Raw genomic sequence first — 576,716 nt, 5'->3', positions numbered from 1 at the left:
GCTGGGAAGTCCAAACTCAAGGCACCGGCAGATTCGGTGTCTGGTGAGGACCCATTTCATGGTTCATAGATGGTGTCGTCTCCCTGTGTCCTCACATCACAGAAAGAGCCAGAGAGCTCTCTGGAGTCTCTTTTATAGGGGCGCTCATCACGTTCATGAGACCTAATCACCTCCCAAAGGCCCCACCTCCTAATATCATCATACTAGGGGTTAAGATTTCAACAGATACATTTTGTGAGGGGCACAAAGATTCATAACCAACGTCCAGCAGCATCCTGGAGCTATTCTATATCCTTATGGATAAGGATTTGGGAGTCATCAGCATGTAGGTGGTTAGAACCTGAGTGTAGCTGAGGTTTCTCAAGAGAGCTATGTGGAGTGAAGAGGCCTGAGGATAGAACCTTGGTGAACCCTGATGTTTATGGGGCTGGCAGGTAGTGGCGCCCACGGAGGAGATTGATAAGGAAGGATCCGAGAGAGAGGGGTGGACAGAAAAGACGGTTAAAGGTGCAACTAAGGCCACGGTCTTGGGCATTGTACAAGTGTAGATTGGAGTCCAGGGTCTGCCACTTACGAGCTCTGTGAGCTTGGGCAACTTACTGACCCTCTGAGCCTCTGTTTCCTCTTGGGTAAAATGGAGATAAGAATAGTAGCGAGCTCAAAGGATTGTCGTGAGATGACACAAGCAAGGTGTAAACGTAAGTGTCCTACAACATGCGAGCTTGGCAAATGCTGAAGAGTCAAGAGAACGTGTCCCAGAAACCAGGGGAAATGGAGCTCCCAATCCTGCAGATGTCACAGGGAAATCAAGTGAGACGAGGCCTTAAAGTGACCAGTGGACCGGGCAGTTGGAAGGCCAGTTCGTGATCTTAGGGGGAAGGGTTTCAGCGGGGCTGCGGGCACAGGAGCCTGACCCAGTGAGTTCTGGGAGCGGGAGAGGACTTCTGATGAGACCGAGCCTCTCGCTGTAACTTTGTTATTAGACTCGCGGTAAGCAGCATAGAGGCCCCACCCGGATGGGAATCACTCCATCCTAGATGACAGCAAACACCCACCAGCCTCCAGGCTAGGTGACCACCCTCTCCTCCCAAAGCTCGTTCCTGGGTCCTAACCCCGTCACAGTCCCGACTGCTTGTCCAAGGCCTTTCTTCCCTGCCTGAACACAAGCACCACAAGAGCCTTGTCCCCTCTGTGTCCTGAGTGCCCAGCATCTGCTGGACACAGATGCAAACCAGGTAGACACGCCTTGCTCTCGTGGAGTTGACACCATAGTGCAGGAGACAGACTATGAGCAAGAGAATCCAGAGACAGGCCATGAAGGAAGGCTCCTGGGAGTGACGGAGGCTGTGAGGGAAGCCCAGGGGTGTAATGGGGTCAAGAGCAGGCTGGGGTGGAGGGAACTGTTAGGGTTAGTGGTCAGGAAAGGTCTTGGTGAGGAGGTGGCTCTTCTGCTGAGAGAGGCAGTCACACAAGGACAAGAATAAATGATAAAGAGCAGTAACCATGCAAGGATCAGGAGGGAAAGCATTCCAGACCCTGAGGCCAACAAGTGCAAATGTCCTGGGGTGACAATAGAGGTGGGCTGTTTGAGAAGAAGAAGGCAGGTCTGTGGGGCAAGAGAGTGGAGGGGGCAGGGGAGAGACATGGGAAATAAGACTGGAGGGAGAGGCAGAGCCTTGTGTGTCGGGCCCCCTATTTCCTTACTCACTGCCCCTCTACTCATACTCCATCCATGTGGGAGTGTCCTGAAGGCCACTGTCACACAGACTGAACCCGCTCAACAGCTGCCACCTCAGGTGCCTCTCTTGGGGGAAGCCTCTGTGGCTCAGCACTGATGGCTGTGGGAGCCCCTCTGGGCCCACAGGTGCTCAGCCACAAAGGGCCCAGGGCGTGTGACAAGAGGCAAGCACTGCTTTGAAGGTTTGTGTATTTCACTCTAAGGGTGGAAAGAGGAAAAGAGACTTTCTCCCTCACCCTTTTATTCGGAAAATTTCAAATTTACAGAAAAGTTGCAAGAATAATACAATGAGTGCATGCCCTTTGCGCAGCCCCACCAACTGCTCACCTTTGGCAATGTTCACTTCCCCTCTCTTTCCTCTCTCTCTCCTGTGTGTTTATCCGTTTTAATTTTTTGCCGAACCGTTTGAATATTACTTGCAGACATCGTGATAGTTTGCCCCAAAATACTTCAGCATGGATTTCTTAAGAACAAGGAAGTGGGAATATTCTCCCATAAAACCACAAGTTCACACTCAAGCTTACATTGAGGGCTGGCCTGGTGGCGTAGTGGTTAAATTCCCACACTCCACTCCCGCAGCCGGGGGTTCGCTGGTTCACATCCAGTGTGCGGACCTAGACACTGCTTGGCAAGCCATGCTGTGGCAGGCGTTCCACATATAAAGTAGGCGAAGATGGGCACGGATGTTAGCTCAGGGCCAGTCTTCCTGAACAAAAAAAAAGAGAACCATTGATATAATACTACCATTTATTATATAGTCATAATATAGCACATGATATGATATAAGATTATATAAAATGCAGTCATATCCAGGATCCAGTCAAGGATCATGCATTTTAACTATCATGCTTTTTATTCTCCTTTCATCTCGAATAATTCCCCAGGTTTTGTTTATGTCTTGCATGCCAGTGAAATGTTTGAAGAGTTGAGAACAGTTGCTGTGCAGAACGTCCCTCAGTTTGGATTTGTCGGTTATTTCTCCTTCATTAGATTCAGGTTCCTCATCTTGTCATGAATACTACATAGATGGTGTTGACTCTCTCTCTCTGCCTAACATCAAGGGCCATGGGATGCTCCATCATTGGTGATATTACCTTTGATGATCTGGCCGGGTGGTGTCCCCTGTGGAGGTGGCTTTCTGCTGTTGCAGTCGATAAGTGACCTATAGAAGGATCCTTTGAGACTGTGAATGCCCCGTTCCCCAACATTTGTCTCCTAATTGTTTTCGTGTCCATTGATGATTCTTGCTTGAATCCAGCATCATGAGGGTTGTAAAATGGTGTCTTTCTACGTTTAGCTTTCCTGCTACATTTCTTCACCGCTGTTATTCAGTAAGGAAGATCTTTCCTTGCCGCCCACCTCCAGGACATATCCACTTCTGGCATTCTTGGTGCTTGGGTTACACTGTCCAAGATTCAAATTCCATTTAAATTTAAAGCCCAGTTGGTCCAGTTCAGGGGAAAGTGATGCAACTTAATTCACAGTTCCACTGAGGCTGGGGGAAAGAGTCATTCCTCAAAGAAAACTTGAGGTGCAATTGCTAAAAGCGGGAGAAATGGAAGGCAGGTGGGCAAAAGCAACAGCTATCGTCTTAGCAGGGTGTTCATGTTGCGAGGGCTTCTTCCTGTCACTGCGTGAGATATCCTGATCCCCAAAATAGCAGTGGTTTAAAAACAATACAAATACTCTTATATCAAAACATCAGCAAGCTCTCTAGGAATGGTCTGGCGCTATGACGGCCCAAACTCCTTCTGTCTTACGCTTCATTGTGTGTGGCTGTCCCTTCCAAGGTCACCTCTTGGTCTTGACAGCTCCTCTAGCTCAGGTTTTCACCATCATATTCCAACCAAAGGCAGGAAGAAAGTAAAAGAAAGTCATACGTCTGCCCTTGAAGGATATTTCCTGGAAGAAGAAGAACGTACCATTTCTGCTGACATCTCACCAGGAGGAGCTTAGTCACGTGGCCGTGCTTAGTGACAATGAAAACTGAGGAAATGTGTCTTCATTCCAGACAGCCCTTTGCCCAGCTAAGAACTGGGGGTACTATTGCCGTAGCGGAAGTGGAGAACCAAATTGAGAACAATTAGCAGTCTCTTCCGCAGATCCCACAAGGTACATGCTCATTTCAAAGGTGAGGAAAAACGGAGCTCGATGAAACTGAACAGCTGGTAAAGGTCACACAGACGGAAAACTATGTGTCCGTGTGATCCCAAACAACACTACGCTAGAGAGATTCTGATTCATCACATTTGACCCACATTCTACTCTACACGTCAATATAGTTTTGTTAGATTGCCTCCTTCGTGGATTGGCTGCAGCCTCCTGACATAACGTCTCCGGCGATACCGGGTGTTTCTTAGGAATGTGCTGTTCATTTCCAGCCAGTGTTCCCTAGACGACCATCATGGACAGCTGGAAGCCTGAAATGGATGTGGCAGTGACAAGAGGTGCAGATGGAAAAGAGAATGACAGTGGGTGTGTGTTGGAAAGTACCCCAGCCCGGGAGCCTGGATACCAAGCTTCAGTCCCAGCTCAGTCATCCGTTAACTGTGTGATCCTGGTCAGATCATGACCCGCTGTCCCCTCAGTTGCCTCCTCCATATGTTCTTTTCCAGCTCTGGTTCGCTCTCATTTTAAGTAATATCTGCTTGCATGATGACTTAAACTGGCATCTGGATTATAAAAGCATTTAAAGCCTCCACTTCCCTATGCGGTCAATTCTAGAAGCTGTGGAATTGCAGGGCCTGGCTTGCTAACTGGGTCTGCGTTTTGACTTCATAAAATCTCGTATGTTTAGTAGGAAGCATTCGTGGACCAGAAGCTCGATGAGAGCAGGAACCATGTTTGGTTTTCACCCCATTATCTCCCCAGCAACTGTCGCAGCCCCTGTATATGGTGAGCTCCGCGATATTGATTGACTTATTGACCGACCTAGACAATGTCCTTGCTAGACATATGAGACAAATTATTCCCCGCTTCCCCCTCCTCAAGAGCATGAGCTTTGAGGGCAGGAGTGAGGAAACCTGGATAACACAGCCCTTATTTTGCAATTTACCTCATTTACTTTTCACAATAACTCCTCAAGAAAGCTATTGTAGTCCCTCTTTTGTATGGATGACAAGTCTGAGGTTCAGAAGGATGAAGTAACTTGCTTTAGATTACATGACTTTTAACAAGAAATAGTCGGAAATTATACAAACTATAAAACACACCTGAAAAACACAAAAGTAGACTTGAACAGCACCTGTGCCACATGCGGTGCTCAAAGCAGTTCTCAAGGCATCCCAAATCCAAGGGGAGAGGAAATAGACTTCACCTTTTGCTGGGAGGAGCAGCAAATAACTTGTGGCCCTGATAACCTACCACAGACACGCTAGCGTGAGAGAGAGTGAGGCACAGCTCCGGGAGCTGACAGGGTGACGTCGAGGAAGAAAGCAAAGTGCGGAGTGTATACACAGGGCACTACCTTGTGTGCAAGGAAGAGAGGCACTAAGAAAACACGAGTGTGTCTTTCTGCTTACTTTTGGAAAAAGAAAATACAAGAGCAATAAGCCAGAAAGCAACGGAATTGGTCACCTACGAGGGGTGGAGGAAATGCGGTGGAAAACACATCTCTGTGGTCACCTTTTTGTATAGTTTTGACCTTGGCAGCACGTTAGTGTTCGAAAATTCAAAAAATAAAATTGTCAACAAGGAAAAATGTAAAATTGAATACAAACAGAAATAAATGTACCCAGTAATTACTCCAGATACTGGAGGGGAAAAAAAACCTGCTAAAAAGAACACTATTGGTACAGTTGAAAAAATTGGAATATGGACTATATATAAAAGTATTCTATTAATGTTACAGTTCTGAAACTGCACTGAGGTTGTATAAGAAAATATCCCTGCTCTTAGGTAACACACACTAAAGTACCAAGAGGTATGATATATGCAACCTAGTCTCAAACGGTTCCAAGAAGTAAATTAGGAATTATACAGCCTGACAGAGTGCGGCAAAGCCTCAGGGCAGTTTTGAGCTTTAATCACTTTAGAAGCATAAATGCTACAAACTTAAAAACAGTATCATTTTAAAGTTCACTTATATTTCTCTTACATTTATTTAGTTTCGTGACTTTTGAATAACATTCTATTTTAATTTTTTTGTTTCAGAACTCTTCTGTTTGCCTCAGAATGTAATTTTTTTTGTTGGTGAACGTTTGTCGTCTTTAAGCACAGGGACTGAAACAAAAAATTAAGAGAGAATAAGAATGAGATAGCAAATGTGGTAAAATGTTAAAAATTGGTGAATCTGAGCAAAGGGCACCCAGGAGTTCCTTGTACTATTCTTGCAACTTTTCGGTAAGTTTAACATTATTTCAAAAAAAATTTTAAAAAATGTATTATTCAGCAGGTGAGTAAGTGAGACACCCATGTTTCGTTTCTGGGGCTGTCTGATAGCAAACCTCAAGTCTGTCGCCTTTCACAGTGAGTAGGAGGGATGGCTTCGCACCGATCTGTGCTCATTCTCTAATCACTGGGGCCAAGCAGGACCACGGGCACCGCTGGCCAGCACTGGGCAGTCAGCCTGCAGCCTTGGAGCAGAGGAAGGGAAAAGGCTCCCACTGCCCTTGGATTCGAAGGGCTTGCTCTCTAATCCACTGAGCTAACCAACTCCAGACCTTCCTCGCGGAGACCCGTGTAACAGGCGTGTAAAAGAGATGAAGCGGATTGCTTTGGAAACTTGTGTGAATAACTCTTTGGGCAGGAGAAATATTGCCAACACCTGCTTTCTGTTTTCTGGTATTTATTAGAGCCACCCTGTGAGGGACCTCTAAGCTTCCTGGATCTTATTCATTTATCTGAGTTCATTCTCAGTTCAGGGTCAGCATTTCAGGGGGTGTAGAAAAAGCTGGGGAGGATCAGAGGAGCGTCGCTGACCCGGGTCTTTCAGTAAGTGAGTAGGGTTCAGACGGGCCCCAACTAGACAATGATGATCTTGAGGCCAAATTGGATTGTTGATTACGCTTTTCCTAACCCGTTACTTCCTACTCTCCTCTCTTCACATTCACTTATTAATTTATCCATCCACTCATCCATCCCTCCATCAACCCATCCACCCATTTACCCACTCGCTTACCCAAGAATAATAATTAAGCCCAAACTATGATAGGCATTGTGCTAGATGCTGGGAGGGATACAGTGATGAATAAGACTGGCCCATGCCCTCAGGAAGAGAAAGGTAGGGACAATTTAGTACAACATGGTCAGTGCTGTCATAGTCACAGGGACCGGATACCAGAGAACAGGGGCTCCTAACCCAGCCTGGTGAGGTCAATCCAGGTAAGTCTTGGGAGCCAGGTCTGAAAATGGTGGGAATGGTGGGTTAGGCAGAGGAATAGCAAGAACAAAATCAGAGTAACCTAAACTCCTGCCGCTGCAAAGTGTGGTCCGTTGATTGGCAGGATCAGCACCACCTGGAGCTTATTAAAAATGCAGACTCTTGGGCTCGGCCCCAGGCGCTACCCCAGAATCAGACTCTGCGTATTAAAGAGACCCTCAGGGCATTCCTATGCACAGAAATGTTTGTGAGGCACTAGTCCAAACACCATTTCTTGGGGAAATTACCAGCGGTTGACAGGCATTGCACTCCTGGGCCCGAACGCCCTTATCTCAGCCACAGCTGTCTCCCACTGCCCACTTGAAGATTCAGCCCCGGGCCCTCTTTCCACTCCCTGACCTGCTTCCAACACCATCGCCAGACATCTTACGGTTTCTGGCAAATAAGAGGTTCCCTTCTGTGGGAGAGTTGCTACATCTAGCTCACTTCCAGCTACAACACTGTCTGTACTTCTTGACCCAGTAATTCTACTCTGAGGACATTAGCCTGAGGAAAAACAATCCAAAAGAAGCCATTTAAACTCAGATGTTAGATGTTTACAGCCATGTCATCTTCAATCATAAACAATCAAAGGAGAAACAACCCGAATGCCCAGTGATGGCGCAGGCGTGAGGTGGGGAGCTGGCTGTTCCCCGGGCACATGCAGGGAGCGCCAGGCCGCCTCTGGGCACACGTCAGGATGTCATGGGAAGTGTCCTGGCTGGGAAGTCAGGAGACCCGGGTCTACTTTTTGCTCTGCCCCTCTGGCCTGGATCGCTGTGGGTAAGACCATTCTGTCCGAGGGCTCAGGTTCCTGTGATCTCTAAGCTTTGACATTCAACCTGGGCTCCTTCGTGCCCCAAATCCTCCCAGCACAGTCCTCCCCTGCTAGCAGAGAGGCGAGCTTGGAACACAAAGACCCTGGCAGGGGCGGCGTGGAGCCAGACTCGGGAGGAGCTGACAGCAACTACAGGGCGAGAGAGAAAAAGAACATGTATTGAACTAATATTCTGTGCAGACTCTGTGATGCTAATAAAAGCCAGTGTTTACTCACTGGCTGCTGTTTGCCAGACCCTGTTCTAAGTGCTTCAGACGAATCAACTCTCTCAGTTCTCACATCAGTGCTCTAAAGTAGCAAGGATTCTTTCCCCCAATTTCCCGATGAGGGTAGGAACGTGCCCACAGCCACTCTGCTGAAGGCGGAAGGGCCAGGAGTCGAACCATCATGGTCTAGCCTCCAGACTCCACACTTAACCCCCAACCCAGTGGTGATGCCAGGCCAGCAGTGTAGGCGTCACCTGGCAACTCCTCAGGAAGGCAGGACAATCCAGCCTCTCTGCACGCAGGGCCCAGCAGTTAACCAGCTACCCGACCCAGGTGATTCAGACCCACGATAAACTCCTGGAACCTCTGCTCTAGCCACATGCTGCTCTCAGTGTTCAGAACAATCCTTAGAAGTAGGTGTAATGAACACCGTTACCTCACTGAGGCAACTGAGGCTAAAGGATCTCATGCTCATGGTCAAACAGCTAGAAAATAGCACAACCAGGATTTGAATCCAAGTCCACACGAGCTCTTTCTGGTACACCAGGCCCATGTTCGGTACCTCTGCAAATGTCAGTGTATGCAGAAGTGGAGGAAATGGCGAGGAAGGCACTGGCCCTGATGTGGGTGGGATGCAGGAGGAGAGGGGGGAGAGGGAATGCATGTGGGAAAATTAGCCAAATATCCTTTCTTTGACCACTGTGCCCCTGGGATGGTGGTGGCCACTTGCTTCTGCCTGGTTGGCCAACCTTGCGTATGCTAGGCTGCTGATTTTCCTGGGCCCTTCGGCACAGGACCTATTTTTAGCTCAGCCCTGCTGGGACATGTTTGCTGGGTGTTGCCAAATCACAAGAACGATCACACCCTGGGAGCAGGCAGGCTCTGCTCGGCTCACAGACCAGGCAGGGCTGCCGGGGCATGCACTCAGCCTCCACCCAGATGCCGGTCCCACCTGGAGCAGCCCTAGGTGGGGAGAAAGTTTCCAGGGGAATCCAGGCCATGGCACATCCTTTCTCTGGTCACAGGATGCTGTTGCTGAGCAGGCTGTCAAAAACCAGAGTCCTAGAGGGGTACTGGGACTTACTCCTGGTCACCTAGCCAGCTGGAGGTGAGGTGGGAACCAGGACTCAGGCTTCTGACTCCTTCCTCTCCGATGCAGACAATCTTCGAGTCCTCCAATATGTTTGTGTATTTGTGTTCTGTCTGCTTATGCTAACAACAAAACAACAACAACAACATATTAGCCCAAGGGATGCCAGTGCCCATTATAACAGATGGAGCTTCCCAGGAGGCAGTTTACAAAGGGAGCACAGAGCAAACGGGGGACCCAGGGGATGGCAACAGCAAACCAGGGAAACTGCTAGAAGGGAGCAAAAATTCTGGCTCCTGGTCACCACTGTAGGTGGTATTGTTATGCTAATTCAACACCCCCCCAAAGTGTTGAAAGTTTCTTCCCTTTTATTACCTAATACCCCATCACAACCTTTTTATTTTTAATTATTAATTTTTTGTTATTATTAATTATAATTATAAAGATGTTTGTAATGAGAATTACTGCTCTATTTGGTGTCAGGCTCTGTGTTTTCATTCATCCACTCATTTAAGCCTCACGATAACCTCCTGAGGTGGGTAACATCTGCCTCAGTTTACAAATGGAGAAACGAAGGCTCAGAAAATCTAAGTCAGTCGCTCAAGATCACACAGCTAGTAAGTGTCAGAGCCAGGCCTGGCGACTCCCACGCGTGTCAGCTTAACCACATGGCACAGCCCCTCTAGAAAAGAGACTGATGGGAAATCAGGGACAAACAGATGGACAAACAGGCGTGAGAGCTGCCTTCACACGGCAAATGGGTTCTCTTACAGCGTGAGGAATGAGCAAGACCTGTTCCCTAGTCGAACTGGAGCTGTTGGGTAGAAGTTATCAGGAGGCAAATATTATTCAGTGTAAGAAGCAAGCGTTGTGACTCACAGAGGGAGCCACCTCAGGTGTAGCCCCCGACTCTGGAGATGTGTAAGCGTAAATTGAAGACAATTCATCTAGGATGGAGAAGAAGAGAGGGCTGGACTGGATGGTCCCCCCTCCAAGAGCCCTTCCAGCTCTGAGATTCTGCAGTGTGTGAGTGTGTGAGCATCTGCAGGGTCGAGACCACACTCAATCCTTCTCCACACCCTGCAGAGCACCCGACACAGGGCTGCCTCGGAAGCAGTGGGAAATGCTTGCTGGAACCCGGCTTGACCGGAAACACAATCTCCTTCCTCTGCATGGGCCTCAGAATTGGCGGCCAGGGGGTGGCTCTCTCTTTGCTGTACTAACAGGTCTCCTTGACTTTAGCAATGGTGACCTGCGGTAAAGCCCTCACTTCTCAACCTCTCTGGCCCTAAGTGTGGCAACAAGACTGAGATTGGCTAATTAGAAGTAAACAGAATTGGAAAGTGCAAATTCCAGGAAACGTCCTCCTCTGCCATGCTCTCACCTGGAGAACAGATTAGAGCTTGAGCAGCCGTCTTGAAGCATGAGCCAGAAGCCACGAGCTGAGAAGGGCCGAGCAGGAGCCAGCTCTGACAGCGGGGGAGCGGCCGAGCTGGGCCTGTGCTGCCTGTGTGACGTGAGGGAGAGGCTTTGCTGTTATTTCAGGGCTTCTGCTTTACGCCGAGCAGAATCCAGTTCTGGTTCTTACAGTTGAAAACATTCAAAATTCAAAAACACCCAAATGAGGACATGATTGTGAAAGTAAATCTAAAAGGGCTATTGAGATGTAAATAATTATAGAAGAAGAAGAGGAAAGGAGAAGAAAGCGACAAGGAGGGAAGAGAAGAAAGAGGAGGAGAACAACAAAATTAATGACAATGACGATAATGACAAGGATGGGTCCTGTCTCCGACCAGGTTATTATATTCCTCATGTCCAAGGTGGAGAGACTCCACATTACCGCCATCGCTGTCCTAATTCACACGCCCAGCACAACTCGCCTGAAGGGCTGGGTCGGCTGTCTCCTCGGCACTGCCTCTGGTCTCTCCTTTCCAGTCCTCCGTCCATCCCGCAGACAATTGTCCGAGACATCACTGTAACTCCCTTGCTCAAAATCCTTCCAGGCCTCGTTTTTTTGGTTAGATAAGGCTCCTTGAACATTTATGAAAAATCTAGCCTTTCTGCCTTATCCCCCCTTCCCACCCCGCCTCTCTCACACAACTTCCATCTCAGAACAGTAAATTAGTCACAGATCCCCAAGTGCGCCTGCCAAATGCCTGCCTCTGTCCCTTTGCTCAAGCTGGTTTCTCCACCTGAGATGCCCTTTGCCCTCATCTCTGAGTGCTGACACCTCATCTGTCCTCGAGTCCCCCAGTCAAATGTCCCCTTCTCCATGAATAACGCTCCACTCTTCTTGCTTCAGCTGGAATCCATCTGTAGAGCCCATGCATTGTCAACTCCCCGGGCTGCTCCTTCGAGCCCACAGCAGAGCCTGTCTGTGGCAAGAGGACTCAACCACAGAAAAGAAGGGGAGTAGGACAGCGTGTCTCTGTCTGGAGCTAATGATGTGACTAGTCACTGTTAAATGCTGTCCAGGCTTCCCCAGTGCCTTTTGGTCCCAACTTTTCCATGTGACAGTCAAGGTACCCCCGTAGTCTGGCCTTTTCTGTCTCTTCATTCTTGCAAAGATGTCCCAGACCAGATGAATTAAACGACATATCCCAAGATCTTCGACCTCTGAGCCTGCGTATGGCCGTAGCCTCCATATGTGACCTTTTCTCCCCCTGTGAAGACCCAGCCCATTTCTCAGGCTCTGCTCCAGTTGACTCCTGTGTGGATTCTTCCTGACCCTTTCAGTCAGATATCAACTCTCCCTGTTTTCAACTACCTCTTATCTCACAGAGCATTCATCATGTTCCTTCCTCTGTTATACGGATCTGAGTTTTTTGATTTTTAGGTTTTTTGTGGGTATGTCTTACTGAGGAAGATTACTTTTGAGCTAACATCTATTGCCAATCTGTCTGTTTTTTCTTTTTTTTCTTTCTTGAGGAAGATTAGCCCTGAGCTAACATCTGTGCCAATCTTCCTCCACTTTATATGTGGGTCACTGCCACAGCATGGCTGACAAGTGGTGTAGGTCCATGCCTGGGATCTGAACCCACGAACCCAGGCTGCTGAAGCAGAGTGTGTCGAACTTTACCACTATGCCATGGGGCCAGCACCCCAGATCTGGGTTTTTATACTTACTAGACAGTAAGAACACACAGCTTTGGAATTAGAGAGCCTTTTTGTTGGACAAGAGAGTAACCTGGCTCAGCCTCAATTTCCCTACTTATAAAAGGGGATCCCAATACTTACCTCCTAGAGTAGTGAGGAGGTTATGAAGATTAACTAAGACAAACTGGTGCTAGAAACAAGGTTAGCATCACCTGTCCTTGAGGACTCAGCAGTGGCACAGAGCCTGGCACGAAGGAGGTGTCTACAGGGCTGGTGAATCGCTGAGAGGGTGAGTCTGAGTCTCCTGGAGGAAGCCACACTCTCTGCAGTTAGCTGGGAGTCACTGTTTGCAATCACACAAGTTAAGTGAGTATTGCTGTGATTTTGGCAACACCTGAGCAAGATGGGCTTGACTGTGTAGGAGGAGAAACCCCAAAACTTCCAGAGGCAGAACGGCAATATGACCTTGCTGCTAGAGAACCAGGCAGCGTCAGGCAAGAGGCTTCTCAAGTGCCCAGTTTGAGCCCTGGGCAGACTGACGTCCCAGGATACCCTGGGCTTCCTTGTCACCAGGAAGCATAGGAGAACAGCATGGAAGTACTCATTGCCCTGCTGAGGCTGGTCCAACAGGAGGCGCTTCGATGGGAGATCTCAGAAGATCTCGAGACGTGAGTCGTATCCCCCAGTACGCTGTCCTCAGACCCCTCTTAGGGGGCTTGGTTCCTGCGGCGTCCCTTCTGTGAGAGGGATTTAGAGAAACTGAGGTTTCAGAAGAAAGGGGCACCCTGAGGGGAGGATGAAGACTCCACCGTCTGGAAAGACTGACTGTGCTAGGGGTCAAGTCCGAGGAAAAGACGTTTAGAGAGCTTGGGTCCTGGTGTCCCATATTCGACAGACTGTCATGTGGACATAAATGAGTGAAGTGGGCCAGATGCAAGAGACAGTGAGGGCGTCATGAGAATATAATCAGACGCAGCTGAGTAGAGCCGACCGTTGCTTACGGGGACTGGGTCCTGATCCTCCGGCTCTTTCAGAGAAGATATAAATCTGAGCCTGCTTGTGAAGTCTCACAATTTTTAGTTTTGGCAACTCATTCAAAAATTTTCATAGCTCTGTACCAACCAACACTATGCAGGCTGAACAACATATATCTCTAGAAAATGAGAGGGTCCCTGAGCTGACGGTTTACGATCTGTGGATGAGATGAGCTCCAGGGCTGCTTCCAGATTATAGGCCATAAATTTGGGCTTGCTTGACTCACATGCTGGGTGTTGGCATCTTGTGCCTTAGGAAAACATCCTCTGTGATGTCGCCTTAGTGCCCACTGATGCAGGGTCAGTGAGCCGAGGAGTCGAAAGAAAGATTTCTTGGACTCTCAAGATCTGGCAGTAGTGCTCTTTTATTTAGAGAACAGTGTGGAATAGCATGGGGACAGGGCCCATGGGCAGTCAGAGCTTCTGCTGCCGCCGCTTCTGCTGCCCCTGCTGGCATGGGGACAGGACCCACGGACAGTCAGAGCTCCTGCTGCTGCCCCGAGTTGAGGGTTAGGGCTAATTTTATAAGGCATGGGTATGTGAGTCATTTCTTTACAAGATAAAGGAAAGAACATGAGAAAAAAGTTAAAATGGTACCAGCGCAGGTGGGGTCCGGTCATTGGGTGATCCCATGACTTTTAGACAAGCATCAAATCGGATTAAGTAAAGGTTAGAAAGGTTAGAAGCCACCACCCTAAATCAGTTACATGAGATTGCCAGACAGCAACCAACTTAAGTTCTTGCCTCTGGCATTAAGAGTTTCTAGAGATAAGGCCATCCCCCTTCTTCCTGGCACAGAGAGGGAGGCATCTTTACAGATAGAGGTTTCCCTTAGAAATGTAAATCTTTCCCAACAAAGGGGCAAGCAAATTCCACTCCTTGGAGCCTGCTTCTCATCTGTAGTTTTAAAAGTAACCAGCCTAAAAGTCCTCATCATAAACCGTTTTAAAATTAAGCAGCCTAAAAATCCTCATCACCCACCATGATCGCTCCCATCAGCCAAGGCAGAAGGGTTGAGAGCACATGGAAGCTGGAGTCAGACAGGTCTGGGTTCAAATCCCAGCTCTGCCCCTTTGCAGTTCTGGGACCTTGGGCAAGTGGTTTAACTTCTGACCTCAGATTCTTCAGCTTGAAGTAGTAGCTGAATTTATTGAGTTTACAAGTGCTTTATTTATTAACTACTTTAGTCCTCTAAACAACCCTGCAAGGTGGGCAAAATACCATTACCTTCATTTCATGGATGAGCAGACTGAGGTAGAGAAAAATTAAGATTTCACAGCTAGTTAATAGGAAGCTGACACAGACTCAGACACTCTATCTCCAGAGTCTGCGCTCTTAGCCACGTTACTATACTGGCTGGAATCTGAGAAATGGGGATGGGAGTGGAAGTGCCCCCACCCCCAGGATTTTCAAGAGAACGAAAATGAGGATGCATGTAAGAGAATTAGCCTAGTACCTGCATATGCTAACAATGCAGCAAAAGGTGCCTGTTATTATCATTATTATTACTATTAACTATTTCCAATGTTCCTCCTCACGCTTCCCCCCTCCTGTGCTCTGTCTTTGTCCCTGTCTCTCTGTCTTTCCCTCTCTCTCTTCTATTCTAATTATCGCAGTAAGAATTATTTCACCACCCAGCTCCAAACAAATCCCTTTTTTATTTACTTTCAAACCACGGCTTATTCCTCTTCACTTTTCTGTTCCCTACAATCCCTCCCCAACCTTCTTTTTTAATCCTAGGGATTATTTATCAGGTAAATCTATCATTAGGTAATGTTTTAACAGTTTTCCCATCAGATAGAAGATATTACGTATTCCCTATAACCAGCCGTGTTCTATGGTAAATATTACCCTAAAAAGGAAATCCATGACTCACGATTAACCCAACAGCCAACTGGGAAGCCAGGGAGTTCTCGCTTATGAAAATTATTATTGTTTGATTGACTTTTAACCCACCCCCTGCCTGAGGGGCCTTTGACTCACTCTGTTGTACGCAGCCTGAAAACTGGCAGGGCCTCACTGGCTGGGGATGAAGTCAGGGTTGTTTAATATCCTATATTTATAATATCTACTTACAAGGAAAAAAATCTTCTCTGTTTTATGCAATTCCCTAATCAGGAATTTGCTGGCAACACACACACACCCCAACACTGACAACGGGTTCAGCGCCTCACCTGCCCCAGCAGGCCGACAGCTGCCTCTCTGTTGCTTTGCTCCATCCCAGGAGTGAGCTGTCGGGAAGGTGCTCAGCAGTGGCAGTTGCCCATGCCTAGTTTGAAACCTGGCACTGTCACTCACTTGCTATGTGACTTCAGACAGGGAACACACTCTCTGAGCCTCAGTTTCCCCCCTCATGGAGCTAGGAGGATTAAATCAGATAAGGCACCTGGCACGTGGCGAAGTGCTCACAGTGCGTCCCTGATGAGGGACAGGGACTGATGCGGGCTCGGTGAGCCGAGCAGGTGAAAGAAAGATTTCTTGGACTCTCAAGGTCTGGCAGTAGTGCTCTTCTATTCAGAGAATAGCATGGAGTAGCAGCGGGCAGGACCCATGGGCAGTAAGAGCTGCAATGTGTTGAGGGTTAGAGCTAAATTTATAAGGCATAGGTATGTGAGTTATTTCTTTACAAGACAAAGGAAAGATGATGTAAAAAGTCATTAAGTGGTATCAGTGCAGGTGGGGTCTGGTTATTGGGTGGTCCTATAACTTTAGATAAGAATCAGATGGGATTAAGTCAGGACGTCCTCTGCTTCCGGGAGGATGATATAGATCGGTATGTAGGGCAGGACGCCTTGGGCTTCTCTCCCTGGGGCAGCCTGGATCCTCATCAGGACAACCGTGAGATTTGGGAATTCAGCTCCAGGACTGACTTCCTGTCAGTGGCTGTTGTTTTCAGGATCACGACTAGAGAGGGGCAAGACTCCACACACATTTTAGAAGCATCAGTTCTCTGTCCGCTACACATTGATGGGACTAGAAATCATGCCTTCTCCACCCAACAGGGTCAAAATTCAGGTTACTTGTCCTTGAGCACTTATTGCCAGTCAGGGACCGGGTAGATAGGCGCAGGCTGTTCAGAGGGGAACATCGCACCACCCTCGCCACCACGGAGCTCACAGGCTCCCAAGATGCTCTCGGTTAGGTGTAGTCTCCAGACCACGTGGGGCAGGGAGCCCAGAATGACTGGACCACATTCTCTGGAGGAGGAGCCTCAGGTCTGCATTTTCCCGAGTTCCTCTGATTAATATCCTGTGCATTTGCCAGCAGTTAGCAGCACCCGGGGTTATTGTGCATTGACTGTTCATTCCTGCACCAGACAGATACCTGTTGAGGGTATGTCTGTGCCGAGCACTGTGCTACGTGCTTTACGTGTGTTGTTTCATTTAATCCTCTCAGCGGATCTATACGGCATGTGCTGTTAACTTTATTTTTCTAGTCACAGAGCTGAGGAATGTGTGCACTTCACATGGCTAGATATCATAACAAAGTTACATAAAATGTGCTCTGGAAATCCCAAAAAGGGAGAAACCACGTCTGATTAAGAGAGGTAATGCGAGAAAGACTCTAAAAAGGGCCAGATCAAACATCCTTCCAGCCTAGCTTTGGATTCCTTCAGGGCCGGCCAGGTCACTAACTCACGGAGAATCCGGTGGCTCACAGACTCCCTGGCTGCCAGGCGTGGGGATGCAGATGAGGCCGTCCGCAGCTTATATGACCACCAGCACTGTGTGCGTCTCAGAAACAAGGGATAGTTTGACAAATATACCGCTACGCCCCGAGAAGGAAGTGTTGAATGTTTCTATTTATGAGGGACGGTGAAGTGTTCTTAAAACAGTTGTCATTCCTCAACTTTTTCAAGTCAGTGACATTCATTTTCTCTAAATAAAACTAAGTCAGTACAGTATTTGCCGTTGCAGAGCTGAGGACGTGATACCTGTCAGGGAGACCGGATCGAAGCGAGAGGAAGAGTCCTCGCGTGGTGAGGGCATGGTGACGGGCCTCTCGCGGAAAGCGCTGGAGTTCTGGCCTGTAAGTGTCACACCCTTTCTGAGGGCTATTTGGCATCCCCTTGAACTTTATAACTCCCAGCCTGGGAAACTCTCCTAGTCAAACAGGCAGGGCCTCGGGTACAGATTTATAACTCAGAATGCTGTCCCCCACAGTGTCGTTGTTCTTAAGGGCCTTAAACCAGAAGCCATTTAAACATTGCACGATAGAGATCGCTGAAGTCAATTATGGCAAATGCTCATGAAAGAGTGAAATGCAACGGAAGCCCCATCAGGGTCGAGTGTTCATCTCTTTCATTCCTTCCTGTATCCTCAGTGCCTCTCGTGGTGCTCCACCCATCGCAGGCGCTCTGCAAACCTTGTGGAATGGGCACAACGTCATGTGAAGCGTGAGTGCTTTGAGCCTGGACCTCCTGGCACTCACTCTGCAGGTGTGGGAACTTTACTCAGGATCCTCATCCACAGTGAGGGCAACCGTAGGACATTTTTCATAGTATTGTGTCGAGGATTGAGACCATAATAAAGACATAAGGTGGCATTAACATAGAAGCACTATAAGTAAATTAACATGGAAGCACAAATAAGTCTTAGCTGCTGTTATTGTCCACGGGAGTTACAGGAGAACATCCTTGTGGTTAGTAAGAACTAGCACCTAAACTATACTCAGTGAGATTCAAAATTTGCAATAGAAAAGTACAATTATCGTATTGACATTTAGAGAAAGAAGCTTACTAAGTGCAGTGATGTCTGGACTGTGAAAAACAACATAATTTTCATGAGCGGAGGAGGGGCACACCTCTGAAAGACCTGTGTCTAAAGACTGAGTTGAATACATCGATACCTCAGTCTGCATTCATAGCCCTATTCTCTGCGTTTATAAGCAAAGCGATCCGGCAGGATTTGGGGGCTGGGGGAGAATCAGGCCGTGATCAATTACTGGAAAGGCAAACGGGAGACTTGGAAAACCTTATTTACATCAGGCCACATGTTTAGCGTTGGCTCTTTATCGGTGTCTGCTTGCTGATAAGAGGCCTCCCAAATTAGATTTAGTTCTTGGCGTACTTCTAGGGTTTGCAGAGAACAGCTGTGAGCTTCAGGGAGGGCTCCATCATTTGCTGTTTCAAAGTTTTCCCTTAAGCGCTTCTTTGGCTCTAGACATGCCAAGGCTGTTCTTCCAGAACTTTGTCGAACCATGTCAATTAGATCTTGCCAATCTAAAGATCCTAAAGGGTAATTTGTGTTTTCAGAGCTTGCCATAAAACTTCCTGGTGGCATGGGCAGCCCACAATCACAGTAGTGATAACTGTGTGGAGTGACTCTGTGCTTTAAGGGGCTACAGACAGACTTCATATTATGAAGTGTTAAGATGTTTCCCACGCCACCAGCCTTAAATACAATCGGAGAACCCAAAGGAAGGCCTCTGACACAGCAGCACTTCTGTGGGCCCACCCCCTGCAGTATTGTTAGGCTAGTGTCCAAAGAGGGGCTGTGGAGGCAGAGAATGGGAGAGGAGCCAGTCCAGTACGTGGAATTTGAATACCAGTGACCGAAATCAAGGGTGAGAGAGCCCTGGCTGGAAGGGCATTTGTTAGAGTGTATCAGGAGGATTTATTAATCACAAAACAGTGACAATTTTTTTTGTTTTAAACTGCCTAAAAAACCAAGGCTGGGAGGTTTGATGAGGTGGTGTGCTAGTTGAAATGCAAATTCCCAGGTTCCAGGAATTCTCATTCAGTGGATCTGGTGTGGGCACAGTTACTTGCATTTTTAATAAGCCTCCCAGGTGAAAAACCCTAATCTAGGAAACTTTCCTGTAAGCAAATGAATGTTCTTTTACTTGAGAAGTTACTTTAACTGGTTTTTGGGGCTCTACACCTGTAGGTGCCAGGGCTCATCTTGATGGCAGAGGTCCAAAACGGGACGAGATTTACATTTTTCTATTTTACAGCCTAATAGGGTTTTCCCATTGTCAGCCCCTTGTCAGAGTCTTGGTGCTTGAATTAGGGAGAGAAAAGAACGTGGCTGGCCCCATGGAAGCAGGCTGCAGCCAAGAGTGAGGAGGCAGCACGTCACTGCCTTGAAGGGCGGATGAAGAACACCACTGACCCGCCGTCTGACGTTGAGCTTTAATTGTTTCCTCTCTGGTGACGTGCCTTCCCCCCTTCATCACCTAACCTTTAGTAAAATGCTCTATACAAAATGGCTCTGTGTTGGTAGTGCACTGGGGGATGAAGGAGAGAGGAGCATGCTGGGATTTTCCAGTGCAATACACTAGAGAGAAGTGGCAGAGCCGTGAGGGCAGGGATGGGAGGGTGAGAATTGAGGTGGAGAAGGAATTCACAGAACAAAGGAGCAGGTTTCATAGGGCAGTCTCCAGAAACTTGAGAGGCCCTCTTTCGGAATCCTTGGGAAGACTGCCAGAAACCCAGGGTTTGTGGAATATCATTTACACACGATAAAATACTCCCATTGTATGTATAGAGTTTAATCAGCCTTGATAAACGTACACACCCATGTAACCGCCACCACAATCAAGACATCCACCACCATCACCTAAAAAGTCGTCTTCTGCCCATCCTATCAGCAGACCCCAAACACCCCTAGCCACAAGAAACCGCCAAATAACTGTTTGTCACTGTAGATTAGCTTTGCCTCTTTTAGGGCTTCATAGAAATGGAATTATACACTACATACACTTCTGTATGTAACGATATTTTAGGTTCCTCCGTGTTGCATTTTTCAGTAGACTGATTCATTGGTCAATTGATTGATTTGATGAGTAGTATTTGTTGTGTGGATATACCCAAATCTGTTTATCCATTCACATATTGGTGGTCATTTGGGTTGTTTCCAGTTTGGGCAATAGTATCAACAAAGCTGTTATGAACATTTGTGTACAGGTCTTTGTATGGACATGTGTTTTCATTTCCCCCAAGTAAACCTCTTGAAGTGGAATTGCTACCATGTAGGGTAGGTGTGTAGGTATGTGTTGAACTTTATAAGAAAGTGCCTATTTCCTAGAATGGTTTTACAGTTTTTGTTACCACCAGCAGCGTATGAGAATTTTAGTTGCTCCAGATCCTTGTCAATACTTGATATTATTAGCCTAAGTTTAGCCATTTTAATGAATGTGTCCTGGTGTCTCACTGTGGTTTTAATTTGCATTTCCCTAACTACTAAGAATATTAAGCATCTTCTCACACGCTTATTGGCTACTCCTGTATCTTCTTTTGAAAAGTGTCTCTTCGAGGTTCACTCTTACTTAAAAAAATTTTTTTTGTCCTCTTATGTTTTAAGAGTTCTTTATATATTCTGCAAACTTGCTCTTTGTCAGATTTATCTATGACAAACATTCTTTCCGAGTCTGTGGAGTGCCTTATTATTCTTTTGATGGCGTCTTTGGAAGAGAAGTTTTAAATTTTGATTAAGTCTGTTTATCTAATTGTTTTCATACTGTTCGTTTCCTGTTAAAGAAATACTTGCCAACACAAATGTTGCGAAGATTTTGCTCTAAGTTTTCTTTTGGAAATTTGTAGTTTTAGCTTTTATATTTAGATCTATGATCCATTTTAAGGAATTTTTTTGAGTTGTGGTTTAAGTTAATAAGCTAAAGGTCTTGTCCCTGATCTTAGAATGAAAGCACGCAGTCCTTTGCCTCTGTGTAAGCTCGCTGTAAGTTTGTCATAGATGCTCTTTACCAGGTGATTGAGGAAATTCCTTTCTATTCTTAGATTGAGAGGTTTTTGTTTTTTTTAAAGGTATGCTTTTCTTTTTGGTAAGGAAGATTAGCCCTGAGCTAACATCTGTTGCCAATCTTCCTCTTTTTTTTTCTCCCCAAAGCCCCAGTACGTAGTTGTATATCCTACTTGTAAGTCCTTCTAGTTTTTCTATGTGGGATGCCGCCACAGCATGGCTTGATGAGTGGTGTGTAGGTCTGTGCCCAGGATCCAAACCGGCAAACTGGGCCACCAAAGCAGAGCTCTCAAACTTAACCACTACGCCACCAGGCTGGCCCCCAGTACAGGTGGTTTTTTGACTTTTGTTTTCTTAATAATGAACTGATATAAATTTTGTCAATGCTTTTTTCTGCATTGACATCTGCATCCATTGAACTTTTCTTGTTTTTCTGTCAATATGTTAAATTACAGTAAGTGATTCTTAAATGTTAAACAAACTTTGTATTCCTGGAATAAATTCCACTTGGATGTGGTATATTCCACTTTTCTAATATATTCATGGATTTTATTAACTACTTTTTAACAGGATTTTTACATCTATGCTCATGAAGGAGATCCATTTGTAGTTTCTTTTTCTCTAAAGTTTTTTGGTTTGGACAGCATGTTCCCTCCTCCACTGTCTTCTGAAATGCTTAACGTAGGATTAGGACTATTCCTCCCTAAAATCTTTGAAATAATTTACCTTGGAAGTCTTTAATTTTTATTTTATGGAACGGTTTTAATAACAATTTCAAATTCCACAGTAGATTTAGAGCAATACAAGTTTTCTGTTTCTTCTGGAATCAGTTTTGGTAATTTGACTTTTTCAAGGAATTTGTGCCTTTCATTTAAATCATTGAATTTTTGGCATAAGGTTGTTTATAACATTACCATGTTATCCTTTTAATATCTGTAGGGTTTGTAGTGATGCCCCCTCATTTACTCCTGTTGTCGATCATTTGTGCCTCTTTCCTCTTCTATTTAAAGAGTCTCCTAAAGATTTATTGATTGATTGATGTTCTCAAAAAACTAAGTTTTGGTTTCCTCTAAGTTGATTATTTTATTTTCTAAGTGCTTGATTTCTGCTCTTATTTTTTATTATTTCCTTACTTCTACATATTTGGGTTTAAAGCAATTTTCTTTTTCTAGCTTTTTAAGGTCAACCACTGATTTTGGACATTTCTAATTTTCTAATATAAGCACTCAAAGCCATGAATCTCCCCATAGCTACTGCCTTGGCTGCAGACTTTGAAGTGTGTTTTCATTTTTGTTTAGTAGAATATACTTTCTAATATACTTTCTAATTTATTTTCTGACCCATGAGTTATTGAGAACTTTGTTGTTTAATTTCCAAATATTTGAATAATTTTCCAGACATATGTCTGGAAATATGATTTCTAATGTATTTTTATTGTGGTCAGAGAGCATACTCTACAATATTTTAGTACTTTTAAATTTATTGGTATTTGTTTTATTGCCTTACATATGACAGATCTTGTTAAATGTTCCATGTGCACTTGAAAAGAAGGTGCATTCTAATATCATTGGGTGGAATGTTCTATAAATGTCAATAATGTCAAGTTGGTTGACACCTTTGTTCAAGTCTGCTTTATTTCTTTATACTTGTTATATCGATTACTAAGAGAAAATTATTAGAATCTCTAAATATTATTGTGGATTTGTCTATTTCCCCTTTCAGTTCTTTCAGTTTTTGCTTCATGAATTTTGAAGATCTGGGGTAGGTACTTAGAATTATTGTGTCTTTTTGGAGAATTGACTTGTTTAACATTACGAAACTTCCATCTTTATCCTTGGGCGTATCCTTTTTGCTGAAGTCTACTTTGATATCATTAGAGACAGTCCAGCTTTGTCATAATTGGTGTTTGAATGGTATATTTTTTTCACTCTTTTGCTCTATGTCTTTATGTTTAAAGAGGTATCTAATAGGCAGCATATTGTTGAGCCCTGTTTTTTATCCAGTCTTACAACATCTGCTGTTTAATTTGAGTGTTTCCACTACTAACATTTAACGTAATTAGCAATATTGTTGTGCTTCAATCTACTATCTTGCTATTTGTTTTCTAGTTGTCCCATCTGTTCTTTGTTTTTTCCTTTGTCTTCCTTTGGATTGAGTACTTTTTATTATTCCATTTTATCTCCATTTTTGGCTTATTAGTCTACCATTTTGTTTTACGTTATTTTTAATGGTTGCTCTAGGCAGGGATTGGCAAACTACATCCTACAGTCAAATCTGACCCATTTGTTTTTATAAAGTTTTATTGTAACACAGTCTCACTCATTCATTTATGAGTTATCTGTGGCAGTCTATCTAGCTAATGAGTTTCATGCTACAATGGCAGAGTTGAGGAGCTGTGACTTTGACCACTGTACCCAAAAAGCCTATACTATTTACTGTCTGATCCATAACAGAAAAAGTTTGCCAATTCCTGCTCTAGGGTTTACTATATGTTTCTGTAACTTATCCCAATCTACCTTCAAATAATATTATACCATTTCATATGTAAAAACTATGATATAATATGCTTCCATTTTCCCTCTCATGTTCCTCGATCTGTGTTTTATTTCTACATATATTATAAACCCCCAAATATATTGTTGTTATTTTCACTTGGAAGAGTTAACTTTTAAATAAATTAAGAAATAAAAAGTATTTTATATTTACTCATATATTAACCATATTTTGCATTCTTCATTTCGTTTCTCCATACAAGTTTCCATCTATAAAATTTTCCTTTTGTCTGAAGGATATCCTTCAATATTTCTTATAGTTCATATCTTCTGGTAAGAAATGATCTCAGCTTGTATTTGCTGGCAAGTCCTTTTTTCATCTTCATTTTTGAAGGATTTTTTTTTTAAGTTTTATTTTTTTCAGCTGTATGTCATATTTCAAATTCTGTATACATTACATCATGTTCACCACCCGAACACTAATTATAGTGCATCCCCTCACATGTGACCCTAATCACCCCTTTTGCCCTCCCCCCTCCCCCCTTCCCCAATGGTAACCACCAGTCCAAACTCCAATGCTATGTGGATTTTTTTTTGTCGTTTTTATCTTCTCCTTATGAGTGAGATCATATGGTATTTGACTGTCTCCCTCTGAATTATTTCACTCAGCATAATACCCTCAAGGTCCACCCATGTTGTCACAAATGGCCGGATTTCATCATTTCTTATGACTGAGTAGTAGTCCATTGTGTATAAATACCACATCTTCTTTATCCATTTGTCCCTTGATGGGCACCTAGGTTGCTTCCATGTCTTGGCTATTGTGTATAATGCCACAATGAACATAGGGATACAAGTATCTTTATGCTTTTGTGTTTTCAAGTTCTTTGGATAAATACCCAGCAGTAGGATAGCTGGATCATATGGTAGATCTATCCTTAATTTTCTGAGGATACTCCAAACTGCTTTCCATAGTGGCTGCACCAGTTTGCACTGCCACCAGCAGTGAACAAGGGTTCCCTTCTCTCCACACCCTCTCCAACATTTGTTGTTTCCTGTCTTGTTAATTATAGCCATTCTGACAGGAGTGAGGTGATACCCCATTGTAGTTTTGATTTGCATTTCCTTGATAGCTAATGATGTTGAGCATCTTTTCACATGCCTGTTGGCCACCTGTATATCTTTTTTGGAGAAATCTCTGTTCAGATCTTTTGCCCATTTTCTAATTGGATTGTTAGTTTTTTTGTTGTTGAGCTGTATGAGTTCTTTGTATATTTTGGATATTAACCCCTTATCTGATATGTGGTTTGCAAATATCTTCTCCCAATTGTTAGCTTGTCTTTTCCTTTTGTTGATGGTTTCCTTTGCTGTGCAGAAACTTTTTAGTTTGCTGTAGTCCCATTTGTTCATTTTTTCTTTTGTTTCCCTTGCCCGGTCAGACATGGGACTTGAAAATATGCTGCTCAGACCAATGTTGCAGAGCGTACTGCCTATGTTTTCTTCTAGAAATCTCATGGTTTCGGGTCTTACATTCAAGTCTTTAATCCATTTTGAGTTGATTTTTGTGCATGGTATAAGGGATTGGTCTACTTTCATTCTTTTGCACGTGGCTGTCCAGTTTTCCCAACACCATTTATTGAAGAGACTCTCCTTTCTCCATCGTATGCTCTTGGCTTCCTTGTCGAATATTAGCTGTCCGTAAACGTGTGGGTTTACTTCTGGGTTCTCAATTTTGTTCCATTGATCTGTGCGTCCGTTTTTGTGCCAGTACCATGCTGCTTTGGTTGCTATGGCTTTGTAGTATAATTTGAAATTGGGGAGTGTGATACCTCCAGCTTTCTTCTTTTTTCTCAGGAATCCTTTGGCTATTCGGAGTCTTTTTGTTGTTCCATATAAATTTTAGGATTCTTTGTTCTATTTCTGTAAAAAATGTTGTTGGAACTTTGATAGGGATTGCGTTGAATCTGTAGATTGCTTTAGGAAGTATGGACATTTTAACAATGTTAATTCTTCCAATCCAAGAGCACGGAATATCTTTCCTTTTCTTTGCGTCTTCTTCGATTTCTTTCAACAATGTTTTATAGTTTTCGGTGTACAGATCTTTCACCACTTTGGTTAAGTTTATTCCTAGGTATTTTATTCTTTTTGTCACAATTGTAAATGAGATTGTATTCTTAATTTCTCTTTCTGCTACTTCGTTGTTAGTGTATAGAAATGCAACTGATTTTTGTACATTGATTTTGTATCCTGCAACTTGACTGTATTCCTTTATTATTTCTAGAAGTTTTTTAGTGGACTCTTTAGGGTTTTCTAGATATAAAACCATGTCGTCTGCAAAGAGTGACAGGTTTACTTCTTCTTTTCCAGTGTGGATCCCTTTTATTTCTTTTTCTTGCTTGATTGCTCTGGCTAGGACTTCCAATACTATGTTAAATAAGAACGGTGACAGTGGGCATCCTTGTCTGGTTCCTGTTCTTAGAGGGATAGCTTTCAGTTTTTCTCCATTGAGAATGATATTTGCTGTGGGTTTGTCATATATGGCCTTTATTATGTTGAGGTATTTTCCTTCTATACCCATTTTATTTAGAGTCATAAATGGATGCTGCATCTTGTCAAATGCTTTCTCTGCATCTATTGAGATGATCATGTGATTTTTATTCTTCATTTTGATAGATTTGCGGATGTTGAACCATCCCTGCATCCCTGGAATGAAACCCGCTTGATCATGATGTATGATCTTTTTAATGTATTGTTGTATTCGATTTGCTAGAATTTTGTTGAGGATTTTTCCATCGATGTTCATCAGTGATATTGGCCTGTAATTTTCTTTTTTTGTGTTGTCCTTGTCTGGTTTTGGTATCAGGATAATGTTGGCTTCATAGAAGGAGTTAGGAAGCCTCCCCTCCTCTTCAATTTTTTGGAAGAATTTGAGAAGGAGAGGTATTAAGTCTTCTTTGAATATTTGGTAGAACTCACCAGGGAAGCCGTCTGGTCCTAGACTTTTATTTTCTGAGAGGTTTTTAATTGCTGTTTTGATCTCCTTACTGGTGATCAGTCTATTCAAATTTTCTATATCTTCTTGGTCCAGTTTTGGAAGGTTGTATGTTTCTAAGAATTTATCCATTTCTTCTAGATTATCCATTTTGCTGGCATATAGCTTTTGATAGTATTCTCTTATTATCTTTTGTGTTTCTGAGGTGTCCGTTGTAATCTCTCCTCTTTCATTTATGATTTTATTTATTTGAGCTTGAAGGATATTTTTATTGGCTACAAAAATTCCAGGTCCACAGTTATTTTTTCTTTTTCTTTCATTCAGTACTTCAAATAAAGTGCTCCGGTGTCTTCTTGTATAGTTTCAGATGAGAAGTCTATGCCCATTTTTTATCTTTGTTCCTCTGGACAAAATGTGTCTTTTCTCATTTGGTTACTTTTAAGACTTTCTCTTTATCACTTGTTTTCAAAATTTTTGTTATGATGTGCTCTTGTGGAGTTTTCTTTGTTTTCCTGACTGAGGTTCATGGAACTTATATTTTTCATCAAATTTGAGAATTTTTAGCCATTTCGTCTTCAAGTATTTTTCTGTTTCTACTTGTCTCAACTTCTCCTTCTGGAACTTTATGTTAGACCACTTCAAATTGTCCCACATGTCACTAAGACTCTTATCAATTATTTTTCAGTCATTTTCTTCTATATGATTTATTTTGGTTGGTTTATATTACTATGTCTTCAAATTTACTAATATTGTTTCTGCAATATATAATATATTCTTAATCTTTGCAGAGTAATTTTCATTAGTGTATATTATGTTTTAATTTCTAAAATTTCATTTTGTCTTTTTTTATATTTTACATTTCTCTCCTAATTACATTCACATTTGCCTTTGAATAATTCAATATAACTTAATGGCTGTTTTAAAGTCCTTGTCTACTAATTCTGTCATCACTATCATTTTTTGGTCTGTTTTTATTGACTGATTGCCCCCCCCCCCAATTATATACCACATTTGCCTGCTTCTTGGCATGTCTAGTAATTTTTTATTGGATACTGAGTATTGTATTTTATATTGAGTGTCTGGATTTTGTTGTTTTCCTCTAAAGAGTGTTGAGCTTTGTTCTGACAGACAGATAAGTTACTTGCTGATCAGCTTGATCCCTTAGAGACTTCTTTTTAAGACTTCAGGGAAAGTCTAGAGAAGCCTTTGCTCTAGAGATCTAACCCCACTACTAAGGCATGACACGTCTGTGGTCTCTACTGAAGGTCCCAGGTGACCTGCAAGGAGCTTTTGCTCTTACTGGCTGGAGCCTCACTTGGAGTCTCCCAGCTCTGTGATCTGTGTGAATTGCTCAGCCTACAGCCACCCAGTCATCCACTGCCTGGTCTCAGGGACTTTTGCCCTGGGCGTGCACGCCTTGATATTCAGCAAAGTCTCTGAAGTACTTTTTCTAGGTAGCTATCTCATCTCCGAAACTCTGCTCCTCAATTTTGAGTTACCTCAGCCCCCCAGATCTCTGATCTCTGTCTTCTCAATGTAGGGACACTGCTGTGCTCTATTCAGGAGTACAGTGAGATCCAGAATGTGATTCCAGGTACGAGGCTAAACGCCTCCTTCACCTATTTCCCTTTTCGTGGGAATCATCATATAGTATCGTCTGTTGTTCAATGTCTGAAAACAGTTGTTTCGTATATTTTTTCCCTGTTTTCTTACTGTCTATGGTGAGAGAATGTGCCTGGACCCTGTCACTCCATCACAGCCTGAAATGGAAGCTCAGCTATTGCCCTTTTATTTGTACATTAGAGAAAAGGGTAAACCTCAAGACTGAAAAGAGAGATATCTGTGTTACAACAACAAAACAACGTGTATAAAGATTGAGATGTAAAATGTGAAAGCCATCACAGTCTGCATTAATTGAAGAATGGTGTCTAAGACAAGGAAGGTAATAACCCCACTCTTCTCTACCCACAGTTGGCCTTGTTCATTTATACGTCTATTTCATAAGTGTGCTTTGAGCACCATCTTTGTCATCTTCTGTGCTAGGCACTGAGGATACCACGTTGAATGGGATATAGCCATTGTCCTTAAGAAACTCATTGACTATGGAGAAATAGACAAATCACATGGAAATAATAGCACATCATGATAAGTAACACGGTAGAGATAAGCCCGGGGGTTATGAGAACACAAAGGAGGAATACGTATTCCAACCTGAGTGAGGGTGGGGATGTCAAGATGGACTTTCTGTAGGAGATAATAACCTGTGAGTGGAGTCCTGATGGATGAGTAAGAATGCATCAGATGAAGGAAGTGGGAGGAGTTGGGGGTAAAGAACACACATGCAAAAGCTTATTTAATTTCTTCAGAGAATTACAAGTATTTCAGAGTGGCTGAAGTGTCAAGTGGGAAGGAGAGGAGTGGGGTGAGATGAGTCTAAAAAGAGATGTAGGAGCTGAGTCATACAAGGTCTCGTTAAAAGTGTTAACTTTATTATGAGAGAACGGAGGAGCCATTGAATATTTTTACCCAGGCAAATAACATGGTTTGGTTTGTGTTTTAGAAAGATGCCATGGCCTGAAGTTTGGAGTAAGCTGTAGCACTGATTCAAGCAAAAGATGATTTGGGCCTGAGCTGTTATTGGAAATGGGAACCAAGATAAGTAGATGAGTGAGGGATATTTAGAAGCAATAATCGACTGGGCTTGAAGGCTGGTTGAATATGGGGAGTAAGGCAGAGGGGAAGCCATAGATAGCACCTGGGATTTGACTTGGGTGACTCAAGTAATCCATTAAAGGAAGGCAGATATCTTGGTTTCTGTGTACATTGACCGTTGTCTTGCCATGTTGTGATTCCAGCCTCCTGATTGCCTGCCTATACACTTCCTCTGAGATAAGTTCCTGTCTGATAACTGCTTTGCATCTCTTGCCTCTTCCAATAGTCAGAATCTGTGTGAGGCCAATACTCCTGTCTGTTCTCCTGGTTCTGCCAGGATGACCAGGTCGGGTACCTTCTTGGGTCTGTCTCACTCCTCTTTCGGCTCTGGACCCTGTACCTCCAGCTTGACAGTTCTGCCATATTTTTTCCTATGACTCATGGAAAATGTGACACAGAGCTGACAAAATAATACTTGGACACCGGCAGTAGAAGGGAGTTAGGCATCCTGCGGTACAACGTGCCAATTTTGCAGCTGAAAAAATGGAAAACATAGTTTCACCCATACATTCACTAAACATATTGATTATACTACCCTTCCTGGGTCAAATAGGACTAATTAACAATTATAACTCTCTCATATATAGAGATCTACCTGTAGATTTTTACAGCCTTGTATAAGGTAAGAAAGATGGTGATTTCCTTCTATTATAAATATTGAGTAAGGGATAAAAGGTTCAACCTATATTTAACAGACAAGAAAGATTGATGGTACCATGGCAAAGACTGCCAGTTGTCCCATAATATGGGTTCTCTTCTCCTTTTTTGGTAATAGAACCTTCAATTTTTAGGTGAGTGCCTAGCCCATAATAAAAATCTTGTAGTTAGCAGGATGTGTCAAAGTCCCAAGAGAAAACGGATAACACATTCAAAATGGGATAAGCCAAGGAGGATTTATTTATAAAGGAGGTATTTACTAAGATTGGGCATGGAGGAACTATAAGTATAATGCAGTAAACCAGAGTTCATAGCAGCTAGGCTGTCACCTCCCTAATAGGGTGAGGGAGGGAACAATTACCAGAGTCTAGAAAAAGAAAAAGGCAGGTAGAATCAATCATTTTGCACGGATCAGTAACCCTTACTCGAGGGACAGAGTCAGCCCACTACAAATTTAAAGGGAGGGATCCAGAGAAATAAATATCATGATCTTATTCTTCTCTTTTTCTGATCTCCTGCTAGAGCCCATATTATCTGAACTAGAACCTTAAAAGCCAGAGGTTACAATCGCCCGCTGATGTGGTCCACACAGGCCAGCCTCCCAATGCAGAGAGCAGATATAGAGGAGCAGGCAGTGGGCCTGGAGAGGCAAATGGAAGATAGCTGACATAAAGGATTTATGTAACTAAATTTTCGGCCAATGGAATGGAAGCAGAAATAGTGTGCTCAACTTTTGGGAAACACCTTTAAAGGGAGGGACATGTCTTCCGCCTTCCTACAGCCTGCACTGATCACATGATGATTGGAATTTGAGCGGCCATCTCGGTCCACGAGATGGAAGTTTCGTCCTGATATTAGTGGAAAAACGTGACAGAGGGAACCTGGGTTCCTGAGGGTCAGGCAACTAGTTGTGGTCACATATATTCACTTGAAAGAGAAATAAGCTTGTATCCTTTTAAAGCCAAAATTATTTGGGATTTTCTGTCACTTGGAGCTGATGCAAATCCTAACTAATTCAGAAACCAAACAGGAAATTCCTTTGGGATTTGGACTGTGTTGGGTATGATTTTTTATTTTTTTACTTCTAAGCGTCTGAAATGGACTTTGTCTAGCTTAAGCAAAAGGAAAATTCATTGGAAGGATGCTGGGGGTGTCCCAGAGAATCAAAGGAAATGCTGAACAACCAAGATAGGAGAACCCAAGGCAGTTACGGTATCTCAAAATTCTTTGTGGCCTTTCCCCCAGGAGGATGGCCACAAATGTGACTCACCTCCAGCAAGTCCCATCTCCTCAGCCATGCAGTCCAGTCTCATGCTTCTGTTAGAGAGAATCTGATCAGGCCGTCTTGGGTCAGGCTCTCATGTCTTTGTTACAGGGAGAAGGGTCACAATACAGACAGGGCCACTGTTTGTCCCCACAATTCTTAGAGCCAGGGGCATGCCATGCATCAGTCACCCCAGAAGGTGTGGTCTAAAGTGACAGAGGGACCATTACCTCACTTTGTACCAATCTCTAGAACATTCATGTAAGCATAGTACGTCTCTGTAATAAAGTCACAAGCTGTTTGAGAGTGTGTTTCATACTTATTCTGGAAATGACATTGACAATAATAATGCCTGGTCCATAGTAGATACCAAATAAAGGCTCTTTCCTTTCATTCCCCCTTGGGTACCTGGTGTTATGAGCCTCATTACAGGGGTAGGGAGGCAACAACTGAAAGCCACAATTTTGCGTAAATTCAAAATTTTGTGTAACTAAATTCACCAATAGTTCTCAATACCTACCATGTGCCAGGACCTATGTTGAATGCAACTGATAGAAAAAAATGACTAAATGCTTTTAAGAGTTCACAGTCTGGCAGAGAAGAGAAGCACCCAGACAAATAATAATGATAATGATGATAATAATAATGAATAGTGAGTTGTGTGCCCTCAGATACCTTAAGAGACGGCAGAGAGAGAGCAACAGAGAGAGTTGGAAGAGGTGATGTCTGAGGTGGGTGTATGTGAGTAGGAGTCCTACAAGCTGAGAGAATTTGAAGCAAAAGGCATAGCATGTGCAAAATCCCTGAGGCGTGAAGATGCTCAGCTGTGCTGAGAAGCCAAGGCCTGCCTGTGAGTGGACTCCTGGGTGCTGACGGGAAGCTCACCTCTTCATCCGGCACTTCATCCCTGCTACTCTGTAGCAGGGAGTCGGAGGAAATGGGAAGCAAGCCTCCCTTCGGTGGGAGAGGCAAACATGATGACCACAAGCAGATGAGCGCCATGGCAGAGGGGCGTGAAGACCTGCTGGGAGACTGTAGCAGGGGGCTCTGGAAGAGGAGCCCAGAGCTGTACGGAGCAGCAAGGGCCTTGAATGCCGTACTAAAGCTGCTTGAGTTTCTTTATCTTGGAGGTCATGGGACCCTCTAAAATTTTCCAGACGTGTTTGTTAAAGTCAGAAGATTCTGATTTGCTGAGGCTGCTTTAAAACCTTCTGACTCGAGAAAAATAAATTCCATTTGTTTGATATTTGTGTGCTGTCCAGACACTGTGCTAACTAAGGATTTTATGTATGTTACCTCATTTGACCTGAGACTGATCTGCAAGTGGAAAGGGCTACGCACCCAACTTTGGGGGTGACTAAGGCAGAAAATAGAGACAGGAACACTTAGTGTGAGGCGGGGGTGGTTGGGCAGGTTAATGCTGTTTTATGAGTAGGGTACAGGGGCTTAAATTCTTCCTCCGCTTCAGAGAAAGGTGCCTGCTTTTGTCAAAATGGCTACCCTTCCTTGAATATGTATGCTGGGCCGAGCCTGGATTACTCCATCAGTCAGGAACACGCTGCACGCTCCTTAAACTAACTAGGGTCTGTCTCAAGTAGTGAGAAGTCCAGGAAAAATCAGTCTGACCATCAGAGATGGAAACTCTTCTCTCTTTCCAAGATGGCCACAGCATCGCCACCCTTCCATTCCCTGGGGTGCAATTCCATTCCAGCAAGGAAGAGGGGGAGAAGAAAGGTTTTGTCAAAAAGTTTTACCTTTGTTATTCAGGACCAGAAACCCTTTCTAGAGACTTCCGCTTACATTTCATTGGCCAGAACTAAGTCACATGGCCACTTCCAGGTTCAAGGGAGGTTGGAAAATGAAATGTTTTAACAGAGTCTCTTTGCGGCCCCTGACCTCCAAGTAGAGTTGAGGCACTCAAGAAAGAGCAAATAGGTAGCAGGTAGGAGCATATATAATCTCATTCCAATTTTCCAACAGTTCTATGAGGTGGGTGAAATAGTCCACATTCCACATACAGAAAAATGAACGCAGAGAGGAAAGTAAATTGCCCCAAATCATCTAAAGAGGCAGCCATGGAATAAAGATTTTAGAACAAGTCTATGTCATTCCAAAAGCAAAGGATTTTTTATGATGCCATCTTCTCTCCCTTGAACTTGAACAAGTCACTAAATCTCCCTGAGACTCAGTTCCAAGATCTGTAAGACGAGGAGACTCATCTCTGACTCTAAGCACCAAGCTGGACAGTGAACGCAAAAGGTTGGAAAGAATTATATTGATGGGGCCCTGATTATCATCCATTTACCTTTTGCCAAAGTGTCTCTTCTGCAGTGGACAAGCAGAAACGGTTCTTCAAGGAGTGCGGCTCCAACACTGGTATTTGAGCTTGGCACTAGTAAAATCTCTTGACTGGCATTTCCTATTTGGACCCCAACACAGTTTCCCAGGAATTTCCACTGGCTGGCTTTCCTTTGTCCACTCCAAATGCTGCCTATGCAGATAAGTTATGAGCCACATTCCACAGCAGGTCAGATGCAAACGATGTGCAAAGCATCCATCCTGGCTTTCTCGCCTTCTTCCCCAATGGCTGCCCCCCTACCAGAGCTAAACTAGCCTCCTCCTCAGCCTGTGCTTCTTCTGGTGCCCTGTCCCAAGATGGACTAAACCATCTGAGCGCTGAGGGATCCGTTGAGCCACAGAACCACCACAGCCCACCCTGTTTCCTGCCTCTAGGTTTGGGCTCATGTGTATGTTTGCCTGGAAAGCTTTGCCTTCACTCTTGCCCCGAGAGAACTCCTATCCCCCAGCCAAGGCCCAGGCTGACTCTCAGACCCTCCTCTTCCATGACATTATCCTCCACACTTCCAGACAGGCGTTTGATTTGTTCTGTTTTACGTTTGGTCTGGATTAGCACGGGCTTTGTCCATACTTGTATTGTACTGTAACACACGGCAAACCCAGACGGAACTAAACCTCATCATGAGTCTGGCTTTGCCTTTACTGGACGCCAGAGCCTTGAAAAAAGAACAAATAAAGTTATATTGATACCAAAAAGTACATGTTCATTATACTGAAGGAAGAAAGAAGGAAGGAAGGAAGTCACAGATATAAATGGGGAAAAAAGTCCCATCGCCTCTTCCCTTCCCATCCTTAGCCCTAGTTAGGTATCTGCCATGGTGCAGGCATGGACGGGTCAGAACGGGAGCTGCAGCAGACTTCTCGAGGCCTCATGTGGAGACAAGGCTTCATTTTTAGTTGCCAAAATTGGATCATCTTTCCATTTTGACGCATATAAACCTATTGAATTTGTGGTCATCTCTTCCTCACCATTGTATGAATAGACCATAATTCTTTTAACCATTTCCCTACTATAGAAGCTTTCAATTCTTTACTATCACAGATGGTGCTGGAATGAAAGTTGTTGAAAATATATTTGCAAACATGTCTGCAGGTATTTGTCAGTGACAGAAATGGAACTTTGTTACACTCCGCCACCTGGGTACAATTGCACCCGTCTCCTCAGAGCCTCACCCAACGTGGGTATTGCTGATCTTTTTAACTTTTGCAAACCTTGAAAAATGCTGCATTACTTAGTTTGAAGTTCTTTGACAATTCATGCAGTTGTGCATATTTCTATATGTTTATAGGTCATTTATTGTTCTTCTTTTGTGCCGTAATTGTCAGAATCTTGACTGCAACGAGCTCCACTCAGTGCTGAGCTCCCTCTCTAACAATACCCCATTTCAACTCAAGGCAATGACAATGACACGAGGATTTGTTAAGAATGACTGTTTTCTTTTGGAGTCTACTTGGCGTCTCTGTGTTTGACAGCCATGTATGCCATGCCCTGAGGTTCTGAGAGCAGCTTCCAGCCCATCCACGCCGAGCACCTACAGGGCGCCTTTCACTTGTACGGCTAAGGGAAGAGTTCATTGTGCGGGGTTTTTTTTTTTTTGGTTGTCTCGTCTGCACTGCTCTTGTCTTTGCTCTGTCCCAGTCTGTCTGAGTCCCTTCTGTGTGAGGTGATGTCTAGTTCTGCAACATTCTGACTCAGGATGTCACCTTCTCAATTGATACCCTTGGTATTAAATACTTGTAGCCTGTTATCGTTGCATGATGAGTCAGTTTTATTTCATTTCAAATGCAGGGAGCACCTACTCTGTGCTAAACTTTGGGAATACAAAAACGGATAGCACTCAGTCACTATTTCAGGGGACCCTGAAGTCCAGGAGAGATGAAAGCCCTAAGAGGGAATTGTCAAAGTCACATGGGCAAGTCAAGAAAGCATGAACTCCAGCAGCTCTGGAAGACAGGACAGCTTCCCTGCTTACCCTGGATGAGATCTTGGGTGGGTAATGTAAACTCCGTGTACCTCAGTTCTTCATCTGTAGATGCTGAAGATACTAACACTTATCCCAAAGGATTGTTATGAGGACTAAATAGGTGAATTCAAGTAAAGTGCTTAGAGCATGTCATGTAGTAAGTGATGAATAAACATTAGTTTTTAATGTTATCATTATCACTTTTTAAAACTTATTATCAATATTATTATAATAGCACAGCAAAAGGGACCTAACCCAATCTGGAGGCTACTAGAGAAGGTGATGGCAGGGTCGAGTCTTAAAGAGTAGAGAAAGTGGATATAGCCTTGATCTAGAGATGAAATATTTCAATATTATTATGTGTTGAGTAGCAACAATGGGCTGGACATTGAACTTCCATGACCTCATTTACAAATGAAGATGCTTAGGCACAAAGAGAGTACATGACTTGCCCAAGGTTACACAGCTAGTAATGCATATTGTTTTTATTTCTTCTCCTTTATAGATAAGAACAATGACCCACATAGCGGTGTTAGGGTCAGGATTTAAATTCACGTCTCTTAACTCCTGAACCCTTTTTCTTCCTGTTATGCTATGTTACCATCCAAGGGAATATATGAGTCTTGTCTCTTTGGGACTTTTGAACAAGACACTGGGCTTCTTTATGCTTTGGTTTTCTTATTTCTAAATTAGGCATCTCCACATCTCTTTTCTCTGTGAACTGCCCGTCTTTCAGCCTCCAGGAGAGACTGTGACAGTGAGTGGGCTCCCTCTGTGAGGTACCTTGGTTTCTTTGAAGAAAGGCAGCAAGGAAATGTGAAGTATGGTGACGGTGGCCTTCTCAAGGGTGGGTGATGAATGGAAACTTCCTGACATTTTGAGCGACAACATCTGAAAGGAAGTGGAACTTTCCTGAAGCACAGGCAGGAGGTCTCTGTCGCAAGCTATTGATTTCGTATACACGTCTCGCATTTAGACCAGTGATTAATTTGGAGGGAGGCAGCATGCATGCTGGGCTCTCATTTAGGGAGTTTAAAAGCATACGCCCGCTGATTTATTTGGTATTCATTTGTGCAGGGCTGTTTTATTGCAAAGAGTTGAATGACAGGCTTCCCGGTAGGCTGTAAAGACAGGTACAATGTAAATAAGGAACATAAAATCTTTCAAGGCACTCTATTTATCTTCAGTAATTTATTAATCACACCTCGTGAAGGCTGGTTGGCCCTCTGGGAGCAGTTCAGCAAAGGAAAACTACTGGGCCTGCTCAGCTCACCAACCCCTCGCTTTTCTTCTCCTTTTATAGATGAGAAAACATAAGCACCCCAAATAGGAAATGACTTGCCCAAGTCATGCTATGAGTTAGAACTGATTTTAACTCCTGGCTCTGTCATGTGACCTCTGGACCCCCCAAACACAAGGAGTGTGTGTAGGGCTCCAAAATAGCTCCTAAAATGTTCGAGGGATTTTCATAAAAAACTGATGGATTAACATAAGCACTCTGTTGCCTATATCTCTTCAGTGGTTCCCCATTGCATTAAAGACAATCTTAAGCGTAATGCTTTCAAAATCCTTTAGGAGCTAGCCTCTGCTTACCTAGCCAACTCCATGTCTTGTCTTCCCCGCGTTGAACACCTTTCGCCTCCATTCATGTGGAATACCTTTCTCTTTTCCCAAACAGGACATGCTGCTTCTTAATGTCAATGTGCATGCTATCCACCTGACTGGAACATTTCTCCCTGGATGGATGGATGTATGGATGGACGGATGGATGTATGGATGGATGAATAAGCGATCCAGAATGTGAGTTTATAGCTCATTTCATTAAAAGTAATCGCCTCTTTGGGTTAGTGTTCATGCCATCAATTCAAACTACTTCCGACCCATAAGAGTTTTAATTTATCTAGCATGGCTTTGTCATTTGCCTGAGATTCTCCAGTTGCAGTCTTTAGGTCTGAAATGACTCCACTTCTTTCCCTATTCTGGGAGATGGGTATATAGGAGAGAAAACAACGTGGTAGACGGAGAGTTTGAAATTCAACACCCTGGAAACCTGGATTTCAATTTCAGTTCTGTCACTCATTACTAGTTTGACCTTGGATGGTTTGTTTCAGTTTCCTCATTTGCGAAATGCGTTATCCTTTCATGTTTATTAATAGCCTACTATGTCATTGTGCCAGAAACTGTGCTGGGCACTGGCACCCAAGAGCGAACAAGACAGATATGGTCCCCGCCCTCCCAGAAGCTTAGTGGGTAAGGGAGGAGACTAACAAGTTATTAGAATGAAGTATTTGTTGTGGGTGGACTAGCAGGGCTGAGATAACAGTTGACGTCCAGTTCTATGAGGGTTAGGTGAGATAATGTATTTAAGAGCCCACCATGCCTTTGATAAGAAGAGCACAGGGTCTAGCACCAAATTGCCTGGGTTCAAATTCCAACTTGGCCACTTACTATGTCACTTAAGGAAGTTCCTAAGCCTCTCTCAATTTCCTCAGCTATAAAATGGGGATAAGAATAGTGCTTAACTCATGGGATTATTAAGAGGTTAAATAACTTAATATATGTAAAGAGTTTAAACAGTGCCTGGCACACACTCATGCCCATTTGATATTTATTAATCATCATCGTTATTACCAGTGTTGCTGTGGTTGTTAGCACAGACCCTGGCCCATGCCGGGTGCTCACAACTGCTCGTTCCCGTCCTCCACCCCATTGCTCTTCTGAAAGCCCCACAGCCCTGGCAGAGAATACCAGTCCATGTTTCATATTCCATCATATGCCAGAGACCCAGAGTGATAACTCCAGAAAGGGCTGTGTGCTATGTTCTCAGTATAATTTAGAATCTATTCCTGTCCAAGCAATTTGCCTTGAGCCTTGAGAGAGCACAAAGGTCTTCCCTGTACTTGGCTGGACTGGGCACTAAATGCTTGGTTGTATTAGAGCCGCAGGCACAAGAGAATCTGGAAAAGAACTTGGGCCCCCGGGGAAGGAGAGCTGGCTCTTTTCCTGAAGCCCCATGGAGGAAAAGACTGCTTGTTGATGTTCAACCATAAGCTTGGTCTTCGGGGTCTCGCACACCTGTGAACAGTCTTGGCTCTGCTCTTACAAGCCATGCAATCTCCCAGGTCGTGTTTACCTCATATGACTGCTGTACGATGATATGGAATGACTAATTTTTAAATGTCTGGAAGTTAATAGAACTGTTGTCCAGGCTTGTCATCAAATAATGTTCATTAAATACCTCGAGCGAGCTTCCTTCTCAGCTCTGAGTGGTGGTTACTGAGGGGCTGGCCCTGATGGGCAAACAGCCTGCCTCCTCCGATGCTTGAAGGACTAGTCTACACCCCACAGTGAATGTGGCCTCAGAATTCAAAGCCATATTGTGCGACTAAGGAACATCAGTGGAAGAAAGGCTGTGTAACTGGAGACGGAAGGCTCAGTGATAGAGGTCTTCTGAAAGGTGATTCAGCCAGTGAGAGTTCAGCCGTGGGAGCGAAAGATGGTTGAGATAGATAGATAATAGATGGACGGACGGATGGATGGATAGATACATTTATTAAAGGAAATCTAATGCACTATATACATATACCAAATCATCATGTTGTACACCTAAAGCTAACACAATGTTATAGGTCAATTTTATCTCAATAAGGAAATTAAATTAAATACATACATACACACATAAGCAAAAGTAAAGGAGGTGTGTCAACAACACTTGGGAAAGTTGCAATCTGTGGCTGTGTCATACCAAAAAGCTCATGTGCCTGGATTTTTCCTCGTGTTTTATTTTACTAAATAATACCACTCCTCCCAAAAATGAAGTCTACGATCAATGTGGTTACTGAAATACCATGAGTTTGGTTTTTAATAAAATACCAACCATGTTAGTGAAAAATCTTCTGTAATTGCAAATCCTATCAGTTTTTGTCTGACGGCAGGAACAGCAAATGGAGGGGAGGGCAATGGAGTTTATTTAAAAAATCTAGTCATGTTTCACACGTTCAAAGCTAAGTAAAATTTCAATTTTACGAGTAGGAATCATATACAAACAAATTAAAGAACAGGCATAAAACGCTATATACTCTGATGAAACCAAGGTAGGGAGACATTTGTAGACTACCCCAAAAATAAAATTTAGCAAGAAATGTACTAAGTACTCATATTTTTCTAAGCAATGTATTAATAACCAATTTTATATTATCTGTCCAACAAATTAAAAAACAGGTAAATTTTTTAAATGAAATGTAGTAATTTACAATTATTATTGTTAGAAATACTGTCAATCATCCTGTGTAACTGTAGGAGCCGGCTAAGCAAACGACGTCAGGTCAGGCAGTCACGAAGGGAAGACCCACAAGGAAGACAGAGCAACTGCAGACCCCTGCCAGCTGCCGGACAGGGAGACACTCCCCGGGGAGTTAGGGTTGACGCAGGGACTTCGAAGAAGAGAAAGAGTCTGACAAACAGAGAGGATGGGAGGGCATTCCCATGGAGGGAATCGTGTGGGAAAGGTGCAGAGGTGGGGGGCTCCTAGTTTGCTCGTGGGGTCTACAGCCCATGGGAGTGTGAGGGCATCGGACTTGGTTCAGCCCTGGGGGCCACGTACAGCTGACAGCACTTAGAAGCTGTGGTTTCTGCCTCAGTGGCCTCCCTCATGGACTGAATATTATCTTATTCAGCTGTCTTATAGGGAAGAGGATAGAAACCCAGTTGAAGAAAGAACTTCACAACAGGCAGGAATGGGCTGCTGGAAGAGGTGTGTGAGCAGACAACAGCTGAGTCCTTGATGCTGGCGATCTCGTCGAGAGGGGGACCGTAAAGATCTCTTCCGCAACCAAGCTTCTGTGATCCCATGAGTCAGGGACACAGGCCCTGGTTCTGGTGTTGCCACTTGCACATCGGCCTTATTCAAACATGCAGTCACATTTGCTGATGGCCTGCTATGCACCAGGCCCATGAAATCTGAGAGGCAATTAGACTGAGCAACACCAGAAGCACTTCAGGTTTAACATCCAGCATCCAAGTTTTTCCATCCTAGAAATCTTTTCCTAGGAATTAAGAAGGTATCACTGACACCCTTAAAATTACATTACAGCAAAGACATGACAGTTAAAACCATGTATGCCAATTTGGGACATCACCAAATTGTGGGTCATATGCCTGGAGAAAGCGCTTAAACCTCCCTGCTCAGGTGAATACACGGGTGGCTTCATGGCACAGGCTGGTCTGGTGATCAAGACCTCTCAATTCCACATGAGGACACTGAATCTCTTCGAATTTCAAAAACAGTCCGGGCACCTTCTCACCCCTCCGTACCTTTGCATCTGCTATCATTTCTTGTCCTGAGACACCCTGATAGCCTGTTCCAGGCATCTAATGCCATGTCATAAAGCACCCCAAAATGTAGTAGCTTCAAACCACAGAAACATTTGTTTTGCTCACAAATCTGCAATTCAGGCCAGCTGAGCGGGAACAGCTCGTCTCTGCTCCACTTGGCATCGGTTGGCGTGACTCGAAGGCTGGGGGCTGGAACTATCCAAAAGCAGGCTCTTTGGGCATCTCTGCCTGTTGCTATGTGCCTTCTCCATGTGGCATCTACAGCGTACAAGCTTTAAGAAAGCCAGACTTCTTACCAGTCAGTTCAGAGCTCCGGTGGCAGGGGTCCCAAGGGAGAAAGAGCCAAGCAGAAGCCGTGTCGCCTTTTGGTGACCCAGCCACAGGAGTCACATGCATCACCTCTGCCATCCTGTCTGGATGGGAGCAATCACAGGCCCCCACCCATACTCAAGAGCAGGGCACACAGAGCCCCCCTCTCTGTGCGAGGCATGCCAGTCCCCTTGCAAGAACGTGAGATGGGAGCTACATCTTGGAGAGTCCATCTTGGGAAAGCTTAATCTGCACCCACTCTTTTTCTATCTGAAAAGACTCTTCTCATGCTCAAGACCCAGCTCAGATATCACCTCCCTGGTAAAGCCTCTCCAGCTCTCCAAGATCTAGTCACCTCCCCCATGCAGCTAACAGCACTTTGTTCCTATGCTTTCAGGGCACCGAGCAGTCTGAAATGGCGTTGTTTGTCTCTCTCTGGAGACTGTGAACTGCGCGCTCTTCAAGGTCTGGGGCTGGAACGTGTATTTCGATACCCCCAGCTTTCAGCACTGGGAGGTACTTAGCAAACTGGACTAGGGTTTCTCATACACCGTGGACTACCTACATTGGAAGGCCTGGGTGCTTGTTCAAAATGCAGACTCCTGGGTCTGCACTGAACTTCCTGCGTTGACTCTTGGGGTTGGGACTTGAGAAGCTGCAGTTTAATAAGCTCCCCAGATGACTTGAGTAGGTGTTAACCTTTGCCAGCCATTGTATCCCCACTTCCTAGTACAGTGCCTGGCACATTGCTGCTACTCAACAAACACCTGTTGAATGAACGAATGAGTGAGCGAGTGAATGAATAAATATTTTTAGACTGGACTGGGCACACAAGAGTCAGTTTGCTCTTTCGGCTAGTGTGACATCCAATTCTGGCTCCAGAGTCAGATAAGCAGACGTCCCTCCAGGTTAGGCCCAGCTTGGACCCAATGTCCCACCTGCCCTTGAATGGACCGGTCCCCTGGAGGCGGTGGCTGAGACAGTAGAAGGGAGAGAGTCTTGGCGGTTGTAAAGTTGGTGCATTATCTCACCCTCTACCAGAAGGCTCCTGTACCATCCCCACCTCTGCCTCATCTCCCCACCCCCAAGCATCCTGTCACATCCCAGATCAGATCCATTCTGGAAGCAGTATTTGCTAGTTTGACGTTTCAAAATAGCATCAAGGAGGCTAAAGATAGCTAGGTTACAAAGGAGGTTATACAGCTTGCCAAGCGACGCTGAGCAAATTCGGTCTTCTCCACGTTGCTCCAAGGAGTACTTTGATGTTTCTCCTCTATCTGGAGGAGGAGCACTAACGGATGAGGGGAGAGAGGATATTGAACCAGGAGCCAAAGGACTCAACCCCAGGCTGAAGTCAGTGAAGGGTGATGGAGCGTGTGTGTTTCAGAGGTCTCGGTGAATGAACTCTGCTTTCTCCAGTTGTCTTAGACAAAAAGCTTCACATGGTAAAGCCCTGCTCTCCAGGCTCCTGAGGGGCCCCTGTGGTTACCTCTGCATCTGGTTTCCTCTCGGACCAACACAACCAGAAATCATCCAAGCTGGGGAAACAATTTGTCCATCTGAGATAGTAAAATTAAAAAAGTCACAAGCCTTTTACTTCCTTTTCATTTCTTCCTGCCTCACCCCCATTTTAACTAAATGTTCCAAAGCCAGGACTGTGTGACTGGGGAAGTGGGAAGGTGGGGGCCAGAGCCTGGTGACCATGGGGAGACACCGTGCTCCCCAGGGATCGAGTATCTACTGAAAGATCGGCACCTATAAATAACAGTACCAACTGTTGATGGACTGTGACCGTTTGCTAAGCACTCTGCTAAGCTTCTCACACACTTTACCTCATTCATTCTCACAACACCCCAATGCATTAGGAACATTATCTCCACTGTATGGATGAAGAGCTGAGGGTCAGAGAGGTTGAGCAACTTGTTTTGGGTGCCACAGCTAGGAAGCTGCAGATTTGGGGGTTCCAATTCAGGTATGTGTGACACCGAAGCCTGCTTTCCTCCCGACCACGTTATATCGGCTCCCTTTACGGAGATAGACAAGGGACATCCTCCCCTCCGTGCCCTGAACTGAATCCATTCCAGGAATCAAACCGGCTTCAGAGAGGGGGTGACCTGCTCCTGAGGTGGGCAGGCAAGGATGGTGGAGTGGAGGGGGGACACCCATGCCCCATGACTCAGCAGCCCAGCCCACTCATCTGACCTTTCCCGTGTCACAGATATCTAATGAAAGGGCAATCCCTGCCTACATCCTGCAGCCCCAGGGGTAAGTGACAGCTTGAGTCACAAGGGACAGACTGAATGTCAGAGGTGAAGTGTCTCTGCCTCGCCCTCTCTGAATGTGACTGCAGCTGTCCATTCACTGGTGGCAGTGCTGTCACAGCCAGAACATGTTGGCAGAGAGGTAGCCAGGGTGGCTGAGGGGGCAGGATGCTGGTCATCTGGCTAAAAAAGGGGGTGGGGCAGGTCAAGCAGCCCCCCTCCGCCTGGCTTGAGTTCCTGGCTCTGTAATAGGATTCCCGTGCTGCCAGAGGCCCCTGGCTCTGCTGAGCAAATTCAGTTAAGGGCAACGGGAGGGAGCACTAATGGTTTCCACATTTGGGGCCTCTGCAGCAAGGCCTCTCAAGCTCTGGGGCAGGGAATCTGACCTCACGTCTGAGCAGAGCCCTGCCCTGTGGAACATAAATGTGTTCGCTGAGCTCCTCTTAGGAGGGAGGGTCTCAGGCCTTGTGGCTGGACATTAAGAACAAGACGAGAAACAGGCAAACTCAGACGCAGCCTGCCCAGAACTTACGGCCGGTGGGAGGCACAGAAATATGCCAGTAAATTACGACACAGGGGGAAGAAGGCTGTGGGCGCTGTAGGAGCGCAGAGGAGGCTGCCTCCTGGGGACAGGGATGGGACAGAGATGGAGGGGCTCAAGAGGACGGCTGATTCTCTGTGTGGGTGACAGAGACCTGTAGGGAGCTGACGAGTTCATCCGGGATCTTGGGGGAGGGGGCAGGAGCAGGGAAAACAGCAAATGAAAAGAGCTTGAGGTGGGGGAGCCGTATGGGAGCCCAGAGGGCAGGACTGAGGCAAAAAGTACAAAGAGAGAAGTTGGTAAAATCTTCGGGTCTTCCAATCCATCAGGAGAACAATTGAGTTATACAAAGAGAACCGGAGAATTATACAAAGGCAGAGACATAATATGATCCATTTAAAAATACCAGTCTGGCTTCTGAGAAGCTGGGACAGGACAAGGTGACGCGGGGAGACCTGTCCGCAGGCGGCAGCAGTGACTTGGGGCGCTGGCGGTGGTGTTCCACACCAGGGTGGTGGCCAAGGGGAAGGGTGAAGTCACTTACAAGGCCAGATCAACAAATCATATGGTCTTTGCCTTCGAGGAGAAAACTATTTTAGTTGAAAAAATATTTTCTTCCTTAACTCATCTGTCTTATGTGACTGGAAGGGAGCTTAGAGGTCATTTAGTTCACACTCCCCTTGCAAGGCTAATGGTTTTCAACCTGGGTTTGAATCCCCTCAGTGCAGGGAGGGGCGCTGGAACATTAGGCAGGAGGCGGAAGTGTCTGGGTGGGCAGCTGATAGGACTGAAGCTTGCTGGGTGTCAGAAAGCCCCAGACATGGAACTTGAGATCTGCTGGCCCGCCCTGGCTCCAGGCATTGCGGCAGCTTTGGGGTGGCACCCATTCTGCCAGCTGTGATGGAGCAGGCTACTGCCCTCACCAGGGGTGCCCCTCAGCAGAGGGTCCACGGAGGCCAGCAGGGGCTGAGGGCACCTTCTTGCCAGCGGCCCTCACAGGTGCTTACTGAAGGCCACCCCATGCCCAGCCTCGTTCCTGGAAACAGCCGGTAACTCTGGGTGAGAACCAGCACTTGCTGACCTTCTACACAGGCAGAATCCACAGGAAAAGGTCCATCTTTTCAGAGGTTGTTGAAAATTTAATGACAATTCCTTAGGCTTGTAATTCTCTTTTAACATTCTCAAAGCACAGACATACCACCTTCTCTTAGCTGAGCCGAGCTGTGCTTTCCAGCTCTAAAGACTCGCTCACTCAGTGAGGCCCAGGAGGGAGGCTGAGGTCCTGGGCCTGAGAGCCCCAGCAACCTGGCTCCTGTCCTCACTCCACCCTTGCAACTGCGTGACCGCGGTCCTTGCTTTACCTCCCTGAGCTTCCTCCTCCGTAAAATAGGGATAATGCACCTATTTTGGGAGGTCGCTGTCAGCATTAAATAAGATGACGCTGCCTAGCCCAGTGCTCAGTAAAGGCTGGTTGCCTCCGCCTTATTTCTCTCCCATTGCCGTATTCCAAAAAGGACACATGCAAACTAGAGGCAGAGGTGCCCGCACGCCGTGTCTCAGTCAGCTTGGGCTACTATGACAAAACACCATTTCCTTCTCACAGCTCTGGGGGCTGGGGGACCTGATCAGGGTGCTGCACGGTGGGTCCTGGTGAGGACCCCGTCCAGGCGCGCCGCCGGCTGCCCTCCCGCTCTGATGTTGCTTCCTCCTCCTGTAAGGGCACTAATCCCATCATGAGAGCCACCCCCTCATGACCTCCCCTCAACGTAACTGCCTCCCAAAGGCCCCGCCTCCTAAGGCCATCACCTAGGGGGTTAGGGCTGCAACGTGTGCACGTTGGGGGGACACAGACATTCAGTCCACAACACATTGGGTCTGAAACAAACAGGAGTTTCACTTTTTCTCCCCTCCAAAGCCCTGATCTAGGACTATCTCTTCTCAGGCTTCTCCTTACACAGCCCCTGGTGCTTCCTGGGGAGCCCCTTCGACCGTAGGATGAGAGCCATGGAGCCTCTCCCCTGAAAATGCACAGGAACATAAATAGGCAGCAGGCACACCTTCTTATCCACATGATTTTGCTTAAAACTTTAAGGAGTTCACACATTCCCTGAAGCTCATGTATGGGCTCTGATTTAAAAATCTGTTACAGCACCCGTATGACAGAGACGGCCTCTACCACAAGCTGTGGTTCAGTTACCCAAGTTCCCCTGGGAGATCACAAACTATGTGAGGGGGGACCAGTGCTTCTCATCAGTTCTGTATTCCATATGGTGACTGGAGAGTGACAGGTACATAGCGAACACCTTGGTGGATAAACGGATAGAGGGATGGGTGGCTGGTTTGGGTGGGCGGATGAGTTGGGGTTTGGATGGGTGGGCTGACAAGATGGTGAGGAGGTTGCCATGTCGGAGAAGGGCCCAGGTAAGCAGTGAGAAGATAAGTTAGTGGTTGTGGGGACCCAAATGCTGCAGGATCTTGAGACTTCTGGCTGAAGACCTCTGGATTAATTCAGTAGAGAACAGGGAATCTGGAGGGATCGGAAGCAGAGGAGGAGCTGAGGGAACAACGTCTTAGCAGGCTGGGTCTGAAGCAGGCTGCGGGCTGGGTGGGACAGGAAGAACCTGAGTCAGAAAGCCGAGGAGGAAGTTGGGCAAGCAGCCCTGGTGCTGAATGGAAAGCAGAAGCTGCAAGACCCAGGGCTAACGAAACCTGGAGAGCAAGCAGGACCCAGGGGCTAGGACAGAGGGCTGAACAGGGACCCAAGAATTCATGGCATGTGGGATTCTGAGTCATTCATCCAACCATCCTTTGTTGAGCCCCTCCTATGTGCCAGGGCTTTTTTAGGCACTGAGGATAAGACCAAGTCTTTGCCGTCAAATAAGAAAGACAGAAACGTTAATAAAAGTTGAAATTTATGGAGCACCTGCTGTGCATCAGCCACTATCCTAAGTGTTTCATGCGGCTCTCCTCAACAACAGGTATACGAGGGAGTATTATTATCATCCCTATGTAACAGCTTAGGAAACTGAGGAACAGAGAGGGTAAGTAGCTTCCCCAAAGTAACACAACTAGGGAGTGTCGGAGCCAGGATTTGAACCCAGGTCCCAGAGCCTGTGTGCTTCGTCACAGTGCTATATTGCTGCCATTCAATGGATGAGCAAACAAGAGTAGTGATGCAGGGTGATGAGAGATATGATGGCAATCTGTCCTGGGCAAAGAGAAGCACTGTGGCATCCGCTCTGGTTGGGCAGGTCTGGCAGGATTTTCGAGAGGAGACCCTTTGGAGCTGGGCCTTGGAGAACGAGTGAGGGTAAAGTTGAAGGATGAGAGGAAGGGCATTCGAGGCAGAGATACCAGCCTGAGCAAAGGTGCAAGCACCGAGGCTGGAACAGCAGAGACGTGCGCAGGAACCCACCAGTGGTTCTGCGTGACCGCCCTGCAGCCTGGGAGCCGGCAGGAGGCAGCGAGTGGCGCACGGGGAATAATGCTGGGGACTGTCCCTCACCCTCGTGTGAAGATTCATGATGTTCAACACTCTGTTTAACTCGTTGATTATCCTGAACAACCCCAAGAGGTAGGCAAGTCAACATTAGGTCCATCGCTACTTTGGAGACACGGAGACAGGTCAGAGAAGTTAAATGACTGGTCAGAAGTTACAGCACCAGCATATAGCGGAGACCCAAGGGGACCCTCGGACTCCCAGCCTTAATCATCTGTGCACTTCTGGCACACGCATTGTGCTGAGCACTGCCGGAACAGAGAGAAACAAGACTGAGTTCTCTGTTTTCCGCTACAAAGGCAGATGAGGAAACTCAGATCAGCAGAGGATTGGATATGAAGCCTTGACAGAAAAACAATTACCAAGAATAATCAACATGGGCATAACACTTCACAGTTGCAAAGCACATGAACACACAGAACCTTATTTGACATCTATGAAGACACTCTGTGGCAGAGCATACACATAGTACTTTTATTCCCATTTTTCAGATGAAAAAACTAAGGTTCAGAGATATCAATTGATTTGGCTAAGGTCACACAGCTTGTAGGTGGTAGAGCTAAGACTCAAATACAAGTCTTTCTAATCCCAAATGTACAAAATCCAGGAGGGTTGCTCATTTTCAAATAAAGAAAATTGAAACTCAAAACATTTAAAGTCTCCCAGTTAGGATGACCAACCACCAAACACCATGCAGCCCCCTGTTCTTTAGCCCCAAGCAATACTGTCCTCAGAGTCTTTGGACCCTGGACACGTGAACTAAGGAAAAAATCCTTTGGCCTTTGGATCCAGTCCTTTGCTGTTTCATGCCTAGCTGCCTTTGCACAAACTCTCTGTGAGAGCAGCTACACTTGATGATGGAAAGTTAACCGGGCTATACAAAACCATTCCTTTGGTAGGCGGGCCAGTTAAAAAGCTCCTGACTGAAAATCCACTGTGTTGTGAGGCTCCCGAGATCCTCTGGGCCTTCACAGTCAGGAACAAGGATCAGGAGTTCCGTTGCTCTGGGAAAGAAAGGGCTTAGACTGAGTGTGAGCTGGGCACCAGGCAGGCTGGGCTGCAGGGCAAGACGCTCATTTATTCAAGAAAACATACACACCACTCAACCATTACTGAGCACCTCTTTGTGCCAGGCATTGTTCAAGATGAGCACTGTCCAATGGAGATAATAATACAAACCACACAGGCAAGGCCAGGCCATCCCTGGCCTCGGATGAGAAGCCTGTAGGACAGAGCTGGGTTAACAGAAAAATAAGCCAACATTCACTGAGTGCTTCTTTTGAAGTAGCTGCCCTTCTGAACACAGCATAAACCGTCAATCCCATCCTCTGCCCACTGAGGTAGCAACAGTTACAGGAATCTTTCGGATGAGAAAGTTGAGGCCGGGAGAGCTTGCGTGCCTTGTCCAAGATCACACAGCAAGTCAGCAGCGGAAGCAGGTGTCCAGCCCAACTAGTCTGATCCAGAGCCTCCGTGTGACAACCAGGAGAGGGCTTCGTGGCCATTAAGCCAAGCTCTCCATTTCACCTATGAGGAGGTCCCAGAGAGGGCACGAAACTTAATCACACACAGCAGCACCTAACACCTAGTCCAGTACTCCAAAGTTTGGACTCTAAAGCCATTCCACGCCTCTTTCTTCATCTCCCTCTTCTTTGTGGTAGCTTGACCTTCAACCTGGCCTTGAAGGTAATGGGAACCAGCCCGGGAGTCAGTCAAACAGGAATTTAAATCCTGGCCATACCACTTCCAGTTGTAGGTGCTTGGGCCGGTTGTGTGGTCTCTCAGCCTCAGTCTTCATATACATAAGGTGCTTATGTGGTATTATTCAACTCAAAGTGGGGTTGAAAGGGCTAAAGGAGATAACGTCTGGTCATTCTATATCACTATTCTGTTTTAATTTCTTCATAGCATTTAATACTATTTATTATCTTATTTCTTCATGAATTTACTGAATATTTCTTCCTACATCCCTCTTGCTTTGCCTTATCCATAGCTGCTCTCCAAGTGTCTAGACTGCACGGTCCAGTACAGCAGCCACTAGCCAATGTGGCTGTTAAGCCCTCAAAATGTGCCCTGCCCTGAGATGTGCTCTATGTGTAACCTACACGCGGAATTTCAGGGACTCAGCATGAAAAAAATAGTGTAAATGTAAATATCTCATTGATAATTTGTATATTGATTACATGTTGAAATGATATTTTGGGTATATTAGGTTAAATAAAATATACTAGTAAAATTAACATTTGTTTCTTTTTCCTTTTTTTAATTTAGGTTACTAGAAAATTTTAAATTTCGTATGTGGTTCATAGTATTATTCTTATCAGACGGTGCTCATCCTGAACAACGTCTGGCAGGTACCAGGTGTGCAATAAGTGGCTGAATGAATGCGTACATTTTCTCGAACAAGTGAGTGTCCAGCACAAAGGCGAAAGTAGGTAAATATTAGTTTCTCTCAGTTGGGTGACCCCCATGGGACACGGCTGTCTGCTTTAGCTTAATAAACGAACTTTGGTTAAGGTGTTAGTAGCCAAGAACAGTTTGAAGTGCCATGCTTCATGGTAAGATAGACATTTTAATTGCACCTTTCTAGAAGTCAGACAAAAGTAGGCTTTTTAATCGTCCTGTGGGACCTTCCAGGAAAAAGGTTCCTTTACAAAAGGAAGGAGCCGAAACAACAAATGCCGGGGGAGGTGCAGGTGGGGTGGAGAGGAAACAGCGACCGCGGAGACGAGACGCGGCCAGCAGGTGCTTGCTCTCACCGCCCACCGCGCAGCGCCTGGCGCCGTCCAGGGGCGCGCGGGCCCTGAGGAACCCCGGTGAGAAGACTGGAGGAGAAGGAGCAGGAGAAGGAGCGCGGAGAACTCCGGGGGCAGGGGGACAGGGCCACCGCCCGCGGGGGAGGGCCGACGTCCACGGGGGCAGGGCAGGGCAGGGGCACTACGGAGCCGACCACAGGGGGCGGGGCCACGGGGAGGTGGGTGCCACGGGGGCGGGGGGCCGAGGGGGCGAGGCGACAGGGATGGGGCCACAGGGGAGGGCCCGCAGGGGAGGGGTCACAGGGACTGGGCCGGAGGGGAGGGACCGCAGGGGAGGGGTCACCGGTGGCGGGTCGCCCGGATGCCCGGCGGAGAGCACCCAGCGCAGGCAGCCCCAGGAGGAAGGTCGCGGCCTCCCGCGGGGACTTTCCTGCGGGCGGGCCTGGGAGCGCTGGCCTTTGACTTCCCGGCGCAGGCTGGGCCGCGACCATCCTGCGTGGCCTCTGACGCAGGCGCCAGCCCAGTGCCCGCCCAGCCAGTGGAGCTTGTCTTCTCGCCTGGCCTTTTAAGGCCCTCCCTGCCGCCTTCAAGGCTCTAACAAAGTCCTTCTTGTCCCCCAGCCCGGGGGGTTCTCACACTTGAGTGCATCAGAACCACCTGGAGGCTTTATTAATTAGTTAAGTCAATAAATTGATTAAAGTGATAATTGTTATTAGAACACATTGCTGGGCCCCGCTCCTCTGCTATTTCTGATTCAGGGCGTTTAGCGGGGATCCTGAGACTAATGCAGTTCCAACATGCTCGCAGGCGATGCTGATGCAACTGGTCCAGAGACGCTCCCCGAGAACCACTGCTCTGTATGGAACAGCCTTTTCCCACATTTTCCTCCTCATGCAGTCCGTAGCTTGTTCAGTCTCCCTCCGAGCTTGGAACCCTTGACAGCTCGGGAAACAGGTGGGGCGAGAGACCTGCATTAGAGCAAAGCCAGGAGGGCACCAGGGAATCCCAGCTCCCAGTCCAGGGGGCTTTCCACCGCATCGTGCTTCCTTTAGTCCCTTGGGAGGCAGATGTGTGGGACCCAGAACAGGGCAGAACTCTGAGCAGTAAGAGCTGAGTGGGAAGCAAAGTTCATCAAGTCCAGCTGCAGGACAGGGAAAGCAGACCCCTTTCCTTCGAGAGAAGAGAGGGCGAATGGAGGACGCCTGTTGGCCAACCGAACCTGCCCTCAGCAGAGCCCACCAAAAAAGTGCTAACTGAGCAGTGGCTACTCTGTGCCAGGCACTGTCTGGGTGTTGGGGCTAATGCAGGAAATAAAACTGAGATCAGTGTCTTTAGGGAGTGTGCTTTCTAGTAGGGAGATTGACAGGAAACATAATAAAAGAGTAAATTATTGAGTATGTTAGAAGGTAATAAATGCTATGGAGAAAAACAAGAGTCAGGTAAGAGAGTACCAATGGGGGTTGCAATTTTAAATAAGATGGTTAAGGTAGGCCGTATTGGAGGGTGACATTTGAACCACAAGTTAAGGTAGTTGGCCATGTGATAGCTGGAGGAAGAATGTTTCAGGCAAGGGGAATAGCCAGTGTAAAGGTCCTGAGGCAGGAGCATGTCTGGTATGTTCAAGCCTCAGGAAAGAGGTTACTGTAACTGGAGTAGAGATGGGGTAAGGGAGGAGCCAGGTAAGAGATATCAGAGAGGGAAGCAGGCAGGCAGGAGCCATGTACAGGACTGGGGGGCCACTGTTAGGGGCTTGATTTTTACCCTAAGATGTTCCTCTATTTCTTTACATTTTTGCCCCGATGCTTCTTTTTTCTTTTTCTTAAAGATTGGCCCTGAGCTAACATCTGTTGCCAATCTTCTTTTTTCTTCTTTTTCTCCCCAGAGCCCCCCAGTACATGGTGGTATATTCTAGTTGTAGGTCCTCCTGGCTCTGCTGTGTGGGACGCCCCCTCAGCATGGCCTGATGAGCGGTGCCATGTCTGCACCCAGGATCTGAACCCGCGAAACCCTGGGCTGCCGAAGCAGAGCATGCGAACTTAACCACTCGGCCATGTGGCCAGGTCGCTGCCCTGCTTTTTCTGGCCTCTTCCATCTACAATATGGGACTCACGAAGAGCATTAACCGTTCCCTGGCTCACAGCTAGAGCTGGTTTGGAGGAAGAGTCAATTTCCAGTAAGTCAGTGCGCCCCAGCATCTCAGATTTGGGGTTCACAGAGGTTAAAATCACTCTGTGTGATCCGCAGAATAGAGGTTGGAGGTTCATACCAGCCTTCGGCATCCTCTTTCTCTCCTCCCCTCGTGCCCCACAGCGGCTCTGATGTGCCTGCTCCCTGAGGCTCCCAGCCCTTCTAGGACAGCACCGTCCTTTCAAAGTACAACGTGAGCTACACACACGATTCAACATTGTCTAGTGGCCACATTTTAAAAAGTAAAAAGAAACAGGTAAAATTGATTTTAATAATACATTTGATTTAACCCAATATATCCAAAATATCATCAGGTCAACATGCAATCAATACAAAACATTGATGAGGTGTTTTACGTTCTTTTCAGTGCGAGTCTGAAAGCCGGTCGCATTTACTCCTAGGGCACCTCAGTTCAGATGAGCATTCCTCGCTCCGCAGCCTGGGGTGGCGAGTGGCCACATGGACACACAGTCCTAGGCTGTCCTGTGCTTCCCCGCCCCGCCCTCCTCAACATTACCAACTCATCCTGTTTTCAGGTGGAGCTGACACGTCCTTCAGGAGCCTTCATTGATTTCTCCACTTCCCTCTTTGGCCTGTCAGAATTAATTTATGTGGAATATTTAGAATAGTTAGAATAGTTCTTGGGACATAGTAAGTGTAATTGAAGTCTTAGCTGTCATTATTATACCATTTACTGCAATGTTAATAAACTGGTTGGTTCTATCTCTTATTTCCTGGTTTTCTCTCCCCATTATGCTGAAAGCTCCATGGGGAGAAGGGACCATGCCTACCTTTTTTTTTTTTTTTTTTTTTTGCTGAAGAAGATTCACCCTGAGCTAATATTTGTCACCAGTCTTCCTCTTTTTCTTGCTTGAGGAAGATTCACCCTGAGCTAACATCCACTGCCAGTCTTCCTCTGTTTCGTTTGTGGCACATCACCACAGCATGGCCGCTAACAGGTGCTGTAGGTCCACACTCCGGAACCAACATGGGCTGCCAAAACTTAGTGCACTGATCTCAACTACTAGGCCATGGGGCTGGCCCCAGTGCCTGCCTTTTTGACTGCTGTGTTCTCAGGGCCTTGAGTCTGGCACAAGGAGATGAATATTCGATATAAATTTATTGAATGAATGAATAAGTGACTACGAAAGTATGCTTGGAGTTATGATTAAGTGTTTTAATTCTAACATTACAGGAGATAGTGATCACAGTCCTGCATGACAATATCAGGTTCCATTTTACAGAGGTTGAGACAGTAGACACTAAAGACAGATGATATCTGGACTCAAAATGGAAACAGCAGGTGGTGCCGGGGACAGGCCCCAGGCTGTGAATTCAGAGGGATCTGGGTCTGAAGTCCTGTTACCTCACCGACCGCTTGTATGACCTTGGAGAGAGGTTAGTTAACTTCTCCAAGCCTCAGTTTCCCCTTCTGTAAAATGAGGATATGAGCATCTCTTAATATTATATACCTTCATGTACAGTAAGTTTGTAAATGGCAGGAACACAGGCCCTAATCTCAGCTCAGCTACCCTTGGGGCGGGTTTGCTAACCCCCTGTGCCTGGATAGCTACTGTGTGTGTGTGTGTGTGTGTGTGTGTGTGCGCGCGTGCACGCGTGCAGGCGCGTGCACATGCATGCGTTGTTCATATTTAATGAGAGAGAAACCTTACATGTAAAGGTTTGGTACGTAGTAGATGCCATGTTGGTGTCCTCACTTCTTTAATTTTCATCCGGCAGCATGTGATCTGTCTTTTCTCCTTCTCCTTCTCACGTGAAGGAGGAGAGCGCCAGCAGTTCATTTGCAGTTTCGGGGACACTGAGCCTGCTGCCTAGTAGTGCGTCACAGGTTCAAGTTAAGAAAAAGCCCTTAGGCAAAACCCTAAGCCTGCCACTGAGGTCTTCCCGCCCTTTGCCTCCTCCTCAGCCTCCCTTCTTCCAGAAGGTCCTGCCCTTGGTCCTCGCAAGTTCCTGCATTTTCTTGTCTCTCTGGCTTCCATAAACAAAAGTAATTTTGAATTTTGCTGCATGTTAAAGAGGAATGCCAGGCACCTAGAAAAGCTTACCGCTTGCTGCTCAGCAGCCCCGGCTCTCCACAGCCCTGCTGCAGCACTCTCTCCATTACTTCCTGCGGGACTGCGAGGGCTTTTCCCCCGCCAGACCTCTGAAAGTTGTGGGTAGATACAGTCACATCTCTCTGGATCCCAGTCCTGGATGCATAGTAGGTGCTGGCTAAACACGTGTTAATTGGGTACGTGAAGCATGATGCCTGTGTGACTGTTCCTGATGGCTTCCTCGCCAAAGTGCCCGGAAGACTAACAGATGTACGTGGTCAGAGTGGTAACTCGAGGAGGCTGGATGCTGGTTTAGAAGTGAAACTGGACACGCTGAGAAGCTCCCCCCACTGCCTGCTTCCCTTTGGTGTCCTCTGGGGACGAAGGGGAGGCAGGAGGAGCTGGGAGCCCAGGAGCGCTGACAAGGTGCCCTCCTCAGCACTGAGTCAGCAACCCCCGGCCCCGTGCACACAGGAAGATCCTGCTGGCAGGCGCTGAGTCACAGGAATGACTGGAATAGTTGTTTAGATCATAATGAATTCCCAGAACCTTTCCAAGCCAACCAGCAGGCACATGCTCTCTCCCTACCCCAAGAGCTTTCCAGTTTTGTGACTTTGCAGAAAGACGGACCTGAGCCTGGGTGTCTGGAGGGAGGGCAGCAGGGGAGTGGGGAACAGGAACCCCCACCAATCCCATCACTCAGCGCCGCAGGTCGTTCGTTCCCTTTCACGCTCCCAGGAAGATGTAGAAAGAGACTGGCATTGTGGGCATGAATCCTGCACAGGCTGCACGGCTGCAGTGTCAACTGGGTGAGGTGTGGACCAGAGGCCCTGGCAGCTCGTGGGGAGCAGCCAGGGTGTCAGTGGATGCTAACTGCCCTGGGAGCCCAGGCAGGTTATCCTCTGTGGAAAAGTCATTAGAGGTCTGTGTACTTGGATGAAACAAGATATCTAAAATGCAGCCCCAGGAGAAACTACGACAGAGGGGGAGACTGGCCTCGAGGCATTGTGGGATTGGTGCATGAGTCTACAGGTTGCATCTTCTCAGCTGCAAGTCGAGACCCCAGCACCTTCCAGAAATGCCTGTCCTGAGGACTGCAGAAGCCCTTAGTGAATGCCCTGTCCAAAATACTGCTCAGTTCAAAGCATCTGTCCTTCCTGAGAGCACTCACAGAAGACCTTGGGCTTCTGAGATTTTCCCTACCCTCCTTGACACCACATCCACTGTGAATGCCCCACCCAGGTCAGCGAATAGCCCCTGCTGCCACATCACTCACGCTTGTGTTTGCTCTGAGGCAGTGCTTCCCAAACGTGGGCACACATCAGAAGCACCTGGAAGGCTTATTAACACAGATTTCCGGGCCCACCCTCAGAGTTTCTGGCTCAGTAGGTCTTGGAAGGGGCCAGGAATATGCCTTCTTAGCAAGTTCCCAGGAGATGCTTATGCTACTGGTTCAGGGATCACACCTTGAGAACCATTCCTCTAAGGCAGAGTTCTTAAATGTATTCTTAGGTCAGAAACCCATTTGAGAACCCCTGGTAACTCATTTGATAAGTCTGGCCATTCCTTCCAGAAAAATAATACACAAATGCTGAAAAACATACAAACTTGATTACAATTTCAGGGTTCCTTAGACCTGCAGAAATTCATCCATGAATGTCTAGGTTAAAAGAACTCCTGAGTCAGGGTCCAAACCAGAATTCACAGTGAAATGCAAATTCATAAAGGACAGGAAAGCAAATTTTATCACTAAGAGCAGAGGTGTTTCATAGCAAAGTGGTTGAGTGTTTGTTTCCATTCAAATCCTAGCTCCACCACTTACCAGCTGTGCTTCAGTTTCCACATCTGCAGATGTGATTGATAATAGGACCTACTGCATAGGGTTTTGTAAGGATTGAATGAGTTCATACATGCAGTATAGAATAGAGCCTGGCACATAGCATACACGCAATAATTGCTCCCCACCACTTCAGCTCAATCAAGTCCTATTGATTCAACTTCCACGTATACTCCAAGCCCTCTCTTGCCCATCCCAACATCCATAGTCCTAGTTTAGGTACCAGCCACGTCTAGTCTACCATATTGCAATATCTTCCCAACTGCTCTCTTTCTTCCAGTTGCTCCCCATTCCAGTGCTTCTTCCGCACAGCCTCCACAGTGACCTTTCTAAAACCCATCTCGTCTTGTCATTCCCCCGTGTAAAACCTTCCGAAGGTCCCCCTATCACTTCTAGGAGAAATCTGAGCTCTTGAGCATGGCGTATGAGGTGTGCCTTGATCTGGGCCCTGCCACTTCTTGGACCTCATTGCTCAGTGCCCTCCTCTTTCTCCCTCCTGTTCCGGACAAAGAAAGCACAGGCTGATTCTAGGTGCACTACACTTTTTCACACGCTTGCCTTAACTCCTAATGCTTACTCTGCCCCAAATGCCCTTCAGCCCCCTTTGAGGCAAACTTCTACAGGATATTCTTCAAGACCCAGCAGGAGGAGTCTCTTCTCTGCCACTTTCCGTGAACCCCAGGGAGAAGTGATCTCCCTTATTTGTGACCTATTTACTTTGTGCAGCATGCTCCCTCTAACCCTTCAGTGCCCATGTATGTTCCTGAGTCTGTGGAAGACACTGTTGGTTCTTCTCCCAATAACCACTCTCATCTTCTATTTCCCAGACTTCCCTGTAGATAGGGTTCCGAATGCAAATTGAGTCCCACCAGTGGACGCACACGTATGAGATTTGAAAAGTAGAAATGAAACAAAGGAAATCTTGCTGTTTTAGATGTTTCCTGCTGGCAAGCACAGTTGTGGAGACACGAAGTTTTTCTGCATCATATTCCAGTAACTAGTCAACAGTTCTATGATTGTCAAGAGTCAGTTTTCAGTGAAGCAATAACGGCTTCCCAGTTCTGGCTCTCTGGTCCCTAGATTGAGAGTATGTGATATGTTACAGATTCTAGAATCTGGAACTCCATATTCGATTTGAGGCCTCCTGATTTCCACCTTCCTGATGGTGCAGAGGTAGCAGCTGGAAGTCACCACTGGTGCCTACAACCCATGCCTCCAGCCCTTGAAATGATTTTCAAGCATCCAATCCCCATATTAAAATCCTTTCTTCTTTAAATATCCAGAATAGCTTTCGTTCCTTGAATTGAACACTGAATGCTGTTGTGAGCTATTAGTAGGCTAAGACCGTGTCTCATTCATCTTTGTATCCTTTGTGTCCTAAATTGTCAAAACAGGTTTCTGAAAAGTGAACCCCTTAAAGAAGTGGGTGGGGTCACTAACCTGAGTTGGAGAAGGGCTAGATTGCCAGTGGGCTGAGGGCATGTCATTTATTTCTGTTCAGCCAATGAGCTTTGAGGGCAGAGCTGCTCTCAGACCAGCCAATAAACACACACACACACACACACACACACACACACACCCCCCATCACCAAAATAACGAAGAGTAGGGACTGACTGAAAAGCTGGAACAAGAGCGCCAGTTTTGAAACAGGAAGACTAGGACTCTGCTCCTCACTGTGGGAGCACGCTAACCGTGCTCTCCTCCGCGACGACCCCTCAGGAGAGCTCGGAGAGGCCAGGAGAGCATGAGGGGAAGGGACCGACTGGCTGGCCTACGAATACGCTCTGGGGGAACCGTGGAGCTTGGAGAAAACAACAAGCACCGGCGGGCGTTACCGGCCTGGCTGTGCGGAGTACAGCGAGGGCCATACTCTGCAAAACTCTAAAAAGCATATAGGGGGAAATTCATGAGCTTTAGAGATCAGACTGCCTCCTGATCAAACGCCAGGTCTGCTGCTAATCTCTGTGTAACCCGAGGCCAGTGCTTCCACTGCAGGAGCCTCTCCCCTCGCTCACACACTGAGGCGCGCAGTCCTCGCCCCCAATGGATAAGCTGCCTGCACAGGGCCGGCAGGACCTCAGTCTCTGCAAGCCCCCTTTGATCTCAGTCTCTGGATGGCCTTTAAACTGCCCGGTATTCTTTCTAATTGTAACACTTTGCTCTATAAAATAATTAATTTAGTGTTTTGTTTTGTTTAGTTTTCTAATTATGGTTCCTGAAGGTAAGGCACTGAGCTTTATGTAAAGGGTGATTTCTCTCGATTCATTCCTTTTGTTTGAAAGGCTTAAGGGAGGAAGTGAGATTCCCAGAAGTTTTTTAAATGCAGAGAGGGTGGGAGGGAGGAGGGAACCCTTCCAGGAAGATTGCTCCTGCCAGCTGGGGAGAGAGTGCAGAAACTTGGCCTTCTGGTCCCTGTGGAATCGTATTATCCCCGCTCATCAACAGGGCTATTAGCATTTGAGTCTAAGCCAGTCTTTCTGGGGCACCCCTGGGACTCCGGGTTGAAAGCAACCTCTCCTTCCAACTGCCCTCTGTAATCTATTGCAGGTTTATCGCTATGGATTTCTCCACCAAAAGGACTAGAAGCTTCTCATTTAGTGAGAGAGATGGCTGTCTCAGATGTCTCACCTGCCTTTCCTCCAACATACTGTCATGTTTCCTTAGGGTAGAGAGTACCAGACATTCTTCAGGAAGGATCTAAGCCCTAAACGCTGGGAAGGCTGTTTGTCCCTTTAATGAGTCTGTGAGGTTCCACAGGCCCCCTTGGCGTCTTTCACAAAGCCAGCTATTGGGTTCATCCAGGACAGGTAGGACTAAGGGACCAAGCCTCACAGGGACTGAAGTGACCCCTGGGCGGTGCTAGTGATGACACTTAAACTTCAGCAACGTCAGCCATAGGGGAACTTGGAGAGATGGCCCCCCATACATGCGTGGGAGTAGAAATCAGAACTAGGAAGAAAATTCCCATTGCTCAGTGCACACATGTACATAGCATAGTGGCAGCGGATTTTGTAGCTCATGCACACTGGGCATGAAACAGTTAAACTGCCCACTTCTGAGCTTCTATAGCCAGTGGGAATGTTTGATGTTACTGCACAGGAAGCATCTCCTGGAGTGAATAATCCCTCCACGGCAGGGGGCCTTTCTGCAGGTTGAACCCTGCCTGGAAGCTGCTCTTTTCTTGTCAGAGAGCCATGGGCAATAGCTGGCACCCTGCTCTCCTGCCCTGCCCTTCCTCCCACCAAGAACACGGCATGGGCCGCTCAGTGCCCAGGGAGATGCTCAGAGCATGGAGTGGAGAGCCACAGAGCTACTACTGTGCTGTGCAGAATGGGGGAAAATAAATGTCCTCGTCAGCCGCTGATGACCATCTGTATCTTTAGCCCCTACAGACCGAGAGACTGAGGATTCTTTACCGTTACTTTAAAAAAATAACCCCCATGGAAGTGACCATTGTTTTGTCTAACCGGGCAGAATATAGGCAAGGAGGAACTCAGAAGGGATGTTGTTGTTAGTGCCATGGAGTCATTTCTGACTCCTAGGGACCCCGTGTCCAGGAGAGTGGAACTCTGCCCTGTCTTTTTACACCATCCTCTCACCTTCCTGTGCCGCATCAGACAGTGCGCCCTGCTATTTATAGGGTTTTCGTGGCCAATTCTTTTGGAATTGGGTGGCCAGGTCCTTCTTTCTAGTCTGTCTAGTCTGGAAGCTCCACTGAAACCTGTCCACGATGGGTGACCCTGCTGGTATTTGAAATGCCGGTGGCAGAGCTGTCAGCATCACAGCCACATGCAGCTGCCACGGTGTGACACCTGACAGACAGGTGTGCGGTTCCCTGACTGGGAAACAAACCCCAGGCGGTGGTGGTGAGAGTGCAGGGTCTCAACCACGAGACCACCAGGGCTGGCTCAGAAAGGGATGAGGGCAGTGTGAAAACAGGATGACCAAGAAGAGGAGCCTCCAGATCGAAGGGTTCCTGACTCCTCTGGGAGAGACCAGCACCTCAGCAGGTGGGACTGGGCGTGATATTATTGCAGTGTGTCTGGTGTATATATGATAAACTTCTTTTGCTGTGTATATTATAAGTACCGAAGAGGAGAAAAAAAGGAAACGATAAGCAAGATGGCACTCCCGATATTATTCTACATGAATATTTGGCATTGAGGTGATTCTAATCATTCTTATAATCAAAATTCTCATACGTAGCCTCCTTTTTAGAACATGGCCTTAACAAAGGTTATTCCCATTGTTTTATGCAACTTGTTTTAAAAAGAGTTTCATTTATTCCTCATAGAAACACTGGGTGACAGGTTCACTAGATACATTTTACAGACACGTGAACTGAGGTGCAGGGTATTAATTGAGTTGCCCAAGGTGACATAACTTATCAAGTAGCAGAGCTAAAATCCAATTCCAAATATACTTGATTATTTCCAAACCTGTGCCCTAGCTACTAAACCACGCTCTCTTCTTGATCTGTGTTCTAATTTGTGGCATGTTCTCTTAGAGAGAAAGGAAGCTGACTTCAGAGGGAAGAACTTGGGCCAATAATTAAAAAAGAAAAAATTAACCCAGTAAAAATAAGAAGGACAAAATATTTGAAGAGGCATTTCAACAGAGGACATGTAGATGGCAAACAAGCTCATGAAAAGATGCTCAGCATCATTAATCGTTAGGGAAACGCCACTTAAACCCACAGTGAAATACCGCTACACGCCCACTAGAATGACTAAAATTTTAAAGATTGATCTTTTCAAGTGTTGATGAGGATGTGGAGCAAAAGAAACTCTCAAATACTGCTGGTGAGAGTGTAAAATAGTACGACCACTTTGGAAAACTGTTAGGCGTTTTCTTAAAAAGTTAAACAAACATCTACCATACAACCCAGCCATTGCATTCCTAGACATTTGTTTAATTGAAAGTGTGTACCCGCACAAAGACTTGTACATGAGTATTCGCAGTAGCTATATTTGTGCAGGTATGAAAACTGCCACCCCTAGCAGCATCTATACAATAAAATCTATAGAAATAGAAAAGAACAAATTATTGTTAAACATCATGGATGGATCTCAAAATAATTAAGCTGAATGAAAGAAGACAGAAAAAGATACATATTATATAATTCTAATTACATACAACTCTAGAAAATGCAAACTGATCTTTAGTGACAGAAAGCAGATCAGAGGTTACCTGGGAATGGAAGAGAGCGGGAGAAGAGATGGATTACAAAGAGATATGAGGAAAGTTGGGGGAAGGGGTGATGAATATATTGCTTATCTGAATTGCAGTGGTGTTTTCATGGGTGTAAACATAGGCCAAAACTCGTCAATTTGTACCGGTTATTGTACGTCAGCTGTACCTCAAAAGAATCAGTAGAGAGAGAATGCCAAGAAGATGCAATAGTAGGAAGTAGAAGAAAATGAAAGCAAAATCCAGCAAGGTAAGTAACCTAAAAGTAAATGCAATGTAACAGCTAAGAACCTAAACCATAGATTCAAATCTCCGCTCAGCTTTAGGAAGGCACTTAGCTGCCTCTGTAAAATGCAGACAATGACAGTATCCACCTCATAGGATAGCTGGGATGATTAAATGAGTCATGCACATAAAGCCCTAGATCAGTGCCTGGCACTTAGTAAGGATTCAATAAATATTAGCTATTATTATTGCACAAATCATCTCATTTCATCCAAAGTCAACCCTTTCCCAATACGGAAAAACTTAAGCCCCAACCAGCTGTTGAATCCAGAGGTGAAACCATGGGCCAGTAATTTCCAAACTCAGGTTTTCTGGTGACTACCAATTCCTCCTCTTAAACATAGCTTGCTGCAGCTCCTTGAGATTTTAAGAGCTAAATAGTGTACTTGACTGCCCAATACACTCATTCTCCAAAGGTCGGGGAGTAAAGGATAACAAGACTCCCTTAGTGAGAATGAGCGGAAGCAGCAAGACACTGAGTCACCAGGGTAGAGTGTCATCTGGATTCTGTTGGGCCACTCACTGTCATGTATGTCTGTTTCTTTCTTGACCCATCATTCTAGCTGCCCTGGGTTCTATCCATTGGGCGGGCTTCCTCTGGCCAGCGTTAATCAGTGCCAAAACTGAGAGGATAATTGAGGAGGGTCCCATTATTGGGCACTGAACCACATTCATAGCTCATTTCTGTTTGGATCATGAATGTGAGCTAAGGGGTGCTTTCAAGGTTGAACAAGCACCGGTCTCTGTTTACTAGGCTCGAGTATTTCTTACTCTACAACTCTTTCAAGTTCTTTCTTAGCTGGGCCCATTGATTGGGTGGGGTTAGGGGAGGACACGTGGGAGACTCACTTTGCTGGTAGCCAACACCAGAAATCTTCCCCAAATTTCATTTTTGAATTTGAACCTCACTCTTACAGCATAAGTTTCTTTTTTTAAAGATTGACACCTGAGCTAACAACTGTTACCAATCTTCTTTTTTTTTTTCTTTCTGCTTTTTCTCCCCAAATCCACCCAGTTTATAGTTGTATATTTTAGTTGTGGGTCCTTCTAGCTGTAGTACGTGGGACACCGCCTCAACGTGCCTGATGAGTGGTGCCATATCCGTGCCCAGGATCCGAACCCCCGGTCGGGGTTTCTCTGAGTGCGTGAACTTAACCTCTCGGCCACGGGGCCAGCCCTGAGCATAAGTTTCTTAATATCAAACTTGAGGGCTCTGCATATCTCCCTAAATCTTAGTTTATTGGCCTCTGCCTCTGCATTTGAAGAACAGGCTGGAGTAGTGAGACAAGGCTGTCTTTCCTCCCATGTGGCTCCTATCTGCATTTGACTCCCCAGCCAAATGTGCATTTACAGCTTTCCCGGATGGGGATCACAGCAGAGTTAGTCAGCAGCAATCTGAGGGCATCGGTCTTCCTGGATTCTTCTGAATCGTCCCAGGTACCCAGTATCCTAATTGGTACACCAATTTTAAGGCCATATCCTTAAGGTAACTGATTATCTGATTCCATGGGTTCAAATTTCTAAGTAGGTAGAAAGAAATTCTTTTACCAGAGCTGTAAATCTGCCCAGCTGTTCTCTATTTGCTATCAGATGGGCCCACATCAGTAACTTAATAGAAGTTGCCAGATGTAGCAATATTTTGGCATTTTCCTCCAGGTCACCTAAAGCTCCTATTTTGTGGGCAATGCTCTGAGTTCTAGTAGACAATTAACAATCTTTAACCAACTGATTTCCTACCACCTAACAAGGATTGCTCATATCCAGCCTTATAAGGCAGAGTCCTCCTGACTTCCTGCGCATCCTGACTCAGCTGTTTACATCTGGGGACCTGTCTGTTGTAACATTCGACTCCCAGTACTTATTTCTGCATTAGTCAGAATTCTTTTGGTTGGAAGTGACAAAAATCCATCTCAAATAAGCTTAGGCAAAGGTTAGCTTATTGGAAAGACATAGGAGATGCTCATAAGGGGAGAGTGTAAGACTGGTGAGGGCCGTGGCTGAGCCAGCTTTGTTCACTACTCCAGGCCCAAATGCCTGGGACCGAGCCTGCTGAATGTTAAACAGATAAAAGACCAAATTGCGGCAAGGGTGGGGTGGCTCTTGGCCTTGATAACAGCTGAAACCAGCACTGAATGCCTCATGAGAGAGCAGAGGTGGGGCTTTATAACAGATAACTTTGGGTCGTGTCCTCAGTCGGTCCGTTGCTGGACTTCCCTGCTGCACCACCTGCATGGATGGGGTCCTTCCCGGGAAGCCAAGTTCATACTCTGTGGTCCTTCCTCCTTGTCGGAGTTGATTTTGCAGCATTGGGCACAAGATGGGAGTGTGACCAATCACATCTGCTCTCCAAGAAATTTTAACTGAGCCTGAGATTCAGTCTGTTTGCTGGGGGTTGAATTGGTTACATATGAATGTAGATACTGATGGAGGATGTTTTTCAGAGAGAGAGACAGGGGGAGAGAGAGAGAAGAAAACCAGGAAGAGGAAGAGGCTAAGGAGAAAGAGGAGGAGAAGGAGGAGGAGGGGAAAGGGGGGGAGGAAGAGGAGAGGAGAGGAGGGAAGAGAGGGGAAGGCAAGGGAAGGAAAGGAAATGGAAGAAGGAAGCACAGAGAAGAGCACGTATTAGTAGAGAGAAACAGTTTCAACTGCTTTTGAGGTCCTGATTTCAGACCTGCCAGGCTCAGCTGAATCCCCATACTTGGGTTCCATGAGATACCCCCTTTTCCTACAGCAATTTCCCCTCATTCATATGAGCTAGCTCAAGTTCTTTTCTGATACTTTCAACTAACAGATACCTCCCGCCAATAAAAATATGGACACTGAGAATTCCAGAAGTAAACAGATTTGCCCATCCATCAGAGCATAGACAATAAACGCCACGGTCTTTACTACTCCCTCACTCCCGAGAAGTACAGCACACCAGACAGAAATGCTTTTGGCTGCAGATAACAGAATGCCAGCTAATAAAAACTTCAGAAACAGAAGCGTTCAGTTACTGAACTTAACTAGGAGCGGGAAGGCAGGCAACTCCCAGGTTTGTTGCGAGTGCCAACAGTGTCACCAAGCACCCAGCCATCCTCAGCTTACTGGTTTTCTAGCTTCGTGAGTGTGGTCATAGAAGGCTGCCACAGCTCTGGGCATCCAGAGCAAACCCAGTGGCGAGCCCGAGGGCACCCTGCTTGCCCCCTGCAGCTCAGCCCGGCTTCATACAGATCCTCTGGCTGGTCTGCTGGCCGCTGTGTTGTGACGACAGAGAAGAGCCCAGGGTGCCGGACAAAGTCTGGGGCTGGAGGCCGAGCCCTCGTTGTTCCTGCCCACGGTCTCACTGAGCAAGAGTCACGGGGGCTCTCTGTACCTCCATTTCCTCGTATGTTTAAAAACAAGCAAGAAGGAAAGCAGTCATCGTTGGTGGTGGTAAAAAGCCAATGGGGTAATATGCATATGTGGGCCTAGTTTTAATGCCCTGGAACCTACCCGTTTCTTAAAGAATGTGTCTCTCCTTCCTTCTTCCTTTCTCCTTCCTGCCTCTCACTCCCTGGGGGAGAAAGCACCAGGGCCAGTCAGAAGAAGCATGGGCTCCCGGGTCAGGCAGACTTTATTTCAAATCCTGGCCCTGCCACTTGTTAGCTGCCTGCCTGGGGCAGGGTCTGTCACCTTGCTCACCAGCACGTGTTTACAGGGTGCCTGCTGTGTGTGGGCACTGTTCTGCCTGGGAGGACGCGGGAATGGACAAGAAAGACACAGTCCCTGCTCGTTAGAGCTGAGAGGCTGGTTTACTCATTTGTTAAATAAGACGAATAATACTTTATGTATTCTGTTATTGCTTGAAGAGTTAAATGAAGCAATTTATGCATGATAGCTGTGAATAGTAAATACTCAGTACATGCTAATTCTCCTCCCTCTTTCCCTGTCTCAGGCATTATAGGATGCTGGATGTCAGAACTCTGGCATTCTAATTCCAGCCCTGCCATCAACGGGCTGTGTGATCTCAGGCTAATGCCTTAACCTCCCTGGTCTCCGTTTCCTCCTCCATAAAATAAGAATGTTGTATGAAATAATTTGTAAGACACCTTTGGTTTGGATGACATTCTGTATTTCTCAAAAGCAGTCATTCATCTTTTTATATTGTGACAGAGCGGGTATATTAAACTGTGAGATGATCTGAAAACAAATTTATAATTAGCACTCGTCAAAGACTTGCCGGGACCCAGCCCTGTGCTATATCCCCATGTTTTTTACTGTAATCCCACAGTGACTCTGTGAGGCAGGTATTACTATCTTCATTTCATATGAGGAAACTGAGCCTCAGAGAAGCAAATTTGGTCAAAGACACTCGGCTAGTCAGAGGCAAAAGTGGTGTTGAACCCACCCCTGTCTGATGCTAAAGGCCATTGGCTTTGCCCTCCACTGTGGCCGTGTGGCTGTTCAGAGCTCATCGTAACATCAATTGAACATAGTGACCCCATAAATTGGTCAGTAGGTCATGTCGAGAAGGAGTGCCTCCAGCATGGTTCACCCAGAGGAAGACACAGGTCCTAAGTCTGGCCCCCTTCCGCATCCCGGCTCGTCTTCTCGCCTTCTCCACAGCTGCCTCCCCTGCCTCCATTTCTGTGGATGGGTCCTTGTGATGGGCGGGAAACCAATCATTATTGTTCAGGAATGATGTTTCTCCAATTGTACATCTGCTGCTTGTTTGGCTGGGAGTTTGACAAGTGTTTCAGTTCACCATGGTGGTCAGACCCAGAGGAAATAATTAGATGGTCATGGCAACCAGCATCCCAGGCACACTGAGGAGGGAGTGGAGGGAGAGTCCGAATGTCCATCTGCCATGAACGCTCTGGTCTCAGGTTCCTCAGAGGGCCTCTGCTCCTTTAGTCCTAAAATCCTCTCATTAGGAGAATGAAGTGTTTAATTCCATACTGAAAGGCACAGGTCCTGAGATTCAAAGAGCACCTGGAGAGGTGGTACAAAGACCGGATTTATCCAAAACCGAGAGGGACTACGGGATGCCGAATTCACTCCTGAGACCCCACTGTGTCCCGGGAGCTGGGCTCTGTGTTCTATACCATTGCTTCAGTTAATCCTCACAACATCCTGCAGCGGACAGGGGAGGAAACTGAGGCCTGGGGAGGTGAAACAGCTTGCCTAGGATCACATAGTTAGATGGTAAAGGAGTCAGAATTTGCACCTTGGTCTACCTGACCCTAAAGTTTTCTTACAACCCTACACTCAGCTGCCATCAGGACCTTTCCTAAGTTTGTTTTCTACTAGAGTGGAGGTAGGGGCTGGGTAGAAGGTCAGAGGACATCAGTCCTGAGGGCCATGTCTCTGGTTGATGTCGCTCCCCTGCGTTGCCCACCTCGCAGGACTCTGCCTTCTGCAGCGGACCTAAGCCATTCTCGCTGCGCGTCTGCTTCTCACCCGGTTATTTTAAATCCACGTTCTCTCTTCCATATTTCTGTGGTGTGCTAAGGCCATTTGAGTCTGAGTCCAATTCCCTCTCTTTATTTCACTAATTGAAAAAATGGCAGACTGTGTGTGATGCTTTCCAATTCCTGGACCATGTATCTTCCCTCTGACTCAAAAGTTGGATTGCTTGTTAACTTACAGTTCTCACCTCATAGATCTGCTCCTCATGGGCAGCTCCAGAAAACTCCCAATCTTCAGTGATTTTTCTCCCCTTTTCCACATTCCAGTAATTCTTTTAAGTCTCATGAGATTATTCTGTGCCCTTTGCTTGGTGAGGGCTAGTTACCTGGCGCTTCATTCTCAGCAGGCTCCTGGGACAGAGAATTCTGATATTCTCTCATATCAGAGGACCTGCCTGTGAGTCTCCTTTCTGCCACTAACTAGCCCTATTACCTCGGGGAAGTCACTGGACATTTTTCCACGTGTAAAATAAGAGGTCAGACAATCTACTGCTGACGCTGTCTTTCAATGCCAACATTTGGTTATTCAAGTCTTCCTTCTAGTAAATGAATTTTCAAATTCCATTTGAAAGTGAACATTGTTCAACTTGCTCCTCAGTTTATGGACAGTGTTACCTCTCAGATCGATGCAAATTCAGTCTCCTTGCCTCGAGATTTTGATTTTTCCACCTTACATCTTCTCTGAGTTCTGAGGGGGTAATCTATGACTTTTTTGAGAGCTGTCTTTCTCTCCCTCCTGTTGGGTAGAATGATGGATGAAGGGCAAATAGAGATGGTGGTTGTGCCAAAAAAGAAAGTAAACAAGTTAAATGATACCTTTAAGGAATTGAAGGCAAGCGTTGCCTGGGTCAAGCTGCCCTCACTATGACTATATTTTGCTGTGCTTTGGCTGCAGTGGATGATGGCGTAACAGGAAAGTCACAGCCTTTGGATCTGGCTCTGTCACTGAAGTAGTTTCATGATGTTGGGCAAGTGACCCAACCTCTCCAAGCATCAATGTCCTTTTCTGTTAAATGTGGGTAATGGTACCTCAATAGTTGCCGTGAGAATCAGTGATGAGATAGATAAAACACCAGGGCATTGAAGTTTAGAGAAACATATAGATATATTTATGGGTGAATTGACCTGATGTCTGGGATTTGCTTCAAAATAACTGGAAATGATTGTCAACTGATTTTTGACAAGGGAGCTGAGACAATTCAATAGACTTTTGAATCTACTTTTCAACAAATGGTGCTGAGACAACTGGCTAACCACATGAAAAGCCCTGAAGAAAATAAAAAGTAAATAAAAATTTAAAAATAAATAAAAGTAAAATAATAGAGAAAAAATCCACAAGGAAATACCATTTCACACTCAATGAGATAGCTATAATCAAAAAAGCAGATAATAAAAAGTGTTGGGCAGGATGTGGAGAAATTGGAATCTTTATACACTGCTGTTGGGAATGTTAAATGATGCAGCCACTGTGGAAACCTGTCTGGCAGTTTCTCAAAAGGTTAAATATAGAATTACCGTATGACCCAGAAACGCCTCTCCTAGGTATACACCCAAGAGAAATGAAAACGTATGTCTCCTTGTACATGAATGTTCTTGACCACGAATGTTCATAGTAGCCAAAAAGTGGAACTCATATGTCCATAAAGTGATGAATACATAAATAAAATGTAGAATACCTATACAGTGGAGTATTATTTGGCTAGAGGAAGAAATGACGTCCTGATATGTGCTACAAGATGGATGAACCTCGAAAACATTGTGCTAAGTGAAAGAAGCCAGTCACAAGAGACTACATATTGTATGATTCCATTTATAGGAAACGTCTATAATAGGCAAATCTACAGCGACAGAAAGTAGACTGGTTGTTTAGGGCTGGGGGAAAGGGGTCGCAAGGACAGCGTGATAGCTACAGGGTATGAGGTTTCTTTTTGGGGTGATGAAATGTTCTAAAATTGATTGTGGTGATGGTTGCTATCCTGAGAATGTACTAAAAGCATTGAACTTTTACCACTTTAACCACTTTAAAAGATGAATTGTATGGTATGTGAATTATGTCACGATAGAGCTGTTATTCAAAAAAATAATAATCTGGGCTGGGGAGAGCTGGGGGAGAGTGAGTGAGGCCATGGAGGAAACAAGACCAACTGGCTAGGATTCGATCACGTTGAAGCTGATTAATAGGTATATGTAGGTTCCTTATACTCTTCTCTCTACTTTTGTGTATGTTTGAAATTTTCTATAAAAATAAGTTTAAATGAACAAAACAGTAAGGCACAAGAGACTGGCAATAAATGCACTGTGGTTATTATTATACCACAGAGCCAAGCATAGAATTTAAGAATTTAAGCACATACCTCTAAATAAGCAATTATACATCTGACAGTTTTCCTGTTACTTGCCTAATTTCCTTTGGCGGGAGTTAGCACTTTTCTGATCATCCTCTCCCTAGAGGGGCAGAATAACAACTGGTCACAGATGTGAAGATGGCCCATAACCTCTGACTCACCCCTTTCTTTATCTCCCCATGGCCAATCAGTCACCTGCTCTTGCCAATTTTCCTCCCACAAGACTTGTGTCTGCAGCCATCCTTCACACCCATTGCCAGCTACCTAGACCAAGCCCTTGGCAAATTCTCCCAAGGCTACAGCAGTGGCTGGTCTTCTCCCACAGCCTGTCATCACTCCCTTTCCCAAATCTGGTACCCACCTCTCCTGCACACCACCAACAGACTCTCTCCACGGATGTCCTTACATATTCCTCTCCTCTGCTCAAAAATTTACAGGTTCTGTATTACTTATGGCATAAACTCTTAATTTTTTTATTGGATTCCTATCATCTGATGTCATCCTGTAAATCTAAACTTGCTTCTTACCATTTCATCATCTGTGCCCAGTGCTCTGCCCAGCACTTCCATCCACTGTGTTCATTCAGGCATCCATGTGCTTCAAGTGAGGTGAATCTTAACTAGTCTCAGCCAATCATGTTATTCCGTTTGCATTCCCACAGGTGGTTTGGGCATGAGCATGTGATGAAATTCTGAATAGTAGTGAGGGAGAGGAGGTCAGTACTTCTTGGAAAAAACTTATTGCTCATAAAAACACGTGGAAAAAGAGACAGACCCTCTTCTTCTGACTGCACCCCCAGACATCTAGGTATTGAGGAACAAAATGTAATGCCTGGAATTGCTGCAGCCCTTTTACAACCATGAAGAAAAAGCCAGGAGAACGAGAGAGAGGTGGTTGGGCCGGAGCCGTGAAGCCACTGAACCGCTGAATGAAACCAAGCCTGGCACTGAGCTACCCCTGCACATCTTATTAAATGAAATAATAGATGTCTTTATTGTACAAGGCAACTTTGCTTCAAACCCTGAAACTTTGTAAACCATCTCAGAGCCCCTCTGACTCTGCTTTAGGAGGCAGCTAGACTCCGGTTTCCAAGCCTCCCTCTGCCAATTATTAGCTCTGTGAATTTGGCAAGTTACTCACTTTTTCTAGTCTAGTGCTTCTCAAACTTCAGACTACCTCTGAATCACCCGGGAGATCATTAAAACAGATTCCTAAACACCACTCCCCAGAGATTCCCATTCAGCGGGGCTGGGGTGGAGCTGGAGAATTCGCATTTCTAACAACTTCCCAGGTAATGCTGTGGCTCTGAGGACCACACTTTGAGAAACAGCATCCTAGGCCTGAGTTTGTCCATCTATAAAATGGACATGAGAGCATTCCTTAGCAGGTTTTATGGGGATTAAACACGATAGTACAGATACCGTGCTTGGCACAGTGCCTGGCACAGAATTATGGCTCAGAGGTGTGGCTATCACTATTAACTTGGGAAAATGTTAATCTTGCAGTTGAGGCTTAGTTTGTACAAATTCCAGGTACAGACTCATTCCTCTGGAGTTCTGGGGCCTTGTGTAGCGGGCTTTCCCAGACAAAAGAGCCGAAAAGAACCTGTTGACTAAGAATAGTGACTAGGTGGCTGTGGGAGAATGACGTGAATGATTCACTGAGATTATTGAAAATTATCCGAAATGCTGCTAGGTTGAGAAGCAGACAAGAGGAAAAATGGCCTTCACTTATCAGCCTGCCAGTAAAATGGTTTGTAGTGTGTCTCAGCGTTATCCAAATGATTAAAGAGGTGAGACCTCGAAGAGGGGTGGGCGTGGGAGCAGGACTGGCTGCAAGCTTGAAAAGAGGGAAGGCCATAAAAGACCAGTTATTAAATAAATGAAGTTCAGGAAATGATCCAATGTCTTGGGAGTGTTCAGCCACAGGAGACAAGAAGCTTCTAACTTTGTGGCGTCAAAGAGAACTCAGAGAGAAGCACGCTGCTGCAGCCCTGCCATTCTCCTGTGGTTTCTCAGGCGAATGAGAAATTAAGACCGAGAAACCCGGATGTTTAAAAACTTTCTATGAATTCCTTTCCTACAACTCCCGATAGATCTCACTTTTTCTACTTTCCAGCAGAAAGGGGATGTTTCCACTGCTGTTGGTGGTGGGATCTACCATAAACAGTCATTGACTCCTAACTGTGTGCCAGACACCATGCTAAGAATTTACCTACGTTATTTCATTTAATAATTTTATGACACAGGTTCTAACTTTATGTCTTTTACAGATGGGTAGGCAGGTTCAGAAAAAGGAAGTGGTTTGGGTCATACGTCTAGTAAAAGTGGCTTTAACCTGGACCCAAATTGAATTTTAACTTTTCTAATAATATGTAGTTCTCTTTTCTCACTTTGTTCTCCCCAGAGTCAGGTAAATATTAATATTCCTGTTTTACAGATGGGGACCTGGAGTTTTAGAGCATTCACATGGCATGTCCGAACGTAACCATGGATATGAAGGTGTGAAATCACAGTTGGAACTCAGGAGACTCTCTCTACGATATCACACTGCCTTTGAAATCACTCAAAATTGTCTTTTAAAGGAAATCCTGCCATTTGTGTCAACATGATGGACCCTAAGGACATTATGGTAAGTGAAATAAGTCAGACAGAGAAAGACAAATACGATATGATCTCACTTATATGTAGAATCTTAAAAAAAAAAAAAAAACTCATAGAAAAAGAGATCAGATTTGTGGTTACCAGAGGCAGAGGTTGAAAGCGGGTGTCTGGATGAAGGCAGTCAACAAGATCAAACCCCAGCTATAAGATAAATCAGTGCTGGGGACGTAGTGTACAACCGATGCCCATAGTTAACACTGCTGTATGGTATATCTGAAAGTTATTGAGAGAGTAGACCCTAAGAGTTCTCATGACAAGAAGAAAAACATTATTCTTTTTCTTTTTTTTGGTATCAATATGAAAATATGGATATTAACTAAACTTATTGTGGCAACCATTTCATAATACGTATTAGTCAGATCACTATGCTGTATACCTTAAACTTAGTCAGTGCTGCATGTCAATTACATCTCAATAAAATTGGGGAAAACTGTCTTTTAAAGGTAATTTGCATGATATACATACTTATCATTCCTTTTCCATCAATAAATAAGACAAAAGAGTTTCCAAAATCTTCCCTGACATCAGTTTGTTATAAAGAAGGTTTGCCTTCACTTTGATTTTTCTTCTCTCTTATGTCCATTTCTCTCTCCTCCCATTTCCAGAGGAGCTCCACCTCTCCAAACAGCTCATCTTCTGACTCTGTTATGTATTACAGTGTGTCAGCATTTCTACGGCCCTGGAGACCCTGAATGACTAAGTCATAGATCTTCTTTCTTGTCCCCAGTTCCTTTTAATTTGTCCTCCCAGCGATGACTTGCAAAAGGTTAAATATTATTATCTCCATATTAAAGAAGAGGAAGCTGAGTCAACAGAAAGTTTCAAAAACGTGTCCAACTTCACAGCTACAGGCAGTGTTCTTCCTGATTTTTTTTTTTTTTTAAAGATTTTTATTTTTTTCCTTTTTCTCCCCAAAGCCCCCCAGTACACAGTTGTCTATTCTTCGTTGTGGGTCCTTCTGGTTGTGGCATGTGGGACGCTGCCTCAGCGTGGTCTGACGAGCAGTGCCATGTCCGCACCCAGGATTCGAACCAACGAAACACTGGGCCGCCTGCAGCGGAGCGCGCGAACTTAACCACTCGGCCATGGGGCCAGCCCCTGTTCTTCCTGATTTTAAAGCCCGCAGTCTTTATAATGCTGTACTTTGAGTTGGCCAGACTTGGAGAAGAGTCAGATTCTGCTCATGACCAGCTTAAAATCAGACTGATCTTAAGCAAATTTCTTATCTTCTCTGGTCTCAGTTTGCTCTTTTGTAAAATGGAATTTCTGTAAAGTTAGGAGATAACACGTGTGAAGTACTTGCCACTGTGTCTACAGTAGAAGACCGATAAAAGTAGACTATATATATAGTAAGTATATGTATATAAACTTATAGAAGTTGTATATTTTTAGCTCTTATGTTTAGATCTCTGATGCATTTTGAGTTAATTTTCTTGTATGGTATACGATAAGGGGTCAGCTTTTTTTTCTGCACATGGATATCCAGTTTTCCAAACACCGTTTGTTGAAAACACTGTCCTTTCCCCGATTGAATGATCTTGGTATACTTGTTGAAATCATTTTACCATATATGCGGAGGTTTACTTCTGGGCTCTCCGTTCCGTTCTGTTGGTCTCTATGTCTATCCTTATGCCAGTACCTCACTGTTTTGATTACCCAATCGTTGCAATGTTTTGATATCAGAAAGTGTGAGACCTCCAATTTTGTTCTTGTGTTTCAAGATCGTTTTGGCTATTTGGAGTCCTCGAGATTCCATATGAATTTTAGAATGGGTTTTTCTGTTTCCACAAAAAAAAATCATTGGGATTTTAACAGGAATTGTATTGAATCTATAGATAGCTTTGGGTAGCATCTACATCTTAAAATATTGTCTTCCAATCCATGAAAACAGGATGTCTTTCCATTTATTTGTGTCTTCCTTAATTTCTTTCAGCAACATTTTGTAGTTTTCAGTGTACAAGACTTTTGCTATCTTGATTAAATTTACTCCTAAGCATTTTATTCTTTTTGATGCTATTGTTCTCTTAATTTCCTTTTTAGATTGTTCATTGTTAGTGTATAGAAATGCAGCTGATTTTTTTGTGTGTTGATTTCATATCCTGCAACTTTGCTGATTGATTTACTAGTTCTAACAGTTTTCTTTTTAATGTGGAATTTTTAGGGTTTTCTACATAGAAGATCATGTCATCTATGAACAGAGAAATTTTACATCTTCCTTTCCATTTTGGATGCCTTTTACTTCCTTTCCTTGCCTAATTACTCTGGCTAGGACTTCCACCATTATGTTGAATAGAAGGGGCAAAAGGATGCATCCTTCTCTTATTCGTGATCTTAGAGGCAAATCTGCCAGTCTTTCAGCATTGAGTATGATGTTAGCTGGGGGTTTTCATACATGGCCTTTATTATGTTAAGGTAGTTTCCTTCTACTCCTAGTGTCTTGAGTGCAGATTCACATTTTTTAAAGATGCTTTGGCTGCTAAGTAGAGAATGGACTAGGGGGAGTGAGCTGAGCTGATATCAAGGAGACCCATTTGGAAGCTGTTGTGGTAGCTTAAGCAAAATATGATGTAGTCTTGAATTAGGGAATTATCAGAAAGAATGGAGAGGAAGGAACAGCTATAAGAAACTTTTAAGAAGCAATATTAATAGATCTTAGTGATTGATTGGATGTGCTAGGAAGGGAAGGGTCAAGGATGCTTTTCAGGTTTCTGACTTGGAACACTGGATAAAGAGAACCCTGAGATGGATAGTTTGATGAGGAAAGACGGTGAGTTAGCTGAAGATGAGGCACTCAGACAGAAGAGCCAGAAGCTCGAAAAGAAAAGCGTGAACTGGAGATAGAAGTTTTGAAAAATTTCCACCCAGGTGGTGGTCAAAACCATACACATGGATGAGTTGAGCAAGGCTTACAAAAACAGAAGGCTTGATGGGCCAGGCAGGTACCAACTACAGCAAATGGGACCTGATGCAGTCCTCTAAGGGAGCCCAGGGCCTGGGGCAAATGACCCTGCAGGCCCTGCCTAAAGGCTTCCCGAAGTCATCAGCCAAGCAAACACTGCTGGTCTGTGCACAGGCTCTCTCCCACCCCGTTGTTCTCCCTCGTAAACCTAAAGGAATAGATTCCTTCATCTTAATGGAATTTCAGAGAGTGACGCGGACTCATGGCGAGGGAATTAGAGTCAGGAGACGCCCCTCTCCTTCCCCCAGCACACTTGACATCATTCCACAGAAGCAGATGTGGCTCCACCTGCAGTTGGCTCTGCTCTTTGCTGTGTTCCCTGACAGCATTACTCAGAGCAGTGGCTGCCGGGAGCTCAAATTTGAGAGCCTGAGGGTCCTTAATACAAGAGAGCCAAGAGATCTCAAGGCCAAGGCCAGCAGACCTGGCTCCTGTTTCAGGGTCTGGAAGCACAGTTCTTCAAAACGTCAACATAGCAATGACCTGCTGAAAGCTCGGCTTCCCCATGCATGGGATATTTGGAAAGAAAAGGTTATTTTTGTTGTTGTTTTTATACGTAAATGACACAGTCTGACTTTTCAGCACTGCAGAGGGGTCTGGGCAGCCAGGATAGGAAGACCCCCACTGGGGTGAATTTCTGAAGCCAGTTCCTGCATGAGCCTGAAGCTCAAGGGAACTCGGGCCCGAGCAGCCAAAGGTTAGCATCTATGTTCCTGGTTTTCCTACGAATGACTGGTCAACTAAGGCAGGGGATTGAGACAAGCGGCCTGGGTGGTTGAGTCTGTTTGAAATGCTGGATTGAAGAAACTTAGCAAGTCTGTGATTTTGTCTCTTTGATAGGAGAGTTTAGGAGGCTCTTTCCAGTGGCAGAAGTAATCAGCTTCAGCAACCAGCAAGCACACACACTCATCCTTCAAAGCCTGGCTCAGATGTCACCTTCTGCATCCAAATCTGTGCTGTCTCATTCCTTTGGGGCCCCATAGCATTTGCTTCTCTTATGAGTCTCACTAGACCACGCTGGAGCTTCTCAAAGGCAAGGAGAGTCTTATTCCAATGCTTCACGTATCTGCTCCAGGGTCAAGCGAGGTGCCTCTCGAACTCAGTGTTTGAGAGAATTGATGCTTGGCTTTCTCATTTCCTTAATGCATTGTTCCTTCCTTCACACCAACTACTTCCTGTGGCCTCCCCCCCAACCGTTCTTTCCTTAGTGATTGTATTGGTGTCTTGGGGCTGCCATAACAAAGTACCACAAACTGGGTGACTTAAACAACAGAAATGTATTGTCTTACCGTTCTGGAGGCTAGAAGTCCAAGAGCAAGGTGTCACAGGGTTGGTTCCTTCGGAGAGCCTTGAGGGAGAGTCTGTTCCATGTCTCCCCCTTAGCTTCTAGTGGTTTGCCCGCAATTTTGGGTATTCCTTGTCCGTAGGCACATTGCCCCAACCTCTGCCTTCGTGTTCATACAGCTCTGTGAGTATCTAAATTTCCCCTTTAATAAGGACACCAGTCATATTGGATTCGGTCTACTCTAACATGACCTCCTCTTTCCAGATAAAGCCTATTTCCCTACAAGGCCACATCTTGAGGTATTATAAGTTAAGATTTCAAATTATAAATCTGGGGAAGATAGTTCAACTCCTAACAGCCATATTTTACACCTAGTGGTTTTCACAGCACTCTCTAGTCGCACGGCTGTCTCCAGGTCAGGGGTTGCATCCTGTTCCCTCACAAGGGTGACGTGTATTAGAAGGATCTCCGTTCTAGAAGAAAAAGTCACTCTTACCTCCTGGCCTCAGTTTTCTCAAATGGAACCTGCAAAGTTAGAGTAAATAATCAGGCCACTCCCCGCTTTGGATTCTTGGATTTTCTGGGAATTAACAGCCTGTAGTCTTTCCCAGGACTTCTCCTCCCCTGTTTAACCAGCAGACCTCACCATCAGCACGTTCAGTACGTTTACTGCCATCACTACTGACTGACGGCATTTCTCATTTTTATTCATTGATTTGCATAATCTTATATAGTTTGTCAATCTACGTTTTTTGCTGCATGTGAAGGTGCACTCATAATTTAATTGTTAATAAACCTTAAAGAAGATGTTATCCAAGCAGTCTGAAAGGAGTTCATACTCAGTTGTACAAATGATGATCTAGCCTTCTCTGGCTTCCTGTTGCATTAAAGAACTATGAGGTCTAATATCTGTGTGGCCCAAACCCATTTTGTTTACCTCTATCAGCCAGTTATTTCCTTTATGCACATTTCTCTAGCCACATTATTTGTGTATGTCTCTGTGTGTATTATCATTATTAATATTTATTCCTACCTTCATGGCTTTGTGTATGATATTCTTTACTCCTGACATGTGACCTTTTCTCATCGTCTCCTATTCATCTGTGAAGATCCAGCTGACATGCCGCCTCTTCCATGAAGCCCTCTCTTACCTCCTCAGGCCAAAAAACTCACTCTATTCTCTGAACCACCATTGTACTGTGTGTACCTTTCTTTGGCACTTAATCACTTTCTACTTTGCGCCGTTTTTATCTGTAGCTCACCGCTTTTCAGTTCCAACTCTGAGTAAATCAGTTAAACTCTTAAGTCTCAGTTTGTCTGCAAAGTGGCAACCATAATGCCCAACATCCGGAGTAGTTGTGAGAACTATTTAAGACAGTACATATGAAAGTCCTGGAACACAGTAGGCACACAATAAATATTACTTCCCTCTCCCCTACCCCTAGGTCACATTAATGTGTTTGCTCATTTCTGCATCCCCCGTCACCCTCTAGAATAAAACCTGGCAATGGCTGGATGTTTAGTAAGAGAAGGAAGCATGGACGGAGAGATGGTGATTGAATAACCTGTGAGAAAAATCGAGAACGCTCAATTTGCGCTACTGCTTTCATGCAAACAATGCCAGAGTTGAGTCTTCATGGTCCCAAAACAAGATCTAATTAGTAAACAAAAGAAAATATTTCTGGCCCCCTACACGCAGTTGCCCCTACCCCAGCCCCACCCAGCCCCAAACACACACTTTTTTCATTCATGCCCTCTCAGGTACTTGAAATGCTGCCGCTGCCTCTTGGCCCCGGGATTCAGGCCTGCCTCTTCCCCCAGCTTGACTTGCTCTATATTTTCTCTCTTCTTTCCCTCTCCTTGTTGATCAAAATTTACCTGTTCCCTGTGCTAATCACTTAGGCCCCTCATTGCCACAGAAAAACGTTTTTATTTGGTGGCAGACTTAATGATCTGGTAGCCAGCCTCCGAGATGACCTTTAATGACCCTCGCTTTCTGAAGTTCATGCCCTTTGTGGTGCTCTCTTGTATTGAATAGGATGACGTGGGTGATTAATAAAATATTGAGAAAGTGACTGTGTGTCATGCCCAAGACGAGGTAACAGCACACGTTGCTGCTTCTGCCTTGGGCTCTGGATTGCCCACGCTGGCGGGAGCCAGCTGCCATGTCGTGAGGACACTCGAGCAGCCCTGTGGATAGACTCACCTGGAGAAAAACTGAGGCTTCCTGACAAAAGCCAGCACCAACTTGCCAGTTACATGGGAGAACCGCCCCGAAAGTGAGTCCTCCAAGCCCAGTCAGCTCTTCAGCTGACTGTAGCCCGGACCCATACCTGATTCAATCTCGTTAATTTTTCATTTTAAGCTCAAACCACCAGCCAAGTCACTTCCCAACTCCTGCCTCGCAGAAACTGGGCGAGATGATAAATGTGTGCTTTGCTTCCAGGTCACACGTTTGCAGGGGACGTGTTGCATAGCAACAGGCAACTAACATGCTGGGGACCCGGGAGCTGCGGATCCCTTACTCCCAGAGAGCAAGAGCACAGTTCTGGGATTGGTCCCGGGAGAGAGGCTGGGAGCAGATGCAACTATCCCAGCCTTTCCAGTTCCTACCAGTTAAAGCAGAGAACACTTGAACCACTTTGTCAAACTGCATAATGGAACCTACAAAATGGGAACACGTGCAAATCCTAACACTCAGAAATTCCACTCACAGATATGGACTCAACCAAGAAACGCCTTCACCAAAGACACGTGCAAGAGTTTGCAGCAGCATTATTGGTAATAGGCAAAACCCAGGACGGCTCAGGTGCCTGTCAACAGCAGAGCGGGTCAGTAAATTATAGTATAATCGCTGAAACACTGCACAACAATGAGAGTGCTCAAGCAAGCCACAACTACACACAACATGGGGCAATGTCTCAAACATTACACACAGTGAGAAAGCCAGACATGCGAATAGCTAGGTGTGATTCTATTTCCATAAAGTAGAAAAAGGCAAAATAAATCCATAATGTAACAGAGTAGTTACTCTCAGAGACGGTAACGCGGGGGCTTCTGGGATGCTGGTAATGTTCCGGTTCTTGATCTGGGTGCTGATAACATGGACAGATTCCCATTTGGAAAAGTCAGTGAGTTATACATTTAGGATTTATGCACTTTTCTGTATGTTATACTTCAATAAACAATTTCCCTTTAAAAAAGGTCGTAACAAGTTTTTTAAAAGAAATAATAAGTGTACCAGAGAGCAGTACAAGTTTAAAAAGGCTCTTGCTTTATGTTCGGGAAGGGGATGGGAAATCCCTGGTCTGCCATTAATTTGCACTAGGCCTCCGTGGCCTAATAATAAGAAAATAACACTTAATATTTACTATGTACCAACTGTACCTAGAGCATTATGTTAGGCAAACGAGTATGGCATTTATTTAACTTCAAAATAATATTTCAAGATAGATGATATTGTACTCATGTTACAAACATGGAAACAGAAGTCAAGAGAAATCGAGCAGCTTGCCCAGAGTTACGATGTGCGTCAGTGACAGGCTGCTTCTGAACCTTGATCTCTGGATCCTAAGACTTTATTTTTCCCAGCAGTGCCATGATCCTACTGAAAAGAGGGAGGGAACTAGATACGACTGACACTCCTCTAGGACAGGAGTAGGATCTAGGCAAGTGTGGGTCTATATTGCAGACATGTGTAGGTTTGTACACGTACGTTCACGCGCACACACTCACCTGCCTGGACGTGTGCAGGTGTATGTGAGTGTTCACGTAATGAGTCACATGGCTGAGGCTCTGTCTGCCCAGTGACAAGATCTAGAGGGAAACTAAAAAATGTGAAGATTCACTGGGGTATTTCCCAACACTGGATTTTTGGCATTGGGTAAGTCAAACATCTGAATAAACCGTCTGTCTGCTTTTCATCCAGGTACTTCCCCAACACAAAGCCAGGCTCAGCTCAGTGGCCCAATGGGCAGCTTGCTCAGTATCCATTTCCCTGATGCTTCTCTCGCTTTGCTAGTTCTAATCTTGAACTTAGGATGATAAACTCCCAAACTGAAGCCGGGCACATGGTCACCCAGCCAGAGACTGCATTTTTCATCCTTCCTTGAAGTGTGGGGCTCTGACTGAGGGCAAATGATGCCTGGAACCTCCTAAAGAGGAACCTCTTATACAGGACTTGCTTTTCATCCTCCCCGCAGGCTGGAAATCTGACGAGACAGTAGCCCAGCCTCAACCAGAGGTGAAGTGGACACTCTAGGGATGGTGCAGAAACAAGCTGGAAGCAAGCTGGGGTGGCTGGTGGAGCAGAGCACCCCCGCCCCACCCCGCACTAACCAGACTGTCAGGAAAGAGAGAAAGAAAGCTGACTGACGTAAGCCGGTGTGGCGGCTCCTTGCACCTCCTTAATGCACGTGGCTTTACAGGAGGGGGTCATTTCACAGAGATGCAAGAACATGCACCTCGGCCAACAGCTCAGCCGTCAGAGCAGTCAGGTCCCCAAGTGGGAGACCACGCTGGGGCAGGCAGCCTTGGAGGGAATGCTGATGCCCCTCATAGACTACAACACGCTCTCATAGACACCTTTTCATTTGATCCTCACCACAAATATAGGGGAAAGAATTAACTTTATTCCCTGTTTGTCTGAGAAACTAGGTCTCAAATAAGTGTCATGCTCCTGTTAATAAGTGACACAGAGCCAAAAGCTTTGCGTCATTCTCGGTCTCCCTGGAAAAGGAGCTACAGGGAAACTTGAGGCCAACAAAGGCGTTCCTGACAGACGACTTCCCCATTCTTGTAGGGCAGCATGGTTCCGAGGTCCAGTCTCAGCCTCATCTGGATAGGGTAAATAACGCAGAAATTCAAGGAAACTTGCTTTAAATCACCCCAGCTCCGTGCTTCGCCCACCTTCGGTTCAAGTGGGAATAACCAACAGCCCTATGACTATGACCTAGGCTTCCTCTATTGAAGTCACATTTTAATAAAATTCGTGGCCTATAGCACGCTCATGCTCTTGTTGGAGCCTCATGACAAACTTGTGAGTATTTTATTTTTCCATTTTTTATAGGTGGAGAAACTGAGGCTGAGAGAGATTAAGCTTCTTGCCTACGGTACCACAGTAAATAGGTGAGATCCTCCATGTTGAAGGCTCAGCTCCATGTCTAACACTTTTGAGGTGTGCAATAAAATATTAGTTCCTATTTTCAATGGTAGGTTGGGACTTAAGTTGAAGTCTCCTTGCTATGCATTCACTATTCCTCTTGGCCCCCGTCTGGTAGCCTTGCCTTTCCCATCACCCCGTCCCTGAGGCTGCCTTGGGAACCTGCCCAGTAATTATGATGGCATCACTGACGTGGTGCTTCCTCTGTGCCAGGAACGTTCCATGTGCTTCCATGCATTGACTAGTGGCCATACTCTCCAGCCACAGACCACCAGGAGCACACCTGGAGGTGAACATCCGGTTGATTGATTCGTTGCCATGAGCGAGCATGCACGTTACAGAGAGCCACGGGGGTTCCACGAGAGGTGTTCGAAGGACTGAGAGGATGTGCACTGGAGTCAGGTGATGAGGAGGAGTCCAAGGCGGCAGGGGTTTGCTCTGTATTGGGCGCTATCATGAAGCAAGGACAATTTCTTTTAAAGATTGGTCCTGAGCTAACATCTGTTGCCAATCATCTTCTTTTTTTTTTTCCTTCTTCTTCTCCCCAAAGCCCTCCACTAAGTAGTTGTATCTTCTAGTTGTAGGTCCCTCTGGTTGTGCCATGTGGGACACCGCCTCAGCATGGCCTGACGAGTGGTGCCATGTCCACGCCGAGGATCCCAATCGGGGAAAACCTGAGCTGCCAAAGCAGAGCGCACGAACTTCACCACTCGGTCACGGGGCCAGCCCCCAAGGGCAGTTCTGATTGGATATCTTAATGAATCTTATCTAGAAAAGGGGGAATAGAAAGAGGCTAAAGAGGTAATTAGTAAGGAGGCAGCAGTCCCTCAAGTTGGCTGGGAAAGGGGAATGTTTGGTATTCTTGTGATTTTCACGGTGACCCTGTTTTTGTGCATACTTAGAAAAAATTATAGAATGACCTCATTTCTGAGACTACTGATGTTCAGCAGGAGAGCACCATGGCCTCTCTGCAGAGCCCGGCCAGCACTAACGACCCTGAGGCCTTGCTTGTAGGGCTAGGCCAGTTCACAGGCGTCGGGTGGCTTTTCTCTTTCTCATTTAGTTAATCTTCACAGGAAGTTTGTGAGTTAGACTCTATTAGTATCCTAGACGAGGGACATGAGACACAGAGGATTAAAGTAACTTGGCCAAGGTCACATAGCTAGTAAATGGAAGACCTGGGGGAGAACCCAGGCGGTGTGGCCTCAGAAGTCCTCTCCTAACCCTGTGAGATTCCACCTCTCCGGGGTCTCCCTGGGGCCTCCTCCTGTCAATGGGACACTCCTGCCTACTCCGGACCGTCCACTGTGGGTCGTCTAGCTCACCTGGATAGTCAGGAGGCTGGATTCCACAGATGCACAGTGACCCAGACTTAGCTCTGCAAAACAGCTGGAATTCCCAGCCTGACAGCCTGACTGCACCATCCCGAACTCTCTGGAAACATGCTCCGCCTGTTTCGTCAGATAACCCTCCCCAGCGCCTCCCTTTCCTCCCTAAAGTCCTCCCCGCCCTGGTGACTGAGGCTTGCTTCTGCAGGGGCTGGATTCCAGCCTGCCCAGCCCCAAGGCCTGTTGTGACATCCTAAAAGAATCTGATCAAGGCCCCCTGGGGGGTGAGATGCTGCCTGCAAGCTAGGAGGCCCTGGTGTAGAGGGAGGGGCTGGCTGAGCCCCTACTTAACGGCCATGTCCTCTCAGCGAGTCAGGGAACCTCTGGGAGCTTCGTCAGCTGTAAAGCCGAGGGCGCCGGTGCCCCTCTCCCAGCACTGGTGGGAGGATCGGATGAAATCAGGTAGTTTTGTGATGGCAGCTGAGGAAGGGATTAAGTTTCCCGTCTGGGTTGACATGAAACAGACAAGAGAGAGTGAGCAAGGGAAGGAAGGCAAAACAAGCCATACACTGTCCTGCGCCGGGACCACCTTCCCCTCCTCTCGGGAGACAGCAGCAGTGTCAGTCGGGGACTATGTCCTCGAGGCGAGGAGCACAGGCACTCAGTCAGAATTCCACGCTCAAATCCTCCTCCCATCTAGTGCTTGTGTGTGGCCAGACAAGATGCTTAACCTCTCTGGGCTTCTGTCTCTTCACCTGTGATGTGGGAATGACATGGCTTTGCTCAGGTGTTGTGAGTGAGCAGGTGTTGGCCTCTGGGGAGTGAGGGGACCAGGACAGGCTTTTAGCAGGTGGGCGCTCTTCCAGTCCCCCACCTCTCTAGGGTGTTTGTATGTGAACAGAGGCTGAAGGGGAAAGGGCAGCCTGACTCCCAGGTAGGAAGTGTAACACCGCAATTTCAGGCTTCGGGGGCAGGGGAGGAAGGGACGCCCTGCCACACCACGTGGTGGCCACCTCTGTGCACACGCAGTGAGGGGAGGGCCAGGCTCTGCTGATGTGGGGATTGCTGGACAGTTTCAGGCTCTGACCGGCCCAGGAAGGCAAGATATTTAACGCAATGGGAGAAGTATTGGCTTTAGCATCAGAATGTCTGAGTTCTAGATCTGGTGCCACCACTGCCCGGTCTTGGGCGGGTGACAGCCTCCTCTTTTCTCCACTTTGTCCTCAATAGTGGAAGAGAAGTCCCCATGAACGGAAGGTGAAGCACTTCCATTTTGTCCTCACCACAAACGTCTCCAGTGTGTAATGTCATTACGCCCAGCTCACAGGAGAAGAAACCCAAGCTTAGGACGGTCAAGGAGCTTGTCCACAGACGCACAGCCAATGGTCCGACCTGGAGCCCGTGCTCTCAGCCTCTCCCCCAGCTTCCCTCTCTCCTTGAGCTTCTCAAGGCCTTCACTTGCTTATCTGAAACCTGGGAAGAAAGCTGGCACCTGCTTCCCTCCGGTGGCCTGCGGCTCAGCCGGCGGGATGCACTGTTGGCTGTGAGCGGCCTTGCAGAGACGGGGGCATCCTCCCTGCTGTGGCTTCGAGGGCAGCGTCATCACAAAGGCCCTTAGCACGGACGCTTGAGAAAGGCTGATTCCAGCGCGAAGTGAGGACAGTCTCTCCACAGCAAGTGCTCCTGAGAGAGCTGGGCTCCCTCTGAGGTGGGAAGCCACCCCCCCAGCAAACAAGCACATGCCCAGATGGCAGCAGGGGTTCCACTCACCACCCAGGTAGCAGAGGCTCCCAGAACAGGGCCCGCCCGGGGGTCCCTGCTCCGTGCGATGGCCTCCTCTTCCTCTCTTCTTTCCACGGTAGGTGCTCTCCAGCCTCCATTTCCCCTTCAGATTCTGTGGATTCTTATGTTCCAAGAGGTTGCCAGAGCCCGACTTGACCTGACTGTCCTTTGCCAACTTCATCACCGCCTCTGGGGCAGGGGTGGATATCCGGGAAAACATTTTTCCTGAGCTCTGGCTTGGACTCCTTCAGCATCTGTGGAAAACAAGGGAGTGGACCACATAGCCCTCTCTCAGTCAGGCACGCAGTTCATGCTTGGCTCCCTGGGGCCTTTCTCAAGACAAACACCATCGGAAACTTTTCCTCCGCCCCCCTTCCCTCTGAGAGAGGGGTCCTGAGGCCAACCGTGGAGAGTCTTTGGTTCGCCCCCTGCAGACGGATGCTCTAATGCCTTGGGCCAGAGCATGCGGAATGGACCGCTGAGGGTCCCCTGGCGTGACCTCTACGCTCCTGGGCTGGACAGAGCAGGGACTGAGGTGAAGGGTCAACAAGGGGGCAGTGGCTCCTTGACGGCTTTCCCTGTTATGGCCTCATCCAGGAGATCCCTGTTTTCTCAGGAACACCAGGAGATGGTGTGTGTGTGCGCGCATGTGTGCGTACAAGAGAGAGACAGAGAGGTGCAATGATGCCATCAGGAGCTTTCTATCCCTTTGAGATCTGGGGCCCTCTGACCCACAGTTGGTGCACACACCAGCAGTGTCGCTGTCACCTGTGAGCTTGCGTGCGACAGAAATGCAGAGCCGCAGGCCCCGCTGCAGGCCGACTGATTCAGAGTCCGCATTTCATCAGGGCCCTCAGGCGATTCTTAGGCACACGAAAGTTTAAGAAGCACGGATCCAGGTAAGACGGGCTCCAAGCTCCTGGCAGTGTTCTCTGGAAGCCCAAATTGCTCGTCCATGTTGGATGGAAGGCCAGGGCCTTTCCCAATTGTCTGTGAATCCCCAGGCTGCTCGCTCCCTTGGGGCCACCTCTGGCGACTCTGGAACAACCGCCTTCCCCGCACAGGACAGTGTATGGCTTGTTCTGCCCTCCTTTGCTAGCTTTCTCTGTACCACATCAAACTGAAGGAATCTTAATCCCTACTCCAGAAAGCAACTCCCGCAGAGCTTGTGTGTGTCCGTGTGTGTGTGTGTGTGTGTTGTAGGAGATTTTCCCAAAATGTGCTGAGTGGGAGGGCGGGCAGGATGGAGTGAAACAACCATTTTAGCTGCTTTATACAGAAGACTAGACGTCTCTGTTCTTTGATGAGACAGCGATGAGAATTCCTCCCTGGCCCCTCACCCCAGGCGCTCCCCACTCTAGCCCACCTCACTGGATTGTTTCTCCCCACCTTTCCTCCTCGGCCCCTCTTCCGCTCTTCTCTCCCTGACCCTCTAAGGAGCAAAACTCCCCTCGTTTCCTCATAGAGATCAGCGACGACACCCCTCCTGTGGTCTTCATCCTGTGCCCTCAGGATTCACCTTCTGTCCTCCATGCCTCAGAAGCACGCTTCTCACACTCGTGTTCATAGCAGCACTGTTCCCGATGCCAAGAAGTGGAAGCACCCAAATGTCTACCGATGGATGAATGGATAAGCAGCATTTGGTATACACATACCACGGAATATTATTGAGGCTTGAAGGAAAGGAAAGAAATTCTGACACGTGCTACAACATAGATGAACCTTGAGGACATTATGCTAATGAAATAAGCCAGTCACAAAGGGAGAAATACTGTATCATCCCACTTACATGAAATTTCTAGAGTAGTCAAATTCCTAGAAACAAAGCGGAAAGGTGGTTACGAGGGCCCGGGGGGAGGGGAAAATATAGGGGCCTTATTTAATGAAGACAAAGTTTCAGTTTTGCAAGATGAAAGATTCTCGAGATTGTTTACACAGCAATGTGAATATAATTAACCCTACTGAACTGTCCACTTAGAAATGGTTTAGGCAGTAACTTTTACGCTATGTGGGTTGTTTAACCACAATTAAAAATAAAAAAATAAGTTTGTAAGTCTGGGCAAGGCTCGCATCCTTCTGGGTCTTAGTTCCCTCCCTGGTAGTTGGGGATAAATATGTTTGCTCTCCCCGAATTATATCTTGCAGGGCTAGTTTGAAGTTCAGGAAAATTGATGCCTTTGAAAGAAGAAAAAAAAGACAATTTCTTTTCCAAGAAGAATCTGGTGCCAGCGGCTGAGACACTTTGCTTCCCCTCGTAGCCTGCGTACCTCCATTCCCCCTGCCTGTCCTGCTCCGCTCACCTCCACCCGTGGGTCCTTCCAGTGGCGGAGTGCCTCAACCTTCATTCTCTTCCCTCTCTGAGACTCCCATTCTTTCTGGGCTTTCCCTGACTCTCAAAGCTTTGAGTACCTCCGTGGGCAGATGAACACCAACCTGTGAGTCCTGTCTGGACCTCCTTCCTGAGATTCAAACTGCTGTTTCCTTCTGTCTGTTGGACCTCTCCCCCGCGCACCTCCATTCACCAGGTTCAAAACCAAACTCATCACCATTCCCCACAAATAAGCTCCTCCAAGATTCCTACTCCCAGTGAAGGGTCCAGCCATTTACCTGGTTGCAAAAAAAGAAATCTGGGAATCCCCCCGGGGGACTGCCCCCTGCTCCTCCCCGCCTTCTTTTGTTTTTTTGTTTTTGAGGAAGATCAGCCCTGAGCTACCTACTGCCAGTCCTCCTCTTTTTGCTGAGGAAGACTGGCCCTGAGCTAACATCTGTGCCCATCTTGCTCCACTTTATACGTGGGACGCCTGCCACAGCATGGCCTGCTCTCAAGACTGGGTCTCAGACGAGTCGGTTCTCAAAAGTTTATTTCTCACTGTTGGAGGTGACTGCAGGGTGGCTGCAGCTCTGCTCTGTGTGTCTTCTTCATTCCAAGATCCGAGCTGAAGGGACATGCTGTTCTTACGGCAGAGGGGAAAAAAGACAATGCTGAAATTTGCAATGGCTCTTAATGTTTCTGCTTGAACTTGGTCTAAATCACTCTCACTTAGGACCCAATGGCCAGAGCAAGTCACATGCCCGAGTCTGACGGTGCTAATCTGGGGAAGTACACTTCTTCTCCAGGAAAACAGTGCAAGTCGTAGGGCAAAGGTTAGGAATGTGGAATTCTCTTACTAGGAGGAGGAATGAAGAACTATGTATATGTACATATACAATGATGCAACTCAGGACACTGCTCGTGTATGAGCCGGCTCCGCCTGTGGAAAGAGCACAGCTGGAGGAGTGTCCGGCTCTCCCTCAACCTGAGTCCCAGCAGGTGCTGGTCTCCTGAAGGGAAGCAGCTGAGGCTCTGTGGGGAAAGTGCTGGCCTCATGGGAGAAGAAGATCTGGAAGAAAACCCAGCATGGAACATGACAGGACGCTCACTTCATGCTCCGGGCCCCTCTGGAGTGTCTTCCACTTGCCCGTGACCTTCCTACAGGAATCTGTGGGAGTTGGCACCCAGCTGCAATGCTGTGCCCTGTGAGCCCACTCCTCGGCCATGTTTGACTGGGCCAAGGGACGGCCCCTAACCCACGCTGGTCCAACCAGGTCCTACCTGTGCTAATGTGCAATCCAGAGAGAGGGAGGCAGAAGGGCAGTCTCTCCTATGGTTGGCATGATAACGTGTGAACCTGGAAGCTGTGGGAGGCTGCCATTCCTCCAACTATTTGCACCGAGCAGCTGAGAAAGTCAGTCTTCAGAGAAAAAAGACAGAGGCAGCCCAGCAGCCAAGTCGAGACAAGGGGAGAGAAGGAGAAGCAACACTCCCCGAGCCCTCTGCTGCCTCCGTCTCCTGGTTCTTGTCATTTCTGGGATGCTGCCCAGTGCTCACACGTGAGCTTGGGTTCCCCGAATGACCCCTGCATCTTACGACGACTTTCTCTCTTTAGGTGAAGTGAGATTCAGTTCGTTTCTGTTGCTTGCAACCAAAGGAACTTTGAGCGATTCAGACTCGCCGTTCTGAGCCTTAGTTTGATCAGCTGAAAAATCAAGGTAGCGATGCTGAGTGACAGGATTGCTGAAAGAATCAAATGGACGTAAAAATGCGATAAAATGGGAAATATTATTACAGGAGAGAGACACCACGGAAGGAGCAAAGTGGCTTAGAAGTTTTGCTCTGAATTTTTGAAAAATTGGTTAACTAATAAGAAAAATAATGGTAGAAGCCAACAAGAAATAATCAGAATATGTCAGACACTGTTCTAAGTATTTTACACATACGAACTCCTTCAATTTCCACAACAGCCTTATTTTGTACAGGTTCCACCATTTTGCAGATGAGGAAAGTAAGACATAGGAGAAGTTTTAAAAACTAGCCAAGGTCACATATACTAGGTGACAAAGTAACGTTCTTGGCTTTCATATCTGTTTCCTCATCCATAAAACGGCACAAATGTAGGTACCCCAGGGTGGTGTTTTTAAAATTAATTAAAAAGTCTTCACAATGCATATGACACAGTAAAAACTAACTTTTAAATTGCTTTCACCTCACACCTATCATGAAAATGGCTATTATCAAAAGGACAAGAGAAAATAAATGCTAGCATGGATGTGGACTCGTGCACTGCTGGGGGAATGTAAACTGGCGCGGCCATTATGGAAAGCAGTATGGAGCTTCCTCAAAAACTGAAAAAAAGGAACTACTATGTCATCCAGCAATTCTACTTCTGGGTATTTATCCAAATAAAATGAAAACATTAACTCAAAAAGATACATGCGCCCATGTTCACTGCAGCATTATTTACAATAGCTGAGATATGGAGATGACCTAAGTGTCTACCAATGGGCGAATGGATAAAGAACATGTTTTGTATATATATATTTTACATATATATATATATATACATATATATATAATTGTGTTACGTATATATATAGTGGAACATCGTTCAGCCATAAAAAAGAATGAAGTCTTGCCATTTGTGACAATATGGATGGACCTTGAGGATATTATGCTAAGTGAAATAAGTCAGACAGAGAAAGACAAATACCATGAGATCTCAGTTAGATGTGGAATCTAAAAACAAACAAAAACCAAGCTCATAGATACAGAGAACAGACTGGTGATTACCAGAAGATGGGGGTGGGTGAAATGGGTGGAGGAAATCAAAAGGTACAAAATTCCAGTTACAAAATACCCTAGTCATGGGTATGTAATGCACAGTTTGGCAACTATGGCTAATAATGCTATATTGCATATTTGAAAGTTGCTAAGGGAGCGGATTTTAAAAGTTCTCATCACAAAAAAAAAATTCTGTAACTATGTATGGTGATATTAACTGGACTTATTGGGGTGATCATTTTGCAATATATATAAATATCGAATCATGGTATTGCACACTTGAAACTAATATAATATTGTTTGTCAAATATACCTTAATAAAAATATCTCTTTCATTAGAATACTCATCATAAATCTGTTTCCTAACTGCACTGCAAGTGAAGAAAATAAGACATGGACCTATGAAGAGGGAAATTTCAAATAAATAAATTCTGTTTACACAGCAAAAGATGGGCTTATCAAACTCATGGGAAATAGGCTTAAAAATCTGTAGCGCTTATAATGCCACTTGGCCTAAGGCAGCCTCAGACAAGCAGTTGTCAAGCCCTTGCTTAGTGGGAGGATGGAGATACCCATACTCTTCAGTGCCTCTTGACAGCGTAACCTTTTTTAGCTTCTCCACTCTGAGAACGGCATGTCTCAATTGGCTATGAAGAGTGAGAAGGCAAGGAAACTGAGAAGGGTGGTGTGGTGCTGTATCTTGGGGTTCTGCAGGCATCATCTCATGTTACAGATAGAAAATGGGAGCTCCAGGAGGTAAAGAACATGGCTTCAGCCCAACAAGCAGGAGTTGGAGGGTTGGATTGCAACACGAGTCTCTCTGACCCCAAAGTCTCAGCTTTCTTCCCCGCACCTGGAGATGCCTCATCACGTCGGATGCCCATCGCTGCTTCACACGTTACCCAAAGCCAATAATGTGAAACAGCAATAAGCCTTTATTATCACCCGGCTTCTGCAGCTCAGGAATTCAAGAGTGGCTCAGCTGAGTGGTTCTGGCTTGGGGTTTCTCATGAGGTTACGGTCAAGGTATCAGCCGGGTCTCCAGTTATCTACAGGTTTGACTTGGGAAGGAGGATCCACTTCTAATCGCCATGGCTGGTAATTTGGTTGTAGGAAGGAAGTCTCAGTTCCTCTCCATGTAGGCCTCTCCATAGGCTGGTTGAGTGTCCTCACAGCATGGTGGCTGACTTCTCCCAGAGCAAGCAATCCAAGAGAGAGGAGTGCCAAGGAACCTATCCTTTTTATGACCTCCTCTCAGAAGTACATAGAAGCACTTCACCAGGCTCATTAATTAGAATAGGACTGACCTGCATTCAAGGGAGGGAAACGAGGCTTCGCCTTCCGAAGGGAGGAGGATTATGGATGTATTTCAAGACCACCGCACTTAGCAACATGAGAAAGAATTTACAGCTCTGGTGTGACTTGCCTACCTTCTGCTTAAAATGAGTCAGAGGGCTTCCAGCACCTCTCAGGTTAAAGGTCACAGTCCTCACTGTGACCAGCAAGGCCATGCACGCCCTACAGCTCTGCGTGTCCCCAGCCTCAAGCCAGGTCTTCCCCGTTTTAGCCACATACCTGGACTGCTTCCATTTCCTCACACTCCCTCTACCTGAAGGCCTCTGCAGAGATGCTCTCTCGGCCCTCTGTGCCTTCCCATAACCTCCTCTTGCCTTGCTAACGTCCGTTCCCTTATCCTTCAGATCCTGGTTCAAAGGTCGCCTCTTCACCAAACCATCCCTGATGTCCCAGACCAGATCAGGTCCACTAAGAGGCTTTTATGAACCTTTGAATTCTTGAATGATACTTTTTCATTTGCAATTATGTATGGTGCGATCACTGAGCTATGTCTGTCTTCCCCACTAATGCTCAGTCCATATTGAGATGGCGCCTGTTTTTATGTTCACCATTGTATCCCTAGCACGTTGTTCGGTGCCGAGCACACAGTGGGCACTCAGCGACAAATGCATTGAATGAAGGAGCGCCCAGACAATGCCCTTCTCGGAGCTGGAGGTGCAGGGCTGGCGGAGCACCTCTTTGTAAGTGTGCCTCAGTGCAGGTTCTGGCATCAAGTCAGGGTTGACTCGGTGACTTTTAAGTTTCCTTTCCATCAGGAGAGTCTGAGATTCTGTGAGTCTGTGATTCTAGGCAAGCAAACTGCCTCCTTAAGCAGCTTGCCGATGGCCCAGGTCTTCTGGCTCCCAGGACACACCCTTTTAAGGGGCAGCCTGGTACAAACATCAAGCACAAGGAAAGTCTATGCTGGAAACTTCTGGGAGTTTCCAGCTGCCTGGGGCTTTAAGGGGCTCAAACGATCGGGCCCTCCGTGGCTCCTTTAAGAAGTTTTACAAGGTTAAGGTTTGCTCTAAAAATAAGCCCACAAGGCTTTTTGAAAAGTTTCAAAAACCATATGTCCAGCTGAGCCGTTTTTTGAAGGGCCAGTGAGCCTTTAAAAGCTTCAAAACCGCTCCTTGGCCTGCCCCCCACTGTGGAGAAAGCTCAACACGTGGAGCTTAGACCCGCTTCTAAGTCTTCTAGAATCTACACTTGGAACATTCTGCTTCCATCAAAGGGGTTCAAGACGGAGATGAGGGGCCGGCCGGGTGGCACAGCGGTTAAGTTCGCACTTTCCACTTAGCCGCACGGGGTTCGCCGGTTCGGATCCCGGGTGCGGACATGGCACCGCTTGGCACGCCATGCTGTGGCAGGCATCCCACGTATAAAGTAGAGGAAGATGGGCACACTATTAGCTCAGGGCCAGGCTTCCTCAGCAAAAAAGAGGAGGACTGGCAGTAGTTAGCTGAGAGCTAATCTTCCTCAAAAAAAAAAAAAAAGACAGAGATGAGTGCGTACGAACCCGAGGCCAGTTCTCCCCACAGTAAACAACCGCCCAAATCACCAGGACACTGCAGCAAGTTGCCTACAGAGAGACCGGCTCAGCCTTCCCTGCTACCCCTCCTCTCTCGTAGGTCTCTTCGCACTGCGTATTGTGGGTTGTTCTTCCAGCGGGAAGGCCCGTGTGTAGCCCAGCCCCCCGGGCCCAGGAGATGCCCCAGAGACAGAGCCCCTCGGATATCTGGCAGCTAATGAGGAAGTACATTCATTTACTAAATTGTTCTCGCGCTCTCATTTCTTTTCCTTTCATCTTTTTGAGTAAATATTTAAGCCCTTATTATGTGCTGCATATCGAATATCCGTCTTTCAGGTGGGAAGGCAGGGGCAGAGATTAGTGGAGAGCAGCAGAAAGGACATCTTGACGAATCAGAAATGCATTCTCCCCAAAGACGTTTTACAGTTTGTAGGGGATTAAAGAGGAGTCCAGGCTACGATGCACCAGATTTCAGGCTCCTTGAATCCTTCAAGCTTCAGGAAGGAATCCCTTATTGACTCCTTTACATAAATGAGACTGAGACCAGAGAGGGTAGGAGAATCTGACAGGGCTTCAGCCACCCCACACGTGTCTTGCTGCTTCTCTAACAGAATAAGCCATAAACGGCTATGATGCCGGGGCACGGGGCTCCGGAGCAGTGTCAGTGTAACGTGATACGAGAGTGCAGAAGAAAGAGAGGGCCCTTCCAGCTAAGAGGATCAGAGAAGGTCCCGATGTTGCTCCTTGCAGCCACAGTAAAGGGCATTCTCTTTTCCCCAAACCAAGGAGCTCACCTCAGTCTCTTTTCTGTGTAAGTGAAACACTTCCAGCTTCTGCACCAACGTCGAAGGCTAAACCCAAGAGAGGAGTGCCGCTGACTGCCGCTCGGAGCCACAGCATCGCAGCGAGGCAAGGACCTACTCCTCCTCCTGTGACATCCCGACAGGTGCTCACCCAGCTTGTGCTCACACATCCTCAGTGGCAGGGAGCTCACTACCTCAGAAGGTAAGTGGACAGTTCAGATTATTGCTGAAAGCTGTTCTTCCTGTCAAACCAGTCAGTCTCCCTCTGGCTTCAGCATGCACCAGAATCTTCTGGAGGCTTGTTAAAGCCCAGAGGGCTGGGCCCACCCCCAAAGTTTCTGATTCAGTGGGTCTGGGGTGGGGCCCGAGAATTTGCATTTCTGACACGTTCCCAGGTGAGGCTACTGCTGCTTGTCCGGGGACCACACTTTGAGAGCCACTGTCATAGGCTTAGGGGCGGTGTGTAACAAGTTAACAATGACTTTCCAAAGCACTGAGCACATGTATTCTATGTGTCACCTCAGCTGGTCCTCCCCACAGTCCCCAAGGTAACCCTTTAGTCACTTCCTCCTAACACTGGAGGTTGGTAACCTGCCCTTTATGACACTGTCAGTGGCAGAGCTGGGCTTGAAATCCAGGTGCGATCACCCTAAAGTCTATGCTCTTAATGCCCCCTTAGCAAATGAGTAAACTGAGGCACAGAGAAGTTAAATCTTGCCTAGGCCACAAATATAAAAGGCATTTGAATTAGTTTTCAAATCCAGATCTTTCTGACCCCAAAGTCCAAGCCTTAACTCAAGCTTCTGTGCGAGGCAGGGTGTGCTGAGGGTCGTATCCACTCCAGCGTGGAGCCCGGGACCTCCTCCCTGGGGCGGGATTTTCATTTGTCCTTCCCTTTTTGCTTGACTTCTCTGGGTAATTGCCTCCTTTCTCCAGGCACTCGATGGGGCAGACGCCGTCTTCCTGGGGATCGAATGACCACAGAAGGAAAATAACTTAGAACAGGCAGCTCTTCATTCTTCCTCAGCTGGTGTTTTTCCTCCAGAGCCTGGAAAGAAATGTGGCCCATGCACACCTTAAATTGGACCATCAATTACTCGTGTCTTGAATATGCAGAGCTCATTAGGGCTGTGTTGGCCACAGGAGAGTACCTGAGCTGAGAACAGTAAACTTGCCTCAGCCCTTTCAATGCAGGCTGCCCCTCCACAGCGGAGCCGGCCTGGGGTTGCCAGGCACTAATGTGACCAATTATTTCTGTCCTCAGTTACTAGGTCATAAATCCCGCCCTGGCACAGAGTCCTGGTTTCTGGTGGGAGAAGGTTCGCTTTTAGGAATGACTCTAACTCCTGGCTGTGGAGTGGTGTGATGTTGTGGTTAGGACCCTTGCACTCCAAGCCCGAGTGTTGCCGGGACCTCATTATGGCCTGTCAACATCCAGCCGTGTGTGACAGTCACGTCCCCATTCTGCTCCTCAGCCATAAAGCGGGCGCAGGACCTCCGCAGGTTGCTCAATGACGCGAGTTTGAGAGAAGAGGTCAGGCATGTAGAAGAGGTCCTGAGGGCATTTGTGTGAAGACCCTGACACGGTTGCCTACGAGGCCGGTGCAGAGTGAACTAGGCTTTGTCCCGCTCCGAGGCCTTTGCACTTACTCTCGCCTGTCCAGGATATTCTTCCTTCAGCCCTTTGCATCCTGGGTTATTCTCATTCTTCAATTATCTCCTCAAACCTCGCCTCTTCAAAGAAGCTCTCCTGAGCCCCTCTCTAAAGTGCCCCCTGCTCTCTGAGCCCCAGTTACTCTCGGAAGCATCGCCCTCCTTCCAGCCTCTTCAGCACAAAGCACAACCTACACTTAGCGTGTGCCTATCTGTGACAGCCCGATTGTTACCCAATGACTGCACGTGCTGCCGGTTTGCAGTCTGTGCGTGACGTTCTGAATGAGAACCGGCCTGGCCCCTCTGTGAACCCCACGCCCCCAAGCTTGCAAAAGCTGGCTCTTTAAAAACTGTCTTGCAACTGCTCATGTGAGCGGCTCAGGTGTTCCAAACTGAACAACCAAAGAAAAGTGCGGAAGTGAATTGAGTGCTGGGGGTGACACCTGATTTGAAATGTTCATATGCGTTCACTTTCATTGTTTTTACTGATGCTCATTAAGTGTTATAAATTTGATATATTATTTTAAAAAGGCAAGGAAAACAAAATGGAAAAAGCCGATCCTGCTTTGAAGGAACTCAGTTAAAGGGAGAGATACAGAGGACAGCAGACACCTGTGCGGCCATCGCTGAGTCTGCGCACAGAGGGAATGAAAGTGCAAGGAGGCCTGCGAGGAGAAGGCGGGAGAGCCAGCCCCAGCGAGGGCGGGGCCGAGAGCTGGAGCAGCGGCTCAGGGCTGGGGAAGTGGAGGCTGAATGTGAGTGGAAAGGAGTGAGAGGACTCACAAAGGCCTCCCGTGGCTGTGGGGTACAGCTGTGCACTTATTTGTCTGTCTATATGACTGTAGTCTGAATCCCAGATTCCAAGTCACCGGTAGCGAGCACAGTGCCTCCCCAGAGTCAGTGCTCAATTATCATTTGCTGATGAGCTTTGAATAAAGGGCCGAGTTCTCGGGGCTCAGGGCACAGGCGCCGTGGAGGTGGCGGGTGGCAGAGGCGTCTGCAAAGTTGGGGACGGGGCTGAGAAAGCTGGGGAGAGACGAAGAGAGCTTGCACTTTGATGAATGTGTAGATATTTCAGAGAAGCTTGGACCAGCAATTTGGCCAAAATAGCACCAAAATGTGGGAAGCGTAATCCTAGCTTTATGCGCCATAACTAAATATCATTAAAATCTGGTAGATAATTAATACCCAATAAAGGAAAGTTACAGTAATTATTTTATAATTTACCCAAAATCTTATTATATGTAGCAGTATCTAAGGTCAGTTGTCTACCTCAACTTGATGGTTTTGCTAAATAAATGACTAAAACAAAAAAGATCCTTTAGTAATAAAGGTTAAAATGCAAGACTTGAAGTAAAGTAGATTTAATTTCTGAATATAGCTTTGCCACATTCTGTGACCTTAGACAATTAACCTAACCTCTCTGATCTTTAGGCATCCTTTCCATAAAATGGAGCTAAAATGACAAATTTCACTGTAAATTAAATGATGTGTGTTTCAGTTACCTATTGCTGCCTACCCAACCTCCTCTAAAGTTAGTACCTTGAAAAAGCAACTTCCTGAGTCTCTGGGCTCTGCCAGGCAGTTCTGCCGTGTGGCTGTGGGCAGAGCCCAGCTGGGGCTGGAGTCCTCTGAAGGTTCAGTTGCACTGGATGTCCGAGAGGGTGCCCTCCTAGAGCTGGCAGTTGACGTCGGCCGGGAGCTCATCGGGGCCTGTCGATTGGAACACCTAAAATGGCCTTTCCAGGGGGCATGGAATTCTCATAGCCCTGGGGCTGGTTTCCAAGAGGGAGCATCCTAAGAGCCAGCGTTACAGAAGACCTGGGCACAAATTGCTTCTTGTGGCCTTGCCCCGGCAGTTCCAGATCATGATTTCTGCTGTGTTCTGTTGGCCAAGTAAGTCACTGAAGCCAGCCCAGGTTCAAGGGGAAGGTTCGAGTGGGTGTCACCTCTTGGCGTGAGGAGCAGTGTGGACAGACGAGAGGGAAGGAGTTGGGGGCAGCCACCTTTGGGGACTATCAAACACAGCACATGGCACAGCACGGGCTCTGATGAACGTCAGTGCTCTCCTCCCCATTTTCACTTTGACGCATTACTTTCTCAAAATCCTTTTAGTATATACTTTTAGGGAGTCAGAGCTTAGCAGAATGGCACTTTAAAGATGATCTAAGAGATTTCTCTGTTGTTCTTCAGATGGGAAAACTGAGATCCAAAGGAAGGAAAGACTGAGCCCATGGCCTCTATCACTTGGCTGCATCCCAAGGGGCTCACAGAATGAGTCCTTCGAAAGTGTTTGCTCATGAAACAAACACTCCGCATCACTGTACTGTTTTTAAAGTATTCCCGTGTGTACACTGAAAGGCAAAGTGAGGCAGTGAATGGTTACCAGATTTGGGAATAAATAGATCTGTGTTAGAATGTTAGCTCTTCTATTTACTTTATGATTTTAGGCAAATTGCTTAACTTCTCTGAGCTTCACTCTCCTTAATTCTAAAGGCAGTCTAATAAAGCGTAGTTTTCTAAGACATTGTTAGTGCTGAGGTCATTAATGTCCAGGAGCTTATACAAACCAGGTGCTCAGTATTTGGCAGCCATTTTTCTTTCTTATTCAGTTTGACAAAAGCCCTGTGAGGTAGGCATTGTCGTCCCACTTTACAGATTGGAAAGCTGGGCTTTGAAAAGAATAAGGGCTTTGCTTAGCAACAAACAGCTAGCAAACAGCCGCTCTGAGACTTGAAAGTCAGCATTGACTCAGCCGGGAGCACCTTCCTCCCCGTCACCCCCGCCCTCACTGCCCACGCATCCATCCTTTGCGGTCCACTCTAGACAGCAGGGAGAGATCCCAGGTGGCAACAGTTTGAAACATTAATGACTACTTAGGATTTTTTTTCCATTGGAGGAGGGAAATCTCCAGATCATAGTCTGCCCAATAATTTAGCACTTAGACTAGCACTTCAGAGTTTTTAAAGTTTCCATGTTTCTTTGATCTCACAGCATGTGAGTTAGCAAAAGCCAAGATCATCTTGCCTATCATACATGAGAAAATCAAGGCTTACTTTCAGCAAACTGACCTTGGCTTCCCTTCATATTCTGGGGAGAGCATACCAATCATACTGTTTGCCATTAGGCAGAAAGAAAAAAAATAGAGGGAGTCCAGAAGATTCTGAGTACACCCTTTTCATCTTCATTAAACTGGTGTCATAATTGCCTTTTGTAAGCCAACTATGAACCTTGTCAAAAACTGTGACATCCCTGGAAGGGCGTCATAAACAGGATAATTAGAGCAAGAGTGAGACAGAAACCATGCGGGCAGAGAAGGGAAACCAGCTATCCAATGGACGGACTCTGGCCGGCCCCCACAGGGATCTTCCCTCACGACCCACCGGGCAGGAAAGGAGCATGCCCCGTTCCCCACTCACCCACCCCTTTTATTTGCTGATCCCGCTCTCCACACAGATGTTGACATCTGCGTCAGAATTCAACACGGGGCCAGTCATTGGGAAGAAGGCTACGCCCATCTGTGCGTGGCACACGTTGTAGAAAGGTTATTTGGAAAGATGTGCTGTACATCCCACGAGAGAGTGACTTGAGAGGAAAAGTATTTTTTACTAGTTGTTTTTTGGGTTGCCTCTCTCCCCAACTATTACCCCCTCCGATACTACATGGAAATTCACTTGGAGTCTTCGTTTCCCTCTCCATCCCTCTACAGAGCAAAAGCGGAGTTTGCAACACATTTTCATTTCCAAAGGATAAAATAGTGGAGGGGTGCCTGGGCAAGGAGCTCTCAGGCCTGGGAGAAACCAGCTTGTTTGCGGTGTTTCTGTGCACCGTCACCAGCAGTCAGAAGGCTCAGGTGAGAGGACCAGCTGTTCACTGTGGCCAAGGGATATACTGCCTCTGAAGTGCACGTTACTCACCTGTAAATTGGGAAGGCTCGCCAGGAGAGAGGGAAGTTTCCGTGAGATGACTCCTGGAGGCTTGTTTCAGAGATGCTCTCCGTGTGAGGTTGTTGTGAGGAACTTGGCAGGCACGTGCCCCTTCATCTTCGGGGCTTTCTCGCTCCTCTCACTGCCGACTATGCCCAGATATGCCCATGGAAGAGACATATTGGTCCCCAAGACAATTACGTCTCTAAACCAAGATTCAAAGGGATGAGCAAAGGGGAAAACAAGCCTTTCAAGTCACAGTGAGTAGGAAATCGTGAGCTGTGTTTCCTTCCTTCTTAAATTACTGTTTACATTGGGGTAACCTATTGAGAGAACACTGTTCTGGAATCCTGGAAAATGAGCTCTGCTGGAACTCACTGTGTGACCCTGGGCAAGTCACTGTGTCTCTGAACCTCACTCTTCTAACAAAGGAGCCAGACCAGGAGTCCCTAAAGAAGAGCGTTGTATGAGAGAACACGTTCTAGACGCAAAGAGCCCTGGCTTCAAATCTCAGTTCCTGTGGCTTACCCGCCATATGGCCTTGACCTCTTGAAGTCTCAGCTTCCTGGTCTATAAAGTACTCAAAGTACCTATCTAGTATGGTTATCCTGAGGATTAAAGGAAATAAACTATGTAAGAGATTTAATAGAGTTTTCGGTTTACAATAAGTATTTAAGAAAAGCAATTTACTCTATTATTAAAAGGCCATCATCGTTATTATTGTGACTCTAAAACTGTTTGGGTTTTAAGTTGAGGTCAGTCTCAGCAGGGGTATGTTTTGAATGGCTGCCTTCTCTGAGGGGTCCATAGCAATACTCTAAAGAGAGGGTCTCCATCCCGTCTGGAGCGTGACTTGTGAAGGGAAATCATGCCCTTCTGTGTCCTTTCTCCGGAGGCTCGTGTTTTCCTCTTTGTCCTGCCCTGGCTGGCCCAGGTCTGAGAGCTGGAGCGGCTGCACTCTGGGCCCACACTGGTCAGGCAGCCAGCAGGGAGAGGAAACCAGAATAAACATGTTTTGCAAGAGCAGGGCTAGTTTAGATGGAAGCAATTCTAAATAAGGACAACACACAGCCTTGGCCGCCTATTGGCAGCTTCCTCCAGGCAGGGGTTTGCCTTGGAAAGCCAAAGGTCAGCCTGATAAGCTGCGGGTGCCTGCGCCGGGCTGGCAGGCAGCTCCCGACAGGCAGGGCCTCCAGCGTTTGAATCTGTCACAGGCCGGAGCTGTAGGTCCAAGGGCAGGGAGACTGAAGACCCAGACTGGCTTCCAATCCCAGCTCCTCTGGTGTGACCTCAAGCACGTCCCTTCGCCTCGCTGAAACTCAGATTCGGTATCTTTTAAAAAAAGTAAATATAATCTGCTCTGGTTTCCCAGGAAAAAATTTAAAAGACAGCTAAATCAAGGTGGTTATAAACCGTAGAGTGATTGGCAAGACTCGGGAATTAGAACCAGGTTTCAATCTCAGCTCCATCGCTGCTGGCCACTTGATCCTCTGCAGCCTCATCTATTTTTCTGAAACTCAGTTTCCTACTTTGTGTGTTTCATAACTGTCCTGGGTTCTAATGATCCCACGGGCCATCAAAGCAGCAAAATAGGGTAACTTGGCGTATTGGTTTTCTGGGGCTGCTGTAACCAATTAACACAAAACTAGTGGCTTAAAGTAGGAATTTAAGGGCTGGCCCAGTGGCAGCGCAGCGGTTAAGTTCGTATGTTCCGCTTTGGCGGCCTGGGGTTCGCCAGTTCAGATCCTAGTGTGGACCTACCCACTGCTCATCAAGCCACACTGTGGTAGGCATCCCACGTATAAAGTAGAAGAAGATGGGCACAGACGTTAGCTCAGGGCTAATCTTCCTCAAAAAAAGCAAATTAATTAATTAATTAATAATAAAAAACCCCCAGGAATTTACAGCCGGTGGCGTAGCAGTTAAGTTCACGTGCTCTGTTTCTGCGGCCCAGTGTTTGCAGGCCCAGACCCCAGGTACAGACCTAGCATCGCTCGTCAATCCACACTCTGCCAGTATCCCACGTAAAACAGAGGAAGATTGGCACAGATGTTAGCTCAGCAACAATCTTCCTCACAAAAAGAAAAACAACCAGGACTTTATTCTCTCACAATTCTGGAGGCCAGAAGTATTAAATCAGTTTCGCTGTCCAAAATCAGGGCTCCCAGGGAGAATCTGCTCCTGCCTCTTCCAGCGTCTGTGGCTGCCAGCACTCCTTGGCTTGTGGCCGCATCACTCCAGTCTCCGCCTCCACGGTCACATTGCCTCCTCCTCTTCTGTGTGTAGTCAAGTGTCCCTCTGCCTCCATCTTATAAGGACATTTATGACTGCATTTAGGGCCCATCAGGATAATCCAACATAATCTCTTTGTCTCAAAATCCTACACTTAATCACATCTACGAAGTCTTTGCCATGTAAGGTGATGCCCCAGGTTCCAGGTATGAGGGCCTGACATCTCTGAGTCCCACTATTCAGCTGCACGGAGGGGTACTTCGACAGTGGCATCCCCGCTGCACTTATTAATTCCTCCCTGGTTCTTGTGATTGAAGCTGAGAATGAGGGACTATTGAAGCGTTCCAGAAATAATAATGTTGAAATTCTTCATTGTACCCTGCATAGAACCCCATTTTAGTTACTCTTTATCCCAAGCAAGAGCTGCTCAATACAAGCTTGATGAATGGATGGAAACATGGAAATATCTGAATTTCCTTTTGGGCGTTGCAGAGTGGTGGTGTGGGTAGACGTGGCCCCTCACTCATCAGCTGTGAGACTCTGGGCAAGTTATGTAGCCTGTCTCGGAGGCTCCATGTTTTCATATATAAAATAAAAATAAGTAGTTATAGTATCTACCACATAGGGTTTTGCAAGGAATAAATGAGATGATCCATGTAAAGGAATTCTCATAGTGCCTGGCACCTGTAAGTACTTGTACAGTATATGCGTTAGCTATTATTAACTTTAAAAAGCTTTCAAGTTTAATTCATTTAATGTGCCCTTTGTATACACCAAGAATCAACTAATTTCAGGAGGAGGAAGAGATGGTAGTTTAGAGAGAAATAGGGAAATTATAACCATAACTTTAGTCTTTAGCTAAAGAGTCCAATTAGTTGTTTTCTCTCTCCATCTTCACCAGATTCCTACAAGGACTAGGATCGGGCTTTGCCTCCAGATTTTGTTCCTTGGTAAAACAACTTTGATCAACTGAGGTCTTTTTTCCTTTCTTTTAGGAATTCCTTGAATAAGTATTTTCCAAGCACCTGTGATCTAGAACCTTCCTGTACTCCTTTGCACTAGGGATGGGGGAGGGAGGCAAGGGCGGAAACAGCCATGGAGAGTTCCATGGTCCAAGGCCACTCCATGGCACGAGTGGAAGCCACAGCTGGGACTCCAGGGACCAGGTGGAACCGGGCAGGGACAAAGTTGGTAATCGGAAGATGTCTTTATCAAGGAGAGCTAGGAGCGATACTAAAACGTAGACACCAAGGCCCAGGGCATCAGAGGGCCTTGGGAACGACAAAGAGTTGAGTGAGAAGAAACACCTAGAATATTTGTTGTTACTGTGGTTGGCTTGTATGTTCTAGCTTTGTTTGGAAGGTTGGCTGCATTTAAAGCACTTATTTGTGAAGATTGTATGTTCTACTAAGAAAACAGGTACGTAGGCCAGAGATTTAAGATGGACTGTGAAACACGCGGTGTTAGAGGTGCCATAGGTCAGGGAGACGAAAGCAAAACATCCAGCTCGAGGACAAAGGATGGGGATAAATCTGGGAATGTGTTCCAAAGACAGTGACATGACATTTCAACGGGCTTCACTCTGTCTCCTGTAACCCTGAGCCCTTCCAAAACATGCTTCGAAGAATCAAAGAGAAAAGATCTCAAGAGATTATCTGGTTTACACCTCTGCTTTTAGGGCCTGTTTATCCTCATTTTATAGATAAATTGCTAAGGCCCAAAGAAACACAGGAAATGGTGGTGGAGAGAAAATGATTACATAGTTCTTTCAGCTTCTTAATATTCTCCACTTCCAAACAGGATAGGTAAGGAGGAAATACAATTTTTTAATAACTGTAATTGCTAGATCCCTTGTATCAGCTAAAAGTGTGATCGGTTGAGGGTGACAAAATCCGAATAACAGTGGGCTAAACAGACAGAAATCTATTCCCATCCTGTGTAAAGAAATCTAGAGATATCTGTACGCAGATGTTCAAAGCAACACTATTCCTAAGAGTCAAAAAGTGGAAACAACTGAAATGTCTATCAACAAAGGCATGGATAAACAAAATGCGGTCTATACATTAACCAACTGTTCTCAGTCACAAAAAGGAACAGAGTACTGATGTGTGATCTGACGTGAATGAATCTTGAAAACATGCTGAGTGAAAGAACCCTGATGGAAATGGTCACATAGAGTACGATTCCGTTTATGTGAAATGTCCACAACAGGCAAATCCAGAGAGACTGAAAGCAGACCGGCGGTTTCCAGGGACTGGGGGGGGGGGGGGGGAACTGCTTCGTGGGTGTGGTGTTTCCTTTCGGGGTGATTAATATGTCTTGGAATTAGATACAGCTGATGGCTTCAAAACATAGTGAATATACTAAACGCCACTGAATTGTACACTTTAAAACGGTTACTGGCTAATTTTATGCTATATGAATTTTAATAAAAAAAAAAGAGAAATACAGAGGTGAAGTTCAGAACTGGTAGGCAGCTGGCGACAACTTCAGGATCCTTCTGTCTTGCAGTTCTGCCATCTACAGCTTCAGTTTCTACCTCATGGTCCAAAACGGCTGCTCAAACTCCAATGGTTACAACTGCATTTCAGCTCTCAGGAAAGAGGAAAGAATAAAGAAGTGGAATGAGGGAAGGACCTTGAAGAATGATATATAAATTGAGATTTCAAGAATGTACAAGAATTAGCCAAGGGAAGAGTTAGAGGGAAGAGCTTTCCAGGAGAAGGACTCAGACGGTACAGGTTTCAGGAAAGTCTGGTGGGTGGATGAACTGGAAGAAGCCCAGTGAAGCAGGCCCATGGGTATGAAGAGGAGAGTACTGGAGAGGGGGGCATGGACTGGATTACCTGGCCCACCATGGGCCCTGTCTGGCTCCGGAAATTGTTATCTTTCCTCTCCACATCCCAGTTCTTGCTCATTTTACTATATCATGCTCCTGAGCCTTAAAGAAATTGATTCAATAAAAATAACTAAATGAGAGAAGAGTCTAGAGATGGACTTTGGTATGCATAAAAGCACACCTCTTTTGAAGAAGAAGATCAGTCCTGAGCTAACATCATCTGCCACCAATTCTCCTCTATTTTTGGTGTTGTTGAGGAAGACTGGCCCTTAGCTAACATCTGTGCCCATCTTCCTGTATTTTATATGTGGGACACCTGCCATAGCATGGCTTGATAAGCAGTGCTAGGTCCGTGCTCGGGACCCGAACCAGAGAACCCCAGGTCGCCGAAGCAGAGCGCGTGAACTTTGCTGCGCCACCAGGCCGGCCCCTAAAAACACACATTTTATCCTTCAGTCAGGGACTTTTGAAGTTATTTGCCTCTCGAAGACAGCTCCCAAGGACCCCTGACTCAGGGGCTCTCTCTCACCTCCTAGCAGCATGTTTTACTGCTGCCCTTCCAGAGGTCTTCCCCATCGTTTTTCTCCTTCTATGACCTCATTATCGGTGCCAGTGAGAGCCAAGGTAAATCGTGCAGACTTATAGCCGGGGCCAGCTGCTAAGATGTGAACTTTGTCTCCCGGGCCCAGGGGAGTGGCATTTGGCAGAACGAGGAGGAGGACGCTGTGGCCTTGGGCGGCCAGTGCCCACAGCTCTCTCTAGCTTGGCTTTGATAGGAGCTGGGATTTCACGAGCCAAGGAGCACAGCTGGGGCCAGCCTGCCCTGGCTGAACCTCTCAGGCCTCAAGAGAGAAAGCAGGAGCCTGCTGCGCTCAGTGGGGGCTCCAGGACACTCTGGTGTGCCTGAAGGTGCCAGGGTTTCTTGTGGTGATGCACAAGGGCGGGGCTGGAGGACCCGAGTCCCGGACAGGTGAGATGTCTTTGCCAAGGGCAGACCCTGAAAGCTGAGATGACCTTGTCAGCTCAAGGGCTACAGGTCATCTCATTAAACGTCTTTGGCACAAACCCAAGAGAACTGCCTCCAAATTTCTGGATTTGACCAGGAAATCTGAGGCCAGAAAGGAGAAAGGGATGCCGAGGTGGACAGAGAATGAGGGCTCATCCGGGAACCTTTTCCAGTGTGCTCTCGTCTGGGAACAACCACTGCCTGTTGATTCCTAACCACTGCTTACCCCTAAGTGCATTACACATTTAAACTCATTTTGTCATTGCCCCAGGGCTCTAAGGTCATACAATTATCTCTGTTTCACAGGTGAGAAACTGAGGCTCCAGGATGTTACAGATCAGCATTTCCCTGTTCAGGCAGATATGGAATCAGTTTTCACAGGAAAAAATTTGAAGACATCACCAAAGCCTCATGTGGTTAAAAACAGAAACGAGGGAGCTGAAGACACGAGCTACCTGGCTGAAGGTTGGCGATGGGCGGAGGGCAGAGGAGAAGCAGGGCTTTCCACCTCCTGCCTGCTCGCAGCGGTCTGCAAAGCTCCTGAGTGAGGCTAGGTAGTTTCCATTCACCCCTGCAAATCCACTTTCCACCTGGGTCTCTCTGAGCCCGGGAGCCTGGTCTTTGTGGACCCCATCAATCCTGCGGCTTCTACTTGGGTTCGGCCAACGGGAAGCACCCTCCAGAGATGCCAGGGCAAGAGAGCGGTCAGGGTCTTTGTTCCCTGCTCCCTCCTTCGAGGCCACAGGTTGGCAGTGGGTGTTCCTCCACCAAAGGTCTCAATTCTCATCAGACAGCTTTCTGCTTAAGCCACAGCACAGCTCTGGCTCTCTCTAAGGACACTGTTACCAGTCCCTACCATCCCCTGTTTGTGTCCCTTAACTCCATTTGCACCTTTGTTAATAGTCCCTTCATTAAACTCGTCTCAACGCCCCATTGGAGCAAGCCATTTGTTTCCTGTTTGGACCCAGAGTAATTCAGTACTAGAACCGTAGGTCAGGAAGGCATGGCAAAAGTCTTCTGCTCCTGCAGTTTTCAAATTTTTACTTTGACCTGAAGAGATGTAGTAAGAATCACGATTGTAAAAGTAATGAAGTTCGAGAAGCCCGTGGAACCCTGCCTGCTCAGCCTGCCACCCAAAGCACTCCTCCTCTCTGCCTCCCCCAGCTGCTCGGTGAATCCCAGGGCTGTGGGGAGCGCCCTCCCAAGCCCGCTGACCTGGTGCAAACCCCTCGCTCCCGCGGGAGAGCGGCAGGGGGCCAGGTCTCTACAGCAGCCGTTGTGGCCAGAGCAGGTCTGATTTATGCGCTGGGCCTTCATCAACAGTCTGCCTCAATCTCTTCCCAAGTGCAAAGCCCCATAAATCTTCGCCAGCCCATGTTATACAAACACGCAAAAATGTCATTAGGGAAACAAACAGCCCCACTGGCCTTGGCAGAGGCCTTTTCTGCCAGGCTCAAGTTACCTAAAATCAATATTTGAACAAGGACAAAACCACATGTTTCCAAAACCAAATTAGAGGGTCTAACGGGAGGCTGGGATGTGGTTACATCACGCGCGCTCCTGCTGCCCCCCGCGCTGTTGGCGGGCCCCCACCCCTTGCAGTCCCTGGCCTTGCTTGCCCTGAGTATCTGAACCCATCAGACAGGTGACACCGAGGGACAGAATAAGCGAGAAATAGGATCTTCTGCAGAGCGGGGGCTGGGACCCAAGTTTACCAGACAGGGGGAGTGGCTGTGTCCCGTCCTGCAGCCCCTAAGCCCTGACTCCACATCCCTAGCGGGCTCTGGGCTAAGGTCTGAGGGTCCGAGAGTGAGCCAAATCGCAAGTGTCTGCTCTCAGGGAGCCCACACTACAGTGTGGAAGGAAGAGGAGACAGGAGGTCACTTCAGCGCCGAAGGACAAGCACCAGCCATGTGGGTGAGTTCCGGGAGCTTTGCAGGCACACAGCAGGGTCGGTAACCCAGGGGCGAGGGGGCCTGTGGGGGACAGCTTCCAGCAGCAGATGTGTAAAAGGTGCTCTGTCTAACCAGCTACTCCGGCTTTGTGTGTGCCTGGCCCAGGAAGGGAAGGGGGCCGATGGGAGAAGAGGACCCCCACGCCTCCCAGAAGGGAGGGGTGAGCAAGGAAGAACTCCATTCTCCCCCAACACGAGCCTGAGCTGGTGGAGAGCTGGGGAGCAGGCGCGGAGCCTCGGCCTTTCCGGGCCTCTCTTTTTGGAACCAGCCCAGCCCATCTGCAGCCCCTCTGCCCTCCCCTATTCTCTGCTTGAGCGCAGGGGAAAAATGGGCAGCGCTTCTGAGCCAGCTGTGTGGGAAAGTCCTCCTCCGAGGGCAGCAGTAAGGCCTTTGGCCTGCACCTCTGAAGCCACGTTCTTTCAGCAAAAAGGCCAGCACTTTGCTCTCCAACAGCCCCTTGAGCCCTCTGTCTCTACCGAGACGGGAGTCCTAGTCGTTGACTCCTCCCAAACAAATACCGTGTGAGACGGCTCCTGGGTGCTGCGAGTTGAAACTGTAGGATACAAGGTTGTATTTTTTTATACTGTGTTTAGAAAAATAAATAAAATAAAATATGCCACTGTATAAACAATGGTTGTATTTATGTGTGGTGGTGATACAATTTTCCTCTTTTTTGTAAAGATATTTTCCAATTTATAAAAAATGAGTATATGTTATTTTTAATCTGGGGGGGAATGCAGCAGGTAAATGCAATGAAATGGCCTTTCAAATTTGATAAAAATGTAAGAAAAATGTAAGAGAAAGTCATAAATCCTGAGAAAGATGTTGGGCCAGCAGGAGGAAGCAGTTAGAGGCAGTCGCCTGGTCACGACTGCAGGCGGGGCACAGCCCCATTCCCTCTTACCTTCTTAACAACTTTGTGTCCAGCTGAGGTGCTGGAGTCATCAGCCGCCTTAGGATGGTGCTCCAGGTCCCCAGGCTTCTCTGTGCCTGTGCTCCTCACCTGCCCAGGTCCGTGTGCCATGTGACGTGCCTTTCCCTGGGAGCGAGCTGGCTGACATCCCAGGGCTGTGTGAACATCCCACACTCTCAGCTGGACGTGCCTTTCCCCATCCGAGGGATGAAGCCATGATCTTCTTTTAAGACTCAATCGAAGTGTCCCCTTCCCCAGGATGTCTTCCTTGGCTTTTCTCTACTTTCCAGAGGCAAATTGGACATGTTCCACTCTCTGCCCTTGCTTAGGATGTGGCTGTGAGGGTGCTGGGCCTCTGCCTCAGAATTGCTCACAGGCTCGCTGTCTCTCGCTGGTGCGAGACCTGCACTCTGTTGGCTCACTCGTTTCTTTAACTATTCATTTCATTCAGCTAATACTGACTGAGCTCTGCTGTAGGCCAGGAACTGGGCACCAGGGGCACAAAAACAGAAAGACAGGGGCCAGCCCAGTGGCACAGCAGTTAAGTTCACATGCTCTGCTTCAGTGACCTGGGGTTTGTGGGTTCAGATCCCAGGCACGGACCTACACATCGCTTGTCAAGCCGTGCTGTGGTGGTGTCCCACATACAAAATAGAGGAAGATGGGCACAGACGTTAGCTCAGCAACAATCTTCCTCATACACATACACAAAAAAGACAAAGATCCTTCCTTCAAAGGGCTTATTGTCTAACAGAAAAAAATTAACATTTGTCTTCTACAAAAATGAAGTATGGGAAAAGAACCTACCTAGGGGAGCAAGACAGTCTTCACACAGGAACATTTCATTTCAGCTTGGTGGTGAAGGGAGGAGAGAATTAAGCCAGGCAGATTTCTTTTAGATTTTCAAAGAAAGATCTAGGCAGAGCCAATAGCAGCCAAGACCCAGAAGCCTAAAATGGTCCATCTTTTGTGGAACTTACAAGTAATTCACTACGGTAGGGACAGTAAACGCAGTGAGGGTGGGACAGAGGGGCCCAGGTAAGGTGGGAGGAGGATGGGGAGAGGCCCGAAACTGAGGAAGCCTGAGCTTGTGCGTGTCACAGGGGCAGTAACGCGTGGCCGTGCTTCACTCAGGGATCCGACGTGGCGGGAGGCTGGGAGGGTCCTCATCAAATGCATGGGTTGGGAAGATGGTTCCCCTGTTACCAGTGCCAAGCAGGATGAATGCTTAGTAAAGACCTGACGCTGAATCCAAACATCCCCACCTGTCCCCAGACCAGGATCCGAGAGTCCGGGACGCTGTGCCATGCAGAGGAGCAGCCGTCCTCCCCTGGTAGATGAGAACTACGGGCAGTCCTTGGCATTCAACTTGAACTCCATTCAAAATGGTGCTTAATTAACACCCGCCTCTCACTCCTCCCCACTGTTACCAGACCATACAAAGGAGGGTGGTCACAGCAGACACCCTTTCTTTTTCTCTCCCACTCTCTGTCAGCCACCGACACCTGAGATTTCCATCTGACTTTATCTCCTGGATCAGCCCTTTCCTCAGTGCCACGCTGAACCCACCAGACTTCAGGCCTCTGTGATAGGTGGCCCCTGAAACAGCTCTGAGTGACCTCCTGTGTTAGTTGGAGGGGCTGCCACAACGGAGTACCACATGAATGGCTAAGCAACCGAAACGTATCGTCTCATAGTTCTGGAGGATAGAAGTCCGAGATGAAGGTGTGGGCAGCGTTGGTTCCTCCTGAGGGCTGTGAAGGAGAGTCTGTCTCAGGCCTCTCCCCTTGTAGACGCCTGTCTTAATGTTCACACGGCATTCTCCCTGATGCACATCTGTCTCCAAACTTCTCCTTCTTATAAAGGCACCTTATAAGTCATATTGCATTAGGCCACCCTAGTGACCTCATTTTAACTCGATTACCTCTGTAAAGACCCTACTCCAGATAAGGTCATATTCTGAGGTACAAAGAGTTAGGATTTCAACATATGAATTTTGGGGTGGGGGGGTGACACAAGTCAACCCATAACACCCCCCTCATAATTATGCCCTTATGTACCACACCTCTCTTCCCTTGAGTGTGGGCTGGACCTACTGACTTGTTTCTAAAGAACAAAACACAGCACGAGGGAGGGGATGCCACTTCCAACACTAGGTTACAAAGGAGTATGACTGTTGTCTTGTTATCACACTCTCTCCAGTTCTTCTCACATATTTAGACAAGGGAATAAGGGAAGATGCCATGTTGCGAGCTGCTCAATGGAGAGGCCACATGGCAACAAACTGAAGGCAGCCTCCAGCCAACAGTCAGCAAGGAACTGAGCCCTGCCAGCAAGCATGTCACTGAGCTTGCATTCCACCCTCTCTAAATTGAGCCTTGGGATGACTGCGGTCCTAGCCAACACCTGACTGCAGCTTTGTGAGAGATCCTGAAATGGGAGACTCAGCAGAGCTGTCCCTGGATAAGCCACGCCTGGAGGAACACTACTGATGCAACAAAAGCGGTCTTGAGAGGGAAATTCATTGCAATACAGGCCCAACTTAACAAACAAGAAAAATCCTAAATAAGCAATCTCAAACTACACCTGAGTTAGAAAAAAGAAGAACAAACAAATCCCAAAGTCAGCAGAAGAAGGGAAATAATAAAAATCAGAGCAGAAATAAATGCAATTGAAAGAACAAACACAGTAGAAAGGATCAGTGAAACAAAGAGCTGGTTCTTTGAAAAAATAAACAAAATTGACAAACTCCTAGCCAGACTTACAAAGAAAAAAAGAGAGAAAGCTCAGAAATATAAAATTAGAAATGAAAGAGGAGGAATTACAATGGATACCACAGAAATAGAAATGACTATAAGAGAATACTATAAAAAGCTATATGCCAACAAATTGTACAATCTAAAAGCAATGGATAAATTGTTAGACTCTTACAATCCCCCAAAGCAGAATCAAGAATAAATAGATAATCTGAATAGACCAATCACAAGTAAAGAGATTGAAGCAGCAGTTAAAAGCATCCCAAAGAATAAAACCCCAGGACCAGATGGCTTCCCTGGTGAATTCTACCAAACTCTCAAAGAGGACTTAATACCTATCCTTCTCAAGCTATTCCAAAAAATTAGGGAGGATGGAACACTTCCTGACACATTCTACCAGGCCAACATCACCTGATACTAAAGCCTGACAAGGACAACACAAAAAAGGAAAACTACAGGTCAACACCGCTGATGAACATGGATTCAAAAATTCTCAGCAAAGTATTGGCAACCTGAATATAGCAATACAGAAAAAAGATTATACACTATGATCAAGTGGGATTTACACAAGCTTCACAGGGATGGTTCAACATCTGCAAATCAGTCAATGTGATACACCACATTAACAAAATGAGGAATAAAAACCACATGATCATCTCCAAAGATGCAGAGACAGCATTTGACAAGATCCAACAGCCACTTATGATAAAAACTCTTAACAAAATGAGTATAAAGGAAATTACCTCAACATAATAAAGGCCATATATGGCAAACCCACAACCAACATCATACTCCACAGGGAAAAACTGAGAGCCATCCCTCTGAGAACAGGAACAAGACATGGATGCCCACTCTCACTACTCTTACTCAATATTGTACTGGAGGTTTTGGCCAGAGCAATTAGGCAAGAAAAAGGAATGAAAAGAATCCAAAGAGGAAATGAAGAAGTGAAACTCTCGCTGTTTGCAGACAGCATGATCTTATATAGAGAGAACCCTAAAGAGTCCATTGGAAAACTATTAGAAATAATCAACAACTACAGTAAAGTTGCAGGGTACAAAATCAACTTAAAAAAATCAGTCGCATTTCTATAATCCAATAACAAACTAACAGAAAGAGAACTCATGAATACAATCCCATTTACAATCACAACAAAAAGAATAAAATATCTAGGAATACATTTAACCAAGGAGGTAAAAGACCTATACAATGAAAACTATAAGAGATTACTGAAAGAAATCAACACTTACATAAAGAAATGGAAAGACATTCCATGCACATGGATCAGAAGAATAAACATCATTAAAATGTCCCTACTACCCAAAGCAATCTACAGATTCAATGCAATCTCAATCAGAATCCCAATGACTTTCTTCACGGAAATAGAACAAGGAATCCCAAAACTCACACAGGGCAACAAAAGACCGCGAATAGCTAAAGCAATCCTGAGAAAAAACAACAAAGCTGGAGGCATCACAATCCCTGACTTCAAAATGTACTACAAAGCCGTAGTAATCAAAACAGCATGGTACTGGTGCCAAAATAGGCACATATACCAATGGAACAGAATTGACAGCCCAGAAATAAAACTACACATCTACGGACAGTTAATCTATGACAAAGGGGCTAAGAACACACAACGGAGAAAAGATAGTCTCTTCAATAAATGCTGTTGGGAAAACTGGGCAGCCACGAGGAAAAGAATGGAAGTAGACCATCTTACACCATGCACAAAAATCAACTCAAAATGGATCAAAGACTTGAAGGTAAGGTCTGAAACCATAAAACTTCTGGAAGAAAACATAGGTAGTGCACTCTTTGACATTGATCTTAAAAGGATCTTATTGAATACCATGTCTTCTCGGACAAGGGAAATAAAAGAAAAAAATAAACAAATGAGACTTCATCAGACTAAAGAGCTTCTGCAAGGCAAAGGAAACCAGGAACAAATCAAAAAGACAACCCACCAACTGTGAGAAAATAATTGCAAATCATATATCTGACAAGGGGTTAATCTCCATTATATGTAAAGAACTCACACAACTGAACAACAACAAAACAAAAAACCCGATCAAAATATAGGCAGAGGATATGAACAGACATTTCTCCAAAGAATGTATACAGATGGCCAACAGGCACATGAAAAGATGTTCAACATCATTAACCATCAGAGAAATGCAAATCAAAACTACACTGAGATACCACCTTACACCCGTTAAACAGGCTAGAATCACTAAGCCAAAAATAACAAATGTTGGAGAGGATGTAGAGAAGAGGGAACCCTCATACACCGCTGGTGGGAACGCAAACAGGGGCAGCCACTATGGAAAACAGTATGGAGATTTCGCAAAAGACTAAAAATAGAACTACCATATGACCCAGCTATCCCACTACTGGGTATCTATCCAAAGAACATGAAATCAACAATTCAAAGTGACTTATGCACCCCTATGTTCATTGCAGCATTCTTCACAGTAGCCAAGACATGGAAACAACCCAAGTACCCATGGTCCAATGAATGGGTAAAGAAGATGTGGTATAGGGGCTGGCTCGGTGGCCTAGCAGTTAAGCTTGCACGCTCCACCTAGGCAGCCTGGGGTTCACTGGTTCAGATCCTGGGTGTGGACCTATGCACTACTTACCAAGCCAGGCTGTGGCAGGCATCCCATATATAAAATAGAGGAAGATGGGCACAGATGTCGGCTCAGCACCAATCTTCCTCAGCAAAAAGAGGAGGATTGGCAGTGGATGTTAGCTCAGGGCTAATCTTTCTCAAAAAAAAAAAGAAAAGAAGAGGTGGTGTATATATACACAATGGAATACTATTCAGCCATAAAAAAGACAAAATCATCCCATTCGCAACAACATGGATGGACCTGGAGGGTATTATGTTAAGCGAAATAAGGCAGACAGAGAAAGACAAACACTGTATGATTCCACTCATATATGGAAGATAAACATATGGACAAAGAGAACAGATTAGTAGTTACCAGGGGAGGGGTTGGGGGGAAAGAAAAGGGGGTAAAGAGGAGCGTCTATGTGGTGACAGACAAGAAATAACGTACAACTGAAATTCACAATGATGTAAACTATTATGAACTCAATAAAATAAAAACATCCCTGTGTCCTGGATGCTGACCGTGCACACGGCAGGTGAGACGTACTTATCCTTTAATCACCACGGTAGCCCTACGAGGTACAGACTACTATCCCCATCATACAGACGAGCACACTGCGGCACAGAGCAGTTGACTGGCTTGCCCAAGGTCACACAAGTAGTGAGGGTAGAGACCGAGAATTTGGTTCGTATCACTCCAAAGCCCTTGGCGTGTCCTAACATGCTGTGCTTTTTGTAAATGTGTATCACAGTCGGGGTCTCACGAAACAGACGCTGAGATGGATTTGGGTGCTAGGTGTTTATTGGTGATGGACACCCATGCAAGGCAGGAGCAGCTTCCACGGAGGAAGAAATTGAGCCTCGACACAGGCCAGCACTGCAAAGGGCTCTGGGGCTAACTGGCCAACAGTGCGGTCCTCCATCAGCTGCCATGGTGAAGCCTTAATGCCCCTGCCTCGCGCAGGACCAATGCCTCCAGGTGCGTGACTCCAGGTGGAGCATTTTCTGCAGCTCAGGCTGACCCTGCAGGAGCTGACAGTTGGAGGCAGCCTACTGACCACACTCCTGGCAGCTGGGCAAGTCCTTTCTTGCAGTGGGGTCTGGGCCCTGGGTCTCTGCGTCTGTCACAACGAGTGGGCACATAACTCTTCAAGGGGGGTATGGGGAGGACTTCCAGGGGGAGGTGACTCTGAATCCTGAAGTCACTTGCCTAAAGAGTGGGCAAAGGGCATTCGAAGCTGAGAGCTAAACTCAAGGGAGAAACGAAAGGAGTGGGAATTTGGATGGAGGGAAAAAAAGAACGACAGCAGTTCATTGGCTAGAAAAAGCAAAGAACAGAGCCTGGCACTTAGTAAGTACTCAATAAATATTTGTTGATGCATTGAATCTGCTCTGTGATTCCTTGACAAGGAGGGGCCACCCTGACGAGTGGGTGAGCCTAGGGATTTGGGTGGTTCTAGGAAATCTGGGATAGTGATCAGCCCAGGTAGGATTCTGCAAATGATTTAACCCCAGTCAGTACTTGCACTCAGGGCCGTGGGATGAAGACAGCGCCCACGCATGGGGAGCAAGCAGAAGCCCGAGCAGGACTGCGATTCCAAGGCCGGGGCCAAACTAGTGGTATTGCCTTTATTTATTCATCCCCACATCCTGCCCTCCATTTGTTCATCCGTCCAACCACCTATCCATTCTTTGGACATTAAATATTTACAGGAAAGATAGTATTTGACCTTCCTCCCGTTTCCCTCTTTTTCCTGCCACAAATCCTTTGCAGAGAAGAGATGATTAGTCAGAGAGAGTAAAGACATAAAAGTTGTGTCAGCACAAAAATACATCAAAGGTTTACCCAGAACATTGGTCAGTGTTAGGCAGAGAGATGCCGCTTTGGCCCGTGGACGCTCCACTCTGAGGAACTGAAAGGCCCTAAAGCTTTGTAGATTCAGCTGCACCTTCAGGTTAAAGCTGAGATTCTGGGCAGGGGAGGAGGAAGTAGAGATGGGAAGTGGTATAGACAGAGAAAGGGAGAGACAAGGGAGGAAGAAAGCCGCCAGATCCCAGATGTGTGTGTGAATTGGACTCTGCACGGAGGAGGTGACATGGGCGAATATGTGGTCCACGTTGTCTTTCTGTATGCTCAGCTATGGGAAGGATTTTCACTCTGATGCTGCGAAATACCCACAAGCTCTTCCAGATATTTTGTTCAAACTGGGACCCATCTCTCCTCGGTGCTGGAAACGCCAACACGGATTAAGACACAGTCCCTGTTCTGGAGTCACCCACACGCGAAGGGAGATGGCAGACAAGCGGAGAGAGAAGCGTAATGCAGGACAGCTGTGTTGAGAAGATGGGCACCTCACCCAGGCTTGGACTTTCAGGAGGGCTTCCCAGAGGAGGTGTGATGGCTGAGAAGCTGAGTTTTGAAAGGTGGGTTGGAGTTATCTAGACAAAGAAGAAGTAACAAGCATGCCAGGCAGGAGGATCAGGCTGTGAAAGAGCCAGGGGTATGCAACATTGGGTGGTAGTGCATGTGGTTGGAAAAAAGGTATGGGTGGGAAGGAGAGACCTATGCCAGGGCGAGAACTAGATCACGAAGGACCTTGTATGCCAGGACAAGAGTCTAGCTTTATTTTGAATGCTATCAGAGCCATTTGAAGACTGTTCCACAGAATTGTGATCTTGAGTCACTGAGACAGAACTGCTGGGATTTCTCGGATGCTGCCAACAGCTTACCTCTGGGTCCTGGGCTCTGACGTCTGGCCTGAAACTCACACAACTGTTGGCTTCCTTCTCCGCCTTGAGAGCAGGGACTGACACCCCTGGCCCAGAGGATGGGCTCATTTCCATGGTGTTGGGCCACTGGGTGGAGCCTCTCTAGGTGGGGCCAGGAATGAGCTGCACTCCCATGATGTCAGAGGGGTGGGACATGGGGATAGAGTGGGGCATAACAGCTGCTATCACTGTCCCCTGGTCCCCTCCTGAGAAGCTACACGTCACTCCCCAGGCCGCTGATCAAGGAGTCCTTGCACTTCTGGAGAAATTCAGCCTTTCATAGAACCCAAATTATTCCCGGAGACTGTAGGGCTGTGAAAAGACCTCACCCTTTACAGTCAAGTTGATCTGGATTTGGCTCCTGGCCCTGTTACAAGCTGTGAGACCTTAAGCAAGTTGATTACTTTTTCTGAGCCTCAGTTCTTTATCTATAAGATGGACGTAATAATGCCTCTCTCACAGAGGTATTAGGGGCATCAAAGAAGAAAATAATTTATAAATCTTTGGCGGTACAAATTATCCTGCCCCCCAGAGAGTTTTCTTGTGGAGTTTTACTCTTTTATTGGTCATCCGTGGCTCACTCAGTTCAGCTTTTCTGCCCTAGGAAGAGAATTAGGAAAGTATTATTTGAAAATACGAGTGCCATTCACCAAACCAAAAATTTGGCTCATCTTGAATTTACGTTAGTAAACCACATTAAATCAGGCAATGTGGATTTATGAAGTTGGAACACAATGAATCTGAGACTCAAAATGGCAAGACCTGAGCTCCTATCTCTGTCTATGCCCTTGACCACGTCCCCTCTCTGAAGAATGAGGTCCCTTCCAGTCTTGATGGGCTCCAGAATAAGCTAATAGACTCTCAGACTCCAGTAAGCGACGCTTATGAGGGGGACAGGAGACGCAGCACCGGGGGGCACCCCTCTTTGTTCTCGCTGTGCATTTCCATGCACGCCTGCAGCTAAGGAAGAAGAAATTCTTCCACGGGAAAAGAGTTAAAAAGTTCATGCTCCAAGAATGAATCACAAAATATTCCAAGAATGTCAGAGAGAAATACGACATATCCCAGGGGACCCCAGGGGGAGGAAAGGGGGGAGCAGCTGGAGTTGCCACATGCTGAGCCCAACGCTGTCTCCAGCCCAGATTCCAAAGAGATTAATGTGGTGCAATGCCAAGGTGGGCCTTTCTCTCCCCTGGCTCTCCTTGCCTTCTGGATACAGAAGTCCTTTCCAGGGAAAACCCATTGACACTGTCTCCAACTTCTACTTAATAGATAAGAGAACTACCTTTGGCGTCAAACATCTGGATTCACAACCCAATTCTGCCACTTACTGTGTGATTTTTGGTGAGTGAATTCGTCTCTCTGAGCTTCAGTTTCTTCATCTGCCAAATGAGGATACAGATATCTAGTCCCCTAGAGTTTTTTCAAGGACTCAATGAAATAATGTAACAGAGACTGTAGCCCAGCGTCCTGGGAGGGCCTCCATCAAAGGCAGCTAATATTTTGGGAGAAGGCAGTTGCATGCACAGCTCAGGCTCTCTCTGAATCATCTGGTCCCAATAGCTATATACAACTTTCGAGGCTAACCTTGGTCTCCAACAACAGACCTAGAGGTCTCTAGGTGTGGGGAGGGGAAGCAGAGACTTCTCCCCGCAACATAAAGGGGGAAAGAGAGCTTCCAAGAGACCAAGCGGCCAGGGGGAGGCCTGGCTGCCGAGCCTGGACCGGCCCTGTAGCTGGCCCTGTACTGGCGGGGAGGGGTCCGAGGGGTGTGGTAAGTTCTGTGAGCTCCGTTCAGTCATCCTTCAACAACTCTCTACCAGGTCCCTACTACGTGTCAGCCACTGATTCTGGAAATTAGTGATACGGTAGAGAGCAGGTCACTGTTCTCGCCCTCTTCAAGCTGGCATTCCAGCGGAGGGACAAAAACTAAACAAAAATAAACAACCAATACCTTTCGGGCAGCGCTTAGTTCCCTGATGCAGACAAGTCAGCCCCAGGCTTCTGAAGAGAGGCAGAAGGCCAGGCGGCGGCTGTGGGTGGCAGCAGCCACTGTCCCTGGGTGGGCGGGGCGATGGCAGCAGGAGGGATTTAGTTACTGGGGTCGGAGGCGCAGGTTCTGAAGTCAGAGAGGTGGAGGAGAAAACCCTTCCATCCGCTACACACCGTGGGCCTCGGGCACGTTACTTAACCTCTTGGAGCTTTAGCCCCCTGCTCTGTAAAAGAGATTAAAACGCAATTCACCTCTGGGGTTGCCATGAGGTTTAAATAAGATGATAGATACGAGCCCTGAGCAGGGCAGCCAGGCCGGAGCAAACGCTCAGTGAAGGCTACCCGTTCATTAGAATTCAGCCTTCTCTGGAGCTCTGCTACCTTTCTAAGGAAGTGCTGGGCCTGAGCCTCAGTTCGTGTCCGCCCTCTGGCTGCAGGGAATGAGTCTTTCTATATGCTGCCATGGAGGACCTCTGACTTTTACATTTTGCCAGAAATTGGTGAGTAATCACCCTAGCTTTTCATGTTTTTCTTCAAGGCATGAATTGCACTCGACCAGCCAGTCCCATTGTCCTTATCATCACTCTTTCCTCCCAACCTCTTATATCCTGAGATACTGCAATGGCTAGTGCGTTCCTTTCCACTGGTGTGCCACTCACCCCAGTCAGCACTAACTGAAGTGTTAACAAGTGTCTGGCTGGTGCATGCCAGGGGCTATCAGGGCTCCACACACTACCACTGATAGGGTCCTCATTGCCCACCAGGATGCCCATTCAGAGTTATCCCCCATTGAGACAAGGAGTAGGTCTTCTTACCCCTGCATTAACCAGGCATTCGTTGGACGTGGCTGCTCCTAGAGAGTGGGGGCAGAACATGGTCAAGGTAGGTCCTTCAGGTGAGGGCATTTCAGGGGAGGAGTGCAGATGTGAGCTGTCAGCAGCTTCCAGAAGCTGGGGGGACAATCACCTTGGTCGTGGTCTGGGCCACACAGCACAACATTCTCTACAATACCTGAAATCGTAGGAACACTCCTACCACCACCATCCACACTGCAAGCGTCTGCTCAAACGTCGTTTGACAGCAAGGCCTCTCCCTGGCACTCTGCTCCTCATCCGCCGCATCATTTTCTCTGCAGCACTTATCTCCATTGGAAACTCTTGCTTATTATTTATCTCCTACCATCAGACAGTACACCCCAGACTTATGGTGCCCATCACATAGAAGAGGGCCTGGCACAAGGTAGATCTCCAAAAGTATAAAGGAAAACCAAACATTGTTATGGACCTACTAGGTGCACCTCCCCAGAACCGCTCTGAGGATGAAAATAATCTTTGTGAAGGCGTCCAGCTCCGAGTAAAAGCTCAACTACGCGGGGGCGTCCGGCTCAGAGCAGACCCTCAACCACGTGGAGGCACCCCGCTCAGAGTAGACACTCAATACAAATAAATAGTATAAAAAGGTGAACGTGAGTGAGGAAATATTTGGGACTGTATGTCTATAAGTGGTACTGGGAAAAGGACCTTTGTCTTTGCAGAAAGATACTGTACTGAGCGATTCAGCAGCGGGAAACAGAGACTGGACTCCTTACCCAGGGCTTAAGGGCTGGCCTTGACTCCCCATTAGGGAGGGAGATTTAGTACTAGCTTTTATTTCTTCCAGCACTAGCATTTAATTGCAGACTTAACAGGGGCTCAAGCCTATAAAAGATTCACCTTGTTTCTCTGAATGTATACATTATTTACTGTATAGTGTATAAAATATTTACCCATTTCTCAGCTGACTGCATCCTACGCAGCCTTAACTACCTCTTTGCTGCTCGAAGCTGATCAAAACAGGCGGCTGGCAGCTCTCCAGAAATGGACCCAGCAAGCAGCTGGAAGGGACCATATTTCATGCATTTGTCAGAGCACATAGCAATCAAGGGTGTTGAAAGGCTTCCTGAAGGTACTAGGGAGGGGGGTGGGTCCTTAATCCCTTCCCACCTCCACCCACCCATGCTACAACGTGACTGTTTTTGCCAGGTCCGGCACACTCATCTTACTTCGGATGCGTTCATAGCAGACCTATTGTGTACTGTAGGTCTTGGGGAGGTGGATGGGAACAATGCATTTCCTCTGCCCTTGTTGGAGAAAACAAGCCCAATGAGAAACAGCCATGATGAAAAGAGCACCCAGGTATTGAGTGATATCTCCATGTGACTAGTGTGTGTAAACCTCAAGGCCATATGAGCCAGATTTTGGGGTTCAAATTCTGTTGCAGTCCATCATTTACAGTTGTGTGACTTGGACAAGTTACCCGACATCTCGTTGATTCAGTTTCCTCAGGACATTAACACATTAACAGTCTCAATTTCATGGGGTTACTGAGTACATGGTGCCCCGCACTTGGAAAGCACTCAATAAAGGTTAGAGACGAGAAGTCAGGGAGGAAAGTCCTCAGGATAGCTCTACATGGTAAATATGTTATGATCCTCATTTTACAGATGAGAAACTGAGACTTAGAAAATTAAGTACTTTGCCAAAAATCACTTATAAGTTGAAGAGCCAAGATTCAAGCTCATGTCTACCTAATTCCAAAGGCTGTACTTACAATCACTGCTTACACACACACACACATATATGAAAATGTGGCATAATCATCATGCGTACCATGATTTCAGTGACACACACCCAAGTAGCCTTCAATAAGATTAGATTTCTTTGTTATTTGACTTATAGTCCCGCTTTCTTTGCAGTCGTCATGATTGTAATAATTTATCAATTTAACTATTACTTGCTACTGTCTGAGTTCTGTGTTTGTCATGTATTCCCAGCGCCTAGGTGAATGTTTCACAGGTGTTGTCATTTAATCCTCACAACATGCTAGGATGTAAGTAATATCTCCTCCCACCCCCATTTTATTGCTAATGAAACTGAGGCTCAAAGAAACGAAATAACTCATCCAAGAACACATGGTGAAAAAGTGGGAGAAATGAGATTTTAACCCAGGTCAGTCTGATTCCAAAGCCGACGCTGTCCGTCGGGCCCCACTCTCTCCCTGAGAGAGGAGGAAGCCGGAAGACAAGGGTAGAGGGAGGGACTCCTATGTATTAAGGGCCACTGTGTCAGGCACCTTTATGCTGAGATGCTGCGTCAGCACTTTCTCTCTTACTCTTCATGACAAATTTGTGTTCCAAACAAGATTTTTGCTAAAACAAGTTTTTTGCAGAATCAGGTACAAGCCCTGCTGGAAGGAGTCGGTGAGCAGGAAGTGGGGCTGGCGCTGAGCAGGAAGTGAATAGGGAAACTGACAAGGCCACGGGCCCTTAACGCAGGCCTGGCTCAGCTCAGGGGGCTCAGGCCAAAGCCAAGGTCAGGAGCCCCGTCCAGGGGGAGAGAGGGTGCGGGGTAGAAGCGGGATGCTTTGACCCCACTCTTTGACTCTGACTCGTGGCACACCATCTCCCTGCTCTACTAATGCTTCTCTCCTTTGCTTTAAAAAGAAAACACAGGTACCATTTATCTTCTCAGTCTTTTATATGCATGGCTGATTCTCAATCAATACTGCTGGTAGAAATATTTGCCACAAAACCAAGTTGATGCTGGATAAAACGATACATAGTATATAATGTGTTATTGCCTACAAATTAGCAGAAATAGCAACTCTTCTTAAACAAGATTAGATTTCAGACTGAATTTTGTAGAATTAATGTTCACAAAAGAAAACTAGCCATGGCAGAAGCTATAATCAGTTCAGTTTGACGTGAAAAAAATGACTGATTAATAAAATATTAATTTTCTTATTCACAAAGAAATAGTTGATTCTAGTAAAATTACAATGGGAAAATCAGAAATAGCGAACTGTGCTATATAGAATTTAATCAAAAATATAAACTGGCTCAACAACTTTTGCTCCAGAAAACAAAGCTTTGGCCCATCAATGTGAACATGATTTTGATTAAAATAGTTGTTTCCTATAGCACAACATAAATATCTTTGGGTCAAATCCGGGTCTCCAGATTTCTTGTTCGTTCTCCCCAGGGTCTGATGCTGTGCTGGGGCCTTCACTTAACATTCTATCTAATTCTTATAGCAACACTTTGTTATGGGATGGCAATGCCCCAATTTTAGACAAGGAAAGTGAAATTCAGCAAAGGTAAGCAATTTGTCCGGGGTAATACATAATTTAGTACCAGGGCCAGGGTTACTCGATAATTAGAACAAAACAGTCTCATCATGGAGTGATGGTCACCTGGACCTCCCTTCCTAGATTTCAGGACATCTGGCAAGGGTGGGGTACCATTTACCTTCTTGGCCTCTCCAAAAAGGCAGGTATGGCTGTGCCTCTTTCCCAATGGAAATGTTGAGACCCGAGGAGAGAAATGAACTAGCCTAAGGTTTCAAATTGTTTGAAAGTCCCGGGCTTTTCCCCATCCCCAGCCCACCATTCTCTTCACTTGACGAAGTGCCCTATAGAATAATGCTATTTTTTAAAAGTAACTAGAAGCAGGGAGCGCTCTGCTCCAGGAAGAGTAGAGCTGTACGGAATGTAAGGTGATTTATTTGTGGCTGGCAGCATTCAGGGAATTTTGTCTCCCCCCGCCCCCCAACAAGTAAAACTATCGTTCAAAGATATCCTAGGCAATATATCCTTCCAACAACAGCCCGTGGTCCCTGTGCTTGCTATTCAGCACTCAGAGAGTGAAGGGAAGGGGCTTACGTTGGGCATTTGCAACATCATAATATCAATGTTTCCTCTCATCACCGGTTTCTCAATGAAGCCGATCTCTCCCATCTATTCAATAGCTGTCTACATTGGGGGTCCATGAACAAGAGAACTAGACACATCTAGTCTCTGGGGGAAGAAATTAAATGTTTCTAGTGTGATTTCCATTTGTTTAAATCCAAATCAATAAAATTGTACTGAACTTCATTTCATGTACCTGACACACCACTCAGTTTTCTGTGATAGGGGAGCAATTTTATAGGACATTTTAGGTGACCACCTGTTCTGCTTTGTCCAGGACTGAAGGGTTTTCCAGGATGCAGATCTTTCAGTTTTGAAATCAGACACAGCGTCAAGCAAATCCGGGTGACTGGTCCCCCGACTCGGTCACCATTGTATTGCAGCACCCGGCCAGTACCTGGCATGTCAGGAGCCTCTGCCACTCCCCCAGATTTCTCAGTGCAGTGATTTCCCGCCCTGTAGAGCGGGAACAAAGGGGCTAATACTTGTCCTGTCTCATTAACAGGGTTATTACTCTATATAGTGATGTTGAGAGACGATTGTTACCATTCTTTTTTTTATTATGTTTAGTAAAGTAAGCAAGAATTTAAATAATCTCTGGAACACGCAATCCAGAGGGTCAGCTTCTCAAGACTGGAACCACATCTTACTATAATGCGGCATGCAGTACAGTACCGGCAGAAAGAAGATGCTCGAAAGTTTGGGTGGATGGATAAAAGAACGAATAAGTGGATAGTTAGATGGATAATTATGTGAATATGCATAAAGTGATTAACTAGTTTTGTAGGTTTCTTTTCCTACCCAGAAATTAATTTAATCCAAACCCTACATTTTTCAGAGCCAACATTCAAACAGCAAATTCTTGGCAGCGTCAAGATTAAAACTGGTTCATTTCAGTATATTAAAATGTGGTACAAATCTCTTGAGTAATTTTCCTCCTTTTCTCCAGTGACTCCTCCCAGCACAAGAAACTCCAAATCCGCCCTTAGTTTCCAGCTCTTCTTCCAGCGGCAGAGCACTTTGGTTTGAGTCCCACCACATGCTTGGTCGGCTGTCACCCAGTTATTCGTGAACTTTGAAGGTGGATTCAGAAAAAGACCTGAAACGCTACAGGACGTTGTCCAGCAGCCTGGGCCATTGAAAGACATTACCATCAGCAACAGGAAATTGAAAGTTTGTTGTACCAGAAGCCTGGCCAAAGCAAGCTAGAACTCCTAGCCTCTTTAGTCCTTTCTTCTCCTCTGCCTTTCCAAATCCAACCTCTTTCTAGGTCCCAGTCAAATTTCTCCTCTTGTCTCTTGGCTCCTGTCATGGTTGGGATTCCGTTAGACTACGGGTAACTTAAACGCAAAGATCGGCTTTATTCATCTCTCCTAGCACATCGCAAAGTGTCTAGTAGAGAGCAGGAGCTCAGTCGATGTAAGAACAAACGAATGAATGAATGAATTTTATGCCCCAAAGTTCCAGAAGTACCCAAACTACAGCATCTGTGCCCAGCCTAAAGTATGGTTTCAACAGATATTAAGTAAATGTGTGAAATGATGAATGAATGTTTGAGATGAAGAGCTACTGTTAATGGACTATTGATAATGTGCCAGACACTGACTAGGAACATTTTATATGTTATCTTATTTAATCCTTTCAACAACCCTGCCTTATCTTTTTCTCCTTAGTGCCCAGCACTGTCTGACGTACTCTATATTTTGCTTATTCACCCTGTCTGCCGTCGGTCTCCTCGGCAAGGATTTAACCTCCACAAGGGCCAAAATCTTTGTTTTATTCTTTGCTGCTTCCCCTTCCTAGAAGAGTACAAGAGTACCTGGTACCAAATATATGTTCAATACTACTTGTGTCATAGATATTGAATAAATATTATTATCCCTCCCTTGCAAAGAAAAAGTTAAATTTAGAGATGCTAAAAAATTCCCTAATCTTGCGTCAGGCATGCCAAGCCTTCCATGCTTTCACTGAAAACTGGTGACTACATTGTGAGGTAGACATTATTAGTATTCTAGCAAGGTGGACACTGAGACTCAAGAAGATGGGTCACAGCTTGAGTCAGAGATCAGCTCATCTAATAAAAGGCTGGGTCACAATTCAAACCCTAGGTCATGTGGCCTCAAAACTCTTGCTCTTCTCATGACCTCAATCCATCTTGCAATGGGAAAATGACCTGTCCTTGAATCTAAGTATTCGTGAGGAAGATGTTTTTGCACACCTAGAAAAAACAGAGAGAACCCATTACAATACAAGTCAACTTAGAAAGACCCCATTGAACAAAGAACATCCTTTTAACATTAACAGTGCAACAAATGCTGAATGCAGGAGATTAGAAAAAAGTTATTAGGAGGGGAAAGACATGCCAATGACTTGAGCTCTTAATGAGACGCCCACCATATCTAGGAGTAAGCAATTTGCTGGAGGATTATTTGATGTGAAAGGAATAGTAAAGAGCTCGTTAGCAGCACCCAGACACCTCCTCACACGCACACCTGCTCGGGGCTCAGCGCAAGACAGTGCATAAACGTCTGGAATGCTACATAAAAGCTGTCTACCCAACCAGTCAAAGCTATTAAAATGCATCTTGCTGAAACGAACTTTGAGAGCAGGTCAAACAAATCTAATTTTTATTGTTCCTTAAGGAGATGGCTGTGTCGGAGACAAAGGAGAGAGGCAGGAGGCCAGTTAGAAAGGAAAAAAAAAAAAAACCCTAAGAGGCCTTAAAAAATTAAATGTTCAAAAGAGCCGTGGCAGGCAAGATAAATGATATATTACAGTGCTGTTTTAAACCTAATTGATGACTAATGTTGTAATGCTTCTGAACCTACACTGATCTATTATCCGTCTGGTCCAGACTGAAGGGACACTGCAAGGAGAAAAATTGCTAACTGTTTTAACCTGATGGAACTTTAAAAAAATAACCAGCCCAGTTACTTTAAAAGATAAATGACTGGATGGTGACCTCCTAATGTATATCAGGGTCTTGAAAAGCAAAAAATCAAATGTGAATTAAATAGAATCCAGTACAAAAACAATGCAGAAAGAGCATGGTTTAAAGCTCAAGGGGCCATAGGGAATTGTGTTGTTGGGTTTCCTACAAAATGTTTCCAAGAGACTACCAATGGAGAGGCAGTAATGGTAGACCACAAAGGAGTCGTTGAAGGATCAAATGCACACGCAAACATCATCTTGATAACACCTCCATGCAGGTTATATAGAGTAATTGTTAGGCACAGCTAAATCACCATCACTGAAAGGGCAGCTTCACCAGCAGAGTTACTTAAATTCACTGGAGTGGATCAGAGGCTTTATTTTCCTGATCTGTGTCAACACAATCTCGACACAACCCTCAGAAGGAAAAATAGTGCAAGATGTAAGAGTATGTCAAAAGGATTCAAGAGCCAACTCGAAAAGGCTCCCAATGGCCAAGTCTAGGATAATGTTAACCACAAAATAGTAAATGTAATAAATTGTAACCAAAGACAAAAATAAGGATCAATGAGTTCATACTGATATAAATGAATTTATAAATGAATGAATGAAGAGAAGGGAAACCTCTTTGTTAGAGTAGAATTCCAACTAATAAGGGTATGAGAAATGAGAAAAATAAAAGTCATCATTTGGCAACCAGTGAAGTAATAATTGTTTCAGGTGAGACTCTTCAATAGATACTAAAATGCACGAGAAAAAACTTGATGAGAAACAGAATCTTTATAGAGCTCCACAGTTTCTTCGCTTTGAGGACACCCTGACCAAGAGATCATAGTTAACATCACCAGTAACAGGACAAATGGATGTCATGTGCCTCCCGATAAAATGCACTGAGGAGAACACAACATCATTTCTCTTGTATTCTTGATAAATGTATAACCAGAATTTAGTTATGAGAAACCATTAGACAAATTGAGGGACAGTCTGAAAAATAACTGATCATTTCTCCTTCAAGGTATCAAGGGTGCGTATCACGCATCAAGTCAGAGCGACTCAGTCAGTGTTCCAGATTAAAGCAGACTAAGGAGATACAGCAATGAAACACAAACTGATGCTGTTTTGAATGCTGGACCTAAAAAAAAAAAGACATCTGTGGGATGACTGGAGAAATTTTCACTAGGGCTGCAGGTTAGATGCTAATATTGTGTGAGTGTGCCTTTCGTAAATTTGATAATCGTACAACAGTTACTTGAAAAAAAAGTTAGTATTTGGGTAAAGGGCGGGAAGGCATGCTTTGTTCTATTTTTGAAACTTTTTTGTAAGTCTGAAATTATTTCAAAATGAAAAGTAAAAAAGGTAATAACACACAAAATGGCATTGTTGAAGCTTCTTTGTTTGAGGACCCATATCTAGCTTCATTCTTCCAGGAGCTCTTCTCCTCAGAGGTGGGAAAAACTACCACCAAAGCCAGTATGTCCTCGCTTAATTGGGAAAGGAAGAAACCAGGAGCAGAAAGGTAACATTTTGACCAAGTTCATCAGATAGGGCCAGATACCATCCCAGACACGAGCAACCACAGAGCAGCTTTGCCTGGATTGCTCGTGCCTCCCATGATATTACCCTTTAAGTAAACGGGTCCACTGAGAGTGGCTCTTTTCTGACAGTGCTTCAGGAGAGAGAGCCATTAATAACAATCGCAATAATAATTATACCATTTATTTTGCATTTACTGAGTTAGTCTTTGTGCTGATATCCTTAACATGTTATCTAATTTAACACGTCTAAAAAGCCTGTGAGGCAGGCGTTATCACTCTAAGAAATGGAGAAAAAATACTTGTTTTGCTAAATTGCTCTTTTAGCAAACGGAGATGAAAAGGGAAATAAAATAAAATAAAAGCAAGGAATTTCTTCACCAAGTATACAAGTGTGTAGGCAAGACTGTGGCAGAGCTGGTTAACCTCCTCAGGAGACCAGCGACTCCTGGCACTCAGAACTTCACTTATTGCACACCATTAATGAGCTAATTGCTGAGAATCCTCATCTGTTCTTTTGTGTCAACAAGGATTTAGTGAACATTTTCTTGTGCAAAAAGCAGTGCTGGGCCTCTGAGGGATGGAAAGATAAGTCACCCATTTGGACTCGCCCTCTCCCTGTGCCCCCCCCTCCCCTCCCCTCCCCTCTCCCACTCCTTCTTTTTCATTCCTTCTTTTTTTTTTATTTTATTGCAGTGACATTGGATTATAACATGATATAACTTTCAGATGTACATCATAATATATTTTGAATTCTGTGTTGATTATGTCATGTTCACCACCCGAAAACTAATTATAGTCCATCCCCTCACATGTGAGCCTAATCACCCCTTTTTGCCCTCCCCCCTCCCCCCTTCCCCTAGGTAACCACCAATCCAAACTCCATTGCTATGTCATTGTTTGTCATTGTTTTTATCTTCTACTTATGAGTGAGATCATACAGTTTTTGACTTTCTCGCTCTGACTTATTTCACTTCTCATAATACCCTCAAGTTCTATCCATGTTGCCACAAATGGCCGGATTTCATCATTTCTTATGGCTGAGTAGTATTCCATTGAGTATATATACCACATCTTCTTTATCCATCTGTCCCTTGATGGGCACCTAGGTTGCTTCCAAGTCTTGGCTATTGTGAATAATGCTGCAATGAACATAGGGGTGCAGGTATCTTTATGCATTTGTGTTTTCAAGTTCTTTGGATAAATACCCAGCAGTAGGATAGCTGGATCGTATGGTAGATCTATTCTTAGTTTTCTGAGGATACTCCATACTGCTTTCCATAGTGGCTGCACCAGTTTGCACTCCCACCAGCAGTGTAAGAAGGTTCCCTTCTCTCCACATCCTCTCCAACATTTGTTTGTTTCCTGTCTTGTTAATTATAGCCATTCTGACCAGAGTGAGGTGATACCCCATTGTAGTTTTGATTTGCATTTCCCTGATAGTTAATGATGTTGAGCATCTTTTCATAGGCCTGATGGCCATCTGTATATCTTCTTTGGAGAAATCTCTGTTCAGATCTTTTGCCCATTTTTTAATTGGATTGTTAGTTTTTTTGTTGTCGAGTTGTATGAGTTCTTTGTATATTTTGGATATTAACCCCTTATCTGATATATGGTTTGCAAATATCTTCTCCCAATTGTTAGGTTGTCTTTTCGTTTTGTTGATGGTTTCCTTTGCTGTGCAGAAGCTTTTTAGTGTGACATAATACCATTTGTTCCTTTTTTCTTTTGTTTCCCTTGCCCGGTCAGATATGGGACTTGAAAATATGCCACTCAGACCGATGTCAAAGAGTGTACTGCCTATGTTTTCTTCGAGAAGTTTCATAGTTTCGGGTCTTACATTCAAGTCTTTAATCCATTTTGAGTTGAATTTTGTGCATGGTGTAAGGGAAAGGTCTACTTTCATTCTTTTGCCCGTGGCTGTCCAGTTTTCCCAACACCATTTATTGAAGAGACTCTCCTTTCTCCATCGTATGCTCTTGGCTCCCTTGTCGAATGTTGAATGGCTCCCTGTTCGTAAATGTGTGGGATTATTTCTGGGCTCTCGATTCTGTTCCATTGATCTGTGTGTCTGTTTTTGTGCCAGTACCATGCTGTTTGGTTACTATGGCTTTGTGGTATATTTTGAAATCAGAGAGTGTGATACCTCCAGCTTTCTTCTTTTTTCTCAGGAATCCTTTGGCTATTCGGGGTCTTTTGTTGTTCCGTATAGATTTTAGGATTCTTTGTTCTCTTTCTGTGAAAAATGTTGTTGGAACTTTGATAGGGATTGCGTTAAATCTGTAGATTGCTTTAGGAGGTATGGACATTTTAACTATGTTAATTCTTCCAATCCAAGAGCACGGAATATCTTTCCATTTCTTTGTGTCTTCTTCGATTTCTCTCAACAATGTTTTATAGTTTTTGGTGTATAGATCTTTCACCTCTTTGGTTAAGTTTATTCCTAGGTATTTGATTCTTTTTGTCACAATTGTAAATGGGGCTGTATTCTTAATTTCTCTTTCTGCTACTTTGTTGTTAGTGTATAGAAACGCAACCAATTTTTGTATGTTGATTTTGTATCCTGTGATTTGACTGTATTCATTTATTATTTCTAAAAGTTTTTTAGTGGATTCTTTAGGGTTTTCTATAAATAAAATCATGTCATCTGCAAAGAGTGACAGTTTCACGTCTTCTTTTCCAATATGGATCACTTTTATTTCTTTCTCTTGCCTGATTGCTCTGGCTAGGACTTCCAACACTATGTTAAATAAGAGTGGTGACAGTGGGCATCCTTGTCTTGTTCCTGTTCTTAGAGGGATGGCTTTCAGTTTTTCTCTGTTGAGAATGATATTTGCTCTGCGTTTGTCATATATGGCCTTTATTATGTTGAGGTATTTTCCTTCTATACCCATTTTATTTAGAGTTTTTATCATAAATGGATGCTGTATCTTGTCAAATGCTTTCTCTGCATCTATTGAGATGATCATGTGATTTTTATTCTTCATTTTGTTAATGTGGTGTATCACATTGATAGATTTGCAGATGTTGAACCATCCCTGCATCCCTGGAATGAAACCCACTTGATCATGATGTATGATCTTTTTAATGTATTGTTGTATTCAAGTTGCTAGAATTTTGTTGAGGATTTTTGCATGGATGTTCATCAGTGATATTGGCCTGTAATTTTCTTTTTTTGTGTTGTCCTTGTCTGGTTTTGGTATCAGGATAATGTTGGCTTCATAGAATGAGTTAGGAAGCCTCCGCTCCTCTTCAATTTTTTGGAAGAGTTTGAGAAGGATAGGTATTATGTCATCTTTGAATGTTTGGCAGAATTCACCAGGGAAGCCGTCTGGTCCTGGACTTTTATTTTTTGGGAGGTTTTTCATTGCTGTTTCGATCTCCTTACTGTTGATCAGTCTATTCAAATTCTCTACTTCTTCTTGGTCCAGTTTTGGAAGGTTGTATGTTTCTAAGAATTTATTCATTTCTGCCAGATTATCCAATTTGTTGGCGTATAGCTTTTCATAGTATTCTCTTATCATCTTTTGTATGTCTGAGGTGTGTGTTGTAATCTCTCCTCTTTCATTTCTGATTTTATTTGTTTGAGCCTTCTCTCTTTTTTTCTTGGTGAATCTAGCTAAAGTTTTGTCAATTTTGTTTATCTTTTCAAAGAACCAGCTCTTGGTTTCATTAATTTTTTTTATTGTTTTTTAAGTCTCTATTTCATTTATTTCTGCTCTGATTTTTATTATTTCCTTCCTTGTGCTGATTTGGGGGTTTGTTTGTTCTTCTTTTTCCTGTACGCTTAGATGCACTGTTAGATTGTTTATTTGGGATTTTTCTTCTTTGTTGAGCTAGGCCTGAATTGCTATAAACTTCCCTCTTAGAACCGCTTTTGCTGTATCCCACATCTTTTGGCATGTTGTGTTTTCATTTTCATTTGTCTCCAGGAATTTTTTGAGTTCTTCTTTGATTTCTTCATTGACCCAATCATTGTTCAGTAGCATTTTGTTCAATCTTCACATTTTTGTGGCTTTTCTGGTTTTCTTTCTGTAGTTGATTTCCAGTTTCATACCTTTGTGGTCAGAAAAGATGCATGGTATTATTTCGATCTTCTTAAATTTATTGAGACTTGTTTTGTGGCCTAATATGTGATAAATCCTGGAGAATGTTCCATGGGCATTTGAAAAGAATGCGTATTCTGTGGCTTTTGGATGGAATGTTCTATATATATCCACTAAGTCCATATGGTCAAATGTGTCATTTAAGGCCAGTGTTCCTTATTGATCTTCTGTTTGGATGATCCATCCATTGGTGTAAGTGGCGTGTTAAAGTCCCCTAATATTATTGTGTCACTGTCTATTTCTCCTTTTTATGTCTGTTAATAATTGCTTTATATATTTTGGTGCTCTTATGTGGGGTGCATAGATATTTACTAGTGTTATATCTTCTTGTTGGATTGCTCCCTTTATCATTATGTAGTGCCCTTCTTTGTGTCTTGTTCCAGTTTTTGTTTTAAAGTCTATTTCGTCTGATATAAGTATTACTACCGCCACTTTCTTTTCTTTGCCATTTTCATGGAATATCTTTTTCCATCCTTTCACTTTCAGTTTGTGAGTGTCTTTAGATCTGAAGTGTGTCTCTTGTATGCAGCATATATATGGGTCTTGTTTTTTATCCAATTGGCCACCCTATGCCTTTTGATTGGAGCATTTAGTCCATTGACATTTAAAGTAGCTATTGGTAAATATGTATTTATTGCCATTTTGTTACTATTTTTCTTGGTGTCTTAGTAGTTCTTCTCTGTTCCTTTCTTTTTCTCTTGCTCTCTTCCCTTGTGGTTTGATGGCTTTCTTTAGTAATATGTTTGATTTCTTTTGTCTTACTTATTTGCTTACTTATTATAGGTTTCTGATTTGTGATTACCATGAGGAACCTATATTATATTCTATGTATATAACAGTCTGTATTGAGTTGATAGACTCTTTAGCTTAACCTCTTTCTAAAAGCTCTACTTTTTCACACCCCTCCTCCCACATTTTATGTTTTTGAAATCATATATAATCTCTTGTTTTGTGTTTGTCTATCCATTATCCTCTTATCATTGAAATAGGTAATTTTAGTACTTTTGTCTTTTAACCTTCATCTTATCTTCACAGGTGGTTGATCTGCTATCTTTACTATATTTTTACCTTTACCCGTGATTTTATTGCCTGGCTGTTTTTGGGGGGGGGGTGTGTTGATAATTTTTTTATCCCTATTTGTGGTCATCGCTTTCCCACTTAAATAAGTCCCTTCAGCATTTCTTGTAGAACTGGTTTCTTGGTGATAAACTCCTTTCATTTTTGCTTGTCTGGGAAGCTCTTTATGTCTCCTTCCATTCTGAATGACAACCTTGATGGATAGAGTATTCTTGGCTGTAGGTTTTTTCCTTTTGGCACTTAAAATACGTCATGCCATTCTCTTCTCACCTGTAGCATCTCGGTTGAGAAGTCCACTGATAGCCTTATGGGCTTTCCTTTGTATGTGACTTGTGGCCTTTCTCTTGTCCCTTTTAGGATTCTCTCTTTATCTTTAATTTTGGACACTTTAATTATAATGTGTCTTGGTGTGGGCCTCTTTGGGCTTATCTTGTTTGGAGCTCTCTGTGCTTCCTGTACTTGAATGTCTGTTTCCTTCCTTAGATTAGGAAAATTTTCATCTATTATTTCTTCCAATAAATTTTCTGCCCCTTTGTCTCTCTCTTCTCCTTCTGGGACACCTATAATATGAATGTTAGTGCACTTGATATTGTCCCAGAGTTCCCTTAGACTGTTCTCATTCTGTCTAATTCTTTTTTCATTTTTCTGTTCTGCGTGGGTGATTTCCTCTAGTCTTTCATCAAGCTTGCTGATCCATTCTTCTGTATCCTCTACTCTGCTATTGAGTCCCTCTAGTGAATTTTTCATTTCCAGTATTGTATTCTTCATTTCTGATTGGTTCTTTTTTATATTTTCCAGTTCTTTCTTGATGAGCTCACTGTGTTCATCCAGTCTTCTCCTAATACCTTTGAGCATCTTTATGAGATTTTGTTTGAACTCTTTGTCGGGCAGGTCACTTATTTCTGTTTCATTTAGTCCTTTTTCTGGGGTTTAGCCCTGTTCCCTTGCTTGGAATGTATTCCTTGTCTCCTCATTATGCCTCTTTCTCTGTGTTTATTTCTATGTACTAGGTAAGTCAGCTATGTCTCCTGACCTTGGAGAAGTGGTCTTATGTAAGAGATGCCTTTTGATGCCAGCAGTGTCCTTCCCTCTCGTCACCAGTCCAAAAGATCCAGGAGTGACCCCTTTGAGGGCTACTTGTGTCCTTCTGCTGTGGCAGGGTTGCTCTTAATGCAGGTGCCCAGGGAGTCTAGTCTTTCCTTCCCTGGACAGCTGTTTGTAAATCTGGGTGGGGAGCCTCAGCACCAGTGGCTACAAGGCCTAACAACACACTCCTATTGCAGTTTCCTTGTTACTTGGGTAGGTACCCACTGTAGCTGGTTGCTAGGCTCAGGGACTTACAGTTGCTACGGGCCTCAGGCCTACAAGGCTGTGGTCAGTTCTCTTAGGAGTGTAGCTGAGTGGGGCTGGCCCTAGGCACAGGAGCACTCAACGGTTTCAGGCTTTGGAAGGTAGGGCTTGACCTTTTTATGGCTATTTGTGAAGCACAGGTCTTCTGCCACTCATAAGCCTCACCACCCACAGGACCACACACACCATCAACACAGTCCTGGTCCATGCACACTTCCCAACCCCCTGGAGTGTACCCTGACTCTCCACTGCCGAGGTCCCCACCTCTCCACCAATGCCCCCCACAGTTCACCTGGTCCTCACACAGGCCCTGCCCCACAGAGGAGGACACATTCATCTGCCTGTAGAAGATCAAGGCACCCAGTCAATGCAGCCCAACAAGTAGCCTGAGGGCTTGCTGTTGGGTGGGGCAGATCCCTAGGGCGGGTTGCCTGCCCTGGCTGAACTGGATTAAATCTGTGCTCTAGTGGGTGTGGCAGTCCCCTGGGCTAACAAGCCAGGGGAAGAACCTCAATGGTGTCTGCTAGAGTCTGCCTCAGCATGCCTGGACCATGTGAGAACAATGCCCTTACCAATGTCTCAGTCTTTGGAGAGGTCCCTCCTCTCACCAAGATTCCCCCAGAGCCCACCAGGTGAATCTCCTTTCACCAAAGGACTGTCAGCCTTCTTTCTGGTGATTTTAGGTTCGTGACACAGGTGAGTTTGTGCATGGGCCCTTTAAGACCTGAGTCTTTTCGGCTTTCATCCACTAGCTTTTCTGGGGGTATCCCCGCTGCAGTTAATAGCCAGCAAAGCCAGATAGTAAGACCCCCGTCTCAGTTGGGCTGAGTCTGAAGGATGCTTATAGCAGTATCAGCCCTGCTCCGGACCTCACTCCTCCGGGGAGGGCTGCATACCTTAGGGTGGCTCCTGTCTGCCCAGCTGAGAAACTCCACTGCTCCCAAAGGTGACTGTTTTCTCTCCAGCAGGAATTTCTGCCCCTTCTGCTTTAGTCAGGATTCTTTTTCTTTCTAATCATGGAAAAGGAAGGAGTTGATTTTAACTGGAAGATTTAGAAAGACTTACCTTGTGGAGAGCCCTGAGAAGAGTGGTGAACAAGGGCGAGACCTTGGTGCACAGGGGTGAGAGGAAAAGCTTTCTAGGCGAGGCACTGACTGGAACGAGACTATCCTCGTGGGGAAGTTCAAGGAAATCAATATTCCTGTGGCTGGCCAGAGCGTGTGAACGTGAGATGATAAGGGCAGGAGCAAGGAGCCAGGAGCAAGGAGCCAAGAGCAAGGGGTAGGAGTGGCAGGACTGCTAAGCTCCACTGGGGCTGATCCTGGAAAAGACATTAGTTCCCTCAGAAGGAATCTGCATTTGACCTTCTGGACCAAAAAATGGTCACTGTGGGAGGAGTAAGTGTTGAATAGGCAGATTTCTTGTCATCATCCAAGACTTGAATCTAATTCCTGAAGCTCAGACTCAGGAATCTGCATTTATACACTCCAGGGAGTGTGACCATGACTCCATGAGACCTCCACTTGAGCACAGGCTGTTATTAGTGCATTCCTGTTAAATAACAAATTATAGTGCTGTCCTTTAAGAGCCCCTGTTATTCAAACCTCTTACAATATAAACTTCCCATCTCTCTGCTTTGTAAGAATCAGTAGGCTTTGCTCATAAGGGTTCATTTTCCATAATATATTTTGATGGAAGTGGATGATATGAGTGCCCAAAGGTAGCAAAATAAGAACGAACACTTGGGAAGAAATATTAGCTTTCCTGTTAGTGTGGGAGCTGACAAATGAGCTGCCCTGTACAGAGGTGCTGACCACTTTCCAGGCTGGCCATGACTACTCAAGTTCCCGGACCACTGGCTGGAAAGGTCAAAGTCATATTTTATGAAGTTCGGCTAGTTCAATGAAAACATCTTGTTGAAAAACCTCAAGTACTCTGTAAGTAGATTTCTAGGGTTTTCTTGAAAGGTTTATGAGAACACCATGGCTTAGCACTAAGTTATGTGAGTAAAAGGACCAGAATGCATCCTTTGAAGGGGTGTTTGTGTCTCTTTGTAAATCTGTGCCTAGCCACACAGATAAGAACCCAAGCTCTGGGTCAGGAAGACCTGGTCCAAATCACAGTTCTTCTCTTTACTGGCTGCGTGTGGAGGCCAGTTACTTAATTTCTCTGAACCTCACTGTCCTTGTGGCTATAATGTCAAGTTCTCAAGGTTATTTTGAGGGCTGTTTTTCCCCTAGATATTTGTATGACTCATGACCACACCTCTTTGGGTCTTCACTCAGTTGTCCTTCTCAGTGAAGCCTTCGACCTCCATATTTATTCTTGCAAACATCTCCCAGCCTGCTCCCAACACTTCTTCTATTCTTCCCATGCGATGTTTTTCTCCTCAGTACTTGGCACTATACAACACACTATACCTTTTACCATTTTTGTCTTCTGTATTTTCTATCTCCAACACTAACATTTAACAACACAGGGGCAGGGATTCCTGCCTGTTTTGATCACTGCTGTATCCCTGTGCTTGGACGGTGCTTGTGACATCATAAGTGCTTAGTAAATACTTATTGAATGAATGGATGGATGATTAAACGAGTAGTCAGTGGGAGATTCCTAGCCTAGAACTTCTGGTCGTGATGGCTCCGTGAGTCCATGCTCCCACTGGCCTTGAGTGCCAAACACCGATAAATAAGAGTCAAACTACGAAAAGAAAAATATGAAACACCTAACTGTTATATAAGGTGCTAACATTAGGGGAAGAAGCTGGGTGGAAGGTATACGGGGACTTTCTGTACTATCTCTGAAACTCTTCTGTGAGTCCAAAGTCATTTTAAAATAAAGGTTAAAAGAATAACCATGGTTGAAAGAAAAAGAAAGATAAACATGCCTGTGGCCCAGAAATAAACCAAGACACAGCAACAATCAGGGGCGTAGCCAGCCAAGACAGTGGGCAGTTGAAGCTCTGGGGCACTGAGAACCCAATGTGGCAGGGAACCAGGGTGAACCTCACAAACAAAAACGAAGAGTCCGGGCGGCCTCTATAATCCATGAAGGGAGGCTCAAAGTTGTTCCACCTGTTGCCCAGGGCTGTGGTTTGCATAAAGCTCCAGGAGGGAGCGGAACAGCTGTACAAGTAGGACTTGGGCCAATTTTTCTGCTGTTGGCTCTCTTCTAGACAAAAGTGGGAAAGTGGTACTTGACAAGAAGATAGATGAGAATTTTTCAGCATGGAAGATAGACCTTTGGACTTCGATTGAGAGCACCAGGAGGGCCAAAAGATAAATGAAAATAGAATTTTACTTGCGTAAAAAGTGAATAACATCGTGGATACAAAGAAAACATTCAAAGCTACTAGAGAAAAGGGACAGATTATCTACCACAGAACAACAGTGAGGCCAACAGCAGGTGACTCCTTGGCAGCAATCTCTGCCAGAACTCAATAGATATCCTCAAAGTGCTGATGGGGACAAGATTTGACTGAGACTTCTGTACCCTGAGTCATGATCATTCAGAAGTGTATTAGTTTGCTAGGGCTGTCATAACAAAACACCACAGACTATCTTCAACAACAGAAATTTATTTTCTTAGAGTTTCGAAGCTGGAAGTCCAAGATTCAGGCAGGTCTGATTTTTCCAGAGCCTCTCTCCTTGACCTCCAGATGGCTGCCTTCCTGCTGTGTCTTCCCATGGCCTTTCCTTCGTGTGCCCCTGGTGTCTCCTGTGTGTGCCCAATGTCCTCTTCTTACAGAGACACCAGTCAGATTGGACTAGAGCCACACTGTGGCCTCATTTTAACCTAACGCCCTCTTTGAAGGCCCCATCTCCAAATACAGTCACATTCTGAGGCACTGGGGTTAGCGATTCAACATATGAATTTCAGGGGACACAATTCAGTCCATAACAAAGAGTAAGAGAAATAGAGATACATTCGGATCCACAAAAGCTAGAGCACGTATCACCTCTGGAAATATGCTTTAAAAACCAGCAAACCCTGTTCATCAGTAAGGAGGAAAGAAAATACAAAGCAAAATGATAGAAATATAGCCAAAATGTAGTAATCAAATTAACTGTAAATGAATTAAATTCCGCCATTGAAAGGTAGAGATTATCACATTGGAATTTGACATTGCACTATACACTTCATGAAAGAGATAGATCCAAGCACAACGCCCCCAGGATCGAAACTAAGTGGAGGGAACAAGATGTAACAGCCACATACAAATCAAACAAAGCTGGTACAGTAGTATTAGCCTTAAGCTGAAAACAATTTAAGGAAAAAAGCATTAGTGAAATAAAGTATACTAGATAATAATGAAAAGACTTTCCTCTAAGAAGATTGAACAATCATAAACTTGTATTTACCTAACATTGACTAAAAATATACAGAACAAACACTGACAGATCAGCAAATATGTAATCAGGCCTGGAATCTTAAAATCCTCTCTCTCAGAGATGAGTGAACAATATCCGGACGTACACACATCAGCATACATACAGACAGACGCACTGTGTACTCTGACCCTGTGGAAGCATCTAACGTGGAGAATATGCACATCTCCCCTAGAAAATTCTCTCTGCCTTGTTAATCTGGCATACGCCTCTCAAACTTCAGACTGAATCCTACCTGGGTGTCTTGGGCAGAATTAATCATTACAATTCTGGTTTTCCTTAATATCTTCGTATAGTTCTTATCTCAGTATTTGAAGAAAAGTACCTATTTATTTTCACTAGACTCTGAGCCCCTTATTGTCAGGCGCTGGTGTGACAGCCATGTCTGTAGCTCCAATGCCTAGCACATAGTACACGGTTGGCAATTGCTCGTGGGATGAGTGAATGCATAGTGCCTGCCCTTAAGAAGCTCACAAGGTAGAATAATAAGCAGCTAACGTGCATTGAAACAGTCTAGGTCCTGAGTACTCTACTAAGTGCCCAACAGGCAGTATCCCATTAGTCATCGCAGCGTCCCTATGAGGTAAGTTTTAAGATTATCTCTTATTACAGTTGAAAAAATTGAGACCATTGAACTCTTGAATCTTGTCCAAAGTCACGTAGTTAATGGCAGAACCAGGATTTGGCTCCCAAATTCAAATCTGGCTTCAAAATTCAAATTTGGCTTCAAATCTCAGGGTCTGAGCCCTTCATCACCATACTATACCACTCATACTTTGTTTATGAAAACCCAATCACCAATACAAAGCAGTGTTTGCCAAGCAACCATTGGACTGAGTTAAATCCAATGCTGGTACACTAAAAAGATTAGGTGCACAAATTCCTATTGTGACAAGCTGTAAAATTACTCTCACACCTTTCCCTTTCCCCACTTCTCTCAAAGGATGTGTTAGATGGGACGTGAGGGAAGAAGTCAACTGGTCACTTTCTTCAGGGTCTAGCTCCTCTCTGAGTCTCTGGCGTCATTCCAGAATCCTACCAGCCACCCTACAAGTCTACAGTCTTGGCAGGCCTTCCAGAGTGGCGCCCCGTGACTCTCAGACCCATCTGGCCGGCTGCTTTTCAGTGTCCTTAACAGGGACAGGCGGGATGAGTAGCATTGAGGGCCCGCATAGACGTGTAGGCAGCTGCTTCTCTCCTCTATATTATCCAAAAAGGTCAGCTGTAGGTCAACAGATAGATTCTGAGCAAAACCTGGGGTGGAGGGCAGCAAGGAAACCATCTACTTCTCAACCCTCATTATCATGAAAACGTTATGAAATACCTTATGCATTTTGGTTTCTGGATCATATGGGTCATGAACTAACATATATCCATATACAGATATACACGATTGACATCTCAGCTTATTCCCACTGAAGGAACAGTCAACAAGAAAATAGAGCTTTGCCTGAGCAAACATGTATCCACTTGTCTGAGTTCTGGGAGCCTTCATACGTCACCCCAGGGTCACTGAAAAATTATTATACAGCTTACATTGTCCATTGTGTTTGTTTTTCAGTGCATTTGAGAACAGTTTATGAGACAATTCACCAGTGAATGATTTCCATCCAAATGCGGGAGCTAGAGACACTTTAATCCATGCCTACTTCAACGCTCAAGTGACTGAGTGCTGCAGGCGAGCATCGAGCGGGTGGCAGGATGAGCGCTGCACAGCCTCTGACTGCAACAGCGACAGTGGGTCCCTGGCCGGGAATTTAACACCAATGAGCCCTTCAAAAGGTTATCTCAAAAAACTCCTCTGCTCTTCAGGGTAGATCTCTTCAGGCTCAAATTTGGTGTGAGAGATGATAATCAAAACAACAGTATTTTGTTTTTGGTAGAGAGGGTTAGAATTTTAAAATGCATTACCAATTTAATCCTCAGAAGCATTTTGCTAAGGCTTTGTCCTTCCGTAAATTATGAATGAGAAAAATAAAGTTCCCAGAAAAAAATAATGACTTCCCTGAGCAAAATCACACAGTTGTTAGCAAGTAGTAGAAACACGACTTAGACCTGGATTTTCTTGTCTAATCCAACACCCACCCCACTATTCCAGTCTGTCTCCGTCTTGCACTTCACTTTGTGGTTGTTTTTAACTGTCTTCAGACATGAGTCCTTTAGCCAAAAAGTTAGGATCGCCACTCTGTTTCACAGGGGAAGGACAGTTAGAAGATGCTTGAGTGGAGAGGAATCTTAGAGACCATCTGGCCCTATATTCTTGCTTTAAGATGAGAAAAACAAGGCCCAGGGAGATAGGGTCACTTGTTGAGATGAGAGCCGGGTGGGAACCCGTCTCTCCTCATTTCCAGCCTTTCTGCCACTCCCAGACATTTCTGCTTCATTGGAAATGTGTCACCTCTAAACTCTTAAAATTGTGTTTATTTGTTCAACCTACATTTACTCATCACTTGCTATGGGACAATTCGTGGTTTACTCGCTGAGAACACAAAGATTTATACTACAGGAACTCTTAGTCCTTCGGGGAAGATAGATCCATAAACAGTTATAGTTACTACGTTGGAGGTTTACACAGACGAAATGAATTAGCAAAGAGGGAGCAATTGGTTAGGCCTATGGGGCAAGGAAAGATTTCATCAGAAATTAAGAGTTGAGTTCTCAAGTAAGAGGAGGAGTTTGCCTTCCAGATTGTGGAGAAAGGGGCTTGAATACACAGAGAATTATTTGTGTAAAGGATAGGGCTGTGAGAAAACCCTGAAAGAAACATGTACGTTCTTGGTCTGGGGAAACCACAGGAGACTCAGAGGGGAGTGATGTGACAAGAGAGGGGAAAGCAGGGGTCAGATGGAGCCTTCGTGTGTCCTGTCAAGGCATGTGGACCCTCCAGCAGGGGATGAGGACTATGAAAACAGGAAAAGCAGCAGATTTAATTCACAGACAACTTTGTCTGATGAGTATGATTATCCCCAACCGTAGAGATGCAGAAACTATGAAGTTCACAGAATAAATTACATGCTCAGGTCACTCACTGTGTGTATGCGAAAGAGCCTAGACCAAGACTTGGGGATTCTGAATCCAAATCCTGAATTCTTTAGACATCACCACGCCATCTTTGAGAGCAACTGCTTTTGAAAGGGAGAAGCTAAGTCCTGAGGTCATTCCAAACATGTCCAGCATGGAGGGTACACGGGCCCAGGATGACTCCATCCCTGGTGACAGTGGACCTGGCCCCTGCTCACCTCCCAGAGCCTTTGCACCGTTGGTCTGTGGAGTTCACTTTGTCTCTCCCCGGCTTCTGGAAAACAAACACACGAAAACAATCACGCTTTTCTCTGCCTCTGACCCTCACCGGGTTCGTGCTAACAGGAAGGGCGGCAAAACGCAGCCGGAGAAGGACGGGTCTCTTCAGCTCTGCCCTCAAGGGAAGAGCTGGGCAGAGACAGAGAGCACCGCAGACTCAGATCCTCTCAATCTCCTTCTCTCTCTCTCTCTCAGTCTCGAGGATTATCTTGTCTCTAGAACCCTTCGCAAGAGTTGACATTTCAAGAGTGCTCTTTCTACGTGATTCTAAGGTCCAAACAAATTGTGTTGATGCTTTCTGCTAAAAACTACACTTATTCCATGTTCCATTTCCTCTGTGATATACTTCCTGCTCTTTGTGGTTATAGAAATGAGAGACAAAGAATCCCAAATCAGAAGAGTTTGAACAGCAACTCCATCCAACTGCAACATCTTTCGCGGCTTTTGTATCTACAGCGTGTAGCACAATCATTTGTGGCCATTTCATTGACAGCTTTGTCCCTGGCCCATGGCAGACACTTGATAATTTTTAGTTAAATTGCCCAGATGCTTGTTCTCTCTCTAGCATCTCAGGCAAAAACTGGAAGAAAAAGATTATTATAGCCACCTGTGTACAGTTGAACAAATTTCTAAAAACATAGAAAAATACGATTAAGAAAATAATAATTACCAGGCCAGTCAAGATCCAGTTAGGAAAATAGAACCCAGATCAAGTAATTCAATGGAGGAATTTTAATATGAGAAATTAATTTCATATGCCTTGAGGGAGCTAAAGGGGCACATGGGATGGAGAAGCATCCCAGGAATTACAGGAAGCCACTGTCCCCCTTAAGGACCGCAGGACAAAGGGAAGATGAGGCGTCATCAGAACTCAGAAGCAGGGTCACACAGAGGGAGGGGCTGCCAGGGGGAGAGGAAACAAGCAACAGTTCTCAGCCACCCTAGAAATGCTGCCTGAGCAACAGATAGCGGTAGAGAAAGGCCCTGTCTTCTCTCCTGCCCCAGTCCAGCGTCTGGCTAGTGCCGTCCACCGGCCAATCCTAACGGAGTGACAGGGGGCAGGAGTGCATGAGAAGCGAGAAATGGAGTTTGAGGGGCTTAGCGCCTACAATACAAAAGAGAGCAGAGGAAACGGGGAATGTCTGAGGTCCAACAAGAAAATAACAGAAACAGGCATCTATAATCTCACTTGGAAGAGAGAGCCAGTTTACCTTCTGGCATATTTACTTTTCATCTTCTTTTTATGTAGTTTTCATCTGCATTGTTGAAATTGTACAGGTTTTGCAAGTTGATGTCTTTCTCTGTTCACTCAGTATTATTTCTTGTGTATTTTCCCACGTCACTTAAGATTTTGTAAACTTGATTTTTGTGGATGCATACTATTGCATTTTTATGGATTACTATAATTTATTTAGCCATTTTTTTACTATTGGATCTCAAAAAGGCATCCATCGAAGCAAGGTTTTGAAAGAAGAACAAAGCCGGAGGACCTGAACAGATTGCAAGACTTACTGTGAAGTTACAGTACTTATGACAGTACAGGGTTGCTGCTAAGTTAGAAAAATAGGCCAGTAAAAGAGAATATATAGTCCAGAAATGGATCCCCACGTACAGGGTCACTGGGTTTACAACCTGAAATTCAGTAAGAAAAAGATATTTTTTTCCACAAATGGTGCATGGCAAAGTGAACATCCACGTGGGAAAAATGAACCTCGATCCCTACATCACAGCACGCACAAAAATTAATTCAAAGTGGATTAAAAATGTAAATGTGAAGGCTAAACAATCAAGTTCTAGTGGAAAACATAGAAGAATATCTTCCTGACTTTGATATAGGAAAGACGTATTAAACAGGACACAAAAAGAACTTATCTTAAAAGAAGAAAAAGGATAAAATGGATTATATTGTGGCCAGGCCTGTGGCGCAGTGGTTAAGTTCACACTCTCTGCTTTTGTGGCCCGGGTTCACAGGTTCAGATCCCGGGTATGGACCTACACCACTTGACAAGCCATGCTGTGGAGACACCCCACATACAAAATAGAGGGAGATTGACACAGATGTTAGCTCAGGGCTGATCTTCCTATAAGCAAAAAAAGAGGGAGACTGGAAACAGATGGTAGCTCAGAGAGAATCTTCTTCACCAAAAAAAAGGATTATATTAATGTTAAAAATTTTTGTTCAACAAAAAGAGAATAGGCAAGCCACGGACTGGAAGGCATTTTTTATAGTATATACATCCAACAAGTAACTCATATCCATAATATATAAAGACCTTCTTCCAAAAGTCAATGAGAAAAACACAAACCACCTGATTTTTTCAAAGACAAATACTTGAATGAGAACTGCACAAAGGAGACTATTCAATGGTTACAGCTGAACAGTTCAAATGAAAACAGTTCAAATGGAAAGGGGCTCGATTTCATTAGCAACAGGGGAAATTCAAGAGAAAACCACAGTGAGCTCCCACTATAAACCCACCAGAAGGGCTAAAATTAACAAGACTCACTGTGTCAAGTGTCGTCAAGGATGTGGAGCAACGGGAGCTGTCACACATTAGTGGTGTCATTGTTAACTAGTTCAAGCACTTTGGAAAACTGTTTTTCAGTATCAGTTAAAACTGTGGTACAGCAATTCCAATCCTGGTATTTACTTAGGAGAAATGAAAACACATATCAACTAAAGAAACATACTAAAATCTTTATAGCAACTTTATTCAGAATAGCCCCAAACTAGAAACAACTCAAGCATCCATCAACAGGAGGGTGGATTAGCAAATTGTGAAAGATTCATCCAATGGAACAGGACACAATAATAAGAAGAAACAAACTATTGACATACACATAGAGAAAATGGTTGACCTTCATAAACACTAGGCATAATGAAAGCATCAGTCACAGAAGACACTTACTCTATGGTTCTGTTTATATGAAGTTCTTGAACAGGCAAAATTAACCTATGTTGACGGAAGATGGACAGTGACTATCTCTGGGTATGGGTTATTGACAAGGAGGAGGTGTGAAGGAGACGCTGGGTGCTGAAAATGCTCCACAGCTGGTCTGAGTGGCAGTTACATGGGTATACATATATATGAAAAAATTCATTGAGCCAAACATTCAAGATTTGTACACATTACTGTAACTAAAATATACCTTTAAAAAGTTTCAAAATTTTCCCTAGGATAAATAATGCATATCTTTGTTCATAGATCTTAATTCACCTCTGCCTACATAAATTGGAGAGGCCACGTATGATGGTGTTACGCATGCCGACTGTGAAGTCAGACCGCCTCCGCTGGAATTCCAGCTCTGCAAGTTACTGAGATATGCAAGCGTGAGCGCACATGTCAACTCTACTTTTCTTACTTTTTCCTCATCAATAAAACGGAGATAATGATAGTACCTACCTCACAGGGTTTAATGAAGTTTAGCTGTCCTGATACATGTAATCACTTAAAATATTGCCTGCACATACAAAGTATTTGGTTGTTGGATTAAGGTTCTCCAGAGAAACAGAACCAATAGGAGATATACATATATATGTAATTAACTTATTAATATTAATATTATTAATGTATTATAAGGAACGGTCTCATGCAATTATGGATGCTGACAAGTCCCAGGGTCTGCAGGCAGCAAGCTGGAGCCCCAGCAGAGCTGACAGCCTAAGTTCCAGTCCAAAGGCCGACAGGCTTAAGACCCAGGAAGCGCAGATGTTCAGTTTGAGTCCACAGGCAGGAAAAAGAAAACCAATGGCCCTGCTCAAAGGCAGTCAGGCAGGAGGAGCTCCCTGTTGTCGAGGGGAGAGTCAGCCTTTTTGTTCTATTCAGGCCTTCAACTGATCGGATGAGGCCCACCACATTAGGGAGGGAAGTCTGCCAGTTTAAATGTTAATCTCATCCAAAAACACTCCCGCAGAAACACCAAGAGTAATGTTTGACCAACTGTCCGGGCACCCTATAGCCCAGTCAAGTTGACACATAAAATTAACCATCATAGCTATGTTAGCTATTTCACTATATAATAATTTCACTATTATTATAGTGAAATTCCTGGATTAAAGCTTATTAACATTTTGAAGCTTCTTCATACATGTCACAAAATTTCTTTAAAATGGTTTGCACCAGTTTACACTTTAATTACCTGTCCATGAGAGGGCCCGGCAGACCATTTAATGCAGCAAACTGTGCTCAGGTGTAACCGAATGTTATTGGAAAGAGCAAATCCTTTTGGTTGGGCAACAAGCACCAAGACTTCCAGCTTTAAGGCAAGCTCAAAACAACCCTGAGGAAGGCTGCATATGGTGATTTAAAACTTACTGCTCTTGCTGGCTCTTTGTTTCAAAGTTTCCATCCTGAACTTGCTGTCCCCACTTTGGTGGCACTTCTTCATTTTGAGCTCTCCCCTTCCCCCTCCATGGCTTTGCCTCCCCAGATCCCTCCGTCGTTGGCTACTGCCGCTCAACACCCTCTGATCTTGCCCTGGCCCGCTTATCGTGCAGTTCTGACAACTGCTGTCAAGCTTCTTTCTTAAATGACAGTGGGAGGGGGATTCCCGAGGAAAGAGCACAAAGACACAGGGCAGACTTTCTGTTACAGTTGAAATGTGTGCCCACCCCGGGCCCAGCCATCCCAGCACCAGGCCCTTACCTAGGAGATGTGCGAGCACACGCTGTAGGCAAGAGGGTTGATGTTCCCGAAATTCAGGGCGTGTGGGATACAGGGTGCAATAACCCAGAGCCACCTCTCACCTGTCCCACCATTTCATCACCTCCTTGCCTTAACTCTGCGTTCCAGCCGGTATAAATTACTTAATATTCCTGGGTCCCGTTCTGCTGTCTTTTGTCTCTGAACCTTTGCATGTGCTCTTCCCTCTTTCTCGAACACCATTCGCAATTGTTATCAGCTGACTGGCTCCTTCTGTCCTTAGGACTCATCTTGAGCACTACTATGCCCATATCCCCTCAAGTTAGGATGATTGAGAGAAAAATAGGTCCTGGGTGACCTTTAACACCTGGGAAAATCCGAATAAAAGCTTTTGGATGATTCCTCATTACCTTTAGGATCAAACTCTGGAGACATGTGGCCCAAACAATCTGGCCTCCCTGCCCCTCCTGCCCGTCCCACACTTCCTCTTCACCCCCGGGCTCCAAGTACACAGAACCTCTTCCAGACCCTTGAACTCGACACCCACTGTCGCCTGTGGGCTTCTGCAGGTGTGTGCTCTCCCCCGGGACACTCCTGTCTCTGCCACTCGCTCCTCTGGGTGCATGACTTCCATTCACCCCCAAAGCTCAACTTAAATGTCACTTTCTCAGCGGAATATTCTGTGGGCTCTAGATTTGACTAGCTACTTCCCCACCCGATGCGCTCCCACAGCCTCCTGACCTCTCCTTAACGTCATACTCGTTACGCACTATGGTTTATTTATTCATCTTTTTCACACTGGACTAGAAGGCCCATGAAGTAAAAATGGTATTCATTTGTTTACCCTTTCACCTCCAAAGCCAAGTACACTGTCTCCAGAAGCTTCTATCTCCATTATTCACATGGTAGGTACTTGACAAGTATTTGCTAAATGAATGAATGGGGGGAGGTGTGTGTGTGTAATGGAACATTATAAATACCGGATGTGCTGGTTAACCTCCATCTGCCGTCTCCCCTGGATCCCTTTTCGGTGCTGCTCTGCCCTGCTCCACGCTTCAAGTAGCTGGCTGTCAGGTTACATCACATCTGCAAGCTGGATTCAGTTGGATTCAGCCAATGGGAAGCACGGATGGGAAATCTGAAAGCAGGCGTCTGCCCCCTGCTTCCTCCTGCTGTGGTGCCTTTCTCCTGGCAGCCCCCGTGACCCTCAGGATGGCGGCTCTTGCTGCGAATCTGCTTCTCAGTCCCTTTGTTACAGTTGGCCCTTTACTACAGTCTCTTCATTTAAACTACCGGACTGAATCCTGAGTCCTGCACGGACCCTGACCACGTACTTGACAAGGTCGATCATTTTCCTCCTCTCTCCCGGCCGCCAGCCCTAGTTTGGGGGAGTGGGGAGGTGCCCCACTTCCCTAGCACTTCCCACTCTCCTTACTTATCTTTCTCCTTACTGGATAGCGAGCCCCTTGGGGCAGAGAAAACATTCACCTCTGCACCACCAGGGTCTAAGACAGCGCCTGGCCTCCACGAAATACTTCCTAACTAATTGTTGGTCCCACCTCACCTGTAGAATGAAGCAAGTGGACTGAGCTCTGTCTCAGATCATTTTTGAGTCTTCCTAAACAAATGAGGGAAAGAAACTGTTCTTTTTAGCCCTACCCTCCTGGAAGAGTTGCCCAGGTGGATGCACACACACTCGCCTCTGCTGGGGTGACGTTGGCCCTGTCTCCAGGGAACCAGATGCCTTAAGAAGACTATATTGAGCGATTTATGTTGGAGAAGAGATTTACTGCAAAAATCACAGCTCAGACCAGATTTAATAGACCAATAAATGGCTATTTAACAAGGACATTTGGTTACTGTTACACCGAGTTTCCTAAGGGGCTTTGTTCTGTTCTACTAAAAGATTGCAAAGGGCTGTAAAGTACAGGCCTTCCAATTTGATTGAAAAAAAATTCAGTCCTTTTTGGAAATCGCTCTTCTTAAGTGACAGTATGAAAACAGCCTCAAACATTTTCTTTTCCAGGCACTTCCTTTATGTATTTTAGAGAAAGTTTGGCCTGACTTACAAGGAAACCCCTTAATTGTCCCTTAAAAGTGGAATTGCGTCATTGTGGATAAGACATGCTGTTCAAATAACTCCCCGGGGGCTGGCCTCTTGGAAACTCAGCAGGATTTTAATTGTAAGCAGACAATTGGTTTTGGGTTGTATGCAGAGCATAGAAATGGAACCACCGCAGGATCTCACAACATGGAAGAGGAAGAAAGTCGAGTATTTCTCCGCAGCCTTACCCCTTGGTCCTGGGCAACTGTGTAAGCAATGAACTCATTGTCTCGGGTTACTCTGTGTCCTTCTGAAAATCTGAAATGTATTAATGTTTGGGTCCCAGCACCTTGAGGGGCAATGTCAGTCTTGCTCACTCCTTTATCAGTGGTGCCTAACGTCATTGCCTAGATCATCTGTGCCCAATAAATATTCTGGATTTTATCGCGTCTAAGACACACTTCTTTTCATAGTTTCACAGCTCTGAAGTCAGAATGTTTTATACAATCATTGGCATGTCATAGATTAGTGACTTTCCCTTTCTCAGTGGTACATAAAATCGGGATGCCTATTACAATTGGTGGTATCTCGGATTCAGTGAAATATGCAATGCCGAGTACCTATGAGTAAGCCAGATTCTATGTCAAGTCCTTTAATGCATTATTCATTATGCCATGTGATAATTACTCTTTAAGGAGGGTATTATTATCTCCACTTGACAGATAAGCCTCAGAGTAGTATAGTCAATTGCCTGCAGTCACAATTTCTGCTCGAAAAAAATAGAGTTGGCCTGAAACCCAAGTCTGATTCCAAAGCCCATAATCTTCCCATTATATCGTGCTGTCTCCCAGTGGAGACTTCAGATAAATATATTTTAGAAACTGTGTGTTAGAATCTGGAATGCTTCATTACAGTTTTAACTTTCTCTACCTGGTTGTCCTTAGTTCAAGCAAGGCATACCATCCCAAAAAGCTCTCAAAAGTGATCAATACATATGAATTAGTTTGTATTCCTGGTGTCAGAGTGACAGAAACCCATCTCAAACTAAATTAAGTCAAAATGGAATTTATTGGAAGCATCCATGGATGTGTCCCATCTCCAAGGCTGGGCGACAGGTGGATATAGTTGGCGTTCAGGAGCCATTGGAACCAGGGCTTCAGTGCTCATGGGACACTCTCTCGTCTCTGCTTCTCTCTGAGTACAGCTTCATTCCTCTCTTTTACTGGAGGCCCATATTTTACACAAAGCAAAACCATGGCCCTTGAAAGCTTCAGAGTGCTGCATCTCAGAGCTTCAGCTATACGAGACGGGCTGACGCAACTCTTCCTAACTCGGACCTTAAAACCCCAAAGAGCGGACTCACGGGTTCAAGTATCCACCCTGCTCACCCCTGGAACTGGGCACTCGGTGGAGTCACACTGAACCAACATGGTAGCCCCATGGTGACGCTGTGACTAGAGCTGGGGGAGGAGTGGGGCAAGTCCCAGAAAATAGCAGTGTTCGGCAGAGAATCTCTAATGTCAATTCTATTAAGCCACCAGAGATGTGCAGAAACCCCATTCGCAGAATATCAAAGGAAAAATATTTCTAGCTGGGGACATGGGTGGGAAACAGAATTCAAGACGGACCTTGAAGAATGGCCGTGGTTCGAGCATGGGGAGGTGCGAGGGGAAGGCTTGCCAGGTGGGGAAGCAGCATGCCAAATACATAGTCTCATTAGGAGCAGACTCTGTGATAACACCAGTACATAACTGTAAATTAAAATTTGTGGCATGGAGGAAAATATATATGAAGATCTGAGAAGGAGATTTGACTTTGTTTGAGGAATGAGGGGCAGCTCCCTTGGAAACCGATATTTGAGCCATGGTCAGAGGGTGAGTAGGCAATAACAAAGTGAAGGCCAAGGACGCAGGAGGACAGCTCCGGGCAGAAGCAAACACCTGCAAGATCCTGTGCTGGGAGGACCATGGCAAGTCTGCGGAACTAGAAGGACCAGCTCCTGCTGGTCTCTTTCTGGGTCTCAGTTAAAGCCCACAAGAGTCCTTTATGCTAACCTAACCAGGCCACTTACACACTTACAGCTCTTCTCTGATTCCCTGTCACCCAGAGCAGTATTTCCCAACTGCATAAGGGTACACTGCTATGTCACCAGTGGCTTACAGGGGGCTTGAGACACTAACCCCTCCCCTCCAAGACCTGGCATCCTCCATGTAGTCTAGTGTGTCCAAAAATGCAATCACCAAAATTACAGATACAATAACCAAAAATCCAATACTTTTCTATGTGTGCCGTGATGGGACAAAAGCTGAGAAGCACTGAAGGGAATAAAATTAAAATACTTAGCTTACAACTCAGATCTCCACTCTAACGTCACTGCCAGGCACATCCATCCCAATCTCCCAGTTGACCCCACTGCTGTCACAGAAGCATGAGGCTTCATGGGGAGCTGGGGTAATGCGAGGTGCCTTCACTCTCCTCCCCTCCACTTCCAGAGCAGCATCTTTCTCCGCACTCGCTCCTCTTCTGTGCACATGAGCCGCAATGAATTTCTTTCACGTTTCCCTGCAGCACTCCTTCCACGAAGCCCTGTCGAACAAACTTGTTGCGCACTTCTGTGCCTTTGTACACCCTCTCTCTTCCTGGAATACGTGCATCCAACCCCTTGGAGCCCTAGTGCTGAGGGATATTAATAAGAAGTGTGAAGAGATAATCAGATATGGTTGCATTTGTGAGCAAAGGCGGTCAGGAAGCCCTGGGCTGAGCAGAGTTTCATGGTGCCTGCACCTCAGGGTTTCTCAGAGCTCTTGACGTGGTGAGTTGTACTGTGAATTTCTAGGAAGGGTGGGAGTTGGGTATCCTGGGTTTCCCAAAACTCCTTAAACACAGAGCTAGGGTCAGTGGTACGCCTGTGGAATGAGGAAATGTTCCCGAGGGCACAGGTGGAATCTGAGCAAATGTAGGATTGGTGTTGAGGATGGAGAGCGGTGGAGAAGGAGGAGGAAAAGAGTGAGAGGAGGCTGAGGAGAAAAAGGAGGAAAAGAAGGAGCCATCTCTACAATATCAAAGGCTCCCCCCAAATCCAGAGAGCTGCCAGCTTGCCCCCATCTTCAAGTCATTATTTCTTGCTTTGGCAGAGTCCCCCAGAGTCGGGCTGTGTGTGGAGGGTAAACACCAGCAAACACAGCCACGTCCTGCAGCTCATCCGGGGGCTGGGTGACGGCCATCCCAGGAGGGCGAAGATGGTGCCTCTCCTCTCCTGTCAGGGTCCCAGCTGCTGGAGGATTGCCGGCGCTTCCACTGGGCTGAGAGGACGCCTTCTGCAGGACTTTCCTTCCACGTCTCAGACAATAGCTCTTCTGGACGGTTCAGAGTTCACTTCAGGAATGAGATTCAAAGGACGGTGGCTGTGGCATCATCACTTGATTATTCCACCAGGACTGCTTTGACCACCGAATCAAAAGTAGTGCTTTCACCACTAGAAGCAACAATATAAGAATATTGATAATAGTGTGCTTGATCTCAGTTACCATACTTTGAGCATCTTTTATGTAGCAGGAACAGTGCAAAACAACGTGCATGATGAGTCTCCAAAGAACGGCAGCAAGGTTATTATAAGCATGTCTTTTTTGTCCTCGTAACTGCATGACCTGCTTCCCCAACTTGGGGTGGAGTTAAGGTCACATTTTCATTATATAAAATTAAGATTAGCTTGGCTCTGGTTCTTCTGTCTCTTTTTGCTTCCTCCCTTTCAGTTGCTTTCCTAACACAAACCCCAGGGCCCTTTCTAACCCTCTTGAAGGGAGGATGGAAGAATTGGGTCATGCACTAGTGGCTCTGCTTTCGGTGGCTCCAGCTTCTGACCCTGCTGCCGGGGGTCATGGTCACAGTCTGGTCCTGTCCAGCTACCTTCACCCTCACCTCCAGCCTCAGTGACATTCGCACTGATTTAGGCCCTTCTGGAGCTGCGGTGGCTTTTTAAGGAGGGACAATACTGCTTTCCCAGTGTTACTCTCAGCCATGGCTGCTCCAGGCCTGTGCTACTAACTGTCCTCTATGTGTCTCCACCGCAGAATCACGGGCTGCACGTTTGATTGAAATGACCCTTCCTTTGCGTGACCTCAGCACTGATCTTGAACCTGGATAACCAGTGCAGAAATTCCCCAGGGGAGGTTCTTTCTAGCAACGGTGCTGTCCTTCTGCCAGTAGACTTCGGTTGCGGCCATCTCTAGTCATTGGAATGGGTGGAATAATTTGAACATCCAAAGGAAAGTCCAGCCCTCAATGCCTTCAGGGTCTCTATGCAGAATTTCTCACTTCCACCCAAGAGATCCTCTTTGAATATCTAGGGAGGGCAGCCTCCCAAAGCAAAAATAAAGTGCTTTGTGACAGAATTCCCTCCGGCAGTGGGTGCCCACTTGCCTTCAGTTTGCACAACTAAAAAGGGCCATCAAGTGGCAAGACTCTTCTGAGATCAGCTGAGGTGACTCCACTGGCTCTCCAGGCTTTGTCCTGGACAGAGAGGCAATTGTAAACAACAGCTTTTTAAAAAAGAACATTTGGGACCCATGTCCTCAGGTCCTCCACTCCGAGTAGACTGCTATCCTTTCTCTGCCTGGTTTGCTGGCTCTTCCTGTGTCTCCTGTGCTCTAACTGTGAGTTCATAACCGCTGCTTTTCTCTTGGCCTCTAAATCCTAGCTCCGGTGCCAACAGTGTGGGTGACCCTGCGATCCTCATTCCATTACCCGAGCTCTGGTGGGCACCTGCCTAGAGTCTGGCACTTAGATGGCGCCCGATAGGCTGTTATGGAAAAAATGCCTCGTCTCTAAATCCCAGAGGATGTCTTCATTTGTGCAGCCCTTTCATCAGGAACTGGCCCTGTCTAGACTAAGTTTTTCCTCTGCTAGGGAGCGACCCTCTCCACATCTACCTTCTCTCAGTGGTGCTGCTGGTTTCTCGAACAAACTTCAAGGCTGGGAGGTTCTCCTGGTCAATTCCTCCCCTCCACCTGCTGCTCTACTCTAGCCAGTTTCCCCATGTGTAAAATAGGATAACATCAGTACCCACCTCACAGGACTCTTGTGAGGATTAAATGACAAAAATGCACAAAGTGCCAGAAGAGTACCCAGCATATAGAAGGCATAAATGCTAACCATTATTATTTTTATTTTCAGAAACTAAAATTACTATATATGGTGACTGGGAACTTGTCATAGTCACTCTGAAGGTGCAGGATAGACTCCACCCAGATTGTGGTTTGCCTGTCAGGAACAATGATGCCACACACACTGAGAAGGTTATCATCAAAGGGTTGTTATGCATGTAATGAGGCTCCCCGGGAGAGCGGCGTGGCTTTCAAGCACATCAAAAAGTGGCCTGAGAGCAGGGACGGCAGGTTTGCTCGGCTTCATGGTGGTTGGGGGCTAGGTTGGGGTGACGTTCCTGTCGTAGAGGGCAAGAACTACTCCTCTCCCCTCTAGGTCCTTCTGGCAGGTCTAAGAGTTAAATTGGCATAAGACAGAATAACAGGAAAAAATCAAACAAAGTTTAGTAGTGTGTACACATGGGAGAAACCCAGGAAAACTGAGTAACTTGTCAAAATGGCCAAAGCTACCACCTTAAATACCATCCTCAGCGGAAGACAAAAGAGGATGCTGGGGGTAGTGGTTTGGGACTTCAGAGGGAGGAAGGTAATTCACATAGTGATGGAAAAGCACACGTTTGGCAAGCAAATGTTTGACATGCCACGCAAAGACAACGGGACATGGGGAGGACTCTGACTTCTAGGCCCCGCCCAGTCTTTCCCATCACACTGAGCCCATGTTCTTTGTAGACATCTCTGGTGATAGCTTTGTTCCTGTTCCAGGCCATTTGTCTAAATTCTCTTAGGCAGTTAAGGGGAAGGTAACAAGAGAAACTTTCTGAGTCTTCTGTTTCTTATAAATAATCAGCCTAAAATAATTGTCATGTTAAAGAGACACATTTTAGGGTGGCAAATTTTATTCCCCTTCACTGAGCATGGTTTAAACTTCCCACTGGTGCCAAAGGAGCGAGTACGGGGCTTTCTCATCAGCTTGCCCAGATGTGGGGGAGAAGACGAGGGAAGGCAAGCCTCAAAAGCTGTCAGCAGTCAAACATTACCCAAAAAAAGAAAGTGGGGTTGGACTCTTTATTACAGAGCTAACAGGGCAGACCTCAGCCAATCAGCTACCAAATCTTCTCAATTTTTAATTTGAATTCTCTTTAATGTGTGTCTCTCCCCTCCCCTCCCCATGATTCTGAATGAATGAAGGCTCTTACCGCTTTTTTTTCAGGTGAGGGATTGGCCTTGAGCTAACATCTGTGCCAATCTTCCTCTATTTTGTAGGTGGGTCACTGCCACAGCCTGGCCTGATGAGCAGCATGTAGGTCCGAGCTGGGATCAGAACCTGCAAACCCAGGGCCGCTGACCTGGAGAGTGCGTGAACTTAACCTCTAAACCATTGGGCCGGCCCTCTAACCACTTTTTAACTTACAGTAGCACAAACCTCCTTTCTGGCTTCTCTACTTCTGTTTCTCCTACCTCCTCTTGCCTTCTCCGTCCCCAGCCATCTTTTTGCTAAGTGTTCTTGGGATGCTTGCCCTGGGGGAAGCCAGGCACCACCCAAGAAGTCCGACTCCCTGAGACTGCCACGCTACAGAGGCAGTAGACGGGTCCCGTTGAGAGCCCCAGCTGAGCTCCCAGCCCACAGCCAGCATCAGCTGCAGCCATGTGAACGAGTTGTCTTGGACAGGCAGCTCAATCCAGGCTTCCGATGCCCACAGCCTCAGCAAACATCTGACTGCAACCCCACGAGGGATGCCCAGCCAAAACGCCCAGGGACCTTCCCGGAGCCCTGATGCACACGCTGCGAGTAAACGAAATGCTTGCTGCTTCACACCACAAATTTAGGGTAATTTGTTATGCAGTAATAATAACTGGAAAACTCTCGTTTTGGAATTAAAACATTAGAACTGTTAAAGTATAATTTTTAAAAAATATAAATGACTACACCGTGATCACATGCACAAGATTAACCTAACTCATTGATGAAGAAACCAGCGGATTAGTAAAAGTCATTTGAAAAAACACGTGAGACACCAAGTGTTGATGTGTGCTGAAGAAAGAAAGTCGGAGTAAGATGGCTGGGTTAAAGAGAACTGGTTAATGTCCTACAGGGCAATAAAATCATAATCTTCGGCATTATTTTTCTTCCAAACAAAAACCACTTGTGTCTGTGCTGGAAAAAAAAAAAGCTACAAGTTATGATGTTTCTTCACAGAACCTGGGCCTTAACAGTAAATAATGAACCAAACAGGAGAGAATTAAATAATCCTAGGGCGGGCGTCTTAGACGATGCTCCAGCATGGTTTTGAAAGGACACACAGCTAAGGTTTGTCTGTTTTCGATATTTTTCTTAGCACGACCTACACTAGATCGCACCTTTTCCTAAAGGTCCTTTGAAGGTTGAAAACAAAGCACAAATGGCTGAGCAGGGGAGCTGCGGTGTCTGTCACCGACCGTGAGAGGGAGACCTTGGAGGGCTCTGTCCCAGCCCTTCCAGCCACAGCGCAGTATCGTCGCCTGTTCCTTGTGTTGTGGCCGTCATTTGGTAAAAGCTGTGGTTTGCAGATGTCGTGTGGGTTAGCGAGCTGACTGGGCATTTCCTCTGGAAATGCTGGGCCTCTCTGTAGATGATCACGTTGGCGAAGTCCTGGGTACCGGGTTTTCAGACTCCCTTGAAGTCTCTATCATAATGTGACATGTTCCATTTAAGAAGGAGAGATTTGTACGGAAAAACCGAACACGTCCTGGATTAGGAGTCCTTTTTTCAAGCCACCACTTACTGGCTGAATCACCATCTCCCTATTACCTGGTTTCCTGATCTGCAAAATGGGGCTATTAACACTTACTTTCCTAAAGAGAGAGCTTTGGGAATGGTACAGCTCTGTTTACAAGTAAAGGATTATCACTATCACCTATTTGAGGACACAAATGGTGGAAAAGGAGGAAATCCATTCTGATTGCTGTGTCAATGCGGCCCCACCCAGCTGGCCGTACCACAAGTGTTTGGCGCAGCTGACTGCCACCCATGGAAGAGCTCGAGTGGACAGGTTGTGTTGACATCTACGACAGGGGCAGCTCAGGACATCCCCTCTTCACCCTAGCAGTGACTCATCTAAAAGGGACTCAGAACAAACACAAGTGAGCTGGGAGAGTCTCCTGGGCCATTAGCACACTGGCTCTGGAGGAGAGCTGAGCGTGAGGGAGGGAGGAGGGGCTAACTCAGGCTCAGGATCCACAGAGAACTGGATTATACCCGGCTCTGCCACTATATGGCCCTGCGACAGCAGAAAAGTTTCTTATCCTCTCTGAGTTTTGGTGTCCTCACCCACAAAAAGGAGATAATAATACCAGTTCAAAGAATTGGTGGGGGATTTGAAGTTGGAGATGGGAAAAAATAAAAGAGTGCTTCACAGAGTAGGTAATCGAGGGGAAATCCAAAGCCCCATTGACAGCAGAATGGATGAATGCGTCGTCTCTATGGTAGATCTCCACGGGGTGTTCACGCGGTAGCATCCCCTCCGCGGTGACAGAAATGACCCGCAGCTGGATGCACTGCGTCTCGGCAATATAACAGATATGAGTGTGTGTGTGTTGCATGTTAAAAGACGGGAATCAATGCTGCGAGAGGTAGGAGAGTTTGGGAAGTGGTTACTTTGGATGGGGACAGAGGGAGAAGGAACAAAGAGGAAGACGTGGGTAGACGTAAGGGCCAACGCTCGAGCCCTCGTGTTTAGTGGCAGGTGTGACGACAGTTCATTTTACTGATAACGATGGTGAGCGTTTACTCGTTATTAACATGATGAGAGAGTATCACGAACTAAGAATTACATTTAATTCCGTTTTGCGCAACAACTCAGAACCGCCACTCAATTAATATTCTTTCCTGTCTCTTTGTTTCCTTCCTGAGGTTCTTCTTCTTCTTCTGGAAATGTTAAAAAAAAAGAGCAAAGTGTTTTCTTTGATGTCATTTGTTTTCCTCACATTGTATACACAGTCCTTTGTCCCACATGTTTTTAATTAAAGCCAAGAATTATTGGTGTGGCCACGCTTAACGGTTTCCATCCCTGGAAACTGTGGGGCTTACACAGCTGTTTGCATCTCTTCTCTGTAATCGATCCTTTCTAACTTCGATTTCCCACCCATGTTTGTACTATAATAAGGGGAAAATGCAATAAGATCGTCAAATAATTGAAAAGAAAAGGCACTCGACAAGATAACGTCGGGACCCTACAGCCTGCACACAAGGCCTTTCAGTCTCACACCAAACTCAGGCTCATCCCCCAACACACCTACATTCCAGTCAAGCTGAAAGTCTCACGGTGCCCCAAGCACGTCGCCATTGATGTCTTCATGCTGTACCCTTCTGGAATACCTTTGTCACTGTCCTTTTCTCTCGGAAAATGCCTACTCTTCTTTCTGAACCACACTTCAATGTCACTTCCTCTGGGAAGAGTTCCTGAGCACCCCCAGGGGAGTTTGTTGCTGACTTTTCTATGCTCCTATGGTACTCGAAAAATGCCGCTATTTTAGTCTTTCCCACACAGTTATTGTAATATTTCTTCACACCTGGTCCCTAACACTCGTGAGGAGGGAACGTACCTACTTCCCCTCAGAAGTGTCCAGCACACTTCAGACAGGTAAATAAACACTTGTCTGAGTGACTGAGTGAGAGAAGCTCCTATTCGCTGCTTCGTACCTCCTCTTCTCATGGGCTGTTGCTCAGCTGCGGTGTGGTGCTGACCGCAAGTGCTAAGTGATCAGATGGCCACAGGGAGGTTTCTTGGAGAAGGGGATTTTATGTGGAGCCTTGAAGGATCAAAAATATGGGAAAGGAGTATCCTCTTTGCTGACTCCCTCGGTCTCTACTTGTTATCTTCCTTGCTCTGCGCCCAGAAGACCCATCCCCATCCTAGTAACGTAGCTGCCGGGAGTCCCAGTGCGGGAGAAGGTTACTCTCGAGTGACAGTTTCACAGGAAACACTCAAACAAACACCTATAGATACAACTTTCAGTGGCCTGGGAACAATTTCCAGAGGAGGAAAATTGTGAGAGATTTTTATGTCACTCCTATTTGGTGAAATGTATTCCCTCTTGAAAGTGTGCACTGATGGAAAGGAAGATGGTGTAATCAAAATCAGATCATAAGTGAGGTTAGTTAGACGGTGACCACTCTTGGCAGCCCTGTTAACTGACGTGTTCCACCACTTGGGGCTGAGGGCAGTGTGTGCAAGTACCGTGGGCTTTAGGAAAATCAGTATGGCTCAGAGGCTAAAGAATAGAGCTAGGAATTAGCCCTGGGCTCAAACCCATGTTTCATACACCTAGCCAAACATCTTTGGACAAGTTACTTGACTTTTTTGATCATTTGGTTTGTTGTTGATGAAATGGGTAGAAAATAACATTCACCTCATGAGATTGTTCTAAGATTAAATGAGATGTAAAAACAATCAGTCCATCCGAAGTTTCAATAAATGATAGCGATTACTATTATTGAAACTATTTTCTTGTAGGACAAGTCTGTTTCCTATAAGGAAGAAAAATGTGAGGGGCCAGCGATGTCACCCACCTCCCAGGAGGGTTAAATGCAGAAGTATTTAGCACATGACTTGGCATTCAATGGATATCTGAATCAAGAAAAGAAGAAATCTTAAAAACGAGCAGGTTGATCTAAGATTTCCTATTTTTTTTCCCAGAAGTGTAGTCACAGACCCCCTTTTAACAGTCTTAAATGACTATGAATCATTTCGACAGGTAAATAAATCTGTATATATGTAATGTATGTATACAGATTAAAATTCTAACAAAACTATAATGACCTTTTGAATTATATATAAAAATGGAGGGGCTGGCCCCGTGGCCGAGTGGTTAAGTTCGCGTGCTCCGCTGCAGGCTGCCCAGTGTTTCGTTGGTTCGTATCCTGGGTGCGGACATGGCACTGCTCATCAAACCACGCTGAGGCAGCGTCCCACATACCACAACTAGAGGGACCCACAATGAAGAATATACAACTATGTACCAGGGGGCTTTGGGGAGAAAAAGGAAAAAAATAAAATCTTAAAAAAAAAAATCAATATCTAAAAAAAAAAAAAATGGAGTATTTGAGGGCTGGCCCTGTGGGCTAGTGGTTAATTTCGGTGCATTCAGCTTCAGTGGCCCAGGGTCAGTTCCCAGGCACAGATCTACAGCACTCGTCAGCCATGCTGTGGAGGAGTCCACAGACAAAATAGAGGCAGATGGGCACAGAAGTTAGCTTAGGGCAAATCTTCCTCAAGCAAAAAGAGGAAGATTGACACAGATGTTAACTCAGGGCAAATCTTCCTCAGCAAAAAGAAAGAAAGAAAAAGGAGTATTTGTATCCCCAGGTTTAACATCTCTGATCTAAATAAAGGTATAAGATACAGGTTAGAGGCAATGGGAACTACCCTGGTGGATTTTTTCCCTTGGTTTTAAATGAGTGAGTCTATTATTCATTTAAAAAACTCTTGTTAACTGAGGCAGGCAGTCTTAACTGTAAATTAATAAACTCCTCTGGTGGAAGAAGCAGGAAGCAATGGCAACTATTTAATCTCTCCTCTTCAGAGTTGGAGTGGCTTATTCTCTGCCCTTTTTGAACATGCTATAGATTTTAATCCCCTTTTGGCCCTTTCTTTTGATTAGAGCTAATGGAATTGTTCCCCCTATGTCCTCATTTTCCATTCCTCACCCTGTCTGGACTTTTGCCTCTGAAGGTTACCATCGCTATGAAGTAATGTAATTCATCATTATATTTAGACAGATTTATTCGGACTTTTCTCCCCCCAGATTCTGTAAGCATGGTAAATCCAACAACCAGGACTGCCCAGCGGGGTTGGATATATTTACAGTACCTAAGCCTAAAACTAAAAAATTAAGAACCCGCGACCCCTGTCCCCCAACCCCATGACTTTAGATTGAATCAAAGTTGAATGACAGTGTGTTACAAATCATTGTCCCATTTAAGGTAGGAAAATGCCTCTGAAGTGGGAGAATTGAGCACTTGTCTGGCCACACATAGAGATGAACTTTGGTGAACTTGGGCTCAATTAATGTGCCTTAAATTGGAGCACCGCAGTTAGCCTTACTCAACATTTCTGGGTTGGATAAAATGTACAAACTCATAGGATCACAAACACTAACATTAGAAGGACATCTAAAGGGTGGCACTATTTCTCGCTAAGCTTAGGGGAAACTGGGCAGATTCCCAACAGAGGCCCGGGGAGTTACCGTCACCCAGTCAGAAGCTCCTTAGGAGGAGAAAGCACCTTGCCATTTCTAGGGAACATGTTTGAGGAATACCCTTGTCACCATCTCCACACGTGAGTACCTCTTGTGAAGGGGACCTCATCGTACCCTGCTCCATCTTGGGGCTGTAGAGTTTTCCTATATCCAAGAGTCAAAATCTGTCTGCCTCATGGAACTGATTTTCCTCCTTGGGAACAAACACAGCTAATCCCTCTTCCACTTGACAGACATTCCATGAACCATTTACTTAATTCCTTCATTTACTATTTATTAGTAAATAGGAAAAATTAGAGCATTAACTATGTCCTAGGCCCTGAGCCAGACACTTGCGGCGGGATGTGAGCAGGACAGGGCCCGACCCTCATGGATTGTGCATCTGGGCAGAAAGAGCTTCGAGGACGATTGTGACTCTTCCGGTCTACACGCTGACCGCTCAGTTTTGTAAACACTTGGATGCACTTCACCATCCTGAGCCTCCTCCGAATTTGCTCTAATTGATCTAAGACCCTCTCAAAGGGAACACCAACAGGAAGACAGGGAGGGCAAGGCTCATCACTACTGTCCCCGAGGGAGGACGTTTCCCTGTGAGTCTCTGAAGTCCTCAGCATCAGCAGCCTTCCGTTCGCTTCCTGGACTTCTCCCTGAGGTAGGGGGTGAAGCCAATGCTTAGGCAATCTGAAGGATCTGGAATGGGTGTGAGTTTCATTCTGACTGGGGCACTCCCAGTATAAGGTTGTTTATGAATTGAGACCATGGGATTCAGGATGAAAGAGATATGGCTTTAAGTCTCAGCTCTGCCACTTACTAACGTAAGCGAGCTGGCCCAACTCTACGGTCATGTGATGAGGGGACCCAGTGCTCAGAAGGACTCTGAGCTTGATTTAATGCTCTGCTCGCATGACCTTGACATTCTTAATAATTTTCAACACCGGGCCCTGCATTTTCATTTTGCACTAGGCCCCACAAATTATGTAGCTGATCCTGTAAGCAAGTTACTTAACCTCTCTGAGCTTCGATGTTCTCATCCTGGACATGAGTGGCGATGTCACCTTCTCCACAGGTTCCTGCGAGCTCTAGACAGACAGGGTGTGTGCCATGCTTATCCCGTCCCCAATGTAAGTGCATGGCGTTGTTTACCACATCTGATGTAAACTATTCTGAATTTAGTTTATATGCTGCCAAAGTGAGCATTTCTAACTTCTGTGTGCCATTAATTACCCTCTTTTTTAACTTTTTCTATTCTCGTAACTAGATAATACGTGTTTGGGAAAGCAGAGTTGACTTTTTTTGTCTTTACTGGGTGTCTGATTTTTTTGGTTGCATATGAAAAAAACTTCCTCTGGCTAATTTATAGGAAAAGGGAATTTGGGGAAGATAACATAACCTCAAAACGAACAAAACAATAGCCAGGCTGGAGAATTGCCTTTGACAACAAACAGGAACCAGGCAGCTTCGCCGCCAGGCGGGAGGGTTCTGGCAAGGGCGGAGCGCACGGCCTGCCACCGTTGTCAGTCTCTGCGGCGATCTGCGGAGCCCTCACGTTCCAGAGAGCAAGGGTCCGTGACCCAGCGGGGTTCCCGTGCGTGCTCCCAGGGCGTCTGCTCACGGAACCACAGACTGGGGTGGAGGACCAGCCAAAGGGAAAGCGAGGCGCCGGGGGCAGGGGACAACACAGGTCCAGGAAAAGAAAAACAAAACAACAAACTCTCTCCAGAGCGTCTGCTCGGTACCTGGCTCTCTGCTAGGGGCTTTGGTATAGTATGCATTTACATTACCACTGCCCAGCACGAGGTGGGCACTCTGTAGATATTTGCGGAATGTGTGAATAACTGAGTGAACTTATTCAACCCTCGCACAACTCTTGGAAGTAGATAATAGTAGTCCCATTTTATAGTGGAAGAAACTGAGGCTCCGAGAACTTAAATAGTTTGCTTAAAATCACACAACGGGTAAGTGGTAGAGCTGAGATTGAAACCTACTTCTGTCTGATTCCGAAACTTATTTCTATGCTGCTGCCTGCTGCCCGCCTTCCGGGAGGCGTGTGTGAGAGCCTGCTCGAACCCTCCCTGTCTTCTGCAGCCACCCCAAGTCACAGTAGCTTGATGCATTATCGTTTCTTGATGGGTTCTAGAAAGTTTATCTGGACTGGGAAAAGTTCATTTTGTGATTCTCCACTAACTTCAGAAAGGAAGTGACGCAAACTATGTGACCTTGGGCAGGCCCCCTCAGTCTGCTTGCATTTAGGAGTATGGCGGCTGTCTCTCCCGCAGGCTATTGTCAACTCGCGGAGAGGATGTTCGCAGGGCCCTTAGCACAGTTCCTGCACACAGAGGCCCTCTGAAATGACGCCTTATCTGTTGTCTCAAACAAGTATAGAAAATCAGGAAGACAGCGCTGGGGGAGGCGTAAGTTTTCACCACCGTATTTCATCAAAGTTAAGACTCCGCCAGGTGCTCTACTGCCTTACGTCTCTCTTAGAAAGGAAAAGCATGGCCAAGCAAGCTGTGACATGATGCTTCCTCATTTAAGATCTTAAAATTTTATTAATACTGAGAAAAATCTCTTTTAGACATAGACATAATTTAGGTGTGATTTAAACATATTTTTATGAAAATCTCCTTTAGACGTATTCAGACATATATTTAAATTACATATCGCTCCTGTGTACATGTAAAAAGGAAAATATAACAAAATACATTGGTTAGGGTGTCGCTAAGACTTCTTCATATCCTGAATAGTTCACCTCTTCTAAAGCACTTTCCTACTCAGACATTGATGTGTTTGCCACACAATATTGTCAGCTGAGCCATCAAGAGAGTTGGGAAATGCGACATTTCTTAACAAAGTGCTACACTGCTGTCTTGGAATTTTCTGTCAAGCCACTGGTACCAATGTGCAAATTTTGATGCCAGTGCTGATTTTTTTATCTACTAGAAGGCATGAGTGAAAGTTTTCCAGACAACTGGAACTCCTGTTTGTTCCTCCAAAGGTTGGTAGGTGATTTGTTGACTAACACATCAATGACTGCGGTTGTCCAGTCATTTTGCCCAGGAATCATAACCGAGTACCTCAGGGCAGGTACATCGTAAGGCATGCCCTGATTTCCATGCTGTTAAATGTTAAATAAGAACGTGCATCTTAGAATACCTGAAATGTGGCAGTAGGAACGTTCTGGGAATTAAATGTTATCAGATCTTTTGTTCTATTCCCTGCTTTGTCACAACAAGCTTGTGACTTCAGACAATTTTCAAACGTTTGAAGAGGTCTTACGTATAATTTTGTTGAATCCTCTCACGTCACAGGTGAGAACACTGAAGTGTAGAGAAGGGTTGTGACTCCGATCATTCAAGGAGCCCTGAGTAGGCGACCTGACTTGGGTCCCTCTCTCCGAGTGCTCCACTGCACTGATCCCTGTGGGATAAGGGTTATTTCACAAGAGAGCACACCCTTGGCCATCCCCGCTCTCCCGCCACAGTGTTCTCTAGAGGCTCCCTATTATTCTGGGCATCTCCAAATGCTTTCTTGGCCTTTAACTCACAAATGGAATGTCCCCTTTTCCAAGAGCCACTCTCCCCGCCACCCACCCCGCCCCAGGCAGGTAATTGCTCCAGATTTCGTGGTTCCACAGCACTTAGTTCCTATTCCTCTCATAGAAGTCATCTATTGTTGGATATGAATTTGTTTGCTCTTCACAAACTTTTTCTAATGGAAAATTCCAAACATATACAAAGTAAACAGACTGCTTAATGAACCTCAACGTACCCATCATCCTTCAACAATTATAAACATCCTGTCACTCCAGATTCTTCTATACCTCCCATCACTCTCTACCCCCAAGTCAATTATTTGTTCATAATTTTTTTCATTTGATGTAAAATTTACCTGTAATGAAATGCACCCTTACAAATGGACATGCTCATGTAACCCACACGTCTGCCAAGGTTTTGAACATTTCCTTCACCCCAGAAAGTTTCCTCACGTCCTTTCATCCTTTCACGGTCAGGCTTCCTCCTGACCTCTCCTCCCCACCCCTTAGGCAAACCCAGGCAATTGTTTTTCATCACAAATTAGTTTATATTGGGTTAGTTTAGAACTTCACATAAATGCAATCGATGTATGCACTCTTTTATGTCCAGCTCCCTTCACTCCACACACTTTCTATGAGATTCATTCCTGTCATTGCTGTGTCCGCACTTCATTCTTTTTTCATGACTGAGTACTACTCTTTTGTGTGGACATACCACAGTTTGTTCATCCATTCCTGTGTTAATGGACATTGGGTTGTTTCCAGTTTGGGGCTATTAAGAATAAAGCTTCTATGAGCACTGATATACAAATCTTTTTTGGAAAATGGTTGTACCATTTTACACTCCCACCAGGAACGTAGGAGAGGTCTGGCTGCTACATGCTATCTCCAACATTTCTTGTCAGTCTCTCTAATTTTAGCCATTCTAGATATTTATGCAGTGGTATCTCATTGTGGTTTGAATTGGCATTTCCCTAATAAGTAACACAGTTGAGCACCTTTTCATGGATTTATTGGCCATTCATGTGTCTTCTTTTATGAAATGTCTGTTCAAGCTTTTTGCCAATTTTTAAAAATAGGAATTTTAAAAATTATTATTGCATTTTAGTAGTCTTCTTTATATATTCTGGATTAAAATCTTTTTTCAGATATGTGTTTATGAATATTTCTTCCCACTCTGTGGCTTGTCTATTCATTTTCTTAACAGTGTCTTTTGCTGAAGTCTATTGTATCACACTTTTTAATTTTGTGATTATTGCTTCCTGTGGGCTGTACTATTTGCTTATATGTCATCTCCATCACTAGGCTGTGGGCTCCTAGAGGGAAAGAATATGAATATTTTTATCTTGTACCCCAAGGCACCAGCACGAAGTCCAACTCATAGCTGGTCCAGGAATACAGCACTGAGTTTTCTGGGAGTAGGGAGGAGGAAACATCAGTTCCCCTTTCTGCCTAATATCCCATCGGGGAGTCATCCTTGACCCTCGCTAACAGTCCTTCTGGTTCAGGTGAGGCTCACCTCTTTTCAACCCAGCCCTAGGGGTGGGTACTTGATCAAAACTGGGCTAATCAATGCTTTGTCCAGGATTCTTGCAAGAAAAAGGAACACAGAGATGCCCTCACTCTCCTCCCACCAAGATTTACAAGAATATTGTAAGGTTAAAGCAATTGCTGGCCATCTTTGCTACCACGTGGAATGATCCTACTTGAGTATGAAGTCAATACAGGAAAGAAGAAATGAGAAATGAAGACTAAAAGGCCCTTGAAGACATAATTTGACATCATCCCTGGATTCAGCCTTTCTTGAAGTTCACCTCCCTTTTGAACTGCCCAAATATATGAGACAATAAACTGCCTTTTGTTTTGTTGTTTGTTTATTTGAGTTTCATTTTTATTTCTTACAAGCAAAGGAGTCGCATCTAGTACACACCCCCCCGCCCAAGCCCCCATGTCATTTTCCATCCCTCCAGAGGTCCTCTGGGAAGGAGATGGGCTGGAGACCAACATTTGTAAGTATCTGAAAGTGTATAAACAGTAAAACAGCAGTGCTAGCTCCACCTGTTATCTAACAATGTTAAAAGTCACAAGTTTTTCATCACAATATAAACTATAAACAAAACTAATTACAAGAGTCACACCTGGGGAGACCCACGGCTATCCTCTCTTCCCACATCATTCTATTTCTACAACTGTCATCAAATATTTGATTGATAAGCGAATAAAAACATGAATCCTCAAAAAGAGCAAATTCATTCTTTCAGTAGTGGAAGATTTGTCAAATAAAAATTTTTTAATAGAATTTGTCATGTAAAATTGATGAAGTGGTTGCTCTGGTTAAAGACGGATATATGGGTGTATATCTGTGTATGTGTGTCTGTGCATAAGCATGTTTGTGCGTGTGAGTGTATATGTCTGTACAGTCTGTGTGCCTGTGTGTCTATGTATGGATGTGTTTGTCTGTTCATATGTGTGTGGTGTGTAAGTGGGTATGAGACTGTGTATGTGTACTTGCACGGTTTGTGTGTCTGTGTGTCTCTATCTCTGTTTGACTATGTTTGTGTCTGTGTCTACATTTCTGTGCACTATATTGTGGTTTAATTTGCATTTGTGTGTGTCTGTTTATGTGTGTGGTATATGATAGGAGTTTATGTGTGTATGTATGTGTCTGTGTATAGCATGTGTATGCGTCTACATGTGTGTATAAATATGTGTATGTGCTTGTGCTTGTATATGCAAGTCTGTGGGTATGTTTGTGTGGCTGTGTTGTGTATGTGTTTGTGTGTGTATGTGGTCAGGGGTAGGGAAGAAGGCAGAGCTACCATCATCCTATTTTGTACTTTGTGCAAATTAGGACAAGTTGCCCTCTCTGGTGGGGCAGAGCAGCCTCACAGGCACAGAGTTTGGTTAGCAGAGTGGGGGCTGAATTCCAGCCCTCACCAGCTCCTCATCTGGCGTCTTGGAGAAGAGGCCGACTTGGCAGGGGAGGGGGCACTCTGGAAGGCCTGGAAGTCCATCCAGCCACAATGTGTGACTGCACATTCCTTTTGCTGTGCAGTCACCTTCTCATAGGATCCCATCTGAAAAACACCCAAACCAATGTTCTCTAATGGTTTCCAAATGACTCTCCCTCTGAAGCCCACAGCTGCCCGGCTCCATGGGCCTGACTCTGCCCTGAGGCCTTGAGCACGCCCTTCCAGCAGGCTGTCTCCCGCCTTTAGCCTGGTCATCGTCTCGTGGCCCTGGACTCTCTTCTTCCACCTGTTGCCTCGTTGCGTAAAAAGCACTTGCTGGGGTTTAGGGTTGCACATTGTTGTCACAGCTCATCACTAGTCTACACTTTTATTAAAATGACTCATGGCCAAGAGGCCATGGGGTTGTGATCGGTGGTGTCAGGGAAAAAAAATACAGATAGCGTCGAACTGATTTAGCTGGTGAGTGAGGTCTTGGAACAGGGGAGTGGGTGAGCAGCCCAAAACTGGGAGAGAAAACTAGTGCAGCAGGTTGAAACCAGCGAGATTACTAGGACTCGCATTCATTGGAAGCCTTTGTATCCAACATGAGCACCTCTGCCCATTTTAGCTTCTCAGCAGAAACTGTCTCTCCAGTGATGTGGTGTCTTGGGATAGATGACCTTGGGCAAGTTCCTCCGCCTTTGCGAGCCGCCATTTCTTCAGCAGTAATCTCTCACACAGACGGTTGGGAGGAATCACTGAGTCACTGCACGTGGAGGTGCTTAGCACAGTGCCCGATACCCGTCAGCAGTCTTTTCTCTCCTTTCACACTCCACAGCCCCTTCTTCTCCCTAGCCTTGGAGTGCCCAGAGAACTTTGTCTGTGCTGTTGGTGTAGCAGCCAGCTTTGGCCAAGCACTTAGCAAGTCTCAGTATTCAGTAGATGCTTGTTTAGTGAATTGATGAAGGGAGGCGGGCAGGCAGACAGAGGGAAAGCAATGAGCAGCAGGTAAGTTATAAAGTAGGTTGGAACACTTCCCCACCTGCCATCTTTGGAAATGAGCTATTGGTATCCTTTAGAGATGAGAGTTGAGCAAACTAGCGCTTTTGCATGTAAACTATGGCTCCAGGTGGCAGTCAGGGTGGGGAGGTCAGCAGCCCTTCTATTCAATGGTTTCCCTTCAGTGACCGTCTGTCGGGTTTCCGGTGAACTATTCTTCCCGAGATGACAGTGTGGACTTGGAAGAAAGAGTGTGTATGCAATGGCAACTGTTCCTGCCAGAGGATCAAGTTTAAGGTTTAAAGGAGTCTAAGTTGAGAAAGAAAGAAAGGAAGGAAAACAGGAGAAAATAAGTTTGATAAGTGGTGACGGACCCAGTGGGCAAGTTAGTGCTGTTGCCACGGTATCATATACCAATTATATGCCTTCTATTACAGATCACTGTGCCAGTTGCTGAGACTGGGAAGGAGAAGGGACAGTTCTTGCCCTCCAGAGGCTTCCAATCTAGGGACCGGAATTGAGTAGAAGACTAAGAAGTATGGAGAGCTTACTATCTGTTCAGCACTGGGACAAATGTTTTAAGATTTATCTCAAGAAATAAATAGTATTATTCTCCTAAAGTGCAAAGAGGTTAAGAAACTTTCTTTAGGTCACCCAGCAAACAAGTAGAACTGGGGGAAGAACCCAGGTCTGTCTGGCTGCTCACAGGACTCTGAGCAAGGTCATCAGAGCAAGCACGTAAAGAAGAGAATCAGTGCCACGTGAGTACTAGCTGACGACTCCTGCAGGAGTCTGGAAGAAAACAGACGTATTGAGGCCTCAGATAGAAGCGGGAACTTTGCCGAGGAAGTAGGTCCTCAGTCAGGTGCTAAAGGCAGAATATGAGTCCAATAAGAGAAGAACGGAGGGAGGGGCTTTCCAGGCGGAAGGAGGCGTAGCATGTGCAAAGGTGGGAGGTGGGAAAATTCGCACCTTCTGGGTTTGCGTGATGCAATGTGGAGTACTGGAGAAAGAACTGTTCCAAATTGACTAACGGTGCAGCCTTAGGCCAGTCACCTAATCGCCCTAGGCCTTGGTTCCCTATCTGTACAACGGTTGTGATAACGCCACTTCACAGGGCTGTTGAAGACCCAAGACAAGTACGTAAATCATCTGGTTCCTGAAAATCAGCCATCTCAGTTGGACCTCAGTCTAAACCAGCTGCCCTCTCCGGCAGTATCCTGTTTCCCTTCCTATTTACAATTGAATCAGTTACATATCCATGTGCTTGTTTACTGAGTGACTGTTTCATGACCGTAAGTTCTATGAGGACAGGGACAGTATCTGTTCTGAACACCATCTGTTCAGTGCCTAGAATAGTAGGCACTCAATAAGTCTTTGTTAAATGAATGAATACATAAATGTATCAATGGGTAAATGAATTTATGAACTAATGACTAGCCATACCTATTTCGGTGCCATGATTCTAAGAATCTCAGGGAAAATGTGTCCTTTCTCTGGGGAGGGGACAGGTCGCTAAAGCAGGAGGAGCCTTCAGAGTATAGGGTAGAGTCAGAGGGCCGCCACCGTCACCAGCGAGCACCAGCGCTCCTGTCTGCCTCCCAGTGCTGCGCAGAACCACCTCTGAGCAGGAAGGAAACTACACAAACTTCCAGTTCAGCTGGGTCCAGGGTTTCACAGCCCAGCTCTTTCTGTCTTGCTTAGATCTGCTGTGTCGCTTCACCAGCGTGACTTGTGCTGTGCCCGGTGAACAGTGACTCTGCAGGGTCCCCTTGCTGCCTGGCTGACCCTGAGCGGATGTCTAGACTTTCCAGTAATCAAGTCTTCTGACCCAAGCAACACAATCACCCTTGATGTAGAGTTGGGGAGGAGGACAGGGGATAAACAGAGGCAGTAATCGTCACTAGGCGTTCCATACATTTTATGAGTCCCATGATGGCAGTAAGGACAGGGAACTGAAGGGTACAGAGGAAGACACCTGGCCGTGCCTGAGGTGAAGCAGTGTACACACAGCTGGATAACAATTACAGCTTTCAGAAGATGGTCACATAGAGCATCTCATCTTAGTTCCTCTGCAGTCCTGGAAAATGGGGATGTATGGATAACACTTGCATTGTTATTCATTCCTAATATACAGGGAAACTGAGGCAACTGGGGGTGGTCCAGGATAGAGATCACTTTTAAAAAAAAATTGAGTTCATAACAGTTTACATCATTATGAAATTTCAGTTGGACATTATGTCTTGTCTGTCACCACATAGGTGCTCCCCTTCACCCCCTGTGCCCACCCCCCCAGCCCCCGTCCCTGGTAACCACTGAACTGTTTCCTTTGTCCATGTGTTTGTTTATATTCTACATATGAGTGAAATCATCTGGTGTTTGTCTTTCTCAGTCTGGCCTATTTCACTTAGCATAAGTCCCTCCAGGTCCATCCATGTTGTTGCAAATGGGATGATTTTCTCTTTTTTATGGCTGAGTAGTATTCCATTGTATGTATACACCACATCTTCTGTATCCACTCATCACTCCATGGGCCCTTGGACTGTTCCCATGTCTTGGCTGTTGTGAATAGTGCTGCAACGAAAATAGGGGTGCATATGTTACTTCGGATTGTTGATTTCAAGTTTTTTGGGTAGTTACCCAGTAGTGGGATAGCTGGGTTGTATGGTAGTTCTATTTTTAGTTTTTTGAGGAACCTTCATACTGTTTTCCATAGTGGCTGCACCAGTTTGCACTCCCACCAGCAGTATATGAGGGTTCCCTTTTCTCCATACCCTCTCCAACACTGGTTATTTTCAGTCTTAGTGATTATAGCCACTTTAATGGGCATAAGGTAGTTTTGATTTGTGTTTGCCTGATGATTAGTGATGTTGAAGATCTTTTCATGTGCCTATTGGCCATGTGTATATCTTCTTTGGAAAAATGTCTGTTCATATTCTCTGCCTACTTTTTGATCGGGCTATTTGTTTTTTTGCTGTTCAGTTGTGTGAGTTCCTTATATATTATGGAGATTTACCTCTTATCGGATATATGATTTGCAAATATTTTCTCCCAATTTGTGGGTTGTCTTTTTGTTTTGATCCTAGCTTCTTTTGCCTTGCAGAAGCTCTTTAGTCTGATGAAGTCTCACTTTTTATTTTTTCTTTTGTTTTCCATTGTCTGAGAAGACATAGTATTCGAAAAGATCCTTTTAAATTCGATGTCAAAGAGTGTACTACCTATAATATCTTCCAGGAGTTTTATGGTTTCAGGACTTATCTTCAAGTCTTTGATCCATTTTGAGTTTATTTTTCTGCATGGCATGAGATAATGGTGTACTTTCACTCTTTTGCGTGTGGCTGTCTGGTTTTCCCAACACCATTTATTGAAGAGACTATCTTTTCTCCATTGTATGTTCTTGGCACCTTTGTCGAAGATTAGCTATCTGTAGATATTTTATTTATTTATTTATTTCTGCGGTTTTATTTCTGGGCTTTCAGTCCTGTTCCATTGATTTGTGTGCCTGTTTTTGTATCAGTACCATGCTGTTTTGATCACTATGGCTTTGTAGTACATTTTGAAGTCAGGGATTGTGATGCCTCCAACTTTGTTCTTTTTTTCTCAGTGTTGCTTTAGCAATTCAGGGTCTTTTGTTGCCCCTTATGAATTTTAAGATTCTTTGTTCTGTTTCTATGAAGAATGTCATTGGGATTCTGCTCGGGATTGCATTGAATCTGTAGATTGCTTTGGGTAGTATAGACATTTTAATTACGTTTATTCTTCCAATCCACGTGCATGGAATCTCTTTCCGTCTCTTTATGTTCTCATCTATTTCTTTCAATAATCTCCTATAGTTTTCATTGTATAAGTCCTTCACCTCCTTAGTTAAATTTATTGTTGGTACTTTATTCGTTTTGTTGTGATTGTAAACGGAATTAGATCTTGTTTTAGCAGCAGATATAAACTCACCACCCTGATCTCATGACCATCAGTTTAGGGATCTTTCTTCTGGATTGCACTGGCATGCACCGGCCTTTGTATTGGTCAACAGTGTAAGCGTGCCTGCAGTTTCACAATCCCTCACCTTCTGTAAAGTATTTCTAATGCACTTTTGTGATGGGACACCATAATTGAATAAGTCAGGTGTTGCCAAGTTAAGGACCACAGGCCACATTGACCCATTGCATGCTTTTGTAAATAAAGTTTTATCAAAACATAGTCACACTCACTCGTTTACATTTATCTGTGGCTGCTTTTGTACTACAAAGGGAGAGTTGACCTTGATTGTATGACCCACAAAGTCTAAAATACTTACTATTTGGTCTTTTACAGAAAAGTTTGCCAACCCCTAGACTACATGAATGGAATGGAAGTAAATGAAAAAAAAATAGATTCATTCATTCATAATAGGCAGTGGGTCACAGTGGAAAAATAGAATGAGAATTGTCTTCAGAATTTCACCTCTGTCACTTGGCTAGATGACCTTTTGGCTAGTCTAAGAACTAAATTGATGTGAGAAAAATGAACAGGAGAAAATCAAATTTAATTTTGTACATACAGGAATCCCGAAGATATGAGGCTAGCCAACAGCCGGGCCGATGAGATTTATATGCCATTCTGAACTAAGAAGAAGTGGGCAGGGCCTGGGACTTTGAAGGGAGCAAAACAATTCACAGGAAGATGGGAAAAGCAAATGTTTGGTAAACAGATGTTTGCCACGCTATGCAGAGACAAAGGGACGCAGAGAGGACTTTGAAAGAGCAGGCCTCGGAAGTCCCGTCTCCAGCACGCCCAGCTCACATTCTTTGTACGTATCTCTGGTGATAGCCTGTCGTCCTGGCACAGGACCTTAATCTCAATTCGTCTAGGCAGTTAAGGCGGAGGGCAAAGCTCTTCCCGAGTCTTTTGTTTCTTAAAAATAATCAGCCTAAAATAATCCTCATGCCAAAGAGACACATTTTTGGGGTGGCAAATTTTGTTCCCCTGCACCTTGAACAAGTTATTTCTACTCTCTGGGCTTGTTTCTGCATCTGCCACCTTATGGAGTTCCTGCAGGATTTCCACGAGATAAGGCATATGAATTAGTGATGATTAGGTTTGGCCCCATGTAACAGCATACACAAAATAAAAGTGTCTTGCACAAGAGAGCAGTTTATTTACTGCACATGGAAGTAGGTAGTGGGTGTTGGTCTGGTCCTGAATGGTGCTAGGAACCCAAGCCCTTTGCTGTGTGTGCCTTTCATTCCTGAGGTCCTCTCATGGTCCAAGATGGCTGCTGGAGCTCCAGCCACTGTGCTATTGTTGCCACTACTAATAATGATAGCATGAAAATAAGAGGAAACAAACAAAGAATCCTAGAAACAGAGACATCCATAAAGAGCCGGCCGCAAATCCACATTAATTCAAGTCTAGCCAAGATGAGACTTGCTGCCATAGTTCACGAGGCAACCCGCGTGTTGCATTTATTCTATTCCTGGGGTGCCCTGAGGAGAATCTAGAAGGCAGGTCTTACATATTTTCAGCATATAACACTTTACAAAGAGTTTCCACATCTATGACCTCATCTGCTCTTCACAACACGCTGGAAAGGTAAGACGAACAGGTCTCAACATTATTATTCTTATTGTACCCTACGGTTCACACAGGTGCTAAGTCATCAGATCTCAGTATCTCCTGTCTTCCCAAAGAGTCCATGGTTAGATCTTTGGATATTTGTTGGAAATGAAAGGTGAAGCTTCTCCTGGGTGTAGAAGAGAGAAAAAGACCCCTAGCAGATGCAGCTAAGCACGTGGCCTCAGCCTCCTGGGCAGGCACCCTCACCTGGAAGACAAGGACAGGAGCATCTACTGACCTTTGGGGTTGTTACGAGGGTGGCACACAGCACGAGGCCAGTTAAGTGAAATCACTGCTATTATCTAGACTTACCTGTCACATTTGGTGTGTCCTTGGAAAGTCACTTCCTTTTACTGGGCCTCAGTTTCCCTTTCTAGGAAAACAGGGTTTGGACTCAGCAACTTGCTAAGCTGTCTTCCAAATCTCGAGTCCCATCAGCCTGGGAACAGGCCTTTTAATCGGAACAGCTCAAACTGGAGCTCAGGCTGGAATGCCCCTTCTGGTTACTACCAGCTGGGTGTCTGAGAACAAGCTGGAGAGGTTTCTAACTCTCTGCGTCCCTAAAACACGGACTAACGGTACCTAGTTTACTGAAAGGCAGGAATTGTGAGGATTAAATGAGGTAGGTGTGTCAGGACCCGCAGACTTTAACTTCTTCAAAGGCCGGGGCCCATCTGCTTTGTAGATTTCAAGACTGTGACACTTCAGCGGGCCGGCCACAGGACTGGATGACTAAATTCATGCGAGTACAGGAACGAGACCCGGCACAATGGGGGCGTTCCATCAGGCTCCTTCTCCTTCTTCCACCCTCGCCCGCGACAGTCATGCTGTTCCAGTCACGGACGCCCGGCCCTCGCATCGCCCGCCGGGGGGCCGCGCGGAGGCGGCGCCCAGGGCGGAAGCGGCCGCCGGGGCCTTTAAGGCGCGGCCAGGCCGGCCCCTCGCGGCGCTCTGGGCGGGGACAGCGCGGCCACCTGCGGGCGCCGGGACGCAGCTCGGCCCCTCCCGGGGAGCCCCCGGCCGCTGCAGGGCTGCTCGGCCTGCCCTGCGTCCCCGGGCCGCCGGCCCCGCCCCACGGCCGGTTCACGGGGTCGCTTCCTCTCTGGCCTTCGCTCCTCCCCCGTTTCGGACAGTTTCCCAGGCATTTTTGAGCCTTTCAGTTCGAATCTGGCTACCTAAGGTATTTTAAGGCCGGTGCTGCTCCGAACTTTAAACGCTTCCAGCAGCCTGCGATCCTATTGGAGGTGGTAAACGCTGTTTGCTTAGTTTTCCTGGGTGGGAAAAGCCTAGGAGTATCTTCATTTTTATTCATTCCCCTTCCTTTTAAGGATCGACTAGATGCAAAGTGGTGAATTTCCTTAGTCATTGGCTGTTTTCCACTATCTTTTAACTAATTTCGTCCCTAAGTTAAAGGGTTAGTCATTACCAAGAGACGGAAGAGCAGTCACCATTAGGTTAATTTTTAAAACAGGAGATCAGGAGGGAGGAAGTGACTATACCTTAATTGCAGATCAGTAACAAAGAAGGCAAGTCTTCTCTTCCTTTGTGTCTGTTATTTAGATGGCACAGTTTTGCTTTGTTTTGCTTGCTTTCCCCCCCTTTCCTATGATCCACCAAGTGTGTATCCTGATTTTTTCTTTTTATGTTAGCAGCTGGGCCTTCTGGGAATCTTCTGTTAATGAAGCCCTCGGCTTCCTCTTGACCCGATGGCCAGGGCCTGGCTCTGGGCGGGACCAGCTGAGGAGGACCTCTCGGTGGGAGGCCCGAGGCTCTGGACTCTGGGGAACAGACCAGGCTGGGTGAGAAGGGCCTGGAGCCTGCCTTTGAGGGGGCGGGAGGAGGGGAGCCTCTGTGGCTGGATAGGAAGTCAAAACGTGTACTGGGAGAAGGGAGTAACCTACAGCGTGGAGATCTGTGACTTTCTGGATGGAATTAGAAGTTTCGTGGGAGGAGACTGGGCCTTCTTCCAGGCTGTGGTAATTTTTGCTGTGGGCCTTGTCTTTCCCTGGAATCGGCTTTCCTTTCCCCAAACTTTCACTTAGTTCAAATCACAATTACCACTGGATTTGAAAACAATTTGAGGTCATGAATCTTGCCCTTAATGTCCCAGCCCGAATGGGAGCCCCTCCCTCCCACCCCGCCCAGGGCACGTTAAGTAATAATTTTATCAGAATGTACTCCAGACTCTGGAGATGATTTAACCTCTCACCTGCCCATTTTTGAATGAGGTGGCATGTGGAATCAGCCCAGGGGCTGTAGAGGGGGTCCTCTAAGCCAGCCTCTCTACCCCTTCGCCTGTGCGCGGGTCCTGTGGCCTGTTCTGGGCCTGGCCCTGTGGTGGGCTCTGGGAAAGGGGAGAGGAGCAGGCCTTGGTCTCTGCTTTCGAGCTTTGTCCAGTCTGCCTCTAGCCAGGCAGATGAGAGAGATTACGTGATAGTGGGATCAGTGCGGTGGCAAGGTGTGCAGAGGCTTCTCAGGAGTCCAGAGAAGGGCAGGCACCCCATATGGGGTAGTGGGGAAGACTCCCCAGAGGAGATAAGACGGGAGCTGAATGACAAGCCTCAGTGGAGTGCGCTGAGAAAGACGGAACAGAAGGGGATTATCTGACTTGGGAACAGCATGTGCAAAACTCTCTGCGCCTGGCGTATTGTTGATGTAGTATGGCTGGACAGGAAAGGGTGGGATGAGAAATCACCAGGAAGAAGGCTGGGGGGCGAAAGGGCCAGATCTGGGAGGTCAGGGAGCCACGTTCAGTTCAGGGGCTTTGAAGTGTATCTCGGAGCAGTCAGGAGCTATTGAAGTGACACTCGCAGGTTTGCATTTTAGGAAGTTGATTGTGGCTGCAGAGTGGGGAATAAATTGGGGTGGTGAAGACTGGAGAGAGACTCAGAGCACGGGTGAGAAATGAGTTAGGTAATGGTTATGGGGCTGGAGAGAGATTGGGAGAATAGAATGTTAGGAATTAGGGGCCGGCCCAGTGGCGCAGCGGTTAAGTTCGCACGTTCTGCTTCTTGTCAGCCCCAGGTTCGCCAGTTCGGATCCTGGGTGTGAACATGGCACTGCTTGGCAAAAGCCATACTGAGGTAGGCATCCCACATAAAAGTAGAGAAAGATGGGCATGGATGTTAGCTCAGGGCCAGTCTTCTTCAGCAAAAAGAAGAAGATTGACAGCAGTTAGCTCAGGGCTAATCTTCCTCAAAGAAAAAAAAACGGAATGTTAGGAATTCTTCACTGACTGAATGTAGGGGATGAAGAAAGAATGTAGTAATCTAGGTGCCAGCGGGGGTGGGGGGGACAGTGGAAAAGAAGGCGTTCCCACTGGGGTATTTTTCAACAGCTTGACTGAGGTGTAATTGACACTTAATAAACTGTGCATATTTAAAGTGTCTAATTCACGAAGTTTTGACATTTGTATATCCATGAACCCATCATCACAATCAAGATAAAGAACGTTTCTAATACCTGCAAAGATTTCTTGTGCCCCATTGTAATCCCTCCCTCCCTAGCTCCTTCCTTCCCCCAAGAAACCAGTGATCTGCTTTCTGTCCCTAGAGATTGTTTAAGGTTTCTTAGGATTTAATCTGTGGGGTCATACGATATGTATCTTTTGGGTGTGGTGGCTTTTACTTAGTGTAGTTGTTTTGAGGTTCATCTCTGTCGTGTGTGCATACATACAGTTCACTCCTCTTTTTGCTGACTAGTATCCCATTGTATGACTGTGTCATATTTTGTGTATCCATTTACCTGTTGTTGCATATTTGGACTATTTGCTGCTTTTTGGCTATTACAAACAAAGCTGCTATGACTATTCATATGCTGTACACGTCTTTGTACGAACATATGCTTTTATTTCTGTTGGTTAAATAGCTAGAAGTGAAATGGCCAGTTCACATGGTAGGTGGATGTTTTAACTTGTTAAGAAGCAGCCAAGCTTGGGGCCGGCCCGGTGGCGCAGTGGTTGGGTTCGCACGTTCTGCTTTGGTGGTCTGGGGTTCACCGGTTCAGATCCTGGGTGTGGACCTATGCGCCCCTTCTCCAGCCATGCTGTGGCAGGCATCCCGTCTGCATAGTGGAGCAGGATGGGCATGGATGTTGGCTCGGGGCTGGTCTTCCTCAGTGGAGAGTGGGGGATTGGTGGTGGATGTTGGCTTGGGGCTAATCTTCCTCAAAAGAAAAAAAAAAAAGAAACAGCCAAACTGTATTTCAGGGTGATTGTGCACTCAGCAGTGTGTGAAACTTCCAGCTGCTCCAACGCTTGGCATGGTCATTCTTTTCAGTTTTAGGCATTCGAATACTGTGGAGTCCCCTCTTGCTGGTTTAGTGTGCATTTCCATAATCACTAGTAATTTCAACTTCAAAGCATCTGCTTATTTGCCCATATATGTTCTTGAATGAAGTATTTATTAAATCTTTTGTCCATTTTTGAAAAATGGGCTGTTTGTCTTCTTACTGAGTTTTTGAGAGTTTTTAACTTGAATTACAAATTCTTTCTTACATCTGTGATTTGCAAATATTTTCTCCCATTTTGTTGTGTGTCTTTTCATTTTCTTAACAGTGTCTTTTGAAAAGCAGAGTTCTTAATTTTGAGGTTTAATTTATCAATTTGTAATTTTGGTGATGTCTGTTTTATCAATTTATTCTTTTATGGATCATGGTTTTGGTGTTGTATCTAAGAAATCATGTCTAGCTTGAGGTCTCAAATATTTTCTCCTCTTTTTTTTTAAGAAGCTTTATTGTTTTCAGTTTTACATTAAGTCCACGATCCACTTTAAATTAAGTTAATCTGTAGCACCAGATATGGAACAAAGTTAATTGTTTTGCATATGGTATCAATTGTTCCAGCGCCATTTGCTGAGAAGCCTGTCCTTCATCTGTGCCTGTGCACCTTTGATCAAAGTCAATTTACCGTGTATGTATGTGGCCCATTTCTGGATGTTTTATTTCAATAGATCAGTAGACGTTGATCTCCGTCTATTTTAATGCCGATACCACATAGTCTTGATGACTATAGCTTTGCAATAGGTATTGAAGTCAGGGAGTGTAAGTCCTTCAACATTCTTGTTTGGTTATTCTAGGCCTGTTACATTTCCATATTAATTTTACAGTCAATTTCAAAATAAGGGCCTGTGTAGATTTTGATTGGAATTTCATTGAATCTGTACATTAATTTGGGGGCAAATTGGCATCTTAAATATTATACCTTCTGACTCATGGGCGCAGTGTATCCATTCATTTCTTTACGTCTTCCTTAATTTCTCTCAGCAAGGTTTTGTAGCTCTCAATAGATAGGTCTTGCACATCTTTGTCAGATTATTTTCAGGTATTTCATATTTTTGATGCTATTGTAAATTGTCTTTAAAATTTCAGCTTCCGATTGTTTGTTGCTACTTGTGTATTGGTCACGTATCCTGCAATCTTGCTACACTACTTATTAGTTCTAATAGCTTTTTTGTAGATGCTGTTGGATTTTCTATGTAGGTGATCGTGTTATCTGTACATAAAGACGGTCTTACTTCTTCTTCTCTTCAATATGGATGCCTTTTCTTTCCTTTTCTTGCTGTAGTGCGTTGGCTAAAACCTCCACTCAGTGCTGCATAGGAGTGGTGAGAGCAGATGTCTTGCCTTGTTCCTGGTCTTGGGAAGCAGCATCCACTTCCCCTCGTTGACTCTGGTGTATGATGCTGATTGTGCATTTTTGCGGAAGCCCTTTATCAGCTTAGGAGGCTCCATTCTCCTCCTGCTTTGCTGAGAGGTGTTGTTTTCTTTGTTTTGTTTTTGTTTTGAAGTGAAGACTGGATGTTGTATTTTCTCAGTAGCTTTTTTCAAAAGACTCTTAATATGATGAATTACATTCACTGATTTTTTTCCGAATGTTAAACTAACCTCGTATCCTGACATCAACCTGACTTAGTCAGCACCTCTTATCCTTTTTATATTTCGTTGGATTTTCTTTGCTAAAATTTTAAGCATCTATATTAATGATGGATATTGATATAGTTTTCTTTCCTTGTATTGTCTTTTAACTTTTGTTATCAAGATAATTCTGGCCTTATAAAATGAGTTGGGAGAGATTTCCTCCTCTTCAATTTTCTGGAAGAGTTTGTGGAGCGTTGATATTATTTCTTCCTTCAATGTTTGGTGGAATTCACTGGTGAAACCATCTGGGCTTGGAGTTTTTTTATACGGGAGACGGAGAAGTCGGTTGATTTAATAATGTAGGACTATTCAGATTATCTGTTTCTTCTGAGTGTGGTTTGGTAGTTTGTATATTTCAAGAAATTTTTACATATCATCTAAATGCCTCATGATATTCCCTTATTATTTTAATATCTACAGAATCGATTGTAATTTAATCTCCCTCGTTCCTAATATTGGTAATTTTTGTCTTTTCTATTTTCCTCATAATTCTGGCCAGAAATTTATTAATGTTATTGATCTTTTGAAAGAACCAGCTGTTGGTTTCATTTGTTTTCTTTTCCTTTTGTAACTTATTGATTTCTGCTCTGAAATTTATTTCCTTTCTTCTGCTAACTTTGGGTTCCTTTTACTCTTCTCTTTCTAATTTCCTCAGGTAGAAATTAAGATAATTTATTTGAGACTTCCTTTCTAATGGAGGCATTGGATACTATAAATTTCTAAGTATTGCTTCAGCTCCACCCCACAACTTTTGCTATGTTTTTATTTTCATACAGTTAAAGTACTTTCTAGTTTTTTAAAATATCCTTTTGATCCGTATGTTATGTAGAAGTATGTTATTCAGTTTCCAAATATTTGAGGACTTTGCACATACCCTTCTGTTATTCATTTATAATTTAGTTCCATTGTGTTACAGAATGTAGTTTATATGACTTGAATACTTTTTTAACTTTTTTTTTGAGGAAGATTAGCCCTGAGCTAACATCTGCCGCCAATCCTCCTCTTTTTGCTGAGGAAGACTGGCCCTGAGCTAACATCCGTGCCCATCTTCCTCTGCTTTATATGTGGGACGTCTGCCACAGCATGGCTTGCTAAGCTGTGTGTAGATTTGAGCCCAGGATCCGAACCTGTGAACCCTGGGCCACCGAAGCGGAGCGTGTGAACTTAACCACTACTCCCCCGGACCGGCCCCAGATCATTTTAACTTTTTGAGACTTGTTTTATGGCCCAAAATGTAATCTGTCTTGGTAAATATTCCATGTGCACTTGAAAAGAATGTGTATTCTGCTCTTGTTCGGTAGAATGCTTTTTATGTCTCGGGTCAACTTTCTTGACTACTACTGTATACTACATCCTTGCTGATTCTCTGTCTACTTAATCTATCAGTGATTGAGAGAGAGGTGTTGAAATCTCTCATGATAGTTGTGGATATATGCATTTGTCCTTGCAGTTATATCAGATTTTGCTTTATGTGTTCCGATGCTCTGTTATTAGGTGCATTAATATTTAAGATTGTTAGGTTGTCTTGGTCAATCATCCCCTTTATTATTTCATATTTCTTATAAGACTTTTGCTCTGAAATCTACTTAGTGTAATAATGATATAGCCACTCCAGCTTTCTTTTGATTGCTGTTTTATGGTATATCTTTTTCCTACTTTTACTTTTTAACCTATTTATGTCCTTATATTCAAGGTGGGTTTCTTATAGACAGCATGGAGTTAGACTGGATAACAGAGAAAGACATGACAATCTCTGCCTTTTAATTGGGGTCTTAGACTATTTAATGCAGTTATTCATATAGTTTGTTTTAAATACACCATCTTGCTTTTTTTTCTTTTCTATTTGTTCTGTCTTGTCTTTGTTCTGTTTTCTCTCTTTTTCTGCCTTCTTTTGGATTAATTAGTTTATTTCTAATTTTATTTTTTTCCTATTAGCTTATTGGGAATAACTTTTTTTGGTATTATTTTAATACCAAATACCAGGGTTAATAGGTTACGTCTCTAACTTATCAGAGTCAGCTTTCAAGTGGTATTATACCACTTCACGTATAATATGAGAACCGTCTAACAATATGTTTATAATTATTGCCGCCTAGCCTTTGTGCTACTCTTGTTCTATGTCGTAGATTTTACTTCTACATATGTTTAAACCCTACAATATGTGGTTATTATTTTAGTTTTAAGCAGTCAGTTATCCTTTTAAGACATTCAGATAACTTTTTAACAGTCGTTGTATGTCCCCATGTGGGTCCCCTTGTGCTCTTCTGTTTGCTAGATCCAGATTTCCACGTGACGCCTTTCTCCCACCTGTGTCTTGTGGTGCAGTTCTGTTGGTGGAGAAGTTTTTCATCTTTTGTGTGTCTGAAAAAGTCTTTATTTCAGCTTCAGTTTTGAAAGATGTTTTCATAGGGTAAAAAATTCTGGATATAAGGTTTTTTCTTTCAATACTTCAAAGAGCTGGCTCTACTGTGTCATAGCTTGCATTATTTCTGATGAGAAATCTGTTGTCATTCTTGTGTTTTTTCTTCCGTGCGTGGTCTCCCCCTTCCCCCGCTGCTTTTAAGATTTTCTCTTTATCGTTGGTTTTGAACAATTTGAGTATGGTGTTTCTTGGTTTAGTCTTTTTTTTTTAATTTCTTGTGCTTGAGGTTCATTGATATTCTTAAATCTGTGAGTTTATAGTTTTCATCAGATTTAGAAAATTTGTGGCCATTGTGTCTTCAGATCTTTCTCCTGATCCCTTCTTTGTCCTGTCCTTTGGGAATTCTCATTTCACATATATTAGGCCACTTGAAGTTTCCTCACAGCTCACTGATGCTCTGTTTATTTTTTAAAAATCTTTTCCTCTCTTTGTTATATCTTAGATAGCTTCTATTACTATGTCTTGAATATCACTAGTATTTTCTTCTGTATTGGCTAATCCCATGAAGTTAATTTTTCATCTCAGACATTCTAATTTTAACTTCTAGATTTTCAACTTAGTCTTTTTCCTAAGTGTTTTTTATATCTTCCATGTCTGAACTTTTAAGTTCAATCTTTCCCCTAGCTTTTTGAACATATGAAATACAGGTATGATAATCGTTTTAATATGTGTGTCTACTAATTCTATCAAATGTGTCAATTCAAGGTCAATGTCCACTGATTTTTCTCATTTTGGTTAGTATTTTCCTGCTTCTTTGCATGTCTGGTATATATATATATATATATATTTATTTTTTTTTTTTTTTGGCTGAGGAAGATTGTCCCTGAACTAAGATGTGTGCCAATCTTCCTCAGTGTTATATGTGGGTTGCCACCACAGCATGGCTGCTGACAAGTAGGTCCACACCTAGGAACTAAGCCCGGACCACTGCAGTGGAGCACGCCAAGTTTAACCGCTGGGCAATGGGGCCAGCCCGGTGCATGCCTGGTAATTTTTGATTGAATACCAGACATTGTATACTTTACCTTGTTTGGTGATGAATATTTTTGTATTTCTGTGAATACACTTGAGCTTTGTTCTGTGGCGCATGTAAGTTATTTGGAAACAATTTGATCCTTTGAGTCTTGCTTTAAGCTTCGTTAGGTGGGACTGGGGCTCAGTCTTCTTCACTGCTGAGGTAAAACCCTTCTGTGTACTCTACCAAGGCCCTGTGAGTTATAAGGTTTTCCACGGGGCTGGTGTGAGTAGGCACTATTTATGGCCCTGTGTGCAGTCCACTCACTGTTCACTCTAATCCTTCTGGGTGTTTCTGGCCCGTATCTTCCTCATGTGTGTACAGTGAGGGGTATGCTGTCCTGAACACTGAGAGCCCTCTCTGCAGTTCTCTGGAGCTCTCCGTCTCTGCAGCTCTCTCCTCTTTGCTCTGCCTCAAGAATTCTAGCCTCCTTGCTCTCCACAGGCTGGTAGCTCTGTCTCCTCGACTCAGGAAGACTGTGGGCCTGGCCTGGATTTTCCCTTCCTGTGCTGTGGTCCCAGGCATTACGTCTGAGAATTTCAGTATACCTCATTTTCCCCCATCTCTCTGGGATCACTGTACTTACTGCCTGATGTCCAGTGTCCTGAGAACATTTGTTTCCTATTCTTTGTCCATTTTTTTAGTTGTTTTAGGCAGGAAAGTAAATGTGGTTTCTGTTACTCCATCTTGGTGGAAGTGGAGGTCTTCAACTGGAATTTTTGAAGAAAATTTAAAGAAGGGACTGTCTGGGGATGTGAAGAAGGGATTTTGGGGTACATAGGCACCAGTGATAATGGGGACCACTTTTACCGCTTGAGGCCTGGAAGGGCACAGTGAAAGTACCTCAGAAGGAAACATAAGACAGCCTCAGATTAGGATAATTTTCAGTAAAGGAACTATTTAGAAAGATGAGGGCAGCCTGAATCCCTGGGGCTGATAACAGTAGGATTGTTATATCCCTATACTTACAGGGGCAGGGGGAGGAATGGCTGCGAGAACCCAAAGGAGAAATCACGGAGGAGAAGGCTGCTGTGAGAGAATCCGTTAGTTGTAGTTGGCGGAGGGTAGCAAACTGAGAAGAGTCTGCACGAGGAGTCAGCGACAGCTCTGGATTCCTGCCGCAGGAGCAGGGTAGCTGGTGGTGCCGCTCGCTGGGGTAGAGAGGAGAGACCAAATAGATGTTTGGGGAGAAGGAGATGTGACATGTGAGGACGAAATGATGAGATTTCCTTCTCAAACTAGGCATTCTTTTCCCTGGAGGCTCCTATAGCCCCCGCCTCTTCATCGTCTTAAATTCTTTAGGAATTCCTTATCAACATGGGTGACAAAATGAAGCAGAGTTCATGCGGCGGGTCCTTATACAATGATGTGTGTGTGGGGTGGGCTTAGGGAGAGTAGGGAAATGAAGTAGAAATGATTCAGGCTAAATCTATCGCCAGTCCCTTGCCCAGTCTGGATTTGGGGCTGAGCTACACTGAAATCTGTTGCAGACCAGGCCAAGAGGCAAGTAGCTTGAATTCTGCTAAACTGGTCATGGGTTGGAGAGATTAAGAATGGACTCAGTTACTGATTGGCTATGGGAGATGAAAGTTGAGAAGAAGACAAACTCTATAAAATCAACAATGGCTTAGACAGACCAAACTCAGTGTAGTTTACCATGATGAGGCCAACTTTAATGTTAGAATGAGGCTATTGTTAGGGTGTTTAAAAATTATCATGTAACATAGTGGAAAGAGCATAGGATTAAGTTCCTCTCTGTTTTTTACTGGTTCTGTGACATTGGGCAAGTGACCCAACTGCACAGAACCCTAGTTACCCCAACTCTAAGTTGTGGACCCCTCCAAAGTTGTTGGGAGGATTGGCAAGGCCATCCAGCATGTCACTAGTAACCATGCCTAGCACAGAGTAGGTGCTCATGAGAAAGCTATTCCCCCAAGATGAGCATTGGCTCAAAATATAAGTAAGTTTAAGAAGCATTTGGATTCATGTGAAGATGCATATTCATAAAACACAGGTAACACTGATTTCTAGGGATCTATTAAGGGAAATAGGGTATTTGGAGAGGACCACCACAAAGCCCCCCTCAAAGACAGTTATTGAAGATGCGCCAGCTCCCTTTCCCTTTTCTCCTGAACGAATTCTTCTCATGTTTGTATCAGAGATTGGATATCAGTTTGGATGGGCCACGTATTTGTCCCAGCGTCCATGACCTCCAGAGGCCTCCAGGAAGATAGAGAAGACTTACCATGCAGAGAAGACCTACTCTGTGCTTCCCATGTGCTCTGTGCCCACCCTACCTCGTCTCCACACAGTGCCGTGTGGAGACATGGGTGTCTGAAGAGCATTCTCACTAAATGTATCAAGTGCCCCTTATTCCATCTTCCTCTCTTTTTGTTTTAGAAAGATCCGTGGCATGGAGGAACGGTTATAGGAACTGAAAATATATAGCATGGAGGAAAGAAGGCTCAGTAGGAGGTTGTGAGAGTCATCTTAAAACATTTGAAGGGATAGCTCACCTAAAAGGGATTAGGTGGTTTGGATGATCCCGTGGGATAAAAAGAAGGACTAGAGAGTGGAAGCCAGGCAAAGCAGAGTTCAACTCAGTACAGGGAGATCTTTCTTCTTATTACAGCAACAGCTGCCCACTGAAAATTCAAACAGCACAGAGAGGGGAAGTTAAAAATTGCCCTTCAAGTTTCCATGCGTTTCTTTTCCCTGGGTGTCACTGTTGTAAGCAGGTTTTTGCCTGTTCAGCCTGAAATCTTGTGTTAGGTCTTTATACAATACAGCGTTCTTAAACTCGAGCGTCTATCAGGATTGCCACGATGGCTTTTTACAGCACAGGCTGCGAGCTGCCCTCCCAGTGTTTCTGAATCAGAAGATCTGTTTCTAATACATCCCTGGGTGATGTCGATGCTGTTCTCTGGGGACCACGGTTTGAGAACCACTGAAGCTCTATCCTCTTTTAAAAATAATACTAATGGGGTCACTATAGTTTCTAAGAACTTGCTCTTTTACTGAATAATATATAGTTAACATTTTTCTTTGGCTCCTTCTCATTGTTTTTAATAGCTGCTTATGTATCAGTTTTAGCAAGCCCCTATTAGTAAGCATTTAACTTGTTTCCAGGATTTTTGTGAGTGTACGCTTGCCTTTCAAAACAATGTTGTAGTGGACATTTTTGTATATATCTTTCAGGTGAGCGAATCCATACATTCTTAGAAGAGAAATTCTTAGAAGTTAAACTGTTGGGTAAAAAAGGGTAGATTTTGAAAATGAACAGATATTGCCAAATTGTTCTGAAGAAGGTTGAACCAGTAACTCTCTCAGGAAAAGTATCTGAAACTACCTGTTTCCTCACACTCTTGCCCAAAATGGGTATTATCAAAATTTTCTATTTTTGCCAGTTTGTTAAAATTATATCTCAGTATTGTCTTGATTTGTATTTCTTCCGTTATTGGTGAGGCTAAAGGTTCACGTGTATTCCCTTATTTCTTTCTCTGTGTGCCGCATTTGTATTCTTTGCCTCACAAGAAGAGGGGACAGTATGAACAAAGGCGCCAAACCTTCACCTGAGGGGCTGCTGGCAGTGTTGTAGGGCTGGAGTGTCAGGCTGAGACCTGGGAGCGAGGGAATGTTAGAGGCAGTCAGGGGCTGGAGCTTTGAGGTCCCTGAGGGCCAGAGAAAGAGCCCGGCTTCATCTCAGGCAGAAGCTGCGTTGGTGGTGGTTAAGCTTGAACTGTGGCTCCAGGTAGTTTTGACGGAGCATGTCTGTGTAATGGCAGACTGTCCAGGTCCCTGAGTCTAATGTTTAATCTTCAAATCACTCATTCTTTAGGCCTGTCACCTTAGGCCTTCAAGCCACTTGGCCATGCCTCACAAACAGGTGAACACAGGAGCAGGCCGCACACCCCAGCCAGCCTCTGCTGAGCATCCTCTCTGAGGACAGAGTTCTGCAAGGCTGTGTGAGGGATGGCCTTTGTTGCTCTGCCGGATACTGCCCTGAGCCCTTCCTGGACCTGCCGCTGCCATCTGACAGTGGTCGTTAGCATGGGGGGCTCTTCTGTTGTTTTCATTTGAGTGACTTTCTGGGAAAAGCTGTGCATTTTGCCCATTATGCTAATGATAACAGCACGGCTTTGACGGCCTGGTGAGTTCTGTGGAAATCGTTTCATAGTTAATTATGTCAGCAAATCAACAGAAAGGGACCCAGGGAGCGAAAACATACATCTTTACATTATTCAGAACACAAAGAGAGGTCAAAAGTTCCTGTTCAAAGAGAGGAGTCCATGTAATAATATATCACAAAGTTTGTGTATAATTTGCCTTGTTGGGCTTAGCTTTGTAATGGCATATTGGGGTTAAAATATAGTCACTTTGCATTTGGAATCAGGACAGCAGCCCTCACTCTCTTGGTGCCTGTTGTGCCATTTCTCTGCTTCCAGGGCCCTTGCCTGAGGGTGAGAGACCATCAGATGCAACCTTGGGCTTTTGGTGACCCGGGTGTAACCTGCGTGTGTGATAGGCTGACTCGGTGGAGATCCCCTTGCCTGGATGTGCTCCCTCTCAATCTTCCTCCTCCCCTCCATCCACATTCCTGGGGAGTGAGGCCTGCGACGGGGAGGGAGCTTGTCCTCGGGGAGGAGTGTGGTGCTGCACACAGAGGGGAGGCTGCTAGTGCTTCTAGAACTCTCCAGAGATGGAGTTCTTGGAGGCTTTTTATTTTGCAAGGTCTGACTATTTTATGCTGTAATGGTCTTCCCTTCCTGCACACGCCATTGCTCCTTACAGCACCCTGTGCTTCTCTGTGGACACCAGGAGGCAGTGGGGGGAGCAGCCCAGTGAACCCTAGTGCACGCGGTGACGTAAGGCGGTCTGCATTACTCAGAGCATGTGCCCAGCATGAGGGCACCTTGGCTAGCATTGAAAGCCAGGTCATTCAGGGATGGTAGCAAGAGTCCTGCTCTGGCTTAGAACACCTGCATTGGAATATGGGCTCCTTTCTTGGTGGGCTTTGTGCCATCAACTGGGTATTGATCCTCTTGGGATTTCAGTGTCCTCACCTGTAAATGGGAGGAACAGCACATACCTAGATGGGTGTTATAAAGAGAACTGTCCCTTTCTCTGCAAAGAGAACAGCTTGGAAGGGCATTATAACAAATCAGGAGTTCAGAGGGTTGAGGAGAAGAGAGTCGGGGAGGTTTCACAGATCCACCGTTTACTTTGCTCTCAGGCACCGTTGGTTGCTGTTTGGGGATGTCATGTGATCAGTCAGATTTTCCATCGTGAGTTCCCTAGGACCTGTCCTGTGCATTTGGCCTCAAAGTGGTTAGATTTCTGTGTTTTCTGTGTGTCAGCTGTTGTGCTGTCATCTGTGTGGCTCTGGCAGGGTAGTGGTTCCCGGCCACCGTGCGGGACTGGCTCCCTTTTGGCCCTTGTGGCTGCCGCGTTGAGGCAGGCAGGGGGATACGGTGAGACCTGACCTTTCTGCCTTTTCGAATCCAACTTTGAAATGAACAGGACAGCCAACTTTCCTGCTGATTTAATATCGTACCCCTTCTCTAATCACCTCATGTTTGTCTTTAAAAATGGGCTCCGTCCAGAGCATGAAGATCCTCACCATCCTGAAGGATGCTGGGTTTCTGGTCTAGTGGTTGGAATGGTGATGAAAGCAGTAAACTGGTACTTCTTTGACCGTCGAATGCCTCTGCATTCTGTGGAGAAAGGTGGAGTTGGAATAGCGTGCTCAGCCCTGGGAGTTTGGCTAGGATTCTGGTGGCAACGTGAAACCACTTTACTGCCATATGCACTTTTACTCGGTACTTAGGTTTAGCTTGAAGTACATAAACTAGGAAAGCTTGAGGCATCACCTACCATTTGACTTTCAAAAATCAAATTCTTACATTAAATTGCCAACTCTTTAAAATCAGAGATCATATATTTTTCAGCTTCCTATTCCTAGTGTTCTAGCACAGAGAAAGCACTGAATATTTGCTTTGTTTGCTGGCATTTGAGCGGTACGGTGAGGTACGGTGAGAACATCTAGGGAGAGATGATGCCGTTTAAGATTGCGGGTGTCCAGAGGTGGTCTGGTGTTGGAAGGGAGGTTGGCACATGGTGGTAGTCCTAATGATTGCTGCTGCTTCCTGAGCATGTCTCGTCCATCAGGCACCATGCTGGGCTCTTCAGTTATATATTCTCAGTTTATCTTTCAAAGAACCCTAGGAGATGGAGCCAGAGGAGACAGCTTTTCACTTTAGGAGGAAAAGTACCTGTCCGCAAGCTGTACTTTTTCTCCCAGGTGTCTTGCGAGTAAAGCCAATAGGGAACCAGTTATTATTGCCGAATTAGCCCTTTCCTTCCCATCCTGGACTTTCTCACCATCTTAGAGCATGTGAGATTTATCTAAAGTGGTGTTTAATTCTTTCTCTTAAGACTGATGTGACCAAGCATACTTGTTATCTTTTTCTTCCCAAACCTACCAACCCCCTGATTGCAATATAGCTAAATAAATAAATAGTGTGGGATTCATGTACATGAGCTCCCAGCGAAGTTCAGAGATCAAAGCTGAAAGAGGATGTTGAGCTCTTTCCCAGATCCCTGGGACATGGTTCTGTGGACACTGTGCCCACATTGATCCTGGCGTGGTAGCTCTTTAAGAAAGAGGACTGAAGGTGAGTGCCTCACTTTAGAGGGCCGTGGTCTTAGGAAGCGGTAATACTGCTGTTAGGTCATTTAAGGGAAAAGAAGGGGCAAAAAAATAGGAGAACACCCCTAAATGATAGGTTTTCAGCCCTTGCATTGAGCCCTTCTTAGCACTGCTGAGACGGTTGTGCAGAGCACCCTCCCATCCGCGGTCCTTTCCCCTTGTTTCACGCTACACTTGAGCAGAAGAGTCAGCTGTGAAGTCTGTGGTTTCCTGTGGCACATTTCTAATAATATTTATCCAGGCTATTCTTTAATGAACCGTTTGAATCTTTATCATAAGAGCTGTCTTTTGATCGTGAATAGGGGCTAAAGATCAGTCCAGTCCGTGCTGGGCCTTGGGAGGAGGCTCCGCCCTTGGAAGCATCCGTGGACTGAGGATTCCATCTGGCTCAGGACTGTGTGCAGCCTGCTCGAATTTCTCTCCTATCTTCTACTTTTTGTGGCCTCCACAGTCCACGTCCTAATTTCTCTCTGCCTGACCTCCCTCGCTGTACCCCATCCGTTGTTCTTTTTAGGGTGTTCATCTTTGCCTAAAAAAGAATGAATGGACCCAGAGTTCTGACTCACACCGTTCGTCAGTCAGGCTTTGGAGCCACACCGATGGAAGCTCCTCTGGTTCTGTGCTCTGTGACCTTCAACAGCTTTCTGGCTGGGAACCTCAGTCTCCTGAACTGGAAAATGAGCTCGTACTGCTTATCTCACAGGGCTGTGGTGAGGATTAAAGGAGATCGCAGAACCAGGTGGGTGATCTGCAGAGCAGAGCTTAGTAAGTGCTAGTTGTTGTATTTGTCTTGTTACTGAAGACGTTATCGAAGGGTTTGTTTTTCAATTTTAGGTTGGTGTTGTGGAAAGAGCCCTGAACTTGCCATAAGAGGCTGGGGTTCGAATCCGGGGGCTGCTGCTTACTGTTTATGTGACTTGGGGCAAATTTCCCCAGCCCATGGAGGTGTAAGATGGGGATAGGCTTCCCCACTTGGTTGGATTTCAGTTGGAAGAGATTAATACATGTGTGAAAGTGCCAGACACACAGGGATCCGAATCCTTTCTTATTTTTAAATAAATTAAAAAAGGGAATAATGGTTTCCATTTTGCTGTTTCTTCGTTTTTTGAGGCCAAGAGGAGCTGGTTGGATGTACTTGGAGTCCAGGACTGAGCAGAGAGTGCTCGTGACCCAGGAACAAAGGGCACAGAGGGAAGAGCAGGGATCTGGGCCGCAAGAAACCCTGGGGCAGAGCTTTTGGGACTCCCAGGCTGAGTTCCAGGGAAGCCACCCAAGGGCTTTCGCTTCTCTGCTTGCCTGCTTCCAGGCTCCAGGTTTGGAAACAATCACAAAGAGGTCATTTAAAACTATAATCATGGGAAACGTGGTGAACCTGAAATATTTAATTAGGATCTATTTCTTAGAAAAACGGGAACTAGGAGGTGTATGCGAACGATGCTGGGAGGGTACGATGCCCTCATTCCCATGGGATTGACTCTCTTCCTGACCGATGCCTCCATGATATGGTCTAGAACGGGTGGTTTGCTGGAGAGAGGCCGCCTGGCGTTGGGGAAGGGTGTGTCTCTGGAGGTCGACTGCCTGGGTTCTGAGCTAGCCCATGGTAGACAAAGTAGGCAGGGGCACCTTGCAGAGCCCTTGGCAAATAGACTTAGTAAATGGAGGCGTATCAGGCAGTATGGCATCCTGAGAACAGTTAGGGGCTTGGGAGCCAGACGGAATGGGATTGCTCTGAAGTCCGTTACTTACTGGTTACCTGACAGACTGGAGCACGTTCCTTTACCTGTCTAGGACTCATTTTCCTCATCAGTAATGGGGGTGATAATAGTACAGTCATGCGTCACTTAAAAATGGGGATACATTCTGAGAAATGCCTCGTTAGGCGGTTTTGCCGCTGTGTGAACATCATGGGGTGCGCTTGCACAGGCCTAGATGGTGTAGCCTACTGCACACCTAGGCTCTGTGGTACTAATCTCATGGGACCACCGTCGCGTGTGGTCTGTTGTCGACTGAAGTGTCGTTGTCATTATACGACACGTGACTGTGATCATCTTTGAGGGCTGCTGTCAGGACTAAAAGTGGTCCTGTGAGCATCAGATACACAGGCAGCGTGGCACCTTTTACTGATTCCCCCACATAGGTTATAAAGGTTTCCTCGGAGCCGCGGAGGCTTGTCAAGCTGCTGCTGTGTGCCAGGCACAGGGCTGGCCGGGGTGCGGCTGTGGTCTGGGCGGCGTGGAGTTAACCACCTGATGCCGGAGCTCCACGCCCCACACCCTGTGGGGCTCTCCTGACGGGGGGCTCTTCTCTGCTTAGGGAAGAGATGGCTCCAGAAACCAGAAGTGGGGGAGCCCTGCGTCAGCGGCAGGGGGAGGCCTGCCTCTGCGTTTTACTGGAAGGAACCCCGGATGTCTGGGTGGTGGGTGGTAAGATGACATACTCCCTGCAGTGGAAGACACAGAGTCAAAAGTGAGGAACCCAGGGCTGAGGAGCTGGGCCAGCCCCCGGGGCACTTCTGTTGTCCTTGGGGCTGGCAGGAGTGGAGAGAAACCTGGCCAATGGCCACCCAGGTTTGTGTAAACCAGAATGTTTGTGTAGATTATTCGTTTCCTTTTTACTTCCTTGTTTCTCCCTGAAGTGTTTAGAATAGTCTTGGAATGTTCCAGCCAAGGGCAGAGAGTTGTTAAGATCAGTGTTAAGCAGCAGCCCCCCAGGGGCCCTTCCCAGTGGAGACAGTGGGGAGCTCAGAGAGGGAATCCCAAGAAGGCAAGGTGTGTGTGGCCAGTAGCAGGAGGCAGGGCAGCTGGCTTGGCCAGCCTTCCCCCTGTTTGCAGATGAGGAAATCCTGGAAGCTCTGAGCCAGTGCACTGTGCTGCTGTCCTTCGCTGTGTTCTCAGCTCTTAGCAGGTGCAGGGTGCCTGGCACAGCCCTTATTTTTTCAAATCTCAGATGTTGTAGATTGCAAGATGCATCATTACCTCATATACCACTAAGAAAGAAAGAAGATGCTGTCAATTAATTTTAAGATGCCACTGACTGTAAGATTCATTCTGATTTTGGAGAAGCTAAATGTGAAAAAAAAAATGAGTGTCTTAGAATTAATAAAATGTGGTTATAAGCATCCAATAAATATTTGTTAATTGGATGAATGAAGAAAACAGATCAGAATCAAGACAAAAACACTCGTGCTTATCAGTACAAACTTAGGAATTCGAACTGTTAAAGCGTAGACCTGTCCATCCTTGTTTTCTGTTGATTCACTCATTTAGTTGTTCATTCAGAAAACATTTATTGAGAAGAGATTATGTAGCAGACACTGTGCTAGGAGCTGGGGATGCAGAAATCAGTAATTTCCTTTGTTCAGGTTCAGGGCGGTGGGGGAGACAGACATAGAAACAAATAAAATCACAATTCAGGGTGGTAAGTATTAAAAGAAAGTAGGGACACGGTACTCTGGGGGCACCAAGGGACAGAGAAAGGCAAGGAAGTCTTCCCTGAAAAGGGGATGGTTGAGCTGGATCTTAAAATGTCAGTCCGTGGCCCCAGGCAGATAAACGAGGAAGGCGTGGAAGGGAAGAGCAAGGACGAGGGGTGGGCCGGCCCCACAGCAGTGTGGTGCCCTCGAGAACCTGTGAGGGGGTCAGATGTCTAGAGCTTGATGTACAAATGGGCAGAGCTGCATTAGACATGGCCAGACAGCCATGGGAAGCTCAAGGAGGCCCAGGGATGCCATGCTGTGGGCCTCGGCAGTGAGACAGCCCTGCCCAAGGGTTGTCAGCCATGCTGAGTCCTGAGGAAGGGCCCAGCAGGGGGACTGCTGGACAGGATGGGGCGGGCAAGGCTGATTTTGGCTTCAAGCAGGGCAGCTCTGCTTTCATCTGCTTTATTTAAATTTTCTTTGAGTAGTGGCTTGAAGAAAGGCCTTGTTGTTGAATGAAGGAATGCCTAGTTTGAAAACTGGTGCGACTGGTCCCATGGAGCCCCCTCCCGAAGGGTTGTGAGCGAGGGAGAGAAGACCCTTGGGCTGGAGCCTGAGAGCTTTTCTCTGGAGCTCAGAGGAAGGTAGCAAATGTTCTTATGACGGCTTCCCCACTTTCTCTCACCTGCCAGGGAGCCAGCCAGCCAAAGCCACGCACAGCTGGGAAGTCATTGTGATTAAGTGAGAAGCAATCACTTTGAATGTAGCTGTTTTTGACTGGGATAAATATCCAGGAAGCAGCCGCTGAGTATCTGCCGGCCGACTTCGCTTTAGAGTCCCCAAGAGTGGCTTTGGGGGGGGCCGCAGCACCTCTGACCTGGAAGGGCCCAGATGGCTGCTGTGGTTGAAACGGGCTCTGGGCGCCGGACCACCCGAGCTTGCCCGGGAAGTTGTATGAGTTCACCAGCCCCGTTGTCTGGGGTGCCTTCTGATTCTTCGAAAGGCCCATCTGGAAAATGAAAGCCTCTGTGAGACTCTGCATCGTGCGGGCTGAGCTGACCAAAGGGACTCAGAGCGACGGTGAAGGCCCAGAAATCCTGAGTGTTCTCTGCTCACATTTCCTTGTAACTCACGGGCGTCTGTGGGGAGACAGACGGTCTGACACATTCCTAGTCCTGCCTCCCTCAAGGCTGCTTCCCACTTTGCAGTCGCTTCACACATGACACGACGCTACTGCAGAATATCTGCCTCTCCTCCCGACCTGCCCTGGGGGCTGGTAAGGAAGGAAACGGTGTGAGACCGGTGGGGGCCTCTGGGGCCAGCCTGCTCCTGAGCCATGCCCGGTGAATCCCTTAGCTTCTCAGAGACCCGTTTCTCCATCAGTGCACGTGCATCTTTATACTAAGGTCATAGGCGTGTGGACCTAGCATTAAAGAAAAAGTTATGTGTCTCTTGGAGCCTCACCTCGATCACGTGTGAAAAAGACATTTCAGTGTTCTCACCTGCTAGAGTCGTAGTGAGGGGCGGAGGGGATGGATGGCTTTTCGCAGCACCTGGCTCAGTGGATCACTTGCTGAACCAATGATGGGGACGATAGGTTCCTTCTCAGCACCATGGCTGCGTCCTTGTTCTGATGAAATTCAGTTCATATCTCTTCTCTCCGGGCCCTCAGTTCTCTGACAACTGTTTATTTACTCTTTCAGCAGTTTTTCCCTGGTATCACGACTTTGCTCAGATAATTTTGCAGTTCATAAATGATTAACATCTGACTCCCAGACTCCACGTCTGAGGCCATGCCTGTCCTGCTCCTCTATGTGGCTCCGCGCCCGTCAGCTCACTGTGAGCCTGGGTGCTTTTGGTGGTTGAGCAGGTAACCGCGGCTGCCGTTAGTTGACTGCACCCCCTGTATTCCCACTGTCAAGATGTCTTGTGCCTGACCTTGCAGTCTCATGGGACTTCGTGTTGTTTTTGCCCTTGGTCACCGCAGGTGAAGGGACCACGATGTCCGGTGGAGATCAGGAACCAGGAAGATACTATGTGGGTGTGGACGTTGGGACGGGCAGCGTCCGTGCAGCTCTTGTGGACCAGAGGGGCGTCCTTTTGGCTTTCGCAGACCAGCCAATTAACAAGTGGGAGCCTCAGTTCAGTCACCACGAGCAGTCGTCTGAGGACATCTGGGCCGCGTGCTGTGTTGTCACAAAGGTATGGGCAGAACTGCGGCATTTTCTCCTGGCACATACTCCCCTCTGCCCACCTGCTGAGTGTGCCTGTGTCTACCTGGCACCAGGGACAGCGGTGGGGTGGCTTTAGACACAGGCCTTGTCCTTGTGGAGCTCACGGTCTGGTGGCAGGGACCCGTAAACCACTGCAGTGTGACACGATGGGCGCTGGGAGTGAGGTGCCTGCAGCTGGGGCCCAGGATGGGCTCGCTCGAGGGGCTCAGGGCGGACATATGTGACCGAGTGTGGAGGAAGTCACTGATGGCCGTGGCTCACACCTGCTGTGCCTGCACCATGTGCCCAAGGCTGTGTAACATGTCGACACATCTCGTGCAGTTGAGTCCTCACAACGATCCTGTGAAGGTAGTACCGTGAACACCCCTACTTTGTTGAGGAGGACGCACAGGCACGGGACGGCTGGGTGACTCAGGCAACTTCCATACCACGTGTGAGTGGCAGAGGCAGGGCTGGAACCTGAGAAGTCTGATTCCAGCACTGCACCCTTAGTCACTGGACTGTCCTGCCTCCCAAGTGGACAAGTGAGAGGAACCTCATTTGAGGCAGAGGGAACAGCATATGCAAAGACACAGTGGCGTGAGAACATGATGTGTTTTGAGAAAGCAAGGAAGTTGGGTAAGGCTAGAGTGTCTCTGAGTTCTGCCAGGCAGATGTTTGTCTTGAGGGGCCTTAGACTGGAGTCAGCATGCTGGCTTGGGGAGGGAAGGGATGCCAGGCCAGACTGTCTGTTTTCAGTCTCACTTGGCAGTCTGGTTTTATATCCTGGTGATCAGGGACAGACGGCAGAGGTGCTCTTGTCCCTTTGTGCAGAGGGAAAGATCAAGCCCTGGGTTCTCTCTTCTCCCTGTTCTTAGTTTCGTTCTGAAATATTCATGAAGGGCTTGGTAATTTGCAGATGGACAGTTCACTGTTCTGTCCGTATCGATCCGTCTGTTTAAACTTTAATGAGCCCTGGGCTCTGCTAGTGCCCCTGAGAAGCAGGCTGAGAGAGGAGGGGCGGGCAGCTCCAGAGCAGTGTAGAGGAATAAAAGAGGGGCATGTGTTCTCTTCTGCCTGTTTAATTTTCCTCTCCTCCCCTCTCCAGCCCCCGCCTTGGTGAGACTCTTAGACTCTTTGCCCTTGGGTCTCCTTTGTTCTTCTAACATGTAGCCTTTCTTGCCATTAAGGAAATTGTCAAGAAGAAAATATAATCTCCTGATGAAAAGCTACTTTAAAACAGATCTGCTCTAAGTACAGCTTGGTTTAATGGCGGGTTTTTAATCATCTCCCAGTGGCGGCCAGCTCATTGTCTGTGTGAGCCCTGTTAGCCACATGAGTGCCCTGGGCATTTGTTCTCAGCGACGCCCTCCCACTGTCGCAGACCTGGGGAGGCTGCTGGGTCTCCTTAGCTGTGCCCCTCACGTGGAGTGTGCTGTGGCTGTGCTCCAGAACCATAGGGTGGCGTGATGCCATCACACCTATTTGGACCTCACTGCTGGTGAGGTGTAGGAAGGGAAACATTCGTGAATTGGAGAGGTAGCATAGATTCTGGGGCCACACCGCCCAGATTGGCGTCCCAGCTCCAGCCTTGGTCGGCTCGTCATCTTGGACAAGTTGTGTAAGGTTTCTTGCCTGAGTTTCCTTATCTGTAGAAAGGGAATGATAATTGTACGTATCTCCATGGGTTGCTGTAAGGATTAAATGAGCTAATGCGTATAGAATGTTGGGACGGTGCCTGGAGATGAGCGAGCACTGTTCTTCCTATGGTGAGGAGGAGGATGATGTAGCAGAAATGAGTGGATTATAGAGGAGAATGAATAAAATCCTGAAAGGTCAAGGCAGTTAGGAGGCCCCTCTTGGGGAGATTCACTGCCTCCCCTTCTGGTTTGGCGTCTTCCTGTGTGAAATTTTGAGAAGCACTTGTCTAGGACAGAGTGACATGAAGTACATCCTGACTTGTCTTTTCTGTCTCGAGGACCTCAGGATGTTGTGAGCTCAAGAGCACATTGCTTGAGATGATTTTCCCCCCTTAGTCAAGTTAATAATAACAATAATAATAATAATATGGTGATGATGATGGTAATGGCAGCTAACATTTCTTGGGCACTCATTATGTTCAGGTACCATGCTGAACACTGTATACCCATCATTTTATCTGCATAACACCTCTTGATGTAGGTTTTTTTTTTTTTTTTGGTGAGGGAGATTGGCCCTGAGCTAACGTCTGTGCCAGTCTTCCTCCATTTTATATGTGGGATGCCTGCCACAGTGTGGCTTGATGAGCAGCACTAAGTCCACGCCCGGGATCTGAACCTGTGAACCCAGGGCTGCTGAAGCCGTGCGTGTGAACTTAACCACGTCGCCACCGGCCGGCCCCTTGATGTAGTTTTTATTATTCTCTCTGTTTTGGAGCTGGAAGAAATGAGCTTTGAAAGGGTTAAGTAACTAGCCAAAGGTCACGTGACTAATGCTAGGCAGGGCTGGGGCTCTGCCCCGTGCCTCTCTCTCCAGCCTCATCTCCCTGCGCATGCCCACTGCTTGGGAACTGTATTAAGCTCCCTGAAGGTTTTTGAATTTACCACTCTGTGGGGACCCTTGAGCTTCCCTTGGTGGTTGTACTGACCACACTGAATTGCCAGTGCCTTCACCTGGCTGGCTGCTCGTCCGAACAGTGTGCCCTCCGATCAGGGGTCATATCTTGTTTATCTCTGTGTCCCTTGAGTTCCTTGCCTGTGATATGCCCGATTTGTGCATGTTGAATACATGAATGAGTGAAATGTCTCTGTTGTTTGATTATCTGGAATATTCTCTCACCTTCTTCGCCTGCCCAACTCCTGGGCACCTTATAAGGTAAGCTTAAGTACTCCTTACTCCTGGAAGCCTTCCCAATGACCTCTGACAGCCCCTGCCCTCCCTTGCCACCCACAGAGGAGGGAGAGGGTGAGAAGGCCCCTATGCTGCCCCGGGCCCTCCGTTTCCCGTCTCGTGGTCTGGCCCTTATCAGGTTGCATTTCAGTTGGTAACTTGCTTGGTCCCTTTTACACCCTGAGCTGAGCTCTTGCATGGATTCATCCCTGTGACCCCAGCATCTCACACGTCATGTGGCACAAACTTGGTGTAGAATTAATGATACTAAGAGCTGGAAACAAATGAAGGAAGACTATTCTGGCGTGCCCCACGTTGTTGAAGTGTTGCGGTAACTCTGAGGTAAGAAGGACACTGCCGCTTTTCCTGTTTGACAGAAGAGGATGCTGAGGCTCTGAACTAATAAGTTTGAGGCAGGACTAGACCCCAAGCGGGGTGGCTCCAAGTCCACTTCTCTGTCCCACTCCCCACTGCCCCTGACGTTGGCAGGTCTGTGTTGGCTTGGTGCCCACACACCTAAACGATTCCATGGAAATGTACAAGCACTGGACATGTACACCGTCTTTGATTTTAAGGGAGCCACAAATCTCAATCACCCCAACAGGCCAGACCACGCAAGTTAGCATACAGTTAGTACCAGCTTCCGTCAGGAAGAAGGAGAGGACAAGCTGGGGAGTCGCTCAGCCAGCAGGCACGTGTTGATGTCAGTCTGCAAACATTTATGCCGTGCTCTCTGCTGGGCACTGGCGTGTGTAGGCGAGGTATGCGGCAAGCTCTCTGCCCCTGAGGAGGAAGTGGCTCAGTTGCATGGAGAAAACCAGCCCCTCTGAAGCCGGTGAAGTGCCGTTTTGTTCTGGGCTGCGCTATGTGAGCAGTGGTTGGAGGGAGAGGGCGCAGAAGAGGGAGCGGCCCTGGGACTGAGCGGTCCCGTTACCCTCTTACGGTCGTGGAACTTGTATGGTTTACAAAGCACACTCATCTCTGTTTGACTGTCATAACAGGTAAGTGGGGAAGGGATTGTTACTCCTGTTTGACAGTGGAAAAGAAAAGCTAAGACCCGGGCACCTAAGTGACTTTCCCTGGGTCCCCCAGGAAGTAGGCGATCAGCCTGAACTCGGATGGGTCACATCGATGCCTTCTCTTTTTCTCCAACACCATGCACCTTCATCTTGGTCTAGATTATCTTAAGAACCTATCTGGTCTCCTCAGATATGCCCTTCCCCGCTCCAGTCTGTTCTTGGAGCTGGAGTGACTTTTTTTATTGCTAACCTGACCCTGTCACTCTTCTGCTCACAGCCCTTCGGTAGCATCACACCGCCATTTGCATAGACCTCAGAGTCCTTAACCTGGCCTTCAGGGCCCTGCATTGCCTGGTTTGGACCTGCCTTCCTGGCTCACCTCGTGACCTTCTCTCAGCTCCCTGCGCTCCAGCCACCCTCTCCTTGGGCCATGTCCTCTGTCACATAGTGCTCCATCTGGCCTCGGGACTCATGCACCGGTTCTTTCTTCTGCCTGCACATTCTCCCGCCTTCCACCAACACGTTTAGCTCCTGTTCATTGTTAGATCCACACCATCCAATACAGTAGTTGCTAGCCACATGTGACTACTTCAATTAAATTAATTAAAATTAAATGCAGTTACAAATTTGGCTCCTCAGATGCATTAGCCACCTTTCAAGTGCTCAGTAGTCATGTGTGGCTGGTGTCTGGTCAATTGGACCACATGGATATAGAATTCCATCATTTCAGAAAGTTCCATTGGATAGTGCTGTGGTAAATTTAGTTCAAAAGTCATTTCTTCAAGGAAGAAGTCTTTTCTCGCCCAGTACCACCTCCAGCCGCCTTACTTCACTTATTAAATGTTTTCACAGTATCTTATACTTTTTCTTCATAGAGCATCACATGATTTGTGAATCATTCATTTTTTGATTAATATCGAATAATGAAATCATTATATAAATCAAATAGTAAACTAAGATAAATGAAATAAAATAAATAATAAACTCATTTGTTTTTTGCATTAATATCTATCTTCTCCACGAGATTTTAAGTTTCTGGAGGGCAGGACCTATAGTTTACTCATTTAGGTCCTAACATGCAGTGCACTCAGGAAGCGTAAACAGAATGTGTGATTAAAGAAATGGGTACCTCCCAGCTCCCAGTCAGTGCAGGAAGCCTGAGGAAGGAAGGCAGGTTGAAAGGGACTCTTGAGAACGGAGAGAGCATGTTCAGAACTGGAGGAGTCGTCTGGACAGAAGTGCTGGGTGGGTGTTGAGGAGCCAGTCCTGGCTGCCTCAGGTGGTCTCCAGTAGCAGGAAGGGGGGAGACTAGAATTGATGGCAGCACCATCAGGGTCCTAGGACCCAGGACAGCTGGCTCTGAGGCCAATATGGAGCTCCTCTAGAATCATCCTGAGTTTCAGATTGACCAGCCTGGTGACAGATGGCGACAGGATGGCTTGGAGGGAACAGAAACTGAACGTCAAGGCTCCCGTTAGGAGGCTGTTTCATTCCTCTGAGGAGGTTTTGGAGTCTGAGAGTCCTTTGAACCCCAAGCTCCAGGAGGCCTGGCCCTGCGCCTTGTGCAGTGCACACCCTCTGCGCCTGGTCCATGCAGGTGCTTAGTGTCTCTAGTAATGCCTGGCTGGACTAGAGTATTGGTGAGGGATAGACGAGAGGGACAAGAGAAGGAAGCTCTAACAGGACTCGGTGACAATGGAGAGGAAGGAGGCAGAGGCAGTTTCAGAGTTTCTGTTCTTGGAAGACTCTTGGTGTCACTGATGTAAGTGGAAGTGTTTGGCCTCCATCTCCCCACCTTATATTCAAGGGGCAGCACCACACCTAAGCTAGGATGCTGTGTTGGTAATGTTCCAGGATTGGATTTATTCATTTCACTGGTCCCTGGAGTAGACTCTGCAGAACTGAGTGCCTCCATGGCCCTTGCAGGTAACAAACACCCACAGAAGCTATATTGGCCTTACTGCTGTTCCCACCTCAGGGCCTTTGCACTGTCTGTTCTCCTGCCTGGAACACTTTGCCCCTGTTTCCACAAGGTCAGCTCCTTGGGTCCTTCAAGCATTTCCTCCGATCTTGCCTTCTCAGCAGCTCCCTCCCCTTCTCCAGCAGTCCTGTCCCCATGACTCATCGCTTTCTAGTGTCCTGTATCCACACTGCATAACTTATTTGGTTTATTAGCTGTTGTCTATCCCTACTAAAATGTAATCTCCCAAAGAGCAAGGAATTGTTTTTTAGTGTTTTGCTCTCTGTTGTTTCCCAAATGCCTGGGAGAGCTCACAGCCTGAGCCTAGAAGGAGCTTGACTGCGTTTGCTGACTGATGGAATGAGTGACTACTTGAACTGTGTGGGCACTGGGGAGTGGTGAGCCTGAGGGGAGCGGGCATTTCAGAATCTGACACGCACCCCCGGAGCTGACACGGGCGTTCGAATCAAGGTTTAAAGAATATAGTACTGACCACACGGCCTCTGCTCCAGCTGGGTTCTGTCCAGGAGCCCCAGGCTTGGGCCCTTGCTCCAAAGAGAGCTAAAGGTGAAACCAGGTATGCTTCTGTCTCTCCGGTGTTTGTCGGGTTTCTAAGGAACGCCGTGCTCGCCCCACCCAATAGCGCAGAGCCTGCTGATTTAAAACACATGCGGGATGGACCCGGTTCCCATAGTCAGAACAAAGCCGTACACAGGCCATTCCCCAAATATTTGTGTGCTGCCCCATAGCTACGAGCTGACAGTTGTTAGACATGGACCAGGCTACCACATGAGGCTGCAGAAATCTTCTCTGGAAATTCTTCAGAAGAGCAATTTGCTTTCTCTCTAGCCAGGGAAATTCCCGTGATGCCAGGTTGCTAGGGTGAGTTTACTAGACTGCTTTCTTCTTCTGTGAATAAAAGTATAAAAAAAGAATCCTCAGGTCACCGGGTCAAGTCCCAGGGGCCTTCTGGGGAGTGTGACCCTGACAGCCATCTTTCTGGCATGGTTTCCATGGGAGTGGGGTTGGGAGGGGGAGGGGTCCCACTCATGGGTAAGCATGATCGTAAGGCGGTTCCATATAAGGTGGGGAAATAACAGTGGCTACCTAACCAAATCAGGTTTAAATGCATGTCACAACTATTCTTCCGGTTCCTTGTGACAAGTTTCTATTTTAGAGCTGGAAACACTGAACCTTTGTGACTGAAAGGCTGTGATTAGAGCATAGAACTCTGCTTGCCTTCAGAGGAGATTCATCAAATAACTTGAAGAGAATATTTTCCTGGCTTCTGCTGAAAGGTTACTCCCACCATAATTCTTAGGAAGATTGAAGTCTATCCACTCTTTTCAATTGCTGTCCTGTTTGCCTATCATTTTTATAGGTGCTTACATGAAGAGTAACTGACATGCATTTATGCTATGCTTTGTCCATAAAGAAAACTCCGTAGACACAATTAATAAGGCAGCTCAAGTGGGTTTCTGTCCTTTACATTTCCTACAAGGTTTGCCGGCTCCAAAGCACTTTTAGACCAGTTGGAGCCTTTGATGCTCACCCAGGGGGAACCTCTCACTCTCAGGAAACGGGCTCGGAGGCGTCATGGGATCCGTGCTGCAGGATTTCCTGACCCGGAAGTGGTGGAGTTGGAACCAGAGGTGGCTGCTACGTTCCTTTCTACTCCAAAGCTGCCTGTGGTGTTGGGTTCTGTTGAACCTTCTGCATTTTCTCCCCAGTCCCCCTTTTGACTGACTGCAGGCCTGTGTGAGATGGGCTTGCCCAAGTTGGACATGGGCAATCTGGGCCTGGAGGCCAGTAGGGCCGCATGGCAGGCAGAAGTTAGGGCTGGCTGATTGATTGATTGATTGATGCCTCATGAGTTCAAAGAGGATTTGAGGCAGCTAATTTACTCCAATAATGGTTGCTATTTATTGTGCACTGAATGCCAGATGTCAGGCTAATCACACCTTAATTTGCTGGATTCTCATAACATCATTAGGAGGTGTACGTGTGAGTCATGGCTTTGTGCAGCTAGGAAACTGGTTTTCTGGCTTCCCACAGTCATATAACTAGTAAGTGGCTGAGCCTGGTCTCAAACTTAGGCAGTCTACACCTAACACCGTTGATCTTAGCCACTACCCAGAGATTTGCAAGCCAAGTTGGAAGGACATTCCAGGCAGAGGAAGCCGTGCCTATCATAGAGACATGATCCAGCAAGGCGAGAGAGTGATGGAATGGTTGGAATTGTGACCTGCCCTCAGTCACATAGCCAGAGTGGCAGAGCTGGGATTTGAATCCAGGTCTTTGTGCCTCACTGTAGTGAGGTCGTGCTGCCTGACAGAGACTTCGGTTCGGTCCTCACGCTCTTCGAAGTCTGGATCGGTCAGTAGAGCAAAGGCACACAGGGCCTTCGCCTGGTGCTGTGGGCAGAGGTATTGCCAGCGGTCACAGGGGGGTCACTAGCAAATGCTCTCCCCAGAGCGCGAGCCCGCTGCACAGCAGTCGTCCCTTGGGCAGCAAGACTTCTCTGAGGGCTCAGGCGGGCAGTGTGTGCAATGGAGCCCAGGCTCCGAGTTTGAATTCTGGCTCTGCCATCTGCTGGCTTTGTGGCAGGAGCCAGTTCAAGTCCCTCAGTCTCTGGGGCCTGCTCACCCCCTGCCCTCCGCAGGCCTCCACTTACTCTTTATGAAGTGGAAATGCTAAATGTTTCTGCAGAGGGCTTTGTAAGGATGAGCTAAGGTGATGTATGTGGAGCACCTGGCACGTGGCAGGTGCTCAATCCATAGGAGTATTTTAGTATGTATTGTATTATTATTTGAAAAAAATGTAATGTTTCTCTCTGGCGAAAATGTGTAATAATTGTGTGTAGCTCGTATTTGAAGAACATATTAAATAGTAACAGCTAGAATGCTGAATTACAAGGCTGGAGCTCGGAGACAGGAGCCAGGACTGCGCGTCTCCGTGAAGCTGGGCACTCCAGGGTTGAGCTTTGTGGGATTTAAAAGGTGGTTATCCTGTTTTAAGTTAACGGGAAATGTTAATGATTATGGTCACTGATGCTTTTTCAAGATGGGAAACCATAGAAACAAAAATAAAAAGTAGAATTAATCGATAAATCTATTATTCTACAGCTTTAAAAATCACCTAATGAAGGGACACTGCCATCCCTCCACCTGCTGTGTCTGCTCTTGGAGGCGACCGTGTTAACACTTGGATGTTCTTTGTTTTCACCTTATTAATATATGACGGTATCTCTCCATTTCATCTTTTATAGCTTACCTTTTCTTAATAGTTAACACCTTGAGGTATAATTTTCGTACTGTAAAATTCATCCATTTTAAATGTATAATACAGTGATTTTATTAAATTTACACAGTGTGCTATCATCACCATAATCCAGTTTTAGAGCACTTCTTTTTTTACCCCCAAAATTCCCGTTGCCTGTTTGCAGTCCGTTCCCTGCCCCAGTCATAGATAACTGCTTATCCACTTTGTCTTGTTATAGGTGCTCTTTTTTAGAAATTTCATATAAATGGAAACCTACAACATGCCTTCTTTTGTGTCTGACTTTCACTTAGCATAATGTTTTGAAGAGTCATTTGTGTTGTTGCCCATATCAGTAGTCCGTGCCTTTTTCTTTCTGAGCGCTATTCCATTTGTGGATGTACCATTTGGTTAAGCCACGATGGATATTTGATTTGTTTCCAGTTTGGGGATATTGTGAATATTCTTATACAAGCCTTTGTGTTGGCTGTGTTTTTATTTTTCTTGGGTAGATACCTAGGAGTGAAATCGCTGGGTTGTGTGATGTTATATTTAAAAAAACTGCCAAACTTTGTTTTCCGAAGTGGCTTTACGTTTCCACGAACAATGTACAAGGGTTCCAGTTTCTCCACAATTTTCTGATGCTTGGTATTGTCAATGTTTTTTATTATAGCTGATCTAGTAGGTATGTAATGGTATCTCATTGTCATATTAATTTGCATTTCTTTAATGACTCACGATCTTGAGCATATTTTCGTGTGCCTGTTGGCTGTTTGTCTTCTTTGGTGAAGTGTATATTTAAATCTTTTCCCCATTTTATAATTGGGTGGTTTGTCCTTTTATTATTGAGTTATAAGAGTTCTTTGTGTATTCTAAATAGAAATCTATTATCAGATGTGTGAATTGCAAATATTTTCTCCCAATCTGTTGCTTATCTTTTCATTTTCTTAGGATTTCTTTTGAAGAGCAAAATTTTAAAATTTTGATGATTTCAGATTTATCAGTCTTTTCTTTTATGTCTTGCTTTGTAAGAAATCTTTGTCTAATCCATGTCACAAAGATTTTGTCCTACAAGTTTTATACTTTTAATTCTTACGTTTAGTGATATGATGCATTTTGAATTAATTTTTGTGTATGGTGTGAGGTTAAAATCTAAAAGTGTAAAGATTTTTTTTTTTCTTTTTCATATGAGCAGTTAGTTGTTCCAGCACTGCTGTGAAAAGGAGTGTCCTTTCCCCATTGAATTGTCTTGGCACCTTTATCAAAAAGTAATTGACTGTAAATATTTGCATTTATTTTTCATATTTCTGTTCTGCTCCATTAATCTGTGGATTTATTCTTGTGCCAATGCTGCACTGATTTAGTGATGGTAGTTTTATAGTAAGTTGAGATCAGGAGCATAATTGTTCTTTATTCTTTATTTTCAAAAGTGCTTAGGCTTTTCTATGTCGTTTCCATTTCTATCTAAATGTTAGGAGCAGCTTATCACTTTCTAAGAAAAAACCCTGCTGGGATTTCAATAAGGGTTGTGTAGAATCTGTGGATTAATTTGAGGAGATTGCCATCTTAACAATGTTGGATTTTCCACTTCACAAATAGGGCGTATTTCTCCAATTTGTAGTTTCTTTTGTAGCAATGTTTTGTAGTTTTCAGGGTATATGCCTTGAACTTCTTTTGATAAATTGACTTCTGAGTATTTTTGATGCTGTTGTGAATGGAATTATTCTCTTCATTTCAATTTTGATGTTAGCTGCTAGTATATGGAAATACAACTTTTTTTAATGTAAATTTTATATCTTGTGATCTTACTAAGCTTATTAGTTCTACTAGCTTTTTTTTTTCTTGTTAGATTCCTTAGGATTTTTTGCATATGAAATCGTGTCTTCTGCAAAAAAAAGGCATTTTAATATCTTCTTTTCTAATCTGTATGCTTTAAATTTCTTTTTCTTGCCTTATCGCATTGGCTAGAAGCACTAGTGCAGGGTTGAATAGAGGTGGTGGAAGACAACAGCCTTCCTTTGTTTGTAGGAGGGAGGAATCATTAATTTTGCCATAAGGCGTTATGTCAGCTGCAGGTTTTGTAGATGCTCTTTGTCAGCTTGTGGAAGTTCCCGTCCTTCCTGCTTTACTGAGTGTGTTGTTTCATTTGTTTCTACATCTGTTGAGATGATCATTTGGTTTTTGTGCTTTATTCTGTTAATCTGTGTAATACATTAATTCATTAGGGATTTTAAACCACCCTTGCATTCCTGGGGTCACCCCACATGATCGTGGTGCCTAATGCATGTTTTGTATGTTGCAAGATTTGGTTTGTTAAGGATTTTTATGCTTGTGTTCATGGCAGAGATTAGTCTGGAGTGTTCCTTTCTTTTGATGTGTTTGTTTGACTCTGGTATCAGGGTAACACTGGCCATGTAAAATTTGCTGAAAAATGTTGCCTCCTTCACTATATCCTAAACAAGTTAGGTGGGAATGGTATGGTTTCTTCCTTGAATGTTTAACAGAGTTTCCCAGTGAAGCCACCTGGTCCTAGAGTTTTTCTTTTTTCTTGTGGGAATGTTTTAATTAAAATTTTAATTTGTCAAGAATAAATGCTTCTCAATTTGTCATGTGGCTTTGGTCAAGTTCTATAGCCCCAAACTGGTTGTTTTTGGTGATTTTGTCCAGTTTCATACTTTTATTTGCTAACTCTTCATACTACCACACCCAGAAATTGCTTCTCTACCCTTCTCTTTTTAATGGCTATAGAATATTCTGTTTTACAGATGTGCTATAGTTTATTTAATAAAAAGTAGTTTTTCCAATTTTTAAACATGTCCTTAAGCAGGGCTACAGGTAACCTTCATCTTCATATAACTTTACTTCCTCATCCTAATCATTTGCTAAGATGGGTTCCTAGAAGTGGGATTCTGGGCCAAAAGTTTTGTGTGTTTTTAATTTTTTTTTTTTTAAGATTTTATTTTATTTTTTTTCCTTTTTCTCCCCAAAGCCCCCCCAGTACATAGTTGTATATTCTTCGTTGTGGGTCCTTCTAGTTGTGGCATGTGGGACGCTGCCTCAGCGTGGTCTGACGAGCAGTGCCATGTCAGCACCCAGGATTTGAACTGACGAAACACTGGGCCGGCTGCAGCAGAGCGCGCGAACTTAACCACTCGGCCACGGGGCCAGCCCCTGTGTGTTTTTAATTTTAATAAATACTATTAAATTATTATTCAAAATTTGTCTGAGTTATTACGCTGTTAGAATAATGTAAGAGAAAGTCTGCTTCTTCTTTTCTTGCCACTGCTGTAATCTGTTGATCTTTCGCATTGTCCCCAATATGAAAAGCAAAGTTTGGTGTATTTTATTTGCATTTATTTATGTAGCGGAGTTTGAAATCTTTTTATATGCTCTTTGACTATTTTTATTTTGTGAAGTGACTTTCCGTTTGCCTTATTTCAAATTATATTGGTTGTCTTTTTCTTATTTATAGGATCTTCTGATATTTTAGTCATCTTGATCTTTATCTGTTTAATGTTGTAAATATTTTTTCTATTCTGTGGTTCATTTTCTTCTAGTCGTAACTGTGTTCAATCTTTTAAAGGCCTGCATTGTAATTTATGCTTTTTGTTTGTTTTTAAAATAGAAAGTGGTACAAGGGATCGACGTAAACCAAGTTCGGGGGCTCGGGTTTGACGCCACGTGTTCTCTGGTTGTTTTGGACAAGCAGTTTCATCCTCTGCCAGTGAACCTTGAAGGTAGGACCGTTTCTTCCTCTCTCTTCCCTGGTTTGGGGACTGGCGTGGGCCCAGGTGGAACATGAGGTCAGGTGTCTCTTATTGCTCATAGTGAGACTCAAAGGTGGAACATGGAGGCTGGAAATCATGTCCCAGAGGCAGTTGGTGGGAGTGGAATGACATCAGGGGCAAGGTTAGAGAGAAGCTTGGCTCCATAAAACAGAAGAGCCACACTAGAGAGCTTGATGAAGAAAGGACTTGGGGTCCTTAGCTCAGAGTGGGTAGCCTGGAAACAGGCAAGGGGTCTGGCATTTGCTAGGAAGGGGGGCCAGTGCCAGCAGTGACTTTGCATCTGCAGCTCCTGTGCCACGTTCATGTGAGTCAGGGAGCCAAGTCCATTCAAAGGGAACAGAGTCAGGCAGGCAGGACCACGTGTCACTCAGGAGCTGGAAACAGACGACTGCTCTATTTTCAATTGCCAGACCACAGGGTAGTCCCGTTTAATGATCTTGTTCTAATAGACACTTGTGAGTACAGTAATGAGCTGTTTCAAATGTAAGTGCCACTGAGTTCACCATCAGAAATTTTTCATGGGTGAGGATGTGTCCCCTTTGAGGAATTTTAGCCAGTGATGCCAGCGCTGAAGTTGCAAACCCAAAAGTCTATAATTGGGTAGGTAGGTAACATGAATGAGTGAAGTAGGCCAGGTTTGAGAAAAATAATAGCACACGTGTGGAGATAAATTTCAACTGATATTTAACCTTTTAATGAGCAGAAGACATTTGGGAGTGGTGGAGACTATGGTGCACTGGAAATTGCACGTTCCATCTGAAGGAGTGGGGTTCTCGGCATTGTCACTCAGTTGTTTCCAGATAGCCATTGCAGACGTGTTTTGGGCTGGATTGTGTAAGAACCTTATTTGTGGACACTGCTGCGGCTGTGCCTTTCTCTCACTGGCGGCTGTGGATTCTGGGGCATGCTGGGGCACCCCGGAGCCAGGCAGCAGCCCTGCTGAGCCGTGACACCTTGAGCAAGTTGCTTAACTTCTACATATCTCGGGAGAATTTCTCCTCTGAAAGAATCGGAATAATGAAACAGTAGCTTTGCTGTGGGAATTAAGTGAGGACCTGACACCTGAATGCTCAGAACAGTTTCTTCCTTAACTCAAGAGAATGTGTCCCACTCACTTCTATGGACCTCATGCATAGAACAGGGATTGTTATAAATTACATGTGCTGAAAAAGTATGCAAATGGATGTTAGAACACAGTGGTAATGGTGACCATCTTTTACACACACATGTGCATACTTTTTCCCCTTTTGCCACATTTGTTAGCGTTTCCTGTGTGTCAAGCCCTGTCTTAGTAAGTGTTGGAGCTTCAAAGATGAGTATGAGTGGTCCTTGTTCCCATTGGCTGACCACTGGCTCAGTGGACACTGTTCTGGCCCAGGAGGGCAGGGCAGCTCTGGTCTGGGCCACTTGAGAAAGCAGAGACCAAAGGAACGGGGTGGAGCCTGCAGACCTCAGCTCAGCAGCAAGCGCTTTCCGGTTATGAGCCAGGGCTGGCCATGGAGCTGGCCGCTTGGGGTGGCTGCCAGTGCTTCCCTTATTGGCTGGCGTTGAGTAGAGGCCAGGTGACAGTCTGTTAGGGATGCTGTTGGAGGAAGTCTCATTTTGGGTGGGACTTTAGATGTTAAGAGCCCCAAGTTCAAAGGAGTCTTTACCTTCTAATTTGCTGAAATGCATGGTTTTTAACTCTGGATGTGCATTAGAATCAACTGGAGATCTTTTTGAATTACCATTTCATAAGGCTTACCCCCAAAATTTGTATTCAGTTGGCTTGTGGTGAGGCTAGGCCGTCAGCGTTTTTAAAAATTTTCCTTGGTAATTCTAGTACGTGGAGAATCACTGGGTACACATGAATGGACAGTTAATATTAGGACCAAGAGCACTTGCAGCAGCAGCAGAGAGTTCCTCATTAAGCCTGCTTACATACACACCCTCTCTGGGTGCCATCTTCTTTTCATTGTAGGCAGAATTGCCTCCTGTTACAGCCCTTCTATTAAAAGGGTAGCTGGGCTGCAACCCTAATTATAAGTGTTGAAATAATTTCATTCCGCCTAAAAGATTCAAATGTCCCCATTCATCAAATGCATCCACTGCAGGCACCCTCAACAGTTCATTGACTTTCAGCAAGTTCTATTAAGGTTAGATTTTATCTGAAATGGATTATGCTGTGCTGGAAAATGAAATTCAAATTTTAAAGCTGGTTTAAAGGTTCTTTAAAGACTTCCACCTCCATGGCATGACCAACTCTTGATTGGTTAAATGAGTAATTGTGAGGATCAAGGGGTGGGGTCAGGAAGTGAACGATCACCATTAAAACCAAACCCACAAGATGGGCAAAACCATTACCATCTTTAGATGGCAACCAAAAATGGAAGAAAAAAAATCCCAAGTAAATTAAGTACAGTGGCTTAGGAAGACCAGTCTCATTGTCAGCCTCCCCGTTTGATCTTTCTCCCTGTGAAGAGCGGAACAGCCCTGTGGTTGGACAGTGGTGCTTCTGACCCCTGCAGCCCAAGCGGCTCAGAGCATGGCTCCAGTGGGTCATCCCACCACAGGAGCCTGTGGGAGGAAGAGGGCCCAAGGGTGGTAATTTGGGGTCAGAGAAGGGGTTACTACCTAGGCTACCCTGCAACAGAAACCTAATATTTAGATGTTTTTGCTGAATCATAGTAATTTCCCTCAAGTATGCCTGGAACAGCTGTAAGGTGTTCCAAATATTAATTGAATGAGTACGTGGGTGCGTCATCTGCCCTTAGGTAGACTGACTGTATGAACCACATTCTGCTCTACCAAATTGCTTCCAATCCTCTTACAACACGACACCTTCGTGGGTCTGTGCTCTGTTTCCCGTGATGTCTCTGGTGTAGAACTTCCTTCCTCGCTCTTTGCTCAGCCAGCTAACCAATGGCCAGTCATTTTCAGAACTAAATTAAAGCTTTCCTGCCTCGTAGAAGCTTCCTGTGCAGCCTCAGGCTCAGCTGGCCAGGGCCGTCTCTGTGCTCGTCCTCTTCTGCTCTGTGTCTGGTACTCCTGCTCTGGCAGGCGACACACCTTGGGGACCACCCTTTCCGTTTGACCACGTGCTCTGTAAGGGCGAGACTGTGGCACCTTCTTCTTGGTGTCCTAGCACTCAGCACTGTGCCTGGCACATAGTAGATGCTCAATAAGAGATGGGTGACCTTTCAGTGGAGTCATTCATTTGTGATTTTCTGAAAAGAGATTAACTTCCAGCTTTCTGTCTACAATGAAAATTATTAATTAATAATGATAAATATAGTAAAGTAATCGATTCCATGCAGTTCTCACTGTGTGATTCTGACTGCATGTTGAGAGGCTCTTCATGGAGAGGCTTTCGTAGCTGGGGGGCGCGGGGCTGTCTTTACAGGTGAAAGTTTAGACAGGTGTTTGTCTTAAAGCAGCTGCAGGTACATTGTATACATTATTTAAGAAGCAAGACTGATACTGTTCCCCTCAACACCCACATGTTGCATGTGCATGTGTGGATGTGTGTGTGCCCACACCCCCACACTCTGTGCATGTGCGTGTGTGGACGTGTGTGTACCCACACACCCATAGTCTGTGCATGTGTGTATGTGGACGTGCGTGTGTACCCACACACCCACACTCTGTGCATGTGTATGTGTGGACGTGTGTGCCCACACCCCCACACTCTGTGCATGTGCGTGTGTGGACGTGCATGTGCCCACATCCCCATACTCTGTGCATCTGCGTGTGTGGATGTGTGTGTGCCCACAAACCCACATTCGGATCCCATGGTGATTCTGGAATGTGACCTGGACATCAGTATTTTTAGTCTGCTCCAGGTGACTCGAACATGCAACCAGAGCTGAGAAGCGGTGCTTTAAGCAGTTCTGTCATGCGCTGTAATCACTCAGCTGTTTAGAGAAAATCTCTGTTGTGCGTATGGAAGGTCTCATGTACTTGCCGTTGTTTGCAAAGTATTGCTATTGTCTGGGGAGCTTTTCTGGGTCCTGAAATCTCGCCAGGCAGGCAAACCAGTGACTGAGTCCTTGCCTCAGTAGGATGACGATGACCTAATTTAGATATTTTCTTAGGTTGTCATTTCTTTATGTTTTAAAAATTGTTTTTGAAAGATATGGAAGAGTAAGGAAAATAACAGCCTCCTCTGTACTCACTACTGATGATAAACAGATGAAATTTGGCCATGTTTGTCATATCTTTTTTTTCCTTTCCTTTTTTTTTCTTATGAGGAAGATTGGCTCTGAGCTAACATCTGTGCCAGTCTTCCTCTATTTTGTATGTGGGATGCTGCCTCAACATGGCTTGACGAGTGGTGTGTAGGTCTGTGCCTGGAGTCTCAGCCTTTGAAACCCCAGGCTGCCCAAGTGGAGCATGCAAACTTAACCGCTGTACCACCAGGCCGCCCCCCACAAGTCTTTTTTTTAAAAGAAAGAACTACTTGAAGCTGCAGCCCTTGCCTCCCCCCACACCTGCCCAGCAGGGGAGCGCTCTTCTGTGGTTGGTGTTCAGTGGCACGTTGTTCCTGTGCTCTGACAGCGTATGTGTACCCGCAACAATGGACAGTATACACATATTGTGCTTAAAAATATCCCAGCTGGTATCATTATTCATGTTGATATGTGTAGCGGGTAGCTCAGGTACACATTTGTTTTCCCAGTTTATTTTTCCGCTCTCTGCACAGATCTGATTCACAGCACACTTCGTGCTTCTCCCGGCCGTGAGACAGTGGGCATGTCCTCTGCCTTGCAGTCAGTTTGTTAAAGTGACCGAGGTCAGAGAGTTGTTCTGACGGTTAAGTGAGATGGTGTGTGTCAGGTGTGCAGCTCAGGGCCTGGGACGCACACATGCAGAGCTTTATAAACGTGTGTTATTAACAAAGTTATATAATTGCTACGGTGATTTTGCTATTGAATAAATAATGTGTGAAGTGCCTGGCTCGGTTACCGTTGGGCCCGTTTGTCTTTCTCTTTTACCGTCTCCCAGGTGTATTCATTGCTGTCCTCTGCATTGGCCTTCTGCGGAGGCCGAGGATGGGGAGAGTGCTGCCCAGCCCAGTGTGTGTGGTGAGTGAGCAGAGGCGGGGAAGGCAGGGGGCCAGCCAGGCGCCTGTGGGCTGCGGCAGTGGAGGTAGGACGTGAGGGGCCGTGCTCACGCCCCTTTTCCGGCTGGTTTCAGTTCTGTCCCTGTGATGTATTCCTCTTGACGGCCTGCTGTGTGATAGGCACTTATCATACCCTGCGTGCACATTATCTTTGTTCCATGAATGAAAGTCTCGGTTAACCCTGTGTGCCGTTAGGTGCTGTTATCCCTGTCTTATAGATAGGGGCGCTTAGGCTGAGAAAAGCTTAATAACTTTCTCAATACGTCTCTGCCTGTAACTGCAAGAATCAGCACTCCCTGTTAGATCCGAACGGTTCCCAAACTGAAACGATTCCAGTGCGTCCCGCTCCACCAAGCCAACCAACCAAGCACGGAGAAAACACCTAAATTAACTGATTTTAATTAAGTGACCAGAAGAAATGGGAATATGAGCGGATGAAAGCTGTTGTGTACATCTATTAGGTATATTATTCCATTGAAATGTTTGTCCATATTGAAAGGAGACAGATCTTAAAAAGCTGAAAAAATATTTTAGGCTTACTTCGTAGGCTTTTTCCTGAATATATACCCAGAAAAGTTTTCTAGAACAGAAAGGGTAGGAGGAGGGGAGAAGTGGAGAGAGAATGAGTGACGCTATGATTGATTGGCGGGTCTTATGGGTTCAAGTGCAGACGCCTCACCCTGTATTCAAAGGACACGTCTCCTGAGGGAAGACGCAGGGCTGGGGTGGAGGGCCCTGAACAGTGTTGGTGGCGCTCCTGCCGGCTTCACTGTGGATGTCTGAAACTATGGCAGTCATGCCGTCTGTGCCCTGGGGCAGCCATAGTGCCCCTTGAGTTAGAAGGATAAGAACGTGCATGTGTCTTTGTCTCCTTTCTAGGGGATTCCCGTCGAAACATCATCATGTGGCTGGACCACCGGGCGGTCAGTCAGGTCCACAGGATCAACGAAACCCAGCACAGCGTCCTGCAGTACGTCGGGGGTGTCATGTCTGTGGAGATGCAGGCCCCAAAACTTCTGTGGCTAAAAGAGGTGAGTGCATAGGGTTGAGGAGAGGCCGCTAATAACAGCAGAGGATTCCATTTATTGTGGCTCTGTCTGTCCAGCCACCCTGCTCAAGTCCATTATGTTTGATTTTTCCCAGCAACTCTTTGAGGAAGGTAGTTCCCATTTTATTGATTAGGTTGCAGTTAAATCATTGCTGTTTTAACATGCTTGACTCATGCAAGGCCCGGTGATAAGTATTTGACACAGATTCTCTCTTTGAATCCTAACAGCAACCCTATGAAGTAGGTTTTTTTGGGGGATGGGGTGTCTGTATTTTGCAGACAAGAAAACTAAAGCTAATGGAGATTAACCAGCTCACCTGCAGCGGCACACTAAGTCCGTGACAGGGTCAGGATTTGAACCCAGGACTGGCTGACTCCAAAATCGACTCTCTTCATATCCAGTACTCGACTGGGACTCAGAGAGGTTGATTACATTCCAATGTGAAAGTGGCGGAGCTGGCATTTAAGTCCAGATCTTCTGACCAGAACTTTCTTTCTCATGCGTGCTCAGCCCCAGTGACTGCTCTGTGGCCTTGGTGGCGTGTAGGGTCTGCCCTTCTCGCCTCACCTGCACTGGAGCTTGCCTGTCCTTGAGTGCGATGGAGATCGCGGACAGAGCACTCGGGTGGTTCCCATTTCCAGATGTTAGGATCCTTCATGGAGTGTGGAGAGTGGTGACGTCAGCTTCGTGCTTCCCATTAGAGATGTGCGTGTGAGCAAGTGCAAGTCCTCTGGGAACCGGGGGCTTGAAAACCCCTCGGTGGTCTGGTGAGGAGGGAGTCCATTGAAGGAGTGAGCCCTGGCCTGACTCGTTTACCGGCTCTGAGGCTTCAGGTGGGCCGAGTCTTGGGTTACTCGAGATGTGTGTGGGGTTGGGGAGCAGAGGGTGTCGAGACGGTGTCCCTGGATCACCACGTGGGGCAGGAGGGAGATAAGCAAAAAGGTCCTGAGTAATCAAGGCTGGCTTCCTTGTTAGCTGCTGTGTACATTTAGCTGTTTTGTAAGCTTTAATTTGTAGAAAGACTTCTAAGAGTTTGAATACGTAGGGTTTCAGGATTCTAATTCTGACTCTACTGACGTCACATTGTGTGACTTTGGGCAAAGCAGGTCTCATCCCAAGCCTCACTTTTTCCATCTATAAAGTGAGAGAGTTGGACTGACCAGTTTGAAAACTTGATCCCAATGTACGCTGGCGTAGGCGTCGGGGTGTAGAACTCCACAGCACCCCGTGGTCCGCTCTGTGCTCTGCAGCCGGGGACTGATGTAGTCCTGACAGGCTCTGGCTGGTGGGCAGCATGGGAAACTGAGGCTGAGAGGGAGGGTTATGTGACTTTCCCAAACACATGGGAGAGCCAGAATTTAAGCCTACTGCTCTTAGGGTAAATTCCAGAATTTGTAACATGGCCCGGAAGATGGTGAGGGATGCCACTTGACCTTCCCTCTCCGCTTGTTGTGTTCCCTCACCTGGCCCACTCTAATCCATCCACAGGGATCCACTCAGTGGGCCTCACACACACCCAGTTCTTTGCCACCTCCAAGTCTTGACCAGGGGGTTGGCAAACTGTGGCCTGTGGCAACCTCTGGCCTGCTGCCTGTTGTTGGATGTCCTGGGAGCTAAGAATGGGTCTTACATCGTCACGTGGTTGAGCGAGCATCAAAAGAAGACTATTTTGTGACTTGTGAAAATTATATGAAATTACAATTTTAGTGGCCACAAATAAAGTTTAATTAGAGCACAGCCACACTCATGCATTTGTGTATTGTCACTGGCTGCTTTTGCATGACAGTGACGGAGCTGAGTAGCTGAGATAGAGACTGTATGGCCTGCAGAGCTGAAAATATGTACTCTCTGGACCGTTGGAGAAAAAGCCTGCTGACCACTGGTCTTGACAACGTGATGCTCTGCCTTCTGCCCCAAGTAGTCTTCCCTCCAATCACCACTGCTTCTAAGCCATCATTTAGATCCCAGCTTTGTTGTCAAATCCTTAGAAAAGCCTTTCCTGACCCTCGAGTAAGTCAGAGGTCTCTTGTCACTGCACTTTTAATTTTACTTCATGGTGTCTTTCATAAATTGGTGATGTGTCAGTTCCTATGATGATCTGTGTAATGCTGGCCCCTCCAACCGTTGGGATCCACAGGAGGGTGGAGATCATGTCGTTTTGTTCATGGCTGTGCCCCTACCCCTAGCCAAATGCCTAGCACATAGTAGGTACTCAGTAGGTGCTTTGAATAATTTAGTGGCACAGTGAGGGCCTGTTGCTGTCCTTCACATGAGAAGGCGCCATGGGGTGGAGGAGATCACATCAGCAGGATGCTGAGGCTGAGTGGCCGTGAGGGGTGAGCCAGACGGAGGAGCAGAGCTGGCCACTCCCTTCAGTGTTGCTGCTGTTCATGTGTCCCTTGTCCTGAGCCTGGAATCACACGTCACAGGGAGCTGGGCAGAGTGTGGGGTTCAGACTTCTCAGTAGACAGGAGTGATGCACTAGGACCACCGTAGCTCTTGGGCAAAGTCACTTGGGTCCTCGTCCCACAATGTGGAATTTTAATCCTGTCCTTTACATTTAAGGTTTGTGTGTTTCGGGTTGACGTATGTCTCCTTAATAAGAATTGTCAGATAAAAGGAAAAATGCCATTTGAATTTTTCATAACCCCTAGCAGTCTGGCTTTCCCATTTGGTCTCAATGATTCTGACTCTCCTCTTAATGAAGGCCAAATGTAAATTCAGTTCTGTCAGGCCGGAACAGCTGGAGTCTCCTATCTTTATAAACATGAAAGATTGTAGGGTAACAAGGCGCAGACTGAGGAAGGTCAAGAGAGTTGACGGGCTGATGCCAGTCCTGACAGCCCAGTGTTGATGGAGATGATTAACTGGCTTGTAGGGGCTACATGGAGATATTCCAGTCGGTCTTTTAACTCATTGCCTCATTTTGCCGTTGTCAGCAGAGCAGAAAGCTAATCATTTTATAGTTTGAGATTTTCATTGTTCCTTCCCAAGGTCTGGAAACAACTGACTGGAATGTCAGAAGATTTTGTTGATGGATTTAGAAAATATGTCTGCTGCTCCCATCTCCCCAGTCCATATCCCTCTGCTTCTGGTCCCCTGATAACATACTGGGAAAATGAGTAAATGATGCTCTGATTGGTTCTAATGTGACTTTTCCTGTATATGTAGATTCTTTGGAGAAACCTGGAGTTTGGGTGTCTAGAGAGGTGTCTAGCTGTGGAAGGTGGCAGCCAAGTGCTTTTCAGTAGGAACTGTTGATGAGAAAACTCTGTTAGAGGTCAGGAAAGCCTGGTCCTGGTCCCTTCTATCAATAAGAGGCCTCCCACTTACTTTTAGTGCCTTGCCTGGCCTATTCTTTCCTTTTTCTTGAGGATGTAGTAACATCTGTTCTCTTGTCTTTGGGTTTCTTCTCATCTTGAAACTTTATGAAAGGTAAACAATGTAAATTCCTTTCTTTGAAATGCACCATTTCCTTTTTAATGGCAATGTGATAGAAACTATAGTCTTTCTCTGTGGGTTACTCTGACTTTAAATTCCACGCATAGGTCTCTACTGCTCACCTGCATTCATCAGATCTTAGCAGCAGAGCTAAGACAGGATGCTGAGGAACTCTGGGAGATGGAACACAGTTCTGAAACAAAAAAGGAAAGGATGTGAGCCAAACACACTTGCATTTAAATCTTTCTCCACCATTTACCAATTCGGGGACCTTAGACAAGCTGAGTCAACTTCTCTGAGCCACAGTGTGCTTAGCTGTGAAACGAGGATAGCCACCTCAGCCTTGCGGAATTACTGTAATTTACTCAGCTGCTGGTGAAGTGCCCTATACAGTAGATATTCAAAAGGTACTTTTAATTTTCATTTCCATTGTGTTTAAAAATGTTTGTCTCTGCTGATGGATATGTCAGTAACGTCCTCTCACCAACTGAGAGAATTTTAAACACTAAAATATCTCGTTTCATGTTGCTGGCTGTAATCAGTGGTATCTTTTTCCTGTTTGGCTAATAGCTAAGGAAAGTGTCTAAAAACCACCATAAAGTTGTCAGAGACAATCATAGAAAATAGACAGTGGAAGATCACAAAGCGTGTTTTCAGAGTCGTTTGTCTCTTTGGATCACCCGTATCCATATGCGATACCGGTACCAGGAGGCAGCCAGCTTTGAGCCGCGAAGCACATTGCTTTACCAGAGACCGTCTCCTTGTTTCCTCTAAAATTCTCTGTTGCCTCCAGCCCCAGAATTGTTTTATTTTACAGGGATTGTTTTATTTAATCTTCATACCAGTCTTGTGGGGTAGATATTATCTCTTTTTGTGAATGAGGAAATGGAAGCTTACAGAAGTGAAATGACTTCCTCATCGTCTGATACTATGTAAGCAAACCTGCCTCGAGAGCCATCCCACAGCTCTGCCCCTCCCCATCCTGTGGGGCCTGTGCAGTTCACTGTGGGAACCCAGAAGTGGCCTCTGCCTTCAAGAAATTACAGTATGATTGGAGAGGAAATATATAGATCGACTAAGCAATAAGAAGCGAATAAGGAAATAGGTGAGAACAGTATCTCAAGTGTGTAGAGTGCTTATTATATATCTAGCGCTTTTCTAAGCATTTCATCTATGTTAGACTTATCTAATCCTCACAACCACCTTATGAAATAAGTGTTATCATTTACAGGTGATAAAATGGGCTCAGAGATGTTAAGCAACTTGCCCAAGGTCACTCGGCTGATAAATGGCAAGGCTGGGATTGAACCTTGGCATTTCAGATGCAGAGTGTGAGCTCGTCATCGCTTCACTCTGCTGCCCCTTCAGGCGTTTGCCCTGCACCGGTTGGATGGGCTCGTCAGGGGAGCAACTTGGAAGTGGTGGCTTCAGGAGGACCCCAGGTTGGGAACGATGGGTAGTGGGTTCCTGTTTTCATTTAACAAGTGCTGCTTGCGTGTCCCCTCTGGGATGGGCGCTGTGACGGCACTGGGGATGCAGGTGAGCGAGACAGAGGACAGCCCTGGGTCGGCTTCTGGGAGCTTAGATTCCAGTGTAGAAAGGCAGAAAGTAGACGAGGAGACAAATAGGTGTACAAAGTGATTTCGTTTTCTGGAAAATGCTGTGAAGGAAAACACAGGTGAACAGATTTGGCGTGGCTAGCATGTTCTCTCTGGGGAGGTTTTGTTTGACCTGAATGATGAGATTTGCAGGAGGAGGGAGCAGGAGATTCATGGAGGGGAGGAGAGCACCTGTGAGATCAGCTAAGGAGGTCACAGGGCTGGGAGGGGAGGAGCAGGGGAGCCTGCCTGGCCTTGAGGCCATGGGCTGGAATTCGGATTTTATTCTAAGAGCATTGGGAAAAGGTTGATGGATTTTAAGCATGGGTGTGACATGATCTGTTTTATGACTTAAAAAGAAACGCTCTGGCTTATGTACTGGGTAGATAAATATTTGTATAGCAACTACAAAGTATGCTATAATGCCAAAGGGAAAAAATTATAAGACTGAATGTGCAGTCTTACAGATGCATTTGTTTTAAGAAATTCTCGGTATAGAAAACACACTGGCTGTGTATACAAAAGGCGTTAATAATGGGACCCTGTCCATGATTGGAATAGTTTGCTACTGTTATAACACAATGTTCATGTTTTTATTACTTCTTAGTAATTTTCCATTAAAAAATAATCTTGTCATCATAGCTAACCTTTCTGGTGGACAAAACTTTATCATTTAGCATGAGATGTTTTTCTTCTTCTTGGGCTTGTTCTCCTAAGAAGCACTGCACGAGGGGCTTCGTATGCAGTATTTCCTCTAAGCCCTTCAGTCAGCAGAGTGTTCTCATCCCATTATACAGATGAGGAAAACAAGACCCAGAGTGCTTAAGTGGTTTCCTGAAAGCTACACAAGAAGTGAGAAGGGGGCCAGGATTCACAGCCGCTCCAGCCTGCCTCCAGCTCCTGGGCTCTGTCCATTGGCCCTCCCTGCCTGTTCTCGAGGGCGCTTGTTTCTTCCTGCGTGCCCAGGCTGCAGGCTGGCATCCACAGGCTGAATCTGGTCCCCAGATGGGTTTTGTTTGACCCACCCTGTGCTTGAAAAAAATTTTTTTAATTAGTTTCCAACATTTAAAAAGTAAGAAATTTTACCAGAAAAGGCGCCAGATTTTCTGCTTCTCTAGCAAAAATAACAAAAGGACTCAGCAGTCCTGGGCCCACATTCCCACGTGGAAGGAATTGTCCAGAGCTGAGTGCGAGCTGCCGCCTTTAGAAGGAGCAAGTGTCCTTCGTTCCACAGAGTCCCCACCCAGCCTGCTGCCCAGCCTGCTTGTCCAGCTCCACCCTCCAGGCATTTGGATTTGAGGCCCAGGCTGTGGGAATTTGTTCAAGGAATCCATCATTGCTTTTCCTGTAACAAACTGCTCGGAGAAATGGAAAGACTTTCCAGGCGGTGAAGTCCTTGGTCAGTGGCTCTGAGAACACCGTACCTGTTTTCTCTCACACCCCTGGGTCTTTGCTCAGGCTTTTCCTTCTGCCTGGCAAAATTATAGTAATTTCTTCCTTCACTTGGGAAAACTTACACGGATTCAAGACTCCAGGGAGCCTTGCTTCACTTTCTCCATCCTTGACTTTCTCGAGTGTTGATTAGGGTCCTTCATTCTGTCCCTGATGGGATCCTCACACCTGTACCCTGGAGTTTATCACACGATACTGTGCCCCCTTTATCTCTGTGCCCCTAGCACCGATGGCACTGCTTAGTATCTAACACTAGTAACTCAGTAAATATTTGAACGGATGGATGGATGGATGGATGAACTTATGAAATCATTTGTCATGCCATTTTGGATGTTGGGTGTGTCTGTCCAATAGTTTCCTCCCAAAGTAAAGACCCGTTGCAGGCTGAGCATAAGTTAATTTTTTCTTCCTCACTGTGGAAGAGGAAGTTTGGAGTATTACTGTTTCTTTCCACCCCAGAGCCACCCCTTGGCTTCAGTCCTGTTGCTTGAGTCACAGCTTGTTTTGTGTGTGAAGTGAAGGCCCTAGACTGAGGCAGTGTGTCCTCCGGGCTCTCTGCTGCGGCTTTGTGCTCTTGAGGCGGATAACCCCTTTACGTTGCTCCCTTCAGCCTCTAAGAGAATCCAAGACTCATCTACTGAATCAAACTGCCTCTGCTGAGAGTTTTACGCCGGGACCCTGTGACGTTCAGACCAGATTCCTCGCGGCCCTTGAGCGATGTGGACGGCATTCTCGGCTGTTATTAGGGCATCTGTTGTAGATTTTCTCTCCAGGGTGGTCTGCCCATCAACAGGGCTTGTGACTGAATATATGGAGTGTTGAGGCTGATGGTCTCCTTCCTTTACCTGGACAGAGCAGTCTTTCCTTATCATCCTTGCATTGGCATATTTGACTTGTGCCAAATATGTGATGTATTCTTATAGTTTTATAGTCCAGCAAAAAATTTTAAAAAGCAGACCAAAAAAGGGGCTTGGCCTGATATCTAGTAACATTTGATAAATGTCAGCTGTTATTGCAATACTATATTTTGTATTTTACTTTATGGCTTATGGCAGACTTTGACATCTATTTTCTTTATTTGGTCTATGACATGGCCTTGTGAGATAGATGTTACTATTTGCCATGTTTTACAGACGACCACAACAAGCCTCCTGAGATGAAATTCCTTGTCCACAGGCGTCAGGACTGGGTCTTCATGAAGGCCCGTTTAGCGCTTGATCCTGTCTTGGTTTTCTCCTTCTGTGCCGTGTCCCTCTCTCGTTTGCTTTGGTGGATTCTGAGCTCCATGAGTGAGAACCGACTCTCTCAATGCCCGGCTGCTGCAGCCCCAGAGCCAAACAGTGCTTGGCATTGAGAACCTACTCAATGAGTGTTAGTAAATGAATTCATATTTCCTGGTCAGAGCCAGAATCGCGGCTATAGTAGTCAAGCCCACGGGACCAGCATCCTTGCTGCTAGCCTTGCTGACTGCTGTGCGGGGATGTCAGCTGCATCCAGGTGTTTTTAACCAGAGAGGCAAGAGAAAGATTGCTAAGTTTGACTGGCTTTATGCCTTCATGATGCGATTTGATGTAAAACAAAAATTGAACAAGATCCTTTTCTCACTGTGGCTAAAGTGGAGGTCACACCTATCGGAGGAAAATATTGTCTTTATAAAAGACACTAAAAAAGACGATGCATTTAATGTATGTCATGATACAGGAGCTCCTTAGCACGGTCGACCTTGTTGAGGTGAACTGTCACTTTCGAACTCCGGAGGCTCAGGGTAGATAGATGTTGATTGGGGCAAGGGAGGCAGGCCAGAGTCAGAAAAGATGCAAGACAGGGGATTCTTCTGGAAGGGTAAGTAAAGCTCATTTCTCTGAGCGTATGGGTTGGTTTTACCCTTGTTTTGGTTCCATTATCTTTGAAATGAGAATAACTGTGCTGCTATTGTCGGGCCATATTCATTTAGTCAGTGAAACCAACTTTTGTCTAGTGACTGATCTGTAGAAGGCATTGTGCCTGGTGATGGGGAGGAGGGTGGAAGCCAGGAGCATCCTTTATCTTGGGGAGCTCCCAAGTCTAGGAGCAAGAGGCTGTGACAGAATTTTCAAACATACAGGCTAGTCGAAAGAATTTTCCAGTGAACACTCAGAGCGTCACTAGATTCCACCATTGCCATTTTATTGTACTTGCTTTATCCCGGATCACATGTATGTCCAGCCATCTGTCCCTCTATCCATCCATCACCCCACCTGAAGTTTTGTGAGTAAGCTGAGACATCATTACACTTGTGAAAGCAGTTTGAAACATAAGAGATTTTACCTTTCTGAGATACTTCCTAAATTCTACTTGAGATATTGACCCTGTTTGACTGCTGTCTCCCAACATCATCAACACCTGCCTGAGAGTTTATTAAAGATCTACCGTGTACTTTTAAGTCGGCTCGCTGCTTATTTCTATGGAAATCCTGTGAGGTAGATGTTATCACTTCCTTTGCAGATAAAGGACCTGAGGATGAGGGAGTTAAGTAGATTACCCTTACTGATTCTGTGACTTCTGCCAATGCTGGAATGCAAACTTGGATTTTCTAACTCTAGGAAATGAGTTAGAAAGGAGTTATAAAGGTTAGCTAGTCATACTGCAGCCTTCATCAGCAGGGGCCCCGTCTGCTCTGTGGATGAGATGCCTCGGGAGACAGAGCTGTCCTCCTAATGTAAGTTTCAAGGCCCAGATAACACCTTTGTCTGACTTGAATTTTTCAGATAAATATGAACTCTAGAATAAAGAAGTTATCAGAGTTATCCTAAGTTAGGCTCACCATTAAAGGATCATGCTTGAGACTGGGTGAGACCTGAGATCCCCTCCACTATGCAGTTCCGGCCCATTCCTCTTTTCTCTGTGCTCCAGCACATTAGAGTTGCCTCTTACAGAGCTGGGCTGCTCCTTCCCTATGCATTCACCTTCAATGTTTGTAGTTTGAAAGAATGAATAAATGACTCAGCTAGTTCCCTGCCTCTTCTGCACCCAGGGGTCCTGGAAGTACGTCTGCAGCCAGGACCTCACTTAAGACTTGTCTCTATGCACTGGGCTGTGGCCACTTTGCTGGTTGACAGGTAAAGTGATTCAGGGCCCCCCATAAAAGCCAATGTTTCTCTGAATCCTTCCTGTATGGAGAGGCTATGGCCTAGGTAAAACTCGTGAGAGACTTCGGTAATAAAAGAAAGTCTGATCTCAACCCTGCAGCCCCATCAAACCCAAACCCATACCCTCTCAAAGAGCTGCTTTAGTCTGGCTTCCAGGCTTTGCAGTCTCAACGGTCAGTGTCTTCTGGCTCAACAATGCAAGACTAGAGGAGCTGGCCCAGTGGTGTAGCAGTTAAGTTCACATGCTCTGCTTCAGCAGCCCAAGGTTTGCGGGTTCGGATCCTGGGTGTCGACCTAGCACCACTTGTCAAGCCACACTGTGGCGGCATCCCACACGAAATAGAGGAAGAGAGGCACAGATGTTAGCTCAGCAGCAATCTTCCTCAAGCAAAAAAAGAGGAAGATTGGCCACAGGTGTTAGCTCAGGGCCAGTCTTCCTCAACACACACACACAAATGCAAGACTAAGGGGCTCTCAGAGGAAATTAGAGAGCCGCTTGCCTTCTACTGGCTCTGCCCTCCTGGCCTCTGTCTCTCCTTTGGGTTTTGCTGAAGGGTCTGAACTGTGATACAGACAGACATTTTCTCCCAGTAATGCTACATGTGTGGCGTGTTGGAGCTTGCCCAAGGAAAGCAAAGCAAGCCATTAAGAAATAAGATCTTTTTACCAATTAATTATTCATAATATTATTAATAATAAGGATTTCATCTTCCCTAATATTATTTTTATTATTATTACTTCACGACTGATTAGTGCAAGTTATTGGCCGTGGACTAGCACTAGTCCCTGGCCGGTGTCTCAGAACAGCTGGCCTCCATGGCCCCTGAAGCTGTCCTTCAGTGCTGGCACTCTGCACACCTAAGACAAGAGCACTGGGACCGGAGTGAAGCCTGCCGCAGTTGTCCTGGTGTGGAGGCGTGTGGTCTGGCTCTGGCGGCCAGTCAGAGACCCGCCCAGGGACCTGAGCGAGTGAGTCACTGTGCAAGTGTTTGCTGAGCACCTCGCATGGCTGGGAAGCAGCTGCCGGCCAGTGGTGAAGGAGCGTTGGGTTTGTAGTTCAAGCGGCCCAGGGTTTCACCCCAGCTTTTCACTTACTGTCTGCATGATCTTGGGCAATTTGCTTCACTTGTGGGCACTTCTTGCCTATAAAATGGTGTTGAAGGCAATATTAAGTCTCAGAAGGTATTTGGTACGTTGTAGAGTGCTGGTGGAGTGATGTATTTTCAGTTGATGATTACGACGGAAGTTGATTTTGGGGAAGAAAATTAGTGAGGTCTATTTTTCATATGCTTATCTCTAGATGCAGGTGAAAAAGCCAAGAGAGCATGGACGAGTTCTCACTGTTTGGGGACGGGCGCTTTGCTTTTTGTCTGTGCTCAGTCTCTGTGGCGGCTTGGGAGCGGGCATTGTTCCCGTTGGGGCAGGTGGGGCAGGTGGAGAGAGTGAGCGGTGGGGCTGGCCCTCCAACCCAAGTCTCAGTCGCGCCTGTGGTCCTTCCGCAGCAGCTCCCAGGCCCAGCGGTGGGGAGTGGGGGACCCAGTCCGTCCTGAGCCATCCCAGGCACCTGCTTCCAGAGCAGCTTCACTTGCACTGTTAGTAGTAGCTTCTAGAGCATTGTCCTCATGAGTGCGCATTCTCAGGACGCTGGCTGAAAGAACGGTGCAGGTTTCGAAGTGTCTAAAGATAGGGTGGTGCTAGTCAGTTTCTGCCAGAGTTGATCAAGGACATTCATTCATTCAGCAAATATTTATTGAAAATTTATTTTATACCAGGTACTTTTTATTAAATTCTGGGAGTAAAGCAGTAAACAAAACAGAGTCCCAGTCCTCAGGCTGCTCCCGTCCAAGAAGAGGGGTAGGAATGAAGTCACAGTGCCCCATAAGAGGAATGGAAGTAGGTCCCTCTGGAAACACTCCTGGATGGGGGAGGGGAGTCGGGAAGAGGAGACAGAGGCCGGGGGCCAGTGGATGGGTTGGCATAGGGGAGCACCCGGGTGGATGCTTGCCAAAGGCAGGCCTGGTAGGTGGAACGGCTTGGGTAAAGGTCTGGCAGTCTGAGGAAACGGGACCTCTGTGTGCTGCAGGTAAAGTGTGCTGAGAGCTTAGAATATGAGAAAAATGTTCAGTGAGTCAGTCAGAAAGCACCTTTTGAGTCCCTTGTGTGTATTCAGTAGTATTTATTATGAGAATTTCCTTTCTGGACACCGTGGGATGGAGCCAGTGTACCCTAGCCATAACCAGAGAAGAGCTGGAAGCTATTAGCTGTGCTTTTTCTGACTGCCATCTCAGGGGCCTGGACCTGAGAACTCAGTGAAGATGAGCTCCAAGTGCTTATGTGGCTACGATGTCCTCCTGGGCAGAAGGAGACGCTTTCCTCCTTCAGTCATCTCAGGGCCAGACGAGACAGTGCCCCAGAGATTAAAGTATGAATTAACCCCTCCTGTCTGGGAGGGTGGGACTGAGCACCAGGCAGGGCCCTTTCCACCCCTGTTTTGGTGGGCCTGTGACTCAGAGGCGGTGACATCAGCCATGACTTCATTCCCTGGAGGAGAGACCACGCGCAGACCACGAGCAGGGCCCTGCCTCCTGCCCTGCCTTCTGCGCATCTTGTCTCCTCAGGGACATCGTCGGGGTGCTGCTGCTGCTGTCCACTCATCTTTTTCATTTTTCTATTTTTCTTCTGTCTTTCTCTCTTACTTCCTTTTCTGGTCTTTCTCATTTTATTCCATTCTCCGTTTAACCTATTCTTTCTCTTCACCCCACCTTCCCTTTCTCTCTTTGCCCATCTTTCACGTCTGTCTTTATTTTCCTCTCCTTGCTTTTCTACTTAATCTTTCCTGTTTCATTTTCTTTCTTGCTCGTCTCTTCTTTTGCCTCCCTTTTCCTTTCTTCCTTCCTGTTCCTATGCTCTTTCTCTTCTCTCTGTGTCCGAAATTTGCATAGGAACTAACTGGTCCTCCTGCCTGCTGTCTCTTCTGCCCTCGAGACTTCCCACCCTGGTGTTGCTGCATGCACAGATCACCTCTGCCCAGCGGCTGATGGTGGCACCTTCTCTTCTGACTGACACAAATCCAGGTGCTCTTCTTCCTGCACTTCCACACGTGTCCCTCAGACTGACCTTCTCAGGGTCCTTCTCCATGGCCAGGGAACGGCTGATGCTGCTTTCTGCACCGTTGCTCAGGCAGTTGACTTGGACTGCCCTCCATCCCATTTCCCTTAGTCTCCATCTTCCCTCCACACTGAGGTCAGACACTGTGTCCTAAGTAACACCTTTCCTCTGCCACCTGCCCACAGCCGAGTCTTTCCTTCATGACCATGCAGCATTCTTAGTTTATAAATCGGGTATTTTCAACCTTGAATTATTCTGGACTACTTATACATTCCTGCTGGATGTTTCACATGCAGACTCTTTGCTCCACCTAGCCAAGAAGCAACCTGAGGATTGGGACCGGTATATCCCTGCCTTTCATGGTGTACCTTCATACCCAGCACACGCCTGGCCACAGATCAGGACAGACAGACACATGGTTGCATGGTCAATAAGCATTGCATTTGAGAAGCAGTTATGTCATGTTAACTCTGGGGATACAGATGAATAAATTATAGTCCCTCCCTGAAAGGAGCTAAGAGTCTAGTAGAGGAGACGGATGGGCCCCCATATAATTTGAGAAGAGTAAGGATTGTGGAGGAAACTAACATTTACTGGGGATGTGCCAGGATGGGCACAGTAATGTGTACAACCTTATTAAATTGAATCCTGCTAACAATAGTGTGAGTTAAACATTGCTGTAAATCAACGAAGTGAGACCCATAGACGTTAGGTACCACATAGGAGAACCCAGGCTTGAATTAAGGTGTGTCGATCTCCAAAGCCCCTTCACCTTCCTGAAGATGGAAACGTGTGGACCTGACATTCCAACTAGAAGAACAGTTATTTAAGAAGCGCTTCCTCTGTGCTCGATGCTGTTCTAAATGCCTCGCATACATTTGCTCCTTTCCTCCCTTACAGCTGTACGGTGTGGTTGGTGGATTTGTTCTCTGTAATTATTACAGGACAAGGAAGTGGAAGTGAAGAGTAGTTAGGTGGCTTTCCCAAGGTCATGCGGCTGTGGAGTGTGAGGGCCAGGGTGCGCCCCCTCAGCCTGGCTCTGGAGAGGAGGCAGCAGGCGTGCAAAGGCCACTCGGTGTAGAGCAGCATACTGCATTGCCACAGCTGTCATGGGTCAGTCCCTGTGGAGAATCCGGGACAGTAGGGTTGCTGTCAGGTGAACATGTTGAGAGGTGAGGCTAGAGAGCAAGCTGGAGCCAGGTCACAATAACCTTACAGTGGTCAGTGCCCTCCACGAGGACCCTTCACCAAAGATGCACGATAGGTTCTGAGGAGGAGTGTTTTCTGTGATGTTGGACTGTGGTACACCCATCATAAGGAAGGGTTTATAAAGTTCTGATCATCTTCTACTAGTGGAGCAGTGAGGGAATTTCTCAGTCGTGGACTTTGTGCCCTACAAGAAATGACAGTGGAACTCTGCATAGTGGTATAAATGAACAAGGAAGGATATATATCCACCCAAGTAAGCACCCCCCAAAATGCCAGGTGGAACAGTAAAGTACAGCCGTCCTTTCTGGGTTGGGGATGAGTAAATTTTGGGTTGAAGGACATTTAGGGAAGAAAGAGGAGGGGGCATCCATGTGAGCCAGCCTGGAGCCGACGCTAGATTGTCCTCAGATGTTCCAGAGCACTCATCATTTGATGGAGCTCTCTTCCCGCCACAGCCCCCTCTCCAGTGGGGCCTGGCAGCCGTTCAGCATGGTGCTGCACTGACGCAGGAGTCCAAGCCAGGAAGTGAATGAATCCATTTTCCAATTAAAATGAAACTTCTCCAAAGGACCTGCTCACCCTGAGAAGACCATTTCTCTTCCTGGCAGTCTGGCTTGGCTAGAATATGTCTCTGCTCTTAAGAGCATTACTTGAATGAGAAGAGAGAAACTGGGGCAGTTCTGATTCACGACCTCATTCATTTGTCCCTACGCCTTCCTTATTTCCATTTTCACAAACTCCTATTTAGCTTGCACACCTCTTCTCATTCATCTCTTTATTCATTCACCAGCTAACATTATTCATCATCTCTGTATCCATACAGTGCTAGGTCCTAGGAGTAGACAGACTGAAAGAACACAGTCCTTGCCTCCTGGGAGCTTCCAGTCCAGTGAGGGGGACGGACACGCGAACAGGGAAGGGAAGAGCTGTGATAGGATATTCAGCGAGGACTGTGGGCCCACCGTGTGGGAGCACCTAACCCCGCTAATGGAGTGGGTACCGCTAGAGTTGAGTCCTGTATGATGAGTACGTGCTGATCAGGGTGAAAGAAGGAAGGTATTTCAGATAGGGTGCACTGTGAGTAAAGACAGAACGGTGAGCAAAAGCGCAGTTTATGTGGCTGATCCTAGGGTAGTATCTCAGAGTGACCAGAGATAGGGCTAGAGAGTAAGACATGGAGCAGGAATGCCTTGTTGATGAATTTGATCTTTCACTCCAAAGTGGTAGAAATTTGAAGGGTGCAAAGTATACTAGATTGAAAGCTCCTTGTGTGTGTTTGTGGGGGCTGTGTCTGCTGTTTGCTCTTGTTTCTCTGGCACTGAGCACAGTGCCTATACCTGCCAAGGAAATACTTATTGAATGTGAAAATGTACGTTTTACATAGGCTGTTGTATTCTAATTGGCTATGTAGAGGGTGCGAGTTGAAGGGGGTAAGATTTGAAAGTTAGGGGCTGTATCAGTTAGCTTTGCTGTGTAACAAACCACCTTTAATGGAGTAAAAACTGAACCATTTATTTACCTCATAACTTTGCAGGTTGGTAATTTGTGATGGGCTAAAGCAAATGGTTTTTCTGGTTTCTGCTGAATTCATTCAAGAGTCTATGGAAGGTCGGCTGGGTAGGGTTTGCTGATTTTGGCTTTGCTCAGCCCTCTCGTGTGTCTGGAGCCTTGGCTGGGATGGTTTGTTTCTGCTCCACATGGCCTCTCATCCTCTAGCAGGCCAGCCTGAGCTGCCTCACCTGGCAGCACTGTATTCCAAGAAGACAAAAGCCAGGGCTTTTGAGGCCTTGATTCAGAAGTGGCACAGTAGCACTTCTGCTCCATTCCATTGGTCAAAGCAAGTCATAAAGCCAGGTCCAGTTTAAATGGAGAGATAGGTTCACCTCTTAATGGGAAGAGCTAGGGAGTCATATTGCAAAGGACATGGATACAGGGAGGGAAAGAATTGTGGCCACATCTGTACTTTACCACAGGTGTGTTAGCAATAATCCAGGTGATAGAACCGATGGACTGAGAATGAGACAGTGAAGATGGGTGTGACGGTTAATTTTATGTGTCAGCTGGACTGGACCACGAGGTGACTAGACGTCTGGGCAAGCATTATTCTGAGTGTGTCTGTGAGGGTGTCTCTGGATGACATTAACATTTGAATCCATAAACTGAGTAAAGCAGACTGCCCTCATCTAAACAATTGAAGACCTGAATAGAACAAAAAGGCTGGTAAGAGGGAACTCCCTCTGCCTGACTGCTTTGAGCTGGGACATCAGTCTTTGCCTGCTTCAGACTCGGACTGAAACATGGGCTCTTCTTGGGTCTCAAGCCTGTTGGCCTTTGGACTAGAACTTACACCGTCAGCTCTGCTAGTTCTCAGGCCTTCAGACTCAGACTGGAGCTTCTGGACGTCTAGCTTGCCAACTGCGGAACTTGGGACTTCTTCAGCCTCCATAAGTGTGTGAGCCAACCCTTGTGGTAAATCTCTTCATCTACATCGTGTGTGTGTGTGTGTGTGTGTGTGTGTGTGTGTGTATTTGCAGATATATGCAAATCTTCTATTGGTTCTCTTTCTTTGGAGAACCCTGACTAATAGAGAGTGGAGCAGTGGGAACCTCTTCATGAATTAATTTGCAGTTTAATTAGAAGGGTGATTGGATGTAAGGAATGAGAGAGGGAGAGAAGTAGAAGATGACTCCTTAGGTAACTGGATCGACTGACGTAGAAAATCAAGGAGGGGGAACATCTGGGGAAAATGACAGTTCTGTTTTGGGCATGTGGAGTTAGAGGTGCAGCGGGTCGTCCAGGGGACACGTCTCGGAGGAGAATTTGGAGTTGAGATCGGGCGATATTTAACTTGTGGTTGTTTGGAACCGCGGGAGGAATTGAGATTGCCCAGGCAGCATGTGAGCAGTGAGTTGAGTGAGGCAGCAATTCTGGGAGCTTCCACATTTAACAGGTGACCAAGGAAAAGGAGCTCAAGAAGGTCAAGACAGAACAGCAGTGAGAAGGCATGATGGGATCCAGGAGAGGGCGGCGTTCTGGATGACTTCCTCTCGTCCCCACTGTCTGCTTTTTTTCGCATCTGCCCACAGACCTTCTAACCCATTCCAAAGCCTGCTCTTCGTGTGAGGACCCCTCCCTTCCTTCTTCCCTGCCCCCCGCCCATGGGCAGTGCCACCACGGGAAGTGTGCTGTCTAGTCAGCACGGCTTCTCTGCCTTCCTCCCAGCGCCTGTGCATTCTGGCTCCCGTTTGGGAGGCAGACGCCACAACTGGCAGCACTGGTCGTTGCAGGTCTGATCCAAGTCTGTCTTCCCACGCAACCTCGAGCAGTCCTGGTCCCTTTCTGGGTTTTAGTTTGTTAACCTGCAAGCTGAGGTTTATAGTTTCTTGCTTTCTCTGCCTTAAAGAATTCCGCAGATCAGATGAGATCATGCTTGTCAAAGTGCTTTGAAAAGTACGCAGCTCTGTGGCAGTGGTTAGAGTGGACCTTCTTGGCCTACCAGGCGCTCTGCATTGTTTCGTTTAGTTCTCACAGCGTCCTTTGAGGGGATGCTAGACTTATGCCAGTTGAGGAAACTGGGGCTTAGAGAAATTGATTTGCCTAAAGCTGCACAGCTGGCAGGTGCTGAGGGCAGCGGTCATACTCGGGTCCGCCTGACTCCGGAGTTCTGAGCCCACACACCAGAGCCCTGATTTCCTGATGCGTGGGGCTGTCACCTTCCTGGGCAAAGTCAGCTTTGCTGACTAGGATCCGTTTTCACGGAAATGAGAACATTTTTATGTCTGGGAAATCAGCTCTAGTGTGGATTATAAACGTACCTTTCTGTACAATAGTAGAACTTCAGGGGGGGTGGGGGGAATGCATGTATTTATCCAGTTCTGGAAAATTAAATAATTTAAATTATACAATGGAATTATCTCACTTTACAAAAAAATTCTATGAAGGAACCGTTAAACCCTCCTCTAGTGGGGTCATCGATCCTGTCGTTTCAGATTTTTGTTTCTGGGGGCCACCCTCAGCAGGAGCATAGATATCTATTCTGCTTGACCTGCAGGCTTCAGCTCAAATGTCTCCCCGTGAAGCCTCTTCTGGCCGCCCAGCCCCGAGCCCTTCCGGCTCTGTGCCCTGTCTGTGTTCCTCACTGCAGGCAGATATACGGCCACACACAAAATCCTGTGATAGCGTTATGGGGCTGACTCATCCAGCCTTGTATCAGGCTCATTACGTTATTGTCATACATCATCTTATTAATTACCTTTTCCTTTGCACACATCTTTCTCCAGCTTCACTGTAATTTTCTTTTAAAAGGATCTGACTTTAAATTTCTTTATACCTCCTGAAACTTTTTGCTTTTTTTTGGCCACGAGTTAGCTGGCGTTTGCCCTCCGGGAGGTTGTCATCTCGAGGTGAGTTTAGGCACGTGAATGTATAATTAGGGGACAGTAGGGCAGGGAGGGCTCCACTGAAAAGGCGACATTGGAGCTGGATGGATTCGAATGAAAGCTAGAAGTTTGATCATAGGAGAAGATGAGAAAGTCAGTCCAAGTAGAGGCGTGAGCCTCCACAGAGGCAGGAGATAGAAAAGAGGTCACGCGTTTGGGGAAGTGGAAGAGATGAGAGGGGAGCCAGGTGGCGAGGGCAGGGGTGAGTCCAGAGTCGTCACCACAGTAACAGCCAAGTTGGGGGCAGGTTTAAGTGTCCTGAGAGCCATGCCGGGAGTTGGATGTGATTCCAGGCCATGAGGACTGCGGGGCCGTTGTAAATGAAGGAAGGCAGTGGGAAGTTTGAGGTTTTTACAAGGACACCTGTCGTAGCACAAAGCTCTCGGCGTATCTGTCTGACTTGCAGCATCTCCAGTGTTTGGTCTTTTTCTCTGTGGATGGGAGTTGGAAACACAGTTGTTCCATTCCTTCGGGGAAGTTTCTGGTTAGGGATTATGGCCCACTCCACGTTTTCAGCATCGTTTTTCTTTTAAGAATGATGTTGAGGACTAAGTTTCTTCCTGAAACGCTGTTCCCCTCTGGCCTGTCAGCCTGTGCCCTAACTGGGAGCCTTGAACGAGGAGTGAGGGTAGGGGTTGCTTTTTTCTGGGCAGCTGTGCTGGGAGACAGCCTTGCCAGTATGTGAGCGCTCAGGCGGGATCATTTGTTGGGTGTGGGATTAGGGAGCTCTGTTCCCTCCCTTTTATTCAGTGCTCACAGCAGCTAGCCCGGTAGAATCCCTTTGCAATTAATAACAAAATTCTTGGCTGATCCCTTTTTGACGGGTCATCCATACTTTCTCCCGCTCCTCCAAACCCTCGTGTCTTCCAACGTGCGTTGCACTATCAGCTTCATTTTCCCCACAAGTTCCCTCAGCATCTGGAAGCCCGCAGAGCTCTCGTTGCCCCCCTGCACAGACACTGCAGTGAGAGGGGAGGGAGAAGCCCATGTCCCTACCCGGGCTGGCTGTCGGCCGCTGGCGGGCCTTGAGCTTGGCGCACGGCTCTGCCTCCTGCCTCTGCTGAGATCTGCAGCTGTGTGCTCTGTGAGCAGCAGCCCCCTCCCAGGAAACGCTGCTGTTTGATGAAGTAATAGATGTTTTAGAAAGATGATGCTCAGTGACATGAGCCAGACACAGAAGCACAAATCCTGTGTGATCCACTCACAGGAGGTCCCTAGTGGAGTCACAGCCACAGAGACAGAAAGTAGATGGGGGGCCAGGCGCTGGGGGAGGGATGGGGAGTCAGTGTTTCACGGGGACAGAGCTTCAGTTTGGGAAGATGGAAAGTTCTGGATGGATGGTGAGGATGGCTGCACAACAGTGTGAATCTACTTAATGCCACGGAACTGTGTACTTAAAAAATGGTTAAGATGATTAAAAAAAAAGTGAAAGTTGTTCTTTTTGGTTCTTTCAAGTCTGGGAGATTGCTTAGCTCAAAGGGCTGTTACTGGAATACAGAAGCCTTTATTGCCAAGTCATATTCCCCAAATCACTGCTGCTTTCTTTTTTTCTTGAAAAGACTAGTTTTTGTAAGTTGCTTGGTAACTGGAGAGTAGACTTATCTCCTTCAGCACAGAGAGCGCCTAGCTTGAGCCGGACTCAGCTGCCACATGAGGACACAGAGCCATTGCGGACGTGTGCTGAGGACCTGCTCCGAGCTCTCTCTAACCCGCGTGCCATTTGTGCACAGAGGCTGTTATTAGGTACATAGAACAAAAGTGAGTTGCCCAGGATTGAAAGTGGAATCTCTGAAATTTTAAAGAATATGTAAAAAAAAAAAAAAGCATTTTGGAGGACTTTTCTGTGTGCGTGTGTGTGTGTTTTTTTCCTATAAAGAATAGCAATAGCTTCTATTATGATGCCTCCAAAGAGCTGACATCCACTCTGATGGGTCTGGGGGCCTCGAGGTGGGGACTGCGCCCAGGGGAAGCGGGGAGACTCGCTTCAGAGCTGGGAGCCCTGTGTGACCTTGGGCCAAGCCCTTTTAATCCTGACCTCTGTTTCTACATCCTTAGTACGTGTCTGTTGTATATAGCCTACACCGTTCTGACCCCCTGAGAATCGAACAAGATGAGGCTCATGGAGCAGTGTTGTCTGCTGTGGAGGAATGCAAGAGGACAGTCACGGCCCTGACGCAGCCCAATGCTTACAAGAGTAGGAGTAATTCAGTAAGATTGAGGCCCTTGGCTGGGACTGTACTGGCTGGGGAGGGACAGGGACAGAGAGATTTTCCCACAGAACTGAATTAAAAATCCATCCACGGAGGCTAATATGCCCTTGGCTAGTCTGGCATTTGAGGACAAAGCACTTCTGAGTCGTGTAGCCCAACAGAAGAACAGCATGAGACCCTCACAGTTGTCTGTCAGCATCTCAAGGGGTCAGGCTTCTGGAAACATTCCCTCCCATCCAGGCAAGCTCTTTCCCCTTTCCCTTTGCTGGCTAATCTCCAGATGTTGCTTCTGTAGAGAAAGCAGGGGATACTGCTGTCTTCTCCTCCAAGACCACGTGCATTCTTAAGGATACCTCATACTTCTAATAAGATGTTGTTTCTGGTTTCTCATCCTATAGAGAAGCTGCACTGGGGTCCCTGGCTTTGAGGAATGAAGCTGGCGTGGTCTCAAGAAGAAAGGACTCTTCCCGCCTGCCTTGCGCCTCCTACCCCCACTCTTCTCTCTCTGGCAAGAGGCCTCAAGTTCTCCCTGAGACATTCTGCTTGGGTTACCTTGTCTGCAGGGCCTGTCTGTGTGGTACAGGCTGAAAGCTCACGTTACGCAGGTCTTTAACGGGCATCTGCAGGATCTGACAGAAGCTGTTGTTTCCTGGGCTTGGGGAGATGGCTCAGCTTTGGTGTGCAGCAGGAGCTGTGCTGCTGTAGTCTGGCGGTGTGTTTCTGGAGACTCGCTGTGCATTCCTGGAGCCCTCACAAGGAGAGGCCTGTGCTCCTCCTCCCTGAGAGCTGATCACTGGACCACAGCGCCCATGGGACGGGGTCTGGGGACTAGCCAGAAGGCATACCAGGAGTTTGACTCATAGTTTCAAAGGCTACCCCTTTCTGATTGTGAGCTAGCGGTGTACAAGGATAATACTGGTTCTCAGCTTTGTTAGGCATGTTTAATCAGCTTTAAGTTTTGTTTTGGTTAACATTAAGATGGATGGGCGTTCAAAGAGAAATTTAGCCCTGTCTAGATGTAAGCTCTCACCCAAAAAAACAACAACAACAGAAAATGGGCTTCACACTGCCTTTTATGTCTGAACCCTTCTGATACTGCCGTTGTTTTAGGGGACCCTGTAGCTGGGTTAATACTCAGGTTCACTGCTGTGCATAGATGTCTGTGTTCATACAGGCAGGAAGGAAAGAGGAAGAACTCATAACATTTGAGGGCAAATGTAGGCAAAGGCCAGTTGTATGTCTGTAAAAGGGATGTGCTCAGACCCAGGACTTCTGTGTTGCTCTCAGGAGCCGACACACTGGGGCGCCCATGGTAAGCTCTGCCACGTTCCTCGCGTGGGAGGGTTCGCGGTGATCCTGAGCAGTTTGTCTGGCTGTCAGCAAACATTTCCTGAGTGCCTGTGTGTCACCCACTGGAATATGTCTTTCTTGGGACTTCTGCTTTGTTGTCCTTGGGTTCCAAAGATCCCTCGTGCTTATGATACATTCCTTTTGTTCTAGCCTCTTGGGGGCGAATTATGGAAACCAGGCCATGGAGAGTTGCCTGGATGGTAGGAAGCTCTTCTCGCTGCTGCTTCTGTCTGCTTTCTTTTTTTCTTGGTGTAGTTCTTCTCCAGGTACTTGGCGGAAAACGGCCACCTCACAGTTTCCAGTTTGTCTCACCTCCAGTTCCATTCACAAGCAGAAGCTACCTGGCTCCACTGGGTTCTGATTCTGAGTTCCTGGGAGAAGGAACTGAGTGGCTCAGTTAGGTCACATATCCATCCCTGTCCAGCTGAGTGTGTAAGGGGGCTGGAGTCCTGTGGTTTCTCCTCACAGCTGAGGGGACTCTTGTGTGGGGCAGGAGAGGGGACAGTCCTGGGATATCACAGTGCAAACTGACAAGGTCCTTGACCTCGTAGAGGTTACTGTCTGGCAGGAAAGAAAGACCTTACCCAAATAATTGCAGGCGGCATGGGTTGTCCGACAGCCGGACCTAACCTGAGTGGGGGATCCTGGAAGGCCTCCCCAGGGAAGGGCCGACAGGTTTAGCCAAAGGGGCCAGGGCGACGTGGACCCTGGGAGGAACAGGGTAGCAGGTGAGGAATGAAGGTTCCAGACTGAGGCGGCAGAGGAAGGGAAAAGCCCAACGGCAAGAAAACGTCTGACCGCACTGGCAGTGTGGAAGAAGCTAATGTTTAAAACATTTACAAGAAGAGCTTGATTCTCTTGGGCTTTGATGGGAAGCTCTCTGAGGGCAGGGGCCATCTTTCCTGTTACCTTTGGAAACAGTTGGTGCAGGGAGAAGTTTACATGGCAGGACAGATTCCGTTTCACTGCGTAATTTCTTAGTGCATTTTCTTCCCAATTTATAGCTGTTCAGCTTTGAAATCTTATTATATGTCTTGAAGCATCTCCTTTCACCCTTCTCTGCGAAGATGGAGTGCATACCCTCATGGAGTACGATTTCTCCCCCTCCAGGTTGGCACAGAGGAATAAAAGGGAAATTATAGTCATTTTTGGAAGGATCAATAATTACCAATTTTTCTTTCCTATATAATATTGCTTTTATGTCATCCGTGTGCCCGGCCCCTGAACAGGTGTTTTATTGGGCATTTTTGGCTATGCTTCTGTTTTGAAAATTTTGAAACATTATTGAAAGAGGAGAGGGTAGAAGAACCCATAATTGACTCTAACATGTATTCAATTTGGCAGAACCTGAGGGAGACGTGCTGGGATAAGGCGGGGCATTTCTTCGATCTCCCAGACTTCTTGTCGTGGAAGGCAACAGGCGTCACAGCACGGTAGGTTAATCGCAAGGGGGATTTTCCGTGTGCTCATCCATGCTTGGGTGTTTGTATATGTTACTCTCTTAACTCGCTTTGACTGGACGCACTGTTGTACATCTGTGTGCAATTTTGCATACTTGAAACATCTGGAATCTGTCTTGCACGTCCACTACACATGGCCAAACACCGTTGTTCCTGCGAGGCCTGGAATGTGGGTATCCAAGGTGAGGACCGTTCATTAAAATGGGACACATTTGCAGGAGATGTGAATAGTCCGTCATGAAATGTGACCATTTTTCCAAAGGCTCTTTTTACGTAGTAAATAAAAGAAAAATTCTGGGGGGCCCCTAAAATTAAGGCAAGAGATAGGTTTTTCAAGGAAGCTGATTTTAACTGGATGGGTGTGTTATGAAGCTATTTTGTTTTTTATATCAATGTACCTGAATCATCCCAGAGTATAGAGGTATGTGTGTTGAAGTTAACAACATTTTTCAATAAATTTTGAATGTTATAAATAAGTTTGTGCTCTGTGCCAGAAACAATTTAAAAAATACTCATTGAGCGTGAAATTGTGGCTGCTGTAGTTAACGGAATGGATGTGAACATGGATACAGATAGAGAGAGAGAGACATGTTGGAGGTGAAGGTAGCAAATCTGTTGTCACGTTGACCTCAGGTTTCAGGGGTGTTCACGGCGGCAGCAGGGTGGGGGGCCTTCACAGCTGAGAGCGAGGTAGAATCTGTATTGAACAGCCCCGTGAGGACGAGGGCCCCTTCCCAGAGGTCAGGTGCACTTGCGCAAACCTACGTATCTAGGGAGGCAGTCGTTGTATCTTAAAGTTCGCTCACTCAGGGAGGGCGAAATCCTCCCTATTCCCCTTTGTATTTAAACTCATGAGAAGCTGGGAAGAGGAGTACCGTTTTCCCCATGTTCTTCCTGCATACCTCGTTTTGTATGATTTGGACCTTTTTTTGTAGAGAGTTGATAAGAGTGTGAGAGTTCAGCAGCAAGAACTTCCAGAACGGAGATAGGAGAGGACGTGTTTCATAAGCAGGTCATTCTTCATGTCCGCTATCCTCCCCACCCACCAACAAAACGCTGGGATGGAAGGGATCCACACGCACAGAAGATGGCCTCAGCAGACCTCAGGGACTCACCCCTTGTTGGGGGAGAAGGCTCTGGAGGAGTGTCTGAACTTTACCCCAGAAGGTGCAATTGGTCACCCTTGTACTGTTATCACCAATGGGAAGGCCAGTGTGTGGGTGAGGGTCTCCTCTTGGGCTTTCCTCTTTTGGTGTGACATTAATTGTCTGGAGTTCTTTCCGGAAGACCTTTCTCTAGTATTTTTTCTTACCTTTGTGCAGTAGTAAAAGGAATATTTTGATCATTTTAGCCAAATGGACCTATTAGTCCAAGCAGTGCTGATGGTGTGGGTCTCGGCAATACCCCATGGGCTTGCATGGAGGAGGCCCTTCTCTTTGTCCTTGAGTGTTATTCACCCTGGGATATGGACTTCCTGGTTCTTTCTGATGGTGCTGGGTAATCTGCACCCCCATTTCCTAGCGTCTGATGCCATAGGCAGACCCCAGGGAGCAGGCTTTGGGAACTGGCCCTGGCTCAGGCAGATGTAAATGCAGGGGCATGCCCACCCATCGTGGAGTCACAGTTGTGTAACCCTGGGCATGTCCTTCCCTTCTTTGCATCTCACTCTTCTTATCTGGAAATTGAGGATCATGATGCCTACCTTGCAGACTTGTTGGGAGAGTCCTATTAAGGCAATTTTCCCAAACTAGCCTGATTATAGGAATCAGCTGAAATATTCTTATTCAAGCACACAGATCCCCAGGGCTTCCCATTTTAAGCTTACTGAATCAGACTGTGGGATACCTGGGGATTTGTATACTAACAAGTGCCCCAGAGGCTTATATGGTCAGCTAAGTTGGGACAGCATTGCCTAATAGCATATACATGAAAGCACTATGTGACTCTAAGGTGCTCCATACCTGTGAGAGGTTGGAAGTATTTTAAAAGGTCTAATGAATTTGGTGAATTTAAAAATGGAGAGCTTCTTCTTGGCCTATCAGATATGCTTGGGGGCTTCCATCCCGCCCATGAGAATCTCAGACCCTGAGGGAGCAGAAGTTTAATGCTCAGAAATGATTTCTTGGCTGTCCAGTCATCCCTGCCATTTTTTTCATCGGCTGTGACACTCATGAATCAGTCTGTTTTCATTAGTGCAGATATGTGACCCCCTCTGCCCCCCGGGAGCCCTTTGCCCCAGACCACAAGGGCCTTCAGAGGCTGCCCTTCCAGCTTCCCTCTCTTCTAGATCAGGGCCTGTGGACCTGGGCCGGGCACCGAGTTCCTCTTGCAGAGCTGGTCGGCCCCTCCTGGCACACTCATCTCTGACATCCATCTTTCTCTTCTCTTGTTTCCTCTTCTCCCAGTTCTTTCTCCCTTCTCTCTTTCAACCAGCATGATCAGGGTGAACACGTAACCCCTCTGAGCTTTTTTGATTGTAAAATTGGGATAAATTCTGCCTTTTCCATGGGGTTATTGTATGGACTGACTGAGTGATGTAACAGAAAAACTTCCAACACAGTGCTAAGAAATTTTTTAAAGGAATTAGCTGTTTTGTTTAGTTCCCTTTCTCTATCGATTTGGCAAGGAGTCCTTGTACTAAGTTTCTGGCACCGTGGAAGGAGGGAAATCCTTGTAGTCAGACTGACTGGGTTCAGTGTCTTCACCATGCACTGTCTGCAAGAACCTGGAGCGAATTACCTTGAGGAGCCTCAGGGTCCTCACCTGGACGACCTCTCAGGGTTATTGAGGGAGTCAGAGGTACTGAGGATGGAAAGTGTAGCACGTGGTAGTTAAACAATGCATAGTTCTTTTAATGAAAAATCCCCGTGCCTGTCCCCTCTTCCACAATAAGGAAGATGAGGGGCTGAACTAGGTGTGCCAGCGCCAAAAAAGTAGGCAGTGGAACATGAACTTGGCATGCTCTGGGCTAAGGAGAGGCTCAGATTTGGTGTTTATTGGGCTCTTATTGTGATTGCTTTGAGAGGCTTTGGGGGAAATGAGTGCCAGAAAGGCTGGAGGGTGTTTTTTTCCTTCTGTTTCTCTGTTTATTATTCTAGTGGAGTCAAGGGTAAAAAGTGATTAGATTTCACCTTGTCTTAAAGCTCTCAGACTTGTTTTTGGCAGTGACGATGTGTAAGACGTCCTCCTCCACCTCCTCCTCGTATCTGTTTTTCTCTCCTCCCCTCCTTTTTCATTTCCCTCATCCCTTTAGTTATTGTTCTTATCCTCTAAAATATGGCAGCTCCTCTTGTTTATCTAGGTCACTGAGAAAATCGCCACCTGGCCTGTGATTAATTTGTAATTCAGCTCCATGCTTTTTATTAATTAATTAAAATACTTATTGCTGTTTTATTAATAATAATAATGTAATCATCATTTATCTAGTGCCTTCTCTATCTGTTCTAGGGATATTAACAAATGTGGACCCCGTTAGTGCTGAGAACCATCCGTTAAAGCAGGTGGTGTTATCACCATTTTGAAATTTAGGAACTAAAGCTGAACGCTTTAGTAATTTGTTACATTCTAGCCATTGAGTTGTTAACTATGCAGAAGTTTGGTAATATGAGAGACGGGAAGTCTGAAATTTGAATAATGAAATTTTGTATAATTAGATAAAAACATTCATAGATGTAAATCCTCCCTCTAAAGAGCTTTGAGGTGACTGGTCATAGCAGAAGATTAGAACAGTGATTAAAATTTTAAGAAGTCACAATGGAGTGAAGATATGAATACGATAACTAAGGTGAAGCTAAGCGCTTCCTAGAAACTATAAGGCTCTTCATAATTACTAACAGGTTGGTTTTCAGGCTCCGTAGTGGCCAAAGCAAAGATTAGAACCTGATCAAGCCTGACGAAGTGAACAGGTAGGAACCTGACTGCTCTTCTTTCTAACGCTGGAGTCTGAGAGAAATTTCCCCTAGGTTATCCAGAGCTGGCAATAGTCTATAAATTGTTTAAAAGTTTGTCCTATTAAATTTAATTAGAATTTTGATTAGACTTTATTTTAAAATGGTTTTATATTCGCAGAAAAGTTGTGAAGACAGTACAGAGAGTCCCCATATACATGACACCCAGTTTCCCCTCATATTAACATCTTACGTTAGTATGGTATGTTTGTCACAATTGATGAATTAATAGTGATATATTATCATTAACTAAATACCATACTTTATTCAGATTTCTTTAGTTTTTACCTAATGGCCTTTTTCTGTTCCAGGATCCCATCCAGGATACCATATAATTTAGTCCTGACTCCTTAGGCTCTTCTTGGCTGTGACAGTTTCTCAGCTTTCTCTGTTTCTGGCGACCTTGACAGCTTTGGAGAGTAGTGGTCATGTCTGCTGTAGCATGGCCCTCTCATGGAATTTGTCTGATGTTTTTCTCATGGTGAGACTTGGGTAGTATGTTTCTGGGAGGAGGACCACAGCCCCATTCTGTGATGAGCGCCATTCTCATATCTTCCATCAAGGGGACATACTATCTGTATGACTTATCACTGTTGATCCTGACCTTGCTCACCTGGAAGGTGTCATTTGTCAGGTTTCGCCACTGTGAGCGACTCTTCTCCCCCTTCTAGCCTGTACTCTTGGGAAGAAAGTCATTATGCACAGCCCACGATTAAGGAGTAAGGAGGTATGCTTCACCTCCTTGAGAAAAGATTATCTACATACAGTATTTTGAATTATTCTGTTTGGGAGATTTAGCTATTCTCCATTCACGTATTTTTATTGTTTTGAACTAAGAGAAATTGATGACCAAGCTCCATATATGCAAGAGACACTTTAGTAAGTTTGGTTCAGAAGTTCCATGTTAGAATTTCTCAGACTTTTCTATGGCATATGGGAAAACAGGGCTGAATTTCTAGAACCTCAAGTTTATTTTTCCCTTGTATTTCTTTTTTTTCCTTTCTCCCCAAAGCCCCCCAGTACACAGCTGTATATTCTAGTTGTAGGTCCTTCTGTTTGTGCTAAGTGGGATGCCGCCTCAGCATGGCTTGATGAGAGGTGCTGGGTCCACACCCAGGATCCGAACCTGCGAAACCCTGGGCCGCTGGAGTGGAGCGCGTGAACTTAACCACTTGGCCACGGGCCCGGCCCCTCCCTTATATTTCTTTATATGATATGTTTATTTATTTTCCCTTCCCTCTCCCCTCCACTGCAGTGTACAATCCTGTGTATGTTGTCAGTAAATATTCTGTCTTCTACTTTAAAGAGCTGAATTTATGGTTTTAGGAACTGTAATTCCTTTTAAAGTCGTAGTTATTTTCCTGATTTGCATGATTCTGTGTTCCGCACTTATAAAGGATATTATTGTACTGTTATTTTTCTTGTGGTTATTTGCTGATCTGTCAGAAGATTATGATTGGGCCATGAATCCAGATCTATAGTCATTTTCCAAACATAATCTTCAGTATCTCAAAAGTAGTATCGTTGTTTAGACTCTTATTCGACTGTTTTTTCATTTTTTAAATTGTAAGTCTACTTTATACAACTTACTTTTTTCTTAATCTATTATTGTATTTTCCTTATCACTATTATCTGAAAATGTTTTTGATACTTGTATAATATTCTATCCTATGTCAATAGAATATGTCTTTGTCAATTTTGCCAAGTTTTTAGGCTTAAAATGGTATCTTATTTTATTTGCATTTTTTGATTATTAAATGCAATTAATTTTTTTATATTTACCAACTACTTATTTTATTAATTTATGTCAATTGATGGCAATTACTAATTATGTCAATGAGTATTACATATGTCAACTACATATTCATGTCAATTACTAGTATTTTTATTGGGATTTCAGTGTTTTCTTAAATACTGGTGAGAACTCATTATTGTTGGTTTGTTTTGCTTTAGTATTTTTCCCCAGGTTATTTTTGAAAAAATTTTAACCCTACAGAAAAGTTGAGAGAATGGTACACTGAGCACCATCTCTTTTGCCTGTATTCGTCAGTTATCATTTTACATTTGTGCTCTCCAGTGTCCTCTCCGTCCACCTGTATCTGATATGCATATGTGTGTTTCTTTTGCTGAATCATTTGTAAATGAGTTGCAACACCACATCCCTCCCTCCTAGATTCTGTAACACAATCACCCGAGAATGCTGACATTCTCTTGCAGAACCAGAGTGCGTTATCACACTTAGGACAATTAACGTTAATCCTCATTATTTAAACTCCTAACAGATGCCCCTATTGTTCAGGGTTCAAAGTGCCCCTCACTCTTTCTTGCCATAGGAGTTCTGACTGAGGGAGACTATATACAAAGTGTATTAGCTAAATGAAGAATGGAAAACTACCTCATTATCATAGGAAATCTTCTCTCAACTCTAATGTACAGAGCTTCTGGCGTACTGGATGGATAACGCAGCTCAGAGGGGGCTCAGCTAGCATCTGCATGTTCAGGGGTATATGCACATATATGGGGGAGGGAAGACCAGAGTTGTCAAGCAGATATCAAGTCAAGTAACTGAGTCGGCAACGTGGATGCAGACCCTGCTCAAGTGTGCTTACCTGAAGCCAAGGCACACTGGTTGCCCCAAGGCATAGAAAGTGAAGGAGTGGACTCGATATTCTAGGCATGACTTATCACCTTGTCTTTAACACAATGACCCTGAAAACATGGCTTAATGTATTCCAGTCTGTCAATGTTCGGGTGAATTTTCCTTACCCCCTTGGAGAAACTTAAGTAGGGGAATGGGGTGCCGAGTCCGCTGTGCTTCCTCTGGCTCTGCTCTGAGGGAGAGAGCAGGTGTGGCAGTCTCATCTCCCTAAGGGCCAAGGCAGCATCGTGGCGAGCAGAGGGGAGAAGCTTCTGCTCCGGTACCGCCCCTGGGGGCTCCTCAGAGTCCCCAGAGCACTTGGCCTTTCTCACTTGCATGTCTGAGATAAGACTTGATTTTTTTTAAAAACCACTTCATTGAAATATAATTCACGTACTGTACAATTTGCCTATTTAAAGTATACAGTTAAGTAGTTTCGATATATTATTAATGTTTACAAATTGTAATAAAATATATGTAGCATAAAATTTACTATTTTAACTGTTTTTAAGTTACAGTGCAGTGCAGTGGCCTCCATTACATTCACAGTGTGGAATGACCGTCACCACTGTCTATTTCCAGAATTTATTCATCCCTCCAAACAGAAACTGCAACCACCGAGCAACAATCCCCATGCCTGCCCTCCCCAGGCCCCCCATTAACCTCTAATCTGCTTTCTGTCTCTGTGAATTTGCCTGTTCTAGGCATCTCAGGCAAGTAGGATCCTAGAGCATTTGTCCTTTTGTGTCTGTCATTGTTCACATGCATAATGTCCTCAAGATTCATCCATGTTGTAGCATGTGTAGAACTTCCTTCCTTTTTATCACTGAATGATATTCCACCATGTGCATATACTACATCTTGCTTTTCCATTCTCCTGTTGGTGGACCCAGGCTGGACACTTGGGTTGTTTCTTTCTTTTGGCTACTATGAATAATGCTGCAAATCTTTTGAATGAAAGTAAAATGGATTGCATTTAGATCATCCTAGAAGTAACATTTTTTGGCCAGACCTTGGTTGAAACTTGATAAGGATTCCCCAGGTAGTTTCATAAAATCAAAGAGTTCTGGAAAAAAAAATTACAGTTATTCCTGATGCTTGATGCTAAAGCTCTGTGGTTTGCATTGTCTTGTGGTTGCACTGAAGGGTGGTCTCTCGGAACGATGGTGTGAAACGGTTCTTCTAGGTTCTTTGAAGAACGCTTCAGCCATCCTCTCACGTCAGCTTATTTTTACTGTATTTAATAGTGCTGAGAAATGGCCTGTAAGTATTAGATTTCCTTTACCGTTATTTTTGGAAAAGAAGAATGCTTTCACTCTTATGGAAGAAATATGATCCTTATCTCTTCACTGATGAATAATAGGAATAGAAATAATAGAAAATTCAAAATAGCCTGTCTTAAACACATAAGGGTTCATTGTCTCCCATAAATAATCTAGATGCGTGGAGTCTTGGGCTACTGTGATGGCCCCTGAAGTCATCAAGGACACTAGTTCTTTTGACATTTTTACTTCGCCATCTTCAGCCCTGACTTCTGTTCTCAGGGTCATCTCATGGTCCAAGATGGCTGCTGGAGTCTCAGGTATGAAGTCCACATTCCACATAGCGGGAAGAAGGAAGGTGGGGGAAGCGCATAAAAAAGATGCACCACATATCTGATCAGCCTTTTTTAAACAACTGTCTTTGAAGATCTACATCATACTTCAGCTCACATGTCGTTGGCCAACACTTAGGTTTATGGTCCCATCTAGCTAGAATGGACACTCGGCAAAATAGGACTTTAGCTGGATGTGTTGCTCTCTGAATAAAATTGTATTTCTCTTACTACTGAAGAAAAGAGGGAAAATTAATTTGGGGCAGGTAAAAAGACAATCACAAAATTGTAATTTCTCAGTCAATTACTTTGGCCAGTATGCCAGATGCCGATTTGTAATCCTCCTGTGATAATGACTATGGCGGGTAAGCGTGGGGAGCATCATGCAGGAGGAGTTGTAGAGTGTGAGCAACTGTAGCTCACAATTCTGTCCTTTGTTCACTCACCCCTTGGCTTGTTCCTTGCTTATGTGTTAATAGAGCACCTCAGGGGTGCCCTTTTCTAATCTGGCAGCAGTAGGTCACACTTGTTTAACTGTCACATCCGGATGAGGGCAGGAGCCGGATAGCCCTTAGCTCTCAGTTTTGCTCTGCCTCTTCTCAGCTGGGAGAACTGGGGCAGGTCACCCTGTCCCTCTCAGTCCCAGTTCCCTCTCATGGTTGAAGGAGGACAGATTGACGTGGGTTTGCTCTGTGGAGACGATGGAGCCCCGTGGGTCGCGCCTCGGATGAGCCTTGGCTGTGTGGTTGTGTGCAGGAAGTCTGCCTCTGTTTTTCCTGCCCTTTAGTCTTTAATTTTTATTTCTTTTTATTTAAAAATTTTAAGGTGAACCTAAAATTCAGTGACCTGCTTGGGAGTGGAGTGTGGAGGATGGGCCGTTTAGAAACCAGATAACCTGTTTGACAGCCTTTCTCCCCCATTACGGGGTTTTGTCTTGGCTTCCTGTGGATGTGATCAGTGAGTCGAGAAGTGTGAGTGTATCTCAGAAGGTCTCAGAGCTGGTGTGTGTGTGAGGAAATGGGTTGGTGCCAGGAGGCCACAGGCCAGCGAGTATCCGGAGGCTGAATGTCCAGAGAGGGCAGGAGAGAGCGGAATATGCCAAGCCAGTCAGGGGGCAGGAGGGGGAACGAAGTGTTACTATCAGGGCTTCTCGTGCCTCCCTCTCGGAGGGTCCGAATCCAGGCACGGACTCCTCGACTGGGCGTGCTCCTGCTGCCCTGCGCTGGAGCTGCGCGCTCAGACCCCTGCTGTCCTCCTGCGTCTGCTGCGCCCAGGCCAAGTCTGGGGAAGGCTGAGCTTTCTTCCTTTTCATCAGCAGAGAAATCTGGATGGAAAAGGTTAAAAATACCTACCTTTGCCCTTTGGGACAGTGGGGGTCACAATGTGTGACCTGGGTGGTTATGATACATACCTTCATCAAGAACCACCAGTCTGAATGTGTTCCTTTTCTATATGTGTTTTCAGATTTCTGCTGTGTACATCTAGACATGAATTTTGTATGCTTGAAAGATGATAGCCAGTATGACTGTAATTTTCCAGCTGAGCAGCAATATAACTTTTCCTTTACTTAACAATTTTCTCTGAGACCTTGAATCACTTTTAGAATTTAATCCCATTTGCTCTTGCAATATGGTAAAGTGGAACCATCTCTGAATATGGTTCCTCATTTACAAATAGTATGTTCTCTGTTGAAAATGTTTTGAAACTGTAAAAGTGCTAAGAAAGTTAAGGACATCTCATTTTCCAGGTGACATGACTGAATCCCAGAAGGGTCTCACTCTGAGGGTGAAACCAGTGGGTAGAGTAGGAGTTAGCCTTTAAGGGGACCTTCCCCACATGGTACCGCATTCCAAGATCCTTTGCTCTGACCAGAGAAGGCCTTGCTCGGGATGGACGGGCGCGCCAGGCTCGTGGACTCTCAGATGAGCGTCCTCTGCAGGGCGGCATCCTCTGCAGGGCGGCGGCCTCTGCCGGTGGACTCTCGTGTGAACTAGTTGTTGGGCCTTTTGAATAGGCTGTGTCTGTGTGATTCTGGACAGCCTCTAGGTTTCAGTCAATCTGATCAAGGGATGAGCACTCAGTCTTGGAGCCCATGGCACCGGCAGGGCTGTGAGGGCTTGGTGTCCAGGACCTGCCTCTCAAGGTGCACGAGGGGGCGTGGTTGGAAACTCGGAGACTTGTGTCTCGTCCAGCCAGGTCGCCATGGGCCCCATCACTTGCCTTCTTCATTTGCATGATTCGCTGGTTGCGTTGGTGGCCCACGTGGCTCCCACAGGGACTCAAGTCCTGTGTCTGTGTGACGCAGTGGTTTTGACTAAAGTCTCTCTTTGGCTTCTTTCTTGAAACTCATTCCTTTGAAAAGTGTTGCTGAAGCTAGACCTTGAATCCAGCCTTTGGAGGGGATTCGTGTTGAAGGCCGCACTCTTTCCTTCTCTGTTTCTCTTTTTCGATTCAGTTTCTTTTTTTAATATACTTCCCTTTTTTCTTGTTTTTTTAATTTTTCTTTCTTCCTCCCTTTCAATTATTGTCAAAGGCCTTTGAAGAGAATACTTAAATGTTATTAAGAGATTGCTGTCAGGGAGCCCTTTGTTCCCAAGTCATTTAGAAGATTGCTTTTCCTTTTGTTAAATACAAAAAATTGTCAACCTGTATTGTAAAAATGTGCCAAAACCCACATTCACCAGTAAAAAGTGTCGGCTCTCATTATTGCCCAGATATTATTCTTTTCAAAAACTGAGCGCTCTCCCTAGGCTTTGTAAACAATCTTCAGTTCATTCGTCTTCCTAGTTTCGTTACGTTTTGAACCTCTCTGGGTCTATATAGAGTGGCAGCCTGTCTTTAAAAATTAATGGGTTCCAAATGCCATTCAAACCTGTTTCTGCCCTCGACCTCCCACTCCCCCCTCCAGCCCTGCCTGAGAGGAGCCGCATATTCTCTATAAATATTGAGCTGGAGATAGTTTCTAAAGGGCTGTTTGGACTTTTAATTAACACTGACAGCCAGTCTGCTTGGGATTCTGCTCCGCCGTCTCCATGGAAAAGTCAGGCAGGTCAGCACGGAGAGAGGGGCAGGAGGCCCTGCAGTGGATGTGTTCCTGGCGGCTGGCCCTAGAGACGCTGAACTCCGAGCCAACCATGAAGTCATGCTGGATTTAAGGAGTCTTGCTAATCCATGGCAATGCGTCTTAATTTGACAAAGTAAAGGCCGCCCGATAAGCAACCCTAATGCAAGTTCTGTGACCCTGGGGTGTTTGTAAGTTAGACTGCGATGTGGAAGAATGGGCTCCTTTCTTCTGTTTACTCTCTTTCCCACCCCGGCCCCCTCGTCTCTTTCTCTCTCTTACTTACTTTGGCCCGATTCAGCCCTGCAGTCTGGCCCTGCAGTGGCTTGCTGTGAAATTTGAGAAACATATGTAGTTTTCTATTTCAGGAAAATGATCTCAGGGATTGAATGTTTTTTCTTGGCTGTTAAGCTCTGATCTTGCCCAGAGTGGTTTTTTGATGATGGGAAAGAGGCTTCAAAGTGCTTTTTATCAGAATTTTATGTAATAAAACTTAAGGCTTGGTTTCTTTAGCTCCCCCCACCCGGCCCACGACACAGTATCAGCCATTCTCTCAGAAGTGGGAAGAAGTGCACATTGTTCATGTTACAATCGATTCATTGCTGCTGGTACACACACATACAAAAATGGCCTCTGTGTCCGTCCTTCACAAGAGCTGTTTTAAATGTCATTCAGTGGAGGACCAGGGGTCTGCATAGTGTTGCCCATAAAGGAAGAGACCCGTGGGGAGAAGTCTGCCTTTGTTTGCCTTGGAAGGGCCAGGATTCTTCTTTGTTCTCGAGGTGAGTGCCAACAGTGGGCCCGGTGCCCTGTCAACCAGACTTCACTGGCCCAGCCTCGAAAAGGATGTGTGCACCAGCCTCGCCCTGGCCTGTCGAGAGGAGGGCTGAGGGGGGCCAGGACAGTGGCCCCAGCGAGGCTGGCGTGGGCACTGGTTGCGAGCCAGACAGTCAGGAGGCAGGCTCATGGTGTTTCCAGTTAGGCCCAGTCCACCCCATCTGAGGGCCTGCAGCAGGCTGAGGCACGGCTCTGGCCCTTGGGGGCCTCTCCTTCGTGGTAGAGAAGGCCCCTGGGCGTGTGGTTGTCCACTCTCACGAGCTTCCTGAGATGGCAGCATGTCTGTTTTCATCCTTCTCTCCAGGGAGTGCTTGCTGAACTCATTGGAAAATGGTCTGTGCTCTGGTGGAGGTCTCCAAGGATATGCTGGGGTATAGAGAAGGGACCTGGCTACCTAGCCTAGACTTGGGGTGGGGGAGGGGGAAGGAGGAGGAGAAAGCATGGGAGAGGCATAGCCGGGGGTAGGGAGCTGACCTTCCTGGGCAGCATGCATGTTATCCTATTAGATCTTTACAGGGGGTCATTTTTACAGATGAGGAAACCAAAACTCAGAAAGGTCAAGAAACATACTCAAGATCACACAGCCACTAAAGGGCAGAGGCTGGACCCGAACCTAGATTTGCATGGTCCCAAAGCTGTACCCCTTGCTGGGGCCCATCTTTCTAGCAGAGGAGAAAGGATGAAAACCCTAGTTCCTCCTACACTGCTCTAGGCTCCACCTCTGGTTTGGTCTGTAGGTAGACTGACCACCTCTCTCTGGCCCTGATATCTGCTCTTGTCGAAATGGCTTGGAAGAGTTTAAGAGACTTTCAAGCAGCGGAGGAGGTGGGCTTCCCATGAATGGGACGCAGTGAGGCCTAAGCTTCGGTCCCCCTCACTCGCATGGGCCCTTGTGAGTGCTGGTAGTTGCTGGAAGTTATAGAATGTTCCAGGTGGGGAGGGGTTGCAATCAGAAAGCATTTCTATGTAAGCTTGTCTGATCTCAGAAAAAAGGGACCTAAATCCTCAAAGCTCCAATTATTTGTTTTAATTTTTTTCTTATTGTGAATATTCATTGTTGCACCTGATTTTATTTTCACAATTTTGTACTCCCTTTTCTTAAGGGATGCTCAGATAAAAGCTTCAGGCCCTACAAAACCTGGATTTGCCCTGAGAAGTGCTGTGAGAGCTTCCTTCATGGAGGAAGGAGCATGAACTGAAGGGCGAGCCATTGAGTTTGGGCCTGAGGATGACGTGCCAGCCCGGGATTTACTTTGTGACCTTGAGCAAGTTACTTATCCTTTCTGCACTTCATTTCCTCATTTCACCTCATGGGCTTGTTATGGGGGTTGAAAGAGTTCGTGTGTGTAAAGCTTGTAGGACAGTGTTCTAAGGACTCAAAAAACATTAGCACTCTGGAGCTGTGGTTATTATTTGTTACTGGTGTGTGAGGCCCAAGTAGATGGAGCTTCCTACCAGCGGTGGCCATTAAAACATTGCCCTTCTGAAGGGTATAGTACAAGGACAGCTTGAGACTTCCATTAAAAAGCCCACAGACTATCCCTTTATACAAGTATTTCCTTACCGTCTTTGACCATCATCCAAATGGCTTCAAATAGATTTTCTTTTGGAAGCTGGTGGTATTTTCACAGAACTGAGGCGTGAGCTGTCTTCACGTCCTGCCACCGACGTTCATGCTCCCTGGGTGAGCAGGCCTTTGTGTGGCTTCTTGCCTCGACAGGCGCTGTTTCCTCCCTCTAGAACGTCCTTGCGCCCCTCTGCTGCTTGCGGCACCGTTGCTTGTCCTTCAGGACCCCATGTAAATGTTGTGTTGCTGGTGAAGCCCCTCAGACTCCTGGAGCAGTTACACCCTCCCTGGCCGTTGTTCTTGTGGTTCTTCGAGCCCTACTCTCTCTCTACTGGAATTATTTCCTTCTAGACCAGGAACCCTTTGGGTGGAGAAACCACGGTTTGTTCCCCTTTGCAGCCCTTGGTGCAAAAAGCATGACACCTGTCAGGTGCTGAGGAATTTGGGGGGATTGATCAGAAAGAGCTGTTCTTTTCATACCATTGTATTTTAAAAGCCGTAATAGTTTGTTCCAGAAAAACTGTCTGGTGTGATCACACAGAATCATGTTTTCCATTGGTTTACACTCTAATGTAAGAAACATTTTCAATGCCTGATGGAGCTCAGTGTGAAATGACTCTAGCCTTTTCTCCGCCCTGCTTTCAGCCCTCATTTAAGTGGGGGATCTTCAGTTGTCTCTTCCTTGCTGGACTGTCACTTCATGAGGGCAAGACCTCGCGTGTTTGGTCCACAGCTCTGTCCCCAAGTCTTAACACAGGCATTGGCATAGCGTAACAGTTCTAGAGGTAGAGGAAAGTGTAATAATAGCAGTAGTAGTCGTTTCTGCTGATAACAGAGTACACACCCTTTGCTGGCACTACTGGGAGCATGGTAGACACAGCAGCCCCTGAAGTCCTCCCGGTGTCCCTATGTTATATGCACCATAATTATCATGCATATTTGACAGATAAGAAAACTGAGGCTCCAAGAGGCTGAGGCACTTGTCCAGGATCACACAGTTACTGAGCACAGAGCTGGGGCTTCAACCAGGCAGGCTGGCGCCCAAGTCCAGGCTTTTTACCGCAATGCGACATTGCATCTGATCCGGACCAGTTAATTCAGTACTTGTTTGTTAACTGGTTATTAATGGAATCCCGCAGAGACCTATTTTTGTAAAGTAAAGAGTTCATTTTGTAAGTGATTATTCACCTTAAACCAGTAGTTCTCCAAGTGTGGTCCCCAGAGCAGCAGCATGAACATCTCCTGGAAATATATTAGAAATGTAGATTCTCTGGCTTCATGCCCACTGACTGAATTAGAAACTTGGGGAGTGGGACCCAGTAATCTGTGTTTTAACAAATCCTCCAGGAGTTTCTGATGGATACTAAAGTGTGAGAACCATTGCCCAAGACTAAATTATTTTCTCCTGAATTTTACCCCCTTCTTTTGGCTTTTGCTTTTCTTTTTTTGAGAGTAAAAAATAAAGACATTCTAATTTTTTTCTCAGGTCTATTGAGATATAATTGACATATAGCGTTGTGTAAGTTTAAGATGTCCATTGAGTTCATTTGATACACTTACATGTTGCAAAAGGATTGCCACCATAGCTCTGGCTGGCGCCTCCATCCCAACACATAATGGCCATTTCTTTTTTGTGGTGAGAACATTTAAGATCTGGTCTCTTATCAACTTTCAAGTATATAATACAGTATTATTAGCTATAGTCACCATGCTGTTCATTAGATCCCCAGAACTTGTTAATCTTATAACTGGAAGTTTGTACCATTGACCAGCATCTCCCCATTCCCAACCCCCCCCCCCCCATTCTCTGGTAACCACCACTCTACTCTCCGTTTCTCTGAGTTCAGCTTTTATAGGTTCCATATATAGGTGAGATCAGGGAGTACTTGTCTTTCTCTCTCTGAATTATTTCACTTAGCACAAGGCCCTGAAGGTCCATCCTTGTTGTAGCAAATGGCAGGCATTCCTTCTTTCTCATGGATGAATAATATTCCATTGTACCTATGTACACCACATCTTTTTCCATCCCTCCGTTAGATGGACTCTTCGGTCGTTTCCATATCTTGGCTGTTGTGTTTAAGGCTGTAATGAATGTAGGAGAGCAGATGTCTCTTCGAGATCCTGATTTCATTTCCCTTGGATCTATGCGCAGAAGTGGGATTACCGGATCATAGGGCAGTTCCATTTTTAATTTTTTGAGAAACCTCCATACTGTTTTCCATAATGGCTGCACCAATTTACATTCCCACCGGCAGTGTACAAGTCTTCCCTTTTCTCCACACGCTCGCTGGCATTTCTCTCTTGTCTTTTTGATGATGCGTTTGGGTTTTCTGAAAATGAGTTATACTTTTTGGGTATCTCACCTCTGTGTGTTCCTGATTTTTGTGACATTTATGTGGAAGACTAAGCCCTAGCCCCGGTGAGTGTTTTTGCAAAGGTTCGTGAGAGATTTTGAAATTTTGGGTGTGTCTGTATCTTATGATTTTTTTTCACTGCTGATGGAGTTAGAATCTGGGAACTTAAAGAATACAGTGTTCCTTCCATCCAGCCCTGCTCTCTCAGGTCCCCTAACTGGAGGGTGGAGGAGCCAGAGATGCAGGCTTGACAGAGAAAGGGGAGGTAGCAGAGCTGGTGGGTGGGGGAAGCGGTTTCACGTCATCACACTTCCCAGAAATAGCCTTGGCCCCTGTGGAGCCTTGGTTTACACAGTAGCAAAAGAGAACACTGGACTTCGAATTAGACTTGGAATCCTGGTTCAGCCCCTTTACATGTGTGCTTTTGGGAAAGTGGCTTTGCTGAGCAGCAGTTCCTTCATCTGTAAAATGGAGGTAATATCACTTACTTCATGATGATGGTATGAGGATTTATTGAGGACATGACGAGCATTTAAGTTATACTGGTTGTATCTGCGTTGAGGGAAGCTGTGAGAGAGAGTCAGTTCCCATCTTCTCCACCAGCGTGTTCTAAGAAATGGGTTGTAAGTTTTGCAGAGCACCAAGGACTCCAGAGTACTCCGAAGTGACTAGTATTCCAAGGAATGGAATTCTAGGAGCCCCGGTTCCAGAGATAACCAGGTACCAGGTTGAACGCTAGGTGTCTTAAATCTTCTTGTTTTCAAAAAGGTATCTAAAAGCGATTTAACAACGTCAAGATTCAGACTTAAGTTTTTTTCGTGTTAAAGAGGACATTGCTGTAGGTCAAGCCCTAAGGACTATAAAAATATTGATGCAACTGTCAGAGGTACATGGTACTTGACCTTCTATTAATAAAGACAAATTATTGCATTTCTGTGATATTTGAGTCTGCAAGAACTTCCCTTAATTTTGCTGGTATTCCAGCCACAACTGCCAGGGCTATGGGATGAGGGACACAGGGTTGTGTTTCTGATTTATGAGGTGGAATATTAGTCTCATTTTCTAAACTGTAAGTCAGAGAAGGTTCAGATGACAGCATAGTGAAACGTCCCGAATGATAAAAGCCACAGAAAGACTCAAGTATTTGGTGGCATAGCAACACACTTGGCCAGAAGTTATCCAGAGAATAAAATATGAACCATGGGGGCAAGAATAAATAGGTGAGCACAGGTGAACAGAAGGCCAGGCAAATACTCGGCCGATCAAACTGGAGGCAGAAGCATTTTGAGGGAGGTTTCCTCATGGACATTTTCAAGATGTAGACAGTACGGTGTTCATCATGGCTGTTTGCTAACACCACCCACTTCATGGATTGTTCCTTTTCTCCCAGATTTTGATGGTGTGTCCTGCTATCGTAGGAGGGTAGGCAAGTGTACCCTGCGTTACTTCAAAGAAGTCTCAGTTTATACAGGGCAGCATTTTCCTGTTTCACCCCTGCCTTTGCTGCAACTACAGAGAGCACTTCAGAACCATCGCATTTAAGCCTCACGCTTCAAAGGGAACTCATTCTTGCTTGACAACAGTTACATCCATTTTGCCAACTCTTTGACCTTTAAAATAACAGGCACTCAGGTCTGACCTATCAACTGGCTATAAAAATCCATCCAGATCAAGGACTCAGTATGTTCAAGAGCACATCTAAAGGATGGGGGCCCTTCTAGTTTTGTTACCCTAGGACTCGTCTTGGGAGAAACTAGCTACTGCTTCTAGTCTTAATGGGATGTGACTGTAGGAAGGTTAAGTCTGCGGGGCCTCGACTTACGTTAAGACCCTGTCCTCTTTTATTACAGTTGTACATGATGTTGTTAGCCATGCATGTCAGTATTTTTCTCCAGCTGCAGTCCGTTTTATCTAATTCTTGTTGATAATGATCATTTGACTGTAAAAGTTTAAAAAGAAAAAAATCGCATTTCCCAAACCCACTTGCCACGGGAAAACAGGATGTTGGACTTTCCACTTGTGTCCACTGGGGGCTTTTGGCTGTGAGGGTCAGTTCCCATGTGGCTTCTGGAACCACTTGTTGGTATGTTTCAGGCAGCCTAGATGTCTTCAAATTTTGCAGAATGAGAAAGAAAAACTAGAAAGAAGCCTGATTTGATTCAACCAGAACCTGATTGGCCAAGTAGAATAATAAAATTCCTGATGAACGTGTCCGTGTCTTTGCAAAATAGTAATAATAATATTACTTTATGTTTCTATAGTCCCCATCTTCTTAAAGAACTCAAAGCAGTGTCCCTTTCTGTATGCCCTCTGTTCCCAAAATATGTCTGAGATGTTGTCTGTGGTGTTCATATGCTGGCGCCTCCTCATGAAGATGCCTGGGGTGGCGATGGTGTGGGAACCACGTGTTCCTGAAGTTCCTAAACTGGTGTGAGGGAGCCTCTGAGCTGCCGACACCTGGAGGCATTTTTGTGTCTGTTTCTTCAACTATAGCCGGGGCTTGGAACAGTCCCTCCTTCATAGGGTATTGTGAGCGCTGCTTGTGCTGATACATGTAAAGCGTTTGCACAGTAATCCTGGCACGCAGTAAGTTTCCAGTAAATGCTTTGTTTTTCTTGGTTTTAGAATCAGGCAAATATGAATTTCGACACTCCTCAGTCAGTTAATAGTTGTGTGGTCTTGGGCAATGACAGTGACAATCAACACAGCTGCCATTTATTGACTATTAGCTTGTAGTCTTGAGCATTCTATTAGGTACTAACTTTCTGAGGCGGATAGGATTAGACCCATTTTATAGATGGGTAAGGTAAGGTTTAGAGAAGTTAAGAAACTTGCCCAAAGTAACAGAGCCATATCAATGGCAAAGCTGACTCTCTCAAGTTCTTGTTCTTAGTTACTTAGGTTCTCTGAGCCATAGTTTTCTCTTTTGTAATAGGCATAGCAGTAACACCTTGTGAGGGTTAGATATTGTCCATAAAGCCCTTGCATCTTGACACGATGTGCTGTGATGTTGTTATCGTCTCCAGATAGAGCTTTCTGTGAAGTGGAATCTTCTTTTGCTGTTCCTAATGCCATGTATGTATCTGTAGGGACTGAAAGAAAGTTCTTAAGGCTGTGTTCTTGCATTTCTGAGAACTTCAGAATCACACATGTGATCTGGTGCCGTATACACCTAGATATCTGTGTGTACGTGTACTTTCCATTCAGTTCAGAAGTCGTTGGATACTAAATCTGGCTGCTGTGTAAGGAAAATCACCAGTGTTCAAAATCATGGAACCGAACATGAAAATACCTAAGCCTCAACATTTTGCTTTTCTGTTTATTCTTAAAGTTGTTAAGGAAACGGTCTCAGCTAAAGCCAAGCATTTGGGAATCAAATAAGTTTGGATGGGCAGGCTGGAGTCAGCATTATACATAACTGTTTTGGCACTCGAAAGCAACAACAGTGCTTTACACTGGTGTGCACAGATGTAATGTATCTCCTCATGTTACAGCCTATATTTCCTGCCTTTGTAAGTGGAAACTCTATAAAGTTGGACCATGGGCCACTGCCCCATTTCTCTCCTTCTGTAGTCGCGTCTTCCATATGATGGATCAGCACCCGCTTCCTGCATTTATTTGATCGTCCATTCACTCCTTAAGCCCCTACGATGTGACTTCACCCTGACCACCCACCTTGGAGAACGCCGGTGATTTCCTTACTGTGATTTGTGTCGTAAATATGCACTCAGACATGTCTTCTCCCCGAGTATCAGTCCCACATCCTCCACAGACACAAAATTTAAGGAATTGTCCTTTGCTACCACACTTTAAAGTCTGTAATTTTAAGGATTGGTTAGCAGGAACAAAATATGTTTCTGGGAACTTCATTTTTTTCCCAATGCTTTCATTTTATGCACCCTTTATATTTTTTAAAAATTTGTATCAGAGATGATTTATCAATGTTTATTAATGTTCTTGTGCAAAATTTTTGAGTTTTTTCTTCCTTGTGAAGTATGGAGATCTCCAGGTTGAGATTCTACTTTTAATAGTCTCCAAACAGATAGAGTTCTTTTTCAACTCAACTGGCTAATGCTCCCTCTTTTGATATTTGATTTAACTATCAATTTATTATCTATTAAATTATTTTACATTTATTAATGATTTATTTGGTACATAATAATTTTCAAAATCATCAATAGCATTTTGCTTTCATAGTAGTAAATGTACTTTTATGCTTCATCTAACTGGCACACCTTTCATATATAAAAGAGATACAGAGATTTTTTTCACCGCAAGTTGGATCTAAATCACTGATGTATGTTTAGAAGTAAATATTATGATATTAGCAATAAGTCCCAAATTGCTTGGTGTCACTGACGTTGCTATTCTGTGTAGATGTGATGAGACCCTGGATATGATCACTGTCGTTGATCATGCATGGGCCAAGTGATGCCAGAATTCGTGTTGAAATAAGCAATGCCAAAGACGGAGGCCAAAGTCAAAACTGACAGTGATTTTGGGGAAATACTGTTGCCATGCTAACCTTCAGTATAGTCCTGATTGATCCCCATTTTAGATATGTGGAAAATGTTGAGGGGCCGAGGTGTTAAGTAACCTGCCCAAGGTCACATGGCTAGTATGTACTTGTCAGGGTTTAAACAATAAAACTCATGCTTTTAACCGCTACAGTCCTGTAAGACACTCAATAAGTATTTGTCAAATCAGTTCCTTCAAGGAACTGATTCCAATGATGAAGATAAATGACATCATAAATTATGATTCCTTGTGACGAATGTTGCGACTGCAGAATGAACTGTACAATAAGAGACGTGGGGAGCAGTAGATTGTGATGGGATTGGGGCAGAATGAGGGAGGGAAAGGGTGCGAGTCGAATCTGGGAGAGGAGACATCAAGCCTGCGTTCCAGGCCTGGCTTCTGAGCTACACGGCAGCCTGCTCCCCTGCCATAGGGCATCCTATTCAGGGTTTGGATTTATTTCCTCATCTTTACCTCCCACTAGACTGTGAGCTCTCTAAGGCAGGGCCTCAATCTTGTATCTTCATCACTTAGCTCTGGAACGGGGACCTAACAGCTATTTGATAAGTGCAGAATGATGAGTGAATGGGCTGTCTGCAGGGGAGAATGCAGTGGATGGTGAAGACAGGACGTTACATACAAAGATGTGAACGTGGGTGAAGGTGTGACAACTCAGTGCATGTTCAGGAAACAGTGAGTAGTGTGGAGTGGACAGAGCATGGAAGTGTAGACTGGAGTCTTGTGAAGGACTGGGCCAGCCGTGCGTGTTTATACACCGTGATAAAGAGCGATATTGGATTTCTGAGTGCACGCCTTTCCCTAATCCATCTTTGTCTCTTCAAGGACAAGACAAAGGACCAAGAGCTGGGCTATATCATGGGAGTGAAAAAGATCTGGTTTCATATCTCACCTCTGCTACTCATCAGCTGTGTGACAGAGCACATGTCACCCGGCTTCACTGTCCTGCTTGTCACATAGTAGGCATTTGATAAAGATTTGTTGAATGGATTAATTAATATGATTATATCTTTTTGCAAGAAGGTTTTGAGGAATTTGAGATATAGCTACATAAAAGACCCAGTACTGTGCCTGGTGCTTATTCATTGAGTGTGACACGAGGTTTAAGGGCTTGCAGGCAGGAGGACCGCTGCATGTTTAGACAAGATAGCAGCTCTGTGATTCGGAGTGGCTGGTCCACCTGGAACTGAACCAAGCTAGTGGCGGGGTAGGGGTAGGGGGACTTCAATCCCTTAGAAGAGGGATTATTTGGCAAAAGGAAACAAGGCTCATAGGGGCTCCTAGGGTCAAGGAAAAGGCTTTTGTCTCAGTGAGCCCCTGGAGTGGAAATCAAGTAACAGGTGAGGTGCTCGGTTGTTTTGACCTCACCTGGCAGAGAGGGCGGGTCTTGGCTGGTGTGGCGGCCCTGGGCTCCTGAGGCCTTGGCCTCAATGCTGGGATGCAGGCAGAACAGTCAGGTCCAGACTGCTTGTGTGGCCGAGTCTGTCTCCTGTTTTGCCCCTTGCTGTGGTCTGGTTGGGGCTCATCTTAAAGCTTGTAGGGTCATGGTAGAAAGCAATGAATGCATTTGGATAATCAAAAAGTAAAACAGGCTATGAGTTACCAATGAGCTGGATGCTTCTGGGAGAGTTTTAAAAGTGTTTCTTTGGGTTTATAAGGTAAATTACTTTTTTTTGCTTTCCTTTCTCTCTGTAAGTTGTACTGGAGGGTGACATTTTTCTCTATACTGACTTTGATGAGACTGGACCATGCTCTGTATATGTCCAATGTACAAATTTAGAGAACCATCCACTTCTTTGTTCTTCACACGTTTATCAAAGTCTTGCTGTGTGCTCTGCATTTAGGGGAGAGGAAGGCCATCTCCTCCAGATGGTCACAATGTAGAAGTCCAGCAGGCTCCAGATTCTACAGTAGCAAAAGGGGAGTGATCAGCTCTGACCAGGGAGTCAGGAAGGCCTCACAGGACAGGAAATGAAGGATGAGCAAGAATCTACAGGTGGATGAGGAGGCCACCTGGCAGAAAGGCAGCCTGTGCACAGGTATGAACACAAAAGACCATGGTGCGCTGTGCGCGTGTTAGCACAGCCAGACACAGGTCAGATGCGGGGGCCTGTGGGGAGCAGGCAGTCCTCATGGGCTTTACTCAGGCTGTGGGCTTGAGGGGTGTGAGGGCAGGGCTCTGAACCCTGGCTCCACCGCTGGCTGCCTCTGTGGTCTTGGGCACGTGCCTCTGTTTTTCAGTCCCTCAGTTTTCTCATCTGAGATAATGATAGGACCTGCCTCACAAGGTGGTTGTGAGAATTTGAATAATAACATAAAGCACTTAGTGTCTGGCACGTAATTTTTTATTAATTATATAATATATGTAATTATAGAATTAACAATTCTTCTTCTTCGTAAATTTTAACCTATAGTCAGAGTGGAACAACCTAATGAGAATGATGCTTAAGAAAGGCACCTGTCAGCTATGTGGAGTGCAGTGTTAATGGGAGCAGAGGACTGAGGCTGGCAGTGGGGAAGTATTGCAATTTCTAGGGATGTTGGAGGACTGAACTAACGTAGCTGAAGTGAACACAGATCTGGAAGATGCTGGAAAGGTAGGCTTGATTGTTTGGCGAGAGATTGGAGGAGGAGAGTGAGGCCCCTCTCTCTCAGTATTCAGGAGTTGTGCTGGATAGATGCTGATGTCCAGGACCAGCGTGTCCATCTATGAAGGTACCGTGGTGGTATTTACGGCAGTTCTGCTGTGGGCACTGCCACGGAATTCACAGCTGCACTGTGCACGCCGGGCAGCACTCGCTGCGTGATGTTTTCAGACTTAAATGTAACACACGATGATGAACATATTTACATAATGTGTGGCTGGTGAAATCATGGAAGATTGGAATTTCCCATTTTAATTCCATTTTAAAGATGCTTCTTAAGCAAAAGGATATAATTCATTTTTCAAACTGCTGAGATGTTATTTTGGCCTCTTGAATCAAAGGCATTCCACAAGTGTTTTCTTTATTACATGCCTTAAACTTTAATTAGAATTTAATTACAAGATCCTGAAGGCATGAGCACGAGGAGCAGCTGGGACAGTGAAAGCAGCGTAGTGAAGGAGGATTAAAGATCGAAAGCTTCTCATTAATGGCATGAGCAATGAACAGAGAGCTAAATTACTGTGCATTTGTGCTATTCGACAATTTAGTTTTATTTCTGGTTTGAAAGTGAAGAATCTCCTAAGTTAGTTTTTTAAAAAATTTTTCTCAGGGCTGGCCTGGTGCTGCAGTGGTTAAGTTTGCACGTTCCTCTTTGGTGGCCCAGGGTTCGCTGGTTCGGATCCCAGGTGTGGACGTGGCACCGCTTTGCAAGCCATGCTGTGGCAGGCATCCCACATATAAAGTAGAGGAAAGTAGGCATGCATGTTAGCTCAGGGCCAGTCTTCCTCAGCCAAAAAAGAGGAGGATTGGCAGCAGATGTTAGCTCAGGGCTAATCTTCCTCAAAAAAATAAAATAAATAAAATTGAAAAAACAACAACAACAACAAAGTTTTTTTCAGTCACCAGAGTAGGTTTGTGTATCTGAAAGAAACTGAATGGACACTTTTTATTTGAATCTTCGTTCTAAAGTCAGCAGGATCCATTTCTGTGGGTAAATGTTTTTGAACCCAAATATAGAAAGCAGAACCAGGGTATGGTCTTTCCTCTCTCCCTTGCCTCATTGTCTGGGCCAAAAAATGAAGGATAGATGTTTCAGGTGTTACTTATACAACTGTGCGTCCAGGACTTGGCTGGATTCAGCATTTTGACATGCGCATCCTGGGAGATGCTTCCGTGTGGGCAGCTGTGGGATGGCAGAAGGAACACTGCGTGGAGTCGGGGCACCATCATAACTATGATGTCGGGCAGGCCACCTTACCTTTGTGATGTCTTTCCTTACCTGCGAAAACTACTAAAGATTTCCTCCACCAGCATCCTGACGAGGACTTCGTTCCACCGGGGTTATGGAGGGCTTCCCAGCACAGTGCCTGGGCCTCAAGTAGCTAGCTCGAAGACCAGAGGGAAACAGAGTAAGAGGTAAATCAAAATCATGTAAGGTGCCTTAATAGAAGGATGCGCATAGTGCCAGAGGGGTACAGATTATGAACACAGACAGAGCCGGGAGATAATGTGTACCTAAGAATTTCATAACGTGCTTTACAAATATAGCCATTTACAAATATAAGTGGTATAATTAGGGGTCAAACCCTCTGGCTATTCACAAAGCAGGTAAAACATGACATATGACAAAATGGTATTTTATTCCTTCTAGCACCTCGTACAGCAGTTTGTACATAGTAGGGGCTGAAATCATATTTGCTGAGCTGACCTGCAGGAGACTGAGCTCATCGCATTAGGAAACATGGAACGCACACAGGAGAGGTGTGGGCGAGGCCGGTGGGGAAGGCACTGGGCTGCGAGTCCCGGCCGGGTGGCTCCTGTGGGGCTGTCAGAGAGCACTCGGAAAGTCAGCTGCCCCGCCTTCAGTCTGCGCACAGTGGCCTTTGCGGTTTGCCCTCTAGTTGTTGGCAGTGGGTGGTGGAGGTTTGGAGTGGGGACACCTTGAAACTACCCCTCACGTCACACAGTGGGGTGACCTACTCCGCTTTCTGAAGCATATCTAGGATGATCTCCTGCTGGGCGAAATGATGCCACTTCTTATTTTCCCCCTGATTTTCCTTTCCTTTTTGAAACCTTAAATTTAGAATCCCCCCCCCACCGTTAATTAACCCCTTAATTAATTAGTTTAATGCAGACTAGGCATCAGATGAAAATAAAATGGAAGGAAAAACATATAATGAAACACAAAGCATTCCATCTCCTACCATCCAGGGACAATTATGTTTTCTTTAAACATGTTGCTGTGCAGTTGATTCTAATTATTTGCAGATATTCTGTATTTGCGAATCCGCCTCCTCACTATAATTTATTTGTAACCCCAGACTGAATGCTGGTGGCTCTTTCAGGGTTATCCTTAGACAGGCGCACACAGATTTCCAAGTTGCCCCCTGTGCTTGTTCCCAGCTGAGCTGAGTCAGACCGCCCTGCTCCTTCGTTTCCACTTTCATACTGTAAACAAGTGTCCTTTTCGCAGTCTATTAATGTCACATTTTTCTCATTTCTGTGCTTTTTGTTGGCGATCTCACTGTTTACAATGGCCCCCAGGTGTAGTACTGAAGTGCTGTCTGTGTTCCCAAGCACAGGAAGGCCGCGATGTGCCTTATGGAGAAAATACGTATGTTCCGTAAGCTTTGTTCAGGCACGAGTTAACTGCTGTTGGCCATGGGTTCAATGACGGTAAATCAATAATGTATCTTAAATGGGGTGGCTTTTTTCCCCCAAACGTTTGAGAACTTATTTATTTAATTTTTTTTGAAAGATTGGGCCTGAGCTAACATCTGTCGCCAATCTTTTATTTCCTTCTTCCCCCCAAGGCCCCGCAGTACATCGTTGTATATTCTAGTTGCAGGTCCTTCTAGTTGTAACGTGTGGCACGCCTCCTCAGCATGGCGTGATGAGCGGTGCTAGGTCCATGCTCAGGATCCAAACCACTGAACCCGGGCTGCTGAAGCAGAGTGCGTGAACTTAACCACTTGACCATGGGGCCGACCCCTAAATGGGGTGTCTTTAAACAGAAACACCCGTAAAACAAGGTTGTATATTGATCGATTGGCGCAAATGTGACCAGAGCCTCCAGGAACCTCACCGTGTGCTTCCCCTGGGACAAGTGGTTCTGTGTTCACTAATTCAGTGTTTATAGAGATGTTCTAGAACGTCATTATTGAGAATAATGAGAACTGACTGTATATCTTTCTACTCTTGCACTCTCTTTCTTGATCTTTTCCCCCTCACAATAGCTCAGTCTCTGTGTTGTATATTGTGTGCCTATACTTGCTTGCATTACGTATGTGTATATTGAGCAATTATGGTATCACATGATGCACTATTCTGTGATGTGTCTTTTAACTTACTGATTGTGTTGGCCTTTGGCCTGTTTACACTCAGATCCATTTGTCCCCCTTGCCCTGCTCGGTTCTGCATTGCAGGGGGTTGACCCCTGCCCTCTGACGTTTCAACACTGGTGGGAGATGGGAGGGCAAGAGGAAGAGGGAAGCCAGAATTTTTGTCCTTCCCTCCATCTGCCTTGGGTAACATCACTGGCAGTGGCCACATCGCCTCCATGGCTCTCCCACCCACTGGGCAGCCCCCATGGGTCTGGCTTCTACTGGGTGACCCTAGCTCTTGGGCTCCAACAACCACACCTCCTCCCTTTGTCCCTTCTGCCAAAGGGTGGGAGCAGCTACCAGCTTTTGCTAATCTCTGAGTTTCTTCCCTGTCACCTGGGTAAGGCATTGAATTCAAAAGCCAAGGCAATGAAAAATGAGAGAATGGTAGCACGGTCCAACACTGTGTGAGAGAGACTGAGAAAAGAGTGGAGAGAGGGGTTCACCACCAAGGCTGTGCGCTTTGAGTACATGATGCTGGAGCTCTGCACGCACAGGTTAAGCAGCTAGGATGCCCTGGATGGTTGGAAAGCAGCCAGCGCCTCTCATCCTGAGCTTATTTGTCTAGAATCTGATTCTGCTGAACCTGACCAGCTCATCCACTGAGGGAGAAAAAAAAAATCTATTCTGATAATTATTCTGACAGGGCTTGAAGAGGGCCTTGTTCCCTAGGATGCAATCTTTTCTCTAGCCCCTTTTTATTCTCTTCTTTACGTTAGGACCCTTTCTCCCAAGAGGTCCCTTGTGGGTCTTATACTCCATTCTGAGCTCCTTGCATTGGCACAGTCCTTATTAAAAATGTATTTTCTCTGAGCCTTGGCTGCAGCCCTGAGGTGTGGATTAACGGAAGGGCCTTCAGAGCTGAAAGACGTTTTTGAGGGACTGCTGTCCCAAGCAGCATTAAATATTTATCCCCTGCCGCATGTAAATGGCTCATCTTCTTGCTTTCTCTCTTGGACCAAAAGCTTGCTTGTCTGTTTTCTGCTAAAGTGAAGATCACAGCAAAGCCACTTTTTACCTTGCTGTGGTGTTTTCCTATCCCAGGAACATGGGACATTTCTTTGTCCTCATAGCAGTAGTAGGAAAGATTGCTTCTGACTTTCAGCATTTCATTGGGAGGCAGTGTGGTGTGAGGATGGAAACGAAACTCAGATTCTGGGGCAAGCAGAATGGACTCTGCCACTTGCCAGCTGTGTGGGCTTCAGAATGTGGTGAGTTTTTTGTATAGGTAAAATGGGACACCGTGCAAACAGCACTTAGGATAATTCCTGGCACCTGGTGGGGCTGCCATAAAAGGTACTTCTCTCTTCTCATTTTCTTAGATCTTCTTTCTAGGACTTTCCAAATACATTTCTAAGCAACCGAGAATAGAGTATGCTATTAATAATAACCAAAAGCACTCAGTTTAATTTTATTAAATAAAACTGAAATGTTGCTCAGGCACCCTTCACTGTTTTTGGAATGGCTTTGTAAAAAACTTTGATCTTGCTGAAAATCTACAGCATCTCAAAGGCCTATTTCAGCCCTTTCTTCATACCTGAAAACGTACAGAAGTTTGGATAATTTTGGCATACACACGTGCACGTGCATATATGTATATGTGTATTTGTTCTCTCTCTGTGTATGTATGTACATACAAGCACACATATAACCCTGTAGGAAAATGTCCTCCCAATGTTTTATTTTCTTAAAGTCTGTACTTCATATCATTTTTTTGCCCCAGAACTGTTTATCCTCACTCCAGACGTCATGGTTGGAAAGGTGGCAGAAAAAACAAGCGGCTGGGGTGTCTGGGGTAGTCTGCATTCCTTTTAAGTCTCTGAGACCAGGCTGATGCTTGAGCTTCCAACCTATTTGTCCTGGGGCCCAACCGCTTTGATTCCTGCTTGAAAATTAGCGTGGTGTTCAAGCTCATGAGGGCTGCCACAGAGCTGTCTCGAGTTCATGAACCGGAGATCTATGAAGTGTTTGATTTTATTTGTAACTTTAACCAAGGCAGCCTTAACTGGGCTTTCGTCTTCTTATTTAACTTTTATCCTTATAACCTTAATCTAATTTCTTTTTCAAATATCTGTCTTCCCCCATCCCACAATTCCTAATCCTTCTTTTGTCCTCAGATTACTCCAGTCAGAGTGTGACATTTCAGTCCATCCTTTAGGAAATGTCTAAAATTGAATGCACACATAGAATTATTATTTTCTTCTAGGTTGCTTAGGAGGATTAAACGAGGGTTTTCGAGTGTAGAACTCCAAAAACATTGACAGAAGTGGCATGGCTTGGGATGAGGAGCGTGCGTTTAGAAAGCCCTGGACACTTCGACTTGACCTTCGTGGGACTTTTCTTCCTCTGTGAGGGGCCCGGGAGCCTGGGCTCTGGATGGTTTAGACAGGAACGGATTGAACAGATACCCGCTTCCAGACCCTGAGCCGTGAATGCTCAGCCATCATTTAGGCCCTTGAGAGAGGGAGCAAGAGGCGTAAGGAGGTGTAGGGAGTTCCCACGCTGTTCTCTGTAGCTCCAGCTTTCCTGTAAATTGACCTGCAAATGTGTCCCTGGGACTATGGAAAAAAAACTTTGACACCTCGATGACCCCTCACAACAACCCTGCAAGGCCGTATTTCTCTTTTACTGATGAGGAAACTGAATCTCTGGGGGGTGAAGGACACTTAGGATGCAGCCAGTGTTACAACGAGTCTGGACTAAACAGTTTGTAAAATGTCTTTCTCTTTCACCAAGTGCTTTTTTCCTCCTTGGTTTGTGTGGCCCTTCTTTGGAGCTCTCCTTCTTGTAATAACTCAGCCAAAGGGAAGAACTAAGATCTGTGGAGTATCTGTTATGTGTCAGGCACTGTTTTAGGCGATACGCACCTGTGCATTGTGCATTCTCATAAGAATCCTGTGACAGGGTGGTATTATCCCATTTTAGAGAGGAAACCCCTGAGGCTTAGAGGGATAGGTAATTTGCTCAAGGTACCACAGGACACAGGAGGTGCCTTCAGGATTCGAGCCCAGGTTGTGACTCCAGAACTTTGGCCAGTCCACTGGGCCAGCTCTCCGCAGGAGGAGGAGGTGCGCTGGTGTGGGACCTGGGACCAGAAGTGGTGGGTGCGCAGCAGTCAGAGCAGAGGCGCCATGTCTCCTGCTCATCTGCAGTCCCATTCCATTTCCAGTGTTGTAGGGACTTAAGGCGGAGGGAGGCTTGCTTTCTTAGTCTCAGTTTCCTCAGAAACAAGGATAACAACGATGATGGACAGGTATTGCTACCAGACGTGAGTGTCTCTGTGTACCAGGCACGGTACTCAGTCTTGATCTTTTATTCTTCCGGATCAACCTTAGATCAACTCTGAAGTTTTCTCTGATTTACAGATGTGGAAACACTGAGGGAAATTGAGTCCCTTGCCTGCCGCACGTCACATGGCTTGTATCTAGAGGAGTGGGGATTTGAACCTAAGACTTCTTGCACCAAAACTATACTCCTTCCCCTCAGCATATGGGACACATATGCCTGAGTGCGTGTGGGGCCCCCAGTGGTGTACCAGATGACTGTCAGGAGAACGGGATAGGTTGTTAAAGAGCGTTCAGGCACATAGTGAAGTGATCCCTTCCTTTTCAGTTGTCTTACAAACCATCTGATGACGTCAAGGAGGAAGTCTTAGTTAGGTGCTGGTATGCCTTTTACAACTTTCTAATACTTGCTCCTTTTCTTTTTTGTTTTCAAACTAAGTGAGAACAGGGCTCAGGCTATGAGGCTTAGGCCACAGAATCTAGAAGAACGTAATGACATTTGTTATGCTTTCATTGCATTTTAAAATGGTCTCTAATTATAAAAATGTTATGACATGTTCATGCATACAAAATAATACAATGCATATGTAAGGAATAGAAAATAATATAACGGGCATCCATGTGCCTATCACCTACTGAAAAATTAGACTCATCAGATACTGTTGGAACCTTCTGTGTACCCCTCCGAATCACGTTGTCCTCCTCTCTCTCCCACCAACATTTTACATGATCACTCTACAGTTGTCAAAGTCAGGTAATTAACGTTCGTGCAATACTGTTACCTGATCCACAGGCCTTACTTTAGTCTTACCAGTTGTCTCACTGATGTCTCTTTCTGGACCAGCATCTAATCTAGGATCACGTGATGCATTTACATGTACTTTCTTCTTCGTCTCCTTTAATTTGGAACAATTCCTTAGTCATTACTTGTCTTTCACAACTGGGACATTTTTGAAGTGTCCGTGCGGTTACTTTGTATCATGTCCCTCAGTTTGTCTGATGTTTCCTTGGGATTAAATTCAGATTATGCATTTTTGGCAGGAAAACCATAGGAATGATGTTGTGTTCTTCATAGTGCGTCATGTCAGGAGGCACGTGATACAGATTTGTCCTGTCACTCATGATGTTAACCGGTGATGTCACCTGGTTAAGGTGTAGTGTCTTCCTGTTTCTCCACTGTAAGGTTACTATTTTCCCCTTTGTAATTAATAATTACCTTTTGGGGAAATAATTTAAGACTCTGTAAATATCATAATTCTTATACCTTTGCTCAGTAGTTTTAGCACCCACTATTAATTCTTGCCTGAAACAATTATTCCTGTGGTTTTGCGAGATGGTATTTTTATCTATTTATAATTCTTTCTATATTTATTAACTGAAATTCTACTGTAAATGGCTTTTCCCTTGTCTCCCATTTGTTTATTCTTTCAATTATTTGTTTATATCAGTATGTACTTAGGAATTCTTATTTTAATCTGTTGGTTATAATCCATTGTTCTTTTTTTGCTCAAATAGTCACAGATTTCACCATTGGGAACCCCTTCACGTTGGCCTCTGCATCCTTTTGACTTGTCCCCATCTCTTTTCGAGCACATCTTTACTTTCTGGGGCTGTGGGGTGTCACTTAGTACTTTCCTCGCTCTGGCCCTGGAATCCGCTGACTCTCCAGGGAGCTGTGGGGGAAGCCTGCTCTTGCAGTTCTGCCTCCTTTCCTCCAGTCACTCTTTCATCCGCTCTAATACGATTTCCGCCCTCCCTAGTGCACTGATGCTGCTGTTATTAAGGTGGTTGCTAAAGCAGTGGGCATTTTCTTCTTCTCCTACTGTGTGTCAGACATCTCTTATGCCCACCCAGTGTCAGATCCTCTCAGGAGGATGGTAAGGAAAAGTTGCGTCATTGCTCCAGCTGTCGTTGTAGCAGCCAGGTTTGCATGAGCTCTGAAAGGCAGCCTACAGGTGTAAACTGACAGTGCCTCACTGCGTGCTGCGTGCCGTCCACTAGACGGCACGAGGCTTCCCTGTTGATGCCACTTCTGGATCTCACTCTGTGCCCACGTATGTACAACCTGGATGGATGGCAGAATTACTGCTCCCTTTCTCCCCATCATGGGTGGTTCTGAGATACAATGTATTTGGCTTGAGGATTGGAGTGAGGAGGCTGTAGATGGTCCTATGAGATGGAGAGTTAATCAGTCATCATGGGGCCAGCTTGATAATGCAACTTCATCTTGCATACCCCTCCTTGTTCGCTTCACTCCGTTTGTCCATCCTGCCCCTCCTGCTCCCTGAGATTGCCCTTCCTAATGTAGTGCTGCTACGTAACCCTCTTGCTCAGGGTCTGCTTTCTGGGGAATCCAGGTGAAGAAATGCTATGTTTAATACCCATTTTCTGTCATCCCTTAACTTCCACAGTATTACATGTTCATTCATGCATTTATTCGAATTCATTCATTCTTTAAAACTTCCTTCTTGAGCCCTTCTCTCTGTGAGTCATTGTATGCAGGTAGACAGAGACCTTGACCACGTAGAGCTTGTGGAGGGGCGCGGCAATAACCAAATAAACAGATACAAATAATTCAGCTGAATGATAAGTGCTCTAAAGAAAATACAAGAGGGAGTGGGGTTGAAAGTGGCTCAAATGAGGAATGGCATTGACCTGGTAGGTGAGTGCTCCCTGAGAATGGACCAATGAGAAGGAACGAGCTGAGAGAAGAATGGCCTATTCAGGAAAAGGAGGAAGTGCAAGGGCCCGCAGCAGGTGTGTATAATACGTGACCTGTCTGAAGAACAGCAAGGAGGCCAGTGTGACTACACATAGTGAGCAAGGAGCTGGTTGTTGGCGATGCGGCCAACAGAGGTAGAAAAGGATCACTCCTTGTAAGACCTTATAGGCTGTGTTTTGGAGTTTGGAGTTTCTCCAAATGTACTGGGAGGCCACTGGATAGTTTTGCAAAAGAGGGGCATGATCTGATTTACATTCTAACGAGCTGTTACTAGCTCATTAAACATGTGGAGGATGGATTGTTGGAGATAAGAGTAGAAACAGGCAAGAGGCGGTGGCAGTAATCCAGGTGAGAAATGATTATGATTTTGGACCACAGTAGCAAAGATAGTGGGAAGTGTTTAGATTTAGGAGATATATATAATTTTTTTTTCTTGAAGAAGATTGGCCCTGAGCTAACATCACTTGTCAATCTTCTACTTTTTTTCTTCTTCTCCCCAAAGCCTGAGTACATAGTCGTATATCCTAGTTGTAAGTCATTCTAGGTTTTCTATGTGGGATGCCACCACAGCATGGCTTGATGAATGGTGTATAGGCCCGTGCCCAGGATCTGAACCCACGAACCCCAGGTCGCCAAAGTGGAGTGCTTGAACTTAATACACTGTCAGGCTGGCCCCCAGATTTGGAATATGTTTTGAAGTTGATGCTGAAAAGACATGCTGATATGGGGGAGGGGAGGTGTCAGGGGAAGAGTGGTCCAGGATGAGTCCGTCACCCCTCTGTTACCTTGACGTTGGTGAATCCACACAGGCATGCTCCTTTCGGACACTTCTTTCTGGTTCTCATTCATGGATTCCTCTTCTGGAGTCTCTTTATGTTAGTTTTCAAAAGATTCTGACCTTAGTTCTCTGCTCTTCTCATTCTTCTGGGATTGTCCAATGGAAGTCACGAGCTCACACTCCTCTGAGGTCCCAGAAGGCAGCCGGCGAGAGGCACCGGCTGCGGTAACCGCACACAGTGACATCGTGTAAATGGGGGCAGCCACTGCGGGTGAACTGTGCAGCCTGAGCCTAGTCTCAGGGGGCCCCCTGGAGCTGAGTGTGTTACTAGGGCAGGGAATGCTAGCCTAGGGTTGCAAAGTCTTCTGATTTTTCAAGACAAGCTAGAAATCCAGATTTTTTAAAAATTCACAATCTTAAGATTTTTATGTGTTGGATGAAATTTTTTTAGAACTCTGTGGGGTCCAAGCCAAACAAGTCTGTGTTCCAGAAGTGGTTCTTGGGCCACTGGTTTGCAGCTTTTTCCAAAATATTTTTTCTGGGGTGACTCAATGTACATGGCTTGGTTTTATGGATTCAACTTATGGGCCAGTGACTTCCAAATCTGTATTTCCAGCTCTGTTCCTCAAAATATAACTAGCCACTAGACATCACTCCGTAGCTCTCCACGGTTGTCTCCTGCCAGCAGGTCCCAGAGTCAGATTCCCCACCAACTTGCCCCTTTCCTGCCTGCTCCATCTCAGGCAGGAGCCTCTTAGATGCTTCGCCATTTCCTCTCAGGAGTCCAGGCTGAAACCTGGCTTCATTCTTGATGCCTGCCTTGCTGGCAAACTGCATATTCAGAAGTCCGTTTCTGTCTCGTCTGTGTTACTTTGTAAATATTTCCCAACGTTCCACGTCCTCTCCCTTTCTACTACAACCTGAATTTGGTCATTCAGCTACCTTTGGAAGCAACATAACTGAGTCTCCATTCTTATACCCATTTTACAGGTGATGAAATGAGACTTGGAATAAACTTGTAATTTGTCCAAACACAGTAGCAAGTGGCAGAGCGGCAGTTTGAACGCAGGCAACGTTATCGCAGAGCATGCTCTTCATCAGTACAAAATAATAAATTGCTCATCTATATTATAGGAGATTTAAATGACAAGTGTATGATATTGGTAATCATCCTATGAGTTATAGGTATAGCGAATCATCATGTTGTGATGAATTGTATATATACAATTATCTTTGTCAATTATTCCTCAATAAAATTGGAAAAAAATAAAGTGAACAATTCGATGGCCAAAAAAATAAATAAATAAAAAATAAATAAATGATAAGTGTATAAGAAGTGGAAGCAACTGAGTAGAATTACCTAGAATTACTTGTAGCCAGCCTCTCTAGTAAACTGATGAAAATTGTGTGTTTTCAGTGACAATATCATGTCAATAGATATAAAATGGTGCTGGCTGAATCCTTAGAGGGTTCTTGAAACACATCTTTCCTTTACAGATTTTAGCTTGTTTTAGAGGTGTTTCTTCGTCCATGAAATAGCTGAATCACAGAGGAGCGCAGGACAATTGTGACAGTTCAGTGTTCGTAGTGACAACACTCATGTCATTTACAAATATGGCCACATACGGGAGTCCAGGTGTCTGAAAGTAAATGACACGGACCGCTCCCGATGGGGCGCCCGCTGCCTGCTGTTTCCAGGTCCCTGTTTGGATGAGCTCTCTGTAGGTCGTCTCTCCTCTGTCGGCCTCGCCCAGCTGTCCCCACACACAGGCCTGGCCTGGGCTGGCTCTGCGAAGGCGGTTCTGCCTGCCTCCCCTCTCCGTGGCATTTTCCAGGGGGTGTGCGGTGGTTGTTTCTAGTGGAAAACTGCTGGCAACTGCATTTTGACTGGGTGGCAATACCCACTTACTGGTGGCTTTTCTGCTTACTTCAGAGGATAGCCTTTATTTCGGAAAAGTAAGTGTTAGTCACCCGCAAGAGAGCAAGCTTATTCCTTGGTGCCCTGATGCTCTGGGTTCAAACACAACCAAAAGGCTTGCAAGAAGGCCTCGGTGATTTTTCCACCAAAAAATGTACCTATAAATGATTACGAGCTTGCACTTTGGATTCAGGCGTCCCTGGGTTTGAGCCTCAGCTCATTTCTCTCGGCCTATTTTTAAACTGTAGAATGAGAATGGTAATACTTACTGTATAGGATGGGTTTGTGGATTAAATGAGATAATGCCTGTGAAACCCTTGGTTGAGTACTTGACAGCTAGCAAGCTCTCAGTACGTTAGCTCTCCCTGTGTTATTGTAATAAGTGTGTTACTATGGCGTCAGCTCCTGGAACGGTCTTCAGTCACCTCCCATCCTGTATTCTCTCGGCATAGCTCTCGGGCTGAAGGAGCAACTACCGTTAAGCCATGCTTGGTCAGCATTCCTTCCTGCCCAATTTGGAACTAATAATCAATTAATTAACTAAACAAACTCTTCTTCAGTCTCTTCTATGTGCAGGAGCTGCAGTAAACACTGCACACTTAGGAACGGTGTGCTGTGACATTTTGCCCCTTTTCGTTCCATTCCATATGAAAACTGCATTCCTGTGGCTCCTCAAAGGCACCGTGTTCCTTTCTCCCTCCATGCTTTGCACAGATTGTCCTGTGACCTGCAATGTTCCCTCTCACTTGTCAAGCTGGCAGATTTCTGCCCTTAGCTCACTCTCACGTGAAGCCGGCTTGACTCCCCAGGGAGGTTTGAGTGCTCTTTCTGTGGCCTGTGTGCTCTGCTTTGAGTGCATTATTCATCTATAAGATGCTCGTGAGTCTGTGTGTTATGGTTGTTTGCCTGTGTTTCTCCTCGCCGGACTACGAACCCTTTGAGGGCAGGCCGGTGTCTGTTTACTTTTCTATTCTTAACAAAGTCTTATGAGGATGTAATTCTATTTATGGGTAAGTTGGTTGGACAAATGGGTGAGCAGATGGGAGAAGGAAGGAAAATATGTGAATTAAAATAAATACATAAATGAAAGAACCAATGAATGCCACAGGGGCCTGACCTGAAGACCTTAGGACGCTGTCACACACGTAGGGGAGGCACGAATGAAGTGTGTCTCAGGGCACAGTGATAACTGCTAAGAGAGCCTTAGAGCATAAATAGCAAGTGGAGTCGGCAGGTTCTGCCTGTAGGTGTGTATTGTTTCAGCTACTCCGTTATTTATTTATTTATTTTTAAAAAATAATTCAGGTCTGGAGCATAAAAATCCAGTCCTCTAGCTTCCCAGATTTGGCAATACCGGGCCTATCCTCCTGCATGGAACAGTGTCCTGCGCTGCTGCGAGGAGCAGACAGGCAGCCCCTCCTTTACTGTGGCATGTGCTCTGAGTTCCCCATCTTGCTTCCCTCATTTAGTTACCATCCTGACCCTTGAATGCACTTGAGTTGGCAGCCCCCATCCTAGAGGGTGATTTGGAATTTCTCCAAGTGGGGAAGTGAGGGAAGGGCAGTTCCGTGTGGCTGGAAGAACGAGGGAGTCGCAGTGAGTGAAAATGCCTGGAGACATGACAACTGCATGGACCATTGGAGAACTGGTGTAATTCCCATCCACCTGAAGCCCAGAGCTTGTAGGGAACTACAAGGAGTTGGCTAAGACCAGAGAGGCCTGCAGGGGCCCAGTCATGGGGTCTTCTTGTATTTTTTGCTAAGGAGTTTGGGTTTCAACCTGTAGTTATATGGGGATTTGGAGGGGAGGTGGTTTAAGCTGAGGAATGACATGGTCGGACTTGTGTTTAAAAGGTCCTTCTATCAGTGGTCAGGTGGATGAATTCCAAAGGGGACAGGTAGATCCCAGAGGAGGTTGTGCTCTAGTTCAGTGGTTCTCACCTGGGGTGATTTTCCTTCTCAGGGGACACTTAGGAAAGTCTAGACACATTTTTGACTGTGAGGGGGGGAGTGCTGTTGGCATCTTGTGGGTAGAGGCCAGAGATGCTGCTAAACATCCTACAATGCACAGGAGAGCCCCCACAGCAGAGAATCATCCAGCCCCAAGTGTCAGTAGTGACGAGGTTGAGAAACCCTGCTCTGGTCCCACCGAGTCGTATGGAGGCCGTTATAGCGACAGTGGACATTCTGAGAAAGGGATGGAGTCAGAGTGTATTTGGAAGGTGGAATTAACAGGCCTGTGAGACTGATTATTTGATGGTGTTTGTTAGAGGAGAGAAAGGAAGGAGGGTGACAAAACAGGGGGACAGAACTGAGTAAGATTTATTTAACAACTGAAGAAACCAACCTTTAAACGGTAACTGTAAATGGTAAGTTATCAGCTCAATCATTAATTTCTGTTGATTAAACAGCACAAACAGGCTCTTTCTCACCTTTTTCATCCTTAAGAACACACTGGTATTTGTAATTTTGTTGGGATCTGGCAGACTTAGCCTATTTCGGAAAAAATATAGGAAGGTTTTCGTTTATACTTTGGTGTTTTATTCGCAAAGATTTTTACTTTCAGGTTTTGAGGTAAAGTAATGAGGCCAAGGTCAGTTTAAGTGCTGCCCCAGGTCACTTTCCTGATGTTTTTCTCTCCAGAAATTTCTTGATCTTTTAATATGTATCCTGTACAAAAAGTCCATTGGAAAATGGGAAATTGAGGATAACTCTGTCAAAATGTGTTGCATTTTTCTCCTGACGTGACTGTTGTGGCCCTGTTCTTACTGGTTAAGGGAAAGTGGAACCTGGGGCTGACAGTTCTTACCTTCCTTGTGCTGAAATGAACTTGATTTATTTTGTTGGTGCAGGAAATGCAGGTTTTGAACAGGAAGAGGACTAAAGGTGAGGGTGGAGAGGAAAGGTGATTAGTAGTGGCCTGGCACACTCCTCAGTTTTGGCAAAGAGCTTTTGTAAGTCCCGGATCTTCACCGCAAATACTGCTTTGTCCAGATTCTTGTGGCCTGGAAGCGTCGCGTGTCCACTGAGGGTGTGTAGATCAGGCAGCGTTCTGAGGAGTGGAAGGTGCACCCCCCGCTCCCCTCCGCACAGTGAGAGCTGCTCTGTCTTCCTCTCCGGAAACTTCCACCTGAGAGGAGTGAGAAGGTGGCGAGGGCTCCGCGGGCACCCGCCCGGAGCTCACAGGAACACCTGTGTCCATTCTGTTTTGTCAGTGTATCAGCCAGAGTCTCTGTGAGAAACAGGTGGTGCGCTCAAACGGGGTAGTTTGAGAAAAGTGGGCAAGTATAGGGAAACCACAAGGATAGTGCAAGACCCCTGGGCTCCAAAAGTGGAGCTGGGGGACAAGGGGCAGTTGTGTTACCATGTCCTGGAAAGATTGTTGCATGGGGAGGGTCACCAGTGTGGCCTGGGTAGAGAGCCACAGCCAGGCCACATTTTCCTCTTGCCTGCTGATGTCCTGTCAGCGTCCTCCCATTAGCCGAACCCAGCTCAAGGTCAGAGGGTGGAGAGTGTTATGGTGTGATCCACACTGGACAGCATCCCTGGTCAGCAAGCAGGGTCGGGAAGGTTAGAGAGTACATCTGGAGAGCCACGCGGAGGATGACCGGGACATTTGCGTCTTCTTTCTGATTGGCTGGTTCTTGTGGTCAGATCTTTGTGGAGGAGTCAGGTGGGGGGCGCTGGTGTTTGGAGTCAGAGTGTCTGGTGCAGACTCACGTCTGCTCCGCTTGCTAACTGAGCAATTCTCAGCTCCTTCAAGTTCATCAAGCCCATATTTCCTCCCGTATAATGGGAGCAAGGATAATGCCTACATCACAAGGCTTTGGGGAGGCTCAAAACAAAATATTTCAGTGCTATTGACAGACTTGGAAAAGGCTGGAGGAAGCTATAGTAAAATGTGAAGAGTATACCTCAGTGAAGTTGTTTTTCTATATAACATAGATATAACTGTGTTGTGAGATAATAGTTGATTTTTTCTTCATTATGTTTTTCTCTATTCCAGATTGCCTACCATCAGAACAATCAAGACATCCATAAGTACTACTAATAAATATGTTAGCCCTGCCCTGCAGATTATTCTCGTTGGCCAATGTGTCCTCTGGGTTACTGAGGCGTGTGAATTAGCAGACGCCACACTCGTGATGTGGCCATAGGTTCAGTTTTAGTGTGTCACCCCAGGAGGCCTCTGCTGGCCACTCAAGTGCTTCTCCTCTGAGCTACCTGTCCTCTGGGCTCTTGTCGCTTGGGGCTGTTCCCAGCACTTGTCACCCTGCATTGCAATGATTTCCTCTACTAGCCTGTGATGTCCTTTAGGTCCATACTATGCTTTCATCATCTCCACATCACCAGCACTGTCTCTTGTTCTAAGTGCTGCTTTCATTCCGGTTGCCTGGGTTCCCCTACGTGGCTCCAGGCAGTTCTCAGGCTCCCATACCACAGCTTCTGCAACAGAGAGCTGCTGACCTGTGCTTTCTCTTTGCTCGAGTTCCAAAATCCTTGGGAAGAATTTTGATTATTTTCCTATGGGTCAGGTCCACACCCCTTATTGAATCAACTGTCCCCATGTGAGTGGTATGTTGTAATGGTCTCAGCTTTAGTCAACTGCCCATTGCCCAGGAAATCTGTTGTGGCCAGTAAAGTGGGGTCTAGACAATCGTGACAGCTCTTATTTAAATCAGTTGGTTGCAGTGGCAAAGAAGCAAATATCAGAAATATGTTTGCAAGAGGCCAAAACTTGATTCTTGGCAGATGAAAGAATCTTAGATATTAGAATGGTTTGTGGCCTTCTAAAGCTCATCCCTACCTAACAATGTAAACAGATATGCAGGTATTAAAATTTTATGGCGGCTGAAGTAACGAAAAGAATGTCTAAAAAGGCTCTTTGGTGCAGTTGATGAGGATGAAAAAGTTGAGAAACACTGAGTTATGGTAACGATAATAATACCTAAAACTTATGTAGTACTTACCGTGTGCCCGCAACAGTCTGAATGTCTTACATTTATCATTAACTCATTTAATGAGATACCTATTTGACAGTGGCTGAAACAGGTAGGTGTGATTTTCCTCTCTCTCACCCCTAAATAGCAAGTGGGTTTGACTGTGTCAGAGCCAGCATACCTCTAATTCTGTAGACTTTTCCTTCATACTAATTACTTCATGGTTGCAAGATGGTTGCCGTCGCTCTAGACATTACATCCACCTTTAATCCTGGAAAAATGGGGAAAAGTGGAGAAAACAGAACCTCCTTTTTCTTTTCTTTTTCTTTTTGTTAATGAGGACAGCAAAAGCCTCCCAGGAGCCCTCCTGCTAGATTCCTGCTTAGGTCCCATTGGCTGGAATTAGGCTGTGTGGTCGCTAATCCAATATGACAGCTACAGATGACTGTTTAAAATATTTTATTGAGATATAATTCACATACTATAAAATTTACCATTTTAAGTGTACAAGTTACTGATTTTTCATACATTTACAAGATTCTGCAACCATTACCACTCTCTAATTCCAGAACATTTCATGACCCCCAAGAGAAACTCAGTACTCATTGGTAGTCGCCCCTTATTCTCCCCTTCCCCCAGTCCCTGGCAAGACTACCCTACTTTCTGTCTCTATGGATTTATCGATTCTGGATATTTTGTATAAATGGAATCACACAATATGTGTCATTTTGTGTCTGGCTTCTTTCACTGAGCATAAGTTTTTCAGGGTTCATCCGTGTTGTAGCATAAAATAAGTACTTTTTAAAAACCAGTTTCTTTTTATGACTGAATAATATTCCACTGCATGGATGTACCACATTTTGTTTATCCGTTCATTTGTTGATGGACATTTGGGTTATTTCTCCTTTTTAGTTATTATAAATAATGCTGCTATGAATATTCATATACAAGTTTTTGTGTGAACATATCTTCATTTCTCTTTCCGTTCTCTTGGGCATACTGCTAGGAGTGGAATTGCTGGATTATATGGTAACTCTGTGTTTAACCCTTTGAGGAAATGCCAGACTGTTTTTCAAAGCAGCTGTAGCATTTTATACACCCTGATGGGAGTGCATAAGGGTTCCAGTTTCTCGACAGCTCACCAACACTTGTCATTTTCTTTTGTTGATCATAGCCAGCCTAGTGGACGTGAAGTGGCATTTCCTCGTGGTTGCATTTGTATTACATAGTGACTGCTGACGTTGAGCATCTTTTCCTGTGCTTACTAGCTGTTTGTATATCTTCTTTGGAAAAATGTCTCTTCAGATCCTTTGCCCATTTTTAAATTGGGTTATTTGTCTTTTTATTGTTGAGTTATAGTGGCTCTTTAAATTTAGATTAATTAAAGTGAAATAAAATTAAAAATTCAGTTCCTCAGTCACACTAGCCACATTTCCAGGACTCAGTCACCCCGTGGGTGGTGGCCACAGTATTGGACAGTTGCAGACAGAGAATTTCCGTCATTGCGGAGAGTTATATTGGACAGCACTGGCTTAGACCATCAAGACTGGTCACTTGGAGCTGGGCACATGGCCACTCTCAACAAAATCAAGGTTTTGCTAAACTAGGAAGGATGGGGAAAAGGATATAGAATGCAACTATAGGACATTCTTCAGAACGAGTAAGATGTCCTGGCCCCAAAAGAGATGGATATGCATATTCAGCATGTATCTCCTAAAGATGCTTAGCTGTCACCCAAGGGAAGAGCTGGAGTCGGAGTTGAGTGGGAGGACAGAATTCTAGATCAAGGATGGGCAAACTTTTTCTGTAAAGAGCTAGATAGTAAATATTTTTGGCTTTGCTGCCTATCTGGCATCTGTCACAACTACTCAACTTTATCATTGTAGTGAAAAAGTAGTCAGAGACAATATGTAGCTGAATGAGTGTGACCATGTTCTAAGCAAACTTGATTTACAGAAATGAGTAGTGGGCTGGATTTGGCTCACAGGCTTTATTTTGCGTGGAACATTGTGTAGAAAGGTATGGAGGCTTGCAGCGGCCCAGCGTGCTGCAGTAAAGGGGACGGTGAGATGGTTGGTATGGCTGGAAAACAGGCTTTGGAATAACCGTGTGAAGGAGGTTAGGAGGACAGACAACCAGGCTGTGAAGGTCCTGGGTGCATATCAAGGTTGTTTCGTTCTGGTATTTTTAAAATACTGTAAGCAACAATAAGCCAAAGGTTTTTACGTTGCAAATTATATTGTCTTTTTAGACAACTCTGTGCAGCATTGTGCAAAGGGGATTGGAGAAAGTGAGACTAAAGGTAAAGAAAACCAGTTAAGAAGCTGTTGAAGAGCCTGAGCAAAAGCAGGATTATACACTGAGTGATTCTGTCAGTAAGGATGCCTGTCTCCTGATCACACCTGATAATAAGCTGTTTACGGTATGAGACCAATGACTGTGACACAGGCTAAGTGTGCGTATCTTGGATTAAAATAAAGATCTGGTAATTATCAGGCTAATAGTATCAGTATAGATGTAGACACCAAGCCAATAAATCTTGTCCTCATAACCTCATCACTGGGGGCTGGCAAGAAGCACTATTGGGTTAAATGACATGTGAAGAGCAGGATCTGGACATGCTCTTTTCATTCTGGGAGTGTCGCCTGTCACCCCAGAGAACTGGTGTGAGTGCTGGTCTTGAGACCCGCCCTGGCCCTGGGAAGACTGTGACTGGGGTTGCGTGGGGCAGCCAGCTGTGGCCTCGGCAGAGTGGACTTCTGCATGGGGCAGTGAGCTCGTTCCTACAGCTCAGTCCCAAAAGGTCCCGGGGAGGGAAAAGCCAGCCTTGATGAACTCCTAACTTAGGAAGTTGGGTCCAGAGTTGAGCACAATATGGAGGTTTGCCTTGGAGTGTCTGCTATCAGTAAAGATGAATTATCCACGTGGGCTTAGAAAAATCGGAATGCAAATTATGTGTCAGTGGATGTTTTTTTTCCAGCATAGTAATCCTAGCTTGTGAGTACACACATGTTTTCAAAGCTGGTTTTGCAGACTGAGTAACAAGAACTCTACAATCAATGTTGCGAGGGTTGCTAAGTTGGTTTTCTTACGTGTAAGCATATTAGCACAGAATCCTCTGGAGCTGAATTCCAACTGGAATAATGTGTAGTGATTTCTGGCAGTCTTCATTGTGTGACCATGCTCTTCATGAAAGCATCTTGGCTTGTTCACTAGTTAAATCCTCACTGATTCCTGAAATTATGAAATATAAATGTATTATAAGAAGCGGCTTAGCAGCATTCAGAAGGCAGAGTTGTACCTCACCCCAGGAATGAAAAGGAATGACTGTCTTACGTGCGTGGCTATTTTTTCTCTGGGCGTCCCGATTCCAAATGCTGTGAGCATCAGAAAATGTCTCCTGAATCTCATTTTGAGTGCAGACCTCTTTCCAGGGGTAATTATGAGTATTTCTGAGGGTGGGGCAGACAGAGGTGATAACATCAGAGACTGACTCCTTGACCGGGCCTGCTTGGTGAAGCCACTGCTCCAGGGGGGTGGTAGGTGGGCCTGCACTTGTGCGGGCCGCTGTCGACACCGGGCTCTGCTGCCTCGCCAGGGATGCTCCAGGGCCAAGGCCACGGCCAGGCCTGACTGCCAGCCTTTGGCATGGAGGCGTGAGGATGCTTGGTCCACTTTCTGAGTCCAGTGCCCTAGAACAGAAGGGGCTGACTGGATCTAGGGCATATGGAATTCACTGAATTTGTCCAATTATTTTTCAAGCTCGTAGGTTCCCAAACGTCGTTGGCTAAGTATGCAGACACTGGTGTCTGTCGAGGAGAGTGCACTCCGTATGTGTCTGATTCGTCTACCCTGAAATGATCAAAATGTTGTATTTCTGAGCTCTCTGAAGTACAGAAAGGTCTTTTGAAGTTTTGGATTTCTTTTTTGCTCTTTAATGAAAATAACAGAAATGAGTGATCCCAGTGATCACAAGAGGCCCAGATCAGCCCGATTCCTGGCCACCAAGAAGCTTTGGGCATAAATATTTTCTGGGGTATTTGTGCCGTTGGCTATTCTGGAACACCCTTCTGATTTGCTTTCGTCATGCCTGATCAGAAAGGCTGTTTTTGAAAAACTGGTGTTCAACAACCATCAATTTTTTTTAAATGAAGCTTCTCAAGTCTTTTCTTAGAATGGGGAAATCTCTTTGTGACAAAGAATAAATAAACTAGCTCAAAATGCTAGTTAGGTGACCTAGTTTCTTCAACAAGTCCAAAAACATGGCAAGGAGGAAAAAAGAGAGATGGAGGGGCGCGCTAAGGAAGAGGGGCTGAGGCGACATAGGGCCCACTTGTGATGTTTGGCCCTTGTTTGACCCTCACGCAAAACAGCTGTTAAAAGAGGAGAAGTAAAGCATTAGGAGAGGCAGGAACACAGAATAGATTCTGGGTGATAGTAAGGAATTATTATTAATTATCATCATGTCGTAATTATTTTTTGAAAGAGATCTCATATTTTATAGATACATGCTAAAATATTTATGGAAAAATAATACAAAGTCTGGAATGTGTTTAAAAAGAACCGGCGTGGGGTCTAGATGAGGAGACGACCACGGGTTGAAGTTGTCTGAAGCTGGGTGAGCAGCGCGTGCAGGTTCGCCAGACTGTTCTTTCTAATTTTGAATATGTTTGAAATTTAATATACTAAAAAGTTTTTAAAAATTAGCAGTTTGGAATCTCTGAAAGTCCTGGGTTCCTGAAGGTGCATCCTTGGGTGGCCTTAGCGCCTGTCCCACACCTTCGCTAGTCCCGGGTGGAGGGAGAGACAGTTTCCCCTTTAGTCTTGGCTGTCTCCCGCCCTCCCTGTCTTTCTGTGTTTCTGTCTTCTTTTCTTCCTTCTCTTTCCTCTCTTGGCCTTTATTTGGGCTGACAAGAAAAGAAAACACAAGTTTTGCGTCAGGTTGCAAATATCCTTAGGACACGTTGATTCTCATGGTGACACAAAGGCCTCGTGCCTTCTGGAGGCTCAGGCGACGGCCAGGCCTGTCCTGACCTCTGAGTGGTCTTACTGGGCTGAGGTCAAACCTGACTGGACCACCCGCCCACCGTCAGTCACCATAACACGGTTTTTAAAAATGTTGCCTCGGTGAGAGCGAGAAGGGTTTGGGTGGGAAGCTGACATTCTGCCACCTGCCTGGACTCCGGCGCGGGGCTTGGGAGTGCTCCCGTCCTCTGTGCCTGACTGTGGTTTGGGATGAGTCCTTGGCTGTGGGATTCTGCTGGGAGATTGGTCTGACTTCATCACTGCCTAAGCAGACAAAGAGATTAGATCACTGGATCCCAAACTCCATAAGTCCTCACCGGGTGAAGCACGTGGAGAGATTTTTAATTTTTATTTTTTTTTTAGTAAAAATACTTGGGGAACCCCCTGGGAGTTCTGATTCAGCAGGTCTGAGTGAAGCAGAAGCTCGATCTCTGTAACTTTATCAGCTTCCCACGCGACTCTCCCCATCATTAGGTTGGAACTTTAGTAGACTCAATAGCTTTTAATGCATTGGAGGGTTCTGGCTGTGCGAGGAGCAGATTGAGATTGTGTTTACTTAGAGCTCTGCCTTATGACCATGGACGTGGCAAGTGTTTTGTTGGTGGTATTTGAACCCAGATTTATCTTTCTGCCGTGCCCTGCGGCTGTTTCTCAGGCCTCTCTTGGCCCCACAGGATGTGTGAAAGGAGGGGCCGTCTGTTGAGAGGGCAGGAAACCCCACCAGTAGGGCCGGCTGCCAGAGCTTCCTTCACTGGGCTGTACTGGCCTGTTTGTATTTCTCCGTCCAGCAGTGAGTGAAGGTCCCGCTGAAAGCCTTTGTCCCTGCTCGGAGCACCGGCTATCTTCCCTGGGAGCTGTCTGGCCGGGTCGCGTGGCCGCCGAGGGACAGAAGCCTCCTCTAGGTGGTTCGCGCATGTCTGAATCTTTTTTCACACCTTGTGACAGGCCTGGCAACGTGGGGATTTTGTGCTGACGTGGACACCATCCAGCATGTTGGCTTTCTTTGACAGGGAGGAGACCAAGATGTGAGAGGGAAAGAAAAGATTTCCCCGGTGGATTCCAGGCGCTCTCTGTCGCTCACCTGGGGTGCTGGGCGGCCTGCGTGCTGGGCTTCCCTCCCGCGGCCTCTCTGCTTCCAAGTCACTGTCCTCAGCGGGGACCCTCTTAAGAACGCAGCCTGATTATGTTCCTCCCTGGATGCCCCTTCAGTGACTCCCAATTCCTTGAATAAAAGGTCTGAGGCCCTCGGCATGCATTGAAGACCCTTCCTGGTCTGGCCCTGTCTCTCCAGCTGCGTCTCCCACCCCTGCCGGCTTCAGGAGCAGCAGGAGTCCTTGCACCTGACAGCCGTGCAGCCCATTTTAGAAAGAAAATGAACAAGAACTCCCGGAAGATATGTGATTTAGTTCTAACTTGTGTGGTGCCTGGCGATGTTTGCCTGTTCCCTGTTTGTTGTCTGTCTCTCTGTCCTGTAAGCTCCCTGAGGGCAGAGACCTGTCTCCCCTTGCCTCGGCGCACGGGGAGCAGTGCCTGGTCCATAGTGGGTGTCCACTTACAGGATGGTTCTGGGAATAGGGGAATGGCAGCGCCGTGCAGTGCTCATCAAGGTCCACAGAGGCATGGCCAGTGCGGGCCGGGCGGGCAGGGGACCGGGCGTGAGGGATGTGGACTGGAAAGAATCGCCAGGAGAATTGCTGTGGGCTGCAGTCGTGAGCGTTTTAGAAAGGCTCCTCTATATTGGAACCAATATGGGGTTTAGAACCAAAGAGGGTTCAAATTTGGACTCTGTCACTTACAAGCTTTAAAGTCTGTGAGTTTCAGGTTCTGCACCCATCAAATGAGACTGATGTTACTTTCCTTTGAGTATTCTCATGAGGATAAACGCGGTCTTGTATACAAAGCACGTGGCACAGGGCGAGCGTGTGTGAGCTCTCTGTCAGTGGTCAGGAAATCTCGTACAGATAGAGTGTGACCGAAAGTCCTGGGAAATAGGAACCATTTAGATAAGGCAGTTAAATTTGATTAAAATGGCACAATTATTATACTGGCACAGAACAATCAGGGTTACAGTAGATTTCACAGTTTTTGTGGCTGTTTTCATGTACTTTAAAGATTTCTTTCACATTTCTAGGCCTTTTTTAACCTTGGAAAATCGTGTGTGGTGTATGTGCCCCACCCTACCCGCCTGGCACCTTGATGGCCTCCGCTGACACGGGGCCTGTGAAGGCGGGACGTGATGGGGGGGGGGATGGGACCGAGCTTCTGTTTAGGTAGAAGAATTAGAGCTACTCTTGCACTGACAAATGTACACACTTGCCTTTCCTTCTGTTGTGTGTCTTTGCATGTGTGTGTGTGTGTGCATACGCGTGCGTCTGTGTGTGCATGTGTGTGTGCACGCACATCTGTGCACACACCTGTTTTGCTGCAGCCCTTGGTGTTAGCCTTTTCACCTGGTCCCGATCCTGGCCTCTCCCTGATTCTCGCGCCTCGTCTCACGCTGGCTCTCCCTCTCCCGCCCTTGCAGCCACGTGAGCCTCTTTTGGGTTCCTGGAGCGTGCCGAGTTCTTTTCTACCTCGGGTTCTGTGAATTTACCATTCCCTTTGACCAAAATTTTTCTCCTCTGGCTCTTTTCATTTTTCAGAATATCACTTGGCTCCTTCTCCTGTAGTGGTATTAGAGCAAAATAACAGAATTGATTTTTCAGTGTTTATTTTACATAATACTAAGGAATAGTATTTTAAGAGCGATAACAGTTCTTATTTTTTTAACCAGTGGAATTTAATACATTTCAAATGCAAACTATAGACCCGTGTTCGGGAGCTCTCCTCCTGCACTGCTGGTGGCGCTGCTCTTGGTGTTGGCTGCCTCTGTCCTCAGCTGCCTCTAGAGCCCCTGGCTCCTCCCAGGAGGGTGCTTAACGCCCCCACCCCAGCCTACTTGAGCTTTCAGAACCCCTGCCCCTAGGCAGCTCCCCTGCCTTAGTCAGCAGCTCCCAGTTCCAGCTGGTTTTATTCCTCTCCCTACAGGATGGCCCTGCTGGGGACCTAGGCCTGCCCTTCCACAGCCAGAGATGAGCAGGCAGAGGAGTTGCCCCAGCTGAGCGCGAAGAGGGGCAGGATGGCTTGTCATTAGGGTATCCAGGAGGCAGGGGAGTGGGAGGAGGGAGGAGTTGGAGGGGAAGCAGTCAAGAAGGACAGAAGAAGTTGCTGACTGATGTCTGAAATGACAGTGTCACGCTAACAAAAATAGAAGTAATTCAGGACTAAAAAATAGCACAAAATGCTTTAATACCAAATCCTGGTGGTGTGTTCATAATTCTCATCTCAGAAGTTACCTTCCTGGAGAGACCTTCTCTGACCCCATCTCAAGCGGGCTCCCTGCACTCCAGGACTAGTCCCCGTGGCACTTCCTCTCTGGAAATATGGTGTCCACTCCTTTGTCTAATTCCCCCAAAGGTAATCTAAGCTCCACGAAGGCAGGGACCTGCCTGCTTGCTCCCCACTGCCTGGAGCTGTGTCTAGAAGATAGCTGGTCCCAATACATATTTGCTGAGCAAACGGATGAGCAGGATTGAGGCAATCAGCATTGCTTTGGGTGAGATTACTATTGAAAAGGGTGCAGTTGCCTGCAGTCTTGTGAGCCCGGTCAAGCAGTGCCTGTACAGGCTTGGTTGTTATCATCATGATTATTTTGTTTCAAAACCTTTTTAGGATGCCAGGCGTGTTGTGGAATTGGGGGAAGAAAAATCTTATAACAGATGGTACCACCTGCAAAAGAAAATAATTGTGATTTTCTACCCACCTCCTCTCCCTGTCACAGCATGAATAATAGAAAGTGGTTTCAATGCTCCCTTTGGGGGCAGGCGCATTTAGTGTTCTGAGTCAGGCAGGGAGAGTCTCTGGCCACAGGACAGCTGGGAACTCAGGTCCATGGAGGGTGCCCAGGACAGAGGTGAGGAGAAGGCGCCTCCTTGTCTGGTGCCGGCAGCTGGGGCCTCTCCACTTCCCTCCCCACAAAAATCCAGTTGGAACCAGTGCATGCCAGACAGAAACAGATGGCCTCAGGCCACCGCTGAGCTGTTGGTGGCCCCAACTGCATAGCTGCTGCTTTACTCATGGGCAAGTGAGACTGGAGGTGGCCGACAGGGTCAGTCACCTTGCCTCCCCCCTCAGCTGAAGAGACTCACTTTCCTGGAGCTTACGTTTCAGTTCAGGTTCTCTGGGCTGGCGGAATTTTGTCTGCTTCTGCTGCTGAGGACCAGCCGTGGCCCGGAGTGTTTGTCAGTCTCCACGTCTTCCATCAAAGCATTTGAGAGAGACTCTGTTTTTCCCCCCTTGCTCCTTCACCTGCTGCAGCAGGGGCCTTGCTGGAATTAGATTGCAAGTGATTTGTGACGTGCCGTGGCCCCTCTGCAGCCCTGAGGAGGACACCGAGGACGGGGTCCCCGTGCCTCCCTCACCTCCTGGGCGATGTGTTGGCAGCTCAGAGAGGCAGGGGGAGATGGCAGGGACACTGCATGAGGAGTTAGACCATCTACTTTCTGGGGCCAGGATTGTCACTTACTAGATGTGGGACCCTTGGCAGTTCTCTTAAGCTCGGTCGTCCTCTGCTTTCTCATCTCCATCATGGGGTGGTGGGCCTGGATTGGGACCAGCAGATAGAGTAGCTCTCCTGCTGATCCTTATTGAGTGGGAATCACTGTCTGGAGCAGCGTGGAGGATGCTGGGAAGCCACTCTCAGCTCAGCGAGAAAGAGCCATCAGCAGCTGATATTTGTGCGTGTGTGGCTGGGGCGGCAGCTCAGGGCCAGGCGCTATCTGACTCGGCGGCAATTTCTGCCTCTATTATTTTATAATTCTATGTGTTCTGCATATGAGTCCACAGGGGTCACATGGCATTTCCAGAGTTAATAATTGCCTGGGGCTGTATTAACGATGGTGAGGAACATACACGCAACATCGAGATTTTATCATTTAACCCTCAGCCTTCTGGATAGAGAAACTAAGGCTCCTAATGATTACACGACTTAGCCAAGTCACTTAGCTGATCAGTGATAGATCTGGGCTGTAAGCCCAGATCTGTCTGCCTCCAGAGCCCAAGCGCACAGCCAGCACCCTGTGCCACCTCCCAGCCGGAGAACACCTCAGTACAGCTTAGAGGTAAATGCCAGTGTGTATGGCATTGCCTGGAAGAGATCAGATAGCTGCTCAAGAGTTTCCTTACCTGCCATCTGCCCAGCTCTTTTGAGCTCACAAAGTACTGAGATATACTATGAACATAGACTGATTGCTATTGACATTCGGGACGCAGTACAGAATGCTTTGCCTGGATTATCTCATTTAAACTTCAAACACTCTTACTCCATTTTTCAGATGTGATAACTGAGGCTCAGAGAGTTAGGCAACTTGCCCCAAGGTCATGTGGCTGGGATTTGAGCTGAGGCCCGGCACCTCTGGAGTCTGTGGTGGCACCTTTTGGTGCTGGTGAGTCCTGAGTGGACTTCTGGATACGAAAAGTAGGGTGAGGAGCCCTCACTTATGTCTGTTCCATTCTCTAGAACTTGGGAAACTTTGACTGTTGCTTACCAGTGTGAGAAAGGAAGCAAGGCTCCCGCTGCTCCTGTGCACCTCCCTCTGCTGGGGCCGAGGGACCCCCTACGGTCTCGGCGTGCTCAGCGGGCGTGCCAAGGGTCAGGCCACCAGGTCACTGATCTCATTCAGCGGACAACCCTCTTCACTCTCCTGAAAACCATGCAGTGTACGGCTGCACTGAATGTGAGGGATTAAAGAGAAGTGACGTGGCAGACAGGTGACCTGCGTAGACCTTTGGAAACGTAAATTCCCTGGTGGCCTTGATAAAGTTAATTGCAATAATTCTAGTTGTGGTGGGTTTTTTTTTTTAATTAGTTTAGACACTTAGAGGTTAAAAAATAATAAGTATACATACCTAAATACATATGTAGGGATATAAGATACATGGGAGAGGGCCGGCCCTGTGGCTGGGTGGTTAAAGTTCTGCACGCTCCACTTCCGCAGCCCGGGGTTCACGGGTTTGGATCCCCGGCGCAGACCTGCTCCACTCGTCAGCCATGCTGTGGAGGCATCCCACATACAAAGTAGAGGAAGACTGGCATGGATGTTAGCTCAGGGCAAATCTTCCTCAAGCAAAAATAAAAAGAGGAGGATTGGCAACAGATGTTAGCTCAGGGCGAGTCTTCTTCACAAAAAAAAATAATAATAAATGAAATAAAATACATGTGAGAATGGAGATTGTCAGAGGATAAGTAGAATGTTACTTCAACACTTTCTTTTCTTGACTTCTTTCCTTGGGTAACTTTATTTCTTTCCAATCAGTTCATTTGTGGTATTGCTTTTCTTGTATGAAAACTATTAATTCTAGGGATTTGATCAAAATAGACTTGAAAATACAACCCTCAAATTGCAAATATCGGGGACTCTGGAACTGGCCTTGTTTCGGCTGGAGCAATCTGCTGACAGAGTGCGCTGACTTGCCGTCTCCCCTGCCCCGCGGCACTGTCTTGTCCTCCCCCAGTTCATTTCCAGCAGGCATGAACATGCACACACTCCCGCAGATGCTGGGTAAAAAAAGGCCACATCAGCTGGGCCGGGCTGCAGGCCTGTCCGTCTCACAGCTAAGCTGCCTGCGAGATCTGGGGTAATGAGTGACAACAGGTGCAGATTTTGTTACACCCTTCTGATCTCAGCCCCTAGTTCTTTCTTTGATTCTTTTCACCCAACACCCTTTCCTGAGTTGTATCCAATAAATTTTATAGCTGCATGATCCTGTTTCAGAGCCAAAGGGAGATTTTTCTCTCCACTTAGCTGAGCGGCGCCTAAGTCAGAACCGCACTTCCTGCCCCTTCCCTCCTTAGGAGGTAATAAGGAAGACCCCAGGCCAGAAGCTGTGGGTTGGAGTTCGGCATCTTTAGTCTTGCACATGAAGAGGTAATTTTCTGGTCCCATTTTAGAAAAGCCAAGAGTTAACTTGCAGAGAATTAGCCATAATTGGGGAGAAAAATACTAACTTGGCTTTTTCTGCCCTTCGGTACCTGGCGCCACCGGCAGATCCTTCGCAGCGGTCTCAGCGCCCGCCACTCTGTATTGCTCTGGGGCCTTGAGAGCCCTATCTGCAGGTTCTCTGTGGCTCATTTTTGTGCAAACCACTCTGAATGTTGGTGTTAAAAGGGGACTTGTTTCATGTCTTTTTGGTGCAAAGTCCCAAGGCAGTGAGGCAGTTTACATCGTATTTGAAGACACGAATGGCTTTGCAGGTGTCAGGCACGTTCATGGGCCTGCGTGCAAACTTATGGCTGGGGTGTGTCAGGTTCCTTCAGGAGCAGGCTGTGGTCTGAGAAGAGAATCTTTTTCTAATAAAGTCCTGTTGTCTTTTAGCCATTTAAAAAGTTTTTTTACACAATTATCTATTTAAAAAAAATTGAAATATAATTGACATATAACATTATGTCAGTTCCGGTGCACAGCATAATGATTCGATATTTGCATATATTGTTAAATGATCAACAGTTTTCTCTGTTGAAACTTGCCTGGCTGCTTCTGTTCTCAGTGCCTGGTCCTTTTATTTCTCACCCCACCTCCTTCCTTCCCTCCCCACGATGAACAGGGAGAGGAGACGGTGGACCTTTGCCGTTGGCTATGGGAGGTGATTTGAATACAGCTGGTCAGGTACCTCAGTCCCATCAGAGTAACGACGTGCGCGTTCCCGTGGTTAAACGCCCGCTCTGCACTGGCCGCCTCGCGATTGGAGTGTCTGTCCTCAGTCCTCTCCTGGGCTCCAGACTGAAGAGCAGGCTGCTCATTAGCTATCTCAACTTGCTGGCCCACGGGCACCTCACGCTTAACTTGTTTTCCCTAAAATAAATTTACTTTTTCTTCTAGTGTTTCTTGTCGTGGTGAAGGTGCTCTTATCAGTTACCCAAACCAAAAACCTTGATATCATACCTTCCGTATGTGTTATTGTTACTTAAATGATGTGCCAAAACTATGTTATTGCCTCTTAGATATCTCTCGGATCCATTACCTTCCTTGGCTCCAGTCATCCTTCCTGGCTTTCCCCCAACTTCTACCCAACCTCACCTAACCACTCCTTGCTCCCTTACCCCTGCCAAACCCATACCCCATCCACCTCTAGTCTTATCTTTAAATGTGGATCTGACATTGCTTATCTATTTGGAACCCTTCAGTAGCGTCCTGTGCCTACAGGAATCAAGTCTGAACTCCCAGGTATGGAATATAAGGCCCACTGTGATCTGGCTGCTCCCTGGCGTTCCAGTCTTACCCTCTGCCACTCCTCTGGTAGAAGGGATCAAAAAAGCAGGGATCCCTTTATTCTCTCTCAACTTTATTCTCTTTCAATTCTTTGTATTTTTTCAGATACTATTTCCTCTGCTCATAATGGCCTTTCCTTAATATGCCTCCCCAATCAACTCCTACGCTTCCATATCATTAGGTTGTAGTATGATCTTTGGCTTAAATAAGATGGCTTCTTTCTTTCTCACATGATGCTACGGAGATCAGAGCTTTCCGTGAGATCCTCCAGGAACCCAGTTGGCTTCTGTGTTGAACTATCCTTAATGGAGGCCGCCCTTGTCTGCATGATCCAAGGTGGCTTTCAGCCAAAGCCTTCTCCCAGGCAGCAGGGTGCACGATGTATGAAGAAACCACCCTCTTCCTCTCGTGGCACATTCCAGGAGCCATCCCTATCTCTACTCCCAACCCTCTGTGCCTCCTGGCTGTCTGGTACACCGTCTATAGAGCGTCTGCACCGGCACCTGCAGTAATGGTGGTGGTGGAGGATGGCTAGTAGAAGTTGCCACAGGAAGAGGAGGAGTATCGTAATTTCCTATTCACACTTTCAGAAGAAATGTGAAGGTTAAGTGGCCTGGCCACGGTCATGTAGCTAACAAGTGAACGGCAAAGCCAGCGTTCGAACCTGGAGCTTGCTTGCTTCAGGGCCCTCCTGCTATGGTGGCTTCCAGCCCAGTCGTGCTTCATGACTATTCTTTCTTTACATGATTGTCTCTCCCACTAGAGTCCAAACTCCTTGAGAAGAAGGACTTATCAGTTTGCCTTTGTCTTTGTAGCGTTTAACATAAGGCTGGGCATATAGTCAGTGATCAGTAAATATTTTAGATATCTGTCTGCATCAGGGTTTCTTTTTTCCTTTTTTGCTGAGGTTGATTCGCCCTGAGCTAATGTCTGTGTCCCTCTTCCTCCGTTTTATATGAGGGTCACCGCCACAGCATGGCTGATGAGTGGTATAGGTCCACACCCAGGATCTGAACCTGCGAACCCAGGCCACCAAAGTGGATCACGCCAAACTTAACCACTAGGCCACAGGGCTGGCCCCCCACATCAGGGTTTCTTAACCTTGGCGCTTGACACTTTGGCCCAAGTAGTTCTTTGTTGTGGGGCTGTCCTGTTGTACACTGTAGGGCATTTAGCACCATCCTTGATATCTACAAACTGGATGCCAGTAGCACACCCCTCTACGCCCCAGTCAGGAAGACCAAAAATGTCTCCAGACATTGCCAGCTGTCCCCTGGGAGGTGAAGAACCACTGATTTACATTAGATAATGGCCAAGATCCTGGAGCAGTGCTCACATCCCACAGAGGCACTTTCAGGATTGGGAAGGCTGCTAGGCCTCAAGGATAATGATGTGTTTTCCCGGCCTCTGCGTGTCTGGAGCAGAGACAGCCCACACTCAGACTGTCTGTGGAGGTGACTGTGATGGTGCGCCTGAGTGTGCCAAGACTTCATGGAGACACCGAGAGGGTCCCTCTGCAGGCAGCTCTCACTGGGCCGTGCAGACCTGCTGTCTGGCCTGGCACCACCGGGCGGAATCTCATTGCCCTAGCCAGAAGTATGCTTTTGTAAGTCTCCTGGCAAAGCAGGGGCTGAGTTCTGTTCCGCAGTCTCCCTTTTCTATTTCCAGATGTCACTGGTGCCGCATGGATCCCAGCAGGAACTCTGCTGGAAACCTAGGGCTCTTATTCCTCACCATCCCCCTTGTCAGATTTCCCCACCATCTAAACAAGTCTGTTATGTCACCCTGGTGGTGGTCACTGCCTGCATGTCGTTTTCACCTGTATTATTCTTGGGCCTGTAGCATGTTGCAAGGAGGAAACTTTGTATGTTATCTCACAAATAAGGTTAACCCTTCCATGCTTGCAGAGCCTTCATTTATGACAAGAGACAGGAATTCAAGAGCCACCATTATAGCTGTGTCACTTTGGGCAACATACTTAGCTCCTTGACCCTTTGGTTGTTTGTCTGCAAAACACAATCACCTCCTTGTTCAGGCCGCCCCCGCAGCGTGCTGTTAAGAGCAGGATCAGGTTATCCATGCAGAAGGCCTTGGCCCGGTGCAATGGTGTGAGGGTCTGTTAGTGCAGTGCTGGCCCCGGAAAGACTACACCCTCATCTGTGGCGCTAGGCTGTGGCTTCAGTCACGGCGGACTCTCTGTCTTTTTCTCCAGTCCCAGGACATAGAAGGTCTTCCAGAAAGATGTGGTGAATGACTGCATGAAGAAAATTGGAAAGTCAGACCCTGTGGTTCATTGTCCCAGTGGGGGCTGGAGAGGGAAGTAGAGGATTATTGTGTGGTTTATGTGTCACTTATATTTGTGACAGATGTTCCAAGCAATCACATTTTTTTTTTTTTGAGGAAGATTAGTACTGAGCTAACATCCGCTGCCAATCCTCCTCTTTTTTTTGCTGAGGAAGACTGGCCTTGAGCTAACATCTGTGCCCATCTTCCTCTACTTTGTATATGGGATGCCTGCCACAGCATGGCTTGACAAGTGGTAGGTAGGCCCACACCCAGGATCCAAACGGTGAGCCCTGGGCTGCTGAGGTGGAGCATGCGAACTTAACCACTGTTCCACTGGCCCAGCCCCCAAGCAATCACAATTTTAAGAATTCACCTGCTGTTTATTAGGGGTTGCAACTCGAGTGCCTACAGAGGCAGTACACCCATAGGACACTGGCAGGTCTGAGACAAGACGGGTGGGGAGGGACCCAGGGCTCTGGGGAGGTCATACCCAGCCTAGAGACATTCATAGTCACGTATTTCAAGTCTCTGCATCAGCGGAACCAAATACGTCTTTGGGCCAATTTAGGTCTTCAGGCAACAATTTGCAACTCCTGATTTACAGAGTACCTAGGATAAACACAGGGACATATGCTGAGCAGATGAAAATGAAATGAGGAGCTCGTAGGCCAGCCGCAGAGATGGGCAGGAAATGAATAAAGAGAGAATGAGAATAGCCAAGAGGTATGGAGAGCTTGGCTGAGCGCTGCTCTGCATCCGTTACAGATGACAACTTGTGTTTCACCTTCACGACAGCCCCGCCTGAGGTGTAGCTGTGATTGCTCCTGTCTCGTAGGTGAGGACAGCGAGACACAGAGAGGTGGCGGAACTTGCCCACAGTTACGGAGCCAGTGGCTGGCCAATAATAAAAGGTTATGCGCTGTGTCCAGTGATAAGCACGCAAGGACACCCCCTTCTAGACCTCATTCCTTCTGCTCCTGCCCTCCTCCAAACAGCAGCCCGAGAGATCTTAGAATGTGACCAAGATCACGTCACTCACGGTCTACCCACTGTTTGTGCAGTGATGACCCCGCTCCTACGAGGCCCTCGCCACCTGGATGTCCCATCCCTGCCAGCTTAGCCCTCCTCGTGCCTGTGCTCATGCAGCCCAGGGCTTTCCAGCCCGTCTCCCCTCTGCCCATGTCTCTCCTTCACATGGAGGGCCCTTCTCATTCCTTAGGCCTCAGCTCCAGTGTTGTCTCCTCAGAGCCTTCCCTGCTCACCTGCCCCAAGATGGCCCCCTGGCTCACTCTCTTCCTTGTCACCTTGCTTACTTCCTCCTGGGCCTGTGTTTTCGTGGCCTGGTGTGTGATGCCCCTGTGGTATGTAGGCACCATGAGTGCAAGGACTTTGTCTTGTTCCCTGCTGCATCCCGTTGCCTGATTTGGTGGCCAGCACAAAGTGGATGCACTGTGAAGAAATACTTGCTGATTGAATGAGGCAGCACTTGGGGGAGACCAGATTCACTGGCAGAGTTGGAGCGATTCTGACTCACCTAGCACCACATAGTTTACCCGTGGCAGAGTCAGGACTTGCACTGATCATGACAGCACCTGCGTGAACCCTGTCGTTGCCTCCCCTGCGCTCAGGTTAGAGTCCCCAGGGCTTGACCTTGGCTGTAGACCTTGACGTCCAGCCTCATCTCCCACAGTTCTCTGCACACCCGCTCCCCCTGCTTCAGCCAAACCGACTTCACCATCCCTCAATCAGGCCACACTCTGATTCCAGCTCTTTCTCAGCTTCTCTTCCCACAGCTGAACCCTCTGCCTCGTGAGCCTCCAAGTTGCAACTTAACGCTCCTTCCGCAGGAGTCCCCCCCAAGCCCCGGGTCTGTGTTAGGTCCCCCTCAAGCGCCCTTCATTGCATTTATCACAGTTGTCACCATAGAGTTATTTTGGTGATTTACTGTCTGATTTCCTGCTTTTCTGCCTAGGCCCCCAAGAATGGCAGCCTCTTCATCTTGTTCATCTCTGTACACCCAGGATCTGCTCGTGGCGTGTTAGGTGGCGAGTGCTGAATAAACCTTTGTCCAGGAAATAGTAAACTAATGGGCTAATGAATGCGTGAATTCCTGAATCTGCTTTTATCCCACCTTATGCCTCCTGGGAGATCTCACCCAGGATAAGATTTTCCCAGCACAGGCTGGCACTGGCTTTTTCTAGATGTCGCCTTTATCTGGTAACAGAGAGAAGTTGAATGACAGGGGAGCAAGGAGCCTTGTGTTTGTCTTGTCACAGCACAGAAAAGGGAAGAACTTTGGCTTTTACTGTTAGAACTAAGACTAAAATTAGCCCTTTGCGGCTGAGCTTTGTTTCCTGCTGTCTGAGACCACTGTCCTTGGGGAAGGGTCAGGAGGACTGGAGAGGAGGCGGGCGTTTACAAGTTGTGGCCGAGCTCTCCCATGATTCCGCCCCACAGGCCCTTGTTTCGCTGACCCCTCGCTAATCAGAACTGGAGAGGCCACATGAGAAACTACAGACGTTGGTTTCCATCTTTGAAGAAGTATCCAGAATCCAGGATGTCATCCTGGGGGCTTTTGTCTCCCTTGTCCTCCATGCCCAGTCTGTCACTGAGTCTCATGACTCCACTGTTTATAGCTTCTAGTTTCCTGACAGCTCTTGGGGGATAGGGAGGGGCTTTGGGGTCCGAGGTGTGTTGTTTCCTGAGGATCACTGTGTTTTAACTTGTATTATGTGTGAAGACATCTGTCATGACCACCAGATTGGTGTTCTTCTGCATTGGTGGTTGGGAGCCCATTCAATACAGATTCAACCAGAAGGGAAAAGTGTTGGGGCAGAGGTAAACCTCCTTTTGCCCTAATAACAGTGATACAAATGCCCACCCCCTGGCGGATAACAGTGCCATGACTGCCCACCCCATGGCGGATAACCGTGGCACCACTGCCCACCCCGTGGCAGAGCTCTCTCCGCAGGCCAGGTGCTCTGCTAAGTACATAGTCGGCCCATTCTCAGTCGTGGTCAGATCTAGATGTAGCTGACAGCTAATTTTCTGGTCTTCTGTCCCTTCTTAAAGCAGGAAGGCACATGAACCCTGGCTCTTTTTAGCTAACAAAGGTATTCGAAACCTAGAACTTCATTGGTTTTTAATCCCACCAACACAGCTACCTCATGGATACACATCTCACTGTGTACACATTACAGGGCTCATAAAATGTTTTGCAACTGATATTCATTGAAGAGGATCCGGAAGAGAAATCACAGCTGCTAATATTAGTGAATAATTTTGGCTGTGCAACTTTGAGTCGATTACTTAGCTTAGTTCTGTTTCCTCTTACCAGGACTGTTGGGAGGCAAAAATCACGTGTCAAAAGTGCCCGACAGGGTGCTGGGCTCCGAGGTGACACCATTTGTTCCTTTGATCGTCCTGGCTGTCCCCTGGTTGGGACACTGCTGTCTCCTTCCTCCCTCACTCTCCAGTGGCCATGCCTCTTTGTCCCGTAGGTCTCCACTTAGATGTCACTTCCCCAAACAGTCCTTCCCTGACCCCTCAGAGTCAAGTCAGCCCCTCTTCTTATATGATTTCATGGGACTCTGCGCTTTCCCCACGTGAGATGATTGTCAGTGTTTATGTAATTATATGGTAAATACCGGCCTCTCTTGCTTCATCCTGAGTTCAGGAGGGTAGATAGCGTAGCTGTCTTATTCCCTTCTGTGATGGGCACAGAATGGGCATACAGATTGACTGTCACCAAGGTCAACATTTGTGATTTTCATGTCATTAAATCCTCTTTGTTTTTGCTTTTTATTGTGGAGAATTCCAAAGGTACATAACAGTAAAGAGAAGAGTATGATGAAATTTCATGTGCCCGTTACGTATAGTGACTGAGAACATACTTGCCCTGCATTCCACTTCCCGAGCAGTGGATCTGGTGACTGCTTTGGGGGAAATGATAGGGAAATACTGAATCCATGTTCACACTGATGTTATAAACGCTCCAGTCTGTGGCTTGCTCTGGAGTTGCTGTCCATGTGCATACATGCATATGTCAGTGATGGCTGTAAGGGACCAGTGTGAGGGTGGGTATTTAACTTAAAATGTTCTGGTTTGGAATTTTTACATAAATGCCACTGAAAACATGAATATTTCAGACTCTTTTCAAACTAGAGTGGTATTAGGCTGGAGGGAACTAACTCCCACTGTTTGAAGGGAATCTGAGTCAGTTTATAGGCTGACAAGAGAATCGTGTGATGATGTGAGAGCTGTCCTTCCCACAGGATCTGTGCATCAGTCAGGGAGAGATCTTAGGGTTGCAGAAGAGGCCATTTAATGTGGAGATTTTCTCTAGAGTTTGATGTGCAGGTTTCAGGAGAAGCGGATAGCACCTGTGTGTGTCTGTGAGCGCTTAAATGCGGCAAGTTAAGTTGAAGAAATATGAGTACTGCTCCTTATAGGTATTGTTTATTGAGGGCCTGCATGCGTCAGTTGCTGTGCCAGGAGGTCCGGTACAGTGTATCTATTCCTCACTGCAAGATTTTAAGTTTGATGTCATTACCCTCACCTTAGATGTGAGAGAATGGAGAGGTGCAGAGCGTTGCCCAAGCCTGATCACATAGCAAGTGGCAAAACTGGAATTTCAACCCAGCTCTGCCTATTTCCAAAGCCAATGCCGTTCCCATAATGCCGCGCAGCATCCTGAAATGTTCTTTCTGTTTGCTTGAGAGAGAAGCACAGTTGGAAACTGATTCACGCCCTCCTTCTTTTCGTGCTACAACCCAGCATGCTTTATGAACTCTGCAGAAGTAGCCAGCTCTAAGATTTAAGCACATCATAGATTTTTTTTAAATGGCTGACACTGGTATTTTTCTGTTTCTGGTTTAGAAAGATTTTTTTTAGAGTCAGATATCTACTCTGACAATATTCTTAAACCCTTACTGAAAGTGCCACGTCCATCCCATTAGCTGTCCTTCCACCAGGCGGCGTTCAGTCCGTATTGGTCCCTCGTGGGCGCCTCACCATGGACGGAAGCCGATGCTTGCATGTGTTTGGCAGCTGTCAGTTAATTGCCTAAATTGTAACTTTTCAATATTAGGAATTCTGTTAAAAAAGAATACCATAATAAATTTGATCTGATTTATTCCAGTTGAGGGGAGAAATAATTAGGAAATGAATATACTTTGACTCACAAATAATAAGTATCCTTTGCCTCACAGATGTTTACCTACTGGGCCACTGACGTGACCCAGCCACCTTTCAAGTTTTGCTTCTTACTACCTCCCAGCACCTACGGTTGTTCAGATTGAACGAGCCCATTCCTTGTGCCCAGGCATGATTCAAAGATTCATTCTTCTGTGTCTTTGTTTATAATGTTTATCATATTTACCATCTTATGAATTTTTAATATCTACCTCATGATCCACTTCTTCCTCAAATTTTTTCCAGCCCTTGACAGCCCAGCCTCATTTTGCCAGTCTGTTGGTTACTCCATAGTTTGTGTTTTCTCGGTGCTACTTATAATGTCTCCCTTCCATCACAGTAATTGATGGGCTCATTTTCTCTCCCCCAGTCGACTGAGGACCAGGACGCATGTTTTATCTTCATGCTCCTGACACTTTGCACAGAACTTGCACTTCATAGCCACTCAATATATTTTATTAAATTGAAATTTAAAAGGAAACTTGTGTGCTTTTAGTTAAATAAGACCATAAATTTGGCACAACTGTCTTCGTGAACTTGAAATTCTCAGACATGCTTTTCCTTAGCGTTGTTCTTTTGTTGAGACCGAAGAGGTCGGCTTTACAGCCAATGAAATGAATCACAGAATCTTTGAACCAGAATAATAACAAGAGTAATGATAAAAACACTAGAAATCACCTGTGCAGCCCATTCCCTTCTCTGTAGGCCAGACAATTCCCCAGCGGATTAAACCGATGGGGCTCCCCTTTCTTCAAGACCCCTTTAAAGAAGACTGTCACATTCTCTTACCAGCTCGTCGCGTCTCCTGGCCCCGTAAGTGAGGCGGCTCTCTCAGCCTGACTCCTCCCTTACTGAAATTTATGGTCATTGCCTTCGTAGAAATGAAAAACAGCTGCTTCCAGCTGAAACTATTTCCCTTCCTAAGATGGTGGTTCCATCATTTCATAGCCTTCTCTTCCCCTGGTGTAATTCTCCCTTCTATCTGACATACCTTTTTGTTCTCTATTTCCAAACCGTTGAATGCTATTCTCTTAATTTATTAGTCTTTTGCCTAAAAAAACTCAGGCTAGGTCTGATTAGTAAGTGATTGTTGATTTCAGGTGTACCTAGAAATATGTCTCACACCATTAAAATACATAGATCCAGCCAGGATGGTGGGCAACTGTGGTACTGTGACCCCCAAGTGATATATGGTAGTATCTTTTTAGGCCTGCCATCAATCATTCCCATCTCATTTTCTCCAGTTGCTTAATTTATTAGACATGATTTATTTCTCATAAACTGCTTTGCAAGGTTCCGTTTGTTTTTTCAGATCTGGTTTATAAATAAGCCTTAAGAATGCTCTCAATTAGAAAAACATGTGATAATTCTAAAGGAGGTTTAAAAAAAGAACATGGCACCCTCTCAATGCACTTTTACCTTTTTGTATGCTTTCTCAATCAGGAAACCCCACAAGCGCCTTCATGGTAGTGATTAAAAAGGATAGCGAGCAGAGCAGGCCACTTCCTTTCCTTATTTAGTTTAGCAAGGGTATTGATTTACACTTGAGCAGAGGCCTCTGGTCCCTTCTATTTGTTGGTTCCTTTGTTTGTTTTTAATATGACTTCATTTAAAAACTCACCACATGGACTGAGTTGCTATGTGAGCGATAGAGCTCCAGTTGGGCACTCAAAACAGACTTTGTAAGCAAGAATACAGTAGGTCTGTATGTACAGGGTAGTAGGTTAAAGAAGACGTCAGTGATAGGTATTTTGTCAACAAACATTGATTAAGCATCTTCTGTGTGTCAGCCTTATTAGGAAGTCAGAGAGGCAGAATGTACGTCTAGTTTACAGTCCAGAGTTGGGGAGGGAAGGAAAACTCAGCAGGCAATCATGATGTAATTGGTGCTATGATAGGGAGCACTGGAAGCAGGGCGGAGGGGTAAATAACACCCCCTTGGATGAACGCCCAAAGGAATTGACATCTGAAGGTGGTTAAGATTTACCAAAGGTGGGAAAGGTCAAGGTGTTTCAGGCAGGGGGAGCTGCATGACAAAGAACACAAGTGAGTGGGAGCGGGACCAATTCAGGAAGCTGCAACTTGTTTCAGCCAGAGAATAGGCGAACCACGGAGAACTTCCTGCTCCACGGAGAACTTCCTGCTCCTTACCCCAGGTTCCCCAGGATGCACATCTTAGGCATGTTTTTCATTTTTCTCTGGTATTTTATTGAGGTTCTAGAACCTCCACAGAGTTAATGTCTCTAGACTTCTGTGCTCCCCTAGAACTTTGTATGTGCCCATATTAAAACTGTGCTTACGTTGTTTTGTGCACTTACCCCCTAAGTCTGTCTTCCCTTCTAACCTCTGATCTCTCCAAGGGAGAAGCTCTAATACTCCCCTCTGTATCTTTGTGTTGCCATGCTTGGTACTGGCAAAATATGTTTATGAATTAATGAGTGACTCCATGAATGGATGGAGTATTCTGAGTGGTCCTGCCCCTAACTTTGCAGAGGGGGCACAGTTTGGGCCCAATATGGGTGTGCAAGTTTCAGATATGAACCAAGAATTTGGTTTTTAACTCAGTTTTATCTTGAGTTGAGCAAGGCTGAGTTGGGTGGCTTCTGTTATTGTTTCATTCAGTTCAGATAATGGTCATCAAATTAGAGCTGAAAACTCATCTCATTTCTCTATAGTGTTCTTAGCATTGTCTCAAAGCAAGGTTGCATTTGAATATTTCTCTTTCATTCGTATTTTCTTTCTCAGAGGTAGCTATGAGGTGATGATCATGATGATATTGATGCTGATGAAAACGAGAACAAAAATAGCTACCTTTTATTGGCATATGCCATGTCCCGGGCACTGTGCTACATGCTTTATGTGAATTCACTCACTTAATGAACTTATAATATAAGAACTATTACTCTCCTTAACAGGTAAAGAAAATGAAGTGCAAGGAGGATCTCTTACCCACTGCGAATGATGCATCACCACGTCACATCCCAAACTTTTGCTCTGTACATGCTCATAATGCCTTCCCCATAGTAGCAGTGAAATCAGGGGACTGGAAGAGTCCTTAGGAAGTCAGCTATTTCATCTTTCATCTGGAGGAAGATCACACTTGCACTGAATGCTTTGGCGCCAGCGCTCTGCCTGAAACATCTCCTCCACCAGCTCTGTCCACCTGGCCAGCTCTTACTCATGTTTCAGGACTCACGGCTCAAACTGCTCCTCTAAAGAGCTTCCTTACTATTCCCAGGTCGAGTTGTCCTCTTCCTCTCCTGTTCCTCTTAAATACCTTACATTTTACCTGTGAAAGCCCCCTGTCATGCAGAGAGAATGTTCCTGGAGGCAGCGTGTAAAGTAGTTAAAGACATGGGCTCTGAAGCTAATTGTTTGGGTTCAATGCTGGCTCTACCCATGGTAGCCAAGTGATCTTAGGGTGCTCTGCTCCCCCAAGAGTCTGTCAATTCCCTGAGGCCAGAGGGATGGTATTTACTACGAACAGCTTAAATGGCTAAGTCACGAAGTTGCCATGTTCTTGACATTAATAGCAAGTCTGAGTGTATCCTCCTTCTGAAGAGCTGACGTACTGTTTCTGCCAGCCAGTTTCTGGATCTTCGTCTTTGAAGAACATTGAAAACTGAGTCTGTTTCTTTGTTGTTGTTTTTCATAGACTTTATTTTTTAGAGCTGTTTTAGGTTCACAGCAAAATTGAGCGGAAGGTACAGAGATTTCCATATTCCTCCTGCCCCTACACGTTCATAGCCCATCACTCCCCGTCCCCCATTATCAACATCGCCCACCAGAGTGGTACGTTTGTTACATTGATGAATCTGTATTGACATCATAATCACCCAAAGCCCGTAGATTCTGTTATGGTTCACTCTTGGTGTTGTGCCTTCTGTGGGTTTGAACAAATGTATGACATGTGCCTACCATTATAGTATCATATGGAGTAGTTCCAGTGCCCTCAAAATCCTCTGTCCTCTGCCTATTCATCCCTTAAGAACCTAGTTTTAAAGCCATTTTTCTGTGTGTTTCTTGTTATTTTCCATTTCCATTTCAATTTTCTATACCTTCCCTTCCTTTTTTTAGAGACAAGATGTCCTGAAAGCTATGAAAAGTCCACGTCTATACTTGTAGTTCACCAACTCTTTCTTTTCATGTTTTCTCTCTTCGCCCTCTTTGCAAGGTCTTAATCTGGCTGTCTCCCCTTTGTGCCAGAGAGAGACTATTCTATGTTAGAACCCTCAGCTCTGAGAGCCAAGTAAGTAGGCAGCTCAGTGGTTGCTGTAACAGTGGACATCGTAACTGAGGGCACTGACGTCACCTTGGCGACCCCCACTTATCCTTATGGCCATCATCATAACGGCGCCCTCAGTCACCTGGAGCACTGTGACTTCTGGCAACAGGAGAACAGGGAGGGAAAGAATTCTCCTAACACTCTGCCGTTTTGCACATGGGAGAATGGCACCATTTCTAGAGACCAAACCAGAATAGGTCGAGTGAGAGAACTGGAACTGTAAGACCTGCTTAATACTCACAGGAGTTATAAGTATGGAATCCCTGCTGATGGTATCACTGAGCAAAATCAGGCACAGCAGTTTAGAAGGTTTATTGTGAGGGAAATCACGATGCCTTTCGAAACCTCTTAGAGTTGTCAACGTCTCATGAAAGATAGCGGTAAAGACTACTTGTTGAGTGCCTGCAGTATGTTGGGCACTGTGCTGAACCATACATAGTATAGTTGTGATTGCTAAGGGAGTTTGTAAAGATCATCCTAGCCAAGAAAAGCTTGGTTTTATAATTTGTTTATATGTTTCTTTATTTTGAAGAGTGTTCTCAAGTTGAGAGGATGTGTGTTGGATGCTCTGGAGTCCAGATACTGATCATAAAGGGGCCTGCTAGCCAAGCAAGACTGGAATACTCTGGGCCAGTTGGCAGGAGCTTTTGAATCTGCCCCTTTCGCGTCCTTTGCCAGGAATCTTGCATTGTTCAAGGCTGCTCTGCCTTAAAAAGACAATGTCTTTTGATACTATAAGCTCTACAAACACCCTGTAATATTTCTTCATTATGCTTACCGTTTATGGTATTTATTTATTAGAAATTGAAGAGAGCTCTTTATGAATTTCTCTCCTCTGCTGTACTCTCGGCTCCATGAGGGAAGAGATGGTGTCTGTGCTTGGTAGATAATAAGAGCTTACTCAGTATTTGTTGAGTGAATGAGGGAGGGAGGAATAAGTAAGTGGCTCTTTTGTTCTTTTCCTCATTTGGGGAAAACATACAGCTGTTGAGTCTGCATGGAGAGGCTCTCGCTGAAATGTGGCCTGCACAATGTTCTCCCCCACCTGCAGCCCTTTGCATGTGTGGCTCTTTCCACCTGGAACCTTCTTCTCTTTCTCTACTGGCACTTGCCTCTGTTTCCACCTCTTCTGCTCCTGCTTCTTCCTCTGCTCGCGTGCAAACTAACCATCCATCTGACTGACACATTCTTTCTTTAGCCATCTCATTGCCTTCAGTCTGGGAACTGGGAACTCTGAATCTCCTGGAAGCCATTTTGTCTTCTTTATGATAATATTTCTACTCTTACTCATTGTGGATGGACTTTCAGCTGAACTCTCAAAAGTCATTAATTTTCACCCCTTGAGGGAGCATCTCATTGTTGTCCCCAGGTCCTTGCCCATGGTTGCATCTCCTGAACATCTTAAGTTTCACCAAAACATCCTCATAGAAAACCTAAGACAGCTCTTTAACTGCTCCCTGGGGCTCTGTGTTTCTTGAGCTCCACATCTGCTTTTATTCTCATATTTTTCTTTCATTAAGAAAAGGAGATAGCAGACAAGATGAACACAGAGAAATCAGACAAAATTATTGGGCTTGTTCACATGGTCTCACCAGCCTTTGCAATGCTTGTAAATATCTTTTCATGCGTGGGCTTGGATAGCATGTAATTAACAAGTGTAAACGTTTAGGTGGTCAGACCAGGGTTTGAACTTCTGCCTTGCTGCTTTCCAATGATATGACCGCACATGAGTTACCCAACCTTTCTGGGCCTCAGAGTCCTTTCATATCAAATGGATATACTGATGACATCCTCACCAGTTTGTTGTGGGAACAGTTGTGTGACCTACGTAGAAGTATTAGGCACGGTGCCTGGCATACAATGGGGCTCAGTAAGCTGTCACTAGTTTCCTTCCCTTTCCCCTTCATTTTCCTCCTTCTCTTATGTTGCCTCTAATTGTCATCATCCTTATTTTTTAGGAGATAGATCTGAATCCATGAGTCCAGGGGCTTCACCAAGATCTTGGAATATTTGGCAGTGACTTCAGGATCTTCTGTTTTTGATTCTTAGATCTCTTTCTCTTGGGGGTGTGGAAAATTCCCTGAACTTGATTATTTATCCAGTTCTTTCATGCTCCATATTGTCATGGCCACTTTTGAGCCATATTATTGGAAGTCTAACTGAAAGGCAATTTAATATCGCCCTGTGTTGCATCATTGCATATATTATTTCGGTCTGTCACGGACCTGTCAGCAAGTCTTGAGGAAGCACAGAGCCAACAACAACAAGCCTGACATCTGACAGCTCGTTAGCAGAAGCTTCTCTGATCGTGCAGTGGTGTTTCTTCAAATATCAGGCCCTCTTGGTCTCTCTGTTCATACCATTAGCGGTCTAGTCCAAGTCATACCTCCCCGCAAGCTGTATCTTCAGTGCTGGTCATTCAGTCTGTTGCATGGTTTGGAAAAACAGAGCCATTGTAGGCCTGTGATGTACTGAAGGCTGCAGCCAGGAATATCTTGGTAACTTATCACCACTCTCAGCTCTAATTATTCTGTTACTCACTGACTTGTTCGATTGACACTCTCCAGGTTCTGCCTTCCCCAAGCAGAGAACAAAAGGTTTCCCTTGAAAGTGGGGCCTGGCAGTGTCAATAGAGTGAGTTGCACATGAATAATGCGGCAGTGCCAACTGCATGTTGATAAAGTCTTGTTGGAGAAATACATGATAACGATCAGGCCCCTGGAACTCAGCGGGTGTGTACCTTTGGTGCCTTGCTCTGGGTCAAAGCAGGAAAGTCAAAAGTTCTTGTTCTCGTGAAGGCTGCTTCATGGTCTCAGGAGTTTGGCTGGAATCTTGGTGACACTTTCCCTTTGTTTCTCTCAGAGTTTGGAGCCTTGTACCTGCCTAGAAAAGCTCTGATACGTGGATGGTGGGCCCACTATTTTCTGAATTAATGCTTTTTAAAAAAATAGAGATGATGGTGATAGTGATGATTATAGCAGTTACCACTTATTGATCATTAAAAATGAGCTTTACTCATATTTTATGAGTTTAATGCTCCTAACACTCGAGGGATCTGGCTGATGTTTTCTTTCTCTACCCTCAACCTCCCAACTAGCCTTCGGTCTTTTCTTTTGTCTGGTCATATTCCCCCAAAACAAATCTTCAGCGGATAAACCTGGCAGCCAGAGCCGTGGGGTTGAGTTGGGGACAGGATCTTAAGGGCTGACCTGCACAGAGGCAGGCCGGACTTTACCTCTCTGTTCTCGTCAGGATGGCCCTCCCCTTAGCTGGCCCTGTGCCCTCCTCTGTCTGAGGGTGAACCTTAGCCTTCTTTCAGGGTGTGGGAAAGTGTACCCCGGGTGCTCATAGTGAAGGCACATGAGGGTCTAATTACTTTCTACACCACCAAAGGTGACTTTCCACCATCTTGCTGTTTTTAGCCCCACTTTTATTCCTTATTCGGGGGTACGTGGTGCCATTACTTCCTGACCTTTTCTGAGTCCCTGCAGAGTAATCATTGTGCTTCCGGGTTTTCCCCATGACTGCTTAGGTTTTATCTTTCTCAAGTTAGTATTTGAGTTACTTCTTATCCATCAGTGTTTTCTGGCTTTCAGATTTTTGTTGCTGCCATACTCTATCCTGTTCCCTTTGTCATTGTGGGTTTTTGCCTTGTTGAATATTCTTATATTGCCACCTTACTGGAATGTTTAAAAGGAGCAGAGGTCAACACGTGTAGTCAACCTGGCATCTGTAACGGGAAGTCTCTGTTTTTGCATTTTTCAAAAAGGGAAGAAGATTTGTTAGAGGTTTGGCGTGTTTTTGTGTCTGGGGAAGTAAGTGATGGGAGGCATGTGAGAGCAGCAAAATGCATTTTCAAAAAGCTGTCCTCGTTCTGTTCAGATGGCCAGTCTGTGTGCGGGACCCCTTGCCCTGCTGCCCAAGGACACTCCAGGATCTAACTTTGTCTCCTCCAAGGCCTGTGCAGAGAGCAATAGCTGAAGGTCTGGGCCTTGTGATACGAACAATTAAAAAGTGATTAGGAGCCTGAAAGCTTCCTTCTGTAACTGACATCCTGGGGTTCTCTTTCATTTACTTGGTCAACATGCATTGAACTGTCAAAATTCGGCTGGTCCTGGGAGTTGACGTGATGAATGAGGCAGATATGGTCCCTGCTTTGGGGGGTCATGGTCAAGCCTGACACACTGAAATTCACACAAGGTCAGATGGAGAGTCAGGAAAAGAAACAAAATAAAATAATTCACTGGTCTTCTGTGCTCATGTGCTCTTTCCTGAAATAGTATAGCGTAGAGCAAGCCCCACAGTTCTGGACTCCTCCATTCTGTCAGATCCTTTAATCAACATGGGCCGCTGAATTTCAGACAAAGCTGTGTAAAAAACGAGGGTGACCGTAGGTGGCCACATCCAAGTATACCATCATGAATCCTTGATTTCATGTATGGTTTTTGTGCTTCTTGTTTGTTAGTTCTGAGCTAAACAAAGAAAAAGAAATCTAACCTTAGATGCTGGCCCTGTGGCCGAGTGGTAAAGTTCGCACGCTCCACTTTGACAGCCCTGGATTTCACTGGTTCGGATCCTGGGCATGGACATGGCACCGCTCATCAAGCCGTGCTGAGGCGGCGTCCCACATGCCACAACCAGAGGGATCAACAACTACAATATACAGCTATGTACCGGGGGTCCTCTGGGAGAAGAAGGGGGAAAAAAAGAAACATAACTGGGATCAAGTTGCCATTCTAACACAGTATGATTTCTTCTTTAACCCACAAGTCTTCTTGGTGAATTGACCCTTTTATCGTTATATAACGTACCTCTTCATCCCTGGTGATGTTTAGCGTTCTGAAGTCTACCTTCTGATATTCGTGTAGCCACTTCTGCTTTTTCATTATTGGATTAGCATGGGATGTCTTTTTCTACCCTTTTTTTCTTTAACATCTCTTGTGTCTTTATATTTAAAGTAAGTTTCTTGTAGACAGCATATAGTTGGATTTTATTTTTTATTTTTATCCAGCCCAATGATTTCTGCCCTAGCATTGGCATTTTTAGGCCATTTACATTTAATGGTTAGGTTTTAATCTACCATCTTACTATTTCATTTTTATTTGTTCTATGTATTCTATGTAATTTTTCCCTTTTCCTGCCTTCTTCCATATTACTGAAATATTTTTTAGTATTCCATTTTATCTCCCAAATTGGTTTATTAATTGTATTTATTTTTTACTGATTCCCCTAGGATTTATAATATGAATCTTATATTTATCACAGTTTACCTTAAAATAATTTTATACCACATCACATATAATGCACTTTCATATTTCCCTCTCATTTGCGCTATTGTGGTCATATGTTTTGTTTCTATGTAAACCCCAGAACACATTGATTTTTTTCTAAATTATACTTTAAAGGTAAAAATTTAAAGTCAATTTTCTTTTCAAGAAATTTAAAAATAAAAAGGGCCGTTGCATTTACCCACGTATTTACTGATTTTGATATTTTTATTCCTTTGTATAAATTTATATTTCCAGTTAGTGTCATTTTCTTCCTCCCTGAAGAATTTCTTTTAACATTTTTTATAATGCAGATTTCTTGGAAATGAATTCCCTCAGCTTCTGTTTGTCTGAAAAATCCTATATTTCACATTAATTGTTCAAAGATCTTTTTGCTGAATATAGAATTCTAGATTGATATTTTCTTTTTAATTTTTTTCCACACTTTAAAGATGCCATTCCATTTTCTTCTGGGGTACATTGCTTCTGATGAGAAGGCTGCAGACTCTTGTTCTTGTTCCTCTGTAATGTGTCCTTTTCCTCTGACTGCTTTTAAGATTTTCTTTTTTCACTATTTTTTTTTTTAACAATTTGTTTATAATGTGTTTTGATGTGGTTTTCCTGCTTTGGTTTCATTGAGCTTGGCTTTGTGGATTGATAACTTTTATCAAATTGAGAAAAAGCTTGACTCTTGTTTCTTCAAATATTTTGGGTTGGATGCCGACATCGTCAGTTTTGTGTTGTGGAGTCTGGATTTTGTTGTCTCCCTAAAGGTTGTTGAGCTACTTTTTCTGGTAGACTGCTAAGGCACTTTTGACTTAGTTTTATCCCTTAGAGTCTTTTTTTTTTTTAACTTTGTCAGTTCAGATTTAGTGTAGCCTTTATACAAGGAAAGTTCAGTCACACTTCTGAGGCCTGTGTCTCTTGGGATCTCAACTGAATGTCCCGAGTGATCAGTGAGGACATTCCACTTTAATTCTGGTGCCTCCTGTGATCCTCAGCTCTCTGTGAGCTCTGAGAACTGTGCAGCCCGCAGCCCTGCGGTCGCTCGACACCAGCTTCATGGAGTGCCAGTGCACATACCTGCATCTTAACAGTCAACAAAGACTTCAGGGGACTCGTGCGCAGTTTTCTGGGGCCCTCTTTCTGCATGGCTACCTCCTCTTTAGAAGTCTGTGGCACCACAGCTTCCAGCCACCTCAAATTCCCTGAATTCTGAGCTCAATCTCCTCAAGTTCCTGGAGCTGGCACATTTTCCTTGGCATCCCTCTTTCTGTTTTGCAGTCTGGTGTGTGCCTCCAGGCAGAAAGCCAGAGTGATCTTATGGCTCACTTCATTCATTTCCTTCTCTCAGAGATCGCAGTCCTGTGCTGCCTGTGCTCAAGGTCTGAAAGCAGTTGTTTTGTATATTTTTTTCTGCTTTCCTAGTTTTCTAAGGCAGGGAATAAAATCCAGTCTCTGTTACTCTGTCCTGGTCAGAAGCAGAAACTTCTGTTGTTCCTACTTCAGTAAGAATTTCTATCTTGCTGTGGCATTTAACATCATCAAATACTTTTTAATCTTTAGTATGAGTTGATCATTTTTCTCTCCTTTAATAAAATACTGTGGTAAAATACATCCATAGATCTTCTGTTATTAAAATTTTCTTGAATGTTGTTCATGATTATTTTTTTCCATTTTTATATTACATTTGGTCCTGCCTTGTTTAGAATTTTTATGCCTCCATTCATAAGGTGAGAGTGGCCTCTGATTTTCGTTTCTCATCCTGTCTTTGCTTGGTTTTGTGACATAGTTATCTTAGCTTGATGAATTACTTGGGATGCAATTACTTCCTCTCCTAGACTCTGAAATACTTCGGAGCACTCTGTTCCTTGAACATTTCTTGGAACCTTCTTGTACAATTCTCTGGGCTTGAAGTTTTATTTGAAGGATGATTTTTAATTACTGACTCAATTTGTTTAATGGTAATAAATTTATTAAGCTTCTCTATGTTTTCTTGAGACAGTTTTGGTAATTTCTGTTTTTTAGTAAATTGTCCATTTCATCTAACTTTTTAAATTCACAGCATAACATTGTTCCTTTAGTCATTTTATTTTTTCTACCACCGTGTGCTTCATCTGTAGTTATATCCCTTGTTTTTAATCCATGATGTGTGTTATTTTTGCCTTCTCTCCTTTCTTCTTCCTCTATGTCTTTTCATAGAACCATGTTTTAGCTCTCTTGATTTCCTGAATTTTCTTAAGTCTTTCATCCGCTCCTTTTCATTCTTTGTTTCAGTTTAATCTTATTACTGTTTTTCATAATTTTCTAAGTTGGCTGCTTAGGTTGTTAATTTTCAGGTATCTAATAAAAGCTTTTAAAACTTGAATTTTCTTTGTAAAATACTACTTTACCCATTGAGTCTCTGCCTGGGTTATAAAATGTTCTCCTCTCTCCCCCTAATATGAGTACATAGACTTGAGTTTGTTGATTGCCTTTGAGTGCTTTAATTCCTCAATAGTAACATCAATTATTGTTATTCTTTTGGTTTACCTGTTTCTTCAAATTCTGAAAGTATAATAAAATCTTTAAGTAAATTGTGTCTCATTTTAGGAGCTTTTTTTAAATCTCTAGGAGCTCTTGTTTTATGTTTCACACTGTTTTGTTCAGTTCATAAAATTTAATGGAGGGTAATATTCTTCTTGGGTTCAGGGTTTTGTCATGGAATGTTCTTTTTTGTCTTGGCTAATATTTTTGATCTTGTATTCTACTTTGGTATTCATATTTTCATATTTTAAAAAATTTTGTTTGTATTTCTTTGTTGACTTTTTTTTAAAAAAACCTCTTCACATTTAAAAAATCTGTATTGTACACAAGATATAGCTTCATTTTAACCCCAGTGCGATTATTATCTTTTAACCAGTTGTGGAATTCAACTCATTGACATTTGTTCAAACACCTGAAATAACTGATTTTATTTCTTCCATCCTTCTGTCTTTTATCCTTCTATCCATTTTTGTTTTCTATGTAAATTATATTACCCCCATTTCCTTTCCTGTTTATTTTGACTGTTTTACTTTGGTTTCACTGACTTGCTAATTTTCTCTTTATTCCCTTTTATCTTTTGTTATTTTGGAGTTCTACTAAGCTTTTTGTTTCTGTTAGTGATTCCTTCTCATTTCTTATAACCAACATTGAACTCTCATTCTGCCCAAATACACATCTGCATCAAGGTGCTTCTCCTGTGCACCTTCTCCAATTTCTGACTCTGAGGCTTTGCTTACTTAATCTTATCAGTTCCAGGCTATTATTGGCTTTTCCTTCTAATACAGCGTGCCTATTATGTTCCAAGAAAACTTAATATTACAAATCCCTGTTTACATTCTTGTGTTTAAATTGAAACATGTGTATGTATGTGTGTGTTTGAATATATACATATGTGTGTACACACACACACACACACACAGTGAGCATCAGCGTTCACTGTCACTGGTTGCTCTGATCTTTGACTTCCCCTGTGTTGGGATAGCTGCTATGAATCAATGGTTTTTTGATTATGTTCTCTCTTAAGTGTTGTCCTCAGAGAACATATATGGGGAGTTTACTTTTTGAATCCTTGCGTGTTAAAAATGTTTTTCTTTTTCCCTGACAGTTGAATAATGTTTTGTCTGGGTGTAGTATTCTTGGATCTTTTTTCTTAACAGTCTGTACATTGTTCCACTGTCTTCCACATCCCAGAGCTGCAGATGAGCATCCCTTAGCTAGTCGGAATCTCTCGCCTTTGTAAGGAACTTGTTCTTTCTGTCTAGAGGCTTGTATGATTTTCTGTTTGTGCTTGAAATTCAAGTATTTCCTGGATTCCCATCCTGGATTTAATGGGACTTTTAATCTGCAGGCTTCAATCGCACTTCAGCTCAGTGTAATAATAAAAATAAAATTAGTACTATACTCATGTAGTTATAACATCTCCTTCATCTTTTTTTTTCCCCCTCTACTCTTCATTTTTTTAAAATCCCTCCTGGAATTCCTGTTATCCTCGTGTTAGGCTGCTGGATCTGCTGCTCAAGCCTCTTTTTTCTTCCCCCATTATTTCCCTCTTTGTATCTTTGCTACGTGTAGTAACATATTTCATTCACTTGGTCTTCCAGATCATTAATTTGATTTTCAACTTTAAAAAACTAGATTTTTTTTTTCAGTTCTTCTGCAGAAATTTTTAAATTTAAAATCAGTGGTTTTAGTTCAGAAAGTCTTTCTTGCTCCCTTCTAATTTCTCATCGCTTTCCTTCTTGAAGCTCTCTTCCAGTTTCTTCTGACCTCTGCTTAAGGGAGACCTGTGTCTTCCAGATGATGTCCTGTGTGGCCCTCTCAGGCGAACTCGTCCCCTGAGTGAGGTGTTGTTTTCATTGTGCCTGTTCATTGATTTATGTTCTGTCCACTCTCACATAGGTTTCCATAGTCTCTGTGGCATTAACAGCTCCGAGAGCGGTGAAAGGTGCAGCAGTTGTGCGCAGGCGTTCTGGCCGGCCGAGGACAAACAGCGAGCAGCCATCTTTCTGGGCGGAAGCAGCGTTCTTCTCCAGCTGCTGATCTTTGATGCATCTTGGGCTGCTGCGGTGGCCCCTGTCTTTCTCAGGCCCTGATCTCTAATTCTAAACCTACTGATGCCACCCTCCGTGGGCTGGCAGTCAGCTTGCCTGAGGTGAATAGCTGCCCTGGGGGTGCAAGTTGCTCGCCAGAGCAACTCAGGCGATGGCAAGACCCTGGTCTTCTCGGAAGCCTCAGGGGGAGGCAGACCCTTGGTTCTGCTGCTGGTCCCTTACCTTTACTCACCAACAACATGAAGTTCTGTACTTGCTCTCTCTCCTGGAGATTTCTAGAGAACGTGAGGCCTCGGATGCACTCTCTAAATTTTACCAATTCTGCTGCTTTTACACACCCATATTACCCAAGAGTTGATTTAAAGAGACCCAAATGGAATGGACCCTAATAGTGTTTGAATAATCCTCATGGAGGATGGGGTTGCCAGAGGCATCTGCAGCTGTAAAACTTGCTGCCTCCTGCACTCAGTCACCTCACTCCAAGCATCCTCTTTGGCCACTTATTCTAACTTGCTGTGAGGCCTACGACATCCTTCTCCTTGCCCTTATTAGGGGAAAAACCTACTTGGAATAACTTAGTTATGCTGTAGAGTATTGAGTTGTTTAACTATTGCTGTTATAAACCACAACCAATGCTCAGTAGTTTAACACAATAATCGTTTGTTTGGTTCATGGGGAGGTCATTTAGGCTGTGCTCTGCTGGGTGGTCTTCTAGTTTCAGCTGGACTCACTCACTGGGGTCTTCACTGCCTGGGGATGTGTGATTCGTGCTGGGCTTGGTGGTCATTACTGTGCTCCACATGTCTCCTACGCTCCTCCTGGGACCAAGGGGCTGACCCTGCATGATTTTCTCGTGGTGATGTCAGAGGTGCAAGGGAGCAAGCAGAAACACATAATGCCTCTTGAAGTGCAGACTGGAAACCAGCACACGGTCACTTCTGCCGTGTCCTTCTGGCCAAATCCCGTCGCATGACAGAATCCAAAGTCTAGAGGTAGGAAGGGGCCTTGCCTTCCTACTGAGGTGGACAGTGTGGATGTGGGAGGAGAGGCTTCGGTGCTGCAAATTACATGGCAGAGGATGTGGCTACGTGGAGGGCCGAAGACTCGGGGCCATGAACTCCCCTCCCTCCCTGTAGCTGTTAAGGACCACAATGCAGTGTTTCCAGGTTAGAATCCTACCTCAAAGGAGAGAGCCATGAGTCTACCTTCGAGGGAGTGGGGAGACTTTTGCAGAGGAGAGGCCTTTGGGTCTGGACCAGAGGATAACTTGGAGTTCGCCAAGTAGATAAGGATGAGTGAAGTGAGGAATAATCAGTTAAGACAAAAGGAGCAGTCAGAGTAGAGGCACAGAAGCCTGCAGATGAATGGGACATCTGGGGATGGAAGAGTTGTCCTGTGTGACCGGATTCTTAGAAATGATCCTTCACCATCTTTTGCTTCATAGCATTTCTCTCTCCAGTGATCTATCAGAGTTTCCATAAAGGTGGGATTTCAGATATTGTGCCGGGAGGAGTTAGCCTATTGTATACTCTTCAGAACGTGCTACATAGGTGGCTGCCTTCTCTGTACCTCAAAATTATCTTGCTTAAATGAGGTGAAGGATTGAGCACGTGTGTATTACATTTCTACTGACACTAGTACTCCTTCAGTATACCCATGCCACTTAGCTTAGCTCAATATATTCTGCTATTTATGCCACAGCTGAAAAAACCATTAATAACAGTAACATTTGTGTGCCTTCAAAAGCGATTTAGGCCTCTCAAAATGCCAGCTCTTCTGTGGAGCCTTTCTTGATGCTTTCTCCCCACTCCTCCCACCAGATTAGATCAGAGTCTCCTGGTAAGGGTTCTCATTTCTGTTTCTACTTCTTTCAGAACATTTTTGGCTATTTGTTAGTATATGATTTTAGATGTGATTGTTTGATCAATTTTTGTCTCCTTATTAAACCGTCAGATTCTATGAAAGCAGAGGACCAGGTCTTTTGCATACCTCTTTGCATTCCCCAGGGCCTAGCATGGTGGCAGAGTCATAGTAACTGAATACTAAATATTGAGTGAGTGAGTGAGTGGGTGAATCTATGTGAAAGACTGAAGGAGATGCACCTAGACTGTTGGCTCTCTGAGGTGGGTTTATCTTTAAAGCTGCATGGGCATCCTAGGTTTACCATTTACCTGTGGTGAGGTGGACAAACCATAGTCGTTCTTTGGTGCTTCTCTTCAGTCAGTATGCATTGTGGCTTGACATATGACTGAGGGTGGACTAAGTACTGGCAATGCAGAGACCACTAGGGCTGGTTTTGCTCTGAAGAGTTGCTGGTTTAGTGGGAGAGATGGGGAAGTGGAGGGGCAGACAGTTACTATGGGAAGTGTTAAGATAAGGAGATGTTTGGTTAGAACTTGGAGAAGAGGTTTTGGACTCAGCCTGCCTTCCACTGAGGCTTCATGAAAAATGACAATGTGAGCTGAGTCATGAAGGCTAACTAAGAGTTAGATGCGATACAGGAAAGAACATTCCAGGCAGAATGAAACAAAGGGTTCAGTGCACAGGGAAGTCAGAAATCAAAGCCGCCTGTGGGAAACTTAAAGTAATTCAGTTTTGCAGGGTGGAGAAAGCAAGGGTGGGCACTGGAGGTCGGATGGTCATGTCCTGAAGGGTCTGTGAAGGGTCGGGCTTTTTCCTGAAGATAGTGCGGAGCAGTTGATGGATTTTACTCAGGGGTTGATATCATCAGATTTTATAAAGTGTGTTCTGGACACAATATGGAGAACAGATCGGAAGACAATGGGACCTTTGGGAAGATATATAAAGAAGCAGTTAATCACACAGCGGGATCGGGGCTGTGAGAGGAGGCGCCCTCTGAGCTCTGGGGGCTGGGAGGAGAAGCACTCACCCAGAACTGAGCGCTTGGCCTGGTCTAACGGGAGTGTTTGAATTATCAGGGTGAAGAAACGGGGAAGAAATTTCTGAATAGGAGTTGGGCAAAGGGACAGAAATGTGTAAAAACATGATTTTTTTCAGAGAACTGCAGGTGATTTTTTGTTGCTGGAGTATAGAAACTAAGGGTGAATTGATGAGAAATGAAGCTGAAGAAGAATGCACATTCCAGCTTGTAAATCTCCTATTAAATGCAGCTTCGGACTGGAGTGGGCAGATCTACTCCACGCAATTTGTTTTTAATTTTTTACTATAGAGAATGTTGAACATGTCTAAAACAGTATAGCGAACACCATCCGCCTGTCACTAAGCCCACAGCCACCAACCCCTGGCCAATACTGCCCCATTCGTAACACCATTCACCTCCCCTTTTCTTGTTGCTTTCATGCAAATCCCAGATATTATATTATTTTATACATAAATATTTCAGTATGTATCTCTAAATGATAAGAAGGCTTTTTTGAAATACAGCCACAATTACCACTATGGTACCTAAAATTTAATAATACTATTCAACATCATTAAATATCTAGTCAGTGTTGTAAGTTCTAATTATCTCACAGATGTCTTCTAAATATAAATATAGATATAAATACCTGTATCCACACAGGCTGTTTGATCAGGATCTAAATAAAGGGTTGAGACTCTTTTGAAAGTGGAAGAAGGCACTCTCCATCACTGACAGGTGTAAATGGGGACTTCTGATCTAAACAGGGATGGATAATTACCTACTTAGGTTTACTCTACTTCTTCAGGACTGCTGCAGATATCTGGGAAGGTACTCAGCAAAATATGAAGGAAACCTAGCTCATATTATTGGTTCTACTTCTCTCCCATTTTCTCAGGTCTCTGTGCTCGCTCGTGTGCAAATGGACATATTCAGCAGAGAAAGGCTGGGATGACAGTTTCTGGAAGACGATCGGTTTGGAAGACTTTGTTGCAGATAATTACAGCAAAATAGGTAAAAAAATAAAAACTCTGGATAGTGATTATGTGTATGTGTATATGAGGGTATTGTTATTTTTTTGTTTTTATATGAATTAAAATACCAGAATTCAGTTCTGTTTTTCTGAGAAAAATGAGTAAGTTACGATGGATAGGCCATGACTGGTAGGCCCTTGTGTTGGGGCTTATAGGAACTGAGTGGAGATACAGGCTGTGGAGATCTGCACTGAAGTCTAGAATCTTAGACAGGAGGAGGAAGATATTTGCCTGGAACAGCTGGGAACAGCATAATCAAGGGGTGTGTATGGATCATTTCCAGCTCGACTAGGAAAACGTTTTATGAGCTAGGTTCAAGGAACCAGGCAAGGCCGTGAACAGAAAAAAATAACTGAAGAGATCAGAATTAGAAGACTCAGGACCTGGAACATGAGCCTGTGGTCCCTGACTAGGGCTGTAGGGTGTCAGACTTCCAGTTTTTTGTGGCACTGACCGGGTAGTAAAGGTGTAGGTGACTAGTAGGGGTTGGTTTACCAGTGAGAAGAATTGAGATACTAGGTATGTATAACAATAACTGACATTTTAAAGTTTAAGGTTTGCATGTTCATTTCACAGGAAGATGTTTATTTCCTGTAGTTACTACTTACAATTCTAGTAAGCTGTCGTCAGGTAGGAAATTATACCTAATTAAATAGAAATACTTTTGTATTCCTTACTGCTTGTGTTAGGGTCTTATAACAATAAAATAAGCAGTACAGTGGATTAAACAAGATAGAAGGGCATTTCCTTTTTATGTAATAGAATAGAGGCAAGTGACTCTCAGGGCAGATCTGCCGTTCTCACAACATGGCCTCCAACTTCAAGTCCACGTTAGCTGTTGCAGGTCTCATCAGTCCCCGGCCAGTGAGTTGGAATAATGAAAAGGACCAGAGGAATCCACCCACACTCTTTTGGAGGGAGCATAACATGGAAATGAGCCATGTCATTTCTGATCACCTCCCACTGACCAGCACTTGTTCATAAGGCCCCGCTAGCCTGCAAGGGTGGCTGGGAAATGTAGGCATTGGCTGAGCAGCCATTCGTCCATCCATGTGACCAGCTATAAGTTGAGAGTTTTGCCTTTAACTATTGCTGAACAGTTAGTAGCATCTGCTACAACTTCTGACCACCCTTGAAAACTGAGTCCCATAATAGATTATTTCAGTGCAGCCTTTCTCTGGTGAAGTCCTCATGACCACTCTATTAAAGTTCAAGAATATAAAGATAGAAACATGACAGATCCAGGTAGTATCTATGTTGCCGTGTTCTAGACAACATAGCTTGTTTGTCTATGGTCTGTTCAACTACTAATCGCTAAATCTAGGGAAAAGAACAGTGTCAGGGTAGCGTGCAGAAAGAGCCCTTCTGGAATTCTGTGGCTCAGTTGAAACCATCTCAGGATCTGAGCTAGTAGAGAAAGTGGGAGGAACTTGAGACCAGGGGAAGAGAGGAAGAAAGCAAATCAGCCGTCATTAGCTGTCATCTACATTCCAAGTCCCTTGGGTAGGTGGTTGATTACCTACATTATCTTGTTTGGCCCTCACAAGCCTATTTGTATGGCTATTCCTATTTTATAGATGGGAAAACTGAGATTCTGCTCCTTGTCCACTACTCTGTATTAGAGTCAGTATTAGAACTAGGGTCTCTGACTCCATACTCTTCTATCAAAGCAGACTGCCTCCTTGGGATATATGAGACTGAGGACGCTGATAACAGCAGTAGGGTTGGCCTCTAGCGGGTTTAGGCAGCAGTCCAATATCTAGCCCCCAAAGCCATCTTGAGCTAGATTGGAACAAGCATCCGTACCTGGACGGGAACGAGGGTATGATGGGATCTCAGTTGATGAGCGGCTGTAACTTCTCAGGGTAGAAAAAGGATTAACGCTCTAAGTCACATGGTGATTGATTTCAAAACTCTGGGTGATCAGATCATTGGAGCCAGCGGCTAGGACAGTGATGAGAATAGGGTCAGTGTTTTATTCTGGGGGCTAAGGGAATTGTGCAGAGGATGGTGTGTTGGGACTCCTGCCCACCAGGCTGGCATTTTGAACAGCGCTTCAGATCCAGCAGGGGAAATGGGCGGCCAACAGGAAAGTGATGAAAGCTCCTGGAGGACAGGGGCCATATCTGCTTCACTCTTGAGTATCCTGGCAGAGAAGATTCTGGTCAATATCCGCTGATGGAATATGTGGGACATAAGCATATTTGTTTGAACTGGGACAGAGTGGCAAAAGTTAAGAGAAAATTGCAGCAAAGAGCTATCCCAGTGTGTTGGTCAGCTCCAACTGCCATTCCAAAATGCAGTAGACTGAGTCACTTCAACAACAGAAATTTAGTTCTCACATCTCTAGGAGGCCGGGAAGTCCAAGATCATGGTGCCAACAAGGTTTAATTCGGAGGCCTCTTCTCTTGGTTTCTTGGCAGCTGCCTCTCCTTGTGTGCTCACATGAGCTCCTCTTTGTGCCTGTGCAGAGAGACAGTGCGAGTGAGAGAGAGCTCTCCGGAGTCCCTTCTTAGAAGGACACTAATCCAATCAGATGAGGGCCCTGTCTTTTTGGCCTTATTTAACCGTGCCTCCTGATAGACCCTGTCTCCAAGTAGAGTCACATTGGGGATGAGGGCTTCAACGTATAAATTTTGGGGGACACAATTCAGCCATAGCACCACGGTGCTAGTGCACTGGTTGGTAGGGCTAAGGCAGGGCCACTAAGTTCTGAGTCCCCAGCCTGGTGTTCTGAAGGCTCCCCGGGAGCTCCTCGCCTTGATGAAGAACCACCAGGATGAGTGCCAGGAGCGGGGCTCCTACCCTGTAGTTGGGGGGTCTACAACACTGAACTGGGAGCTAGGGTGGTTGCAGTTCTAGAACTAACTGTGTGAACTGAGACAGGTCTCGAATGTTTCTGTATCTCTGTCATCATGCCTGTGAAACACGTAATTAATAGCAGCCATGAAAACTAGTAGTTCAATCATGTCTGTTTCTCAGATGTGATATTACTGTATTACAGCCAGTATCTTTTTAGATTTTCGAAACTGTGTGACAGACTTATTTTGATTTATCCTGTCCTACAGCTGAAGAAACCAAGGTTCAGAAAGGGGAGTGTGCCTAACTGATGGTTACACGGTATGCAAGTGGTAGAAGCAGTATTCAAACCCTTGTTTGCATGATTCCATATCTGCTATAACCATTTGTCTATACTGACTTCCAGCTAATGTTCCTCATGTGCGTGAAGCAGCAGCAGATGAATGCTCCTCCTCCTTTCTAGATTTCAAGCGCATGTCTGTGTTCTTTACGCACCTTGTCACATGTAGTTCTCAAGGTCAGTGGCAAAGGTACTATTACCTGTTTACAGATGAGACTCAGAGAATGAGGCAACTTTGTCTAAACACGTGCAGAACCCATAAATTAGGGTTGAAGCTTTCGCTGAGGGAGGGCCTCGAGGAGATTAGTAAGTGGATAAATTAACGACTGAGATGGCTGCTGCTGGGATGTCGGCACTTTTTGTTTTTAAACGCTGCAATGATATTTACTGATTTAGCGGTATCTTCAGTGACACTTCGGTCTAACTGCAACTCTGATTTCCTGATTACTCTAACGTTCTTGTGCTCCCCCACAAAGACCCATGTTTAAGTAGTATATTAGCTCTGCTAGTAGAGCAATGCCTCCGGGAAATATTCATTAAAAGTCCATAATGTTAATCTAGCAGAAAATTTCCAGAATAACTTTATTGGATTTTGCCTGTTAAGTTAATGGATTTTTAATGGCTGTCCTAAGGAGACATATCATTAACCAGAATATTGCCATACATGAATTAAAACTTACCCAGTCATCAAAATTAATTGTGTGATATTCCCTTTGATTTTCATTTCTGGTGACTTGAACTTGCCCTTTCTGTCTGAACCAAAGTGGAAGATGTTAAAGAGGATGTTGACCCTCAGTGTGACTTTCAGAAACTCCTCTGGAAGTCATCACAGACATTCTTTAGCAATTCTTGGAAGTATGAAAAATGAATCTGGGAAGCCTCCCTGTGAAGTGTTAGGCCTTTCCAGTGGACTCGCCCTTCAAATGTGGGTAGTATAGTGTACAACATTTTAGCAGATTCGAGCAGAGCATTGTGGATTTGAGCATTAATACGACTACCATAATTTGCTCCATGTGGAGCTTTTAGCCAAGTCTTTACCAGCCTTCCTGGGCTCTTGCAGTAAATAAATGCTTTCACTGAAAACTGAACACTTCAGCAACTGATAGTCTTATGGAGGGATATTTTTGAAACAAATTATTTATGAAGTGTAAGTTAAGGATCAAATGCAATATTTATATGGTGCATTTCAAGGACAGGGGAGGAAATTTACAACGTTTTAAGTAACTACATGCAAGTTCCCAAAGCTAGAATGTTATTTCCTAATGCCTTCTTTCAAGGAGGTATTTGGATGATTTGGTTTGGGAACATTATACAAAGTAAGGGAAAAAAATAATTTTGTGAATCAAAAGAATACAGTAGACATTTCTTTACAACTGAAACTATTCTAGTTGATTTAATGTTCAGAATTGATGGAGAAAACCCAAACCTTGTGTTTTGTAGGGAATTACATACCCATAGTCCAATAAAGTGATCTGTGTCAATGAATTTTTACCTTCAGCTCTGCGTGACTCATTCCTGGGTTGCCCATCTAATCCTAAACATCTATCAATAGCCAATGGGAAGGAAGAGATCAGCAGGGAGAAAGGACCCTTAGGAAGACACGCAGCATCCACCTGTTCCAGTCGGTCACCCAGGCTCTCCTTCAGTGCGTCCCGGCTGCCTTCCACTGCCTGAGAAGAGTGCTTCATTGTGTTCTTGGGCTAGGCCACTTTGTGGAAACTCGCGTGTGCAACGTGGCTGAATTATAGGGTGATTGCATCACAGAAAGAGCTTTGTGATATAAAAGGGTTCAGCGTGTTAGCTTATAGATCATTCATTATTTGGGGACAGGGAAGCCTGACAAAGAAGAAACATAAATCCCAAGTAGGCCGAGTTACTAACTGTCGAGTCAGGGGCAGAAATGAAGATGAAGCGTATGTCAAGGGAGGGAGGCTGCGCTTTCTCCCTGGTTTTCTCTCCCGCTGTGAGGCTGTATTTTAGGCATCGGACACTGTGGGCCCCATCATCTGGCACACAGTAGATAGCAATGAAATATTTGTTGAGTGTGTGAATATATGTTTGAATGAAGGATTTGATAAATAAGTCCCCTTTTGGCTTCATTGTGGCTAATATTTAATGGACTCTCTGTAAATTCTTTTGAATTAAGTGCAACTACTAGGTGACTGAGAGACAGTGATTTCACTTCATAAATTCAGTGTTCACTGTCCTTTTTTCACTTATGTATCTGCCACTTACGAAGGGACTCCTGTGGGAGACACACCCCAGCCTGAATGACAGCTGCCACCCACCCTCTTTGCTGTAGCAGATCTGTCAGAGGCTTTCCGTGACAGTGGATGTTACAGATCCCTTCATAGAAAAAAACAAAACAACTTAAAACAGCTTCTTTTAGGAAGATTTGGAATATCCCTTTTCCATAGAATAAAATAACTCTGTGGTGAACTGAGGCTGTGTTTTAGGTATTTTTGTCCCATAAACTTAAAATCATAGGTAAAGAATCTTGACTAATGACACGTATGTGTCGGGGACATAGATGTGCCAATGCTCACCGCTGTTCTGCTCTAAAGTATACCCAGACGAGAACAATTCTCAGAGCCACCAGAAGCAAAGTGCAATACTGGCTTTGGCGAGACTGAATTGACGAGCGTGAGGAGGATCCTCTCTCTTCTCAGAACCTAGCTGGATGCCAGGACTTGCATGACACTGACTCAATCAGTTCATTGGCAGGCCGAGGAGCTGGGACAAAGAGACAAGAGACCCATCTGGGCTTGCTTCAGGGCTTGGTCTGCTGTTTGATCTGCTAAATTCACAAACTCACAGAGCCCACCGGCCCACAGCTGGTTCAAGGAGAGAGACACATGCCAAGCCTGCCCTGACTCCATTTCAAGGCTGTGGCTCCTCTTCCTAGTTAACATGTCCCGTGGATGTTGGGGTTATTTTCAAGTCTCACGAATCAGCTGAGCAATTCCTCTTCCCGGTGATGGAATAAGTGAGAGTGCAGAAGACAGGAGTGTTCACTCTTATGCTACTCTATCCTAGGGGAGGGAAGAGGAAATCCCCTTGTGGAAACATGCCTAAGGGAGGGATTTCAAGCAGCAATGTGGTATCAAGACCAGTGTTGGGAGCCTGAGTCTAGCCGTGTCACGCATAGTTGTGGGTGTTATAAAATCCTCTTAAGCTATTAATGCTCAGTGTTAATACTCAGTGTTCTGAATTTGCCCAATAGATTTTAGAAGAGTATTTCTTTTCATGCACATTTATTTTTCCCATCAAATTTTAAAAAATAGGTTTTATTCCAGGTTGACATTTGGGGGAACAAGAAGTCATGAGCTTTCAATCAAAAAGACATGGGATCAAATCCCAGAGTCACCACTTACTGGCTATATAACCTTGGACAAGTCACTAAACCTCTCTAAGACTTGATTTCTTATCTATTAAACAAGCATAGGAATATGTGCCTTGGATGGTTCTTATGATGGAGTGATGGTGTATATAAAGTGTATGACGTCTGGTAAGACCTCAGTACACAGTTGTTAAATTAACCCACACAGAAGGATTCAATATGACATAAAATATCACAATGATGAGTGGAGCTAGCATTAGGCTCCCCTAATGCCAAGTCCCATGAACCAAAAAGGACTTTTGATAATTATATTCAAGGGAAGGAAAATTAAGAAGGTTTGGTTAATGGTGTGCAAAGACAAGGTGATAGTAATGATTGAATAGAAAGAAAGGACACGCTTTTATTTTCCTTCGTCACTCTCATCCGTTAACTTAACAGCAGCAGGCATCGTGCTACATGCTGGAGAATAATAGCGAACCAAAGCCAACAGGGTTTCTGCCTTCCTAGAGTTTTCAGTTTAGTGGAGAGAGCATTAATCAATCAATCGCAAAATTGCCACTGAGGTAAATGCTACAAAGAATGGGTAAAGGGGACATCCAGAGTATATGATGAGGGGATATGAGCATGTCAGGGAAACTGGGATATGTTTGAGGAAGTGATGCTTACGCTAGGGTGATGTCCATTAACTTGTGAAGAGGGGTGGGAACACTGTTCAGGCAGAGGGCACAGGGTTTGTAATGGCTGTCGGGGGAGGGAGTGTGGTGGAAGAAGGCCAGTGTGAGTAGGGCTGAGAAGGTTGAAAGGGAATAGGGTGCAAGAGGAGGCTGAAGTCATCATCCCAGAGAACTCGCTTCCTTCACGCCAAATGTGGCTGAGAGAAAATGAACCCTAAGGGGGTGTTTTGACCATCTCAGTCAGTTTTATATATTCCTGACAAGCCAGGCATCCACAACTAAGGAAGTAAGTTGCAGGTGTGATCTTGGAGCCCCTGAGAATAGAATTGAATTCCTGCTCAGAGATAGAAATGGTCATACATTTTCCCAGTTTTCCGAAAGTTTGGCTCCTAAAACTGTTGACCTGTGTCCTTCATGTTAATGAGACAAGATATCTTTGTTTTAATTATCGAGCATACAGTTGCGAAAGAAGACATCATTAGGAAGTAGACTCGATTCACTATGAGTAAGTCCTGCTAATTCAACCTTAGTTGTTGCCTGTTCTTGAAGTTCTTTTCTCAGTGACACTCCCCCTGTCTGGCTTGTTGGTGCATAGTCCAAACTCCAGTAGAACCTGGTGCCTACATCTTGTCTGTCTGCTTTTGCATCCCCAACTAGACTGTCCATGTTTGAAGACTCTGTCTCCTCTGCCTAGCATCACCACTAAATAAATGATTCATGGATGCATAGGTGGATGGGGGAGATTGACATCCAATACAGAACTCTTGATTTGCCCACACAGCCCAACCACCCGAGATGCTGCTTCTTTGGTCTTCTCCATCTCAGTAAAAGGTATACCACAATTCTCCCATTTGGTCAGGACCCAAACCTAGAAGTCATTCTTGATGCTTCTCTTTCTCTTACACCTTACGTCTAATTCATCAGCAAGTCCTTTCTGCTTTGCTCCAAATGAACCCTGAATTAGGCCGTTCCTACTCCTCCATTGTTACCATCCTAGTCCAAAGTACTTTCATCTCATGCTGATTAGTGTATCAGCCTCTTAATTGGTTTTCTTGATTATGTTCTTCCATCTGATAATCCATTTTCTGCACAGCAGCCAGATTACTATTTTTTAGATGTAAATCAGATCCTGTTACTTTCCTGCCTAAATTCTGTCCATTACAATTGGAAAAAAAAAAATCTAAATCTTTTGTCATGTTCCACAAAGTTGTATGTAATCTCTCTCTCTTTTATTGTTTACCATGCCCACACTTACCATCCAAGCACAATGACCTTCTTTCTGTCCCTCAAACGTTTCCATGTATGTAGCCTTTGCATTAACTCTGCACTCTATCTGGATTGGCCCGTCTCAAAATATTCGCATGGCTCTCTCTTTCTGCTTGTTCAGATCTCAGCTCACATGTCCTTAGGGAAGAGGCTTCCCTTACCCTCCGAGCCAACACTCCCTGCCCCTACTCCAGCAGTATTCTGTTTCTCTGTTGTATTTTCTTCTTAGAACTTGTCACTATCTGAAATTACCTTATTCTTGTATTTATTTATATGTTTATTGACAGAATAGCTGCTCATTAAATAAATGAGTATGTAATAAATAAATGAGTTAATTAGAATTTTTAGAGTACTATCGATGGATCAATAAAATGGCATAGAAGAAGTGCATCCTACACGCTACACGTTTTTGGTAAATTTCTAACAGTTTTCTCATAGTTAGAGAAGTTTGGAATGAATAGTATGTTCAAAATTGGATTCCCAAATGGCTGAGAAACTCTCAAAGACTGTTGATAAAAGACGTAATCTCAACTCATTGAGAATCCCTGGTGGTGTGACACAGGGCACTGCACTTTAACTTGCCTTGTTGACATTTGCAATCAGCAACTTAAATGGACATGTCGAAGACTTGCTGAATAACTATGTAAGTGATGCAAAACAGGGAACTATTATTAATACATTGAATAACATAATCCAAAAAAATTTTTTAAAGATCAGCAGACTAGAAAGGTAGGCTAAAATTAACAAGGTGAATTTTTATCAGGGATAAATTTACACGTCTTTTCATTAAAAAATACAAGGAAGGAATTGGCAGAAGATGTGAATAGACATTTTTCAGAGAGGACATGCAGTTGGCCGATATGTATGTGAAAAGATGCTTGACATCACTAATCATCAGGGAAATGCAACTCAAAACCACAATGAGTTGTCACCTCACGCTTTTAGAATGGCTGTTATAAACAAGACAAGAAATAACAAATGTTGATGAAGATGTGGAGAAAAGAGAACCCTTGTGCACTGTTGTTGGAAATGTAAATGGGCACAGCCACCATGGAAAATAGTGTGGAGGTTCCTCAAAAAATTAAAAATAGAACTACCATATGATCCAGCAATCCCACTTCTGGGTATTTATCTGAAGAAAATGAAAACACTAACTTGAAAAGATAGATGCACCCTTATATTCATGGCAGCATTATTTACAACAGCCAAGACATGGAAACAACCCAAGTGTCCACCGATGGATGGATGGATATAGAGGATGTGGTATATAAATGTGCAATGGAATATTATTCAACCATAAAAAAGAATGAAATCTTGCCATTTGCGAGAAAATGGATGGACCTCGAGGGGGTTATGCTGAGTGAAATAAGTCAGATAGAGAAAGACAAATCACGTATTATCTCACTTACATATAGACTCTAAAAAAAAAGACAACCAAGCTCACAGACACAGAACAGATTGGTGATTGCCAGAGGTGAGGGGTGACGGATGTTAACAAGACTTATCCTGGTGATTGTTTCACAATATACAAATATCGAATCTTTATGTTGTATACCTGAAACTAATATAATGTTGTATGTCAGTTATACCTCAATAAAAAAAATACAAGGAAGGAAAAAAATAGTTTCTCAACGGTGTATGTGTAAACTCAGTAGTAACCTAGATTTCTTACGGAATACTTGATTGGTAAGGAGCAATGAACCAAGTAAAGATTGTTGAGTGCCACTCACTTCTAGATGCTTTATAGCTATTAACTTATTTAATCCCCTTAACCAGTCTAGGTCGGTACTATAATACTTATTTTACTGAGGAGGAAACTGAGGCACAGAGAACTTAAGTGAGTTGCTCAAAGTCACACAATAAGTAATGGAGCCGGAGGTCGATGTTGTGTAGAGCCCTCACATCTGACCCAAGGCTGCGGAGCCTCCCGAGGCTGGGCTGCATGAACATAGAGGAAATGTTTAGATCAAGATCAGCAAGAGCCCCAGTTATGGTTGGATTGTATCTCAAGGCCTGCCTCCCATTCCAGGCCTCACATTTATAAAGACCACTGACAAAGAAATAGTACATCTGTAGGAGAATGATCCAGATAAAAAAGAGAAGTTAGGTCCAGTGATTGCAAGAGACAGTTGAATAGTCTTGGGTTGCATAGCCTGATTAAATCACCTGCCCAAAGTCAAAATGTTAGTAAATTGTGGAGCTAGGTTCTAATCCAGATATGTCCAGTACCACAGCCCCTCCTCCTCGCTGATGCAAAGAGATGACTCAGGAAGATCACAGAAGATTCATGCCATCTCAGAGGTGTCTTCCTCTCTTTCTCTGAAATAGCATAGAGGCCTGAGGATGTGGCTCTCAGAGGGTTAGAACTATCCTGGCTCCTCTGAAATCCCGGGAGAAGAATGGGTCAACAGTGTGACGCCTTGCAAAGCTGCATGTGTTTTAGTCACATTAAAATTCACAGGCTAGTTTTGGATTTTTTTCCCCCTTCTTTCTGAAAGTTAAAGTTGGGACTTCCTTCTGGATCCCAGTGGGACATCTGAACTCAGGCCATTGTTGTCATCCATTTAGAGGCCATTTAATTCAGTGTTCTTGAAGGCAGCCTTTCCAGCAGTTGCTCTTCTCTGTGGCGGGTGGCACATCACAGCTGCTGCCTCTTCTGCTTAGCTTCTCTTGGTCACACAGCTGGTGGGTGGCGACCGCGGGCTCCGAGGTGGCCCTTCCCTCTGACTTCCGAGCTCCTCTGCATGCCTTTCACTCCAGTTCTGTGGAGTTTTGACAGCAAGATACCCACGACCTTTTCAGTTTCCCAGCATGGGCTAACCTTTCTGAGAATCTCCATCAGAAGGTTGCTGTGGTCAGGTTGGCAGGTCACCGGTTGACTAATGGCCTTCTCCAAGGTTTGCTGGCAGATACTGTGTTGCTGTGAACGCTATTGATCCTAGACGTTTGCCTGCTGCTCAGACAGCCTCTGTGGGCATGAGGAGGCGGTGAGTCACAGCCCCATTACCCCTGCCACCCATCTGTTCTTGTGGCGAGGAGAACGAAGATGATCTCTTTGTGGCATCATAAAAACCTCAAAAGACATTAAAAATTCCGTTAAGTTTTCATACCCTTTTAGCTGTTGAAATATACAATCTATTAGGAGGGGAAAAACCTCCTGCATTTTTTCCCCAGTGCCCTCACCTCAGAGGCTACTTAAGGGACCAGGTAATGATTTTATGATATTTATTAATACTTCATGTTCTGCCTCCCTTCTCACTTTCTTTTCTACCGAGGACTATGCATTTGTTTTTAAACTGAAAGGACAGAGGCTGCCAGGGGATCTTTAAGATGCAGACCTTTTGTGATGTCGTATGTCGTCGTATTTTGGACATTGCCTGTAGAGATCTATTGTCTCCGAGATGCTGGATGGGGGATATTCATCTTTAAAATGCCCTTTCTGGTAGTGGAAAGAACATGAGTTTTGGACCCATATAGACGCAAGCTTGGATCCTGGCCCTGCCATTCACTAGTTGTGTCATGACTATCAAGCAAATTACTGAGCCTACGTTCTCCCACCTGCCACACTGAGAAGAAATGCTGGAGTAACACCTGATGATGAGGATCACCTCACACAGAGACCCCATAATACAACTCGCAGGAAAATCTTGTCTGATCTGAGTACTGAAATTATCTCTAGTTTCTCCTAGTTTTTCTGAATAATTACTTTTATTTTCCTTGTCTGTCGTGGGCATCATATTGAGTAACTGGCAAGATATTTTTCACCTCTTTGGCTACTTGAGGATTTAAAGCAAATTTGAGGCTCATCTGTAGAGGATTTTTAAGCCATTTGTATATATGTTTAGTTGCATGTCAATTCGTTTTGTTCCCATCTTTGGCTTTATTTAATCTTTAATCCAACTTACCTTGCTTTATCTTTGCCTACAAGTTATAAGCCCCCTCAAATATTTTCTAAGACAGGATAGTTTGTAGAAGAAACTCTGGAACATAGTAGGTGTTCCATATATATCGGTGAATGAATGAATATAGAAATGTTAGAGAATACACACACAGATGCTTCAGAGGAGCATTAAAACAAATCAAAGAGCACTGAGCTCATGAGTTTGTGCCTTTGAGATGTCCAAATGAAGACATGGAATAGGCAATTGGGTCTGTACTGAGAAGAGAAATAGGGCTGGAAATAGAGATGTGGAAGTCATCAGTGTAGATGACCTTTGAAACTGTAGGTGTGTTTCAGAGACTCTAGAGGAAGAGTAAAATGGATCTGGGGAAGGGAATTGCAACACATAAAGGCCAGGGATGCTGAGAGAGGAAATGAGATGAGGACTGAAAACTGTCCATTCGATAAAGTGACTGGGGACCTTAGTGAAAGCCACTTATTATAATAGTGGGACCAGAAGGTAAGAGTTGAGGAATAAATGATAATTGGAACAACAGCTTCGACGACCATTTACCAAGCATTTACTGGATGCCTGACGCTGTGCCAAGTGCTTAATGTGGATTGTCGTATCGCAATAGCCTTATGAGATACCTCGTAACCTTATCCCTTTCCCCCCTTTTACAGAAGAGGAAAATTGAGGCATAAAGAAGTTAATCACCCAAAATGAGCCGGTCACATAGCTGCCTAGTGTGGATTCAAGCCACACGTCAGATGTGTAGTCAGGATTCAAGCCAAGACAATCAGATGCCTGACTGAGAATAATTGCTGAGAAAACAGAGCCAGCAAGTTTTGACAAATCTTAAGAAATTTGGTTGGGAGGAAAAGAAAGAGAATAGTTGAAAGTGGATGGAGTTTTCTGTTGTTGGGTTGGTTGACTGAAGATGGGAGAGAATAGCTTGAGCAAGTCTAATTGCTGTTGGGAAGGTTCCAGCAGTTAGTGATAGGTTGACGATACTGGAGAGAGAAGGGAGAGTGAATGCAGCAAGGTTCCAGAGAGGGCAGGAGGGAATGGCTTCCAGAAAGGAGCGGGGGCATAGCCGCTCTGTCGTAATAGGAGGAAGAGGGGCCCACACGTGGGGAGCAGTGTGTGCTCAGAAGTGGCAAGTTGAGGGAGCTTCCTTCAGGTAGCTTCTGTTTTGTCTGTGAAGTCGAAGGTGAGATGATCATCTGGGAGTGCAGGAGAGAAGCTGGGGAGTCAGAAGTTTGAGAGGAGTGGAAAAGGTTTAAATAGAGGTACAGAGAATGGGGGAGCAAGATGATTAGAAAAATGTGGAGCGTTGTTGAATGATACTGAGAACCTTGCAGAGGGTGGTCATGAATTTATGATTAATCTGCCCTGTTGTGTGATTTCTCCAGCAGTGCTCAGTGTTCAGGTTGCAAGCAGAAAGGAGGGGTTGTTCCTTTGTTGGTTTGTTAATTGTAGGAAAGAGTGGCACCGCTCATCCAGTTCTGCAGGCCCTGATGCCTCCTTCTCCTTTATCCGCCACATCTGCTCATGTAAGGGAAGCTGGAAAGGGTGAGTTTTTCACTGGTCACATTGCAGCCTCCAATATAATTAGAGTTACGTTATTAAGAAAGAAAGGGAGGATGGGTGCTAGCTAGGCAACGCATAGTCTCTGCCATAGATGGGAAGGTGTTCTCCAGGTGACTAGTTGAGTGAAGGGTGTTGCTAATGAAGTAACAGTATCAGTAAAGGTTCAGAACTGAGTAATATGGTGTGTACAGGGAAGAAGTTGCTGGAACATTGAGTTTGAGGCAGGGGAAAGGGAGAGATGAAGCCAGAGAAGCAGGCAGAGACCAAATTATAGTGGCCTTTCTAAGCCATGATGAGTTGCTTAAACTTTATCCTTTGTGTTCATGTTCTCTAACTGGGATTTTATGTCCCAAGTGATGTCAAGCAAGATGGCCCATTGAGTACGGAAAGAAATTTAGAATTTCTATTTATCTTCATTTCTCTTTCATTCTTTTTAAATTCTATTTTATATGTTTCATGATAGACACACACATAATACAAAGTCAATAGCGTATATATATAATTTGTAAGTAATAAGTATATATATATTGGGAATCCATGCTAAAGATGTTTTTAGTGGCCTGAACAATCAAAATGTTTAGAAACCATTGCATTAGGCATTAGAGAACAGTTGAAGGATTTTCAACAAGGAAATGGTATGGTCCATTTGGTCATTTTTTCCTTTAGAATATAAAATTCTTTAATTTTTTAAAATAATTTTAGAATGTTAGTACTTGGAAACGAACATAGAGAACATCTTTGTTTTACAAGGAAGACAACTGAAGCGCAGGAAGGCGAAATAATCAGGGACAGTCTCTGAATTAGTTTGTGGCAGCACTGGGGCTCAAAGCCAGGTCCCGTTTCCTAACCATCCCCTGCATTTTCCCTTCACAATTATTCATCTCTTCCTGATGCTCATCCTCTTTCTTCAGCAATTACTCTCCTCATCAGAACTGTGGGGATGTGACAACCAAGAAGCCAGGGAAGGTATGCATTTCTAATAAACGTGAACACCAACAAAATAGAGTTTTGTGATGGCGAATTACCAGTTTAGCATCAGAATTCTGTTGACTGTTTCACTGTCAACCTGGAAGCCTCGAGGCACAGCTTCCCACAGGTTCTATTTTCATGATGCTGAAGCTATTGACAGTTCAGCTCATTGGAGAGACTTCTGACATTGTATTTGCAAAGCTAACAGGCTAAGTAAGAGATTGAACTGAATCGATTTCTGACTTGGGAAGATGCTTTCCAAGGGCTGTGCTGCTCCACTTATCTCAGCTCTGTGCATGTGAAGAAACATGTGTTCCCGTGGGAATATGTGTTTGGCTATCTTTCACGGAGAGTATCTTGTATAAACTGATGGGGGAAAAAAATCTGATTTATAGAATCCTATTTCTTGATGCTGTGAATACTAGTTCAGGTCTCTGTTAACTACTTCGTGGCCAATGTAATTGATTTATTTCTCCGTGCCATCCTCAGCCCAGCTATGCAAGTACAGGCGGAACAAGGACTCTCTGATAACCAGATGGTGAACAAGATCTGTACTCTCCCGGGTCTACTAAACTATTCAGAAAATTCACCTTATAGAAGTACAGACCAAGGGTTAGATGTTCTAGACGAATGTGTTTGTCAAGTTGATGATCATGTTTACCAAGATCCTTTTATCACCAGCTGAGTCCTCTTTTAATGGCTTAGGTCACCCTGGAATTATTTCAAAAACCGGCCTGATGTTAGAACCCCCTGTGGGCTTGCCAGACACAAATCTAAATTGAGTCTGTAGTCTTCCATGGTAGCAAATGCCAACCTCAGGCCCGGTTATATGAATCATGGGCAGATGTCCTCATATTTGAGCAAGTCCTTTCCCCTGCAGAAATGACCATTTATTTAAAAGAGAGAGCCTGTTTGTATACATAAAAAAGTTTTTGGATATAGGAATCTTGACTAAATTTTCCAAAGGGAAAATTATATATACATACACATATATATGTATGAAATTGTGTATTTATATATGTACTATATATGTGTATTTATATATATTATTTATACATTATTTTTATATATATATATATATATACGTATACATAAACACACTATGCACATCGGTATATAGTTAGAGGACCTGATAACAGAGTTTTAATTTACTTGAAAACCCTGCATAGTCTATGAGATTTAGTTTGAATATTGTAATATTGCCTTTTATGGAACATTCTAATGACTTGTGGGCACAAAAAGAAAGAGCCTAGTATATACCATAAAATTTTATGATCATTTCTGCATAAACTTCTATGTGACTAGAGTTCCTGATTTTTATTGTGTGGGATATAGCTGCTGCGATAGTACAATCTCAAATTACAGTGGCTCAAACAAGAGAGGCTTCTGTGTCTCCTGGGCCGGGGCTGCTGCTGCACCTGAATGGACACGGGCTTTCCAGCAGAGGCCCTGCCGCCCACGAGGCTGTGTCCGCATGACTCAAGGAGGGACTCTTCTTCCCATAGGGAGGAAAGAAGAGAACATACTTTCCTTCAAGATCCTGAACAAGTAGTCACACAGAGCACTCTTACTCTCGTCTCGTTGACCAGAGCCTCGTCACCAGGCCGGAATGAGCTGTGAGAGAGGCTGGGAAGTGTGCCCTGCTGAAATGCCTCAGACTCCACAAGGAGGAGAGTGTGCGTGGGGGGCGAGCTCTCGCTCTCTGCCGTACTCATAAAGTTGAAGGGGAGTTCTCCGACATCTTTTCCTCTGTCTTCACTAGAAGTGGGTCTCAGGTCCTGTGAGCCTGGCCCTCACTCTGCCCTAAAGCCTGCTGGAGCAGGCAGTGTGAGAAGCACACTTGGTCGAACGTCTGCTATGTTGCATGTCCTTTATGTGCAGTATCCTTTAACTATTATAACCACCATGAGTAAGAGCTTCCCGTTTTACAGGTAAGGAAACGGAAGCTCAGAGAGGTGAAATGATGTCAGGTGAAACAAAGCCAGGAAGTGGTCAATTTGGCACCTTTTAACTTTCTAATTATTACTCAAGTTCATCCTGGAAACACAGCTGATTTTCTCTTTCTGGGCCTCGGTTTCCTCCTCTGTAAACTGAGGGCACTGAACTAGATCACTTTCTCAAACTGCAGCTTGTATCAGAACCCCCCGAAGGCCTCTTCAAACACTGATTTCTGGGCCCCACTTACAGCTTCTGGTTGAAAGACCTGGAGCCGGGCTCCAGCGCTCGCATTTCACCGGCTCCCGGGCGGTCCCCAGCCATCCTTTGAGACCCGGTGGTCTCTCAGATCCCTTCCAGCGGTTACAGACTGGAAGGTCAGTAACCTGGCCAGCTTCATTAATCTCCTGCATTGCTGGGTGACCAAAAATACTACTACTTTGTGTAGTGACTTCCCAGCTGCTTTGGCCAGGTTCGATGGTTATCCAGGAAAATCCTCAGCGTCACACGAAGGAAAATGCTGATGAAAATCACTCCTTCAAGTACTCCCTCACTCGTTTCTTCAGCAAATATTTATTGAGCATTCCATGTGCTGGGCATTGTGCTGGATACTGCAGGTAGGGCGTGACCAAGACACACCTGGCCCCTGCCTGTGATGTGCAAAGAGACTGTGGGGAAAACAGCTGATTAATGTGTTGTTATTACTGAAAATGAAGTGCAGAGACCTATGAGAAGAAAATACCCTTCCCTGGAGTTTGTGATCATAACTTCAAAGTCCCTAAACGGGCTTGTTTCCTGCTGTGGTCTTCAGTCATAAATTGTCTATTTTTAGTTTGATTTTTGTTCTTTGCTTTTTGAGGTATTTCTATTACGCCAACTCAGTAAGTAGCATTTTAATTTAATTTCTGCCAACCTAAATGTTGCCTTCCTGTCCTAGATGAAACTTTGGCCTTGTTCAAAATTTTCATTTTCGGTTTTAGCAGATAGTGAATTTAAGTCAACAGCCAGAACAGAAACCCTTGTCTAAGGCAATTTCCTCACTGTTATTCCAACTTCAATGAAATTAAGAGTTCTAGGGAGATGAATTCAAATAGGCATCTCCACCTCAACCCACACTTCCAGAAATTTGGGTTTTTTAAAGAACAGAAGATGAAGGATACAGTGTTCTTGTGTGTGTGGGGGGGGTGGGGAGTGCAGAGATTGGCCCTGAGCTAATACTGTTGCCTATCGTCCTCTTTTTGGTGAGGAAGATTGTCGCTGAGCTAACATCTGTGCCAATCTTCCTTTATTTTATGTGGGACGCTGCCACAGTATGGCTTGACAAGCGGTGGTAGGTCTGTGCCCGGGATCTGAACCTGTGAACCCCGGGCCGCTGAAGCAGCGTGTGGGAACTTAACCACTCGGCCACAGGGCCGGCCCCGGGATGCAGCATCTTGACGACAGGATGTCTAGTATAAGAGGATAAGGACAGGAAACACTATACTGATAGTGGTCGTCATTTCTCAAGTGTGTATTGTGTCAGGGACTGTTGTCAAGCATTTTCCATGAATTATCAGGTAAACTTCCTAACAAACCTAGGAGGTGCGGGTGCTACTGTTATCTACCTTTACAGATGTGGAAATTGAGGCTCACAGAGGTTACCTAACTGGCCCAAAGTCTCCTAGTTGTTTGATGGAGGAGCAGGGATTCAAAACCAGGCCTGTCTGACTCCAGAAGCTCACGCTTTTCACTAGCAGATTGCATCCCTGGGCCTTTCAGTCCGTGCCCTTTTCATAGGGATGGCGCTTACTGATTTTCTGACTCATCTCTCTGAACAGGGCCAGTTCCAGTGCTTTTTCTGCTCTCTCCCTTGTATCCTCTGTCTTCCTCCCTTTTTTCTAGTATACTCCACCTGCTGCATCCTCTTCTTTCTTTCCATTGGCCCTAAAGGAATAGCTTCGTATGGATCATCTCTGTGATAGAGTAGAAGTGTGCTAAGCTTGCCAGGAAGTGAAAGTGCCTTTGTTCATATCCATAAGGCTTATTTGGAAGGGAGGCTCACTTGCAAACTTGACGTTTCTGTGAGCCTCAGTCGAGATCCTTGTGATTGGAAGAACGCTTCAGGAAGGAATGCTGCCATGAAGAGTCACTACCACGTGCTGTTATTTTAAAAGATTTGGCAATAAAACACACTCAAATTATTGATGATGCATAATTAATATGAAGTAAATAATATGTGTTTTAAAATGAAATTCACCATGATAGTGACAAAAATCTTGGATTTTATGTTTTGTAAGTCAAAGACATAGAAAAGATAGGTTATCCATCTCTGAGGAATATGTAAACATTAAACTGGGGGTTCAGTTTTCTCTTTTTATTGGCAAAAACGTGATTCTGCTCTTCAGGAGTAAGACTTAGTGGTTTTATTTTTTAAGATCATTAAGATGGTTCAAAAAGTCGTGGCTAGCAAGCACCTTTTTAGAACATCAGTTTTTCAATAATCGAGAGTGAATCAGACCCACGTTTCCCTTGAGGGGGACGTGCTTTCAAACAGTGAAAGCAGAGGCAGGTTTATACATCTTGAGGAAATGCGCTCGGCAAATGTCTTTTGATTTGTTATGAACTCCAAAGCCTTGATAAAATGGGCAAGACTGGGATCAACTTCCCAACTTCATCACCAGCTAGTAGGACATGAATGCTACATGCCCCCCAATCGACATATGCGTACCCCTTTTATTAATAAAGCTCAGACTTTTAGCTGTACACAGGGCTCGTTAAGGACGACATTTCCCAGCCTCTATGTTCATCTAAATTTTGGCCAATGAAATGCAAGCAGAAGTGTCCTGTGGGATTCCTGAGAAATCTCCTTTACAGAGGAGGAGAGGGGACTGTCTTTTTCCCCGTCTGCATGCCTGAATCAGGCAGGTTGGGTGGAGTTCTTGCAGCTTTTTAGGTAAGGAAGTCAGGGCCGCACCCCAGGGATCAGGCCCGGCAGAACAGTGGGCTTCTGTGGTGCTACCACGCCGACCGTGGCTTTGCTGTCTCTGGACTTCCTTTACAGGACAGAGAAATTGATTTCTCTGCCCCCATTTTGTGGATTTGTAGCTACATTTAATCATAACTAATAAAAACTGTGACTCATCAGGTTTGGGGAAACAGCAAGCACATTACCATAATAAGTTAAACTCGTTATCAAGCACCTTCTGTATGCCAGGAGCGGCTCTCAAGCTTCATTTGTAATAGTGCGTACAGCTCACTCAACCGTCTGCTAAGAGACTGTTAGTTCTGCTTTACAGATGATGAAACAGAGGCATAGAGAGGTTAAATAGCCTGCCCAAGGCCACACAGCCACAAGCCAGGAGTTGAAGCCAGTCAGTCTAGCTCCAGACCTTTCTCTAAATCCCTGTGGGAAAGGGACTTAAGAACATTTTGAAAAAAACAAGCAAAGCTGGCCTCATACCCCAGCTTTTCCCCTTATAGGAGACTATCTTCTAGACTTATCCCCTTTGTCACTAATTCTGTGTGTGACTTCTGGCACATCACTTAACTCCCTGTGCCTCAGACTTTTCACCAATGAAAGGCATATGACGGTATCTCACCATGCATATTGGGCATCCCCTCTGAGCCTGGCACTGTGCCAGGGACACAGGTGTGTTAGTGACAGCCCTGCCCAGACGGAGCCTGCAGGCTGATCAAGGAGATGAGGCCCGACACTTGAGAAAAGCTGAAGTACAACAAGGGAAATACAGAACAACAGTGTGACTACATACAGGGGAGTTTTGGTGCTTGGCATACGGTAGACAACCCATGAATGTTTCTGGAACTGTAAGTGTCCATGCGTTCTTAGGGGCCCTGTGAGCAGGAAGAATGTTGTGAGTCAAAAGGAAGGGAGACTTAGTAAGGCTGGGTTAATGTCGGTGGAGTCAGTAAGTGAAGGAACCTTGCAGATTTCGGAAGATTTGGGTTGGTAGCAGGTAAGTTAGGCTGGTCTTTCTCTCTCTCTCTCTTGCTCTTTCTGTGTCCCAGGTCTGGTTCCTTGACTGCACTCCATGCTCGCCTGCTTCAATACCTACACAAATACTCTTCTCTCTGCTCGCCACATGTGCCAGCCTGTCTTCCTAGATAAATTCTGCTCATCCTTCTGGTTTCAAATGAAATGACCTATGGGGGGGCTTTCCTGAGTAGACCTGATCTCAGTAATACACCCGCCCGGTGTGGCGGAGCCCAGGTCAGTACATATTGTGAAAATGCTGTCAGCCAGAATTCTCCTTCAAAATCTCTTAGGAAGCCAGCTCCACAGTGGAAACTGACAAACCAGCACAATCATCCAGTATTTCTTTTTTCTTTCTTTGAGATAACTGGCCTATTTTAGGGTCTAGATTGCTTGAAAAAATCCAGGTCGCATCCAGCTAAGCAGCTTGTGCACCCCACGGGGTATCCGGTGGGCAGACCATGAGGTGAAGTTGTTCTGTGCCGCAGACCTGTACACAGTGGGCTTGTTAGAACCATACATAGCAGAGAAAGCTACTCGAACTGTGAGATAATAGGAACTGAAGCCACCCAGGGAAGGACTGATTTACATGCCACTCCAGGGCTGGGCTCCCTCAGTGGGGTGGTGAAATAAATCTTTTGCATTACTTTTATTATTTAATTTATCTCTGCCTCTTTTTCATTTGCTCTTGAATTCTGTATACAGTTGAATTTGTGTGTCATATCTATGCAAACCACAAATCTTCTCACTTTGTTTTATGATACTTACTACATTTGAATTTTTCATGGATTGTTTGTAGTTATGGGGTTAATGTTCCTGCTAGATTACGCATTTCATGAGCGTAGGGGCCCTGTACGTTTCATCACCTGCTGGGGTTCCGGCACCAACACGGTACCTGGCCCAGTTTTTCTAAGCAGTTCCATTCCAAGCATTGATGTGGCTTTCCACTCTCCTTTCTTCAAGAAGATCCACTACACTCCTTTTTCAGTACTCAGTGCTGAGTTCCGTGGCTGCTGAGGCGCTCACTGCTGCTGCTGCATGGACAGGAGCGCTCACGCTGACCACTGTGCAGACACTTGCTCTGTGTACGGGCCTGGGAGCTTTGGGCCCCGCTCGCTCCTTATCACCTCCTTAAGCCCCTCATGCTCTTCTCACCCTCTGGTGTGGTGACGCCCTGTCCCAGGTCTCCTCCCAGCCTGACTTTGAGGCTCTTTCATGGAGAACTGCCCTGAAACACGGCCTCAAACCTGTTGTCAGTGTTGCTTTCTGAAGAGGCCATCCAGTAACAACGGCATCATCTTCTTTTTAATTTTTTCTTTTATTTTAAAAGAGTTTAAAGTAGAAGCAACTAAAGAGAAGTTAGGAAGTAAATGAAGGTAGGCAACAATCCCACCGCTCTGAGGGCCCAGGACAGTTTTAGCTAACGTTGCCTTTTGCTGCCAGATTTAACACAGTTGAAATTTATGTGCTAGTTTGTAACGCGCAGTTTTAAAGTTACATTATTACATATTTGTATGTCCACTTTTCCATTAGGCTCTTTATAAGCATAATTTTAATAACAGCATAATATTTTATCAGTTGATCTTAATGATATTTTTAAGCTCTGTCAAGATTGGACATGTACATTTTTTTCAATTTTTTTCTCTAGAATATAAATATTATGATATAAAAGCATATAAAAACACTGCAAGGAACCTCTGTTTATTTTCATTTATTTTCTCTATCTTATAAATTGTTAGAAATGGAATCATTAGGTAAAAAATAAACTCTTTAAAATATTCTTATTTCAAGTTATAACTAATGTATATTAATGTAGAAAACTTGGAAAATACAGAAGAGTATTTCTTCCAAAATTTGCCTCCAGGAGGTGGCCACATTTTGGTGTATTTTTTCCTTTTTAATGCGTGTACATAAATATATATAGTAATACATGTATTATATGTAATATAATTTTTTTTAGTGAGGAAGACTGGCTCTGAGCTAACATCTGTTGCCAATCCTCCTCTTTTTGCTTGAGGAAAATTGTCCTTAACCTAACATCTGTGCCAATCCTCCTCTGTTTTGCATGTGGGATGCCACCACAGCATGGCTTGATGAGTGGTATGTGGGTCCACACCCGGGATCCGAACCTGCGAACCCAAGGACGCCAAAGCAGAGTGCGCAAACTTAACCACCATGCCACTGTGCTGGCCCCTATGTATTTTGTAGTATCCATTTATTTATTTTATACATGTATGATTATTTTATATAATTGAAATAATTTATGTGCATGTCATGAAAACTCTTCAAATATATAATTTTTAATTTGCTGTATAATATGATTTAATTGACAGTCTTTTTCTTGCACCGATTTAAATTTTTTCTGAGTTCTTATTTCTGTTTTTTATTTTTTCTATTTTATTGTATTTCTAATTATCTCTATAAAGATTAAGGATTGTTGCGTTTGCATACATAGCTTTGTTAGCAGTTTATGTTTTTTCTCAGGATAGATTCCACTGATGGTTTTACTGAGTTAAAAGGTATAAATATTTTTAAGGTTCTTGACATATACTGTCAAATTGCTTTCCAGAAAGATTATACCAAATTGCATTTTCAACAATGTCTAATGTCATAAGGCAATGGAAAATAGCACATAATTTGTTTTAATTTCTTTAACTGTCAGTGACACTGAATTTTCTTTCTTGTGTTATTACTCATGTATATTTTCTTCTCTCAATTGTCTATATTCTTAAAAGGATAAGAATATTTGAAGTTTCTTGACACATATAGAGAAACCTATTTTAAAGGAGATTTATTGTGGTGTGTACAAGGGGAAAGAGCCAGGTAAATATGGAGATTAGAATTTCCTAATTCACTCTTTCGTATTAGGTCACGAGATTCACCTCTGAAAACTTCAAAATTTTTCTGTGTCTAGTTTTGCTCTTTAACATAAGAGTAGACGGTTGTGCGTTGTCTTATTGGGAACAAGCAGTCAGGCCATGTCCTTGGATCCTGCCCCGCTCTGCAGAGCTGGAGGAGGGGTGGCTGAATACACCTGGGGTGGTAAAGGTAAAGTGTAATGTCTCGCTCTCCCTTGTTTGAGAGCCAGTGAGGAAGTGGGCGTCCACTCCCGTGCCTTCATTTGATGGGAGCTGTTGTTCATTCCTGTGTGTGCGTTGCCTGCTCCCACGCTGTCTCATGTGCATCGAGAGAGGCTCCATCTCTCTGCGCAGTCTGAGGCCTCCATTTCCTCCAAATTTCTGTCTTTCATCTGCTCGCTTCTTTGGGTTTCTGTCTTTCGTGTTGGAGACTGCGTTCAGATGCTCAGGCCATCCCTGGCTGGTTGCGCCTACTCGAGAGCGGGCACTAAGGTGCCGACGCGAGATTCTGTACACGGCTTACCATCTCGTCTTTCAATATCCTGTCGCAGGGGTGTTAGCCTGGCTTCTTGAGTCAGGGGAGAGGGCAGAGGTTAGATGCCTCTGTGTTCATTATGAAATCTTTCATTCAATCTTCCTTTTTCCACTTTATCTTCCCCCCCCATCAGCTGCCTGGTTTACAGTATCCAGACACCTTCTGTTTTGCTCTTTCCAGGGAATAACCTCCAGTCCTTGGCGGCCTGGGGAAGGGGACAGTCCTGCCGGTGCCGAGTCAGGGCTGGGCTCACCTTTCTGTTCGGTGGGCTTTTGCCCAGATCTGCTGTGCCCAGCCGCTCTTTCACCTCACCCTCGGAGACAGCGTGTGCTGTAAATTCCTGGCCTTTGGGATTCTGCGGGGCAGATTGAGTTGCTTCTTAGCCTTCCTTACAGCTAACTTAGGGTTCAGGTCCCTTAGGATTGTTGAATTGATTACCATTCATCGCTCTACTTTCTAACTTCCAAAATTTTGTTGCTGCTATTACCTTTTCTCATATTTCTGACTTTATGAGTTCATATCTTTTAAAACAAATATGCCTTCTACCTCATACCCATTAGTATGGCTATTATCAGTCAAGTGTTGGCAAGGATGTAGAGAAATTGAAAGCCTTGTGCACTGTTGGTGGGAATACAAAATGGTGCCTCTACTATGGAAAACAGTATGGTGGTTCCTTAAAAAATTACAAATAGAATTATCATATGATCCAGCATTCCATTTCTGGGTACATACGCAAAAGAGTTGAAAGCAGGAACTGGAAGAGATATGTGTACACTGTTGGTCACAGCAGCACTGTTCACAATAGTCAAGTGTCCAACAACAGATGAATGGGTAGACAAATGGGGTATACACGTACAATGGAACAGCATTCGGCCTCAAAAAGGAAGGAGATTCTGACACATGCTACAACACGGATGAACCTTGAAGACGTTATGTTGAGTGAAGTAAGCCAATCACAAAAGGAAAAATACTTTGTGATTCTACTTGTGTAAGGTACCTAGAATAGTCAAAATCAGAGAGACGGAAATTAGGATGGCTGTTGCCAAGGGCTGAGGGGAGGGGAGAATGTGGAGTTATTGCTGAACGGGGACAGAGTTTCTGTTTCATAAGATGGAAGGAGTTCTGGAGATGGATGTTGGTGGTGGTAGCCCAACAATACAAATATACTTAATGCCACTCAACTAAAACTTCCTAAGATGGTAAATTCTATGTCAATATTTATTTTACCACAATTAAAAAAAGAGAAACACTCCTTTACTTTTATTTTACTGCCGTCTTGAGAGAGAGAAAACTAATTAATGTATTCAATCCAGTACTTAAAATAGAAGTCTATTATTTCGTAGGTTACGGGAAGCCTTTTAGAAGTTACATGACTTGCCTGATCCCGGAGCTAGTCATTGGCAGGCGAGGATTCGAGCCTTTCTGGGAGGCAGGCTGGGACTCTCACCTGCTGTGACACATAGAGCAGCTCAGTTCATCGTCTCAATAACTAGGAAGCGTTCATCAAGCACAGTAAAGGCCACAGTGAGCACGAACGTTCAGGTTCTGTTCCCTGGCAGTGTGAAGTGGGATTCTGTACAACAAGCAAGCGCCCCCCTGAACAACACAATGGCAGGTCTTGAAGTGGAAATAAAATGCTGGCTGAAATGTGCACGGGAGATTCTCTCAACTGTTAAGGGGAAGACTTTTGAGTTGAGACCTCGTCGTGGAGATGGTTTCAGAATGTGAACATGTGGGCAGGAGTGTTCCTGGCAGAAGAAACATCATGTGCAAAGGCCCAGGGAGGACAATAAGCTTGGCGCATTTGAGGAAGTCAAAAAGACCAATTTAGCAGAATATAGTCAGAGAGGGGAATGACACGAGATGGGGTAAGAGATTTTACAAATGGGGAGCCTCCCGAGCCTTAGAGCAAGGCCTCCCAGGTTTCCCAGGGTAATGATAGAGAGCCATGGCAGGGTTTTCAGAAGGGAGACCATGCGATGGTGGAGCTTGTCGGCACGCGGTTGGCATTCCCCAAGGATCTGCCGTGCAGCAGGTGGGTAGGGAGATGCCAGAAAAGCACTGTTGAGTAGACGCTTGCCCACAAGGAGGTCACTGTCTGTAAGAAGAAGAAGCAGACGAAGCCTGCAAACTACAGCGTAGAGCCCACAGAATGAACTCTGGGACCAGAGACGATTTTTAGGAAAAAATTGTCCATGTTCAGATCAGATTGGGGATTCATGTTTCATTTTACTTAGAGGTTCTCGGTGTGCAGCGACCCGCACAGTAAAGTCTCTGAGAATTGTTGCAGGAGAGGAGCCTGTCTAGCATAGCTCAGCTTGCCGTTTCCCAGGCTTATTTGCACCCAGAGCTTCTTTTGAATAACACCTTTTAACAGCTTTTTGAATTTTCTGTCTGTGAAACACTGAATTAAGGAAATATGACAGTTAAGTTATATGCTAGCTGTGATGGCTATACTGAGGGGGTCTAGCATAGTTCAGGGTGTGGAGGAGGTAGGCATTCAGGGTGCCTTCCTGGAGGAGGTGACCCCTGAGTTGCTTCCTCAGGGGTGAGTAGCGGTTAGCCAGGTGAAGAAGCAGGGAAGGATATTGCACAGAGGAAGAACAGCCTGAGCACAGCCGTGGAGACCCACGCAGCCACATCAAGATCCTGGGGAAATAGACTGACAAATTTCACGCAGGAAGAGGGAAGCTTTGCTTGTTTTGCACCTCAGCAGAAGTAGTTGTTTTAAAATGGAGACAGAGTACAATGCAGTTCTCCTAATCCGGGTTTAACTATGAGCTGCCGATTTCTGCCGTCCAGTTGGCCGCCTGACCCTCGCCACCTCCTCTCTGCCCCTCCCCCTCGCCCGCCTGCGCTGTCTCGCTGTCTCGGGAAGGCCCACGGAGGCCCTGGCTGGGCACCTTTCTCCCCAGTGTCAGATGGCTCCGCATTCTGGAAGCCTGCATTTCCCATTGGTCCCTACAGCTCTGTGGGCACCGCTGTTTCTGTCTTCACATTGTTCCTGAAGACGCTGTCCCTGCCACCCCGTCTCCAGTCCTTGTCCACCAGGGCCACTTTTGCATCTGTTCTGTGCAAGGCAGCAAAGATGGAGGCTGTCACATTTCCCTGCAAGAGCCTCATGCACGGCAGGCCACGAGGGAATGGAGAGGTTTGCAGACGCCAGACAGTCCCCTCCAAGCACCAGCCCCTTCCTTTGATGCAACGGAGGTGCTTTACATGGGTTGTTTTTTTCTTTATTGTAATTAGATGATTAATAAAAATAGCGCCCACATATTTAGTGCCTACTATGCACCAGGCACTATACCAGCATTTTATATTATTATTTAATTTACACAACCCTTGAAGTGTGTGTCATTAGCCCTATTTGACAAATGAGGAGACGGGGACTGGAGAGTCACTTGTGTCAGGTCATTTGGCAGGTCGAACAGAGGCCGTCGTCAAACCTAGGGTGCCGTCGTACAGTTCGCACATCCAGGACATGGCACCTTTAAATGCTCTAACTATACGTTTTCTGGGGATTCAGTGCTTACATCTGCTTGTGCATCAGAATCACCAAGTGCTTTTAAAAGTACTTCATAACCATTGGCCAGAAGTCAAGGGCGGGGCCCAGGATTGCTGTTTTCGAAAGCTCTGTAGGTGATAATGCCCAGCTTCTCATCAGAGAAGCCTGGAGGGCAATGCCTGGCCCCAGCCAGAGCCTCTGCCACGCAGGTGCGGGTGGGGCCTGAGAGGGCGCATTTGTATACATTCTCAGGTGCTGTCACACTGCTCACTGGGGAACTCGCTTTGATACGTGTGGTTGCTGACAAATGAGGGAACAGAGCAAAGTGACAGGAACAAGAGAGTCAGTGTTAGGAAACCAAACGCTGAGGCTTTTTTCTCTTCTTTTTCTTTGTAAGCCCTTGAGGTGGTATTTGGTTCTGAGCAAACATTTGAATTAAGGAATAGGAAGGAAGATATAGTGGGTGTTGGAGTCAGACAGCTGGTATCAGTTCCCAACTTGTCCACTTACGAAGGCCCTGAGCTTATTTCCTCGGCCGAAACCTGGGATGCTGCAGGCTGCCTCGTGGGCATTTTGTAAGCGGAGTTTCAGTCTCCCTCTCTTCCCTTTCCGCTCACCTCGGGGAAAGAACCATGAAGATCCGGAGCCTTTCCTTCCAGTCTTTGGTGCAGGAGCTTATGTGAGCTGTGGAAGCTGGCTGTCGTGTGAATTCATTTTGTGAGTTATTCAGGCCTGGCATAGCTGGTTTCTCTTCTGCCTCTCTTGCGTGCTCCTTTGTTGTTCCCAAGAGGAAATGCAAGGTGGACAAACAGCAGGGTTCTGGGGCGTGGTCTGCAGCTCTGGCTCTCCGCCTCTGGGCCTGGGGAGAACCATGCGAGCCTTCCTCGGGAGCTGGCAAGCACAGCATTTGGGAGAGGGGGCTCTCCCAGAAGGAGGGGAAGTGCCAACAGCTGCCCTCTGGCGCCGGGATGTCAGCGTTTCCACGTGTTGGCTGATGGGAAGGAAGTGGGCTTTCCTAAGTCCTCCCTCCAGTGTTTCTGAGTTGCAGTGGAGCTTGGACATGGGGCAAGTCCATCCTGTGCTTTGGTGTCTTCATCTGCAGTATGCGTGTGCCCTCCTGCCCTTCAGAGCGAATAAGAGTTAGATGATGTCCGAGCTGGGAAGGACCTTGTACCATGCTTAGATCACAGCTGGGATGGGCACAACTTAGTCCCCTTCCCTTGTACTGTTATTTGCTCCTGTATAATTTCCTCCATATGGGGAGAAAAAGAGGAAAACAAAATATTTATGGAAAATCAGTTAAGTGCCAGGTGGTGTGCTGGGCCCTTTCACTTTTGTCATCTCGCTCGTTTTCACAGTGTCCCTTTTATGTACTTTTCTTCCCAGCTTATAAAGGGAGAAATAGAGCAGTTAAAAATATAGCCCAGATGTTTACAGCTGGTAACTACAGGCGTGCATTTGGCCCTAGGCGTGTCTGAGTTCAGCACTGGGCCCCTGCTACCCTATTTCGGGCCTGAGCCAGGGGTCTAGGGCGCGCCCGCCTGAGGAAGGGGACTCGGAGTTTCAGGTCGGATTTTTGTGGCTAGAGAAAAGTGTTCGTGCTTTTGCCTTGTTCCACTGGTTCCCGGAGGGTGTGAGCTACTGGGCTGAAGGGTATTACACACTTATTTATGGTTTCCGCTGTTAAGTGGGGGATGACAGAGGTGCCCACGTTCCTAAAATCCTCCAGCTGTGGCGCCATGCGGGCAAGGATGTGTTCACAGATACTCTCTACAGTATTACGTATAGTAGGATCATTAGAAATGACAGTGTTCAGTTTTATCTGGGCCCTGTGCTCCTGAAAAACAGTGAAGGGTGATAATATGCCCCCATGCTCTGTGTTCCAGGACACGGCCTACTGCACGGCAGCGTCTTCCCCACAGCACTCTGATAAGCCTCCTGGACGCCCCCTCTTGTTTTCTTATGACAGGGCAGGACACAGACCCTCCAAAGGCCCATTCTTTGCCTCGTGAATGATTAGCTAAACTGCTTGACCTCACTGATCAATTGGAATAAAATACTTGTAAACCAAACTTTGGTTGCAATTGTTTTCTCCCTCCAGGCCCCTGACCTTTGGCCCACCCTCAGCCTGAGCCAGCGATAGCCCTCCGTGAGAGTCCTGTATTGTTGAGGGTTCTCCCTAGAAACAGGCCACTATGGGGAGGTGTGAGTGGACATTATATTGAATTGCCTCATGTGATTGTGGAGGCTGACAAGTCCCAAGATCTACAATCAGCAAGCTGGAGACCCAGGAGAGCCGATGGTGTCGTTCTAGTCTGAAGTTTGTCGACTCGAGACCCAGGAAGTGATCATGTTTCAGTTTAAGTCCGAAGGCAGGAAAAAGCCCACGTTTCAGTTGGAAGGCTGTCAGGCAGGAAGGATTCTGTCTTACTGGGAGTGGAGGGTGACAGCCCTTTGGTTCTATTCGGGCCTTCAACTGATTGGATGAGGCCCACCATATTAGGGAGGGCCATCTGCTTTACTCAGTCGACAATTTAAGTGTTAATGTCATCCAAAAACACCCTCACAGAAACACGCAGAATAATGTTTGGCCAAATATTTGGGTACGCCATGGCCCAGTCACTATCACAGCTCCCTCCCCCAAAATAGACTGGCCTCGGGGTAAGACACCTCTGATCTATCGTCCAATCACGCCACGCTTTCACTCCGTTCTCCCACACTCAGTTCTTCCTAGCCTCGTTTGCTCTCTAGTAGAAAGAGCTTTTGTCTAACCCTTGAGACACTGCAGGTCTTATGGTCACAGCACTCTCCTTGTCATAGTTCCCCTTACCTACTGCAAAAGCCCCTCTACCCCTTACAGTAGTGCTTACTGGGTCTCTCTATACTAAGTCTGGGTTTGTTTTTATTTTGAGAGAAGCAAACTAAGTGTCTAATACTAAGGGATTGGTTAAAGAGTGTGGCACATCTAAATAAGAGAAGAGGACACATTTTCAAAAAGAATGCACTAATTGACGAGTAAACATGTCTGTGACGTACCGTGGAGTTAAAAAGGCAGACCATAAAATTGCGTACTTATATGATCCCTTTTACATGAGCTAAATCCTTGTGTATCTTAATATTTTGGAAGTCTCTTCTCTAGTATTGTTTAATATTTCAGTGGTGGTTATGGGAGCAGGAAAATTAAGAGGAAGCCTTTTTCTCCTGTCTTTCTGTATTGTTTGAATTGTCTCTACCGAAGTTGTATTATCTTTGTAAACTGAAGAAAAATCATAGTGTGTAACAGTTTCATGATCCTGATTTTTGTTTTTAAAAAAAGTCAATTCTGATCATGCAAGCTGGGACGTGGTGGCCTGGCCTCGTGGATGCCCCCCTCCGTGGAGGTCCACCCTCGATCACCTTTCAGAGGCTGGACAATCCCGAAAGTCTTTCCCTGGAAACAGCTCCAGGGGGTGGGTCCCGCCCCGTCCGTGTCTGCTTCTCCTCCCAGCTGCAGGACTGAAGCGTGTTGGAGATGGGGGTGGCTCCCGCGGCCCTCGATGCTCCCTCTGGGCACCGTTTCTGTGGCCACTGTGGAAGGATGAGATGGCTGGTGACACTTCTGGGCTCAGGCCAGCCTTCTTTTTTTTTATTTTCCTTAAGGTCCGTTCAATCTCCCAGGTCCCGTGTCCAAAGAAGGAGACTTCAAAATGGAGAAATTAGATTTTGTTTCATTTACAAAGCTGCAAGCTCCATCTTCTTATCGCTTAGGTGTTTCCCCCCAAATCTCCACGAGCCTCCCCTCTTCACACACGCACATGTGGCCTAGATGGAGACGGAAGTGACACTAGTGAGAGCGTCAGCTTTGGAATCTTCCTGGCTGGGTTCCCATGGCCATGTGGGGGAGGCTTCAGGGACCTTATTCTGACATTTTGGCCGACTGCCACTCTGGCAAGTTCCACAGCCCCCTTTGAGTACTGCAGTGCCGGCGTCCTCCTTCACCCACCATGAGATCATTGTCTTTGTGGCTAAAGGTGGACACTTTCTGCTCCTTGAGCTTTTGTACCCTAGTAAAGCCTAAGAGAAGGGGCTCAAGCTTTACGGCTCTGGATTTCCACCCCTGCCCTCTCCGATGCCTCCAGATTGGCGGTCTCTTGCCATAGATTTAAGCTCTAGATTCATACCTCTGTTCCTGGCTGTCCCTGAGTGTCAGGGCCCTCACGATCTGGCTGTCCCTGGGCGTCAGGGCCAGGGCTCCATCCCTACTCAAACCAGGTCAGCTTTATATACTGGAGTCTGTATGGGATTCCATTTGGAAAAAAGGTTTGGTCCTTGGAAGAAAGTTTAAAAACCACAGCCGCATCTCGTTTCTTTGAATATTTGAGATGTTTCTGGGCTTTAGTGATAAAAGAATCTAACACCTCAGGGTAAACGACAACCACAGACAGCACTTGGTCATTACGTGCGGTCTGTATTTGTAACCCGGCTCTTGAGACACAGTGGATGTTACCCAGCAGGTAAGTTCTGCAGGGCAGCCTCTCTCCCAGCTTAGTTCTCTGCGCCAGCCTCTCTCCTCCACGTGTGTGTAGATGGGTGCTCGGAACTGCTTTGAAGGATCTCAAACACAAAGATCCTGGTCTTTGAATATTGATTCTGTCCTGTAGCATTTTGCCTCCTAAACCCGACTGAAGGGACCTGTTGTTGTCTGCTTCCCACATTCTGTCTGGTAAAGGGTCGGTTGTCAGGGCAACGGCATAGGAGGTGGAGGGTCAGTGATAACCACACAGATTCTTTAAACAAACAGGGTGAGAGCAAATTCCAGTGTGGGCTTGACAGCAGTAAAAGAGAGGAAAGCTTTCGACAGGTCCTTCCTTTTACAAACTTGATACTCCTCTTAAAGCTTAGCTGCATTTGGAGTTGCTCATGCTTCCATAAAGGTCCTGAATGAAGGCGCTCCTTTGCTGGAAAGCATGTGTGTCATTCAGTGTGTTCAGCATGATTTTTATAGCACCCCGTCCTGAGTGCCTGCCATGTGTCCTTGACGGACCCCGGAGGACAGCGCTGGGTTCGCCATTGTCTCCCGGTGACAGACACACACCGCAGGCGCCCAGCTCGTGTTGTAGGAGTGAATATTCGCTCTCAAGTCTTCCCAGTGCCCTTGACACACGTTCCTGATTGATATCTGCGAAGAAACTGAACTCAGAGACTTGAAGTAACTTTCTCCAAGGCCCTTAAAAGTTTGGGGATGGCAATATGCACAGAATTAGAACTCACTTCATCCTGACTCCCAAATCCACACTCGTTTCCTTGTAGCACACTGCCTCTCTGTAGAAAACATACAGAGGAAGAAACATTTAAAAAGACGGGACATTTCCAAGATGAAATATATACTTCTCAAAACAAGAGTGGAAAACCTTTTCCAAACGTAAAATATTTGGAAAAAAAGAAGAAATAATATGTAATTTAGTATTCATTGAGAATAAGCAATTAATTCTGCCCCCCAGAGGTGAATTTCTGTCTAGCTTGTTTGCACATGAAAGTACAAGATTGGTTTCATTTATGTGAAAGTAAGACATCTGGTTGGGAAGTGAAAAATTTGGTCAATTACCTGAATCATGTTTGGTCTACATCATGGAAAAGCCCCAGATGCCTTCAGAGCACCACATGTTTGATGCTGTGTGGCTAACCCCAGCCCGACTCACTGATTTTTTCATGTGAGAGCTTGCTGTTCCATACCCTGCAGGTCCACCCTCTGTTAGGGGCCGTCGTCATTTTGTAAACCCACAGTGTGCACACAGTACTTTAGGCTAGAGGCCACCACTGGCCCCCGCCGGAGTGTGCGCTGGTGTGTGATGGGCGAGAAAATAAGAGAAAATGCATTTGACGATGCAAATGTCCTTTATGTTGAGACTGTCTCCTTTCTATATAATGTTCTGTCCCCCGATCCTGACTCTAGAGTTTGTTTTAGTAAATCCATGGGACTAAATGAAAAATTGAGAAGCCTATGTCAGTTCCCAGTTTTCTTTGTATGTTGTTTTTTTTTTTTTTTACTGGATTGTGAAAAAACAAAACACAACTATGAAGAGCGCTGTGTTAGATCTGGTGATATCTTCAGCACAGTGACAGCTAAAATATCTTCATATACCTCCCACATTTGCCTTTCCCCAGAAGTGGGGCCCGCTCCATGGCAGAGCAGTTTGCCTGGGTCTGGAAAGCGTTGGTCATCCTAACAGTTAAGGGTTTTGCTGACAAAGTAATGATTTTTCCTTTTGAAACGAACATTTGGTCCTTACACTGACTCTGAAGAGAACAGCTTCTACCATTCTAGAACATTTTACTCTGGAGACCACCGTGGATCCATGACCGTGCAGAGATGCTTTTCGTGCTGGAAAACTGAATTCCTTCACTGTGAATATTTGAACAGCTTTCACGGGTTCTGTGGTTTGCTCTCGTGACCCCAAAAGCATATATCTCCACGTGCTGTGACATCAAGGATCACTCCCCACGCTTTATAAATTCGCCACAATGAACTGAGTAACTGCTATGTGCCGACCCATGTCCAGCGCACCAGAATACCAAGTCATGGTAGCCAAAACAGTCCCTCACATTCATCAACAGTTTGCCATGTGACAGACAGCATCCTAAAGAACTTTCTATGTATTATTTTGTTGGATTCTCATAAGCACTTTGAAGGAAAAATAGCATTACTATAGCCTTTTTACAGGTGAGGAAGCTGTAGCAGGAAAAGTAGATCACTTGCCCAAGGTCACCTGCCCCATGAGGGTCCCCAGTTAAGCTCACTGCCTCCTAACCTGAGCTCCTGAGTGCTCTGCTAAACCCCTGCCTCCAGTGAATGCATCTCTGAAAAGAGCTCACCCTCAAGAAGGTGATAGTCTAAAATGGAAGAACGAGGCTCAAGGAGCAAGCCTTTCTGCAGAACAGAATGATGTAATTCCAAGAAACGTGCTGTGGGATGGCAGAGGAGAGAGCGCTTAATCAGAGTCTCCCCAGGAAAGTCTTTGTGGAGGTGGCCTCAGGCTAGGTGAGAGCAAAATAGGGCATCAGCAATTATCTAGAGAATTAGGTCACTGTGGGTGTCAGTGTGGATGATTTCAAGCTAAAGAGACTGCAGTTTATGCTCTGAATAGTTCGGAATTGGCCTCTAGCTGCTGGAACCCATTGGATTTTTGCCAGCTCTCCTATTCTCCTTTTGCCTTCTGGCCCTGGCCTGGGGCAGCTTCCTGCTCCAGCTGGGGAGGGTGCAGGGTGGCACGGCCCAGCAGGGTCATGGAAAAGTGGAGAGAGCCTGCAGAGTCAGGAGCGCTGGGGTTCCAGCCAGACTCTGCTACACAGTGGGTGACCCCAGGGAAGTTACCTCCCTCTCTGCCTTCAGTTTTATCTACTGCAAAAGGAGTATGTTGAATTTGATGGTCTCCAGGGGCTGTTTAGAAGTCTAGAGTCTCTGTTTTTGGAACCCATCTAGGATAGGAAAGGAAGGAGCTAGAAGATGCAGCATGCCAGGACTTCATGTTCCTGGATGTGACCCAGCAGGGCAGCCTCCTGCAAATGAGGATGTCTTCCTTTTCTGTCCTTCACAGTCAACTGCACTTGAGAGAATTCTTCCTGGCTCCGTAGATACTCCTCCGGTCTGCATGATATAGTAGGAAGATTCCAGCCTTCGGAATCTGAGAACCCTGATTGAAAGCATGACCATGCTCTCCATCAGAGAGGTGACTTTGGAAAAATTATGCAACCTTCTGTGCCTTGATTTCTACAACTATGACATTGTGATTCTAACACTAGCTTCAAAGGTTTGTTGCTAGCATCGAAGGTGATAGAAGCTGAGAAGGGTCAAGAACAGTAACTGAAAGCCCACAGGTTTCAATAAATGGATGCTATTACTATTATGATATTTATCTTCCTAAAATACAAGTTGCGTACACCACTTCTCAGCTCACTGACCTACAATAGTTACCAGTTGCTTGTTAGAACAAGTTAAAACACCCTGATGTCCTGCCTGCCTTCCTCAGATCCACTTAGCTTTAAGATCTGGGGCTTTTATCTAAAAGTTCACCACCGTCTACTTCTTGAATGAGACTTGACCAGGCAAGGAGGATCGGAGAGCCTGTATTCCACTAGCTGGTGACATCCATGACGTCTTGCCGCTGTAGCATCTCTGGACCTGGAGAAGCTTGGCCTGCTGGTCGCCCATCGTCTAGGCACTTACATAGGCCTTGACACAGTCTGTTGTCCCTGAGTCAGAGAGGACAGCGTGTGACTCTCATCTAGGGTACAAAGAGATGCATTACTTGTCCCAGTAGCATTCAAGATTTAAACAGTGTCTTCACTTTATGTACCCAACTGTAGTCAGCATCGTGTGTGTGTGTGTATGTGATCTTTTTGTCTAAGTTGATTGATCTGTGTCTTATGGTCTTCTCTCTTTTTAAAAAAATCTATAAATTCAGTTGAATGAACATTACTGAGGACCCAGACACTGCTGGGTCCTGGGGGGAGGGGAAAAGAATGCAGAGATAAATAGAATCATCTTTGGGCTATTCTGTCTGACAGGAGAGAGATCAACATAGGGAAAAAACAAAACATAGCATCAGGATCATTCAGAATTGGATTTAAATTATGTGATGTGTTTATTTATTAAACACCTACTGTAGATCAGAATACAAGGCCAAGGATCTGAAAAATACATAACAGGGAACTTACATAGAAGAACATACAATAATTCCAAGGTGTAAATCAGAGGCGGTATTGGATGGGAATAGTGTCTAGTGAGAGTAAGCCCTCTGAGCGCAGGACTCATTAGTCTTGTCTTACTGCATTTCCAGCATTACAAGAGTGCCTGGCACTTAGTAGGTCCTCAGTACACATTTCCTTAATGATGTGGATATCATCAGAAACTTTTACGTTTAATCAATAATTTTTAAAAGAATCTAATTCCTAGTTAAAATGAGATTATTTGGGGGAGAGAAATGAAGGGAAGTGAACAAATGAATGTCTCAGAAAATGTCTTTCAACAGGTGGCAGAATGTGTCAAGTTTGACTTTTTCATTAATTTTTCTGATCGATTAGTTGTGGACGTGTAACTCCATTCAGAAGCAAGAGTTACCGGAAGGTTTTTCAGTCAGTCTTGTATCAGTTGTGGCTGCAGGTCTGGAAAACTCCCTGAGCTGCCCTGCCCAAGTGAACTGAGATCTCCGTAGAAGAATCTGGGGCGGGGGGGTGTCAAGCTCCTGCTTGTGTCAGTTATGTTACAAGTCCATGTCAACAGCCAGTTGGCTGCAGCCAAAAGCCCATGATGGTGTTGTTTCGTTTGCTGAGGGTTCCTGCTTCTCAAACTTGGGAGCTCCACTAGAATTGGACCAGGTCTCTGGACAGTCTCTGGAACCACCCCAGCACATAGTGTGCCTGCGTGAAGCAACTCAGAAACCACCACGTGCTTGTAAAACGACTCCAGCCTGTTGGAGAGTTTCCTGTTCTTGTTTTTGTTCCCTCACTCCTAAACCAGATTGAAAGCGGATTTATTCTGAAAGGACTCAGAGACCCTCTCTGCTGGCAGGACAGGGTGTCATTTAGCACTGTCCCAGCCAATCTGGTTGGTCTGTTGACCTAGGCAAAACTGAGCAGGGACCAGCGCCCCAGTGCCCAGCACGGAGCAGCCAGGGTCGATGCCACCCACGCCCAAACCTCTCTCTGACATTTCCATGGGCTTTGAGCCAACTCTCCCCTGGATGTCATCTTTGTTTGTGGGAATACAAAGGACCACTGAACCTTCCAGTTAATACAACACCCCACCCCACCTCCTCCTTCCTGGAGAGGATAACAGTTCTGTTGACTATTATAATGCATTTTCTGTCTCCTGGCAATCCACACAGTCATTAATTTCTGCTCCTGACGTCAGGAGGGAGGATTATGTGTGTGTCTGAAACTGTTCCCGAAGTGCTCATTAGTCGTAGATAATTGAAAAACTGGTGGGGAAGATGTGGTGTCCTGGCGGCCCCACCCGTGAAGAGGAGCAGCACCAGGTCACGGCGGGCTCCAGCTTTGACCGCTCACACTGAATCTGCCCAGCTGATTGGGAGCTCAGTGGATTTGAGCCCAGGAGCCCTCAGCGATTGCTTTTTGACACGCCAGGGTGGGGGTGTGTTCCCAGGGACAGAAGCCCACTGTCAGGGAAACAAGTGGCCTGCCCCTGGGCCTCTCTCCTGCTTCAGGCTGAGGAGCAGGAAAAGGTGTGCAGCATTCTCCTTAATTTAATTTTGCTTTTATTTTAACTTAAAATAGATTGTTTTGATCACAAAGGAAACACAAGGTCATGGAGTAGAGGAGACACGAAGGCTGGAGAAGTGCCGTCACGGAGTGCCGGTCCCTGGGTGATAATATTCTGCCTGTTTTTCTAGGATTTGTCTGGAAGTATATGTGCTTACGTTTTTGTATCCTTTAGCAAAATTCATAAATAAGATTATACTCTGAATACTTTTCTGCATCTTACCATTTTCTCTTATCTTGGACTGCCTTCCAAACCCTTCATTCTTCCACATTCCTTTTAATGGCTACGTAGGGTTCTGCTGAATACCTGTGCCCTAATTTCTTTACCCTGCCCAGATTTAAGGGAGAAAATGCCTTTAAAAAAATTACACAAGAAATGTATGTTCAAGGTAGAACAATTAGGAATTATAGATTAGTAGAAAGTAAAAAACAAATCACCCATAATTTCTACATCCAGAGAAAACGTATTCTCTGTGTTTTTTCTCCGTAGGAATGTACTTTTACAAATGGTCCACCTGCCATCTCTGTTGTTCTTAAAATGACATACTCTACATAATGTTTTGCAGCTTGCAGTTTTCAGTTGGCTTGATTGTTTTAAAGAGAAAAATTATTTCCCATTCTTGCCTTTCTCCACACTGCAGGGTTATCTTCTTAAAAAACAAAATGAGTGTCAATGCCGTCGGCTGGCAGGGCCCGCTGCCTTAACTGGAGCTCCCAGGCTGCCTCTCTTGTCCACTGGGCTGCACTTCTCCGCTCTGCACTGGTGCCCTTTTGGCCAACATAGTGAACACCTCAAACCCTCTGTGCCCCTCGGGGCTTCCTACAGTGAACCGCTTTTGCTCTAATGGCATCCATTTCCCCTGAGCATTCTAGCACTGAATCCAGCAATCAGCCACTTGTCTTTCCAGACCAGATTCAAATGTCACCTTCATCTTGATTTCCTGCACTTGCCTGGGCCAGCCTCACCATCCCTGCTCGGTGCTCTGGGAGCACCATGTAAATCTCCCCTTGAAAGCATTTTGTATGTAGTCCTGTGAGCCCTGATCTGCACAGAGCACCGAGTGAGCCTTTGCGGTCAGAGGCCGTCTTTCACTCACAACCCAGCACCAGGATCTTGGTGCAGGGCAGGTGAAATACATGGGGACCATCAGCATTACCATGGTTATTGAAAAGTTTGTTAAAATACCTGAAGGGGCGGCTGAATGAACACTGGAAGAAACTGCACACCTGAGGCTGTGAAGTCCTGATTAAGTCTGGGAAAACTGATGCTTGCTTAATTTAATTTTATGGTGAAAGAAGAATGAAAGAAGGATTATTTCCAGAAAAGTTGTCAAGATGCACTAACGCTTGCCTTCTGGCCGCTCCTTCAGTCCCCTCAGTGTGCCTCTGGCTGATAAAGTGTGGCCTGATGGGGTGATTTCTCAGAGATTTCCTCCTATTTCTATCTACCTCTCAGGCCAAGCTGTTTCGGTCTCTAGGTAAACAAGCCTCTTCCTGCTTGAGGTCCAGATAGACCATTCCTGAAGGCTGTGGTTCCAGTTCAAAGGAGGATGGTAATCTTTGTGCATGTTTATTTTCATTCCTGGACCACTGGGCTGAGGAGAAGGCCTGGCTCGCTGCCCTCGGTTGGGTTCTCTGGAAGCAGATGCCGAGACAGATTGGAGGTATAAGGTGCTTATTAGGGGTAACCATCTGTGGAAGGAAGGGGGCAGGATCGGGCAGAGGGAGAAGTTGAACTGGGGTGCAGTCCCACAGCACCTTGGGCGACTCAGCAGAGTGCTGTGGGGTGAGTGGGGCCCGTCAGAGCCCTCTGCTCCCCTTTGCCAAGGCACCAGCTGGGCTGCCCTGGGAAAGGCGTCCCCTCGGCAAGGTGGCCTGAAGGAGCTGGCGGCTTGGGGCCGTCTGCTGACCTCAGTCCCCGACACTGGGCAGCAAGTCCACCCTTAATGGGGATCCAGGTGGCAGCGTCTCCATGTCTGCCATACTCCCAGTATCCAAGCGGCCACCGTGACCTGCCATTCTTGTCTGACAAAACCTCTCGCAGCTGCCTGCCTTTCTGCATCTCACTTCCCAATACCTTAATGAAGACCCTCACCTTTTCTTTTGGTTGCTGAAATAGCTTCACAACTGTTTCCCCTTACCCTGCTCTGTCCTATGCTACAAAGCTGCCAGAGGGATCTTCCGAAACTACACAAATCCCAGCTCCTCACTCCCAGCTTAGTGCTCCTTCAGAGGCTCCCTGTAGGCTTTATTGTTTTTTTAAAGGTTGGCCCAGTCTTTTTTTTTTCTTCTCCCCAAAGGCCCATCCTAGCTGTAGGTCCTTCTAGTTCTGCTATGTGGGACGCCACCTCAGCGTGGCCTGATGAGCCGTGCTAGGTCGGTGCCCAGGATCCAAACCGGTGAAACCCTGGGCCGCCAAAGTGGAGTACATGAACTTGACCACTCGACCACCGGCCGGCCCCGAGAACTGCAGTCTTTGTGATTAACTTCAAACACCTTAGTCTGGATTGTAATGCAGACTGTGTCCCCACTTCCCTCTCCAACCTTGTCTGTCCCCTGCACCCGCTGCCAGGTCCCACCCCAGCTTATGTTTCAGTTTACTGCACCCTTTTGGCAGTCTCCCTTCTTTCTTAGCCTTTGCTCAGGATGCTCCCTCTGCTAGGAAATTGGCCTTTGGTCCTCCAGCATGTGATTTGAACCTGGATTTCCTGGCTGAAAGCCCAGGGCTCACTCTTTACCTCAGCAGCCAAGGCTTCTTCCTAAATTACTGTCCGGAAGACTCAGAAGCGTATCCCACCTACTAATCCTCTTTCTGCCTGGAACCTTTTCTTTATGAAAATTACACCCTTTATGTTTGTGAAGATTAGAGATGAAGGTGGAACAAGAGTTCCCACTTTGCCCTTCCTACAAAAATTAACCCTGTTTAAAAAAATCTCAGTGTAGTGGGCATGATTTCCAAATGATGCTACTTTTTAAACATATATAATGTTTCTTCTAAAAATACTTCTCTCAATCCCTTCACTCACTCAGAAAACATTTTTTTAAATAGCTGCACCGAAAGAGGTTTTGGTGTCTGTCTGTGTGGAATCCATGACCTGTGTTCCAACACGTAAGCTGTGTGACTGTGGGGGATTTCCTTTCACTCTGTAAACCTGACGGTCCGCATCCATCTGTGCAACAGAGACAGTCATAGTACCCTTCACATAGGGTCATTGTGACAGTGAAGTGACAAAATGCATGACGTGTCCTTAGCACAGACCGTAGCACCGAAGTGCTCAGTCAGGCGGAATGCTGTCTGTTATGTGCCGGATCCAAGACACAGTGACATGATTAAGCTGGTGCCCAGGGCCAAGCGGTCTACAGCGAGGAGCACTGTTCCCCTCCAGGTTTCTGCTGAGCTGGGCCTTCACAGCAGACGAGAGCTTCTCCTTCTCCCCGCTGCGCTGCTGGACCATCTTGACGGTCTCCTCTAGACGAGTGCCGTGCGGTAGAAATAGAATGGGAGCCACATCCGTAGTCTGACGTTTTCTGGTAGCCACATTAAAGCAAAAAGAAATAGGCAAAGTTAATTTTAGTAAATCTTATTTACCTAATAAATCCAAAATAACATTTCAACATATAATTGATACAAAAATTATTAATGAGATATTTTACATTCATTTTTCCATGTGAAATCTTTGATGTCTGGTGTGCATTTTCCACTAAGTACAGCTCATTCAGATACTAAATTTTTTTTCCAGTTATTTTATTGAGGTCATAATGGTTTATAACGTTGTGTAATTACAAGCATACATTATTGTTTATCAATTTCTGTATAGACTGCATTGTGCTTACCACCAACAAAGTCACTAAGTTTTCATTGTAAATACTTGATTTAGCGTTCTTAAATTAACATTTAAAAAGTAGATTTGCATACCCAAGTTGTTTGAAACATATTTAGAAGTTTTTCAGTAACTGAACTGAGTATCAGTCGTTAAATTTAAATTGAGATGAATTTTAATTACGTGAACGATTCAGCCCGTTAGCTCTCCAGCCTCATTTCCAGCACTCATTCTGCGTGTGCCTCGTGGCTGCCGTGCTGGACAATGGAGCTCTAGAAACCATTGCAGGGTTTGTCTTCTTCTGCTTCCTTTTCATAAACTTTTTGGAAATTCAATTAGAGAAAGAAGTTTATTACCTAAAATGGATAAAAATGGTGTTGTGGAGGTTTTTCCTTCCCAATTAGAGGAGGTTGATGAGCCATTCACCCTCTGCTTCCTTCTAACCCCACCCTGACCCCGCCTCCCGAAGTCCCGAAGCCCCCTACCTATCCCTGGAGCGCCAGGGGACAGTGAGCAGATGCTAGGAACCTCAGCAGTGAGCAGTGCTGACGTTATGTTCAGAATCTTAGGACCTTGGCACTCAGAGGGATGTTAGCATATACATGGGCCCACCCCCACCCGCTCCTTGCAGTTCCAGAATGCTTATAAATTCTTTGGCAGGGGTGGGGGGATTCAGCCTCTGCTAAACGCCTGAGAACAGATGGATCACTTCATTCTATTCTGACTTACATGGTTCTCTGGGTCCTGATCTCGTCTCGCTAACTAGGTTGGGGGCAAGGACTGCCTTTTAGAGCGCCTTGGCACCCACACAAAGCAAGACAATCAATGAATTCTTAACTGAAGGCCAGACTGACTACAAGAATTCAAGGTCACTTGAAACATTAGGGTTCCTGCATTGCACAACTCCACAGAGCGCCGTGCCCCTTGCATTCTGTGGCTGTGCCAGTAGCAGCCTTGTAGAATCTGCAGGGTTCAGACTGGGTTCTCTTCCAACAGGAGAAACTTCTGAGAAATTCTTTATTGGAGCGAAATAGTTCACTCCCTTACCCACCAGTGGGAAGCAGCCACACAATTAAATTTCTTCAGCTTCCTTAGGAATATATGCTACTCAGGGAGTGTGTACAGGTGCGTGTGTGCGTGTGTGAGGTGTGCTGGTAGAGCTGCTGTGTTACAAAGCCTGTTTGTAACAATTTGACCATTTTCACCAGGGCTTCAAGAGGCCACTGTGTTTCTGTCCTTTGGAATTTCTCATGAATGGAGTCTTTCTTTAATTTGAAAGATGCGTTAGAATTCTTGGCTTTGTAAAGCACTCCAGAGCTTGATCCATGGGAACCAAGGACATACAACTAAGTCACCAGATGAGCAGAAGGACTCTGTGGCTGCATGGCTTTTGTCTCCATGAAATGGAGGAAATGCAGAGGAGAGGCAAGCGTGCGGAGAGGTTCTCATAAGAAAACCGTATTTTTGCTTTTGGGTTTTTCAAAGTGACAGGTGTTTATTTTTTCTCATGTCTACCCAGGAAACCAAGTGTTGCCTCCTGGAGCTTCTCTTGGAAATGGGCTCACACCAGAGGCAGCAAAAGACCTTGGCCTTCCTGCTGGAGTTGCAGTGGCAGCCTCACTCATTGATGCCCACGCCGGAGGATTAGGTAATCCCTTCTGCAGGGCCCACGACCCGCAGTGCGTCACACGGAATATTCCCAGAAGCTGAGGCTCTCCTTCCCTGTTTGTAAAGCACGGATCGCAGGCTAGTGATTCAAGATATAGGAATGAAAAGCCTTTTTACAGTTGGGCATTTGGATAGAACTATAGAACTTTTTATCAAATGTAGAATTTATTTATAATTTAATTAATTTTTCCATACAGAATAATAGAAAAAAATTGATCTGAATCAATATCTGTATGGTTTTTCGGTCTACAGAAAACTTGAAAAAGAGATATTAACTTCTACCTGGCAGGTATGATGATGCTATACTTACCTATACTGTTTTTTCTAAAAATACTCCCAAAACCCTCACAAGTCTAGTTGATTTATTTTCATAATATATTTGGCTTATATCCTATATCCAATTGCTTGAGAGTAGTCTTGATTTCATCTCCTAAATAACTCTCAAACCTGGCATTCATGTGTTCATTACTTCAAAGACACCTAACACTTACTTTGTCCAGGCGTGGTGCGGGGGGACAGTGAAGTTAAAACAAAACCAAGGTCCCTCCACACATTGTAATGGGAAGGCAGACAGTGAGGCGAGGAATACGGTAAAGTGTGCTGTCTCTATCCTCTTCTTCTTCCTTACTGCAGTTTTTTCTTTTTTTTGGTTATTCAGATTCTTAATATTTCTCACTTCAACTACAGACATATCTTTTTTCCTAGCCTTTCTCTCTAACAGTGTTTTTTTTGAATTATGGTTCAGACTTTATGAGGTCAATTTAGTAGGTCATGACCACTGAATTTTCAGAATAGAATGGACCAGACAAGAAAACCTCAGAGCACATCTCACCTAGTAAGGGCAAGCACTGTTTATGGAGCTCCTGTTACATTTTATATGTATGTGTGTGTGTATACTGGGCCATGATGAAGATGGTATGTATGTGTGTGTGTTTACTGGGCCATGATGAAGATGATTTGTGTGTGTGTGTGTGTGACGGAGACTGGCCCTGAGCTAACATCTGTGCCAGTCTTCCTCTATTTTATTTGGGATGTCACCACAGCATGGCCTGACAAGTGGTGCCCAGTCCATGCCCGTGATCCAAACCTGTGAACCCCAGGCTGCCAAAGCAGAGTATGCGAACTTAACCACTATGCCACCAGGCCAGCCCCAAAATGAATTTCTCACTATAGATCATAGTCAAAGAGACTTTGAAAGATATTCTTAGCCCGTACTTCATATGACAGCCAAAAGTTATCTTTCAAGTACTTACCTCGAATCTTGCTCCCAGAACGCTGTCGAGCATTTACACCCCCGTGTCTTTGCATCTCGGAAGGATGAGTCCTGACTTCTCCCAATGGTTCACTCCTGCTCGGACGTGAAAACTCACATCAGAGGCTTTCTCCTCTGTGTAGCCTTCTGGGGACATTCAGATTTATTTAGAAATTCTCTCAGGTGTACTTCTTTCAGCTTCTACCTGCCCTATGCGAGAAACGATCACACTGTAATTACTGTAAATGTTGTAATTATTGATTTATCTGCTTGTCTTTTCCACTAGACCGTGGCCTCTTTGAGGGCATCATATTTTTCATCTTGTGTCACCTGTGCTGAGCCCTGTGTCTAGTTCCTCTGAGAGCTTGATAAATTTATTAAATGAATAAAGTTGCATTAAGGCGAGAACAAGGCAAAATGGCCTGAACCTTCAGAGCGAGCGTTAGTGTTTTCTGTGTGAGAGATGATTAAGCAGTGTCTAGTTCTTTCACATAGTCCATGGACTTCTAGAACAGGGTAATTCTCGGCCATCTATGAGTGTTTCTGTCTTGTTCGTCATGTGTTCAGGATCTAGCACTGTGCCCGGGAAATAGTAACAGCCAATAATACATGTGGGTTGGTTGAATGGTAGAGAGTACTGAGTATGGGCAAGGGTGTTTCTCTCGCTTTCCATGGGGGTGCTGTGTAGTTTTGATTGGACTGTAATGATTTCGGTTTTTAAGAACAGGCACCGAGAGAACTTGTGGTGTAGGTAGACATGCAGTGTTCCTGTCCCCTGGTATTCCTGAGTTTCCGTATCACGTTGGAGGCCAGGGAAGCTTTCTCCTTTGTCAGTTACCCCTGGGGCGACAGTCTCAATCCTCCACCCTCCCAGTGACAGGCACTTGGCTTGGACCACCACATGCTGGAAGAGAGAGGTCTGCACCTTGATGAGCATCAAGACTCTCATTTCCTTGTCAGTCTCCCACATTTCCCTCAGGTTTGAACCAAAACACACCTCCTCCCTTCTGTCCAGGACCCACTGTGTCCCCAGGAGGGGAAAGCACTTCCTCTGTGGCACCTGTTGCTTGCAGACTCTCAGAGAGTGTTGGGTGAATTGCTCTAAGGGGAATCCAGACCATTAAATGAGCCTGTTCTTTTCGTAAAGCAGAGAGGTTCAATGACAAATTTTACCCTTAGAAGCTTTGGCTGAGGCCTTTTGTTCCCTTTAAAATCCTGGTGCTCTCAAGTTAGTGGGTTCCCCTTGTGCTTTCCAAAAGTAAGTTCTTTCAGTGGAAAGACAAAATCAGAACCTTGGAATCAGGGCTGACTTTAGGGCCAGTGGTGTCTAGGGAGGGCACAGGGTGAGGATTCTCAGTAGCTGTGGGATAGCGAGGATCTTGACACCATTGACCAAGTTTTATCCGACTTGTACTTCTTTCTGCCTCTGCCTCTTGTCCCCTTCCTCTCACAGCCAACGCAGGATCAGGACGTCTGGGAAAGGGAGGAGGCCTGAGAGCAGAGGTCCCCTCTCATTCCCCACCCTGCCTGTGCCCGCATCAGGATTGGATGAGAACATAAGCCTGAAAGTCTTGAGAAGATAGTGCACCCATCCAACTGGGTCGTCACTAAAGACGTATGTTGAGTGCCTGCAGGCCTGATGGTTACTGGTCCAGGTACTGGGATTATGGCAGTGAACAGAGCAGACAAAGCTCCACTCCTTTTGGAGAGAAAATTCTGGTGGTTCTCTCCTGGCCTGCATGCTTGTAGCTTAATAGTATTGATTTGAGACAACTAACCCATGAGACATACGTGATGCTGTAGTAAGGGCTCTGACCAGGAAGTGTGAAGATTCGGATTCAAATTCTTCTTCTCCCTACCTGTGCACCTTGGGTCAAATATCATACCTTTTCACGCTTTCGTTTCCCTCTTCTGCAGTAAGAGATAGCTCTGCCCCCTCACAGGGTTGTTATGAGAACTAATGATGTAAATAGGTCAGACCAGCTGGCATAGCATCTGGAACATAGGAGGCATATGGTAATAAGCTCTCTCTCTTTGACTTTCTCTCTCTAGAATCACAATGCCTGACACAAAGTAGGGGCTTTTAGGAAGTCTCTGCGTTGTGATCCTGGTACGAAGATACCAGAACTGTCTTCCCTGTGGGTAGGCAGTTGGAGAAGAGCCTCAGGCTTCTGGACTCCATCTGTCTTCCCTGAATCTGCCATAACCTTCCTTCGCTGGCACTCTGGCACAGAAGGCAGCGTTCACTGCCTTAAGAGTCTGGATGGTTTGAGGTTGGAAACAACATCAGAAAAGGGTTAGGCACACTCCGTGCTGAGAGGTGGCTGAATGTCAGGTTGAGAATCTAGCTTGAGGCTCGGAATTGGATGCCATCCAGCCCTGGCACAAACACGCCCTGACAACCGTGGTCCCTTCATGTGCTGGTCTGGCGTGATTTGCCTTGGACCCCACACTCTGACCAGTAGCAGGATCAGCATCTGCTTTGGAGAAATACTCCATTCTCATTCTCAAAGGAAGGCTAAAAATCAAAGAAGCAAGAGGGGGCATAACCCTCTTGCTTGATCTTTAATCCTAACCTTAACCCTAACCCTAAACCTGACCCTACCCTAACCCTAATCCAGATAAAGATAGTCCTGAGAAGTTTATTCCTCTATGAATAAAGGGGGGGATAAAGATCAAAGAAGCAAGTAAAACTCAACACGTGCTTTTCCAGTTCTGGAAAAAAAAGGAGGAAGGACTTTGTGGGAATAAAAATCAAAGATAAAAGAACATCTTGTTCTTAACGTGCTGGTCAGTGAGTTCTCCCGCAGCCAGCCAGAAGATAGGAGGAGCTTTGTCTGCTCTTTGTGGGGGTGGTTTTGGCCAGGGCTCCTGCTGCTGATATTTTTCTAGCTTATAAAAATAGTATGAAGTTTGTTCCAGGTCTGTCCTTGGCTCTAGCACCCCAGCTGTCCTGAAGGCAACAACAACCTGATTTCTGTCTCAGGCCCTTTTCTCCCAGTTGTCTTTGCTCTCACTATGTCTTAGATTTGCTTCCATTACTGTACATATCGCCCAGTTGTGTGTGTGCAACTTTGCCTCATTGACTAGTTTGTAAACACTTTGAGAGAAAGCACTGTGCCATTTTATTCTTCTATCTCAGCAACCAGCACAGTGCTTTGCACATGGAGGACCCTTAACATGTCCGTGTTTAATGAATGAATGAATGAATGAATAGCATTCCCTCCATGCGGGATGGATATTACAACTGAGAAATATAGGAACCTCAGATTCCAGAGGCATTTGTCCTATACAGTAGGTCTACCTGGCTCAGTTCTCCACGAATCAAGAGTTTTGTTTGAGCACTCCCTGATCCACTCCTAGATGTCTAGAAATTGGTATTCTTTCTGCTGCCATCACATTAGCAAGTGCTGGCCAAGAGCAAAGTTTGTGCCTAGCTTTAGCATCACTCTTTGACTGCAGACGCTGAATTCTTTGCCAGATGTTGAATTGGCTTAAATTGCTCATCTGAGTTGCAGAATCAAACCAAAATAAGGATTTTGAATTTCTTTCTTTCTTCTTTCCCTTTCTTCCTTTCTTTCTCTCTCTCTCTTTCTTTCTCTCTCCTCTCTTTCTTTCTCTCTCCTCTCTCTCTCTTTCTCTCTCTCTTTCTCTCTCTCTTTCTTCCTCTCTCTCTTTCCCTCTCTCTCTCCCTCCCTCCCTCCCTCCTTCCCTTTCTCTCTCTTTCTTTCTTTCTCTCTCTCTCTCTTTCTTTCTTTCTTTCTTTCTTTCTTTCCCTCTGTCTTTCTCTCTTTCTCTCTCTCTCTCCCTCCCTCCTTCCCTTTCTCCCTCTTTCTCTCTCTTTCTTTCTTTCTCTCTCTCTTTCTTTCTCTCTTTCCCTCTGTCTTTCTCTCTTTCTCTCTCTCCCTCCCTCCTCCCCTCCCTCCCTCCCTCCTTCCCTTTCTCTCTCTTTCTTTCTTTCTTTTTTCCAACAGCAGAAGAATTGGTTTAGCCAGTCTCGCAGAAAGAACTTTTGGTCCTTGCCTCCCTAGAGCAAAACGTAGTTTACTCGAGGGAGCAATAAAACCTGCCAACTTATTGCCTCCCCATTATCAGTGGTCTAGAAATAACACTGATTCTCAAAGCAACTTTACACATACTATTATTTTGTTCTGTTTATGAAATGAACCAATGAGGCCACCTAACCTGACCAAAGTCACACAGTAAGTGGTAAATGCAGGATTTGAACCCACACCCTCTGACTCCAGCATTCACATGTCGTCGCTGTGCTGTATGGAATGGCGTGTCTATTAAGACGTGAGCCAGTCTACCCTTGAATCTGACCCTTGAATATCATTTGAGCAAGCAGCAAATATTGAAAAGGAACGTCTTTCAATAAGTATTTGTTGATGACCCACTTACTCGTTAATCAGGGTGTAAGGTGAACAGGAGAGAGCACTGGACTTCTAGGAATTTATGGTCTAGTAGAGAGAAGAAGCATTAAATAAACAATTACAGTTATGTGTTCCAAGTATGTAGGGCTTTGGAAAAACAGAGAATGGGCCCCAAATTGAGACTTGAAGAATTACGAAAGGATTCCTAGAGGAAGTGATGTCTGGTAATGTAATTGCAACATTTCCCGCCCTATTGTTGCTTCTTGGTAAAGTGGAATTTATTTACTCACTGTAACTTTTAAACTTCAGTTAGGCTTTATTCCTAATAATAATATCAACGACATCATTAATAAAACAAGTCTAAGAACCACTACTCTTATTGGTACTGATAGTATTATGACCATTTCTTATATGCCTTCTAGTGCCAAGTACTCCACCTGGCACTTCAGATACTTTCTCTTTTGCTTCTCACAGTAATCCTGCAAGGGAGAGGTGATTTCCAATTCTGTCCATGAAGGGTGAAGGCAGAGGAAACAGCGGTGATAAAAATTAAGCCACGAGCGAAAGTTCAACTAAGTTATATTAAACAGCGTTGGTAAATTTCGTGCCAGCCACAGCCGTCATACGATTAACCCAAATTAATAAAACATTTCCTCCATCGCATAACTATTGTCATGGCAAGATGTGAACTTGAGCCTGACTCCAAATCTCGTGTTCTTTTTCTCTCTATCAGTGGTTCTCAACCAGGGTGGATTTCAACCCTACCCACACCACCAGAGGACATTTGGTGATGTCTGGAGACATTTTCTGATTGTCAGACTGGGAAAGAGGGGCACTGGTATGGCACATGGTGGGTGGAGGCCAGGGATGCTGCTAAGTGTCCAACCTGCTCAGGACAACCACCACAACAAAGGATTATCCAGACCCAAATGTCACTAGTGCTGAGCATGGGAAGTCCTATTTTTTGCTGAAACACTTCTGATGATAGTATTTAACCTCATCAGTTCAGTTTATTTCTGTACAAGCCAAAATGAAGCCCAGAATAAGGGTTTTGCTAATATATTAGTACTTTGTCAAAATATATTTTGTGAAATTAACTCTTCAGTGAAAATAGTTGTGAGATAAGAAAATAAAGTGAAGACCAAGGAGTGGGAAGTACAAGATGATTCCCACCCCTTCCGTCTGACCGGGAGTCAGGCCACACCAGACCACATGTCTTCTTTCAACACACCGTGCACTTCCTGCCTCCTCACCTTTGCTCATGCTGTTCACTGGATCTGGGGTGCCCCCCACCTAGACAACACTCAATCTAAATGTTACTTCCACTGTGGAAACTTCTCCAAACTTAACCCCCCCTCTTAGAAAAAATGCATCATTCCCTTCTCTGTGTTTCTGCAACACTTTACACCTATTTCAGTTTTCCCGCCAAATCAGGTTCATTACGCCTGTCGTCCAACATGGAACCCACAGTCAGTCTTCAGTGAATGAATTAAGCTAATAAGTGTGAGAGGATTTGAAAGATCAAACACAAGGATTGCTAAATACGGGTGGGGGAACCTTTAAAAAAATGTAGGTTCCTAGGCCATACCCCCAAGGTTTTCAAGTCTGCATGTCTGGGGTGGGTCCCAGGAAGACAGTTACAGGGTGGGAGGCGTCACCTGGTGCCCAGAGGAGCCAGCCTGTGGGATGGGTTGGCTCTGGGCACACGGGTCAGAAGCAGAACTGATGTGCAGCTTCCAGGTAGACAGATCAGACCAAACCAGACCAAACTGCTGAGAAGGAGCCAGGCCCAGGCTCTGCCAAGAGCTCAGGGTGGCAGGGAGCGCATCCACTAAAAAGAGAAGGTGGGTCCAAAGAGGCAGGCAGACAGTCTGTAGGGGATGGAGGGGATTAGAAGAGCCAATAAAGTCTTGCTGGGGAAACTGGAAAGAGAAAAGGGGTGTGAGTGCCTGAGCCGATAGTGCAAGGAAGACCCTGGGGCTCCTGGATGCGCATCAGAGCAAGGAGGGGGGCTTCTTCATGTGATTTCAAGTTCGTTGTCTTGAGTTGAGGTTGGTTTAATGAGAAACCCTGCTCCCTGAGACCTGAGCAGCTGCAGAGCCATGGGGAGGGCGGAGAGGAGGTGTGGTGAAAGACAGTTAGGGTTAGGCTTTTAGTTGGGACCCTAAGAGTAAACTAGACATAGAAAAATTTTACAAAGGTAAAGCCCAGCTTTGAATCAACTCAACACCTGCTTAAATTGAGTAAATCTATCTCTATTTCAGCTAACTGCAAGAAGCAAAGTTATATTTTTCCTGGAGGAATATAACATAATCAAAGGCGCAATTTATAAGTTTTCACAAACAGTTTGTGCATTCAAAAACAAATAATCTAGGCATATAAATTGTGAGAATTTTCATACATCAAGAGATAAAAAACCAAACCCACAGAAGATCCAAATGTTGAAAGTATTATATGTGGACTTTAAAATATCTATGAGTAATATGTTCAAGAAATTATAGAAGATGAAGAATTCAGCAGAAAACTTGGAACTATAAAAAGAATCAAATGGAAATTCTGGAATTGAAAATGCAGTAATTGAAATTAAGAACTGAATAGATGGAATACAGTTAACAGCAGATTCAATACAACTGAAGAGAGAATTCATAAACTAGAAGATAGGTCAGAAAAAAATATCCATACTGCAGCATAGTATAAAAGAATGGAAAAATACACAAAAGAGTATAACATATATATGGAGCATGGTAAAAGGGTCTAGGTGAGATGTAATTGGAGTCCCAGAATGAGAGGTAATAGATAATAAAACAGAAGCTATGTTTGAAGAAATAATCGCCACAAGTTTTCCAAAACTGGTAAAAGAATTCAAGTAAGTTATTTTAATATTTGAAAAATCAATTAATGCAATCCGTATTAAAAGGCTAAAAGAGAAAAATGGTATGGTCATATTAATAGTTGTGTAAAAAAAGGACTTTCATAAGTAAAATTCAACCCAGATTCATGATTTAAAAAAATAATCTTGGCAAACAAAAAGTAGAAAGGAACTTTCCTCTTCTGATTAAGGATATCTACAAAAAAAAAAAAAACCTAATGCAAATGGCATACTTAATGGTGAAATACCGAAACCCTTCCCACTCTCATTACTACTTTTCTACAGTTTATTGTAGGTCCCAGTCAGTGGAATAAGTCAAGAAAAATGAATTAAAAATATAAAGATTAGAAAGAAAGAAAGCTGATGTTATGGATGACACAATTATATGCACATAGAAAATCAAAAGAATCTATAGATAAAATATTAAAATTAGTAATTTAGCAGGGTTGCTGTTGCAAAAAGTAAATACAAGAATAAATTTTGTTTCTGTAAACCAAAAACAAACATTTAGAAAGTAAAATTTTTGAAATAGCATGATTTATAATAATATCAAAAAATCAAATACCTAGGAATAAATTTAAAGATGTAAAAGACAGGTATGCAGAAAGCTATAAGACATTATTGAGAGAAACCAAAGACACAGAGAAGTGGAGGGGTAGATGGTGTTCCTTGATTGGAAGACGCAATGTTGTAAATAGGACAATTTTCCCCGAGTTATTCTGTGGATTCCATGCGGTCCGGTTCAAAATTCTAGCAGATTTGTGTGAAGGAGTAAAAATTGACAATCAGATTCTGAAGCTTGTATGGAAAGGGCCAATAATAAGCAAGACAACCTTGAGGAAGAGCAGAGTTGGCAAGGCTTAACGCCCCAGGAAGCAGATCTTGTTATGTCGTTATTGAGATGGGTGTCGCAGCGAGGACAGACAGACCAGAGGAGAGCAGGTCAAGGAGTCCACACACAGACTCACACATGTCTGGACAGGTAATTGTAACGCAGGTGGTCCTACAGAGCTGTGAAGAATCAGTATCCTTTCTCAGTGAAACAGTGCTGTGTTAATTGAATGTCAGTATGGGAAAAATGGAATTTTGGCCTTTGCCTTATACCATACATAAAAATAAATTCTAGATGGACCATAGGCCTAATATGAAATCTTAAAAAATAAAGTTTCTAAAAGACAATATAGGAGAAGATAGCTATGACTTTGGGATAGACAGATACTTCTTAAATAGGACATCAATATAAATACAGCCATAAAGGAAAAGAGTGATAAACTGGACTACATTAAAATTAGAAAATTATTTTCCTCAAAGGATGCCATTAAAAGTGAAAGTGCAGGCCGCAAAGTGGAAGAAGCTATCTGCCATATGCGTAACAAAGGGCTTGTGTCCAGAGTGTATAAAGAATTTCTACAGATTAAGAGGAAAACACAGCCACACTGACAGAAAATGGTCAACATTACTTGGGTAGCTTTGCAGAAAGGAGGATGTCTGAGTGGACAATAAAATATGAAAATTTCCTCAATCTCATTAGTCATCGGTAAAATCCAAATTGAAACCATGATGTGATATCATACCCTTCGAACTGGCTGCAGTTTAAACAGGCTGATAATCCCCAGTGTTGGTGGGGACAGGAACCCCTGAAGTGCTCGAGCCCCGCTCTGAAAGTAGGGCCTGGCCCCGCACTCTGGGAGAGTTTGGCAGTGTCCCTACTCTGTGATTAAGCAGTCTTCGTCTTGGGCACATATCCAACAGAAACGTGTACAGGAATACAGAGCACCATTATTTGGAATGGCCCCAAACTGGAAACAAACCCCCAAATGTCCATCAATGGTAGAATGGATAAATAAATGGTTGGTGTAGTCATGCAGTGGAATCTCATGCAGCAGTAAAAATGTACAGACATTGCTACATATGGCAATCTCACCAACAGGGATGACGGAAGCTGGCACGAAGAAAACATACTGAATGGTTGAACAATTAAAAATCAGGCAAATCCTAGGTCTAGATGGATAAATCTAGATAGTGATTTGATTTGCTGGGCATGATGTCTGGAAAAGGGATGAGGGGATTTATTTTTTGATTCGGATAGGTGTGTTCACTTCCTAAGAATTCAGTAATTTACAGTCATGCGTCAGTTAATGGGGATACATTCTGAGCACTGTGTCGTTAGGCGATTTCGTCGTTGTGCGAACATCACAGAGTGTACTCACGCAAAACCTAGATGGAACAGCCTACTACACGCCTGGACTACATGGTACTAATCTTATGGGACCAGCGTCACGTATGTGATCCCTCATTGACCCAAATGTCATTATGTGGCATGTGACTGTATTTAAAACCTGTGGCTTTTTAATATGTTATACTTCATTGATACAGCCTACTAAAAATTTGGAAGAGAATAAAAGCCATGGAGCGCTGACACCTGTGCAGCTCTGCACTGAGTGCTGGAATGCAGACGTGACTACAACATAGTCTGGCCGTCAAGAGTAGAGTCAGGGAGGTGAGTGGTTTAATAGGCGATCAGAGAAGTCACTGGATAGGAAGGAACTCAGGATGTATCAGCGCCCAGAGGAGCAACTCATCAGTCAGCACACTTGCTGGCCCACATCAGTTGCTTAATAAAGTTAGTTCCTATACCACCTCATTGTATTGGTAACCGTGGGTCATCAAGAAAGGGAGAAATTACATTCAAAATCCTCTTTCTTCAGTGCACAGTGCATGTTACTGGTAAGGGTGGCAGCATATCTTTCTTCCTTGGTGGTTTAGCAGTAAGCCTGTCTTGGACCAGTGTGTTAGGTGGAATCCCATCCCCTCAGCTGAAGGTGGACGGTCCGTGACTGTGCTCTCCACAGAACGTTAACACGAGGAGCTTCTCTTGTACGTGTAACCAGGAACTCGAGCCCCTCCATCTCTACCTTGGACCGTGTTATGGACTGAGTGTCTGTGCCCCCCCTGGTTCATATGTTGAACTCCTAACCACAATGTGATGGTGTCAGGAGGTGACGCCTTTCAGAAATCTTTCGGTCGTTGAGGTGGAGCCCCCATGAAGGGGATTAGTGCCGTTACAAGAGAAGGAGAGACACAAGAGCTTGCTCTTTCTCTGCTGTGAGGACACAGCAAGACAACCATCTCTAAACCGGGAAGAGGACGTCAACCAGAACCTGAGGATGCTGGCACCCTGATTTCAGACTTCCAGCCTGCAGAACTGCGAGAAATAAATGTTTGCTGTTTAAGCTGCCCATTCCGTGGTGATCTGTTGTAACAGCCCAGACTGACTAAGACAGGTACCCAGCCCCACAGACAGCAGACGAAAAGAAGAAGAAAATAACACCTGTGGGCCTGCCCGAATTTCGGCTGTAAGTTGGCAGGCAGATGGCGGGATGTGGGAGGCAGTGGCTGAGGAGGACAGTGTCCAGCGACGGCACAGCAGGTGTGCTGGGCCCATGTGAAGCTGAAGGCCTGGCAAGTGGTAGCTGCTCTCCCTGTCCTCCGGTTGCTGCCTCTGGCCGTGCTGAGGAAGGCCTGCTGAGTCATTGCTCCGCGGAGCTCGCAGGGCAGCCCTGGCTGGGACGCCTTCCAGGCCTGCCTAGGGATGCTTTGAGATGGTAGAGTGAGGGCTATTTTTTAATCATTTAAAAATTCTTTTCTTTGACATACAGAATTTAGGAGAGAAAGCAGAGGGAGAGTGAAAAATAATATGGATATACTGCTTATATCCAACAGAAATGTGTAGCTGTGTGGACCAAAAAACATGTACAGGGGCTGGCCTTGTGGCACAGCCATTAAGCTCCTGCACTCTGCTTCAGTGGCCTGGGGTTAGCCTGTTCAGATGCCAGGCACAGATATACACTCTGCTCATTGAGCCATGCTGTGGTGGCGTCCACATATAAAGTAGAGGAAGATGGGCATGATGTTTCCTCAGGGCCAGTCTTCTTCAGCAAAAAGAGGAGGATTGGTAGCGGATGTTAGCTCAGGGCTAATCTTCCTCAAAAAAAAAAAAGTACAAGAATACCCGTAACATCATTCCAACAGCCTAATGGTTAGACAAAAGCATGATTTCCCCAGGCAGATGACCTGAGTTCCATGCCGTCACATACGCTCTCTGTGATCATGGGTCAGTAACCTGCAGGGTCTCGGTTTTTCATCTCCCAGATGGGCGTCGTGATAGTAGGTGTGAGGATTAAGGAAGCTTATTTACGTAAAGCACTTAGAGAGCGCCTGGCACCCGTGAATATGACACCGTGTTAGTTGTTATGATGGTGAGCTGGGGAAGACCTAAGGCTTTCGAGGGGGCCGGGGCAGGACTGGGCATGAGTGGCTGCAGCTGAGGTGGAGGAGAGCTCTGATCATCAGGTCAAAGAGAAAGAGGGCTTCGGGGAGAAGCCTGCGTGGACCACACGGGGGCGTGAGTTCCTCCAGCCTGAGGCTTGTGCGTGCTTCTGTTGCAGCCCTGCTCAGCCTGCTGTGTACCCGCGTCCTGGGCTCGCAGGAGATGGGAAGCGGTTTGAGGACAGTGACTGTGCTTTTTGAGTAGTGCTCCCCTGCAGGGCCGAGCACAGTGCCTGGTGTAGAGTTGTGCTCAGTGAGTTTATCGAATCGAATCCTACTGAACGGAGGAGGGAGAGGATATTACTCTGGGCCTACGTGTGCCAGCCCTGTCTGTTCAAAGCCAGATTGCATTTTTATGCTTTTACTTTGAAATCATCACTTCCCTTTGACAGACAGGCATCAGAAGCTCCAGGAAGTCAGCCCATTTGCCAGAGGTCGGTGGTCGTGTCTGGAAGCACTTCCCTGAAAGCCAGTGCCCCTTCCAGCTCCACCCATTCCCCGAGGAGCTCAGGATGGGCGCAGAGCAGGCAGGGCAAGGCCCGGCCCGGCGCTGTGGCTGTGCCAGGGGGGGGACGTTGGGGGCAGGGGCCTGGGTGGAAGGGAGGCTGCATCTGGATCTCTGCTGCTGCAGAGACGCCCTTTCCACTGCAGTTCTTGCCAATGTATCCCCATGGGATTTTCTGGTTTTGCTCTCGTCTTCCACCTTATTTATTTACCTAAGCCTTTGTTCTTTTTGAAATGATTTCAGCCACATGTCAGTCATTGTGTTAAAACCCCGGCCCTTCATCCTGCTCAGGTTTTGTTTTTTTCTCTCTCCAGCTGCTCTGCATATCACTTAGTTCTCAGAGCTCTGGGCCTGACCCTATCCAGTGATGGGGTCGCCTTACACTCTCAGCCAGCTCCCCCCAGGAATGCGGGGCAGAGAATCAGGGTCCAGCTTCAGGATCTATTTTTCTTTGTTGTCTCCTGTGTCTGAAGCTTGGGGCAAGGTTAGATTAACCAGTCTAGGAAGGGTGGAGCCCTGTGACCTCCCGAGGAAATCCTAACCCCATAGAAACCTGGCCTGGTTTTGGGTCTCGTAATAAATTCTAGGCTTTGCAGAATCTGTCAATGTTCAACTAACCCCACAAAACCTCAGGAAATTTTTGATGGAACCGAAACTTACACCAAGAGAGGAGGTGCTGAGCTTGGCATCAGAGGCCGGGGAGAGAGCCAGCCCGCTAACTAGATCTTTTTCTTTGACCTTCCAGGCCTCTTCCAGTAGTTCCAGTGTCCTGGAAGGGCCCAACGCCTGCTGGCGTTTTCCTGAAGCGTCTCCCTGGTCGGCTCTGTGTCTTTAGGGGATTGTCAGGGCCACTGCTTCCTCTCTCAACCTTCAAGGAGGCTTATAATTTTATAAACGAGACCACTTTTCTGAGGGCGAGAAAAGGTTGCTGAAGGACACCTGGTCCTACTTTCTCCCGGGAGAAACGGGGAGACTGAGAAACAATGGACTCTGGCATTTATTGAGCAGTTCCTGTGTCCCGGGCACAAGGCAGCTTGCCGTGCACAGAGGGTGACCAGCTGTTCCAGTCTGCTCAGGACTGGGAGGTGGTTCCTGGGGCACTGGACGTGCAGTGCTGAAACCGGGAATAATGACCCTGTGAAGTCCGTGCCGTCATGCCCACCTTACACCCGAGAAAGTGGAGGCGCGAAGGGGCAAGTTAGCTCTCCGGAGTTTGCACAGCACACCTGTGGTGCTGCTGACTCCCATCTGTTTCACTTCAGACCCAGAGATTTCCACCAGCCCCACTCTTCAGAACAAAAGGCTCCCCTCCTTCCCAGTGTGCAGCCCAGCAACCTCATGTCGTCTGATGATTTCTCTTTCCTATGTGTTTGCTTTATGGCCCCTTCGGCTCAAGGTCTACCTGAAATGCCTTTCTCTCCCTCCCCTCCCCCTGCAGACTGACGTAACGGCTGCCTCCCCTCCTTCAGGATGCCCTCCTGACCATCCAAGCTAGGTCATTGTCAGGGTTCCAGAATTCCACTAGACTTATTCAGATCTGCGTCACCGGCTGTCTCATACTGTCTTAGAAGTGTCTGCCTATATATCCTTCCCCTCCCACTAGACTGCAATCTTGTAGAATGATAGGAAACAACTTTCATCTTTAGATTTCTAGCTCCTCACACAGTGCCTTGGCTTATCATTGGGGATCAATATATAGCTGCTGAATTAATTAATTTATAAAATATCAGAACAGCTGTGTGATTTAGAGTGACAGTTTTAGATCTATTTAAGGATTTGTTCCAGAAGATACATTTGTGGTACTTGGGCCAGTTCTCTTAATTTCGGTTTCCTTATTTTAGAAAGTAATTTTTGTGAGTTAACTTGGCCGTTTGGATTGGATTTCCACTTGACCCTTTACCATGTCTAATGTCTACGAGTGAAGAACGGTCTTTATGAGGTCATAGATGAGAATGTCCATGTCATCTAGAGGTTGTGCTGAAAGGGATTTCTGAAAGCAAGTTTTTGCTTTGTCTTTACTGTGGATTTTGCTAGTGTTCTCCAAGCTATTACGTATTGGCCTGCGTTTGAGACTGGATCTTTCTGAGTGGAAGGGAGGAACAGGAGTGAGACCCAGTTATCTGAGGGTCTGTTCTTTGCGCTCTGGCCCTCCCGAGGCTCTCGTGTTGGCTTCTGATTGGTGCCAGTCATGGAAGAGTGTATCATTTAGACAGAAAGGGCAAGTACCATCACCAAGTTGAAGAGGGGTTTTGCATGTTATCATGTTGTTTAGGGATGTAAACAGCTTTCGGTTTGTTGTCAACAATGTTGAACATGTTACCCTGGATCGTTCCTACTACTTGGCACCTCGTTTCCTTGTTCCGCTCAGCCCACCATTATTATGTCATCAGTTGTGTACTCAAGGACAGAAAACAAATGTTCCAGTCAATCTCAGTAAACCCAAATAAACCTGGCAAAGCACACACTGTGCTGAAAGCAGAGCCTGAGCTCTCGCGCCAAGCCCTGCTCTTGACACTGAGACTGAGTTGTCAGTGGTAACAACAAGGACAGAAATATATCGAGTGAACTGTGTTTCACACGCTGTTCTACTCACTTAATCTTCTCAATAGCCCTATGGGCTGCACGCCATCATCGTTTCAGTTTTGTTGGTGAGGGAACTGAGGCACAGGAAGGCTGAGGGACTTGACCACCTCGCCAGGCTTTAATTCAGACAGTCCAGTTCAAGAGCCCTCATTCTTAACCATTGTGTCCTGACTGGTTCAGATATCTCCTAACAGTCTGTCCACATCTCGTTTAGACAAAGACCTTCTTGGGTCTGCAGAGGGTGGAGTGTGGGGAGGGGATGGTGGCAGTGTCAAGATGTGTAAAATTTCTCTGTAGATTTATCACATAAGATTTTCTTTTATGGCAAACCTGCTCTGGGCTTTAGATTGGGTGAACTCTAAGCGGCATTTCTTTCAAAGCCGAGGCGAGGCTTCATCAAACACAGGATCACAGGAATCTTTTCAGCCGTTTCACCCCCTTCATTTATTGGGCCTGAGCCAAACCCTGTGGGCTTGCGTTAGTGGCATGATGACAATCAATCCCGAAGGAGGTCTGAGTTGAGCTGTGCTGTCTGTGAGTACTTAGAATCCTTGTAAGTGCTTGGAGAGAAAGGCACTAGTTTCTGTGGGCTCCACGAGATACAGAGTTGGGTAGGTCTGCGGGTGACATTTCCCCCTCTAGCTCTGAGGGACCTTGAACAGGTTACTTGAAAAACTTTGGTCTCATTTTCTCCATTAGTAAAACAGTGTGGTAATAGCTACCTCTCAAGATTGTTCTAAGAATTTAATACGCTAGTATTTGCAAAGTGTCATGCTCAAAGTAGTCTTTCACTAGTCGTGAGGATCTTAGGACCTTTACTCTCCACCCGTGATTCAACAACTCTGAGCAAGTGCACTCTGAGGCCACAGCAATAACTTCTCTATCCACATGAGTGGTCACTCAAAGCTCTTTGGTATCCTTCACCGTTAGTCGTATTGAGGACATGGAGCATTTGTCCGTGATTAAAGCTGCTATGTCTATCTAGAAAATGCCTTGTGGTTTATGAGTACATGTCTTAGCCCACACGTATCCATTCATTTGTTAAACAACAACAGTGACAAGGATTGGTGAGCCACTGCAGTGTTGAGACCTGCCTTGGCCACAGTTTGCTCACCATCTAGTAGAGGGAGTCATTTGTGATCTGCAAACAAATTACGGATACAGTGATAGAATCTGTCCAGTGTCAGGGGTGGGATACAAAAGAAACCGGCTTCGTGCTTCTCCCTGGCTGGGTGCCTGGGGGCACGGGCACGCATGCAGTCAGGAGAGGCTTCTGATGAAAGAGCTGAGTCTTCAGTTGGAGTCCATGTTCCCCGGGTAGACTGTCAGGGTAGATTGTGTATTTTGGAAAGAATATCCCAGGCGGAGGGAACAGCGTGAGCAAATGCTCAGTGTGTGGACAAGCAAGGCATATTCAGAAATAAGTAGAAAGGCTCCACATTTGTGCCAGGCACTGCGATCGCTCCTACGTCGAGTAGCTCCATTTACTGAGTGCTGGCGTGTTCCGGTACATCTCCTTAACCCCTCAGCAATTTTGTAAGGTAGATATTGTCATCCAGAATCTTCAGATATGGAAATTGCTGTTCTAGGGATCAAGGCATTTGCCTGAGGGTGTGTGAGGGGATCCAGGCCTAAGTCTGAGGACAATGGCAACAACAGTAATAAAAGGAGCAAGCCTTCGTCGACTGCTAGGCATGTTCTGCCCTGCGCTGTCCAAGACAGTATCCACTAGGCACAGGCGGCTATTTAAATTAATCACAATTGACTAAAATAGAAAAATTCAGTCCCTCAGTTGCCCTGGCCACCTTCAAGTCCTCGGTCACTGCGTGTGCCCGCTGACTGCTGTGGCGGACAGCACAGACACAGAACATTTCCATCATCTCAGAAAGTGCCGCTGGCTGCACTGGTCTGAGCGTTCTACATACATACCACATGGAAGCCTTCTAACAGTGCTAGGTGGAGGGTAGTAGTATTCAAATTGTACAGATGTGGAAAGCGAGGCCAAAAAAAGAGAAACAGCAAAGGTCACATGACGAAGGAGTCCTTGTTTTTAAGCACAACACTACAATGCCAACCCCATAAATTATATTCTGTATGACATGAATGACTATTAGTCCGAAGAATAGAATTCAATGTCTTCTTATATGTAGACTGGTGTTTGGTCCTCTGCCCAGAAAACGTCTGGGATATGATGCTTACTGTTCCGGGATTTCAGTCAGTGCAGGCTTTGCAGCCCTGAGGCTGGTGGTCTCCGGAGAGCCTCCTCCTCAGAGGCCCCACAGACCCCTCAGCCAGCTTAGTCAAGCAACTCACGCGATGGAATTTATCAGTCAGTTGATTCTTCCAAAAGGCCACATCAAGAGTGTCAAGTTGCAACAGTCTTAGGTGATGCTCAAAACCATTCTCAGCTTTCTTTTTCCTTTAGAGAAGGTGTTTGAGGCTGTTATTTCAAGAGGATCTTTTACAAGTTGCCAGCACATCCATAACCTTTTTATTTTTCAAACATAGGGAAAAAACTTGAGACTAGGAAACTGAAAATTCTAGCTCGAGCCTGCCTCTGCCTCTAAGTAGCTAAATAAACTTGACTCAGTTACTTCACGTCTCTGAAATTCAGTTTCTTTAACTGTGATCTTGGAATAAAATAAAACATAACACAGAATTTTCTAAAACCTAAATGAAGGGTGCAGTGTTTGAGGATACTTTGCAAGCTATAAAGTACTTTATATAGCTATAAAGTAGAAGATAATTATAACACAAATGCTGGAACTTGGGATGTTTTTCTTCTATATAACCCTTTAAATTTTTTAAAGAGACGTGGCTTATAAATTACAGGATAACCTACTCTTAATCATAAGTGAAGTCTCTTTTTTCTTTTACATAAATGTGGTAGATAGTCCATCAGTGTTTGGATGGAAGGGCGGATCGGTGGATGGGGGAGACCAAGGGAGACAGCACGTAAGGGTGAGTAAGAGAGTTGTTCGTGAAGTTTTCAATTTTCCTTTTTAATTTTGTTTTAAAACATATTCCTTGATATGAACTGTGTTCTTGTGTGTGTCGAAGGGTAGGAGTCATTAAATAAGAGGGCCTGAATTCATTCATTGACTCAGTAAGCTTGTTTTTCGCTATTTGTTTTATTCGTTCAACAAAAATTTATTGAGAAACTGCCGGTAGTTGAGCATTGTGTGAGTTTCAGGGAAAACAGAGTGGAATAGGTCACAATTTCTTTTTCTTTTGATGCCTGTTTCTTCACTGCTAAGTTTGCCCTTTAAACTTTCTGAGGCATGCCAAATAGACTGATGCTTGTACGGTCGGGGCATATGAAGGCCCCGGCAGGGTGAGGGCTGTCCTTGTCAGAATTTCGCTGCATGACTTGCTCCCCGAGGCACGTGTGCAGCACGTGGCCCGCTGTGGATGGGGAAATGCCTTACTCAGAAAGGGGATGGCTCCTGCTGCCCCTTGTTGCTTTCCCTGCTCTGGTCCTCTTTTCTCGGGGATGGCTTCTCAAGCTCCACGTGGCCAAAGGGAAAGTGAGAGATGTGAGCTCTCAGTTTCGGGGTCTCACAGCGGCACCAGCTGTGCACTGCTGTTAGATCAAGTGGACGTTAGGCAGGACGTAGAGAACCTCTCTTGAGGGGACGTTGGGCCAGACCTGCCTCTGGCCGGTGCTCCACAGCCTGGCCTGAGGTTATGTAAGTCTCCTCAGGACCTGAGAAGGTAGCATCTTTGGAAACGTTTTTTTCTGCCCTCCTGTTTCCAGGAAGGAAGCCACTTTACCTAGAATTTTAGAAGAAGGATTGTGTATATTGTGTACTGAGAATGCCTGAGAAAGGACCTCCATTTGCAATTCATTTGTCTCGTGAACGTGAGGGAACAGTTCAAACTTTCAGAGAGTTTGTGGCAGAATTGGAGCTAAAACTCAGATTTTCTAACTCGAGAATGGCACCTAGTAATCTTCCATGGTGAACTGACACTTCCAAATATGTTCCTATATATAAGACAATTCTAACATCAAGTGAGGAAGGATAGAAAGAACACATGTTTCGGAATCAGACAGGCCAGGTCAAATCCTGCTTCTCATATCTGTGTGACCTTGGGCAAGTTACTTGAACACTCTGATCGTTTGCATCTGTTGAAGAGAAGAAACAATGTTTATGTTTTATGGTTGTTGTAAAGATGAAAAGAGGTAATATTTAAAGAACTTATCACAGTGCCCAGCCTACCTTAGATGTTTGTTATGTGTTTGCTAGAAAGAAAGAATACAACTGTCTCTTGAGAAACCGTTCAGACGACGATGTTGGCGATGTTGGTGATGTTGGTAAGGATCATGGTGGTGGTGGTGGTGGTGGTGGCACAGCTACCACTAGTCAAGCTTTTATTTTTAAACGTTTCTTCAGCATCAGCACAACCATAGGATATTGTTATTCTCTTCATTGTATAGCAGGTCTTTCTGTCTCTAAATTTCATTCTTTTCTCGTAATAACACACTATGCTTTGTGTATGTGAAACCCATAAATGCGGGTCCTCATTAGGAATTCCTTGAACTTATTTATAACACTGTGAACCAGCAGTGGCTAACCCCTTTTCTGTGAAGGCTCTCAGGCCCCCAGTATTTGAGAGATACAAAGAAGTAAACAGTGACCACCTGGTTATTGGGTTTTTATCTTGGCGAAAAACCTAAGAACCAGCTGTTTGGAATCAGACTACCTGGATGTGAATCCCAGCACTGCCTCCTGGGAGCTGACTGTGTGGACCTGGTTAAGTGACTTCTTGCTTCTCAGCTTCAATTTGCTTATCTGTGAGATGAGTCTGATAATGTACCAATCACATTCAGTGGTTCTAAGAGTGCGATGAGACATGCAGGGAGAGAGCGTGCAAAAAGAGCTCCGTTAAAATGAGCTTGGGGCTGGCCCGTTGGTGCAGTGGTGAAATGTGCACGCTCCTCTTCGGTGGCCCAGGGTTCACTGGTTCGGATCCCGGGTACGGACCTATGCACTGCTTATCAAGCCATGTTGTGGCAGGTGTCCCACATATAAAATGGAGGAAAATGGGCACAGATGTTAGCTCAGGGCCAGTCTTCCTCAGCCAAAAGAGGGGGGTTGGCGGCAGATGTTAGCTCAGGGCTAATCTTCCTCAAAACAAGAAAAGCTCATATCTAGGTTCCTTCCTGCCCAGAATCCCTTGTGCTCTGTATGGGGGACTGTTTCACTCAGGATCCAACAAGAAAAACATAAACCACTCTGAGTATACAGGGGAAATTTAATACACAACAACAGTGACCCATATGATGAAGGAGCTATGAAGCAAGCCAAGATCAGCAGAGTGGAAGCTGTCGCTACCCCTGAGCAGGAGGGAAGAAGGAGGGAGGTGGTGGTACTGGGGCCCATGGGCAGTGGACACGAGCAGATGACGGAGCCGTGGCGGACCTGTCAGCAGTGCTGAAGTCATAGAGGAGAAGCCGCCAGCTGACGAGGGAAGAGTGAGAGCCCTACTCTGGCTTCCACTTCCCTCACCCGTTGGGTCTCCCGGTAGGGCCAGCTTTGGCTGACTTGGAGTCTGGGAACCACAGCCCGCAGGAGCAGTCCCACGGTGCCGAGCGGGGCGAGAGCCTTGGGGAGAGCCATCCGGCCCAGGCTCCTCCAGGCTCAGTCCCAGCACTCAGTCGCCTGATTGCTGGGGCCTGACGACTGTCATAGCCACTCGGAAAGTGTGAAAGAGTCACACCTGCTCTGCTGCTGCCCCTCTGGACAAGAGCAGAGGTTCCCAAGGCACTGTGCTGGGGAAGGTAGAATTTGGAAAAAGCATTGGAAGAACCTAGAAAGTTGTTGGAATGTAAGAGGCCTGCCAGTGGCCCTTGAGATCTTCCTTCTGGACAGGCCTGCTTGCTGAGCAGCCTGCACCTTCAGGATCTGGGGATCTGTGGCCCGAGCAGACACTCCTGCCCCACCTTGCACCCAGCCTCGGCGGAGACCCGGCTCCGTGGGAAGCCTCCACAGGCGAGCACAGCTGCCCCTGCAGCTCCTCTGTGCTGTGCTGATCCACCCGCGTTGAAACGCACCATTTAGGGTACAGGCTCCCTCCCAAAGGACTGAGAGCACCCAGGGTCTGGGAGGTGTCTCTTTATCCTCGCACCCCCGAGTGTCCGTGCTCTCACGTCTGGCTCTGTGCTGGCAGCTGTGGCAGGTCCCCGGCTGCTGGCGTGGGTCAGGCCGCACTGGCATCCTGCGGCCTTTGGGAGAGGCAGACCGTGTGTGATAGTTTTAAATTTCCAGCATCTGGTGTGCTAAGGAAGTCCAAGGATGCATGAGAACATTTAACAGGGAGAATCCATCTTTCCTGGAGGATCAAGGAAGCCTTCTGAGGAAGTAATATTTGAGTTAGGAATAAACAGGAGTTAGCCTGGCAGAAAAGTTGAGGAATGCATTTCAGGTGGAGGGAGGTGCAAATGCAAATACCTTGGAGCAGGAAGGGGCGTGGACACTGGAGATGGAGGTCAGGTCGGTGAGAGCCGTTGCCTCCTGCGGCCCAGTGTCCCGGCCCTGCCCCGAGCGCCTGTCACCTCCTGCCTGTGCTGTCGCTAGGAATAGCTGCACGTGTGCGATTCCCACATCACGCCTGGTAGAAGGTGCATGGAAGGTGCTTGCTGGATCTTTGAATCAGTGGCGGACAATTCTAGGTTCTCAACAGTCTCTCCAACTCTCTCATCACGTTGTAACTTCACTGCCCAGCAAGTATCAGAGGACAAATCTGTGGAGAGGCCTGCGTTTATACCGTTTATGGGAAACTCTCCCTATCTGGCATTCTTTTAACAAAAACTCACTGTCCGTCACCCCAGCATTTACGCTGGGAGTTCTGTGGTAAGTGTGATGGATGGTGGTAGGAATGGTGACAGAGATGCCAAATAGATCCAGCTGTCTAACAATTCTGTTGCCGCCTTTGGGATTGAAGTGTGGTGTGTTGAACCAGATTCCATTCGGCTTTGTCCTTACTAGCTGTGTGTGTGGACAGGTCACTCAGCCTCTCCACATGACTTCGTGTCTCCACTGATGGGTGTGGCGTTCATGATATCCTCTTGACAGGCTTAATAGAAAATGAGGCTATGCCTGTAAATATTCAGTGTCGTACTGATGCCTGCTGCTTTTATTGCTCTAATTACAGCTACTGTTATTGTTACAATGTTGGGTGCTGTACACGGACCAGAGTACAGCAAAAACGGAACATGTTTCTAAGTTTCCCCGTGGCGGGCAAGTGTGGTCTTTTGGTTTCTGTTTGAGACTGGCCTACCTGTGGAACTCTTTCTCAACATTGCTTGGCTATAAAAAAAAGTGTTTTAGGCTTGTTTTTAGCTTTCTGTCCTCTTTTTTTTTTTTTTTAAGAGGATTGTGTTTTGTTTTGCTTTCTCACAGGAGTGATTGGAGCAGATGTAAGGGGGCACGGCCTCTCCTGTGAGGGACAGCCAGTGACGTCACGGCTGGCTGTCATCTGTGGAACATCTTCTTGTCACATGGGGGTGAGTTTGCCAGGCTGGGGGTGGGGCCCCACACGCAGGGGAGGGCGGCCCAGAAGGAGAGTCAAGCAGCCGGCCCCTCCGTGGCCCCCACCTCCTCCCTTCCTGCCCCCTGTGCGTCGTCCAGCTGGAAGCCCAGCCCTGCCTCCAACAGCCTTGCTTGGATTTCCCAGATCTTTTTCCAGGGGCCAAGTTCTTAAAAAGTATGAAAGCGGTTGTGTCTACCTTTGACATCACCCTGGCTGGAGAGCCCAGCATGAGGGGCAAAATCGGATCCAAAGATGGCAGTGCCTCGCTCCCAGCCTGACCTGTCCCTAAGGGGTAGCCGATTCTTCTCTGCAGAAGGCTGGCTGTTTCCCTTGGCCGCTGAGCAATCTCTCAGTCGATATAAATCCATCTGTCTGGGAGCGGCTTGATGATCTATAGAATTAGGCTGCATATCATGACTTCAAAAGAACACTGATAAGCAATTTTCACCTTGTTAATTTTTCTCCATGAATTAGTGGAAAGGCTTTCTCTAAGATTGCAGTTAAAATTTAGTGCCTACCCTAAAATTTATATCTTCTTTAAATGCATGAGTCTGAAAGCATTCCATTTCGATAAGTACCCATTTCTACCCTATTTTTATTTAAAAGTCCTTACTCTGTTAAACTTAGATGGACGATGCCTTGGATTCTTCCCAGATGAGTAAAATGGGAGGTGGGGGAGAGGAAGGTAAATGGGGAAAGAGTGGGGAGATAAGCAAGGGCTAGAGGGGGTCCAGTCAGGGCGGCGGCGCTGCACCTGCGGAGGGAATCCTGCTCAGCAAGGCTTGTTTGCTGTTAAATGTTTGGGTTGAGTAAACATTGATACATTTACTTCTTTACTGATGCCCTGTTCTTGTGTCTGGAGCCGTGCTAAAGCAGCTAAAGCATGGGGACATAGGGCCTCCCATTGATGAGATAGAATTATAACAGGTATTATAATACAATAAAAGACCCCAAAATATACATTCATATTGAAGTCGTGACCCTGAGCATCTCTTCTGTGCCAGGCATTGCACGAGATGTTCTCGCGTGTGGCTTCCCACTTGAGAGCGAGGGTGGAGCCAGCCCCATGGTTTCCAGTACCAGTTCCTGCACTGACTAAGTATGCCCCACAAGCAAGGCACTTAACCCCTCTGAGCCTTAGAGTCCTCGTCTGCAAAATGTGGAGAGTTACCGTGCAGCTGGGTGCGCCGTGTGATCATTTCCCACTTCCACAGGGACACACCTAATCTAGTTTCTCCGGTGAAGTCTGAATTTCAGGCACTGTTACTGCACTCAGTTCAGATTTCTGAGCAGAAGTAACTCCAAACGAATGTGAGTGATGCTGTGACGCCCCTGCTTCGTGGTCCCCTTGTCTCTTAATGGGGATGATGCTGTCTTTTCCTGCAGTAGTCATTTCACAAATGAGGCACCTAAGGCATGGGAAAGTCCAGTGGTTTTCCCAAGGTCACAAAGCTGTTAAGCTAGAGCTGAGAACTCGGACGTAGCTCTGTCTGATTACCAGGTGCCTCCCCTCGACACCTCCCTGTCGTGCATGGTTATAATGTGTCCGCAGCGGATGGAGACAGCATGGACTTCGGAGCCATCCGGATGTGGGTTTGAACATCTGCTCATGTGCTTTTTGGCTGTGTGACCTGAGATGAGCTACTTAACTTCTCTGATCCTCAGAGTCTTTGTTCATTGGATTGGGGATGGCACTTCCAGCCTCACAGGGCTGCTGGATAACATGAATTGTGTACACATACCTAGTACAGTAGGCACTCAGAGAGGGGAGGAATTTGTATCGCAGTCTCCTGGCGATAGAAAAGGCCCATGTGAACCACCTGTTTGGCTTTAACGCGTTTGATGGGCAGCTGCAGTTGGTTACAATGAATGAGGGCCATAAAATGCCAGTTTATTATGGTCATGTTGGGCTGGAAATAAATCCCCACCCCCACCCCACTTTGTACCTGGGAGTCGGGAGGGACCTTCGGGGCCAGGGGATTACTCATGGGCTTTCATGTTCTGCGCTGAGGGCGAGACTGCGGTCATGCTGGCATCAGAAAGCGCCTTTGATCTGGCTCAGGTGCTGGGTGCCCAGCGAGCCAGCAACAATAACACCTTTGTGAGGTCTAGCAGAGGTGGAGGTCTGAGGAAACACTCCCAGAGAAACTTCAAGGAACCCCTTTGTTGTGGTTCTGGCAAATAAAACCACCAACTGTCAGGAAAAATTCACCAAACAGAACACAGGGACCAGGGGGGCTGTGGGCTTTTCAAACAGTGGTTTTCAACTTGGTCTGAAGGATTCTCTTTCTTCCTGTCTGCTCATTGCTGATATTTCTGATTCAGTAGGTTGATTGAGTCAAAATTCTCAGGAACGTTGTGCTTGATCCAGCTTACCTCTCTCCAGATCACGCAGAATGAGTGAATGGTTGAATGTCCAAGGAAGCAAATATTATAGGTCCTTAGAAGCCCTCTACCTCCAGGTCCCTGTGACTCCAAGAATCTGGAGAAAAAGGCTGAGGTTGAACGTAAGACTTGCTCATCAGGCCTTTGATGTTTCCGAGGAGACAAGTGTGGGCTGCACGTGATCTTCCTTGCAGATGATTTAATTAACAAGAAAAAATACTGTCCTTTTTTTAACTCTGTGGAAGCAGGCTGCTTGTTCAGAATGAATTACTACCAAGTCACCGAAACCCCAGATAATACCCAGTGGGGTTCGCCCGAGGTCGAAAAGCCGAGGGTCCGAGGGAGCTGATCCCCGCACGGCGCCCGCGCCCCTCCTCTGCTCCCGAGTCAGGTTGTAACTTGGCAACTTGTCATCCCATTGGCATGTCTGGTGGAGAGAGGACCCTGGGAAGGGGGTGGGGAAGTACTGAGAGGTAAGGTTTGGGCACAACAATTGTTGTGAGAGCTGGGAATTAAATCCTCATCTTAAACCGCTCAGAACTGAGTTTTCTGCACAATCTTAGGAAAATGTAAGGATGTTGGTTCCCTATCACTTAGTGGGCTTGGACCCTCAAGACAGGCTCATACTGGCCCCACCACTCGCCATGTGAGTTTAGATAAGAGACTTCATCTTTCGGTGCCTCAGTTTCTTCTTCTGTTAAATGTGGATGATAATGTCTACCTATAAAGTTGTCTTGAGTAATAAATGAGGTGATCTTTCACGGTAAACAGCTTGGAACTGTACCTAGCACAAAATACTATTAAAAAGTATTCATTAAGGCTAGAATGTTCCATGTGGTCCTGGAGTAGAATTAGGGACTTCAGGATGAACTCATGTTTGGCTTAATCTAGGTACAGATGGATACATATAGAAGTATTTATAGGCGTGTGTAGGTAGGTGTTTTTACTACCCCATATGCTGCATGTGTTTCCCGGCTCTGACAGCTGAGAGGCCCAGAAGCACGAGCAACCCGCCACTGGTTGTTCCAAGCATGCTGGGTGCCCAGGCCCTGCTATCTGATACCATTCTACAGTAAAAAGAACCATGACTCCTCGGAGAAATGGTTGATTCTCAGACCGGGGCAGGAAATAGACAAGGTGAACCTGGAGCATCTCGTAGCACCAGAAAGTAAGGAAATGCTGACCAAAAAAAGGAGAAAGGAAAAAGGAGAAAGCGATGGAAGTATGAGGAGCCAGCTGAGGGAGCTCCCTGGCCAGAACTGGAGCAGTGCGAATGCAGAAGAGAAGTCGTGTGGGGTTCTAGCCAGAGCACGACGTAAATATCATGAGTCCATACTGATGTAAATAGATGAGTGAGAGACAAATCTCCCCATGCAGACGAATTCCAAGTGGTTTCTGTGAATATTCTCCCATCAAGGAGGTGGACGTACGTTCCGCTCCTTAAGTATGAGCTGCACATACTGACTGACTTCCTTCCAAAAAGGCCAGTGTGAAAAGGGGGAAAAAGAGTAATTTTGCAGTGGAGAAATCTGACAGACGCTTCCTCAGCCAGGTGGTCAAGGTCAACATCAACAGTGATAGGTCATGTTGTTAATATGTACCACTGAGGTGATGTGATGAGAGTGGCACCTTATCCTCCTCCCCAAAACCTATAACCACAGTCTAGTCTTAAGAAAAACATCAGACAAATCCCAACTCAGGGACATTCTATAAAATACCAACCAGCACTCCTCAAAACTGTCAAGGTCATCAACAAACAAGGAAGTCTGAGAAGCTGTCACCGCTGAGAGTGGCCTAAAGAAATGTGACAACTAAATGTGATGTTGTGTCCTGGACAGGATCCTGGAAAAGAACAAGAGCATTAGGTAAAAACTAAGGAGATCTGAATAAAGCGAGGTCGTTCGTTAGTGATACTATGTCAATATCGTTCTTTAATTGTGACATATGCACCTAATGTCAGATATTAACGACAGAGGAAACTGATATGGAGTCTATGGGAGCTCTCTATACCATCTTCACAACTCTTCCTTAGTCTAAAACTATTCTAAAATTAAAAGTTTATTTAAAAAAAATCATTCATTAGATCATTCACTCATTAAGAAAACATTTTCTTCTATTTGCCAGACTAAGTGCTAAGGATATTAAGATAAATAAGAAAAACTGTCTTCACTGAGACAGACAGACAAGGAGGAGGTAAGTGCAGTGCAGAGTGGTTGTCACTATCAAATTCATGACAAGTGGAGGGGGCTCTGGAGAGGGGCCTGCTCAGGTCTGCAGCAGACAGGGAAGTTTTCCCGTAAAATGTGATATTTGCAGGATCCTGCTTTCCCAGCACCTACTGGACACTGTCCCTGCCTCACTAGATTTAGGCACTAGGCCCTGTCCTCGCTCTTCTCCCCTTTGTTTTCGTCATTTGTGTCCACAGCACCACACAGCTGACTTCCTCCACGTCCTGGAGGGGATGTGGGTGTGTGCAGCCCCGTTGGGAACACCGTGAGCCGGGAGGATCGCCTCATGCTTTGGCCAATGATCTTCTGTTAGCACGATGAGAGAGCTGAGAAGATAGTGAGCAAGTGGCCCCAGTTTCTCTGTCTTGGTCTCTTTCACAGGTGGCATTGGCAGAGGACACTGAGAGAGGCATAGAGGGAAAGGAGTCCATAAGGTACAAATGGGACCACTGTTGGACCTAGCCATGAAAGAATCGGGGCGCCGTCTGGGATGTGTCCAGCTCCCTCCTCGTCCACGAGGACTTACTGTTCTCAGCACTCTAGGAACCAGCCTTGTCAAGAGACTCTGTCCTGAGGCCAGCCCTGGGCCCTGCAGCAGCAGAGATTCAAAACAGACTATATGCTAGATATTGATTTGGTAAGGAGAGGGTTGTTGTGGTTCAGGGAGCAATAAGAGACAGGTCATGCCCTCAAGAAGCTCAGGGTAGTGCTTCTCCTGGCATTTGAGGCAGGACGGTTCTGCACTGTGCTGGACAGAGGACCTTTAGCGTCCCTCCCCAGCCTCAGTCATTATGAGGAGACAGCCAATAGTAATAGCTGCCACCATCTATTGAGCATGTGCAGTGTGCTTCAATCCCTGTGCTAAAACCTTTATACTGTGTAATCAGTTCAATAATCTCACTAGGTAGGCACCGTTCCTGTCCCCATTTTACAAGTGAAGAAACTGAGGCAAAGAGTAAGTAAGTGGGTCACACCGCATGCAGGAAGGGGATCCTTGTTGGAGCTCCCCAGGGGTCCTTGGTCTTCCCTTTCAGTTAAATAGCTTCCCTCAAAGGCTCAGAGGCGGAGAGCAGACAATTAAAATGTGGGCAAGTGTTGACGCAGATATCTCACCAAAGAAAAGATTGGAGTGACGAGCACCTAAGAAGATGCTCCGCATCGTTAGTTACTAGGGAAGTGCAAACTCAAACCACAGGGAGATCCGCTGCACGCTGACTCGAGTGGCTGGAGCTGTGGCAAGGATGTGGGGACTTGGAACTGTCACACTGCTGGTGGGAGTGTGAAACGGCACAACCACTTCGGAAGATAGTTTAGCAGTTTCTTATAAAGTCACACCTACTGTGTGACCCAGCCATTCCACTTCTATAAAAGCTAGGCAGGGTTGTCTGGTCCCATATTTCTGGAAGCCCACCAGGAACACAGCAAAATCAGGTGAAACAAGCCCTCTCAGAAGGTCAGAAACAAAAGCTTTTGGCGAGAGTCTGTCAACTGGCCTGAGCCCAGCTTTCCACAAAAGGCGGCAGCTTGCCTGGAAGAATGGAAACAGCAGCAGAGGAAAAAAATAAAATTAGCAGCAATAACAGTAACAGTTAATATTTACTGCATGCTTATCATGGGCTACGAAATTTGAATATATTATTTTATCTATCCGTCATAATAACCTTATGCCGTTATCAGAATTATCCTCCCATTTTCCAGTGACTGAAACTGAGGCTCACAGAGACAAAGTCCACACCCAGGGTCACGTAGCAGTAAGTCCTCGAGATGGGTTTCCAGCTCAGGCTGTTTGATTCCAGAGCTCACGCTCTCAGATCTTAGCAGAACAATGAGATGGAGGCTGTGGGATGGGTTGGCCACGCTCACTTGTGTTTTGTGGGAATGGAGGTCAAATGATTACAAGGCAGATATTTTCCAAAGCTTGATGAGAACTGCAGAGTTAGGGCTGGATCACAACTGGACCACGTGCTTTCGTGTTCCCTTCGTCTCAGTCTCTCACATCGCTGCCTTCCAAGAGGCCACCAATCTAAGGATAACAATAAGCAAAAGCAACATTGCTTGTCAGCATCGTCCCCTGGGAGAGACGTATTTATAAGACTCCACATTTAATCTTCTCTATTTCCCTGCTGCTCTGTGGTCAAGTACTTCATGAGGCCATCGGAAGACATGCAACCGACTTCCCAGCTCATGGAGATGCTTTTGTATTTGTTTGGAAGAGCATGAAATGAAAACCACATTGATTTTTTTCCTTTTCCTACTTACCACTCATCTGCTGGGTGGGCCACTCTGATGCTGTGGCTGCTGAGGGTGACCTCGCAGTTATGGAAATGTTTGTGCTCTTCCAGCAGTTCAGTGTAGATGAAAACGATGCTGCAGATAGCCAGTACAGAGCCCTCATTAAGTGTCAGGCACCCCTGAGGGCCTCCACAAGCGTCGGCTCATCTCATTCTACGTACATTTAATTCAGGTGTTTTAGTATTTTTGCCTTGCTGCATTTCCCTTATTTTTTCATCCCCCTTTGCCACTATTCTCATATACTCCAAGGGCCTCTTTTCTCATACATTAAATTTTCATATTTTTTGTCCCCCGGAGCCATCAGAAGTTTGGAATGGATTCTGCTCTTTCTTCCACTTACCCAGCATTAGAGCACCGGAAGAGAGAGCATCTGAGACGAGAGTCCCCAGCAGACCTGTGAGAAGTTTTTTGAGCTGTCAACACTGAAGGATGGAGATTGAAAGTTACTTCCTAATAAACAGTCAGTGGCTCCCTACTGCCAATAGGAGAAAAAGTTCAAATGGGGAAACTGAGTAGACATTTTGGCCATGTTCTTATAGATTCAGCATATGTTAAAGTAGAAAGGAACAGGAGTCTTGAATCCTAAGGAGGTGAAAGTTACTGCAATGTTGTCATGTATTTATTTAACTTTTTTACTGAAAGATAATTTCTATACCATAAAATTCACCTCTCCTATTTATTTTTAAAACCTCTAGAGAACTGAGTTTAGTGATGTTTGAGAAAGATTTAGTGCCCATCTGTTAGGTTACACTATGGAATGATACCAGCCTGTGGTCTTTATTATCTTGGGAGGTAGCAGAAAGATACCACAAAGCAGTAAATTCCCCTTTACTTGCACTTAGCATAGTAGCTGACAAATGGTATGGGTCCAGTAAATCTTGGTTCGATAGATGGGCAGAAGGACAGACAGAAATATACCAGTAGGAACCATTAAGTTTGTGGAAGAGCAAATGCTGCCATGCCAGTTGGGTTTCCTCTTCTTGGTGCTTTGGCAGCCATGTGAGCTCTCACTCTTCTGTGAGGCTGTAGATTCCTCTGTGGCTGACTGACGCTTCCCACTTGACGCAGCAGCATTGATCAGTTCAGTCACAAAATTCCATCCACCTGAGAGCTGAGTTTTTCACTGATTTATACCATGAAGCAGGCCAAGAGTAAAAACAGAAAACTGATTGAAAAGTATCCACATCATCCAATTGCCAAATTTGTGTTTGGGCTTTTCAACCATTGATTTTATCTTGTGTGGAACCAGGCGAAGACTGAGCCTTGATTCTGTTGGTTGGGGGCACGTTTGACAGTAGGGCACTTCTGAGTGCTTCATGAGCTGCCTCGGAGCTGCGTGACCCCGAGCACTCCTGGGGCCACCCGGACTTGTGCACCATCATCTGCCTGTGTGTTAAAGTTAACTGAATGCTCCTCAGGTTAGCATGTAACCCCTAGCTAAGAGATTTGCTGTGATCTTGGAAGATAGGACTAGGGTTTTCTGAAATTAGAGAAATGGCCCATGAAAAAGAAGAAGGAGCCCACAGAGAGAATGGTCAATATATTAGTACAGGTATTCAGTCTGCTGTGGTGTGCAAGACGCTAATTTGCATGGACCTGACTACCCCGATAGACTCACAGTGAAGAAGGTTCTGATCCTAAGTCTGATGCCTTCACTCTCCCAATTAAAATCTCTTGGGGAGTCTCCTAGTGGCAGCTGGGCATAGAAGGTCTCACATGATCTGAGGCCTGCCCACCTCTGGCCTTGTCCCCCACTGTCCCTCACTTTTCATCCTACGTTCTAGCAGGTACATCTACCTTATCTGAATTCCGTGGAGACAAACATGTTTGAGAATAGAGACAATCCAGATTTTAGAAAGTTAATACTATATATATAGTATATTATATAGCACTGCCAGTGAGGTCTGGGGCAGCGCCCATAATCAAACACATTAATATTTCTATAGTAAAATTGATGAATTTTCACACAAAGTAGATTAAATAGAGTCTAAATAGCTTGATCAGTTCAGATCAGATTTTACCATCAAATGAATCATGAAAACACTTGGTGTTACAGACGCATTCGATTAAAGAAATCTAGAGCTGTACTGACTCTTCATGAAAAGAGCCTGTGCGCTCTCATTTGGCTTGTGGGCTTGTTGGTTTCTCTGCCTGGAATGGCTGCATCTCCTTTCTATCTGGTGAGTGTCATCATCACCAGAACCATCATCATTATTATAATTCTCATTTATTGAGCATTTACTGTGTTGTTTGATACTTTCAGTAAACTCTGGGGTGGTTCTCATTGTACTGTGATCCCAAATGTCCAGATGAGGAAACTGAGGCGTGGAGAGGTCACAGAGCAAGGAAGAGGTGGAAGTGAGGTTGAACCAAAGCACGGGGGGGCCGGCCCAGTGGCACAGTGGTTAAGTTCGCACGTTCCACTTCTCGGTGGCCTAGGGTTCACTGGTTCGGATCCTGGGTGCGGACATGGTACCACTTGGCACCCCATGCTGTGGTAGGCATCCCACGTATAAAGTAGAGGAAGATGGGCACAGATGTTAGCTCAGGGCCAGGCTTCCTCAGCAAAAAAAAGAAGGGGATTGGCAGCAGATGTTAGCTCAAGGCTAATCTTCCTCAAAAAAAAAAAAAAAAGCACAGGGACCCCAAGCCTGTGTTCTTAGTCACTACGCTATCCTTATGTGTGTCTTCCCCAAAGTCCCAGTTCAAGTGTCACCTCCGTGGGGCCCTCTTCCCTTCTTCCACCATGTTTAGCTAATCGTGCCTCCTGTGGGCCTTCATGGCTCCTTATGCACAGCTTTCGTGCAGCGCATTCTCCATCTTCCCACCAGCTGAGCTCCTTGAGCAGCTGGGGAGAAGTCAACTTCTTGCTCTGTCTCTAGGAAGCATAGTAGGTACTCAACACACAGTTTGTGATCAAGTTACCCATAGAGATATTCTCACAGATAGCAAGTAATTTGTATTCCCAGGGAAATCGATAGTAGACACCAACTCACAAGTTAAAGTATGTGAAATTTGGATCTAAAAAAGAAAGATATTCAAAAAGGAAAAGGCTCCTCAGGTTTATGCCTGGTATGTAAAGAAGAGAAATTTGTTGGGAACAGCATTTCAAGGATATGCAAGGAACATGTTTGTACTTAAGAGGAGTGATAACTAGGATTTACTGAATACTGAGCACATGCCAGTTTCTATGTGACGCAGTCTGAATATAGAATTTTTAATTCTCACAGCAAATATGTGAGCTTAAGAAAAAGATGTAGTAATCATGTTTTAGGTCAGAATAAAGAGTAATACTAATATATTCAGGTTAAACAAAAGTTAAATGTCATTAAGGGGTTGTAGCCTAAAATGGCCCAATAGAGTACATTTCTCCATCTTAGAGTTGATGGAATTAAGGTCAGAGAGATTACAGAGCTCGGATGTGGCAGGGGAGCCAGGTCTGGCTGGGCTCCTGTCTTTTAGATCCATTCCTTGAAAATGTCAACATGGTACCGGAAGTATATCCTGCTGTCCTACTCAGGACTGGGTCTAGTTTTGAGCTCTGCTTTTGGGAAAAGCTGCTAGAACCTGGAAGGAAGCACTTAAGACACAGCTACAATGTTTGAGAGAAAGCGGGCCCCACGAGCACAGCTGGGGATGCTTAAGAGATGGGGCAGTTCTGACTGCTTAAGAGCAACCTTAGGGTTTGCTTTTTTTCTTGTTTATGAAAGTTTTTGTGATCATAAAATGACTAACTCTTTCTTGGTGATTTAGGGTTTGTAAAATGCTTGTGGAATTTGATGCTCAGAATGACTGAGAGAGGCGGTCACAGCAGGCGTTGTTTTCTTTTTCAAAATGCGGCTCAAAGAAACTGAGTGATCTGTCCAAAGTCCACAGCTAGTAAGCAATAGGGCCAAGACTCAGATACATAGTTGAGCAAACCCAAGCCATTTCCACTGCATCCTTAATTGGTTCATCCTCATTTACTCAAATTGAAGGATCCTGCAGCTGGGGACAGTCTGGTCCGTCACAGGAAGGGCTCCTGATCCTGTGTCACTGGTCTGTGTTGTGATTATAAATTCTCCATTGAGCTGCAGGCTGGTAGTTCTAAATTAATGTGCATGAAATGTACCTGGGGAGCTCCTTAAAAATGCGGTGCCTCAGCTCCCACTCGCGCAGGGTCTGATTCCGTAAGTCTTGCCGGGAAGGAGTACATCCGAATCTGTAATTTTAATGTGTGCCCCGGTGATTCTCATCGGGGACTTTCAGAAAAACAACTCTGGAGCTCCTTCAGAGTAGCAATTACATCCTTCTGTCATTGTTGACTCAGTGCCGAGCGGAGCACCGTGTACGTAGAAGGCACTCGAAGCTTACCTGGATGAATGTAAGAGTGAAGCAAATGGATGTAAGATTAATGTAAAATGAAGTAAATCAAGTCAGACAGTCAGTTGGTCCCGGCCAGTTTGGGGCACTCTGGGAGGTTCCTTGAATCTCCATCCTTTCGAAAACAGTCTCTCATGGTGGGCTCAGGTACAGACGGACTGAGAAGTCAAGCTTGGCTAGAGTACCTGGCAGAATCTGCCAACAATTAGAGACTGTAGAATTCTTATTTTCTTGTGAAAAGCAGGATGAAGAGAAACAGCGAGCCACCCCATTTTCAGCCCTGTGCAGACAAACCCAGAAACCAAAGCACAGACAGACCAGGACGCAACAGGAAACCACAAGGCCTGCGACCTTTCCGTGTTGATAGGAAGTCAGAGTTTACTTTTGATGCCGAACCCAAGTTCAGTGTTTAATCCAGCTCTCTGCCCAGCCCTTCTGTGAGCCCAGATGAAAGATGATGCCACCTGGGTGAAAGCATTTTAAAATGTTTGTTCTGATCAGGGCTTGGAGCAAGTTTCTTTTGTTTGTGCTAGTGAATAATTTGGGACACAGGTGCAATGTGGACTTGAGCACATCCGTTGGTCTCCCTGGTTTTCCCTGCGGTGATACCTGAAACCCCTTCTTCCTCTCCAGAGTGACCAGTCCACATCCATTCATAAAGTGCCTGCCTCTGACAGCCATCCTTCCTGCCTGATCTGCCGACCTCTGGGTCCAGGTACATGGAAATGGGACACGGGTGGACACTGAGTATGTGCTCCGCACTTGTTGGATTGACATCCGTAATCTCATTTGATTGCTGCCATTACACTGGAAACTAATCAGCAGGACCCAAATGATCATCATCATTTTGAGATAAGAAAAATGTAATGTAGTAGAAAAGACACAGGTTTTGAAGTCAAATAGACACGTGTTCACATCCAGAATACTTAAATGTTTTTATCCAGAGGACCTTCTTTCATTCGGCCAGTTGATCTGGAGCATCTGCTGTGTGCCAGGCACTGGGTGAAAATGGTGAGCAAAAGTAGACACAGACCTTCCAGTCTAGGGAGGAGATGGATGCCAAGCAAACAGTCACAGAAATGTCTAATTACAGGCCTTGATAAGTACTTTACGTTCATACACTGCTGGTGGGAGTATAAATAGGGGTGATCACTTTGGAGAACAGAGAAGCGTTGTCTGATAAACTTGAACATGCACATGCCCTGCACTCCGCCAGTTCCACACCTAGGTAAAAACCTGGAGAAGCTGTTGCACTCGTGTACTGGTGTGTGCCCAGAGTACTCATAGCATTATTTTTCATAATAGCCCCAAATATGGATCAACCCAAGTTTCCACCAATAAAAGAATGAAAAACTAAATTGTATTATATTCCTACAATGGTGTACGTATTTAAAATGGAGGAAGTACAGCTACCTTAGAACAACATGAATGAATCAAATAATTTTAAGCCAAAGAGGATATGAAAGAAATACAGAAGTATTTTATTCATATAAAATTCAAAAAGAGGCAAGAGAGACATACGTTTTAGGAATGCATATATAGGCGCTAAACCTAGAAAGACAAGCAAGGAAATGCTTGCCACAAATATCAGGACACTAGTTAATTACATGGCAGGGGGTGCTGGTTGCTGAGGAAAAAAGATGCCTTCCAGAGGGACTTTGGGGAATTGGCATTTACCAGTGAGGGATGCATGAGTACTTGTGATCAGTCTTTAAAACGTACATAAAGGTTTTAGACACTCTTCTCTAGGTGTGATATGTGGGTGGGGTAAAGCAGAGGAACAGCCATGGAGCGTGAAGCCAAGTAACGGATGGAGTTGGGTGGTCGGCTTCCGTAAGGCGTGATGTTTGAGCTGAGATACTTGATTGGGTAACTAAGCAGGGTCTGACAGAGAGGAAGGAGGGTTCTGCATGGTGGTGATTGAGAGGAAAGTGGTCCAGAGAGAGAATGCAGCAGGATAATGGGAGGGAAGCTGGCAGACGCAGAGTGGAGCAAGAGGGAGGAGTGATACAAGTTAAGGCTGAAGAAGCAAAAAGGCGCAGGACGTGCTGGGTTGTAAGCTTTATGAAGGACTTTGGTCTTTGTCTTAAGGGAAACTGAAAGGTTTTAAGCACAGTGGGTTACATAAGTGGATTTGTACAAGGGATCGAAATAAATGCATTTTGGACGAAAGTGGATGCTAGGAGACCACATAAAAGGAGATTGGGGGTCTGGGTGAGAGATGATACCATGGTGGCTTGTCTCAGATTATAGTGGGGGAGATAGGGAGAAGTGGATATATTTGAAAGATGTCTAGAAGATAAAATCACTGGCACTTTTAGCAGTGGAAATGCCCAGGTTGCAGCGTGGATGCGACAGAGACTGTCTCACTCAGTCTTCCATGGTTATCTGCTGCCCCGTGAGCATAGACATCTGGACAGACAGCGGCAGGGGCTCGGGCCAGCCTTGGACAGACAAGACTTACAAGAGAGAAGCTTTTTCAGTTAACACTGTCAACCATGTTTGTATATAATCTTAAGTGTTTTGTCCCTGGCTCCTGTTAAAGGTCTCCCCAGGATGTAGCCACGTGAACACAATACTGCTTCTGTGGTAGTCCTGCCAAAAACGCCTAATCAGAGTCTAATCATGAGGAGATGTCAGAAGCCCAGGTGGAGAGGTGCTCCACAGAGTAACCGTACTCTTCAAAAATATCCAAGTCGTAAAAGAAAAAGAAAGACCCAACAAGGGTTCCAGATTAGAGGACACTAAAGAGACTGATGGCTGAGGGCGGCCTGTGACCCTGACTGGATCTCAGACTAGAGAAATGGTTTTTTTCTTTTACTGTAAAGGACATTTTGTGGACAGTTGATGAAATTTGAATAATGTCTGCAGATTAAATGGCAGAATTGTATCAGTGTTTACTTCCTCATGTGATAATTGTGTTATGGTTCTGTAAGAGAATAGCCTTGTTGTTAGAAAATGTATACTGGAGTATTTAGGAGTAAATGGGCACATGGGCATCATATCTGCAACTTACTCTCATAACTCAGAAAAAAATTTTATACACATACCTATACATGAGTATACATATGAAATAAGGATAGAATGCTTATGCAAAACATTGGGAGAATGTAGGTGAAGGGTATATGGAATTCTTTGTTAGTTTTCCAACTTGTTGGTAAATCTGAAATCATTTTTGAATAACAAAATTAACAATACAAAAACAAAGTAATAGCCATGTGAAGGTCCTGCCTATATTTGCTATAACAATGCTGATGAGTTAGTATGTCACTCCTACCTCATATAAAGTCCCACTGGAGAACCTGTTTTAGAATTTGCTGGTTGGAAAAGTGATATTTAATCTGAACTGGTATATTTTCTTCTCTCTCATAATAAAAGCTATGCAGCTGATCATATTTTTCTTCTGACTCTGGAAGACAAGAGACTCCAAGTTGAAGTTTAACACTCAAGCTAAAATGTTGAGCTTTCCGTTTGTCATGTCTCCATCCTTCTTTTCATTAGTTTTGTACTACAGTTTCTATCTGTGTGTGTGTGTGTGTGTGTGTGTGTGTGTGTGTGTGTGTTGGGGAGGCTGTATAAAATACCTTAAACCCTTTGCATGAGTTTCCTGTGGCTTCAGTAACAAATTACTGCAAACTTAGTGGCTTAAAACAAGACACATTTATTTTCCTAAGGTTCGATAGACCCGAAGTCCAGAATCAGCCTCACTGAGTGGAGATCAGCTGTCGGAAGGGCCTTCCTCCCTCTGGAGGTGCTGGGGGAGGATCTTGTCCTTGCTCTTCCAACTTGCGGCCAGCACACCCTGGCTTGTGGCTGCATCACTCCATTGCTTTCTTCTCATCTGTGGTCTAATCTCCCTCTGCACGTCTCTTATAAAGACATCTGTGATTACATTTAAAGGCCACCTGAATAATCCAGGATTATCTCCCCATCTCAGGATCCTTGATTTAATCACATCTGCAAAATCCTTTTTTCTGCAACATAAGGTAACATTCACAGGTCAGGGACTTGGCCATGGGTATCTTTGGGGGGCCATTATTCAGCCTACCACACCCTTTGTGAAAAGAAGTGACAGATATATACAGTTTTAAAGTAAATAAAAATGAAATATATTGGTTGATTTTGGAAATGTAAAGTACTTCTGCACTCCAATTCATGGACAGCAAAGGAACACAGATAGAGCGAAGGGGTCGAAGTCTTATACAGTGACTTTTAACTGCTTTTATGAATTGCATCTCATTTTCTATTATGTTTCCTATTTGGCTATTGCTGGAGCAGGGGAATATATTTGATTTTTAAAAATTGATCTTATACCCACCAGCCTTGTTAAATGTTCTTATCTAGTTAAGTTTTGAAATGTACGTGTGTTATACATTCTGTATGCGTGATGTCATTCACCGTAATTTTTAAGCTGTAGAGCTAGGTGATCTGATGTGGTTAGGATGATCAGGGAAGGCTTCTGGGAGGCAATGATGTTCAACTGTGATATTTGGTTTAGAAAAAAGGGTGGTCCACATATAGGAGACAGGATGAGCTGTATCTGGGAGATCACAGCATGTGCGAAATCTTGCCTCTCTCTTCCCTCCTGTCTACCTTTGGTGGTGGTTGTTAACTTTTGTCTAATTGTGTGTGTCAGGACCCCCAGTATTAGGCTGAACTGTTAGGATAATAAAAGCCAGTCTCGGGGCTGGGCCCGTGGTGCAGCGGTTAAGTGCGCACGTTCCGCTTCTCGGCAGCCCGGGGTTCGCCGGATCGGATCCTGGGTGCAGTCATGGCACGGCTTGGCAAGCCATGCTGTGGCAGGCGTCCCACGTATAAAGTAGAGGAAGATGGGCGTGGATGTTAGCTCAGGGCCAGGCCTGCTCAGCCAAAGGAGGAGGACTGGCAGTAGTGAGCTCAGGGCTAATCTTCCTCAAAAAAAAAAAAAACAAAAACAAAAACCAATCTCATCTTGTTCCTGATATTAGAGGGAATGTATCTGAAATTTCTCCAGTGATCATGATATTTGCTAGAGACTTTCCATAGATATGCCCTTTATGAAATTGAGGAAACGATCTTCTGTAGCATTCAGGACAGATGACCAGGAGCCTGGGCTGGAGTAACCACTGAGGATTCTTTCATTTGACAGTCCCATTCCACAACCACAGAGCCCCATCACTGCAAACCTCAGGAGGGCAGAGGCCGTTGACTCACCGTTGGAGCCGCAGCGTCTGGCACAGTGCCTGGGACTTACGCATTTAACATTTAATGAGTGAATGAATGGAAGATACTTAATAAGTATTTGTTGGATGAATGAATTAAAGTTAGCAAATTATTTTTTAAAGTGAGCCAAAAATCTAGCTGCTTTCCATACCCCTCTTACAATAAATTGAGTTCATGGCACTGTCATTCTTACGTCCTCTCAGCACCTGGCACAGTCAGCTAGTTATTTGACATATGAAGGAATAAATGAATGAGTCAATCACAGAACATTCTGCTGCTGGCTATTAGACTTTGCCCCCAAAGATTCACATTTATTTGAACTGAAGCCAGGTGGTTAATGATGATTTAATCAAGACAAAAGTAAAATACTCTCTTTAATGGAATAAGTGCTTATTTCATTTTGTCCTTAAAGTTGGCCATTCATCTCATGCCGCTGTCTCTCAATCTATATATGTTGTCAGTGAAGTAATAGAAGTGATTATTCTGAATTAAGACAAAAGTATTCACAAAGGATTGTCTTAATGTGTGACTAGAGGGCTCAGAATTCCAGTACTAAATTGGAGAAGGGTTGTGTCTAGTGGCAGCTTCGTGTGTACATGCAAGTAGAGCTGCGTGCCTGAGTGAGGTTACGTACAAATTTATGATGAATAACTGAGGGAGGTTGGTGAGCATAAAACAGGCAGTTAGGTAGGAATGTCTTAGTAGTTTTAAATACTTTCTGGTGGTTCTAATCCTGTATGTGCTTCCCATCTCAAAGGGGATTTCATTTAATAAGTTACTTAACGTAACACCCAATGTTAGAATGTCCAGTGTCCAGAAATTTATTACTTTTTCCTGCCTTGGGACTCAGCTTCAAAGAGCCTTTGATGTCTCCCTGTTGCCTAGAAGGTAAAGGTTAATTTCTTTAGCCCTGGCCAGTGCCCCCAGCTCCTCTCCCACCATGCATGCCCTGCTCCAGCCTCGTGTGACAGCATCTTATAGTGGCCAGTGTGCCCGCCTCCTCTCCCACCATGCATTCCCTGCTCCAGCCCCATGTGACAGCATCTTAGAGTGGAAGAAGTCAGAGGTGAGGACTAAGGAAAGAGGCCAAGGTCAACTGTTGTATCTGAGATAGTAAAGCAAAAAGTGAGAGCTGCTTTGGGAACAGGTGGTAGGTCCACTAACAACGAGGCAAAAGTGTGTGTGGTTCCGGACCGAGGGAGCTGGCCACATCTGAAATGGGACACCATTCAAGAGGATCCACTGAAGGAGCAGTTGGGTTTACCCCTGGAGGCCAGGAATGAAAGGGAGTCGTGAGCAGAGCAGTGGAGAGAGCGAGCTTCAAGCTGACGACAGTGGGTTGCAGGGCGTCCCCAGTGGGGTTGTTAGAGTGAATCACAAAAATCACGTTATGAGAGAGTCCTTTTTGGACACACATCCCACACTGAGGACATATCGAAGCCATATCATGGCCTTGTCAGGTAAGACCTTCCCTAGGCACCATGTCTCCTGGCGGGGGGGGGGGGCGGCAAGCAGCAGCCAGCTAGCCAGCGGAGGAGAAGGCGGAGCGAGGAAAGAGGGAATCGGCGCAGCGAGCCGCCCCCCAGGCGTGGTTCTAAGCCTGAAATAAGCTGTGGCTGCAAGAGGGGGACATCTTCAAGTAGATGAGTTGGGAGTTTAGAATATTACAATAGTGTGTACACAGTTAATGCTTGGAGGTGGACCGAGAGCTTTTTATTATTTAAGAGCATATGAATCCTATGGAGCCATCTGAGATTTCATCCCAGGACAAGGGATCACAGTTTACAGGACAAATTTCACAGGGAGCAGAGACGTGAACAACGCGGCTTTCCCCTGTGCATCTGTGACAGCACAGGTCCTGCTGTAAACCAGGACGTCCACAAGGCTCCAGCCATTCTCCCTTCCCTCCTGCACTCACCAATCTCTTTCTCTACTTCAACATATAAGACCACAACATGCTGTAATAGCTCCCTTCTAAAGAACAGAGAGAGGGAGGGGAAAAACTCTGTTGACTGACTCCACGTTCCACTCCTGTTCCCCGCTTATCTGCTCGTGTTTCCTCTCTGCCCTTGTCTGTCATTTTTGTCCTTGTTCACATGGCGCCAGCTGCACTGATTCTTTGCTATTCACAGGAGATAGCAAGCACATCCCTACCACAGGGCCTTTGTACTTGCCTGACCTCTCTGCTGTATCACTCCTGACTGCGTGCTTCACTCCCTCACTCCCGTATGGTCTCTGCTTATTGTAAATTCACCATTCAGTTCCACCCAGACCACCCTGTACTAAAATGACAACATTTGGCCTCACCACACTACTTAACCTTTCTGTCCTGCTTTATTTTTCTAAATGGCGTTATGACAGCAGACATGTTACCTGTTTGAACGTTCATGTGGTCACAGACTGTAAGCTCCGTGAAGGTGGGACTTTGTTTTTCCACGACTCTGTCTTAGGTACTTCTTAATGAAGGGCCTTTCCACGTGCTGTTCCTTCAGGCAAGAAAGCTTCCTTTTACCCCCTTTCTTACATCCTCACCCTCCAAGCCTGTAAGGCCCTGTGCGTCTGTTCAGACTCCGTTTCCATCCCACCTGCTGTGTGTGGTGGGTGGCCGTGCTCAGGTCCCACCGCTCTCTCAGAGCTCGGCTCTCAGTCATATTTCACTTTACGCAGGTTCATGCTCTGAATCCCCGCATCACGGCATCTCAGACTCACAGCTTTCTTGATTTTTAGGTTTTAGAAGTGACTAACTCAGCCGCCACACGTCTTTCTCATGCTGTCTTTGAACTCCATGCAATGGTGAAAATCCTGAATGCAGCATTTTCAGTCCCTCAGGCCTACCACATATATTTTCCCTTCTCTTTCTCTTTGTCCTCCTCCTTCTTTTCCTCGTTTTTGTTCTCTTCTTCTTCAGCATAAAATACTCCTGAGGCCAGCCCAGGGTCGCAGTGGTTAAGTTCATGTGCTCCGCTTCAGCAGCCAGGCGGTCACAGGTTCAGATCCCAGGTACAGACCTCCACACCGCTCATCAAGCCACGCTGTGGCAGCGTCCCACATGAAATAGAGGAATAAACTTGGATAAACTTTGCATCTCATTTACATATGGCGGAAATGACATTAGGCCTTTGAGAACACGACGTCATTTTCTGTCTTCCCTGAAATGGTGTGGGAGATGAAGCTGGGCAGTCCCTTAGCTCTGTGCCTCCCTACTAAGAGCCCATTACATGTTTGGCCAAGAAGATGGTAATATTTCATGACAAAACCCGGAAAAGGTAGTTCGCACATTCCGCTTCAGCTGCCCGGTTCAGATCCCGGGTGCAGACCTACATACTGCTTGGCAAGCCTTGCTGTGGCAGGCGTCCCTCATATCAAGTAAAGAAAGATGGGCACGGATGTTAGCTCACGGCCAGTCTTGCTCATCAAAAAGAGGAGGATAGGCAGCATATGCTAGCTCACGGCCAATCTTCCTCAAAAAAAAAAACAAAAGGTAAAAAATGTACAGATGAACTCATTTTTTTTCTCATTTTTTCACTTTCTCCCTGTCTCATGCTCTTCCCATGACCCCAGGTGAAGTAATCTCACCTTCCTCTGTGTTACTGTGGTACTTTATTCATGTGTATATTGCTGCACTCATTTTGTTTTATAAAAATGTAGTAAATGTGTGTCTCTGCCACTAGACATTGAGTCCCGAGGGCTGCCACAGTGGCTCATTCATCTGCGTACCCCAGGCCTGGCATGTGACAGACATACAGTAAAAGTTGAAAGAATATATTGGGCTACAGACTGCCCAATCCGGTTGACAGAGTCAGCAGGCATTTGCTGAGTGACGGCTATGTGCTGGGTATTTTGAAGTATTTGGTGTTCTTTACTCCTTATAGTGACCCTAAAAAGCATCATTGTCCCTGTGTGATAGACGTGAGAGAAAGAGTGTGAATGATTTACCCAATCACCTGGCTCTGAATTCAAATCACTTGGAGCCAAATTCTGTGTTCTCTCTCCCTTATTAGAGCTTAAAAGATCTTTCAGGCACCCATTTATAATGTCTAGCTGCCAACTCTGTAACAACATCAAAAATATTTCTGTAACTGCGATTCTCTATTTGATAAACAGAATAAGAGACCCAGAAGGAACTGTAAAGATCTTCCCGTTGAGTGCTTTCATTTACAGGTGACAAAACTGAGTGCCAGAGAGAAACAGGGCCTTGGCCTGTATCTTTCCTACCAGTTTGAATCATATTCTCTTCTCCCTTGCCCGTAGAGTAATTACTCTACCCCCTTAGCAAGTCTGATGGCCCTGTGCACAGCGTGGCCTGTGTTGACCTCTAAACCACTGCACTGTTCTCCTTCACATTCTCTTTGTCCTGCCCTGCTATCCACTGATGCGTCACATGGTGACGTTTGGGTCAGTGCCGAACCCCACGTACAATGGTGGTGCCATAACACTGGTACCACATAGCCTAGGTGTGGAGCAGGCCACCCCATCTAGGTTTGTGTGAGCGCACTCTACGATGTTCACGCCAGGACAAAATCGCCTAACAATGCATTTCTCAAAACATGTCGTCCTTAAGCGATGCATGACCGCTCTGTACTCTCTGCTTCCCCTCCCTCTGCCCGCAGGGCCCTTCCTTGCACTCCTCCTGTCTAACTCCCACTTAGCCTTCCAATCTTAGCGCAAGCGTCATCTCTTCCGGGAAGCTTTCGTACTACATTGGGTGCAGTGTCTCTGTGCCCCTATATACACACCTCTATCACAGTGCGTATTCCGCCATGCTTATTGCTAGTTACCTGGGTTGGTGTCTTCCTTGTTCACATGGCTGTCAATTCCTTCTGTATCATGTACTGGGCACTTCTGTATCACAGTGCCAGTACGGTCCCTGCAGAAAGCTGGTGGATTGTGAATGAAACAATCACTCTCCAGGATTCAGTGTAAAGGGGACGAGCGTTGGAGATGAGGTGGTGTTGGATGCTCGCCTTTTCTGGTCTCTTCAAGGTTTTCTTGCAGACTCGCCCAGTCTGGAGGATCTAAAGGAGCCCACCATTCCGTGATGCCACCACTTTTCACTAGCATCTCTAATGCTTGAGCGTTGCGGAGCTGCGCCAAGCTCTGTACCGAGGTCTGGCATAGCATACGCAGGCCAACCCCCAACGCTGATGGTCTCAGAGTGTCTGATCTTCACTGCCACTGAGGAAAATATGCTTTCAGGTCCCTTTACTTTCTGGTCTGACTACAGGAAGTGTCCCTATGTAACATCTGTCTTCTTACCAGAGTCAAAGTTTTAAACTGAGCGAGGCTCTCTCTGGTATATCATCCTATAGGAGCCCAGTAGGATGATGGCTTTGGGGGAATATAAGGGTGTTCTGACTTCTCTGAAATCATACACATCTCTTCTCAGTATTATGCCAGCAGAAAACTCACTGGCCTTAGAAACAAAATACACTTTCTATATAGGTGAACTTGAGTAATGCATTTGACTTTTCAGAGCTTCCATCTCTTCATTTAAAAAAAAATGAAGGGGCCGGCCCCGTGGCCAAGTGGTTAAGCTCGTGTGCTCCACTTTGGTGGCCCAGGGTTTCACTGGTTCGGATCCTGGGCACAGACCTAGAACCGCCCATCAAGCCATGCTGAGTGGCGTCCCACATAGCAGAACCAGAAGGACCTACAACTAGAATATACAACTAGGTGCTAGGGGGCTTTGAGAGAAGAAGGAAAAGTAAAGTCTTTAAAAAAAAAAATGAAGATCTTTTCTACTTTCTGGAGGTATCTCAAGGATTGGTTGAGCTAGCGTCATGACAACTATCTGAAAACCTTCAGTAGCATGGAGATATCTTAGGGGCATTAGGCGGGCTGGGAGGAGGGGAAGTTTAATGGGGAACGTCCTTGATGTGCGACATTTTCTCCATGGAAGAGCACCTTTGCTTTTGGCAACATGCAAAAACCCTTCTGTGGGGTATTGAGTGCCATGCTGGTGCCCTGATTTGAGTCCAGCTCTGGATGGTTATTGTTACCAAGACTTTTAGAGTGAAGAGAGCAAGTGGAAGTCATCTAAGCCAGAATTGTCAAGGAGAGTCAGGGTTTGGGAGGCTAAGTTCAAATGCCAGGCCTCAAGGCCAGGCATGTCAGGAGTGGGAGATGGCGCCAAGGGTCTTGGACCAGATGTTAACTGAATGAGAGCTGAGGCATGTCTGACGTGGCTGGCAGTTGCCCCCTGCCCCTTGGAGGTGTCCAAGTCTCACCATTTATGTGTTGGCTTTTCTACCTGGGCTGGTCAGCTCATTTAAAGGTTCCCAGGGTCAAAGTGGCAGATTTGGAACTTTCAAAGCACAGAGGGGTAGGATGTGGTGAAGAGGATGATTTGGGGGAGAGTGGCTGGATTGAATGAGGTGAGATAGCGAAGGACTTTCTAGAAACGTATTTGAAGCAAAGCTCGTTTCCTCTGCCTAGAACTGTTGACTTAGCAAACTAGAAGAAAGCACACATACTGACGCGCCGTGGGGCTGACCTGGAGCTGGGTGGCTCCAGCAGGCCAGAGAAGCTGGCTCTGTGTGGAGCACTTAGGTAGCCTGTGACTGCTAGAACTTTGGGCAACGGAACAGACGATTATCATTCACTGTGCATTCAGTTATGAATCAAAACACGCTGAAATGAACCATGTACAAGTTTGCCCTCTGGTGATCCAAAAATCGGGCTTGAGAGGGGGAGGCGGTGGGTTTGTGGACTTCTAACCACAAAGCAACCAAAATGTAAATTGGAATTCTTTTCCCCATTGTCTTCAAGAATAAAATTCCTGCTTCTTAGCATGTTGTGATCTGACCTCTGCCTACCCTTCTTCTCATAGATTTTATGTTTAATTTTTGCATCTCCTGCTCCGTGGCTGCCTGACCTTGGACAAATTATATAACCCCTCTGAGCTTCAGTTCCCTCCTCTGTAAAATGGGGACACAGATATCTATCTTACAGGCCTGTAATAATTACTTCATGAGATCGTGCAAGTGAAGCTACTAACCCGGTCTTTTGCTCACGGCATACGCCAAGTCAACATTTGTGTGATTTTTTTTATTACTGTGTATTCTACATTCCAGCCAAACCATAGCACCTTCTTCAAGCCGCTGTGGTACTAAGAACTTATACCTTTATTGAGGTGCTTATCAGAGTATCTTGCCGTTTTTGGATCACCTGTCAGGCATCCTAACTACGTGGAAAGGCAGAAGGACAGTGTCTTTTTCATCTCCATTTCCCCAGGGCCTGACATGTGGTAGGTGTTCCATTGGATATTTGCTGAAGGCTGTGTGAAGTGTCTCTGTTCTGGAGAATCTTGATTCTCAGCAGCCCCCAGATGTCTCCTGGGCCCTACTCTGCTACCCTGCGTTAGGCACCTAGTCTGTGTCAGAAGCCACGCCAGGGGCTCTGCATGCACGATCTCAGTTAATAGCCCCACAGCCCTGAAAGGCGGCTGTTATGTAAACTCTTGACAGTTGAATGCAGAGCCTCAATTAACAGAAATGCCTCAAGTGTGGACATTAGATGCCTTTTTGCCATCAACCCACTAGGGACACAAATTGAAATCCAAGCCATCCTCTGTCTGCGATGAAAAATGAGACCCAGATTTTTTCCATCTAAAACCTGCTATCTCTCCAGTGATCCTCTGCCAGCACCTCTGTTATTTGCTCCTTACCAGGATTAACCAGGCTGGTCTGTACTTTGAACTCAGAAAAATGTAGATTAAACATTTCTGGGCTAAAAAAATAAGAGCGCAGAAAGTTAAATAATCAGCTCTCCCTGGTTGATTATTTATTTACTGTGTGTGAGCAGTATGTCGGGGCTTCTCCACGTGGCCTCTGATCTTCCTGAACATCCCAGGAGGTGAATACCCTTGTCTGTCTTTTGCACGGGAGAAAGCAGGATTCTCCAGGGCCTCATAACTTGCTGCGTGGAGCTGCGATTCCTGACCTGGCTGAACTGAAACCCCTCTCTTCATGGCACTGGTCACCTCGACGAAGCAGGCTTACCAGCCCCAGGCTGCACCCCTCTCACTGGCCCCCAGAGGCAGTCATGGAGGGGTGTCACCTCCTACTGTGGCTGAGTGTTTAGTCACCGTCCTCCAAACAGGCCAGTGAAGTGGAAAAATAGCTCTTACTCCTAACTCTGACATCTGTCCCATGGGTGAGAGCCAGGTTCTCAAGTTGCCAGGCCAATGGCAGATCAGCCCACAGCACACGGCACCAGCACGGGGAGAGCGCTCCCCGCGTTCTCACGTCCTGGAACCCGGGCTGGCCCTGGGCGCCAGTTTCATTTCATCTTGTCTCATTGCTGCCTGATGAGTGGGTAGAGGGATGCAGGCAGGACCACAGGGGAGCTCACTGGTCTCCAGGAACAGGGCTGTGTTGCTCACTGAGAGGACCCTGGGCTGGCCTCTTACCTGTACGAGCGCCCTGGGCCCCTCTTTCTAAATCACAGCGAAAGCTAAAACATCTGGGCAGGGGAAGGGCTGGTCCCACTAAGCCCTTGCATTCATTTGACTTCCATGGTTCCCACGTACCCAAAAGGCAGCCAGGGGTGGTCGGAGGAGCGTGGCCTGGAGTCAGACATCCCGGATCAAATCCCAACGCTGCCTTGGCCCCTGTGTGACTGTGCTTTTTGTGAGCCATGCTTTCTCCATCTGTAAACCCAAGGAAGTGGCAGGGCTGTCATGAAGGCGACCTGAGAGTGTGTTACGCACAGCACGCAGGAGCCGCTTGGCAGTCGCCTTCCTTCTGTCTCACCGCCTGCATTTGTATGCCTTTTTTTTATTTTTTATAAAAGCCGTTGTAATTGTCATTGGTTACTTTGTAAGCTAAATACATTGCTGATTAATAACACAGCAACTATTTAAACCACTCTCAGAAAACTGGAACCCTGTCCTATGTCAGGTGGTGTATTTTACATATAGCTGCTTTTTCTCCTTTTTCCTCCCTCCCCTTTTCCTAAGGAAAGACAGGCCCCAATGCCCCTCGTGTACTAGACAGCCAGCACCTGCTGCCGTGCAGATGCTCCAGTCATGACAGAAGCTGCCTCCTGGCCACTGCCCACAGCGGAACATGGCTCCCCTGAGGCCTCATCTCGTTTGCTCCTGATTCTTCTGCTTCATGTCTTCCTTGCCGGCCTGGTCTTTAGAGAGTGCAGGCAGAGGGCAGACGTTCCCAGTCCGCTTCCCTCTCGGCACCCTTTCTGCTTCCGTGCTCTTGCCTCTGTGGGACAAGCCATTTCTGTTTTATAAGAACTTATTTAAATGGGAAAGCAATTTTTTTTTTAAAGATTTTATTTTTTTCCTTTTTCTCCCCAAAGCCCCCCTGTACATAGTTGTATATTCTTCACTGTGGGTCCTTCTAGTTGTGGCATGTGGGACGCTGCCTCAGCGTGGTCCGATGAGCAGTGCCATGTCCGCGCCCAGGATTCGAACCAACGAAACACTGGGCCGCCTGCAGCGGAGCGCGTGAACTTAACCACTCGGCCACGGGGCCAGCCCCTGGGAAAGCAATTTTTAAGTATTTTCTCTTTTTTTTTGATGAGGAGGATTGGCCCTGATCTAACATCTGTGCCAATCTTCCTCTATTTTGTATGTGGGTCACCCCACAGCGTGATCACTGACAGGTGGTGTAGGTCTGTGCCAGGGAGCTGAACCCAGGCCACCAGAGCGGAGCACACTGAACTTAACCACTAGGCCATGGGGCCGGCCCTAAGTATTTTCTTTAACGTGAGGCTCACTTAACATTCTCATAGAAGGGCTGTTGGGTGTGACGGAATGTGTGATTTCTCTCTCTCACCAACTTGGGAAAATCCCGGCATGTCTGCTGAATTTGCAAAGACGCATTCTACTCCGGGCCCAGCAGGAGTTGCACTGGTGTCAGACCAAACGTTGAAGAAGGAGCTGCCTGCTTCCTGTGTCCTTGTCTCTCCTTTTCACAGTCTTTTTTCTCTAAAAAAGTGTATCAGGAAGCGTATGGACCCTTGAGTCAGATTTGAGTCTGAATCCTGATTCTGGCCTGTGTATGAGCCTGGGAACTCGACTGAACATCTCTGAAGCTCGGTTCCCTTTTCTGTCAAAATGGGTGTGATGCGGGCTTGCCCAGCATCTTTGGGGGGTGTATATGAAGGTGCCCCACCTAGGGATGCAGAGAAGCTCCACAGCACAGGGCACTTCAGCTGATGCAGGGGCTCCCTGGCACGTGGCATGTGAGGGATTCAGAGGCCGAGTCCAGGAACAGCAGGAAGGAGGGCCATGATCATTGTCCGCCGTGGACAGGCTGGCACATCTGCCACTTATGTGCTGTCCCTGGTAACACATTAGCAGCCAGAGAAGGTCCGGTTCCATAGCCTCTGTCTCCACCTCTCTTCTCCTGACCTCCTTCCTGGCAACCTTCACTATTTTTTGATGCTCTCGTAGGTCTTGTGGGTTATAGAGAGGATGTGAGGAATAAACTTCTTCACCCTAATCACCTTGGCTGATGTTCGATAAACGCTTTTCAGTTTATAATACTTCTGCAGTCACTCAGTGGGGGAGCTACCCAAGTGCCTGTGGATAGTTTTTAATTCTCTTTGCCCAGCCAGTTTAGCCTTCTCTTCTTCTGTTAGGCCAAAAATGGAGAGAGAGTTCTGAAGACCAAGGTTCTTCAGGTCTGGACGTGCATGGACTTGTCTCCAGTGTGGCTGAGCAGCAGGCACGGGTCCTTCTGGGGAACACCTCCAAAAGGCAGCGCGTGATGCATGTGCAAGGGAACTCTGACTTCCATCAAAGGAGGCCCTAATGTGGTTCAGCCAAGCTTCTCTTCGCCTTTACACAGCATGCTGTTAACTGGGGAAAGCCTTGATTGTCTTTCTTTCTGGTGACAGATCTTGCAAATAGAAATGAGCCATCTGAGTGAGTGTTGATTCTTATCTTGCTCTCTTCCTTAGAGCCAGCAAAACCTCTCTACCCTACTTTAGAATTCTAGTCACGATGGTGTCAGATCTTACATTTAAAAATTAAATGCCTATGTGTACTCCAGTCCATAAATAAGAAGTACGTCCTGGCCAGTATGAGGGGGTGATATTAATACCGCTACATTTCTCTGGGTCACTGAATGTACCAGGCACTGTACCAAGGCCCATAATAGACTGAGCCACATTTCATCTGTACAAATCTATAAAAGAGGTCCTATTTGCCCTATTTTTCAGATGAATACCCCAGGGACCAAGGTCACACAGCAAATTAAGACAGAATATTGAGAGTCAAACCAGAAAATCTAAGTCTGTGTCAGATTTATGAGATGATGTCTGAGGCCACACTCTGGTATCAGAGCAAAAGGCAGTAATAAGAGAAACAGAGAAGTGACCAGGAGCGGGGCAGGAGAAGAAAGCATCCACAGCTTAGCAGGCAGGAATCAGAAGGTGTCTGATGGAGGCACCGTGTAGGGGGGCCCAGGGTCTTGTTGCGAGGGGAAGGCTGTGTCATCTCTTCTGCACCAGCTGATGAGCCTCGGCTGTGAGACTGCTGCAGGCATCTTTTTAATTGACCCCTAAAGTCTGTAAGAGGGACCTGCTTTTCCTAACAGCTGGTTTCAAATCAAAAGAGAGCATCAGTTGGTCCATATTTGAGAACCAGTTAATAATTAGCTCTGTGCCCACTCCTGGGGGATGTGACAGAAATAGAAGATATGGTCTGACTCTGAGGGTCCAGCGCACTGAGTGTCATCAGAACAGCTGAGAATCCGTGTGTTGCCTACCATGCAGGTTTCCACCGTATTAGCGCCTCCCCCCGCCAACCCCCTTGTCCTTCCTCCCTCACAGGGTCCACAGAAGAGAGCAAAAATTGCTTACCCACCGCAGATTGTTTAGGCTGTGGAAAAGATGCAAGATATGATTTTATATCTTTGGAGTCAAACAGCTCTTGGAGCTTTCAAAGCTGAAAGCCAGGCTGAGCTCACTGGAGCCAGTCAGGCATTTGTATAGAGAAGGCCAAGGGTGGTTTCTTGTCTGCAGGGAAAATAAAATTGGGGGGAAACTTCAAGAAGGACTCAAAGACTTCTTGGCTGTTCAGTCTCTCTTGCAAGGCAACTTTGGGTACTTTAAGTATAAGTGAATGAGAAACATATGGATTACGTTTCTATTGTGGTTACATATGGGTTTCAGAATGACGAGGAATGAGGAATTCGGGGTTTAAGGAGTCCAAAATATTTTGCAAGTAATTCAGGACATTGCAGGCGGTATTTGGCTGCTTCCCTCTGTCCCAGATTTGAGGGCTGTTTGGTTGGGTGACGGAGCTGCCCAGGGCCCTCTCGGCTGGCTCAGAGGCTCAGCAACAGGGAGGCCTGGGAGCAGCTTTCGTGTGCTCTTCTTCTGAGCAAACTTAAATAAAGGGGTTGGGTTTCTAGAAGGCAAACTATTTCCTGGAGGACTGCTAACCTTCCAGAAACCCCCAAGTAGAGGAGAGGAAAATTTGGTGAGCCTGAGCTTTAGTAACTATGCTCCACTTACAGGTGGCTGGGCGTGTGTTAGATTCTGTTATTGCTCTTAATATCTGTGACATTATATGTTAATAATAATTTTAGCCCTGTCCTGCATTTATGTGGTGACTTAGTTTATAAAGCATATTACATCCATATTACGGATTAAGTATACATTCTATATGTATCTGTAGATATAGCTATATACACTTACACACTTGACATGTGTTATGACAGCCTACATGGTGGATATCCGGAGAGCTAAGGGGAGACGCAGGAGGAGCACCTAACCCAGCGCTGAGGGAGAAGTCAGGTTTCGAGAGGCTTCCAAGAGCAGGTGGCATTGAGCTGAGTCTTATAAAAGGGCATGTAAGAGTTAGCCAGGGGAAAGTGTGAGGGAATGCCTTTCAGACAGAGGGAGGAGAATTTACAAAGATGCAGAGATAAGAAAGAAATTGGCACACTTGGAGAATTTCTAGGCTGTGATGGGCTTATTGTAAACATGATGGGGAAATGATAACCTGTGTAATTAGGCCAGACGAATAGATAAAAGCCAGATCAGAAAGTTCTCAGACTTCGTGGGGAACTTTTACAGGATTTGAGTAAGGGAAGTGATATAATTAGGTTTGTGTGTGAGGAAGATCTTTATGCTGGAGGTATGGAAGTTGGAGTCTCTGAGTGTGGCTTTTGGGGGTGCAGAGTGGAGGATCGTATTTGAGGCAGGGAGTCTAGCTTAATCACTGTTGCAATAATCTAAGCAAGAGATGAGGAAGGCCTGGACTAATGTATTTGCAATGGGGAGAAACAAGCTTTTGTTGGAAAAATAGACTTGACAGTACATGTGACTGATTGTGGAGCAGAAGAGAAAGATGAGTACATTAAGAAGTTAAGAATCGTGGGGCTGGCCCGGTGGCTTAGTGGTTAAGCTTGTGCGCTCCCCTTCAGAGACCTGAGGTTCGCCAATTCAGATCCCCAAAGCAGACCTAAACACCCTTTATCAAGCCATGCTGTGGTAGGTGTTCCATATATAGAAAATAGAGAAAGATGGGCACAGATGTTAGCTCAGGGCCAATCTTCCTCGGGGAAAAAGAGGAGGATTGGCAGCGGATGTTAGCTCAGGGCTAATATTCCTCAAAAAAATAATAATAATAATAATAAATTAAGAATGGTATTCTAGTAGTTGAGTAAATAGGGTACAATTCAATGAGACAGGAACCCCAGAACAAGAGTAGCCCTGGGAGGAAGGATGGTGGCTTCTGTTTGGACATGTTGATTAGACATCTGCATCAAATGTCCAGTATGAAACTCAAGAGCAAGGCCTGAGTTTGGGATAAAAATTTGGGACTCAATAGCCTAAATTTTCATTACACACATGGGAGTGGATGGGCTGACCTGGGAGATGTGGGTGAGACAAATCCAGGAGGGAAGAGGAAGAGGGGTCTACCAGGGAGACAGAGCTAATAAGGGGCAGAGACGCAGCCCACACACAGGTCTGTGGACTCCGCGTCTTTGCAGTGTCCCAAAGAGGAGCAGAATTAAACTGTCTGTTGTTTCACATTTCTTGAGAGCGTATTGTGTCCTAGGATCTTTATATATATTACCACTTAGGACTCACACAAAACTCTGTGATCAATGAGATTATCTCCATTTATAGATGACGAAACTGAGTCTCAGAGAGACTCAAAGTCACGTGGCTAGTAAGCAACCTAACCAGAATTGAAACTCAGGTTTTTCTGACTCCACGGTCTGTGCTCGTACTGTAGACTGTGTTCACTGCCTTTAAGACAAGACATGATTCCTCACTGTTTCGCAGGATAGGCAAACAGCTGTTTACAGTTTAATCTGAGAAGTGCGGAAATCGAGGTGAATGCTAGGAGCCCCATTCATAGACAGAATTCTCTGTGCTCTTTTGTACTGTGTAGTAAGCTGGGAGTTGGCTGGAATGTGTCTAAATGGTTTTTTCTAGTAAGACAATAGCCCAGTCCCTTTGGAGGGAGGGATGAGCCACCACGGAAATACCCAGGCTGCCCTCTGACATTCCCAACCTGGTTGGAGGCACTCGAAACAAAACCTGCTGTTCCCTCCCGGGACTGCTGGCGCCTGCAGCCTGCCTGCTGCCCCTGCCAGAGGCTTAGGCCTGCCTCTGAGGGTGGGGGGCAGAGGGGCCGTTGGGGGAGCAGCTCCCTGCTCTGAGCCCAGCCATCTCTCCCAGAAAGAGATGTGAGCAGGCGCCTGGCCTTCATTCGTGCAGAGAACTCAGCAGGCAGTGGCCCAGCCTTAGATGGACCTCAGCCGGGGGCAGCCACTGAGGGAGCCAGCTGGGCACAGACTGGGCACAGATGGGGAAGGAGGCAGGAGCACAGGGAGAGAGGCTTCTCTTCCCTGCTCTGCCATTTCTGATCCTTGTGGTCTTGTGTCTTCAGCCATCACCCGGGCTGTGTATGTTTGATGCCACATAGTGCCAGGCAGTTGTAAGTCAGAGTGCAAACGTACACTTGCCAGTCAGTTACGCCCAGCCTGTCCTGCACCCCAAATCCTCCTAGACTGTAAACTGCAAGAGGACAGGGATTTGTCCCTTATGTGACTCTGATGCCCATCTTTCTATACCTTTTCATATTTACAACAATAGTTTGAACTCAGTGTGTATCCAGTAAATGCAGAATATTTACTCAGCTAACGTAAGGTATTCTAGATAATCGCCATTAAATAAAACCCATGAAGTTGACAGTTGAGAAACCCCCCTGATAATCTTGGCCACAGGTCAGAGGGATAGTAGAGCAAAGTGGGTACCTGGAGAAGCTCCAAGAGACCACCCAGTGCAGCCCGCGAGCCCAGCCGTGTGACTGCAGAGTTGTGTTGAAATAGCTGCTGGAGAGTTCTGATTGGCCAGCTGGGGAAGAGTGACTCAGCTTCCTGGAATCTCAGGGAATCCCGGAGACAGAAGAGATCATAAACATCTCTATCCAATCTCTTTATTTTATAGATGAGGAGAGTAAGGTTGAGAGAGGCATGTACGTCGGTAGTTTGTAGCTTGGATCCTGCTTGGACCCTGCAGTTGCGCCTGTTCACCAGCTCTCTGAGCTCCTTTGGCTCACACGTCCTTGTTTGTGGAGTAAGGATAATAATAAGGCCTGTCTCATCAGGTTGTCATGAGTATTAAATGTGATAATGTCCATAAAGGGGCTAGACGAGTCTTCGGCACATAATATGCCCACAATAACTATTAGCAATTACTATTTGACTATTCTTCTTATTTTTATATTATTATTTCTTGACTTAGAGAGTGGTTTCATTGGGGCTTTTTCCCACAAAGCTTTTTTAAAATTAAATTTTTGACAAGCAGTAGGGTATGTTGATGCAAAAATATACCCATCCTGTGAACCAAATGATCTTTTGTTTAAAGTAAAACGCAGAACTCTAGGCCCTTGTGAGAGCCACGATGCTGTGCAGCTTCTTGGCTGAGCCTCAGCGTGCAGCCCTTCCTGCCTGGAGGCCTCCATCTTGGCCATGGCCCCTGCTCCTCCTCCGAGGCCTGGCTCCGAGCTGGCCGCCTCTGCACAGCACTGGTCCTCTCCCGGGCAGCGTGGCCTCCTGCCACACTCCATTTGCTCTCACTGTAGCATGCAGCTTGTTTTGTTGTAATTTATCTAGTTCGACCTCTTTGTCTCCCGGACAGACTAGGAGCTCCCTAAGGAAAGCAGCCTTGCCTTATTATTAATTTTTTTCCTTATTATTTTTAAAGCCTTGTTGCTCATGTCAGTGCCTGGCATATGGTGTACAACTATATGTTTTGTTTTATTGCAGCTTTCTATAACTTTATTTATATTACACATAATGAAAGAAGATATCGAATGTTTACATACAGTTTAAACAATACTGAACTGAATAGCCGTGTACCACCCCCCATGAAAAAGAACATTGTGAAAGAGAATATTGCCAGTACCTTTTTTTTATTTTTTTGCTGAGGATTAGCCCTGAGCTAACATCTGTTTGCCAATCTTCCTCTTTTTTTTGGTTGAGGAAGATTGTCCCTGAACTAACATCTTTAGTCAATCTTCCTCTCTTTGCCTGAGGAAGATTGTTGCTGAGCCAACATCTGTACCAATATTCCTCCACTTTATATGTGGGTCACAGCCATAGCATGGCTGACAAGTTGTGTAGGTCCATGCCCGGGATCCAAACCCATGAATCTGGGCTGCCAAAGTGTAGCGTGCTGAACTTAACCACTACGCCATAGGGCTGGCCCCCTTGCTAGTACCTTTTAAGTGCAAAATTTTAACTATATGATTAAATAAATGTTAAGTATTTTCTTCTTGTATTTTGCTTAATGCTCCCTCTCTTTGAAGTAACTTTGAATCTTGATTTGGACATGCCCCCATAATAAACACTCTTTCCAAGTTTATACCATCTGAAAATATAAGCTTTCGTTCTATATCATCTTCTACTTCATTATTAAGAATATTGACTATATAGGGGCCGGCCCGGTAGCACAGTGGTTTAGTTCACACATTCCACTTTGGCAGCCTGGGGTTCGCCAGTTCGGATGCCGGGTGCAGACATGGCACTGCTCAGCAAGCCATGCTGTGGCAGGCGTTCCACATATAAAGTAGAGGAAGATGGGCACAAATGTTAGCTCAGGGCCTGTCTTCCTCAGCAAAAAGAAGAGGATTGGCAGCAGTTAGCTCAGGGCTAATCTTCCTCAAAAAAAAAAAAAGAGGATATTGACTACATAAGACCAAGGATGAATCTAGCAACCTCCCTCCATGGCTGCAGTTACTTTTGGCTCTGGTCATTCAACCCAGTCACCTGGCTGTTCCATCGTACAAGCCTCATTTCAAGAACTAACGTTTGTGTGGTATTTAACATCTAATAAGCTGTTTATATGTGACACCTTATTTAATCTTCACAAAGTACTCCAATATTCATATCATTCCTCTCATTTTGGAATTGAGGAAGCTGAGGCCCAGAAAGATGCCCCTGCGTAGGACCACCTGACTCGCATGCGGCCGTCAGGAGCGGAGTCAGGGTAGGTCTCCGACTCACCCATACTCTCTCCTCGGCACTTCACAAGCGTGTTCAGGGGAACTTATCGAAAGCCTTTTGGAAGGGAAGATCCCTAACCTCCTGTCTTCAAGGTCCGGAGGTTTGTTCAATTTGAGCTAATCTGTGTTGGCTGTAATGGCCCTTTTTTCTGCCCTTGAAAGGAAGTGAAGGATTCGGAGAAGCAACTGTAGCCTAAAAACAACACCATACTTTGGTGGAGACAATCATAGAACCTGTAGAATGTGATGCCTGACTGCTTTGCATTTTTATAACCTTGGACATGCTATTTAACTCTCTCTGTCTCAGTTTACACATCCGCACAATAGGAATAATGGTAGAATCTTCCCTTAGGGTTTTTGTGAGGATGGAGTGATTTAGTTCTTATAATGTGCTCAGAATAAGGCTTTCACTAAGTTCTCAGTCAATCTGAATGTTGTTGTTGCCAACAGCACCATTACTGAGAAGTCAGTGTCCTATACCGACACCTGTCATCAGTGGAGTGAAATGAACTCCCTTTTTTTGGGTAACAGAGAAGCTTCCAGGCCAAGATGGCCATCAGCATGGAAAGAGCTTTCACAAAAACATTTTTAAATATTCAGGTTTATTGCAAAGGAGCAAAGCACACGTAAATATACAAATGTGCTCTTTCTCTCTCGCTCTCTCACAAGCCGCTCCTGGTTTCCTCCGGAAGCACCGTGTCTGGGAGTGTTGGGAAGTGCTCTGCGACACGTGCTTCTGGGTCTTTGGTTCCTTGCTTTACTCAGGATGTCTGATGAGATGCGCATGTCATTCCTGCTAAGTGAGCACAGGCAGGAGTGGACTCAGAGCTTCCTCCCTGGACAGAGCCAGGCAAAGCCTTCCTTCACCTGACATTTCTGAGCAGCAGACCCACCATCTCCTAATGCAGTTCTGCTGCAGTGGATGCAGTAATGTGCTTAAACTGTGAGATGGCAGTGGGCGGGGCGGGCTATGCATAACATTCCTAAGTAATTTATGTATACGAGTTAAAAAAGAACGTAAGGTTTGAGGCCAATATCTGCCTGGGTTCCAATTCCCCCTCAGCTTATTACTAACTGTGTGGCTGTGGACAACTTATACAACTGCTCTGAGAGTAATTTATCAAATGGGGCTAAGCGTTCTGGAAGGGAAGGGGTGCAGGGCATGAAAAGAGATGATCTGACTTGGGTGGCTGTCCATCTACCTGTCCCAACGCCGGGTCTTAGTGGTTGTGAACATGTGCTGTCTTATTCATCCCAAAGCAGCTTTGGGATGCAGCTCAAGGCAGTGGTTTCTAAGGCTGGCATGTGATAAAATTTTCACCAGCTAAGACAGAGTGACAATAATGAAGACCATTTAGTGTGTGCTCCTTCTGGCTGGAACACTCCGTATCATACACACACTCAAACATACACATATACACTCACACACAGACACACACACACTTACACAACTCATACACGGATGCTCACACCCACCTGAATAGTTTCTCTGCGTGTTCGACAGCTTAACTCAAGTATCGCTTCCTCAGAAAAGCCTTCTCTTACCCCAGACGAGATTAGGTACCTCACTTATGTGCTTTTATACCTTTTGATTTTCCTTCATTTCCTTATCACAGTTTATACTTACACGCTTGTGTGATGATTTGATTGTCTGTCTTAGGGTGACCAGGTGTCCCTTTGCCTGGAACTGATGGATTTTCCAGGATATGGGACTTTCAGTGCTAAAACTGGGAGAATCCTGGCCAAACCTGAAGGATTGGTCCCCCTTGTCTGCCTTGCTGTCAAGACGCATGCTCCAGTGGGCAGGACTGTGCTCTTTGGGCCACCATTTATCCCCAGGAACTGCTACAGACTTGGATCACAAGAGGAACTCAGGAAACATCTGTTGATCCCGTAAGGAAATGAGTGGATATGTCCATGCGAGCTAACTGTCTTTTCTTGCAGAAGCCTGTCTTTTTTCCTGAAATTATTCCTCCTATTTTAGGTGTCAAATGTCCCCTTTTTTAATAAATTATCTCTATTTGGGACAAAATTTAAAGTTGACAGTGTTGCGTAGTTTCCTTGCCTTCTCTCACCTCCTTCCCGTTTGGGGGTGGGAAATCCTAGTGGTTTGAGGACACTCACTAGTTTACTGAAAAGGGAAATGGCATAGTTTGAGTCAGGACGTTTAAGGAAGGTTTGTCCCTGTGCTAAAATGCTGTGCTATCCATTTCATGAGGGCAGAAGTGATGGATATTCAGTTTGTTTCCATATCCTAGGACCCGCCGCAGTACCGAGCATGCAATAAGGGCTGAATAAATCTTTGTAGGATGAATGAATGAAGAGATTCTCTGCCCCACCTCAAGACATGCAGGAGTGGACCTGGAGTACCAACTCCATTCCCCTCCTCCCCCGACTTACCCTTCCACACCCCCAGACAGGACCTCAGCATCCATCGCACTGGATGAGTGAGTCGCGTGTTCCATCCCAGATGAGTGAACACAGGGTCCCTCCCTGCCAGTCTGGGCTCATCTCTTGATATGCCTTCCAACACCTAAAGCGGCTTTCATGGTCTGCTACAAAAAAACCGTTGTAGCTTCTTGAATACTAAGAGCACCCCTGTCTCATCTCCCCAGCTCTGTTCAAGCTGTTCTCTTTGCCTGGAATGCCTGTCCCACTTCATCTGCTGAATCTTATAGTCTAAGCTGATGTCCCACTCTGTAAGAAGCCGCCTCTGGCCCATTTCACTCCTCATCCCGGGTACCCTTCCACAGCAGTCTGCATTTTGTCTCTACCATCCCATGGGCCACACTGTATTCTATTTGCCTGTTTACTTGTCTAGCTCCCATCTGGGTGGGGGCTTCTTGAACACAAGAACTCTTTTTCTGATTCATCCCTGTGTCCCCGGCACCCAGTAGAGGGGGATGACAAGCTCTTAGGTGGCTAGTAAGTATTTGCAGAAGGAAGGGAATGTATCTTTTACCTATTGCCACAAAAATGCCTGGGAACAAACACATACCAAATCTTAGTGACATACAATAAGACATGTATTTTTGTTCACAAGTCTGACAGTCGGCTGGGCTGTTCTGGTGACCTGGGCTTGTTGGCTGCCAAGCAACTAAGAGGATTTGCTGATCTTGTTTGGCTCTCACACTGAGAAATCACCTGTGGCCGCTAGGCTGACGCAGCTCCCTTGTGCCCAGCTGGCCGGCCTGGGCCTGTTCTCGTGGCAGGAGCAGTAGAGGCGCACGGGCCTCTTGAGGCCTAGGCCTGGAAAACTGGCACAGCCTCACTGCCACCTCACTCTGTTGGCCAAAACAAGTCATAAGGCTGACCCAAATTCAAGGGGTCGGGAACAGACCCACTTCCCAGTATGAGGAGCTGCAAAGCCGTGCTGCAAAAGAGGTGGGCGCGGCGGGGGGGGGCGGATGGAAAATGGGGAGCATTTCTACAGTCGGTCTCCCACAGAGAGGCAACCAGCAAGGAAGCGTCACTTTCTTTCCAAAATGATCTTTTTTGCTACCCTGCCTGACATCTAAATGAATTTATCCGAAAGGTTTCCAAAGATGGAAGTGACTTCCCCACTGAAGAAGGTATTTAGTAAGAAGCTGCATTCCATGGTTGTAGAGACATCAGATGCGAAGAGGATGAGGTTCCTTCTAGCAGTGAGCCACTGTTTTTCACCCGTGTTGCCCCTTCCTTTCCAGATCAGCAGAGATCCGATATTTGTACCAGGAGTCTGGGGCCCTTACTTCTCAGCCATGGTCCCTGGGTTCTGGCTGAATGAAGGTGGTCAGAGTGTTACTGGAAAATTGGTAAGTTGACCCTTTCTCAGTGTGGTCTTTGATGTTTTTACCACCTTGACTAGCTCGTTTTGTCACACTACCCATACACACGGTATCCAGATTTCCAGTCTCCTAAATCAGAAGAATTCTCTTTCTCCTAGTGTACAGCCTAATGTGCGATGCATGCGCAGTATGTGCTTGCCAAATGACTAAATGTTGGTCCGGGAAGTGGTGGCTGCCTCTCTTCTCCCCTGTCTCTCACACGACAGTCCATAGCACTTGGAACAGTTCAGGTAGTTTTCTGGGCACGTCATGCCCTTTGTTGCCTCCAGTCCCACACACGTCCCTGTCACTGGGAGTGCCCTGCTCACAGCTTCCCCACGGCTCATGTCATTCCCGGCCTCTATGCCTCTGTATGTGCTTCTGGCCTTGTTCAGAGACTTCTTTACCACCTGGATGGTTTCACTTGTCCTGTAAGACACAACACCAGTTCTTATCCCATTGTATTATTCTTATTGGCTTACTAATCTGTCTTTTCCAGAAATCTATGAGCCTCTTACAGGCAAAGGCCATATCATACTTCTCTTTGTATCCAGCTCAGTGCCTGGTTCATAGAAGGTGCTTGATGAAAGTTTGTTGAATTCATGGGGTTGTGGAATCAGGAAGACAAAAGATCCATACGCATGAGATGAGTACTGCGCCAGAGGCACAAGGCACGGAGCTGGCACAGAGCGACCACAGGAAGCTCTTTGCAGGAGAGAAGGCATTGGTGCTAAGCCTTAAAAGAGAAATAGAGACAAACCAGGCAAAGAAGCAGAGGAGTACTCTTCTAGGCAGGAGAACTGGTATAGCAACAAAGACATGGGAGTGAAAAACAACAAGGCATATTTGAGGGTAATTGCAAATAGTCCAGAATTTCAGCTATGGCACAAACTGTCCTTAGAAGAATGACTTACAAAAAAAGCTAGAGAGATGGGCAGGAACCACATCATAAGAATTCCCTGTGAGCATGCTCAGGAAATGAACTTTGCTGGCAGACCAAGACCAAGAGGAACCGGTGCGAAATTGGAACAGCAGACGGACATAGTCAGATCTCAGTTGTAAATGACTCTGGCTGGCAGCAGTGAGGAGTGCCTGCAGGCACGTGCTGGAAGCAGGGAGACTGGTTTTAGGAGGCTAATCCACGGACAAAAAGCCGAGTGCTTGCCTGAGCACGGTGGCAATGCTGACTGAAAACTGAGGTGTAAAGGTCAGCGGGCCTCAGAGGGACTGGCGGGCAAAGGACAGTGAGACCCAGGCTCGGTTACCCAGCCGCACATTTACTATGTTATGTTGCGAGGACAATGAGACCCAGGCTCAGTTACCCAGCCGCACATTTACTATGTTATGTTGCGAGGACAGTGAGACCCAGGCTCGGTTACCCAGCCGCACATTTACTATGTTATGTTGCGAGGACAGTGAGACCCAGGCTCAATTACCCAGCTGCACATTTACTATGTTATGTTGCGAGGACAGAGAGACCCAGGCTCGGTTACCCAGCTGCACATTTACTATGTTATGTTGAAAGCATCTGTTTATGGTCTGATTCCCCCACCAGCTCTTCTAAATGTTAAGCCAAATTAAAAGTGATCTGATCCAAAGCTGGATGTGGATGCACATAATCATTACTTTCCACTTCTTAGTGTATTGCTACTTTATTCTTAGCTGCCTCAGTTCTCTTTCACAGTCGCTGGAAGCGCAGTAGATGGCTGGCTTCAAAGAGCGTGTTCTGTGCCTTTGCTCCTGTGCCAGGCCACAGAGATGGAGGAAAGGAGTTAGACTGCCATGAGTCCCTGGCTTTAAGGAGCTCACTGTCTAGTAAGGAAGCTCAGTGAGTATAAAATAAATAACATCTGATTGGTCTTAATAACCAGTGCTAGAAAAGTTGAGAAGTAAGACATCATTGTGTACCTAAGGTGGTGTGGGACTGGAGTTTACATTCTCCTGTTTAAACTAGTGTCATGTATTTACACAACTGTCAACTTAAATATCCATTCCCTTTCTGTGACACATTGAAAATCCACTCCTGCAATACAGCCTTTTTCAACTCCACATCATGGTATTGTCACTCTTAGTAGACCCAGAACTCACCGAGGACACAACCCAGAGGCTATGTTTGTTTGTGTGTTCGTTTGTTTTTGTGAGGAAGTTTGGCTCTGAGCTAGCATCTGTGCCAGTCCTCCTCCATTTTGTACATGGGACGCTGCCACAGCGTGGCTTGATGAGCAGTGTGTAGGTCCGCACCCGGGGTCTGAACCTGCGAACCCCAGACTGCCACAGCAGAGTGCTCAAACTTAACTGCTGTGCCACTGGGCCGGCCCCAATCTGAGGCTTTTTAGCAAGAATAATGATCCAGTAAGCCAACTCTTTGTTCAGGGTGCATTGTCCATCGACAGGTTTTCAGAGACTTAAGTATGCACATTAAACATCTCTGTCAGTCTGGAAATGCTTTTGGCTCAAAGTTTGCTCTGTTGCTATGGATGTAAGCTGTCTCTGCCCAAACATTTTGACATACCTTTGTGGACAAGAATTGGTTATGCCTGTTTCCTGAACTTAAATTTATATTAAAAACGTGACTTCTTTTTTGCTATTAATAAAATCTTCATTATAGTCCACTATGGTTTTCGACAAGAGTCGTGAAAATTGTTGGGTAATTGATTTTGCACCACCAACCAATCCAGCTGCTTGCGGAGCTCCAGTTTGGGCAACTCTACACATATAGTTTCACTGGACATGTGGTTGAGACGTGATTGGCCCATGGGTCACAGAGTGAAATCTTAGGAAATCTAAAAGCTAGCGTATTTGGCAAAATCTAAATCAAGAACAAAATAGACTATCCAATAAAGTGTCAGTCCAGAGAGGCCAAGCAAAGAGAAAGAAACCGCCTAGAAAATGAGAATAACAATAACGACAAGATAATAACAATAATAATTGCCCCTTAGTGAGTATGTTTTCCTATGGGAAGGATTTATATACATAGTCTTGTTAATCCTTGAATAATATTCATAATAATCACAATGCCTAATATCTACTTTGAAGACTTATTTCCCAATCTCCATTCCAAGAGCCTTTCATGTACTGTCTCATTTAATCCTCTGAAAACCCCCATGAGATAGGTACAGCTATTATTATCCGTATTTTCCAGCTGGGTCACGGAAACCCAGGGTAGTAAGCACAGCCTGGAGAGAAGACTGGTGCGTTGTCAATAGCCATGGTTCCTTTGCCCTTCAACTTTCCTTTCCGTTTACTTATTTTCATTTATTCTTTCGAGAATTCTGAGCTCTGGTTTCACAACATGCTGTCATATAGGATGCCATAAGAGGGAGGTCCATCTTTTTTGTTCTTTGTTTCATATGCACATCTTCTCTCATATGCCACGTCTGCAAGTGTCTGCTCCATTATTACCTTGTCCATAGTCTGTTCTAAACACGCATCATAGATACACCATCTGAAGCAGGAGAGAAGAGAAAGGAGATGAAAAAGGAAGTAAAGGAGGGGAAACGAGAGAAAAAAAGAAAAGAAACAAAAATTATCTGAACTCTAGATTTGAAAAATAGATACTTTGTCTCATTTTTCCAGTTAAATACAGATCTTCTATCACAAAGCAAATACTTCGTTTCAAGTATGTGAATAGATTGGTCCTTAAAAAATGTCCATCTGGTTAACTTGAGGATGAAGAAGATGGGGTGGAATGTGTCTGGCTCTGCAGCCCCCGCACTTTCATCTGGTTGAGATTTGGGCTTGTTTTCCACTCATTCCAGGCTTGTGCCTCTGAGACGCGTTTCCTCTGAGAAGGGCACATACGCCCTCCCATGGGTGACTGACTTCAGTTCACCAGCACCCAACAAAGACTGGCACATGCTTGTTGATAATCTCTCCAGGATAGCTGTGCAAAAGACCATGCTTTTTGCCCAGATTTTTCCACAGAATACCGATTCCTGCAGGCACTGCATCCGGATGCTGCAGCTCATTTCCGGCCGGAACTTAGCCATCCCTCTCTCCAAGAACTCTTGTCTGTCTTCCTTGAAGTCATTTTTATTGGGATTAGCATTGGGTATGGAGGCCGAGACACATTCCCGAGCTGCCCCTGTGATGGCATTGGCTTTCTGGGATCACTGGACTTGGGTGGGGGGAGGGGGATGGTGGGTAGCTTTGAATTTCTCAAGCCCAGAATTTAAATTTGAACTTGAGCCACAGGGTCACAATGTAGCAAGTCACTTTGTGCTTCTGGAACTTTAGGATTTGTGCACTGAATGCCTCTCTGCCTCCTCCTTTATCGCCAATACTGCTCAGCCTGGGGCTGGCCTCAGGAGGACGTCGGTGCTCTGTCAGTGGGGCATGAGGCACTCACAGTGCACGGCGCTGCCCAGGTTGTGCAGACAGTGATGTCGTCCCTTCAGTCACTCACTCATGCAGTTGCTCTGGGCCAGGCAGGAATATTGTCACGTGATTCCTGTCCTCTAGTAGCTTTTCATCCAATGGGAAAGTGGGATATAGAGCTGATCATTATAATTTATTGTAGCACATAAAGTTGCTTGCACTACCCTGCAGCCTACTGGGGGTATCTGTTATGTGCCAAGCGCTTTTGGCACTACTTTAGTAAGATTCCATTTTCCGTCTGGTCTGCACAGCGTGTCTGTGTGGTCTGTGCTGTTGTGTCAGTTTTACTAGCGAACAAATAGGCTCAGAGCAGTGAGGTAGCCTGGTGAAGGTCTCACGGTTCTAAGTGGGAGAGCCTTGATTCAAACCCAAGTTAGCTACCAGAAGCCCTGGATCTTTCCAGAGCTGGACCTGACTTTTGTGGAGCTGCATTTCTGACCTTTTCTTATAGTCCTCCTGTAGACTCCTGGAGGAGAGGTTATTGTCAGTTAGTGTGACTTTCTCTTCAAGTATTTTGAAGCAAATGCAGTTGACGGCTTTGGAAGGCCCTGGAGAGAAACGCACGTGTGTCAGTAACTGATAGGCTCTCCGTGTAGACTTTGGTGTGTCCCCAGCATTTCACTTGGCTGACTGCACCGACTTCATGGATACAAAGGCCAGCGCTGCAGGAGCCAGAGCCGCAGCGTTCCCCATCCTGCCCGGGCTCCACTGTGTTCTTGTATACCCTGCTGGACTCCTTCACAGCTTCCCAATTACATTCTTGCTTCTCATCTTTCCCCCTCTAACCCCCATGTCTCAGTGAGGCCAGGCTGCTATCACGAAGTACCGTAGACAACGGAAATTTATTTCTCGCAGTTCTAGAGGATGGACGCCCAAGATCCGGGCGCCAGTGTGCTGAGGTTCTGGTGAGCGCCCTCTTCCGAATTGCAGAGGGCCAGCTTCTCCTCGTGTCTTCACATGGCAGAACGGGAGGACTCTGGGCTCCTTAGACCCTTGTAAGGACACTAATCTCATTTGTGAGGGCTCCACCTTCATGACCTAATCACCTCCCTAAGTACCATCACGCTGGTGGTTAAGGTTTCAGTGTATGAATTTGGGGGGGCACACTCAGTCCACAACACCCTCTCTAAAGATTGCGGCTAAAGCAGTCTTTCTAAAACTTAGACGTGACCCTGTCAATCTTGATAGCTCTCCAATTCTCTCTAAACTCTTTGGGGTGACGTTTATTTAGACAACCAGTATTTATGGAGTGCCTACTCTGTTCAAGGTACTGTTCTGAGTAAGAAAAAGGCAGTGAATAATAATAATGGGGCCTCTCAGTCCCCCATCCAAAGATCTGTCCCCTTATCAAACTTACATTCTAACAAGAGGAGACAAGAAATACACAATAATGTGTAAAAGATAAAACAATAAATAAATAAATTTTATTTTATGGTTTAAGTTGTTAAAACTAATAGAAGATGAAATCTTGTGCGTTCAGGTGAGCAATTTGCAATTTTAAATAAGGCAGTCAGAGATCTCATTGATGTGATGTTCAAACAACGAGCAAGGGAAGAGAGTCAGCCATTTGGAAACCTGGAGGAAGGACGTACCGTGCCAAGGGAGTACCCAGTGCAAAGATGCTGTGGGCTTTGCTGGCCTAGGGTATTAAAGAAATAGCAAGGAGTCCATGTGGATGGAGCATAGTGAACCAAATGAGAGTTGTAGGGAATAAGTTCAAAGAGGTAATGGGGGCTATATTACTGGCCACTGTAAGGATTTTGGCTTTTACTCTGAGTGAAATGGGAAGCCACTGGAGAGTAACGAGGACAGGAGAGAGATGATATGACTTAGGTTTTTAAAAAATCATTCTGGCTGCTACCTGCTCCGTTGGGGATAAATTTGAGTGGGAGTCGGGGAGATGCAAGCAGGGAGACCAGAAACAGGCTATTGCAGTAATCCAGCAGAGAGATGAGGATGACAGCAGAGGAACTGGTAAAAACTGGTCAGATTTTTAGATATATTTTGAAGGCAGAGCCAACAGGATTTCCTGATGGATTGGCTGTGAAATGTGCGAAAAAGAGAGAGGTCAAGGTTTGCGAAGGATAGCACTGCTATCAATGGAGAAGATGGATTAGATGACAAGGAGGCAGCAGGAGGAAGGAGTCAAGAATTGCTCCCAGTTTTCTCACTGTAGTAACTGATACACTCCCTAAGTTGATCCTTCATTGTGTGTCTTCATCTTGGTAAAAAGCGCCATCATTTATATCTTTATAAAAGCCAGAAAATTAGGATTAATTCTTGGCTCCTGCTTTTCCCTCTCTGCCCACATCCAATCCATCAAAAAAGTCCTATTAATTCTAACTCCAAAATGTATATCACCAATCCACCTATTTTTCTTCATGTTCCCACCCAGCACCATTGGCCAAAGCACCATCATCTCTGTCCAGGTCTCTGTAAAGTGCATCTGTGTACACAGCATATAGTCAGGTCTTGCTTTTCTGTAGTCAGAATTTCTGATTTTTACTTAGGATGTTTTAAGTCTCTACATTTAGTGTAGAGATAAATATGGTTGGATTTAGGTCTTCCATTTTGCTATTTGTTTTCTGTGGCCATTCTGTTTTTTCTTTCTCTGTCTCTTTTCTGCCATTTTTGGGATTAATTGGATATTTTTCCATTTTCAGAATTCCATTTTAATTTCCCTGTTTGTTTTTTAGGCATCAGTATTTGTGTTCTTTTTTAAATAATTTCTTTAGGAATTACAATAAATATTCTAAACTTTTCAGTCTACTTAGAGTGCATATAGTATAACTTCATGTAAAATATAAAAAGAATTCACCTTCTAAGTTCCACCTATCCCCACCCCCAGCTCTTTATGCTGTACTTGTAATGTGCGTGATATCTACATATGCTGTATACCCAATAATACAATCGTTGTTGTGTTATTGGCTTTAAATAGTGTATTAGTCTTCTCAGGATGCCGTTACAAGGTCCCACAGACTGGGGTGGCTGAAACAATAGACATTTCTTTTCTTACAGTTTTGGAGGCTAGAAGTCCATGGTCAAGTGCTGGCAAATTCAGTTTCTGGTGAGAGCTCTCTTCCTGGCTTGTAGACAGCAGCCTTCTCACTGTGTCCTCACGTGGCCCTTCCTAGATGCCTGCAGGGAGAGAGCGAGCTTTGGTGACCTTTCCTCTTCTTCTAGGGACACCGATTCTATCAGATTAGGGCCCCACCCTTATCTCCTCACGTCACCTTAGTTACCTCCCTAAAGTCTCCATCTCCAAATGCAGTCACAGGGGGCTGGGGCTTCAGCATCTGAATTTTGGGAGGAGACAATTCAGTCTACAACAAACAGTCACACCTATTTGAAAGAAATTCTGAGAAACAAGCATAATCTTTTCTATTTACCTACGTATTTTACCATTTCCATTGTTTTTTCTTTCTTTCTAAAATTTCAATTTCCATTGGGTATTTCCCTTCGGCCTGAAGAACTTCCTTTAGCATTTCTTCCAGGTCTACTGTCAAAAAAACAGCTTTCTTTTTTTTAAAATAAATTTATTTTACCTTCTATCTTGAAGGGTATTTTTTCTCAATGTAGAGTTCTTGGTTGACAGGGCTTTTTTCCCTTTCAGCACTTCCGATGTCACTGTATTGTGTCCCAGCACCATCGTGTGTACTGTTCTTCTCCTGTGCACAGTGTCTTATATTTCTCTGACCACTGTCAAGATTCTCTCTTAACCTTTGGTTTTGTTGTAGTGTGCCCAGATGTGATGCTCTTTGGATTAATCCTTCTCCCAGGTTTGCCAAATTTCTTGAATTTGTAAATTGCTGTCTTTCACTAAGTTTGGAAAATGTTCAGCATTTATTCATTTAAATATCTTTTCTGCAACATTTGCTTTTATTCCTCCTACTGTGACTCCAATTACACATATTTGAGAACTTTGTCTACTGTCCCACATGCTGCTGAGGGATTCTGTTTTATTCTCAATATTTATCTCTTTCTCTCCTTTTCTCTCTTTCAATTAGATACTCTTTATTGGTCTGTTTTCAAGTTTATCGACTCTTTTGTTTGTCATCTCCAATCAGCTGAGGGGCCCATCCACTAAATATTTATTTCAGATGTTGTATTTATCAATACTAGAATTTCTATTTTTTAATAGTTTATTTCTTTGCTATTTCCTATCTGTTTATTAATTAGGAGAATATTATCCTTTGTATCCTTAAGCATTGTTAAACTACTGAACTCTTCTACTTCTAGCATCTGTGTCATCTCTGAGTCATTGTGCACTAAATGGCTTTTCTCTGAAGTGTGGGTTCCATTTTCCTGTTTCTCCATATGTCTAATAATTTTGGGTCACATCTTGAACATTGTGATTGATATATTGTAGAGACACTGGATGACTTTTTTTTCTCTGAAGAATATGGTTTTTGTTTGTTTTTAAGGGGTAGTTTATTTGGCTGAATTCAAAGTCCAAGTTTTGTCTCTCCTGTGATGAGCACCTACTGAAATCTCTGCTGAGTTCTTTCAGCTGTAGCTGGACTACTTATAATGTATTTCAGAGGACACCCAGGGATTAGAGCAGTGTTTGAATGCATAGTGTTGAGCTCCCTTTCTATGTCTCTCTCCTCACTGATCTCCCCCCACCCCTTACTTTCTAGCTGCTATGGTTGCCTTGAACTCTGATCTCTCATTTTCTAACTAGGAAGGCTGCATATTTCTATCTGCATATTAGCTATCCTGCATGGCATTGATTGGGGCCTTCCCTCAGGCAAAACTCGGTGAAATCAGGAAACACACGTAGTACTGTTTTTTCTTTCCACATGTCTACTCCTGTCCAGTTTCTACCTAGTTTTGGTCACTTTTCAGTGTCTTCAGAGAATTATTTCAAATATATTGATCAGCATTTACAATTGTCATCTGTGGGAGAATGGTATGATATGAGCTATTCAACCAGTATAAGAAGTGGAACCCCTGAATGATTCTTGTAAAGTAAGTAAGATTACTTTACTCCCCTGATTGAAGTCCTTCCATCTTCCCATTGTGCTTAAAATAAAGTCTAAGCCTTAGCCACAGCCTGCTTGATTGACCACTTTCTAACTCTTTATCCTCGTTTTACACAACTTTCCTACTTGCTTACTCCAGTCTAATTTCACTGGACTCCTGTCAATTCCTAGGGCATAGGAAGCTCTTCCTTACTACAGAATCCTCACATTTGTTATTCTCTTTACTTGGAGATTATTGGTTCTTTTTTTTTTTCGTGTCTTAGCTTAAATTTCACCCTGTCTCCTCTGAATCCTCTATCTAAAATCGATGTCCTTATTACAGTAACCCGTTTTATCTCCTTCCAAGCACTAATCACTCTCTCTAATTATTATACTTATTTGTTGACTGTATATTTCAATAGAATGTAATTTCCATGTGGACAGAAATGACATCTATCTTAATTGCTACTGAATTCCCTGTGCTCGGTTACTGTGATTAGAACAGAGTAGGTGTTCAATTACCATTTGTTGACTCTATAAAGGCCTTTATCCATCTAGACTCTATTTGAATTTTGGCATGCCCATTTTCCACTCCCAGGCAGAGCTTTGTAAGAGCTTTGAGAGAGCTTTTATTTATCTTTGTGTCCTGAATTATTAGAATGATGCCTAGCACAAGATAGCCATATATCACATTAGTTTCATGAATAAATGAACTAATTAACAAACTGTAAAAATGCACAAAGTTACCAACTTGGGTGGCGAATGAAACAGACTAAACAAGCTCTGCGTTAAAGCAGAATTTATCAACTTGTAAGTGAAACTGTTCCATGTAAATCTAATATTAAAGTTGTAAAAAAGAAAACCCATCATTTATATTTTTTTCCAGGAAAAAATTGTTATTCTTAGGAACCATTTGGTATTGAAACCCACAATCCTTTCCAGCAGCATAAAAGAAATTATCTGGGTTTTCTTCTTTCATTAGATTTTCATGAGAATTTCAAGGCTGGAAAAAATCAGGCAAAATGTTTTTGCTTTGAGATAAGAAAAGTAGGTAAGTAAAGAGCTGAAATAGCTTATATGAAAAAAGTGACATTATAGATAGAAGCAAACGGAAAAAAGTCAGTTTTGACAAGTAGTGAGCGTGTCTCTGAGCCTAATGATTTCTTTACTCTATTTACAAAGCAAGGTAAAAGACAGCCTCAAGGCTGATACATAAAACTTATTTTAATAGAGAAAACCCATCATGCTATAAGATAGCTTTTATTAGTAAAATGATCATAGAACCTAAAATTCTTAAATTCTGGTTGCTTTTGTTGCCTGTGAACTCTTTGGCCACAGTTTTGATATCTCAGGCAATGCCATTCTCTATAATTTTACAAACACTTGACTGTTTGTCATATTAACTGATTAAGTGTTTTAGAGAAAGAATTAGAAATGGTCTCCTCCAAGGTCACAGCCTGAGCGCTCAGAAGCCCTCGACTGTGCTCTCTGCCGTATCAGGTCAAAAACTCAAATGCCCAAAGCAGTCAGACAGAGAGCATGAAGGATGAACAGACTAAGCAAAGAAATGTTTTTCACTTCCACAGAGAGCCTTTCTTTCACCTCATAGAACTCTAGGGCTGAATTCCATGTTCCCTCCTTTGACAGGGAGAGGGGCGTAGAGAAATGGACCTTAACCAAAGTAAAATATTAGTGCCATCGTGATAAACAGATGAACTCTGGTGTCTGTGTGGGGAATGACAGGGAGGAGAGGTGCCTCTTACAGACTGAAGGCTGCAGGCCTGTCTGAAGGCATCGGTCATCTGCTGATTCTTGCCATGGGGTTATGGGTGGCCAGTGTCTTTCATTCACCAATTCTTCAAGAGAAATCAAAATCTGGATTTTAAGGGAAATCTCTCAATTTTAAAGTATTGGCTCATTTTTTAAAACATTGTATACCCCAAATAAAATACATCTGTGGGCCAGATGCCACAACATACTACCCGTTTATGAAATATTGCATTTCTATCTTCCCATGTTCCAAATGCAGATGCCACCTTTATAAGGAAGGGCCTAGAAATCCAACCCTAGCTATGTATTATAAGGTGGCCTCTCCCTCTAGATCTGGACCTAAAAGCCATCCTGAGGATCTGTCTCTATCCAGCTCAAGCTTCCTGCCTATCCAGATAGTCTGTAGACTTTTCTGCCTACTCTGCCAGCGCCTGCTCTCAGAGCTGAAATCTAGGAAGATAGAGGAAACAAGAAAATAGTCATAGCACTAGACTAACCCTGTACATTTCTAAGACAACCACTTGGCAGATACAATCATTGTGGTCAAACTGGTTATTTCGCTGGAAAGCAAATAACCACTAAGGGGACACTGTGTCCTTCTGTGCTGTGCTAAACACGCTGGAGCACAGGACGCAAATAGAGAGACCAACGCCAGGAGGGCACTCTGGGCCTTGGAAACGAATGCTCAGGTAGTTGACAAACTGGCTTGTTCTTTGCTAATCAGGGCGGACCTTTACCACCAGATGCTGTGAAAAACAAAAAGTGCAGCTGACCATTCGAGACCCTGTTCTTCCAACCATTTTGACCCTTGTGATGGTACCCCTGTCTTTTTAATAATCGATTTTATGAACAGAAAGCCACCTACATACCAGGCAATTACCACAACCTTCCCTGCAGAGCATATTTTCTTATCCCATTTTACAGTTGCAGGAGATGAGACTCTCAGAGGTCAAGTAACTTGAGTAACTTGACCTCTCAAGTAACTTGTTACTTAGAGTTCTCCAGAAGTGGGGACATGCCACGCCACGCAGGGCCACATGGGAAGCGCGAGGCCTGTTGCTAGTTGCCTGGTCCCTGGCGCTGGGGTGATGAGCAGGGAAATCTTGGCCCATACAGGAGTGGTGGGGAGGCGGGCTTTGGATTAGTCAGTTCGCATGTTGCAGGCATGATCAGGGGTGAGCTGAGTCTTTTACTATCTCTAGGAATTGGCCAGCCCTGGAGGGACACAGTCTCTCCAGAGTCAATAAGCCTCCAGATATCAGAGCGTCAGAAATACAGAAAATGAAAAGACATGATTAATATGGCCACATTTCCTTTTCTTTCTTTTTTTTTAAAGAAAGTAGTGCTTTATTTATTTATTTGCAGGGGAAGATTTGCCCTAAGCAAATTTGCCAATCTTCCTCCTTTTTTCTTCCTTCCCCCCTCCCCCTGCCCACAGAGTCCCAGTACATGGTTGTGTATAGTCGTAGGGTCTTCTGGCTCTTTTATCTGAGCTGCTGCCACAGTGTGGCTAATGACAGACAAGTGGTGTGGTTCCAGCCCCAGAAACTGAACCCAGGCCACCGAAGCAGAGCGTGGCGAACTTTACCTGCTAGGCCAGCAGGGCCGGCTCCACATTTTCTTTTCTTAGACACAAAAGTTCAAAGTCATCCTTGGCTCTGATTTACTTATATTCTGTAACTGGCTAGTCACTAAATTTGTTTTATTTTCTTTAAAGTGTATCTCATTCGTTCATTCATTCGAGATGCTAACATTGTTGTAGGCACTGGGGAGTGGGTAATAATGAGACTCTTGATTGAAAAGAGCTCAATGTGTAGGCTAAAGTAGTACCTTGTCTGAGTTTCCTGCTCTCTATACCTGGTCATCTTTCTGTCTTGCATCCCCTACCAGACTAGTTTTTCTTAAATTTTCATCATTTTTCTCCTCAAATCAAAATAATTTCCTATAGCCTCTAATCCAATAAATCTACAAACACTTATCTGGTTTTCGAGACCCACTGCATGTCCCCGGCCTCCTCATTCATCCAATGTTTCCACCACTTCATTTATTCTGTAATTTAATATACAGTTACCCAGTGTGTGCCCTGTACAAATAGACACAAATGTAAAGTGTGTGGTAAGTGCCACCAGGAAGTACATGGTACTCTGTGGCCTGTGCTTCCATTACGGTTTGTGCCTCCTACATTTATTCAATAAGTATTTATTGAGCACCTGTGATATACCAGGCACAGGGCTTGACCAGCCTCCTTGCCGTCCACAGCCACACACACAGATCTTTCCGTCCTTATATCCCTGCTCATCACAACCTCCCCTCTGGCCTCCAGTCCTTACTCCTCTAAATTCCGCCTGTTCTTGGCCTCTGAGCTGAAGCCTCGCCCTCCACAACTAGATAAAAATTGCCAAATCATTGACCTCTTTCTCTGTGCTCCTATGTATTGTATGTGTTGTATTTCTTATCTTCCACTGTGTTCCCAAGCCTGGACACAGCACCGAGGCATCAGGCTTGCAGAGAAGTCTGAATAGCTGCCTTCCTGCATGTACCACACGTGCTGGGTTCCGTGCTTCCTCCTGGACACTCAATCAAGTTCCCTTCTCTGAACTCCGAAAGTGCTTCCCATAGAAATTAGTGTCAAATCAAGTCATGCCGTTAGCCGTCACTGATGCAAACTCTCCGAGGTCCAGAATGTGCCTCGTCACAGTAACCCAAAGCTGAACCTGGAGGAAGTCAACATTCAAAACTTACATCGGGGCTTTTTCCCCGTTGAAATGACCAGTTGCTTTGGTATTATTTTGAAACATTTCTGCCAAACTTGACAAATGGAATTCAACAGCTCACAATATACCTGGAAGTTTAGTGGACAGTATGGCATAGGAGTTAAGAACAGGGACTTAAGATGCAGAGAGACCTCAGTTTGAGAGGTCTCCGCATCTTTCACTTACTCCTCTGTGACCTTGGGTAAGTTCTCTAATCTCTTTTAGTCCCAGTTTTCTCATCTCCATAGTGGAGAATAGCATCTTTTTCATAAAATTTTAGCTTAGCTTAGCATTGATATGTTGTAAATGAGTCAATAAACTTTAGGTGATATTATTTATGCTGTTGTTGGCCTTATGGAAGACACTCTGTATGTCCCAGCGATCTGGTTTTTAAAGGAGGCTGGGGGAGGACAGGGGAGGTTATTGAGGCTCAGAGCAGTTAAGTGATTTGCACAAAGTCACACAGCTAGTTAGTATCAGAACCGGAATCTGCACCCAGCCTCTGTGGCTCCAGAAGAAATTGTCTTCCTCTTTACAACCCCAGCTCTCAGGAAACATGCACAAAGGGACTATCTCCATGAGGCCAAAATAACCAGTTGGTTCATAGTTGGAATGAAAGTAAGTCGGTCATATTGGTTGTTCTTGAGTCCTAGAGCCTCATGTAAAGCTTGAGAAAATACACAGATTAGGTTCAGGGACTCCAGCCCAGTGTGGGTGTGTTTCAGCCAGCGGAGTAACAACATGGGGAAGCACTTCTCTTCCTGATGCATATTGCGAATCATTTTCTTGAGAGCTAGCAAGTGGATAAGGAATAAAGACCCAGCCATGGGATTTCACAGGAGAAGCTGCCGTCTGCAGAGCTGACAGTCCTGTCCTTGCAGAGCCACCTCCCTGTTTCCATGTGATGACTTTTCAACAGTGGGTCCCTGACAGCTCTGGGCGACTCTTTCTTTTTACCTGGGACTCCCACCTCATTGTCTCTTTCACTGAACCTCTCCATTAGTAAGACGCAGTGAGCAGTTGGAGTCTGACCTGCCCTGGGGAGAAGCCTGGCTTAGGAAACAGCGTGAGGCAGAGCTTGGTGCTCCAACACCTGGCTTCCCACCACTGCTTTGAGTTGCCCTCCTTCTTGGCCCTGATAGTACCTGCTGCTGCCAGTTCAGCCTTGGGAGTTCCAATGCCTGCTACTCTTCTCTTTAAACTTCTTTGTTTTACAAATCCAAAAGGCCACACTAGGTTAAGAAAGCTAGATTTCTGAAAGCTGAGATGCTCTTGCTGAGTTAACATTTTATCATTTTTAGATCCTCTGTGGACAAAGAGTTGAAAGAAATAGATATCATAATAGATCTTTTTCTCAGAGAAACTATAAAATTGACCCATCTCTCTTGTTTTTCAGATAGACCATATGGTACAGGGCCATGCTGCCTTCCCTGAACTGCAAGCCAAGGCCGCCGCCAGGTACCTGCCCTCCCTCCCCCACAGTCCATGAGGGTGCACAGGGGCACTAACTTTAGGCTCCTATGTGAGTCTCCAGTCCTGTGGGCAGTGAAAATGCCTGGTAGTCCTTGGTGATAAGATAGGCATCTGAATGACCCAGAACATGCATGTATTGATTTCTAAGAGAACTCAAAGAGCCTAGAGGTCCCCCAAGAACTTGCCAGGGACCACAGGTGAGACACTCTGATACAGAAGGAAGAGCATGGATTTTGGAGTCAAAACTTGTTGGGTTCAAATCCAGTTTTTCTCTTTACTAGCTGTGTGACCTTGGGCAAATTACTCAACCTTGTTAAGCCTACCTCTTCATCTATAAAACCAAGGATAATAACTGATATGAGTGATTTCCAGGATGTGTTGTTAAGTGAAAAAGGCAGAGTACAAAGGAGTGTTTATCGTATGCTCCCTTTCGTGTAAAAAGAAGGCAACATAAGAAAATATATGTGTATCTGCTCATCTGTGCAAAAGAAATACAGGAAGGTTAAACCAGAAACTGAGCTTGGTTGCTATAGGGGGTAGGTGGGAATGGGTTGGAAAGAAGAGAGGAATGGGAACAGGGTGGAAGCAGGGAGCAACCCGTCTCTGAGTATACCTCTTCATGTAACTCTAACTCTTAGAACCGTGGTGATGCTTCATGCCCCCCTGAGCACAAGTAGAATATAGACAGATAGATGGATACCAGGATATATGTGGGTGGTGGAGTTGGGCAATGAAATACAAACAGTAAAAAATGAGCCTGTTGTATTAATAATAAATAACATAGCCACACTAAATGGGGTTGGGTAAGAAAAGAACTAAGCTAAGTAACTTTAAGAAAGAATATTTTGACAGTATGCTGTATGGCTGAAGATAAAAATAAGTGTACATAAATATTATATGCTAATTACCAGATTTGTTTTTCATAGATGTGTGGGTTAGCTATTCTGAGAACCCTTTATGTGTATACCACAGTTGAGCAAATAAATACATACACTGCGGATAATGAGGGCCAGCTTTCCCACAAAGAGGAATGAGGAGGGTTAGAATGAGCCCTATGGTAATGGATGGAAATCAGAAGTATCAGTATCAACTGGTGATTTTAAATATATATATATAGCTGGATATAAATAGAAGTAAATATAGCTGCGTATATTTGTGAGTATACATACATATATTCCATGGCTCTCTCTGCTGAGATGGCCTAGAAGCAATGACACCCTAGTAGCAATGTACACACCTAGCACCCAGGTCTTGGTTTCTAAATACCATTCTCCTTGTTCTTCAGTAGAAGTAGTCAGGACTTCAAGACTTCTTGGAAAAAACAGCCAATTCCAGGGCTAGGGTAGGGAAAATACATGAATATTTTGTGATGCCAGAAAGCAAGGAGATACTTCAAAAGAAACTGTGGAAGTACACAGGAGCTAACGTTAACAATCTCTCAATGGCCTAATTGGGGACAATTTGATCAGCAGAATAAATGATAGTATAAAATAACTCTGTGATGCCATACCAACATAAGTAAATAATTGAAGAAATAAATAAATAGGAAAGAAAGCACAGATGTTCCTGTCCACTGTAAGTACAATGGACTTAAAATTAGTAAATGTAGAATAAATAATGGGAATAGAAAATCATCGTTAGGCAAACACCACAGTAATAATTATTGCAGGTAAGAATCGTCAATAGATGCTAAAATTAGTGAGTGAGAGTATGATGTCCAGCAGGATATTTGCATAGTCCCACATTATCTTACCACAAGATATGCTTACTAATATAAAAGGAAAAATAGTTACTTCACAGTGGAGAAGTCTGGCAGGCAATACCTTACCTATGTAATAAAAGTTAACAATACTGGCAATAAGACACATCAACATCATAAACCCCTTTTTATGATGCACTGAGAAGGACACACCATCATTTCTGTGATATTCTTGCCAAAAATGCATGACCTCAATGTAAACATGAGAAAACGAGACAAACCCAAACTGAGGGACATTCTATAAAATTATTAGCCTATATGCTTCAAAAGAAGATTATGAAACTTAAAGAATTACTCAAGAATTGTCCCAGACTGGAGGAGACTAGGGAGATGTTACAACTAGAAAGAATGTAGTATCATGAATTAAATCCTGCACCAGAAAAAGGACATTAGTGCGGAGAAACTGTCAAAATTTGAATAGGTTTGTAGATTAGTTAATAGTATTGTAGAAAGATCTCATCAAGATGGCGGTGTAAGCAGACTCTGAACTCATCTCCTCCCATGAACACAACCAGGTTACAACTATTTTTGGAAAAATTACCCTGTATAGAAAACTGAAAACTGGATAAAAAGAGCTCCCACAACAAGGGACAGTTTTGACTAAGGCGGAAGGGGCAGAAATTCCTGGTGATGAGAGAAAAGCCACCTTTTGGAGCAGCAGAGTTTCTCAGCCAGCCAGGTGGGAGCCACCCTAAGGTACACAGCCCTGCCTGGAGGAGTGAGGTCCGGAGCGGGGTCTGATACTGCTATAAGCGTCCTTCAGATGCAGCCCAACTGAGACGAGTATCTTATTATCTGGCTTTGCTGGCTAGTAACTGCAGCAGGGAATACCCCCAGAAAAGTTATCAGACAAAAGCTGAAAAGACCCTGGTCTTGAAGGGCCCACAGACAAACTCACCCATCTCAGCAACCTAAAATCACCAGAGAGAAGGCTGACAGTCCTTTGGTGAAAAGAGACTCACCTGGTGGGCTCTGGGGGTATCTTGGTGAGAGGAGGGACCTCTCCAGAGACTGAGACATTGGTGGGGGCCATTGTTCTGACCTGGCCCAGGCGTGCTGACACAGACCCCAGCAGACGCCATTGAGGTTCTCCCCCTGGCCTGTTAGCCCAGGGGGCTGCCACACCCACTAGAGCACAGATTTAATCCAGTTCATCCAGGGCAGGCAGCCCACCCTAGGGACCCACCCTGCCCAACAGCAAGCCCTCAGGCTACTTGTCAGCCTGCATTGACTGGATGCCTTGATCCTCTACAGGCAGGTGAGTGTGTCTGCCTCTGTGGGGCAGGGCCTGTGTGAGGACCAGGTGAACTGTAGGGGGCATTGGTGGAGAGGTGGGGGCACCTGCAGTGGGGCATCAGGGTACTCTCCAGGGGATTAGGAAGCATGCACAGACCAGGACTGTCTTGATGGTGTCTGTGGTCCTGTGGGGGGTGAGGCTTATCAGAGGCAGAAGACCTGTGCTTCACAAATAGCCATAAAAAGGATCAGTCCCACCTTCCAAAGCCTGAAACAATTGAGTTCCCCCATGCCTAGGGCCAGCCCCACTCAGCTGCACTCCTAAGAGAACTGACAACAGCCTTGTGGGCCTGAGGCCTATAGGAACTATAAGCCCCTGAGCCTGGCAACCAGCTATACTGGGTACCTACCCAAGTAACAAGAAAACTGCAACAAGAGTGTGCTGTTAGACCTTGTAGCCAATGGTGCTGAGGCTCGTCAAACCAGATTTACAAACAGCTGGCCAGGGAAGGAAAGGCTGGTCTCCCTGGGTACCTGCATTAAGAAAAACCCTGCCACAGCAGAAGGACACAAGTAGCCCACAAAGGTCTTTTGGACTACTGACAAGAGGGAAGCACACTGCTGAGCCTCAAAAGGCATCTCTTACATAAGGCCATTTCTCCAAGATCAGGAGATGTAGCTGACTCACCTAATATATGGAAATAAGCAAAGAGAAAGAGGCATAATGAGGAGACAAAGGAATACAATTCCAAGCAAGGGAACAGGACAAAACCCCAAGAAAAGGACCAAATAAAACAGAAACAAGCGACCTACCCAACAAAGAGTTCAAACAAAATCTCATAAAGATGGTAACAGATATTGGGAGGAGACTGGATGAACACAGTGAGCTCATCAACAAAGAACTGGAAAATATAAAAAAGAACCAATCAAAAAAGAAGAATGCAATACTGGAAATGAAAGTTCACTAGAGGGACTCAATAGCAGAGTAGAGGAAACAGAAGAATGGATCAGTGAGCTAGACAAAAGACTAGAGGAAAACACCCAAGCAGAACAGAAAAAAGAAAAAGGAATTAGACAGAATGAGAACAGTCTAAGGGAACTTTGGGAGAATATCAAGCATACTAACATTCATATTATAGGTGTCCCAGAAGGATAAGAGAGAGACAAAGGGGCAGAAAATTTATTGAAAGAAATACTAGATGAAAATTTTCCTAATCTACAGAAGGAAACACATATTCAAGTACAGGAAGCACAGAGAGCTCCAAACAAACTAAGCTCAAAAAGGCCCACACCAAGGCACATTATAATTAAAATGTCCAAAATTAAACATAAAGAGAGAATCCTAAAAACAGCAAGAGAAAGGCCAGAAGTGACATACAAGGGAAAGCCCATCAGGCTATCAGTGGACTTCTCAGCCAAAACCCTACAGGTGAGAAGAGAATGGCATGACATATTTAAAGTGCTAAAAGGAAAAAACCTACAGCCAAGAATACTCTATCCATCAAGGTTGTCATTCAGAAGGGAGGGAGAGAGAAAGAGCTTCCGAGACAAGCAAAATTTAAAGGAGTTTATCACCAAGAAACCAGTTCTACAAGAAATGCTGAAGGGATTTATTTAAGAGGGAAAGTGATGACCACAAATACGGATAAAAAAATTATCAAAAAAAAATGACCTCCGCCAAAAAAGCCATGCAATAAAGTCACTGGTAAAGGTAAAAATATACTAAAGCTAGCAGATCAACCACCTGTGAAGATAAGATGAAGGTTAAAAGACAAAAGTACTAAAATTACCTATTTCAATGATAAGAGGGTAATGGATATCCAGACACAAAACAAGAGATTAGGTATTATTTCAAAAACATAAAATGTGGGAGGAGGGGAGTGTAAAAGTAGAACTTTTAGAAAGAGGTTAAGCTAAAGAGTCTATCAACTCGATATAGACTGTTATATACATAGAATATAATATAGGTTCCTCATGGTAATCACCGATCAGAAACCTATAATAAGTAAGCACAAAAGTAAAACAGAAGAAATCAAACATATTACTGAGGAAAGCCATCTAACCATAAGGGAAGAGAGCAAGAGAAAAAGAAAGGAAGAACTACTGAAACACCCAGAAAAAAAATAGTAACAAAATGGCAATAAATACATATTTATCAATGGCTTCTTTAAATGTCAATGGTCTAAATGCTCCAATCAAAAGGCATATGGTGGCCAATTGGATAAAAAAAACAAGACCCATATATAGGCTGCATACAAGAGACGCACTTCAGACCTAAAGACACTCACAAACTGAAAATGAAAGGATGGAAAAAGATATTCCATGCAAATGGCACAGAAAAGAAAGTGGAGGTAGCAATACTTATATCAGGTAAAATAGACTTTAAAACAAAAACTGTAAGAAGAGACAAAGAAATGCACTACATAATGATAAAGGGAACAATCCAACAAGAAGATATAACACTTTTAAATACCTATGCACCCCACATAGGAGCACCTAAATATATAAAGTAATTATTAACAGACATAAAAGGAGAAATAGACAGTAATACAATAATAGTAGTGGACTTTAACACTCCACTTACACCAATGGATAGATCATCCAAACAGAAGATCAATAAGGAAACACTGGCCTTAAATGACACATTTGGCCGGATGGACTTAGTGGATATATATAGAACATTCCATCCCCAAACCACAGAATATACGTTCTTTTCAAATGCACATGGAACATTCTCCAGGATTGATCACGTGTTAGGCCACAAAACAAGTCTCAATAAATTTGAGAACATCAAAATAATACCATGCATCTTTTCTGATCACAAAGGTATGAAACTAGAAATCAGCTACAGGAAGAAAACCAGAAAAGCTGCCAAAATGTAGAGATTAAACAAAATGCTACTGAACAATGATTAGGTCAATGAAGAAATCAAAGGAGTAATAAAAAAAATTCCTGGAAACAAATGAAAATGAAAATACAAGATGCCAAAATCTATGGGATGAAACAAATGCTGTTCTATGAGGGAAGTTTATAGCAATTCAGGCCTACCTCAACAAAGAAGGAAAATCCCAAATAAACAATCTAACAGTACATCTAAAGGTATTGGAATAAGAAGAACAAACAAAGCCCCAAATCAGCAAAAGGAAGGAAATAATATAAATCAGAGCAGAAACAAATGGAATAGAGACTGAAAAATAGGAAAATAATGAAACCAAGAGCTGGTTCTTTGAAAAGATAAACAAAATTGACAAACCCTTAGCTAGACTCACCAAGAAAAAAAGAGAGAAGGCTCAAATAAATAAAATCAGAAATGAAAGAGGAGAGATTACAATGGACACCTCAGAAATATAAAAGATAATAAGAGAATACTATGAAAAGCCAAATGCCAACAAATTGGATAATCTAGCAGAACTGGATAAATTCTTAGAAACATACAACCTTCCAAAACTGGACCAAGAAGAAGTAGAGAATTTGAATAGATGAATCACCAGTAAGGAGAGCAAACCAGCAATCAAAAACCTCCCAAAAAATAAAAGTCCAGGACCGGATGGCTTCTCTGGTGAGTTCTACCAAACATTCAAAGAAGACTTCATACCTATCCTTATCAAACTCTTCCAAAAAATTGAAGAGGAGGGGAGGTTTCCTAACTCCTTCTACGAAGCCAACATTATCCTGATACCAAAACCAGACAAGGACAACACAAAAAAAGAAAGTTACCAGTCAATATCACTGATGAACATCGATGCAAAAATCTTAAACAAAATACTAGTAAATTGAATACAACAATACATTAAAAAGATCATAAATCATGATCAAGTGGGTTTCATTCCGGGGATGCAGGGATGGTTCAACATCCGCAAATCTATCAATGTGATACACCACATCAACAAAATGAAGAATAAAAATCACATGATCATTTCAACAGATGCAGAGAAAGCATTTGACAAGATACAGTATCCATTTATGATAAAAACACTGAATAAAATGTGTATAGAAAGAAAATACCTCAACATGATAAAGGCCATATGTGACAAACCCACAGCAAATATCATTCTCAACAGAGAAAAACTGAAAGCTATCCCTCTAAGAAGAGGAGTCAGACAAAGATGCCCACTGTTACCACTCTTATTTAACATAGGGTTAGAAGTCCTAGCCAGAGCAATCAGGCAAGAAAAAGAAATAAAAGGGATCCATATTGGAAAAGAAGAAGTGAAACTATCACTCTTTGCGGACAACATGATTTTATATATAGAAAACCCTGAAGAATCCGCTAAAAAACTTTAGAAATAATAAATTAATACAGTGAAGTCACAGGATACAAAATCAACATACAAAAATCAGTTGCATTTCTATACACTAACAATGAAGTAGCGGAAAGAGAAATTAAGAATACAATCCCATTTACAATTGCAACAAAAAGAATAAAATACCCAGTAATAATCTTAACCAAAGAGATGAAAGATCTATACACCAAAAACTATAAGACATTGTTGAAAGAAATCAAAGAAGACACAAAGAAATGGAAAGATATTCCGTGCTCTTGGATTGGAAGAATTAACATAGTTAAAATGTCCATACTTCCTAAAGCAATCTACAGATTCAATGCAATGCCTATCAAAGTTCCAACAACATTTTTCACAGAAATAGAACAAAGAATCCTAAAATTTATATGGAACAACAAAAGACCCTGAATAGCCAAAGGATTCCTGAGAAAAAAAGAACAAAGCTGGAGGTATCACACTCCCTGATTTCAAAATATACTACAAAGCTGTAGTAACCAAAACAGCATGGAACTGGCACAAAAACAGACACACAGGTCAATGGAACAGAATCGAGAGCCCAGAAATAAACTCACACATTTATGGACAGCTAATATTCAACAAGGAAGCCAAGAGCATACAGTGGAGAAAGGAGAGTCTCTTCAATAAATGGTGTTGGGAAAACTGGACAGCCACATGCAAAAGAATGAAAGTAGACCATTACCTTACACCAAGCACAAAAATCAAGTCAAAATGGTTTAAAGACTTGAATGTAAGACCAAAACCATGAAACTTATTGAAGAAAACATAGGCAGTACACTCTTTGACATCGGTCTGAGCAGCATATTTTCAAGTACCATGTCTGACTGGGCAAGGGAAACAAAAGAAAAAATGAACAAATGGTACTACATCAAACTAAAAAGCTTCTGCACAGCAAAGGAAACCATCAACAAAACGAAAAGACAACCTAACAATTGGGAGAAGATATTTGCAAACCACATATCAGATAAGGGGTTAATATCCAAAATATACAAAGAACTCATACAACTCGACAACAAAAAAACTAACAACCCAATTAAAAAATGGGCAAAAGATCTGAACAGAGATTTCTCCAAAGAAGATATATGGATGGCCAACAGGCATATGAAAAGATGCTCAACATCATTAGCTATCAGGAACATGCAAATCAAAACTACAATGAGGTATCACCTCACTCCGCTCAGAATGGCTATTATCAACAAGACAGGAAACAACAAATGTTGGAGAGGATGTGGAGAGAAGGGAACCTTCTTACACTGCTGGTGGGAGTACAAACTGGTGCAGCCACTATGGAAAGCAGTATGGAGTATCCTCAGAAAATTAAGCATAGATCTACCATATGATCCAGCTATCCCACTGCTGGGTATTTATCCAAAGAAGTTGAAAACACAAATGCATAAAGATATGCACCCCTATGTTCATTGCAGCATTATTCACAATAGCCAAGACTTGGAAGCAACCTAGGTGCCCATCAAGAGACGAATGGATAAAGAAGATGTGGTATATATACTCCATGGAATACTACTCAGCCATAAGAAATGATGACATCCGGCCATTTGTGACAACATGGATGGACCTCGAGTGTATTATGCTAAGTGAAAAAAGTCACAGGGAGAAAGTCAAATACTATATGATCTCACTCATAAGTAGAAGATAAAAACAAACAAACAAAAAAACACATAGCAATGGAGATTGGATTGGTGATTACCTAGGGGAAGGGGGGGGAGGGGAGGACAAAAGGGGTGATGAGGCTCACACGTGAGGGGATGGACTAGAATTAGTTTTTGGGTGGTGAACACGATGTAATCTACACAGATTTCGAAATATATTACGATGTACATCTGAAAGCTATATGATGTTATAATCCAAGGTTACTGCAATAAAATAAAAAAATTTAAAAAGGTATTGTATCCATGTTAATTTCTTAGATGATGAGTGTAAGGGAAGTCTGTACTAGTTTTGCAACTTTTCTGTAAATCTAAAATTATTTTGAAGTAAAAAGTTTGAAAAGCAATAAATGAATTTCATGGTAATATTTATTTTGGGCTTTTTAACAAAAGTTAAATATTAATATTATAATATTTCAATATTAATATTAACAAAGAGACCCCATGTAGCCAGTACATGGCAAAAGAGAGACCGTCTAAGCTGGAGGTTAGTATCGACTGTGGCGCCAAATTGACTGTTTCTTCGCTTCACCCCTTGGTATCTGTGTGACCCTGGGCAATTCACTTAACCTCTTTGCGCCTTAGTACTTCACTGTAAAAGGAAATAATAACAGTCAACACCTCATAAGGTTGTTGAGAAACTTAAATGAATTCGAATAGGGTCTGGCGCATAGTGACATTGTTGAGCTGTAATAGGTATTCAGTAAGTGATATAGTGGTAGTGATAGAAGTTATTGTTATGGTTGTTGCAGTTACTTATATTAGGTGTTTTCAGTCCACAAGGGACTTACATTCTCACAGGGAGTCACTCTTGCACAGAGCAGAATGAAATGCACACTGTACTAGATTAGAAGCAGTGTGTCATCAGCTGGAGAGAAGGAAGCCTGATCCTGACAAGGAGTTTGAGATGCTCCATAAGCCTTCCCTTCTGGGAATCTCTAGTTACAATGCCATTACCACTGAGGGGGTTCCCACCACATAACAGCGTCAGCTAGTACTTTAGTTAGCTGAGACACCACATAGCTTGAGCAGGGGTTCCTAACTTCAGATCATCAGTGAACCCGTTAATTGTGTGCAGAGTTTTGTTGATTATTTACTTGCTCATATATTTCTGTGAAGAGGGGTGATAGCTTTCGTCAGATTCTTGAAGGGATCCAGCATTTAAAAATCACCAACCCAAAGAAAAGAGGACTAGAGTTAGAGTTCCAAGATCTGGATTCAAATCCCAGCCCCAATGTGCATCATTGTATGAACCTCAGTTTCCTCATCAGATCGTAGGATAGTAGCTATGAGACAATGAGCCCCGGATACCTCTGAGGGCTTATTTTGGGTTCAGGGAGGTAATGTATCTTGGAAGGCTTTGTAAACTGTACCAGGACAATGACGACAACTATCGCTACTCCTGCTGCCATCATAGAAGAGAGTTTGGGTGGTGGTTGTTCCAGGGTTGAGCGGCAGGGATCAGTCATCCGCAGCCTGCCCGGCCTCGTGTGGAAAGTGTGGTGGAGTAGCAAGAACACTGGGCTGGGGATGAGAGGTCTTGGGTTCTTGTGCCACTCTTGCCATAAATGTCTTGGTGACTCAGTTTCCTCACTCATAAATTTACAGTAATACCACCCTGCTTCACTCATTTTCCAGGTGTTATGAGAATGAAGGTGGATCATAGAAATGCCAATCTCTGAAGATCTTAAACCTCCACACAAACCTAAGGGATAGTTTAGTCTTTGCAATGAAATACTTAAAATTTCCAGAACTTTCTTCTATGGCTGAACCTCATATGAGTGGTTTTTATTGAAAATGGGGAAGAAGGAAGGATTTATGGATTAGCATGCAAACTCAGAGAAAGAGCAGCATAGGGTGATCCAGGAGCAGCAGTTTGTGCAATTCAGTCTTAGAGTCAGACTGGATCTGAATCCCAGCTCTTTCACAGGCTGATTGACTTCACACCCTCTTCTGACTACCTCCCTGTAGTTCTCCTTCTCTTTAGAAGTAAGTTTCTCCAAAGTGTTGCCTGTACTCTTGGTCACTATTACTCATTTTGAATTCTGTCCAGTTTGAATTCTGTTACCATCAACCCCTGAAACATTGAATGTTAATGTCCTCAGTGACATAGAGTGTCTTCTGGCTCCCTTCCTTAGCTCTCAGCAGCATGTGGCACCAGTCTGCCACATGCTTCTCCTTCTTCTCCTTTTAACACTCTTTCCTTGGCTTTCCAGAATGTCACCCTCTCCCAGTTTTCCTCCTGTATCTTTGACTCCTCCTTCTTACTCTCTTTTTTAAACTCATGGTCCTTTTCTTGACCATTAACATCAAAGTTCATCACAGCTACATTCTTGGCTCTCTTCTCTCTTTGCTGTCTCTTCCAACATGATCCTATCTACTTTCTTGGCTTCATTTTTTTCTATGTTTTGATGACTCCAAAAGTTTATGTCCATCTCACATGTTTAGTATGTATTCAATAAATGTTGGTTCTCTTCTCTTCCATTTTCCTTCTATTGTTTTGCAAAGGAAAGTGTATCTGTATGATATCAGATCTGTGAATAGAATATTCTAAGTCTATAGGACCCATTATGCTTCAGGTCTTAGAAAGAAGTAAGCATAGCTGTTATTAAAGTGAAGTGGGCTATTTGGAAGGGATGACACATCCCTTGGAATCAGAAACTATAGTCCTCTTTGTGTATGACTTGGGGCTCTCTGAAAACAGCAATGCAGGTCACCCCTATCTCAGAGCTTAGAATCAGCAAATCCTATTTGAAACTGTGGAAACAAATGTTGATAAATAGCAGATTTACTGTTTTATACTTTTGGTTTATCATGGTCCTTTTAGGCCCCATCCCTGAAGACAGATGTTTTGGGAGCTTATAAATTAAGTAAACAGTAACTAGATGTGCCTGTGCATGTAAATGGCAACCGGAGTCTCTCTCTGTGTGGGGCCAGATATCCAGGTATTTCACTCCTTAGCCAGAGTCTGCCTTATATTGATTATAACTTCAGCTCTTTTCCTCTAAACTGCCCATTATTGTCCTAATTCTCTTAAAGAGCCTTCGCTACCAATGTCTCAGAATGAGGTTCTGCTGGTGGCAGGGTTTGGTGGGAAGATGTTAGCATAATCCATAAGTGCTGGATGCAAGGTTGGCAGCAGAGCCAAGGCTGAGTTCCAGGTCCTCTGACTGTCTGATGAGTGTCTTATGAGCACTTAAGATACAAGAGTGAACAAAGCAAAAAAAAGTCCCTACTTTCATGGAAATTATACTCACACACACACAGACACACACACGTGATATACTCCACTTCTGAAGATTGCTCTCACTTTCCATTCGACTCTTGTGTTCTCACATTGCTCCCTTGGCCTTTATGGCTTCTTCCACCTCAGTCCCTCAGTCTGACAACTGGGGCCATCAGTCTGTCAAGTACTTACTTAGGCTTCCCTATGCTAGGGCAATCATAGAAGCAGAGAGGAAATATTAACACCTTTTATCCCCTAGGATGTTCCAGGATAATCAGTAAGTTCTTGAAGGCTCCTTTGGCTTCTATTTTGCATGCAAGGATAAGAAAGTGCTCAGGGCATTGGGGTCCTCCCAAGAAGACTTAGGGCTGTGCTGACTTAGGAAATAAATTCTCCATTTTCTGTTTCTCAGCTGGTTGCCTAGAGCCCAGCACACTGCCTGGCATGTAAGTGGAAAGGGGTGGGGGTCACAAAATGTTTGTTCCTTTTCCCTGCCCCCTTCTGAGGGGTACACCCAGGCATGTCTGGAACACTGTGTCCCTGTGACTCCAGAGATCCACCCTTTGGCAGCCCAGTGCTACAATGAGATGTAGAGGTATAAACAACCCAGAAATTCTAGTTCTAATGTTTTGTTTTGGGTCTGCATTCATTCATTATACATTTCAATAACTATGCATTGAGCACCTGGAAGGATGAATAAAATGCAGCTCTTTCCTCGAAGGAGTTCAGATTCCAGAGACGGATACAGATCAAGTAAAGAGGCAATTATCATACAGTGGAGGAAATTCCTTTCATCTATTTGATGTATACTCTTGTGTGGTACTATGTGCAAGTTCTCTGCTAAATCCTGAGTATATAGTGGTGATGGTCTGCCTTCGTGTAGCTTAAAGTCCAGAGGAGGCCATAGGTAGTCAACAAGTAAATAAGTCTCCAGTGACTACACCTGATGTGAAGGAAACTAACAGAACGCAGTAATAAGTTATCAGGGCAACCCCATTGAGACGGGGCGGTCAGGGAAGCCCTGGCTGCTGGATGGACAGCTCAGATCTGAAGAGTGAGAGGAGCTAACCGTGTGAAGAGCAGAGAAGAGCGCTCTAGGCTCCGGGACTGATATGTATGAAGCCCTTGAAGAGAGGCTGAGGAATTGATACTCGGCCACAGACCACAGTGAGCAAGGGGGGCTGGGGATGAGGGCAGGGTCTGGATCACCCAGGGCCTTGTAAGCCAAGCTGAGAAACTGATTTTATCTGGAGGCCAGTGGTTAGCCATTGCAGGATTCTAAGCAGGGAAATAATGCAATCAGTGTTATCGCAGAAAATCTTTTTATTCCCAAACCAGAGAGCACAGATTTTACTATCAAACCCCCAGCACAGGTGATGAGGGCAGGTGGCATACCACTCCTGAGGGTACTTGAAGATGTCAGGATCACTCCTGCTTCCTCTAATGAGGCTAGGATTGGGGATGTGAGGAGGGGAGCTGAAGCAGTTGTGTTCACTGTAGGTGCCATGTGAGCATGGGCAGTGAAAGGAGCATATGTCCAAGAATAGCCTCCAAGGGATAGGATGCTATCAAAGATGAGTCTGGGATGTGGTTGACATAGGCAGGTAAGGAAGGCAAGGAAGAGAATTCTGAGTAAGAGGGAGCAGAATAGGCAAACATTCTGAGGCGTATGATGAATATTAAAAGTAGTTTAGTGTGGTTACAGCATGGCGTGTGCAGGGGTGAGGAGGGAGCAGGAGTGGAAGACGTCCACGTAATATAGCGCAACGAAGGGAAAGCTGGATGATGAAGAGCATCTTACGCCAGGCAAGGACGTCTGTGCTTCATCTTGAGGACAGTGGGGAGGAGCCACTGAAGAATTTTAGGTAAGGTGGAGTCCTAATCAGAGTGGCATTTTAGAAGAATCACCAGGAAGGAGTGCAGCAAAGCCCGTTGCGGGGAGGGGTCCAGATTTCAAGAGGGGAGATAAGTTAGGAAAGCAAAGCTCTAATGCAGCCATTTGAATGCAGCCTGAATAAAGAGAAACAGTTGAGCTGGAGGAAAGTTTGCTCATTAGAGGAATATTTAATATAATAAATTGACAAGTCGATGAAAAATTAAATTTGGGAGCTGAGAGGGAGATGGAGGAGTCATCCGACTCTGACTCTGCCCCCAAATTGTTGCTTAAACCGCTTAAGGGAGATTGGCTTTGATTAAACCAGGGGACACAGAAGGAAGGGAGAACACCAGAAAAGACGACGTGTATCATATTAGACATTTTTAGTTGTGGTCCCTCTGGGCATCCCAGAGGGAGCATTTGCTGGGTGGTTGGATATTAGACCTGGAACTCGTGAGTGAGAAATCAGCCGGAAGTAAGGGCATGCCCTTGGAAGTCCTCAGCCCTGGATGGTACCTGGAGGCATGAAAAGAGGATAGATCACCCAAGGGATTATAAAGAGTGAGAAGAGGGACAAGGACAGATCTCGGAGAGACTTCAGATATGTAAGGGACAAGCAAAGGAAGAGAACCAGCTGGAGAGGAGGCCGGAAAACCAGAGTATCATGTCCTGGAAAAAGGGAAAGAGAACGAAGGAGTAAGAAGTGGTCAAGTGGTACAAAATGCAAGCGTTCAAGTAAACTCAAGGCCATTGGAGTTATCGGCCCAGAGGGTGGCATTCCTCCTGTGGGAGTTCCAGGAGCGTGGGCGGCAGGGGCCAGGAGGTGAGGAAGCTTCTTTTCCAAGACTTTCTCTTACTCTGGAAAGGGGCGCAAATGTCTCCTGTTAGACCATGTATTGTGATTTTCGGTTTGAAATTATGGTCACCATGCTTCTGGGAAGCCTGTGACTCCAAAGAATTAAATGATTGATGGAGAGGAAGGGGCGTGTGGCGATTCAGGGGTGCTGTTTGCATTTAAGATTGTAAGAAGTAAAGTCTGAAAAAAATCTCCCGTGACTCTTAGATTTGTTTTAAGCTAGAAATTAATTTCCTGTGATGGGAAGGGAGAGGGAAGTATTTATCAATCACCTGTCATTTTGTAGTGCTCAGGAGTCTTATGTCTAATCTTCAGAGCAGCCTGTGAGGTGAAAGTATTAGACCTGATTGTAAAAAAGTAAGCCAGGCCTGGAGAGGTTAGTGTGCCTGATCACCCCGTGGCACATGTGAAGTCACTTTGTGGCTGCTGAAACTGTATTTTCTTCATCACACACAATGGGACTAGGACAGGAAGAATTCTTCCTCCTGAGAGAGCACATACGTGCCTGGAGTTCGTGAGGGGGAGAACGAGCCGCTTGAAACAGTTAATCTGTGATGCTCAAGCTGGAAGAGGGCAGACCGCCATTGGAGAAGGGATTGATAAAACACACAAATGAAACAAAGTCAGAACCAAAAAAGGCATTGTGCAAGTTTAAATTATGTGAATAATGATGTGCATTCGTTATTTTAATGTTTTTCAAGTGCACTTCATTTTGGATAATATACTCAGATAGCACACATGGTGAGGTGTAATTGAAACAACATGCAGGAGAAGGGGTGCGTTCAGAGAACAAATATCCAGCTGCGAGGAGGTTAGGAGTCAAAGCGGGTGAGCATATGCGCCCTCCCCGGGGATCTCATTAGTGCGGGAGGGATTGTAAATGTGGAGGCTAAATGAATCTCGCTGTTTGCAAAGACCCGCAGTAAATGAGACAATGACAAATCAATAGCAATTAGGCCTATAGGTTCTTATTGACCCAGATGTCTGAAACCAAATGTCCTGCTCCGAGATTCCTTGAGAGGCAAAGAAAAGATTTATAGACACGCGCTTCTTTAAAAAAAACAATCCCTTACTCTAAGTGCAGTGACGCTGGTCTGAAGCGGGTGCTGCTAGAATTAGGGCAGACTCTCGACTTCGGGCTAGAAAGGATGTTCTCATGGCTTTTGTTGTCAGTGTGGTTCCTGTTGGACCAGGAGCAGAGAGAGGTAGGAAATAGGAAACCAGGATGTGACCCTGTTCTACCCAGAAACGTGGTTCTGGCCCTGCCTTCCATGGAGCCCTTCTTAACGTTATCCTAAAATCAGGCTAAAACAGGGTTTGAAGGTGGGGCTGTCACAAATCATTTCTGACTTGGGATACGGATAGCATATGGCTTCAGCATGACACAGAGGAGGGTTTGAATTTGGACGTAGTCACGTGTCTTCGCCTCTTTGAGTATCTCCCTGAAAAGGGATGGTCACGGTGCCCGCTCGCCGGCTGTGGCTGAAGGCCTGGTGCACACTCTGGGAGAAGCAGCTGATGTTGCTGTGGTTGGGGAGCCTTGTCCCGCAGTGTCGTCCTAATGTGAGCTAAGGCAGAGATTCCTACAGATGGGAACGAGGGGTCACAGAAAGAAGCCAAGAGACGGCCTCTTAGGTAGACCCGCCCTCGCCTCCGCCACACACGTCACACACACACACTCACACGTACGCTCACTCGTGCACTTACATAGAGCTCTTTTACTTTTCTATAGTTTATATTTTGGAGTTCCATACAAAAAAACAATAAAATTTTTATGTAATAAAAGAGCTTGAAAACCACCGCTCTACTTGTTTGTTTCTTTAAACTTAGTTTAGAGAACTTTCGGGAAGTTGATGGATTCAGAGGGACACTCAGAGTGTGTCGAAAGACTAGAGCTAGAAATCGCTGAGCCGTACTCCTAAAACATTTTTTAAATATGAATAATAACTATTATCTTAAGTGTCTTAGATATTAACCTCCTGTGGACATTGATGTCCTATACTTTTTTCTGCCATCATTCAAGCCATGTTTTTAAGCTTTAAAGCTATCGTTCCAAAGACACCAGTGGGCAGTGGCGTGCGTGCCCACCTCTGGTATACCCACTTTCTTCTAGAATCATTGGCGCTGGACTTTGAGAAGGAAACACCTCTAAAGCAGGGAAGGGTAACCAACTTTAATGTTTGTCCCATGCAGTGCGATTTAACCCAGTGAGGTCGGTGGTGGTAGACCCATTTGATGCATGGGAAAGCAGAAGTTCAGAGAGGTGAAGTCACTGGCCCATGTTACCCAGCTAGGACAGACAGCACCAAGATCTGACCCCAGGACTGCCTTGATCACCAAGCCCATGACCTCTGTCCCCCTTTCAGCTGGACATGTACAGCTGGGGGAAGTGGTCTGACACCCTCATTCGACACGTGCAGAAACTGAGGCTTAAAAAGGAGAAAGGACTAATGCAATGTCCTTTGGTGGGTTTAGGCTGTGAATCAGGTCTCCTACTCCTGACCCTAACTGCGTTCACCCTTTTCTGTCACTTCCCTTGGAAACTCCTATCCTGAGTCCAGGAAGTTATGTTTGTCTCCACTGGTCACATCATTATTACTACAATTAGGAGTACCGATTCTTTAAAAATCCTTTACGAATGTACGGTATTGTATAGTTTACAAAATGCTGTATCTTCACATCCATGGTTTCCTTTGATCTTCACAATAACCCTGTGAGGTAAGCTGGACAGGGATTATGATATCTGTTTTTACAGATGCAAAGAAAGTCGTTCAGAAAGTGGTTACACACTTATGAGGGGGTAAAGAAACCCTACGAGGGGTTTCTGGACCTGGTCTTCTGATCCCAGCCCTTCCCACTTTCCACTGGGACATGCCACCTCGTCGTAGTAATAATACAGTGTGATTTGAGAGTATGCCGCTTTCTGTGGCTTTGGGGGAGTTTCTTTGCTGAAGCTTTTGGGACCCTGCTTACTTTCTGGATTTGATATGGAAATACAAATGGTTTCTTTCTGCAAAACAATTTGCTCCCTAGCCCTACCCCCCTTTTAAAAACAGAATCTACTTCTCTTCCAGATGCCAGAGTGTATATGCATATTTGAACAGTCACCTGGATCTGATTAAGAAGGCGCAGCCTGTGGGTTTCCTCACTGTTGATTTACATGTTTGGCCAGATTTCCATGGCAACCGGTCTCCCCTAGCAGATCTGACACTAAAGGGCATGGTAAGTAACAGCCAGTCCTTGCACGAAGAAGGCAGACCAAATGACTGCACAGCTTGGGAGAAGCCAAGTGAGGGGAGGGAAAGAGGAAAAATAAACAAAACCGGCCAGCAGCCCCCAGCTTCTTGCACGTGCATTGCCGTCTGAAGGCTGCTGCTGCTGCCTGCGATGACCTGCTGAAAGTTCTCGTTGTCTCTCAGCCGGTCTTGAGAGCCTAAAAAGCAGTATTTCGTACATTTAGCTCCTGCAGCCTCTTTGTCCCCTGTAGTGGCTGGAAGTCGTGAGCTCCTGCCTGTGTAATTCTTGTATTTACATCAGTTCGTAGAGGCATGTTTTCCACCTCCATTCCCAGGCCACCTGGTAAATAAGTGGTAAATATTACCTCTTATGGTCTTGCTTCCCACAGCCACGCATCTGTCTAGGCTCTGAATCAGGGCTCTTCAGAGTACCTACTAACATTATTAGGGTTTCAGATTAAACTTCGGTAAAAGTAAAATACAATTAAGAACTTAGGTTGGTGGATAAATTCAGCTCTTAATGACCTTTAGAGTCACTTCCAGTGCAGCGATTTTGGGACCTCAGGAGGGCCAGGGTGAACTTGGTAGGGGAGCCGCCCACCACCTAAGCTAAGGGAGTGGAGACACGGCGTCCTGGTGGCCAACTGAGACTGGCGGCTGAGAGCAATACAGCCACAAGACTCATGTTTGAGGATGGACGGAGCATGAGAAAGCTAAAGAAAAAAGCTAAGCCTCAGTTCCAAGGGACTACAAATAAGAAAATAAACCACGATTTCAGAATCCAGGAAGGTGTCAAGAAGTTGAGAAGCAGAGTGTGAGGCAAATTAAGGCAGGAAATTCAGAATGGAGGCTGCGAGCTGTGTACGATCTATGCACTGCGTGACAGTGGGGCAGGCCTGCTGGCTTGAAGGGCTTCAAGACTCAAAATTCTAGGGTTTGTGGTTAATTTTATTGAGGTTGTTTTAAATATTTGTATGATGCCAACAGGAAAACCTGATCTTTATTTTCATTACCTAGTGGATACAATCAGCTTCGCCTGATAAAAAGGAGTCATGGTGAGAGAAAAGAAAATTGGACAAAGCAAAAGTTCTATCTGTCTGGAGTCCATGAAGCACACCCATACAGCAAATAATAAGCTCAGCCTCCCTTTTTGGCCTGTGGAAGCAGAAGAAGATTGTCCAGAGAGGGCTGTGTGGCCACAGATGGCAACTAGAAAGCAGTACATTCAGATAACTGTCTCTCTGGGTGCAAACAGAGGTTTGGGGAAGAACACTTTTCATATGAGTGCAAAAGTGAGTGTCTTAATTAGAGACAAATATATGAAGTCAAATATAGTAAACACTGAAAATGTTAAAGAAGTTAAGAAGCCTGGCCAGTTCATAAAATGACCCGGAACAAAGCAGGGTTGTATAGTATAATGTTGGTGGCTCTGGAGGCCTTCCCTTGGGTCCCTCCCTTGCCAACATCTGTGGTACCCAGCTTCAGCACCCAGCGTGGCAGGTGCCGTGGCTCCCAGTGACTTTTGTCTGTTTTTTAAAACCAAACCTGACACCCAGAGACTCAAGAATTTCCATCAGAGGATATTCTAGTAAAGGTAACCCACACGCAGAATGTAATTCCAAAGGAGTCAGTGAAATGTTTTGAAGAATGCCTGACTCATTAGAATAAGTACATACTCGCCAAAGGAGACTTCTTGCCTGGGGACATATGCTCCATTGTATTGAAAATTCTAGTAAGTTTACTTTTTTAAAAAGCTTTATTGTTTTACAAACACACCTCATATATTGCCTGATATTTCTTAGCAGCAATTTCCCTTCATGACCGTCCTTGTGTTGGCTTCTGTCAGAATAGCTGTCCCTCCGTGAATTTGTGGCACACCGCTGGAAGGAAAAGGTGACCTAGATAAGACAGAAGGAAGGAAACTCTGGGCTAAAATTTTCCCCCCAAATCTTTTTCTCTCAATCCAGTTTTGGGTGACATCAAAATAATCACCCTGAAACCTGTCTGTTGCCACATTACCCTTTTGCAGCACCTGCCGTGACTGCTGTCTCCAGCACACGGGGAGTGCATGCCTCTCCGGTCCCTCCTGCATGCCAGGCCTTGCTGCCGGTGCCGGCAGGGCCACCAGCTCTTACACTCCTGGAGCATGTTTCAAGGGAGGGGACGGAAGTGCTGGATAAAGTGCTAAGTTTAAAAAGTACCTAGCATGGAGGATGATGAGGGTGCTCCCAGCAGGGCACGACCCACATGTGACTGCTTCTTTGGGCTCCTGAAACAGCGCTCTGGGCACATGCGGAGTGCTTGATGTGTACTTAGTGATAATTCATAATCAACAAGGGGATAATAAAGAGGTCATCTGTTGTTAGAAAAAGTATACAGCTGATGCTAAACGGATTAGATTGCTAGTGACTCTTACTATCCATTTGATAAGTATTTACTGCCAGCATTAATGTCCAGGTACATTAAGCTAAGAAGTTCCTATTTTACCATAATTATGAGTACATTTTTCATCAATTAATAATGTTAACAAATTCAGGCCACTATAGTTGGTGGGGGATATGAGTGACTAGACACAATTCCAGGCTTCAGGAATATTACTGTCTTTGGAGACAGATAGAATGTATAAACAGACAGTGGGGATACAGGGTCAAGCTCCAGGTGCCGCTCGCTGTCCCGGGCTCCTCGATGCATGGACGATGATTGCACAGCCAGTCTCAGTGGCCAGGAGAGGCTTCAGGTAGGAGGTGACATTGACACTGTGTGAGGCAGGGAAGGGGTTTTGGGGCCGGGGAGATCCCAGTGTGTGCAGAGTTCTAGAGCGGAGGAGGTAATTATTGTACCTTTGTGAGAGAGAGAGAGAGAGTGTGTGTGTGTGTACATAGTCATTACACAGTGTGAGCCCTGTACCGGAGACATCTGTGCGAGCTGAAGAAGGTGCTCAATAAATGTCTGACTTTGAATTTTTTTTAGGGGTCATTTAAGTGGCAAGTTCTCATGCAGCCTTTCTCTGCTTCACTTGAAAATACCTATGAAGATGCAAAAAAAGCATAAACTGATGCTAATTTTGACAATTAAGATGACATTCAACAAGGAAAAATAGGACTGACATTCTCAGAGAGAATCTGGGAAGATTTTCCAGAATCTAAAAGACTAAATGTAATTGGTTTGATAAACATAATATTGACACATGAACAGAGTAAGCTGCCAGCCTTGCACGAGTTTGGACGTCTCCGCTCTCCGCTCCCTAGCTGAAAAATGCAAGGTCCCTTTCAGTCTGAAAACAGAGCAGTCATCCCTCTGCTGCTGACAGTTAGGGTTTTGTTTTGCTTTCTTTTGTTTTTTAGAAGCAGCCAGTGAGTTTAATTTCCCAGAACTCCTCCACAACCCAGACCTCATCTTCCCTTTCAGTTCAATCCATTAGAAAACCGCCAAGCGAAGGAGCCAACTGGGCAGGAAGTCTGACTGAGGAGGAAAGGGGATACCCTGCATGCTAAGGATCCTGAGTAAAACTCTGTAAAAGGGCCGGAGATAGGAAGAGCCTGCAAATGTGGAAGGCGGCTATAGTTTTGCAGTCTGCTGTCTGTCCTAGGGTTGTGAAGCCGGGCCGTGGTGGTCTGCCTCAGGACCACAAAGCTGTCCAAAATAGAGCCCTCAGCTCTGGGATTGGCAGCTACTGTAGATCTGAAGAGGCAAATCCAAGTTACCATGAGGGGGGCGAGAGTAAGTCGTGTGTACCCTGTGCTGGGAATCCCTGAACATGTATGGCTCTCTAGTTAAAGTGAGCAAAACAATGATAATAAAGTCAGTCCGCTAGGAAAAACATGCTGCATACAAAGAAAAAGGAATATTTTCAGCATTTAGGGAAAGGCCTCTTAAAAAGTTGTTTACTACTAAAACCAAAAGAAACGATTAAAAACTCCTTGCCATATTCAATAGGTTGCTTTTTAGGGACACATCTCTACAAAATAGGGCAGAAACAGGAAAAAATGAGTTCCGATGAAAAGGCAATGAAATGAGAAGAAAAAGGAAATGATAAAGACAACTAAAAATCCAATAGCAGGGTTAAAATCTGCATGAAAGGCAATAAGAAACAATTTTTACTAAAGAACAGAACATCAGAGCTATCATAAGACATAGCATATATTTTAAATTTATTAGAAAAACATTTTGAGGGTAGGGGCTATGGTTTATTTGCTTTTTTAGTTTCAACAGTGCTTGGGTCAGAGCCGGGCACTGAGTAATTGCCTTACGGTTCAGTAATTATTTCAGTCTTCATTTGTCAACAGAGGAACAGACGGTGACCTGCCCAAGGTCACGATGCCGAGAGATGCGGGCGCTTAGCTGACCCATGAATCCCGACTTTCAGGATGCATACCCCACGAGGCTGCTTGCCTCGTTACTCGGGACTTCATAAAATGCACTCAGGACTGTAGAGCAGGAGTCCCGGCAGCTCCATCCTGCGTGGGGTGATGCTGACCTGGCAGCCTCGGCCTCGCTACCCTGTTCTGACCACCAGGCTTCTCACCTGCTGGCCGTTTTCACTTTTACACTGGTCTTTGGATTTGAGTTCTGACGCCATCTCTCCTCAGTGCTGGTTCTAGCTTCCTTCCCGGCCTCACTGACTCAGATTTCAAAAGTCATCACCACTCCTGCTTTGACCTGGCTCCAAACCCTTCCACTCCAGGTGCCTACCCTTGTCATCAGGAACAGGGCGTAACCAGGAATCCTTCCCTTATGCCTGATAAAATCATTTTCTTTTGTTCTGGAAACAGTTGGCTCCCTGCCGTGTGATTGGCTGCCTCACTACTCCTTTGGTGATGCACATTGATCTAGAGTACTGGGTAGAAAGAGGTGGAGCTTAGGGGGTGGGCACCTCACTAGTCGACCTGGACCAAGCAGCCTCCTATGTGAATGTTTCTCCTCCCGACTTGGTAAGTGAGGCACAGAGAGGTAAGGGCTGCATACGTGATATTTAAAAGAAGCAGAAGCTTGGGGAATAGCAGTATCAAAACGTTTAATGCTGGTAATTCTAGGTTCTTTAAAAACAAAGCAGAATGCTTACTTTTAAAGTAAAGAAACATGACATGGTGGCACAAAGATGGATGAAACTACATACCATCAGGAGTGGTTGCATGTTTTAGATTCTTGTGTGTGATTGTTTTTATTTTGAGTGGTTGGTTGGATAGTTTTTACCGCTGTCAAACAGTAAACAGAGCCCAGGTTTTGAAGTCAGACTTGTGTTTGCCTCTTGGCTTAGAAATGTACCAGTTATGTGACCTTTGAGGTTGGCTCTGTGAGGTCAACGTGCTCATCAGGAAGCAGGGACGCCACAGGCTTCCTTGCAGGTCACTGTCAGAATCAAATGGGGAGACTGTCACATAGTGGACAGACGACAAGAGCAAATGCTTTTGAGTCTGTAGCTCCTGCTTAGTGGCCCTTATTTGCATGTTTACAAGATGGCCAACCAGATTCTAAGTGCGGCCTTTGAATCCTGGACAGCCAGTATGAGCCATCCACCTTAGGCCCGGGACTGACTGGACTTAGTCACCAGCCATGAACAACCAGCTAGAGAAGCTGAACAGTCATGAGGTCCATCACGGGAACCCGGTTTCATACAGGGTAGAGACTAGTCTTGTCCCTGTTTAAGTCCTTGGCCCTCAGTTTCCTCATCAGCACAACAGGAAACTCAAACTTGGTCTACCTTACAACACAGCTCGTGCTGTAGGAATTTTGAAAGCCTTGTGTGTATGACCAGTTTCTGTTCTCAAATTGACATGACCTCTTTGTTTTGGTGAGGTTTTTAAACTCTTTTCCTGAAATACCCACTCAAAGAAGTGAATTACCTCAGAGACAGATCAGGCTGTGAGGACGCACCATGTTCACTATCAGCTGAATCATGTTTTCTCTGCTTCATTTTGCAAGGACAGTACTACCTGGGATGGAAAGTCATTGTTTGCTTCTTGAAGAACTGTGATCTCTTTCATAAGGCCATGTGCTGCTCTAACTGCTGGGGGGCCGAGCGCTGCTGTAGCAGCCCCTTCAGAGCGAGCACAGGGCTGGCGGGGCGCTCAGGAGACAGGCATTAGAGGTCCTCAGCCAGTTCCCAGAGGACTGGACCCCGGCTAGGGATGGGCATCGCTAAACAGAGTGAGCTGTGGATGAAGACAACAACTCCAATGAGGATTTGCAAGAGCTCGGGAGAAGCCAGAGATTGTATCCCTGTGGCTTCCTCTGGTGGGAAGATGGATGATGGAGCTGGAAGCCCCTCAGCTAATTAAAGCACCTTTTGAAAGATATTTTATAAGCCTTGGAAACACGTTCCTCTTTGACATGAGTTTGTTGATGTTTTTGTTATGATTTAATGCTGTTTTATTTAGCCTTTTTTTTTTTTAGGTAAGAACAATTGGCCCTGAGCTAGTATCTGTTGCCAAGCTTCCTCTTTTTTGCTTGAGGAAGATTGTCACTGAGCTAACATCTGTGCCAATCTTCCTCTATTTTTCATGTGGGACACCACCACAGCATGGCTCGATGAGAAGTGTGTCAGTCTGCACCCAGGATCTGAACCTGCAAACCCCAGGCCACCAAAGTGGAGCATGCGAACTTAACCACCATGCCACCGGGCCAGCCCCTATTTAGTTACTTTTTGCATATTGTTTTTGCCTGTGAAAAATTGAATCCTATAACAGAGCTTAATATCCTCAGTATCATTTAATGGGTTTTCTGTTAATGTGTTTTCTTATTGAAGCAACTAATTCACCAGCTGGTATTGTGATTTATAGTAGGTACCATTTTTTCAGGGACCATGATGTGCCAGGCTCCGTGGTAGATGGCTCTACATGCATCGTCACTGACTCTCACAATAACCCTGCAGGACAATGTTGTTGCCTCGTTTAAAAGAATGGAGAAACTGAGGCTCAGAGTACTCATTACCCAGTAATTACCATAAGTACTCTACCCCGAGGAGAAAAGACCAAAAGTGGTATTAGAACCTGGTCAGTTCAAACGGAAGTCACTGACATTCTTTGGTAGGAAAAAAAATTTAATAAAAAACTAGATTTTTGTATTTTTCGCACTTCTGCTCTGTTTTTAATGTGTCTCTAATATTTCTCCCTCATTTAGTGATTTTTTAAAAATTATATTACAGAATCAGACTTTTCTTTCTTAGTGCTTTTTGTCTTCCCTACATACACCAAACAATATGTAAAACTGGAGTGGGAAGTAGATGCTGGACAGGAGCCCTCCCCAAGGTAGAGTATAAGGATGAGAGACTGAGTGAGTCAGGTGGAAATCTGCCAGGAAGACCCAAGAGATCAATAATGGGAAGGAACTAAGGCCAGAGAACCAAGGATGCGACCCAGGTTGACATGCAAACCCAGGACGGTGTTAGACGACAGCGAGTGAGGGCCAGGACAGCTAACTGGAACAGCTTTGGGATAGCGTGCGAGAGCATATTAAAATGACGTGGGTCTGGAGCACCAAGAGTGTGTGTGAAGCGCCTGGTACATCTGGCAAACAGCAAATGGACTAGCGTTGTGTGCTGCAGAGTTCACCAATAGAATGAGGTTGTGAGAGAGAATGTCAGTCCGTCATCCCCTCGTCTTGTGTGTATTAGTTGTGTTTTGCTGCTGTAATAAGTTAACCACAAACTTAGAGGCTTGAGTTTATTACCCCCAGTTCTGAGGTCTGAAGCCCAGGCTGACTCAGCTGGTCTCTCTGCTTCTCTTTTCACGAGGCCAGAACCAAGGACTCTTCTCTAGAGGCTCTGGGAATAAGCTGCTACCAGACTCCTTCAAGTTGTTGGCCAAATTCAGCTGCGCGCAGTGGAAGGGCTGAGGCCCCTGTTTCCTGGCTATCTGTCAGCCAGGGGTCTTCAGCTTCTACAGCCACCTGCATTTCTTGGCTCCTCGCCCCCTTGCTCCATCTTCAATGCCAGCAATAGTGGATCAAGTACCCCTCCTGCTTTGAATCTCTTTTATTGCCACTTCTGCCTCATCTCTCCTGCCTTCCTCTTCCTGTATCTCCTGACTGACTCTTCTGCCTTCCTCTTCTGCTTTCAAGAGATCATATGATTACATTGGGCTCAACTGGGTAATCCAGGATAATCTCCCTATTTTAAGGTGAGCTGGCTAGTAAATTGTTCCATCTGCAAAATCCCTCTGCAGCAGTGCCTAGATTCGGGTTTGAGTGATTCTGGAGGGGTGGGAATCTTGGGGGGGGCATCTTTGGAATTCTGCCTATCACATTCTGTTAATACGTTTATATGCACCCAGATCTGGGTGAGTTTTAGGCAATGCCAATTATCAGCCTCGATGCCTGATACTTACTGAAACCTCTGACTATTGTTGGGGACATTTGTCCCTCTTTCTCTTCCAGGCTACTGATTATCTCAGACCTGTCCTCCAATCTCTGTCCTCTCTCCAGAGGTTCTCTCTCTGGCCTTCCTCATTTTCTTGCTGTCTGTCCGTCAGCTCTGCCTTCATTATTCAACTGAGTGGAGCATTTTTTTGCTGCTTTGTCTTCTGAAAAGCTTTCAGCCGATTCCCCTGAGCCTTGGACACCACATGAAGCTCTGATGACTCTCTAGGAAGCTCTAGGAAATCTCAGGACTGGGAATCCTGTTTTCATGTCTTTTGTAATCTTAAGAGACCCCTTGAGACTATTTCTTGCCCTTTTTTCCTTACCAACATATGTAATAACTTCAATTCCTTTAACAACTAGGAAGGAAAAAACTCAGCTAACTAAATTAGTAATAGATTTGTTCATAATCTCAACTATTTTAGGCCCTGTGAACCTGTAATTCACAATCCCCAGGTTTAGGACAATCATTCCCACAATTTATTGTGCATTAGGACCTTGCTGAAAATACATCTTGCTGGGCCCACACCAAAGGGTCGAGAAATCTGGAGTCAGATGCCAGGAAATCTGCATTCAACTAGGATCCCAGGAAAGAGTTGAGACGTGTCCAGATTCACACAGCTACTAAGTGGCAGAAGGACTTAAGCTGAAGTCCAGGTCGCAGACTGTCAGTCTTTCCTAGTCACAGAGTGTGTGGAAGTGTGCAGGTTGATAAAGACTAAGGCTTCTCCAAGGACTCCTTGCCAGTGAGTCCCCCACTGTGCTATCCCTGGGCACTCATCAGGGACACACTGCTTCTCCACACTCTAAGATATCCATGCCTTCAACACTATGACCCTGATGTTGGTGGTCAATGTACCGTCTGCCCTACCTTCCCTTTCCTGTACATCCACTAGTCTTCAGTGCCCCCATTATACCCTGGTGGTACCTAGAGCAAGCTGAAGGAGATCCTGTATTGCTGTATCTCAATTAATGAATGAGATTGAACCCTTTATTCAATTCAAGAGAAAGAGAATGAACATTGATCAAGTGAGACCTGCGCACACATGGTTGGCTCTCGAGGAGCTAGAGGAGTGTCTAGCTCCTGTTGACTCGGTACAGCATGCTGAAAAGTAAGACACTTTGCAGATGATGTATCATTTAACCTTCACACAAATGCTTTGAGAATTATCATTCCTATTTTACAAATGAAAGACATTGAGGCTCAGAGAGGTTAGAAAACTCACACTGTCATGCAGCCAGTTAGGGAGAATGTCCAGGTTTAAACCAGGTATCTTACTCCAAAGCTCACCTACACTTCTCTTCCAAGCTCAAAAATGCCAACATTTACATAAACATTCTATAACACTATCTAGGATGTTGAAATTATCAATTGCAGTTCACATCTCTTTGGCCACCATATGCAGCTTTCACACGTCTCTAAATATTAATTCTAAGTGCTTTCTCTTATAGTTTTCCTCATTACACAATAGTCAAAATAAATAAAATGTGCTTACCATTGCGAGTCTCCCATGGGACTTCCCCGCACATTTCACTCTCTTGCCCAAACATTCAAAATAGGCACATGCACTTCTGTAAACACACTCCTTCCACTTATGTTTCTTTCCCACTTCCTCTTATTAATGGAGCCATTCAGCCTTCAGCCAGAGGTATCGGCTCATCTGGCCTATCCCAGCTTTCTCACTGTTTACCAAGCCACACCTCCCCCAGGATATCCCTGGCGCTCCCAGGGCACTGCAGCCACCTCCCTACTGCGAGCTCTCTGAGGGCCCTCCGTAGCTTCCTGAATGATTTCCATGCAGGCACTCCTTAGAATGGTCCATTTTGGGCTGACTGTCATTTGTCTTTTGCCGAGGCAGGGCTGAGGTGCCTGGTATTTGAGAGAGAATCAAAGGGACATCCTCATGCTCTTCCTTTCTAGTCTCTCTATCCGCACATCAGGTGAGATGTCAAGGAAGCAAGGACCCCAGATCATAGTAACTTCACACTTTAGAGAGAAATGTCTTTCATTGGGTCACATTTCAACTCTGTGGTCCTGGTGTTAGTGGTGAGGGAATGTTGGAAATGGCTATGGGTGAGCTGTGCTTTGCTGTTCCCTTTTAATAACTGAGTACGTTCCATAGAGTGATCCATGTAGTAAATCCCTTCTAGATTTCTTCTCAGGAATAATTTTCTCTCTCTTGAAGAATGAGTATGTTTTATTTGTCAGAAAAAAAAAAAGCTATGTCACTCATCGTGTCCCTTTTTGCCATCACTACCAGCAAGCTCAAGAGCTAAATTTCATGCTCGTTTACTTTATCTCATCCTCAGTTTCTGTAACTATCTTCTCTTTTCTCACCTATGATTTCTGAGTTCTGGAGGCACCAGAAATTTAGAGAAGTGTCCATGATATCTTTTTGCTTGAATATGAATACTTTTGGGAAGTTCTTATGAACATTTGCTGGGATTAAGGAAGCTAAATCTGGTGATATCACACAGCTTCTCCCTTCCGGGGTCTTCCTGACTGAGAAGCATATCAGAACCAGTTACATTGTCAATGTTATTACGCAGAGCACTGGGCTTGCTAATAAATGAATAGGAGAATGCATCTTATATACAAAGTCGAAATCCTCCCCCACCCCCAATCACAGTTTATCCAGAGCCAGTCTTCAGGATCCACCTATGGGATGTGGGTCTGCCAGACAGATACATACCCAGCCACACAGAGCATCGTAGCCTCATTCCCATCTAATCGATGACCAGGAAGAGGAAGCCAGAGGTAGCCTGCCTCCTGGACTGGCTCTGGAAGAGAGCCCTGAGCCATAGTCCAGTCAGCTTCCCCAAGAGATCAGCTGCAATGATGCTGTTGAGGCCAGGCTGGTACAGAAGAGAGAGAGCCCATTCATGACTAGTGACCTTTACCACGGACCACCACATGGCACGGTGCTGGTTGCTCACATAAGATATTCGGCTGAGGGTGCCATATGACAGGGCTGAAATCCTATTCACTCTGCTCCTTTTTGTGGTTCATTCTTCCAGATGGGGTGCCTTTTGCATTTAGTCCGCCTGCAGGGAGCACCTTTTTCTAATGCACACAAAGTCACCCTATGAGCTACAGGAACACTCCTGCTACCCCAATCTCATATAAGCCACTCTTCTGATGAGGAAGGGTAAGTGTGGAGGTTGGGGACAGTGCTTGGGAGCATGAAGTGAGCAACTGAAAGTGATAACCCAGTGTTCTCTCTTGGAACGTGGAGGAAATGTCTCCTCCCTTTATAAATACATGAGGAGCCAAGGTGGTAAATTTTGTCTGCCTATAATTGTATAATCTGGCAGAGAAGACAAGGTGTTAGGAAGAAGGTAGTGTACAAAGGGAAAAAGGAGCATTGAATTGTCACCAATTCACCCAGTCAACAAGTGTTAACTTAGTGCTTGGCACAGTGCTAGGCATTGGAGATACTGTGGTGAACAACACAATTCTGTCAAAACACCTAGTTCTGGTTCCACTCTCTGTGTTCCCTGAGGCACAGTGTGAAGTGAACTTCTATAACGTCAGCGTTGTCCGTGCTCTGTCCTAGTTCCGGCATTCAAACTATATGTTAGGTCTCGGGGGAACTTTCTGAGGGATGTTTCTTCACAGAGTTATTGGCTTGCAAAGATGCAGCCCCAGAGTTCCTCTCCAAACCTTCCATGCTCCTGTGTGTGAAAATCATAGCCGTTGTTCTCACCTACTTGCCTAATTATTTGCCAAGAAAAACTATGAGCAGGTGGCTCTACTGAATTCAGGAATCTCCCCATCACAGACTCAGATGAGTGACCAGGATGCTCAATGAGGAAGGCAAGTGCAGACACAGGAGGACTGAGCAGGGCGAGCCCAGGAAGAAGCGTGTAAGACGGCAAAGACACTTCTGCTCTGAAATGAGGGCAATGCGGGAGAATGTTTAATGCAAATTTGCATTGAGAATAGTCATTAGCTCCACTGTGGAGAGGAGCATCATTAGAAACAGAGATTTGCTCAGGGGCTATTTCTGCAATCAGGAAGGACATATGGTGACCTGGATTAAGGACGTGAGAGACAGTGAGGATGGATTCAAGGAAGATTTGGGAGATAATGTCCCAGACTTGGAGACTGGTTAGATATGGGAAGGGAGGGAAGTGTCGGGGAAGAGTGCTCCTAGGTTTCTGGTTTGGGCAATGGAATGGAGTCTGTGCCCTGCAACAGGCCAGCGCTGGCCCCTTAGTCATCAGGGGTGGAACCTGGAAAGAGTAATAAATGGAGCTGAGAGATGAAGGAAAGGGGTCTGGGGAGACCTCAGCTCCCCTATTTAATACAGGGTGCATGTTGCCACCTCATTGAACTCAAGACCATGTTCACTGTAGATCCTGAGAAAATGTATGTTATGGTAATTAATTTTGTAATGTGAAAATATAAAGCGACCTCTGGTCTTGATGCCCACAAGCTTCAGATTAGGCTTGAAGAAACCAGCATTTCTTCACACTCTAGAAATGCCTCCAGAGAACACCTTAATGAATGGGAGATGTGAGAGAAGGAATGTGATTCAAGCTATCTTGGAGGCATCAAAAGCCAGCCTCTTGTTCAGCTCTGCAATCTCTCAGAGTTTGACACACTCCATATAAGCATGTGGTTCCGATTGACTTTAATGGGATTCCCTTGCAAATTACAGATTCTAAATTATCCTCTAGTAGGTATAACATTTTTAGGAGACATATTATTTTACCCTGAATACACCCTGGATGCTGTTACACTGAATTCTGACGGTAGCAGAACTCAGAATAAGATCATCTTTTACTAGAATGCCATTGCTGCATATTAATTTTGGTAAACCAAAGATGTTTATAATAAAAGAACATTTCTTTAAAGAAGGAAGATAGTTATTTCCATGCTAAGAAATATCAAACACACTCTTCCTGTGGTATGTGTTGGGTCTGTTTTGTTGAATCCAAGGCAAGGCATTTCTTTGGCAGAAGGGAGAGTTTCTCCCAGGCCTGGAGATTAAACAATTTAGTAGTCATTTCACGTGCAGCTCACAAAAAGGGGATTTGCATATGAACTTGTTTCAGCCAGAAAACACATCTTGACGTGTTTCATGGGAACTCTCTCCATCCCCAGCAGCTCCTTTTGGCCATCTCCTTCTTTTCTTTTCTTCGTCCCTGCAGGTCACCGGATTGAAACTGTCTCAGGACCTCGATGATCTTGCCATTCTCTACCTGGCCACAGTTCAAGCCATTGCTGTAAGACACTTTAATGCCCCTTTTAAAGAGACTTAAGGCATCAATAAACTTTAGACCACATAGTCTCCAAGATACACCATATGCTTTTGAGACAGAAATTCTTAATTAAAAGGGAACTTGCCAAAAAGAGATGCTTGTCTGTCCGGAAGGAAATCTTGATGAAGGTTTTCACCTGCTTTGCGAATAGGCTCACATACCTGAAAGCTGAAAGGACTTTAAGTCTTTAGACATCATTCTTGTTATTAATCTAATTTGTCTTCTCAGATCAATTAAATAGAAGCAAGTAAATGCCATATATACTTTCATTAAGAAAAGCTAGTATTAAGAATTTCCAGATTTATAAAATACATGATATTGTTCACTTTGCAAAAGGATTCATTGTAGGCTTCCTTTAAATGGTAACTTCCTTAGAACATGAAATTGTTTTTAGATAATTAGCTGCTTAAATGACAGGTTTGGATGGTTAGGGAGGCAGAAAGGGGAAAATTTAAATCTAAAGTGTTAGGAACTCCTAAACTGAAGATTGATAAAAAAAGAAAACCAAATCCTAGAAGCTCAGACATCATTGTCTAAGGAAGCTTATTCTCCCGAGATGATCCGTGAGTGGCTAGAAGAGGGTTCCAAAGCCTGGGCCACGCACGGAAGACTGTGTGCGCGCATTTGGGAGTGTAGTGTGGTGGGTGGTCATGGCTTTCAGGGGCTCAGAGCTGGTGGGAACCCCAAAATAACAGTTCATTCAGTGAGGCTTAGCCACTCTGGAAAGAAAATAGGGACCAATAGAAAGGAAAAAGTCAGTTCACTAAATTCTGATTCAATATTTATTTTTCAGAAACATACCTATTTGTTTATTAATGCTATATGGATATATTTATATACCGGTCAATTATTTATTCTATTTCTCCACATACTGCCTTCAAAAACCTCATTGCTTCCAATAACAGAACTACATGCGTTTTTTTCCCAATATATTCACATCACCAACAAAAGTGCTTTTCTTATGTTCAGGTTTGTCCGGGTGCCACACCCACATGATAGGAGAGCAGAGCTCTCTATCTCTCTGCCCCTCCAGGGCAGCTGCGTGGAGTCTGGAGTCGGCCCTGATTAAATAGTTCTCTAGTGTACAGGCCAGTGCGACTGCATCTTCCTGAGGCCATTTGTCGTATAGATTGAATAGCTTGGCCAGTTCAGTGAAATCAGTCAGCCTGCTATGTTCTTAGGAACTTGGTCAAAAACAGGCAGTTGTGACCTCTGTCAAAATGGAGGGAGTGCCTAATAAGATGAAAATAGAGAACAAAAATGTACGTCAGTAGTAAAGACAGTTATTTACTGAGCCTGTTGTACGGTAATGATGATAAATAATATAGTTTTGGGGTATTATTTGCCAAGAACGGTGCTAGATATTTAACACACATTATCTGCCTTAGCCTGGTGAGGGAGGTGCTGCCATACCCATCCCGCAGCCTGGAAACCCGAGCCTCAGTGAGTTCAGTGAACTGGCTCAGTTTCGTGCAGCCGGTAAATGGCAGAGCTGGGGTTTGAACCTAAGCTGTCCAAAATAAAAGTAGCTATATGATGTATTGGGGAACTTTGATTTTCTGATTTGTTAACTTCATTGTATGAACAGTCTTATAGTGGAATGAATTGCTTGCACCGAAGTGAATAATCCTGGAAAATCAGAGCTGTGTGATGCTCATCCTTCTGAGTCCACGCTGAGGGGTGGACATGAAGAACGAGACCACACAGGATGAACCAAGGGGCACCATCACGTGATACTGTCACCTCTCATGGACACCCACTCTGTGCAGGCACCAAAAAGAGTGCCTTACCCAAGTGGCTTAGCACAGTCACCCTGCAAGTCGGTGTGAGTGTCCTCATTGTACAGACAGGGAACACGGCTCGCGGAGTCATGCAGCTAGGGCAGGTGGGATCAGAGTTTGAACCTCTGCCCCTCCTGTTCGCAGGCTGCTGCTCTTTCTGCTTGATGAGGCTGCATTTTCTTTGGCCTATTTGTAGAAGCCACGTGCAGGAAGTCAGCTTCCAGGCGTTCCCAAGCACAGCTCTGACTTGACACACCTTAGGAAACACTGTCAAAGTGGGGTTGTCTCACAGAGGTCCCCTCCCTGGTGAGAACGCTGCAGCAGAAGTCCAAGCACGTAGAGATGAGGTTAAACTTCGTGCAGGCTGGGGGGGGCGGGGGGGGGGCAGCTACGTTCTCCCAAATACCACACGCTTTCATGTGGTGTGTGTACATATATTAAAAGCCATCATATTTATTCTGTTCATTGTCTTAATGAGCTTTATAATGCCACAAAGGGAAGGCAATTTAAGGCAGATTTTTTTAATAGGGCTTTATTGTGGAGTCAGTTGAATTGTGAGGAGTTTGGTCTGTTTTCAAAAGTATCTGCGTGTGTTGATCTTTTAGGCAAAAATGTGCATTTTAATGAAGCATTGTGATAACAAATATTTTCCCATGATGTTCAAGTTGAGAAAAAATTTATTTCCTTGGCTCTGTATATGGCCCTGGCACCTGTTGGTTGTTGAGAAGTTACGCAAATGCCCTCTAGAGTAATGTCTACGGTTGGTATTTTGTAGGAATAGAATGAAATTAAAGCAATACTGTCATGAATTTAACTCGGGGCTGTGCAAAACCCTCCATGAAGTAAAATTCTCTCTCCATCACGGGTGCTTAAAAGACCTGTCAGACACCAGTTTATCCATAGCCTGTTCATCTGTAGTTTTCTTTTTAGAATAGACCCTTAAAAAGTACCATTTGCATTTGAAGTCTCCTCATTTGCATTTGGTTCCGTACATTCCCAGTGGAATAGCCTAATTTTAATTTAAATTTCTCTGTGAAAACATTTTTTCCAGAAAGGTGAGCACAAAGTCATTTAGCATCAGCCCTTTCTCGGTGGCGCGGCGATGAAGGAGGGCGCAGTGTTTCGGAGTGGAGGCTGGGGCGCCAAACGATGCCCTGTAACTCGCTGCCACCCCAGAGGGAAATGTGGCCCCCAGTGCCACGTGGGGCAGGGACAGGCGGCCGCAGCCCCGCTGAAGGAGGGCCTCTTGTTCCGAGCCTTTCTTTCGTTTTCCCAGGGAACCTGCTTTGTGTTACCTGCCACTCAGGCCTGCTAATCACATGAGCCCCAGCTCCCTGGTTTAGAAACATCAGAAATGTCCACTTTGCATGGCATGTCCAGGCATTTGGAAGGCAGCTACTCTCCTCCAACACAGACTGCATTGCCTTAGACAAATTATGTAACTCCTAAATGGGGGTAACAATATGCAGTTTTTGAATTTGTCGGAAGATTAGAGATGACGTTAAAGTGCATAGCAAAGTGCCTAGCGTATAGCAAATAACCAGAAAAAGGCTCATTTATAAACACTTTCCAGGTGCTCGACACTCTTCTACGAGTTTACATACACTATCGACAGCAGCAGCCTTGCAAGATATGTATTACTGTATTTTATCAATTTCATCAAGTCTAAGACTGCATTTTTTTCACATTACACTTCTGACAATCTATAGAATTTTCAAATGAACAAATATGGCATTATTATTCCCATTTAAAAAATGAGAATTGAGTCTTAGAAAGGTTGGGTACAGATTTGATTCGAGAAATAGGTGAAATGCCTTAATGCCGTTTTGGATTCCGTGAATTCCAAAGCCGTGCTGTTAGCTACTGTAGATTCACGCCCCTGGACTAAGGCTACCAAGAGTCCACAGAGACAAAATGACCCCTAGTGGAGGTAAGGGCATCTGTAGACCTCTTGAAATTACTTATAATACTATTTTGTATGCGACTTTTTTCTGGGGAGGTCAATTTCTTTTTTATCATATTCTCAAGAGGGTTCATGACCCCTGAAAAGCTTAAGAAAGAACATCTGGGGGAAATCAGCCATAATCAATAAGCAGGATCTAGCCTTATATGGTATAACATGTTTAATTTTTTTTAACATACTACATCTGTGGGTTATCTTTGGAGGCCCAGGTTTCACCTAATCCATATTCTTACCAGATTCGCTAATAGCTTCAACAAACCGTGAAGACCTCTGGACTGGACATGCTGTGCTTTTGCTCTGAACTGTGCTGTCCCTCATCATTTATTCCACAGCAGCCAGGATTTCATGCCCTGCGAAAGGGTCTCCAAATGACCCCTTAGCCACCGTCTTTCCCAAAAGCACCCCAGCCCAGGGGAGGGAGACAGCTCTCCAGACAGCCTCATCAAAGGAGGCTCCACTTGCCCTGCATCCCACTCCTTGGGAGTCAGGGGATATCCTGACTGCTCGCTCCCCAAACCTGCTTCCTTTCCTTTGTTTAAGCCTCTGATATGCCACGCCTTCAAGCTGAACTACCTTCTCCTTCTCTGTGCGCTTGGGTACCAACTTCTTAGCAGCAGTATCACACACTAAATCAGTGGTATTGGTTCACATCTACGCTCCAACCCAAACCTCCCCTTCTTCGTGGTGGCTGCATCATCTTGGCCTCCTTATCTCCCTCAACCTCTCCTCCCTCTGCCTCGGCAGCTCACACCCACGCCGCCCCTGTGACTTTATCATCCCCCAGAATTGCTCACTCTCTAAACATTTCAAGGGCTCTCTCTTCCAAAAGCCTTCTTCCTCAGATCTCTCTGGAGCCACTTTCTTGGACACTGCCGTGTGGCTGCCTCCTAAGGTCATATCACAGTTCATCTTTTTATTATAAATCCTTAGCCCAAATAAATTATGACTTGTGGACTTCTAGTTTTTGAACTACCAATAAATTATGATTTTTAGCTATTCAAATATCCTAGCTAAAGCTAAATGATTGTAAATTAAGATTCACCTTGGTGACCCTATGGTAATGTCCTCTTCTCAAGCATCAGCCATTTTTACTGAGTTGAGTTCCTATTTAGGGAAAGAAGGCTGACCCAGGAACCACTGACTATTACTTTCAAAGCAGTGTTGCTGATCATTCCATTCTCAGCACCCGGGCCATAAGAGACACTCATCAATTATGTGTCTGAATGAACTGTGTTTATTAACTGAGTCAGCATTGTCAGTTGTTTTTGTCAATGTTGTATAACTACTGACAGAAGCAAATAGTGTAGTAATTAAGACGATTTTGGAGTCAAGCAGGCCCAGCTTGGAATTCCCACTCTGCAACCTAATTAACTGTGTGATCAGAGGCAACATAATCTCTCTGAGTTCAGCTTTCGGGGATGGTGTATGTCAACCTCTTAGCTTAGTGTCTGGCACTGGGTAAACCCTTCAAAAATGTTCCACATCATTTCCCTTTGCTCCCATACTGATGCTTTCTTCTGTTTTTCCCTTTAAGTTTGGGACCCGCCTCATTATTGAGGCCATGGAGGCCGCAGGGCACTCTGTCAGCACCCTTTTCTTGTGTGGAGGCCTGAGCAAGAATCCCCTGTTTGTGCAGATGCATGCAGACATCACTGGTAAGTCTGAGGAGGAGGGGAGAAGATCGTTTTAGGCTTGACAACAAATGGGCATGGCCGAGACGTGGACGGGCTTGAGAATAGGAGGCTATAGGTGGTATGCCAAATTGCTTTGAATTTTTATGTTTCAATGTATTTTTTTCTTAAGATAACTATGAAGTCTTTGTAGTCATCATGGGGAAAGTAACTTCTATGCAAATCCAACTATTGAACAGCGGTAAGAAATAAGACAAGAGAGATCAGCAAGGGCTAGGTCTTCATTCAAGCATTCACTCAACAGTTTTGAGTTCCACTTATGACCCACACGTTGTGGAGAAGATTGAAGATAAGAGATTAGTAAGATCTCTTCCTGCCCCAGGAGCTCAGGGTCTGTTGAGGAAAGCAAACAGCAAATGGACATGTTAAATACAGTGCAGCAAGAGCTCCAAGTGAGAAAAGCACAGGATATTATGGAAACACAGTAGGCGCTGTGTCCTGGTTTGGACCTGCAACACTGCAGAGCAAGTGATCTGGAGAAAGGGATAGGAAGCTGTCTTGAAGAAAGATGGCAGAGCCTAGCTGGTGTGGGTCTGGCTGGAGATGGAAATGTGAGCCCCAAGACCTCGAGATCCTATGATTCCTTCTCAGCTCACCAGAATGGGGATCATGACACAGAGAGAGAGAATCCAGAGTAATGGGCAGATTCCTCTAAGACACGAGCAGACAAAAGCAGAGCAGGATGTGAGGCACACACCCTGGGCCCCAAGGAAGGCACTCCATTAGCAGGAGGCTTGCTGGTATCCCAGAGGCTGGCCGGGACTTCTGTCCCTCTGGACCCGGCACCTTCAAGTCTCTTGTTCCCTTCTCCTCCAGTGTCTCCTGGAGACTGGTGTTCCCACCCAGGACCCATTCCAGGATGCCCAGGCACCAGGGCAGAGCAAGGGGAGGGAAGTAGGGGCTGACTGGACTCTGCTCACACACAGCCACACCTCCAGTCTGTTGTGAGCCCATCCTGCACTGACCTGACTTCATCATGATCTCTTGCTGTCCCCTATCCCCTGGATCCCTTGCCTCTGACAGCTGGGTGGGTCAAGGTTTCTGCCCCTTACTCTACCTCATCGAGTAGCTCCCTCCCCCTCCAGGCAATGCAGGTCCTGTATATGAGGGCTCTACCAGAAGTAATGAGCATAGGCGACCCTGCCATTGTGAGATCAAACTAAATAAGTTACTTACCCCCATCTTAGAGATAAGCAGACTGACAGACAAGCCAGAGGACAGTGTAAAAAAGCACACAGTCTAAGGATAAATATATCAGGATGTCAGGTACAGAAATTACTACCTGTAACCGAGCTGCACTGTGTGTCAGTGTGAATCACTTTGTATACAGGTATCACACACCACCAAAGGTGGGAACTGGTGCCCCCATCTTACGACAAGGAAACCGAGGATGAGGGAGGTGGATTACATTGACATCCGAAGTCAAACATGCAGTAAGGGGCAGGACCAGGATGGTCACCCAGGTGTGTCCAGACCCAGTGTCCCCTCCACTCTGCTTTGGACCCGGGTTTCTCAATTTTTCTACCTGGTTTATAACCACTGGATGATGACACCTCCTTTCGTGAAGTGTCCAAAACCCATGGAGGTGAGCCATTCTGAGGCAGAAAGACAAAAGACATAAAAAGGAGCCCAGATTACCTTGTTGTTTCCCCAGGAGAAATACCTTAACTACATTTTATCTAAAGTTAGCTAGCTGGTTCAGATAAGAGTCAGCCTTAAAATTTGATCTGTGAGTGACTGTCCCATTTCCAGCCTCCTTTCGCCACAAAGACTTCCCACCTGGAGGCAGGAGGGGAGATAAGATCAGCCTTGGCCAACACATCACCCGAGGGGATGGAAAACAGGGCGGAGAGCAGGGCAGCGAGCGACCGGCCCTGACTCAGCACTGCGGCTCTGGCCTGTGTGAAAGGGATACTCCTCCAGGCCTGGCAGCCCTGAGCTGCCACGGAAGCCGGGGCACAGGGGCTTCACAGAAGGTTCTGCTTTCGAAGCTGTTCTCCTTCAAGCTGGTGAATGAAAAGGCTGTTAATCGTTATTTGGATTCCGATGGAAACTGGACCCTTTGTCTCTCGCTGTGGACTGGTTACAGTTCTGGACAAAGGGGCCTTTTCTTTGGCCTGGAATTCCTCGGCCTTGGAAAGGCTGTGACTGACAAGTGATGGCAAAGTGCGTCTGCCTTTAAAAGCTTTGGGTTCTGCTAAACTCGTTAATGCATCAGATAAAATAGCTCACATTCCAGGCAAAGCTGCTTGCCCCTCCTCCAGCACTTAGAGAGCAGGACACATTTGCTTTGTTTCTGTAGAAGGCAGCACACGAGTGCTGGGCACAGAGGGGAGTCTTGGTGCCTTTTAACACTGTGATTGCTCTAGTTTTCCTGCAAAGAAAGACTTAGAAAGGCCCACAGACCTGGTACGGGATTCTCAGGAATACATGTAAGAAACACAACGGAATTTGAACAATTCTTTGGAGATGAAGTGGAGTAATAGAAAGAGTCAGAGTCGGGGACCGGTTCTGTGACTCTGGGCGAGTTCCCTTACCTCTCTGAGCCTCATTTCCCTCTTCTGAAAGATAGACACAGTCTTAAATTCCCTCATGTAGATCGTACTGAGGAATAAATGTTCACGAGTTTGGGAGCCTGCCTCAAAGCAGGAGTTCCATCTGTGCTGGTTCTCTTCCTCAAGGCAGCCCCACGCCTGAGAGAAGAGGGGCGCTTGAGAAAAAAAAACAGCTTTGTATTTTGTAAGCAAATCTGTGCTGTGTGGGGAACAGCCTGCTCCGTGCAAGCGGGGAGAGCAGGGCCTCACCAACTCTGGGCCGTCCCCTCCGTGAGGGGGGCGCCGCCCTGGGCCGCGGGCGTCTGGGCAGCTGTGGTTTCCAGAACTGCTCGCTGTGTACTAAGTAATTGTAGGTTCTCCCACTGACTTGGGACTCAGTGTTCCTCCCTCTTGATTCTGTTCTTTAGGATTGGCAATTTCAGTAGGGTTTCCCTCTTTCTGTCTTATTCATTATGTTAATCATTTGTTCCTTCATTTATTCACTCAAAAGCTTTCTCGGAGCACCTGGTGCACCCAGCTCTGAGCCTGGCCTGGGGATGCAAAGAGGAACAGTGGTATCCTGCCGAGAGGCCACTGCAAGCAGGAAAGTGCTCGCGGTGCTCTGACCCACGTCCGGGGAGTCCACTGGGGACCCAGAGGACGTGGGTGTCATATGAGTCAGGTCCAGGCCCAGAACAGCTGACACACTCAATGGGATTAGCTGGAGAAAAGTGGAGTAAAGAGTCTGTTGAAGGAGGGTGGGCAAGGTGGAGGGGAACCCCGGGGGCCAGGCAGCACCCAGAGCTGCGCAGTCTCACCACCCCAGGCTGGCAGGGGCAGGGCCGGGAGGCCACCAACCTGCGACTGAGGGGCTCAATCAGGGGCGCAGCCAGCAGGCAGGGGGCCAAGGACGTGGTCCACACAGGCCAGCATCCCAGGGCCCCAGCAGGCTGGGAAGGTGGAGGAAGCGGCGAGGTTGGCCTCAGGGGGAAATGGAAGCAGTGAGCTGGTCCCACCCGGGGTAGTAGGGGTGAGGAGAGACTTCAGAGATGAGGTAAACTTTAAGAATCATAACAGCTAATGCTAATTAGTGCTTTCTCTAAGCCAAGCACTGTTCCAAGTGCCTTACTTACAGGGCACTTTTAATCCTCACAGCAACCCTGTGAGGAAGGTGGGATTTTAACCACGTTTTGTAGATGGGATATCTGAGGTACAGAGAGGTTAGGTAGCTTGCCTAGGGTCACACAGCTAAGTCAGTGGGGAAGCCAGAATTCAAAGCCTGGCTGTCTGGCCTCGGGGCACTTTGGGCTGAAGGTGAGAGCTGATGGGGTGCTCCCAGGTTGACTCAGGTCTCCAGCAGCCAAGGGCAGGGGAGTGAGTAGTTCCTCCCTGGTCAGAGTGAGTGAGGGGAAGGAGGGGCTGGGAGGTGAATGGCATTTAGAGGTGCAGGCTTCTAAAAAGTCCCAGGCCCCTGGGGTGGTCACAGTCCGGCTGCCATCTGCAGGATCCCCGGATGCTGCAAAGGCTCGCAGTGCTCTCCAGACCTGGCCACCATAGCCCTTCAGTGTGACCTGGTGTCTGTCCCCTGGGTATGAAGGGGGCATCTCCATGTCCCTTCCCCACTGTCTATTTCCAGCCCAGGTGAAGTTCATGGAGAGGGCTCCACTCACCATCAGTGTTTGTTCTAACAGCAGCACGAGCCATTCTCAAGGCCTTGTGGTAACCCCCGGTAATCCTCACAGCAAGCCTGTGTGGCGAGTCTTATCATCATCCCCATTTACACATGGGGAAACCAGGGCTAAAGGGTTTCAGTGACCTGCTGAAGGGCACAGGGCTGGTGGAGCCAGGTCTGAGCATTTCCCGGAGCCCTACTCACCTGATGCTTGCCAGCAAAGTCTCAGGGCTGGCCCGGCAGGGTGGAGCTGGTGTGCCTCAGTCCCCTGGGATGCATGTGGAGACGCTGTGCCCTGCCCTCTTTGTCTGGGGTGACTGGGCAGCTGACCCCGCCTTGGAGTGGGAGGACGGGTGAGGAGGTGATGGGAGTGCAGAGGAGAATGTGTCAGGAAAGGCTTCCCAAAAGAGAGAAGGGGAGAAATCCTGTGTTTGGAAAGATAACTGTACTGTCTTGAGTAGAGGTGGGTTTTATAGGTCTGGCCAGAGTTTGCTGCATCCCCTGGTTAGCACATATGTATGTGTGTATGCTTTACATGTATTTTATTTATATATATGTAATGTACATATATAAATATATATACAAAATCCCACGAATTCTAAATTTTTTCTATTAATCTTAAACCCCCGGGAACCCTCGACCTCTGAGGGTTGGCATGTGGAGGGCTCCTCCTGCCAGGCAGAGCCCAGCATCCTTCTGTTGCCTCCTCTGTCCTCCTCTCCACTGTGATTCCTCTGCTCCCTCCCGGGAATTCGTTCTCTCATCGTTTAAGCCCATACCCTGTGCTGGGTGCTGGGCTCAGTTCTAGGGACTTGGCAGAGGACTGAACAAAGGCCTGCCTCATGGAGCTTACGCTCTAGCAGGGGAGTCAGATGACAGAGAAGATGAGTAATAAGGCAGCGCTGGGAGGAGAAGAGGAAATGGAAGGGGGATAAGAAGTGTCATGAGCAAGTTGTCATTTGAAATCGGGTGGTCAGGAAGGCTGCCCTGGAAGGGGAGGTTTGCACAAACGCTCGAAGGAGGGAGAGGGAGTTGCCGTGGGGACAGCTGGAAGGAAGTGACCCAGACCAAAGGAACAGCATGGACAAGGGCCCTGAAGCAGATTCAAGAGAGAGCAAGGAAGACAGGGCAATGTGGCTGGGAGGAGAGAAAAAGAGAATCTGGTTGGGGAAGTGGTCAGGGCTTTGGCTTGTATCTGAGAGAAATGGGAAGCCTGGAGGGGTTAATGACGCCCTCTCTGAAGACTTCCCTTTTCTTAGCGCATCTCAGTTAGAGAACTCAGCCCTGCATGCCCTTTATCTCTGTCTCATCCATCTCCCCTTTGAGACCTGAACAACAGGACAGAGTCTGATTCATCTCTGAGTTTCCTGGGCCCAGCAAAACACCTAATGTTTGCTGAACTGAACTTGAACCAAATGGCAGGTAGCAGCTGGCAGACCTGGGAGACGTGGGCAGCAGAGTCTCATGAGTTGATATATGTGGTGTGGCCCCCCGGGACTCTTGGCTGTCGCACCAGCAGGCGTATGCCCGTGAAACCCTTTAGAACCAGGTGATCCTAAAGAATGGGGACCTGCAGGGGGTGGGGAGGTGCATCTGGGACCGCTTGCTGGCTCCCCATGCTGGCCTGGCCCTGCTCCCTAACCGACGTGTGGCCTTGTCCTGCGCAGGCATGCCTGTGATCCTGTCCCAAGAGGTCGAATCCGTGCTCGTGGGCGCTGCTATTCTGGGTGCCTGCGCGTCGGGGGACTTCGCTTCTGTGCAGGTATGTGAGCACCGAGGGCTGAGCCGGGCCCCTCCCGTCTGAGGCTGTCCTTCCTCTTGACAGCAACTCGCATCTTGCAAAACACACACAGGATATAATTAAGCAATGATAGGTTCCAGCCGGGGAAAGCACAGATGCTTCTAGCCTCAGACATATTTATTGCAGTTTTCATTTGACTTGGCCTCGGTTAGTGTTGGTCATTCTGTTTTTCTGTTGGTTTTCTTTTTCTCCTTTAAAATAGCTCTTGAATTATTTCTTTTAAATTTCCCCTTGCCCATTTTTCTTTTTAGCACGTGAAAAAGGTAAGGTTTAAAACTTAAGGTTTTTATGTAAATTTCAGATTTATATTTACTTATTTCATCTCCACCTGCCACTTTCCAAATACCTTTGAAGCCTCTATCAATAAGAGACACAAATGAAAACGTTAGTAAAAGAGGAATTAAATGGGAACATAAGGAAGAAAGATACGGGAAGAAGGAAACAACTTCGTGGCTGGATTGAGGACACAATTTGACTCTCAGCTTCCTGGCAGCCAAGACAAAAAAGAACACATGATAAGTTGCATAATTATTTTCAAAAAGAGGAAACGTGTTCGTTTCTAGTGGGAGACAAAGCTTTTCCTACCAACAAATTGCAGAAGACATTTCACACGTGGGTTTTATGGAGACTTTGAGTATTAAAATAATAATATTAACAGCAGTTTTACAAAAAGGTAGAAAACCAGTCCAGGTGGAGGCTGAGAGCACGGGCTCTGGAGTCGGACGCCTGGGCCCAGATCCGAGCTTGACGGCCTCCTCCTCTGGGACCTGACCATTCTGTTCTCCACTCCATTTCTCTATCTGCAGTAATAATCAATAGCACATGATAAGTTCTTTCTCCGGATCAAGAAGGTACCTTTAGCCCTACATCAGCTCTATTAATTCCATATTATAGTGGGGGAAGCTGAGGGATTAAAGAAGTTAAATAATTTGGTTTAAGTTGAAACTGCTAGTAAATGCCAGAACCAAGAAGTCTGGCTCCCAAGTCTTAACTGAGAGTTCAAGAATATTTGTTCAACTGAGTATCAGAGAGCCTAAATGACTTGCCCAGGGTCTCGAGGTGAGCACTAGGAGCAAGGTTTTCCACAGTGGTCCAGTAATTACAGCCTGTTTATCGTGACCCTCTTATGGACCAAGAACTATGCTAGGGGCTTTGTGTGTAACCTTCCTGATACCTGTAACAACTACTTTGGCAACAGAGATCCAGAAAGATCCCAGAACTGGAGCGTACCCTAATAGAAATAGACACGTGTGAAAGTCTGACCGCAGTGTCTGCACCATGTCCTGGGAAGTGAGGTATGTGACAGCCTGTCCAAGCCTCTGGAATTGATGCCTGTGCAATGTCTCTCCCAGAGAACTGAGTCCTCTCACGGATGCTTGTGGATTTTAACTGAAGTGTTTAAACAAAGATGGTAGAGTTGAATTCTCAACTTTTGCTGGATTTTCTCATACTCTTTCAGAAACATCACAGGAAGATATGTATTTATTGTTGAAATGTCAATGACTTGTCAATTATTATTTTAATGTATCAACCTATGAAGATGTTCTCACGACTAGATGCCTTGCCCTTCCTGGGACAAATCGTAATTGCTGAAACAGAGCCGTAAATATGCTCGCCGCGGCCCTGCGTAGGTTACCTCACGTGACGGATTGAATGTTTGTGTCCCCTCAAACTTCATATGTTGGATCCCTAACGCCACCAGGTAATGGTGTTTGGAGTCGTGGCCTTTGGAGGTAATTCGAGTTAGATGAGGTCATGAAGGGGGGGCCTTTATGATGAGATTAGCGCCCTTATAGGAAGAGACACCGGAGAGCTTGCACTTTCTCTCTCTGCCATGTGAGGGCTCAGCAAAAAGGTGGCTGTCTGCAAGCCAGGAAGGGGGCCGTCATCAGAACCTGACCATGCTGGCACTTCATGTTGGACTTCCAGCCTCCAGAACTGTGAGAAAATAAATTTTTGTTGTTTAAACACCCAATCTATGGTATTTTTCTTATGGCAGCGCAAGCAGACTAAGACACCTCTTTTAATCTTGACAGTCTCCCGGCCTGTGGGATAGATGTTTTTATCCTTGTGTTGTGTATGAAGAAACTAAGGCTCAGAGAGGTTTTAAGTAATTTGCCCAAGGCTACAGCTAATAAGGGGCAGAAGCAGAACTGAACCTCAGCTCTCTCTGGATCTGGATCTTATCCTGATTTTCATTCTTTTTCTACTTTACTTTTTTCTTTAAATATAACTTTTGGCTTCTTAAATGTTCAAAGATGTATTTTCTGAAAAGAAATGTCATTGGCCACAAATCAGGAGACAGTCCGCAGCCCGAACAGAGCAGTGTGACGAGAGGCTCCGTTAGATACTCATACCGTGACTTTTGGCACCTCAGTGATCTCTTAGTCAAAATTGGAGTTCCTGGCTCTGGGAGGATTCCGCTCACATCCCCTGAGTGGAAACTGAGCTTCATTCCACACCAACGTCGTCTTTACTATATGAGATTTTCTGTTAATCTCTGGAACGGAATATAAGATGGGGAAGATGGAATCTTGGAATTGGTGGGTGAGTAGCAGCTGCAAGGCTCACGGCATCTTAAAGCCAAAGCCATGTCTCGCCTTCAGCCCGAGGAAGTGTGTGCCTCTCCTGAGGGGTTCGGTAGCCACTGTCATCTAGCCGAGAAAGCCCCCAGCTGGGAGAGACCAAAGTCTTCTTTGTCATCACGTGCCTGAGCGAACCCATGTCGTCTAGGAGGGGATGCTTTGCTTGCTTCCTGTTTTGTCCTCAGACAATGTCACTTCACCTCTCCAGGAGCTTGTTTTATTTCCTTTTTTAAAAAAAAAATGTTTAAATAAGAATTCCCGCTCATGTGGGACTGTCTTGTTGAAGAGCTTTTGAAAGCTCCGAGGACCTCCAAGAGCCCGGGGTATAATTATCAGCATTGTTAGAATGATTGTGTTTGGAACTGCTCTGGAAGTGTAAATGCATGGAGACAGCTTCATTCAGCCCTCTCCAAAGAAGAGGAGCCAAGTTGTGTGCCCCAGACCTGGAGACCAGCTCAGGAGCCTGGCGAGCTGAGTTGAAATAGAATTGTTTTTTTCTTTGAACTTCAAAGATCCTTGCTTGGTCTTCAGGGTGCTGCCACTCCTTCCTTAAAGAAAGCTGAGCGATTCTTGCCAGCAACTCAATAATTCTTGCAAGCCAGATGTTTTGTCTTCTCGGGGACCACACATCCTTGGATGAAGGATTTCACTTTTTATCTAGATGGGCAGACTTCGGTAGACCTGGGCAGAGTCATGTCCTTCAGGTGAAGGAAAGGCTGGGAAGAGTCCAGAAGACTCAGGCTGCAGACCCGGGGCAGAGGCCCGCATGCCGGGGACAGGGTTCCTCAATTTGCAAGGCCCGTGAATGGATGGCTTCAGCCAGAGTGGAGGCCTGTACCTTCCTTTGCTTGTAACAACAGATCAGAAGGACTTACAGTTGTGGATTTTACTTACAGCTATCGCACTTTTATGTATTTCAATTCTGCGGAAATTTTACCAAATGGAAGGAGAAGGATAGTGGGTGGAATTTTCTGGTAAGGTGATTGCCTTGTGCACTCTGAAGTGATCGCCTTATGCACTCCGAGGTGATTGCCTTGTATATGATATGATTCATCTCCATTGTTTTATTTTGTGAGAGTAAACTTCCTGTGACTTGAGTTCTGTTTGCCTTTCTGTCATCGTAAATACCAGTTTTACATTTTGCAAAGTAAAGCTGATTAGGATGATTTTTAAATTCTGGAGGTTTGGAAAGACTGATATATAATAAATGTTCAGAAATAGAAACCATCCCATTTCTTGGCACATTCAATCTTAATTTGTTTTTTCTTTTTCTGGTGTACAACTAATAATTCATATTCATTTGGAAAAAAATAAGAAACTTCAGTTAAGCCGAAAGAAAAATATGAAAACATTGATCTTACTACTCTAAAATAACCACTATTTAAGATTCTGATTTCTATCCTTTAGCCTTTTTGTACAGATTTTTAAATCATTTTATACTTTTTAAATTGCAAAGTGTGTTCATACAATGCATGTTTTGTAGCCGTCCCCTCCACCCGAAAATATGTGGTAAACATCTTTGTCATTTCTGTAGCCTGCATAACTTTCTACTCCATAGAATATATAGGCCATGACTTATTTCACCAGTTCCCTAGGTGTGAATATGTAGGTTGTCTCCATTGTTGTAAAGAATGCTGCAACTAACATCTCTGTAGCTACATTTTTGCACAAACCCTAAATTATTTCCATAAAATAAATTATGGAGGTATAGTTGTTTGATCAAAAAGTTAGCCCAACTTTTAGGATTTTGATACATATTAACACTTTATACTCCCAGCGATGGTGTATGGAAATTCAGAGTTCACATTCCTTGTGTGCAAGGAGTCTTTTGCTGTGAATTTTACTTCCATTTAGCTTTCATACCCCGGCCTCTTATAATCCTGTTCATTTCACATATGGTCCTGATACTATCAACTGTTTTTAGTAGCCTTTTGCCCTTTGCTGTTTAAACATGTGTTTCTGGAGATATGAGATTCTGGCTTCTAATTAAATAGATTCAGATTTCTGATTGAATTTTCTAAATGTCCTATCCCATATGTCAATGCCTCATAGAAAGTCAACAGAAAATCGTGGAATGGTAATTAATAGTTTAAAGAAAGATTAAATTAAGAATGTGATGCTGGCCCTAACTTTCATTATACTTATTTGCCACACCTCATTAGCAGTACATTCTTATCTTTTCAAGAATTGCTCCCTCTGCAAAACAAAAAAAAGAAAGAAAGAAAAACAAATTCAAGTTCTGATTAATTAAAAATCTCTTTGTTAATTAAATTAAAAATCTAATTTGTAAAATGGCATCATGGATATGAAAGTCAAAACGTTAGCTCTGAATTAGAATTCCATTTTTAGGAAATAATTTCAATATATACGATATATAACATTTGACTCTCCTGTTCCTTACAATGTGATCCAGGAACAGGGCCTGTTACTTTCCCGTTCCCATCCATCCCTTGTCATTCACAGAAACCTTGCAGCAACAGTGGGTATTCAAAGTCCCCACCGTGCAGCTGAGGACTCTGAAGCATGGAGGGATCATATACCCTTGCTTAACACAAAGTCCATGCTGTTGCTATTCCATCAAACCACACCCTTTGTATTCCAGTAAATATATATCCATCGCTTGGAAAAGGCATAGATTCCAATGTGGCAACTCAGCTGCCCTTCACAGGATGGTATGGTTTATAGAAAACATCAGCATCATACATTTGTCATCACTGCTTGGTTGAGTATGGGATATAGAAAAAAAAGGAAAAAGAAATGTACCCTCTTTGGTTTGGACATTTTCTAATTCCTTTGCCTAGAGAAGACTTCATACCATTCTCACCAGTATTGTTTTGCTTTATTTATTTGCTTTGAATCATAATCTGCCCATTTAGTTTTTATAGAGGTAGATATAAAAAAACACTTTAACTAAATAAGAGCTTTAATTAGAAGACGTTTTTGATAGTATTATTATTAACACAAAGATTTAGGCTAAGAAATATTTTCCCCAAATGCCCCCTCTCCCTGCAGTTCTTACTCAGGAACTTAAGACCTAGGCTTTTGCGAACGCACAGGAGCCACACATCAGCTGAGTCTTGCGGCTTAGAAGGGTCACAGAACTGTGTTTCCACAGTCAAGTTTGCCCAACTCTCTGATTTCATTTTATGCAAGACAACATTTCATGCTGGTGCAAATTTGAAAAAATATGTGAGATTATTCCATAGAAACAAATGCTTCTAGGTAATTAATTCCTCATAATTATCATTTATGCCTTTACTTTTAGTATTAAAATTCTTTGTTGGAGTAAATTGGAAATGAATAAGTTGGGGGTTTTCCCCTTTATCCTAGGATAACTCATGAATAGCAGATCCATGCTATATAAGCTTCATATTCAACACAGTAAATTTGGCTATGGAACCAAATAAGAGATGAGAGAAGACAAGACCTTTAGTTACACCAGGAATTTTCTGTAACTGAGACAAGAGCCCTGAAAAATGACTACATACATGCACATATACACATATGTACCAAGTACTACTGGACAAAGTTTGATTCAGAGTCTTGGGATGCACACGTCTTACTGGCGTCTGTGAGACAGTCCCCGTTCCAGCACTGGGGCAAATAGTCAAGGAGCCTACAGCGAGCAGGAAAGCCCTGGCTTCGGAGGCTTGAGTGGCATCTCTCTAATCATGCAGATCAAAGACATTTGAACATTTAAAAAGTCAGTACCGTGTTAAAAGTTATGGATAAGGCAATTTTCTATACCATTGTCTTCATAATTTTACAAAGGAGGAAACAAGGTAAGAGAGGTTAAGTGACTTACCCAAGCCAATGGCTCGAAAGGGAAGGAGCCAGAATCCTAGCCTAGCCTAGGGTTTTGAAGCTGAGGATTGTTTAGCTCAATCACAAATAGAAACGGGCTCTTCTGGGGCTGAGTGTGATTGCCATTATTTAAAAAATTAGTATCAGAAATCAACAACTAGAATTTGATGTACATTAAATGTGACTGTGTTAGTCAAGGCCCTCACAGAGGGCACCTTCAAATTAGGATAACGTTAGAGAGTTTAGTAGAGGGACTGTTTACAAAATTGTGGACCAGGGCATAGAGAAATCACAATGGAGGATATGATACCCTGGAGTTTAGAACAGCTAGACCTGAAGAGGGGAGAGCACGGTTACTGGAACCCCAAAACAGAGGGCTGTGTGGAGACTACTGAGTCAGCTGGCTTGCCAGTGTCCCTGGAAGGAAAGGGCTGAGTTTCTGACTGGATTCTCCTCCTCCTCTCTGATCGGCTGCCAGGCTCCCCATTGACTGGACTCAAAGTCAGAAGGCAAAGGAGCTTGTTGATGTAATCAGTGCAAGTGAGCCTGGCTGGGCCCAGAGAACAGTGATGAGGGATCTTCAGGAGCATGTGCAGAAGTCCAACATAGCCGTCCAGACTGGGCTGCTCAGGTCAGTCCACGGACCAAGGGCCAGTCTGTGAATGGTTTGTTACAGATTTGCAATGAGATAAGGAATTTGTAGCAGAATATAAATCAATTATGACATTTTATTCTTAGCAAGATGTTCTCAATGAAGGAATCAGCCTGTGTGTTTATACTCTGGGGCAGGCTCCTCTTGTCCTCTGAGTAGCACTGATCCAGACTCCACAGCCTGCAGATCATGACAGTCATGCTGGAGCCCTCCCAAGGGATGTCCTTAGCCCTTCTCTCATTTTCCTGCCTTACCTTATGCTAAAAACTAATATTTTTCTGCACCCCGTCTGAGCTGGGCACTGCGGTAAGGTGCCTTAGGTGACATTTAATTCTTTCAAATTAGGTTAGTCACCTCACCTTCACAAATAGGGAGCTGAGGCTCATGCAGTTTAAGTCACGTGGCTGTGGTCTAACAGCTGGAAAGCCTGGAGCTGACTCCAGCGTCTGCTGTTTCTGTATGTAGACTGCCCCAGGGCCGTGCTTAAAATTGTTTGACATTAACACCCAGGGAGCCATGCAGGTTACAGGGGGGTTGCCTTGTTTGGAGACCCATGGCTGTAGTCTCTGTTTCAGCAACAACCAAGTCCTGGTTTCTGGGAATAGATACACTCGAACTCCCAAAAAATCAGGGAGCACCATTTTTGAGTCTCATGTTACTCCCCTTTACAAGGACTTTCCCAGCCTAGCCAGCCAGATCAGAAGGCAAACTTAGTTTGTTTCTAGATGGCTTTTGCCTATTTCCATCTCTTTTTAAACCCGGGAGATTGGGAAGAAGATAGGGAGAAAGAATTCATGAGAGGGATCTGTTTCTTTAGAAATGTTATTAATTGGCTGGGCAAAACAAGAGAAAGAGAGAAAACAGCTGCTCCTCACTAAGTAAGTAAAGCATCTTCTTCCCTTATCTCATTAAAAATTGAAAGCACTCTTGGTTTAAGCATGGCAAATTAGTAATTAAGTGCAATATAATCAACTTGTGTAAAACATAATATTGAAGGGATGCCAAATGAATCACTCCGATGGCTTGTTTCTGCTCTCATTAATACACCTGTGACTTGGGGCCTTCCTGCCATGTCAGGATGCATTTTCTGCTCTCCACTGCTGGAGACGGCCCGGCTGTGATAGCTAGGCTGACAGAGGACCGTGGACAAGATCTCGAGAAGGTGTGCGTATGGGCCTTGATTCAACTGATGATGAGGCTCTCTGTTTAATTCTTTAAGCCAGGCTTTATCAGCAGGAGGCTGCCATGTGGCAGAGACAGTCCTCGATGGTAGCAGGACAAAGAATTACACACCTGTCAGTGCCCACAGAGTCGTCAGTCTAGTGGGAAGGAGGTGGACACCGACAGACACAGTTATGAGACAGTGAGTACTAAGTATATGGCAAAGACCATGGGGCCTTGCTTGAGCTCAAATCGTGGTTCTGCCACTTACCATGGGTGAGTGACTTAATGTCCCTGTGCCTCAGAGCCCTCATCTGTAAAAGATAACTGTAATATCTGCATCATAGATATGTTATCTCGCAACTCATAAGAAGTAAACACGTTAGTCCATGTAAGGTGAGATGGTGTTTATTAAACTATGGTTACTATACAATGGGGTACAGAGCACCACAGAAGGAGTGTCTTCCACTGTGTTGAGGCCTAGGACAGTCTTTCCGAGAAGGCAACATTTGAACTGGGCCTTGGAGGATTAGCTAGTGATGGAGATGGAACTCCAGAGGGGGGCTGTGTGCCCCCAGTTCTGCTCTTTATCTTTGCAATGGAGTACCCTCTCTGAGAGCAGAGAAGGAAATCTATGCCTCAGTCCTACACAAATCTCTCTCCACTCAGCTCAGCACAGGAACATGTCAGTGATAACCGCTGGAGGCTCAGTCACATGGCGTCACCGCAGCTGCCTGCCAAGTGTGGGGGGTGGAAGAGGGTAGGTGATCTGCATCCATTGTGGGCAGGGCAAGAGGGGATCAAATGGGGCAGAAGAGAGAAAGTAGCCCTCTAAGACAGTTTGCTAGGCTCCAGGACGATGGCATCTCCTTGGCCTGCTAGCTATGTAATGAACCTGGCTGGGCAAGGGACTTAATTTCTGGGAACCTCAGTTCCACTGAGTTGCTGCATCGATTCTCTGAATGAAGGCACATTTAGCACAGTGCCTGCCACACGTAAAAGTACTATTGTTATTTCCTGTATCAATTTAATCCTCACAACAAACCTGTGAAGTAGGTGGTATCACTGTCTCACTTTATGAAGCAGGACATTGAGGCATCAAGACATCAATGAGCTGGTCTAAGTCACGTAGATGGTTAGTGGTGGAATGAGGGTTTAAACTTGGGGGGCCTGGCTCCAGACCCGCCCTCTGTGTATCCCCAGCAACCCGGGGCTTTAGAGGCACCGAGAGCTGGATTTACATGTTACCTGCTAAGATGAGGCACGCGCCACTCGATTGTGTCCAGCCCCCTCTCTCGCTAGTGAAAAGTTCTTCCTCCTGCTTGAAGGAATGGGAGGCTGAGCTTATGGCTGTGGTCACCCTTTACAGGTGGGGAGGCCAGAGTGACTCACCAGGAACAGCCAGTCCTTGGACACAGTGGGGGCACAGCTGCCCGCACTGATCCTGACAATTTTGCTTAGGGAAGAAAACAATTTATTTGCTTATCATTCATACTCTACTTCCATAAAGGATTTGAGGACGCTTATAATCAATGACTAAGCAGAATAAAACTAGCAAAATAAAACTCACAAATCAGAAACTTTCTAGAAAGAAAAGAATAGAGCAACCACTTAGACTAGGAGGTCCTCAAAACGTATGCCTTCAGGTGCCAGGTAACCCATGCAAATGTGGGAAGATACCAGGAAAGGGCAAGATGATTTGATTATGTGCCAGGTTGGAGAGTGTATACTCTGCCTAAGGACGTCGAGATTCAAATTGTTTTAACCCTGGACTGGTGAGTACCAAACTAAACAGATTTATGGCACAGTTTGGCCTATGGGTCTCTGACCCATAAATAAAGGGATTACTTTGAGCTTCCAGGCAGCCAAGACAAAACTAGGAAATATGTCAAGTCATATAGTGTTCACAGAGTCAAGGAAGTATACCAGTTCTCCAAGAGAGACCACATTTTCCCTGGTACCAAATTCTAAAATTGTCATCCCTTTAAAAACTCACCTAGAAGTCTTTCCATGGAACGTTCACAGAAGGAGCAGAGTTCATCGTATGGCACCTTGTTAAGAGCCTAGAGTGTGGCATTAAAACTTGAATTCAGATTAAGGATCGCCCAGGTTTATAACTGTCTAGTGATGTCGCTTGCCCCAGGGGTAGAACTGAGAATACCCAGCAGTGTAGGTGGATGGCATGTCCCTTCACCCCTCTTCCCTGACTCTCCCTTCCTTTAGGCAGCTTTACAGACAAGCTGCGTCCCTCACCTAGGAGTGTCTCAGAGGACCTGGGTTCTGCAGCTCTTTACCAGCCTGGCAGCAGGGAAGTGCTACCGTGAAGCACCTGTCAATCGACAAGGGCAGCGGATGCAGAGGTGTGTCAAATATTGGCCAACAGCAAGCCCACAGAGGCCGCTGACCTGGCCACTCTCCTGTTGCCTTCAAGAGGGAACGCCATGCACTTCGATAAACTGCTTTAAGTGACGTATTGTTTTCACAACTCTACTTGTTTTAAGGGCAAATTTAATGCTCACAGAGTGTTGTAGGCTTTCAGCCCTGGAAATGTAGGTCTTCAAAATATCCTCCCGGTCATTGTGTTCAGCTTGTCTAGCAGCCCCTTTCACTGTTAGCAGTGTGATTCTTATTATGAGTAGTAAGTAGGACTGTAGGTAAGAGCACAGACTCTGACGGCACATAAACCTGGGTTCCCATCCTGAGTTCAAACTCAGTAACTGTGCCTCAGGTCAGCCCCTTCAGTTCTCTCAGCTGGCTTCCTGTTTGTAAAATAAGACTATTAAGAGTGTGTACGTCATAAAATTGCTGTGAAGATTAAAGGAGATAATATGCGTAAACCATTTAGCACGGTTACTGGTATGAAGAAACTTTCAGTGACCATTATACACAATTCTAGTAATATTTGTGTTGATAACTGCCATTATTGTTAGCTGACTGTAAATCACACTAGTGCTTCACGTGCATTCCTGAAAGAGGGCTGGCCAGCGTTGGCCCGTCTGCTCTCAGACAGCTTGTCCCCCTGCCCCTGCCTGCTGTGTATTGCATTTCCCAGGCTCCCTTGCCGCCGGCCTCTGGGTAGGTTTGGCCAATGGAGATACTAGTGGAAGATGGACGTGCAGGAAGAGGGGAGATGTCACTTGTCTCTCCCTTTCACTACGGCACCAGCTGACCTCTTGTGTGACTCAGCTCCCAGCCTCTCCCTTCCAGGTCCCAGTTCTGGCCATTCAGCCTTTCTTTGGTTTCAGCAGCAGCCTGATGGCCCCAGGTCCTGGCTCTGGCTCCAGCACAGCCTCCTGTCGCCCCTTGCCCTGGGAGGGTGCACCCTCTGCTGTGGCTGCCCCCTGAGCTGCTTCAGCATCACCTGTTTGCTTCTTAGTTTCGTCAGTCGTCTATGAAACGAATTTTTTCTATTAAATTCTTTTTGTTGAAAGACCTAGAGTAGTTTTGTTTCTCCTGACTGGACTCTGACTGGTATAGTTGCTTTTAAATATTAAAAGAGAAGTCAGTCCTTTCAGTGACTTCCCTTTCCCCTCCCCTCCTCTCTCCCTGTTGGAATGAGCTAGGCCAGCTGGAGAAGGGCTGACTGGCTATCACGGAGAGTAGTTCACTTTGATTACGTGATGACCAAGAGACAAGAAATTGACCTGAGCATCTTTAGTGAACACCAGGCTCTGGGTCAGGCATGGAGGCCAGTAGCCTCACATAGCTTGTAACCTCTCTGAGGAGATAAGACTTCGTTAAGGTCAGAGCAAAGCCCAGTTCCGGGTAGTGTCTCATTCCAAGGAATGGAAACTCCTCTTCCTTGAGCCAGAGCTCTGGACCATTCACTAATCCAAGTGAGTCACTGTATTAGGTCTGTGATTATTCTCATTGCCCAAATGAAGAAATGGAGGCTCAGAGAGGGCAAGTGATTTGCCCATGGTAACACAGCTATTAAGTAATGGTGTTATGAGTTTAACTTAAGCCTATATGTCTCAGAGGCTTTGTTTGTTAGTGACTTGTATCTGTCCCTCCAATTTTCCAGGCTTTCTTTCTGTATCAAAGCATATAGTAAGAAAGCTGCATATTCAACCATATTGGTCTGGTCTTCTTGTGGACGTTTCCTTACAGAAAGAATATTCAACCTTTCTCACCTAATGCTCATAGTAAGTTATGTGGAAAGTTGATTGTTTTCATCTTTGTAAATGAGATAAATTAAAAGAGTTCTCCATAAACTCAGAAAATTTAAAAAACTCACCCAAAGTCACACTGGGTGTTAATATTCAAGCTGGAATTTAAGTGAGTTTTTCTGTCTAAAGCGCACAGTCTTTCTATTGGTGACTGGGTTATGGCATATGGCCAAGTGTTTTTTATAAATTAAAAAAGCATAAAAATAAAAAATATAAAAATAAAAGAGGAGCGCCTGGCCCCGTGGCCAAGTGGCAAGTTCTGCGCCCTCCGCTTCAGCGGCCCAGGTTCGCAGGTTCACGTCCCGGGTGCAGACCTGCACCACTCAGCAGTCACAATGTGGAGGTATCCCACATACAGAAAAATAGAGGAGGATTGGCGCAGATGTTAGCTCAGGGCTAATCCTCCTCAGCAAAAAGTAAATAAATAAGTAAAAGAGAAAAAACAGGGCCAGATTCCCCACCTTCAAGGAACAGACACTCAGGCTAGAGAAATAAAACTGAAGCGACCGGAAACCAGAGAGTGCATTACATAATCTAGTCTCTGGTCAGGGCTATGAGAGGAAAGACAAGTGTGGTTTTATATGAAAAGGGGGCTTGACATGGAGACCGGAGCTCAGGACCAGCAGAGAAGCGGCGGGAGAAGGCCTTCCAGGGGGAGGCGCTGGCAAGGGCAGAGAGGAGCTCAGCTGCCAGGAGGACCCCGCTCAGGAGCCGCGGGGGGGAAAGCTGGGCACAGAAGCACTGTGGGTGATTGCGGTGCTGGCTATCGATAGATTAACTGGGAGTCTGATCAGGAGTCTTGGGAGTGCCCTTTCCCCACGTTCCCTGACTGTCTGTCGTCAAAAATATGTCGTCGACTGATGGTCTAATTTTGAAAAAATCAACAACATTAAGTGCTTCTCAGATGGTAATACTGCTTCCTGCTTAAGAAAAACAGCTGTAAATTCATTCAGCCTGGGAGTAATAACAACGGTTTATTACTTATCTCTAACAGTTTTCAGAGTCCTTGAAACAAAAGGGGCACACTCTTTAACCCCCTGAAAGCTGCCCTGTCTCACTGGAGAGCATCTGTGTCCACAGCACGGTTGAGAATTAGAGGACAGAGAAGGCGCCTTCTCAGACGATCCACTGAGATGTGGGAAGCAAGCAGCCACCTCGTAGCTGTCTCATTCTGCCTCCGCCCCTCCCACATCCCTTCCTGCCACTGGCACCTGGGCCTGCAGGAGCCTGTGTGTCAGAGGGAGGTGATGAGGGTGAAATTCCTACCACGTGGGCTGTGTCAGTTTCACCTGTCAGCATCTCTGATGCGGAGGGATCCTGACAGATGACAGGTCTGGATAATTGGATTACGTAGTTGTCTTCGTCTCAGTAAGCTGAATAACCACTACAGACGCCAGAGGAGAGATTGATAGACAATCCTAAAGTGGAGATTCTAGCAAGTGCTTAGACGCCCAGGAAGCTGCAGGCTGCAGCCTGTGTGTTGTACCAGACTGAACACAGAGGGGATTCAGGTCGTGTGCACTGGCCCCTGTTTATGCACTTCTTGTTTATTAACTCGATCCTCACAACGATCCCATGAGCTCCTGATGGTAATCGCACTCTGGGGACACGGAGGCTGAATCACAGTGAAGTTAAGAACATTCCCAAGGTCACACCTAGGAAGATGTGAACCCCGAGGGTCTGCCCTATGGTCTGCTCGCAGGGGTCCTACTGAAGCCCACCTAGGAAGCTGCTCTGGGAAGCTCCTCCCGGGGAGGCCACTTCCGCCCTTTCCTACTGCCTCTGCTTCCCACCCTGCCCTGATGACTCGGTGTCTACCTGCCCCACAAGGGCGAGCTTCCAGGGAGGGGTCCCAGGTTCCTCGTCCTTAGTCAGCAGTCAATGCTGCCTAAAGGCGTCTTGTACCAAACTGGAGGTGAGGTTTGACAGCTGCTCCGTGGTTTCCCTGGAGCTGGCTGGGAAGGCAGCCGCTTGGGGCTGGTCACACAGAAAGCCGGCCCTGAAAGCTCTGTGCTGCTGTGGATGGACTCGGGCTTCAAGTCTGCAGCAGTAAAATCCGGTCAGCCATTTCTCTGAACGGCTCTCCCCTTTCGCACTGGCACTGGCTCCACGCTGCTCCTCGTGATTCTGTTACTCTTGTTTGTCAAAGATAAGTTTCCGCATCTTTAGTTACCAGACAACTCAATGTTTAACCTGGGGCAAGAGGTCTTCCTCTTTAGGCCTCAGATTCTTCACCTTTTTAAACTGAAAGAATCATGTTCTGGTCTTCAAAACATGTAAAGCAGTGGGACGTTTGGGAGGCCAATGTGTACAGCGGAAGAAGAGCCATGTCCCATGCTCGCCTTGGCACCCCTCCCTGTCCCCACAGTATGGCAGCCTCAGGGGGTCTGTGCTGAACAACAGAAGCAGTGGATTCGAATGTTTCAAAGGAAATAACCCAAAATGTATTAAAACGACTAATAGTAACACTTAACACAATAAAAAAATAACTTCAAAGTGAGAGATCCAGGCCATTAAGAAAGGTAGGTGGTCCCTCTGCCTGTGTGTTCCTGGGGAGGGCATCAGCCTGGCCCAACCCTGTCCAGCAGATGGGGGAGGCTGAAGCCTCTGGCCACACCCTCCTTGGCTGGAAGCAGATTGCGTGTGGTGACGCTGGAGAATTAGGAATTCTACCCAGTGGCTCTTGGAGACTGATTTTCCGTCTGGGGACCTGACCTCTTGCTTCACCAGCACAGGGGATCAGATCATTCTGGGAGGAGTCGGTGAGCCAGCCTCTGGAAGCCCTTCCCTTTCTTTGTCTTTCTTTTTTAACTGCATGTTTCAAAGGGAATTTTTGATCATTTGTGGGGCTTAATACCACCAGTTTGAATCCTTCTTGGCACTTAGAGCTTTGAGAAATCCATACCACCCCCACATCAGTGATTTGTGCTCAAAGATTACCAAGGATTTAATTCCATTTGGTCATTGGATTTATTTTTTAAAACCCTTTAGAGTCAGGGATGAATGCCCTATTTCCTTTATTTTTGTCAGTTTTCACAGATCCTTTATGTAAATGCCTCAAGGGGAAGAATCTTCCTTTAGTTGTTTTCATATTTCCAATGCCTCACACAGAGACTGGTGAAGAGCAGCAGCTTCGTAAATATTTGTCCATTTATTCAACAAATGTTCCCCCAAGGATGGTGATGAGCAAAATAACCATCATCTCAAATCTTGTTCACATTTACAGTTGAGTAGAAAAGATAGTTAAAAAAATAAATACAAATAAATGTAAATACTGTATCTTGGGTTAAGGGCTATAAAGGAAAAGAACAGCTTCAATGGAAGAACAAATCAGAATGATCGATGAGTGAATGGAAGTAAAATGACCTCACTCCCAACCCTAAATCTCTGTCTCATCTCCTCCCTTTGTACATAATAATTATTGCTATTATTTTAACCATCATAATTGCTAACATTTTTTGCATTCCTACTATATTCCCAACTCTGTGCTAGCATCTTCATATTTGTTCCATCAAATTCTCAAAATAACCTTGCCAGTTAGGTCTTCTTATGCCTTATTCCAGATGAAAAAATAAGGCCCAAGGAAGACATTTAACTTGTTCATGATCAGAAAGCTAGTAAGTGTCAGAGATGAAATTTGAATCCAAGTTCGTCTGACAGAGCCTCTGCATTGAGGAAAAGGGAAAAAATTCCAAAGATTATTGCCAGGGATCCAACAGGGATCCTGTTTGAGAACCACTGCATAGTACCATGTAGCAGAAGGTCAATTATGTTAGTTGAGAGGAGAATAAAAGAGAAAAATCTTTGCTTGAAGGTGAGAGGGTAAAAGAGGAAGGTAGTATTCTTGAATTGGCCATCTTCTCAACCTCACAATAATAAACCATCCCCATGGCAACAGGAACTCTAATTAACGGCAGATGAGTCACTTTAAAGACCACACCAGCGAAGGCTGAGCTGGTGCTGTGAGCCTCTCCCCTGCCACAGCTGGGCTGCTCAGGCGATGGTCTTATTGGCGAGACCAGCCTTTCGAGGGTGGAGCAAACTCTGGGCTTGGCTTCAGAAGACTTGCATCTGAGCCCCAAATCTACCCTTTCTGAGTTCTCTTGCCTTGAACAATAAGGTCATCAAAAGTAGGAGGTGGTTGTCATTAATTTTATCATTATTATTATGATTACTGGTAGTAGTAGTAGCTTTCCAAGATTCCATTTCAAGATCTATAAAATGATGAATAATATGTGTCTAAGGCATTGTCAGGAGATTTAAACACAATGAAGTATGCGGAAGTGCTTAGTAAACTATAAAATAGCTCACAAATATAAAATAGCGTTAATACCAGGAGGCAGCCTGATGTGGTGGAAAGAACTGGCAGCAGAATCAGACAGACGTGGCTGGCTACGACTGCTTCACCTGAATAAGTCACTTAAATGCTCAGAGCCTGTGTCTTAATCAGTAAAATTTCTTAGTATAAATCTATCAAATGCTCTCCCCGTCTTAATTAACCTGTCTCCCCATCAGTTTCCACCTCTGTCAAATGAGATGACACTAGCACCTCCCTCATAGAGTTGTGGTGAGGATTAAATGCATTGATACAGGGAGCGCACTTAGAGCAATGCCTGCACAGACAGCGTGCCTTGTCCCTTAAAATTTAAGCATGGCGGTGGTGGTGGTAGTTATGGTGACAGAGGTGGTGGTGATGATGATGGAGAGGAGAAGAAGAGGAAGAAGAGTGATTTCAATGATAAATGTGCATAGAACTGTGAAAGTCTGAGGTATGATACAGGTGAGGGCATTCACCTGTCGTTGTCAAATACTTTCGGTCCGTTCCTGGGCAATTGGCTCATTCATATGTGCAGTTTTCTCGAAGGTTCTATCGTTATGTTGCCGTTTTGTTCCGTCCGGTGTGTATGTCTCTCCTGATTCCAGCTGTCCCGTTTAAGTGGGGGAAGAAGAACCAGGACAAAGAATTGATAGAAATCATAAGAAAAATTTGCTCAGAGCCCAAGTTCTCTACAGGCCAGGATTTACCAAAGAGTGCTCTTTGCTGTCTTAAAAGGTATTCCTGGAAAGAATTTGTTTGGAAAAGGCTATGTTCAAGTTAACTAGGTGTCTTTATAGCAAGACTTCTTGTAAGAGTTTAATATGTAAACATGCATTGTGAATTTCCTGGAGTAGGGAGGCATATTGGATATAGTCTTTCCCAAATTTACTTGACCAAAGAATTAGTTTTTCATGGAGCATCTTACTTTGCTAAAGTTTGAAAGACCAAGCATTGGGAAGTGTTGCTGTAAACCCATGGTGAAGACCATCAAGCATACAAGTAATACTACAAAACAGGTTTGAAAACTTGAATTAATCCTCCCATCAATTTACGTGTCCATTTAATAAATTAAAAGAGCTCCAATGCTGTATCTGGCAGCCTCTACGTGCTAGAGGATGGAGAAGCAACGACAAGCAAGGCCAATGTATTCCCACCCTCTTGGGGGTCTTGAGGGCCTAGCTGGGGAGGGAGAAATTGCCTGACGGCTTTAATACAGTGCGACAAGTGAGCAGAGGGAGGGCGAAGGGTGCCACGGTACCCGGGCACGGGCTTCTTATCCGACTTGGTGGGTCAAGGAAAGCTTCCCAGAAGAAGTATCTTCTAAGCTAAGATCCAAAGGAGCAATTAGAGCTGTGTAACACGTTTTCAGTGCACCCTCCCAGGCCCTGCCACGTCGCCTCCTCACAGCAATCCTGGTTCAACGCAATGAGAGTGGTGGAAGGCAAGTGGGGACTGCCCCTTAGTGAGCTCTGCTGTAGGTCAGGCCCTGTGCCAGGCATTTTATACACTTAGTGCATTTAGTCTTCACAACAGTGAGTAGTAGCCTCAGTTTACAGATGAAAAATTGAGGCTCAGGTTAAGGTTTCACAAAGCTGCACATGCAGTTAGTACAAATCCAGGACCAGAACTCAGATCTGCATGATTCCAAAGCCGTCTCCCATTGTACCGTGGTCCGCCAGTGAGGAGCCCGGACGGGGGCGAGTCCATGACCGGGTTTCCACCAGACTGAGGAATGTAAGGAGGGAAGCAGGACATCATAAATGCTTTTCTTCTTGAATGACTTACGTCACCCTGAGAAGTACCCTTCCCAACTGTTTGGTGTAGACAGCCCTATGCTTTTTTTATATTACGTTGTATGAGAATGTTTTTTTTATTTTGACTTCTTACTTGGCAAAATAAAAACTTACTAACTGTATGTCAGTCTCCAAAGTAATTTTGGAAGTGTTGGTGTCCATGAAATTTAAAAATCTTGGAAATACCCTGTATGCTACTTTATAGAACACACCCATTCTGGAGACGAGACGACTACAAACCAGCACATTGCTTTGGGTCTGTTGGTTCAAACTTGAATGAGTTACTAAACTCCACAGGCTCAAGTGTCCAGCAGCTTTAAATGTACTTGAAGTAGAATAATGCGGCATCTTCAAAATGCACACATACGCCATCAGTGGCACTCAGGGTGATTTTAGCTGGCATGTGGACACTCTTTTTCCAATAGTTATATATTTACTTTAACGTGTATAGAAAAAATGTAACCAGCACCACACCTGGGTTTTCATGGACATTTTTGCTTAGAACAAGGCAATTTAAAAAAAGAAAAAAGTTGTTGAGAATTTAGAAAAAATATTACATACATAAATACTACAGTTAGTACTTAGAAATGGAAACAATTATGAAGAAGGTGCGTGAATTACTATGATTTTTGAAGTAATAGGATCATATGTGTGAAAGTGTCTCATGCATAGGAGTCCCAGGCAACGCTCGCCTCCTTTCTCACTGGCCCGGCAGCAAGCAGCAGAGCCCAGGGCTAACCCTCATAGCCTCCGACTCCTGGTCCAGTGCTCCCTCCAGAACATCTTTAACTCTTGCTTCCTGTCTGCCTACCTCACCCTGCACCCTTTCTCCCTCCATTCGTCTTTTGGGGAAATGCAAAGAGTAGGTATTCCGGAAGTGACTAGTGGTTTGCAAAACTCTTCTGATGGATGTCAGTAATAAATGAAGTGTACCCAGCAGAGTGGACAGTGTTGGCATGGGAACAACAGGAACGAGAATCTCAGAATTGAGAAGGCCTCAGACGTCATCCCACCGGACCCCTCCTTTTATGGATGAGGAAGTTGGGGCACAGAATGGGGAAGTGCTTAGTTCAGAGCTCTCAGCTGGTCAGACCAGAATGGGAATTCATACAAAACATGCAGATGTAAAATTTTACATGTGAAACAAAAAAAACATTTTCTGCCTTTCAGAAAAGTAGCAGCAATGTACCACAAAGGACTTTTACTTCCATAAATCTAAAAATCTGGAAGGTTGTGCTTCATGCTGTGCGAGGCAAGGGAACATTGTAAATGCCCACGGGAGAAGGCTCTCCTGGTTGTATTCTTTTGTTTGTTTGTTTGAATTGTGGTAAAATATGCAAACCATAAAATTTACCGTTTTTAAGTGTACAATTCAGTAGTGTTAAGTATGATTCACATTATCGTGCAACCAATTTCCAGAACTCTTTCATCTTGCAAACTCCGTACCCATTACACAGCAATTCCCCACTGCCCCTCCCTCCAGGCCCTGGCCACTGCCGTTCTGCTTTCTGTCTCTATGAATCTGACTATTCTACCTACCTCACACAAATGGAATCATGTAATATTTGTCTTTTTGTGACTGGCATATTTCCTTTACCATCGTGTTCTCGAGGTTCGTCCACGTGGTGGCGCGTGTCAGCATTTCCTCCTTCCTGGTGATATTCTTAATGCCACACAGGCTGTGCGCTGGGCCCCTGATTATACCACCATGCCTCTGAGGACTTTGGCATGGTGGACGTTTAGTGGCTTCTGTCTGATGGAGGAAATAGATGGCCCAGTGGTGGCCGACAGCAGCAGTGGGAAGCAGTATCTAAGAACTCAGGCCCTCTTCCAGTCTTTGCAAGTAGGTGACAAGGGAGGTTGCGTGCCGTGCCCCCCAATGCCCAATTTCCTATAGCTCCTGCACCCATCTTCAGTCAGCCACAGAGGAGCAGTGGGGCCGGGAGGGGGTGAGGATAAAAAGTGGCTTTTCAAGTAAAATAGCCTTGGGTTCCAGTTCAACCTCTGTAACTTACTAAATATGTGCTCTTGGATGATACGATTAACCTCTCAGAGCCTCAGTTCTATTATCTGGAAAGAGACAAAATAGTACTTGTATCAAAAAAGCTTGGGTTTTTCTCTCCTTCTGAGTGGTAAATATTTTCTGTACTTTTCTAGAGTTAAACTTAGTTTATCAAATTAAAAAATTATAATACTGTGACCTCTTTTACTGGTAATGTGATGTTATCTGCCATTTTGGCCACTCTGAGATGTCTTGTTCCAGACTCAAGATTTTTAGGGAACCTCATGGTATTAGAAAGAAGAGAACGCTCCTTTGTTGTGCAGCTTCTGCATGTCGGGTATGTTACTTTTCATCAGAAACACTGATAGAACTCTATGATGGCACTCAGCTCTCCGTTCACATCATTATCATTTTCTGTCTCCCTGGCTTGTCTTAACCACTCCTGCCCCCCAACTGCCACCCCTTGGTCAGTGCCTGGCATAATGCCCAGAAAACTAAGATGGCCCCCCATTTTTAAAAAAGCATTTCTTTAATACATTGGGAATCAGTCAGCATCCGCCTGCATTTATTTGGCCACTTAATACAGTCCGCCACATCTTCAGATACTCTCTTCCCATTCGGACGCCCCCATGGTGTCATGGTGAAAAGTGCCATTCATTCGACCTCTCAACTCTGGCAAAGAAGGAAGCCTGGGCATAGACACTGATTTCGGCTCCTCTCTGAAGTTAAGCATCTCTTTGCTGACCACTTAGGAAATTTTTTTTTTTTTCTGCTTCTTACCCTCCCCTCTCCTTTCTTCTGATAAACAGGGCAGCCGTCACCACAGGGATGAATCCATTACCTTTCACCAGAGTTGAGTTCATTTTCCATTGCATGTTTCTGTTTTAAAGAGAAAGCTTTTTAAAAAGGTCGAGCATACATTGAACATGTGTACTTAATTTTTAATATGTGTGTGCCCACAGCCAAGAGAACAGAGAGGCCTTAAGTAACAATGAAACTGAATTGTACATATTGTGTGTTTTATGTGGCACTGATTCCTAAATGTACTCTTAACAGCCAGGTATTATTTAGTACATCTCGTTAATCAAGTTGCCAAATTTAAATGAAAACCATTTTTAAATATATTTAACAAGATTATAGCTTTTGGTTCCATATCAAACTAACGGAACTGTATTTTTGCCCGGCCCACCCTCATTCACTGTCTTATGTTTTTACTCTGAGCGCTAGTCCTTTTGTGCTATCAAGCCAATCTTGATTATAAAACAATTTATCCCACAAACGTTTAGCATTGTGTGGGTTTCCACTGAGCCCTTGAATGCAAATATTGTAGAGAGAGAACCACCTGAGATTTTTTCTGGCTGAGAAATGAGATGTCTCTTCTTCATGGGGTGAGCCCTTGAAGTCAAAAGGAAATTAATAATTGTCTTAGAGACAGAAAATTGTTTGTAGCTTCTGTAATACATAGTATCTGCCTTTTTTGTTGTTGTTGCTCTTAGTGTTTTGTACTAACTGTACTGTGCTGATTTTTTTCTTTCGACGATTTCGGCTTCTGTTAGTTTTGCAATAGTGACACCTAAGGGCTCTCGGGAACATCGCATGTGCTGCTCCCATGGGCTCAGGACCTTTTGAAAAAGCAGTTCCCCCTGCTCTTGGAGATGCAATGACAGATGCTCGTTGTTCTCTAGGTTGATGGAGAGAGAAGGCAGATGGCAGCCTGGGAGGTAGGTGGCTCGCTTCGTCCACCAGCCTCCGCTCCAGTGACAAACCAGAAAGGGCTGTAACTGAAAAGAGTCTTATAAAGAACTAGCCACACTTGGAGTGATATATTCTGTCTAGCGGACTGTTAAAAGTTATTCACCGTGTCCTTGTGTTTGGTTGGCGCGCGCCCCTCCTGTTCCTGGTTTCGGCAGTTTGCTGTTTCCGGCCTCGGCGCCGGCTCTGCCGCGGGAGCGCGGCCACGTGGTGCTGGCTGCACCGCCTCGCTTTGCTGTCTTGCGATGTCTTGCTTCTCACGTCCCCAAAAGGTCTTCTCTTCTTTCTTCGGTGTTCCCTGTATTAGTCCTCATGAAGTTTTATTTCAGCCTTTTAGTCTATTTATTCTCTCTGCTGATATTTCGTTATCATTTCTTCTAGTTTCCCAGAGTTCTTACAGGTTCTTCGTGTTTACTTGTCTGAAAACTTTTAAATCCTTGATTAAAATAATCAGAAATGTGTTTATTAAAAACACAGTAAAATTCTTTGATCATATAAATGCTGATAATCTTTATAAAACTCTTTTTGCACTATATTAAATTTGAAATAGAAGATGTGTTTAACTTGGTATACTGCAGAAATTCATTTTAAGAAGAAGTACGTATAGAGGATAACCATACGTATAATTCGTGTAGACAGGTGTTGTCTCTGTGGCATATGTCTTTGTAGATGGCGAGAACGACGATGACGATGGTGACAGGCGGCATTTGTCAGTGCCTTCCATGTGCCACGCATGTTCACGTCGCTTTACCTGAATCCCCTCGCTTAGGCCCCACAGCGTCGTTTCACAGGAGCTGTTATCCCCTTACACATGTTCGTGGAAGGCCTGTGAGTCCCCCAAGGAAGACTTCACAAGACCCTGTGTGAGCCTGCTGTGGTTTGTGTGCAATAAAAAAGGTAGTGTTATTCGTTCTTTCTTCAACTAGGAGAGTCAGTTGGGGTCACTTTTCTTTGTCCCGTTCTCTGGCTCTCCCTGTGGGAGCTTGCGTGCCTCCTGCATCCTTTGTTTCCTGTCTCCTTCTCCCCATGGAGCACCTCCACTCTGTCTATTGAAAAAGCAGCGTCTGCACCCACAGAGCTCTTGTTCCAGTTAAAAGGAGTTCACTACCAAGTAATTCCAGAAACAAGTATCACAACAAATGATATGATTTCAGGTAACAAAAAATGCTGTGCAAGAAGTAAAGCGATGTAAGGGAACATAGAAGGACTGGGCTGACTGAGCGTGAAGGGCTGGTGTGTGAGGAAAGGCCATTCAGACGGAGGATGTTTGAGATGACACTTGAGGGGCAGAGAGTACAGCGAGTGCAAAGGCCCTGGGGTATTAGTGAATTGAACGTGTCTGAGGAAAAGCAGAAAGACTGGGAGCTGGAGTGTGTTAAGTAAGGGGAATTCTATGGTGTGGATCTCTCCCTTTTCTTTCCCTTCTCAGAGCTCTGACACTGTTTTCTGCCACAGACCCTGGTTTTACTGAATTCAAGACATGATTTGGGAAGGCAAATCCTGAGGTGTCAGCTGTGGCGGTTCAGGGAGTGAGGAGGGACACAGGCAAGAGAATTGGCCTGAGGAAGTTATACTCTGTGTATCTTCCACATATGCTCACACTCAAACATTTCCATCCTGTCAAGTCAGACTAAGCTGAGCATAAGGCGGAAGTGCATCCTGGCCCTCGCGGTGCCATCGTTGGTTCCTGAGTGCTCCTGGAGCGCAGAGCAGACCTGGAGAGCGTCCTTCTCACGGGTGCGGTGACTCCCGTGGTGCATCTGCCCCACCCCTGGGGGAAAGCTTCTTGAGGGCAGAGTCTCTGCTGGCGTCGTCGTTCTTCAATCATCTTTCTTTCTTGCATCCATTTATTTAACAAATGTCTCTTGAGTGCCATCTGTGGGCAGCCGTCTGTGTTAGGCCCATCTCTCTGTTCTGGGACACAGCTCTGACGAAGACAGACTCAGGCCTTTTCCCAAGTTTCTCACAATATTGCTGAAGGGAAATGCAATACAATAGACAACTAGAATAGAGTGTGTGATGATAGGTGGTGTACCTCTCTCTGCTTCAGGGAGTCAGGAAAAACATTCAAAGGAAGTGACAGTTGAGCCAGGACTTGAAAGTGTTAACTAAACTCTGTGTGTCTGTGTGTGTGTGTGTGTGTGTGTGTGCATGCATACATACACATGTGTGTTGAGGGGCTGAGATGGGGGGAAAATGTGCAGAATTTTAGATCTTGGGAGCAAAGCATTCATTAACCCAGAGATGAACTCAGTTGTGTATTAGGTGAAAATGTGAATATGAGTGAATGGATAAATTAATGGTTTTGTAGGGGCAGCTCATGAGATGGAGCTATAAAGCCAAAGGCATTTTGTTAATTCACCTTCTAAATCACCATTCCAGTTCTGCCCATCACATCCCTGTAGGCAGACTCTTATGAAGACCCGTATCATTATCAAAAGGTTGCTTTCTTGGTAGGTTATTCAATAATTTATCAGTAGGGCAAGCTAAGCATTCATCTTACTCCGGGGATGGTCTTATCAATGAGACTGGACATATCCAAAGCCCAATGGCCAACATTCCTATCTTTCCTGAACATTGCTTGAATGAGAACTATGGGATGGAGGAATGATTGAAAAAAGAAGTCATGACCTCAAGCCTATGCATGGAAGGGGGCAAGAGGCTGTTGATGTCTTCGAGATGCCGAGACAGATGGCTGGGAAGCTTGGGAAGCAGGGACGTGGGTTCTGGTCTTTGTTCTGCTGTTAATTTGTGGTGTGGCATAGGGCAAGTAATAGTCTTCTAACCTGTACATCGGAGTGGTACCAGGCAATGTCCAAAGGCCTTTCTAGCTCTGGAGTTCTGCATTCAGTTTGGTTCTATCTGCTGAGGAGAGGGAGGTAGTAGATGTGTCTGGGAAGCAACTGGACAGCTCCCTCATCCTTCCTGGCCAGCAGCCCTGTCCTGGGGTACTTGCTCCTCCAGAAGCATGGGCAGATCTGAGCCCAGAACCCTAAGAAGCTACCCTAATCTGCCATCCGCTTGGTGGGTTCTGGTTTTCCATTGCGTGTTCCCACAGGTCCATGAATGACCACACCCCTGATGTCTTTCTCCTCCCGTGTCTGCTCTTCTAAATTGATCTGAGAGTTAGCTATTCCTTAGGTTCCCTATAGGGAGCCTCTGGTCTGCCCATTTTCCCTCTCCCCTTCCCACGCGAGAGCCATACTACAAGCATTCAGATCCCAGCCTCTCCAGCAACCCCTTGTGTGGCCCTGGTCAGGTTTCTTAACCTCTTTTAGCCTCAGTTTGTTCAGCCATGAAATGTGGATAACGTTTGTTTCTACCTCATAGGGTTGTCTGTGAGGATTAATGAGATAATCCATATAAAGTAGTTAGAACAGTGCCTGGCGTGTGATAAGTACAAAGAATGTTATGGTTTGTAATGACTATTCCTGTAGCCTTTCATTGCTACCTTCCTTGCTCAAATATTTTCTGTCGTGTCCTCAGGCAAGCAGTCGGGATGCTGAGGTAAATAGACACATCATGCCCTGAGTTGTCCAGTCCAGTGCCGTTTACAGAGTGCCTCCTGTGGGGCAGACACTTAGCCTAGATTGCTCCCTGAATCCCCATCCCAGTCTAGCTCCAGACTCATCCTTCCCCTTTCACCCCGAGGAAGCTGCAGCCCAGAGAAGCGGGCGGCCTTCCCAGCATCCCTCAGTCAGTGCATGGCAGCACTGGGGTCGGAGCTCAGGTCTCTGGCTCCAAATCCACTGCCCTTTCAGCCACCTCGCCACAAGGCTGCCATTGCACGGGGGCTTTGCTGAGGAATATCGTCGCTGAGCTAACAGCTGTGCCCATCTTCCTCTATTTTGTATGTGGAACACGCCACAGTGTGGCCTGATGAGTGGTGTGTAGGTCCAGACCTGGGATCCAGACCTGCGAACCCCTGGCCACCAAAGCAGAGCACATGAACTTAACCACTGCGCCACCAGCTGGCCCCTGCGTGGTTTGTTTTGAAAAGAAAAAGAAGAAGCAGTGCATGATGGGAGTGATCATAATGGGAAATAAGAGCTCCTTCCCAGGGACCCACTTCCAGCTTTCAGAAGGGGCAGAAGGCGTGGCCCCTGAGCCCAGCTCCCAGCAGCCTTTGCTTCAGCCCATCCGAAAAGGCTCCGTCTTTAACAGCAAGGAGCCAGAAAAGACCATTCATACTGAAAACAAAGTCTGTCATGAGCCATTTGACTTCGCTTTCTCTTGAACGCGTAGTTTACGTCTTGGGGGAGCTGAGGCTGGAGGAACATCTGACGTGTTTCAGGCCAGCAGAGCATTACTGAAGGAGCTTCACATCCAGCGTGTGCCCATTGGAGCCCTGGCTTAAGTCAAGTCTGGTGCTGATGGGGCCTGACAATTTGTTATTTTTGTTGCAGTTGTCTTGGAGTGTGCTTGTGTACGAGTTTTATCAAGATGACAAGAGTTACTTTGGGCCGTGATTCAAAAGTTCTCGGGCCGTGAACTAGCCTATGCAGTAACTATGCTGAGTGTCTGTGTGCACAAGAGGAATGTGTATATGTGCACACGTGTTCGGTGTGTGAGCACCTTTGGAACTGAGGGAGAGCAAGAATGAGGGAAAGGCAGCTTCCAAGTGGGTCGTTTCCCATTCCCCTCAGCAGAGGAGGGAGCCTCACCCTGGGTCAGAGTATTTCTCAGTCCTGGGTAAACAGTACACAGCCCACTGCACGAGGCAAGTGGCTCTGTCTCGGTGGCCGACTTGCTCTTCTTTCAGTAACTGAGAAATGATAGGAATACACTTACTTTGTAAAAACTCAAAAATATAGGAATATCGAGCAAGGGATGAAAGGCACAAACCTATCCTGGTCCCAGAGGTAATCACATTATATATTTTGTGTGTCTTTTAACCTTTCTAGTGCATTCACAGATGTGTGTGTATATATGTGGGATCATATCTTGCAAGTTATCCTGCCACTTTTTTTCACTTACAGATAGTTTGGGGTGTGTTAATGCATACAGAGCTGCCCTGTGTCTGGTACATGTTGGTAGTAATTCCAGAGTCTGCATATATAAAACATTATTTAACCAATGTCCTATTCATAGACGTTAGGTAGTTTGTAGTGTCTAGCTTTTAAAAATAGTGATACAAGGATCCTCCTTGCTATGGTTCTTTATTTACAAATATGAAGATTTCTCTTGGAGAGACACAAAAAAGTGGAATTTCTACTGGAAGGATTTGTGCATTAAAAATTTTGTTGGCTGTGGCCAAAATGTCCTCCAAAAAGACTGTGCCACTTGTATTCCTGCCAATGGTGCCCCTGTGCCTTTGCCAGCACTGGATATTGTCAATCGTTTATGGTTTGTGCCAGTTTCTTGGGCAGAAAATGACTGTCCATTGTTCTTTTCCTTTGCTTTGCCCTGTTACTAGTAATGAACATTTTCTCTGTATCCTCAGTCGCTTGATTTCTCTTTTCTCTTAATGGCCTATTCATATTCTCTCTTCTTTTTCCTGCAGGGTTGTTTGTCTTTTCCACATTGGTCTGGAGGAGTTCTTTATATGCTGTGTATATCAATCCTTTGTCTCTCGCATATATTGAAGACTTTCTTAAAGGTGCCCACTTCATCTACCTTTGCTTATGATGTCTTCTACAGGAGTTTGAAATTTTCACATCCTCACATCTGTAAATCTCTTTCTTCAAGATTTCTTGGAAATTTTCCCTGTAAACCATTTCTTTTCCTGAAGCTGTTTTTCAGAATGATAGCGTTTTAGACCGGAACACACCAGGTTGGCAGAATGGTCTCTGTGTCTGTGCAGACGTTCTTGATAATGTCGCCATTAATTGTTGGGGAGCTCCCACACCGTGGGGACCAGTCACCGGTGAATGAGAGGAGGCAGGCCAGCTCAGAGCATGCAGCCTGACGTCATACGTAGCCCATGGGCCACTTCCAGGCTTCTGTACTTGCCGCTTGATTTGAGGACGTGCCTTTACTACTGTGAGCCTTAGTTTATTTCTCTGTAAAAGGGGGCAGGTCACAGTTTTGAAAGGTCATTATGAAGCTAATGTCGCCCACGTTTCAGCACATGGTAGGGGGTAATACATGTTTGTTTCTGCCTTTCCTGATAAAAGGCCTTTTTTTTTTTCCTGGACGTTTAAATGTAACTGGTCATTTAAAACTGTTGACGTTCATCTCTTCTGAGGATTTTATAGCTGAATAGTGGACTCACAGCTTGCTCAAGAGTCTGAGGCAATTTCCTCATCGTGCATCTCAGTGGGCCTAAAGGAAACGAAACAGCTACACCATTGCTCAATGCCGGAACATTCTCCAGGGTGGCCAGCGCCTTCTGGAGGAGAGGAGCCAGGCCTCTGGGGGACGGCTCCCATCCATGTGGGTGGAGAGTTTCTTCCAGAGCTTTTCTGGTTCCTGGACTCGCAAGCCTCCTGCCTACGCAGGGATAATTCGCTCTGCCTTTGAAATTGTCTCCTCTCCCCCTCAGCTCGCCTGGCATCCTTCACTTCATACAGCAGCACAGCGCTGGAGGCTGGGAGGCCAGACTTGGAGCCATACTGCCTTGGTTCAAAACCCAGCTCTGCCACTCTTACTTTTGAGGCCTGGAACAAGTTTCTTACTTTCTCTCTGCCTCAGTTTCCCTATGTGTAAAATGGGGGTGCTGCTATTGCCTACCTCATAGAGCTGTTACAAGAGTTAATATTTATAAAGCTCTGGCACATAGTACAGTGTTCAAGGAGCTACAAAGAAATCTTCCATGGTACCTGAATCTCGGCTTCTCCTTTCACAGCCGGTTGACTTGGACAACATACTAATTCCAACCTCAGCTGTCTCAATTGTAAGGTGGACATGAATATAGCTACTGCATGAGGTTGCTGGGAAAAGTCAAATGGGGCCATGTTTACAGATATTCAATACTACTGTGAATACGTGGTGGTGATGATTATCGAAAAAGATAGGAATGAACATGCAGGGAGTACCCACTGCTCTTTTGAGCTCTTGGCTGTTGCAGAGAGGCTGGTGGTTAGAAGAGATGGCTGTGGAGTCAGATGCACAGGCTTAGAAGTCAGCCTCCACCACTCTTGGACCTGTGACCTTGGACCTAACTCTCCAACATTGAGTTTCCTAATCTGGAAAATTGGATTGACAATGGTGCCTTCCTCTCAGCTTCTTATGAAGAGGAAATCATAATAAATTGGAGACATAGAAAGTGTTTAATGAAATTAACTGTTACTGCTACTCATCTCTCCTGTCCATCCAAGGGGACAGTCAGGGGTCCCTGGGCAGAAGGAATGGCAGCACAGCCGAGCCCCAGCCCAGTCCACTCTGGTGGGTCTGCAGCACAAGAGAGGGAGGAAAGAGGATCAAAACTGAGGAGGGGAAATAAGGCAGAAGGCTGATTTCTATGCACCAGACCAAAATGGTTGGGGCAGAGAGAAAAACACCATTAAGGATGTCTGTCAGAATTTTTCTACTGTAGTGTATCTCATTTTAATTCTGCAAACAGTCCTGTAGGTAGGTACTGTTGCGTCCAGTTTTCACCTGGTGAAACTGAGGGTCAGAGAGCTTAAGTGACCTACCCAAAGTCACACAACTACGAAGTGGAGGAACTGGGATTCGAGCCCAGGTCTGTCTGGCTCCAAATCCCTATGATATGCTGTTAATGTGTGTGCTGCCTCTGTTGGGAATACCTCAGAGGCCAAGAGGGAGGGAAAGGGGACAGAGCGGTGACCTTGTTGCTTTGGGAGACCGGAGGAGGCAGACTCAGGGGTGGTGGGCCTGGAGCTGACAGGCTGCAAGTAAAAGTTTGGAAATTTTGCCCTGAAAGACAAGAGAGTGTTTTCAGCTGAGGCCATTTTCAACTGTACCCTGTGTACTAGGCCGAGGGTGAACCAGAACACTGCCATAAATAGCACTGCCCAGAATTCTCACCACAACAGCCCACTGTGCTCCTCTGTGTGGAGATGACTGTCGACACACTCCGCGTGAAAACGGCTGCATCTGGTACTGCTCGTGAGGCTGGTCGCAGCCCCCTCCAGAGAGGGGCCTTGGCTGTGAATAGAGATGCACGAACCATCAGATGAACAGCCAGCGTGGAGTCTCAGCAAATGGGCCCACCCGAGGAGCAGCATCCCTGCACAGGGGCAGGCCTTCCTAAAGCCACTGCTTTGAAGGGGCCCGTCCCAGCTCAGCGGGCAGTGTCCCAGCTCACACAGAAGACGTTTTTATAGCTATCCTGTCTCTAATTTGGAAGAAAAAAAAAAGAGTATCAAAGCTGGAAGAGGCTTTAACAAGTCATCTAGTCTAATGCATTTAAAAGATGGGGATGTTTGGTTCCAGACTGGGAGGTGATGCTCCCGAGGTTATAGAGAGAAAACCTGAGACTGGAATCTGGGCCTCCTGATTCTTAGTCCAAAACACTTCGAATGCTGCACTCCTGAACCTTTCTGAGGCAATAACAAAAAGTCTCCTGGCTCCTCCAAGGGCAGGGCTCGACTGTGGAGAGGTGGGGGGCTGGTTGTGTTTGTCCTGGATGCTATCACCATCCCCTCCATATCTCTCCCCCCATTTTTGTATTTCTTCTGACCTATCAAACTAACTAGTCCTGTGTGCTCACATCTCATTCCTTGAGAAGCAGATTCTTGACTTTCCAGAGTTACAGCTGCTCTCTTATCCAGGGCTTTTCCTTCCACGGCAGTGCTGCGGCTTGAACAATAGAAAAGGCCACTTGGCCAAAGGATGCCTGGCTCAGCCCCTATTGGGAGGGTTTCCCGGCTAAGACATTGCCTCCCCAGGCATCTTTCTTCCTCTCTAGGGCACAGGAGAGGAGGAAGAAAGCGACAACAGTTATTTGATCCCTTGATAACATGCTTGATGATATAACCACATTTAACCTTTAAATTAGGCTGAGGTAGGTAGATATTGTTATCTCCATTTACAAATGAGAAATTAGAAGTTTAGAAAGGCAAATCACTTGCTCAAGGCCACATGGCCAGAAAGTGAGAGAATTGGGACCTGAATCTAGATTTGTCTGAAAATCCAAAGTGTCGGCTCTTTCAGGTTCATCAAGCTAGAGAAAGTGAGATTAATGTAGTCACGTGCCACATAATGACATTTTGGTCAATGACAGACCGCATGTACAACAGTGGACCCATGATTAGTACCTTAGAGCCTAGCTGTGTAGCAGACTGCACCCTCTAGGTTTGTGCAAGTGCACGCCATGATGTTCACACAACGGTGACATTGTCTAACAAGGCGTCTCTCATAACGTATCCCCGTCGTTAAGTGGCGCACGACTGTAGCTGTACACACAGTGAAAGAGCGCCCCCCACCAGTGAAGAATAATAAGGATGACAAGGATGACAGTTAGCCGCCCAGCCCAAGCCAGGAATAAAATGGCTCCCAAGAAGCCAGTTCTTAGCCTCTGGGGATTTGCTTCCATACGGAAGTCTGGGAATCACAGCCATTACTGGAAGAATCTGCCTACATAGAAGAGAAGGGGGGAGCTATTTGAGGCAAGGATCTATCAGCTAGCTCAACAGCTCTGGACGTCATTCACGTCCCGAATGCCGTCGGAGGGCTACTGCAGGCAGGGCCAGCAGCGTTATTTGTGGGACCCAGTGCAAAATGAAAATGCGGGGCCCTGGCCAGAGCAGGGAAGTCTCCCCTTCCCACAGGCCTGTTGCCTCAATTCATGGCCGACAGGTGACCCCAAAGGTTTCCAGCTTCCCAGCTGCCCACTCGACACCCCACTGCAGAGGTGGGGCAGAGCCACTGCCTTGCCTCAGCCTGAGAAGCCACGGGCCCACCACCTGGCCTGGCTCTCCCCACACCTGGGCTTACCCCTACACACCCTCACCCCACGTAACCCTGTCACCAGTGCAGCCGTGCATGGTAGCAGTGGGGATGTGGGGTAGGGCGCCCAAGGCCAGGGAGCAGACAGCCGAGAACTGCCCCTAGAAAAGGAAAGGCATGGACAGGCTCCCAGCACCTGCTCCGTCTCTGCGTCAGCCTCCGGTTACAGAGCACAGACTCGAGGGCAAAATTATTACGAATTTCAGGACTGCGACTGCAGATCACTCAACCCCGGACTTGGGCCCTTCCTGGTGTGGGGCACTGGCTGACTCCATGACCTGCCATGGACTGGCCCTCACTGCAGTCCTTAACAAAGTTTCAGTAGTCCGTGAGAGATGAAAAAATAGGGCAGTGTATCAAGTTTTTAACAAAGCTAAATATAGGCTCTTTAAATGATTTACCTTGATTCTGAGATCATAGTAACCATTTTTTTTCCTTTGGTGTTAAAATCTGCTTTTGTTATAATATAGTGATTATTGTACATGTTGAGTAGTTGTTTCTTTAAGGTCCTTATATGGCAAAATAAAAGTTGATAGTTCTTTGCAGGTCTCCAAAAGCTTTGGATATTTTATTGGTCCAAAGTTTGAGACTCCTGAGCTAGGCCTTCCAAGAAGATGGCCCTCCCTGCTCTTGGGAATGGAGCCTCTGCCCCAGCCGCCAGCGCCAGGCAGCCTCCAGCCTGCGTGCCATTACTAGCTGGTGTCTGTTTCAGTATTTTCTAGGTGCACGTTTGCTTCTATGAATTCTGAAGTCTGATGGAATCTGCCAGAAGGGGCAACACAGAATAAGGGTATCACAATCAAAATTCAAAGTCTGACACTTCCCAGTTTCCTCGACCCTGGAGAGAACAGGACCTGATGGCGGTCATTTCTCCAAATCCCCCAACTGTCGACAGCTCCTGAGAAGTAAAGTGGAGGGGTAATAAGACACCCAGGACAAACCCAGCTTGTGTATTAAGTCCTGGCATAATTATTAGTAATTGATCATTAAAAATATCTAGGACTCAAAGGTGAGTTTATTGGGATAATAAACTCTGGCAACCCTAATGAAAGGCCCTTCATCTCTCCTGAGGCAGCAAGCTCCACAGAGGTCGCTGTTGCCCTGGGCAGGAAGCCCATGGTGGCCAACTGAAGGGTGGCATCTGTCTTGCCTGAGGCTGGGTTGGGTGTCAGCCTGGAACCTGGAGGATCCACTTGGATTCTGGGCTTCGCAGACCTAGTGGTGTGTGACTGACTCGCAGCCCAGTGGCCTCCACCGTTGTATTGTCTTGTAGGAACGTCAGGTTGAAGGCCAAGCCACTTTCTGTCCTGTGATGAGGGGAAATACATCAACACAATGGTCCACTGAACTCTGGAAATGGACAACCTCCAGTGCCTTGGGAGATTGTAGCCTAAGTGGCTTTTCACTCCACAAGACGTAGGATTAAACACACAGCAGATAGCTGATTGCTTTTCAATCTACGTGCACAAAATCAGCCACGATAGTGTCCTCTTAGCTACAGAACCAGAGAGGCTTACCCTAGAGCACACTGGTCGGTAGACGGGGCTTTGGGGTGAGAGGAGAGAAGGAGGAGGAAGCAGGGGAGGAGGAGATAGGTGGACAGTTTTGAAATGTACAAAGTCTGTGCCATTGATTGGGGACTGTTTTATCTTTTTATTCCACGTATTTGATGTATGAAAAGAAATTTTTGCTGATACTGGCTTCAGAGTCTCAGGTTTAAGAAACTGATCATTGACCCAAGGAAAGAGTTACATAAATCTCCTTTTCAAGGCCTAAGCAAACAACTTGGGGCAAGCTGGAGAGTTTGAAGGGCATTTTGGTGACATTTCTGGATGCCCTTTGTTTTCCCTTTCAAGAAAAGCCCTTTCTTTCCTTGCCTTCTCACATAACAGCTTGGGATTCTTGTCCCCCCAGAAATGCATTTGAACTTGCTGGGTTTGTTAAGAGTCAGGGCATGAAGAATTTTTCCATGGTAGAAACGTTCTGGCATTCCAAAGCAGAACTAATGTGGGATTTGGGAAGGCTGCCCTATTTGTGCACTTAATTAGGGCTATCCAAAGGCAGATGCATCGGTGTCACAGGAAACTGACACTGAGGCGGGGAGGCTAAGACGGTGCGCCCCAGAGAGGGGCGTGGACATGGATTCCACACCTGTTCCCCACTGACCGGGCTTGGGATTCAAAGAAAGTAAAGCTGAGGGCTTGCCCACAATGCTTACTTGCATCCCAGGCCTGATTTCACCATTCAATGTCTCACCAGCGTTTGAGTCAAGTCCCAAAACACGTGGAGATACAGGACCAGAGCAAGGTTCCCTTTGGGTCTATGAAATAAGCTCTTGGTTCTGATCCGATCTTTGAAGCTGATAAAAATTGCTCTGGAAAGACTGCAGACTTTAGAGTCCAACCACCTGTGCTCTGCGTCTGACTCTGCCACTGTTAGAAGACAGCAGATCTTAAAGAAGTTATTCAGGGGCCGGCCCACTGGCTCAGCAGTTAAGTTCACACGTTCCGCTTTGACGGCCCGGGGTTCACCGGTTCAGATCCCAGATGCAGACATGGCACCGTTTGGCAAGCCATGCTGTGGTAGGCGTCCCACATATAAAGTAGAGGAAGATGGGCACGGATGTTAGCTCCGGGCCAGTCTTCCTCAGCAAAAAGAGGAGGATTGGAGGCAGGCATTAGCTCAGGGTCAATCTTCCTAAAAAAAGAAAAAGTTATTCAGTTATTTCTGAGCTTTAGTTTTCTTCTGTGTCAAAGGGCATGCTCACATCTATTCCAGGGTTCATTTAAATGACAACAGCTAACGTTTGTTGAGCAATTGCTGTAGCAGAACACTGTTCTAAGAGCATGAACTATACTAAGTCTTCAGTTCTATATGGACCCTGTGAGATAGAGTCAATATTAGGGGCTGGCAAACGACTTCCTGTGGACTGCTTCCTGCCCACTGCCCCTTCTGCAAAGACTGTTTCATTGGACCTCGGTCACTGCCCTTTGTTCACATGGACTCAGTGGTGCTTTCATGCTCCAAGTGCAGTGCTGAGCAGCTGCAACTGTGTGTCCCAAAAACCCTCAAATATTTACTATCTGGCCCTTTACAGGAAAAATTTGCCACCCCCTGCTTTAAATTATCCCAATTTAAAGATGTAGAAAATAGGCTACAGGCATTTTGAGAAACTTAACTGAGGTCACACAGTTGATAACATACAGAATAGGACCGGAACCCAATAGCCTGACTCCAGAACTCGTGCTCTTCCCCAGTGTCCTGTGTGTAATCTACGTAAGGCACCTCGCCCGGCACCTGACACAGGAGATCTCAGCACGCTGTCCCCTGAGCTGTCCTGTGTGGGTCCCCTGGTGCCCTGCCTCTGCCTCCTGCACAGATTCCTATGGATTCCAGTTGCTTTTTCCTTCTCTTCTGCCAGATCATATTTTCAATTCGGCAGACTTCTGGGTAATTTCATGCCCATTATCTCAATCTGTCAAACAACTCTAGAGGTGGATATCATTATCTTCATTTAAAAGATGAACAGACCACTCCTGACCTCTGAGCTCCCAGGAATCTTTACGCTCCCCTTGGGAACCCTCAGAGGAAATGTTGCTAGGGGCTTTGGGAATGGTTGTTGTATGCTGAAAACTACCTTTAAAGAAAAAAATCTCTTCAGTCACTCAAGAAAGGATTACAATCTAATTGGAGCGAGAAAACCAAAATGTTGGAACAACAGCAGGTATTTTAAAAATTATTTAGCACAGAATGTAAGTGAGTTTGAATTCAGAGAGCTGGGCCAAGGGACTGGACCCAGGGGTACTGGGTGTGCAGACAGTTTCCTGGAGACAGTCCAGTGTGAGCTGGGCCTTGAGTGTGGGGCAGCATTTAGAAAGGAGAAGCTCAAATTTGGTCATGATGAGAGTGAGGAAAGAACCATGGAGAGAAGGCACAGGAATGGAAATATCTCGGAGAAACGGGCCCAGCAAATTCCTGGGAGCTGTGGGAAATCAGATGGGTAAGTAGCGAGGAGACAGATTGTGCAGGACCTTGCAGGCCAGAGAGAGGGGTCTAGGTATTAGAGTAATAATCGGGATAACTAAGATAGCACTTCTGTGCAGCTTTGCTGACCAGGCACTGTCTCCTTTAACCCTGCCATCTGTTCTGTGATGTAGGTATTATCCTATGTTGCAGGTGAGAAAATTGAGGTTTAGATTGTAGAAATCAAATCTTCATGGGAAATGAGACATATTGCACGTGCTGAGTTCAGCAGTGCAGGGCTCTTGTGTTGTTACTTAGCTGTGTGGATACGTGTGCTGGCAGGTGGATTTGATAGCGTATCCACACAATTTAATCTTAGGTTCTGCCTGTAAAATTGTTCTTGCTTGTTCTGATGCCACTATCTATTACAATTGCTCATGGACTTGGAAAGGAGTGGGAATCAGAGGCTCTGTGCCACCTGGACCAGTCTGATCCCTCCCACCACAGGCAGTGGGGAGCTATGGAATGCTTTTGAGCAGGGGATACCATAGTGAAAGGAACCACCCTGCCAACCAAGTCAGGCTGGAGGGGAGTTGGGAAGACAGGTAGAGGTGGTGTGAGCCCGGAAGCGTCATCTGCAGGTGTGAGGCGACCTCGGGTTGAGCCACAGGAGCTCGGGTTTGGGAAGATTGAAGAGGACAAGGCAGGAAGAGAAGGGCACATGTCTGGAGCCACAGGGCGACCCTCAGCACTGCTCAGAACGCACCGTGAGACAGCCCTGCTGGGGGTGCAGAGGACCGGGACTCTGGAGTTCCAGTCCTGGTCCCACTGCTGAAATGTGCTGTGTGAAGAAGAGGGCAAAGGGGCGAATTCTCTGCTGACTGAGTGACACCGCATCTCACGGCGTCTTCCCAGCAGCTCTGGGAGGTGGTAGTCATTGGAACAGTAGGTAACATGTCAATACTTCTGTGTGCCAGCACTTCCTAGATCCTCCTGTAGCCATTTTCTATATATTCACTCGTTTAATCTTCATGGAGCCCCCATGAGATAGGGGCATTTTTATCCCCTTTGTACAGGTGAGGAGATTGAGGCCGAGAGAGGTTATGTAGCAGGGCTGTGGTCATACACCTGGTAAAGAGAGAAACCAAACTTTGAACCCAGGCAGTTTGGCCCGAGTCCATGCTCTTAGTCACTTTCACTGCCTCTAGGGTGGGTTTACCCAGAGGAGCTTTCTGGGGCTAAAGTGATCCCATCCCACCCCTTTCCCTCACGCTGACTCTCCCTCCTCTACACAACAGCTCAGGGGCCTCCCACTGAGAAGGAGCCTTGCCACAGCCTGGGATTGCTCACAGCCTGTCTAGAACCTTCCACTGCATCCTCTGCAGCCCCTCACCCCTGGCCTCCTGGTTCCTGGCTGTGCTGGTGCCCCTGGCTCTGGCTTCTGGCCCTCTAGCACTGGTATCCAGGGCCACTCCTCCAGCTCCTGGCTCTGGAGCATTTGCTTTTGCCTCAGGGGACTTTTACCTCTTTTGTTCAAGGTGACACTCCAGCTCAGCACCCAGGATTCTCCTCCCCCTGCCAGCCCACATGATTGGCATCCCCATCAGATTCTACTGGCTTCTCAGAACAGGACTAGACAGGCACCTTCTCAAGGGCCAGTCCCTGGCAGCTTTTCCAGGCCCACCTGTTTCTGGTAGCTGCCAATCCAAGCAGCTGAAGCTGTTCTGGGGAGCTGCAAGAAGACGACTTCACTCGAGTTGAGTCTTTCTTAACAAAAGAAGTCGAAATGCCTTTTTAAATATGTGTTCTAAAATACTGCACAGGTGCCATGACAGCTAAGAGCTTGGCCTCTGAAATCAAGGTATGAGTTCAAAGTCCAGTTCCACTGCTTGCTAGCTGTGTCATCCTGGGAAAACTGCTCCATCTCAGTTCTTCATTTGTAAAGTGGAGCTAAAAGAAGGTAGTTGTGAGGACTCGGTGAGACGATGTGTGTGAGCACGTGTCATAGCGCCTGCCCAGCAGTCAGTGCTCAGTAAATGGTCGTTCCCATCAGCGTTGGGTTAAGTGTCACTACATAAAGTATCACTCAAGATGCCCTGGAGATAGGTCATTCAGACAGTCAGATGTTCAACAAACATTTCTCAGGAGGCTGCTATTTGCCAGATCTGTGTCGGGTACAAATATAGGACGTATAGCTATGTTTATAAAAGGAACCAACACATATTAATCACTTGTAGGCTAGGCACTGTTCTCGGCAGTTTGCGGACATTATTTAATTTAATCTTGATAAGGGCGTTGCAGGCTGACATTATAATTGTCATTTTACGGGTGAAGAAACTGAGGTTCAAGAGGTTAACTCCCAAAAAATGTGGCCAGTAATTGAGTGTGGCACCAGCTACCCTCAAATAAACCAAGACCTTCTGAGATCAAGTCCCCACGACTGAGAGAGGCGCACTTGACTCCCGTGCTCGGGCAGTAGAATGCCTTGTTGATGTACCTTTCCGGTTGAAGAGAAGTTCACAGGAAAGTGTTTTTGATTTCATCCTTATCGGCACAAATCTCTGAAAGAGGTGAGAGTTCTCATGCCCGTCGCGGTTTGTAGGTCGCAGGCTGTCCTCCAATGATGGGAGTTCAGCCTCATTCAGACACCTTCTCTCATTACGTGGGATGGGAACTAGAGATGGAGAAGGTGGCAGGGACGGGGCTCCGACTGGACTCTCCCAAGGCACACTTTGCAAGTTATTTTGTCCGTTAAGCAAGTCCCAGTCATAAGCTTGCTTTTCGGATTCAGGCCGTATGTGTCAAGCCATTGAAAGCCAAGTATGTCAAGGAAAAAAGGTCCTTCTGTTGGTTGAGGTTTTATTCTGTTTCTACTTTGGTGGTTTGAAACTAATTACAGACTCTGGATTGTGCCTACATAGACAAAATGAAATGAGAGTTTGAGCCAATTGCTTTAATAATGAAAAGAGGAAATTCTACATTTCTTTCCATTATCCAAAGACTTCTGGCATATGTAAATTTTTTTTAATTGAATTATGTGAAAAGTTGGCCTCAAGCCTTCATTTCACTTTGCCTGTCTAGAAACTGTCTCCAGTTTTGTTTCAGAGAGGAGATGGCATCCTTAGGCTGCTTCTGAGGGCTGGAGGGTCTTGCTGGAGCAATGGCAGCCTCAGAGAGTTTGGAATTGTTAGGATGGAGTGTTTGTGTGTGCTTGGGGGAAGGTGTATCATGAAGGATGACTCTTCCTCTAAATGTGAAAACAAGGCTGGAGTACCTAGGACAAATTTCAAGATGAAGAGTTTCCATTCACCTCATTTACTGATTCATTTATTTAGACTATGCTGTGGCTGCGAGGCCCGGCCTCTGTCTGAGGCCATCTCCTGCTCTTCTGCCCCTGCCAGGCCGCTCCATCTGCCTGGCCTCTTTGCCTTCTTTTGGCTCCCTAAACACACTCCCACCTCAGCGCTCTCACACTTACAGTTCCCTCTACATGCAATCCTCTTCTCCTAGACGTTTACATGGTTCACAGCCTCATTCCCTCCAGATCTCTGCTTAAATATCATTTTATCAGAGAGCTGTCATTCCTGCCACACTGTACGAATGCCTGGTCCGCTCCTGTCACTCTCTGTTCCCCAGCCTACTTATCACTACGTGACACAACCTATGTGTGTGTGTGTATATGTACATAGACATATATTATCTTGATAAAGTTTATTTTTTAGAACAGTTTTATTTACAGAAAAATTGTGAAGATACGCGGAGAGTTTTTGTTAACTCCATACCCAGTTTCCCTTACTATTAACATCTTATTAGTATGACACATTTGTTACAGTTAATGAACTGGTATTGATATAGTATCATTAGCTAAAGTCCGTACTTTATTCCGATTTCCTTGTTCTGCCCGGTGTCCATCATCTGCCCCAGGACCCTGTCCAGGACGTGGATGACAGGCAGTTGTCACGACACCTTAGGCTTTGCCGATTCTTGATGACCTGGACAGTTTCGAGGAGTATTGGTCAGAAAATGTGTAGAACGTTCCTCAATTGGGATTTTTCTGATGTTTTTCTCATGATTAGACTGGTGTTAAAGGTTTTTGGGAGGAAGAACACAGAGATAAAATACAATTATCATATCAAGGGTCCGTACTATCAGCATGACTGTTGATGTTGACCTTGCTCGCCTCACCTGGCTGAGGTCGTGTTTGTCAAGTGTCTCCACTGTAAAACTACTCCGTGCTTTTCCACTTTTCATACTATTTTTTTTCCTAAAGACTGACCCTAAGCTAACAGCTGTTGCCAATCTTTTTCTTTTTTTGCTTCTTCTCCCCAAAGGCCCCCAGTATATAGTTGTATATTCTAGCTGCTTGTCCTTCTGGCTCTGCTATATGGGATGCCACCTCAGCATGGCTTGGTGAGCGGTGCCAGGTCTGCGCCCAGGATCCGGAGTGTGCGAACTTAACCACTCGGCCACAGGCCCGGCCTACCACTTTCCATACTATACTCTTTGGAAGGACGTCACTATGTGCAGCCTACACTTAAGGACTGGGAGTTATGCCCCACCTCCTTGGTGAGGAGCATCTACAGAAATTTGGAATTCTTCTGCATGGGAGAGATGTCTCTTCTCAGTCACTTGTTTATTCATTAAATCATTTCTTTCTCATAATGTGGACTCATAGATACTTACGTTATCTTTTGGGTTATAATTGAATATTTATTTTGTTGCTCAGTTTTGGCCATTGTGAGCCCTCAGTTGGCTCTTTTATCTCTCTGACATAGCCCATAATTGTGGAGGCGGTTTTTTCAGTTACTTCCTTACTTTCTGGCGCTACGATATATTACAGGCTCATCTTGTGTGTTCCCTGCCCCAGTCCTAGAACCAGCTGCTTCTCCAAGGAGCCTTGGTTCTTTTTATTGGATCATGGTATTAGAAACCAAGACCTGGCCAGTAAGCATGCTCATTGTTACTGAGCTACTGTTGCTTCCAGACCCCCCCAGCTGACAGTACAAGGAAATATCTGTGTGTATACTAATCTGTGTATATACCCACATCTGTAAATATTTCTATATGTAATCATCTCTGTCTACATTTAGATAAACATCAGTTCATATTGATGTCTCCAGTTATAATCTGTTACCACATGGATCATTCTAGTCTCCCCCTCTTACTTATCTGTAAACTCCCACTCAAATGGTGAGCAAACTGGCTCCCCCCGTCCACCATTCCGTTTCTTAATTGTTCGATTTCAGTGTGCGTGTATGGCAATATCAGAAGTGTTAACCCAGACCACTACAGGATGCAGCTTTGTCAACTAGTGTACGGTGCTTACGTACGGTTTCTTCTGCCTTGAGTTTTACAAACTCTCCTTATTTCCCACATTACTTAGGTCAGCACCTTTACCACCCACAACCTTGAGTGAGATCGTTTCACACATTTGTGATACAGTTAGAACACTTGTCACATGATACCTTCCATCCTAGGATTCCCTCACCTCCTAAATTATTTTTCTGAACTTTCACACATTACAGTTGACTCTTTGTGCTGTAATGTTCAATGGTTTTTGACAAATGCGTAATGTCATGTATACATGATTACCGTATCATGTAGAATAGTTTTACCACTGAAAAAGATAGCCCCTGTGTTTCACCTGTTTAATCCTGCCTCACCTCTCCCTGAGCCCTTGGCAACCACTGATCTTTTTATTGCCCTAGCAGTTTTGCCTTTTTCACAATGTCACATAATTGGAACCATACAGTTTGTAACCTTTTCAGACTAGCTTCTCTCAGTTAGTAATACGCATTTAAGATTCACCCACATCTTACTGTGGGTTGGTAGTTCATTTCTTTTTCATTGCTAAATAATGTTCCATTACACAGATGCACCATTCACTTATTGAAGGACATCCTGGTTGCCACCAGTTTTTGGTGATTATGAATAAATATTCACATGCAGGATGTTATGTGGATACAAGTTTTCAAATCTGTCAGGTACATACCTAGGAATGCAATTGCTGGGTAGTATAGTAAGACTGCGTTTAGGTTTGTTATAAACTGCCAAACTGTCTTCCAAAATGGTAGTACTATTTTGCATTTCCACCTGCAAAGAATGAGAGTCCCTGTCATCCCATGTCCTCGTCAGCATTTGGTATTGTCAGTTTTTTGGGATTCTGGCTATTCAAATAGGTACGTGGTGGTTTATCATTGTTGTTTTAATTTGCAATTCCCTAACAGGAAATGATGTTGACCATCTTTTCATGTGCTTATTTGCCATCTTTCTATCTTCTTTGGTGAAGCATATGTTCGTATATTTTTGCCCATGTTTTCATTGGGTTGTTTGTTTTCTTATTGTTGAGTTTTAAGCATTCTTTGTGTATTTTATTTTATTTATTTATTTTTTTGGAGGAAGATCAGCCCTGAGCTAACATCTGCTGCCAATCCTCCTCTTTTTGCTGAGGAAGACTGGCCCTGAGCTAACATCCATGCCCACCTTCCTCTGCTTTATATGTGGGACGCCTGCCACAGCATGGCTTGATGAGCGGTGCCATGTCTGCCTCCAGGATCCGAACCGGTGACCCCCAGGCTGCCGAGAAGCGGAACGTGTGAACTTAACCGCTGCGCCACTGGGCCGGCCCCTCTTTGTGGATTTTAGATGCAAGTTCTTTATCAGATATGTGTTTTACAAATATTTTCTCCAAGTCTGTGGCTTGTCTATTCATTCTCTTAAAAGTACACATCTAAAACTTCATTGTTAAATCCAAGGTCGCCTTGATTTTCTCCTGTGCATCTTCTAGAAGTTCTGTGGTTTTGCACTTTATTTTACGTTTAGGTCTGTGATCCATTTTGATTCAACTTTTGTGAAAAGTGTAATGTCGGTGTATAGATTAACATTTTTTTGCATGTGGATGGCCAGTTGTTCCAACACCATTGATTGAAAAGACTACCCTTTATTCTTTGAATTGCCTTTGCTTCTTTGTCAAAGATCAGTTGATTATATTTGCGAGGATCTATTTATGGGCTCGTTCTTCTGTTCCATTGATCATAAACAGATTGAAGAGATAAGTACTCTTTCACCAGTCCCACACTATTGTGATTATTGTAGCTTTGTAGTAAGCCTTGAAGTCGGTAGTGTCTGTCTTCTGACTCTCTTCTTCTTCAGTATTATGTTGATTAATCTAAGTCTTTTGCCTTTCCATATAAATCTTAGAATAATTTTGTCAATATTTACAAAGTCCTTTGCTGAGTGTTCAATTGGGATTATTTTGAACCTATAGATAAAGTTAGAAAAGTTCATCTTCATGAATATTGAATCTTACAGTCCGTGAACACAGAATTTCTCTCCATTTATTTAGATCTTCTTTGATTTCCATCATCAGAATTTTGTATTTTTTCCACATAAAAATCCTATACTTTTTTGTTAAACTTATGCCCGAGTATTTTTCTTTGTGGTATCCTATTGTAAATGATACTTTTTTATTTCAAATTCCAATTTTTCGTTCCTGGTAATTACTGGAAAACAATTGACTTTTGTATATTAACTTTGTATCCCACAACTTTACCATGCCCCCTTATTAGTTCCAGAGGTGTTGTTTGTTTATTTTTTATTCTTTGGGATTTTCTACATAGATAGCCACGCCATCAGAAAACAAAGACAGTTTTATTTCTTCTTTCCCAATCTGTATGCCTTTTATTTCCTTTTCTTGTCTTATTTCACCAGCTAAAACTTCCAAAACAATCTTGAATAGGAGTGCTGAGAAAGGACATCCTTTCCTTGTTCCCGATCTTAGGGGGAAAGTTTCTCTCTAAGTTTTCAGCATTAAGTATAATGTTATTTGTAGAGTTTTTTGTAGGTTTTCTTTATCAAACTGAGGAAGTTCCCATGTATTCCTAGTTTACTGAGAGCTATTAATTATAAATAGGTGTTGGATTTTATCAAATGCTTTTTCTATATCGATTAATATGATTATATGATTTTTATTCTCTAATCTGTTGATGTGGTGAATTACATTGGTTGATATTTAAACCAGCCTTGCATACCTGGAATAAATTCCACTTGGTTGTGGTGTGTAGTTCATTCTATACATTGTTGGATTTGATTTGCTAATATAATACTGGGGATTTTGCGTCTATATTCATGAGATATATTGGTTTTTGAGTTTCCTTTCTTGTAATGTCCTTTTCTTTTTGGCATTAGAGTAATGTTGACCTCAGAATGAGTTCGGATGTCTTTCCTCTGCTTCCATTTTTCAGAAGGAGATAGTGAAGAACTGATAGAATTTTTTCCTTAAACGTTTGGTAGGATTCACTAATAAAACCATCTGGATGCGGTGCTTTGTGTTTTTTTGTGTGTGTGTGGGGGGGGCAGTTATTAACTATTTATTCCATTTCTTTAATAGTTATAGCTGTATTTAGATGATCTATTTCTCCTTGCGTGAATTTTGGTAGTTTGTGTCTTTGAAGGAAATAGTCCATTTCATCTAAGTTATCGAATGTGTGGGCATAGAGTTGCTCATCAGATTATTATCTGATTAATGTCCATGGGATGAGTAATGATGACCTCTCTTTAGTTTCTGATATTAGTAATTTGTGTCTTCTCTCTTTTTATCTTGGTTAGCCTGGTCACAGATTTATCAATTTTATTGATCTTTTCAAAGCACCAGCTTTTGTTTTCATTGATTTTCTCTATTGTTTTCCTGTATTCAGTTTCATTGATTTCTGTTTTTTATTATTTCTTTCCTTCTTCTTTTCTTCTTCGGCTTAAATTGCTCCTCTGCCTTTGGGCTTTCCTAAGAACTCCTCCTTAGATGGAGTCTGCATCTTGTAGCTCTTTCAGCTGTAATCCACTGTTATTATTCTGGAGCCCTGTTGGTGTGGTTTTAATGTGAGGGAAAGAAAAGCACGCTATAATCTTTGATTAAATCTTAGCTTTCAGTGGGCCTGTGTCTTTGGGCTGCGACCTTCACAAATGTTTCTTACCATTTTTCCTCCCTCTTAAGTGAGACGGGAAGGCTAGAGGGGGCTAGAGTTGGAGAGATGTCTTTCTCCCAAGTGGGATAAGGCTGTGGTAAAATCTTTTCCCGTGAAGAGCAGGCTTTTGTTGTAGAGAACTCTCTGGCCCGTTTCACAGTGTTTGCTCTTTTCCTGCCCCTGCTAGAGCCAAGAGGGGATCATTTTTGCCTCTTCACAGTGAGAACCTAGTAGGGTTCCTGGAGGGAAAACCAATGAACATATGGACTCCCCACTAAGATTATGGTCCTGAAGTGTCTCAGTCTCATAAGAATCCACACTCAGCCCCAAGCACTTCATCAAAATTACAACTCAAGTATCTCTTCCAGTCTGTGGCTGCAGTGGCTTCTGCTCTCAGTAAGGAGCTCTCCACTGTGACTGTCTGGATTCTCCTGTCTCTCCAGATCTCAGGGTGGTGTTTTGCCTTGTAACCTGAGTTCTCCAAATGTTCCAAGAAAGATCAGTGATTTTCAGTTTCTTAGCTTTTTTCCTCTTGTAAGAATGGGGTGGGGGGGTAACAACTTCTAAGCTCTTTACATCTTGGAGCTGAAACTGGAAGTCTCTTCACATATTTCCTTAATGCATTTCCTGATTCTCCTATAAGGACGTAAACTTATGAAGGCAGGGACAGTGTCTGTTTTCTTCACTGCTATATCTTCAGTAGCTAGAATAGTACCTGGCTCTGTGTGGGTGCTTAATAAATATTTGTTTAAATAAGTTAATTAATCAGTTGATATTCACTGAGTACATCAATATACTAGCATTATACTTGGTATGGAGATACAACAGTGAACAAGAAAGACCCCCTATGTCTACAGTTCTCACAGAGGTGGCAGGAGGCATGGTGGAGGTACACTTTAAATGGCAATAACAATAAACCATAGGTTAGAGGATAAGGAGGTATTGAAGCATGGAAGACACATACCTACACTAGCCCAAGCAAGAGGGACATCAGACATTTCCAGAGGAGGAAACCATGCCCTGAGTTGGGTTCTAAGAATGAGTAGCTGCTGGCCTACCTGAAGGAGGGTGGTCCTTGCAGAGGGGACAGCATAGACCTGATGAGGTCCATGTTGGACACCTTGCAGAGTGACTTTCTCACCCCACCTCATGTCACGTTTAGTCCTCCCTACGAGGCAGGCACTGTTAACTCATTTCACAGATCGGAAAGTTTAAGTGACTCGACAGGATGTCACCAATGTTGAGTGATGGAGCAAGTCCCTTTGAAGCCAAAGTCCGTTTTCTTTCTGCTATACAGATGACTAAAGCTCGAGTCAGAGTTTGGTGGAGGAGCCAAACACATAAACAGATCTTTATGCTACCAGCCCTCCCTTTGAATTTGCTTTATTGTCATTTTTCTTAAAGACTTCAGTCCTAGAAGTAGTGAGCTGAAAATCAGGGCTGCTTTGCAAATGCCCACAAACTACTGGGGGAGTTTTGTTAAAGAAGGCGGGAAAGAAAAATAAATGTGGGCTTCTGCTCTTTAAACCTCGGCCCAGTGAGGCGGACTTCCCGGAATCCTTCAGGCCGCTTCAAAGGCCCATTGTGGAAAGTCTCCAGATGTGTGTAGAAACCTCACTGGGGAGTTTCCCAGTGAAGAGGCCTTTTAAGCTTGAACTAAGATGAAGGAAGTTGACGTGATGAGTCCTACCAGGTGGCCTGTTTTCTGAAGGAGCCCAGATTCCACCATAATCTTAAGAAGGCAGTAGGGCATGGGGGGCTGATTAACCAGTTCAGATTCTTTGCCAAACAATGCATCTTCTTTGATCGCAGAAAGCAGTGGTCTTTTTTGCTGGAATGAGGGGCGGTGCGAGGGGGTGGCATTTACCAAATGATTTCTCTACCTATAAATTGTTAGTGACAGCCTGCTCCTTCCTCGGGCACATCTTGTGAGGGCTGGGAGGGATTTCTGGGTTGGAAAAAGTCGAGGCCCTGAGTGATTTGTGCCAGTTCCTACAGAGATGCTGCCAAGCATTCTGAGAGCCAGCATCCTCTGGATTTTCGCTCTGCCCTGAATCTCTGCTTAACCTGTCTGCCCAGTACCCCATCTGTCCTGGGTTCGAGACCCCATCTTTTGCTAGACATGGTCAAGTCACAGAGACTCAGGTTGAAATCCTTGCTGTCCTGTTAGCTGTGTCATCTCAGACAAAGTAATTTCAATTTCACAGAGCCTCAGTTTCCCGTCTGTAAAATGCAGTCATCCTGGTCTCTGCATCAGCCTCTGGCCGTTGGGAGGAGATGAATTGCTGAGCTGCCGCACACAGAACGCCAGAACAGGGCCTGGTGCAGGGGAAGGAGTCAGTGTCTCCACTGCCTTCCTTTCCAATTCGGTCCTGAGGGAAGGCAGGGCTGCCCCACGTGGCCTGTGAAGGTTTCCTCTGTGGCTCTTTCAGTCCCCCTACCGCCGTGCCCTGTGCCACATCTGAGGTCACCGTGTATTGAGGGAAAGCCTTTTTGGCTACAGCTAAACTTAGGTCTCTCTTTGCCCCTCTGTTTCCCATCCCCCTTCCTATTTTAACTAATTACAGGCATTGATGCTAAGAAACACTGAGAAAAGTTGGGAGAACAGCTGGGAATTGTTCTAGATACCAGCAGCTGCTCCCTCTCCACACGCAGGCCCAGAAAGGAGGATCCTGAGTCGGGAAGCAGGAAGGGCGCCTTGGAGAGATGAAAGAATGCCAAAGTCTGTCCATCAGTGGCTCTGCAAACAGAGTAGGGTGGGGGTCTTAGCACTGTGTCCTCCACCATCTGCTGAGAGAAGGGGCTGCGGACAGAGAGAGCAGTAGAGACGAAGGGAAAGAGAGAGGATGAAAGAGGTGAGGGAAGGCAGGCAGTGAGAAGCTCTGCCTTTGGTTAGCTATTAATTGCTTATTTCACGCAAACTGTGCTACTCCCACCTGGACTACTAGGGTACTCTCCCAGCTGGCCTCGTGCTCCAGGCTGCTCTCCCATTGGAACCAGAGCGGGCACGGGAAAGTGCTAATCTCACCTTCTAAAACTCCTGCAGTGGGTTTCCACCCTGGAATTCAGGAAAAATTCTGGAACCCATCCCATGGCCCTTGAGTGCGTGGGTATGCCCTCTCCCTCCACCCCTGTACTTGCCACCCCTACCCCTGCCTTTTGTGCATTTCCTCACTGCACCTGGTCCTTCTTCCTGAAGCCAGGTGACTTGAGTTTGATCTAGGTTTCCCTACCTTCCAGCTTTATGACCTTGGGCAAATTACTTCAGTGCTCTGTGCCTCGTTTTCCTTATCCAAGGGTAATTGCCTCACAGAGTGACACAAGGATTAACTGAATAAAGCGTTTTGGGATATTTAGAATAACAAGTGGCACATAGTAACTGCTCAATAAGTTTTATCTATTGCCGTTATCATCACTGCTATAATTAGTATTTCTTTTGTTTCCTTGGCTGTAACGCTGCCCCTTCCCCCCACACACAGCCTTTTCTTGACCTGGGTCCTTTTCTTCCTTCTGCCTTGAGCGTTAGTGTCACTTCCTGAGGGAAGGATTCCCCAGCTTCCCCTCACATAGTATCCTATAGCCCCTTGTACTTCTGCTTCACAGTACTTAGTGTAACACGTCAGAGTAGAGATTTCTGTGAATACTGATTTGCCGTCTGTCTCTCCTGTAGGGCTGGGTTTCCGAGGGCAGGGCCCATGCTGATTTTGGTCACCAGTGATTTCCAGAACCTGAAGTCGGGATTGGCACACAGTTGGTGTTCAGTAAACACATGTGAAGGGAGGGAACGAGGGAGGGGGGACAGGGGAAAGGAAAGAAAGGTTATTGAGAAAAAAGAAAAAGTACTTCCAAAGCCACTCTCCTTGGACTCCAGTTCTCTCCCACTCCTTCAGGGATCAAGGCTGCATTGTACTTTCTTGCCTCTAGCTCCCTCTGTCCACATTTATCTTCCCTGTGTCCCAGTCCTTTGGGACCCTGCTCTAGGCTTCCTCATCATGTAGCTAGTTGATGTGACCAAGACGCCTTCAAGTATATTGACTGTCCCACCAATTCCTTCTTGTTAAATGGAGTAAATATGTAAACATTCGTCTTCTGGAGACACTGTCTTAATTAAACTGTCTTGTAGGATGAAAATTCTAGGTAGTGAGTCATAGAGATAAGCAAGGTTTTTGGTGTCACCTGTTCACTGGGGACCTTCCTCTTTAAGGCCCTTCCCCCAACACCACAAAACTTTTCAAATATATCATGGTAGAATTTGGGGGTCAGGAGACTTTTCGTCTGACCCCATCTCGGCGAGTCCTTTGCTTTACTCCATGTTAAGTTCTAAGCCCTTCTGCTGGGTCTGCCCATGGCCAGCTGCGCCACCGGAGCGGCTCCGCCCCTGGCCTGCACCCGCGTGCAGTTCACGGAGCCTCCCTCCTGTGTGGGGCTCTTGCACAGCGCCCGCCTCGCTGTGGTCCAGCTCCCAGAGGAGACCTGGCAGCTGACTGCTCTAGAATAGACTCCCTCAAAGGTTGCCTGGAACATCATTTTATTTTCAGGTAGTGGAAAAATACAAAAATATATTTTGAAGGATTGAAAAAGGAGTAGGTAATACAACACAACATCTAGAATGTTTTACAAAGGATTCCGGTTTTGCTAACAGATGGGCGTGAGCTGGCCTACTGTGGGAATGCCGACTCCACAGTGCTTTAGCAAAATATGTCTTAGTTTAATGAACTTATAAACCATCATGCTCCCATTTTAAAATAAAAACGACATCCCAGGTCACAGAGATGTTTGCAGTTACATTTACCTAGCAACTTAGAAACATACCAAAAACAGAACAGAGTCTCGAAGGAAAATGCTGGGATCTTTTGTATCTAGATCTTAATCAAGGTTTGTACAGTCCTAAAGATAATCCAAAGTCTATGCCTAAATGTATGCAGTTTCTGGCCTTGGACAGATCCAGTACTTATCAGTTCTCAAATACCAGTCCCACGAGGACCGTCTCGCTCCCTGGGGATGGTCGTGCCATAAGGAGGAACGCTGGGATACCCTGAAGCTGAAAGCTACACTAGGACCCGTGCTCTTCATACCTGGCAGAGAACTCCTTGTGCTGCCTTGGAGGGAAGAAGGGCCCAGCTCATCATCACAGCTTCCTCCAACATCACCCGCTCTGCCGTCCTCTCTAAAGAGCTGCACTCTTCTTCCTTCAGGGGAAACTTCATGAAGGGGGTGGCATTTTAGGTTGACCATTTCTTGACTCATCCATTCATTCAGCAAATATTTATTGAGTGAGCCCCACCCACAAGCGAAGCCCTGTGCTTCAGCAGGACCTGTAGGCACAGTCCCCACCCTCACGGAGTTGAGAGTCCAGTGGCAAAGACAGGTAATAAAGAAATAGTCACACATATAACCAATATGCTTGTTATGAGGGCTTAAAGGAGAGGTACATGGTGTGATAGGAGTGTTTGGATGGGATTCAAGATCTTCCACATGTGACTAGTAATTCTTACCTTCTAGAGTGGTGAGCTTATGGGAGGCAGGAGACACACCAGAGGGAAGGAGGTGAGATTTTACCACCAAGATATTGCCGATGCATGTGATACTGACAAGCAGATGAACCCTTTAACTGGTCTTATTATTATATTTTAACTCTCTAAGACAGTGCTTCGGCCCCCACTGCTCACACCCCAGTGAACAGCCCACCACCCTGCCCTTTGCTACACCACTGTCTTAAGTAAATGGATTCTGTTGCCTGAGTTTGAATCCTGGATCTATCACTTACTAGCCGGGTGATCTTGGGAAGTTGCTTAACCTCTGTTCATCTCTCTTTTCTCCCCTGTGAAATAGGGATAACAATGATAATACCCATCTTTTGAGGTTGCCACAAATATTGATGAGATAAGGCATGCACACTCTTAACATGGTGCCAAACACATAGGGTACCAAAGAATGTTAGCTATTGTTACTAATGAGTGCTTAGTGAGTGTTGATGATTCTTATTTCCATTTCCATCTCTTCCATAATGATGGAAGTAAAATCTTGTCCCTAAGTAGGAATCAAGGGTCGGGGATCAGTAAGTGGGAGTCGAAGGAAATTTCCTTCCAGTTTCTGATTTAAATGGATCTCCCCATCTCTATTCCAGCCTTGCAAAGCTGCCGAGCTCCCCCTGAATTCCCTGTCTGAATCCTACACACACACAGTCCCAGGTGAAGCCCTCCCAACCCTGTGCACCCAAGATAAGGGCATATGTGGTTCCAGGCAGCCATAGTTTCTTGCTCCCAGATGTCTGTGTGTCAGGGCCCTAGCATTTTCCCATGGCCTCCTGTCTTCTGTCTTGACAGCACCTCACACCTCACGTGCTCAGAGCGTGAGCAGGACGGAGAGGGCGGCTCAGACCACTGTCTCTTTTAGAGCCTCCTCTGTCTTTTGGAGAGCAGGCAGAATCTTAGAGATGAAGGGTCACATTTCTCTGTCCTTTCGTCTTCTCCTCCCCACCCTAAGGAAACTGGGAGATGCCTCTGTGGAAAGTTCTGAGCCACAGGCACTGTGTTGGGTTTCCAGAGGTTACACTTAAACTCCCAGGTTGTCCAGAGCTTCTGCTGCTTTAAAAAGAAAAAGAAAAGTGCCTTCACATCGCAGGTGTAAGTGCCAGATCTTGCAGCACTTACAAGGACAAATCCATTTCTTACTGAGTAATGGAGCTTCAAACCCACATGACCGGCTGATGTAAGCTTTGGCCAGGTCTGTGAGGAATCTTTGCAACATTATTTCTCTTGCTATTCTTTTCTTGTGGCTGTTGTCCTCTGAGCAGGAGGAAGCCAGGCTGAGGCCCTGCTGCTCCACTACCCATGATGCTGAATAAGTCTGCTCAGATCTGAAGCAGTGGGCTCTACGCAAACAGCCCTGAGCGCCAGTCCTCACTCTGCCACTGCCTACGTGGGGCACATGCCTAATCCCACAAATCTAAGAGTTCTTTCATTCTATCTGACAACTCTTTCTTCCTACACCCCATCTGATCCGTCACCGGAGCCCCCTGAGCATGTCTCATATCTGAGCGCGTCTCCCTCATCCCACAGTGCCGCCCTCGTCTCCCTCTGGACCCCTGCACCTTGCCCTTGCCAGGCTGAGCACGGCAGAGCAGCCAGGTGGTGGCACTTCTGGCTCCCAGTGCTCTGGGAAAGGAGACTGCATGGCCGTGTGCTGTGGCCTCTGCTGCCTCTGGGCTCTGTCTGCTCCAAACACGCTGGCCTTCTCATTCCTCAACCGTGTCAGTTTCCCTTCCTCCACGTGGTTCTGTCGTCTGCTGGATGCATGCTTCTCCCATCCTTCACCTAACTAATGCCCGCACATCCTTTGAATGTCAGCTAAGCCATAACATATACAGGACGTATACATACATGCATGCATACTGTACCTAACCTAAGCCCACACCAAGACCTTCCCTGGCCTCTTGGTGCCCTGAAACAGCCCTGGTGGAGGGCTCATCTCTCAGATTCTGCCTGCTCTCCAAGAGAAAGGGGAAGGCTTTAAAGAGACAGCCGTCTGAGGCGCTCTCTCCCGCTGCCCTTCCTCACACTCTGAGCAGAGGGTCCAAGGGGAAAGCTGTGGAAGAGATCCTTTCTTTTTTCTACTTGCCTCTAACTGGTAGATTATTTCTTGATTATCTAGCAGAGATTAATTTGGTCTCTGCAAATAAACTAACAAAGCTTTTCTGCCCAAACTACGAAACATAGCCCCACCTATCTGTCTGTCCCTATCCGAAAACATTCATTGAAAGAATTTGTTCTTTAGAGTTTCACTCTCCAAGACACAGAAAGAGAGAACCTCTCAGAGTGACTAAAGGACATTCGCAAAAAGAGTTCCACTCGCTCTCCCCCTGCCCCGTACACATTCCTGACCCCCTTAAGGATCTCCCTTCCACTTACCAACCCTCTGGGGTAACCAGAACAAAACAACAAAAAACTAGAGTAATCATGATGGGAAGCTGTGGAAAACCACTGCTATCTTCTGTGAATGGAATCCAGTGTCAGAAGAAAGGGATAATTCTGGGAGATGAAAGAAATGGTTAAACAGAGTAGAAAGACCAGAGAAGGACAGGAAAGTGGGAAGAATGGGCTTTTGCGAGCACCTACCTGTGCCAGAAGCTTCTCATCTAGTCATCACAACTACCATTAGGCCTAGGCCACATTTTATAAATGAGGAACTTTCATAAATAGGCCAAGAGAGATTAGACTCCAAGGTTACACCACAGAATTCCAACCTAGCTATTTCCAGTGCTTTCTATGGACTGCTCCCAGCTTTGGAGCTCTGATTTCTAATTTTTTATCCTGTTGTCAGACCATGTAATACCTGACACACAAAACATGGTCCTTGAAGGATTCTGTTCACCCTGTAATCTCTGATCATTCACCATGTGCCAAGGCGCTGGGAATGCCCATAGATTATATATATGTACCAGACGCACACGGCAAGTCATCTCGCATTCTCTCTCTTGTTCCGCCTATACCACTGGGAGTAAGTAAGATGGTGACCTTGTAAGGTACCACCTAGAGGGGAGACCAGAGCAGATGTGGAATGGGGAACAGAGCATGCCTATGAACTTCATTCCACTTTCATTTCACAAAAGACACCCTTGCACACTCGTCATCTACCTCTTGGCTTATACTTTTGGGATGAGCATCTGTAATGAAGATGCCCAAGGGCATCCTTGCTTTTCAGTGTGCATGAGTTTATATATTGGGGGTAGAAAATTCCGATAATACTTCAGTTTCAACTAAAAGCATAAATGAACACAAAAATGTGCCCCCTCTCCCCAATTCAATCAAACCACTCATTTGCTTACAGGTGGAACAGTAGCGTGGAAAATGCTTTCAAGCTAGACAGACCTGTCTCCTAACTCCACCACTAACTAACCTTGTTGTCCTGAGTAAGCCACATTACTGCTTTGAATTTGTTTCCTTGTCCCTAAAACAGAATTAACGTGTACTTTTTTACTTTCCTCCTACCCCTCTTCTCTCTTTCCACATGGCTAATCCCCACGTGGTCATTTTATTTTTTAATTTTTTCCTGTTGTTCTTGCCTTACAAAACCCCAGTCCAGGATGAATCCAGCTTTCTGCCTTACTTATGCCTGCCTAAAGGCCGCTGAACACTATAAAAAACACTGCAACCGTAAGGCAGGCTTCTATCATTATATATTAATTGTCCCTAGACAGCTTCCATTACCCCCTAGTTTCTAGCTGGGTTTGGCCAGTGGGAGGCAGCAGCAGGAGCCTGGAAGATAGAAGGAAAGTGTTTGTCCCCCGTTCTCTCCTTGCTGAGTTGTTACAGTTTCCCGGTCCACCTACCATGTATCTACCATAGACACAATTCCTGCCTGTGGTCCTCTCCCCACAACCTTCTCTCTGGGTGATGGGAACCACGGCCTCCTCTTGCTCCTGAGTGCTGCTTTCCAAATCCTTTTGCCAGCTCGTCTCTCTCCTCTACCCAATATTACATGTTGGTCTTCCACAGGATTCTTGTCCATCTCATCCACCTCTCAGGATTCATTTACTATTTGCCAGCAGTTCTGCAGCTATCCACATATCATCTCCACTGAAAGGGCTCACAGGCATCTCAATTTAAACATGCCCAAATCTGAGCTCATCATCCCCACCTTTGCCTGCAAAACTGGCACCAGCCCGGTACATGGCGCTGTCTGTAAATGACTCCCCATCTCCTTAATCACTCCTGCCAAAACCTCAGAGATATTCTGAGCCCACCCTCTCTTTTTCCTCTACCTCTGTCTCTCACAGTCTCTTTCTGAACCACATCTCATGTCTCTTGAATTCTTCCATCTTGCTTTAATTCCGCACTCACCACCCTAGTCCAAGTGGCCATGATGTCTCACCTGGACTGCTCTAGGGGCCTCTTTAATGGTTTCTTTGCCTCCACCTTCACCCTTCCCTGATACGCATCAGCCAAACTTGAACAGAATCACTCCTGCTTAAAACTCTGCAATGGCTTCCCCTTGATTTTGGCTTAATGTCAAAAACCCTTAACCCGATTTACATGGCCATCCAAAACCTGACTCCTGCCTTCATCTGTAGCTTCATCTCTTATCACTCTTTCCCTTCCTTCTATCTACTCCCACCATCTGGGACTTCTTTCAGTCCTTTGAATGTGCCATATTATCTTGAGTTCAAATATGCATTTCCTTGAGCCTGGAACCCTCTTCATCAACTTTCTTTACCTGGCCAACTCGTTTTGAAACTTCAGGTAGTTTCCTAAGCCCCTAGACTAGTCTCGTCTCCCTTGGACCCCCTCCTACAGCACCTGTGTTTCTTCACTGGACTCTAAGCTCTGTGAGGTCAGGGATCAGAGCTGTCTAGCTCACTGATGCACCCATAGGGCCCAGCGCAATGCCTGGCACACAATAGGTACTCAAAAACTATTTGTTAAACAATAAAACTAACATTATCTGGCTCAAACTTCCCATTTTGAAGAAGAGGAAGCTGGGATCCAAAGCAAGGAAGCAACTTATTCAAAATTACAGAGCACAGACCTAAGATTCATCCAGGACCATAGCCTCCTGATTTCCAGATCAGTTCTCTTCCCAGTACGTCATCTGCTTGTCTGTAACTTAGTAACCAGAGGAGAGCAGACTGAATTCCCTATGTCTTGGGAAAGCCCGAGCAAGCTCGTATTCATAAACACAGCTGACATAGTTGTTGTTTTCTTTGTTTGTTTGATGTAAAAGGCCTGGAAGTCCAACCCAAAAATAAACTCAGTGTTTCTAGACCCAGAAGCTCCTACACTTCTACTCCCTACAGCCCTCATTCTGCCCGTTGTTCATCTTCCGTCCCTTCATCAACCAGAGGCATCAGCTGGTATTCAGTGTTGAATGGTTCCTTCATTCCACGCTCTTTATCACGCCCCTGCCCGGGCAGCATGTCTCATGTAGCATAAGATTAGGAAGCGCTGTCTTTAAACAGTAGCACTCAAGAAAACATAAGATCCTATGTAGTGCTGGGGTGGAGATGGATATAATAATTGTAAGAGTAAAAATAACTCAAACATTTTTCAGCTATTACTTTGTGCTAGGCACTAATTCAAATGGTTTGCGTGCATTTTCTCTTTTATCTTAATAACTCTATGAGAAATTATGTCCATTATTTCTGTTTTACAGATGAGTAAATTGAGGCATGAAGAAGTTAGCAAATTGCCCAAGCCATTCGGTTAGAAGAGCCAAGGTTCTAACCTAGGCAGTCCGGAATCCATGATCTTAACTGTATGACATCTGACAATGAAGGATGTGTTGAACTAACAGGAAATACCAAAAAGTACAACTGAGGGGGATCCCAAAGTGACTTTGTACAGATGTCCCACCCCTCCTTCATTCATTAATTCATCTATTCATTCATTCTTTCATTCTCTCAACGTGTATTTCTTTGTTTATTTTTTAAGATTGGCACCTGAGCTAAAAACTGTTGCCATTCTTCTTTTTTTCTTCTTCTTCTTCTTCTCCCCTCCAAAGTCCCCCAGTATACAGTTGTATATTCTAGTTATAGGCCCTTCTGGTTGTGCTATGTGGGACGCCACCTCAGCATGGCCTGACGAGCAGTGCCACGTCCGCGCCCAGGATCCCAACTGGTGAAAGCCCGGGCCGCGGATGCGGAGCACTCAACTTTAACCACTTGGCCATGGGATCAGCCCCCTCCGGATGTATTTATTGAAGAGTCACATTGTATTGATTACTGGGAACACTGATGAAAATTAATGGCCTCTAGCCTCTTAGATCTCACAGTCTAGTTGGGGAGACATATAAGTAAACAGACATTTATCCTACTTTGTGCTAAGGGCTAAGATAAGAGAAAGCATGGGGCTTTGGGAACAAAGAAAAGATTATAAACCAGGTTAAAGAAGAGCACAGTGATTTATCCCAGACTTGCATTCCGCAGCATTCCCTCTTTCCGTCTGACTCTGCTCCCTCCCTACCCTATGGGCTTCCCAGTTTCCTTCCAGCCCTTCTCTTGCTTTGGTCCTTTGGTGCCCTGACTCCTGGCTTCAGATTCAGCCTTTCTGCTTCTCTTTTCCCTCCTGAATTTGGTTTCAAATGAATTCTGGCATAACCAGAGGGACTTCTGTACTGTAAACTAGTTGAAGGCCATCCCCAAAGGCTAGACGAGGGTGTCCAGTCCCACCTCTGATATGGCTCTGGCCTAGGAAAGTTGGAGATCCCAAACAGGGAGCTTTAAAGGGTTTGAAGGCATGGGTGGATGGGTAGATACCCTGTATCTTAGATAATTTTGATATTTACTGGCCTAAACATGGAGAAATTGACCCTAGTGACACCCAGCATTTCTTACAGCTCAATCATTGTGCACTCCGTTAATGCCATCACATTTTGATTCTTTGCTGCCAATTATGGTACCTGATCTGTTGGGCAAAGAATCTTCCCAGTATGGGATTAACTTTGAAGCAGGCAGCGTGAATTTTAAAGATGTTCAGACCCTGAGAGCCTCCAAGATGCTGTGCTTTCTCAGGTTGCAATCTCCTATTGGCCTGCTCCATCCTAAACAAAGTTTCTCCCTTACAGCTATAAATGAAGCATATCCTGGCTAAAGGGTTTCTGTGAATTAGGGTTACCAGTTGAATTTGGCAACTCAGAGAGTCTCAGTGGTGATTCTCGTTGGTCAATATTTTTGATGTAATAGATGGTGGACTCTACCCTAGCTGTCCAAGAAATTAGAGCCAGAAGGAGTATAAGGATTGAAAGAAAAGGATGAAATTGAGATTCTGGAAGTTACCATGAGGTGGAGGAGGACATTTGTAGGAATGATGGGGAAAATGGAAGAATTGGACTAATGGGCAATTGAAGGAAGCAAATGGCTGTTAGAATATTGGAATATACACAAGTATGGCAGCCTCAGTGGACAAGTTTCAGGGCATGGCACTGGCTGTGAGTACTGAAGTGAAATGGAGATGGAAGTTTCTGGAGTTGGAAACATTTTGAAACCGTGAGACTCGGCATTGGATGGGTCTTGTAAACAGGTGCTGAGGTCTTCTGTGATCCTGACAAACCTCCAGGTGGATAGGGAGGATACGATCTAGGCCTCAGCCTCGTTTAACACAGAGATGTGAGCTAGAGGCCAGCGGTGACAGCAGTGAGATGCGTGGGGGACAGGTGTGATTGTGTCTCTACTGTCAGGTGGTATGAGCTTCAGAGGAGCAGGGTGTCTGCCTGCAGACGGAGGAATAGTTGTCTGGAGATGATAGTGAGGAGAGCCGCGAGCTCACTGACACTCAGCATCTTCCCCAGCCCAGCGCCCCCACCCACCTGAAACATACACCTGAGTGTTTGCAGAGAAACTCGTACCTTTTAATAAAGTTTCTGGGAAAATAAGCCTTGTTTCAGTTGATGGGTAGACTGTAGTAGTAATAATAATAATAACTATACTTTTAAGCATCTAGTCCACACAACAGGCCGATAAAATAGGTATTAAAATTTCCATTTTTACAATGAGGAAATGGAGACCCCAAGTGTTAAACGGCACGGCTGGTTTTTGAATGCTGGTCTATGGATCACCAAAGCCTTTGTTCCACAGCGCACGGTTGAGAGGACAGGCTCCAAGGCTGTACTTTCCTCACCTTTCAGGTGGGCATATAAAGTGAGTAAAGTGTTTGATGCAGTGCTGGGCCATAGAAAGTACTCAGTAAATGTCAGCTTCCATGACTATTATTTTTATTTCTGTTGCAGCTTACGGTAGTACTTTATGCCTTCTCAGCCAGAAATATCAGCAGGACCCTTTCTTTTCCAGTCAACAATAGGTTATTAGATGAGTGATGGTTTGCAGGTTTGAAGTTGCTCTATAATCCGTCTAATGCCAATGATTTAATCAATCGTTCTCGTGGAATGAAACCTTCATAAAAACAATGGGGTTTGGAGAGCTTTGGGTGGGGCGCCCCCCAGAGGACATGGACGCTCCCCACCCCCCACACCTCCCAGACCTTGCCTTGTGCATCTCTTCCATTTATCTGTCCTAGAATTGTATCCTTTAGAATAAACCAGTAATAGTAAGTAAATGGTTTTCCTGAGTTCTGCGAGCCCTTCTAGCAGACTATCAAATCTGAGGTGGGAGGGCTGGCCATGGGAATCTCCAGTTTATAGCTGGTTGGTCATAAGTGCTGGATGCCAGGGACTTGTGACTGCCATCTGAGTGAGGGGCCCTCTCCCTTGGGAGCCTGAGCCCTTAGACCTACGGAGTCTGAGGCTAACTCTGGGTAGTTAGTGTCAGAATTGAATTGTGGGACACCTGGTTGGTGTCCATAATTAGAAAAGTAGTTGGTGTGAGGAAAAAACTCACACATTTGATGTCAGAAGTATTGTGAGTAAAAACAGCCCAGAGAGACAAAATCTAATTTACATCATTCACTGCTTCGTCCGACAAATATTTACATCTGCCGGCCCTGCAGGCACGGTCCTCAGTGCAGAGAGTGGATCAGGTAGAGCCTGGCGCGTGCAGCTCGCCTACTGGTGGGATAAGAAACGTGGAAGCTTCGCGGAGCATTTACCGTGTGCTGGCACCGTTCTAAGGGCTTTCCCTGAAATACCTCACATGATCCTCACAACGGTCCTACTAGAAGCATGGTATTATACCCCCAATTTTAGAAGAGGAAACAGGCATGCAGAAGTTAAGTAATTTGTCCATGGTGATGCAGTGAGTAAGTGATAACTCCTGACTGCACACCCTGGCAATCTGTTCTCATCAGACACTGTGATTTTAATCCCCACACTATCTTTTCTCTCTTTCTGAAAACTCATCCTGACTGACCCTGACTGCTCTTTAAGGTACCAAAGTGGAAGTTAGGGGACCAGTTACGAGAGGGCAATCAGAGAGCAGGACATTGGAATTGTCAACAACGCTATGAATAGATATTATTGTTCCCACTTTATAGATGGGAAAACTGAGGTTCACACATCTGGTCAGTAGCAGAGCCCGGAGACTATCCCCAGCCTATTCGTCTCTAAAATCTAGTATCTTTCCACTAATATCTCCATTTCCTACAGAATTAGAGAGCTCCACACCCCACCCCTCCTTTGTGATGAAGAGACTAGTTTAAGGTGTATTTTAGAGTCATGTAATCAACATAATCAACACCTTAAACAAGATATATGTATGTGTACATGTGTATACGTAGGTAGGTAGATAGATAGATACAGTAGAATTAAAATTATAAATGAGGTGCCAGCCTTCCTATCATGATTAATGATGAGGACTCCTCCCACTCTTGCCTTTCTCGCATCCCTTCCTGCTTCTAAATTGACATTGTTGTCTCCAAAGCATGGTGGTGACACAGAACGCCAGGTGTAGGTCAAAAGATGACTGTATCAAAAAGAAAAACAAAGCAAGATGAATAAAAGAATAACTAGCCATTTCTTAACACTGGCTGGAGGAAAATCACATTGCTGTACTTTCTGTTTTTCTGTGGAGGAGTCATGTGCCTCAGCCCACACATTAGCGTGTGAACTTGTTGTTCCAGTAAATGAGTCAGTTCCTCAAGACAGCAGATTCTTGTGTTTCAGAGCTATGTGTCAGCATCTCTGAAAAAGGTACAGTGGACTGATTGGTGTGTCTCACACACTTTCACACACACTCACTCATTCTCACCTAACGAGATCACACAGCGGATCAGCAGCAGAAGTGGGTTTGAACTCAAGCCCAGGGGACTCAGGGATCAGGGTTTTTGCATTACGGGGAGGACAGGAGCACAGGATCTGAGTGTAGGGCTAAGCAACGGCATGGAGTCAGAACTGGGCTTGAATTCTGGCTTTACTGCATATCAGGTTATGACCTTGGGCAAATTACTTACGCCTTCCCTCTTCACTTCCTTGACTCATAAAGTGGGGTAGATGATAATGTGTATCAAAAAGTTGTTTTGAGGATTGGGGCTGGCCCCGTGGCCGAGTGGTTAAGTTCGCGCGCTCCACTGCAGGCAGCCCAGTGTTTCATTGGTTCGGATCCTGGGCGCGGACACAGCACTGCTCGTCAAACCACACTGAGGCGGCATCCCACATACCACAACTAGAAGGACCCACAACGAAGAATATACAACTATGTACTGAGGGGCTTTGAGGAGAAAAAGGAAAAAAGTAAAATCTTTTAAAAAAAAAAGTTGTTTTGAGGATTAAAAAGGTCGTTTATTAAAGCCGTTAGCACAGTGTGTGGCACAGAGTAAACACCTGAGAAATGTTGACTTAAACCAGTAACGTAACAATGGCGATGGAAATTGACTGCCTAGTCAATAGACGCCACATTTTTTGGATCATGTACCCCATCAGTTAAAAAAAACTCAGTTTACATCCTCAATATATGGAAACTTATTTATGAAAAAGCATAGATATGCTCCTTGTAGGCTGTACACTATAAAACAGGTGAAATATAGCTGAAATAAAATATTTCAAATATTTGCCTATCATGATGTCTTCATATTAACATTGTGCAATACCTAAAGATACACTATACAGCTATGACCAGGTGAGTTTTTAATGATTTTTTAAATGATTTTTGATGATTTCTAAGTGATTTTGTATGTGCTTGTGTATCCATATCTCAAACACTATTCTTGATGATTTTGATTTTTTTTCCCAATTCTTATCTTTTCTGACTAGGTCTTCATTGTCCCTTCTGATATGAAGTGCCGGCACCAAGTAAAAGTGTCACCATTTTCTTGTTTACTTGAATCTGAATTATCATGATTACCTTTAATCCATTCACTGAAACTTTTTCAGCCATTTGCCCATTTTGTGAGGGTTAGTTTAAATAAAACTAGACAATACCTGTAAATAACGCACTAACCTGGGGATAAAGTAACAGCGTGTGCAAACCCCTGGACACCAGATCCATAGCTGGGAGCTGCAGGCTGCCGTCAGTCGGTGCCGCGGAGCCTCCGTGGTTCTCTTAGGAGCCCTCGCCCATCCTACATGGCTCATGACTATCTGATGTGGGCACCAGCTGATGGACCTGGTGACAGTCTTCATATTAAATGCTGGTAAAGCTGAATTAATTTCTTTAAACTAAAAATCATCTGAATGGCACCTCCCGTATTTCCATCCGGAATCCTGGTAGGTCATCTTGAACACTCTCTGGAGGGTGCGTGCCATTTTAGAAACGCGGCTTCGAGGGCCTCACATGGCCTCTGTTGTGGAAGACATCATCGGCCTTCCCTTCAGCAACTCGGCAGACCTCAGCCAAGCACCTCTAGGTGCTAGGCCTGTGCCAGGCGGGAGACCTGCAGTGGCCTGGTTCCTGCCTTCCGGGAGCTCACAGCGTGGCTCCCACCATGCCGGGTTCTGGTTATTCGTCCTTGTGGATCACGCTCCTGGACACTGCCAAGCTTGCAGTGCCCTTTGGTGATTAGGTCTAGACTAGCCGATAGCCTTCCCAAAATCTTAAGGCCATTGTTCCCCTTGCCCTGGGTAGGGGAGAAGGTACCAGATCCCCCGCTCCCCAAAGTGACAACTGTAGTGTGTCTGCCTCTCATGGAATCCCTGTCTCCCCCAAGGGTGCTGGAGAGCCTCTTCTCTTCCTTAACCTAATTTCCCTGGATAACTCACCCCAGTGTAGCCTAAAGCCCTTTGGTAGCTCCAAAGCCAGGCCATAATACATGAGAACTGGGTGTTTCCCGTGCCCACACAGGCCTGGTGAGTGCCAATGCTACTCCCAGAGGAGTGGGGAGCAGTGTGCGGACGGGTGTCTCGGCCTTGACCTGGCGGGAAGGGTCAACCCCATGAATGTGGTCTTTCACGGCCGTGGTACAGGGCCTCTATTTGTTCCTCCAGAAAACCTTGGCTTGCTTTCAGAAGTGATGATCAAATGTGAACTTTCATGGTTTATTTATAGCTCTGCCTTATAGACAGAAAGAAAAGAAGTGATTAAAATGCAATTTTACAAAATATTTTGTTTTTAAAAAGCTTTCATTGTGTGGGCAAAAAGGAGAGAGAAAAGTCACTGTATTCATTGTGCTGTCTAGACTCTCAAACCAGGAGGGTAGCGTGCCACAAACTAAGATTATCCGGCTCCTGCCTGCTGACAGAAAGCATAAAGTTTGAGGCCAACTTCAAATAAATCCTTTTGAACAGAAATATATTGTTTGGAGTGACTATATTTAGCATGTGTCAGCATTTCCATAATAAATTCATATTGTTATGCTGTGGTAATTTCCAGGGTTCATGAGGTTTCAGTTTTGTGTTAATTATTTGGAGAGATTGGAAAAGTCAGCAGTGCTATTTCTGATGACAGCACTGACTCTCTGGGCGCTCTCCGTGTTGTGTTGAATACCCATAGTGAGCCCTGCCTCCCAGGAGAGAGGAGAGTGAACACAAGTTTTTGTGACTGCCTGTGTAAGCAGGACTTTTTTTTAGAATGCAGTATGTTTTTATTTTCCTTACAACTATCAAATCAATATATGCCACTGTAGAAAATTTAGAAAGCACAAAAAACAAGTGAACAAGAGAAAAAATTATCTCCCATGCTCCTGAACCTGTTAACATTTTAGTATATTTTCTTCCAGTGTTTATCATGCATATGTAACTCATGTTTAGGACAAACACAGTGCTTGAGGTGAATTGAGAAACAACTGTACTTTTTACTCCAACTATCCCTCCACGTTTGTGCAATGGAGCCAGTTTTTCTCTGCTCTGTTTAAAGTTTCTGGTAATTCCATTACTTTCTTAGATAAGTATAAAGTCGCTTCGATAGTACAAGTTTTATGGTCGCTTTAAGTTGTAAGACATAGCCAAAATTCAGAAATTAGAATATTAGGGAACATATAATAATCCTCACTTAAATTTTCGTCTAAAGATTAGACATCTCCCAACTCTTCCAGTTGGGTCTGCTGCAAATGAGAAGAGGTGGCTGTGGTCAGATTCTTCTTTCTTCCTCATTTACTTCCTCTCCAGCATATTGGCTTTTTTCTTATTCTTCAGAGGTAGTTGGAGGGTATAAGGTCAAGGGTGTAGGAAAGTTCTTGTCTGATCATCACTGTCATAAATAGGCTTTACGCTCTCTTAGCCTAATAGGTGTTTATAGCTAGGCTCCATCATAGATTTTTCTGAGGACCCTATGCTTCTGAAAACATCTCACTTACAATAGCTTGCCTTGTTAGTGCCCCTCTATTGTAGATTGCTTACTCTTCTCTTAATTCCTTAGAAATGCAGTAGGTCCTCTCAAGCTTCTTTATGCTCACTCCCTCAGCCTCATTAGATGGCCATATTAAACAGGATCTAAGACAACCCATGTAGTTCTCTCACATGTGGGCCACATAGGGTCCATGGGAAACAGTCACGCCTTTTGGAGTCTGACAGACTCTGGCAGTGCTGGCTGATCCTAGTGCAACAGCTCCTTCACTTCCACAGTGAAGCCGCCAGCCAGCGCTTCTCTTCCAGACAGGAGTCACACTCAATCCACCGTGTCCTACAACCTCAGGACACACGTCGAGCTCCCTGTTGGTCTCAGTGAAGCCTTGCTCTCTTGACCTGTGATGGGGGAGGCAGCTCTCACCCTCCCCTGAAGGGAAGCCTGACGTGCAGTAAACCAACAGCTGTCTCCTAAAAAGCCATCTTTCCCTGACCTTCCATGTGGATGAAAGATTTAATCATTGATTAGTGGGTGCTCAACCACCCTTCTTACAAATTCTTCAGGGTGGTCTGTTTCCAGCTCACTTTGGTATATTACATCTGTCATCTTTAGATCTCAGCCCAAACTTCCATTTTAGCATTCTGTTATGTGTGTGATCCTTAAGTTCATTCATCCCGTAGACGTTCCCTGAGTGTGTAAAATGTACCAGATGCTGAGTTTGGCAGTGTAAATAATTATAACAGTTCCTGCTTTAGGGAGCTCATAGTCTGGTTGAGGAGGCTGATGGGCTAACAAAAATTGCAGTGCCGTGTCATAAATGCCATGAGAGAGGGAAGCTTGAGTTGCTTTGGGAGCAAATCTATCCACCCAGGTGGGAGGCAGGCCCCGGGAATGAGTTAGAATAAATCTTTGCAGTGGAGTCAATAGTTGAGCTAAGTTTTAACGTTCAAGTCTGTGCTTTTTGAGAAACAAAATAACCTTTATTAAACCTTTGAGATATCTATTGCTGGTGTTCGTTTCTCAAAAATTTATTTTAAAAACAAACAAAGGTGATGTGAAGAAAGGAAGAAAGAAGTCCCTGCTGCCTGCTGTTTGTCCACACCTCTGTTAACAGTGGGAAGGGTGTGACATTTGTTGACCACCTTCTATAATGCATGTTTTCTGGATCCCGCCCTGGAAGGCCATCCTGGAATGTCGTCTCAAGTCTGAGGCCTGAGCTCCACCAAGAGGAGGTTCCTGGAGGGCATTCTGAAGAATCTGAGGAGGCAGAGTCCTCTCTAGAAGCACAGCAGAGCAGGACTCTGACGGAAGAAGCAAGAACAAAATGGAAGAATGAGCGGCAAAGTTAGTGAAGGGCGTTGCTGAGGCCCTCTCAGCAAGAGGCGGGGCTGACTTTAAGGGAGTGAGAACTTAGTGTAAGGAGGAAAATGTTCCGACACGTGTTGGGGTGAGCAGAATTCTTAAAATATCCTTATTAAGTGGAAAGGCAGCGACCTCACTCAGATGTCTGACTGTTTGCCCCTTCACAAAATGGCCCCAGACTGCCCTTTTTTGATTCTTGTCTTTTAACCGTGGTTTCTTTTTCAGTAGTTTTTCGTAATTTTTAAATCTCCTCCTCACGTAAGGCTGCCATTTCTTCCTTGCTGCCAGTGTGCTTGCTGTTCGCAGCATCTCTAATCTCGCATCCGCACTTTTAAATCCAGCGAGGGATAGGAAGTCAGATCACCAGTTCAGAATGTCCATGCCATCCTTGGGGAAGAGTTGGCAGAGCGTCCGGGCGGGAGTGGAAATATGTGTAAGTGATTAGAGATGAAAAAGTATCAAGTTTCCTAACCCTTGAATAACTATTGAAAAGAAGTTTACCTGCTTCTAGCACAGTGTTTATCACACTCTAGTTTGATCAGAGGCAACGTCTCTTCTATTCTATGGTGACCTTCCTGATGGAAGGACCCACGCTGCCTTCATCTCTGTATCCCGTATATATTGAGTACTGTGCGTGGCACATAGAGGGGACTCGGTATATTTTATGAATATTCTAGGTGCTGAGATTGAGTACTAAATAGACAAAGCCCCTGGCCTCGTGTTACTTATGTTCTGGTTAGGGCAAGAAGTGGAGAGGGCAGATAAGGAACACGTAAATCAGTAAATACATGGCATGCCGGAAGGGAATTAGTGGTAAATTATATCAATATAGATACATCTATCTCACAGTAAGGTGGCAGGGTTGGGCAGGGGGTACTTGGAAATGTTTTGAGGACACTCAGGGGCTCTTACATTCTGTGTGGTAGTCAATAGTCAGGTTTTTACAGGTTTCTGTCTCCTGCTAATATGTGAGTTTCTCCAGGACAAAGAGTGTTTCTTATGTAAATCTGATCCAAGCACAGTTTCTGGTACGTAGTAATTAATAAGTAATTCCTAAGGAATAGAAAGTTGTACATATGTGACCCTGGAATGACTACATCCTTAACAATAAGAGAACACTAGCTGTCCCTAAGACAGGGCCTATTCTGAGGAACTTTGTCATGCTGTGGCTTGCAATCTCCCTAGTCAAGTCTGTTAGACACCAAAGTTTGGGTTCACTCCATTCCCATGGTCTTACCAACACTGGGAGACTGCCCAAGGAGACCTAACCCTTCTGCTCATAGAGTGGAACCGACACAACCTACTGTTGATCTTGATGCTTTGCACACCAGGCCACATCCGCCCAGATGCTGGGACCTGCCCTGCCCAAGTGCCCCTTGTATAGACAAGAGTGCCCTGAAGCCACATTCCAGAGCTCAAGTCGTTTAGACTCAGCCCAGGGATCTCACATCTGTGCTCACAGTTTCAGAGACTGCTGGGGAATGAGCTGAAGGTGAAATGAAGAGGTCTGAAATGTGTTATCCTAAGGTACATGCGCAGAGCAGGTTCCGTTCAGTTACCGCCTTCTTGAGTTACGTAGACAGTGTGCTCAGCGGCTGATTATGTTGCCGCCTTAAACCCTTGTGTCCAGGCAATGAGGAGGGAAAATTCTTCCCTCCCACCACTCCCTGCAGGCGACCACAAAAGTGCTTGGCCTTCTGGGTTGTTTATGCCCTGGAGGCCTCGATACACAACCGTTTATTAAGCTCAGGCGGTGTGGTCATAGACATAACTGTTAATGTTCATTGGGTTTGATTGCTATTACCAGAGAAAATAAGTTGGAAAAAAATGGACTAACTGAATATCTTAAGGGGAAATGAATTCTGATTAGAATGTCCTTTCCTGTGGCGAGCCTCACTTTGGTTTTTCACTTTCCAACTCAGCTCCCTGTGTTCTCTTTTCCACTTTACAGGAGGCAATGGCGAAAATGAGCAAAGTTGGGAAAGTTGTGTTTCCCAGACTGGAGGACAAAAGGTGGGTTTATATCTTTTACATGCAGAATTCTAAGGAGTGAGGACATGCAGACACAGGCAATGATAGAGCTGGAATAAACCTCGGAGGGCAGGGAATCCAGTCCTTTCCTTTAATAGTTGTTAATACTCAGCCCCGGAGAGAGTCACTCTCAGGCCCCTAAGATCACAGAGCTGGTTCTCTTTCCCTGGGCCTTGAGCAGCGAATCTGGTCTTCTCTGTTCTAAAATGGGAATCTCTTACAGCTTCCGTCAAAGGACACAGTTCTTTCACCCTTTGCGTCGCTCAGCATTGAGGGCTACAGCGTGACTTTAATTGGTGTTTTAACCCCAATTCACAGAACGCTAATTTATTGAGCTCTTGCTGTATTGAAGGCATTATGCTCATTAGCCTGTAGGCAGGATTTAGGGGGGAATGAGACACAATCTTGTTTATGCACCTGGGTCATTTCGGAACAAAGGGATAAGTTCTACAACTGAAGTACTACCCGGTGACAGAGTAGCCCACGGAAGAGAGGAATGTGACCCTGTCGGGTGAGGCGGAGCTTTGGAGAAGAGGTTAAGTCCAGATTGACTTTAAATGCTGAAAAGACGTTGTCAGACAGGCCAAGACAGGGTCGGACATTCTCCATAGAGGGAATAGCATATGCGACGTTATAAAGGAGGGAACAGCATGGTACGTTCAGGTGGCTACACACAGATGTAATTCTGCATTACGAAGAGTGAGGTGGGAGTGGCAGGAAGTAAGGGAGCAGAGGGGTCATTTTGCAGGGAGCTCTGAGGCCATGCTAAAGACCTCAGACCCCTCACAGGACTGACAGGCAAAGCTGCTGACCCCACCAAACACGGTCGTATTTAACAGGTTGGAAATGCTGCGGAAAAAGCAATCCCATTTCTTTCCATTTTGTTAAAGAAAGTCTTCCACTGCTGCCCTCTGAATACAAACCCCTCTCTAAACCAGAGGAGCAGGCCCTCGCCTGGGAGCTGGCTCAGGACACTGAGAGATGGGAGCCCCACTGCCCTGGAGCCATAGCTGCACTCTGCTTTTGTTTAAATTAGAAGCAGATTACTCTCCTCCGTCTCTTCACTGACCCTCCCAAGACTTTTCAGAGAAGTCTGTTTTTAAGTTCTTTCAGTAAATCCCATGTGTTCCTTTTGAAAAGAATTCTTGCCTTCTTGCTGTCGGCTGGCAGCCCTCCTCTGTGGGGCAGACACGCGTGGTGCTCTAGCACCGCCTGCAGGCGGCCTGAAGATTCACAAGTAGAAAGAGCACCAGTTTGCCCAGCTACTCTCGCCTCTCCTCGTTGCCTCCCCTCACGTGGTTATCTGCATGAGGCATTTCCTTAAGTCTGTGCTGCACAGAAGCACCTGAGTGAGTGTGGGGAGACTTTAGAAGAGGGAGGGTTCAGTTGATTTTAAAAGTTAGGATCACAGAGAGCACGATCTAGTGACTGGTTCAGTACCCTTTTTAGAAAGATCCCAAATCTCATCCTTATGCCCAGACCAAATTTATTTGTGAACTTAGAGTAGTCACATAAAGGTGCCCTGGAAAATGTTGTGCTTCCAAAGGCACTATCAACAGAGTAAAAGGCAACCCGCAGATGGGAGAAAATATTTGCCCATCATATATCTGATAAAGGATTAATATGCAGAATAGGTAGAGAACTCCTAAAACTCAACAACGACAACAACAACAACAGCACCACAACCCAAATCTAATACGGGCAAAGCACTGGAATAGACATTTCCCCAAAGAAGATATACAGATGGCCAATAAGCACATGAAAAGATGCCCCACGTCACTAATCGTGAGGGAAATACAGATCAAAACTACAATGAGATACCACCTCACACCCATTAGGATGGCTACTATCAAAAAACAGGAAATAGTGAGTGTTGCCAAGGAGGTGGACAAACTGGATCCCTTGCACACTTTCGGTGGAAATGTAAAATGGTGCAGCTACCATGGAAAATAGTATTGTGGTTCCTCAAAAGTTATAAATAGAATTACTATATGATCCAGAAATTCCACTTTTGGGTGTATACCCAAAAGAACTGAAATCAGGATCTCAAAGAGATATTTATTATACCCATGTTCATGGCAGCATTATTCACAGTAGCTAAAACACAGAAGCAATCCAAGTGTCCATTGATGGATGAATGGATATACAAAAAGTGGTATATACATAAAATAGAATATTATTCAGCCTTGTGAAGGAAGAAAAAACATGCTACCACATGGATGGAACTTGAGGACATTGTGCTAAGTGAAAAAAGCTAGTCACAAAACAACAAATACTATATGATTCCCCTTATGTGAGGTCTCTAGAGGAGTCAAATTCACAGAGACAGAAATTGTAATCGTGGTTGCCAAGGGTTGCAGGGAGGGGAGCACAGGGAGTTAGTGTTTAATGGGGACAGACTTTCAGTTTTGCAAGATGGGAAGAGCTCTGTGACGGAAGGTGGTGATGGTTGTACAATATTGTGAATATACTTAATGCCGCTGAACTATACACTTAAAACCGGTAAATCTCATGTTATGTGTATTTTACCACAAAAAAAAAATTGGAAAATAAAAAGCACAGGGAAAAAAGTGACTTGGATCTCAGCTTCCTGTGTGTAAAAAAGGAAAAATATAGTCTATCCGTCTCTTGGCATTCCAGGATAACAGAGGGATATGAGAACACATCAGTTCTCACTTGTAGGCAGGTGACAGCTCACAGAGATTTCACGTTCATTTCTTGTCTGGAATGCAGTCGCTCTGTGATGTAGGTACTGTTACCATCCCTCTTACAGCAGTGAAACTTGGGCTTGAACCATCTAAAGAAGTTGCCCAGAGTCAGCCAGGCTTCTCTGCCTGCGCAGCTGATGCCCCTCCCACTGGACAAAGGATCTGGCCAGTGAACAAAGGAACACAAGCTTGTTGGTGTTGAAACTGGAAATCTCCAAGTAGACGAGGAGGGCGCTGGCCTGCACTCCCTTCTGGCAGTCTTGAGATTCCAGAGTCAGGAAATCCATGTCTTGTAGTGAAAAAATGGCTTAACGTTCAATTGTCAGAGAGTATCAGACAAAGAGAAAATTGCACAGATCCCCAAAATCGCATTGTGTGATTGTGATTAATAAATTTGGAAGCTCAGAGAACAAGTTTTAGTAGAACCTACATATAGCAAGATTGATGATAATGTTGGAATATTAATTTTTTAAAAAGTGGTAACCATAACTACCACCGATATTACTTACCATGACCCAGGCACTGCTCTAAGTGCTTTTCATGTATTACCTCATTTAATTCACATAACAGGTCTATTGAGATAGAATCTATAATTATTCCCACTTACAGATGGGGAAATTAAGGCACAAATAGATTAAGTAACATATCCATGATCACACAACTAGTAGTGGGTCAAGCTGAGATTCAAATCCAGGCATCAGAAAGAGTCCCCCTTTTTTTTTTTTAGGAAGATTTGCCCTGAGCTGACATCCACCGCCAATCCTCCTCTTTTTGCTGAGGAAGAGTGGCCCTGAACTAACATCTGTGCCCGTCTTCCTCAAGAGTCCACCTCTTAACCCTGTGTTTGGCCCCATTATAGCTCTTGAGTTACCAGGATACTTAACATAGAAATTCAGGAGGAGTAGGAGACTCCTATTAATCTGTTTAGCTCTGCGTGGTACAAGTAGAAGGCCCTGTGTGTATCCAGGGTTACTCTTACAATCTCTCTCCCCCAATTCACGAGCTTGCACCAAAATTCCCTCATGAGGACTTCTTTTCAGAGCACCCCAGAATCTACGAGACATGCAAAACTGGCTTCATCAACCCCTCACCCGTGTCAGCTCTCCCAACCAGAAGGAGTAAGGACAAAGTTGCAAGTCTTCAAGTATAATTTGGCTCAGCTGCTATTATCCCTTTCAGGATTGGGCTGCTCTGCCGTCTGACTCATGGCCAACACCAGTTCTAACAGGTCTCACCTCAAGAGCCAGCCGGAGAGAACAGGGAGGGCAAGGTCCACTGGGGGATGCTCGGAAGGCAGGGCACAGCGACAGGAAAGACATGAGTCATGTAACCATGGAGTTTCCCTCCCAGAGAAAGCAGTCTGTGAAGGAAACACAGTGTGGAATCCACAAATGTTCAGTCCCATCCCTGGTCAGGCTTCGGTTGTAAACCAGTCATCAAACCTGGGACTTGTCATATATGAAATGTGTATTGAAGCTGGGGTGTGAGAGTTCCGGTGGTAAGCCTGGGCCTTTCAGGACGTTACAGTGGAGGCTTGGAAGTCAGACAGACCTGAGTTTGAATTCCAGCTCTGCCAATTTTGGGCTATAGTATTTTAGATATGTCTCTCTGAACAAATGCCTTTACCTCTGAAATGGAGACGTAGGTTAAAGTTAGGTGTGAAACACACTGATCCATTGCTCAGGGTGCTGCAAGCGTTCAAAAATGGGAGGTGTCTGCAAAACCGCAATAACAAATCTATTCCTGTTCTTAATGTAAGGGGAGCAGCATAACAGCTTTGTCTTGAGATCGTTCAACGTGCTCATTTTTCTCCCACAGATACTATGACAAGAAATATAAAGTGTTCCTGAAGCTGGTTGAACACCAGAAGGAGTATGCAGCGATCATGAAAGGGGACTAGACAGAGCCGACGCCGGAAGGTTCTGTGTCATTGTATTAGGGACCTCTGTCATCTCATCTTATATCCAAGACCCTTTGGGTATCATTTCATCATTTCTGTACTGTCTTTTAATAAAGAAAACGGAGACATGTGCAACCAGAACTAGAGTCTTCCGTTTCATGATGGCACCATTGTGTGCTTGCAGTTTCCTCGGGCACCTCACGGGGACAGAAGGCCGCTAGGGTCAGAGGCCCTCCTGAGGGACTAGACCTTGGGGATCGTTCAGTCCAGGGGAAGCTTGTACGTGTGAATTAATCCAGTGTCAGCCGTTAAATGAAAGACTGACATGGCTTTAGGTGGGACGTCTAATGTTTATTCTATAAGTGGCTAAAAGCTTGTTATTAACTTTTTATTTGGAACTAATTTCAAACTTGCAAAAAAGTTGCAAGAATAGGAATAATACAAGGAACACCCACGTACCTAACTTGTGCCTCATAACATTTACCCATTTGCTTTACCATTTGTATGTTCTCTCCACACACACATATATGTACGTATGCATGTGTGTATATATGTATGTACGTATATAGACACACATGAATTTTTATGAGTCATTTGAGAGTAAATTTCAGTACACAAATTTTATACAGCACTTTCATTTAATCTGCCATTCACACACCAATTTTCTCAGTAACTCAATTATGTGCTTTGTGGCATTTTTTCCCTCCTGTGCAAGATCTAGTCTAGAATCAGATATTTCATTTAGTTGCGGAATCGTCATCTTGCGATCATCATATTAAAGATGGGTACAGGCAGGAATCATCAATGGATCCAGGAGAGAATTTTGATGAGTAACAGGATGTATGCGTGGTTTTAAAATTGTCTCCTCACAGCTCATTAGTTACGTAAGGATAAAGAATGTTAACAAGGGGGAAATAGGACAATATCTTGACTGGGTGATCAAAATTAACTTCACATGGGCAGAAGGACATCCTGTGCCTCCCCATGTGGTAGCTGAGAAGGACATGGCACCATTCTGCCTGGGACCACATAGCCTGAATCTAATCCTAAGGAAACATCAGACAAACCCAAACTGGGCTGCATTCTATTTTTTTTTTAATGGAGTACATTCTTCAAAAATGTCTATGTCATAAAGAAAAAGAAAGACTATGCAAAGTTTCCAGGTTAAAGGAAACTAAAGAAACATGAAGGCTAAAAGCTTTCAGTGTAGTTTGAAAAATATCTATGGTTGCTATCGCAACACACACATAAGCACACACAGATTTACACATATGTACACGCACACACACACAACATTTCAGACCCAAGAATAACTGCTGATGTTGAGTCTAGAGCTGTCATGGCTCAGATGAGTCTGATAGAGGACATACGGGACTTGTGCAATACAAGTCAGCAGGTAGAAGAGAAAAAGCCAATAAGACTCAGTCAACAAACATCTTTCTTTTTGAAAGATTGGCCCTGAGCTATTATCTGTTGACAATCTTTTTTTCTTCTTCTTCTTCTCCCAAACTCATGGTTGTATGTTCTAGTTGTGGGTCCTTCTGGTTGTGGCATGTGGGATGCCGCCTCAGTGTGGCCTGACGAGCGGTGCCATGTCCGCTCCCAGGATCCAAACTAGCGAAACCCTGGGCCACTGGAGCAGAGCACATGAACTTAACCACTCGGCCACGGGGCCAGCCCCAGCAAACATCTTTTGAGGTACTTATTCTGTGCTCAGCACTGGAGTACAGGGATCAATAAAACAAGGTCCCTCCCCTCAGAGAGCTCCCAGTCTAAGCGAATAGACACGAGCGCATTGACCACAGTGTGCTGTGAGAGGTGCCGCGATCAAAGAAGACACCTACTGCCATGCAGCACGTCAGACAGACAGGAAAGGACGCAGTGGAGCGTTGACAGGTGGGAGGAAAAGTAACATGGTGTGATGGCTGTGAGCCTGGCTTGGGGTTGTAGGCCTGGCTTTACATCTTACTATCTGTATGACTTGGAGAAAGGCCCTCAACCTTTCTAAGCCTCAGTTTCCTCATTTTGTAAATGAAGATATTAGTAGTGCGTACTTTACAGGATTATAGTGAAGATAAATGAGGTGATATATGTAAAGCAGTTAGCTCAATCGTCTGGACCATGCCTTTCTCTTTGCAGGGCCTAGCACCTAGAAGGTGCTCAGAATAGTAACAATAAACGTTACTGAGTAGCATGACCGCACCCAGTTGCAAAGGCCAGCTTTACAATAGCATTCTATAGTTTCCAAAGGATATAAACATCCTGGGCATGGTCTAGGGTAAAGGTGTGTGTGGGTGTCCAATCCAGCAGGCCCAGCAGCAGGAGGAAGCCCAGTTCATTCATCTAGACCCCAGCCAGAGCTTGTCCTGGGGATGAGAAGGACCAGAGAGTCGGATTCAGCACCTCAGAGGAGAAGTCAGATACAGCAGGATCTAGGCAAGACGTCAGGAGCACAGTCAGACAGGTTTAAGCTGCTAAAGCTGATGGGCGCTGACTCAGAAACTGGGGCAGGCCTGGGCCTGCTCACGAACAGCAGTGGTGAATGCAGCACTGCACATGGCTAGGAACGTAGAGGTAGGAGAATGAATGATTGCCAACTATTTGCCAAGTCCTTCTTGTATGTACTCTCTGATCCTTAGTACAGCGCTGAGAGGTAGGCAGCATTAACCCCATGTTGCAGTTGAGAAAGCTGAGGCTCAGAAAAGACAAACAGCTTTCCCAGAGTCCCTCAGGTAGTAGTAGAGACAAGATCTGTCTAGGTGCAAAACTTAGGGGGTCTCCCCCTTGGAACAGCTGGAGAGGAATTCAGCCCCACCACCTGATCTTTACTTACAGTGCTCCTGCTGTGGTGACCGGCCCTGGGTGCTGGTCATTCTCTCAGACAACTCGTATCCAACCCAAACCTGACCTTGGGTTCCCACTGCTTTATACAAAAAGGAAAACACACACAGATGCGGCAAGTCACTTGGGAACCCTAGGAGTCCTCTGGCATCTAAACAGCAAAGAGCAGCCTGATCGAAGGGCTGAACGACCTTGGACAAGATACTTCACTTCTGGCCTCAGTCTCTGTCTCTGTTACTGGGATCATCCTGCTCCTAGGGTTGGTGGTAAGGATGCGGTGAAAGAATTGTGTGTGAAGCCCCTAACACGATGCCTTGCAGATAACAGGCAGTCTACAAATATGGTTTCTACAGTGTTCTCTTTGTGCCGCCTGGCCAGAGGGTTAATCCCTGAGAAAATAATTCTGGTTCCTACTATAAAGCCAGTGTCTGAGGAAAACGTAAATGTCTATCTGTATTTCTATAACCATGCGTATCTTGATAATAAAAATTTTAATGACTCCAAAACTCACCTTCTTGCACCGGGAAAGGAGACTTTATTAAATGAACACATGTAAAGTATGAGTGTGAGCTTTTATGAATAAGAAAGTGCGGCCAGGGTGGTTTGTGGGAGTTTTGTGGCCTACTGAAAGCGTTTCTTTCAAGTTGAAGCCAACCTTGCTTAGCAAATCACTTTGCCTAGGAACACATTATGAGTTTTTAGGTTTGACCAAAAATACTTCCCATGTGTGAAGAATATAAATGTGGCTTTCAAAAGAGCCTAAGAGAACAAAAGCTGGGAGAGACAAGGATGACAGAGAGATGTGGCACGCTGCAGAGCTGTAGTCAACAACAGGACCCAATGCCAGCGTTTGCTGGAGTCCGTGTGAGGCATCTAAAAGGCACGCCCTCTCCTGGCGAGGCCCAGACGGGGCAGCTGGGCTTCGTATTCACAGCATAGTCTGCGTTGTTGCCGGTGCCTCAGGGAGCAGAGGGGGAGGGGAGGGGAAGTTCTGGGGGAGCACTGAAAACACTGTGGGACATCCCTGGACACTCCCAGCTTTGAGGAGGTCCTGAGGGTGACAAGCTGGGATGCTGATTAATGTTGCTGTGATCCATGGTTTCTCACATGCCTGGAGTGATCAAGTTATTCGGGTTTCCTTCTTTGATCCCCTGCTGCTGGCCCGTGAGCTCTCAGGGCCTGTGCTCTGTGCACCCAACAGCTCCCCGCACATATGGCTGCTTAATGAGTGAAGAGGTACAAAAGCACAAGACATCTTTCTGCACAAAGAAGACTGGTAGAACTAAAAGTGTCTCCAAGATGTCTCACTTTCAGGTCAATCTAGGATATGTGTTAATGTATCTTACCTTAAGCAATGTCTAAATGTCTAAAACTTGTCATTAAAAGTTAAGAAAATCATGCCTTATGCCTAATGACTTGCTTTTAGTTTTTTATTGCACACACACGGATAACCACACAACTTATTTCAGGTTGAAGCTCGAGCTCAGAAACCTTTTGCGAATTTTCGGTGTTGTTCCAGACCATTTCCTGTACGGTCTCTTTTGGGAAACCAGTTGCGCTGTCGTCCAGAAATACCCATTGTTCACCAAGGCTGCGGCTCACATGCTTTCAGAATTCAAGAACGTAGTTTAAATAACCACTGTCAAAGGATTTAAAATGAAGGACATTGTCGCCAAACAAGAAACTGATGACTGAGTGGAGCTATGTGACGTAATTATACTTGAATGGGCCCCCTGATGAATTTATGAAGAATCTTTGTACGGTCTTGTGTCTCCATAAATGCACTTAACTGCTGTTGACAGTAATGGGAGGGAGTCTTGACTATTAGAAGCTTTTTTTTTTCCTTTTCCAATTTCAGCGGGAGAACTTAAAAATAAAAAGTACATTTTAAAAAAGGATGTTTCTCCTAGTACTTCTGAATATTTGACAATTGCATAAAATTTGTAAAACAAAGGTAACTTAAATAAAAACAAAGCCTACTCCCAATAAATTCAGGTTTCTCAGTTTATCACTAGCTCACCCATTAATCTTATGGTCAATTTCCGTTCTACATAGAAAATCACTTAAAATTACGTATTAGAATAAATGTTTCTAAAGACTAGTTTTTCTTTGCTTAAGTCATTCCTGAAGTCTTAATTAGAAGTATTTCCTTATTAAAATCTAGGGTGAACCTGGCTCCCTGCTGTACAAATTTAACACATTTGAAATGGAAAATGTTTTATTTATTAATGTCTGGTATTTAGGTGAAGTTACTAATGATGCCTTGCCTTTGAATATTTCTTTACAGTTTCCATATTGCTTGCACATACCTTATCTCAGCTGTTCCTCATAATAAACTGGTGAGGAAGGCCTGGCAAGGAGTGGGGTCCCACTTTACAAATACAAAAACCGTGGCCCCAAGAGTTTCAGTAACTGGCCCAAGACTGTGTAGCTGGAACGTGGAGGCGGGACCACTCTGCCGCTGCTTCCTAAATAAATTCATAGCTTATTTGTGCAACAGAGGATGATTCATGAGTTTGCTCCTTGCTCTCTCCTCTAGGGTTCCCCTCTTCAGCAGATGTGTAAACAGCCTGGAGGCCCCTCTGATGCTCATTGGGTGAGCAAAGCACTGTGTTATTTCTGTTGGCAAGTGGAGCAGTAACGGGAGAAGCCTTGAGCCACGAAGCCACTGAGCCCTGCCTTCAGATCACAGCTTCACTAGTTACGAATCGACAGTGTATGAATCCATGCCAGCCAGTTAACCTAGGAGTCTCTGCGTCTTTTCTATAAAGTGGGAAAGAAGAAAGTCTGCCTCCCATCTGGTGTGAGGAATAAACGAGATGATGCTTCGAGGTGCCGGCACGGTGCTTGATAGGAAACAGAAGGGCGCCGAGTGTCAGTTTTTCTCCTCAGCCAATCCATGTTTATCTTACAGAATTTCTAGAAGCGTTGCTTCCAGTCAAGTTGGGCAACTTTATATCCAGTTCCTATAGGTAAAATGTCTCTATTTCATCAACAACAACTAACCATCATTGGGCTGACTGTCAAGAGTGCTGGAATCTGGGGGGCCGGCCCCGTGGCACAGCGGTTAAGTTTGCACGTTCTGCTTCTCAGAGGCCCGGGGATCCCTGATTCAGATCCCCGGTGCAGACATGGCACCGCTTGGCATGCCATGCTGTGGTAGGCATCCCACATACAAAGTAGAAGAAGTTGGGCATGATGTTAGCTCAGGGCCAGGCTTCCTCAGCAAAAAGAGGAGGACTGGCAGTACTTAGCTCAGGGCTAATCTTCCTCAAAAAAAAAAGGGATTAAAAAAAAAAAAGAGTGCTGGAATCATTCTTGTCCCTGCCTAAAGGGGCCAGCATCAGGGTGAGGAGGGAGCGGCATACAGAGAAAGAGATTTAACAAGCACAGAAAGTTTGTGCTAGGTGCCCTAAGAGCACCACAGGTGACAGGTGCTGCCAGAGGTCTCAGGATGCCAGTGAGGGAGGTCTGGAAAGGCTTCTCTGGCGATGATGAGAGCGAGGCGTGTCCACCTGCCTTCCTCAGCTCTGCTAAGCTGCAAGTGCGGAAGGTCTTTGCTCGAAGATTCAGCTCCTCTCCATCCCCCAGGTAAGGCGGGCTGAGGCAGGCCACACACACCCAGTTCACACCAGCCCCAACTCTTCCCCAGCCGCTAAGTCTGGAATTTGTCTTTCTGCCATTAGCCCCTGACCACCAGAAGCCTCACTAAAACACAGGCTTCTCCCCTAAAATACACACATATTTGTCCAGTCTGGCATGACCCCTTGAAATTACGCAATCGTCCTTATGCTAGGCACAAAGAAAGAGAAATATTGAGTCCTCTCACCTGGTTCACTGTGTTATTCCTAAGCCGTTTGTCAAAGTGCATGCCTCCTAGCATGTTTCACTCTACCTGGAATCCTCCTGAGCCCAGGCCTTGCTTCCTTATTCTCTTATTTCTAGCCTTACTACTCCCTTTAAATTTGAGTTTTGAAACTGTCTCCCTGGGTAGAACCTGGGCACTCCTTCAACCACAGGTTGGTTAAATTCTCCTTCCTGCTACTCTGACTTATAAATCATTGCTGCCGTGCCACCTGCCCGCAGAAAGCCCTAGCTCAAGTTAGACCACGTGGAAGGTGTCTCTGCCTGCACTCAGCAAACGGAAACTGGAGGTAAGTATCTGATTTCCCCTCCAGTTTCCCTCCTAGGGCCGGAGTCCTGTCTTGACTTTTAGGCTGCCTGGATGGACCATTATCTCGTGCTTACCAGCCCTCTGCTGCAGGGCCACATCCAGTTCTCTATATTCTCCAGCCACCACCCTGGGCCTTGCTTTTGGGCAGACAGGCCTTCCAGAGAGAATCCAAGGGACTTAAGCATACTTTCTGACTAGAAACTTGTATTGCTCTGCCAACTGTGCTGATGTGAGTGACAGCCGTTGAGGATGTTCTTTGAGTGCTTCCTCTTCCTGGCCCCCTTGAGTTGAGTGGAATCTTGTGACCAGTTCTGTTTAGTGAGCTGGGAGAAGTGATGGGTGTTATTTCTGGACCAAGTGTTTGATTGTCAGTGCGAGAATCCCCAGAGCTTTCTTTTCTCCTGTACAACAACCAGCAACGTTGCAGATGGGGATTCACCCTCAGCCTGGGTTCCAGATGACTCAGAGCAGAGCCCCAAAACAGCCCACGATGAGCATGTAGCTTGAGTGAAACAATATACCGTTTCGTGGAATGCGCTGAGGTTTCAACGTTGTTTCTTACCTCTGCATTATCTTTCCTGTCCTTCCTGATTCCCTCATAACTGATATAGCTCATACTATTAGAGCCACACTGAGCCATAGGAGGCTACGTTTGCCATGATCAGAAGAGCAGGCTCTGTCTTGCTTAGGGAAAGACTTGTAGCTAAATTAATCCCCTTGGCCACAGCCCAGAACAACCCATCGTGCTTCCATTCCCCATTAGTGTGTGTTGAGCGCTCAGTCTCACAGGAAGTCAGCAGGACAAGCCTCTTATTCTATTTCAGGGCTTCCCAAGAGAATATTTATCAGTCAGGATGGTGTTTAGCCACAAGTGATAATAACCCGTTTGACAGTGGCTTCTGTGACAAGTATTTATTTCCTTATTAACAAACACAGAGGCAGACGGTCATCGAGTTGACTTGCAGATTCAACAGTTCCATCACAGGTCCAGGCCCTTTGTATCCTTCCATTCCCTGGCCTCAGCTGGTTGGCTTTTGACCTCAGGTTTGTTACTTCCTGATTGCATGATGCTGCCATCCTTAGAGGCATCTTTCTTTTCAAACAACAGCATCCAAAGAGTAATAGGACTTTCCCTCTCTGCCTCCCTTTTTTATCAAGGAAGACCCTCCCAGCAGGCTTCTCCGTGGTCTCACTGGCCAAACTCTACATTGCAGGCCTGCCACTAGGGATTGTCAAGACTGGCCTAGAGAACTCGGGATGCACTGGGCCTGGGCATATTGCTGTTCCCGTGAAATCATGGTTCTGTTAGGAAGGGAGAGAAGGGAAGAACTGTGAAGGCAGCTGACATGGTTTGCCAGAATAACAGTAGTTTTTACTTGGAAAAAAGAGCCGTGGTCAACTAAGTTTGGGAAACACTGGCTTTGTTATTATAGAATGTCTTAGAATAGTCTTAATATGCTATACGCACTGTTGAGTCTCCTAGAGAGACAGAAGCTGTGAAGCATCTCCCAGACTTGTTCCATCAGAGGAGATTTTGTATAGAGCACTTTACTGCACCCAGAGAACCACACAGTAATCTGGACCCTAATTAACCAAGAGTGCATAGTGTTTTGATCTGAGTTGTATGAATGTTTCTTTCCATAATATCTGTGAAAAGGAGGTTTATTCAGCAAATTAATTGCCATTAAATGAAATCTGATTGTTTTACCTAATTATGGAAACAAAATGCTATTTGCTTCTCTACTATATCAATTCACTATATTCACTACTATATCAAATAGTGTCTTGATGTGTGAATATGAATGTTACTAATTGTCAACGTCTAAACTCGTCATTAAAAACAGGCTTAAGGAGACCTCTAGTTAGAAATACATTATAGGAAGTCTTTCAATTAAGTAAACTGTCCTTTCAGTTACATTGTAGGTCTGGAAGACCCAGAGACCAAACCATTGGGATAGCAAGTGTCAAATGCCAACAAGAACGCCCTCCTGCATTTCTTTGGGTTCTTTTTAAATGTAGCATTTCCTTTTACCCTAACTTTTAGGTCTTCTTGCTCTCTATTATATTTTCCAAGAGAGAAACTCCCTGGTCGCACACAATGGCCAGAGGACATCTCGCTCTTACCTCCTTCTCGTACACACTCTAGCCCTAAAGCACACATACACAGACAACTTTAATGCATTGTGGGGTCTTTGGCTATAAAGAGTAAAAAGCTCTTTCCTTGAGACCAAGTACCAAAGGATAATGTATGTAACGTTAGCTGTTTGTGACACATGGATTTTCTAATACTAAATTTCCTGCGTTGTATTAAAGATGTGCTGGTGTAAATTCCAATACCGTATAGAAATTTTAATAGCATCCTTTTAATAATATACTTCCGATATTTTTAATTTATTATCTTTAATGGTTTTAGAAGAAGTTTTGGCATATACTAGAAGATAAAAACTTGTAACAATTAAAAACGATTTGAAAAAACCATGAAGTTGAGTTATGTTAATAGCAAATGTGTGTTCATTTTTGTACAAATGTGCATTTTCCTCTTTGACATCTACATAATAATTTTTAAAGGATAATTTCTGAAACATATGGCTTAGCTGTTCCACACAGGTGTTATATATCACTGGGGAACATATTGTGCTTATATGTATTCAAGCATATGTTTCAGTCCTACTCTTCTTAAACAAACGCCTCCTAGACTTCCTGCTATTTATATCAGGAACATGTATTTGGCCTTGATATTACCTGCTCTTTTTAATACAAGGACTTACCAGGAAACTTCTGGGAGCTTATAAAATCTACAGGAAATAAATACAATGTGGACTTTGTTATAAAGGTGACTGAGTTGTTAAGGAATTGGTTACAGAAAAGCCTTTATGACTATAACTGTAGAATGAGGTAATAATGGGTTACCGTATGAAACTTTTCCTCATTATTTCACTCTTTCTGCAACATTTTGCATTTGGAGAAAAACTTAATTCAGTGTTTTAAAAATTATTGTTTCTTATACTATAAACACAACTTTCATTTTGAAAAATATGACAGTCCATTTGCCATTATGAATAACTAATAATAATTGACACACGTTGGATACAGGCTATGAGACTATTGCATCATATTAAAATAACACAAGCCAGCTTGAAGGGTTTCTACTGGCCAAAGACAGGACGATTTTTGCATCAAAAAAAGGAATGACTACAAAGAATATATGATGGTTCTACTTAGGATTTTTCAACTTTACCATGGTGTGAAAGTGATACACATTCAGTAGAAACTGTACTTGGAATTCCCAATGTTGACCTTTTCCAGACTAGTGATATGCAGTGCAATACTCTCACATGATGCTGGGCGGGAGCAGCCACAGCTCCCAGTCAGCTCGTGATCACGGGGGTGAACAAGCAACACACTTACAACCATTCTGCACCCACACGACCAGTCTGTCACTTTCAGCACAGTATTCAATGGTTTACATGAGATATTCAACACTTCATTATAAAATAGGCTGTGGGTTAGATGATTTTGCCCAACTATAGGCTAAGGTAAGTGTTCTGAGCATGTTTAAGGTAGGCTAATTTAAGCTATGATGTTCAGTATGTGAGGTGTCTTAAATACATTTTCAACTTACAATGGGGTTGTAGGCAATAACAAAAAGAAGATCTTTGTATCAAATTTATATACATCCATGAGTGGTCCCTAAATATGAACATGACAATTTATACTTACCCACTAGATAACTCTGCAACATACTGCTCATCAAATCATTTTTATGCAAATATATTCAGCCAAACCCTTCTAACCTGGACCTGAATCTATGGTGATATTAAACTGTAATTGTCCCTTTTAGGGAAACATGATCACGTTCCTAATGAGAGAGGGAGAATAATAGTCTTCTCAAATTTGGAGAGCACACAAGATCATACCAGTGTCATCTGTGTTAGTCAGAGTTCTCCTGAGAAACAGAAGCGATAGTGTGTATATATGTACCCATATACATATGTGTATATAAAGAGATTTATTATAAGGAATTGGATCACGTAATTACAGAGGATGAGAAGTCCCACAATCTGCAGTCTGCAAGCTGGTGACCCAGGAAATCCAGTGGCGTAGTTCTAGCCAAGTCCAAAAGCCTAAAGACCAGGAGAGCCGACAGTGCAAGTCCGTCCAAGGACAGGAGAAAACAATGCCTCAGCTCCAGCAGTCAGAGAGATCAAATTCTCCCTTCACCTTTTAATTCTGTTCAGGCCCTCCAGAGATCGCATGATGCTCACCCACATTAGGGAGGGCAATCAGCTTGCCTCAGTCTACAGATCCAAATGCTAATCTCATCCAGAAACATGCTCACAGGCACGCACAGAAATAACGTGTAACCAAACATCCAGGCACCCCGTGGCCCTGTCGAGCTGCCCCATCACACCCTCCAAATTCACATCCTTGGTTCCTCTCACCCAGTGCTTCTCACTCCAGCTGCATATTCCAGTTACCCGGACAGCTCAGGTTCCGCCTCCACAGGCTCTGCCTGAATTGCTCTGGGCTGTGGCATTGGCATGTTTGAAAATGCCCCTAGATAATTAAAGCGCAGCTGGTGGGAAGAACCATGGCAATCCATGCACTGCTCTAACAGCACGCTATCTCTAGGAGGGGCTCCTTGGAGCAGGAAGGAGAAAATACCCTTCAGGAAATACATTTCAAAATGCTATCACCAATAACAAATCACTGAATGCCAGACACACCAGATGAGATGCTATCATTTATTTAATGCTTTAAAAAAGACACCATATGGGACATAATATTATCCTCATTTTTATAGATGAATAAACTGCAGCACAAGTAAATTAAATAAATTACCAGTGGTCACAGAGCCAGTAAATGGTGAAGCCATGACTCAAACTATTTGACCCGTACTCTTCATGATTATCACACTTCAGACATATTTTGTTCCTCACTCAGCTAAAAATAGGCTGCTGTCTAGGCTGAGCAGATAATTTCTCAGCATCAGCCTATGGTGACGAACATTTTCATTATTCTTCATCAAAGAGCTCCGTCTGGGGAGGTGAGCCTCCAGCCCCTCTGTCACAGGAGAGGGGAAGAATGCAGACACGACTGGCTTACTCGCGAGGCTGGCATAAGGCTCCTGGGTTTTCAGAATTGTTACTTAATAGTAGTGTTTAAAAATATGCATTTTAAGTGCAGTGATCAATGTTTGATAGCCATAAACTACTTCTTTCAGCACAGAATCTAGGATTTCTATATAGGATTTGTTTCAGGTACTCAGGACGCTAAAAAGGAGGAGCTAGCAGGGTGTCATAAACTGCTTTCACAAAGCCCTTTCCATAAGAATGTGAAAATGTCGACTCTCCAGACCAAAGAATTGAGGGGGAAAGTTGGTGGAAACCGCGGAGAAGCTAAGGCCGCCTCACCAGAACAAGCCTGCTTGTTACTGCTGTTGTCCCTCAGGCAGGTACTTGTGAACCCATCTGTTTGGGGTTAAAATGAATGAACAAGGTACTCTGGAAGCTATATTGTGTCTTTATAATTAAATATTATTATTATTATCCCCCTTTAAAAGAAATTTCTTGGATTTCCCATACATCCTCACCTCGTCTGTTCTCCAATTCTAGGTTCTAATCACAGCTAACAGTGTCCTAGAAAACCTTATGCCTCCATCCCTCTTCTCTTGAATCTAGCCTGACTATTGCTGCCAATCTCAACATCAATGCTGTCATCTTGTCTTTCATTTGGTTTTTAAGGGTGAAATAAAATCAAGTAAAAGGAAGACCCCAGTGGGATCCTAACTGAGGGTGTGGAAGTAGTGTCCCTCATCGCTGGGGTGGGAGAGTGAGAAGCTGGCGGACAAATGCCAGAACCATGTCCTGGGAGAGACACCAAGGTCGAGGGTGGAACAGCTGGCCAAGCCAGGGTGTTACCTCCAAGGGCTAGTTGATGGATAGATGTGAGATGTGGAGCCCAAATAAGGAAGACAGAGAGCAAGGTCTCAAGCCAGAGGTACTGATATAAATGAATGCCAGAGACAAAATGCTGATGATGGTAGCATCTTTTTGTTTGAAATCCTAGCACGAGTAAGCCAGATTTATTTACGGGGACTGGAACGGTATGGATGCCCCTGCTCTGACTCCAATACTCTGGCATACGTCTGAGCAGGAGGGGATCTTCAGCCCACATAACCCCTGATGGTGCCACCACTGGGTCTGGCTGCTGTGTCACTGAGATTCTGAAATTCCTCCTCCCATCAGATCTTTCAGATGTGTCTGGGACTGTCCAGAAGGCAGTGGTAATCCTAAACAAGGTCTCAGCAGCACCTTCTTCTAAACTGCACAATCCCCAGGACTGTCCACAGCACACTGACTGTCCCTAATAAATACTTAGGAAAACAACCAGTGTCTCTGCTTGTGGTAGCACCGGAAAATCTTGTCCCAGAGTCTTGGTCAGTTGGAAAGCAGAGAATTTTATCACAACTTTTGTTTCTGTCAGAATCTAACCAGGAAATAGAAGCCACCTGAACATTCATAACAGGGATTTCAAAACCAGAAATAAGTTACAGGTAATGGAGGAACTGAGGCAAATCGTGGACAGTGATGCAACTCAGAGAATGATTACAGAAGGAAGCCACTAAGACTAGAGGGACAGAGGAAGGGGTGGTGTTACTGGCCCCTGGGCAAAAGCTGAGACCATGGCAGGTCTCTTCATGGAGTGATGTAGCTGCTGCTGGAGTCATTGCCCAAGACAGAGAGGAAGGGGAGGAAAACTCTGGCTCCCACCTTCCTCCCACCCTCCAGTCTCCCACCAGTGCTTCCCATTGGCCATATGCAGCTGGAAACCAGTTGAACTGTGAGGCTGAGAAATGCAGACTGTTGGGGCCAGCCCCCTGCAAATACAGGGCAGGGCAGGGAAGAGTGGAGAACCTCTCCGAGGGCAGTACACCCCAGAAAGCCTAAGCGCTCTTCTTTGTCGGCCATCACCACTAACCAAATACAGGCCCACACATGCTGCCTATCGACACTGCTCCTTGCTTCATCCCACAATTTATCCTTATGCTTCTACCATCGTTATGCCAACCCATCTATGGTGCCTCATGGAGTCCTCATTCATTCAGACTACTATGTACCCTGAATCTCTAGGCTCCAAACACTCTTGTTCTGGCTTAAATTGAATTGTGACTCACTCTTAGCAAAAAGCCTTGCATCATTCATTCTGTCATTCAGCAATGATATATTAAATGAGAATTATATCATTGATACCTTGTGCTGTTGTATATGTTTTACACATATTAAGCCCCCCAATTCTCACAACCACCTTATATTCCTCTTATAGATGAGAAAACTGAGACATAGAGTGCTGAAGAAACTTGCTAGCAACTTAATTCAAAAGGGGCAGAGCCGGGACTCGAACACGCAGCTGGCCTCCAGAATCTAAAGCCCCACTCAGCACAAAGCCCTGTTCTAGGAGTGGACCGACTGTAGCGGCCACTACGGAGGTGATCTCTGCTAATGGAGTTATAGTTTGCCGGGAGAAGATATTTTTAACTTCTCATTTTGAAATAATTTTAATTTTACAAAACAGTTGCAAAAAGTACGAGAGTTCCCATATATGCTTCCCCCAATGTTAACATCTTACGCAGCCATAGCATATTTATCATTACTAGGCAATTGATGTTTGTACGGTACTGTTAACTGAACTGCAGACTTTATTAGACTTTATCAGTTTTTCCACTAATGTTTTTGTTCTAGGATCCCATGCAGGACACCACATTGCATTTAGTCATCGTGTCTCTCTCGGCTTCCCCAGTCTGTGATAGTTTCTCAGACTTCCTTTGTTTTTTATGACCTTGACACTCTTGAAAATTACTGGTTGGGTATTTTGTAGAAAAATCTCTCAGTGTGAGTTTGTCTGATGTTTTCCCATAATAGACTGGAGTTATGGACTTTTGGGATGAATAATATAAAAGCGGAGTGCCTTTCTCGTCACCTCATGTTAAGGATACATGCTGTAGACATGATTTATCACTGGTGATGTTAACCTTCATCACTTAGTTACGGTCGTATATGTCAGATTTCCTCACTGTAAAGTCACTAGTTTTTACATTTTCATATTCTATTAGAAGTGAATGACTAAGTCCAGCCCATACTCAAGGGGAGAGGAATTAAGCTCTACCTCCTGGAGGGAGGGACCAACTACATTTATTATTTGTACTTCTTCTATAAGAAACATTTGTCCCTTCTCCTCCAATTATCTATCAATTCACTCATTCATATCAGTATGGATCCAGCTTTGGCCATTGGGAGCTCTTCCAGGTTGACTACTGTGTCTTTTTCACATATCATCATTTTTAAAGCACTTCTTTGCTTTCTGTCACTACAAAATGCTCTAGGCTTATCTTGTATTTTTCCTGCCCCGGCCCTGGACTCTGCCATCTCTCCAAGAGGCCCTGGTTCCTTTTACTGGAGAATAGTATTAGAAACCAAGATCTGGGTGCAGGATGTGCTCCTGGGCCCTCTCAGTGGACAGTGCTGGAAAATATACGTATGTATGTATACTAACCCATGTATTGACACATAAGAAGCCTTTAAGTTAGTAAAAGCACAAGTAGGTTTTTTAAAATGCCATGAAGAAAAAAGCCACATTCTCTGTAAAAGAATTATAGGTGTGATTTACTATAAATGGGGTAAAGTGGAGGTCAGGGTGGTCTTCCCTGCAGCAGGAATACTTAAGCTGAAATCTGTTAAATGAACAGGAGTTAGCCAGGTGCAAGGGGAAGGAGAGAGCATTTCAGGCAGAAGGAGCAGCATCTGAAGAAGCCCTACACAGGAAGAGATGGATGAATTTTAAGAATTGGAAGAGGTCCATCATGGTGAGAGCAGTGCGATCCAGGGAAGTGTGACTACCAACCGGCAGAAGCCGGGTCACATGGGGCCTGGAAGGCTATGCTGAGGGGTTCAAACTTTGCTGTGAAGGCAATGGGTAGCCACTGAAGGGTTCAAGTAGGGGAGGAAGGTGCATTCTACTTCACATAGAAATGTAGGAATATGTGAAGTGAGACTCTCGCCAGCTTCCTCAGCTCTCGCACACCACCTCCTGGAAGCCCTTCTCTACTGGCAGTCATCTCCAGGAAGCTTCACACCCGCCACATCACTCAGGTCTGCACTACAGTCTAACCTTTCCAGCTTCTGAATTTCACCAAAGCCATATCTATAAAATGCACCCCTGTGAGGGATGCTCATATACTTTTGTTGTAAAGTGTGCTCTCCTTTACATTATTTGTTATTTCACCCAAAGTCTTTTCTAGGAACACACTTATATCCAACGCCTCCCAGAACTCCAGGCTCTACTAAATGTTAAGAACAATGTTTCCCTCTTTTCCTCAGTTGCTAAAATGCTCAAGAGTGTGTTTTGTACACACTCAGCTCTATTTTCCTCAGCTTGGATTCTTGACAAACTGTTTTCCTTTCCTCCTCTTTTACTGATTGTTTGCCTTTAACGAATACTAGGATTTTTCACTTTATTATATCTGCACTTTTACTGTAAGCAAATTGAAGACCTTTTTTGAAATTAGGACAGTTAACACATTTCTTAAAAATTAAGAAAGGAACAAAGAAGCTCCTCCTAGCACTCGATGCAGGATTTTTTTCTTTAGCACCACTGCCAGCCTGAGCCTGAGGATTCCGGTCATGCAGCGCTCCTGAGGTTGTTCTCTTTCTCTGAACAGCTCTAATTACTGCAGAGTTAGCTGTTTATTGATTGTCGGGCCAAATGAATTAACAATGGTCTGTTGTTTTTGTTAAATAAAGGCAGTGGCTATTCAAAAATATTTATAGTGTCGTGTAAAATCTAAAGGTTTGCTAAGTTTAAAACACATTAAGAAAACAATTTCTTTACTAAAAACATAGATTTAAAATGCATGGATCAAATATAACTATAAAATGAAAATAGAAGGTCCTGTATCATCTGTAGAGTAGTACTGTTAGAATGCAATCAAGACAAATAATTATTCCCGGAGGAACACTATTACAACTATTGCTTAATTATGGTTTAATTTTCCTTTCCTCTTGTGATAATTATTTACTCCTTCAAACTAAGAGATGCTGACGGTTCACTAACAGCATGGTTATTTTTGTTCCATACTCCCTGTGGTTTCCTCTCATTTTAGTCCTAAGACAATGTGTTCAATTATTTTCAGGTCCTAAATTTGTTCTAATGGTATCTATGCTTATTTAGATTAATGATTCCCTAACTTAAAAAAATGAGAACAATTCCTCTTGATATTTTAGAAATATACCGAGTGCCATTTAACTTGTTAAGGAATTCTCAGGCCTTACACCATAAATCCATTTAAGCTTGAAAGTCAGGCTAGAAGAGCCTCAGAACTTGGAGCCGGAAGACTTGGCTTTGAGTGACACCTGTGTCATATGCTAACTGTGTGTGAGCTTGGATAAATCAATTAATCCCTCTGGGTGGCTCTTTTTTCATTTTTAAGATAGAGTTGGTAATTATTCCACTTCCCAACTCACTGGGTTGTTATGAGGTTCAAATGGAATAATGGCTAGAGAACTGTTCACTTTGTGACCACAAGACCACAAAATTCTTGTCAACTCTCAGTCATAGCACATGTATTCATTCATTTCAGAAACATTTGCTGAATACACACTATGTGCCAGGCCCTGTGGTCATGCCAGAAATGTAGAGATGTTTGAATAGAAGATTATGATGATAATGACAGCAAAGTTTCATAGAGATAAATATGTACATAATATTTCTTTTATCTACATAACATCAGAGTATTATAATGGAGTTATGATATTTCCTCCTAATAACTCTTTTAAATTTATGTTTTACTCATTTTGGAAGCAATAATTTCATCCTAACTTTGTCATAGATATTATATGCTGAATATTAACAATTATTGTAGCTGAAAATCTGGATTTGCAAACAGGATATTATTTATGATTCTACTATTTCTAGTAAAAAAGTGAGAAATTAGCTAGTTTTTTAAACTGGTGAATTCTATCAGGCTTTATGGTTAGTTCCCAGTGTTGTCTCTGACCAGCTCTTCCGATTTTGGACTGACAGTGAGCTCAGGCAGAGTTTCAATACAAATTGTCGCAGGAAAAGACCTTCTGTATCATCTGTTTTTTAGGAGTTTACTTCATAGTCAGAAGCAGAAATGACAGTAAGGACTCCAAGAGCAAGAGAAATGTGAATTGTAATTACAACAGGGCAGCAAGGAAGTGTAATTACTACAAGGAAGGCAGGAGATGATCAGACAATGTACCAAGTTCAAATGATCACTCAACAAATACTGGTGGAGCATTTACCATGTATACAGCACTGTCCTAGTGATAGGGAATACAGCCATGAATACAGACCTCACCCCCACTTCATGGAGTTTAGAGAAATGAGGAAGAGATAAGAAAAGTTAGAAATGGGCCGGCCCTGTGGCCAAGTGGTTAAGTTCGCGTACTCTGCTTCAGCCACCCAGGGTGTCACCGATTCAGATCCTGCCCACCGACCTAGCACTACTCATCAAGCCATGCTGAGGCGGCATCCCACGTAGCAGAACTAGAAGGACCTACAGCTAGAATATACAACTATGTACTGGGGGACTTGGGGAGAAGAAGAAAGAAAAAGAAAAGAAAAGATCGGCAACAGATGTTAGCTCAGGGCCAACCTTAAAAAGAAAAAAGAATCTTCTAGGCAGAGAAAGCAGCATTTGGGAAGGCCTACAGACAGGAAGAACTATGTTGTCTTTACATTCCTCCTGGAGCATAGAAGACAAGTTCTGAAGTGTTCTGTATGTCTGTGTCTCTCTCACCATTTCTGGTATTGTGTTGTATATGCAGAGACGAACAGCAGATATTTGTGAATCAATAATAGTTAATGAACACCAATGACTGCGGCACCATTGGATCAGCTGACCCTCCCAGAGCTGGTCTAGTGCCGAACACAAGAACATCAATGTCTTCATCAAAGTACGAATCATGAGATCGACTCTACAGGATGATATATAAATATAATGAGATGACATCTGAGAAAGCAATTTTTAAAAGATAAAAACATCATTAAAGTGTTCATTGTTCATCCTTGAAACAATTGGAGGAGTGGAAAGAACATGGAAAAGAATGATATGAAGGAAAATTCCATATTGGAAGGGCTCAGAATCCTTAACGTTTTCTTGATTTTAATTCTCAAACATATCAAATAATAAAATGTTTTTAAGCAGACCTAGCCTCATCTGTGGCAATGTCAAAGTCTCATAAACTTGACTCAGAAGAGAAAGAAAAAGTGCTCAGGCTGTCAGCTTAGGTAAAGGAATAGTCATTCCCCACGATCGAAGCTCAGAGGCCAATGCACCTGAGTTTCACACAACAGAGTAAAAGGTGAACAATTGGGCTAAAGCATATATTAATGATGCCAACCAGCGAGTTTGGACAGTTCCCCTAAAGACTCAAACTCTTGTTTTGATTATATATTTATATACACATAGAGACATTTGTGTGTTAAAAGGAAACTTGTTAGAGCTTTGTTTTGGGCTTATGAGATAATATATGTGAAAACATGTTATAATCTACAAATACTTACAGAACTCTAAGAATCTACTATTATCAGTAATATTTTGATTGTTATGCTGCTCCATGTCATTATAATCTTCTAACAGCACGGTAATCCTTCTTAATCACGGTCTCTCGGGAACTTCAAGTGGTCTCGAATGGAATCCAAGTCTTGAATTGCTTAAGCGAATCCCACACTCTCCTGAAAGGTGCTGGAAGTTTGCTTCATGATGTTGGGTAATGGAATTGTGACCCAGCAGCTTTAGTGGAACTAACTCTGTTAATAAGGCCAAATAGGCCTTTATCTAGGATGAGAAAAACAAATAGCACAGCATTTTTTAAAAAAATAATCACTGAGGTATTCTGGGAATAATGCCACAAATTTGAGTCTAGGGAAGGAAATTAATTATCTGGAGAAGAAGTACATTCACACATTGCTCATCTTGCCTTTACTAAAGTATTTGAAGTATGGGAAACAGGCTATAATGATGCCCATCACCTACCAGGAGCTTGAGTAAAAGTCTCTCAGGATGTCTGCTATTAAACATGGAAGCCACTCTCTCCATAGGGCATTTCTGTATTAAAGATCCTGTAGCATCGTCAGTTAATCTACTGGTCGTGTTATACCTAGCATAGCAAATAGGTTTCAGTTCACCTGCAAATATTAATTGATTGGTGGTGGCTGCTGGGGGCACTTTGTTGAAAAAGACTATGATGGTAAAACGAATTCTAAAGCAGAAATCCTGGATGTGTGTGTCTGTGGGTGGAAGTGAGGGGTTAGCAGTCGCTATACAGTGACAGTCATGGCTTTATATTCGGGAACAGGCTGATTAAGCACCAGCCCAAAGCTACCCTGTTAATCACTCATTCGTTTATTTATCCTCCACTTCCTCAAAAAAGACACGGAAGAAAATATATGTAATACAAAAAGATAAAGAAATTGGGGCCAAAAGAAAGTAAGATCAAATAGCAAGATATGGCCACTGAGAAATGCAAGTTATAAATCCTGCAGACTTAGCAAAGGGGGCTTAAAATTTGACTCTGAATTTCCTCATGGTCAAATTAAAAATGGAAGTCATAACCATTTACAAGATTCACCCTGTCAACATTATAAGCCAGGTCACATAAATAAAGTGTAAGACACATTTCGACAGAAAAGAATCAAAGTGGAACTAGAAGACAGGAGTGTTAATTCTAGGTCTGCCGTTTAGTAGCCATCCGACTGTGAGCAAGTTATTTAAACCTGACCACCCCACTGTCTTCATTTGTAAACTTTGGGTGATACTGCTGCTTCATAAACTGTTCTCAGTTACATTACGAAGTGAGCACGCTCTTTATTCCAGCCCATGTCCATTCCTCTCATCTCTCTGCCCTGTCCTCCTCCCTGGGAGGCTGACCCTGCAAACTGCATCACCCAGGCAATCTTTGCCCTCTGACTCCCGCTTTGGTTCAGGCAACAAGAAGTGACCTCTCCCACTGCCTCGATGCCAAGAGTCTAACGGAAGCTGCTCCCTTATGACTACAGGTCAGCTCTCACCAAGCTCCGAGACTGCAACCTCCCCTTGCTCCTTCAGGCATGAGACAGTAACGGCTTCTTGATGTTGCTATCCCCAGGTGCCTCAGGATCACTTGTTGGTTTCCTCAGCCCCATTCATACTTCTGTAAATAGTCCCTTCATTAAATTCTCATCAGAATCCAATATGAGCACGTATTCTGCTTCTGGCCAGGGCCCTGACTGATACAATGAATATTTATAACAAGCTGGAAGAGTGGGGGAATAGGGTCCCATTTTTGAGTCCCCACTATAGGCTAAGCACAGAGCCAGGTGCTATTTATAGTAGATATTCAATAAATGTTGATAAATCTGAAGTAAGGGGTACAAGACAGGATAAGGGACAGGAGGTTTTATGATAATTTGAGACACAGGACTCAGATCCTTGCCATTTGATAATCCCCTTTTCCAAATATGGAATGTGAACAGAAAAAAGAGAGAGAATCAGGATTAATCAGCTCATTTAGCCTGAACAACAACAAAATTTATGAAGATGTAGAATATTGTTCTAGGTTTTAATAAAATTCAAAGAGAAATGGCGCAGCAAAGAGGAAGTATGTGGTTTTTCCTTTGTGCCATTTTAGGCCCTGAGAAGTGATATCAAACCTGAAGTGAGTTTGCTCACCCGTTGCACAGCAAGCCAATCTCTGACACCGGATGTAGTGGAAGAAAGTACGAATTTTATTATTGCACGGTGCTGAGGAAGGAGAGAGGGCAGCTAATGCTGAAATCCCAAACTCCCCAAAAAGCTAAAAGGAAGAGTTTTTATTTGGGGTTTTAGGTAGGGGAGGGGGAGCATATGGCCTTGCTGGTCAGAGCTTTCTCACCAGCCTGTGTTTGGTCTTGAGACTAGCAGAGAGGAGGGAGCCCGTGACCTTGCTGGTCAGCAGCTTGCCCGCCAGCCTGTATCTCTTTGTGGGGAGGAGATAATGAATCCAGGTGCTTGTCCTTGGTGGTGTCTGTCTCCGTGGTGGATGGTGGATTCTGGAGCCAGGAAGCCAGGGAGTGAGCAGGGAATGAGTGCTTTGGTTTTAACCCCACATATGTTTGGTTTAATGTAGGGAAATTGATATCAGGGTTGGTATCAGATGTAGGGTAGAAGTGAGTGGGCATAACCTAATTAATGGAATGACTATGATACTGGCCCTGATATCAGTTTCCCTACGTTAAACCAAACATATGTGGGGTTAAAACCAAAGCACTCATTTCCTGCCTACTCCCTGGCTTCCTGGCTCCGGAATCCACCATCCACCACGGAGACAGACACCACCAAGGACAAGCACCTGGATTCATTATCTCCTCCTCCTCCTCTCTGCAAGTGTCTCAAGGCCAAACACAGGCTGGTGGAAAAGTCCCGACCAGCAAGGCCATATGCTCCCCCTCCCCTACCTAAAACCCCAAATAAAAACCCTTCCTTTTAGGTTTTTGGGGAGTTTGGTATTTCGGCATTAGCTTCCCTCTCTCCTTGCTCAGCACTGTGCAATAATAAAATTTCTACTTTCTTCCACTACCCCGGTGTCAGAGATTGGCTTGCTGCACAATGGGTGAGCGAACTCACTTCAGGTTTGATATCAACTAGTGTTCTTGTATGCCTAACCATTTTTGTAATGATTTACAATTTTGAAAGAATGTGCCATCAGAAAGGAAGTATTTTGCCTCCTTTTCACAAAAAATGGATGAATTTTAAGAATGACTTAAACAATAGAGAAAGTAACTAGCACCCACAAAGTGGATTATTCAGTGTCTAGCACAGGCACAACTAAAGGTTTGTGGGCGTCCAGTAAATTCTATTGTTGTCCCTAGAAACTGCCAAAGTCAGATCATTCCTAGTGCTTCTCTTAATAAAGTATCCCACAAGTCGTTGTGGTTGGGAGAGCCCTCTCCCTCCCAGCCTCTTTGTTGATAGAGGTTTCTTTCTCTTTTGATGCATGTTTTTACAGGAGAGCAGATGTCTCAGATTCTCTGTGCACAGGCTGTCTCCATAACCAAACAGACAGATCTTGTATAAAATAACCATAAGAGTAAGGGAGAACTCACAAAGAAAAAGGCTCATAAAGGAAAACATTTTGCTTCCTTTTTGCCATTTTCATCCTGTTTTGATTTTCAATGTGTGTAAATCGTTCTGTTGCTATATAACTTAATAAATGAAGTGAAAGAGTAAGCACCAAAAATGTAATAATGAAGTGAAGTTCTAATCCTTTACAATTTTTTGGCGTGATCAGCTTGATTATATTTGATGTACACTTAAGGGTTTTGTGTTTCAGATAGAACTTTTCTTAAAACTATTCCTCTGTCCCAGATGTGACCTAGTTTCATTCTGGGAAATGAATGCTGAGTGTTGCCCAGGCAAGTCAAACAGACATGGCTATTTTAGGAGCCATTAACTACAGGAACCAAATATGTAGTTCCAACTCGCCCATGGAAACCTTTATTGAGCACGTACCGTGTGCTGAGTGCAGAGATGTCAACACAAAGGCCAGCCCTGATCTTGAGGAGCTCCTCAACTAGTAAGAGAGAAAGACAACAAACGTGTCACCTTGTGAAAGAAAACAAATGTAAAAATAAAACCAAAGCATAATATGTGCAAATATCAGAAGTCAGAAAAGATAGAGACACACTACATGAAACGTAGCCATCTTCCTTAGGAGTGTTAGGGGAATCCTTCACAGAGGAGGTGGAGTCAGAGCAAATGTCAAAGCTTTAATTCCACTGTGGAGATTCTTTTGAACTAAGTCAGGACTTGTTTATGGACAAATGTCCACTTGGATAGATGAGAAAACAGATGGGAAATACCTAGGATACGGCTGGACATAAGATAAAGTGGATGTGAAGTGGTATCTCATTGTTGTTTTCATTTGTATTTCCCTAATGAGTGATGATGTTAAGCATCTTTATATGTGCTTATTGGCCATTAATAATCTTCCTGGGAAAAATGTCTATTCAGATCCTTTACTCATTTTTAAATTGGGTTGTTTGATCTTTTTGTTGTTGGAGTGTAAGTTATTTATATATTCTGGATACAAGTCTTTCATCAGATAGATGATATGCAAATATTTTATCAGGTTCTGTAGGTTGCCTTTATTTTATTGACAATGTCTTTTGATGAACAAAAGTTTTTTAATTTTGATGATGTCTAAGTTATCTATTTTTTCTTTTGTTGCCTGTGCTTTTGGCATCTAAGAAATCATTGCGTAATCCAAGATCATAGAGATTTACACCTATGTTTCCTTCCAAGAATTGTACAGTTTAGCTCTTACATTTAGGTCTTTGATCCATTTTTAATTAATTTTTGTATAACGTGTGAGGTAGGGATCCAAATTCATTCTTTTGCATGTGGATATCCAGTTATCCCAGCACCATTTGTTGAAAAGACTATTCATTCTCCATTGAATGGTCAATGGACTCTTGTCAAAAATCAATTAACCATAGTCTGGGTTTACTTCTGAACTCTGAATTACATTCCGTTGATCTATA

The 576,716-nt window shown here is 45.2% G+C and overlaps 1 protein-coding gene and 4 long non-coding RNA genes across 40 annotated transcripts; 2 read left to right on the top strand and 3 right to left on the bottom strand.

Annotated features, from left to right (window-relative positions):
- Positions 1 to 52,639: 52,639 nt before the first annotated feature.
- LOC103561670 (uncharacterized) lies at positions 52,640 to 57,630 on the bottom strand. The gene is made up of 3 exons (XR_547499.2): positions 54,454 to 57,630; positions 54,061 to 54,219; positions 52,640 to 52,980 (listed from the first exon to the last, which is right to left on the bottom strand). It is a non-coding gene; the product is annotated as an uncharacterized lncRNA (long non-coding RNA).
- A 24,188-nt stretch (positions 57,631 to 81,818) lies between these two features.
- Positions 81,819 to 96,471, top strand: LOC103561669 (uncharacterized). Its single transcript, XR_011532220.1, has 4 exons — positions 81,819 to 81,998; positions 92,771 to 92,895; positions 93,487 to 93,675; positions 94,410 to 96,471. It is a non-coding gene; the product is annotated as an uncharacterized lncRNA (long non-coding RNA).
- Positions 96,472 to 169,951: 73,480 nt separating this feature from the next.
- LOC139079057 (uncharacterized) lies at positions 169,952 to 174,531 on the bottom strand. Its single transcript, XR_011532324.1, has 2 exons — positions 173,952 to 174,531; positions 169,952 to 170,621 (listed from the first exon to the last, which is right to left on the bottom strand). It is a non-coding gene; the product is annotated as an uncharacterized lncRNA (long non-coding RNA).
- Positions 174,532 to 174,582: 51 nt separating this feature from the next.
- FGGY (FGGY carbohydrate kinase domain containing) lies at positions 174,583 to 552,259 on the top strand. Of its 36 annotated transcripts, XM_070591659.1 has the most exons (17): positions 174,606 to 174,819; positions 175,289 to 175,438; positions 195,104 to 195,318; positions 208,060 to 208,171; positions 214,203 to 214,354; positions 237,652 to 237,740; positions 316,689 to 316,804; positions 360,087 to 360,215; positions 383,550 to 383,653; positions 421,329 to 421,436; positions 436,709 to 436,770; positions 454,778 to 454,925; positions 468,452 to 468,526; positions 473,841 to 473,961; positions 479,871 to 479,965; positions 547,431 to 547,492; positions 552,037 to 552,259. In XM_070591659.1, the coding sequence occupies exons 3-17, from the start codon at positions 195,118 to 195,120 to the stop codon at positions 552,116 to 552,118; spliced, it is 1,656 nt and encodes a 551-aa protein (XP_070447760.1). In that variant the 5' UTR covers positions 174,606 to 174,819; positions 175,289 to 175,438; positions 195,104 to 195,117; the 3' UTR covers positions 552,119 to 552,259. The 36 variants fall into 36 exon arrangements, with proteins under 36 accessions (XP_070447729.1, XP_070447801.1, XP_070447823.1 ...); XM_070591628.1 differs by lacking the exon at positions 175,289 to 175,438 and having other exon boundaries at positions 174,583 to 175,165; XM_070591637.1 differs by lacking the exon at positions 175,289 to 175,438 and having other exon boundaries at positions 174,585 to 174,883.
- On the bottom strand, positions 453,402 to 465,049 carry LOC103563306 (uncharacterized). Its single transcript, XR_547861.2, has 3 exons — positions 464,791 to 465,049; positions 456,716 to 456,819; positions 453,402 to 455,279 (listed from the first exon to the last, which is right to left on the bottom strand). It is a non-coding gene; the product is annotated as an uncharacterized lncRNA (long non-coding RNA).
- Positions 552,260 to 576,716: the final 24,457 nt, after the last annotated feature.

This window comes from Equus przewalskii, chromosome 2 (assembly GCF_037783145.1).
Source record: "Equus przewalskii isolate Varuska chromosome 2, EquPr2, whole genome shotgun sequence".
NCBI classification, from domain to species: domain Eukaryota; kingdom Metazoa; phylum Chordata; class Mammalia; order Perissodactyla; family Equidae; genus Equus; species Equus przewalskii.
This window is presented reverse-complemented; position numbering and strand designations above follow the sequence as displayed.

What these genes read in the sequence shown, in the direction of transcription:
- FGGY (XM_070591628.1), top strand. Translation starts at nt 195,118, where the DNA reads ATGTCCGGTGGAGATCAGGAACCAGGAAGATACTATGTGGGTGTGGAC. An exon ending in TCTGCCAGTGAACCTTGAAG is followed by an intron (nt 208,172 to 214,202) that starts GTAGGACCGTTT and finishes TCTCCTTTCTAG; the next exon opens with GGGATTCCCGTCGAAACATC. An exon ending in CCACAGTTCAAGCCATTGCT is followed by an intron (nt 468,527 to 473,840) that starts GTAAGACACTTT and finishes TTTCCCTTTAAG; the next exon opens with TTTGGGACCCGCCTCATTAT.